This window comes from Hemiscyllium ocellatum, chromosome 2 (genome assembly GCF_020745735.1).
Source record: "Hemiscyllium ocellatum isolate sHemOce1 chromosome 2, sHemOce1.pat.X.cur, whole genome shotgun sequence".
NCBI lineage: Eukaryota > Metazoa > Chordata > Chondrichthyes > Orectolobiformes > Hemiscylliidae > Hemiscyllium > Hemiscyllium ocellatum.
In genome coordinates, this window is record NC_083402.1 from 135,156,516 (window position 1) to 135,733,231 (window position 576,716).

Sequence of the window (576,716 nt, forward strand, 5' to 3'; positions counted from 1 at the left end):
GGTGATGCTGGAGATGTCTGGAGGAGGTTGAGATCATCCATTTGGCACTTCTGGCTGAAATTGTGGAAAATACTTCAGTTCTATCCCTTGCACTGATGTGCTTAGCTCCAGCACTACTGAGGGTGGAGATATTTGTGGACCATCCACCTCCAGTTAGTTTCCACTACCATTCATGATTGATTCAAATTCAAAGATATTGCCACTTGTAGTAGAGAAGCTGAATTATTGTTTAATCTCAGTTCTGAAATTGATTTTTGTTAACTTGTGTTGTTTAGCTATTAATTGACTATGGGCACCACTGCCAGCACCAGCAAGCAGACTACATCAACCATCCAAGCACAATGTGACAGGGATGCCAAACCGTCTGGATTTGACAATCGTTCTGAAGATATTAACACTGCGGCAGGCTTGGCAAAATCCATCATCACCAACAAAGTGGCACCTGTTGTAATTACGTGAGTAACAGAAGTCAGGGGCAAGACACTGCTGATGTGAAGGTTTAGATATCACAATAATAATGAAGAGGGTTCCCTCAGATTACAACAGGATCTTGAGTAGATGGGCCAATGGGCTGAGAAGTGGCAGATGGAGTTTAATTCAGATAAATGCGAGGTGCTGCATTTTGGGAAAGCAAATCTTAGCAGGACTTGTACACTTAATGGTAAGGTCCTAGGGAGTGTTGCTGAACAAAGAGACCTTGGAGTGCAGGTTCATAGCTCCATGAAAGTGGAGACGCAGGTAGATAGGATAATGAAGAAGGCATTTGGTATGCTTTCCTTTATTGGTCAGAGTATTGAGTACAGGAGTTGGGAGGTCATGTTGCGGCTGTACAGGACATTGGTTAGGCCACTTTTGGAATATTGCGTGCAATTCTGGTCTCCTTCCTATCGGAAAGATGTTGTGAAACTTGAAAGGGTTCAGAAAAGATTTACAAGGATGTTGTCAGGGTTGGAGGATTTGAGCTATAGGGAGAGGATGAACAAGCTCAGGCTATTTTCCCTGGAGCATCAGAGGCTGAGAGGTTACCTTATAGAGGTTTACAAAATTATGAGGGGCATGGATAGGGTAAATAGACAAAGTCTTTTCCCTGGGGTAGGGGAGTCTAGAACTAGAGGGCACAGGTTTAGGGTGAGAGGGGAAAGATATAAAAAAGACCTAAGGGGCAACTTGTTCACACAGAGAGTGGTACGTGTATGGAATGAGCTGCCAGAGGCTGTAGTGAAGGCTGGTACAATTGCAACATTTAAGAGGCATTTGGATGGGTATATGAATAGGAAGGGTTTGGAGGGACATGAGCCGGGTGGTGGCAGGTGGGACTAGATTGGGTTGGGATATCTGGTCGGCATGGACAGGTTGGACCAAAGGGTCTGTTTCTATGCTGTACATCTCTATGATTCTATGACTCCTCAATCACACCCAATATGCGGTCACCTTTCCGTGACACTACTTCATGTAAATGCAGGCAATATAATAGGTGCCCTTTTAACCTCCCTCTTCTCACTGACCCAAATATTTATTTTAGGTGAAGCAGCAATTCGCTTTCAATTAAAGTTACTTTATCCACTGCATATGATGTGATCTTTTTTACACTGGGGAGACTAAGCCCAGATTGTGTGGCTCCACTGAGCCTGTAAATGCAAACTCAAGCTTGTCATTTGACTGTACACCTTGCTCTCACAATGTCAATTTTATTATCATCCTAAAGCAGTGTGCCAGCGTGAATCAATTCACATTTGAGGGATAGGATTTGTTTTTCACATTTTATAGGTTTTGGGACTCAATATTAAGTTCACCAATTTCAGAACATAACCCCAACCCCACATTTTATTTAATTTCCCTTGCATTTTATGGTATTTAACTCTCTTATCTTTCTTCATATTAGCTATTCATGATTTTGACATTTATGCCTCCTTTGGATACATTTTCTACTTCTTCACTTGTCCCATTGCCACTTCCTTTCGATATTCCTGCCATGTCTTTTGTTGTTTGATGTCTCCAGCTTTTTACCTTTTCATAGACACTCCCTTTATTTTTTCCACCCACTCTATTTCACTTCCATAAAAGCTGGTACATTTCTAACCTTTTCCAATTCTAATGAAAGATCACGACTTGAAAGGTTCATTCTGTTTCCCTCACAACAAATGTTGAGTATTTCCAGAATTTTCTGTTTTTATTTTCAAACATTTAACGTGTTATATTTTCTATAATATCTCAGTAGCTGGGCAAGTATGGATATTAGGCTGTGTTACACTATTAAATTAACCCACATCAAATTTCAATATGAAAACAGGGATTTTAAAAATTTGTGTATTAAAATAATTTCAAATTGTGACGAGCATATTATAGTCCAGAATCAAGTTGAATCCTTTCAGTGTGAACTTGATCTTCACCTTTAATAGAGGATGCCCAGGGGATGTGGGTGCTAGCTGTCAGATTTCTCTTTCTGAGCATAATTAGCTGGCTTATCACTGTACATAGGAACATTTGAACAATAGTATGCAGGAACATGAATTGGCTATTTAGCTCTTTGAAATTGTCCAACACTCATTTAGATCACAACTGATCTGTATCTTAATTGCTTCTACTCACCTAATATCTGTAATCTCCACTTCCATGGCATTATAAAAAGAAGTGTTGAAGTTTTCAGCTAGTTTGACCTCAACAGCGTTTTGGGTCAATAAGTTTTGATTAGATTCCCTACAGTGTGGAAACAGGCCCTTTGGCCCAACAAGTCCACATTGACCATCCAAAAATTAACACACCCAGACCCATTCCCTACCCTCTATTTACCTCTGACTAATGCACTTAATACGATAGGCAATTTAGCATGGCCAATTCGCCTGACCTGCACATCTTTGGATTGTGGGAGGCAAGTGGAGCACCCAAAGGAAACCTACACAGATATGGGGAGAATGTGCAAATTCCACACAACAGTCACTCAAGGCAGGAATCAAACCCGGGTCTCTGGTGCGGTGAGGCAGCAGTGCTAATCACTGATCCAGTCGTGCCACCCTAAGTGAATTTCCACTAATCTATGTGTAAAGAAGTACGTACCATTATTACCCTTGAACAGTCCAGTTCTAATTTAAAACTTATCTGAAACACCTCTACTGAGATAAGAGATTCTCTCAATGTATGGATATCCCTTGGTATCCACATGTAGAGTGTTCCTATGATAACTTTTGTAAGCTGAAATGGCCTAAAGCGAAGAAGCATTAATTTATTTGGGAAAAATTTCTCATAAAAGCAAAAATCCTTTTCAGATTTCTTTCAGTTAGTGAAAACAAGTACTAATGTAGGACTTTTATAAAAGCGAAGTAGTACAAAGCAAACTTTCCAAAAGCGGAGGATACCTGTATCATATCAACTGCTTTAGTCATCTTCAAAAACTCAATTAGATCATCTTTCCATCTATTGTTTTTAATGCACGACAAGCCTAGTCTGTGCAATGTGTTATTATGTTCTAGAAAGGACATTGGAAGTTGATGCAATATTAACTTTCGAAAGGGAGTTTTATATATATATTTGAAAATGCTTTTATTAAATCAGAGCGAACAAGGACATGACACCAACTGTTTAACTTAAACCTCTGCCCCCCCGACAGACACAGTGAGATGAATAGCCTTTGTCAGTGTTGATCCTGTGATGCCATAAAACCAACCTTAAAACTTCATCCTTCAAATCAAGTATGGGGTAAATTAACATAGTGTGAAGTAAGATAATAGTTTGAGGATATAACTAATAGAGTGGCTAAAGGCGAACCAATGCTTGTGGTGCATTTGGACTTTGAGTAAGCTATTGATAAAATCTGACATAAGAGGTTAATGTGGAAGATTAAAGCATATGTAATTGGGGTAATATATTGGCATGGATTGAGAATTGGGTAGCACGTAGGAAACAGAGAATAGGAATAAACGTGTCTTTTTTTGGCGTGGAAGGCAGTGACTATTGGGATACCTCATGGAGCCATGTTTGGGTTCCATCTATTCAAATGATGATTTGATTGAGGGAATCAAATGTAATCGTTAGAAGACACAAAACTGGGATTAATTGTAAGTGATGAGAAGCAAATAAAGAGATTTTGCAGTTATATGGACATATTTAATGAATGCGTAAAGCCATGGCAGATGCAGTATGATGAAGTTATCCATCTCTGTAGGATAAACAGCAGAATGGCAGAGTATTACTTAAGCAGTGATAATTTGGGAAATAGGGCCAGGGAACACTTGTGTACCAGTCACTGAAGGCAACCAAATAGGGTCAGCTTGCAGCTAGGAAAACAAACAGTTACAACATTTAAAAGATATTTGGATATGTACATGATTAGGAAAGTTTGGAGGGATTTGGGCAAAATGCAGGGAAGTGAGTTTAGTTTAGTTCGGGAACATGGTCGGCGTGGACTAGTTGAACTGAAGGATCTATTTTTGTGGTGTATGATCTAAATGGTATGTTGGACTTCATTGCAAGGGGATTTGAATGCAAGAGCATGGATGTCTTGCTGTAGCTGCAGAGGGCTTTAATGAGAACTTACCCAGCCTTTTAAGTGCAATTTTTGGTCTCCTTACCAAGGAAAGAATATACTCGTAACAAAGGTAGAGCAGTGAAGGTTCTCCTGAGATGGCAGGCTTTGATATAAGGAAAATGTTGTTGAATAGCAGAGCAGGCTCATACTGTAGAATGCCTACAGTACAGAAACAGGCCATTTAGCCCACTGAGTCCGTATTCACCCTCCAAAGAACATCCCACCTAAACACACCCTACTACCCTATCCACAGAGCCCTGCATTTCCCATGGCTAATCCACCCAATCCATACATTTGTGGACAGTGGGAAGAAACCAGAGCACCCAGAGTAAACTCATGCAGACACGGAGAGAATGTACAAATTCCACACAGTTTCCTGAGGATGGAATCAAACTCGGGTCCCTGAAACTGTAAAGCAGCAGTGCCAACCCTTAACTCATTGTGCGGCTCCTATTCTGACTCATTGTGGCATAGAGTCGTAGAGATGGACAGCACAGAAACAGACCCTTCGGTCCAACTCATCCACGCTGACCAGATATTCCAACCCAATCCAGTCCCACTTGCCAGCACCCACCCCATATTCCTCCAAACCCTTCCTATTCATATATCCATCCAGATGCCTTTTAAATGTTGCAATTGTACAAGCTTCCACCAAATCCTCTGGCAGCTCATTCCATCCACATACCACCCTCTGTGTGAAAAAGTTCCCCCTTAGGTCTTTTTTATACCTTTCCCCTCTCACCCTAAACCTATCCCCTCTAGTTCTGGACTCATCTACCCCAGGGAAAAGACTTAGTCAATTTATCTTATCCATGCCCCTCATGATTCTATAAACCTCCACCAGGTTACCCCTCAGCCTCCGATGCTCCAGGGAAAACTGCCCCAGCCTATTCAACCCCTCCCTCTATCTCAAATCCTCCAACCCTGGAAACATTCTTATAAATCTTTTCTGAACCCTTTCAAGTTTCACAACATCCTTCTGATAGGAAGGAGACCAGAATTGTATGCAATATTCCAAAAATGGCCTAACCAATGTCCTGTGCAGCCGCAACATGACCTCCCAACTCCTGTACTCAATACTCTGACCGAGAAAGGAAAGCATACCAAACGCCTTCTTCACTATCCTATCTACCTACAACTCCACTTTCAAGGAACTATGAACCTGAACTCCAAGGTCTCTTTGTTCAGCCACACGCCCAAGGATCTTACCATTAAGTGTATAAGTCCTGCTAAGATTTGCTTTCACAAAATGCAGCACCTCATATTTATGTAAATTAAACTCCATCTGCCACTTCTCAGCCCATTGGCCCATCTGATCAACTTCCCATTGTAATCTGAGGTAACCTTTTTCGCTGTTCGCTACACGTCCAACTTTGATGTCATCTGCAAACTTCCTAACCATACCTCTTATGCTCACATCCAAATCATTTATGTAAATGATGAAAAGTAGTGGACCCAGCACCGATCCATGTGGCATTCCACTGGTCACAGGCCTCCAGTCTGAAAAACAACCCTCCACCACCACCCTTTGTCTTCTGCCTTTGAGCCAGTTCTGTATCCAAATGACTAGTTCTCCCTGTATTCCATGAGATCTAACTTTGCTAACCAGTTTCCCATGGGGAACCTTATTGAATGCCTTATTTTTTATTTCTTCTGCTTCTTATGAACTAGATTAACACAGTATCATTTACTTTTTCTGTATATTTTCTTTGAGTTAAATACCTTTTCATCCTTACTCTTTTATTTAAAATCCTTTTAGTCTGGCTAGGATTTAGTTGTTAATAATGCAGTCATTAATTCTATTTGGTATCTCATTATCCAGGTAATGCCTACTGAGGTTGTGAAAATTGCTTTGCCTGTAATAGAGACAGTAATTACAAATCAATAGCCACAATTTAAAAGGTCTGAAAGAGATAATGAGGTGCTGTTATAATTTAGAGTTTTCTTTTATTGTCCTCATCAAGGTAGGAGTTTCAGCATTGGGAAAAGAAAATATTTGGACTAGGTGTTCATTAATAACACAATGAACTCTCCAGACTAAGTGCACTATCATTGATGTGCATGCATTGTAATTCCTAATGTGATATTTTATCAGCAAGATGGGTAATGAGATTCATGAAATTGGCTCTGATATTATCGATTTGTCGCATTGATGGATTTATGCAAATCTACGTGGCCATTCTTTTTAAAACTAGGAAATGTTTCTGTTGCAACTGGAAGTTGGAAGGGCACTGGAGTCTTCCTTCTGTTCGAGTTACACAACAGGCGTTATAAAGGAAATAACTTGTATTTGTACATTCATGGCCTCAGGGTATTACAAATCATTTTCTAACCAATTAAATATTTTTTTGAAGTGTAATCACTGTTATAATTTTGGAAATGTAAAAGTAAGCTTGTGCCTGTCAACGTGCCACAACAGCAATATGTCAATAGCCGGATCATCTTTTTGGTGCTTTTTTTATACCTTTTGCTTATTCCTAAGGTACAACTTGAAGGAAGAATTTCAAGTTCATGATGATTTTCACAAGGCCCACTACGTCATTGGTTGCATGAATGATAATTTACCTGAGCACTACCTTGTCCAGGTAAGTCACCTGCTTTCTCTGATGCATGTTCTTGTACACTTTGAACATCAATTTCTCACAGAGTAAAGAAACATAGGTAAATATTATTGCGTTATGCTGTGAGTAAATTGCTAATGTCGATGTAAGGTATATTAAAAATTAAGTATCATCTAAATGATACATTTATAATACAGTCACATTAGAAAAAGTTTCAGCATCTATGGTGAATTTATAATATGGGGGCATGTTTGAATTGAAAGAAAACAATTCAGAGGACTTTTTATTGATAGGTCCTACATGATGCTATTGGAAACTTTGTGATTTTGAAACATTTTCCCATCTTCACGCAAAATGACTTTTTAAAATTGTGGGCGGCACGGTGGCACAGTGGTTAGCACTGAGACCCAGGTTCAATTCCCACCTCAGGCAACTGTCTGTGTGGAGTTTGCATGTTCTCCCCGTGTCTGTGTGGGTTTCCTCCGGGTGCTCCGGTTTCCTCTCACAGTCCAAAGATGTGCAGGTTAGGTGAATTGGCCATTCTAAATCGCCCATAGTGTTAGGTGAAGGGGTAAATGTAAGGGTCTGGGTGGGTTGCTCTTCGGAGGGCCGGTGTGGACTAGTTGGGCTGAAGGTCCTGTTTCCACACTGTAAGTAATCTAATCTAATTAAAGTTCTGAAAAAAATTGATGTTGCTGGTCTGCCATGATTTACAGTGACTTATGTTGCCAACCATGAACTAATGGATTTGATTGCAGAAGAGAACGGCCGCTCATCTGGTAAAAAGGGAGACCTTGAGGGGAACCAACTCAGTGAGCTTCATTATTCTGTGCTGCACAGCTTTCCCTTTACACCAATTTTAACTCATTTCTAAACTGCGTAAGCTTTAATTTAACCTCTGTCACACAACCAACTGCTTCTCTGTTGTAATGCAAGCATTAGCAGCACCTAGCAAACCCCCTCGCAGGGGCCCACGCTGGAAACCCTCAGCTCTGCCTCTGAAGAGGAAGCCACTTGACCCTAAGAGGATGCACCAACACGGCTTTCACCTACACCCACCACAGCTCATAACTTTCACCTCAGTGGGTACTGTTTCTAGATTAGACTCGGGAGCACAATCTGGTGAGCCGATTACTGTCTCTGCAGCTGCCCTAGCTCTCTGAATCTCAGAGGACTGTCCATGTTCAGGCACCTCCTCTGCCCCAGACAGAAGAAGATCTCATGGTCTCAGTGATTAATTACTTTGTCAAAATGAACAGGCCAGAACCCAGGACCTCTCAATTCTGGCACCAATGTTCACATACGATTTGAACATTGATGAACAGAAAGCTTTTACAGTTGATAAAATCTGTAAATTGTGATTGGGCAATCTCAAATCAATGGGGTTGGAGTCAATAGTGCCCTGATTCTGAGGGAAGCCAGTGATATTGGAGAATCCTACTGCCTGGGCTTCTTGATTTTCCTCCTCACAGTGAAAGGAAATAAAGAGTTGTGACTTTGAGAAAATAATATCAGTGACATCCTGGATATATCTGTGGTGGAGGACTGGGAGATGCCATATAGGTTCCCAGTTACCCTTAAAAATCCAGGCCAGCTGTAACATGGACAACCACTGGGAAAGGAGTGCCAGACCTACTCCAGCAGTGATGATCACCCGAGGCATCCTTAATCTGTTCCTGCACTGTTTTATTACAGCAATACAAAATAATGGCAAGGTCAGTACATGTGAATTGGTCATTTTTCTCAATCTCCTTGGTAGCTCTTCACCTTCTTCACTTCTGGAAGCTATGTGCTGGAGGTTGCTGTATCTACTGCGCTTGCTGACAATGTTCAAACTGCTCTCTCCTTTGTGTTGTCCACAAGGAATCCACTTCAGTGATGCCCATGGCATAGGCATCAGCAGAAAATGGTGGCACGGTGGCTCAGTGGTTAGTACCGCTGCCTTGCAGCGCCGGGGACCAGGTTTTCATTCCAGCCTCTGGCAGCTGCATGTGTGGAGTTGGCATGTTCTCCCTGTGTCTGTATGGGTTTCCTCTGGGTGCTCTGGTTTCCTCCCACAGGTCAGGTGAATTGGCCATGCTAAATTGCCTATTGCGTTAGGTGCATTAGAGGGAAATGGGTCTGGATGGGATACTCTTCGGAGCGTTGGTGTGGACTGGTTGGACCAAATGGCCTGTTTCCATACTGTAGGGAATCTAATCTAATCTAATCATTAGAAAGAGAACATCATTTAACTATCGGTACAATGAAGAGCCAGATTATGTCCACCCACAGTGTGACATGAAGCTTTTGCAAAGATCGTCAGTAAGGACCTCTGAGGTATCTAACATAAGAATATGAGAAATAAGAGCAGGAGTAGACCATCTGGTTCCTCAACCCTGCTCCACCATTCAACAAGATTATAGCTGATATTTTCATGGACTCAGCTTCACTTACCCGCACGCTCACCAGAACCCTTAACTTCTTTAAAAACCTATCTGTCTTTGCCTTAAAAACATACAATAAGGTAGCCTCAACTGCTTCACTGGGCAGGGAATTCCACAGATTCACAACCCTTTGGGAGAAGAAGATCCTTCTCAACTCCGTCCTAAATCTGCTCCCCCTTGCCTTGAGGCTATGCCTCCTCGTTCTATTTTCAATTACCATTGGAAACAACTGATTCTGTCTCATCTATTTCCTTCATAATTTTATATGTTTTTGTAAAGTGCCCCCTTGTTCTTCTAAATTCCAATGAGTATTGTCCCAGACTACTCAATCTCTCCTCATAAGCCAACCCTCTCAACTCCAGAATCAATTTAGTGAGTCTCCTCTACACCCCCTCCTGTGCCAGTACATCCCCCTCCTGTGCCAGTACATTTCAAGTAAGGAAACCAAATCTGTACACAGAACTCTAGGTGTGGCCTCACCAGCACCCTATACAGCTGCAGCATAACCTAACTGTTTCTAAACTCCATCCCTCTAAAAATGAAGGATAATATTCCATTTGCTTTCTTTTCATGATTCAAAATCCAAATATATATTGCACAACCAAACTGTTCTTGCTGAATTGGCGAGGTAGAATTTCAGCAAGAGTCCACTGTGATTGTTAACCACCCCTACCCTCCCCCCAACCAATCAAAAAGGTACCCTTGAACATCACAGACTATGTCCTCGCATAAACACAGTACAGTATGTGAAGGTAGCAGCTCCAAAGCATTGTCTTCAGGTCTTAGCTATGGAATTTGTTTCAGAAATGTAAAACCAAGGTGACAATTTTAAATTAGCGTCTAAATACTATTGCTTTGCTGACATAAGAGGAAAGCAATTAATGCGAACAATGTAAAAGTCATGATTGGAGGTGCTGGTGTTGGATTGGAGTGGACAAAGTTAAAAATCACACAACACCAGCTTACAGTCCAACAGGTTTATTTGAAGGGACAAAAGCTTGCACTTTCAAATAAACCTGTTAGATTATAAACTACCGTTGTGTGATTTTTAACAGAGTCATGATTATTGAGGCCATAATTTGCAATGTTCATCCTCCGATAATGTATGACCTGAGGATCAGGAGTGATATTCATCATGTCACTACTGATGCAACCATGTCACAGATCTGGCATCACATTGCTGGTGAAGTGCAATGTGATGCCAGATCTGTGACATGGTTGCATCAGCAGTGACATGATGAATGTAATTGCACCCAGCAAACGATTTTACTCCATTCGTGAAGAGAAAAATCTACAACCTACACCGCTCATTCTGCCTGCAATGGCAGCCATTTTGTATTGTCATTGTGCAGTTGACTTTTATGGAAGATGGTGAGGTTCCAACTTGGTGTCTTTGAAGTGACTTGCAGAATCTGAATGCGATGGAGGATGATCATCCTATTCTTTATGTTCTCTTTGTGCTGCTGGCCCTGGGTCTTCTGCTGTGACGTGAGTGAGAGGAGTGCATCAATAACCAGCAACGGCTTCTGAAAGCCATTGCAAAGTTTATAGAATTCCTACAAAACCACCGAGACAGCTAAGTTGCCTCACAAACTCTATTCAGAACAAAAGAAATTCACATCAGTTTAACACTATTTAATATAACATTTTACTTTAACAAATTGTGGAGAAGAGAAAGGATCTCTAATCTACAGAAATGCAATTTCATTTACACCCTTTTAAATTCTTAAAATACATACACACACACATTTATGATTTTTACAAATAAAAGACAGATGGTTTGATATAGATATATGGAAAATAATATAGACAAGGAACAAAATTCTGAAGATTAGAGGCCTCATAACAATGTGAATTAAATTATCTCTCATAGTTCCTTTTTATTTCAGCAAAGTATTGTTGTTGTAAATGTAATGGTTGTTCTTCATATTGGTAGTTGATACATTGAACCTAAGCATTTCTGTTAGACTTTTTCCTTTTGGCGTTCTTGGTATTTCTGCCTTTTCACCCACAGAGAGAACGGGACAGAGTGACGTTTTCAGATTCTGGTTATCTCTGGCTGCGTTGTACTACAGCTCTATAGCAAACTGCAGTTCAAGCAGTAGCAAGCAGACTTTGATTCATTCAATGATTCTCAGTGCCACTCTGTCTCACAGTAATGATCCTTGCTGTGAGTTGTTGAGTAGCTTTTTAAACAGTGCAAAATGGTCCAATTGCTTGAAAAGTCTTGTTTTCTCAGTGATGAATATGAAAAGCTTTCCTCTCGGTACATTTGATGCATGGTTGTGTCAGCCTGTTGATATCTCGCCTAGTCCTTTCAATTTTTTAGAGCACATGTAGTGGATCCATCTACAGAAAAACTTCTAATTGTCTGAAAGCGTGCCACACACACTGGAAGCAACCTGTGATACCTCCTGTGATACTGAGGTGGAAGCATGTTTTCTTGGTGCTATTGAAAATAGCGCCATGCAATTAATTTTCTCTTATGCACTCACAAACACAGACTTTCTACAGAACAGAATAATCTAGAAGATTGTCCATTTCTTCATGAAAGTAGTTAGGAAGTTTGAGCTTGGCCCTGTGTGATGTTGTTTCACTACCACTGTTTTCATCCATAATGTCTATTTTGCAAAGGTAATGGTTCTAGTCACTTTCTGCTGATTCTGTTCACCGAAGCCCCAAATCTAAAATGTTGTTATGATGCAGGACCTGACATGCATTTTCTGTTCTTGGATTTTCAAACTTTATGCTTTTCTTTCTATATTATTAATTCTCCATCCATGAGGTATAGGTTTCCACTCTGCGCCTTGCCCATTCCATCATCACCATGCATCAAAATAGCCAAGCACTTTCATCGGTGCTTGCATTGTTTGGATTCTGAGAGAATGAGACTTATGAGAAAGTTCCTGTGTTTGCAAATTAAGACCCAACACTCCCAGAAACAGATACTTAGGGTTTGCATGTTGTAAGCTAACATTGTCAGCAAGAGATGATAGGACTTGTTGTCGAGTATATCTCTAATGACTTATAGAGTCATAGCGATGTACTACATAGAAATAAACCCTTCAGTCCAACTCATCCATTCCAACCAGATATCCTAAATTAATCTAGTCCCATTTGCCAGTATTTGGCCCATGTGCCACTAAACTCTTCCTAATCACATAGAGTCGTACATTCATAGAAATGTACAGCACGGAAACAGACCCTTTGGTCCAACCTGTCCATGCCGACCAGATTTCCCAACCCAATCTAGTCCCACCTGCCAGCACCTAGCCCATATCCCTCCAAACCCTCCCTATTCATATACCCATCCAAATCCCTCTTAAATGTTGCAATTGTACCAACCTCCACCACATCCTCTGACAGCTCATTCCATACACGTTACACCCTCTGCATGAAAAAGTTGCCCCTTAGGTCACTTTTATATCTTTCCCCTCACATCCTAAACCTATGCCCTCTAGTTCTGGACTCCCTGACCCCAGGGAAATGACTTTATCTATTTATCCTATCCATGCTCCTCATAATTTTGTAAACCTCTATAAGATCACCCTTCAGCCTCCAATGCTCCAGGGAAAACAGCCCCAGCCTATTCAGCCTCTCCCTGTAGCCATCCAACCAGATGCCTTTTATATGTTGTAATCGTATCAGTCTCCACCACATCCTCTAGTAGCTCGTTCTGTACACGCACAATCCTCTGTGTGGAAAAGTTTCCACTTAGGTCCCTTTTTAAATATTTCCCCTCTCAACTTAAATCTATGCCCTCTAGTTTTTGATTCCTGAAACCTAGGAAAAGGACCTTGTCTATTCACCCTATCCACACCCATCATGATTTTATAAACCTCTATAAGGTCACCCCTCGGACCCTGATGCTCCAGGGAAAACAACCCCAGCCTATTCAGCCTCTCCCTATAACTCAGATCCTCCAACCCTGGCAACATCCTTGTAAATCTTTACTGAACCCTTTCAAGTTTCACACATCTTTCTGATGTAGTGAGACTTCCTGACAGGGGATTTCAAGACTAGAGACACATTTTTAAGGTGAGAGGAGAGACTCGGGGGCAAACGTTTTACACAGACGGTGGTACATGTGTGGAATGAACATCCTGAGGAAGTGGTGGATGTGGGTATAATTACAATGTTTAAAAAAATTTAGATAAGTTCATGAATATAAAAGGTTTGGAAAGATATGGGCCAGGAGCAGGCAGGTGGGACTATTTCAGTTTGGGATCACGTTCAGCATGGACTGGTTTGACCAAAGGGTCTGTTTCCATGCTGTGCAATGCTATGGCAATTTCCAGCTGACCTGATTAATATGACTAACGTAAAATAGTGACATGGAGTATCCCTACTCCTTGAGGTTCTATCTGCCATGTCATATTACATCTGAATAGGTTGATTGAAAGAACAGTGGGGCTCTTGTGGTGCAGTGGTAGTGTTCTTGCCTCTGGGCTACAAAGTCTAAGCTCAAATCTCAACTGCTCTGGAGGTGTATCAAAAAATTTGATTAAAAATATTTTTGAATGTAGAATTGGAAATTCAGAAGTTGAATCTTATTTGCTTGAGACATCAATTTTTTTGGTGAACCATTTATTTGCAAAGTTCTCCAATAAATGCCAATCGAGGTGATACAATATTTCACTATATGTTCAATCAGGGGAAATATTTCATGGTCAAAGATCTCAACAACAAAGTTGATGACCTTCTCACCATGAGTAATTATGGGGCACCAAACTTTCGCCAGACTTACCTTGGTTATCCAGTGTACGGCATGGGACAGCCAACGATGAAAGGCTTCTGCAAAGTACTGCAAAGACTGAAGGAGGAAGGGCATCAGGTGAGCAACGTGTTCAGTGTTGACCAGTGCTGCTGTCTCATGTGCGATGAGTATATCAGTTGATACAACTAATTTGTAGTTCAGTGCTAAGCTGGAGTGAGCACAGTCATAAATGCTGAGGACAATGATACAGTGGTTGCTTTTGGAATAGTTGTATTGCTAGTGGGCTGTGAGAAAACTTCCAGTTAATGGTCCCCTCATGTGTCTTACCTACACATTCTATTGTCTGCCTCACCAAATTGATAGCATGTTTTCTTTTTGCCTCCTGTGCCTCCCCTCCATTGAACCAATCCTTCGCAATAGCTGAATATGTCTTAAAAATGTTTATAAAGGCAGATGAAATATTTGTCACAACATGCAGCCACTTGTTTTTTTAATGTCCTTTTGAAATGGAATGGAAGCCCTTTAATGGTTGACCAGATTTTACATACCCTCCAGGGAGAAAGGTTTCAATACAAGATTAAAACTGAATTGAGAATGCCTTGCGAAATGTTTGGATAGCATTCAGTGTATGCTGTAGAAAATTGACTGTAGATTACAATGATAGGAAAATGCAAAGTTTTTTTCAATGAAATTGGGCAGGGAGTGACAAACATCGATAAAGGTACTCTCCTCATATCAGTGAGCTGGAATGTTTTTCAGTTTGCAGTGACTGTGAGTGGATTTTGTTTTAGAGTGTAATATTAATTTTAGTTCACTATTGACCATTGAAAGCCATCCTTCAACAGTTTAAATTCTAAGCTCTGAACTCCCCTTCTCATCCATTTTGCCTTTTGATCCCTCTAACTCTCTGTGCTAAGTCAATCCTACTTGATTGGCTAAGCTTCTGATTGCTTGCTCTAATATTTCCTTAGTGTCCTGTTATCAAACATTGTCACATGGGGATAATTCATGGCATTACTAACACAAGTTAAAGAGTCATAGAGATGTACAGCACGGAAACAGACCTTTCGGTCCAACCTGTCCATGCTGACCAGATATCCAGCCCAATCTAGTCCCACCTGCCAGCACCTGGCCCAAATCCCTCCAAACCCTTCCTATTCATATACCCATCCAAATGCCTCTTAAATGTTGCAATTGTACCAGCCTCCACCACTTCCTCTGGCAGGTCATTCCATACATGCAACACTCTCTGTGTGAAAAAGTTGTCCCTTGGGTCCCCTTTATATCTTTCCCCTCTCACCCTAAACCTATGCCCTCTAGTTCTGGACTCCCTGACCCCAGGGAAAAGACTTTGCCTATTTACCCTATCCATGCCCCTCATAATTTTGTAACCTCTCTGAGGTCACCCCTCAGTCTCCGATGCTCCAGGGAAAACAGCCCCAGCCTGTCCAGCCTGTCCCTATAGCTCAAATCCTCCAACCCTGGCAACATCCTTGTAAATCTTTTCTGAACCCTTTCAAGTTTCACAACATCTTTCCGATAGGAAGGAGACCAGAATTACATACAATATTCCAACAGTGGCCGAACCAATGTTCTTGTTCTTGATGTTTTACCAAACAAGGCTGCATTCCATACTTTACTCATTGCAATAAACATCAGTGCTGAAAGAGGCTCCCCCAATTAGAAACCTGTAATCAAGTTTCCAAGGCTAATAGATCAACTCAGGAAATTTTGACCTGAATAACGTAATTTTCTGCTCTGGGGCTTGGGGTGTGGGTGTGTAATGGAGTGAGGCAGGCTGGATAGAGATCAGATGGCCAAGTGTGTTAAGAAGTGCTGGTGAAAAGGCCTATCTCAGTTACTGGGACTTTTTCACAACTACTTTGTCCAATATTGGGCCCTTTGACTCCATCAACCTCTCCCACCTATTCCCCATGCCCCCATTCATACCAGCTCATATTCTCCACGTACCCTTTTTAGCCCTTATGTTCCATGCCAGCTCATGTTGCCCTTACCCATCCCATGATGGCCCACCTCAGTAGACGAAGTGTAAATTTTGATGAACTGTAGATTGAATGTAAAATTATTTTGTCAAAAAGTCCAGGTGGTTTTACTGAAAATCTTTGTGTGATATTTTTGAAATATTCTTTACTATTTGAGAATATAAAGTGAAATATGCTAATTGTTTGATTGAAACTCTACCGCCAACCTCAAATGTATTTTTCTAAATCTACACACTCTAGGAAATTATTTGCTTCAACGTTCGAGAGGAACCAATCATTTTGTTTCACCAGGATGATGATTTCATTCCTTACACCCCACGTGACCAGACAAATCTGCAGGAAAATCTCTACAGCCTTACTCCAAGAAATCAGGTGGAAGAACTGGAATTTATCATTAAGAAGGAGGTATGTGAACTTCTGGCGTTTTCCATACCACAGCTTTCTGAGTGAGACTTGGTAATACTGTTGATTATCGCTTCATGTAAAAGATTATTTACCAGTTCTTTACCTATGAAGTAAAGCATTTAAAGTCTATGTTGTCAGTTGGATCTTTTGTTGATTTGTCTGTAATGGAACACATTCTTTAAGGGTGGAACTTTCCCATGTTGTTTGTAAGTGTATGGGTGACCATGTACATTTTAGGCACCCCCTCATGGATTGTTTTCTCAGGTGACTGAAAAGTCCAATGTACAATCTACAGTCTCTGTCACAGGACGGACAGGTAGTGGTAGTGAGAATGGGAGGCTGAGATGCTGGTTTTCCAACACCTGACCTCAGCTCATTGTTAGCATGGAATGTTCCAAGGTGTACAGATTGTTCCCACTTGCTTTCCCTCCATTTTCGACAGTTTTGGGCCAAGGTTTACAAAGTATCGATGAATACGTTGCACTTTTTCAAGGAGGAATTTAGCAAGCCCCTTGTTAGTGTTTTGAAGCTCACTTACTGCGTTGAATGTTCAGCTTGCACTTGTTTCAGGAATCATTTAAGGTAATTTAAGGATAATGTCAGGCTTAAGGATAATGGAGCCTGCCCAGCAGAGCTGATCCAGTTTGGCCAATACTTTGATACTGGAGATGTTCTTCTAAGTGAGAACACTGAGGCTGGTGTGCCTATCTTTGTGCCATTGGGCAGCATGATGGCTCAGGGGTTATTACTGCTGCCTCACAGTGCCAGGGCCTGGTTCAAATCCAGCCTCAGGCGACTGTCTATGTGGAGTATGCACATGCTCCCATGTCTGTGTGGGTTTCCTCCCACAGTTCAAAGATATACAGGTTAGGTGAAATGGCCATGCTAAATTGTCTATCCTGTCCTGGGATGAGGTGGCTAGGTGGAGTCGCCATGGGAAATGCAGGGTTACAAGAATGGTAGATGGGCCAAATGACCTGTATCCACATTGTAGAAATTCTATGATTCTATGCTGCCACTTGATTTACAGTATCTTGTGAAGACAATGAGGGTGATATTTCTTCTGGGTGTTGAGATATCTGCTCTATGTGGTTCAAATATGTGAGCTGTTTAGAAGGGAAAATTCCACCTTTATACACAGCGTCAACTAAACATCTAATTGATAGCCTCCAAATTTAAAACTTTTACTTCATAGGTAAGCCACAGGTAATTAAACCTTTAAACAATCACCATGAACTTGGTACCTGGATTTAAATCCTGGTCATCAAATGACCTTTTTTCTCAGGCCACAGCTAGGTTTTGGGTTGAGGAACATCCAACCTCCAGTAGATTATACATTTCTATGAAGAAAATATGTTATAATGCTCTACCTTGTAGAAGGAATTAGTATTCAGGCTAATACTCTGGGAGCATGATTTCAAATCCCACCATGGCAGGTGATGAATTTTGAATTCCATAAAACATGCAATTAAAAGTTAGTGCAACGGCAAGTATGTAAACGCTGTCAAATGTCATAAAAACCCATCTGGTTCACTTATGTTCTTTAGGGAAGAAAGTCTGTTGTCTCAACCTCATCAGACCTTCTTGTGACTCCTGATCCACAGTGATGTGACCGATTCCTAATCGCCCTTTGCAATGGCCAAGTAGTACAAGGGCAACTAGAATGGACAAAAAGGTGCTGGCCCTCCCAGCAATGCCCACATGCCATACATGAATGTTAAAATCTATCACCTGAATCCTGAGAAGGTTTAGGCAGGCAAAGTAATCTTTCCTTTTCTGATATGTTTAGCTGCTGGATTTTGCTGCATTGAGCAACAAAACGTACTTTGTATACAATGATACTGAGCAATTTGTTGCCGAGGCTCTCCCAAAGAAAATTGAGAACGAAGATGACATTCGCTTATCAGAAGAGATCTACAGGTGCCACATCTTTACAACGCCATTCTTCAGGTGCTTTTATTCATATTTATTGTCACTTATCTCAAGAGGGTTGGAATATAAAAGCACTGTTGTGCTACTGAGACTTTATAAAGCTCTGGTTAGGCCCCATTTGGAGTACTGTGTCCAGTTTTGGTCTCCACACCTCAGGAAGGACATACTGGCACTGAAACGTGTCCAGCAGAGATTCACACGGATGAATGGTTGGTCTAACATATGAGGAATGGCTGAAGATCCTGGGATTGTATTCATTGGAGTTTAGAAGATTAAGGGGAGACTTAATAGAGACGTACAAGATAATACAGGGCTTGAAAAGGGTGGACGCTAGGAAATTGTTTCCATTAGGCGAGGAGACTAGGACCCGTGGACACAGCCTTAGAATTAGAGGGGGTCAATTCAGAACAGAAATGCGGAGACGTTTCTTCAGCCAGAGAGTGGTGGGCCTGTGGAATTCATTGCCGCTGAGTGCAGTGGAGGCCGGGACGCTAGATGTCTTCAAGGCAGAGATTGATAGATTCTTGTTGTCTCGAGGAACTAAGGGCTACGGGGAGAATGCGGGTAAGTGGAGTTGAAATGCCCATCAGCCATGATTGAATGGCGGAGTGGACTCGATGGGCCGAATGGCCTTACTTCCACTCCTATGTCTATGGTCTTATGGATACAGTGATTGAGATTCACAGCTGACCCAACTTCTCTAACTTTCCCTGATACTACAGGCATACAATCCTTCATCTGAAATCCAAAAAGCTCTGAAATCCGAAGTTTTCTTTGTGAAGTTTTTTTTCTCTCCATAACAAGATTGTTTGCTGTGCATTAGTTAACCCAACTCGACCCTCATCACTCAGATGTGACATGGCCGCATGGGCCAGCACTGGCAAGCATCAATTCTGTCTCAGCCCTATAGTACTCACAGGCGTGTCTGCTGTTCAGTAATATTTTCTTTATTTCATATTCCAAAATCACTTATTCCAAAATCTGAAAAATTCCAAATTCTGAAAACCAGTTGGCCCCGAGGCTTTCAGATAAAGGATTGTGTACCTCATTTAACTAGGTAAAAACAAGGACTGCAGAGGCTGGAAACCAGAGTCTAGATTAGAGTGGTGCTGGAAAAGCACAGCAGGTCAGGCAGCATCCAAGGAGCAGGAATCCTGGTGAAGGGCTTTTGCCCGAAATGTCAATTTTCCTGCTCCTCGGATGCTGCCTGACCTGCTGTGCTTTTCCAGCACCACTCTAATCTAGACCCTACCTGATTTAACTGATATTCTCAATGGCTATTTACCAGTCTTTTCATTGTTTAACCACGCCATACTCCTGTACAAGTATGTGAACACATGAACCGGGAACAGAACTAATCCATTCAGCCCCTTGAGTCAGCTTCCCCATTCAATGATTGATTTGTTTGTGGTCTTAACTGTACACTCCCAATTGCGCCCATTTGATTCACTGGTTAGTCAAGAATCTACCGATATTGGCCTTAAGAATATTTAATGACTTTGTTTCCATGCTGTTTGGAGAAGAGAATTCCAAAGACTCTTCAGGGAGTAAAATTGTCTTCCTTCTCCAATGAAATGAAAAATGTCTTATTTTTAAATCATATCCCAAATTCTAGTCTGTCTCATGTTGGAAACATCCTTTGAACATTCACCCTGCTGTCTCCTCAGGAACTTGCATGTCTCAATAAGAACACCTCCTATTTTTCTAAACTCAATGGAAACAAGCCCAGTTCAAACTTTTCTCCTACGGTAAGCATTCTATCTCAGCCATCAGACGAGTGAACCCTTTTTGAGCTGCTTCTAACATATTTGTATCCTTTCTTGAATAAGGAGACCAAATATATACACAGTACTTCAGATGTGGCCTCACTTTTATAATTGTAACAGTTGTATCAAAACATGCCCACTTCCATGGTGGCTCAGTGGTTAGCACTGCTATTTCATTGTAACACGGACCTGGGTTTGTTTCCACCCTTGGGCAACTTTCTGTATGGAATTTGCACATTCTCTTCCAATCTGCATGGGTTTCTTCCCACGGTCCAAAGATTAGCCTTGCCAAATTGTCCATGGTGTCCAGGGATGTAGGATTGTTGGATTAGCTGTGGGAAAGGTGGGGCTATAGGGATGGGCGAGGGGAAGTGCGATTGGATGGGATACTTCAGAGGGTCAGTGTTGAGTCAGTGGGCCAAATGGCCTGCTTCCATGCTATAGGGATTCAATGATTCAATTTCTATTTTTCTTGGAATAAACATCCCCATTCCATTGGCTTTCCTAATCACTTACTGTACCTGCAAACCAATTTGCAAATTCATGTAGCTGAGATTTGTCTTCACTTTAGAATTCTGCAATCTCTCTTCATTTGATTCATATTTTGCTTTGCTGTTCTGCCTGCCAAAATGGACAAATTCTAGTGTATGAGCGTGACCTTTCACTACACTCTATGACCTACTGCCCATGATGAAGGTCATTGCCACTAGACTCTTAAAATGTAGCAACCTGATTGATCTGGTGTGTTCAGGAAAAGCATTTCCTGTCTAACTAGAAGAATCTCTTGTTGGTGTGATATAACTGAGGGTATTAGGGGAAATAGAATGCTTGTAGAGATGTGTAATTTGGTATGGAGCTCCTGCTCCTCAGATGCTGTCCAATCTATTGTGCTTTTCGAGCAGATTCTGATCTCCAGCATCTGCAGTCCTCACTTTCTCTCAGTCCTTTACCACTGCCCACTCCTGCATCCAGTAGAGTCTGTGACTAGCTGCAAACTCTTTCTAGAGATGGCAAGCCAAAATGAAGCTAACATTCACTGTGTACTCCCATTAGCTCATCCTCTTAAAAAATATTTTCTCCCAAGTTAGGTTTGTGGCAATTTGTCCAAAATTGCAATCTCAACTTGGAACTGAAAATTAAAGCCATGGTTTTCAAGTAATATCTGACCTCATTATTTTTCTAACCAAAGTATAATACCTCATACTCATGTGTTAAAATTCATTAAGCAAGTATATACACTACAACTGGATGCAAGTTTGCTCACTGCACTGAAAGGTTTGTTTTCAGACCTTTCATCACCATACTGGTGGTAACAGTGAGCCTCCAGAAGCTCACTGATGTTACCTGATGTGGTGGTGAAATGTCTGAAAATGAACCTTTCAGCTCAGCGAGTAAAACTCCAACCTGAACCTCAACCTGATCTACAAATTTGCTTAAAACTCGACATACACTGCAAGTTTATTAATGTTTTCAAATAACATGTTCTAGCCTTTCTATCTTTCATTCTGGTTTGGTGTCATCGACAAATTTAAAAATTGATTTTTTGATTCGACAGTTTAAGTTGCTAATATAAATTGTGAACCACATAGGTCCCAGCACCTATATATGTGGGACACCATTTTCTACCTTTTGTCACTTCTCTGGACAAGGGAGTCAAAGGTTACCAGTGACAGGCGGGAACTTGGATTTGAGGCTGCAATCAGTTTAGCCTTGATCTTACTGAATTGTGGAGAATACTCAAAAATCAACTGAGCCACTGTTACTCCTAATTTGTATGTTTGGATGCCCTATCTCTATTTTCTGGCCCACAGCCAACTATTTATCCATTCTCTTGCTTGTCCCAGTGTCTATATACTGTAACCTTATTCATTAATCTATTGTGCAGTACCTTGTTGGAAATCTTGTTAAATTATGTCTACAATGTAACCATCACCTTTTCAAAGAATTCAATAATGATGGTAAAGTAAGACTTTCCTTCTGAAATCTGTGCTGATGACATATTGTTACCTTTTGAATTTCTACAGAGCTTCATTATTTTCTCTTCCATTTTTGTTAAGCTGACTAGTTTATAATTCTCTGGACATCTCTCTTCCTAAATATAGTATTAGCTACTTGGAATTATATCTTTTTCTAATTAATTATACATACATGTAATAATGCTCCAGCTGCAGCATTTGTAGACTCTCTTAAAATGTGCAGTTGCAATTGAATGGTTAGTTTATTTCATATTTGCCATTTCAAAAATATATTTACATCATTTCCAGTTTCATCTTCCAATTTCACACTCACTTGACCTGTCTCCGTGGGTGTTGCATTAATAATGTAGTTATTTAATATTTCTATCATCTCTTTATTTCTGCTTGTCATGTTTTCCTGTTCATTGCTTAATGGCTATGTACCAATTATGACTTTATTTTTGTTTATTTACATGCATGCATGCAAGCAGAGTACTTTAATTTGTTTAATATTCCTTGATAAATAAATTTTATTGCTCCTAACTGCCTTCAGAATTGCTTCTTTTTAACTTCTCTCTAACTGTTTATGTTTTCCTTTGTCACGATCTCACTAATGCCATTGTACTCTTTGTATGAATTCTTCTTTGTTCTTCATTAATTTGTGTCAGCATAGCTCATTTGGAAGTACGCCCATCCCTGAGTCAGAAAATCTATCTGAACTCCAGGACTTGTGTGCCTAACCTAGAGTTTGAGGAGTTGTGCATTGTGAAGGGTGTAGTAATTTGAATGAGGTAATAAACTAAGGACTAATTACCTGCTCTAGTTTTCAGGTGGATGGAGAAGATCCCACAGCACTACAATGATCCAACCTCTGTCCCTTATTTTACCAGCATCGTTAAGGGCTGCTTGCTGTATGTGGAACCTTGCCACATTGGCAGCCATTTTTCTTATATAAAAGCAGTCAGAGAAATGCAATATGAAATGCTTTAAAATGATTAAATGTAGCTTTGTTCTAGTCCATAAATTAAACATATCATTGGCAGATTGCAGCTAACTAGATTAACAACATATTCTGCATATTGTTTTCCAGATATAAACGGTTACCTTTGCCTGTTGATACTAATCTAGAAGAAGCAGACTTTGATGCCTTCATCAGTACTATCAGGGTAAGTCAGAGTATTTGATGAGGATAATGATCAGTAGATTACAGTCTCATTAATTTTCACAACGACTGATGCTAGGCATCGGATGAAAGATCTCTTGATGTCTTAGGCAAGGAGATTTCAACCTAACCAGCTGTTGCAGACTGAACCATCATCAGATGTTTGAGGTTCAGCAATTACAATTTCACAAGAGGTTCCAGGAAAACATGAGGTTGAACACTGCCAGACGTTGGACCACATAGGGAATGAATATCTATAGAAGACCTATCTTCTGTTGGGTGGAATAATATTTGCTGAAAATGTGTTGCTGGTTAAAGCACAGCAGGTTAGGTAGCATCCAAGGAACAGGAAATTCGACGTTTCGGGCCAGAGCCCTTCCTGATGAAGGGCTCTGGCCCGAAACGTCGAATTTCCTGTTCCTTGGATGCTGCCTAACCTGCTGTGCTTTAACCAGCAACACATTTCCAGCTCTGATCTCCAGCATCTGCAGACCTCACTTTTTACTGGAATAATATTTGGGTGAGGTGCTGAAACATTTGTTCAGAAATAAAAATGCAATCTAAGCAATTAACTGAATTTATACATTAGAAAAGTGATTTATTTATCAATCAGAAATGACAGCAAATGAAGGAGTGTTGATGTACTTTACTAGAGTGGTCCTGTGTGTAAATACATCAAAGACTCGCAGCCTCAATTCTAATGTAAACTCAAAGATCCAAATTTTAATTGCTCACTGCAGTATGGTGACTAAGGAGTGCACACACAGGTTAAAGTACATCAAAATCAAAATGCACCAATACAAGCAGATTGCATTTTAATCTGCACCATGTTAATGATTAGATTAGATCCCCTACAGCAGGTCCTTCAGCCTAACAAGTCCACACTGATCCTTCGAAGAGTAACCCACCCAGACCCATTTCCCTCTGACTATGGGCAATTTAGAATGACCAATTCACCTGACCTGCACATCTTTGGAGTGTGGGAGGAAACCTGAATACCCGGAGAAAACCCACGCAGACACAGGGAGAAAATGCAAACTCCACGCACGCAGACAGTCACCCAAGGGTGGAATTGAACCTGGGACCCTGGTGCTGTGAGGAAGCAGTGCTAACCACTGAGCCACCATGCCGTTAATTGTGTACTTTTCTATGTTCTGAGATCTATGACACACTTCTGGAGCAGGTCAGAGTTGAAACCAGTCCTCTTTGCTCAGAGGTAGGGAGATGTTACTGCATCACAAGGGCCCTTTACTGTCAATTGTGCGTTTTCTAATCAAAGTGTTCAGAGATATTAATGCACATCTCCGGTGCCAGGTGGGAATTGATCCCATGTTTTGTGGCTTAGAGGTAGGAACACTGTATGTCACAAGCACCCTCCTTGTTAATTGTAGATATTTGCTAATTAATCCATTCTGGAGGAGGTGGTATTTGAACTTGGGTCTCCTCAGGAGCTCCCTCCTTGTTAATTATAAAAATTAAAGTTAGGTGTCCACAGATGTGAAGCACAAATAAGATAATGACTTTTATACATTTAAAGAAACATTTATGGACATTGGTGTTGAGTTGGAGAGCTAGGAATGATATGTTTGTAATGTTTCACTTTGTTAATAAATCTGAAACTAAGTAAAGATTGACTTCCGGACTCCTCCTTCAGAATTAAGTAGTTTAACAGGCCTGAGTAGTGAAGCCAGTGCAGTCATGGTCTGGAAGGTTTAAAGCTCTCTCTGAGCAAAGGTCTGCATATTGTTTCCCTGATACAAATGGTTACTTTTGCCTTTTGATAATAATCTAGAAGAAACTGACTTTGATGCCTTCATCATTATAGTCAGGGTAAGTTAGAGTATTTGATGACGATAATGAGATATATGATCAGATGGATTATGGTTTCATTAATTTTCACGAGGATTGATCTAGTCATGAAGAATTGAAAGATCTCTCTGGATGGCCAGGAATATCTCTCTGGTCTCCACAAGAAACATTTCACAGTCTCCTGTCACAGACATTCCACTCCTTGCCAAAATTCCTTTCCTGTGTTTCCTTGCTGATGGGCCTCGATGGAATCGGAAGAGTTATTGTGACTGACAGAATAAAGTAAATAATATTGATTAAATTGTCAGTTAAAAATATCTCCCGGATTCCTTTCCTTTGATATCAATGCTTCCTTGTTTATAGTAACCTTCAAAGATATACCCTTGGAAATGAGATCGGTTGCAGAACAAGGCAGTTGGAATAAATGTCCAGTTTGATCTTTTAAATTGTAGGATCTGTCATGATAGGTTCACCTTCTGCATTGCAAGGTTCTATGAGGTACAGCCTTTTTTATTTTTAATGCTTTTCATACAATACTAAAATAAAAGTCAATAGATGAGAAGCTGGAAAAGCACAGCTGGTCAGACAGCATCTGAGGGACAGGAAAAGTAATGTTTCAGCCCAAACATTGACTTTCCTGCTCCTCGGATGCTGTCTGACCTGTCGCGCTTTTCTGGCTTCATATCTATTGACTCTTGCTTCGAACATCTGCAGTCCTTACTGTCTCCAAGTCACTAAAATATAAGACTTCATAAAAGCATGTTCAGCATTTGATGCATCCTGTGTCCTTTGTGACACATGACTAATGGCTCAAATGGGAAATGAAAGAAATGAGAATGGATCAAAGCAGAAAATAACCCAGCTGATCCTATTTTGAGTTTATGGGCAGCACTAGACTTTTGACCATTCATTTATGAACAGGTTTTTCAACACAAATGGGGCCGAGACTTTCAAAGTGCAAACATGTTACAACATTTAAAAGGCATCTCAATGGGTTTTTATGATTAGGAAGGTTTTAGAAGAATAGGGCAAAATGCTGGCAAACGGAACTGGATTTATGTAGGATATCTAGACGGCATGGATGAGTTGGATTGAAGGTATATTTCCACGCTATGCATTTCTATGACTCTGTGTCTTGGAATTGGGTATGAGAGTGGGTCCCAACCTCATGTTGAGGCACTCTTAAAGAGCAGATAAGCTTTTTTTTCATGTGCTGGGAGTAGGAAAACAGTGCTAGGAGCCCTTCTGCACTCGGTGCTGCTATAATTGATATTTTGTCGCCTGGAAACCCACTGGACGGCCACTAGGATATAGTTGCCTGTCTCCCCGGGTGGTGGAAGCCTGGCCCAACACCAGTCAAATGCCAACAGGATGGAAGTTACTGCCAACTGGGCAATTAATTGACTTAATTGTCTGCCCGCAATGCTGTTGGATTCCTTTCCTAGTGATGCTGACACCATTTTATGAAGCATCTGGATTCCCATCTGTCGATCACTGGTAAAATACAGCTTAGTGTCTTCCCGTACGTTGGAAGATCAAGTGGATTCATGATTTGAATCGTCTGATGTCTATCTTACTCTATGTTATTTGAATATGCATGTTCTGATTTTACAGGAGTGCCCAAGCATCACCTTCAAGGATAGTTGCAAATCACCTCCTGCCCTGCTCTTTAATTGTCAAACTGGGGTGGGACGCTCCAATCTTGGAATGATAATAGGTGCGCTGATCGTGGCTCATAGAACAACATTCCCTCAGCTGGAAAGGTAAGGGATGAGAATGGGCTGACATTGTAAAAAGTAGTGATTCAAATATGGGGTTGTATTGGATCAATTCTTCAATCAAAGAGGACACCGTTTCATATATATCTTTAGAACCTCATGGACCTGTGTAAATTGAACAATAATAAATGGTGGAATGTGGTCACACTCTTTGAATTGACACAGAGATCCTTCCATTATTCAGAAAATGTCATGAGCAATTTGAGACAGATTTTCCTGCAGGAAGCAAGTGAACTGAAAGTAAGTGAAGTAAAAACTACATTGTAGTAATAGCAATTTTATTTTAAAACCATATCACCCAAGAATGCTCACAAAGCAACTGAAGCATCTTTCAGTGTTTCTCACTATTTGATCAAGAATGGGGCAACGTTTGCAGACCATGTGATTGTGGAGGGTGCAATGATTATGATGGCTGAGTCTTTATTCCGAGATTTCAAAAGCAAGCCAGTAATTAGATCTGTCCCCTCAGTCCTGCAGTTAGGAGCAAGCACTATGCTGTCTGCATTATGAGCCAATGTGACAGAGCAGTTGCAGAGAGATTTAAATGAATGCATGTCTTTTTAAATTCAACATGATGAATTACTTATCAAAAGTGAGACTGCCCAACTGGAAATGTTGATTTGAATGGTGTTTGAAGACTTCACCTAGATAGAGGGATCCTCAACAGCATTGCTTCTGAAATTGGAGGAACTGATATCTATTGAGGTCAACAATTATTTTGCAAAAAAGGATGTATCATTTGGAAAAGCTAATGGCAATAGGAACTGCTGGTACGCAGCATTGATCAGGCATCATGCCTGTTTCATTGCAAATTATAAAGTATACCCTGATTTCCCTTCTTTCTTAAACTGCCAATGTATCATTCCAGCAATTGGTGAAGGAGTGACCACTTTATGTCTCCTGTTATTAGAATTATCAATTAGATTAGTGCAAATCCAGAATATCACTGAAGTTTCAAATTATTTAATGATGAACAGTCATCAGAGTTTGGTGATCTTTAGCTGCTCTCTAGAGTAGCTTCATACAGTATTGAAACACATCCATCCATTCAACTTGACCAGTTTCCCAAACTAAATTAGACCCACTTACCTGCATTTCACCCTTATTCCTCTAAACCTTTCCTAAACATGTACCTGCCGAAATGTCTATTAAATATTGAAACTGTACCTGCATCTCTCACTTCCTCTGGGTACTAAGTTAAAAATCACACAACACCAGGTTATAGTCCAACAGGTTTATTTGGAAGCACTAGCTTTTGGAGCACTGCTCCTTCATCAGGTGGTTGACAACCTCCTGATGGAGGAGCAGTGCTCCAAAAGCTAGTGCTTCCAAATAAACCTGTTGGACTATAACCTGGTGTTGTGCGATGTTTAACTTTGTACACCCTAGTCCAATACCGGCATCTCCAAATCATTCCTCTGGGTAGTTTATTCCATAAACACACCACCCTTTGTATGAAATTTTTAAAATCTTACCCCTATCATCTTAGACATATGTTGTCTAGTTTTGAACTCCCCTACTCTAGGGAAAAGACCTTTGTTATTCACCTTATCTATGCCCCTCATAATTTTATAAACATCTGTAAGGGCACTCCTCAACCTCCTATTCTCAAGGGATAGAGATCCTAGGCTTCCTAACTTCTCCTTATAACTCAAAATCTCCAGTCCCAGTAATGTTATTGTAAATCTTTTCCGCACCCTTTCCAATTTGATAATATCCTTTCTAAATAAGTGGGACTAGACTCTACTAATATCTGTTAGTGGAAGAAAAATATTGTTTTAATTTCTTTTACTTTTGCTAGAAATCAAAGCTGTCTTACTGTGAAAATACCGCCAATTATTAAACATTGTGTGAATACTTGTCTTGGCATTCTTAAATAGATATGATAGAGAAATTAGATGCCCCGAGCCATAAATTGCAAGAGAAACAGGAAACAATTGCTGACATGATTAGCACAGTGAAAGCTTTTATGTTGAATCTTGACCTTCTGAGATAGCAGGATTCCAGAAAAGGAAAATGTAACATTTTCCTTCTACGTTCTAAATGCAGGCAGAAAATGAAGCTGCTGTTGGTATCCTGGACATTGACAAGTTAGTGGTTTCCTGACTAGGCTTGGCCAAGCGGTCAGCAACACATTTACTGATTTTGAGCAGATGGAGCCTCGTATGATGTTTACTTCAAACTCCTTCAAGGAAGTAGATGTCAGTGACATTTCTGAACAAATGAATGTTTAATCTTGATTGTGTTGTTTTGGAAATGGAGCTAGTTAGCCTTCAAACTGATATTCATTTAACATCAAGGCAATCTGCCACAAATTTCTGAGCTCTGTGGATACTGGAAATTACAGTAACAGCTGCAAAACAGCAATGAAAGCTGTTTCTTTATTTGGTTCTCTTTGTGAATCAACCTTTTCTAACACGAACTTCACAAAGTTCAATTTTGAACATGCCTGATCAGCGATCATCTGACTTACTCTCTGAGAGTTGTCCTCCCAGAATACACACTAGAATTTGCAACATTGGTGGGCAGCCTGCAGTTTCAGTTTCACACTAAAATAAAGGCAAGGACCAATTTTCCTTCATTTTAAACATATATTTTTGTAATTCAACTGCAGTAACTAAATATGTGCCCTTATCAATTCATCTTTTTCCATAAGTATTGAGTAGTTTATGATACTTTTCATTAAAAGGGGAGACAATAGCCTAATGGTATTATTACAGGACATTAATCCAGAGACCCAAGTAATGTCCTGGGACACGGGATTTAAGTCTGCCACAGCAGATAGTGGAATTTGAATTCAATAAATGTCAGAAATTAAGACTCCACTGATGACCATGAATCCATTGTCAGAAAAACCCATTGGTTCACCGATGTCTCTTAGGAAAGGAATTTGCCATCTTTACCTGGTTTGGCCTATATGTGACTCTAGATCCATAGCAATATGGCTGTTTCCTAATTGCCCTCTGGGCAATTACAGATGGGCAATAAATGCTGTAGTTCAAGACAGCCTTATCCCATGAATGAAAATAAAAAATAAGTGGAAATAGTTCTTGTTAAGCAAATGTTGGTAACCCCTGTTTTAGGATCAGAAGGAATAAGACCTAATGTGTGATACTTCTCAAATCCTTTGTAGCAGAGCCTATCACATCAATGCAATCTGTAACAAATTGCTAGTGTGCAATAAACTACATTTTGTTAGTTTTTCAAAACTCTTCTTATTAGACCCAGATTAGTTGAGTAATGAATTTGAATGAGTACAAATGCACAATCCTTTATCTGAAATGCTCGGGACCAGCTGGTTTTCGGAATTCAGGATTTTCTGAATTTCAGAATAAGTGGCAGTTTGATGGTGAAATTTAAAAAAAAAACCTTTCCAAAGAATAGACCAACTATGAGTAAAATGGGCACGTAAGCAAAATTAAGGCCTGCCAGTGCTGGGCACACCCCCCCCACCCCCCACCACCGTTGCATCTGAGTGACATGCATCGAGTGGGTGTGGACATGGGTTAACTGTTTGCACACTAGTCAACCTTGTTAATGAGAGAAAAAAAACTTTACGAAACAACCTTTGGACTTTGGAGCTTTTAGGATTTCGGGATTTCATATAAAGAGTTGACTACCTGTACTTACAATGGAGGAAAGGATAGCAGGCTGGATATCGCAAAGAAACTAATATTGAATTAGTGATAGGGATTCACCAAAACCACCATAAGCACAAGGTTAACACAAATCTCTAAGACCAAATGTTTTCCATCCCATTGTTTTAAAGTAAGTAATTGAAAGAACTGTGAATGCCCTCTCTTTAATTTTTCTTGAATCAGGAGCCATTCCTTTAGATTGGAAGATTGAACATTTATAAAAGATAAGGAGGATAACTACCGTAATTATAGACCATTTAGCCTAACATCGGTTGTCAGGAATTTGCTAGAGTCTGTGATTATGAATAAAGTGATATGAACACCTTGAACATTTGTAGCAGATTCGGGAGAACAAAGTTGATTGCGTTTTTTGAAGAGGTAATAAAATTAGTGGATGGGGACTATGTTGGGATGTTATTCAAATGGATTTCTGGAAAGCATTTGATAAAATCCCTTGCAAGACACTACTAGCTAAAACACATGAAGATGAAGACAAATTGACCTTGGATGAGAATCAGGAGACAGCAAATAAGAATAACGGACAAGTAATCTTGATTGGTAGGATGCAACCTAAGGTATTTGCAAGGACCTGTATCAGGCTTTGACAGCATGTTCTACTAACAGCTTGTTTGTAATGGACATGGTAGAGGCCATATTCAACCAGACTGTACTTGCAAAACTCAAAAACAAAATGGCTACTGTTACATGTGATTCTATGATTGAGTAGGAATTGTTGATCAATCCTGATTGCACAAAAGCTATATGAATATTAAAATAAACAGTTCCACTCATAATATAGCTCATTGCTAGAAGAAGCATATATTCATATGCAGGGACTAGTTCTCTGTAAACAAAGGGAATGTGTCAAGACTTCCACAGTTTTTGAATTATCTGGGAGTTTGAGGAGACTATAGTTCTGTATTGCTTTCTAAATTACATTTTCTTAACCAATAAAGTATGCCACTTGTCAATCATTCAGCATCCTTTTTGCCTGTAGAATACTTGTGATCATTTGAAATTTGCTTCTCTTGCATTTACCCTGATGAATGCAACTGAAAAACCTTGGCAACAGGTCTTTTTTTCAACAATATTCAAGTTTTGAACTAGTAAACTGATCTATTAAACCTTTCAATCAGTCTTTGTTGATATTTGGTTAACTGAACCATCACTTTCACTGTTATAAACTTAGATATGAAAAGAGAAGGTTTTCTGGTCAAGAAAGTCACTTTCAGATTGTTGAAAGTTACAGTGCCTCCTTTCCAAATGGCAGAAAAATTGTTGAAGAAGTGAGTACACTTTATTTTCTTTATTCTTATTGTTATCTTGAGTTGCGTTGTGTATGCCATAGCACTCAGATTCTATCATCTTATTTCAGGGAATTCCAACTGTCATCTTATCCCCAGCCTTCTCATGGCTAGTGGAAGAAATTCTAAAGTCCTTCTTCCTAATTGTGTCTGTTCATTTTTCTTAACATCCTCGTGTAACTGTACATCTTTCCCATTGCCTGGATAATCTTCCCATTGTAGGATGTACAAAACTACACACGGCTCTCTCACTGGAACCCAAGTTAATAGAAACCTAGTCTCTTTGGCCAATGGAATCTATACCAACAAAAGCAGCTCTAAACCTACACGACTCCCACTTCACAGTACTTGGTCCATTGTCTTGAATGTTCTGCTATTTCAATTAATCATCCAAGTAGGTTTTAAAGTTTGTAAGGTTTCCTGCCTCAATTACCCTCCCAGGCATTGCATTCCGGATTCAAGTATTGTTGGTTTTAGCTTTCACAGTCCTGTATCTATTTTTAACCGCCTTCTACACACCCACCCCTTGGTGAAAAAGACTTTCTTCAAATGCCCTCGAAACCTCTTGTTTTTCACCCTGAAAATTTGCCCAGTGTTATTGACCTTGTTACGAAGGGTAACAGCTGTTCTCTGTCCATGCCCCTCATAATCTGATACACCTCAATCAGGTCCCCTCTCAGCCTTCTCTGCTCTAAAGAAAATACCTCAAGCTTATCCAGCCTCTCTTCAAAGCTAAAATGCCCCATCTCGGGCAACATCCTGGTGAACCTCCTCTGCAGTGCAATCACATTCTTCCTGTAGTATGGTGACCAGCACTGCACACCGTTCTCCAGCTGTGGCCCAACCAAATTTTTATATAAATTCAACATAACCTCCCTACTCTCAAAATCTATGCCATGACAGTTAAAGATATGCATCCCTTATCCCTTCTTAACAACTCAATTAATCTGTCCAGTAATCTTCAGGGATCTATGGACGCCAACTCAAGACCTCTCGGTTCCTGTGAACTTCCTAGTGTCCTGCTATTCATTGAGTACTCCTTTGTCTAAGTATTTCTTCACAAAGTGCCTCAACTCAAATTATCAGGATTAAATTCCATTGCCCACTGATTTGTCCACCTAACCAATCCATCTATATCCTCCTGTAACCTAAGACCTTTCTCCTCATTGTCAATCACCTGGCTAATCTTCATGTCAACTGCAAGCTTATTGTCCCACATCTCTTCTATTATACAGTTTTATCTATGTTGTGAACAATAAATTCCACAGGCCTTTGATATTTTGCTTTAAACTGCCAGATTTTTATACTAAAGATTCTGTTTACAGTTGAAAGAGTTTTACAGATTTGAATTCCATTGGAGACCTTGGTATCTGTAAAGTAAGGCAAATCCTGGAAGAGAAATTGGGATTTTCTTAAATTGTGATTAATCATCCAAATTTGCAAAGGATCTGTCATCTATATATAAACTGAACTAATCAAATAAAAATTTGAATTATCGAAATGAAAGAGCATGAATTTTATCTTGTACTTTTTATAGCCTCAGCTTGACTTGGAGCTTCATCGCCAATGAAGTATAATCAATAGGTGAAAACATGGGAGCTAAGTTGCATACAATACAATCCCACTAAAAATAACGTTGCAGCTGACCAATTAATTTAGGCTGGGCCGGTGGGTAAATCCCCTGCTTTCTCTCAAATAGAGACAAACAAAACTGCAGATGCTGGAATCTGAAATACACAGGCACGAGGCTGGAAGAACACAGCAGGTCAGGCAATGTTAGGAGGTGGAGAAGTCGACATTTTGGATGTAACCCTTCTCCAGTCCTGAAGACAGGTTACACCTGAAATGTCGATTTCTCCCCCTCCTGATGCTCCCTGGCATGCTGTGTTCTTCCAGCCACCTGCCTGTGTATTTCGCTCAAATAGTGCCATGGAATTCTTGATCTGTACCCCAGAGAGAAGACGGGACCTTCGTCTAGTACCACACTCGAGAGACAGTGGTCCTGACTCTGATAGGTATGCATCACATAGGTGTAGGCAAAAATGAGTACTGCAGATGCTGGCAATCAGAGTCAAGACTAGTGTGGTGTTGGAACAGCACAACAGTTCAGGCAGCATCTGAGGAGCAGGAGAATCAATGTTTTGGGCAAATATCCTGGTCTTGTTAGCCCTCGAAGTTCTCCAGAAGTCATGTAGCATGAGGAAGATTCCATTGGAGGCAATTGGAGCAAGAAGAGAAGCTGCAGCTGATACTGGGATCCTGGTGTTTCCAAACCATGGTCCAAAGGGGTGAAGATGAATCTGATTTCCAAACCTGATTGGGTATGATCCTGAATTCTGGAATGCCAGAGTTCCAACACCAATGGCTTTTGCATGAGGAGAAGTGTGATGGGAGAGACTTGTGAAGTCGAGGGAGTAAAGACAATTACCCTTCATCTCGAAGCTAACTTTGCTTTCCTTTGGCTGCCAAGTATTGAAACTTGACTAATCACAGTTAACTATGAAAAGCTGTTTAAATTACTGGCTGCCAGCTATGCTAAAATAGTTAACTTTACAAAACCCTTCCTGTGATTGAGTTAGCTGTCCACCCTTTGATCCACCTGTTAAACCTCTGGTAATGAGGTGTAGGAATTACGTCGGACAACTTTTACATTTGATCCAATGAAAGATGCCAACTTTTAATTGGGAATTAGAATTCAGCCCCATTATGCACTGAACTTTCAGTTTGGAATACATCTGTCACTGGAGTGAGCCTCAAACTCACAATCTCCTGAATCAGGAAGAGAATAGTGGGCGGCACAGTGGCACAGTGGTTAGCACTGCTGCCTCACAGCGGCAGAGACCTGGGTTCAATTCCTGCCTCAGGTGACTGACTGTGTGGAGTTTGCATGTTCTCCCCGTGTCTGTGTGGGTTTCCTCCCACAGTTGGGTCAGGTGAATTGGCCATGCTAAATTGTCCGTAGTGTTAGCTAGGGGGTAAATGTAGGGGTATGGGTGGGTTGCGCTTCAGCGGGTTGGTGAGGACTTGTTGGGCCGAAGGGCCTGTTTCCTCACTGTAAGTAATCTAATATTATCATGGAGCCATGCTCAACATGTATCTCTCTTGTTGTGATTCTGCAACTGGTGAAATGTGAACCATCATATTAAAATAATCTGAACTTCAATTGATTTTTAAATGGTTTACGGGCATGGATAGGATAAGTAGGCAAGATCTATTCCTTGGGGTGGGAGAGTCCAGAATTGGAGACCATAGGTTTAGGGTGAGAGGCGAAAAATTTAAAAGGGACCTAAGGGGCAACCTTTTCACACAGAGGCTGGTGCATGTGTAGAATGAGTTGCCAGAGGAAGTGGCGGAGGCTGGTACAATTACAACACTTAAAAGGCATCTGGATGTGTAAATGAACAGGAAGGGTTTAGAGGGAAATGGGCCAAGAGCTGGCAAATGGGACTAGATTAGTTTAAGATATCTAGTCAGCTTGGACGAGTTGGACCGAAGGGTCTGTTCCCCTGCTGTACATATCTGTGACTCTTTGACTCTCTGACTAGTTACAAGGAAACAACCATTGATTTAACATTACACAACAGCTAATCTTTTACACAGTTATAGCAAAGATATAGAAAAAAAGCTAATTACCAAGCATATTTAAATATATATTGAGTACAAATTTGTTTACATCGAGTGCAATTCTCTACTTTGTGGTTGATGTTTTCTTGTTTGCTCACTTAAGGCCAGGAAAAAGTGAAAACAGGACTTTGGGGCTTTATATTCAGCCAGTTGACATCCAAGACTAGAATGGGAGGTAGAATGTAGTAAAGGAAGAAGGGCATTCCCTTCCAATATGATAAACGGTGGACATCTTATTGTAAATGCAAACTTGTTAAAACATTCTTTCTTTGAATTTTCAGGTGGACAGCATTATGGATATTTGCTCAGAAATGTATGATTTGAAGGAAATTATTTATCTTTCCAAAAGTGAAGCACAAAAGCTCGCAGAGGAGCTTCAGAGCCAGGTAAGGTTGACAGTTTAAACTTTGAAAAGGTCCAAATGACTTGTATAAGTTGATTCAGTATGTCTCCTCTCTGAGTCGGATTAGAATTTGGTGATCTTGAGAGCTGCAATTCCAGATAACAATCAGTATTTGGGAAACATATTAAACAAAACAAACAGTGCGATTAAACTGGATAATTACTGAAACACAAAGTGGAAAATCTTAACTCACTGGATGAAATAAATGGATCCATTTCCTGTGAGCCCTGTGTGAGGCCCAATCTACTTTAATAATTGGGATTCTGTTAAATTCAGTTCAGGAATACAGAGGCAGATCCTTTGGTTGCCAGTTCTCATTAAGGGATTATCATATGAAATGTTGATTTGTCTTAGCATCCCAGAGATGTTGTTATGTATTTCTAGCATCATCTGAACTTTTTCTCTGGACTTCTATCAAGCTTTTTGATCAGTCCTTCAGGTAAAAATGGACACTCGATCAGTCCTCCTAATAGCTCCATCTTTATCACAGTGTTTGTTTTTACCTGATTATGCCTCAGTGAAGGGTTTTGAGGTGTTATTCTGTATTAAAGTTGCTTTGAATGCTGCATGTGGGAATTCTGTTGTCTCTGTTTCATGAAAGGCTGTGAATCCAACTGCATCATGGGAAAGAGATGGAATAGTATTTGCCATCAGATCCACTGCTGGAATATCAACACAGAAATCATTAAAGGTTATCTTAGACAGAGTGTGCAACATAGTAAAATGTAATAAATGAAAAATACTGCGGATGCTGGAGATCTGAAGTGCATATAGAAAGCGATGAAAATATTCAGCAGATCTGGCAGCATCTTTGAAGAGAGAAACAGAGTTAACATTTGGAATCCAGTGTGATACCTTTTTTACTTGACGTGACAATGCTAATCATATCTCCTGTCACATAGAAATTAAAAATGGGTTATATAGTTTGAAAAATCCAATAGCTCACTGTTATATAAAAACATTGGATGCTCGGACAGTTTGGGTGAAAATTTCTGCTCCCTTCCTTCAGCTGCATTGGTGGCAAATTTAGGAATATAAGGCAGGTCTGGAAAAATCAAAAACCCAATTCTCTCCTTCAAGAAACTACACGGTGCCAACTCCTGCCATCTACATCAGAATGGTAGCCTGGCAACAGCAACTTGCCTTTTTCTTCTATGTCTTCACCACAACATCCCCGCACGGTCCATGAACACCGTCCTCGTCCACCTCCGTTTCTGCAAATGGGCATTGCTAAACCACTAGCCTAACCGCATCAGCAGGGACACTTGGCACTTGCATGCTTTTGCCAGGCTGCTGTGCACAGGGGCATGTATGCATTGATGCGGGATGTATCTCATTTTTTTTTTAGCTTTCTTTCCAAGTGCTCACTCATTTTCTGCTTACCTGGAGGCTGCCAGCCTTTCTGGCTTGCACTACAAGTGTAGGGAGACAAACAGCATATTGCAGTTGAGAGTCATTCCAAGTCAAGCCAGTGGATATATTACTGCATGATGCCATGGTATGACAATGCCACTCCTGCACCGTGAGCAAGCAAATTATGTAGCAAACAAATGATACATGCTTCAACCAAACAGCATTGCACAAATGTCAAAAGGAACTAGTGGTTCATAGGATCAAGGGTGAATGCAGAAAGCCAGGGGGTACCATAATAGTCAGTCAGGAAGCTTAATCAATTCCAGTCCATAGGCTGGACTGTGATCAGCCTTGCAGGTCAAGTGCAACCAGTTCAGAGATTTCAGTTCTGTGAGAAATAAGAGATACAAGGGCATCGTAGAGCAGTTGGTGATGCAGGAGCAGGAGAGGTGATGAACTATTCCCAGTGAGTGAACAGGGTGCTCAGAGGTCAGGGCAGTTTAGTAGTTTGGGAGGTTGAGGTGATTGAGAGTTGCTGATACAAGCAACAATGAGAACTATAGCCCATACACACCTTGTGAGAGGTGTATTTAGTGACAGAAGTAGAGGGAGTTGCGGCCCTGTGTGTGAGGTAGTGGTGAAAGGATTGTGGGGAAGATCATTAACCTCTTTTTCAAGCAGTGCTGTGTGTTGTCTTCCAGCCTGGACAATACACTCACCCCAGGCCATTATTTCAGTTGGGCTGGCTGAGTCTGGTGTCATAGCCCTCTATGCCATTCAGCAGGAAGAAACACTGGCTCCTTTACCACCAGCCCATCCCACTGGTACCTCCAAGTCCCTGTAGCTGAACCAAGGAGTTAACCTGACCACCTGTGCCATTTTCTTGGGGGTAGCGGTGGAGCACCTGAGGTGAAGGACAGATGCTGTCTTGCTGCATTTGAAGTGGTGTGCAGCCAGGATTAAATCTGGTGCCAGGCGCAGTAATTGTTCAAGGTTCTGGCATGCTTTCTACCTCACCTGCCAAATGGTTCCATGACAGGGGTGTCAAAGAAGCCTGTGCATGCTCAACCAAAGAAGGAACAGAGTTATAATGGGATCATGGCAAACTGGATGACATGAATCTCACATGAGAAAACACTGCCAAAGAAAAGGGGGGATTTGGTCTGTTGTATCCGAGCAAGTGTCAGACAATTTGGTTAAAGAGTAGAGCACTTCCATCAGTGTGTCATGCTGCAAGTGACCCAAGTTAAGATGGAGTCTGAGACACCTTTATGCCTTCGGGTCATATACTACAATAGTGATGACATCCTGAGCACCTCTTGTAAAAGTATAGTGACATACTAATTGTGTGACATACAACAGTACATTGCATTGTTTGATATTTATTCCTGATATTCTTGTTGTTTGACTTTTTTCAGACCGTAGTTAGTCAGAGCTCCAAATAACTTGAATTTTTCTTCAAATGTAGGAAAGAAATTGTAGTAAGTCTCCTAAAGTTCAGTCATTGTTTTTACCTAGTTGATTTTAACCCTACTGCGAATCCTCTTGCAAGGATGCCTGCCTTGAAGAAGTTTTCCTCCTCTCTCTACAAGAATCTCAGGGAGTCCCTCTCCCACTGCACCACGCTTCAGGCTCTCTGCCTTTATTCCTGATGAAGGGCTTTTGCCTGAAACATCGATTTTACTGCTTTAGATTAGATTACTTACAGTGTGGAAACAGGCCCTTCGGCCCAACAAATCCACACCGACCCGCCGAAGCGCAACCCACCCATACCCCTATATTTACCCCTTACCTAACACTAGGGGCAATTTAGCATGGCCAATTCACCTGGCCCGCACATCTTTGGACTGTTGGAGGAAACCGGAGCACCCGGAGGAAACCCACGCAGACACGGGGAGAAAGTGCAACCTCCACACAGGAGGTCGCCTGAGTCGGGAATTGAACCCGGGTCTCAGGCGCTGTGAGGCAGCAGTGCTAACCACTGTGCCACCGTGCTGCTCCTCGGATGCTGCCTGAACTGCTGTGCTCTTCCAGCACCACTAATCCAGAATCCTAAAGTTCAGTCCCAATCAGTTCTATACTTATAATATTAATAAAATGAAAAGTACTTTGTACAGTAAAGCAGGTTTATTATTTGTAACATTCTTAGCCTTGTATTTACTGGAGATATAGATAGATAGTAATAAATTTAAACATTTGTATTCAAATCAGGCAGATAGTCGCAGGAATAAATTGTGGAATTGCTTCAAACCATTTAATAGTTTTGTGTAATTATGACCAGCTTGATTTTTGGTAAAAATGATCTTGTATTATTTTAGGAAATCAGTTTGCGAGAAAACCTGATCAGCAAAACATTCCAGATGATTCAGAGATATTTTTACCTCATTGTTTTTAACAGCTATCTTCATGAACAGGTCAGAAGCATTAATATTTATATACAGCTCAGTATGGATGGAAACATAGTGTGGGTTATATTGATGGAAAATTGAAGGTATAAAACAATTCACAAACTGACCTAGATATTGTTCTCCTCTGTGATCGAACCAACATTGAGTGGGGTCAGAATGGAGAATCACAGAATATTTATTGAAGAAACAATTTTCAAAGTATTCACTTTAAATAGTTAATTAATTAAATGCATTGTACATTTGAAGATTTTGGTATCTGCCTGTAACTCCCTGTGGGCAACACTAACTTGCATTTATGCCATCTGTCAGAACTACAGCATGCTCCAAAGTATTTTACAACCAATGAAGTATTTTGAAACTCATGCTACATTTTGAAATATAGCAAATGTTAAAATGTAGGAGTCATGACAGCCAACTTCAAGAAACTGTCAGATCCCAGCTAAAATGATAAGAGAATGCATTAACATGACTGGCCAGTCATTTTTATATACCTTCAGTTGGACTTCCTATTTCCCTGGTCTGCCTGCCATTCTTAATTGAATGTGTCTCCCAGAGGTGACTCCTTGATTAGGCACCTCTGTGAAGATTACAACCAAAATCCCATCACAACCATTTAGGGACTTCTGACCCTCAGTTTGGACTGATATTGAGAATGGGATTTGATTTGACAAATTCACTCCAAGATGATCTCATCCAAAGCACTGTACCTCCAACTATACAGAAGGCCACTGAAGCTTCATCTTCTTTGAAAGGCTCAAGTATCTGGATTTGGATTTGAACCCATAGTTTTCAGTGGAAATAACAGTGCTACCATTCAGAATTGTCAACACCTTGAAACATAAGGTTATTAGGGCATTTTAAAGTCATTAAACACTTTATTACAATTTTAGCATCTGAAGATGGTTTTATGTGAACTATTTTTAAATGTTTCCAGTATCCATTAGCTTTCTCAGTCATGTTCAGTACTTGGATGCGAAGGAAACCCTTCTTCTACAGGCTACTGAGTGCTATGTCTAGACTTGAGATGAAGACTCCAGCTAATCCCATCAGTGGCCGCCATTGTGTTCTAGTAAGTCACTTGCATTTATTGAGAACTTGTTTCATGTCAATTGAATTTCGGTGAGAGGGAGACATTCTGTTCTTACATGCTACACATAAGGCCAATTTGCTCAGTTGGCTGGATGGCTGGTTTGTGATGCCAACAATGGGGGTTCAATTCCCGCATCAACTGAGGTCCACAAGAAAGGTCCTACCTTCTCAACCTTGCCCCTCTCTGAGGCATGGTGACCATCAGGTTAAACCACCACCAGTTGTTTTTCTCTCTCTCTCTCTGTCTGTCTGTCTGTCTCTCTCTCTGTCTCTCTCTCTCTCTGTCTCTCTCTCTCTCTCTCTGTCTAGTGAGAGTGTGGGACTATAGTGACTTTCTTTTTTAAATCTGGGTTATAAGGATACTTAGCATTTTTAGTATTTGTGTACAAATGTGATGCCAACAGCAGGGTTCCATATGTACCTGTTTAATGAGAAAGTTACTGTGGAAGCTGATTATAAAACACAGGAAGCGATTTGCTAAAACTCACCGATAACTGCAGCACTTAGACTACAATGACTTCTGGTAAAAGTACTTCAGCTATAAACTCGATATGAAAATGATTACCTTGAACAGTTTACCAAATCTGAAAAATGATGCAGAAATTTCCCCATGGATAAAAGTAGACATGATGGACATTGAGATGGGAAATGTTCTTCTGATCAATTTGATGAAGTTCGATCAGCACAAATGCAACCAACATCCGGTGGAAATAGTTAATGATCCGCAACAGAAGGCACAATGGACAGTTATCATGGAAGGATGGTTTGACATGAAACAAGAGGGCACCATGGTGGCGCGGTGGTTAGCACAGCACCAGGTCCCAAGTTCGATTCCAGCCTCGGGCGACTGTCTGTGTGGAGTTTGTACATTCTCCCTGTGTCTGCATAGGTTTCCTCCGGGTGCTCTGGTTTCCTCCCACAGTCCAAAGATGTGCAAGTCGGGTGAATTGGCCATGCTAAATTGCCCGTAGTGTTAGGTGCACTAGTCAGAGGGGAAATGGGTCTGGGTGGGTTACACTTCGGAGGGTCGGTGTGGACTGGTTGGGCCAAAGGGCCTGTTTCCACACTGTAGGGAATCTAAAAGAGATGCCAGTTACTTCTGGCCATATAGAGATGAAATAGTTAACTCAAGACATGTACCAGAAGCTAACCACCATGCCATATTGTCACATGAACCAGAGACACGTGGGCATAGAACAAACAAGATACCTGGCACAGGATACTCTGTATTGGTCAGACGCCAACAAAGACATTAAAAAATCAATGTGGATGTGCAATGCATGCCAGTGTCACCAATCACAGCAACACAAGGGACCTCTTCACCTTCATGAGATTCTATTAGTCCATTGATCCAAAAGTAAAAGATTTATTCACCAATATGTGGCACCGATCTTTTCCTAGTCACAAACTATATTTCCAAATTTCTAATTGTCAGAGTGTTGAAAGACACGTTAAATGCATTCACAGTAGATACAACGAATGCAATGCTCAGGCTATCTGGTACACCTGAAGAGTTCATACCTGGCAATAGACTGCAATATACTAGGTGGACATTTGGAGACATGTATACCATAAGAGGAATAAAACATGAGACAGCCTGACCACATTGTTTCAGTTCCAACAGTCTTGTTGAGTGAATAGTTCATACAGTCAAAATTATTGTGAAGTTCAGGGTGACAAAACAGGATGATTGTGTTGTTGTGCTATGCTTAAGAGTTGCACTTCCAGTAGAAATCAAGTTAAGACGACTCTGCAAAGTCATCATCTGTCCAAGTTCTCTGATATACAGGACAAAATTCTTTAAAACAAGAGAGAATTAAAATGGCACATGGCTGACATGCAGATGCAGAACTATGTAATCTATACATATAACAGAGAGCCACAGTCATTCATCCCAATCCAATGAACTTGGTTACCATCAGAGGCTTCCAAAGTATCTGGTGAGCCTAGATCTGAAAAACTTGCAACACCAAATGGAACAATATTGAGCAGAAACAAAAGCCAGTTCAGGGACTTGTAAAATACTACAATTGTACATAGAACACACGCTACAAAGTCAAAACGTGTGGTGCTGGAAAGCACAGCTGGTCAGGCAGCATCCGAGGAGCAGGAGTGTTGATGTTTTGAGCATAAAGTCTTCATCAGGAATGTGGGCTGGCAGGGAGTGTGCCCAAGGGGGTGCTGAGAGATAAATGGGAGGGTGGTGGGGCTGGGGGAAGGTAGCTGGGAATGTGATAGGTAGATAGAGGTGGGGGTGAAGATGATAGGTTGGAGAGGAGGGTGGAGCGAATAGGTGGGAAGGAAGATGGACAGGTAGGACAGTTCAAGAGGGCACTGCTGAGTTGGAGGGTTGGATCTGGGATAAGATCGGGGGAGGGGAGCTGAGGAAACTGGTAAAATCAACATTGATCCCATGTGATTGGAGGGTCCTAAGGCGGAGGATGAGGCATTCTTCCTCTAGGTGCCAGGTGGCTAGAATTTGGCAATGGAGGAGGCATGTCCTTGGCAGAATGAGAGGGGGAGTTGAAGTGTTCGATCATGGGGCGGTGGCATTGTTTAAAGAGATGTTCCCTGAAAAATTCTGCAAGTTGGCATCCTGTCTCCCCAATGAAGAGGAGATCACATTGAGCGCAACGGATACAGTAGATGACGTGTGTAGAGGTGCAGGAAAATCTCTGTTGGATGTGGAAGGATCCTTTAGGGTGGGAGATGTAGGAACAAATTTTATATCTCTTGGTGACGAGGGAAGGTGCTGGGAGTGGAGGGAGGGTTAGTGGGGTGCATGGAGCTAGCGAGCGTGTCGTGGAGGGAATGATCTCTGCGGAACACAGATAGAGGTGGGGAAGGAAATATATCTGTGGTGGTGGGGTCTGTTTGTAGGCGGTGGAAGTGGCAGAGGGTGATGCATTGTATCTGGAGGTTGGTGGGGTGGAAGGTGAGGACTGGGGGGTTCTGTCCTTGTTGCAATTGGAGGGATGGGGTTCAAGGGTGGAGGTGGAAGGGGAGAAGATGCACTGGAGGGCATCTATGGAGGAAAAATTGTGGTCTTTGAAGAACGAGGCCATCTGGGATGTTCTATGGTAGAACTGGTCCTCCTGAGAGCAGATGCGGTGGAGGTAGAGGAATTGGGAATAAGGGATTGTGTTTCTACAGGAGGTGGGGTGAGAGGAGATGTAGTCCAGGTACTGTGGGAATTGGTGGGTTTGAAATAGATGTCTGTGTTGAGTCAGTCACCGTTGATGGAGATAGAGAGGTCCAGGAAGGGGAGGAAGATGTCTGAGGTGGTGCAGGTGAACTTGAGGTCAGAATGAAAGGTGCTTGTGAAGTTGAAGAACTGTTCAACCTCCTCGTGGAAGCACAAGGTGGCACCAATACAGTCATCAATGTAACGAAGGAAAAGGTGGAGAATGGTGCTGGTATAGCTATGGAAGATGGAATATTCCACATACCTGATGAAGAAGCATGAATAGCTGGGGCCCAATGTAGGTGCCCATGGCTACCCCTTTGGTCTGGAGGAAATGTGAGGATTCAAAGAAGAAATTGTTAAGGGTGAGGACCAGTTCAGCCAATGGAATGAGTGTGTTGGCATAAGGTTACTAGTTGTGTTGATGGGAGAAGAGCTGGCTCAGACAATGGGTTGACTGGGTCAGTCAGGTTTGTGAATTTTGGGTAAGAGGTAGAACCGGGCGGTGCAGGGTTCCCGGACTATGAGGTGGAGGCTGTTGGTGGGAGATCCCCTGAGTTGATGATGTTCTGGGTGGTCTGGGAGATGAGAGTTTGGTGATGGGAGGTGAGGTTGTGGTCAAGGGGGCAATAGGAGGAGGTGTCCACGAGTTGGCACCTGGCTTCAGGGGTATAGCGGTCGGTGTGACAAACTACCACTGTGCCCCCCCTCCTTGTCTGCTGGTTTGATGGTGAGGTTGAGTTTGGAGTGGGGTGAGTGGAGAGCTGTGCATTGTAACGGTGAGAGATTGAAGTGAGAGAGAGTAATAGACAGGTTGAGGCAGTCGATGTCACAGCCGCAGTTGGAAATGAAGAGATCGAGACCGGGTAACAGACTAGTGAGGATTGTCTAGGTGGGTGGGGTGTGTTAAAGGCAGGAGAAGGGGTCCTCGGAAAATTGATGTGAGTCCTGACGGAAAAGGTAAATGGGGAGGTGGACGTGGCGGAAGAAAAATTTGATGTTGCAATGCGTGTTAAATTCATTAATCTGGGATGAATGTGAGGCCTTTACTGAGGACTGATTGTTCGTCCTCAGTGAGGGAGAGGTGGTGGGGGGGGGGGGGCTAGGACCTGGTATGGGGCTAGAGTTGGTGCTGAGGGCGGAGGCTGTCTCTGCAGTAGGTGTGGTTATGGTATCGTGGGTGATGTCATCAACAGAAGCGCCACTCAATCTGGGGGTCAGGGAGGCAGAATCTGTGCATTCCGTGGCATCCACGGGGCAAATGTGACATTCCATGGGACGTCCACAATGTCTTTAGGTGTCAGCTTGTTTGTTGGCAGTGTTCTGGAGAGTGATATCAGTGGGAGCAGAAGTGGCTAAGGTGGAAGCAACTACAGGAGTAGAAATGATGTGCTGGGTAGTCTTTGCAGTGGTTTTGGAGGCGATTGTCTTTGCAGCAGTTGTGGAGGCAGTGGACTTTGCGGTGGTTTTGGTGATGGTTGTTGTGGTAGTGATTGAGGTGTTAGTTGTTTTGGCGACGACTTTGGAGGTGGTATAGTCGACGTGGCTGTTGTCTGTGAGGCGATGGGGACAGTATTGATGTCATGATTTGCCATGGTGGTGGTGGCTGTCATGGCTGCATGGCAAATGGCATCCAAGTGGTTTTGGAAGCCGGGAGAAGGTTCTGGGATGTTTGAGGAATCCCGAGTCTGGAGGTAAGTACATGAAAGTTTGGTGTACTTATGTTCCTTGATGTCCAATAAGCTGGAGAAAAAGTGTTTGTTGAGTGTGGGATTCTTCTCAGGGTGTAGAACAGCAGAGGTCCATTGCAGGTCTAGGACAATGTGGTCCTGAGCTGGGGTAGGGCTGACTGCAGGGAAAGTAGGTGGCGACACGTGGCCGCAAGCGTGAATCAGAGGTTCCGGAGGGAGAACCATTTCTGGAGGCTTTGGATTTGCTGTAGGTACTGATTGTCCTGGTCAGGTCCGAATTTTGACAGACTGAATGTAGTCTGGATTCCATTTGGGATCAGTCGGTTCCTTAGTCAGGTGCTGAGGAAGGAGATGTGGCTGTGGTAATGCGGGAGTCAAAATGTGTGGTGCTGGAAAAGCACACTCAGTCAGGCAGCATCCGACGAACATTTCAAGCATAAACTCTTTATCAGGAATGTGGGGAGAGTCCAAGGGGGCTGAGAGACAAATAGGAGGGAGCTGGAGCTGGGAGGAAGAGACAAAACACACTTGGTTAATACAGTTATGGAAGGCCACCATGACAGCAACCAACTTTCTAACAATGCACAAGAGACTGACACACACTAAAGTTGAGAGCAACCAAGTATGACATCTAGTCTCAAAGTTTATACCATCACGAGATCCAGAAGGACCATCGAATCACCTATGCCTGATAGAGCCGTACAGTGTGGAAACAGAAGCTTCGGTCCACGCAGACCCTGTTTCCAAATTAAACTATACCCACTTGCCTGCATTTGGCCCATATCCCACCAAACCTTTCCTATTCATAAACTTATCCAAAAGTCTTTTAAATGTTGCAACTGTACCTATATTCACCACTTCCTCTGAAAGTTCATTCCACACACAAACCATTCTCTGTGTAAAAAGGTTTCTCCTCATGTCCCATTTAAAACTTTTTCCTCCCACATAGCTTTGAACTCCCCCACCCTAGGGTAAAGACCCTTGTTATTCACCTTAACTATGTCCCTCGTGATTTTATAAACCTCTATAAGGTCATTCTTAAACCTCCTACGCTCCAGTGAAAAATGTCCCAGCCGTTGCAATTTATTTTTATAACTCTTCATTCCCAGCAACATCCTGGTAAATTTTTTCTGAACCCTCTCCAGTGAAATAATATCCTTTCTGTGGCAGGGCGACCAGAATTGTGTACAATACCTCTCAGTGTCTATAACTCATAAATCTTGCAATCCTTGTTTCAGTGTGAATAGTTTTGAACCACATAATGAATACTTGCTTCCACACTTTGGGCATGTCATTTTTATCTTGGAAGAAAGGGATGTTGTGTTGTTGTTTTAAGATCTGTGTTACTTTATAAATTAAGTATGCTAATGAGCTAAGGACCAGCATGCCATCCCATGACCAGGAGCCATGAAGATTACAAGCAGCAGTGCACTGGACCAAAGATGTCCACACAAATTGCTCTGCAACTGCAAGTTATCAGTTTTTCACTTGTTGAGATTTTCGAGTAAATTGAATCAACGCTACTTACCGATCTAGCAGTAATCCCATACTAAGGTATAAGAAAAAAAAATGACATAAGTGATGGAATGAATATAAGGGAGGAAATTTATCTCAACAACAAATTGGATTCCAAGGTTGTGAACAGACTGGTTTACATAAAAATTTAAGCATAAAATTATCAACAGGTGTAGGCTATTTGAACTCTCCATCTTGCTGTGCCATTGAATAAGAGTGTCACTGGTTGATTGTGTCCTTAATTCCATTTTCCTGTCCACATTGCATAACCTTTCACTCCTTTGTAGATCTATCGCAGACGATTGCTTAGAAAAGGGATAGAGTAGGTAGCTTATAGATTATTTTCAACCTTTGTGTCATATCTGATCTGAATGTCCAACCCATATTCTTTTCGTCACCAAATCTGCTGACTTCCAGCTGTTTTAATATCATTAATCCCTGTTCAAGCTTCAATCCTCTGCTTCTATCTGCTCAGCTCAATCATGCTTTTGTTATCTACACAGGTACACTGAAATTGCTCTCGCCCAATATTTTCCTGGTTGAGTTCCCATTTTTCATTCCTCTTAAATATTCTTCATCCATCACCAACTACATTGGTTCCTGATCCAGCAACATCTCAAACTTAAAATTATCATCCTTTTGTTCAAATCCTACCATAGTCTCGCTCATGTTTATGCCTGTAACCTTCTACAACTTCCCAGGATCTCTGTTTCCTTCAATTCTGAACCCTTGTGCATCTTTGTTCCAATTGTCACTTCACGGGCAGTGGTCCGTCAATGTTGAGGCACCAACATCTGAAATTCCCTATCTAACTACGACCCATATCTAAGTTTCTCTTCCTATTAAGATGCTTCTGAAGATCTATCTCTTTGCTAAGCATTTGGTCATTTGCTTTTATTGCATTTTGTGGTTTGGTACTGAACTTTATCTGATAATACTCTTGTGAAGTGTGTGAGCTCTTGTACTACATCACAGGAACTAAATAAATGTAAGTTGTTGTATATGCACTGGAAATGCTCTGCAGAATAGAACCTCGTAGCAATATTCAGAAGAATCCAACCAGTGTTGTATGATACATGCCAGATTTCATATCACTCTCCAAACTTTTGACCATCATTTTTCAGATGGTAACAGATAAATACTTAAAAGATCTCTGAGAAAAATCTCCTGACAAATTGTGAGAAAACAATCGCCTTTTAGTCAGTCTGAATAATTTCAATACTTGAAAAGTCTCAAACTCTCCAGTCTATTTTTTAACAGTTTCTGTTCACTGCATGTTAATTATACAGGAATGAAAGCAGGTTAAGGAATAGACTCACACAATATTAACAATATGATCACCGACCATCTTGTTCCCTGTCATTTGAAAGCCTTATATAACTTTACAGCCTCAGATTAACTCTCTGCTTGTGACCTGTAGTTTGCGGATGAATCCCTGGATCTTGATGAAATGAGTAGTCTGAGAGAGATGAAGGTGGCAAACTACAGAAAAGTTTCAAAAATGCCTGTATGTGGAATGGCACAACCAAATCCAGAGGTCAGCAATCCCATTTGTTACATCATGTACTTCTCTGTATTCAGTAGAACAGCCTCAATTATATTAATATGCAACTCAATGTAATAGCTTCTCTAAATAGCAGCTTAGGATCCTGTGTAAGTTGTGTAAGCAGTTGGGCGGTATCTTCACATTCTGTCAACTACTCCTTCCAATATTTTTAGAGGTATACATAAAATAATGTGTACAATTACTGATTGATTCTTAGATACTTTGCATTCTAAGACTGACTCCTTTGAATACTAAATAAAAAAAACAAAAGAACTACGGATGCTGTAAATCAGAAACAAAAACAGAAGTTTCAGGAAGGATCACGGGACCCGAAATGTTAACTCTGATTTCTCTTCACAGATGCTGCTGGACCTGCTGAGTTTTTCCAGCAACATTGTTTTTGTTCCTGTAAAAACTAGTTTTTAGCTCCTGTATAATTTGGTGGACAGCTCAGCTATATAGTGGGAATGACTGAAGGCTACCAGTGGCTGTTGCTTATTTACTAATTGGAAACTCTTCTCAATACTGTTTCGTAGTTCCATATAATGGTGGATGCCTCTCTATGTATCACAAGCACCAGTCTGTAGTTCTTTGTGTACATCACAGAATGATCCTTCTAAATGCCGATGAGTATGGCCCTCTGTATGACAATGGACACTTCCTCTCTACGTCAGTATGTACTTCCCTCTGCATACAGTATTGGACCATGGTTCATTTACACATCAGTGGGTAATGTCCTCCCTTTAAACCCTAGTGAGCAGGTCTTTGAATTTTGGTCAGCTGACTATGGGTAACTTCTTATAAACTGATTGGTAAATCCTCCATGTACTGGTGGGCATTTATTTCTGGGAGATCACAGGCATAATTGTATGACAAATGCAATTCTGTAAATGTCGAATTAACTTGAAAAGCTGAGGTACTTGTGCTAAGTTAAACCAGAGTACTGGGCACCCAAGACCTAAAAGTAAAATAATTTTGATTGCAGGGACTGGAGCATATTCTCTCCTACCTGACAGATGGTTGCAGGAAGTTTAGCCGAGTTTTATGTTTGAACCTGCGAGAGGAAGCAGTGTTGGAAGGTGATGGAAAAATGTATTCACTCAGGGAGGTCAACAACCTCCAGCAGGAGATCATCATTCCTGTGACAACAGCAGAGCAACTGGAGGTGAATACCCTGAGTTTCTAGTTACTGAGCAAATGGTACTTATTAATATTGATGTGAGTAAAAGCACTTTGGACCAATATAGCTTGCATTGACCATAAACTTGGTAGTTAAATGACAAATGGCTCTTGTCTTTGAGTAAATGTTGTTTATTGCATGATTGTAATCAGATACAAGTTACAGACATTGTTTTCTGAGCACACACTCACATTATATTTGCATAGAGATTGCCAACAGTTATATATTTCTCTTTACATTCTTAGTGCACACTCGCTGACTTTATCACTTACCAATAGACTGCCAGCCCCTGTGCAGGTCACATCATTTTCTTAGTTTATGGGGTCTTTAAAATTCAGTTATAGGTTGCTAGCTTCTGTGGCTTGTTTTGTTTTTTTCTACAGAAAATGAGACAGGCAGCTGGTGGCAGTGGGGATCAGTGAACAGTTAATCTGTCAGTTAGATAGTGGGGAGGACATGACACGTCAATGTCACAACTACAGTATATGACAGCAGGTAATGTGGCAAAAGTACTCCATGTGTTTCAAGCAAATTATCACATGTCAAAATCAAGTATGAACGATCCTTATTGAGGTGAAGTGGGAAAATAGTCAGTAAGGGGGAACGGTTACAGTCAGCCAAGTGGCTTTATTAGCTCCATGTCACAAGTTTGGCCACGATCAGATACATTGCCAAAGGAGAGTCACAGGTGAGGTGCCAGAAGTCTGGAGGTTGGCTAACGTGGTGCCACTGTTTAAGAAAAGTGGTAAGGACAAGCCAGGCAACTATAGACCAGTGAGATTGATGTCAGTGGTAGCGAGTTGTTAGAGGGAATCCTGAGGGACAGGATGTACATATATTTGGAAAGGCAAGGACTGCTTAGTCAACATGGCTTTATGCCTGGGAAATCATGTCTAACAAAATTGATTGCATTTTTTGAAAAAGTAATGAAGAAGACTGAGGGCAGAGTGGTAATTGTGATCTGTATGGACTTCAGTAAGGCGTTCGACAAGGTTCCCCATGGGAGACTGATTAGCAAGGTTAGATCTCATGGAATACAGGGAGAACTAGCCATTTGGAGACAGAACTGGCTCAATGGTAGAAGGTGGTGGTGGAGGGTTGTTTTTCAGACTGGAGGCCTGTGACCAGTGGAGTGCTACAAGGATCGGTGCTGGGTCCACTACTTTTCATCATTTTATATAAATGATTTGGATGTGAGCATAGGAAGTATAGTTAGTAAGTTTGCAGATGACATCAAAATTGGAGGTGTAGTGGACAGCGAAGAAGGATACCTCAGATTATAACGGGATTTTGATCAGATGGGCCAATGGGCTGAGAAGTGGCAGATGGAGTTTAATTTAGATAAATGTGAGGTGCTGCATTTTGGGAAAGCAAATCTTAGCAGGACTTATACACTTATGGTAATTTCCTAGGGAGTGTTGCTGAACAAAGAGACCTTGGAGCAGGTTCATGGCTCCTTGAAAGTGGAGTCGCAGGTAGATAGGAGAGTGAAGAAGGCGTTTGGTATGCTTTCCTTTATTGGTCAGAGTATTGAGTACAGGAATTGGGAGGTCATGTTGCCGCTGTGCAGGACATTGGTTAGGCCACTGTTGTAATATTGTGTGCAATTCTGGTCACCTTCCTATCAGAAAGATGTGTGAAACTTGAAAGGGTTCACAAAAGATTTGCAAGGATGTTACCAGACTTGGAGGATTTGAGCTATAGGGAGAGGTTAAATGGGCTAAGGCTGTTTTTCCTGGAGCGTCGGAGGCTGAGGGGTGACCTTATAGAGGTTTACAAAATCATGAGGGACATGGATAGGATAAGTAGATAAAGTCTTTTCCCTGAGGTGGGGAGTCCAGAACTAGAGGGCATAGGTTTAGGGTTAGAGGGGAAAGATATGAAAAAAACTTAAGGGGCAACATTTTTATGCAGAGAGTGGTACGTGTATGGAATGAGCTGCCAAAGGAAGTGGTGGAGACTGGTACAATTATAGCATTTAAAAGGCATGTGGATGGGTATATGAATAGGAAGGGTTTGGAGGGATATGGGATGGGTGCTGGCAGGTGGAACTAGATTGGGTTGGGATGTCTGGTCGGCATGGATGAGTTGGATCAAAGGGTCTGTTTCCGTGTTGTACATCTCTATGACTCTGAGACACCGGAAATCAATGTCTTTCCAAAAGAAGGAATTAGGCCACAGTTAGTCATACAGGTCAAGTGCTAGGAGTCCAAGAATGGCAGGTTGGGCAGTCAAGTTGCTGTTGAGGCATCAGTCACAGTGATTTGAGCCAAGGTCACAGGGCAATGTCCTACAAAATCAGTCTCCGGGACAGAGTAAGCCAAAGTCAGTCCTTTGGTGGGGTTGATCAATAAAGATTAGAGGGCTTAAGAGGGGGCAATCAATGAAGTCCCAAGCAAAGTGGGCAGCTCAAGTCTTGGAATGGGCTTCATTGTACTGGGTCTCTGAGGGAAAGGAAACAGTCCTCAGGGCAACTGGATATGCGAGGGTGGGATGATGTAATGAATAGGATTGGACTGCGAGTTCTGGAAAGGGGTGGAAGTTCAGACAGACCTTTGTAGCTATGGCCTCTACAAGGGAAGGATGTAGGCCCAATATGGGCATGGGAATTTCCAAATTTAAGGGCTCTGGGGTAAAGTGAGCTCATCAATAGTTATGCAAAGGGCCTCAACAGTAAAGAAGGAGGCTAAAAGTTCAATAAGGACACATTGACAGCAAAACAGGAAGAGACATGAAATAGGGGTGGTATTTGTGTTTTACAGGTGGAGTCTGTAAATCACTTACATTGAAGCAATATTGGAACCTTACCCTTTTGGATGGAATGTAAACATATATTAAGTGCGCAAAATGACTGGCACCTGCATGCAAAGTGCATGGAATATGTTATTTTTCATCCAAAATGCCACAATCATTCTTGCAGGTGTAAAACATTTAATAATGTGGGGACAAAACTTATTTCCTGTCCTCATGGTGGATTTGTAGCCAGCACTACGGATTGACTAATGAATTTTAGAAACCGTTAATATTTAATTTCTATTGAAACCAAAATGGACATCACACTTCACTGAAGGTTTTAGGCCCCAGCAGCAAGTTAATGTACCTGTTCATTTTGTCACATGGGTATCAAAGGAGAACTCTGTTGTCTATGGTAGCCATGAGGAGCTGTAAATGAGGAGCTTTCCTCTAACTCGTGGTAGCTGAAGCTCAATTTTAAGTTTGTTTCTCTTTATCGTGATCCAGGAAGTGGAGACTGCCACCAAAGTAGATGTGTTGAACTCGCAGAATGCTATAGAGACATGGCATGAAGAAACAAAGGAGCTGAAGCAGTTTTCATCGTGTAACACTCTGCAGGAGGTTTACACTCAGATGGCCATGCAGTTTCCCCAACTGCATTACAAACGCATTCCAATTACAGACTGCGCGGCTCCCAGAGAAGAGGTACACTTATGTGATTTATTCATATTTGTTGGTTTCTATTCTATTTGTGATTTTTAACCTTTGTTGTTCCAAACATGATATGGAAGAAAGGACTTATCTGTATATAGTCTATTTCACAACCTTGCGATGTCTCAAAGCACTTCACTATCATTTAAGCACTATTGAAGTGCAGGCCCTATTGTAATGCAGATGGATACATGACCAGACAATTTATATTTAATGCTGTTGGTTGAGGACTATTGTACAAGACATTGGGGAAAACTTCCATACTCTTTGACAGTGTAATATGAACTTTTACATCCACCAGACAGGGTAGATGGAATCTTGGGTCAACATCTGGTCCAAAAGATAACACCTTTGATAAAGCCAAACTAGTCATAGTCTGGATAATGCAATCAAATCACTGGACCATTAGACCATTAGAATTAGGAACAGGATCAAGCCAATCCATCCATTTTCATGCCCTTTCCCCATAACCCTTGATTTTCCTCTTGATCAAGAATCCATCTACCTCAGCCTTCAAACACATACAAAGACTCTGTCCCTACAGTTCTCTGTGGCAAGTAGTTCCAAAGACTCTCAGGCCTCTGAGAGAAAAAATTCCTCTGCATCACAATCTTAAATTGGCACCCCTTAATTCTGAGACTATGCCCTTTGATCCTAGACTCTCCCATGACTTATAGAGTCATACAGCATGGAAACAGATCTTTCGGTCCAATCAGTCCAAGCCAACCATATTTCCAAATTAAACTAGTCCCACCCACCTCTGCTTGGACAGCATTCCTCCAAACTTTTCCTATTCATGAACTTATCTAAATGCAACTGTAGCTGCATCTCCCACTTTCACTGGCAGTTTATTCCATACATGAACCACTCTCTATAAAAATGTTGCCCCTCGTGTCCTTTTTAAATCTTTCTCCTTTCATCTTAAAAATATACCCTCTAGTTTTGAACTCCCCCACCCTAGGTAAATGACCCTTGTCATTCACCTTACCTAGTTACAGTGACAAACTGGAAAAGATGGGAGTTGTTCTTGATGGAGCAGAAAAGGCCAAGAGAAAATGTTATAAACCACAGAAGGTTTTATTTTATTCATTCATGGATGTGGGTGTGACTGGCTGGACCAACATTTATTGCCCACCCCTAATTACCCAGAGGGCAGTTAAGAGTCAACAACTTTGCAGTGGGTCTGGAGTCACATGGAGGTCAGACCAGGTAAGGACAGCAGATTTTCTTCCCTATAAAGGATATTAATGAACTAGATTTAGTGAATTAAAGTTTTCCCTCTGACAATCAGCAATGGTTTCGTGGTCATAATACTGTTTTTGTCCAGATTATTATTGAAGTCAAATTCCACCATCAGCCATGCCAGGCATCAAATCAGGTCACCAGAAAATGAGCTGGGACTCTGGATTAACAATCTAGTCATAATACCATTAGGCCATCACCTACCCAGTTTAGGTAGAATCACCATAAGGAAACAAGATTCAGTGGTTGAATGGTTGATAATGAAGAGACACAGTTTAAATAGTATTTGGCAGCAGAATCAGAGGGAAATGAGGAATTTTATTTTACACCATGGTCAGGATTTGAAATACCAGAGAAGTTGGTAGGTACAGTTTCAGCAGAAGGATTTAAAAAGGAATGGGATAACTATCTGACAGAGAAACAAATTTCCAGGATATGAGGAAGGAGCAGAGAAATGGGGTTAACTGCACTGCAGTTTGAAAGAGCTAATTTGCTGGGCTGCACACATTTTTCTGTTCTGTGATTCTTTTCAAGGATAAGCCATCAAATATTTAGAAAAATATTAAGGAGAACAGCCAACTATATCAACATAAATTAGAAAAAAATGATATTGGAATTTAATGAGGTTAAACCTTTACAAATCTTCAGCGTGTGATTCTTTTCACCCAACTGTATTAAAATAAATAGGTTGGAAAATTATTGAAGCATTATTCAGAATCTTCCAAAACTCTTTCAATACAGCATCTAGGATTTGAAAATTTCCAATAATGTGATGTATTTTAGAAAGAGTAAGAGGGATAAGGATCATACGCTGGTTAGATCCATGACAGTTGTAGTAAAATCGTGAGACTATTTTATTAGGGGCCGTATAATTGAACAGTTGGGTAAATGTGAACTGACCAAGATTCTTTTTTATTCACTTGTGGGACATGGGCATCTCTGGATGACCAGCATTTATTGCATGTCTTTGGTTGCCTTTGAACTGAATTGCTTGCTAGGCCATTTCAGAGAGCAATTGAGAGTCAACCACATTGCTGTTGGTCTGGAATCACAAGTAGGCCAGACCAGACGAGGATGGCAGATTTCCTTTCCTGAAGAAAATGCCTGAACCAAATGGGTTTTTCCTAATAATCAACAATAGTTTTATGGTCCATCAGTAGATTTTTATTGAGTTCAAATTCCACCATCTGCAGTGGTAGGATTTGAACCTGGGTCTCCAGAACATTAACTGAGCTTCTGGATTAATAGTCTACCAATAATCCCATTGTGATATCACCTCCCCATCATTCAAAGTTTGTGCGAAGATTTGTAGCTCGGGTGCTTGTTGTAGTGGTTCTGTTCGCCGAGCTGGAAGTTTTTGTTGCAAACGTTTTGTCCCCTGGCTAGGAGACATCATCAGTGCTGTGGAGCCTCCTGCGAAGCGCTTCTTTGATGTTTCTTCCGGTATTTATAGTGGTCTGTCCTTGCCGCTTCCGGGAGTCAGTTTCAGTTGTCTGCTGTAGTGATTGGTATATTGGGTCCAGGTCGATGTGTCTGTTGATGGAATTTGTGGAAGAATGCCATGCCTCTAGGAATTCCCTGGCTGTTCTCTGTCTGGCTTGCCCTATGATAGTAGTGTTTTCCCAGTCGAATTCATGTTGCTTGTTGTCTGAGTGTGTGGCTACTAGGGATAGCTGGTCGTGTCGTTTCGTGGCTAGTTGGTGTTCATGTATGCGGATTGTTAGCTGTCTTCCTGTTTGTCCTATATAGTGTTTTGTGCAGTCCTTGCATGGTATTTTATAAACTACATTAGTTTTGCTCATGTTGGGTATTGGCTCCTTTGTTCTAGTAAGTTGTTGTCTGAGCGTGGCTGTTGGTTTGTGTGCCGTTATGAGTCCTAGGGGTCGCAGTAGTCTGGCTGTCAGTTCTGAAACGCTCCTGATGTATGTACGCCCCATACATCAGGAGCATTTCAGAACTGACAGCCAGACTACCTCGACCCCTAGGACTCATAACGGCACACAAACCAACAGCCACGCTCAGACAACAACTTACTAGAACAAAGGAGCCAATACCCAACATGAGCAAAACTAATGTAGTTTATAAAAATACCATGCAAGGACTGCACAAAACACTATATAGGACAAACAGGAAGACAGCTAACAATCCGCATACATGAACACCAACTAGCCACAAAACGACACGACCAGATATCCCTAGTAGCCACACACTCAGACAACAAGCAACATGAATTCGACTGGGAAAGCACTACTATCATAGGGCAAGCCAGACAGAGAACAGCCAGGGAATTCCTAGAGGCATGGCATTCATCCACAAATTCCATCAACAGACACATCGACCTGGACCCAATATACCAATCACTACAGTGGACAGCTGAAACTGACACCCGGAAGCGGCAAGGACAGACCACTATAAATACCGGAAGAAACATCAAAGAATCGCTTCGCAGGAGGCTCCACAGCACTGATGATGTCTCCTAGCCAGGGGACGAAACGTTTGCAACAAAAACTTCCAGCTCGGCGAACAGAACCACTACTACACCTCCCCATCATGCATAAGCAAATCTAATTGAGGATTCTGAAGTGTTGATAATATGGTATGTGCAGAAGCAATTCAATAAAGTTTTACAGATGAAATTGTTTTTCAAAATGAGAGCACATAGTTTTGCTGGCATCTGAATATCTAGAATTGATTAAGCTAGGAGAGAGAGAGAAGGGTGATGAGTACAGGGGTCGCAGCTTTTCACCAAATGTTTGCTGAGACGATAAGCTAGGAGGTAAATAGTGCAGATGGGGGAAATGCGAGGTAATGCTAATAGATGAGGAGATTGTGCAAACTGCAACAGAAGGAGTTCAATATGCAGAGGTGCAAGATCATCTACTTTAGATCTATGAAAACTAGTATTTTCTGAATGGTGAGAAGCTAAGATGATGAGAGAGATTCGATGAGACAAGCACAGAAATGACTAAAGTTGTGCAGTTCAGTTGCAGAACAGAAGTTGAATAGAACCTTGATCAATGTTACAAAAGGGCTTGAGAGCCCAGTCTGGAAATTTTAGATCTCAAGTAAAGCCCCAGTTAAAGAATTGGGTTGAGATCTGGGCCCCGCAGCTCAGGTAGGATATTCTGGCTTCAGAGGAAATACAATGCAGACTAATAATGAGGATAAAAGGATTAAAATAATGAGAATATTTTGCTCAGAGTACAGTCACATGACCTGAAAGATAATAAATTAAGAGGTGATCTAATTACAGTGTTGTGAATGGACAAAAGATCATTGGGTAGACAGATAAAAGGAATTATTTCCTCTTCTGGAGTTGTCCAAGACTAAGGGAAATCCGTTTAAAGTTGGAGCTGGTGTTCACTGTCAGGTGATATTAGCAAGCATTTCACCAGTTAAAGGGTAGTGGCACACGGGAATTCATCTGGCCGAGTGCTGTTGAGACAGGGTCAAGTGAAAAGTTCAACATTGACATTGATGAATTGATTCTTAGATAAGGTTATTAAGGTTTGCAGAATAAAAGTAGACAGATGGAGTTAAGATACGTCTTAGCCATGATCTAACTGAATGCCAGAACAGTCTGATGAGTTGAATGGTTTACTCCTAGGACCATAGAAATGTTACAGCACAGAAAGAGGCCATTCAGCCCAAAATGTCCGATCTTTCTGAATAACTATTTGTCCACTCTAATCTCATTTACCATCAGCCTTGCAGGTTCCAACGCTTCAGATGCAGGTCCAGTTTACTTTTAGATGAGCTGCCCATTTCCACCAAACTGGGAATCAAATTCCAGGGCATCCAACTGGGTGAAATTTTTTTATTTCGTGGTCACTCTAATCCTTTAACCAATCACCATAAATCTGTGCTCCCAGTAACTGGGAAGCAGGTCTTTCCTGTCCACTCCATCCAGCTCCCTCAATGTTTTGTACACCTCAATTAAGTCATTGCTCAGCCCTCTTTGGTTCGAAGGAAAACCAACCTATCCTCATACCTGTAACTCGAAAGACCAGGCAGAAATCTTGAAAATCTTCTCTACACCTTCGCTGGACCAATTATGCCCTTCCTTTAATGTAATGAACAGAACTTCTTTAAAAGTCTCAGCTATAGTTTAACCAGTGTCTTACATTGTTCTAGCATTACACTCTTCCTCTTGTATTCAATATGGTGCCCAAAGAATGAAAGTATGGCAAAATGCTGCCTTTGTCACCTTACTGACCTGTGGATGTGCACTCCAAGGTTTCTCATTTCCTTTGCTTCTCTTAGTGCCCTCCTGTTTCTTGTGTTTCTCCTTGCTTTGATTGCCCTCAGCATACACACAGCCTTCCACTTCTCCAGTCTAAATCACACCATTTCCCACCCACTCAACCAAACTGCTGATATCGTACTACAGTTGACAACTCTTCATTAACAATTACTCGGTCAATTATTATGTAGTCTGAAACTTTTCCAATCATGCTTCTCAAATTTTATTCTAACAGCAAGAGAGCCAAAATTTAATCTTTTGGAATAGCATGGAATGTTGCTTTCATAGACCCGCAGTCATAGAGTACAGAAACAGACCATTCAGTCCCACCAGTCCTTGCTGACCATAGTCACAAATTAAACTATTCCGTTCATAAAAGCAAACCTCAACCATTATCCTTTGTTTCCTGTCACTGAACCAGTTTTCCCTGTATCCCATGGATTTTAATTTTTCGTTTCCTATTCCTATGATTGTAAGTTAAAACAAAAAGCTGCCTACCTGACAATCAAGCTACTAGATTTCAGCTCATCAATCATGCAGCTGCAAAAATGTGCAGCATAACGTTTGCAAAACAGCTTGCAAGGAATGGAGTTCAGAAAATGGGAGGGGCTTCACCCATTGAGTAATTTGAGATTCTTTTCCCTACATGACTGAAGCAGCAGTTCTGCTCTGAGCAGAAATCAAGTTTAAGCTTAATCCAGCTGTTCAATAACTTGATAAGCCAAATGTATATTTTCAATGTGAATGTCCTCCACAACTGATCACACTGTAATCTGCACAGCAATTTTGCATGTGGTTCCAGAACACTAAGTACAACAGCAATTTATTCAGGGCCCTAATGTAGCTGATTTTCTGAAACCACATATCACACAACTAATGCATGACCAAATATTGTAGCTTACAGATACACAAAAATTCTGCTTTTACAAATTTATTTTCCTTACATTTTTTCCTGGTACTTCAGAAAGGTTGCTGAAAGTGTAAATTGCCTGATAAAATCATTCTTTTCCCAGCTATTTATATAAGCAATTTCTCTCCAGCTCATTTGGCTTTAATGTATTTTATTATTTTCACGTTCCTCTCAAAATTTTATATCTTTTTCTCATTATTTACATAATGATAGAAAGGAAAAACGAATTCTGTTATTTTGCTTCGTACATCCGATGTTCTTACTGAAGCTTTTGTTGCTGTAGAACTTCCTCAGAAAAGCATTTTCCATATTTGAGTCTCCAAAGATCATAATCCATGGCTCACTGAATCATTGGCAATGTCATGAATTATCTCCGAAAATCTCCAATGAATCCACCTCCAACCTCCATGGAAACATACTTCAAATACTATTAGCTCAGAAATTTTATATCATGCTCTCAATTGTACACAATATAAAAATTAATCAATATCAATGTTGAACTTTTCAATTGACCCAGTCTCAACAACAGTTGGTCAGGTGAATTCCACATTACCACTGTCCTTTATCTAATGAAATGCTTCCTAACATTACCCACTGGTGAACACCATCTCCCATTTTAAGGTTATCAAGTCCCCATGTTGTGGATTCCCCCAGAAGAGGAAATTGTTTCCCCTTAGGTCCTTTTTATATCTTTTGCCTCTCATCCTAAACCTACGCCCTCTAGTTCTGGACTTCCCCATCCCTGGGAAAAGACCTTGTCTATTTATCCTATCCATGCCCCTCATGATTTTATAAAGTTCCATAAGGTCACCCCTCAGCCTCCAATGTTCCAGCAAAATAGCCCCAGCCTATTCAACCTCTGTCTATAGCTTAAATCCTTCAAACTTGGCAACATCCCTGTAAATCTTTTCTGAAGCCTTTCAAGTTTGACAACATCTTTCCAATAGGAAGGAGACCAGAATTGCACACAATATTCCAAAACTGGCCTAACCAATGTCTTGTACAGCCGCAACATGACCTCCCAACCCCGTACTCAATACTCTGACTAATAAAGAAAAGCATACAGAACACCTTCTTCACTATCCTATCTACCTGTGACAACTTTCAAGGAGCTATGAACCTGCACTCCAACATCTCTTTGTTCAGCAACACTTCCTAGGACCTTACCATTAAGTCCTGCTAAGATTTGCTTTCCCAAAATGCAGCACCTCACATTTATCTAAATTTAACTCCACCTGCCACTTCTCAGCCATTGGCCCATCTGGTCAAAATCCTGTTGTAACCTGAGGTAACCTTCGCTGTCTACTATACCTCCAATATTGGTGTCATCTACAACCTTACTAACTATACCTCTTATGCTCACATCCAAATCATTTATTTAAATGGACAGAAACTGCAAAATTCTGCAATACCAAGGGACCATGGGGTACTTGTTCATATAACACAGAAAGATTGTGCAAATTGCAGCAGGTAATCAGGAATGCTAATAGAACATGAACTCCTAATTCGAAGAGGTTGGAGTGTAAGAGTTGTAAAGCCTTATTGAAACTGTACAAGATGCTCTGAAGTGCTGTGTTAAAAATCACACAACACGAGATTATAGTTCAACAGGTTTATTTGGAAGCACTAGCTTTCGGAGCGCTGTTCCTTTGTCAATTAGCTATTGGGGCAGGATCATAAGACACAAAATTTATAACACAAGATCATGATGTCATTCAACTAATACAAAATATTTAACAAACCTAGATTGCTCAAAAGTATTCCATTTTTTAGAATTGAGATGTCACTTTTTAAAAATAAAATCCTAAGTTATCTTGGGAATATGACTTGAAAGAATTTCTGGGACTAACATATTAATGAATCAAACCCTGCAACCCATTCTAGAAGATGAAAGACTTAGTAGCAATCTAGGTTTGTTCAATATATCATTTCAGTTGCTTGATACTATGATCTTGTGCTATAAACTCTGTGTCCTATGATCCTGCCCCACTAGCTACCTGACGAAGGAGCAGCACTCTGAAAGTGAGTAATTCTGAATAAACCTGTTGGACTATAACCTGGTGTTGTGTGATTTTTAACTTTGTCCACCCCAGTCAACACCGGCACCTCTTCATCATGAAGTACTGTGAGCAGCTTTCGTCCCCTCATTTAAGAAGAGGTATCATTTCATTGCAGGCAGTTCAGTGAAGGTTCAACATCTCAGCATTTACTCTATCAAGCCCCTTAAGAATCCTATATATTTCAATGACATCACCTGTCATTCTTCTAAACAGTGAGCAGAGCCCCAATCTATTTAGCCTTTGCTCATGAGAGCAAAGTTCTCTAACCACTGATCTCTCCAGACCAGACATCATCCTAATTAACCTTCTCTGAAATAACATACGTGCTTGCGGTAATTTACCAATATTTGTTGGACTTTGGGGTAGTTCCAGTAGATTGGAAAACCATAAATGTGACACCACTGTTTTAAACAAGAGGTAGACAAAAGGTGAGTAACTATAGGACTGCTAGTTTAACTCCTGTAGTGGGGAAAATTCTTGAATCTATCATTAAGGAAGAAAAGGCAAGACATCTGGATAGAAATTGTCCCATCAGGCAGACACAGCTGAAAGGAAGAACATGTTTAACTAATTTACTTAATGGGGCTGCATGGTGGCTCAGTGGTTAGCACTGCTGCCACACAGTGCCAGGGACCCGGGTTCGATTCTTAACTGTCTGTGTGGAGTTTGCACATTCTCCCAGTGTCTGCGTAGGTTTCCTCCAAGTGCTCCGGTTTCCTCCCACAATCCAGAAATGCGGAGGTCAGGTGAATTGGCCGTGCTAAATTTCCCATAGTGTTAGATCCATTAGTCAGGGGTAAATATAGGGTAGGGGAATGTGTCTGGGTGGGATACTCTTTGGAGAGTTGGTGTGGACTTGTTGGGCCAAAGGGCCTGTTTCCATACTGTAGGAAATCTAGTCTAATTTACTGGAATTCCTTGAGAACATTATGAGCACTGTGGATAAGGAGGAATTGGTGGTAGTAGTGTATTTGGATTTCCAGAAGGCATTTGATAAGATACTGCACAAAAGGCTGCTGTATAAGATAAAGGTGCACAGCATCATGGATAATATATTAGAATGGGTAGAAGATTGGTTAATTAACAGAGAGCAAACAGTAGGAATAAATAGGTGTTTTTTCAGTTGGCGATCAGTGGCTACTGGTGTGGCTCAGGGATCAATGTTGAGACCGTAACTGTTTACAATTTACATAGATGATTTGGAGTTAGGGACCAAGTGTAGTATGTCAAAGTTCACAGATGACACTAAGATGAGTGGTCGAACAAACTGCAGAGTGCACAGAAAGTCTGCAGAGCGACATAGATAGGTTAAGTGAGTGGGTGAAGGTCTGGAAGATGGAGTACAATGTTGGTAAACGTGAGGTTATCCATTTTGGTAATAACAGCAAAATGGACTGTTGTTTAAGTGGTGAAAAATTGCAGCATGCTGCTGTGCAGAGGGACCTGGGTGTCCTTGTGCACGAATCACAAAAAATTGCAGCTGCTACTGGTAATTAAGAAAGTAAATGGAATACTGTTCTTCATTGCTCGAGGGATAGAATTTATAAACAGGGAGATTATGTTGTAGCCTTAGGGTTCTGGTGAGGCCCCATCTGGATTACTGTGTACAGCTTTAGTCTCCTTACTTGAAGAAGGTGTACTGGCATTGGATGGGGTGCAGAGAAGGTTCACAAGGTTGATTCTTGAGTTGAAAGGGGTGGTTTATGAGGAGAGATTGAGTAGACTGAGACTATACTCATTGGAAATTAAAAGAATGGGGGGTATTCTTAGAGAATCATAAAAAAAATCACACAAAAGTGTCCACCCCAGTCCAACACCAGCTCCTCCACATCATCAGGAACAAATAAAATAGAAGCAGGGATGTTGTTTCCACTGGCAGGTGAGACTAGAACTAACAGGCATAGCCTCAAAACAAGGGGAAGCAGATTTAGGACTGAGCTGAGAAGAAATTTCTTCTCCTGAAGGATTGTGAATCTGTGGAATTCCCTGTCCAGTGAAGCAGCTGAGACTACCTCTTGATAGCTTTAAAAACAAAGATAGATAGATTTTTGAACAGTAAGGGAATTAAGGGTTATGGTGAGCAGGTGGGTGAGTGGAGCTGAGTCCATGATAAGATCAGCCATGATCTTATTGAATGGCAGAGCAGGCCCGAGGGGCCAGATGGCCTACTCCTGCTCTTGTTTCTTATGTTGCAATGTAAAAATAATTTATTTGACTAGCATGTTGATAATTTTCTTTCTTTTACTTATAGGATTTCGATGTCTTCCTTAGGGTTGTGAAATCACATTTAACAACTGACCAAAACTGTGCTATTATACTAAACTGTCACAATGGGAAAGGAAGAACTACTGTTGGGATGGTCATCTGCCTACTTCTAACCTGGCACATTAACGTGAGTCAGACTTTCCTACATTGCATTTTTACATTTGTGTGTTTAATGTCTTCTTTTTTGTGGATTATTACTTAGAATGGCAAAGAACTACCAAAGTGATACAAAAGCTACATTTTTCAGTACAGCCTGAATTTTTGTCAACCTCGAGCTCACCTGTTTTTATTTGGAATTTTCTATAGCTTGATTATAAAGATCAATACAGAAGTAGTGTATTTAAACAAGAAAAGCAAGAAAAGTAAACCAAACAATATCTCTTACTCTGAGCTGTTCTATCATTGAAAGGCAGCAAATCACGAACAAAGTTGTTGTTAAGATAGTTTTGTGCTGGGAGACTCCATAAATATCCTCATCCCTAATAATGGAGGAATCCAGAACATCACCCCAAAAGACAAGGCTAATGCATTTGTACCTATCTTGAGCCAGAAATGCCATGTCCATGTACAGCAAGGCCTGGACTACATCTAGTGGCAGGTATTATTTGTGTCACTAGGAGAAAGTGAGGACTGCAGATGCGGGAGATCAGAGTCGAGAGTGTGGTGCTGAAAAAGCACAGCAGGCCAGGCAGCATCTGAGGAGCAGGTGAATCGACGTCTCGGGCATAAGCCCTTCATCAGGAAGCACTTATCTGGGTCACCAATGTTCTCGGCAACAACCAGCAAAAGAGAATTTCCCAATTTTCCCTTGACATTTAATGGAATTAACATCATAAACCTCCGTCATCCACATCTTGGAGGTTACAAACGATGAGAAACTGAAAGGGATGAACCATATAAATACAGTGGATACAAGAAGCAATCATAGGCTGGTTATTTTGTGGCAATTAATTCACCTTCCTGACTCCCCAAAGCCTGGTCACTGTCTTCAGTGCACAACTCAGGAGTTTGATGAAAGACTTCACTTGAGAAAGAAGTTCCTGTAATTTCCCCCATTACGTTTCCAATAGATTAGTGACTCCGAAATGGCTTTCAGAGACTTCTTCTTATTAGTCCTTTGCCAACACATTAGAAACAGCCTTTCAATATCTTATGGTCTCTGTTTAATCCCAGTATTTCATCGAATTCTTTCAATAATTAATATTTTCATATGGATTGTATTTGAAAACTGTGGCCTACATTTTTAATAACGGTGAAGAGACTCTTCATCATTTTGAAAATACTTCCAGATTTCCAAAACAGGAAGACTTGCCTCAAACACAACAGGGTTGATAGCATTCAGAAATTGAGCTGGCTTTTAAAGTTGTACATCTACGGTTTATGGAGGCACATAAAATACTGTCACCTGAGGCCAATCTGATTTTCTATGGTAGGATGTCCAAAAACAACACTTCTGTGCACTTTAGATTAGGTGGTAGACGGTTTAAAGCCACTGGAATTCCTTGGAGAAATCACAGAATTCCCATGGTGCAGATAGAGGTCATTAGGCCCATCAAATCTGCACTGACCCTCCAAACAGCCAGCCAGACCCAGCCTCCACCCTATCCTCATATTTACCATGGCCAATCCACCCAGCCTTCACATCCTTGGGTTGTGGGTGGTAACTGGAGCACCTAACAGAAACCCATCAGCCACAGGGAGAATGTGCAAACTCCACACAGGCAGTCACCTGAGGCCCCATGGTGCTGTGAGGCAGAAGTGCTAACTACTGAGCCACCATGTCATCCTGAAGTGTGATACAGTTTAGGAGAAGTGAGATCCCGTTTTGGTTATCATCTTGGAGCACCTTTGGTTATGGTCTTTGCGCCCTTTGCCATGGATGGTCAGGTGACCTTAGGAGTGGTAAGCTTCTCTTTGGGAGAGGAAAGGAGCCCTTTGAGGGGTTTTTAAAAGGTACAACTTCACTTAAAGTGCAAAAACGTTACTGGAACTGTCAACAGAGATGGAGAAAGGAGCTGTGAACAGAACTATCAATTAAGCTGTCAAGAGGAACTGTCAAGGCATTCAAAACAGCTTTTTAAATTTTTGTTTTAAAAACAATTTCACTCTGTTGGAAAAACCACCTATTTTTCTCTATTCATGTATGGTAGAATTATTGTGACATGACAGATTTCACAAACCTTCATTATCACTGTGGGTTTTTATCAGATTACAGTTTTATTTACAACTCCAAGACATGATAGAGTCTTCAAAGTGGGACAATAAATTCCAATGTTTGTTTTATAAAGGATTAAAAGGAGTTAAATGTAGTGAATAATTTTTTTTTACTTATGAGACATTTTCTGAAATAGTGAATTATTCAATACAAGCGTAAGAACATTATTTTATTTCATTTTAGCATGAGTCCTGGGGTCTACCCATGGTAGATACTGGGTATCTGGTAGGTGGAATGACAATGAATGATGTATAGGATGTTTGAGTTGATATTAGGTTGGTATAGGCCAACAATGGAGCGTGATGGAGGGTGGAGCTGCATAGTACTTAAGTCGTAACTTAACACTTGCCTCCACATCCCAGGAACAAAAATCCAAAGATTCCGTGCACTTTCTCCTGGTTCACATTTACAGTGCTGGGAATTGTTCCAACTCCTTGAGCTAGGAAGGTAAATACAGACCTTTGTGTGTGATATCTTCATTGTACCATGCAATTTTTGTTTAATCTGAAATAACCTCAAGTTATATTACTTCTGTCCTTAGGGATTTCCAGAACCTTTTGTGGAGGATATGGTAAGCATACCTGATGCCAAGTATACGAAGGGTGAATTTGAGGTAAGAAGCTAGAGTATTCTTGAATGTGATTGTTCATAAAATTGGCAATTGAAAGGATAGACAGAGAGGTATAATGTGATTTAATCAGTTTACAGAAATGTGTTTTCTGATGTGCCGCGGAGTGGCAGTATATCGAAGACAACGAAAAATAAGCTAAGAATATGGCAGAGAATCTGAGTTAATTGTACAGGAATGGGAAGAGAAGCTAATACAGAATATTTTTTAGATATGACTGTACAGGTAAGAATGGACCCAGGAGGAAACACTCCCTGTATGTGATCCCAAAGCCAGCAGCAGTAAAAACCAAGGAGCATGGGTATGCATCCAGGCAACAGACTCACAGTTTCTGGATCTCTAGATCTAGAGGTACCTGGGATCGAATACCCAAAGTCTTCCAATAACACCAGACACAGTGCAGTCTTCCTCCATGCTACATGGAGGCATCAAATTCTTCCAGGAAGCCAAGTTGGTAACCCCCCCTGTCCCCATTACTGTTAAAGATAAGGCTCCCTTCCACATTGCAGATCCATGTCTTTACATATTTACAGTTCAGTGTGTGAATGTGGCAGCTGCAAGGCATTGTTTCTCAGAGCGAGCTATACAATGTGTTTTTGAAATGGAAAACTCTGGGGCTCTTTTGAATTCCTTTATCTGACATGACAAGGAAGCAATTAATGTGCACAAGTTAATGGTCATGATTGCTTGAGTCCATAATTTGAAATGCACATTCTTGGACAATAAAAGTTCTGCTGAGTGCAAATTGAAGCCAGAGGGCTGATAATACTGAATCAGTGTGTTACTTACAATTTGTGGTGAATTATTGCAATTGCTCTTAGAAAAGCTTTAAATTCCAAAAGTTTCATTCTACTCCTGAAGAGAGAACAGTAACTTAACCTGCACCTTTGCATGCAGCATCAGTCATTTTATGAAGATATTGTACAGTTGACATTTGATCTATCATGGCAATGTTTGAATTTTGTTTCATTGTATGTGACTTGTTGCCTCTGCCTGGGATTTCCCACATCCTTCATATTCCCCTCGGTGTTCCTGTCCTGGAAACATTGCAACCTCCCTCATTTCCACTGATCTCCTTCACACATCTATCAATGTCCCCACTTACCCCAAGAGACCATTGACTTTGGAGGTTCCCATGTCCTTGTTGACCTTACACTCTCCCTTCATAGAGGCCAGAGTTCCTGTAACATATTTGAATCCTAGTCCACCCCATTCACTGTGACATCAAGCCCAAGTACATCCAATTGTCTGCTCTTCACTGTCACCATTTCCTCATTGAACCAATACAATGAAGCCTATCCCTGAGCTGACATTACTTACTGTTCCAAGGACTTCATGGACCATTCCCTGATAAAACTCCTGACCATTGTTGGCCACATCTCCTGGACCGATGTTTCCTTTGCATCCCCCATGACCCACCTGTCATCCCCAGATTAGTTGCACTAGACTTGCAGGGCAGACCATGGCCCATTCCCTGATCTGCAAGGATATGGATCCCTGGACTCTGGTAGGACCAAGTGCTTGACTGACCATGAATTCCTGATGAAGGGCTTTTGCCCAAAAAGTCAATTTTCCTGCTCCTTGGATGCTGCCTGACCTGCTGTACTTTACCAGCACCATACTCTCAACTGTGATATCCAGCACCTGAAATCCTCACTGTCTCCTACCTGAACATGAACAACCTCCTGGTAATGATTTGGACAAGTGTCTTGAGTGCCAGGGATTTTACTCCCTTGATTAAATGTTGTCTGCCTTCACCATACAAAGGGCTGACCGTCTTTCACTCTCAGACAGGTAATTTTTGAATGAAACACATGTGCAATGTTTGCCATGTAAACTGCAGAACATGCTGCAGCTGTGATGTTGACATGGCAGGATTTCCTACAGAGACATGTCCACCTTCTTCACAGTTTCTTACTCCCCACCATGCCTGTCCCTCTGTAATAAAAATCAATACAAAGCACAGAGGCTGGCAACCTGTAACTGAGCACTGATGACCCTTGTGCTCTAAAAGGCAATGTGACCCATGCAGAGTCTGGCAACCCCTAAGTCCTGGCTAAAGTCAATGAGTTCCATTACTCATGCCAAACCAGGGAGGGGAAAATTCTCCTCACAGTCTCTGAGGCACATCTAACAGAATCTCTCACTCTGGAGGATGTAATAAACAATTCCATGTGAAACCACTGTACATCTGAAACATGATATATTACAGCTGCCTGATCCAACTTGTGCTCTAACGATTGCTACAGTTCTCAGGCAGTCAGTTAGATCAATGAGGGATCCAAAGCTGAATAAAATGTGGACTACATCTAATCTTGCCATGCACATATTAAAAAAGAAAAAATACAGTTATGATAAAAAATACATAAATACATAAAAATACAATCACCACATGGAAGCTGTAAATAAAGTAAAAATATAAAAAATGTATTCACCAATGGATCTCAAAGGCCAAAATAAATGTGAAAATATAAGATATATGGGTTGACTGAACTCTCCTGAATGATTTCTTGCCATGTGCAATGGTTTTCTGTAAGTAGAGGAAAGATAATATTTAATGATTTGGATCAACTCTAAAATGGTGATATTGTAAGTACAAATCACTGAACCAATAGCATACCCAAGATTGGCTGATATGGCTACAAAGAGTGGAAGAAGATTGTCATTAATGCAAAGTTAGAAAATAATTCCCATGCTTTATTTTTTTCTTATATTCATTCATGGGATGTGGACATCACTGGCTAGGCTAGCATTTATTTCCTATCCCTAATTACCCAGAAGGCAGTCAAGAGTTAACCAAATTACTCTGGGTCTGGAGTTACACAGGCCAGCAGTTTCCTTCCCTAAAGGACATTAGTGAACAGACAGGTTTTCTCAACAATCAATTCACTGCCATCTTTACACACTAAATTCCAGATGAATTCAAACTCCACCACCTGCCATGGCAGGATTTGAACCCAGGCCCCCATCTGAGGGTCTGGATTAACAGTCCAGTGATAATACCATTAGTCCAACACCTCTCCTTATCTACACCTATTTTTCCCATAGGCCATTCTTAATCTGGTTCGTCTTCTTCCAAATGGTAGTGAGATGAAGAAAGAAGTGGACAGAGCTCTTGATGCAGTGAGTGATTCAATGACTCCCATGATGCATCACTTAAGAGAGCTCATCATCAACACATACAAAAAGGTAACACGTTTTCTATCATTCCTGTATTCCAAAATAGGGCTGTCCCTCTCTGCCAATATCCTTCATTTGTTAACTTTTTTATTTTCTGATGTTTTATCAATTTATTAAATGAACACATTTGGGTTGACTTTCACTTCCTTTACCTAACTTCTGGCTTCATTCGGAACGGGGCCTAACTCCTGATTCCTAAAGTGCATGATTGTTTCAGGTGCTAGTTCTTTTCCAGTATTGAAACTTGACCACCAAAATAACAGGGCCTCATTCTATGTTTGGACTATATAAGCTTCCTCTGGCAGCTCCATACACATACCACCCTCTGCGTAAAAAGGTTGCCCCTTAGGTCACTTTTTATATCTTTCGCCTCTCACCCTAAACCTATGCCCTCTCGTTCTGGACTCCCCCACCCCAGGGAAGAGACTTTGTCTATTTACCCTATCCATGCCCCTCATGATTTTATAAACCCCTCAGCCCCCGACGCTCCAGGGAAAACAGCCCCAACCTGTTCAGCCTCTCCCTATAGCTCAAATCCTCCAACCCTGGCAACATCCTTGTAAAGCTTTTCTGAACCACTTTCAAATTTCACAATATCCTTCCTACAGGAAGGAGATCAGAATTGCACGCAATATTCCAACAGTGGCCTAACCAATGTCCTGTACAACTGCAACATGACCCCCCAACTCCTGTACTCAATACTCTGATCAATAAAGGAAAGCATATCAAACGTCTTCTTTACTATCCTATCTACCTGTGACTCTACTTTCAAGGAGCTATGTACCTGCACTCCAAGGTCTCTTTGTTCAAAAACACTCCTAGGACCTTACCATTAGGTGTATAAGCTCTGCTCTGATTTACTTTGCCTAAACGCAGCACCTCGCTTTTATTTAAATTAAACTCCATCTGCCACTTCTCAGCCCATTGGCTAATCTGATCAAGATCCCTTTGTAATCTGAGGTAACCTTCTTCGCTGTCCACTACTCCTCCAATTTTGGCGTCATCTGCAAATTTACTTACTGTACCTCTTATGCTCACATCTAAATCATTTATATAAATGATGAAAAGTAATAGATCCAGCACCAAGCCTTGTGGCACTCCACTGGTCACAGGCCTCCAGTCTGAAAAACTGTCAATGAAAGGTCAAAATGGCCACCTCGTGACAACATTTTCTGGTTATCTACAGCTGTGTTGAAATCCTTCCCCTCTTCAAAGTCATGAATGTAGATTGTAGATAGCTGGGGCCCAAATATTGATCCTTGTGGTAACCTCTGTGTGCAACTTTTTGAATTATTCCTGAAAATCTAAATCAAGTAATATTCATTGAGTCCCACTTATCCATTCTACTGATTATGTCCTTGGAAAATTAACATTTTCAAGCATGATTTCCCTTTCATGAATGCATGCTGACTTTGCTTAATTATTTTTTCTCAGTGCCCTGTTAAAATGTCCCTCACAATTCGTGTTGGCATTTTAATTACTCCTCATGCGAGATTAACTGCTCAGTAGTTTCCCGGTTTCTCTTTTTGTTCTTTTTCAAATAAAAGGTGCTTGCTGTCTGTAAAAAAAATCAAAGCAATCATAATCTCTCATAGCAGTGCAACAAACAGCATTCAATAATTAAACTATTGGATAATAACAAAGAGCCCAACATTTGAGGTGGCGATAATATTTAACGGACTCTGTGAAGAAATATCACTATAATGTCCTCTGCTCTTAATATCCTTTGACAATATCTGTGCTCATCGAATGTTTCAATCTTCAACTTCTGTTTTAATGGCTATATCATTGGGTTATGTCTTTGGCTGTCCTAAACTCTGAACATCCCTTTGTAAATCTCTTCCTTTCTCCTCCTCTCTTCTCCTTCCCTTTGGTATGCTGCTTAACTGCCCTAATATCTACTTTGAGGCCTGGTGGCAATTTGTTTTTGTTAACATTCTTGTGAAATACTTTGGGACTTATTTTACATTTAAAATCCTAATAAATACAAACTGTAATTGTTGGTGGGTGACATGTCCATCGAACACTTTGTTGGAATACAGTGTGTGAAGCAGGAAATTGTGGATCCTAGGGCTGTTTGCCATTATATTTCTTACACCTCAAAAGTTTGAAATCAGACTCATTCAAAGTTTGAACAGCGTCCTTTCAAATGTCGGGCAATTAAGAAGAATAACCATTTTCTAAAACTGATGTAAATAATATCCAGTGCTGTTTCATTTCCTCTGCCACTTAATAATATTAAGAAATGTCCAGGTATTGACTTCACCCAATCACAAATCCAATGCTAAATATTAAAATGTTAACCATAGGAGACTCTTCTAATTAGATCAGGATGTGGTTTTGCTTGACCACACTGGACCAAGCTGGCACTGTAGTTTGTTACACTTGAAGGGGATTGTGGCAGCAAACTGCATTATCTTGCTGCAGTTCATAAAAGTGCCATAAGCTGGCATGTGCTTACAACAGAAAAGGGAGGGAGACCAGAAAACCAACAAAAAGAAAGGGTGACAGTGTGAAAAGCAGGAGAAATTGAAAGGCAAAGGGATTTAGGGTTCAAGCTCAAAGGTAGTGTTAGCTAGGATCGGTAAAAAAATGAAAGATGTGGTGAGAGGAGGTATGATCGACAGGATCCTGAAAGCAAAGAGAGAGAAAACAGGAAAGAAAAATTAACAACAGCAGAAGAAAAGGCCACAACCAACATAATAAAGAGGAGCCAGTGTTGGACTGGGGTGACAATATCACACAACACCAGGTTATAGTCCAACAAGTGTATTTGGAAGCACTAGTTTTCGGAGCACTGCTCCTTCATCGAGTGGTTGTGGAATATAAGGTCATAAGACACAGAATTTATAGCAAAGGATTACAGTTTTGTGCAACTGAAATGATATGGAGTCATAGAGATGTACAGCATAGAAACAGACCCTTTGGTCCAACTTGTTCATGATGACGAGATATCCCAACCCAGTCTAGTCCCTCCTTGCAGCACCTGGCCCATATCCCTCTAAACCCTTCCTATTCATCTTAATGCCTTTTTAATTTTGCAATTGTACTAGCCTCCACTACTTCCTCTGGCAGCTCATTCCATACCCATACCAACCTCTGCGTGAAAAGGTTGCCCCTTAGGTCTCTTTTATATCTTTCCCCTCTCACACTAAACCTATGCCCTCTCGTCTGGACTCCCAACCCGGAGAAAAGACTTTGTCTATTTACCCTATCCATGCCCCTCATGATTTTCTAAACCTCTATAAGGTCACCCATCAGCGTCCAATGCTCCAGGGAAAAAAGCCCCAGCCTGTTCAGCCTCTCCCTATAGCTCAAATCCTCCAAACCTGGCAATATCCTTGTAAGTCTTTTCTGAAGCCTTTCAAGTTTCACAACATCTTTCCAATAGGAAGGAGACCAGAATTGCATGCAATATTCCAACAGTGGCCTAACCAATGTCCTGTACAGCCACATCACCTCCCAGCTCTTGTACTCAAAACACTGACCAATAAAGGAAAGCATACCAAATGCCGCCTTCACTATCCTATCTACCTGTGATTCCACTTTCAAGGAGCCATGAACCTGCACTCCAAGGTTCAGCAACACTCCCTAGGACCTTACCATTAAGTGTAAAGATTTGCTTTCCCAAAATGCAGCACCTTGCATTTATCTGAATTAAACTCCATCTGCCACTTCTCAGCCCATTGGCTCATCTGGTCAAGATCCTGTTGTAATCTAAGGTAACTTTTTTCACTGTCCACTACACCTCCAATTTTGGTGTCATCTGCAAACTTACTATGTCTCTTATGCTCACATCCAAATCATTTATATAAATGATGAAAAGTAGTGGACCCAGCACCGATCCTTGTGGCACTCCACTGGTCACAGGCCTCCAGTCTGAAAAATAACTCTTCACCACCACCCTCTGTCTTCTATATTTGTGCCAGTTCTGTATCCAAATGACTAGTTCCCCCTGTATTCCATGAGATCTAACCTTGCTAACCAGTCTCCCATGAGAAACCCTGTCGACTGCCTTACTGAAGTCTATATAGATCATGTCCATGGCTCTGCCCTCATCAATTCTCTTTGTTATTTCTTCAAAAAACTCAATCAAGTTTGTGACACATGCACAAAGCCATGTTGACTATCCCTAATCAGTCCTTGCCTTTCCAAATACATGTACATCCTGTCCCTCAGGATTCCGTCCAACAACTTGCCCACCACCGATGTCAGGCTCACCGGTCTATCGTTCACTGGCTTGTCCTTACCACCCTCCTTAAACAGTGGTAGCACGTGTTGTTGAACCAACAGGAGCAGTGAATGCAATCAAATATTATTGATTTCAATATAGAACCTGTAAGTCTGTAAAGCAGCCAATTTAATGAAGTGGTGCTGTTCCTCAATTTTCAACTTTTGCCAGATTCTGTTTCTATGAAGTTAGAGTAATTTCTGTGTGTATTTGTGCTGCCTTCATTTCCTCTTCTCTGAGTGTCCTGGATATTGTTAAAGTATATTGACGCCCAGTACAGTCAACCAGTGTAGGTGGCTCCCATAGAGGTGTTTGACCCAGGGCTGCAACATGCAATGTATTGGAGAAGAAACATTTACTCTTCATAAAATCAACCATCACTGCGGTAGAGCAAGTAACAAAGCAGATATAGTGTGTCTAGGGACTACAAGCCAGAGAAAGTCAAGCTTCAACTGTACAACACTTTAGGTACAGTATCCAGTCCTGGCTATGGAAACACAGGGAGACATTCAAGGCATGAATACAGTTCCGGGAAAAGCCTTGAGATTGCTCCAATAAAACATTCACATCTTCACAAGTAACTGAGTATCATGTGAGGAGGAGGTGGATGATGATGTCTGAGAATTAATATGGTACTAAAATCCTTAGGTCAATAGTAATAGTCTGAATTAGAAGGTTGTATTTCCCACACCAGACACTTGTTCATCTCAGTGGCATTGTGGCTCAGTGGTTAGCAATACTGTCTCACAGTGCCAGAGACCCAAGTTCAATTCCTGCCTTGGGTGACTCTCTGTGTGGAGTTTGCACATTCTCCCTGTGTCTGCATGGGTTTTCTCTGGGTGCTCCAGTTTCTTCCCACAGTCCAAAGGTGTGTAGGTTAGGTGGATTGACCATGCTAAGTTGCCCATTGTGTTCAGTGTTGTGTGCATTAGTCAGGGGTAAATGTAGGGTAATGGCCTGTTTCCACACTGTAGGGATTCTAAAGCAAATGACACCTTGGTGCAATACTGAGGGAAAGCTGCAACACCAGACATGCAGTCCTCTAGGTGAGAAGTTAAACTTATGCCACATCTACACTTTCAAGTGGATGTGGAATATCCCTTGTCAGTATTTCAGGTATAGTATTTGAGGTGTAGATATTATCTTTGCCAATATAAGAAAACATTGCCCCTATCATGCTGCCATTAATTAGATTTCTGGTGAAGGGATTATGCCTGAAACATCATCTTGCTCCTCAGATGCTGCCTGATCTGCTGTGCTTTTCCAGCACCACACTCTTGACTCTGTCAGGAAGTAGATGTCCACAAATGTTTGCCTGTCTCTTATTTTAGCCAGGGAACTATAGACTAGTGAGCCTGACATCGGCAAGTTGTTGGAGGTAATCCTGAGGGACAGGTATTTGGAAAGACAAGGACTGATTAGGGATAGTCAACATGGCTTTGTGCCTGGGAAATCATGTCTCACAAACTTGATTGCACTCATGAGAAGGAAGGACACCACTTCGACTGGGACAACACATCCATCTTAGGACAAGCCAAGCAGAGACACACACGAAAATTCCTTGAAGCATGGCATTCCAACTGGAACTCCATTAACAAACACATTGACTTGGATCCCATTTACCACCCTCCCAGAGAAAAAGAACAGGAAATGGCATCACCATAGGAAATGACATCACCACAGGAAATGAAATCACCAACTCAAAAAAACCCAAACATGTAAATAGAAAGCAGGAATCATCAGCAGTGCTTCGACTGGAGGCTCACTGAAGATGTTACCTAGTATGGTGACAGAATGTCTGAAAATGAACCTTCCAGTTCAGCGAGCAAACCTACATCTAAAACCTCAACCTGGGCTACAAATCTTCTCAAAACTCGTTAATCATTAACCTTAGAAAGCACTTGCCTAAAGATTAAAACAAATTTTATTGTAATTTCTGATTTGTTGAACTAATCCAGAAATTGAATTGGTTTCAAGAACACTGGGCTATAAATTGAACTATTTGTTATATTTATAATTTAACTAAAACAATGCATCAATGTAAGTGGGGAACATCCCTTTGACTATATAAGAAAAACACAATCCTAAAAAAAAGGACCTGCATTTCCCCATCCTGTAATTAACTTAAACATCTCCTTTTGATTTTTTTTCAATTATCTGCCTATGATGTGATGTATGCAATTTCATGGGAAACAATTTAAATATTCGGAATGATAGTAAAACAGCCATTATTAAACAGCCATAAAAAAAATCCACAGCCATTCTCAATTTGATTCTTAGCTGGTATTAGAAAGAAAGATTTGTCTTTCTCTCGCACTGTTCATGAACTCAGGACATGCCAAGGTGCTTTGCAATCAATGAAGCACTTGTTAAATTGCAATCACTAAACGTAGAAATTGTGGCAGCCAATTTGCACATAGAAAGATTTCACAACCAGCATTTTAAAATATTTCTTCATGGAATTTGGGCATCACTGGTTAGACAAACATTTATGGTCTGGAGGAGGTGGTGATGAGTACTTTCTTGAACTGCCAGTCCTTAGGGTGTAGGTTCATCACAGTGTTGTCAAGAAGGGACTTTCAGTATTCTGACCCAGCAACAGTGAAGGAATGTCAATTATAGTTCCAAGTCAGGATGGTGCATGGCTTGGAAGAAAACTTGCAGGTGGTGGTCAACGTTTCCTCTCAGTTGCACAGCTATGTCTGTAGATGCTTCAAGATTCTGTACATGGCAACTGGCATTGGCATACCGATTGTGGTATAGTCTCCTGGTCCCTGACAATTCTACTGACAATGAACCTTGGAGATCTGTGCAGCTGGAAAGAACTTAGAGGGAAAGCTAGTGGTAGTGACCCCATTCATCTGCTGCCCTTGTCCTTGCTAGCAGTCATGGGCTTGGCAGGTCCTATCAATGCAGGCATGGCGAGTTATAATAATGGCCAGATAATCTGATTTAGTGATATTGAAAGAGGAGGGTAAATATCGACATTTTTATTTCAACTAAAGCCATGGAATCTTTCATGTCCCAGCTGAAAAAGCTGACGGAGTTCTGTTTTAACATCGCATCCAAAAGGCAACAACTCCATCCATTCAGCACAATCCTGCTCTGAGCTGTTATCCTTGATTAGCTCTGAAGTGGGACTTGAATATATAATTCAGAGATGATAGTGCTACCGACTGAGTCACCAGTGACACAAAAAGGCTTAGTGCTGAGATGAAAATCGAATTAGCTCCATGGGAGAGGCGAATACTTTCTTACCTCTTTATGACAGCATGCCTGTCCCCATGTTATATTCTCAATCAATGCCATTATGCAGGCTAGGTCTGAGTCGGATTGTCACATAAGATAGAGTCACAGAGTCTTTTAATGTGGAAACAGATCCTTTAAGTTTTAAATCAGGCAGGGTGACTGTGATTGGCCAATACATTGTCCTGAGAAATTAACTAGAGAATTCATTTTGTTGTGTTCAAACAGGTGCCTCATATGTACATGTTCTTTCTCTCTGTGAGGAACAGAGCTTTGTGTTTTACACGTCAGTGTGCCATGCTACACATCTGGCCGACAACCTTAAGTTGGATGTCAGCATAATTCTTCACAAACTTAGGATTATGTAGCAATGTTATGTAGTTATGAAATCACATCTGATATTGGGCATTATGTTGTGAATTTTGCAAGCAAGACCTCGTTGGGGATGGTCAGTACTTTCATTGAAATTTTATTTGGAAAGCCTCCTTCCTTTCTTTGAATACAGGATATCTTTCTTTCTATCCAACTTCTCCACCAAGATTGTGAAAATGAGCAGGTAGCACAAAGTCAGTAAGGACTGCTGATGCTGGAAGCCAGAGTCAGTAGATGTGAAGCCGGAAAAGCACAGTAGGTCAGACAGCATGAAGTTTGCATGCTGTCTGCATTACAATCGAAAGTCACAGGTTAATTGTGCATCACAATCTCTGTACTTGTTTTCACAGGCTATCCTATTTAATCTCCCAATGGGAATATTATTGATCTTGGCTCACAGTATAGATTAGGCAGTAGCCTTTTAGAAGCACATTGAACTTCAATGGAAAACAAATCCAGACCAAGCGTAACATTAGTGACCATTCCTTATTGTCCATTTTCTCCAATCGATGATGACCAATTTCATCCCATCTGTTTTTTCTACCACACCTATAGATGGCAATGTTACTCCACACACTCCATTTTCACTGGAGGATTCATCCTGCATGGGCAGCAGATAAAATGAGTTTTGCACAGTTGTAGATGTCACATCGCATTGGAGTTCACCACTTATTCACTTTAGTTCCATGTTAGCTCTACTATGGATGTTGGACACCTGAAACTAAAACAGAAAATAATGAAAATATTCAGGGGTTCAGGCAGCATCTGCAGAATGAGAGGCAGAATGAATATTTAACACCAATGACTTTTCATCAGAACTGGGAATAGTTAGAAATTAACTTTTGAGCAAGTGAAAAGAGAAGGTTGGGAAAATACCAGCAGTGAATATGATATGGTGGAGAGCAGGAAAGATTAAGTGACAGACGGATTGGTGGAGCAAGGCCAGATTGAGAAATAGGACTAAGAAACAAAAGATTGTGACCTCTGCCCCCATTTTTCCAGCTTTAGCTATGCGGATTTCGCTTTACTCTTCAATTTCCACTAGTCTTCTTGTGGTTGTCAGCTCCATGTTCACTATTCTAGACAGGTTTGTTTGTTTTTTTAGTCCATGTAGCCTCCAAATACACAGCAGTTTGTTATAATTCAATCATGCTGGCGTGGGACTGGAATCACATATAGGGAAGATGAATCTCTTAATTCCAGATTTCTTTTAAAAATTGCTTTAGACCCTCAAACTGTTTTATTCCCTAGATTACCAAGATTTTTTGTGTCTAAATAATAATAGTGTGGGCTAAAGCCCCAGTAAAACACGAGGGCACATAACCCAAATTGGCAATGCAAGTACAATGTGAGGAGCTGCTGCACTGTTGGCGGTGCTATCTTGTGGATGAGAGGTTAAACTGTGATCTCGTAACCTGGCAGTATTTAAGACCAAACAGGAGAATTTTCTCTGGTATCTCATTGAAACAGATTAATTGGTCATTACATTGTTGTTTCTAGCACTGTGCTGTCTCTGTTCTGGTTGCAGGATTGACTGCTGAATCCCCTCCTAAAGCAATTGAAAATACTCTTTTGGCTGCAATATACATTTAGATATGCCAAGACATTAAATCAATTCAAGATTTTCCTTTTTCCCTCCCCCCTATTTGTCCAGACCTCTGGATTACTTGTTCACTAACAAAACCTTGCACAATACACAATCTGAGTGCCAAACTAATCAAAAAGGTTTTGCAAATGCCTGCAAATACACAGTTAACATCTATATAGGGAAATGATAGATTGTGATATTTCAGGTCTGAGTCCTTCCTTCGAACAGGAATTTAAGTATTTATAGATTTTTTTTGTTTGCATTTCAGTTAAAGATTGCCCTGTTGAATCAAAAGCCAGTCCTCTGGCCAAGTGTTGAATGAAATATTTTGCTTTGGTTTACAAGAGTAAATTGTATTATCAAGCACCCTGTATAATCAATCTTTGACTGTCTCTGTACTTTTTTTTCTGAATCATCCCCATAATTTATCGTGACCTTAACACTACTTCCCTGAATGAGGCCCTGTGCTTCAGTTGCTTTTTATGAGGCGCAGTGGTTTACTTTGGATCTGCACTCACTGAAGTCAGCAAATGTTTTCACACATGAAAATTAATCCAACAGATGTTGACTATGTTGATAACAGTCAATGGTTCAGTTGTGATGAGAGCGTCCTGTGAAGTAGGAATCAAAAGTATGTTTGGTGCAGTTAAAAGATTGAAATTTAAAAGCAGAAAATGTTTTTCTTTCAAGAAGAGGTCAGCAAATTCTTTGGAGTTCATTTATAGTTGAATCAGCTCCATTAATGAGGGCAGTAGTACAGCGGCAATGCTACTGAATGAGTGAGCTGGAGGCCTGGACTAGTGCTTAAAAGGTGTGCATTCCTTGATGGGGTGCAGGAGCTGAGGGACTTTGATATGTGTGTGTGTATACATATATGCGCATAGGTCATTGAAGTTGGACACACCATTTCATAAAGCACACAGTCTTTATTAACAGGCCATACAGTACAAGAACAATTGATGCTGTTCTTGTATATGACATCTGTTAGACAATTTTCTGCACCACACGAGAGGAAGGATGTGACCACATTGGAGAGATTGTCATAAAGGTTTCCACGAATGGTTCCAGCGATGAGAACCTTCAGTTATGAGAATGGATTGAAGAAGGCCACTAGAAAATTTGAGAAGCTTTCAAAATCAAGAAGGGTCTGGATAGAATAGATAGGGAGAAGCAATCCTTGCTCATAAAATTTTCCATGAATGAGAGGGCACGAGAGGGCACAGTGATTTACAAAAGAAGCAAGTGTGTACATAGGATTGTATTGTGATCTTGTGTGACTCACGGGGCCATTGAAGATACTGAATGGAGGACATAGGGGCCATTTTCTCCAGACATTGATTCATAACAATACCTGAAGTCAAAATAGACACCACCTTTAACCTGGAGACAGTATTTAGTCTTGCATGAGAAAAGGTTAGTTTTTCACATCCCTTTCCAGTTGCAGCTAAGTCCTACTGAAGGTTAAACTCTTTGAGAGGACAATACTTCTTCACAAACTTTTTTTTTTGGGTGGTTTGGAGCTTGCAGATATGCCATGGAAGAGCTTCTTTTGTGCAAGACTGAAGGATCAAAACGTGAGGTGGACTTGTGGCAAAAATGATGCCAGCCTTGACGTTCTCACCTCTGACCGTTCAGTTGTCAATCCCCCCTCCAAAAGCTTGGGCACTAATCTAAATTGAAAATCGACGGTGTCACCTTTCACAATCACATTAAATTGAGTCAGCTATCCCAGATAGACATTAAGGATTGAATTGCACAATTCATAGCAGAACAGGAAGCTTTCCTGGCATCTACCATGGCCAGTATCTTTTCCTCAACAAATATCATTTGGTTATTATTTCATTGCTGTTTACGGCAAGTTGCTGATTGCCAATTGGCTGTGCTGTTTCCTATTTTAAATGAGTTGCTATACTACAACATTTGCTTGAAACAGCTTTTGGACACCCTGAGGTTAGGAAAGGTGCTTCTTGAATTTAAGTTTGTGCTTTATTTATTTCTTCCAATTCTCACTGAAAATGTTTCAAAATCTCACCTGTGCATCTACCATGAAGGAAGAAAGAGATGAAACAGTTTGAGGTATTGGTCACTGACCTTGCTATTAATTATGTCTATTAGATTCAAGTCTCATACTGCATTTGTTTCTTCAGTTGTATGCATTAAGACAGAAGTAAATCTTCAGCAAAAAACAGATTACAAACCAATAAATGCAATGAAGTCCGTTCTGATATAACGCACATTTCTTCACCACGAATTGGCTTAAATGTGATTGAAGAATTTAGAGCATTATTTGTAATACATGAACTTTCCTTACCTGTATTGGCTAAAATGCAATTCCGGCCTCATTAGTTTAAACAGGGTGGCTACTGTGCAATTTTCTTATAATACAAGATTGCATGAGAATGGAACTATCGCATTATATCAGAACCACTGTACTGGGTATAATGTATACTGAATAGATTTAGATACTTTGTTTTTTAGAATCATATAATCAGAGATGCAAACATTTGAATACATTTACCTGAAATTCCTAAATACAAAAATCATGAAATTCAAATGTGTTCTATATTCTGTTCCGGCACTGTATAACATGAAATTCAAAGCCACTTTCCTGCCTGCTCCCACATCCTTTGATCCTCTGAGAGACCAAAAATCTGTCTATTTCAGCAATACATATATTCAACAATAAAATATCCACAACTCTCTGGGGCAGAAAATTGCAAAGATTCATAACTATTTAAATAAGGAAACCTTAGTTCTAATTGATCCATCTCTTATTCTGAAATTGTGTCCCCTTGTACTAGACTCCCTATCCAGGAGGAACAACACCTTGCTATCTAACCTATCAAGCCTTCATGATCTTGAATGTTTCAATGAGATCAGCTCTCATTTTTCTAAACTTGAGAGAAAACGGACACAATTTGTTCAGCTCTAATCACAGGGCAACCCTTTCATCCCAGTGAAGGTTTGCTGCATTGCTTCTGAAGACTGCTTTACTCTTCCCTTCCAATTCCCTTGCCATAAGGGACAACATGCTATTTTGTGAATTTTTATATGCAAATTTTTTTGCATTTCTTATATAGGTACATCAAAGTTTTCTATGCCTTCTAAAAAATATCCCGTTTTTACATTCATACTGTAAAGCTAAAAGAACTCACATTTCACCACATTGTACTCAGCTGCCACTTGGTTGCTCACTCAATTAATCAATCTCTGTTTCTTATCAGCTTCTTTAATTCATCCTCACAACTTGTATTCCCACCAAGCTTGTATCAACAGCAAACATTACTCTTTGACCCTTATCTCGGTCATTAATGTAGATTTTAAATAGCTAAGAACCCAGCAGCTGATCCTTGTAACAGTTCCGTCCTTCCAACTTAGCCCCATTTGTCCATTACCTCCACCCATGTTAATATATTACTTCCAACTCCAAAGCCTCTTATTTTGCATACTACATTTTTGTGTCACACCCTATTAAGCATGTTTTGGCAATCTAAGCAAGCAGGATTTCTCTTTTAGCATAATTATCTTTAATTTTGTGTGGTCATATATTGCTTTCTGAAGTGCATTGTTAAAATAATAATAATAAATCTTAAAAACAACAGACTTCAGCACTTTCCTAACGACTGACATCAGGACAGCTGGCTTGTCCATCTGCATTTTCGTGATCCGTCCTTTCATGGATGGCGGTATTGGATTTGCCAATTTCCAAACTGTTGGGAACATTCTTGAATCTAGAGAATTTGGAAAACCATAGCCGGTGCATTCACGTTTCAGCAGCTATTTTTTTAGAGCAGTAGGACATAGACCAACAAGTCCTGGGGAGTTGTCAGAAAATATATAATCAATGTCTTGCCATTTCTTCATTCCTTATCATAATTCTTCCTGCAATCACTGCTAAGAGACACTTAGCTGTTCTCTTTCTTTTATATACATGTACAAAATTTATTACAGTCTGCTTTTATTATCCTATTTAGTTTTATTTTCATGTTATAGTTTTCTTTTTGTCAACACATTGATTTTCCATTGGTGATTTCTAAAATATATGGCCTTATATCCAATCTTCAAACCTACCACTATTCTTTGAAATGTTAAATCTTTAATCACCTTACGAACCAGAAACGGATCTTTTCCGCTGAGCTTTTTTATATTACAAAGGAACTTATTTTTGTTGACTATTTTGAATTATTTTTAATGTTCCTAATATTTAATTACTGCCATCCCATTTAGACTCAATAGTCAATCCACCTTAGCTAGTTTCCCTTTCATTAACTATGCAATTGGATTTCTTTAAATGTAAGATTCTTATTTATGATTGGTGAATGTTGGATTAAAAATTATTATGGTATTCAATTGTCTTGTAATCACTCTTATTAACCTACACCAATTTTCTTTTGACTCAGACAGTCATTCAAAAGTTATTACCCCTCTGGTCCAACTTTTTAATTTAGACGTTGACTGCTAATACTCCCTGAGCAGAACCTCTTTCTTACCAAGCTGTTGGTACTACAATAACTGAATCCTTGCCCTCCCACCCAAAATTCTTTTGCAGCCTGGAGATGGTTTTAATCCTCATACTGAGGAAGAGACAGAGCCTTCTGGACTCACACAGTCAGCTGTAGAGTACAGTATCTAAACCCCTAAATCTAAAAACCCCTACAAACTCTTTCCCTTTAACATTCCATCAGCAGTTTGGTTCCCTGCATCATGGTGCTGTGCTTAGTTTTGTTTATCCATTCTGCAGCCCCTGCTCTTCTGCATTCAAGTTGTAAGTATCTCAACCCTGTTGGACAACTACAGGCTGGAAGCTTCATCCTTGCTAACTTCTGGATCCTCATACCTGCCTCACTTGCAGTCACACCCTCATGTTCTTGACTTTGCATAAGTAAGAACAAGGGACATGCCTGTTTCCTGGAACAATGGTGTCCTGGTAACTTTCCCCTTCCCTGATGCATCACAGTGCTCAAAGCTCTGACTACAATTCATCAAAGATGAGCCAAATTTCCTTGAAATGCAGATGTGATTGCTATGGATCATACTGCTGTCTAACAGCTCACATATGCTGCATCTCCAATATGTCACTAGTTTGATTGTTTTTAATGTGTTTTATTTAGCTAATTAGATTTCAGATTTATATATATCACTGAACTGTTTGTTAGCTGTGGTTATATAAAGGAGTCCAACTAGTGAAGTTCTATATGTAATTCAATATTTATGTCTCCTAAAAATCAACTTTAACTATCACCCCCAGTTAAATGCATACAATTCAAAATTTGTTTTCACTGGAGTGTAGAAGGTTGAGAAGTGACCTTATAGAAGTTTATTTTAATAATGAGGAGAATAGATAAGGTCAACGGCAGGTAGGGAATTTCAAGACCAGGGGGCATATTTTTATGATGAGAGGAGAAAGACGTTAAAAAGACATAAGCAGCATTTTTTTTATACAGAGAGTGGTTTGTGTGTGGAATGAACTTCCAGAGGAAGAGATGAATGTGTATAGATACAATGTTTAAAAGCAACTTAGATAAGTACATGATGAAGAAATGTTGGAGGGATACAGGTCAGGCTCAGGCAGGTGGGACTAGCTTAGTTTGGGATTATGGTTGGCATGGACTGGTTGGACCGAAGGATCTGTTTCCATGCTGTATGACTCTATGACCATGCCTCAGTCAATGACTTACCTGTCCACCTAATTACTGTATCATTAGCCACTGGAAGTTGAAAAAATTATGTAAAGAAATTGCCCATTTCCTTTTCTATCTGCCCCAAGTTCCCAAGTTAACTCAGACCTGGTCGTCTCAACTGTGTACTCTCACTGTAAAAGAAGTCTAATTTTACAGAGATTATTGTGGATTTTGAGTGAAATGTCTATTCATTTACTTGCATTAAAAGGAAACAGGTCATTGAGTGACACCATGTAACATGCCTGAAGAAGAGTAACTGGACTCAAAACATTATCTCTTCTTTCTCTCCACTGGTGTTGGTGGACCTGCTGCATTTGTCCAGCTCTGTTGTTGTGTGTCCCTGTCCACTGCTTAAAGTAAAGATGTGCTTTGTTTTTATTTTAGAACTGTTTTTCTCAAGAAACAAATAAAAATGTACAGGGAGTGTAATGCAGCGAGTGAAAATGCTGGGAGTTTAAGTTTACAAATCTTAATTTTTTGCTTTCTTAAAAACCAACAAACTCTAGGTAAGTGAAGGCCTGAGGAAAGTTAAAACGAGTTCTCCTAGTTGTGTAGCTGATGGAGACCAGCTGATTAAGCAAATTAAGTGAACTGGTTAAATCTAGTTTTTGAAGCAGGGCAGGCCTCCAGTATAAAAGCATGGAGTAAAAAGTGAGGTCTGCAGATGCTGGAGATCAGAGCTGAAAATGTGTTGCTGGTTAAAGCGCAGCAGGTCAGGCAGCATCCAAGGAACAGGAAATTTGGCGTTTCGGGCATAAGCCCTTCATCAGCCATTCCTGATGAAGGGCTTATGCCCGAAACGTCGAATTTCCTGTTCCTTGGATGCTGCCTGACTTGCTGTGCTTTAACCAGCAACATATTTTCAGTATAAAAGCATGGCCTTAAGTGCTCCTACATGGAGTGTGAGCTGTAGACTATTACAAAAATCAAAACTCCTAAGCTTTGATAATGGATTGAATCCACTCAAACTTCAGAAATATTTTTTCAAACTTTTGTCTCTTTGCCACAATCGATTTGCTTTCGAACAACGAAAGCAAATTGCACTTATAGATTATCACTTAATGCAGCAAATGATCAGTGGTGCTTCATAAGAACTTTCTCATGTAGGAATTTGACAGGATTAAGATAAGGAGCTATTAGGACAAGTGTCCAAAAAATCTTACTCAAAGTTCCTTGAAACAAGAGATATAAGTAAAGAGATGGAAATTGTGGGCAATTCATGGCCTAGGCAGCGACAGGGAGAAAGTGAGGACTGCAGATGCTGGAGATCAGAGCTGAAAAATGTGTTGCTGGAAAAACACAGCAGGTCAGGCAGCATCAAAGGAGCAGGAGAATCGACGTTTCAGGCATAAGCCCTTCTTCAGCAGCTAGGCAGCAACAGAACAATATGGGCAAAACATGGTGGTTTGAATTTAATGTGGGAACACACAAAAGGAAAAATAGAAAAGTGAAACCTTTTCAAATGATGAAAGACACTGGTATGTTGATGTTTTTTGGTACTTGGGTATCATTGAGAATGAATTACAAAAAGTTAACATACAAACATTTAAACAACTAAATTGTTTCATCATCGATATTGCAATGTGACAGGAGGGTGAAAGTGAAGAAATCTTACTGCAGTTGTATAGAATCTTAGTGATGCGATACAATTTTGATTTCCTTACCTCAAGGAGGATTTACTTTCCTTCAGAGTGTGCAATAAAGATCGCTAAAGTGATTTCCTGGAGAAATCTCATAATAATCATGTTAGAGTAATCAACATACAAAAGGAAATGAGAGTTTTGCCAAATTATAGCAAGGAGATCAGGTAGGCCAAATGAGTCTGCAACTGACTAATTCATCGCTCCTAGATGTTATGTTTGCATGAACCATAATTTTACTTGAAGGTGCAGAACATGCAGTCCTAAGAAGACATAAATTAGGTAACAAAAGCAAGCCACTCCTGTAGTGATTGTAATGAGGTCAGCCAGGTGGACCTCATAAATATGAGTTCCTTGATTGAGGCTGTTAACCTGGTCTAATAAGGGAGCCCTGGCTGACAGATATAAACAGGAGTGTCAGAGATTCTGTTCACTCTGAGAGCTGGCTCTGAGGAAGCTTGGATCAGTGTCAAATACTATACACATGTAATTAAAGGGTGATTTGGTGATGGGATACTGGCCTCTGTGGAGTTATTTCAACACCATCCCTCAGGCCTTCTCTTTCATTCAATAAGGTTTTGGCTGATTTGGTTACTCCACATACCTCGAGAGTGTGATGCAGGAAAAGCACAGCAGGTCAGGAAGGATGAAGGGCTTATGCCCAAAACATCACTTCTCCTGCTCCTCGGATGCTGCCTGACCTGCTGTGTTTTTCCAGCACCACATTCCCGACTCTGATCTCCAGCATCTGCAGTCTTCACTTTCTCCTCCTCCACATACCTGCCGATCGAATTAACCTGTTGACGCCTTACTTAATAAGAAGTTATTATAAAAATATTTAAGGAATTCCTTTCCATTTCCCTTTGAGGAACTCGCAAAGACTCATGACCATCTGAGAAAAACATACGGTTGTCTCTATCTTAAATGGGCAACCCTTTATTTTAAAACAGCAAACTCCTTAATCCAGATTCTCCTACCAGAGCAAACAGCCCTTCTCCATACGCTTTCTCTCAAGACCCCTTTGGATCTTATCAATTTTATTCAAGTTGTTTCATACTCTTTTTAACTCCAGCAGACATAAGGCTATCTTATTCAACATGTTCTTATAACAGAAACAACCCAATCCCAATATGAGTTGGTTAAACTTCTCTGAATTGCTTCCAAGGCATTTATAGTATATTGTTGGTTAAATAAGGAGAACAATTCTGTATGCAATATTTCAGATGTGAGTCTCACCAATATTTTGTTGAGCTGAAACATAACTTGACTACTTTTGTATTCAATTTCTTTTGTAATTCTATTAGCATTCCTACTTTTTGCTTTAACTGCACACAAAACATTTGTGACTCGTGCATTGGGATATCCGGATCCCTTTGTACCTGAGAGCTTTTTAATTCTTTACCATTTACATAATATGCCTTTTTTCATTCTTCCTGTAAAAATGGGCATCACATTTTCCCACATTATGCTGTAGTTTCTAAGTCTTTATGCACTCACTTAACCTCCCAATATTCCTTTGCAATCTCTGCATGTCTTCATAGCTAACTATTTGACTTACCTTTGTGCCCTCAGCAAATTTTCCAAACGTATTGTTAGTACCTTCATCCAAGTAATTTACTTTAGTTGTAAATTTATCAAGTAGAAAATGCTTGTTTTTGCTAATCTGTGTGAGTTAGCTAACCCCCTTTATATGTTTATAATTACTAGCTACACACAACTATGAGCTTTTATTTTCAGCAATAAACTTTCTGGCACCTTATCAAATGCCTTCTGGCAATCTAAGTACAGTACTTTATATCCACCAGTTACTTTTTATCCTCAGCACATGCTAATTTCTCTTAAAGAACTCCAAAAATCGCTTTGACATGTTTTCTCTTACATAAAACCATATTGACTGCTCCTGATTGCTTTGAACGTTTCCTTGAGTCTTGCTATAATATCTTCAAAATGAGCTTCTAATATATTCCCCATGGCAGATGTTAAACTAACCAAGAGTAGTTTCTTACTTTCTGCTCTTCCTTCCTTTATGAATAAAAGAGCTCCATTTGTATTTTCTTATGGAATGGAACCTGAATCCAAGACATTTTGTGAAATTAAAACCAGTGCATGAACTATCTCACTTGCCACTTCTTTCAGACCCTAAGATGAAGTCCGACAGGCAACAGGGATTTGTCAGTCCTCCATTCCAACACATGGTCATAGAGATGTACAGCATGGAAACAGATCCTTTCGTCCAACTCTTCCGTGCCAACTAGGTATCCTAAGTTAATCTAGTCCCATTTGCCAACACTTGGCCCCCTATCCCTCTAATCCTTTCCTATTCAAATACCCATCCAGATGCCTTTCAAATGTTGTAATTGTACCAGCATTCACCACTTCCTCTGGCATCTCATTCCGTACACTCACCACCTTTTGCGTGAAAAACTTGCCCCTTATGTCCCTTTTATATCTTGCCCCTCTCACCCTAAACCTATGCCCTCTAGTTCTGGACTCATCCAACCCAGGAAAAATACCTTGTCTATTTACCCTATCCATGCCCTTCATGACTTTATAAACCTCTATAAGGTCTCCCTCAGCCTCTGATGATCCAGTGAAAACAGCCCCAACCGATTCAACCTCTCCCTATAGCTCAAACCCTGGCAATAGACTTTTAGATTAGATTACTTACAGTATGGAATCAGGCCCTTCAGCCCAACAAATCCACACTGACCTTCCGAAGAGCAACCCACCCAGATCCATTCCCCTACATTTACCCCTTCACCTAACACTACAGGCAATTTAGCATGGCCAATTCACTTAACCTGCACATTTTTGGACTGTGGGAGGAAACCGGAGCACCCGGAGGAAACCCACACAGACACAGGGAGAATGTGCAAACTCCACACAGACAGTTGCCTGAGGCAGGAATTGAACCTGGGTCTCTGGCGCTGTGAGGCAGCAGTTCTAACCACTGTGTCACCGTGCCGCCTTTTTCAATTTCACAAAATCCTTCCTCTAGGAGGGAGAACAGAATTGCACACAATATTCCAGAAATGGCTTTTCCAAATTGAAGCACCTCACATTTATCTAAATTAAACTCTGTCTGCCACTCCTCGGCTCATTGGCCTATCCAACCAAGATCCCTCTGTATTCTCAAGTAACCTCCTTCGTTGTCCACTACATCTCCAATTTTGGTGTCATCTGCAAACTTACTAACCATATCTCCTATGTTCACATCCAAATCATTTACATAAATGACAAAAAGCAGAGGACCCAGCATCGATCCTTGTGGCACACCACTGGTCACAGGCTTCCAGTCTGAAAAGCAACCCTCCACCATCACCCTTTGTCTTCTACCTTTGAGCCAGTTCTGTATCCAAATGGCTAGTTCTCCTTCTATTCTATGTGATCTAACCTTCCTAACCTTGCCACCATGAGGAACTTTGATGAACACCTTACAGAAGTCCATATAGATCATATCCACTGCTCTGCCCTCATCAATCCTCATCACTACTTCAAAAAACTCAATCAAGTTAGTGAGACATGATTTCCCACACACAATGTCATGCTGGCCATCCGTAATCAGTCCTTGCCTTTCCAAATGCACTTAAGTCATGTCCCTTAGGATTCTCTCCAATGACTTAGAGTGATAGAGATGTACAGCATGGAGACAGACCCTTCAGTCCAACCCTTCCATGCTGACCAGATATCCCAACTCAATCTAGTCCCACCTGCCAGCACCCGGCCTATATCCCTTCAAACCCTTCCTATTCATATACCCATCCAAATGCCTCTTAAATGTTGCCATTGTACCAGCCTCCACCACTTCCTCTGGCAGCTCATTCTATACACGTACCACCCTCTGTGTAAAAAAGTTGCCCTTTAGGTCTCTTTTATATCTTTCCCCTCTCACCCTAAACTATGCCCTCTGGTCCTGGACTACCCGACTCCAGGGAAAAGACTTTGCCTATTTATCCTATCCTTGCCTCTCATAATTTTGTAAACCTCTATAAGGTCACCCCTCAGCCTCCGATGCTCCAGGAAAAACAGCCCCAGCCTGTTCAGCCTCTCCGTATAGCTCAGATCCTCCAACCCTGGCAACATCCTTGTAAATCTTTTCTGAACCCTTTCAAGTTTCACAACATCTTTCTGATAGGAAGGAGACCAGAATTGCAGGCAATATTCCAACAGTGGCCTAACCAATGTCCTGTACAGCCGCAACATGACCTCCCAACTCCTGTACTCAATACTCTGACCAATAAAAGAAAGCATACCAAATGCCTTCTTCACTATCTACCTGCGACTCCACTTTCAAGGAGCTATAAACCTGCATTCCAAGGTCTTTTTGTTCAACAACACTCCCTAGGACCTTACCATTATGTGTATACGTCCTGCTAAGATTTGCTTTCCCAAAATGCAGCACCTCACATTTATCTAAATTAAACTCCATCTGCTACTTCTCTGCCCATTGGCCCATCTGGTCAAGATCCTGTTGTAATCTGAGGTAACTCTCTGTCCACTACACCTCCAATTTTGGTGTCATCTACAAATGTACTAACTGTACCTCTCATGCTCGCATCCAAATCATTTATGTAAATGACAAAAAGTAGAGGATCCAGCACCAATCCTTGTGGCACTCCACTGGTCACAGGCCTCCGGTCTGAAAAACAATCCTTCACCACCACCCTCTGTCTTCTACCTTTGAGCCAGTTCTGTATCCAAATGGCTAGTTCTCCCTGTATTTGGTGAGATCTAACCTTGCTAACCAGTCTCCCATGAGGAACCTTGTCGAATGCCTTACTGAAGTCCATATAGATCACATCTACCACCCTGCCCACATCAATCCTCTTTGTTACTTCCTCAAAACACTCAATCAAATTTGTGAGACATGATTTCCCATGCACAAAGCCATGTTGACTATCCCTAATCAGTCCTTCCCTTTCCAAATACATGTACATCCTGTCCCTCAGGATTCTCTCTTGCCCACCACCGATGTCAGGCTCACTGGTCAACAGTTCCCTTGCTTGTCCTTACCACCCCTCTTAAACAGTGGCACCATGTTAGCCAACCTCCGGTCTTCCAGCACCTCACCTGTGACTATTGATGATACAAATATCTCAGCAAGAGGCCCAGCAATCACTTCTCTAGCTTCCCACAGAGTTCTCGGGTACACCTGATCAGGTCCTGGGGATTTATCCACCTTTATACATTTCAAGACATCCAGCACTTCCTCCTCTGTAATGTGGACATTTTGCAAGGCGTCACCATCTATTTCCCTACAACCTATACCTTCCATATCCTTTTCCACAGTAAATACTGATGCAAAATACTTGTTTAGTATCACCCCCATTTTCTGTGGCTCCACACAAAGGCTGCCTTGCTGATCTTTGAGGGGCCCTATTTTCTCCCTAGTTACCCTTTTGTCCTTAAAGACTTGCCCACCATCGATGTCAGACTCACCAGTTTACAGTTCCTCAGCTTTTCTTTACCACCTTTCTTATATAGTGGCACCACTTTAGCCAACCTCCAGTCATCTGGCACATCATTTGTGACTATAGATGATACAATTATCTCGACAAGGGGCTGAGCAATCACTTCCCTAGCTTTCCACAGATATCTAGGGTACACCTGATCAGGTCCTGGGCATTTATCCACCTTAATGTGTTTTAAGACTTCCAGCAGCTCCTCCTCTGTAATTTTTCAAGATTTCGCCAACTTGATCTGTGTTGTTTCCTTAGAGTTTGTAATTTTCTTGAGTTCATCCCTCCCTTGTATTTCTGACTTATAGCTACCTCAGAATGTTACTTATACTCTCTATAGTGAAGTCTGAATCAGAAAATATCTTCAAATCATTTATCATTATTATTTTCCATTAATAAATTCATGGACTAACTTTCTATTGTATCAATGCTTTGTTGATTCTATTTGTTATTACACATATGTATCACCTCATTATGTCTGTTTTTATACTTCTAACTAGCTGTTTCTCATTCTCTAATTCTTTCCTCCTTTTTATTTCTTTAATCAGTCTTAGCTGTTTTTCATATTCTGTCCAATCTTCAGACCTGCTACCAATCATTATGTAATCATAAGTCTATCAGTCAAGTTTGATAGCATCTTTAATTTCTTTAAGTGAATCACGAATGGTGAAATCCCTCCATTGAATATTTTTCATGGTGAAATAAAAGTCTGCCATTGCATTTGTCAACCTATCCTTTAACCTAATTGACCAGTTTACTTTAACTAGCTCTCTTTTGTTCCCTTACAATTCATCTTAAAAGGAAGGTTAAAAAAAATATTACTTAAAGGAAACGAACATGCAGAATGCTATAACACAAAGGGACTTTGTGGTACTTGTGTACAAAACACAGAAAGTTAATACACCTGTGCAGCAGAAAATCAGAGGGCTAATGCAATGTTGACTCTTATTTCAATTTGAGTTTCAGAGTAGGGAGGTCTTCCTGTAAATGTACAAGGTGCCAATGTGAGCACATCTGGAGTACTGTAAGTAGTTTTGGTCCCCTTATTTAAGGGAAGATGTTTCATTCAGAGAAGGTTCACTGGGATGATCCTTGGAATGGAGATTGTCTTATGAGCAAAGACTAAACAGGTTGGGATACTACTCACTAGAATTTCGAAGAGTGGGTTATCTCATTGAAACACATCGGGGTTTGACAGAACAGATGCTGAGAAGATGTTTCCCCTCATGGGAGAATCTAGGACCAGAGGTCATAGTCTCAGAATAAAGGGGTGTCAGTTCAGATGGAGATGAGGAGGAATTTCTTCTCTCAGCGGTTCGAGATTCTTTGGAACTCCTTACTATGGAGGGCTGTGCAGGATGAGTCCTTGGGTACATTTAAGTTTGAGATCAATAGATTTTTGATCAATGGGGGAATCAAGGGTTACAGGGAAAAGGGCAGGAAAGTGGTCATGAGGTGTATCAGATCAACCATTATCTAGAAAGGGTGGAGCAGGCTTGCAGACTTGAATTATCCTCTACTATTCCTATTTCGTATGGTCTTACTTATACTTAAGTATAGTATAATAATCTTGGATCTCTTTCAAACTAAATGTAAAATTCAGTCATATAGTATTTGCTGCTACAATGGGCAGCATAGAGAAAAAATTGAATACTTTTAATTCTGCAGATGCAGCATTCATTCCCTGCATCTGATTGGTGAGGCCGGCAGTTCCTCAATATTGAGCTGTGCCCCTATTTAAATGAATCCAATGCAGAGACAAAAGTGGGTTACAAGTTTGGGCTACTGTTAGTCTTAGCATGGCCTCAGGCAAGTCTGTTGGCTTGGCAAATTGCATGAACTGGATAGCCTTATTTAAGTCCACACCTCTAGGAATGATGTCGTGAAACTTGAAAAGGTTCAGAAAAGATTTACAAGGATGTCACCAAGGATGGAGGATTTGTGCTATAGAGAGAGGTTGAATAGGCTGGGGCTGTTTTCCCTGGAACGTCGGAAGCTGAGGGGTGACCTTACCGAGGCTTATAAAATCATGAGGGGCATGGATAAGGTAAATTGACATGGTCTTTCCTTTGGGGTGGGGAAATCCACGACTAGAGAGGATAGATTTAGGGGGTGAGAGGGGAAAGATTTAAAATGGACCTAAGGGGCAACGTTTTCACGCAGAAGGTGATGCGTGTATGGAATGAGCTGCCAGAGGAAGTGGTGGGGACTGGTAGAATAAAAACATTTAACAGGCATCTAGGTGGGCAAATGAATAGGAATGCTTTAGAGGGATATGGGCCAGGAGCTGGGAAATGGAACTAGAATAATTAGGATATCTGGTCGGCATGGACAGGTTGGACGGAAGGGTCTGTTCCCCTATACAACCGTAAAGGCCTTCTGAAAATATATGTTCTGCCTCTTTCAATTTTGATTTGCTCTTGCGTTCCTTTCATTTGATCTGGTCTGTTATTACTTTTTGCAACTTGCCTATAGAAAGTCCATACTGACTGTTCTTGATTTCTCTGTGTATTTTTATATCTTAAATTATAAATTCTAATTATTTTTTCTCCTCAACTGTATTCATGTTAGTCTAAACTCCTTTCATTGAGCAGAAGTGTAACACTCGCTCTCCTCCAGCATCCCAGCACAACTTGGCTGTTTTAGGATTGATGAACTGTGCACTGAGTCTCTGAGCCCATTGTTTTACACTGACATCCCTCAGTGCATTCCATCAAGGCCATTCAGTTTTTACAGTGCTTTTATGGCCACATGGTGGTTCAGTGGTTAGCACTGCTGCCTCACAGTGCCAGGGACCCAGATTTGATTCCACTCTTGGGAGACTTGTGGAGTTTGCATGTTTAGATTAGATTAGATTAGATTACTTACAGTGTGGAAGCAGGCCCTTCGGCCCAACAAGTCCACACCGACCCGCCGAAGCGCAACCCACCCATACCCCTACATTTACCTCTTACCTAACACTATGGGCAATTTAGCATGGCCAATTCACCTGACCTGCACATCTTTGGACTGTGGGAGGAAACCGGAACACCCGGAGGAAACCCACGCAGACACGGGGAGAACGTGCAAACTCCACATAGTCAGTCGCCTGAGGTGGGAATTGAACCCAGGTCCCTGGCGCTGTGAGGCAGCAGTGCTAACCACTGTGCCACCGTGCCTCCCTCAATGTTCTCCCTGTGTCTGTGTAGGTTTCTTCTGGGTGCTCCGGTTTCCTTCCACAGTCCAAAGATGTACAGGTTAGGTGGATTGGCCATGCTAAATTGCCATAGTGTGCAGGCTAGGTGGGTTGGTCATGGGAAATTCTGGGTTTCAGGGATGGGTGGGACTGGGTGTGATGCTCTTTGGAGGGTCGGCATAGACTCGATAGGCTGAATGGCCTGTTTCCACACTGTAGAGTTTCTATGAACCTAGGAAGTGCTGGATGAAAAATAAATGCCCATCTGGTAGTCATATGATACAATGATCATGAAACAGGGGATTGATTAAACAAATTCTTATTATTACTTTAATGGAGTTTATCAATTGGAAGATATTGTTAAAGGTGGTTTCAAACTCCTCAATATGTACATGGTTTCCCAGTGTTAAATCTGTATGAAAATCAGGAAAAAAACAAACAGCAATTTTCACTAACAAAAGGATTTGGAAGGAAAAGTGAAGAACGTTTAAAAGTAACAAAGGAATACAAAACAAATGATTGTCAGCTGCCAGGTAAGAAGAAATAGCTGTATTAATCATTCACAGATCTCAGTTAACAATGATTGCCTTTGCACCATTGCAAATGGAAAGAGTTACTATTAGATTGGAGTTTTAAATTTCATATCATAATCAAGCAAATAGTAAATGGAATAAGTGCCTGCCACGTTATCTGCAGAGGTTTATTTTTATAATGTATTTGTGCGAAGGGATTGCAATTATTTATCTACTTGTTTTTTAAAAAAAATCAAGATACATCAACTAATCAGAGGATACTTGCATTCCGAACAGGTCTCTTTTTCAGCAGGATTCCCTTTGTAAACTGCTCCTATCCTTGTGAATTGAAAAATAATGTCACTCCTAAGTTCAGGCACTGAACTTGACACAGAGGTTGTGGCTGAAATGTCTGGTGTGAACCTACCCCTGCTGGCCCAGGAAGCTACACAAAGCCTTCGCTGTTCGTATGAAGCAAAATTCGCCTGCAGTTGTCCTTCTGCTCCGATGTGAAAGGATGTTCCACCTCCCAGAGCTGCCCAGCCAATCAGATGACCCTGATGACCAGCAACTCTCCAATCCTAAGCAGTCTCTAGGGAAAGGTAGTCATAGCTGAGATTGCAACTCCTGTCTGAACAAGAACAGCAAAGAGGTTGGAGTACACAGTAAGATGGGGTGACCTGTTGCTGGGGTCATGCTCAAATCGGGGCACTGGATGCCTAAGCTGGAGGCAATAACCACCTACCTCCCTGAGTCCCTGAAGCCACATTACCAGGGTATACCATTTGGTGGTGTGTAAACCCCTCAACAGTAGTGAGAGGAGACCATAAAATGGCCATCAGTTGGCCACAAAGAGCCTCAAACTCCAGCATTGGTAAGCTACCAGATGAAGCTCTGCTTTCCTACTTGATTGTATAACTGCTCCTGTCCTGCTGTCCCACGCAGGAATTGGTAACTTTCTGGCTTTTAAGTAGACATCATACTTTCTCCCAAACCCCAGCACTGTCAGACAATGTTATAACTTTCAAATCCACATGATCAACTGGGGAGGTTCTGGTATTAGTACAAATGGTACAAAATTGATTCTACAAGTATAAATCAGAAATTTTATATTTTCAAAACATTGTTCATTTTCTTTATTTCAGTCAAAAAGGGCAAAGGACAAAGATAGTGCTTCAATGTTACACTTGCGTAGTCTACAGTACCTGGAGAGGTATTTTTATCTTATTCTTTTTGACACCTATCTGCACCTAGAGAAACCAGGAAAATGGGAAAGATCCTTTAAGGAATGGATGGATGAGGTATGAGATCCAAGTGTTACATTGTTTGATTTCTATTTACTCAGCACTCTTTTCTTCTTGTTTTGATTATTGTGATTGGTGTTGTGATTGGTTGAAATGTGGCATTCTTGCATGTTTTCCTGATGAGTGCAAAATGAAAAGCTTCTGCAACAGATCTCTTTTTCAGCAAGATTCACATTCCAAGCTACTCCTATCCTTGTGTATTGAAAAATGATGCCAAATGCAAAGTGGCCATTGTGTGGTCTGTGCCCATTTACGCGACTGATTCTCACTTGAAATTTTCAAATGACCTTTTATTCCTTTTCAGGGTGTTGGCATTGCCTCACATTTATTGACCATCCAGAATGTCACCATTTATTGAAAAGGGGGTGGAGTTTCATTTTGAACAACTGCAATGTAATTCCCTCAGCCAATCAATAAGGGAATTATTCATCACTAATGTGAAACTGAAGTCACATATAGGCCAGACTGAGCAAGGAGGTAGGAATTATGGGCGGCATGGTTAGCACAGCTGCCTCACAGTGCCAGAATCGATTCCCACCTCGGGCAACTGTCTGTGTGGAGTTTGCACATTCTCCCCATGTCAGCGTGGGGTTCGTCCCACAATCCAAAGATGTGCAGGTCAGGCGAATTGTCCATGCTAAATTGCCCATAGTGACAAAGGTAAATATAGGGTAGGAGAAATGGGTATGGGTGGGTTACTCTTTGGAGGGTCGATGTGGACTTGTTGGGCCAAAGGGCCTGTTTCCATACTGTAGGGAATCTAATCCAATTCCGGAGAAGAGTCGCTTTGGACTTGAAATGTGAACTCTATATCTCGCTCCATAGATGGGGTTTCTCTGTCAGTTTGTGCTTCTATTTAAGGAGGTATGGCTGATGAGTGGGAAAGTTGACGTGTGGGGTGAGGGGTTGGTTTTGGGTGAGTGTTGATGGTGTTGTTGTGATTGACTGGAGGTAGATATCAATTAGGCTATTTGGTGAATTATTTGCATTCACTGGAGCTTTGGACTGAACTCACCAGCTTCTAAATGACATGGGCAACGATAAGTCAGTTGGGAAAATGTGGAAAGGTTGGAAAAATTAGATTCTTAATGTCGATATAAAAAAAACACAATCTTGAAACTAGGTTTTGAACCGCGAAATGAAAATCTCACTAGTGACCGGTGAGAAGTGAATTAGCATGCATTATCATACCATTAATATCTAACCTCACTTCATTTGTGTACTGTTTATTATTCTTCCATGCACTGAAGAACAAAACTGGACGTCAATAATTCCCAACACGGGAGTCAGAGCAGTTACCCAGCAGCCTCAGCTAGCCACTTGCTCCTCTGTGTCTTTGTCTTGACAGGAGTGCCTAACCTTGGGTTAAGATCCTTGGGCAGTGACCGTCAGTACCCCTCATCTATGAATAATGGCATCAGACAAACACAAGCCTCACAACATTGTCATGACGCACATTGAATGCTGTTCTCCACATCGACAGTGCACAGGCATCTTTCATTGTAATCAAGCTAAGAGACCACTAAGTGCACAGGGACAAATACCTACATCATGATTTGAACCAGGGTGCATCTCAGGGATGCTTACTTAATGCACACTCAACTTTGTGCCTACCAGGATGCTCACTGCATCTCTAGCATGCATTGCCCTCATCTGCTTTGCTGCCTCATATGGGACTTAAAAGCTCACAATAATTCTGTATTGCCTTGCTGTTTAGTGCTGATACAATGCTAAGCAGCTTGTCATGGCTGTCAGTAGTCATCAGTCAGGGAGATGTACATGTTGCCATACAGAACTAAGTTATGCCAACTACAACATGTGCCAACAGCTTACATAGAAAACACTCTGAATATTCTTCGAGCAAATAGCCCTGTCTCAAAGTCTAAAATGAGTGGTTTTCATTCAAGTTGAAAGGAACTGTCATCAGTTGGAGGTGTGGGAGGGTGGGGTTCAGCCACAGTCAGTCAAAAGCAGCGCCTGATTTCAGTTCAGGGGCTTCCACACCCTCGGGGTGATCAGAGTCAGGAGTTCTGTATCACTGTCATCTGTAAATTGTGCCATGGCCAACCTTGCAGGTGCATTTCAATCAGTTGAGAGCTCTGTGGTAAGCCAATAAGGAAGCTACACGGGGATTAGTCAGGGGCCCACCCACTCATCAGTCAGGGCTATCCATCTAGTTTTGTCAGGAGGTGAGCCACAGTCAGATCTTTTTAATGATATTCAGGGGTCACTGCTGGGGTAGGAAAGCTGGAGAAGTCCATTTTGGAGATTGAAGGCAACATACTGGGATGCAGAGGCAACAGTAATAGTGAAGGGAGACAACACAACATTTAAGGGTGGGAGATAATAGTGTAGAGGAAGGTGTGTATTACAGCAATGTACTATTGAGTTTATTGATGACTATAACTACTTTGATAGTGCAGCACAATGATTGACAAGGTTAAGGGGCTTGGGTGACGAGGTATTGCTGGGAGATGAAGACACAAACGAAAGAATTGGGCACGATTATGTGGAAGCTCAGTACTAATAGGGTCCACATGGAGAACAACGATGAAAGGAACATAAAGATTCAGGGGCATGGAGGAGGGCATGGGTGGGATGGGGGCAGTGCGGGTGCAGTTGAATTCCCAGATTGAGCATGTGACTTACTCTGTCAGGCAAACTTTCTATCCACATTTCCATTGTAAGTGCACAATGGATATGGAAAATGGCTGTGAAGGCACTCAGAATGGAGTGACTGGGACTTTTTTTTCCCTATTTGAACACATGGGCAGGACATGAGAGCACTTGGAGACCCTTCAAAAGACAAATATAATAATTAAGTACTTCCACAGTATGGATTGAAGGTATCTGTAATCAAAGCATCCTGCATGTGAAATGCATGCAACAGCCAAAGTATATGGAAAACAGATCCGAGTAAGGAGCAATCTTGACCATCTCATTGGTCATTATGAATTAATCACAGTCATCTCCATATCTTCTATCTTTGGGAGACTGTCTGTGTAGAGTTTACATGTTTTCCCTGTGTTTGCATGGGTTTCCTCCAGGTATCCCATTCTCCTTCCACGGTCCAAAGGTGGATTGGCCATGCTAAATTGCCCATAATGTCCTAGGATGCGTAGGCTAGGTGGATTAGCCATGGGAAATGCAGGGTTACAGGGATAGGGTAGGACGGTGGGTCTGGTAATGATGCTTTTCGGAGGTTTGATAGGGACTCAATGGGCTGAATGGCCTGCTTCCACACTATAGGGATTCTTTGATTCTGTGAAGCAGAAGTAATCACTAAGTCACTTTAAAAGTTTCATCTGTGGGCCACAGTTCACAAACTCATTCTAAGATCTCATTGGCTACAAAAGGGCATCTGATTTCCTCTATTATGAACTGCAAGTATTTGACAACATATGTGTAATGCTGCAATTCTTGGGTGATGTTGGATTGGAGGTGGGGAGACAAGTTTTCAGTAATCTCCCTGCAATTTTTGTAATTTTCTGCTACATTTGCACAGCATGGCTTGTGTTGCAACTATTAAGATAAGTTCCATCTGTCAGAGTTCCAGATCCAGGTATAGGCATTCTATGGCCTTCTTGTTTGAGTCCCCTATGGACCAAATATGACAGATTTAGTGAAACTGTCATTTGTTTGTAATACAAATGATGACTGCTCACATTATGTGTTCAGTTTCTTATATTCCCAACATTGGCTCATTGGAACTGTGACCAATGGATGCTGACCGCAAGGGTTGAGGATTCAGAACTGGAGGAGGATGGAATATTTCAGAAACCCAGGATCAACAGCAAGTTCCAGCAGCTGCCGAACAGCCTCCACATGAAAAAACTGCAGCTGAGGGGACCTTTAGGATGCGGAAAACATGCAGGGGATCCATTACCTATTATCTTCGATGCCATTTCTTCCGATGAGTGAGGTGCAGTGCTGTCACAGACAGGGGGTTGCTGCCTAACCTGCTGTGCTTTAACCAGCAACACATTTTCAGCACAGACAGGGTGTCCCAGAATATCATCAGAGGACTATTTCAACTGCTGAAACAAGACCTCTGAGCATGACTTGAAATAGTGATGGACCATCCTGAGCCAGTAGTTGCTATGGTAATAGCTGCTCCAGATTTCTGTGCAACTGGCTATTCCCAAGTATCCACTGAGGAGCTGAATGGAATTTCTCAATCTTCAACCCACAAATGTATTGGGCTGTTACTGATGCAATCTTTTGCAAGATCACATCATTTCATCTCAATTCCCCGTGACAAGCATTTTTTTAAGATCATCAAGTGGGTGACTCAGCAAGATGGTGGTGATTCTGTAGAACTGTCATGGACAGCTCTGCATAACAATCAAGGCATATTGGTGTTTTTTTGCCATCCCTGGCCAACTTATGTGGAGGAATTATTAGTTTAAATCCTTACAGAACACATATTCGTTAATTTTTGGGAATGGGTCGGATGCCAAAAGGAATGAGCAAACAGCAGCAGGGAGGACACTCCCCTGAAGCACTGGGCATGCCAGAGACTGCAGCCGCAGCCTCTCCCGAACCCCCCGGGGACCTGACGGGCTCAGGAATTGGCGACGGCGGTGGTGAGACTTACCGCGAAGGTTGAGACTGCGATCGAGGAGATCCGCGCCCAGGTCCAACCCATCAGGTCCATGCTGCAGAAGCATGAACAGGAACTCCAGGGCCTCAGAGAGTGGTTGGAGGAGGTGGAAGGTCGTACCTTGGCCTCCGAAGTGGCGATTGAGTCCTCATCCGAATGGACCCAGGTACTGGAGCAGGAAGTATGGGCCTTGCGAGATCAGGTTGATAATCTTGAAAATTGAGGACGGAGGACGAATCTTCATATTGTCAGGTTCCTGAAGGGTGAAGAAGATGGGCAGCCATTCAGGTTTTTGAACCCTGGCTGCTGCAGTTCTTGGGCCTTCAAATTGAGTCCAGCTGGCTGCAGATTAAAAGGGCCTATAGGGTCACAGTGCACAGGACCGGGCTGGTACAGCACCCCACTCGGTCCTAGTGCACTTCCTCACATACAGGGACAAGCAAAGAGTGATAGAAGCTTCCAGATTATTGGGGAAAGATCCACAGGCACTGCTGTGCAAGGGGTCAAAAATCATGTTTCTCCAGGATTTCTCGGCTGCTGTAATTCGAAAGAAGAAGTCCTTTGATGAAGTTAAAAAGATGCTGAGGATCCTGGGTATCCAGTCCTCATGAGGTACCCCGCAGTGCTCCATTTCAGCTATGAGAACTCAGTTTGAATGTTTGACTCAGTGGATAAAGCCAAGAACTTTGTAGACGCTTTAAAATAGAACGATTGGTCTGAAGAATACGGTTAATATTTGTCCTCTCTTCCTTCTCTCCCTGTGTTTTCCCTTTGTCCCCACTTTTTTTTCTTCCTCTTTCCCTAATAATTTTTTTGAAATCTTGGAATATGTTGTTCCTATTATTTTTTTTAACTGGATTTATCATGGGAAATTTTGTGGGTGTCTTTTGTTGTTTCATTTTTGTTCTATTTCTCTTTTAGTCACGCGTAGGGGTGACATGGAGCCAGGAATGGGCAGAGTGCTTATCCTGGCTTTGTCTTTTTTTGTTGACTTAATCATCTCCTTGTTTATTTACTGTTTTTTGCCTAAGTCTGTGGCACAGTCCAGGCCTGAAGGAGCGTGAAGGAGGGGAGGGTAGGGTGAGTGCCCCCTATGGGCAGAGGGGAGAGTCTCCCATTCAAGATTTTATAGTTGGTTTTCATTGTAGTTTTTTTGGTAGCAATAGTTGTTTGTAGTCATGATAAAGTAGTTTTTGTTTCCACGATTCTGTAATTCTTTGAGTCTTTATTTACTTGTGCTCGGTGCATTGCAAGCAGGGTTCTCCCTCCCGGGAGTTCAAGGGTCTCTGAAAGGGGATATGGCTCAGTGTCTTGTTAAATGGTGCACCTGCAACATCAAGGGAAGTCATTTTGCCTGTTAAAAGGTAAAATGTGCATTCTAGCCGTAAGAGGGAAAGGATTGATATTGCTCTGTTGTAGGAAATCCATCTTGACAATGGGGAACACCTGAAGTTACAATGGGGGGGGTGGGGTGGGGGGGTTATGACCGGGTATTCTTTTCATCCTTTATTACTAAAAATAGGGGAGTACTCATCCAGAAAAATCTTCCGTTCACATTATTAGAGCAGTTGAAAGATGAGCAAGGGCGGTTTGTGATACATAAGGCTCCGATACATGGGGAGGAATATGGCATTTTAAATGTCTACTGTCCTCTGGCGCATCCCCTCAAATTTTTGGTTTGTGCCTTTTCTAAGTTGAGTGCCTTTGGAACATGGCACATTATTGTAAGAGGGGATTTTAATTGCCTTTTGGATCCAACCATGGACAGGATGTCTAGTGGGCCCCCATCTCTTTGCAGGCCAAGCAGGTGGCTGACTTCTGTGAGGGGTTGGGGCTGGTGGACATTTGGAGATGTCTTCACCCTACTGGCAGGGAATTCCCCTTTTTTTCAAACCCACATAAATGTCACATGAGGATTGATTTTTTTTTGGCTCCCTCGACCTTTCTGGATTCGATTATGGGTTGTAAAATTGGGAACATAGCTATCTCTGATCACATGGCGGTATATTTGGAGGTTAAGGTCAAGAGTGAGGGGCTAGGTTTGTGGCATTGGCGTTTGGATCCTTTTCTCCTTAAGGATTCCAAATTTGTGGAATACGTTTTGAAGGAGTTTCAGGAGTTCTTGATTATCAAGTCAGGCATGGCTAATAGTCCATCTATACTATAGGAAACTGCTAAAGCTTTTGCTAGGGAATTAGCTATTTCTTATTTGGCTAGTCAGAAATGACAGAAGGGGGAACAGCAAGGTCTGCTTGAGACGCGGTTGAAAGCTGTCGAGGCGGCACATTTTGCGAGACCTTTGGTGACTAAGGTATAGTGGATGGTGGTCCTCTGGGCTGCCTTGAATTCAAAACTTACACAAACCGCAATGAAAGAACTTGCTTTTGCTGGGCAAAGGCTGTTCGAATATCGGGATAGGCCAGCGAAGTATTTAGCGTATCTGGCAAGAATAAAATGTGCTCCCCAATCCATTACTGCAATTAGAGACAGCGCTGGGGTTCTTACATACAATGCCAAAAGGATGAATAAGGCTTTTTGGAGATTTTTCCGTGAATTGTATTGGTCTGAAGGTTGCGAGAACAGGTGAGCTAAAATGGAAGCCTTTTTTAAGAACCTAGACCTCCTAAGGGGTAACCTTGGAAAAGGCCTCTCTCCTTAATGCCTCCTTGACAGTTCAGGAAATGCAGGAGGCAGCTAGGCAACCTCAGAGTGGGAAAGCGCCTGGCCCTGATGGTCTCCCGGGTGAGTTTTATATGGAGTTTATAGTGATTCTGTCAGGGCCGATGTTGGGGATGTACAATCACTTCTATATAAAAGCAAATTACTGCGGATGCTGGAATCTGAAACCAAAAGAGAAAATGCTAGAAAATCTCAGCAGGGCTAGCACATCTGTAAGGAGAGAAAAGAGCTGACATTTCAAGTCTAACTGACCCTTTGTCTAAGCTTTGACAAAGGGTCAGTTAGACTCGAAACATCAGCTCTTTCCTCTCCTTCCAGATGCTGCCAAACCTGCTGAGATTTTCCAGCATTTTCTCTTTTGGTTACAATCACTCCTATATGCACGAATGCCGACCACCATCTTTGAGAGAAGCTAATATTTCCCTCATTCTTAAGAAGGGGAATATTCCTGAGATTGTGCCTCCCATCTCTCTATTAAATTCAGATTTCAAGATTCTGTCTAAGATCTTGGCGCTGAGATTGGAGAATGTGCTGCCCCATATTATCGAAGAGGACCAGACAGGTTTATAAGGGGCTGTAGGTCCTCTAATAATACTAGCAGGTTGCTGAATATAGTCCAAGCCTGTCAGCAACAATGGATTCGGTGGTTGGTGATTTCCTTAGATGCAGAGAAAGCATTTGGCTGGGTGGAATGGCCATATCTTATTTATGTCTTAGAGTGGTTTGGGTTGGGTGGGGTCATTGCTCGGTGGGTGGAGGTTTTATATTGCCACCCTCTGGCCGCGGTCATCACCAACGGGGTGAAGCCTTTGAACTATAGGATTAGCAGGGGTAGTCATCAAGGCTGTCCCCACTCACCATTGTTGTTTACATCAGTGATAGAGCCGCTGGTAGAGGCCATTGGTCAGAACATCCACATAACCACTCCGGAAGAGGGATCGAGGGTACACATGGTTACACTGTATGCAGATGATGTCCTTCTGTTTTTATCGGACCCCATGACCTCTGTAACCCATCTGATACAATGTATTAATTCATTTGGGGCTATTTAAGGATATAAGATTAACTTGGCAAAATCGGAAGCAATGCCTTTGGGGAACCTCAAGGATGTCTGAGAGGTTGGAGGTGGCCCTAGGTTCCCCTTCAAGTTGTCACGGGTGGGGTTCCGATACCTCGGCATTTCTATTACCCCCGAGTTTGATCGGTTATTTCGGACTAACTTAGTTCGCTTGCTCGACAATATTAGGTGGGATTCCCAGAGATGGGAGGCTCTTCCATTTTCATGGTTGGGCTGAATAGCCCTCATCAAAATGAATGTCCTTCCTTGTTTGTTTTATCCCGTGTGTATGCTCCATATAATGTTTCCCAGGTCAACGCTGCAGAAACTTAAGGGTTGGTTTAGTTCCTTTGTCTGGATTTATGGATGGCTCCTCACGAAATTTACAGTTGCCTCAAGGATGGGAGGAGTTGATTACCCAGACGACAGGAGGTATCAATTGAGTTCCCTGCTGCCCTTTGTGTGTGATTCGGCAAGTAATGATCTGGGGTCAATATGGCTGGATATCGAGGCCTCCCAGGCAAAGTGCCCTCGTATTAACCTGTTGTTCATGAATAAAATGAGGACAGTTATGGACCATGCCAGAACTCCATTGTTACTTTACATTCAAGGCATGGAGGGCAATGCGTCAGAGTGAGAGTTGCTTATCCAAGACATCACCACTGATCCCCATAGTTGGTATGCCGTGACACCTATATCCTTAAAAACGCTCATGTAAATTTCAAGGATCTGATTCCTTACAAGGATGGTTACTGGGAGACCAAAGTTACTCTGTGTATCTGTGGCTGATGATTCTTTTACACAATCTTTTGCCAGAGGCTGAGTGTGGATGTGATACAGCCCATTCTTCCAGCAGGGCCATTACCAGACATGAAGTACCAATGCTTGGATTATTTGGGAGGAGGGGTCCCTTGTAGTACTGACCTGTCAAGATGTGTTGCATAGTCGTTGCAAGCAGTGCTCTGCACAACTGGAGCATGCAAAGAAAGGATGTGATGGAGACAGGACAGCTGGGAGATTAGCAATGCTTATCCAAGGAGGAAGCTGAGGTCATTGAGCAGGGGAAGCATCACCTTCAGTGTAGTATTGTCCTGTGGTGTTGGGTACAACAAACTAGACAGGACTTTAGTTGACACCCACTTCTAGCTGGGTGAAGCGATCACTCATTGACTGTAAATTTGTTGTTAATTCAAAGGCAAGCACTAGCTTAGTCCCAGAAGCAAATGCAACTTAATTTTAGCCAGTTTTGAGAAGATTTGTAGCTCAGGTTGAGGTTCTGGATGTTGGTTTGCTCACTGAGCTGAAAGATTTGCTTTCAGATGTTCCGTCACCATTCTAGGACACATCTTCAGTGAGCCTCCAGTTGATGCACTGGTGCCATGGCCCGCTTTTTGTTTATATGTTTGGGTTTCCCTGAGTCTGTGATGTTATTTCCTGTGGTGACGTCATTTCCTATGGTGATGTCATTTCCTGTACTTTTTGTCAGGGTGTGGTAAATGGGATCCAAGTCAATATGTTTGTTGATAGAGTTCTGGTTGCCACCAGGATACATTAACATCAGCTAGCCACAAAACAGCATGACACTCTCTCACTAGTATCCTTACATACGGATGTGGAAGGACACCACTTCGACTGGGACAACACATCCGTTCTAGGACAAGCCAAACAGAGACATGCACGAGAATTTCTGGAAGCATGGCATTCCAGTTGGAACACCATCAACAAACACACTGACTTGAATCCCATTTACCACCCCCTGAGAAAAAGAACAGGAAATGACATCACCACAGGAACTAACATCACCAACCCAGGGAAACCCAAACATATAAGTAGGAAGCGGGCCATGCCACCAGTGCCTCATTTGGAAGCTCACTGAAGATGTAACCTAACATGGTGACAAAATGTCTGAAAACAAACCTTCCAGCTCAGCAAGCAAACCTATATCCGCAACTTATTTTTATTTGTTCTTTGCTTCAGCTATTGTTCATGAATGATAACTCTTCCTTCACTCCCAACACTTCCCCAAACCTGCACAGCCCCTTCTCATGCAATTGTAGAAATGACAACACTTGCCCATTTACCACTTTGCATTGTCCAATGCCCCAGCTACACCTTCCAGGTGAGGCAGCGACTTACCTGCACTTCACTCGATCCAGTCGCTTCAACACACCACCATGTTCCATGCCAGCATTTCTGTTTCAGGCCTGCAGTGTTCCAGCCGAGCTCAATACTAGCTGGAGAAAGAATACCCCATTTTCCGCCTAGTACTTTACAGCCCTGTGGACTCAATATTTATGTTTAAATGTGATTGAAGTTCCAGTGGGAGAGTGGTTTGGAAACAGTGATCACAAATTTGTAAGTTTTAAGTTACTTTTGGATAAGGCTAAGAGTAGTGCTGGGGTGCCACGGTGGCTCAGTGGTTAGCACTGCTGCCTCACAATTCCAGGGGTGTGGGTTTGATTCCCACCTCAGGCGACAGTCCATGTGGCATTTGCATATTCTCCCCATGTCTGTGTGGGCTTCTTCCCACAATCCAAAGGTGTGTCGGTCAGGTGAATTGGCCATGCTAAATTGCCCAGAGTGTTAGGTGCATTAGTCAGAGGCAAATATCGGGTAGGGGGATGGGTCTGGGTGGGTTTCTCTTTGGAGGGTCAGTGTGGACTTGTTGGGCTGAAGGGCCTGTGTCCATACTGTAGGGAATCTAATTTTTAAGAATTTCAGAACATGAACACTCTCTTCTATGTTTGTTACTCTTCCCTCACACACCCAGGTCCTGTTGTGTATGGATTGCTCCCTGCACAGCTAATCCATTTTCAACCATTTACACTTCTCATTAACTCCCTCTCAAGCATTTATCTTATCAGCTTTCTGTCTATGTCACTACCGCACCCCTCACTCCTCCTCCGACCTTACTTTCTCTCCACTTTATTCATTCCACCCCACCCTTTCCAGCTATTTTCAGTTCAGACAAAGGGTCACTGGACTTGAAAAGGACTGCGATGTTTTTATTGCACTTTTTGTTTAAACTTCAGTTTCCAACATCCTCCATGTTATGTTTCTGTTTTAACATCTTCAACCATTTGAAGGTTTTACAACCTTTGCAATTGATGCTCCCACACAGAATACTGACAACATACATTGCCCTGCTGGGGGTTAGGGAAAGACTAGCACTCCTTCAGATAGAATTCGAACATGTTATGGTGTGAAGGGCACTGAGCCTGTACTTGATTCTTAGAACTGCTGTTGTAAATTCATTTGATCAGATAGATGATGATTTGAAGTAGCAATGCCTTTTTACAAATGTGAGATTTTATTTACAATGAAGTGTCCCCTGAGCTACCAGTGTATCCTCAGATTTAACATTCTTTCTCACAGTAGCAGTGTTTGACCTGGACCACAGCTGGGCTTGAAATATCGTGGCTGGGTTGGAAATCCCAAAAGATCACAACAGTTTCAATACTCCACCTGCTGGTGACAAAAGCAGCAGCTGAAGTGCATACATAATGAGTCAGGAGTGTGGTGTTGGAAAAGCACAGCAGGTCAGGCAGCATCCAGGGAGCAGGAAAATCGATGTTTTGGGCATAAGCCCTTCATCAGGCATGAGCTGATCACTGGAGAATTGTGTAAGATACTTTGATGGGGTTGTACCACAAGCCTTTCCAATAGCCAGTGGGAGATAGAGCAACAGATATGTGGACAGATTTTGGAAGTATGTAATAATAACAGGGTTGTTACAGATCATGATTTAACTTCCCCTATATTGACTGGGACTCTTTCAATGCCAGGGGCTTAGATGGGGAGTGGTCTAAGAATGTATCTAGGAGAGTTACTTGAAGCAATATGCATATAGTTTAACTTATGGAAGGGGGCCATGCTAAACCTGGTATTGGGGATGAGCCTGACCAGGTTATTGAATTTTCAGTGTGGAGAGCATTCTGGAAATAGTGATCACAAATCTGTACGTTTTCAGTAACTTTTGGATAAGGCTAAGAGTAATCCTGGGGTGAAAGTATTAAACTGGGGGAAAGCTAATTACCACATTATTAGGCAGGAACTGGGGAAAGTAGATTACTCCACAGTTTCCTGAAAGGGGCAGCACAAGTGGAAAAGACGATCAAGAAGTCCTGCCATCATTGTTTGTGGCACAGGGTATATTTGAAATATTGCATACAGTTCTGGCCACGCCTCTACCAGAAGGATGTGGAGACTTTGGCGAGGGTACTGAAAAGGTATACCAGGATGTTGCCCGTTTTAGAGAGTATTAGCTATGAGGACAGATTGGAAAACTTGGTTTGTTTACCCTTGAATGTCAGAGGCTGAGGGGTGACCTCATAGAAATTTACAAAATTATGAGAGTCCTGTATAGAACGGGTGGTCCCTCCAAGTCTTTTTTGCTGGTTAGAAATGTCAATTGCTAGGAGACGTAGGTGTAAGTTTAGAAGAGATATGAGAGACAGGTTTTTTCCACAGAGGGTGGTAAGTGTCTGGAGTACACTGCCAGAAGAGGTGGTGGAAGAGATGCAAATAGCAATACTTAAGAGGCATCATGACAGTTATATGAATAGGCAGGGAGTAGGGGAATAGACAGACTGCATAGAGGCAAATAGTTTTAGTTTAGACAGGTATCGTGTGTTGGTGAAGGCTTGGTGGTCTGAAGAGGCTGTTCCTGTGCTCTACTGTTCTTTGTTCCTCTTCACAGAGAGAAACCCTCCATGAAGCTCTTCAGAATTGACACTAAGCTGATTCTTGGTAAAACTTTGCCCAAATGGTAATTGAAATATGAATTTATCTTCTCAAAACACTGAGGCTAAATCAATTGAAAATTTCAGAAATGAGATGGATAGAGTTTTGTTAGGCAAGTGCATTCAGACCAATGAAACCAAGGCAACCAAATGGAGTTAAGGTAGGTTTATGTAATTGTTGAAGGAAAACAAGCCCAAGGGGCTGAATGGCATACTCCTGATCCAATTTTACAACGTGCTGCTCATCCCTGATATCATACAACAACGTAATTCAGGAACTACACTTGTCAGAAAGGGAGATGGAATTGTTGTGGGAATAGAATTTATAGCATGGGCTGCAGACATTGGGAAAACCAAATCCAATGTTGTCAGCTCCTGCTATAAACTCCAACCCCTCACTGACCCCATCTCACTCTCTGGCAATTGTCTGAGGTTGAACATGGCCATCCATAACATTCTATATGACCTTGATCTCATACCTCCTCCACTACAAAGATTACCTACTGCCACCTCCATAATGTGGCTGTCTCAAAATCACTTCAGCTCAATTGCTGGTGAAACCCTCACCTGTGGACAGGACTATGACAATGCTTTATGGGCCACATTCCATCTTTCACTCTCGATAAATTTGAGCTGGCTTGGAGACTTAAATGGAGAATCATTTCAGTGCAGTTTTCATGAGGTTTTGAATTGTTGACTGCTGTATTTTAGCTGAGATGTGAAACTGAGGCTTGATCTGTCATCTTGAATGGATGTTAAAGATCTAACAGCACTGCTTGAAGTAGAGTTCTCCCATTGTCCTGACCAATATATAGATTCTTCAACCTGCACCTCTGAATTGCTTCTGTGAATATTTTTATGAAAGCTTGCTGTGAGCAATTCAGCATCTTCAATATACTAAATAAAGCAAAGGTGAATACACATTTCAACAAATTTGCAAGCTGTTAAATACTTTATGTCCCGAGGCTATGAGAAACGCAATATAAATGCAACTTTTCTCCCTTCTTTCGTTCCTGATGGCCTCCATTGTTCACACACTGGTTTCCACGTGTTGCGAACCAAGCAAAAGTTCTTCAGATGTACTTCAGAAGGTTAGTTCTTGGTGTGAAATGTGGAGGTAATGTGGAATAAACTAATATAAATTTGTCAATTGACCACACATTGGCATCATCGCATGTTGCTCCAAATCTAATGAATGCATTCTGGTTGAAATTTCTTGGAGTCATGAAGTGACACCTTTATGTGATATGCTACATGTGGGCTTGGTTAAAGACTTTGCCAGTGCTAGTTGTCACAGCATATGTTGAAAGAAATTTCACTGTGTACAAATCTCAAACTTCATGGTTATTCTGTGCTGCTTGAAAACACTTGAAGTTCCAGGGACTGAAGAGTAAGGAGAGAAAGACCATTTAACATGGGGAATAGGTTAGAATTTACATGGGATACCACCTTGTGTATCAGCAGCAATGCTTTTAGCACCCTGGTGAGAGAGGCTGACATGAGGGAGGTGGAGGGCCTCAAAATCTATCTGGAGTACTGATTTCTGGTTTGCAGCTGGGAATGCTTCTCTGGCAAAAGCCTCTTTCCTGCACATTCTGGGAGTAAGAGGTTTGACTGGAAAACTCCAACACCGGCCTTCGAAAACAGGTCCTAATAGGTCATTAACTATCATTCGTTTTCTCTCTGCTGTTTGAGCATGGTTACCTCTTTGGACACTCTTTACAGTCTCTAGGAAGATAGCTGAGGGGTGCAATGATGTTGACGAACTGGCCAATAGCTAGTGACGTGTATTTTCATATCTGTCTGCCTATGTTCACTGCTATTGCCATTGGCAGATATCCATCTCCATAAGGTGGTGGAGGAATGCAGCAAATTGAAGCCATTGGCAAATGGGATTGTTTTATACAGTCCAAAATGGCAGACTGAGCCTCAGCTTAACATCTCAAGCCAAAATACAGCACATTTCCGAACCTTGTGAAAACTGAAGATTTAAAAGATATAGAAGCTTACCTCGTGTACAGGCAGTGTGCACACTGGGCAGGAGCTGGACAAGGGACTGCTGGGTAAGTTATGCTTTATATTTGGGTTACTTTACCTGAAACACTACTCGGGTAGTGTCTCGCCTTCCTCCTGTAACCAAAGAAAAAGGTTGTGCACCAGATTGGTGAGGTGACTAGTTTCTTTTTTTAGTTTTTTCAGTAGACTCATTGGGAATTTAGACTAGTATGAATGGAGGTTAGGGCAGTTGAATGTTCCTCCTACAGAAATTGGGAGGTGGGGGTCACCAGTGGTGTCCCTGCTGACTGCATCTGTGGGAAGTGCATCTAGCTCCAGCTCCTTGAAAACCGTGTTAGGAAACTGGAGCTGGAGCTGGATGAACTTTGGATCATTCAGGAGGCGGAGGGGGTTATTGAGAGGAGTTACAGGGAGGTAGTCACACCTCAGGTAAAAGAAGAAAGTAGATGGGTTACAGTCAGGAATGGACAGAGAACTGGCAGGCGGTGCAGGGATCCCCTGTGGCTGTTCCCTCAACAACAAGTACACTGTTTTGGATACTGTTGTGAGGGACAACTTATTAGGGATAAGCAATGGGGAAGAGGTTTCTGGCACACAGTCTGTCCTTGTTGCTCAGAAGGGAAGGGGGAAGAGGAGCAGAGCATTGGTCATTGGGGACTCCATAGTTAGGAGGACAGATAGTCGGTTCTGTGGGAATGAGAGAGACTCACGGTTGGTGTGGTGCCAAAGTCCATGATATCTCTGATCGTGTTTTCGGGATCCTTGAGGGGGAGCAGCCCCAAGCTGTCATCCACATAGGCACCAATGACATAGGTAGGAAGAGAGAGATGGAGATTTAAGGCAGACATTCAGTGAGCTAGGGTGGAAGCTTAGAGCTAGAACAGAGTTGTTATCTCTGGTTTGTTGCCCGTGCCACATGCTAGCGAGGCGGGTAATGGGGAGAGAGAGAGGAATTGAACACGTGGCTACAGGGATGGTGCAAGAGGGAGGGTTTTGAATTTTTGAATAATTGGGATGCTTTCTGGGGAAGGTTGGACCTCTACAAACAGGATGGTCTTCACCTAAACCAGAGAGGTACCAATATCCTGGGGGGAAGTTTGCTGATGCTCTTCAAGTGGGTTTGAACTAATTCAGCAGGAGGATGGGAACCGAAATTGTAGTTCTAGTATACAGAGGTTGAGAGTATTGAAGTCAGAACTAAAATTTCAAGATCGCAAGCAAGAAGTTTGTTTGAAATGTGTCTACTTCAACGCCAGGAGCATCCAGAAGAAGGTGGGTGAACTTACAGCCTGAGATTTCAATGTTGTGGCCATTTCAGAGACATGGTAGAGCAGGGACAGGAATGATTATTGCAGATTCTGGGATTTGCATGTTTCAATAAAAACAGCGAAAATGGTGAAAGAGGGGGTGGTGTGGCACTGTTAGTCAAGGACAGAATTACTGTTGCAGAAAAGACTTTTGAGGACTTGTCTGCTGAGGTAGTATGGGCTGAGGTTAGAAATAGGGAAGGAGAGGTCACCCTGTTGGGAGTTTTCTATAGGCCTCTGAATAGTTCCAGAGATGTAGTGGAAAGGATTGCAAAGATGATCCTCGATGGGAGCAGGAGTGACAAGGTAGTTGTTATGGGGGGTCTTAATGTTCCAAATATTGACTGGGAATACTGGAGTTCAAGTACTTCAGATGCGTCAGTTTTTGTCCAATGTGTGCAGGAGGGTTTCCTGACAAAGTATGTAGACAGGCCAACAAGGGGCGAGGCCACATTAAATGCTGGGTAATGAACTTGGCCAGGTGTTAGCTTTGGAGGTAGGTGAGCACTTTGGTGTTAGTGACCACAATTTGGTTGTGTTTACTTTAATGATGGAAAGGGATAGATATATACTGCAGGAAAAAAGTTATAGCTGGGGGAAAGGTAATTACGAGGCGATTAGGCAAGAATTAGGATGCATAGGTTGGGGAAGGAAACTGCAGGGGATGGGCATAGTTGAAATGTGGAGCTTATTCAAGGACCAGCTACTGTGGTTCCTTGATAAGTATGTACTGGTCAGGCAGGGAGGAAGTTGTCAAGTGCAGGAGCCATGGTTTACTAAGGAAGTTGAATCTCTTTTCAAGAGGAAGAGGAAGGCTTATGTGAGGATGAGGCATGAAGGCTCAGTTAGGGTGCTTGAGAGTTACAAGTTAGCCAGGAAAGACCTAAAGAGAGAGCTAAAAAGAGCCAGGTGGGGACATGAGAAGCTGTTGGCGGATAGGTATATCAGGAGTAAAGGAATGACCAGTGTAAGACTATGCCAATCAAGCATAGTAGTGGAAAGTTGTGCATGGAATCGGAAGAGATAGGGGAAGTGCTGAATGAATACTTTTCGTCAGTATTCACAGTAGGAAAAGACAATATTTTTGAGGAGAATACTTGAGATACAGGCTACTGGACTAGATGGGATTGAGGTGCATAAGGAGGAGGTGTTAGTAATTCTGGAAAGTGTAAAAGTAGATGAGTCCCCTGGGCAAAATGGGATTTATCCTAGGATTCTCTGGGAAGCAGGGAGGACACTGCCGAGCCTTTGGCTTTGATCTGTATGTCGTCATTGTCTACAGGAATAGTGCCAGAAGACTGGAGGATATCAAATGTTGTTCCCTTGTTCAAGAAGGGGAGTAGAGACAACCTTGGAAATTATAGACCTGTGAGTCTTACTTTGGTTGTGGGTAAAGTGTTGGAAAGGGATGGGATTTATAATCATCCAGAAAGTAATAAGTTGATTAGGGATCATCAACACAGTTTTGTGAAGGTCATGCCTCCCAAACCTTATTGAGTTCTTTGAGAAAGTAACCAAACAGGTGGATGACGGTAAAGCAGTTGATGTCATGTATATGGATTTCAGTAAGGTGTTTGATAAGGTTCTCCATGGTAGGCTACTGCACAAAATACAGAGGCATGGATTGAGGGTGATTTAGCTGTTTGGATCAGAAATTGGCTAGCTGAAAGAAGACAGAGGATGGTGGTTGATGAGAAATATTCATTCAGGAGTTCAGTTGCTAGTAGGGTACCACAAGGATCTGTTTTGGGCCCACTGCTGTTTGTCATTTTTATAAATGACCTGGATGGCGGCATAAAAGGATGGGTTAGTAAATTTGCGGATGACACTAAGGTCAGTAGAGTTGTGGATAGTGACGAAGGATGTTGTAGGTTACAGACAGCTGCAGAGCTGGGCTGAGAAGTGGCAATGGAGGTCATTGCGGAAAAGTGTGAAGTGATTCACTTTGGAAGGAGTAACAGGAATGCAGAGTACTGACCTAATAGTAAGATCCTTGGTAGTGTAGATGAGCAGAGAGATCTCGGTGTCCAGGTATATAGATCCTTGAAAGTTGCCATCCAGATTGAAAGAGTTGTTAAGAAGGCATACTCAGTGTTAGCTTTTTTTGGTAGAGAGATTGAGTCATGTGGTCACGTTGCAGCTGTACAGAACTCTGATGTGTCCGCATTTGGAGTATTACATGCATTTCTGGTCACGGCATTATAGGAAGGATGTGGAAGCTTTGGAAAAGGTTCAGAAGAGATTTACTAGGATGTTGCCTGGTATAGTGAGAAGGTCTTACGAGAAAAGGCTGAGGGGCTTGAGGCTGTTTTTGTTAGAGAGAAGAAGATTGAGAGGTAACTTAATAGAGACATATAAGATAATCAGAGGGTTAGATAGGGTGGACAGTGAGAGCCTTTTTCCTTGGATGGCGATGGCTAGCATGAGGGTACATAGTTTTAAATTGAGGTGTGGAATGCACTGCCTGTGACAGTAGTAGACATCCAACTTTAAGAGCATTTAAATGGTCGTTGGATAGGCATATGGACGAGAGTGGAATAGTGTAGGTTAGATGGGCTTCAGATTGGCTCCACAGATCAGTGCAAAATAAAGGGCCGAAGGGCCTGTACTGCACTGTAGTGTTCTATGATCTATATTCAATGAACAAAATTGGGATGGTTTCAAATTTGCTGATGGCTGAAGAGACCAATCAGAGAGAGATTGGATCTGCACTTATCGCCATATATTGTTCTGCAGTTATCGCCATATATGGATTGCTCATTGTAATGGATTCAGGGTTTGTTGGTGGTGATGGAACATTGCCAGCAAGTCAACATGCCAATGCTTTCACTCTTGCACAACTCCATACCTACCCCAGACTGGGAGGCTGGGGAAAATCCTGCCCTTGCTTTATGATACAGATGTGGGAAGAATAATTCACTTTCATTCGTCGGCCTTTGAATCCTTATCCCATTCTGCAATCATTTCATTTAAAGTGTAGTCGCTGTTCTTGTCTGGGGGAAAAAACAATCATTATGGACACAGCAAGATCCCGCAAACTACCTTGAGGTGAGTCATCTGCTTTGGTCATCTTGGTTGGAAGATAAATATGATCCAGGACTAAGAAGAACTTCTACTGTTTTTTTGTGAAACAGAAAGCAAAAACACTATTGCATTTGTTGTGCCCAACTGAGGAGTAGACAGTGTCTCAGTTTAATACCTCACACAAATGCAGCCTCTGCAACAATACAGCACTCCCTGGGTTCTGGAGTAGCATCTAAACACACCAATGTTGAACTCAGAGGAGAGCATTGATTTGTACTAAAATGGAGCAGGAGATCTTTTCGGATGTGATATTCTAGACATTATGGAGATCACCAAAAATTCATGCTTGGAATCTTTAAGAAATCTGGTCTGATTACTTTCTTGGCAGAAAACAAATCTGTTCAACACTGCTCATTTATGATCAAGCCTGATTTCAGACAGTCTGCTTTCAGCAAAATTTACCCTGGCAACTAGTGAAAGAGAGGCTGGGTGGGTTTTCACTGCTAAAGTAAAGAAACATATTTTGCCGTCTAATTTTTCCTGGGTTTAGACAACTATTTCAGTCGCAGTTTATTTGCACTGCTGTATATCACTTTCATCTGTGACAAAGGACACTTATATACAGTGCAGCAGTGCTCCTAGAAACATCAAGCAATGGGAGCTCAATTCGTACTTTCAGGGCCTCTTTGGTATTAAGTATCAGTCTTGTACAAATTCTGAAGACCAGCTAGAAATGTCATTGTAACTGAAAAAGGATTAGTGTCCATGATTTGCACATATGGAAATATGTTCCATTTCATTCTTTGTTTTTAAGCTTTGAATATTTTCCCAGACCAGTAATGGAATACAGTAGGTCAGTGACTCAGAAAACCTGTCATACTTTTTGTGTCTCTGGGTTGTCAGTTGGTATTTACATAACGTCAGGACTGTTTGCAGTAAAGGGCTCTAAAAATATCATTGCATTTTTTGAGAAATGGAAAGCATTGTGCAAATTTCAACATTTGTGAAAATATTCGATACTTCAAATTTAGTCGATATGTGCAGTCCTCCGATGTGAATCAGAACACCAGTTGAACTGGGGACAGAAGCCAGTATCCTAGAGATAGGATACACTCGTGTCAAATTGCTCTCTATATCGACTAAAACACTTTGATGTTGGATGTAGAAAATAAATTTAAACATTAATTTAAACTTGATTCCATAAAATTCATCAGAAAGTTGATGGTGTTCCTCAGAAGGTGATGCAAACATTTTGGATATGCCTTCAGGAAATGAGAGGATCCTGCCTCTGAACAAAAAACAGAAATTGCTGGACACGCTCAGCAGATCTGGCAGCATCTGCGGAGAGAGTGCAGAGTTAATATTTTGAGTTCAGTGACCCTTCTCCAGAACTCTGGACTCAAATCGTTAACTCTGCTTTCTTTCTACAGATGCTTCCTGACGTGTTGAGCTTCTCCAGCAGTTTCTCCAGCAGTTTTTGTTTCAGATTTTCACCAGCCACAGTTCTTTGTTTTGTTTTCGCCCTTGCCTAAGACTTGCACGTAATCACAGTTTAGATACACACTCAACTGAGGTGATCAGTGGGAAATCACTTCAAATTAGTGAGTTTTGAAAAGATTTGTAGCTCAGGTTGAGGTTGTGGATGTAGGTTTGCTTGCTGAGCTAGAAGGTTCACTTCCACATGTTTCTGGGTAACATCTTCGGTGGGCCTCAGGTGACTCACTGCTGATAATTCCTGCTTTCTATTCATATGTTTGGGTTTCTTTGGGTTGGTGATGTCATTTCCTGTGGTGAAGTCACTTCCTGTTCTTTCTCTCAGGGGGTGGTAGATGGGGTCTAACTCGATGTGTTTGTTGATCGAATTCCAGTTGGAATGCCATGCTTCTAGGAATTCTTATGTGTGTCTTTGTTTGGCTTGTCCGAGGATGGATGTGCTGTCCCAGTTGAAGTGGTGTCCTTCCTTATCTGTATGTAAGGATACTAGGGTGAGAGACGGTCATGTCGTTTTGTGGCTAGTTGATGTCATTTCTGACAAGCCAAACAAGGACACGCATGAGAATTCCTAGAAGCATGGCAATCCAACCGGAACTCTATCAACAAACACATCGAGTTAGAACCCATCTACCACCCCCTGAGAAAAAGAACAGGAAGTTACTCCTCCGGAAATGACATCACCAACCCAAAGAACCCAAACATATAAATAGAAAGCTGGAATTATCAGCAGTGCTTCACCAGAGGCCCACTGAAGATGTTACCTTGTAGGGTGACGAAATGTCTGGAAATGAACCTTCCAGCTCAGCGAGCCAAACTCCATCCATCACTTCAAATCTTTTAGGGTGCTCCCTTAAGGGTGCAGTGTTGCGGAGGTTCTCCTCTGGCATACTGGTGAGCTCCCATTTGATGAACAAAGACCCTGGCTGTAGGTTCACTGTCATAGTTCAAGAGCACATGCCCAGGATCGTGAGCTGGAGCTGAGGCAGAAGAATCAGACAGACAGAATCCCAGACTAACTAGGAGACTTTGCTGTCTCATTAAGTAATCTAATCTAATGTAAATCTAATCATAATCTATTCCCTGTCATTCCCTGATTTGTTTTGTTACAGGTGGCTGCTCAAGCAGGTGTCTTTGAAATCTTGGACAAGTTGGGATTTCCAGAGTTTGAAGACCCAGAATCTACCTCCATGTGCAGGATGCGTTACAGGTGGCGACAACAGCAAGGTTATAAGGCCCCTTCCTTTGGGGAAATTATTGAATAATTTGGACCGAAGAAAATGTAGCCATCTTTTTTATTTAAAATCATTCAAATGGCTGAGTCTTTTGACTTTCAATATGAGAAACTATTGCATTAAATTCTTGTGGTATGGCAAAATATGTGCAGTTGTTCATTCAGATTAGTTAAGTGACCAATTTCAAAGAGTGTAAATTTGGGGTTTTCTTTACGTTTGAGCCCAGATGCATTCACCTTATGACTCTTAACTTACTTTCTTAATCCAGACTTCTTGCAGTCAGGAGGCTGCTCATGGTCAGTCAGGCACTTAACTGTATGAGAGTCTGGGGATCTGTGTCCTTGTAATTCAGGAGTCAGTCTTGAATGTCAAGTACAAGCAGTCCAGGGCTCACAGGTAAATCAGTTGAGGTTCTGTTGAGACATCTGTCAGTGAGCTGTGCAGTGGTCAGCTGGGGCTGCCCTGTTGAGTCAATCTGGAGGAGGAGGTGGTAGTTGAGTGCGATGCAGTCACTCATCAGGCCTTTGTCTATAATGGCCAGGGGAATTATCAGTGGGCAATCCACAGGCTCCTGGAGATAACCAGCAATGGAATTCTTGGGATGGATTTCATTTTACTGGAACGCTGAGGAAAAGGTAACTGTCATGGGGAGATATTGTAGGTAGCTGAAAATGTGTTGCTGGATAAGCGCAGCAGGTCAGGCAGCATCCAAGGAACAGGAGATTCGACGTTTCGGGCATAAGCCCTTCTTCAGGAAGCCCTTCAGGCTTATGCCCGAAACGTCGAATCTCCTGTTCCTTGGATGCTGCCTGACCTGCTGCGCTTATCCAGCAACACATTTTCAGCTCTGATCTCCAGCATCTGCAGTCCTCACTTTCTCCTCGAAGATATTGTAGGTAGTAGAGTTGGACCTCCTAGCAAGTAGTAGGAAACTGGAAACTCTGGAAAGGAGGGGGTGGGGAGGACTGGTTTCAATAGGCCATGGTAACTCTGATTTCTACATAGGGAGGGTATATGGTAAATCAAGGCACAGAAATTTCATATGCTCTTCAGCTAAAATGGAAATATTAATAGTCATGCAAATTATCTCAGTGGAAATGGGAGAAATCTGAAAAGTCACACAGCTGCAAGGACACCAACACCACAAGGTACAGAAAGCAGTGGGGGAGGGGGCGTGATATTTGTGTGACACACATGGAACCTGTAAGTCATTCACACTGGGACAAACCTTGCCATGTCAGATTGAACGTCAGCTTTGTAATAACCACACAAAATGGTGAGCACCACGTACAAAATAGCCAGAGGAAGTTATGTTTTTTCCTTCAGGGGTGGAGTAAAATCCTTTAAATTGGAAGTCCACCTTAGGACAATCGCAGCAATTGTGCTTCACTGATTCTATTAATGCCACCATCTGGGTCAAAATTTCAGTTTGTCAACAGGTCACTAATTGAGCATGAATAGACATTAAAAATTATTTGGACCTGTAATGAAAACAAAAGGAAGCTGAAGTTCTGGTTTCCCAACTAGAGCAAGCATTGCAGCTATCTGTTCACAGTCTGGACTATGAATATGCAAGGATGTGGTTGGTGATGATCAAGGTAGCCTTTCCTTTGGGATAAAAAGGAGTAATGGTGACCTACTGGCAGAATTCTACTCCTCTAATGTAGCATGAAAACATAGTTGTGCATCATATAATTGGATAAGGTGATATGTGTCCGAGCTTCTCATGGAGGCAAGTCAACGACCTCCTTTGGGATGATCCTGTGCCATGCTATGAACATGAAGCTTCCCTGTGATAGATGCGCACTGCAGGATATTCCCTTTTGTGTTCTCCTCTGACATTCCCCACACATTATTTGTTCATGTATCTTACATGAAGACTGCAGTTCCTGAAGTCATTCTGACCTTGGTGCAATTCTGAATATAGAAGAAAAGAGCAATTGAGATTTCATCAGCAAGTCCAGCTAGAACAGCAACAGCAGCAGACCCCTCCCCCTCCCTCCCTGCACCCCAAATGGTTGTCATCCAACCTTTGAAGGGAGAAAAGCAGCTGAGAGAGAGAGAGAGAGTGTGTGGAGAGAGCCTGCACATAAAGGCCTCGCTGTGGTATCCCGAGGGAGTGAGGAGAAAGCACAAAGGGCTGGAAGAGTAAGTAATTTGGGATGATTAGATGGGCTAGTGCAATTGAATGGACATGATGCATGCAATAATGAGATGTATTCCATCAGCTGAGTGTTAGACTGAGTGTGACTCTGTGCGCCTGAGGTAACTGAGAGAACATGGTCAAACATATCCTTGAGGAGCACAGAAGATCATTGACCTATTTTCTGCTTCACTTGGGGCACAGCACCAACCGGTCTGCAATCTGTAACCAGACTGACTTGCTTTGATTTCGTAATATCCTGTATCGGCTGGTGAAAATACTACCCTGCTCTTCACCCAGCCTATTGACTACGCCTCTAGGCCTCTGAATGCAAAGTAAAGAGTGACCTTTCCTTTCCTCTTGGCTCTGTGTTCAGTTTTAACAGCCAAGCCCCACAGTGTGAGGGATGATTCTTGCCTTGCCACTTCAGAGGTCACATATTAGACTCTAGATGTGGTGCCAGACACATGAAACCTGGAAGGTCCTGGCAGTGGTAAACACTTCTGCTTTTACAACCACGTGATTCTCAGAGAAAGATACTAGGAAGCCTGAGTGTGTAATTATTGAGATGACAAGCAGAAGATTGATCTGGAACAGTCATTTCATGCCTTAGTGGACCGGTGTCAGGAATCTCACTCGACCAAACACCAACTGAAAATAGAAAATGTCCACCCAATACTGTGCAAGTTGATATGCTGTGATAAAATTGTGTGTCTCTGTTTTCCTGAAGAATACTTATTGTTTACAAATAGCATATTCAGTCAAATGTTTTTCTTTGCTTAACAATCAATCATAGCATTTATATTTTCCCTTTTTGCAATTTAACCTTTTCTTAAGTCATTACTTTGTGAGCATCACTTTCTGTCTCTCAGAAATATGGACAATTGACTGGTTAGCAACACTAGGAGGAGTGTGAGCTTGTTCGATGTAAAGTGGCCTGACTTAACACACTGTGAATTTTCCAATGTAGAAACCTACTTCACATTAGGACTAAGGTCTAAGTACTTTAAACTTAATCATGCATTACAAAACACTTGCATGGGTAATGTATGAAAAGAACTCAATGTGTTAGCTGTCGGGTGGATTAGTTGTGGAAATTTTAAAATCAGTCAATATTAATTTCAAATAATGCCCAAATGTAACCCCATGATTTTTTTGTTGTGCGATATTTTCAAGTGAACTGGGTTGTTTCCTGCTACCATCGCAGTTAGGTTCATCTTATCAAGCTGCATCTTGTCATGATAACTTGAAGCTAATTGTGAAGCATTCCAGATCCCCTCGACCTGTGAACAGGTTTATAATTGTGACCCCATTAAGGAGCCAGAGAAGCAAAGACCATGAATGTAAAAGATTCCGTTCAAAGAAGGTCACAGAGTTCTCCTGACTTGGCAAGTGTTTTTCCTTCAAGCACCAACCCTAAAATCATACCATGTCTATTTGTGTGATGATAAATTAAAATATATTGCTGCAATTTCCATATAACAATAACAACTTCATTGTAAAAAACAACACTTCATTGTTCTTTTGAATTCCTGAGGCTGAGATACCTGCTACATTATTTCAAATCCTTTTTCTTTAATAAACCTAGTCACTCCCCACTGTCAAATACGGGTCCTACAATCTTAGCATATAAGAGTCGCTTTATATGTGTATGATAATATGATCTTCATTTGTTATAGTTTGAAGGATTTGCTTTGTTGCATGTGTTCCTTTGTTGTATTATCATACTCTGGACGGGTATATTCTAGCCTGTGGATGCTTGTTTATTTCTGAAGTGCAATAAAATGGTTCATGGCATTGTACTGTATCCATTGTATATGCCACATGTTTTTGGAGGTAGATTTGTGCAATTGAAGTTCATTTTAAAATGATAATGTACAGCAGCATTTCCTATCCAGTATCTTTCTGATATTGTCTAATGGATTTCTAGCTCGGGTGCATGCGAGATTGCAAAACCTGTAACCTGAGAGAAATTTGACAATAGGTTCTCTTATGATGTAAACATTTATGGTGCTTAAAATAATACAGTTAACCTTTCACTTAATTAGTGTTAGGAGGAATTTGAGGGGAGTGTCAATCAAACTCGGGCATCATCTAAAATCCATTTTATATGGGCTTCCAGTTAGTCCAGTTAACCTTCTATACCAATTTCTTGCACACATAGAATCCCTATATGTGCAAGCAGACAATTTTGTCCATTGAGTCCACACTGGCCACCAAGGGCAACCCAACCAGACTCACCTCTCTACCCCATCCCTGTAATCCTGCATTTCCCAGGGTGAATCCATCTAATCTGCACGTCTTTGAAACCAGAGCAGCCGGAGGAAACTCACACATACAAGGAAAATGTGCAAACTCCACACAGACAGTTGCCTGAGGAAAGGAATTTTCAAAACAACGAATCAGTGTAACGTCTTTGGTAAGTATGGGCAGATTGGGTCAGGAATGGACAGTGAGAGTAACAAAGTTAGCAGAGCAGCAGTGACAAAGGTGACATCAGGAAAAATTAGAAATAAGTCAAAGCTACAAAGCAATACATTAGAATTCATGAAGCATTCATACCAACATGATTAATTAGTAGCAAAACTTGAAATTAATAGATTTTATCCAACAGCTATTATAGGTAATGGTAATAAAATAATCAAGAATGGGAACTAAATATTCCTGCACATAGCTGTTAGAAAAAATATGCAAAATGAGAAAGGGAAGGGACAGCCCTGATAGGAAAAGATGTAGACAGACTAAAGACAGTAGAGAGAAGGATCTTGGCTTAGAAAATCAAGACATAGATTCAGTTTGAGTCAAATTAAGAAATAACAAGAAAACATTGGTGTGTTGTTGACAGACCCTCTAATTGTAATTCCAATACAGGGCAGAGTATGCATCAGAAAGTTAGACCCAAAGTTAAATGTGTAATGCAATAATCATGAAGGACTTCAAACTGCATTTAGACTGGCCAGAACAGATTTATAGTGATATTGTCGAGGATTGGTTCATGGAACACATGCTAATGAACACATGGAACGCACACTGATGAACCATTTTGGGAATAGGTTATTTTGGATTGAATGTTCTTTGAAGAGAAAGGACTAATAAACAGCCTTGCAGTAAGGAGATGATTGAGAAGATTGATCATAATATGAAAGAATCCTATAACCAGAATTAAAATGAACAGTCTAAACCATAATTATGGGGCTCTGTTTCAAAATAGGAAGTCTCTCATTTAAGACAGAGATGCTGAGGAATTTCTGCTCCTGGACAAAATGAACCTAATAAAGTCTGTCGGGAGCAGTTAAAGATAACATTAATCACAGAATGAGACTTGCAATGTTGCCTGAGGAATAGAGAAAATGAAAAGTTAGAACAAAGAATTAATAAGTAGAGAGGAAGGCAAATGAGACAGGAGGCAAGTTGGAGACATACAATAAAGTATTCAAATATGAAGAAAATAATGAAGGTAAACATGGACCTAATGGAAGCAGAGGCAGGTGAAGCCATAATGGAAAAAGAATGAAATGAAATGGTTAATGAATTAAACAAATATTGAGGCAAAGATGTCCACTACATCAGGACAACTTGGCAACCTTATATAAATAGCAGGTAGGACCTGTTTCTGGGGCTATTGTATCCATTTCTTGCAATTTTCACTGGAACATGAACAGGGTGTAGGTAGCCCAACAGACCTCATTCCCATTTTTGTTGGCTCCATTACCGGGTTGGGCTGATTAAACTAACTCTTAAGTCCTAGAGGAATTGGGTCACTTCAGTAATAACACTCTTGGCCTCTCAGGTGATGTGGACCAAGAAAAGGACACCCAAATCCCTCTGTAATGAGACTGCAGGAGAAAATCCACATCCCTGTCCACCCACAGCATAGCCACAAAGAACATAAGGAAACATGTTTGCCTAAGCCACAACAGAAGCTACCCAGAGTGCCTCAGTCTTGACCACGTTTACTACCTTCTGGGCAGGAACCCAGACTCGCCATTTGCGGACCTGTAACGGCTTGTATTTCACCTGTGGCCACAAGGTCTACCCTTGGCTACCATTGTCCTGGTCTGGAAGCTGTTTTGTTGGGTACATGGTGGCACTTGTCTACCATTCCCAGTCCTCTGCCTTCATAAAGCCCATAAATCGCAGCAAACGAGCCCTCACCGCCCTTGACACAATCCTCTCCATCTTTGTATCCCATTATGAAGCCTGGCGACTAAACACAGAAGCCCAGCAGCTCACCACCATCTTAGAGGAGGTAGTCAATGCCACATCCAAGCCTCTCGCCTAGCTGAATGCAGAGGCTGTTGCCATCTGTGCTGAGGCCTGGAAAAACTGAATGGCCCTTGACTACCTGCTGGCCAAGAAAGGGAGAGAGGGGCACTTGCACCCTCATTGGCATTGGCTGCTATACATACATTCCTGACCCCAGTGACAGCATCACTGACCTAGTCCAGCATAGCCGACCGGCTGCGACTGCCCCACATGGACAGGGATCACACTGGGATCCGTGGAGCTTGGCAACTTCCTGGCTGGGTTCATGAGGCACCACCCTGCTGCAGGGACTGATCGCCCTCATTGCTGTCATTGCCATGATTGCAGCATTGATCATGGGCCATCAGAATGTGCCTTTTCCTCTTTGTTCGATGCTGCTACCATTTACCCCCTGACCACTCAACTGGTCCAGGTTCACTGGCAGAATATCCCTGCCCCTGGGTCGCACTCTGCTGCTTTTGATTCGGACTCCGATGACTATCCCTCTGATTCCAAACCACCCCACCTGACAACCCCCATGACTGGGGCTGTATTGCCCTCTTCTAATCACTCACTTAAAACCCCCCAAAAATTAGGAATTATGGGAGAAAATCCACTTCCCTGTCCACCCACAGCATGGCCACAAAGAACATAAGGAACCATGTCTGCCTAAGCCACAATAGAAACTACCCAGAGTGCCTCAGTCTTGATCAAACAGGCTAATTAAGACACTAGACAGCAAACAGGAGATGCCTCAAGCCACTTCTAGACTGGGAAATACACTTCCTGAAGCGAAAGTGGATACTACAGATACTGGACATTAGGGAAGTGCTGAAAAAGTCTAGCAGGTCAGGCAGCACCTGAGGAGTAGGAAAACTGACATTTCAGGCAAAAGCCCTTCATGAGGCTGGGAGCATTGGAGGTAGAGGGGTAAATGGGAGGAAGGTTGTGTTGGGGGGAAGGTAGCTGAGAGTGCAAAAGATGGATGGAGGTGGGGTAAAGGTGATAGGTCAGAGAGGAGGGGGAGCGGATAAGTGGGAAGGAAGATTGACAGGTGGGACAGGTCATGAGAACAGTGCTGAGTTAGAAGGTTGGAACTGGGGTAAGGTGGGGGGAGGGGAAATGAGGAAACTGGTGAAGTCCACATTGATGCCCTGGGGTTGAAGGGTTCTGAGGCAGAAGATGAGGCATTCTTCCTCCAGGTGTCGGATGGTGAGGGAGTGGTGATGGAGGAGGCCCAGGATCTGCATGTACTTGGTGGAGTGAGAGGGAGAATTGAAATGTTAGGCCACGGGGTGGTGGGGTTGATTGGTGTGGGTATCCCAACGATGTGCTCTGAGGTGCTCTGGGAGAGGAGACCGCATTGGGAGCAACAGATTCAGTAAATGACATTTGTGGAAGTGCAGGTGAAGCGTTGATGGATGTAGAAGACTCCTTTGGGGCCTTGGACAGAGGTGAGGGAGGAGGTGTGGGGGCAGGTTTTGCAATTCCTGCGGAGGCAGGGGAAGGTGTTAGGAGGGGAGGGTGAGTTATTAGGGGGCGTGAACCTGACGAGGTAGTCGCAGAGAGAACGGTCTTTACAGAAAGCAGATGGGGTGGGGCGGGGAATATATCTCTGGTGGTGGGGTCTGTTTGTAAGTGGTGAAATGTCGGCATATGATGCAATGGTTGGGGGGATGGAAGGTGAAGACCAAGATGGTTCTGTCCTTGTTGAGGTTGGAGAGGTGGGGTCGAGGATGGAGGTGCGGGATGTGGATGAGATGTGTTGGAGGGCATATTCAACCACTTGGGAAGGGAAATTGCAGTCTTTAAAGAAGGAGGCCATCTGATGTGTTCTGTGGTAGAACTAATGCTTCTGGGAGCAGATGCGGTGGAAGCAGAGGAATTGCGAATAGGGATAGCACTTTTGCAGGAATCACGGTAGAAGGAGGTATAATCCAGGTAGCTGTGGGAGTCAGTGTGTTTGTAGAAAATGTCAGTGTTGAGTCAGTCACCGTTGATGGAGATGGAGAGGTCCAGGAAGGGGAGAGAGGTTCTCAATACACTTCCCGAGACAGCCTGACAATGGACTTCGTAGCCCTCAGTAAGCACAACTGCTCCTGAAGCCCTAAACGCAGCTTCTCTCCTCACACATACTGGAACTCCACAAAGGATGCTCAGACTGAAAGGCACCAAGGTACTAACCACAATGGAAACCCATCGATGCCAGGATAAGAAACATTAACATCTACTCTCACAGAGGATTGCAATCTCCTAACTCAATCACTGACTAATTGCTGCTACCGGACGGCTGATGGTCCTCCCATTGATTGTGCTTTACTCTTGATTGTACCATAATTCACACCACATTACTGTACCCCTATTAAACTACCTGGGCCCACTGCTCAAGGAAGAGAACCCTTAGTTTACCTGTACAGACGGTCAGTTCTGTCTCAGCCTAGTCAATATCTCTTCCAGCGATATCACTTGTAATAAACAGCTTGTCAATTTCACCTGATCCATACTTGTGTGGTCTCTGTTCAACTGGTTATTTCTCCAACAGAGACATACTGAATTTTGACTTCATTTTGATAATAAATTGCCTTTCAATTCTTCCAACCCAAAATGGATAACTTCTCAGTTATGGATGTCGAAATCCATCAAACACATTTTGACCCATTCATCAAACCTATCCATATCCATTTGTCAATTTTTGATTTTTTTATTGCAAAATACTTTACAACATGCTTTAGTGTCATCTGAAAATTTGGCTACAATATTTTCTGCTTCCAGGTCATTAAACCAGATTGTAAATAGTTGGGACCTGAGGACTTGTGGCACCTCATGAGTTATAACTTGCCAACACGAAAAGACCTACTTATCCTGATTCTCTTGCTTCTGTTGGTTAGCCAATCCTCCATCCAAGCTAATAAAATCCCCACACGTGATCATAACAATAATGAATGCAATAATAGAAACAAAGACAGATAACAGTGGAGTTTGGAAACTTTCTCCCCACCCCCACCCTCCTCCCACTTATCTCTCCACCCTTCAGACACTCTGCCTGTATTCCTGATGAAGGGCTTTTGCCTGAAATGTCAATTTTACTGCTCTTCGGATGCTGCCTGAACTGCTGTACTTTTCCAGCACCACTCTAATCTAGACTTTGGAAAATAGGTAGACAATATGTGAGAAAATAGTAAATGAAAATGTTAGATGATTTGGTAAGCCATATAATCTGAAAACATGGCCAGTAACTTGCATTGCTATATGCACTTAATTTTACTAAAGGGAATTAAGACCACACAGTTGCTGTTCTAAGATTAATCCTCTTTCTCTGAGTTAATTTCTGTGTTTGAAGAGTTACTGATATGACGACCCAGTGGTATTATAACTGACCTATGAATCCAGAGACACAGGCAATGTTCTGGGAACCCAGTTTGAATCCTGTCTTGGTGGAATTTGAATTCAATAGAAATGATTTGGAATCAAGAGTCTAATGATGACCAAGACATCTTTTCCAGTTCTTGGGGATAAACCCATCGGGTTCATTAATACTTTTAAGGAAAGGCAATCTGCTAGCCTGGACTATATGTGACACCAGACCCATAGCAACCCACAGGTTGATTCTTAATTCTGGGCAGTTAGGTTGGGTAAAAATGGAGACTTAACCAGTGATGCCCCACATTCTATTCATGAATAAAACAGTATAAAGACTGTCATGATGGCTAAATTGAGGGATATTGTTCAGGACCCTGGATAGTGATATTGGTAATGTCTCTATTATGTTAATGATATTGACTCTGACAACAAATATGGAAAGGTAATGACATTATGCTATTGTCCCTTGATTAGGACCCAGGTAACTCTATGACTGGGTTTGAATCCAATCATCACAAATGTTGGAAGTTGAATTAAAAAAAAATCTGGAATGAAAAGTCTAATGAAGACCATGGTTGATTGGTGTTGAAATATATTTGGTTCACGAATAAAGAACATTTATAGTGCTTAACTGGACGGGGTTACATGTGATTCCAGATCCATAGCATTGTGGTTGAATCTGAAAAGACTTAACCCACAGCCCATGAATGAATATTTTAAAATCATTGAATACAGAAAACACCCTTAGATAAAAATGTTTAGAGGCAGTCTAGATAAATTTAGATAAGTCAGATTCCCTCAATAATAACAGTAGACACAAAGGGATATATCAGAGCTTTACAATATAGTTGCAGTATAGTTACAAAGATTGCCAACTAAGTAGGAAGGCGGGAGAGAAGAAAAGAACTGGTGACGGTAGAAGCTCAATCAAGAACAAAGGTCACAGGGAGCATTTTAAAAATAAAGATGAATATAACAAGGAGGTTATCTGAAGATTGTTTCAAAAATTGATGCATTGTAGTTGAATGTTTTGCTTCCAAGAGTTGGCGTGGAGATTCCTGATGAAGGGCTTATGCCTGAAACGTTGATTCTTCTGCTCCTCGGATGCTGTCTGACCTGCTGTGCTTTTCCAGCTCCACACTCTTCGAAACTGATCTCCATCATCTGCAGTCCTCACTTTCTATTACTTAGCTTGGAGATTGTAAGAGGTAGTCCAAGGGTTACACATAAAAATAATGGCAAAAATCTTTAAAACCATTTATTATGGCAGAATGACAATAAAGCTGGGTCAGGTTGAGAGTTGAGACACTTTATGTGGTGAGATAAGAGTCTTAAAGATTCAGGAAAGGTTTTATTATGGGGAGCTGAGAAGTGGAAAGGGTGGGGAGGTTAGATTCAAAATCTACCAAGGGTACTTTATGTATCAGAATAACAAAGACATTTTGTCATATCTTCCTATAATATGTGGGAGAACTATCAATGGTAGAACTATCAGTGGTTGTTCTTGGCCATTTATTAGGGAACATTAAGTTGCTTCTGATTGAGTTTGGGCAGTTTTGGGAAATGAGAGGAATGTGAAAATAACCTACCTATGTCAGGAGTAGAATACAGTCAGAGAATGCCTTAAATTATTGACTGGGGGATGCAATGAGCAAATTAACACCAGCTCTAAATATTCAAGTATGCTTCCATTGAGCTATAAGGAGTGAAGTCATTGTCATAGAAATGTACAGTACAGCAACACACCCTTTGGTCCAACATGTCCATAATGACCAGATATCCTCAATTAATCTAGTCCCATTGCCAGCATTAGGCCCATATCCCTCTAAACGTTTCCTAGTCAGATACCTATCCGGATGTCTTTAAAATGTTGTAATTGTACCAGCCTCCGCCACTTCCTTTAGCATTCCATACACACATCACCCTCTGCATGAAAAAGTCGTCCCTTATATCTCTTTTAAATTTATCCCCTCTCACCTTAAAAGTATGCCCTCTATGCCCCAGGGGAAAGACTTTGTCTATTTACACTATCTATGCCCCTCATGATTTTATAAAGCTCTATTAGGTCACCCCTTAGCCTTTGATGCTCCAGGGAAAACAGGCCCAGCCTATACAGCCTCTCCCAGTAGCTCAAACTCTTTAAACCTGACAACATCCTTGGAAATCCTTTCTGAACCCTTTCAAGTTCAACAACATCTTTCCAATAGGAGCGAGACCAGAACTGAATGCAGAATTCCAAAAGTGGCCTAACTAATGTTCTGTACTGCTGCAACATGACCTCCCGAATCCTATACTCAATGCTCTGGTGAATAAAGGCAGGCATATTAAACGCCTTCTTCCTTCCTAACTGTGACTTCACTGTCAAGGAACCATGAACCTACAGTCCAAAGTTTCTTTTTCCGGCAACACTCCCCAGGAACTTACCATTAAGGGAATAAGTAGGTTGCATCAGAGGAAGGATAAATTTGAGGCAATTGGATTTTTACTGAAGCCAAGGACATTGAAGATGAGAGTGAAGATATGATTGAGCAAATTAATATCTGCAAAAGGATAATGGGAAAAAAAAGACCAAAGAAAGATTCAACAGCTTAGTGTCGAAAGTTCTTCTGTAGGGTGTGGGCATCACTAGCAAGCCAACATTTGATGCCAATCCCTAATTATACCAGGGATCAGAAACCATTTTTTCATTAATCAACAAAGTTTAAGATCCAGGCACTTACTAAAAGAATAAGCCAATCAGATTCCATTGTTTTGAAAAACAATCTAAATGTTACTGCATAGTTTGAACAGTAAAACAATTCACTATATTGTACATATGTACAACCTATAATCTAACATCCAGAATTAACATAAGATAAATATGAGCTAACTGTGGTTGAACACCACAAAGAGCACACTAAATAGCAATGGCAGTTATTGTAGATTCAATTGCTTTCTCAGCGACCCACCAGTCAATAATGACACACTAATCAGCAAATGTCAAAAACAATGCCTCCTTTACAAGAGATTCTAATTTGTCACTTTTGAAGATCTACCTTTGGAATTCCCTCACAAGCCACTTTATCAATGAAAACCTCAACAACTGCTCATGTCCTTGTAAGTCAATCTCTTCTCCTGGCACAGTTTTGCACAGAATTTCCAAGGCAATTTCTCACAGACATATTTCCAGATCATTTGCAGGCTGCCAGCTTCACCAAACTTGCATGCCCCTGGGTTTCTCCATGTTCCAATAGTCCTCAGTTGCACCAAGGAAATACTGCTTGTAGGCTTCTGTTAACACCACTTAAAGCTAGACTGAACTATCAGCAGCTCCCAGGGCTTCTTCTGAGCCCTAATTCTCAGCAACATAAAACCAGAGACATTTCACCACATACTCAGCTCCTCTGAACCTCTTCTGAGCCTGGAGATTGCTAATACTAGCACCTTTGCTGCCTAGGACCTCGTTCCTTGCTTCTGAAGGGCTAGTTGCCCAAAATAGCAATTTTCCACTTTGACTGCTTTAGCCACCATGGCTTAATCACCTTCCCTGATTTTCTCCCACTTAATAAAATGGATGTTTACTCTTGAACTGTTCTGGACAACTTTTTAAACTCTCCAAAGGGATTCCCTCCTCCATTATAAGGCAGGAATACATGTTTCAGGCATTGGAACACCTTGTGCTTAAATGTTATAATCTCAACAGACCTACACAGCACAAAGGGAAACAAAAAAATGGATTTTCTCACAAAGGCAGAGACCTTGCTCTGTAGTGACCAATTGAGAAGAAAGAACAAAGAGGTGAAGAAGAGTGAGGGAAGGAAAAAGAAGAGACAAGAAAAGAAATGCAGTACCTTACTGGTTGAGCAGTCTGTAATTGACTCATTTGACTGCAGCCTGAATGAATGCAAACTCAATTCCCCATTCACCCACAGCTCAATGCCTTGTAATTCTTCTGTTACTAATCATCACAGCATGCCCCGAACATAATGCTAATGCAAAAGCTGCCACAAAAGAATCATTCTGAACCAAATTTGTAAACCAAACATTGAGATGTTGCACCAAAAAAATTAACCATTCGCCCTCATCAAAGGCTTTGATGCCTAAATTCTGTGTGCTTTCTCCTGGCCTATTCTTCTACATGGTACTATCACTGCTGGTTGGCTAGTGTGGGGGTGATAACTTTCACTGCAGGAGACTACAGATAGCCTCAAAAGATGACACCAGATGCATTGGTGGAAGGGCAGATGCTGCGGGATAGATGATGAAACATGAGAGGGGATGGAAGTTTTGTGCTACATGACCTCACTTTCACTTTCTGCTAGAGTCGTCACCATGGTAATTCTAGCAATATGTTGGAGGACAGATTGCTGGATTTGTTTGACATCCTCTAAATCTCTTTGATCAGCTCTATCCAAAGATATGGTGACAGCAGTCTTAGCATTGATTGAAGCAAGCATAACTTGCATGAGAACAGTGTAAACTTTTGTAAAAGAGAAAGTGAAATTGCGTAACTGATTTCTGGGTTATCACTGCTTTACCCAGACATTAGGTGGTCTGTGCTTGTGTTATAGTGTAAGCTGAGATACTGCATGATGTATAAGTCCATGGGAACACAGGAACAGGAGCAAGCCATTTGACTAACTGCTCAAGCTTGTTCTGCGTTCCCCATACTCTTAGATAACTTTGTCTCCAGCATGTAATAATCTCAATTTTAAAGATAACAATTGATCCAGTATCAACTGCTATTTGCACAGAAAATTTCATAATCTTATCACCCTTTCTGTGAAGAGGCATTCCTTATATCACTTTTGAAATGTCTGGTTCTAATTTCTTGATTTATCTCTAGTCCTAGACTTAATATTAAGAAAAGACAGCTTTTTCTAATGTACCCTATCTGTTCCTTTTAATACCTTGAAAACATAAACTTCAACATTAGCAATTTCATCGGATGAGGGGTTTTACAAATGCCTTCTGAAAATCCATATAAATAACGTCTGTAGATACTCCCCTCTTTACCACTTTAGTTATGTCCTAAAAAAAGACACGTTAATCAGATACTGTCGATTATTTAGAAATTTGAGCTGTTTATCTCCAATAAACTGCAAGTTTACAAGGTATATCTTTACTCTATCATTGGTTATAGACACTAGGAATTTCCTGATGACTGATGTTAGGCTTACTGCTCTCACCTTTCTTAACTAGTGGAGTGGCATGCATAATTTTCCTATCTAAAAAATGATTCCGAAATCAAAAAAAAATTTTTTTGGAGCATTATAGATGGTGCATTAGCATTGTTCTCACAATCAACTTCCCCTTGAATGTATCTATCCTCAACTACTGCCTTGTGGCAGTGAAATGCACAATCTAACCATTCTCTGGGTAAAGTACTTTCTCCTTAGCTGCTTATTGACGATTTGTCAGTGGAATGACACATATATAATTTATTGTCCCTTCTTAATATTTATCTCTTAAAACCTTATTTTGGTTGATCAAATATCTTTCAAAATAACTGGAAGTGAATGAAGACTTAGCTGAGGTGTTAGCTATTATGTAAATCGATCATTGGAGAGAGTCGTATTTTTTTAAGACAATCACTCATGAGATGTGGGCATCACTGACTGGGCCAGAATTTATTGCACATCCCTAGTTGCCCTTGAGAACATAATGATGAGCTGCCTTCTTGAAACACTGCAGTCTAGTGTAGGTAGACCCACAGTATCATGATGGAGAGAGTTCCAGGATTTCCACCGAACAACACTGAAATGAGTTTTATATTTCCAAGTCAGGATGGTGAGTGGGTTGGAGGGAAACTTACAGGCGATGGTGTATTTTCTGCCCTTGTCCTTCTGGATGGTGGTGATTGTTGACAAGATCAAATCTCTTTCACACAATAAAGCACTTCAAGCAGCACATGAGTCACAGCAAGTCCATATATACAGTATCTATTGTACTATCTCTACCAGTGCATCCAAATAACCACAGTGACATTAGCATTATTGTAGAAAATCAACTCCAGCAATAGAGTGGCGCTATCAAATTGCCATCAAAACAGTTACATATAAGCTATTTCTTTCCTGGAAAAGATTGCCTCTTCTATTATTGCAGTCCACCTCAAGACTGTACTGGACCTCATCAGTTGTCCAGCACCATTACTTTCCCATAACAGCACAGCTACTGACATCTTGTCAAGATCAGAGTGGTGCTAGAGAAGCACAGCAAGTCAGGCAGCATTGGAGGAGCAGGAAAAATCAATGTTTTGGGCAAAAGCCCTTCATCAGGAATCCATCAAGTTTCCTGAAGGGCTTTTGTGCGAAACGTCGATTTTTCCTGCTCCTCGGATGCTGCCTGACCTGCTGTGCTTCTCCAGCACCACTCTGATCTTGACTCTGATCTCCAGCATCTGCAGTACCCACTTCTGTCTACTAACATCTTGTGCTCACCCCTGTTATTTAAATAGCCAGCATGGTCAACCTCATGAACATTTTACATCGACTTCTTGCTTAGTCCCTGCTATGGAGGAGAAACATGGTCACAGGTCTGTAACACCCCAATTCAATGAAGAATTACTCATTGAGGAGCTTCTTGCGCCACTGTAAATTTCTCACATATCTTAATTTTATCTTAGGTTTATGGCATTTTGTTTTTTCTGTTTATGTACCTTTAGTATCTCTACAATGGAATAAAATTAAAGCAAGCATTCCAATTGCAGCAGGGATTGTAAAGAAAGGTATATGCTACTGAAATTAATATGGTTTTTGTCAGATCAAATGCCAATCTGCTTTACTGCAGTCTGATTCACAATAGAAGTAAAGGAAGGGAAGAATAGTTTAAATTATAACATGGAATTAATATTGTTTGACTGCTAGTTTCAACAAGGATTTCTATGAAACTTATTTTTCCCCAGTTGACTCATGTTTCCTGCACTACAAATGCATTAGAGATTGTTTAATTGAAATTCCTTTGCAGGTTTGAGTTTTCAATAGCTATCCCTATTCTTACTTTTCTCTCCCTCCTCATTGTCAGATTGTACGACTCTATTTTGTACTCCCATGCAAAAACCCTTCAAAAAAACGTTGTTTCCAATTATATTTTAATTAAATTCCTTTGTTCTGCAGGCATAGGAAAAGACATCCATTTTTCATGTGCTATTCTAAACTCATGACAACAGGTCAGATCCCCAATGTACGATAGATTTTCAAAAACTTTTAATCCAATATATGTCTTTTTTTTTAAAGAGGACAGCTACATACAAATAAAACACTACAGATGAAATTTGGTTGTGTCTGACAAAGTCCTGTGTGAGATCCATATAATAATGTTGCAGAGTGTGGTTCTAGAAAAGCACAGCAGATCAGGCAGCATCCGAGGAGCAGGAGAGTCGACATTTCAGGCATAAGCCCTTCATCAGGAGTATGGGGGAGGGGGAGATGGGAGCAGAGAGATAAATAGGAGTATTGGGCTGGGGGGGGAGGTAGCAGGTGGGGTTGTGATAAGTTGGTGAGGAGGGTGAAGCAGATAGGTGAGAAGAAGATGGACAGGTTGGACAGGTCAAGAAAGTCGTGCTGAGTTGGAGCTGAATCTGGGATGAGGTAAAGGGAGAGGAGATTTGGAAACTACTGAAGTTGATGTTGATACTGTGAGGTTGAAGGGAACCAAGGTGGAAGATGAGGCCTTCTTCCTCCGGTTGTCAGGTGGCTTGGATTTGCTGGTGGAGAAGGACCAGAACTTGCATGCCCTTGGTGGATTGGGAGGGACAGTTGAAGTGGTCGGCCACAGGGTAGTGGGGTTGTTTGGTGCATGTGTCCCAGAGATGCTCCCTGAAATGTTCCATGAGTTGGCGTCCTGTCTCCCCGATGTAGAGGAGATCACTTCAAGAGCAACGGACACAGTAGATGAGGTGGGTGTGTAGTGGGTCCTGTTCCTGCTTTACTCCGCGCTGAGTCGGTATCTGACAGGGTGGCCACCTGCGCGTGTCTCGCACCAGCTGGTTCTAGGAACCGGGGAAATCCCACACTATGGGATTCCTTCTGGGGCGAGCGCTGAGTCAAAACTGCTGCAGGCTGCACAGCGAGTCTGACCCTTATATCACCCAGGTAACCCACTGCCACCAATACTCAGGCAATTCTCCCTTCTGTCAGTGGTTTAATGGCCACCCCGTTGTCTACCCACTCGGGCAGTTTCCCCGGAAGAGAGAAAAGGACTGGGCTGTTTATGCCTGACCGGAGCCAGTCCTGAGTGGATGGCTTCGAGGTGTCCCAGGAAAAACCCTAGATTCTTGACTCCGGAATTATGGCAAGGCCTTTTGAAACACTGTGACTTTACCAGAGGTCCGTGGTGAGGGTGCAATGGAGCAAACAAGACGCAGAGCGACAGTCCAACACCATTTTATTATCAACACCCACCAGAACCCGTAAGAAAGACAAACATTAGACACTATACAGTTTACTATGACTATGGGAACAAGATGCTAACGCACACAACGTAAGGTCTTACTTTACACAAGTTAGCAATGCTTATAACTATGACAGTGGAGAACCCCCTTTCCCACAAAGCCTCGACCACTGATATGGTTCTTGGAAAACGCCACGCTTCTGGGTAAGAAACTTACAGCCAGGCTTGAAATTGAGTGCGAGGGTGAACAGCAGACCTGTCCCAGCAGCCAGCGAAGAGAGAGAGAGCGAGAGATCTGTCCCAGCAGTCAGGAGAGCCCCCCCCGAGAGAGCCCAGGTACCTCTGCAGTTATAGTCTGGAAATGCCCCCAGGGCACTGGCAATGTCCGTTTTTTTTTGCACCTCCCTACTGTGCAGGTGAAATGACCTCCGTGGCTGTGTCCATTGTTTCATAATCTCTCCGTTTGCTGACACGGAGGTGCTAATGGCTCTCTTCTGTTCTCCTGAGCCTAGCCCAGACATCGTGACTCCAGGCTTTGTTGGCTTATCAGGCCTGCATAGTGGCCACTTCCCCCCTCCAATACACGTAGGTGTCTGGCCGATTCCTGCCAGAACACCTTGGGGGCTGGGTTCTCTTTTGTACAGGCACAGAGATAGCAGCCAGCTGAGCCTGCTGGGAAATCATGTCAAGCTTTCAGAAAAAGGTGGCTGCTTTGTCCATTTTAGCTGCTTTTCCCAGGTTCCACTGCTTGCTCCCTGCTTCTGTGTTGCCCGAAATTGCTACAGGTGGATGTGTAGGAAGTTCTCTGCTGGATGTGGAAGGATCCTTTGGGGCCGTGGATGGAGGTGAGCGGGAAGGTGTGGGTGCAGGTTTTACACCTTTTACTGTGGCAGGAGAAGGTGGCGGGAGTGCAGGGTGTGTTGATGGGGGTATGGACCAAATGGGGAAGTCACGGAGGGAATGGTCTCTGTGGAATGTAGATAGCGGTGGGGAGGGAACTATGTCTCCGGTGGTCAGGTCTGATTGTAGGTTGACGGAAATGGTGGAGGGTTATGTGCTGTATCTGAATATTAGTGGGGTGTAAGGTGAGGACCTGTTGGAGGTTTCTATCCTTGTTGTGCTTGGAGGGGTGGGGTTCAAGGGCTGAGCTGCAGGAAGTGGAGGAGATGCTTTCTGGCAGTCTGCTGTCCACTGAAACCACACAAAGCTATATCCACTCATTGCAAAAACCAAGAATCTTAAAACTAACTGTTCCATCATCAACGTTCAGTTATCTAATTGTGCAGCTTAGATAACTAATCTGCACAAATGAACCAGAGTGACTGATCTATATATTTTCTAGCTTTTTTGGGGAGACTCACTTCTTATTCCTAATCTTTGTGTATTTATGCTGAGTAATTATTAATTTTCAAGTTTATTAAATAATAAGTAATTTTTCTATTAATGCAAAAATTCTATTCTTTTAAAACAAAAATTTGTTTATCCTGGGAAAAAAGTATCCATAAGGTAGGAATGCTTTCTAAATTAAACCTGTTGTGACCAAGGGTCCGGCTGAATATAAAAAGGGGAATTCATTTTTCCTTCCTTACCAGGGAGCTTAATGATTTATGGTATCCATCTGGCACCATAATAACTTGACGAACCTTTGTTTCTAACAAAATAAGATACTTTTCAGCAGCTGAATATTATAGAATGCTTATGTTCCCAGTTAATACAGTGCCTTGCTCCTGCACTTGCTCTGTGCCTCTGCATCTTGTCCATCTCCACATTTCATGTCTTTTGTGCCTTTTGTCTGTGTTTTACACCTCCATTCGAGAGGAGACATCTACATGCCTTGGTTAATTATTCGGCAGCGAGTCCGAAAGAAATTCCAAATGATCGCTGGATTCCATGGTACCATTTGAAGAAAACAGAGATTTTTTTTGGTGGCCTGGTCGCAACGTATTCCTCAACCAACACCTATAATAATCAGTCTCTTATTTCATTGCTTTTTGTGGGAACTTACTTTGTGCAAATTAGTCACCATATTTTCCTATTTTAAAATGACAAGGAAACTTCATTGGTTGTCAAGTGCTTGGGGATGTTTTTATTTTTTTCTTTCTTTGTGATTCATTTTTATTCCTTTTCTTGTCCTACCCTTCTCCCCTTCACTCTTACTTCCCTCTGTCAATACCAAGAATTTGATTCAAACTCTGTAACAAGGATTTGACTGAACTTAGCCTGTCAGGCAGAGTATTATTAGAGATTGCCTGTACCTCTACCAATGTCATCTACTGCATCCGTTGCACCCAATATGGTCTCCTCTATATTGGGGAAACAGGACGCCTTCTTGCAGATCATTTCAGAGAACATCTCTGGGACACCAGCACCCAACAACCCCACCATCCCATGGCTGAACACTTCAATTCCCACTCCCACCTTGTCAAGGACATGTAGGTCATGTGCCTCCTCACTGCCAAATTGTTACTACCTGACGCCTGGAGGAGGAATACCTCATATTCCACCTTGGAACTCTGTTACTACACGGAACAAATGTGGATTTCAACAGCTTCCTCATTTCCCCTCCCCCCACATTATCCCAAGCCTCCAACTTGGCACCACTCTTTGGACCCGTCCATCACTGCCCCCTCTGACCTATCACCTTCTCCCTCACCTTCATCCACGTATCACTTTCCCAGCTACCTCTCCACAACCCCACTCCCCTCTAATTTATCCTTCAGCCTTGACCCACAAGCCACATTCCTGATGAAGGGCTTATGCCTGAAACATCGATTCTCCTGCTCCTCAGATGCTGTCTGACCTGCTGTGCTTTTCCAGCACTACACTCTCAACTCTCATTTCCAGCATCTGCAATCCTCACTTTCTTCCTGGATTGATTGGTTGATTGTTGCCACATATACCGAGATACAGTGAGACGTGTTGTTTTGCATGCTCTGCCATACAAAGAACATCAGGGTATTAGAACAAAGTACAGAATACAGTGTTACAGCTGCAGAGATGGTGCAAAGAGAGAGAGAGAGAGAGAGAGAGACATTTGAAAGGTCTGTTCAAAAGTCTAATTAAAATGCATTTACATATAACACCACTCAAAATCGTAACAACAAACCTCAGGTTCACCTTAAGTCAGCCCCTCGGGGGAGTTATAACCAATAATACCAGCAGACTAATCCCAATTTGGCTGTAATGTCAAAATATTTGTATAGGTAAAAATCAGAAACCTAATAATTATTTGGGGTAGATCTCCTTACAGTACCAATGTCCTTTGGCTTAACAAGAGCATTAAGCAATTACCAGTGCTGGAACTCCAGCTGCTGATCCCATCACAGCTATACCAACCACACAGTGTGTAATATCCTATCAGGCACTATATTTTATGGCAGATTTACATAAAAGTTTTGTTCGACTCTTTCTGTTTCAGTGCTTATTATTTACCTAAGTAATTTTTAAAAAAATTACGCCTTCTCCGTTTAGACGGCAATGCAATATTGCAATGCTTCCTAATTTGCTGTAGTCATGTGGTCTGTGCAATAGGCATACTCACTGCCTAGCATTTATTTTACAATGCCCAGCAGTCATTTTACAAGCAGCTCCAATTAAGTCAGAGTATAAGCAATACTGTACTCACTGAACACATAACATTGTCAGCCATTCTATTCTTAAATGTTGGCATAGTCTCTGCTTCAGCTACTAACTATAACAGTGCTTTGTCTTAAAGTGTTTCTCCTGCTGTCTGTGTTAATCTTATATAAATCACATCTTGTTTTGGACTCTTCCAATCACCAGAAGCTGGCTGTTTCTCACTACACTGTCCCAAAGTGCTTTGGCATGTTCAGAAGCTCTGAAATTCTCAATCTAAATGCAAGCCTTTCTTTCTTCTTTATGTTCTGAATATTTTGATCAGGGGAATGGCACTTTGAAACATCCAGTCAGATTGTTCTCGGTCCTACATTGTCTCCAATGGTGTGGTAAGGTATCACTCAGAAATCTAGTTAGGACCATGTGATGAACAACTGATAGCACTAGAGCAAGTTGCTGCTTTTTAAAAATTCACTCATGGGGATGTAAGTGATAATGGCTGGGCTTGCATGTTTTGCTGATCTCTCGTTGCCCATGAGAAAGTGGTGGTGTGTGCCTTCTTGAGCTACTTTGTCTTCAGGATTTGATAATGAGTTAAGAGGGGGCTATTTTGATTTGAAATACATTACTGCACAAGTGTCAAAGGTCAACTTGACAAATTGTATGTCAATATGTGAGAAGGGTTTGAATGCTGCAGACATAGGTTCCTGACTTGTCACTCGATATCCAGCATGAACTTAATCATTAAAATATCGTACTGCAGTCATTGTCTTCTTGAAATAAAGCTTTCATGTATAGTGAAATATTATGGAGATTCTTGAAGAATTCATTGAATATAACTAAATCCTCAAATATGGAATCCTTGAGTATAATTCAAACTTTTACTTTTGTACTGTTTGTTCAACTGTATTGACTGACTGGCTCTGGAGAGTACACTAATTGTGTCCTAGTATTAAATTAAGATTTGTGAATTCATAATATTAAACCGCTACAACTTTACACTGATAATTTTGCAGTGAAATTATTCTATTCATTTTAATTTTTTTTAAGCATTCAGGTATGAATTCACTGTTGAAAAAAATGCAAACGTATTTACAGTTTATTGTGAAAGTGCAACTAAACTAAATGATTAAGTTTATTCAAGTGCATTTTAATTATTAAGTTCTCTACCTGCAATGATTAGAAACTTTTCAAGTGGACTCCTGGCAAAGCTGAATAATCATAGAAATTGATAGCATTATATCAAGTGTTAGTGCAAAAGATACTGCTGGATCTGAGAGCAGGTACATAGCACATGGTCATCTTTTTTTTTAAATAAGTGAAAACAGCAATGACAGCAGATATTATGATATAAATACCAAAGAGACACAGTAGTAGCATCATAGTGGCCATTTTGACCATTGTTGCTGAGCTGACTCTTTGAAACAGCTATTTAATTAGACTTCACCTCCCTTCTCTCTTCCTCCAGCATTATTTCCATATGAAATACTTACTAAAGATCCTTTCGAAAGTTAACATTGAAGCAGTTCTTATCTTCGGCATTCTTCTCTCTGGATCTGAAGATTGAGTTCCACATCAAAGGATAGCTCAGCTCTGACAAAAGGTCAGCTAGACTTGAAACGTTAGCATGCTCTCTCTCCATGGATACTGTCTATCTATAATTTCCAGTGTTTTTTGTATTCAGTACAGATCTGCAGTAATATGCTCCTACAGCTCAGTTGTAGTGAGTGAGTGCTGCACTGTAGATGATGCTGACTTCCTCCTTTTCCAGGTCAGTTGGAGATAAAAGATCCCACGGCTGAGTTAGTGAAGGCTCAGAGTTCTCCGATGTCCCAGTGTTCATCTTTCAAGTAGCATCAGTAGTTTGAAAAGAAAAATGACTTGGGTCTCTTTGTTCCGTTTCTGGGACATTGCCGTGTGCAAGTGGGCTATCAGTATTTACCACATGGGAAAAAAGTACTTCTCAGAGGAGTGAGCTTATACAGGTTTATAAAATCATGAGGGACATGGGATAGGGTGAATAGACAAGATCTTTTCCCTGGGGTGGGGGTGTCCAGAACTAGAGGACGTAGGTTTAAGGGTGAGAGGGGAAAGATGTAAAAGGGACCAAAGGAGCGACTTTTTCACACAGAGGGTGGTACAGGTATGGAATGAGCTGCCAGAGGAAGTGGTGGAGGCTGGTACAATTACAACGTTTAAAAGGCATCTGGATGGGAATATGAACAGGAATGGTTGTAGAAGGATATGGGCCAAATGCTGGCAAATGCCACTAGATTAAGATTTGGAGATACCGGTGTTGGACTGGGGTGTACAAAGTTAAAAATCACACAACACCAGGTTATAGTCTAACAGGTTTATTTGGCAGCACTGGGGATTAGATTAGTTTAGGATATCTGGTCGGCATGGACGTGTTGGACCTAAGGGTCTGTTTCTATGATTCTATTGTTGTGGGGCGCATTGTGAGGTCGTGAAAATAAAGTGAATGCAAGCTGTTTTAAAACTCTCCGTCTGACTTGTCCAGCTGTTTTGGTATAAAGTTAACTTTACGAGTTTTATGGTGGGGGTCTGGTGTTTGGAAATGCAACGTGCTCAGCAACCAGGAGCGACCCTCATCCATCCTTCCTCTCTCTCTCTCTCTGTGAATAAAGTCTGCCTTTTTTTTGTTGGCAGCTCAGTGTGAGCATGTGGTTACACTCTCCGTGCTGACGTCAAGGTCTTGCTGGGGGGTTTTGGAGTTTATTACCCGGGGACAGAGGGCAGAGCCTGGGCTTGGAGCGCCAGGAGTCCGCCTCTGCAAGTCCTGGGATCCAGACACATTCTCCAAAACCCCTGGGCTCCCTTCAAACACGCCAGCAGCCGGAGGGGGACCGACACTGTGACCCAGTCCCACACAGGATCGTCTTTTAAAGTCGTAAGATTGGAAGTCTGTCGACGCGGTGATGGTTCCCCAGTCAGTATGGTTCGCATTTGGAATATTAGCGGTGAACTTGACTACAGCGGTACGTGCAAGTTAGACGTATCTTGCTTTGATTTGCAGTTTCCGAGTGGTTCAGGCGGTGACAGTTTAAACAGTTCGAGTACTTCAAAGTTCCGGACGCTGAGCAGACTGCACTCAGAGGTCTGTGCAGTGCAGCTATTTCAGCTTAAGCTATTGAATGCTCCGTTATACAGTTAATAGCTCAGGGGGTTGTCAAGCAACAGTTTGACGTTCTGGAGTATTTAGGGTCACAGTTTAAAATTCTGGGGCGTTTAAGGTAATGATTTAAAAGTACTGGAGTATTTAGGGTCACAGTTTAAAGCTTCTGGACTATTTATGGTCACAGTTTATAAGTTCTGGAGTGTTTATGATACCAGTTTAAAAGTTAATCACATAACAAATTATAAATGCTGAAAATCTGAAATAAAAAAATTGAAAATAGGCCAGACATTTTTCTGCACACACCTTTCCCTGCAACCTAACAGCTTCCCTTTCATGTCTGCTCTCCCCATTGTGGTTACAAACACTCTCTCCAGGTGGAACAGTGGTTTACATTTAGTTTTTCCAGGTTAGTATATTTTACCCACTGCTCTCAATGTGGTCTTGTCTGCCTTATGGAGATTGGGGGACCGAATTTGCTAAAACCTGCCCTTCAGTCTGTAAAGATGACCCCATCGTCCTAATGACCTGCCGTGTTAACACTCCACCTTGCCTCATGCTGACTTCTCTGGCATTAGCCTGCTGCCCTGTCCCAGTGAAGCTCAGTGTAAGCTTTCAGGAACAAAACAGAAATTGCTGGAGAAACTTGTCAGGTCTGATAGAATCTGTGGAGAGAGTTACCATTTCGAGTCCAGTGACCCTTCTTCAGAACCAGGTTGATAGGGTTGTGAAGAAGGCCTACGGTGGTGTTAGCTTTTATTGGGAGAGAGATTGAGCTTCTCAGCTTTGAGGTCATGCTGCAGCTGTACAAAACTCTAGTACAGCCGCACTTGGAGTATTGCGCTCAGTTCTGGTCACCACGTTATAGGAAGGATTTGGAAGTTTAGGGAAGGGTTCAGAGGAGATTTACTAGGCTGTTGCCTGGTATGGAGGGAAGGTCTTATGAAGAAAGTCTGAGGGACTTGAGGCTGTTTTTGTTAGAGAGAAAAATTTTGAGAGGTGACTTAATTGAGACACATAAGGTAATCAGAGGGTTAGATAGGGTGGACAGTGAGAGCCTTTTTCCTCAGATGTGAAAGCTAGCATGAGGGGACATAGCTTTAAATTGAGGGCTGATAGATATAGGACAGATGTCAGAGGTAGTTTCTTTACTCAGAGGGTAGTGGGGGTGTGGAACGCACTACCTGCAACAGTAGTAGACTCGCCAACTTTAAGTGTATTTAAATGGTCACTGGACAAACATATGGATGAAAATGGAATAGTGTAGGTTAGATGGGCTTCAGATTGGTTCCATAGGTCAAGGGCCAAGGGACCCGTACTGCGCTGTCATGTTCTATTTTCTAGATGCTGCTAGTCCTGCTGAGTTTCGCCAGCAATTTCTGTTCTTGTTTCAGATCTTCAGCATCCACAGTTCTTTGATTTATGTAAACTTCAGGAACATCTTTTGCTTAGGCACTTTATAGCATTGTGAACTCAACACTGAGTTTAGCAATTTCACATCTTTAGCTTTGTGAACCCTCCTTTCATCTCCCCCCCCCCTCCCCGCCACCCCGCAACCTATCTTGTTTCATTTCCTTTGAATGTTTTGATCTTTCTGTTTGTTTTGCTTTTAGCCAGGAACTGACCTGCTCCAGGCACATCTTTTGTTTCTTCATGTGTCCCATCACTATTCCCTTTGCCCAATTGCTTTAGTTGGCTGGGTTGCTGGTTTTACAGTAATGTCCCCAATGTGGGTTCAATTTCCATCACTGTTTTGAGGATACCATGAAAGACTCTCCTTCTTAACCTTTTTCCTTGCCTGAGGTCTGGTGGCCCTCAGGTTAAATCACCACCAGTTGCTTCTCTCTAATAAGAGAAGCCCTATGACCTGGTAAAACTATGGTGACATGACAACAGCCCTTTGACCTTGTCTATCTATCAATCTTTCCTGTCTTTATTGCAAACCTTCCTTTGTTCATACATTCCTGATCAAAATCTATTACATATCTAAGCTTCTCAGCTCTGATGAACCTTTATTGACCAGAAACATTTAAGGTTTCTCTTTCCACAGATGCTGCCTCATCTGTTGATTATTTCTAACATTTCCTGTTTAAATAACAGTTTAGAAACTCTGGGTTTTTCAGGAATCAATGCCAGCAACTAACCTGAGACAGAGGAAGTATCTGTGAATGCTAACCATCTGGACTTTCAGAAGGCACTTGATAAAGTTCAATTCATGAAGCATTATCAAAATAAATGTACATGAATTGAAGGCAGCTTGTTACAGTGGATGGAGAGATAAAACACAGAGGGTGGGGATGATAGATGTGGCTAGTGGTGTCCCAGGGATATGGATTGGAGCCTCAGCTTTTCACTGCATTTTTAAACTGCCTACGTGATGAATAGCGAGGCAAAATACAAACTTGAGGATGATATCAAATTTAGATTTCACAGTAAGTGAAAGTGGAGGCAGAATGTTGTGGAGGGACTTTGATAGATTAGTGATAGGATAACCTGTGACAGATGAAGCTGAAAATGTGTTGCTGGAAAAGCACAGCAGGCCAGGCAGCATCCAAAGAGCAGGAGAATTGACGTTTCGGGCATGAGCCCTTCTTCAGGAATCCACATGCCTGAAACGTCGATTCTCCTGCCCTTTGGATGCTGCCTGACCTGCTGTGCTTTTCCAGCAACACATTTTCAGCTCTGATCTCCAGCATCTGCAGTCCTCACTTTCTCCTGTGACAGATGAAGCTCAAGGTAAGGCAGTACAATGTCATCCACTTTGAATCCAAGGAAAATTGATCAAAGTATTTTCTAAATACTAAGTTAGAAACTATGAGGAATAGAGAATGTTAGATACTGAAGTGCAATTATCACTAGAAGCTCGCAGACAATTACAAACGATATTAACAAGGCTAATAAATTTATGGCTTTTATCTCAAGAGGACTGGAATAGATATTACAATTGGACGAAGCTGGATATTAGACAGAGGGCAACTCGGGATGGGCAACAGATTTTGACCCAAACCGTGATATTCACGTCCCATGAATGAATTAATAAAAGGTTCTGGTTAAATTATATTGTTATGGATGACACAGCTCAAGTTGGATAGACAGTTTACAGTTAATTTCTCTGGAAATGTTATTATACATCTCAGCTGGGAGCTGAACCTGAATTCCTGGCTCAGTGATAGGGATACTACTGCTCCACCACAAGGACCTTTGTCTCTGAAACAAACCTGATGCTAATTGTGACTGGATACATTTTCTATTGAGCCTGTTCAGATCTGTTATTATACACCTCTGGAGCAGGTTGGACACAGCGTGAGCTTCCTGGTCTAGAGATAGGGACACTATCACTACATCACTCAGGATCGGTATGCAAAGAAATGCAGAGCCTATTAGAGTTAAATTATGAGACCTTGTCGGAAAGACTAGTCTTGCATTCTCTTGAGTGTGAAAGAATAAGGGGTGATTTCACTGAGGTGTTTAGTTGACTTAAGTAATTATCATAACTGGAGAAGGGGTCCAGAACGAATTTTGATGTCACTAAAGCTAGAAATGGTTTAGAAGATAAATTCTTCACATAAGGCCAGTGGAAAACTGGAATTATAGAGTCATGAAGCATGGAAACAGGCCCTTTGGCCCAACTCATCCATGCTGACCAGGTTTCCCAAGCTAATCTTGTCCCAATTGCTTGCATTTGGCCCAAATCCCTCTAAATCTTTCCTATTCATATAGCTGTCCAAATATCTTCTAAATATTGTAAATGTGCCTGCATATACCCCTTTCTCTGGCAGTTCATTCCACATATGTGTGGTGACCCTCAGCCCATTTGCTGTTGTCTAATGCAAAATATTCTTGAGAGTAGGTCAAGTGAACATTTCAGAATTGAGATTGATCCTTTTTCGTTAGGCACAGCTATTCAAGAATATAAACACAAGGCAGAAAAAGTGAGTTACAGCAGAATATAAGTGAGTGGTGGAAGAGGCTAATGAAGCAGAAGATGTCTTCCACTTTGTCATATTACAATGGTCTGGAGTACTCAAGCTAACAGTCTGAGTGTTTTGTTGTATTCAGCAAGACCTCTGAAAAAAAGGTGATTATGTGGTGTAAGATCAGTGAATTAGTAATCCAAAAGCCCAGGTTGATGCTGAACTGGGGAAAGACACAGTTTCAAATCTCACCATTCCAGCTGCAAGAACTTAAATTCAATTATTTTAGAAAATCTGGACTGTAAAGCTACTCTCAGAAATGATAGCATGTAGCTGCCATTAATTATTGCAAAAAACTTATCTGATTCATTAACTCTCTTAAGGGAAGGAAATCTGTCATCTTAGTCTGGTTCAGGGAAGGAGATTTGCCATCTTAGTCTGGTTCGGGGAAGGAAATATGCCATCTTAGTCTGGTTCAGGGAAGGAAATCTGCCATCTTAGTCTGGTTCGGGGAAGGAAATATGCCATCTTAGTCTGGTTCAGGGAAGGAAATCTGCCAGGTAAAAACAATGACTGCAGATGCTGGAAACCAGATTCTGGATTAGTGGTGCTGGAAGAGCACAGCAGTTCAGGCAGCATCCGAAGAGCAGTAAAATCAACGTTTCGGGCAAAAGCCCTTCATCAGGAATACAGGCAGAGAGCCTGAAGCATGGAAAGATAGTGAAAGGAGGGCGGGGTGTGGAGAAAGTAGCATAGAGTACAATAGGTGAGTGGGGGAGGGAATGAAGGTGATAGGTCGGCGGGGGTGGGAGGGTGGAGTGGATAGGTGGAGGGACTCCCTGAGATACTTGTAGAGAGAGGAGGTAAACTTCTTCAAGGCAGGCATCCTTGTAAGAGGATTCGCAGTAGGGTTAAAATCAACTAGATAAAAATCTGCCATCTTAGTCTGGTTCGGGGAAGGAAATCTGCTATCTTAGTCTGGTTCGGGGAAGAAAATCTGCTATCTTAGTCTGGTACAGCTTACGTTTGACTACAGAACCACACCAATATGTTTGGTTCTGAAATAGTGAAACCAGCTACTCAGTTCAGTCACAATTGCAGGTAGACAACAAATGCTGAGCTTCCCACATCCTCTGAAATTTAAAAAGAGAGACCTTGGGGCTTTTCAGGATAGCAATTTGAGCGATCTGAGATTTTCAAGTTGGGATTTGCAGGCTTGTGGGTATTCAGCTTCAAAGAGGAAGGTTTTTATAAATTTTAGATAGTGTTCAGGGTGAAACCACAACCTCGTATCTGAAGATTTATTTTTACTGATTTCTTTTTCATTGCATGCATATTTAGTTTGTATCTGATATTTAGTTTTTGATATTTTGCAGGCTGGATCTGAAGTAACTGGGAGCCCAGGTAGGTGTGTTATCATTCCATTATCCTTTTTCCTGATCAATCTGCAAACTTAGGAGGAAGAGCAACATTTCCCAGTTCCAAAATGGAAAGTTCATTGCTGTTGCGATAAATGGGGGTGAATTTGATGGGCAAATTCATAGATAGAAGGGTGTGTTTAATTGCCATGAGAGAGTGATTGATTGATGGGAGAGACTGGTTAACAGGGATTGAATGATTAACCATAAGCAAGGTTGACAGGATGTAGTTGTGGTTGGACAATAGGAGTGATTGATTAAGAAAGGGATTGATTAATGGATAGTGGGGAATGAGTGATGGATAGATTGATTGATTAATAGGAGGGAATGATTAGTGGGGAAAAAAACTTATTAACAGCGAGGAGTTAGTAATAGGAGAAAGCGATCGAGAACTCCCTAATGTCTATCCATTAACACCCCTATTGTTGTTGTGGTTCTGTTCGCCGAGCTGGAAGTTTTTGCTGCAAACGTTTCGTTCCCTGGCTAGGGAACATCATCAGTGCTATTGGAGCCTCCTGTGAAGCGCTGCTTTGATGTTTCTTCCGGTATTTATAGTGGTTTGTTCTTGCCGCTTCCGGGTGTCAGTTTCAGCTGTAGTAGTTTGTATGTGGGGTCCAGGTCGATGTGTCTGTTGATGGATGTTCTTGCCGCTTCCGGGTGTCAGTTTCAGCTGTAGTGGTTTGTATATGGGGTCCAGGTCCATGTGTCTGTTAATGGAGTTTGTGGATGAATGCCATCCACAAACTCCATTAACAGACACATCGACCTGGACCCCATATACAAACCACTACAGCTGAAACTGACACCCGGAAGCGGCAAGAACAAACCACTATAAATACCGGAAGAAACATCAAAGCAGCGCTTCACAGGAGGCTCCAATAGCACTGATGATGTTCCCTAGCCAGGGAACGAAACATTTGCAGCAAAAACTTGCAGCTCGGCGAACAGAACCACAACAACGGACACCCGAGCTACAAATCTTCAACCAGACTTTAAACCCCTATTGTGATTGACAATAGTAATGAGTTAGCTGGTGGAAGTAATTGATGGAAGGAATGATAGAGAGTAAGAGGAGGAGAGTGATACACAGTATGATTATTAATCTGTGTTTCATGGATTACTTGGTGATTATAGACATTACTGAATTTTCTCCTTTGATTTATCTTGCAGCAGTTTTGCAGAAGTTTGCCGCCCTGGGGCAGGAGGTCAGGCTGGTGACTCCACTCAGGACAGACTCCGAGGGCCGCTTCGTGTCCCACCTAGTATCGGGCTCTCAAGTCAGGCGGAAAAAGCGGAGTGGCCCTGCGCCCTGGCCTGGGAGTCCCGGGCAAGAGAGCCAGGCTGAGACTCACCCACTGTTCTTCAATGTCACCGTCTTTGGCCAGAGCTGGCAGCTCAGACTGGAACCTAGCTACCGGCTGGTGGCCCCAGGAGCCGTGTTGGAGTGGCAGGAAGATGGACAAAGTCACACACAGCCACTGAGTGAGGGCTGCATCTATAGTGGGGGCATCAGCCACATCCCTGAGGCCAGGGTAGCCATCAGCAACTGCGATGGACTGGTAAGGCATTAGTGTGTCATCTCACACACCCACTGGTGGAAGGAGGAGTAATGAGGTCTCCAGGAATATTGGTGGTCTCTATGAGGTTCTCAAAGATCCATTCGGGTTTCAGGAAGTGGAGACTGGGGTTATGGAAGGGAATTTGGGATCTTGAGGAAGGGTTTTGGGGCCTCTGAATGACAGTCGGTTCTCAGGGGGTCATTGGAGTTAGAGGAAATTAGCTTGAATTTTGGAGGTAGGAGTGAGAGGAGTCATTGCTTAGAGTGGTGATGGAAAAGCACAGCAGGTCAGGCAGCATCCAAGGAGTAGGAAAATCGACACTTCAGGCAAAAGCCCTTCATCAGGACTGAAGGCAGGAAGCCTCCAGAGGCATTGGCAATCACTTGCTAATGAGTATGATTGTCCACCTTGGAAATTCCGTGTCACTGGTCATGGATTCTATGGCCACTTGTCTGGTTGATGAGGCTGATCCTAGAGCCGCATCTCTAACCATTTGTTTCTGGGAGGTGGAATTGCTCTTTGCCCTAGAGATCATTGGTATTCCTTTCTCCAGTTCCTTTTCTATACTTCCTGCTTTTACTGGGTGTTCTCAAAGAATTGTGTCCCTTCAATACAGGAGTTTCCTCCAAGTCAGTTTCTTCTGAACAAAGGTTTCCCATGCACTGATGTCGAATTACTTGAGGGAGGCTTTGAAGTGCTTCTCTTGTCCTCCTCTTGTTCAAGTGCCCACCTTGAGTTGGGTGAAGATAGTTTGCTTTGGAAATCAGTACTCAGGCATCTAAGGACATGTGCGGCCTAGCAGAGTTGGTTTCAGATGGTCACAGCCTTGATGCTGGTGCTATTTTCTGCTTCAGGGATGCTGATTTTAGGAGACCTGTCCTCTTAGATGATGTGAAGAATTTGCTACAAACAGCATACTTCTTTGATTTGATTTGTTATTGTTGCATATGCTGAAATACAGTGAAATGTATTGTTTTGTATTCTGTCTAGACAAAGCATACCATACATTGGTACATGAGGTTGATAGAACAGAATGCATAATATGGTTTTACGGCTACAGAGAAGGTGCAGAGCAAGATCAACTCTACTATGTGAGATGTCAGTTCATAAGCCTGATAACACCAGGGAAGAAACTGTTCTTGCATTTGTTGGTAAATGGTAGTCCACATTTTGGAGACGTATAGAAGAGTCAGAAGAATGACTGCATTGTACACAAAGAATCAGCTTGAATGTTATTGTCATTGAAGACGCTTAGACTCTTATCCAACATCTGAAGACAGTGCTTGCGGATTGGATGTGATGTTGAATCTCTGCATCAATGTCAGCCTTAAATGAGAGATAGCTTCTCAGGTAGTGGGTATGTTCCATGATTGGGGGGATTTCTCCATTGATCTTAAGGGAGGGATGGTCTGGAATTTGACTTGGACAGATTGGTAAAGGCTTTGTGTCATCTTGAGGTTGAGGCGAAGTCAATATCTTCTGTGAAGGAATTAAGTGAGGCTTGAAGATTCTGTTCTAAGAGAGCAGAGGTGACATTGTCTACTAAATACTAAAGTTCTAAAAAGTGTGGGTGGTGCTGCTTTCTTCTATGATTTCCACCGTTTGAGGTTGGAAAGTTTTCTGTCCATCCTGTAGACAATATCCACATCACTGGGAAGCTCATCCATGACAAGATGAAGAATGCTGGCAATGAAGTGGGAGTAAAGGGTGGGGGTAATGACACACTCTTGCTTGACCGCTGTGTTGTCTTCAAAGGATTTGCCACTTTACCATTGATGAGGACTGTCATCCTGTTGTGGAGGATTCAGAGGCTGCTGATGAATTTAACTGAACAGTTGGCCTTTGATAGGATCTTCCATATCACTTCACAATTGACTGAGTCAAAGGCTTTGGTCAGATCAATAGAGCGACTGGTGTTGACCTTGGTATTTCACTTTGATTGAAAGTCACAATGGCCTTCAGGAAGGATTCCCTCTGAGACTGGGAGAAGGGCCTAGCAAGGATTTGGGTGATCTTCTTCCTGGTGATGGAGAGTAAAGAGATTCCTTGGCCATTTCCACAGTCCACTTTGTCTCTTTTCTTGAAGGCAGTGTCAGTGATAGGATCACTGAGATCAGCAGGGATTTCTTCTTTGTCCTAAATTTTCAGAAACAGTTGATGGAGATGATGGGTAAGCTCTGCTCTTCCCTATTTGAAAATCTCCTTTGGAATCCTATATTCTCCTGCTGCTTTTCCATTCTTCAAGTGTCTAATGGCAGCTTCAAATACTGCCACACCAGGTGGGAGTCTGAGATCATCTTTGATGGAGAGTTGAGGGATTTCTTCAAACATGTCCTCATTGATATTTACATTGGTGGTTTAGGAGTTCTTTGAAGCATTTTCTCCATCAGAGACTGATGTTTTCTTTGTCCCAAAAGGGTGCCATCCTTACTCTGTACCAGTTTGATGCCAAGAATGTTGGGTTCATATATTATCTTGGTGGCACTGAAGAAACCCCAAGTATCGTGCTTGTCAATGAGGAGTTGCCACTCGTTTAGCTTTCTCAGTCCAACCTTGTTTCTTCTTGGTCATCTTTGTAACTCTGCCTTTGCCCTTGCCTTTGTTGCTTTAGTTCACCTCTTTGATTCACTGATGATGTTGCTGTGCCAGGCATGGAGAGCTTTCATCTTCTTGTTGATGAAGTCTCTCAGTCTTGATGTTTTCCAATCCTGTAGCCTGTGGTTTCTTCACAGCATGAGGTGATGGCTGTCTTCAGCTCTTTCACTACATTTAAAATGATCTCATTGGAGATTTTGGTGAAGGCATTATTGGACATTCACTTGTCAGCTCAGCTCTTGAAGCTGCTTGACATTTTGGTTTTTTTCTGAACTTCTTTTAACTTCTTTTAACTTCAGCTGATTCTGGTGGCATTTGAAGGACGTTGAGGAGCAGATGAGCTGGTGGTCTGGTCATTGCTTTGGTAATGAAGACGGCCTTTTGGGCTGAGGATTGAATGATAATGCAATTGATCTTGTGCCAGTGCTTTGATCATGGATGCATCCAGGAAGTCTTGAACTTGTCTTTTTTGGCAAAACAGTGTATTGGTGATGACCAGCTGTGTTCCAGACATTTGGTGAGCCATTGATGTTACAATTCCTGACTTTTTCCTTTCCGATGACCCCATTCCAGAGTTGGCATCCTTTCTAACCCTTTCTGTTGAAGTCTTCGAAGATGATAATTTTATCTTCCTCAGGGCTGTTGGTGAATATGGTGTGCAGAATGGAGTAGCAACCTTCTTTGGACTGGTCTGTGGCATTAGGGTGGAGCTATGGCAGTCATAACTGTGGCTGATTCATGGAAAGTTGTAGAAGGACAGTCACGAGGCAATTGTTGATGCCAACAGAGAGCATTGAGAGTTGGTTGACCTTTTTGTGCTTGATAGCAAATCCAGTTCCATATGTTCTAGGTTGATACTCGGGCGTTTCTCTCCAGAAGAGGGGTAGGGCTAAATATGAATTATAGGATGAGGGCATCTAGCTAAAGTTTAAAATGTAGGCATTTATACATGGGAAGGTGTTGTGGGTAATACTGAGTCTGTGGTGATCAGTTAGAGCTTATATGGGCAAATTCAAAGGTCTTGTCAGTAGTGACCTGGAAAAGGGGAGGTTTTACATATGGCTGGCTGTTAGGAAAGTTCAAGATGGGTTCCATCAATTGCATTCAAGATTTGCATTAGTGAGAATATTATGCTGGTATGAGATCTTTGCTAGTTGGCAATGGGTTAATAGCTAGTATTCCAGAAAAAAAAACTGGATCTATGACAAAGCCTTTACTTAACGACAAAGTCAAAGTAAACTATTAGAAAGCTAAGCCAGAACAGACTGTTCTGGCATATATAGCTTTGCAAAATTTGATTAGTAGCAGACAAGAATTTTTATATTTACAGATGTAAATTCAATTAGTATTAATTCATGGAGTAACAATCTCCTGTGACTGAATCTGTCATTTTCTTAAGTCTGTTTGAATAGATATGAAATATGGATACACTTTTTGTTTGGTGAGAATGTTCCTATTGGTTGGCTTCAAGCATGTTGGGTCTGGAACGTTCACAGTCCCATGTTTTACTCCAATCTCACACCTCAGTATTTCCTTCAGAAAGACCTGTCGCATTGTATAATCTCATCCAAACCAAAACACATTTCCATGATACAAATACTTAATCTATTGTGTGCACTCATCCTGCAAATATAGTGACAAGCACCAGCCATTGATGGTGATGCTTTATTAAAACTAAACTATAGTTGAAACGTTTGAAAATGGATATCCTATTAGTTCTCCATTCTCCGAATCTTTTTGATAGCAAAGCAAAGGTTGACTGAACGGTACAAGTAAGTGCCATCTACAGTGACTGTGTATTGTACCTTTCCTGCCATTATTCATTTAGTTCTGTTTATAGATCTTACCAGAGATATTTGGGGCAGAATATCATCTCAACTGGTTCACAAACACCAAAGTGATAGTAATAGAGTTGGAACATCTGCTGTGGTCAGACATCCAGGCAACTTCCATTAATACCTTTGGAAGTCAAAGACATAAGTACTTTCAATTTACAAAACTCTAGGTCCTTCAGTTTGCTACAGGAATGAAATAGAAATTTTTGGTATGGAACACAGAATGCAAAAAAAAACAAGCCTGTAAAGAATGGTTCACTCTCACAGACAGTGTATAAAAACATTGGTGTGTCACTGTGATCAGTGCCAGGCTGCCTAGTGTAGTGTACTTTATGGGTCCCTGTGAAACTGGGAGAGAGATCGATTGGTATACTGCCCAGCCTAATGCTAAATAGTGGTGAAGATGGACAATGGTGTCTGAAACTGGTGGTAAGATGGAATAGCATTGGTCCAGGGGCTAGATTCTCTGTTGCTAGTGTTGATTGCCCCATTGGGTGAACTGAAATCTGGATACTCAATAGCTCAATAGGACTTTATGATTTTTGCCATTTTCTTTCATTGTCAAATATGTAATTAATATCAGATAGTAGAGAGCTAAATACTGGGCTTCCAGGGAAGTTGATTTGAGTTGATTTGGAGTTTGGTGGTTGGACAGCAGTGCTGCATTACAGTATCCATGGTTTCCTACTCTGATTCCATCCAATTTTGTTCTCTGTTGGGAATATGAATTGTCAACCCTCAGAACATAATAATGAGTTACTCACACGACAATTGTTGCCGTCTTTCACTCATTGAATGGTCTTGTCTATTGTGGATGGGTGGATTACAGATTTCGGGTAACAGGATGAAGATGCAGCCAAAGAGAAGACCCAGTTGTATTGAGTCAAATTTTCAAAGTTTTACGATTCCTGTGAGAAGGTGGTTGGTATCACGCTGTCTTCTGTCTGTTCCTCAATCTCTGTTTGTAGTATAAAACTAACTGGAGTTGCATTATAGCTTCATTTCCTTGCTTGCCAGTTTAGAACGTGCCAGCACGAACTGTGGTAGAGGCCAGAAAATAGTGGAGCCTGTGTGTTCCTTTTGGAATTGTGTGGTCTTTTGTCATTCCAGTTCTGCAAAGCCTGCTGTTATTTAGTTCAGTTAAGTACTGGATGAATAAACTGTTGTCCTGCATTTTTAAGTAGGCCCGATTTTACAGATCAAATTTCCATGCCTGTAAATCAGGAGGCAACTTTATGAATGGAGGAGCAGTGCAGTGCACATTGATCCCATTTCAGGTCCGCGGAGTGGTTTTGCAGCCGCAGCATGACAGCTCAACAGAACGTCATGCTACAAAGCAACTTTAAATGGCCCACAGGCTGCAGGCTCCATTGCTAAAATATAGACATGGCCAAGCAAGCGCACAGATCAGTGAGAGTTTTGCAGTGCATTAGGACCTGTACCCCCACTTATTCTCCAAACCCCATCCTCACATTGGAGACTTCATGCTAGCCACAGAGGAACCTGGCAATCTTCCCTTTAAAGAGGATTCTGTGGAGGTTGGAGATTGTGCCCAGTTACTGATCTTGCAATTAAGTTTGAAAGCAGTCTTCAGGAGCTGAATGAAGAGAAAATTATAGTCTCTAATATCTTTTGAAATGTTGTTAGTCTCTACTTGTTTTATTGTATGTAAGAAGGAAAAGCTATACTTTTATCAAGCTGTTTGTCATGTTTGTCAGAGCAGAAGTATTTAAATTATAATATTTGCTATTTTAAGTGCCGTTACTATGAATAAGCTTTGGCTATCTTAATATAACAGTAAACTATATCCTGTGATATACAAAGATTTGAATAAAATGCAGATGCTTCAGACTATCAGCTACTGAAATCCTCATTTGGTTCCATAGATACTCAACAATTTTAGTGCATGGCTGACCAACCTTCCATCTTCCAACATCCAAAAACTCATCTAAAACCCAGCTGTCCATATGCTAATGTGCAGCAATTCCCGTTCACCTATTGTTGGTTTACATAGGCTTCCAGTCAAACCCCATCACAAAGTTAAAATTCTAATCGCTGTGTTGAAATCCCAGTCTATAGACTGACCCCCTCATTATTTCTAGTGTGCTCCTCCAGCCATAAAACCTCCAAAACCTGTGCATTCCTCCAGCCGGACCTTTTGTGTACCTACAATTCTGTTGTTCTACTGTCAGGAATCATTCCTTTTGACCTTCTACAAATCTTGAGATTTCTCTCTCTCTCTCCCCGCTATTAGTATGCTCCTTGAAACTTATAAATTTGGCTGAGATTTTGGTTACCTTTTCTAATGCCTGCTTCTTGACCCACATTAGCTTCAGTCTGTGAATCACCTTGGAACACTTAACTATTTAAAGACTGTGCAAATGCAAGCTAAAAACTCTCAGAATTTCTCAGATGGCTTCTGCCAATTGGGTACTGTAACATTGGCAGGCAATTAATGAAATCTCCGGAAATATTTTGTAAACAGGATTTCCGCAGAACTTATGACTTATGATCAGAGAAAGATTTCTTTCATTTGTTAATGGGATCTAACAAAGTTTGCAGTGTTTACTATAAATGTCTAATTGATCTTAAGGTGGTGGTGAGCCACCTACTTAAGTTGCTGCATTCCATGTGGTGTAGGTACCCTCACAGTGCTGTTTGGGAGGAAGGTCCAGGACTTTAACTGAGAAACTGAAGGAAAGCCATGAAATTCCAAGTCAGGATGTGGTGTGGTCAGAAGAGCTTGCATTCCCATGCATTTATTGCCCACGTCATTCTAAGTTGAAGAGGGTGCAGGTTTGGTACATGCTGATGAACAGCTATGATGTGATGATGTAGTGAATCTAGTAGACTATAGACAATGCACTCTCTGTTTACTGGAGCTGAAGGGAGTGAATGTTTAAAGTGATGATCAAGCATTTTGCTACGTCCTGGGTGGTGTCAAACATTTTGCTGTTGGAACTGCGCACAGGCAAGTTGAGAGGATTCCATTGCACTCCTGGCGTGTAGATGGTGAACAGGCTTTGGAGAGTCAGGGAGCCAGCTTCTTACTGAAGAATTCTCAGGCACTGACCTGCTCCTACAGCCACGGGTTTTGAATAGCCAGTTCAGTTAAATTTCTGATGGATGACATTGAGAGTTGGAGAATTCAATGACGGAAATGCTGCTGAATGTCAAAGCAACCTGGTTAGATTCGCTGCCGATTAAGATGGTAATTGACTGGGAATTTCATGACACTTGAGTCTGAATGTTCAAGTCTTGTTTTATTACAGGAGTTGCACATAATACTTAAAACTGTGTCATCGTTAAGAGCATCCCTACTTATGACCTTATGGGGAATTGTTGGTCAATATTGCAGCAGCTGACAATGGTGATGAAATATGTAGGTCTGCACAGAATTATTGAGACATAGCATACTGACATTCTTAGCAATAGTTTACATCAGCATTGACATGATCTCTACAAACAGTAATAGCTGAATTTCCTCCCCATTGACTTATATGGCTGACAAGTAACAGAAAGAAATGCTCGTGTTTATTTGCCTTTTTTATGGCAACCAGACATCTCAAAGTACATTTCAGCCAAGAAAATACTCAGGGGTGTAATCAGTGTTAAATGTCAGTCAGTTTGTGCACAGTAAATAGTAACCACAGATAATCTGTTTTGCAATGTTAATCTGAGGGATAAATTTTTGTCAGGGCACCAAACATAATCCTTCTGCTCTTACAGTACAGAAAAAGGCCATTTGACCCATCAAGTATGCAGTGACTTTCTGGGGAGCATCCCACCCAGTCCCTGCTGCCTATCCTGTACCCATAAGCCCATGTTATGCCATGGCTAGTGCATCTAACCGGCACCTCCCTAAACATGACAGATAATTTCCCACGGAGAAAGTGAGGAATGCAGATGCTGGAGATCAGAGCTGAAAATGTGTTGCTGGAAAAGCGCAGCAGGTCAGGCAGCATCCAAGGAGCAGGAGCATCGACGTTTCGGGCATGAGCCCTTCTTCAGATAATTTCCCATGGCCAATCCACCTAACCTGCATGTTTTTGGACAGTGAGAAAAAAAAAACTAGAGCACCCAGACATGGTGAGAACATGCAGGCTCCACACAGAGCATCACACAAGGCTGGAATTGAACCTGGGGCCCTGGTACTATGAAGCAACAGTATTAACCATTGAGCCACCATGCTGCCTTATCTTTTTGATTGTATATATTTTTCCTCATGTGCATTACCTGATGTTGCAATACTTTGAGAAGGATGTGAAAGCAGTCATGCCTCACTGGGGTGGGGTATGATGATGAAAGTTAAGCTATTTCCAGATTTGTCGCAGCATTTAAAGGTTTTACAAAATCATGTGTAATTCACAAATGTGTTTTAGATGTTTTAAACTTGGGTTAACAGAAAGCATAAAGCAGGCTTCTGTACTTAACAAAGATGACTATTTATTACAGATAAATAGATTCTAACTACAGAAAAACAATTGAGTTATCAACAAATAACAGTACTAGGTAAAACTCTAATGCCTTTGTAACACCCTCACCATCCTAATACACGTACGATAAAAAAAAAAGTGGTGTTATAGGCGGCTAAAAATTCTGTGAAGGCAATTCAACGGTCACCTGTTCACAGGTCTCTCTGAGATCATCCTTTTGTCCTGCTAGGACTTATTATTCCTTCATCTAATTTTCACTGATTTGCAAGAAGCATTGAGTTATTGGTTCACAGCTTATGGAGTGTCCAACTTATTGGTTAAAACAGCAGCTTACAGCTTACAGATGAGGGAAAGTCAACTGGCTTGCTTTAGTTTTATGTCACAGAACAGTCAGCGTTTCCCATTTCATAGGCTTCAGGCAATCTTGTTCATATCCACAAGCTATTCAGCTAACTGGGACTTAACTGTTGGCAAACCGAAAGCCTTTGTCATCAACAACTGGTTATCACTCCACAGACCTATCTGCAACATGTTGCCAGCCGAACTTCTGTTTTTGTATGCACTTCTTGGTGTCAGTTTATCTGCAGCTAAACTCTACCCTCCCGTCCTCCCCCACCCGTGCCTTAACTAAACCACGGGTTGACCAAACAACACTGTAAACAACACATAATAACTTCTGGTTGTTTGCTTTTTTAAAGTGTGACAATCCCTCCTGCAATCATTGATTATTTTAAAGTAGTAGTTTTCCCTTATAATCCCCAATAAAAAAATAAGCTAATAATATAAATATAATAAAGGCTTTGGAGAGATGATTTATTAGAATGGCTCCAGAGAAGAGCAGTTGTAGTTTTGTGTCTAGACTGGAGAAGTTGGAATTACAACAGTATATGGAGAATAAGGAAGGAGAAACTGCTTCTAATGACTGAAGGCTAATGGGGTGGGGGGGGGGGGGTGTGGTGGGGGGAGTGGGGGAGGGGGAGTGGGCAGGTGTGCACAGATTTTAGGTGACTGATAACTTAGGTTTCAGATTACCTTGGCTCATGGCTAAAAGGTAGCCTCCAAGTAGACGTAGAAAGTAGAGACTGTGTGCTTGTATTGCAGATGTAGAATGAGTGACCAGTTCTCATTGGAGGCTTGACACACAGTCATTAAGAAGCAAAATGTGTCCCATACTACTTTGGGAAGGACATCAAAAGATGCATCCAGGATCCACATTTAACACCAGTTAAAAAAAAGATACTTACCTTCAAGCACCTTTTATAAAATTTTGCTGTCCAGACTGCAGCTATAATTATTCTCCAGGTCTGGGAATTTGTGGAGACTCCTTTGGCCAACAACAAAAAGGGATAATTGCTGCTTTCCCCCTGGTTCTACTATAAAGCCACCACTCCCTCCATATCTGATCAACACCCTTATTTTGATGGCCTGACCTTTCTCATCTCAGTTGACCATTACCTAATTCCCCTCTCCCTCATTGTTATTTTCCCTTCCTACTTTTAAGACTTAGTTAAGGACTTCTACCACATCCTGAAATTCCACCTGTCTTCAAAGATAAGATGCTTGCGCTTTGCAAGTTTAAAGTTAATGGTTTGCGCCCCAGACTTGCATTGGAGAAGAAAGATCGTTTTGTGGATCCAGTTTGTGCCAAACAGCAGGGATCAACTTTCAAAAAAATGTGAAATGTTACTTGAGAAAAGGAGGAATTAAAATGATAAGGGAGCAGTGCAAATGCTGATGTTTAAGCCACCATTTTAGCATGCTGCGGGGCCAGTGAGCAAACTTCAGAAAAATGGTTTGCTGTAATAGTTCACATGCATTTCAGGGAAAAAAAAATAAAGTAATATTTTGATGGTTTAAGCATGTGGTTAGTACAAAATTAACTTGAAAACGTGCCATGCAACAGAGCTAATTAATTAAACCTTATTTGCATTTTTGGGTGGGAAACTGGTCAAGCGAGAAAAAGATTAAATCATAAGTCCTGATCACCAGGGATGTAGGTGCAGGTTAGGACCAAGTGAAGGAGTTGGTTTAACTAACATTGACCTTGCTTTGTCTCTGGTAGGGAACACTTCAAGTTGACCTTTGCAGAATTAATATACCTTATTGTAGCGGTTTACACAGCAAGTCACTCATTTCTTGCCTACAGTTGACTGGCTAACTCATGTATTCATGTCTTCAGGATATTAGCAGTATATTGAATTTTTAAAAATTTTTGTGGCAACTGTCTATACTTTCCAAAAGAAAGCAGGCCAAGAGTAGAAGTCATTGAAGTGTTTTCAAGTGTTTCTGAAGAGCTCAACGATTCATTCATGTAACCTTTTGCCAACACAGTTATGCTCCTGGTCTATGACTGCCTTCTGTTTTGCCTCAGCTGTATCTTGGAGTTGATTTGGTCCCAGGTTGTCGTTCATCACCTCCGTTATCTCGGATAGATATCACTTTGCTCGTGCATACAAACCTCTGCGCGATACAGCATTTTCTCGGCCCTCAGAGGAGCTGAAAGGTTATTCTTCCAGGTTCGTTATAATAGAAAAGAAATAGTTGACAAAATGTTGGCTCCGGTACACAACTTGAAGTGGAGCTTGCAATGAAAGCTACAGTGCATTTACCATTATGAAAATGAGCTAGAAGGAGGGGAAGACATTAAAGGTGGATTGGGAATCATGTGCCTTCTTTCTCGTTCTTCTTGGTCCTGATATGATCGAATATTTCTGAGGCTCTGCATGGATCTTGAGTATCTACAATTTATGTGCTTTAGCCCAGTTTCCCGGTGTGCTATGTGACATTTGTGGCATATGTTATCTTTTATGAACTTGATCAAGACTGCACAGACTGTTTTATTGGTATAACACTTAGCTCTGAGTCAGATGGTGTGTTGGTGCTAAACCCATATCAGACACTTGCCCAGAAGATCTAGGTTGACACTCCAGAATAACAGGGAGTGGTAGGACTCTGAGAAACTGTCTTTTAGGTGACATCTAAAAGAAAGACCCTGTCTCTGTCCTCAAGTGGTCATAAAATTTTGTATGTAATTTTTTCAAAGACCAGACATCTCACCGATGCCATGTTTAATATTTATCTCCTCAAGTATCAATAAATGGATTATCTGTCCATTATTAAAGTGCTGTTCATGGCACATTGCTATAAATAGCTGCCACGGTTTAGAATTGCAACTGTAAAGTGCTTTGGGACTTTGTGAGATCATGCAAGATATTGTACAAGTGCTTTCCTTTCCTTATTGTCTGAAAGTTTGGCATGGGTGAACAGCAAATTTAAAATGGTTAGCAGGCTACAACTTTATGATGTCCTTGACTTGGAACTATACTGTGATGATGATGTCACTTTAAAAAGGATTTTTTTTTTTGTCCTGGGTTTTATTTTGAAGAGAGGTTGTAAAGGCAGAAGTGACAAACTATCTACTGGAGACTGCCAAAGTACGTAACATAGAAGGCCTTTAGGGTTTTTTATATAAAGATTGGAACAATGGAAGCAGCTGGAAGGTGAGTGGCCAGCTCTCACAGACCAGGCTTTCTAGATTTTTCTACCTTTAGCAGTCAGAAGCTGTTTGGGGTCTCAGAAGAGTTGGAAGCTTCAGTGAATGATTGCTAGCTCCTACTTTCTCTGAAATGTCTCTTGATGTTGGTTCCTCCTGGATTGGAGAACTGCATGTAAAAATCTGAATCTGAATTTATCTTTTTTGTCAAGAGATGTGTTTATGGGATGTCATTATATTGGAACAGTTATTCGTAATAGTTACTGTGTTCAATATTCAGTTAAGATTTCCCATAGTTAAGTTATTCTAAATTCCTCTTTATTTTGTTTGCATTTTAACTATAGTGTTTGCAGAAGTAGTTTGACCAGTTGCATCACATTTGGAACACAGCACTTCACATTGACCTTAAATCTCTCCGTATGGGACTTGGTGTCAGATATTATTCAATAAAACTTAACGTCAAGGACTTTGAAACATTTTACAGTATTAAAGAGGTTATGTAAACCTATTGTTTGAATCCCAATCCAGAAACTTGAGTACAAAATGTTTGCAGCCATTTGAGTGAACAGTGGGGTGACTGTTACATGGTTGGAGGAGTCGTCCTTTGATGTGTTAAATGTGTTAGGTTCCGATGTCACTCTGAGGTGGACTCCATGACAGTAAAAGGAGGATAGGGAAACATTCCAAATATTTATCGCTTAATCTACATAATAAAGATAGCTAATCCAGTCATTGTCGTATTACTTTGTACAATTGGGCTGCAGTATTTCTTACAGTAAAATGATGGCTACACTTGAAGGACTTAATTGAATGCTTATGCTTTAAAATCCCCTGTCGTCATCTGTGTGCTCCTTAATGCAGGCTGTTTCTGTTTTCTGTCCTTCAGCTGTTACCTGCGTTTTCCTGCTCTCTTATGAAATTGCAGTGTTGTCCCATTGTTCTATTTTGGCAGCACTCTACACAAACCATTAACCTGGCCTTTTGCCTCAGTAGCTGAAGTTTCCATGTCCGGAATTTCCTTTTTTGAACAAGATGGGTATTAGCCCCATGAGGATTCATCACTGACCGGAGTTGGAAGTCCTTCAGGTTTCACTTTTGAGGAAGCAGTGGTAGGACAGAGCACTTCCTTGTGGTCTCATAGACACATCAGGTTTTCATATGTCTCGCCTGCGGTTGCAGACTCCTCAGAATACCACTCCTGCACATCTGCACATCAATGGCTGGTTGTTCAGAGCTGCCTGATGAGACTTCAGTGACTGTTATCCAGCTGTTACTTGGGGATGGAATTTCTTTATTGGAAATCCTGACAAGTGCATTCACAGGCTCCTGTGTTCATAGAATGATAGCAATCGCAGCGCAGGAGATGGCTTGGACAGTTTTGCTTGTGCCAGCTCCAGGGAAATATTAAACAGGTTCCCCTTCCTAACTTTAGTGAAAAACAAAGAGAAAGAATGTACATTGATATAGTGCCTTTCATTACCCCAGGATGTTTTGAAGGTATTTCGGTTAATAAAATGATTCATAAGTGTAATGCTGTTTATAATGTCGGGATGAAGGCTTCAGATTTCTTGATGGGTTGGGGATATCAAACAATACTACCATCTTATGTTTCAAAGATCATTGTTATTAGTTGAAAACTTGATCTTCATTCTGTCTGCAAGCATACACTGTGAAGCTGGGATTATGTTAAACATTCTCTGCTGCTAGTCCAGAGTACTCTGTTCATTATCAGTACTCATGATTCAACAACTGTGCCTGGCTGAGTAGAATTTGAACTTCCACTGTTCACTGATGTGGCCTCTTCACTGCTGTTTCAGTCTGTACCAGCTACTCTGATTCCCCCGTGTGCGTGAATCACAAGGTGAAAGTTGGGCTGTACTTGTGCTGAACTGAATATCTGAGCTCGGGCATGGTCTGCATGAGTGCTGTGATGATGCATTCTGGGAATGTGTAACCTTCTTTGAGTGGGTATTGTTATAATCCTGCACCACCAACTGTGGGATACTTGAAGGCTCTGTAGGAGATTAATGACATTAATATAAACAGTCCAGGGAAGAAAGCAATCAATATAGAAAAGATCCTATTTCATTCACTTCAAGTCAACAAAAATGAGCATGGTATTCCATGTGGCTATTTGATATGTAATTCTGACACCAGCTAGCTGGTAGGGGGGAGGTCCTGTCTGATTGATGGCCAGGCAGACAAAGATTCCTTTGATTTTTTTTCAATGCCTGTACTTCCATATTTGTTAGCTGTGAGATGACGTAAAGGCCAACTCAAATTCTCTGCCTCTCCCTAACACTGGCCTCTTCTGTGAGGAGGTGAGGAAGAGATCCATGAGTGATAGTAATAGCATGTGTTAAACAGCTGAACGGAGAGCATCTGCTGAAAGTAACCGTGAGGGAGCGGTATGACACTGAACAGCATGAAGGTCAGAGATGGATGCAAAAGTAAGAACGTGTGGAAATGCAAAGACCGGGGGCACCTGCAAAGTAAATTGGTGAGAGAAGTGTTGTCCTGGGGTTAGCTGATGAAGGCAGAGTGAGAGGTTTTGCGGTGATGTGCACGCAAGTCTCAATGTGATTGGGCCATCATCATCACCATCTCTTTCCCTGTCTTTCTTAGGCCGTTGAAATGTTTTCTACATTGTGTGTTTGTGCACAATTCCATTTTTCTACTGCTGATAGCCTGTGCCACCTCCTTTACTGCTGCTTTGATGTCCATAGCTGGCTTTGTCAATCCATTGTTAGGGAGCACAGTATGCCTTTAGGTCCTTAAAGCTTGCAATAGCACATCCAAGCCGTGGTTGCTGAAACAGGCCTTTAATCATTTATGTTCAATGGCAAGACTTGATCATGTCTTCTCACCATCACCAATTGCTTCACCTTTTGTGTTGATTGTCCCAATAAGAATTTATAATTGAAATCAGTTGTCCTGTAGGTCATCAACATACCTCCTGATATGAAGTCATCAGGAGACCTAGTACCGAGATGCCACCAACAGATGCTCTTTACATACTTGTGGGTTTACCATGCATTATTGCAAGCCTTGCTCCACTTCTACAGTGCAACATTAAATTCCAGCCCTTTGACTCTACTGGGATGCTTCAGAGAATCATTTGTTGAACATTCTGGGTAGATTCAGTGTCATTTTAATCATAACACATATTTTATTATTACTGCAGCTTGAATTCCTCTTTTTTCTTGTTGACATTACTGTGGTACTTCAAGGAGAAATTCTGCAGTGTTGCCTCTTTCTTTTGATATTTATTTTTTAACTGGATTCTCCAGCACCTAGAAAAACGTAGTAATGGATGCCCCTGGGAAACTTGTGCATGTACCACTGTTCGTAAGCTGCATATTGCTGTTTTATCTTCACTGATGACTGGGAAACTCGTCAAGCACAAACTTTGGCAGGTTATGATGTGCTGATGTGTTTCCCTGCCAAAAACCAGAAGTATTGGAGCTATGCTTTTTAAACTTATTAATCCTCAGTCCATTCCTACTGCCATATGCCTGGTCTCCTGACATCTGTCCCTTGTCTTTTCCACTTGCATTTCGATATTGCCTGATGAACCATGGTGTCAAGCCCAAAGAATTGGCAGGAATCTTGATTTGTGTTTTCTTGTTGCTTAGAAGTTGCAAGAGATGTAGCCAAATTGCTTAAAATGTTGCAAGTTGACCCTAAAAAGAAGTCTGAACATGGGGGATTTGGCAATGGCAATGCCCTTATTTTGTGTAAAGTCAATGTTACTTGCCATTTTTCAACCCAAACCTGAAAATAATCACATGCAGTCAAGGACTGTATCAGTATTTGGCAAGCTGCTAATGCTAATGAACATATTGCAAGCTATAAGCCTATATTCCCCATACCCGACTTTATGGTCTAATAATGGGAAGAAAGTCACTGAAGCACCCAATGTACTTGCAGTTTCTTATTTTAGTACTGTATCACATGTAATTCTCAAGCCATCAACTCAACAGTAGGAACATCACGTGAAGAAAATAATCAGAATGAGTAATGGAATACTTTTTATAACTATACTTTATATGCAAGGAATAGAATACAAGGAGGGAGACATAATTCTTCAGTTATACAAAGCCTGGAATAGTATATTAAATCTGGGTATTACACCATAGGCTATATAGCTTGGTGTTTCAATATTGATTCCAAGAGGTAAATGATGGGGATGGATTAAACGACCCAGGGCTGTAGTCTGTGAAGTTAGAAAGCTAGAGAGTGGTTTGATTAGGCTCCAAGTTATTATATGGGTACACTTGGAAAAGCTTTGACTCTACGGGAATTCTATGATGGTCTGTCCAGCCAAAATCAACCAGGAAAGAGGTGTCTGTGACATTTAAGTTGGTAGGTGAGGCATTACTTGCTCCTGCTGCCATCCCAGCAGATTGCAGCAGAATTGATTTTAAAATGGGATCTGTAAAGGCGATTGTAGGCGGGTAGCAGCATCTGTAAGTATTTGACTCTGCAACAGCTATTGCAGCTGACAACAATGGGAAAATGCCCAATGAAATGTGGATTATCTGACTGACGAAAACAGTGTCGAGCATTTTGTGACACGTATAAGATATGTTTTACAAGAGGACTGGGGCTAAAATATGCAAGAACTCTAAATGCCCTGAAAAACCCAAACAGAATGAAATTCTCAGCACCATTTGCAGATGGCCAACCATCAGGGACAATATGAAAGACATTTCCAAACTCCATCCATGGCATATAGCAATGTCATCAAAGCCTAAGAGGTAACAGCAACATTACAGCTTGTATACTCCAATACACAGTCAATTTAACGTAGCAGATGGATACACAAAATCTCTTCCTGTATCCAAGCGATATGCCACAAAGGAATGGATAATGTGCATTATATGCCAAATTTGAGACAGGGACAAGTACAAATATAACTTCTTTATATATTTTACACAAGATCTACTCAGAAAACTGACACAATGTTGTGATAAACTAACTGCTGACAATGGTTCTGCCATCTCATGCATTGGACAGTAGGCGATTGTTAAATATTTGAAAAGGAAGAGAGAAGCCGAAGTTTACTTTTAGCAGCTGGGGGCCGACATTAAAATGAGGTCTGATTACTTCACCAATGCTGAAACCTTGGGTGGAAAATCAGACTTGATCCCTTCTGAACATCATAAAGTCATAGGGTCATAGAGGTGTATGGCATGGAAACAGACCCATAGGTCTACCTCTTCCATTCCGACCAGATATCCTAACCTAATCTAGTTCCATTTGCCAGCACTTGGCCCATATTCCTCTAAACCCTTCCTATTTGTATACTTATCCAGATGCCTTTTAAATACTGTTTTGTACCAGCCTCCACCACTTCCTCTGGCGGTTCATTCCATACAAGCAGCACCCTCTGCGTGTAAAGTTTGCCCCTTAGGTCCCTTTAAAATCTTTTCCCTCTGACCCTAAACCTATGCCCTCTAGGGAAAAGACCTTGTCTATTTACCCTATCCATGCCCCTTATGATTTTATAAACCTCTATAAGATCACCCCTCAGCCTCTGAAACTCAGCCTGAGAGAAAACAGCTTCAGCCTATTCAGCCTCTCCTATAGCTCAAATCCTGCAACGCAGGGAATATCCTTATAAGTCTTTTCTGAAGCTTTTCATGTTTCACAACATCCTTCTGATAGGAAGGAAACCAGAATTGCACACTGTATTCCAAAAGTGGCCTAACCAATGTCTTGCACAGCTGCACCATGACCTCCCAACTCCTATACTCGATGCTCTGATCAATAAAGGAAAGCCATTATTTTTCCCATCTACTCAACATTTCCCAACTGGTTCATCACTGGGGCCAGGCCGTCCCACTCAATGGTTCAGTAACTGCTCTGTCAATCCCTTCATAATATTTGAATATTTCAATGAGATCATCTCTCATTCTTCTAAACTCCAAAGAATATAGATACAATTTACTCAGCTTCCCATCATAGGACATATCTCTCTCAGCCTCGGGCCCCACCTAGTGAAGTTTTGTTATCCTGCTGCTGATGCATATATCCTTTGGTACTGTATTCCAGGTGCGGTCTCACTAAAGTCCATTACAACTGTAGCTAGCCTTTTTTATTTGTATATATCCTTGGAATAAAGACCAATAGGACAGTTGTCTTCCTAATTGCAGTAATTGTCTTTGGTGTTCTTTATAAATTCTCTATCCGCCCCACCCTCCCCTCCCACCCATCACCTTCTCCACCACCTTCATCTACCTGTCGCATTCCCAGCTTCCTTCCCCCCACCCCACCCCCCTCCCATTTATCTCTCAGCACCCTTGGCCCACAAGCCTCATTCCTGATGAAGGGCTTATGCCTGAAATGTCGATTCTCCTGTTCCTCAGATGCTGCCTGACCTGCTGTGCGTTTCCAGCTCCACATTCTTGTCTCTAACCTCCAGCATCTGCAGTCCTCACTTTCTCCCTGTTCTTTGTAGGTTGTTGTTACTCAGGGAGATTTGTGGTTCTCACACAACTTTCACTTTTTTTAAGAACACAAGGTGCTGAAGCTCCTACTTCCCAACTTCTGGTATCACATCACTGCATGGGATACAGCTTGCCCCACCTGTCCCTGACCACAGGTCTGATCAGAAGTACATGGCTACTGATTCCTACTGGAATAAAATATCTGCATAAATCTGCTTCCCCTGATGAAATACAATGTCTGACCCAGTGAATTTTAGAATTTTCACAGCTCTGAGCTAAAGTTCTTTGAACTGCAGACACAATCAAATTTAAAGTAATTCTTGGACCTCCCTGTAAAAGTGGAAATTATGCCCTTGTTTCAGAGGGATTAAATCTTAAGGGTCACCAACCAATCACCTATCTGCAAAGCTAATTAGCATATTTATGAACTCGCCATCATTTAGTGGCTAATAAAAATGTATAAAAAAGCAGAAACTCCCTCTCCCTCACGTGAGCTTCCCTCTTGTTTCCACACTCTGTGTTTCCACAATCCGTGTTTATTTTAACCCTGTCCGCTTTATGGAGTTTTGGTGACTCACTTCCAAACTACAACTGCCCCAACTCAACTTCCCAATGCAGTCAATTACAACAATTTTGGCAACACCTTTCAATTGACTAACAGATAACTACCAAGTTACACTAACCTTTCTAACTGGTTTGCAATTTTAAAATTCTCAGTTAGAGTCTGACTTTTAATCTGAGTTATAACATGTGAAAAACATCCCAGAAAGATCCCACCAGCACCAAATTAAATTTCCAAATCAGCACCTATTCCTCATTATACTTAGCCTTATCAACTCTGAAAGGGCAGGGACCCTTTCACTCATATATAGTCATAGAGATGTACAGCATGGAAACAGACTCATTGATCCAATATGTTGCAAATAGAATTTGAAATCATTGGAGGGAGTAGAATTTTAGCTTGGTCCTTTTCAGTAAGTCCAGACTTGAGACCATAAATGTCACAAAACAATTTATTTTTGCTCTCTCCTTCTGAATAAGCAGTAATATGGAAGGGAGGTACTGATATCTGGCTACTTGATCAATTCTAATACTTCACTCTAAGTTTGGGTCAGAGACATCCAGATGTTTGTTTTATATAGCTTCAGAAATAGAACATGGATTGCAATCTGTTGTTTTGGGTTGACATTAACATTTAGATTTTCAGGATCTATCAATCAGGGGATAACACTCTGAAAAGAGCATTCTTAATGGAATTCCAGTTTTTCAACATGGGCTTGACAACAAATAACCACAATGCTAATATTCAGCAAGGACCGTCAAAGATTCATTTAGACAGCATGGCGAAAGATTTGACCTCAGGCACAGTTTATGATCAGGCACAATTGCATTCAAAATTCACCTGAAACTCACTGATCTACATTGATTGCCAGGTGTTTCCCCATATTAGAGGGGTTTCATAAATTCAAGCTCTTACTTTACAAGGAGAGTAACATTTTTGAGCCCCTCGATTTCATTAAAAGCTCACAATACAGTCTCTGGACTACCGTGACCATGTGTGAAAGACAATCAGGTCACACTGTTGGCCGTGTTTGTGGTTCACCTTCAGGGACCAAGTCTGGGCTGCTGAGTATTTTATTGTTAAGAACTTGATGGAGTTATGGTTCTGGGGTCTGTATTTTATTGCATTCTCCATAATCTTGCTTTTAAACTAAAACGCTTAGCCACATATAGTCAGAATAAAATTAAACATCCCAGATGATTACAAAATCAAAACAGTGCTTCCATCTGTACAATCAGTTTGCAAGATTAAAAAAAGAATGTTTATTCCACTGTGACTGTCACTAATTCCAGATGCAAAAGATGCATTTCCATTTTATTTTCCCTGCTCATATAAGTTACACCATATGTACCTTCGAAGACTTCCTTTTGCAGTTCCGTAGTGGGATTCAGCAGGTATTTCCAGAGAAAGTCATACACAGATTCTGCTTAAACATAGCTCAGTTCCACACCCGAGATAGTGAAAGGTGCCAGTGTTTAAATTGAACCTGTTTTGCAGCGTAGTTCCACTTTGTTAATAAATGTACATTTATTACCAGCTTCTTAAAATGTTTGGACTGAACGACCCGTCTCTGAAAGTTGGCCTCTCTGGCTGAATCCCACATGTTTGTGTTGGCAGGGCTGGAGTGTCTGGTTGGCTGACATTGATTCTAGGATACTAATGCTGATGGAACACAGAGCTCTTGATCATTCTCAGAATGACTTTGCTTAGATTAATGTCCTGCTGCTGTCTTGGGCACCTGTGATTCCTCGAAAACATTTCACAAGTCCTGTGAAAGTGAACTGAGCACTCTCTGATGAAAGGATAATACTAGGAGTTTACTGCAGCATTTTAAATATCAATCTTTTAGCTAATTGCGTTTCGAATTTTATGCAGCAAAGTTGTAAACCTAAGAGCTGATATTAAACCATAACTTCCAAAAGGTCTTGTGCACATATTGAAAGGAAATGGTATGGATTTATGATGATTGGAAAGCTTTTTCAAGGAGTAAGGGCAATTATGATGGACCTGCGTTAGTGCTATATGAACCTATCACTCTTAGTTATAAGTCACACAACACCAGGTTATAGTCCAACAGGTTAAATTGGAAGCACACTAGCTTTCGGAGCAACGCTCTTTCATCAGGTGATTGTGGGGGGCTCGACCGTAAAATTCTGTGTTACGATCGAGCCCTCCACAATCACCTGATGAAGGAGCGTCGCTCCGAAAGCTAGTGTGCTTCCAATTTAACCTGTTGGACTATGACCTGGTGTTGTGCGATTTTTAACTTTGTACACCCCAGTCCAACACCGGCATCTCCAAATCATCACTATCACTCTTAGGGTGGCACGGTGGCTCAGTGGTTAGCACTGCTGCTTCACAGCGCCAGGAACCCAAGTGCAATACCCACTTTGGGCTACTGTCTCTGTGGAGTTTGGACATTCTCCCCCTGTCTACATGGGTTTTGTCCCGTGTTCTAAAAGATGTGTAGGCCAGGTGAAGTGGCCATGCTAAATTGCCCATAGTGTTAGGTGCATCATTCAGGGGGAAATGAGTCTGGGTGGGTTACACTTTGCAGGGTCAGTGTGGATTTGTTGGGCCGAAGGGCCTGTTTCCACACTGCATGGAATCTAATTTATTTTGCAACTTTGAAGAGAGCTCCTGCTGCATCCTGCTTAGCACCCCAGTTTTGAGCAATAGGTTTAAGTCCATAAAATGTTTTTTTTTGGCACTTTGCTCCAGGATTGTACACATACTGCAGTCGTCCCAAGGAATATTTTGCGAGGTTTTGCTTCTTTCAGTAACTCAATCACAAAATGACTAATACCAGGAAAGATACTTGGCTCTAAGACTCAGCAAGTTGTTATCTAAGTATGAGCAGCAAAACTGGCTAGTGAGTTTGATGAGAGTATTTCCCAGATTGAACCTGGAGGCTTTGGTTGTCAGTTTATTTGTAAAGGCCGGGCTGTTCTTATGGCTAGGTGAGCTGGGTAGCCGCACAGGGTGTTGTGGTCAGCGTTGTGTAGTGCTCAAGAGGATGTTAAACAACACGATTTAAATTGAAGCAAAACAAAAAAGGTTCAAGCATAAATAAATGTGGAAGCTAGTGATTCAGTTTGTGTAGCAGCTTTCATCCTGGATAATGTGATTTTATATATGAATGGAAGGACTGGTTTTGAAGAGTGGAAATAAAGTCATAGAGATGCACAGCATGCAAACAGACCTTTCGGTCCAACTGGTCCATACTGAGCAGATAGCCTAAACAAAACTATTCCCATTTGCCAGCACTTGGCCCATATCTCCCTAAACCCTTCCTATTCATAGACCCATCCAGATGTCTTAAGCAAATTACTTTTTAATTGAAATGGTTAATTTAGGAGGTATAACCAATTGAAGTTGAATTATTATTTTTCTGAACTCTTGCATTGGCAAACTTCTTGTATCTTTTTGTTGATTTTACACTTGAAAGGAAGCAAAATATCACAAATATCTAATGAAAGTCAGGCTGCAGATGGGAATTGCAAAACTTGAGAAATAAGTACAGGGAAGAAAGGTGCAGGTGTAATAGAAAAATTGTTAAAATATATGAACAGCAATCAAAGATGCCTTGTGAGGTTGGAGTGTGTTAAAGCATTTGTGATTGACTGTGGAAGGTGAAAGGCTAAAGCCCTTGGCCATCCTTTGTATTGAGAATGATATGGGCCATCATCCACTCAGTTTAGTGGGTAACTTATCTGAGATACTAATTGTCGTACTGGCAATGTCATGTAAAGGTCATTGTCTTTTTCTGTGAAGAGTTTAGACTAGATGGGTTTATAAGTTAAGAAAGTCATGACTTGATTGAAACAACTTTTGAAATGCCAGCAATGGTCACACTATTTCTTACATCCTGCCTAGTTGGTTGATGTTACAAAAGTTAATGATTCTATAACAATTGACACTTCAGTGATCCAATACTCCATGTAGGGGATCACACTTAGACTTAGACTTACAGTGTGGAAACAGGCCCTTCGGCCCAACAAGTCCACACCGACCCGCCGAAGCGAAACCCACCCATACCCCTACATTACCCCTTACCTAACACTACGGGCAATTTAGCATGGCCAATTCACCTCACCCGCACATCTTTGGACTGTGGGAGGAAACCGGAGCACCCGGAGGAAACCCACGCAGACACGGGGAGAACGTGCAAACTCCACACAGTCAGTCGCCTGAGTCGGGAATTGAACCCGGGTCTTCAGGCGCTGTGAGGCAGCAGTGCTAACCACTGTGCCACCGTGCCGCCCACTTGTGATAGTCCTGTGCTTCTCCACTCCATTCCAAGCATGGCACATTAAGGGTGATATACCTTTAAGAGCCCAAGATGCAAATGAGACACATATGTGGATATTACATCTTCTTGCTGAATCTTGGCAGGTTCAGTATCTTTTTCTATTGCCTTGCACAGACCTTGGAGTGCAGGGCAGTTTTACCAAGGGTGTGATACAGCACCCATGGCATTGTATGGCCTGGCTGGTGCCATTTGCCGCACTTGATACTTACAGCTGCTGTTGTCAAACTGCAGTGGCTTCATGATTTCTGCCATCTGTTGGCGGTGGATGAATGCTTGCAACCATTTGTTTATTCCAAGAATGCTTCAATAGATGTTGAAACAATTACTAATTTCATTATCTGCTCCCGAATTTCAGCCTCTGAAAAGTTGCGTTCATTGCCTTTGTATGGCATCTTCTGATACATCGAGCAATTGACTCTAGAGGTTTCTGGATGTCAGAAATTAATTCTAAGAGATTAATTCTAATGTTGACTTTTACATGCAGCTCATCTTTGCTGTTTGAATATCTTTGCAGAATCCTTTTGGTCCTCTTTAGATAAGTCAGAGGTATTAACACATGCGTGCCCTTCATTACCAGCAGCAATGGGTACACTCACAGCTTGCCTAACCAGTCCTGCATAACTACTTGGATGCAGTATCACTGCATCCTTTGTTGAAACTATTTGTATTTGGATAGTTGATCAGTGACTTCCAATTCATAGAGGGGGATTTGATACTCATCCTTTTGTTGTTCGTTTTTCTTTTCACTTTATATTTATTTTGTTGCTCTTTCTGAGCATTCAGCGTTGCACTCGGTGTTCCTTATGATTATTTGAAACTTGTTTTAGGGCTGGTTCTGTTGACTCTACACAATTCTGGGATTCCCTTTATTTGTTGTTTGAGTTTAGGCATCTTTGTTGAGCGTGGGGCTCCATCCTGTTGGTAATATGAATGTGAAATGGCACTCAGATAGGGTGGGTTTGAAACAGCTGGATGTTGCGTCATCCTGGCCAACTTGGAGATATTCTTAGTCTGCAAAAAAATCTTTTTGTCTTTCTATTTTCTGTACTGTGGGAACTTCTGGATTGCTGTTTTATTTTGCTTACTGTTGAACCTCTTGACATTTGTGCTTTTAAGGCTAATTTCATCTTAGAAGAAAAACGCAGCACACCATGAAATAATATTCTTGTGTTATCTAAACGTAACACAAATGAGATATGTGAATTCTGTTGACCCGAAGCTCTCCGGTTGGTTTGTTTACAGCTGAACTACTACATAATGCAGAGTAGTCTCCAGGCAGTCTAAGCCTTAACGCTGCAGTGCAGAGAGCCTCTGGTCATCTGACAATATCTGGGTACTGGACTCATTTTCATGTGAATTCTTAAAGGGACATCATTCCAAACGGAAAAGTTAACAAAGACCAGCAGATCTTGGAAATGATGTCTTCATCAAGGGAGTGTCATCAAAATAGTGTTAGAATCCTACTTCAACTCACACCGTGAGCTCTCACTAACAGAAATAAAGACCACTAACTCAAACAAACTCTTGCACAGCCCTAATCCTGATCTTGGGAGGTCAACTTCTAAAAAATGTCTAAAAGGAAACGAGATTGTAATGACCAGAAAGCTGGGTTAAAATACACCGGAATGAACTGAATCAATTATTTTTTTTTACACAAGCGACTTTCTCTTTGGAATAACATCTGCTATTCTGTTAGTAGTTTCCCAAACTATCCTATTTATGTGTGTAAATGGCAAAGCTGGAGAAGCTCAGCACTGTTTCATATGGCTATTTTATATTAATACTGACACTGGAACTGCCTCTCCCTTAACAGCATATACAGAGTCTTGAAAATAATTAGTTACATCTTCATTGGAAGACTAACAAGCCTGAATTTTCCTTGACCCTAATTCGTTCTGTAGAAAGAGCACTTTAGATTAGATTCACTACAGTACGGAAGCAGGCCCTTCGGCCCAACAAGTCCACACCGACCCTCCGAAGAGCAACTCACCCAGACCCATTTCCCTCTGACTAATGCACCTAACACTGTGGGCAATTTAGCATGGCCAATTCACCTGACCTGCACATCTTTGGACTGTGCGAGATAAACCGGGGCATCTGGAGAAAACCCACGCTGACACGGGGAGATTGCGCAAACTCCACACATTGAATTGAACCTTGGTCCCTGGTGCTGTGAGGCAGCAGTGCTAACAACTGAGCCACGTACAACAATGCTCTATAGGACTCAACACTTATTCGTTCACCAAGAGAGTATCATAGCTTCATGATGTATTGTTTACACTGGAGCAAGTTGTGAAAGGTTTCCTTACTAAAACCTCCCAAGTCCCTAATCTCCAACATTGATAAGTGCAAGGAGAATAGGTGCTTGAGAACAGTATACACTGAAGCATACACCATTCTGACCTGAACATGCATTGTCATTCTTTCACTGTTAGAATGTGAAAACCCCATTGTGCCTTATCCAACAGCATGGTGAGTAACCCTTCGTAACACAGGCTGGAGCAGTTCAAGGAGAAGGTTCACTACACTGGTAACTAGGAATGAGCAATAAATTCTCACTTTACCAATAATGCCCACCTCAGGAATGAATAAATAAAAGACTTGTTCTGCTGCAATTATTGCAGGAGAAATTATCAAGGAGTTGTGCTGTAGCATAGCAACTGCAGAAAGCGAACCCAATCATGCCAGTGAAGAAATGGCATCTAGGGCATTTAGTTTCGAAACACCTTGTGCATGTGGAAACTATTCTGATTTCAGGGTAAGTTCAAAGCAAATGAAATGAACCATGTGAGTAATTCATTAAACTGTTGACATAAAAGCAATGGAGTGATTACTAGAAGGTTGTGAAGTATGAAAATTGGAGGTCAAATCTGCTATTTTTTAAGAAACTGGAAATGAGAAAAAAAATTTCCATTGGAGATGTGTGTGTGCGCGCGCTTGGACTGAGGAGGGGGTGGTTGAGAAACTCAGAGCTGAGTCATTATCTGAATGGTGTCATACAGTGTTGGTAGAGATTAATAAGCGAAAGCTTATTATGTTTAGTATAATCTTCTGTAGCATTCACGGTCTGTAATTTTACTTGCTGCATTCTCAGTTTAGGAAGAACCTATACAAACAGAAGAGGAACAAAGTTTGGGGGAGAATAAAGATCTCCTGACTAATGTCTTAAACAAAGAGACTACAAGACTGATTTGCAAACTTGCTTAAACGTAACTCCTGCAATGAGGTTTAACAACGTAATTGTAGGAGGAATTAATAATAATAATGAGAGACTTTCAGTGGTGGGGTCAGTCTTATTCTATTGATAAAACTCTCACCTCGGAAGGAAACTGTGGTGGGTTCTAATTTTATTTCAGAAAGTGAACACATAATCCAGGCTGATACTTTTCAAAGGAAATTAAAAATCAATGCCATAATTTAGCACAATGACTGGCACTTTAGAATGCTGAAATGATGAAAGGTTAAACTCCAGCCTTAAAACAATTGTTTGTGCAAAATTCAGATTTGGTAATTTGAAAAAAAGTGTGATACATGATAAATAAACTAATTCACTTGGCCATAAAATTTCTCCATCGGCTATTTGATAGGTTCATGGAAATGTGCAACACACAGAGGTCACTTGGCCGGTCAAGCGTTCGCTGGCTTTTTGAAAGCTACTCAATTAGTCCAATTTTTTCCTACAGTTCTGCAAATCATCAATTTTCTACATTATATGCAATTCATTCTTGAAACTTTCTCCTTAATCTGGTTACAGCAGCTTTTGATTAACTGCCAGATCAAACAACTGGCTGCATGAAGGAATCTTCATCTGCAGTCTAGTTCTGTTGCGAGTCCGTGTCCTCTGCTTAGTAACCCAGCCACCAACAGAACTGAATTTTTCACTATCCATCAAATCCTTCACAATTAGAAGTGGCACAGTGGCACAGTGGTTGGGAACTATTTGCCTCATGGCAAGTCAGGCCAGAGATGCAGGTTTGGTTCCAGCCTTGGGTGACTGTGTAGAGTTTGCACATTCTCCCTGTGACTGTGTGGGTTTCCTCTGGGTGCTCTGGTTTCCTCCCACAGTCCAAAGATGTGCCGGTTAGGTGTATTGGCTGCTCTTAAAAATCAATTGTCTAGTAGTGTCCAGAAATTTGCAGATTCGTTTGATGGGGTTGGCCATGTTAAAAGCCCCATACAGGGTTACAGCGATGCAGTGGGGCTGTTGGCTATGAGTGGGATGCTCTTCAGAAGGTTGGTGCAGACTTAATGGGCTGAATGACCTCTTTCTGCACTGTAGGGATTCAGCTATGCTAGACTAAGTAATACATATATGGATCGGCACTGTGGCTCAGTGGTTAGCACTGCTGCCTCACAGCGCTAGGGACCCAGCTTTGATTCCAGCCTTGGATGACTGTTTGCGTGGAGTTTTGCACATTCTCTCTGTATCTGTGGGATTCCTCTGGGTGCTCTGGTTTCCTCTCACAGTTCAAAGATGTGCAGGTGAGTTGGATTGGTCATGCTGAAATTCCCATAGTCTCCAGGGATGTGTAAATTAGGTGAACTAGCTGTGGGAAATGCAGGGTTAAAGGGGGAGAGTAGGAATGTGAGTCTGAGAGGGATGCTCTTCGGAGGGTTAATGTGGACTTGTTGGGCCGAATGGCCTGTTTTCACACTGTAGAGATTCTACAAAATCTATATAAATGCAGGTTCAAATGCATCTTCAAGTGAGCATCTTGGGTACTTGCAAATGTTAAATTAACTCTTACAATGTTTGTTACTCAGATTTCACATTTGCAAATCTGTAATTAAATTCTCCCAAGAAGAAAGCAAATTACAACTGTGAGTAATTAAATTTGCAGATATTTCGAAGTGGGAGTGAATTGTATTGCAAAGTTATAATTGGGGTGGGCACATCTGGTCTTTGAATTCCCTCATCCTTCCCCGCATGAGTATTTAATTTGGAAACCTTGTTTTGGACCTTTTTGTAACAGCTTTCTGAATCTGTCACCAGGCTGGAATGATCCGAACAGATCAGGAGGAATATTTTATTGAACCACTAGAAAAGGGCAAACAATCTGAAGAAGAGGAGAAGGGTCGCGTTCATGTAGTGTACCGCAGATCAGCTGTCCAGCATTCAAATCCCGAAAACGCTGGTGACTTTTATCAAACAGGTTGGTGTTGGTATCTTTGGCATGTATTTGCTCAATGTGCTGTTTCATCTGAAAACAATTAGCGAACAGGCAATGAGACCCAGAGAAAAAAATCTGCTTTCTTTATTCAGCTTCCTGAAGGGAGGAGTCAATGGTTTGAGGTGGTTAAAAATAACTTCAAAACATATTTTTGAGCATGGGGCGTGCGCTTCATTCCAACAATGTGTAACACAGTAATGTTTTTGTCACGACTTTTTCCTAATAAACTTATAACAAAACAAGTATTTCCTTCTATTGAGGGAAAACCGTAAGTGCATTGTTCCCATGTAACTATGACTTGCAAAATGTTCTTAAGTACAGACTGCCATTGCGACCCCCTGGCAAAATGACCAGTGCAGAGATGAACAGTACTGGGAATTGTAAAGTAATGGTGCAGTTATTTGGGAATACAGTGAGTGGGATGCATGTCTTTGGATGAATGTCGATGGGAGCAGTGCTCACATGATATCCATTCAAAGGATGGGTGTCCAAATGAGGAATTGACTTTGAGTTATTAGGGTTGAGAGTGTGTTGCTGGAAAAGCACAGCAGGTCAGGCAGCATCCGATGAGCAGGAAAATCGATGAGCAGAAATCATTCCTGAAGATGGGCTCCGGCCTGAAACGTCGATTTTCCTGCTCCTCGGATGCTGCCTGAGCTGCTGTGCTTTTCCAGCAGCACACTCTCAACTCTGATCTCCAGCATCTGCAGACCTCACTGTCTCCATTCCGTTATTATGGTAAGGCTGCTCCTGGCTGCTCAACTGTATGTGTTAAACAAACTTTCTTGTGTTGGCTGTTTATAGAATGGTGGGTTTATGGAAGGATTGCTGATGGTTTGGTTCTTAGAGGATGTTCGCGCCTAGTGTTCTGCACATTGTCCCAATTTTAGCTCAAATCATAAATTTCACTCAGATTGCAAGCCAAGAGATCATCTACAGGAAGATGAAAAACAAAATCCATTAGCCTGGCCTTCTCAGTATATGTCAAAGGGACATGTGTGTTGGAGAACTATTCTCTGAGAACTATAGCAATAAAGTGCTGCGATCTAAGACGAATAAGTTGTAGAGAGCAACAGTAAAATAGTGCAGAAGTAAGCAAGCATGCGATAGCATATTGCTTTTCTGTAGGCCTACCCTTTCCTGACCTGGTCTTGGTGCATTTAAACTGTCACTAAAAGTCCTGAGACTACTTCAGAGTAGCAGAACAGCATAATTTTGTCATCCTATTTACATTGTACTGCAAATTTTGTGAGACTCTGGCAGCACAGCACATTTTTTTGGGGGGTTTCATTTCCTAATTCTAGTAAGTGATGTCTTTGGCCACTGTGACTTTCAGTTGGACATATTTACAATCAGTGCTCTGCATGCTGCTTTAAGTTGTTAGTTTTTGCTAAGAACCAGCTGTGTTGATGTTGGCAGCCCAGAAAAAGAAAAGGCTGATAGCAGAGCATATCACGTCAGGATCAATGTACAAGAGGAGTTGCCTTACTGAAACAAAATTAAATTTTCAAGCATACACCGAGTGGTTATCATACTAAATAGATCAAGTTAATTCTGCTCAAAAGCAGATCCTTGGCTAATTAAGTGCTGATGCTTGATGCTCAGCCTTTTTCTTCACAGTTTTGACAGGAAGGACTTACTAGTGCTGTCCACTGTCAGGCAGGGTGAAGAGGCAGGACCCAAGTCTACCTCAGTTGGTAGCGTGGCGCTGGAAAAGCACAGCAGTTCAGGCAGCATCTGGGGAGCAGGAGAATTGATGTAAGCCCTTCATCAGGAATGTCCAAGTCTACCTCAGTCAGATGAGGATACAACCCCCACCTAACCACCACCAGTGAGGGAAATAAGGACGGTTGAATGACACAACATCTACAGAAGTACAAAGAAGAGCACAGCAACTATCAGAAGAGAAGGAGTAATATCAGTGGGTGAGAAAAATTATTTTCAAACTAGTAGGAATAGCAGTGGAAGAGAAAAGATTGAAACAACTTGGATAGATCAAAGTTGCAGTTCCTGGCTAGGAATAAATTACAAATTGTAATTGGTCTAGTTGAACAGCTGTTTGCCAGATTAAAAAGCTGTAGAACATCAGGCTGTACGGATTTAAACATCAGGGAAATTGAACAGGGAGGTCAGGGCCAATTTAAAGAAATCAGGTTCGCCGAGGCATATAGGCATTGTTTAAAGTTACTCAATGCTTTTGGGAAAAAGAACGTCCTTGTGATATTCACTGGGGAGCCAGATTTATATAAGGAACACATGGAAAATCAAAAGGATTTAATACTGCCATGCAGGGTGGAGAGTAAAGATTATTTTCCTCTTGTTACACAACAGAAGTTAAACACAATAAAACCCAGAGCACAGGGAGTTAATAAGGCCGTCAGATAGAAATTACTTTAAAAGATACGAGGAAACTAAAATTGTTTGGATTGGGTCCAATCAAAAGACAAATGAGGATAAGGATAATGTTTCAGAATTCAAAACAGGAACCAAAGAAATGCTTCAAATTATTTAATCAATAGATCAAAGTTTAGATGGGCAATGAAAAGATAAATGAGCTATTCTAGATGTTCAGCATAGATAATTTATGTTGAATGGACTTTTCATATCAACTTTTACAAAGCATTATTGGAAAAATTCCAGTTATAGTAAAGTCATTTTAGATATAGAAACTAATAAATAATATGCGAGGCAGATGATAAACCTAATTGTAACTTTAATTCTAATTTATATTAAATATCCACTAAGCTATCTCCATCCTACATCTCACAGTTTCATTACTCTCAGCCTTTGTCAATTTCCTTTCTATGCTGTCAGGAACCTGTCATCAGGTGTCAGGTAAATGAAGGATATGTGTCTCACAGCAGACCTGGTTTTAAGTGCTTAGCACTTTGATGCTAGAAGCTATGACATGATGTGCATACCATTCAGGGACAACTCATAATGAAATACTGTCCGACCCACAAGGATATGATGTATCAGACTCAGGACCTGCGGACAATCAGAGGCAGCAGTGATGGGAGTAAGGTGTATTGAATTTGGCTTCCATTAAACATTTTCTGTACGTTGTATCATTTTTAAGTAGCGAAACCACATTATTGTTTAACCAATCCTTGTGTCTGATTGGTATGCTTACATTGAAAAAGATTGTCATACTGGGCATGTTGGTTTGGAAGTGTATACAGCCAGTGGACCCTTGCTTGTCGCTAGATTTGGAGAATTTTGCAAAGAAACTACGAGTAGATCTTCTCTAATTCTTTGAGGTGCCTGATGTAGGTTGTCCTAGTCTCCAAAGCATTATTAAAGATGGTAGAGAAACATCAAAAACAGCTCGAGAATTTCGACTTGCCTTAAGTATTCTTTTGGTTTATTTAAATATTGTGTAAATAAATTTACATTAATGTTGCATCGTCGACCACGTCGGAGGGGAAATTCCACTACTGAACAACTCTAATGGCCTCCTTCTTCAAAGACCGCAATTTCCCCTCCGACATGGTCGACAATGCTCTCCACCGCATCTCCTCCACATCCCGCACCTCCACCGTTGAACCCGGCCCCTCCAATCGCCACCAGGACAGAATCCCACTGGTCCTCACCCTCCACTCCACCAACCTCCAGATACATCGTATCATCCTCCGTCATTTCCGCCACCTCCAGACAGACCCCACCACCAGGGATATATTTTCCTCTCCACCCTTATCAGCATTCAGGAGAGACCACTCCCTCTGCGAATCCTCATCTGGTCTCCACACCCCCCACCAGCCCAACCTCCACTCCCGGCACCTTCCCCTGCAATCGCAAGAAGTGCAAAACTTGCGCCCACACCTCCCCCCTCACCTCCCTCCAAGGCCCCAATGGATCCTTCTATATCCGTCACAAATTCACCTGCACCTCCACACATATCATTTACTCTATCTGCTGCACCCAATGTGGTCTCCTCTACATTGGGGAGACAGGCCGCCTACTTGCGGAACATTACAGGGAACACCTCTAGGACACCCGCACCAACCAACCCAACCGCCCCGTGGCTGAACACTTTAACTCCTCCTCCCACTCCGCCAATGACATGCAGGTCCTTGGCCTCCTCCATCGCTAGACCCTGACCACACGATGCCTGGAGGAAGAGCGCCTCATCTTCTGCCTAGGAACCCTCCAACCACACGGGATGAATGTAGATTTCTCCACCTTCCTCATTTCCCCTCCCCCCACCTTATCTCAGTCCCAACCTTCAGATTCAACACCGCCCTCTTGACCTGCAATCTCCTTCCTGACCTCTCGGCCCCCACCCCCTCTTCGGCCTATCACCCTCCCCCTCACCTCCTTCCACCTATCATATTCCCGTTGCCCCTCCCCTAAATTCCCTCCCCTCTATCTTTTATCTCAGCCCGCTTGGCACACCAGCCTCATTCCTGAAGAAGGGCTTATGCCCGAAACGTCGATTCTCCTGCTTCTCGGATGCTGCCTGGCCTGCTGTGTTTTTCCAGCACCACATTTTTTAACTCTAATAAATAATTTCAGGTACTGTTTGAAGGGTTGACCAGGACATGCTTCATGTTCTCTGTTCTTTGAGTAGATTAATGAGATCATTTACATCTGTTCTCTCACTTTCTCCATGTAACCCTTGATCTCCTTGATACACAAGATCTGACCTATCTCAGTCTTAAATATACTAATGACCTGGCCTCTACATCCTTCTGTAGCAATGAATTTTATAGATTCACCACTCTCTGGCTGAAGAAATTTCTCCCTATCTCCACTGTAAGGCTGTGTCCTCAACTAGTCTCTCCTACCAATGGAAACATCTTCCCAACATCTGCTCTGTCCAGGCCACTCAGTATTCTCTGTGTTTCAATTAGATCACCCTGCATCCTTCTGAACTCCATTGAATATAGAACCAGAGTCTTCGAACATTCCTCATATGTTAAGCTTTTCATTTCTGGGACCATTCTCATGAGCCTCCACTGAATACGCTCCAGGGCCAGTATATCCTTCCTGAGGTATGGGACCCAAAACTGCACACAATACTCCAAATGTAGTCTGTCCAGAGCCTTGTAGAGCCAATGAAGTACATCCCTGCTTTTATATTCAAGTCCTCTCAAAATAAATGCCATGATTGCATTTACCTTCCTAACTACTGACTCAACCTGTAAGTTTACTTTGAGAGAATCCTAGACTAGAACTCCCAAGTCACTTTGCACTTCAGACTGCTGAATTTTCTCCCCATTTTGAAAACAGTCCGTGCCTGTATTCTTCCGACCAAGGTACATGACCTCACACTTTCCCACGTTGTGCTCCACCTGCCACTTATTTGTCCACTCTCCTAACCTGTCCAAATCCTTCTACAATCTCCTCGCCTCCTCAATGCTACCAGTCCCTCTATCTATCTTAGTGTCATCTGCAACTTTGCCAGAATGCCCTCAGTTCCTTCACCTAGAATGTTAATGTATAAAGCAAAATGTTGCGGTCCCGACACTGAGTCTTGCAGAACACCACTTGTCACCGGCTGCCATTCTGAGAAGGACCCTTTTATCTCCACTCTCTGGTTTCTGTGAGACAGCCAAGCTTCTATCCATACTCTGACACCATGGCCCTTATCTTACTCAGTAGCCTCCTGTGCGACACCTTGTCAAAGGCCTTCTTGAAGTCCAGGTAGATAACATCCATTGGCTCTCCTTGGTCTAACCGGCTCATTACTTCCTCAAAGAATTCTAGCCGATTTGTCAGGCATGACCCCCCCTTAGTGAAAGCATGCTGACCACACACTTTCAAGTATTCAGAAATCTCATTCTTCACAATGGATTCCAGGATCTTACCCACAACCGAGGTTAGGAAAATCGGTCTGAAATTTCCATCTTTTGCTTACTCCCTTTTTCAACAGGGGTGTCACGTTAGTGATTTTCCAGTCCCCTGGGACCCTCCCTGATCCTAGCGATTCCTGAAAGGTTGCCACTAACGCCTCTGCTAACTCTTCAAATATCTCCCTTAGAACCCTGGGGTGTAGTCCATCTGCTCCAGATGACTTATCCACCTTCAGGCCATTCAGTTTCTCTAGCACCTTCTCCTTGGTGATGTTGCCATACTCAGCTATGCACCCTCACGCTCTTGAATTCTTGGGATATTACTGATGTGTATACTGGTCCAGGTGACTTATCCACTGTGAAGACTGACCTTGTTCCAGTCTTGATCCAACCAAGGACAAAAGAACTGAATTCCAGTGGTGAGGTGAGTGTGACTGCCTTTAACATCAAGGCCACATTTGTCCACGTGTAACATCAAGGAACCATAGCAAAATTGGAATCAATGGGGATCAGGGGAAAACTTTCCATTGGTTGGTGCCATACGTGGCACAGAGGGAAGTGATTGTGCCAGTTGGAGGTCAGTCATCTCATTCCCGGACATCACTGCAGGAATTCCTCAGGGTAGTGTCCATGGCCCAACCATCTTCATCCATGACTTTCCCTCCATCAGAAATTCAGAAGTGGGGATGTTCATCAATGATTGCACAATATTCAGCATTATGCACACCTCCTCAGATACTGAAGTAGTCTGTGTCCAAATGCAGCGAGGCCTGGGTATGTCCAGGCTTCTGCTGACAAGTGGCATGGAGCATTTGCCACTTGTCAGCAAATACCAGGCCATGACTATCTCCCACAAATCAGAACGTTTGTTATTCAGTGGTCTTACCATTACTGAATCCCCCACTATCATTACTCTAGAGGTAATCACTGACCGGAAACTGATTTGGATTTACCCTGCAAACATGGTGGCTAAAAGAACAGGTCAGGGGCTAGCAGTCCTGCCATCTGACTTTCCAAAGTCTGTCCACCATCTAGAAGGCAGAAGTCAGGAGTGTGATGGAATACTCCGCACTTGCCGAGATAAGTGCATTTTCACATCAGCTGTGATTGAATGGTGAGCAGTCTAGATGGGCTGATTGGCCTAATTCTGCTCCTATATCTCATGGCCTTACGATCTTCAACAATATGTGAGAAACTTGACACCATCCAGGACAAAGCAACTTGCTTTAAAGGCACCAAATTCACAAACAATTGTTCACACCACCACTAGCCCTCAGTAGCAGTACTGTGTACCATCTACAAGTTGCACTGCAGAAATTCACCAAAGACTCCATCTTCCAAACCTGTGACCACTGCCATCTAAAGGGACAAGGACAGCAAATACCAGGAAGCACAGTATTCCTCCACCCTGACTGAGAAATATTTCATCGCTCCTTCAGTGTTGCTAGGTAAAACATGTTTTAATGCCGTCCCTAACCGCATACCTACACCAAATCAACAGCAGTGGTTTTACCAGGTCACCCACTACCACCTTCTCAATGGCAACTAAAGATGGGCAATAAATGTTGGTCCAGCCAACGATGTCTGGAGCCCATGGAGCAATTAAAAAAGCAAGCTCACACCTCCTAAGTCAATGGTGGGAACACTACGATGCTAATGTCTCAATTACTGATGCCTACTGAAGCAACACTCAGTACAAACTTTTCCTTTTGGAGAATAAAAAAGGGAAAAGACTTTAGACTGTGACAATCCTTTGTGCACAGCGATTGTTCTATTGTGATTCACTTGACAATCCGACACGGTGAAAATTGAATGGCTGCATCAACAAAAGCATTTGCTGTTGTTTTAATTTGAACCCATTCTCTTACTCAAGAGTATTCAATACCCAGCTGGTGGGATAACTTAAAACATGCAGTTGCAATTTTTGCAGCAATTTCAGAATGGATCAGAAAGGTTGCAGTGTTCTATTTTGTCTTTCTTGGAGAGGTGAACATACCAACGTTAAGCTTGTGTTTATTCTGGAAGACCACCCGTACTGCTGGCCTCTAATTACAGTTGTATTGGAAACTTCTCAAATTGCAGGCATTCTGTAGTCCTTTATCCCTCACATTCCCGGAAATGGTGTGAGACATAGCGTGGCTGACTTGGAGGGGAGCACGTGTCACAAGTCATCTTTGTTACATTGTCAGGAGTATAAAGGTAAATGTCTCTCCATCTGAAACAATTTATGAAATCCGCTTTGTGACAGGATCTCCATTCAGATCTTTTACCCAAAAATGTATTTTGTTTGCTTTCATAAGTATGAGAGAGCAGAAGATGTGTGGGCAAAATTGCTGAAGGAAGGAACAATTCTTTTTTAAAGTGAAAAGCAGATTAACTTTAATGAAAAAACTCTGTACTTCTTAAAAACTAAGAAATATGGGGACACTTCATAATCGTTCTGAGAATCCATTTTAGCTGTCCAGTCTTTTTCATGCACTTTGAATAAGATAATGTTTTCACTAGGTTCAGTTCTGAAATCAGAGTGAGATCAGATGAGGTGAGATGTAGCAAGCATAAGAAAGCTCCAATGGAGAGATTTAATTGTGAGGCTTGAGGCGTCTAAGCTGCTGGATCTCATCTGAATTGTTCTGGATCTGCTTCCTGCCAAAAGTTAGTGGGAATTATGTCGATGCCAATAGGTGGGAGCTGGACTTGGAGCAGGAGGCAGGCTCCAGAGGGGATTTGAGAAAACAGACCTCATCATTTCAAGTAGGAAATGCTGGAAACTTGCACCAGTTCAGCCAGGACCTGTGGAGAGGAATAAGTTCCCATCTGAAATATCGGCTTGAAATGTTAACTCTGTTTCTCTCTTCATTCTGCACATTTGCTGACAGACCTGCAGAGTATTTCTGGTGTTTTCTGGTTCAGTGTCCGGGGTAACCGGCTTTTCCTTATGACATTAGTTTGATTGCTGTAGAAAGGAGCTGTTGACTTTCTAGCAGCTGCTGGTGCTGGAAGGGAGAGGGGTGCTCAGAGAAGCCCACAAATTCCTCATGCAATACTGCTCCTCTTTGTCCATTAGAAATCCTCACTGAAATTAAAAAAAAGCTACACTGATCACGGTGTCTTCTGGGCAACCATTTGCCTGGTGTTGTGCAGGCTTGGAGACATCTGCGGTTAACATCTTGTCAAGATGCTGAGGACTTGTTTGAAGATCAAGTTGGCCACTGCTGCAAGAAGCTGGCTATTCACTTGGACTGAAATGGCGTTGGACAGAAATGTACTGCAAACCTTCCCAATTGTCACTTTGGGTCAAGCAGGCTAGATGAAGTGGGGCTACAGTTTCCACATTTTTCACTGAGACTTTAACTTAAATAACCTCGTGATGATTTCAGCCATGCCTCATATCAGCAGTACAAACATAGGCAAGGAAATCTCCTGCTGGTTACCACATATTGCCCCACCTTGGCTGATGGATCAGTGTTACTCCATATTGAACACCACTTGGTGGAAGCACTGAGGATGGAAAGGGCACAGAATGTACTCTGGGCGTGGGACTTCAATATCCATCACCAAGAGTGGCTCAGCAGCATCACTACTGATTGAGCTGGTTGGGTCCTAAAGGCCATAGCTGCTTGAATGGGTCTACATCAAGTGGTGAGGGAACCAACAAGAGGGAAAAACATATTTGACCTTATTCTCACGAATCTGCCTGCCACTGATGCATCTGTCCATGACATTGTCATTAAGAGTGCAGTCCTTGTGGAGACAATGTCATGCCTTCACCCTCTGTGTGGTTGTGCAGCATTAATTTCTGTGGCAGCAGCAGAATGGCACTCAAAGACAATCTGCAACCTCATGGCTTGGCATTGACTTCACTCTGCCATTACCATCAATCCTGGGGATCAGACCTGATTTAAGGAAGAGTATTAGAGGGCATTCCATGTTCCAGGTCGGTGACTGGACCTAAAACATTAACACTGATTTCTCTTCACAGATGCTGAGCTTGTCCAGCAAATTTTTGTTTCTGTTTCTGTCCACCATGCCTATGCTGACCAAGACTGACTAATGCCATCTGCCTGCATGTGGTCCAATTCCTTGCCTGTTTATCTCTCTCTAAATGCCTCTTAAACATTACTACCATATCTTCTCCTATCACCCTCTCTGGCAATAAGTTCCAGGCACTTACCACACTCTGTGTAAAAAATACATTCCTCGCATATCTCCATTAAACTTTCTCCCTCTCACCTATGCTATATAATATTTGACATTTCCACCCTGGGGACAAACACTCTAATTGTCCACCCTTTCCATGCTTCTCTTAATTTTATATATTTCTACAGGTTGTCCCTCAACTTCCGACATTCTAGTGAATACAATCCAAGTTTGTCTAACCTCTTCTTACAGCTAATACATTCCACGCCAGGGAGCATCCTGGTAAACCTGTTTTCACCTTATCTAAAACTTCCACATCCTTTCCATAGTGTGGTGACCAGAACTGCATGCAGCACTCCAAATGTAGCCTCACTGAAGATCTCCACAGCTGCAACATGACTTGCTAATTTTTTTACTCAATGCCCTGACCAATGAAGGCAAGCATGTGATACACTTTCTTTACCACTTTGTCTACTTGTGTTGCCATTGTCAAGGAGCTAGTAATGTGCACCTCAAGATCCCTCTGTGTATCAATGCTAAGGGTCCTGTCATTTACTGTATACTTTTTTCTTGTATTTGATGCCCCCAAAATACATCACCTCACACTTTTCCAAATGTAACTCCGTCTCCCCACCTGCCATTTGTCTGCCCAACTTTCCAACTGATCTACATATACTGCTGTATCTTTTGACAACCTTCCACCAATTTTTGTCTCTTCTGTATTGTACTAATCAGTGCACTTACATTTATATCCAAATCATTTCCATATATTACAAACAACAAAGGTCCCAGCACTGAACATTTTTAGATACTCATCTGCTTGGGCGAAAGTGCTGCAGATGCTGGAGATTAGAGTGTAAATTAGAGTGGTGCTGGAAAAGCACAGCAGGTCAGGCAGCATCCAAGAGCAGAAAATCGACGTTTCAAGCAAAAGCCCTTCAAAAACACTCTTCATAATTACCCTCTTCTATTACCAAACCAATTTTTTATTCAACTTGCCAACTCACCATATATCCCATTTGACTTAATCTGGATCAGCCTACCATGTGGGTAGGCTGGTCCAGATGCTTTAGTAAAGTGAAATGCTTCAGTAAAGTCCACATAGACAATATCCACAATCCTACCCTCATCAATCATCTTTGTCACCTCCTCAAATTTGTGAGACAAGACCTCCCTTCAGCATAGTAGAAAATTATGCTGACTATCCTTAATAGGTCCATTCTTTTCCATATATACATATTGTTGTTCACTCAGTGGTGTGTGGTCAAAAACCTGGGAGTCTATCACCTTGTGGCTGTACCTACACAAAGTAGATGACAGTGATTCAAGAAGCCAGCTTACCATCACCTTCTGGAATGAAGCTAGTGATGGTTAATAAATTGTGGCCCACCCAACAAAGTCCATGTCCATAAGCGAATTAAAAAAATATGCTGATAGGCATTTAAAATAATCGAGGCTACTTAGATGAGGGAAATGTAACAAAATCCCTATGAACTGCGATTTCTGCTCAGGTTTCTGGAATTACAGCTTCGGCTTTCAATCAAAGCTGGCCCAAACATCTACAGTGAGGTAGATCCCCAAATTATTTGTTTTTAGTCACATTCATAGAGAGATAAATTCTAGTCCAGTCATCAGACTCCATCTCTCCTTCAGATACCTCTGTGAAATTGGTTATATCTATATGAGTCGACCAAATTGGACTTCATTTTGATATTTGATGCAAATGTTGGTTCTGTCAAGTAATGCAGTGTTCCCTCAAGAATTCGTAAAACTGTTGCCTTAGCTTATGCATCCAAGTCTGTGGATTATGAGTTTGTTCCGCATTCCTCTGACTCATGTGTAGCAATGACTGAGTGACTGCTGAGGCTTCATCTGTTAATTTTAAAGTGTGCTAGTAGTTATATGGATGGATGTCACAAGACTCAGTTCTATCCTCATTAAAAAGGTCAAATGATTGACAATTCTGAATATCATATTTGGGTAGGTAACAAGCAAAATCAAGGTTTCTATTTGGTATTCTTTTATCTTGCTATCTTACAACACTTCTTATGGTCTCATTCACTGTCCTTACAATCAGACAATGTTGGTAACTATCTTGTATCATTCTTTCAGGATAATGTTTGAAATTTTGCCATAGTAAGTGTGTAGGACAGAACTAACAGCTGCAATAAAGAATTTTGGGGCTGTGTGGGGCAGGAGCTTTGGGGAGGAACCTCTCTGCCATCAAAACCTCATAGGAAATTAGTTTTCTTTATGAGATTGTGCAAATCGTGTACCAGGAAATGTTAGAGGATTAAAAACAGACTTTAACTCCTAGCCAACTATTGAACTGGAACTCTGACTCAATACTGAATGCCCTCTGAACTGGCTTAACTTGCCCTAATGACTCATCCTCTTGCTTCGCACTTTTCCCAAGTCACTAACTACCACCCTGACGTACATTCTCATTTCCCTTTTGTACTTGTCCTTTCTGGGTAGCTGTCATTGTCTGCTGGATATTTAATTGACAAATTATAAAACCCTGTTCTGTAAAGGGAACATGTGTTTTGCAAAAGGGGACATGCAGTTTGGAAGTCTCATTTTTGGTGCTGTGTTCAATGATATTTGGATAGGTTATCAGCAGGAGAACCTAATCTGGAATATCCTGTATAGAAGCTATCTAAAGATAAGCGTCAGATTTCTTTTTAATCTTAGCAACCAGAATTAGGGTTTCTGACATTGAGTGGAATTTCTGGGTCAATGTTTCTCATTTTCTAAACTCAAATGAGTGCAGTTCCAATTTGCTCAGCATTTCCTCATAAGATAACCCCAGAAGTTTGCCTAGTAAGATAAGATAATGATGAAGAGTCACTGGACTTGAAATGTTAACTTTGCTTTCTTCTTAAAGATGCTGCCAGATCTATTGAGTTTCTCTGAAAATGTCTATGTTTGTTTCCAAACTGCCAAGTGAATTTGCTTCCAATCCAAGTATATCCCTCATTAAATAAGGTGATCAAAATTACAAACAGTATTTAGAGTCATAGAGATGTACAGCATGGAAACAGACCCTTCAGTCCAACTTGTCCATACCGACCAGATATCCCAACCCAATCTACTCCCACTTGCCAGCACCTGGATTATATCCCTTCACACCCTTCCTATTCGTATACCCATTCAGATGCCTTTTAAATGTTGTGATTGTACTAGCCTCTACCACTTCCTCTGGCAGTTCATTCCATAACGTACCACCCTTTGCGTGAAAAATGTTGCACCTTAGGTCTCTTTTATATCTTGTACCTGGGGAATGGCGCAGAGGACTTGGTGTGTTTGCAATGCAGACAGCATCATTTTGAATGAGATTTATCCTTTAAAGGTTAACAGAAAGGAGACCAGCCAGGAAAGCTTTGGGCTAATCTAATATCGAACGACATGAGGGAAAGGCCACCAGGACTAGGTATCAATAGCTACCATTGGTTAGAGACAGCAATTGTCTCTCGAATCAGTTAGTCAACCAGGTGAGTATGATGACTATCTGACTTATCAGAATAATTGATGCGATACTCATGCCTTTTATTTATTATGATATGGATATATACACCCAAGTTGCAAAACTCTTAAGAAATAGGAAGTTTGGGCTGTGATGCAAATGTCCAGTGAAGCGGGGACCATGCTGATTCTAGAAATGTAAAACTTATCTCTGACATCTGAAGCTCAGTGGTGAGAATTGCTGGCAGACTACAGTTTATGAATTGATCACAAGACTTACACCAGCAGTGTGCTGTTCATAGCACATTAGGTAATCTGTTTTCCCATTTGTGTGTGGTAATCAGGACTGCAGCTGCTTGTGAACAGAAGGAAGTTGCTGACAATGCTCACGTCATAATGTGCATTCTTTCAGAGGTCTAAGGGGATCCCTGGGCTTTCTAAAGCTTGGCAGGACATAGGACTGTTCCTTGTTTCTCCTTAAAGTAAAAGATTGTGGGATCCATTGAATTTAGATCAGCTTCCCATGGTAACATTTTAACTTGGTCACCTAGTAACACAGCCTTGTTGAGTGATTGTAAAGATTTGTTCTCACTTTGCCATCAATTAGTCAGAGTTTACCTTCCCTTGACAACGGTCCTGCTGTTGTGGCATGCCTTGTGAAAAATCTCAACCAATTCGATATTGCAACAATAAAATCTTGATTGGCTGAAAAGAAATAATTTATAAAGTTTCACAGATATTTGTCTCAGCTTTTGGGCATACTTATTTTAAATAATTCGAGATTTGTGAATTGCTAAATTTTGATGGCCAACTCAGCAATGCAATTTAGTTTGGGGTGAGTCCAAGTTAAGACAAGCACCCAAGCAGGGATCTTGATCATCTCACAGTGCCCAGAGGGAATCGATATAAATATGATTAGAATTTGGAGAAAGTGAGGATTGCAGATGCTGGAGCTGAGTCGAGAGTGTGGTGCTGGAAAAGGACAGCAGGTCAGGCAGCATCTGAGGAGCAGGAGAGTCAATGTTTTGGGCATAAGCTCGACTTCCTGAAGAAGATTCTCCTGCTCCTCGGATGCTGCCTGATCTGCTGTGCACTACACTCTCGAATATGATTACAATTTGCCAACATTCATACCTGTATGAACACATTGATTATGTCTGATCAAAATTCGGAAACTACACTTTTATGTCCAGGAACATCTGCGAGAAATGCATTTACAGATCTACTAATGTGTATTCAGTTATTTCCAAGAAGGAATTTGAACTAATAATTGAAGGGTTACTAGTCCAACCTCATAATGACTAAACTATGATGCAGTCAAACTAATTACCTAAAGTTGTAGGTCCTCTCACTACATTAGGTTTGCTGTTTTCTTTTGTGTACTCTTGAGTAAGCAACATTGAGATTTTAGACATCTGGAAAACATCTAGAATGACATACAAGTGTTAACCTGGCATCTAGCTTGCATGAAAGTATGTAAACATTCTGCTTCTGAAGTCTTGCTAGTAAGGTTGTTTCCTGCATTGGTTTTGAGGGTATCTTTGTCAGTGATATAATGATAACAAGCCCATTTGAAAATCTTGTAATAAAATATGCCTTGCTGCTGTTTATGCATTTGTATAAAGGGTGGAAAGATGATTTGCGAAGGCTCATTTAACAATTGGAATCATGGTTTAACTTACTGATAGTAATTATGCAATGCAATCTTTGTTCATCTCCTTGGCGTTATGGAATACTATCTAAACATAGCTCGGCTGAGTTCCTGAAGTCATGAGGGTATATTTGTCATCTGTTCCCAAATGCTTTATTACACACTGTTTACCGACTTACAGCCCTCTTCTGAATTATCCCTGCAGAATCTCCTCTCCTTGAAAATATAGTTGCCAAACTATTTATGAAATGGCAGAAAATGAAAGCACCAGGGCTGAAAATACTTCCTTTGACATGAATTTTGAAATACCCCTTTTTCTGATGAACTGGAACTTCTACCTGCTGATGTACCCCAACGGTAATCTTGCTGTAACTGGCTAGTTAGGGCCATTGGCTTTCATTTAACATTGTACTAGGGGACAATGGCTGTTGCTTTTGTGAGCCAAAAAGATTTTGAAGATATAAGCAGTAGGATGGGGAGTAGCAGGGTATGTAGTGTAGTCAGAGGTTTAATCTTCCCATAACAAATCCCAGATTGTTGTTCCTCGAAGCTTTCCCACCACCAATGTTACATTGACTGGCCTATAATTGCTCATAAAAATAATGTGAAACAAAACCATTTGATTTAAATATGGAGTAATAATTGATTGCTGGCATCAAAGAAAGGATGTAGAAGCATTGGAAAAGGTGCAGAGGAGATTTACCAGGATGTTTCCTGGTCTGGAGGGAAGGTCATATGAGGAAAGGCTGAGAGACTTGGATCTTTTCTCATTGGAAAGAAGAAGGCTAAGGGGGGATTTGATAGAGACATACAAGACGATCAGAGGATTAGATAGGGTAAACAGTGAAAAACTTTTTCCTAGGATGGTAACGTCAGCTTGTACGAGAGGGCATAACTACAAATTGAGGGGTGATAGATTTAAGACTGCTGTCAGAGGCAGGTTCTTTACGCAGAGAGTGGTAAGGGCGTTGAATGCCCTACCTGCTAAGGTCATCAACTCAGCCACATTAAGGAGATTTAAACAATCCTTAGATAAGCTCATGGATGATTTTGGGATAGTGTAGGGGGATGAGCTGAGAATAGTTCACAGATTGGCGCAACATCGAGGGCCGAAGCGCCTGTTCTGCGCTGTGTTGTTGTATGTTGCATGTTCTATGTTCTCTCTCCATGATTGACCAACTTGATTGAATTCTTTGAATGAAGAGCGAGGGTTAATGTTTTCTATGTGGACTTTGGATCCATTAGCAATATTTGAAGCCCAGTGCTCAAGTAGCGACATTGCAAAACTTGGATGCAAAACTGACGAAGAGACAGAAAAGGAAATGTAAAGAACAGCGATGAGCAGTTATTTTCCAGACTGATGGTGGAGTGTAAGTATATTGTGATGTACCCAGAGATCAGTCCAAGGACCATTGTCCTTTGCAATATGTATTTGTGTCCTGGACTGAGGTATACGTGGCCTAATTTCAAAATTTGCATATGGCACAAAACTTGAAACTGTATTAAGTAAGGAAAAGGTCAGTAATGGACTGTATGGTGAAATGGACTTTGCAATTCAATATCGAGAAATATGATTTAGTACACTTTTATAGGAAGAATGAGTAAAAGTGACATTAACTAAGCAATGCAGTTATAAAAGAGGTGCTGGAACTGGGAAGTTGTATTTACACAAATCTGTGAAGTGGCAGATAAGTATTGGCTTTTTAAACAGGGAATAAGAACACAGACATCAAGGAGGTTATGCAAGAGGTTTATCTCGAGTGAAGTATTGCATCCAGTTTTGAAAAGCTTACTTTTGGAAAGCTGTCACAACCCGGCAGGGCAGATGCAGAACAGCTTCAGTCGGATGTTACTGGAAATGCAAGACTGGAATTAAGAGGATTGACTAGACATTTGGGATTGCTATCTTTTGAGGAAAAAAATGTACAGAGAAAATTTAATAGATGTGCTCAAACTTATAAAAAGTTTTGAAAGATTAAGTAATGAGAAGCTGTTTCCCAGCATCGGAGAACCAGGGATGAAATTAGGAGGCTTGTTTTAGTCAGTAAATTGCTGTGGTCTGGAATGATACAGATAATATGTTGGAAGATGATCAGTCATATCCCTGAAAAGGGAATTGAATACATACTTGGAGGGGAACATTTGCAGGACTGAGAGATAAGGGTAGTGAAATGGGCTATTTAGATGCCAAATGATTGCCTTCTGCACAGTATTTCTAAGGTACTAGTTATTCTGCTATAATGCACATTTTGTTAACATGAATTCACCATAATGTGACTGATGAATTGGGGACACTGTTTCTAAAGCATGAAATTTTAAAGCCTGCATTGATTTTCTAATAACACAACACGATGGCTCAGTGGTTAGCACTGCTGCCTCACAGCGTCAGGGACCTGCGTTCGATTCCAGCCTTGGGCGACTGTGCGGAGTTTGCACATTCTCCCAATGTCTGTGTGGGTTTCCTCTGGGTGCTCCGGTTTCCTCCCACAGTCCAAAGATGTGCAGGTCAGGTGAATTGGCCATGTGAAACTGCTCAGAGATATGTAGGTTAGGTGCATTAGTTAGAGGAAATGTAGGGGAATGGGTCTAGGTGGGATACTCATCGGAGGGTCGGTGTAGACTTGCTGGGCCAAATGCCCTGTTTCCACACTGTAGAGATTCTATGTACGTGAACAGAACTACCACATAGTAGCAGAACTGACTGTTATTGATATTGGGCCAAACCTTGAGGGAGTACAGGTATTAAAACTTAATATCCTGCTCTTCTACAAAGAGGCAAATCCAAAATTGTGGGATACATGTCTAGCATAGAAGGGCGATGGATACATCCAAACCCAAAAATCTATCAATGATGGACCCAAATTTGTGGGATTTCTACTTGTATACCTCTCCAAAGCTAAAACCATCCTGAAATATTTCAAAATCTGCACAATTATTCGAGCAGCATGTCAGTACATTCCTTGTGCTATCATACAGGGAATTCTGAAGGATCTCAAGGATTAGATACAGAATTCCTGTGGATTAATTCATGTGGTTTAATGCATAATGAGGAGGAGCAACTGTATTCTCTCAGTGCAACCACAATTTGTCTCAAATCCAATTCTCATGAACTAGAAAATTCTTTCTGGAAGATCGCGTTGCTAATGGATTGGGGTGTGATGGAATTCTTTGTGTTCCCCCCTGAAAGCAGTACCTATGCCTAGAGACATCTCAATAGGGAGGAAAATGAACCTGATTTTGTAAGTTGCACTATGTGGAGTTAACGTTGCCGCCAATAATGTTACCGTCTTTTAGTTACTGGAGCTGTGCCAGCAGAATTCAGATGGGTTGTGTGGACATGTGTGTAAACAATATAAGTGCACTGTCTAAAGTGAGCATTTTGGAGTCAGATTTTAATTGTCCTTAACTAGTTCAATTTTCTGCCATCACAAATATGGCTTTCTGCTTGGATGCAATGGGATTTTCTTCTTCTGTTGTAGAGAAGGGTGCATTCTTCCTCTACAGATAGGGTGTGCTATTTGGAACAGCCAAGGTCTTTTCCCCAGGTTAGGGGAGTCCAGAACTAGAGGCCATAGGTTTAAAGTGAGGGGGGAAGATTTAAAAGGGACCTAAGAGACAACTTTTTCACACAGAGGATGGGTGCACGTAACTTCCAGAGGAATTAGTGGAGGCTGGTACAATAGTAACATTTTTTTAAAAATCTGGTTGGGTATCTGAATAGGAAGGGTTTAGAGGGATATGGCCAAATGCTGGCAATTAGGAATAGATTAATTTTGGATGTCTGGTCAGCATGGATGAGTTGGACTGAAGGGTCTATTTCTGTGCTGTACAACTCTATGACTCTACACTCGAAATTGTGTAGTACAGACCTTTCTAAAAGAAATTGATTTGTAGTTGTCTATCATTTGCGAAACACATTACAATGCCCATTTTTGAATCTGAAATCTGAGAGCCATGAGTGTTTTCTTTTAATATATTGAAGTTTTTGCTTCCCATCCCCTTTGAACTTGGCCCAAGAGGTTTTGAACTGGTACTGATTCTGTCTGTAATATCCAGAATAAGAGCAAGTTAGTTTACTTCCTCTCAGTGGAAAAGTAAGGAAAGGGAGAGGTTTTTAAAAAATATCTCAATTTTCCTTGAGCCACAAGTTTATTTTGCCGTTTATGTTTCCATGGCATTGTCTTTGTTCCAGGTGGGAAATGTACAGGAGTACTGCATGATTTTGAAGTTGCTATTAGTTGCTAGGGAATTCGGACTGAGGAACACAAGGCGAGACAATGGGATGACTGTGGATTGCCGTGAGACGGTAGGAGTTTCCCAGAGCTTCAGCTAGTCACAGTGACTGCAGGATGGATGGCAAAACTAACAGAAGACCTTTTCTAAGGTTGTAGTGTTTTCAGTTGAAAGCCTTGTAATCGGTATGAATTACAGTGTGTGTAATGTTTGGCCCTGTTTACTACAGAGAACTGAGGAAACTTTGCAAAATCTAAAGCAGAGCATGTTAAGTTTGCAATCCAATTATGTATCTCCTGGTCAAAAGCAAATTAAAGTTTTGAAGATGAAATTCTTACTTCACAATAAAGCAACGAGTTATGAATCAGATTGCCTCAAAGCATTTAATAACCACTGGATTAACTTTCTCATGCAGTTACTTTTCATTAAGGTAAGAAGATTGAGCAGGTATATAAAGGATTGAATTTAATGGATTGCCAGCAGAATGACAAGCTGGGACAGAAGGGATGTTAATAAAGTGGATGGCCAATTCACTGCTCTTCACATATTAGTGTGTAGGGAAGGCATCAGAAAACCCACCTACTCTTAGGCCTGTGGAGACCCTTAAGTTTCTAATTAATAGCCATCTACTATTAAGACCTCATTCTGCCTCTGCCACATGTAAACCTGTACCGTAATGGCTCAGGGTAAAAGTTGGCAGTGATGGGATTGGGTTACATACCTTAGGAGTCCCTTGTACCTATCAGCAATACCTTGCCCAAGAAAGTGCCCATTTATACCTCCTCTGTGGTGTGTGAAACCCTCTCATCATTGGTAAAGTCTGCGTTGGCTGATTTGATCTCCATGGTGTACACAGAGCTAGTGGTTGCTGATCACGAAGTTAATTAGTTGCAGAGTTTTCCAACAGCAGGTGATTTCAGAGCGTTTCAGCAGCCTATTTGTGCACCACATTAAGTCAACATAATTGCCCAGTGATTAGCACTGCTGCCTCACAGCACCAGGGACCCTGGTTCAATCCCACCCTCGGGTGACTGTCTGTATGGAGTTTGCACATGCTCCCTGTGTCTGCATGGGTTTCCTCTAGGTGCTCTGGTTTCCTCCCACACTCTAAGGTGTGCAGATTAGGTGGATTGGCCATGCTAAATAGCCCATAGTGTCCATAGATGGGCTAGCCATGGGAAATGCATGGTTATCGGGTAATGGTGTGGGTCTGGATGGCCTGCTCTTCAGAGGGTCAGTGTGGACTCAATGGGCCAAATGGCCTGCATCCACACTGTAGGGATTCTATGAACAAAGGTTGTTCCTGTCTTCAGGCCTTTCTGGAAGCCAGCCTCGACTATGAGGCCAGTGTCAGGACCAGCTTAGAGCATGTGTGACCTGTGTGAAAATCTGTTAGGTGGATGTGTTTCAGGGCTGTCAGTGCCGTCGTGAGAGGGATGGTGAGATTGTGGCTCCATGGGTCAATGAGTGGTTTCTCTTACGTGGTAATGCCCACTGCCATAGATTGATACCGATGTTTGGAATGCTGACTGTGCTTTGGATGTTAATATTCAGCTTTGCTAGCCATGTTCTTCCCAGGAATGCAATGTTACTCTGGAATTTTGGGTAAATTCCATCAATTCCCACTGCTTTGCCTAACTTGATGCTGTCCACCTCCTCTTGTCTGTGAAGGTTGTGCAGTCTGCATACTCTGGGGCTGACTTTATCAGTACTGGTTTTACCATGCACTTATCTTCCCTGCTGGTCTGTGTCTTTGAGTTTATCATGAGATGTGAAGCAGCAACATTGGCATTGACTCTAATCTGCTGGATCTGGTCTTTTGCTCCCAGGGAGTGCAAGAGTTTCCATGGCTTCCAGTTTGAGTGTATGAGGACCATGTTCTTTGCTATTTTCTGCCATCTCATCAGGCAGGTTCTTCTTCAAGGACCTTGGGGTGTACTGTTATCACACCAGGAGGCTTCATTTCCTTGTGTCTTTTCAGAAATCCATTGAAGAGCAATTAGGATGCCTGTAGTAGTGTTTATAATTCATTCCTGAGAGGAGGGCAGGTAAGAGTCAGGCATGTTGGAGTCACATGTAGGCCAGACCAGGCAAGGACAGGAGTTTCCTTCCTTAAAGGACATTAGTGAACCAGGTAGGTTTTTCCTGATAACTGGCAATGGCATTTAGACTCTTAATTGCAGCTTTTAAAAAATTGAATGACGGGATTTGAACCCGGGCCCTGCAGCATTGGTTGGGTCTCTGAATTAACAGTCCGATGATAATACCGCTAAGGCAATCACCTCCTCTGATATACAGAAACCAGCATTAATCAGATCCCACCCCTCCTGGAAAACAACAGTCACTTTACTCAATTTATAATGGCAGCCACCAGACTTAATCTCTGAGACTTCAGATAATCTTTCAACCCAGGTTGGATGCCAGGGCAACACTAAAACATAAAACAGATGGTCCCTGCAGCAGCTTAAAGGTTCAACAGCACAGTTAGGTTTGGAACTTTTTCTTTTTGAAAATGGTTTTGGAATGATTTTGGAGGTAACCTGGCGAGTTTTCCCATTTGTCAGTGGGAGTTGATGTCTCCTTACATGGATGACAGTGGATTAGGTGGTGTGTCTGCATGCACTCATCAAATGCTACAAATCTAGGACGCAGGGACAGTGCCTCATGTATGATGTAACTGGGATCACAGAGACCTGGCTCCAGGATGACCAAGGATGGGAACACAGTATCCAGAGTCATTCAACTTTTAGGAAAGATCGATGGAAAAGAAAGGGAGGTTGGTAGCATTGCTGATTAAGGAAGAGATAATACAATAGTAAGGGAGGACATTAGCCTGGACGATGTGGAATCAGTATGAGTGGAACTGAGGAACACCGAAGGGAAAAAGATGTTAATGTGAGTTGTGTACAGACCACCAAACAGTAGTTGTGAGGTTGGAGATTGTAAATTAGGGATGTATGCAGTAAGGATACAACAGTTATTATGAGTGACTTTAATGTGTATATCAATTGGACTAACCAAACTGGTAGCAATAACAAATGACTGGTAGTCATTCAGATTACATGGTTATACCATCAGCAGCTTTCTCACTGTACTTGAAGTTGACGGGACTTGATGGGAATTGAGATGGGTAGGTTGTGATCCTAGCTGATGGCAATGTTGGACAAGTCAGATCCCAATTAGAACAATATTGTAAAATCCAAAGATGTGCAGGTTAGGTGATAAATTGCCCATAGTGTTCAGGAATGTGTAGGTTAGGTGCAATAGACATGAGTAATGTAGAGTAATAGGGTAGGGGAAAGTGTCTGGTGTGGTTACTCTTTGGAGGGTCAGGGCAGACTTGTTGGGCCCAAGGGCTTGTTTCCGTAGTGTAGAGAGTCTATGATTCTATATTATCAGACAAGAAACAATGTTTAGGAAGACACTGCTTGTAACTAGCAGAAAATCAACTGCACAAAATACATGGAATCTAACCAAAAGCTAAAAGAATGCTACAGAAAGAAGACAAATGTTCAATACTTGGTATGTTTTATGTAATCAAAAATGTTCTCTGTTAAGCAGAAGAGCATGTATTAACCTCAGTCACGCTAGGGAAGTAGAAGAGGTCGACCATCAAGAGATTGGAAGTCCCTTCCAAAAAATACTTCCCAAATTATTCACAGGCATAGGAAGATTTGAGAAAGAATACAGCATCCCATTGAGCAAAGAAACCAAACCTGTGTGTCTCTTTATGCCTAGAAAATGACCACACCCACTAAAGATGGAAGTTGAATTCCAGATTGAAGAGATCACCAAGTTGGCTGTCTTCTCCAGTCATGAAGCCAGTGGGCTGGTGTTCAGGAGAACTCCCAGTTATGAAATTTGCATTTGTGTAGATTTGACTCAACTCAAAGCTGTCACAAGTGGATACATGTGATGTCTTTAGTCGATGAAAGTTTGGTAAAATGTTCCACAAATGCAGGCAATGGCTTTTGGCATGTCTTAGATTGAGAAGTCAAAGTAATTGACAGGTTTCATACTCATTTTGGGAGTTTTTTAAATCGTTTATTGTTCAGTATAACGTCAGCTCCGGAAATTGTCCAGAGAACAATGTTTGGTATTCTATAAGGTCTTCATGGGGTAGTGTACCACATGGATGACATCTTAATACATAGTAAAACAGCTGAACAGTATGACCAGAGGGTTCAAGAAGTGTTGAATCATTTACAATAAGAAAGGCTAAAGATGGGGAATTTTTGAAAATTGAAGGTACTATAGGAAGGAACAGGAGGAAACATATTCCAACATATCAAAGACAGGAAATGGTAATCTCATTTTTTGAACCAAAATTTAAATTAAATAAAGGAAAGATCATATACTGTAAATCTTGATGAAAACTGCAGTTCGGAAAGAAGACTTATAAAAAATATTATTGATCTTCCATGTCTGATGAGAGCCATGAAACCTCCTGATAGATTAAATCTGTGAAGTCAGACTTGGGGGGAGGTGCCATTCTTGAAGAAAGTACAAGCGAGATGTTGGAATGTACACCAGGAACAGGTATGTCAAAGCATTAAGGAAATGTTAACATTGCCAGATACTTCATTCTATAACAAGCTATTGAAATTACAAACCATTACAGGTTTCATTACAAACTATTATTGTAGCAGATGCCTCTACTGTAGGCTTGAAGGCAGTTCTTTATCAAGAATATTGATTTTTTTTTAAAGGTCATTACAATAATGCACAAATATGAAATAGTAATCAGGTCAAAAGGGTGGAGTAGGTGAGCCATATAATGTTTGAAAGGGTTTGAGTATGAGTGACAGTACCCACTGTGATGCCAAAGTTCACATAGTAAGGATTACTTCTTGTTGTGCCTTTTGAGACAAACATATCTTAAATACCTTGTGTAAACAGTTAAGGGTTGGTAATGAAGCAATGTAAAAGGCTAAGTGCCATCATAGGTTAGGTTAGACTTAATTATTAAGGGCAGCAAACTTGGGTCCAAACCTTACAATACTAGCTGAGGACTACAATAATATTTATTTTAATAATAGATAACAGAGGATGTCCACAGAGTTAAGTACAGTTTCACATTGTGCAATCCATTATATCATGATTCTCAGAGGATATGCGTTTTCCACAGTCACATTGCTCAATCACAGCAACAATGTAAACTCTGAAACTTGCTCACCCAGCTGACAAGGACTGAATCAAATTAAACATCACAGGTAACCTATTCATTGTGTGATTGCTTCTAAGGGGAATATTCAGAAATATAGTTCAACTAATTTATGCTGCATATAAATGTGACCCAAAAGCTGTTTGATGCTGGACCAAATTTAGTTTTTCTATATTTTGGCTGGAATAGGTTAGTTACTGAACCATTTCAAAAAACAGTTTTGTTGACAGCATGCTGGCTTATGTCCTGGAGAAGCATGAGTCTTCTGACTCATTCTCAATCAGTAATGGAGTTCATCATGGCTGTGTGCTAGTGCTGATCCTCTCCATGTTTCTCTCCATCATGCTGTCAGCTATCTCTTGTGATCATGATACTGGCAGTGAAATCAAATATTACAAGGACAGGAAGCTGCTCAATCTGAGATGACTCTAGGAAATGACCAAAGTCTCCAAGGACATACTTTGTGATTTCCTGTTTGCTGGTAACTGTGCTGGTTCAGAGCCGGACTCGGGTTGTAATGTGTGCAATTGTGCTCCAATGTATGTAACGGCATTGGCCTTATGATCAGCACACAGAAAACAGAAGTAATGTATCAGCATCCTCCAGGTAAGCCTTATCTTGAGCCCAAGGTTTCAGATCATGACCAGAACCTGTCCTCAATGGATGGTCTTGGTAGCCTACACTCTCTCTCTCTTGAGTTGTCTAAATTGACCCTGTGTCACTTGCAAGATTTGCCATGCAACTATGGCTTTTGGCAAGCTTTTTTTATATAATATATTTTTATTAAGAAAAAAGAGATTTTTAAAAATTACAACAAATCCAAAACAATGCAATTCAAACCAGTACAAAATAATACAAAACTAAACCCAAATAATAAAAAAAAATCCCCAACCCACCCTCCTATACGAATGTGTAAACATTCAAGGTTTGTGCGAAGATTTGTAGCTCGGGTGCTCGTTGTTGTGGTTCTGTTCGCCGAGCTGGAAGTTTTTGTTGCAAACGTTTCGTCCCCTGGCTAGGCGACATCATCAGTGCTTTGGAGCCTCCTGCGAAGCGCTTCTTTGATGTTTCTTCCGGTATTTATAGTGGTCTGTCCTTGCCGCTTCCGGGTGTCAGTTTCAGCTGTCCGCTGTAGTGGTTGGTATATTGGGTCCAGGTTGATGTGTTTGTTGATGGAGTTTATGGATGAATGCCAATATACCGACCACTACAGCGGACAGCTAAAACTGACACCTGGAAGCGGCAAGGACAGACCACTATAAATACCGGAAGAAACATCAAAGAAGCGCTTCGCAGGAGGCTCCAAAGCACTGATGGTGTCGCCTAGCCAGGGGACGAAACGTTTGCAACAAAAACTTCTAGCTCGGCGAACAGAACCACAGCATGTATAAACATACATAGGGAAGTATAAAATTTTTTTAAAAATCTAAACTAGCTATTTAACTAAATAAATAAATACCTAACAACAAACAAATAAATACTAATAACCCAGCCCAGCCAAACAAAACACTCATACATTCACAGCTCCTCCTCCCTGGATATTGGACTCATGAAACACAATCGTTACGGCTATATAAAAGCCCTTGTTAGTGTGGCAGATAAATCTGTGTCCAGGTATTTCAAAAAGGGTTGCCATGTTTTGTAAAAATTCTCAGTTTTGTGGTGTACCATATTTGTGAGAAACTCCAGGGGAATATGTTCCATAACAATCTTCCGCCAACCCGACAGGCCTGGGGGTTTTTTTTGATATCCAACCCAGCAAGATATTCCAGTAAGAATATTGAAAAGTTTTTTCTTATGCGAGTCTGCAGGAAATACAATGGGTAGCCCCGAAAGGAGCGAAATAGGGTCCTTCCCCACCCCTACACCTAAAATCCTCTCCATTGCACCCACCACAGCACTCCAACATGTTTGAAGCCTGTCACAAGGCCAAAGACAATGGGTAAGAGTGCCCGAAGATACCCCGGTTTAAATTTTGACAAACGGTCTGGGACTAAGTGGACCCTGTGGAGAATCTTCAACTGTAAAGCATGGGGCCTATTGCAAATTGATATCTTCCTTGCATTCTCCCAAATATCCTCCCATGCCTCTGAGGAAACTTCAACACCCAACTCTCTTTCCCACATCTTGCAGAATCGATCAGACACATCTGAGGTGGCACCCCCCAATTGGTGATATAAAATACTGACAGAGAGTGTACTCTTAGCACTTAGTACCCCTCTTTCTATGTCAGATTTGTAGGGATCAGTCAAAAGTGTGGTCTTTTTTTGAATAAAATCCCTGACTTGAAAAAACGAAAGAGGTCTGTATTAGGTAACTCGTACTTCTGTACTAACTGATCGAAGGACATCATTACATCTCCCTCAAATAAATCACCCATGCAAGATACACCCCTAGCTGCCCAACGTTTAAATCCTGAGTCTATCATACACGGTTGAAAACCCGGCATACCCACTAAAGGTGTAAACAAAGATGTTTTGCCAATATTACCTTCCCTCTGCTGAATTGTCCTCCATGCTTTAACAGTATTGATGACTATTGGGTTATGGCAATATTCCCTAACGGTCCTCACCTTGTCCAAAAACAGCAAGCTGGTCAGGGGGCACCTTGCCTGGGAGGCTTCGATATCTAACCATATTGAAAGAGGGTCCCCAATCACTCATGTAGGTCAAAAGCGAGCTTAATTGGTAATTTTTAATGTCCGGAAGGTCTAATCCCCCCAATCTGTGAGGCAACTGCAGTTTGGCTAATTTAATGAGGGGCTGTTTACGGTGCCAGATACAGGAGCTGAACAAACCACTCAGTCTCCAGAGTGTTTGTTTATTGAAAATCAGGGGGACCATCTGTATAGGGCATAACAAATGAGGGAGAATATTCATCTTAATAAGCGCTATCCGACCCAATCATGAGACTGGAAGTGCCTCCCATCTTTGGAGATCTTGTTTAATTTTTTCAAATAATTGAGTAAAATTGGCTTTGAACAGCCAATCCAGAACTGGAGTAATGAATATGCCCAAATACACAAAACCCCCCTGTGACCACCTAAATGGGAATCTATAGTCACTCTCATGAGCCAACTCTTTTGTAAGACCACCCATAGGCATAGCCACTGATTTAGCAAAATTAATCTTATACCCTGAAAAAGCGCCAAACACGTGAATGCATTGTATCAGGCAAGACACTGAGACTGCTGGATTCGTCAAGAAATTAGAACATCGTCTGCATACAGCGAGATCTTATGTAATTTTGACCCCAATCTGGAGCTGATATATTGAGATCCCCATGAATGGCCTCTGCCAACGGTTCAATCACCAACGTAAAAAGCAGTGATGAAAGGGGACATCCCTGCCGGCTACCCCTAGAAATATTAAAATTGCTTGATCATATCCCGTTGGTAATAACCGCCGTGAGAGGTACCCTGTAGAGAACCTTTACCCATCTTATGAAAACGTCGCCCAGACCAAACTGGTCTAGAGTATAGAAAAGGTACGGCCACTCAACTCGGTCAAATGCCTTCTCTGCATCTAAAGAAATCACCAATCCCTGTATTGACTGCTGTTGATATCCTTGAATTACGTTAAGCAGCTTCCTAACGTTATTGAAGGATCTGCGACCCTTTATGAAGCCCGTCTGATCCCCTTTAATAATAGAGGGTAACACAGTCTCCAACCTTAACGCAAGAGCCTTAGAGAGGATCTTAAAGTCCACATTTAAGAGCGAGATGGGCCTGTATGAAGCACAGTCTTCCGGATCCTTCCCTTTTTTAAGGATAAGTGAAATATTGGCCTCTCTCAGAGATGGTGGGAGACAATCATGACTGTATGAATCATTAAACATATTTAGCATCAGGCCTGACAGTATACTTATAAATTCCTTATAGAATTCACTGGGAAGTCCATCAGGACCGGGCGCCTTTCCACTCTGAAGCTGCCTCACAGCTTCCTGCACTTCTTGCTCTGATAATGGGGCACTGAGAAAGGACTGTTGTTCGGGAGTCACACCCAGGAGCTTCAGATCTCTAAAAAAGGATTCCATTTTAGCCTGCCCCTCCTCACAATTCTCAGACTGATATAACTTAGAGTAGAATCTCTGGAATGCCGCATTAATCTTTTTAGAATCACATTTTAGGTTCCCAGACCCTTCCCTAATCACTGAAATGGTTAGTGGGGCAATTCTCTTTCTGGCAAGGTATGCTAAGTATTTGCCTGGTTTGTCACCATGCTCGTATAACCTTTGCTTTTCAAAAGCCAGCTCCTTCTTTGCCATCTGCATGAGCACGGAATTTAGTGCAGACCGCGGTGCCGTAATCCTCTGTAGTTTGACCAACGAGGGTCTGTCAAAATAGGCCTTCTTGGCTGCCTTCAACCGTGCTTCAAGGAGACGTTGCTGTTTACCCTTCTGCTGCTTCCTACTTATGGAATTTGAAATAACTAACCCCTGGCATAAGCTTTGGCAGTTTCCCAGCGATCAATCAAGCTATCAACCAAGCTATGTTGATGTCTAGGAATGCCCGAAATTCTCTAGAGAAATACTCCACACAAACTTATTGTCCATGAGAATAAAGGGGTCCATTCGCCAGTACCTTGAACCCACTGTAACATCCTTAATCTTAACCATGAGGTTTACTGGAATATGATCAGAAGTGGCAATTTTACCAATCGTACAGGATGCCACCAGATCCAGGGTTACTGCAGGGGTCAGAAAAAAATCAGTCCTCGTGTGACATCAATGAGGATTGGAGAAAAACGTGAAATCCCTACCTGTAGGGCGGAGACACCTCCAGACGTCCACCAACCCTAATTCCCCACACAAACCCAATAACTGTTTAGTTTGTGCAGAGGGTATCGAGGGACCTTTAGGCAACCTGTCTACTGTGGGGTCCATGAGGCAGTTAAAATCTCCTCCTATAATGATGTGCCGAGACTTGAGACTTATCAGTTTAGGAAAAGCATCTACCAAGAATTTAAGAGGATGAGCTGAGGGACAATAAACATTCAAAATGCCATATTCTTCCCCTTTATCAAGGCTTTAAGAATTACAAACACATTCCAACAATTTAAATGAGAGATTTTTCCTAACCAATATAGGTTAGGAAAAGTGACCGTCCTGCTCCTGCTGCGATGCAAAGTTCTGCAGTGTGATCTTCTCAGATCGCCACCATCTTAGATCCCCTTTTAGCAACCTTCTAAAATCACTCTGGGAATGGAGGAGAGTAAGCCTGCCTACCAAATTAAACAAGCTATAGCTCTGCTCATCATGGCTAATGCATGCAGTACTAGCAGCAAGCAAAGAAGCTTTTGCTTTAGCTACCTTCAGAAACTTCTGAAGATCAGATGACAGGACAAAATGCCAGGCATTGGTGTGTTGACCTGCAAATCATGCTGAGGCAATCACAGTTAAATTTGGCTGGTCATTTAACCTGGATGGCTGAAATTCATTTACCAAAGTGAGTCTTCTATGGAGAGCTGGAGGCTGGGATATACTCTCATGTCAGTTAAAGGAAGTTCAAAAAGAACACACTGAAGGCTTCATTTGGGAGTTTTGATCTTGCATTGTGTTCCTGAGAGAAACTCACTCAAGATTAGTGCACCAGGTGTTATCAGAAAACGGTGCCACCTCGCTCTAAGATAAGTAGGTCAGAAGTTGAAAGAAAACGCAGGGTGAACTCATCCAAAACCAGGAACTTGTCAAAATCTCAATTATTTATGACCTCCAGTTCCAATCTCTGAAACCTTCTGGACCCTAACTGGTGCCAGTAGTCACTTATATACCCACTGAAACTCAACCAAAAAAAACAGATAATGTAAATGGTCATCTTTGCCTTGAAAGAGAAACAAGATTTTCTATCTTTTTCTTACACACTCCTTCCCATCTAGATTCTGGCTCCTTTCCTATTAGATTTCTGCACATACTTCACCCAAGTTGCCTTTGTTTGGGAGAGAGTCTTGCCAGTGAATGTTGGCACACAATATTACAGAAGCTAACCCTCTCCTGCTTATCCTTTTAGCGGATATCACTGGACAGCAACCAGATACAACAACATTGCTGATCATTCCTTCTATAGCTGAGGGTCAGAGACCAAGACTGCTTTCAGGGAATGGTTAATTCAATACAAATCAAGATTGAACCTTTGATCTTTTTACATGGTCTAGCTCAGTGATGCGCTGAATGAATGAGTGTCGTTATTGTAATTTACCAAGAAGAAGCATGAAAATTCATATCGGGTGACATCATTTATGTTAAGCTTTGATAAAACTTTACCAAGCCCCTTGCATCAAAAGCAGAAAGCAGCTTTATTTGAAGTGCAGGTCATCTTCTAGGTGTTTTTTATGCCTGGATTTGATACTATGTACATGTTTACATGTTGTCAAAATGTTTGAACATTTGTCATACAAGCTTTAATGAAACTGTTGTCCTAGTTTTTGCTGTAATACTATTTTTGCTGCTTTTTTTTTCTTGCGCTGGCATCTTGACAGCAAGTAAAAGATTTTTTTCCTTTCATCATCCTAGGTGCTGTGCTGTGTGACACATTGTGCATCTAGAATTTTGTTATTTCTATTCAAGTCTGCCCCAATCACTGAAAATCACATTGGCTGGGGGCAGACCTGTACCTTTTTGCAAAGTTGATTTTTGTTTTGTAGAATGGTTCCGACGCTGTTCAGTTTGATAGAGCACTGCACTCTCTGTGTGGAGCTTATTTAAAACCTTGAAGTCAATTTTAACTCTAGCCAGTTTTCAGCAGGAAACCATAGGAGTCAATTACTATCTGACGTACCCTCTGGAAACATGTGCTTATTTTAACCATCAGATCTTATTACCATGTTGGTGGTCCACTTCTCTGTTTTTCACTGTTAATGGGAAGTCCATTATCAATCAGGAAGCTTGTTGATGCTAACTATCTTACAACTAGCATGCTTACGTTAAAATCACTGACGGGGGCTTCAGAAGAGAAAGTTAAAATAAAAATGTGCATGCAAGTTGTGTGAGAGATGGCACCTACAAAATACACATCTCCATTTCTCACATCCAGAGTTGAATTCATAATTAATTACAGATACAATATATCTTTTCAAAGTGTACCAATCTTTCATATAAAATAAAGTTAGTGAAAGTCTTGGTGCAATGTATCAAGAAACACCAGTTCAGGCAAAGTTGTTGCAGCATCACGTTGGTAAACATCAAAGAGAAATTGCAAAAACTTGAGCCTTTGACTCATCTGAAGTGAAGTTCTCAATTTATATTTATTTACAAATAGAATAAAAAGCTTCATTGTAAATCAATCAACAGAATATATATTGCACCTACAATTAAAAAAATTCATCAGTGCATTCAGAAAGCTGTGAAATGTGCCCCTGGATACGGCAAAATACATATTTATGTCACTGTCGTTGCCTCAGCTCTTTCATTCTTTTGTTACCTCTAGATTGAGCCATTTCAATGCTTCACTGTCCAGTTTTCCACTTTTCACCTTCCATAACTTGAGGTTATCCTAAACGCTACTATACGTATCCAGACATTTATCACGAATCTCTGTATTTGCTCATTTGTGTTGGTTGTTGTTGGTTCCTTTAAGGTTCTCATCCTTGAACTCAAATTCTTCCATGGCCCAGCCCTCCCTATCTCTGTGATCTCCTTCAACCCTACAACTTTCTAAGAAACTCCGAGCTCCTCCAACACTGCTTATCCTGGCATTTACTCACTCCACTGTTAGCAGGCAGACTTTCAGCTTCCTACTTCCTAAGCTCTGGAATTCCTTTCCTAAACAATTTCATTTTTTAAAATTTATCTCTTTTTCTTAAAGATGCATTGAAGTCCATCTTTTTGACCACATTTTAGGTCAACTATCTTCTATCTGCTGATGTATCAGATCTGTTTCATAATCCTTCTGCCATGACTTGGGATGTTTTGATATGTTAAAGTGCTGAGTAAGTATAACAATAGGTAAGTACATCCTTGGATGCAACAACAGATGATAAAAAGCTATATGGGGTAGTAACCTGTGAGGAAGTTAAAGTGCAAAGGATTATAAACCAGGTAAGAAGATAGCCTACGGAATACAATGCATGAGAATATGAAATGAATACTTGAGAATTTTGTTCAAATATGAAAAGCTTGTAGATATTGGCTTGCAGAAAGATTTGGGTAACCTTATATGCAAATCACAGCAATTTAAGTGCAGTTTTAGCAATTACGAAAGTACATTTTAAGTCCTTGTTTATTACATGGGGTTGTGGGGGTGGGGGTGGGGGGGGGGGGGGGGGGTGGGGGGGAGGGTGTTGGTGGGCGGAGTGAAGGCTGGAATACAAGAATAAGAAAACCTTGTTCCAATACAGGGCTTTGGTGAGATTATATCTAGTGTACTATACATAGTTCTGGTCTCCTTAGCTATAAATGAAAACATTTGGCTTAAAGAGTACAATAAAGTTTCACCTGATTCTTTGAATCTAAGGATTATTCAGTGAGAAGTTAATAAGAATGAGTTTACATTATCTGGAGTTTAGGAGTGAACATTAATCTCATGGAAATGTGTAAAATTCTTAAAGGGCAAATTAGAAGCTGCCCTTATTTCCCCTTAGCTGGACAGTTTGTTGGAAAATGACACATTTTGTCAAAAACCTTTGTCTTGCACTCATTAGAACAATCAGTGAGAGATGCCAATGCAAAGCGAAAATAACCTTTATACTACACCAGAGCAGGGTGCTGATAGGTTGACAAGTTGGCTCTAATTGGTAGAGAAATTACCATGGAGAATGTACCAATTCAATGATGACTGACAGTTAACTAGCAAACTTGGTTTAAGTTTTAAACCAAACGTGCTGACTGTGATTGGTTGCAACATCAGCATAAACAATAAAGCACTGAAAGTCTGCCACATATTTTTCTGAGTTTGAACAAATGCAGTGTATTCGTGTTATTTCCATCTGCAAAGATTAGGATCCTGTATATTAATATGTGTACCTTATAGTATACATGAGTATGCCTCATAGCAAGCCTGATTTATAATCCCAAAGTTGGTTGTCAACGTAATTCTGACATTCAGGACTACTTGGTAAATGTTGTTTAATGTTTCAATCCTATCTAAATATTGATCCTTAAGTTTTGAAAGTATGGGTTCATTGGGTTTGGTCAGTACCTTACTCATTGCGAAAAGCTAAAAGTTTGTGCTGTTTGATATTATCCACCAGACTTTGAGATGCCTACATAACTGACATCACACCAGCACTGAAATTCTTATACCACATTACTCATTTGTATGATAGGCAGAATGTCTTTTTGACTTGATAGCAGTGTCCTGTTAGTGGTGATTACCTGCTGTATCATAGCAGCTAACTATAACTGTTACTCAAACTTCTGAGATGCCTTATGCATCCAGGTCATTTTTTGTTTTGCTGTTTGCAGGTTATAAGGGTAAGAAATGATTGAATCAGGGTAGCCATTATCCCACTGGATGGCAATGATGTGCCCCATCTCAGCATTAAGATTGCCATGTAAACAAATGTCTCAGGTTCTGCTTATGGTGTTTCTAATAAGATGAAGCATGTAGCTAATGGAAATGGGAGACCTCCCAGTGAAGATGCTGACCAGGAAAGGTTGGCTTGTATATGCATCAGAAGAGAACTCCCTGGCTGGTTTCTTAACTTAGGCATGAAAGAAAGGGAGCTCATTCAAACTGATTAATGAGGAAAGAGCAGTGGATGTTGTCAACATGGACTTTAATAACGCATTTGATGTGGTACCTCATGGCAGACTGGTATAAAAGTAGAATCTTTTAGGATTTGGGGTGAGCTGACTAGATGGATACAGAGCTGGCTTGGTCATAGAAGACAGAGAGTAGTGGTGGAAGGGTGCTTTTCAGAATGGAGAACAGTAATTAGTGGTGTTCCACGGGGATCAGTGTTGGGACCTTTGTTGTTTCATACTGTACATAAATGATCTGGTAAGTAAGTTTGTGCATGACACTAAAATTGGTGGAGTTGCAGATAGTGAGGAGGATGGTCAAAGAACATAGTGGGACATAGATAGATTGCAGACTTGGACAGAGAAATGACCAATTAATTCAGAAAAATGCAGGGTAGTGCATTTTGGAAGATCAATTACTGGTGTGAATTATACAATAAATGATAGAACCCGCAGGAGCATTAGCATACAGAGGGATCTGGGTGAACAGGTCCACGGACCCCTGAAAGTGGCAAGGTGGTCAAGAAGGCATACAGCAAGCTTGACTTCATCGGTTGGGGCTTCGAATATAAAAGTTGGCAAGTCATGTTACATCTGTATAAAACTTTAGTTCGGTCACTTTTGGAATATTGAATGCAGTTCTGATAGCCACACTACCAGAAGGGTATACATAATTTGGAGAGGGCACAGAGAAGGTTTATCAGGCTGTTACCTGGTCTGGAGGGTTTTAGTTATGAGGAGAGGTTGGATAAACCCAGAATGTTTCACAAGAAAGACAGAGGCTAAAGGGTGACCTGATGGAGGTGTACAAAGCTTTGAGAAGCAGAGATAGGGTGGATAGTCAAAGGCTTTTTCCCAGGATTGAAGTTTCAATTACAAGGAGACACAGGTTCAAGGTGAGAGGGAAAGTTTGGTGGGGGTGGGGGTGGGGGGGGGGGGGGGGGGGGGGGGGGGGGCAAGTGAGGGAAAAGGTTTCCACACAGAGTGTGGTAAGTGCCTTGAACTCATTGCCTGTGGCAGTGTTAGCAACACTGAGAGTGTATCTTGATACACACATGAGTGGCAGGCAAACAGAGGGATACAAACTGCATTTGTACAATAAATAATGGGTTTAAATAAGGATTAGAAATCGGCACAGGCTTGCTGGGCTAAAGGGCCTGTTCCTGTACCGTACTGTATTGTATTGGACTGTACTATTTAAAAGGTGAGTATGAATGCAAGATGGAGCCCATTAAAATGTGTGTAAAATTCTTATATGCAGCTGCAGATTCAAATATAGGAAACGTATCATCTATGTTTCAGAAATACATCATTCCACCAAGACGTGTCTTCACCATTGAAACTCTTCTGCCATTCAAAGCCCAAGTGCCAACCAGTCGGCACTCTGCTCTCGTACAAGATAGCAATTGTCTTCCATTAACGCTGGTATCTCATGTCCTGATGAGTGCGAGATGAAAAGCTTCAACAAATGTGTCTTTTTCTCAACAATACTCACACTCTGTACTATGGAGCAAACATTAGCTGGAAATTCTGGAACTATGAGACACGGATAGAAATTCTTCTAGCGCAGCCGCAAAATAGAGACAGTCCGTGCAGTGTCACTACTGCCTATATTCCAAGTCTCAGGAAAGGCAGTGACTTAGAGGACCTGATTCTAAGAAATAAACTTTAAAGCCCTGCTTATTAGCTAGAAAGAACAGAAAGGTTTCGTCCAAATAAAGATAGTCCCCGACAAACATTCTCTTGCCCCTCATCAACATTGGACTGTTGATTTTACACTCACCCCAGGATCAAGGATTACTGTTGGAACCCCTGTCCCACCCTGTGATTTTGGCCCTCTTTCCTCTCCATGTGATACCTCTCATTGTAACCAATGTCGATGCCCACAGCCATAGAGATGTACAGCACGGAAACAGACCCTTCAGTCCAACCCGTCCATGCCGACCAGATATCCTAAATTAACTAGTCCCATGTGCCAGCACTTGGCCCTCATCCCTCTCAGCCTATTCATATACCCATCCAGATGTCTTTTAAATGCTACAACTGTACCAGCCTCCACTACTTCCTATGGCAGCTCAGTCCATACACGCACCACTCCCTTTTAAATCTTTCCTCTCTCACCTTAAACCTATGCCTTCCAGTTTTAGACTCCCCCACCCCATTGAAAATACCATGTCTATTTCCCCTATCCATGCCCCTCGTGATTTTATAAACTTCTACAAGGTCACCCCTCAGCCTCCAATGCTCCAGGGAAAACAGCTCCAGCCTGTTCAGCCTCTCCCTGTAACTCAAATCCTCCAACCCTGGCAACATCCTTGTAAATGCTTTCTGAACCCTTTCAAGTTTCACAACATCCTTCCGATAGGAAGGAGACCAGAATTGCATGCAATATTCCAAAGTGCCCTAACCAATGTCCTTTACAGCTGCAATATGATCTCCCAACTCCTGTACTCAATACTCTGACCAATAAAGGAAAGCATACCAAACACCTTCTTTACTATCCTATCTACCTGTGACTCTACTTTCAAGGAGCTATGAACCTGCACTCCAAGGTCTTGTTGTTCAGCAACACTCCCTAGGACCTGACCATTAAGTGTATAAGTCCTGTCCTGATTTGCCTTTCCAAAATGCAGCACCTCACATTTATTTAAATAAAACTCTATCTGCCACTCATCGGACCATTGATCCATCTGATTGAGATTATACTCTAAGGTAACCTTCTTGGCTGTCCACTACACCTCCAATTTTGGTGTCATCTGCAAACTTACTAACCATACTTCCTACATTCCCATCCAAATCATTAATGTAAATAACGAAAAGCAGTGGACCCAAGCACCGATCCTTGTGGCACACTGCTGGTCACAGGCCTCCAGCCTGAAAGGCAACCGTCCATCACCACCCTCTGTATATAAAAATATACCTCCAAGCCAGTTCTGTATCCAGTTGGCTAGTTTACCCTGTATTCCAAGTGATCTAACCATGGTAACCAGTCTACCATGAGGAACCTTGTCGAATGCCTTACTGATTTTCAGTGGAAGACTAGCCATGGCCTTACTGAATGGCCATTTAACCAATTGCATCCAGTATCATATGTTCTTATGCTCTTATTTTATGAATGAACACAACAACCAGTATTTCTGTAAACATTGCATTCTGACTCGTGGCCCCTTATCGGGGAAGAGCAGAAAGTCTCTTCCCAGTGTCCTTGACTTAAAGTGATCCCCTGAAACAAATGACCTGCTGATTGTCTGGAACTTTGCCATGTGCACATTTGCTTTTGTGTTTCTTACATGATACCTGTAACTGCAACTATTCTTCAAAGGTACCTAGACCTCTTCAACTATTGGGACATCCAAACTGTTGTATCTAGTGTTGTATAAATGCGTGTTCTTTTTACAGTTGATTACTTGTGGAAAGAAAGAGCGGATTTGTGTGTCTAACCAACATGATTTATCATGAAAAGACACCTGTGTGAAATGTAGTTGAGATGTGTTTACCTTTGCTGATCTGGCAGGGAATAACTGAAAACAGCATTTAGAAGTTGAATTAAAAAGGTAAAACAGCTGATTATGGTTTCAAGCTTAATTGTCTCTGCTTGATTTTGAGAAGTTGCTTACTTTGCACACACAAACATCCCCGACCGTTACTACTTCTCATGATGTACATAATAACCAAGAACGTGCTATTTGCAACTCACCATTCACATGTTAAGAGAGCAGTGATTCTTGCTGTTGAGGTACAGAAGAATGTGTCTCACAGCTGTGTAAATGGTAACAAGGGCACAGTGTGATCGCCACATAGATCAACAAAGTGGTGCCTGCCTTATGCATTGGTTTGTCATGCTTGGCTGTGTCACAAAGCTGCTGGCTCATTTAGTGAACTGTTATTGTTTATTAGATAAATGTGAGGAAAAGCATTTTGGGAAAGCAAATCTTAGCAGGACTTTTACATTTAATGGTCAGGTCCTAGGGAGTGTTGCTGAACAAAGAGACCTTGGAGTGCAGGTTCATCGTTCCTTGAAAGTAGACTTGCAGGTAGATAGGATAGTGAAGAAGGCATTTGGTATGCTTTCCTTTATTGGTCAGAGTATTGAGTACAGGAGTTGGGAGATCATGTTGCAGCTGCACAGAACATTGGTTAGGGCACTTTTGGAATATTGCATGCAATTCTGGTCTCCTTCCTATTGGAAAGATGTAGTGAAACTTGAAAGGGTTCAGAAAAGACTTACAAGGATGTTGTCAGGGTTGGCGGATTTGGATTACCGGGAGAGGCTTAATAGTCTGGGGCTGTTTTCCCTGGAGCATCGGAGGCTGAGGGGGTGACCTTGTAGAGGTTTACAAAATCATGAGGTGCATGGATAGGGTAAACAGACAGGGTCTTTTCCCTGGGGTAGGGGAGTCCAGACGAGAGGGCATATATTTAGGGTGAGAGGGGAAAGGTTTAAAAGGGACCGAAGGGACAACTTTTTCATGCAGAAGGTGGTGCGTATATGGAACGAGCTGCCAGAGGAAGTGGTGGAGGCTGGTACAATTGCAACATTTGAAAGGCATTTGGATGGGTATATGAATAGGAAGAGTTTGGAGGGATATGGGCCGGGTGCTGGCAAATGGGACAAGATTAGTTTGGGATATCTGGTTGGCATGGACGAGTTGGACTGAAGGGTCTGTTTCCATGCTATACATCTCTATGACTCTATATGTTTGTAATGTATTGACATTTGGCACCTGCCAAGCTATTTTTACTCTAGTGCATCTGAACTCAGTCAACTGATATTTCTTGTTGGTATCTCGACAGACTCAGATGTGTGAAATTGAATGTGACAGTTTTCTTCACTTCTTCCAGTGCTACAAGTTGACACACACATACTTTTGATTCTATGAAGCGCATTCTCAAAGCTCACTGCTTTTTCACCACCTTTTGCATCAGGCAGATACATAGGACACTGGGAGTGTTGGATTGCAGTTAGCAAACCAGGGAATTGGGTCGTGTAGCGATTACTGTTGGACTAAAAATGCAGGAAATACAAATTTGATAGCTATTTGATGTTTTGAATTCAATATGGAAAATAAAAAGCTGTTATCAATAAAGTGACAATGCAGTTTGTCAAAGCTGAGCAGATTCAGTAATGTTCAATAATTTGTTTTAAACAGATGGAAATTTCAGATGAGGCATGAAACCAAGTTTGCATTTAGATGGCTCTAAAATGTGCAATTATATCATTTGAAGATAAGCAGGAAATTGTCTATTAAAGATTTATTCCTCAACTGACATCACTGAAGCAAATTGTCCCATCTGATTTTTTTTCTGTTGGTGTGACCTTTGTGTAAGTTGCCTGTCACTGTTCTTCTCTTTATTCAAAAATATTTTGTGAGCTAAAAACCACCACACGCAGCCTGACTGTACAGAGGGTAGGAATAAGAAAGCAGGATTGAGAGTGAGAGGGAATTCTTCAGTTAGGGAAACATACAAACATGTCTGTGGCCACAGACTTGTCTCCAGGATGGTGTGTTGTCTCCCTGATTCAGGAATGTAACTTAATGGGGTACAGTAATCAGACAGAGGACTGGGCACACATTGGCACCAATGACAAAGTAGAATGAGGGATGAGGTTTTCTATTCAGAGGTCAGGGAGCTAGATAGTAGATTTAAGAAGCAGGGCCTTGAAGTTTGTAACCTCAGGATTGCTTGCAGTGCCATGACTAGTGAGCATAGAAATAAGAGAATAGAACAGATGAATGTGTGGCTCAAGAGTTGGTGCAAGAGGGAGCATTTTAGATTCCTGAATCAGTGTGACTAATTCTGGGGGAGATGGAGTCTCTACAAGTGGGATGGGCTGCACCTGAACCAGAATGGGACCGACATCCTTGAGGGAGTGTTTGCTAGTGTTGTCAGAAGGTGTTTAAAATAGTTTGGCAGAGGACACATTGCATTTGTTCAATTGCACACAATATAACTTAGAAAAGGCAGACCGAAGTAAGCCATGCGGTGTCTCAAGAGAATCAGGTGAGGCTGGATGGTCTCTATTGTAATACCAGGATTATTAGAGGCAACGCAGATGGGTTAAGGATTGACAATGTGGAACTGCAAAATTGTTGCTGTCTCATAACTTTGATTGAGGCAGGGAGCTTAACATTCCAGGATATGGGATCACCAAACTGGATAGGGGAGGGAGCAGAAGTTGGGATGATATTGTGTTATTCTTTAAGGAGTCAGTTACTACAGTAAGGAGGGATGGTATCTTGGAAGGGTTGTCAAATGAGTCTGTGTAGGTGAAACTTAGGAATGAAAAGAGGCAGTCACACAGCAGGCCCCCAAAGAGTCAGTGGAGAATTGAGCAGATATGTAATCAGTTCACAAAAATGTGGAAAAATAAAACTAGGGCAGTTATATTAGGGATTTCAAGTACTCTGCTATTAATTTGGAGAATCTTAGTATAAAGATTGAGGGGAGGTCAGATTTCTTGAAATGTATCCAGGAGAGCTTTTTAATGTCAATATGTGAATGATCCCACAAGGGAGAGTGCAGTGCTGGATCTACTTTTTGGGAGTGCAGTCAGGCAAGTGTTTGAGGTGACACCGATGGACCATTTTAGTGATTATGACCACAACTCTGAACAATTTAGATTTGTTATGGGAAAGGAGAAAGACGGTTTGCAGAAAAGGTATCGGATTGGCATGAGGCAGGTTTTATTAAAATAAGGCAGGATCTGGCCAAAAGAGAGTGGTAACAGCTACTTGAGGGTAAATCTACAGCAGAGTAATGGGAGGGTTTTAATAAGGTACAGGGGGGAGTACAGGCTCAACATTAGATTACTTACAGTGTGCAAACAGGCCCTTCGGCCCAACAAGTCCACACCGACGCGCAACCCACCCATACCCCTACATTTACCTAACACTACGGGCAATTTAGCATGGCAAATTCACCTGACCCGCGCATCTTTGGACTGTGGGAGGAAACCGGAGCACCCGGAGGAAACCCACACAGACACGGGGAGAACGTGCAAACTCCACACAGTCAGTCGCCTGAGGCGGGAATTGAACCCGGGTCTCTGGCGCTGTGAGGCAGCAGTGCTAACCACTGTGCCACCATGCCGCCCACAAATATATTCCCTCTCAGGCGAAATGTAGGATTAACAAACTCAGAGAACCCCGGATAACTTGGACTCTTCAGGATTTGGATAAAAATGAAAAGAGAGACACAGAACAAGTACAAAGGGAGCAAAATAACAGAGGCTGCAGTGGAATTTAGGAAGTACTGAGAGAGAGTTCAAGAAAGCAGTTAGAAGAGCAAATAGGGGCAGGCGACAATGCTGGTGGAGAAGATTATGGAGTATTCCAAAATGCTCTACAAGTAGATCAAGGGGGAGAGAATAACCAGGGAAAGAATATGGCCAATTAGGAACAAAGGGGCAATCTGTGTGTGAAGCTGAAGGTCATTGGTAGAGTGTTAAGTGAGTGCTTCACATCTGTCTTTATTCAGGAGAAGGAGGATGCATGTACAGATTTCAAGAAGGTGGGCTATGAAGTTCTTGAGCAACTTGATCTCAGAAGCGAGGAGGCTTTGGTATATTTAAAAGTGGACAGATCCCCATGTCCTGATGACTTGTATCCCAGGCTGCAATGGGAGATGAGGGAGGAAGTTACAAGTCCTGACCCATGGGTGCTAGAGGAGTGGAGAATATCTAATGTGGTTCCACTTAACAGGAAGGGTGGTAGAGAAAGAATAGAGAACTATAGACCAGTGAGCCTACCATCAGTGGTAGGGAAACTATTAGAGAAAATAAATCTCCATTTAGAGAGGCACGGTTTGATCAGGAGAGTCAGCATGAGGGAAGTCATAACTAACAAATCTGGTGGAATTTTTCAAGGAGGTGACCAAGTGTTTGGACAAGGTTTGGTTAGTTGATGTAGGATCTGAGATGACTGGTGGTAGTTTAACATGAGGATATCATGACTCAGAGCTTGGGAATGAGAATGGTAACCTCAGCCAGTGTAGGAATTGATCACGTGCTGTTGGCATCAACACATTCCAAACCAGCCATCCAGCTAACTGAGCTAACCACCTCTCCTTATCCTTAAGTTGCTGAGAAAACAATTGTATTACTGTAGCATTTTGTTTTGAATTTAGGTTTTGCTATTTTGTTGTGTTTTCATATCATAGTTTTCATCTTTATCTTTGATTTCAACACTCACCACATAAACATTCCAGCTTCATGAGAGCTCCCCAGGGCCCAGGCAGCACAATGAATTCAGAGATGTGACACTGTGAATGTCTTCATTACACACGAGTGCTCAGTTTTGCTTATGTGCAGAAGAGGAATGATTTGCGACATGCTCTTTAATGTCTAGTGTTGGATTTAATGCAATTTTGTTGTCAGTCGAAGGGAGCTAACAACCATATCCGTTCCAGAATGAATCAGTCTGCAAACTTTTCAAAGTGTTACTATGTCAGTGAATTTTATTTTTCCGAATGAGATCAAACAAACTGGTTTGATTTCTATTGATGTACCAAAATGTGATGGGTCGCTGATTTTCACCTCTGGGAATAATGAGATCAAATCAAGTTCTCACTCCTACTCTCTGATAAGATCAATGATGTCAGCAGGGGATAATCATTAAGCCCAGAATCTCCCTGTTCTCCATGATTCAGGACTACTTCACCTAATGTGTTTATTCAAGTATTGGATATTCACAAACAGTGCGCAATTACTTAAAATTTGCATCTTGACTTATATCTTAATGATGGTCAAAGTTGATTACTGTTTGTGTAGTAAAAACCTCCACCTCTTTGATATTTTTGCAGTTCCATTCCTTGAAGGAAGTGGCCTCTCTCTTTGTAGCTTGCATCCTTTGAGGCCATTTCCTCTTTGATGTCCATGAGGAAATCAATGCTTTAATGAGGTGATGAATATGCTTTTACTGGAGCAGAACTTGCTCGGTACAATAAAAAAGAGAAAGCAATGCTTTGAAGTACAGTAGGTTGAGAGTTGTGCTGAGGTGGTAACAAGGTCTAGGTGTGCTTTCTTTATGAAGGAGAGTAAAGTGAGGTCCACATGACAATAAAACAGTAATGAGTGAGCAGTAAACCAAACTTGACAGGAAAAGTTTGGGCATGTGATGACCTCTGTCGTTGATTAGTTTCTGATATTGAATCCAGCTGTGAACTGGGGTGTGGCCAGTAACCAGCAAATGTTATAATCACGCTACCATCCCTTCGATCTGATCTGTTTTCACTTATCAATGATACAAGCTGAATTTGGACTAGATATAACTTTCTTTTCCATGCATCAAGTAACCATCATTAACACCTTGCTTGTGTTCTGTGGTTACAAAAAGATTGTGGTCAACAATATGGAAAACCAGGGCCTTTGACTTGCTATTCTTCCAGAGAAAATTATTTGAGTCTTGTCTTTTTTTTGCTGTCGAGCTACCTTAGCGTCTTGGCTTCTGCAGCATTAGGGAGCATATGAAGTAGTAAATGACCCATTAAGATGACATTGAATTCATCAAAACATAATATGAGCTGTGAATTATAAATAGGTTTTTCAAGGTACAAAGACCACCAGACATGTGCCAGCCTGCTTATTCACACTTATCAAAATCCAGGAATTGTCCCCTAACAGTTCTATTGGTAGCTCCAATATGATCTCAACAGTACAAGACAGCAATTCTCCAAGTCCTTTTAGGAGCTCCACTTACAGATCGTCTTCATCTTCGCATCTGCCTTGAAAGAATATAATTTTGGTGATTGCAGTTTCACACATTCCAGAGAGAAAAAAAAATGGTTAATTCAACCTTGATTAGATTCCCTACAGTTTGGAAACAGGTCCTTTGACCCAACCAGTCCACACCAACCCTCTGAAGACTAGCCCATCCAGACCCCTTTCCCTCTGACTAATGCAATGAACATTATGGGCAATTTAGCATGGCCAATTCACCTGACCTGCATATCTTTGGACTGTGGGAGGAAACCCACACAGACACTGGGGAGAATGTGCAAACCCCTCACAGTCACCCGAGGCTGGGCTTGAACCTGGGACCCTGGTGCTGTGAGTCACCGTGCCATTTTGTTACACATTAAAGTATTAACCATTATATAACAGCTAACTAAAGAGTTGAAGTGAAACTGGTGAAGATGACAGGCATAAATTATGCAAGGCATTGTTCCAAACCTCTCTTGGGTTCGAAGGAGAAAACAATCATGAACAGGCTGTGCAGGATTCTGTATCCAATTTCCTAATCTCCACTCCTCCTGTGCAATAATATGCCACACCTATTACAGATCACTCGCTGGATGATAATAGTTTGAATCCACAATGTCTTTTCTACATATATTCACTAAATCATAGAATTTTGAAAAGAGATCAGGAATGAATAAGTAAAATCCTGATGATTGTGTTATATTTTCTCTGCATGACTTGAGCTGTATTCAGACTTTGTTAATTGTTTGTATTTTATTTAATCATTAAGTGCCCTTTGTAATGTTGGAAACAGCACCTTTACCAGGGCAAACTACATTCATGAAGTTGTATGTTGTCCTGCCTAATTTTTCCCATAGTCAACTCTTAAAACACATGGTCACAAATACTCTCTGACGTAACTGAAGAAGCAGGAAGTTTAACATAGCTTCCTCCTCACCAGTATTTATCCCTCAGTAGATCTCCCTTAAACATAATATCTTGTCATAATTTTACTGACGTTTGCTTTGTACAAACTAGCTGTTGCATTTCCTATATTACAATAATGACTACAACTCAAACAACGTGTTAACAACTGTGAAGCAGTTTGGAATGCCCTGAAGTTGTATAAGGTGTTGTATAAAGTGCAAGTTTTTTAAAAATTCATTCACTTCATTTCTATATGCTGCATTGGAAATGTCTGTCAAACAATGTAAAACCTCCCTGATTGCACTGTTTTCAGACAAATTCTAACATTTTTTATCTAGGAAATCATCTGGAGTTTGCTGGAGGGTGTGGGAACTGACAGGGTGTGCTGTGTGTATAAGCTATGTAAACACATTGTTCTGTATTTAACATACTTCCATGTAGAACCAGGCCATTCAGCCCATTGAGTTGACATTGACTGTCCAAACAGCATTCCACCCAGACCAACCCTATACCCTATCACTGTAACGCTGTATTTTCCATGGCCAACCCATCTAGCCTGCACATCCATGGATACTGCAGGGTAATTTGGCATGACTATTCCACTTAACCTTCACATCTGTGAGGGGAAACTGGAGCACCTGGAGGAAGCCCAACCAGATACAGGGAGAATGTGCAAACTCCATACAGACAATCACTCAAGTATTGGAATCAAACTTTGGTTCCCTTGTGCTGAGACTGACCACTGAGCCACTTTGCCACTCTAAGTAATATCTGCGAATAGCTGGTATCCTGTCAGCAATCCTGATACAGTAATTCCCTGGAAATCTTGTGCTGTTCTTCTGACAAAAGTGGCTACTGAATGACTAAGACTATCTATTAAGAACATAGCTTGGCTCTCCATCTATGCACTACAGTTAGGGCCATGCTAGCTCAAGAAATCTGATCTGGCAGATCAGTGATGGCCAGAGGCAAGAATTCTTTTTCCTCATAAAGCCCAGGAATACTCTGCAATGCATATGGCAATAATTGTCATCGTAACCGGCAAACTGTATAGTCTCTCTTAATGGAACAGTCCATTATCGGACAAGAAGTTGAGAAGCAGTTGGATTTCAGCAAGCATTTTGGCACATACGGCTATCAACCTTTTTCTTTAGCTTGATGTCCTCACCTGAATCCTTTGCAGCAGGGCCCTATGTGGCATCCACATTATCCTTTCTTCCTCTCAACCTGCGATGTACTGGTATCTGGTGTCTCAGCACATGTACATTCCCCCTCAGTGCTACTCCCCATTTGCATTGCCAGCTTCTGGGGGAGTTAGCGACTGTGAGTGTGAAAACAGTTGACAACATCTCTTATTCGTCATTACCTATTTGCCTTTCTACTGCTGCCCGAGCAGATTGCAGAGTGGGAATACCTGAAATGTAAAAGGGACAAGGTTGTGATGAGGGAAGAGGAGAAAATAAGAAGTGAGTGCTGACACCACATGCAACTGTGGAGTTTAGGGAAGAGCCTGAGAAAAGTTTAGAAATGTGCAGTTAGAGGATTACCATCATCTTTAATGAACCTATTGGCTGCAGCTTGAACAATGATCCTTCCCACTTAGGTCATCACTTTCCCTGAAACCGAGGTCAGAATAAGCCAGCACATTCTTCCTCCTTTGGCTCATTCCAAATACCTCCAGTGTTAACCACCTTCTATTTCAAGGCAGAGGGAAGTGTGACTGTCAATGTCATGCTGTAGGTTTGAGTAATGAAATGCGATGGTTGAATTAATAACAAACCAAAGAAGTGCGGGTCCTAGAAAGCAGAAACAAATACAGCAATTGTTGGAAAAACTCAGCAGGTCTGGCAGCATCTGTGCTGAGAAAGTAGAGTTAACATTTGGGGTCCAGTGATTCTTCTTCAGAACTCTTCAGTTTTTTCAGCAATTTTTAAGTTTGCCTCAGTTGAATATCTGGAAATGTGTGAAAGGCTGTGCAGTGTGGACATGAAGCTTGCACAGTAGCAAGTGTGTGAGCGGGACGTCAAGTAAATAGTGTCAAGTACGATTCTTTACTGATTTACACTGTTGGTAAACCGTGGGCATGTGATGAATTGAGCAATGGTGGGGGACGTGGTGCTGAACATTACATTGAGGGCTACGGGGAGTATGCGGGTAAGTGGAGTTGAAATGCCCATCAGTGGACTCGATGGGCCGAATGGCCTTACTTCCACTCCTATGTCTTATGGTCTTATGGTCTTATTCACTGACTTAAGCAATTGTGTGAAATCATTAAACTTCTGACATCGCATTCAAGTACTTGTGGCTTGATTTCTGGCATTTATGTTCCTGTATTTCTCATTGCCGTCTTTGTAGTGTGGCTGGGGATCCTATTGTATTTTAAGGTTGTGGGACATACTTGGTCAAACCTTTAGTGCCAGGCAGGCACTGAAAATCTGTGGGCCTGCACCTATCCATGGCCAACCACTCTGCTCTCTTTTGCGGGTCATATTTAGTTGCAGAATATTACAGTAACAAACCACCTCCCCTTCAGGAGGCACAAGTTGGCTTCCAGTAGTGCAAGTTATTAATTATATTTGGCCTCTGCTGATGGATGCAGTCAGTGAGTATTATTGGGAGTGCTGGCTGCAAACAGAAATCATTATATCTATCACACAACATGAAGTTGGTATGCTGCCTGCATTCCACACATTAACACCCACCCCCTAGCCAACTTCTAGTTTGCAATATTTCAAAACTCTCCTATCTTGCTACTATTTTTAACAATTTGAGCATTGTTATGAAATCCTAACTTTCACTGATTTGCTTCACTGAAAGCAAAAATGTGGGAAATGTTAGTCAGGCAGCATCCATAGAGAGAGAGAGGGAACAAGCTAATGATTTGACTCTAGATGATCTTGATTCAGTTGGTGTCATTTACATCTTTAATGTCTCTAGTTCCTTGTCATTTTTTATTTGCTTGCTCTGACCCTGTATCTACTAAAGATAGCAATTAAAACCTCCTTATTACCTGTGTCCTAAGTTTTGCTCTCTGCTGATGACTCCGAAGGTAGATTGATTAGATTCCCTACAGTGTGGAAACAGGCCCTTCAGGCCAACCAGTCCACACCGATCCTCTGAAGAGTAACCCACCCAGACCTATTCCCCCTATTCCCTTACCCTATCCTATCCCTGACTAACACAATGGACAATTTAGCATGGCCAATTCACCTGACCCACACATCTTTGGACTGTGGGAGGGAACTGGAGCACCTGGAAGAAACCCACACAGACATAGGGAGAACATGAAAACTCTATAGAGACAATCGCCCAAGGCAGGGATTGAACCTGGGTCCCTGGTGCTGTGAAGCTGCAGTGCTAACCACTGAGCCACCATGCTGACCCAAACATTGAATGATAAGTTGTGTGTTTTGTTAAATGTGTTACTTTTGGTAAGTGCTGACAGACTAGTGAATACGATAAGATGCACTCAGTATATTTCCACTTGCATCCAATTACAAAATAAAAGCTGCAGGCATGTGTATCATTAATTTACCTTGGGGAACTTTGAGAAAAAACAAAGATAGCCTCTTTCTTTCTCTCACGCGCTCTCCACCTTAACAACCATGGAAGGAATTTTTTTTCCCGTCACAGAATCACTGGTCTGACTCCACACGGAGTCAAATGCCTGAGAGTGCTGTGCTGAACTTGCCAAACCACAACCATTTCTTCAAAACTACTTGGGTGCAGCTGCCCCTAATTTTCGTTCTACCTTTGATGTGATTTGTTGGAAAATCATGGGACATCCCCTTTTCTAATACTGCGCATATTTCCCTGAGTTTCCCATTAGAGGTACAGTTTTGTAAAGCTATGATTATAGCCAGAGCCATTGTACAGAGGTGAGTTCCCTGGATGTATGTTTGGAGAATAACTCTTGTGAACAACATGCCTGTGGAATTGGCACTGGAAATGCTCATTGATACTATTAGGTACAAAGTTAAAACAATCACACAACAACAGGTTACAGTCCAACAGGTTTATTTGGAAGGACAAGCTTTTGGAGCGCTGCTCCTTCATCAGGTAGCTAGTGGGGCAGGATCATAGGACACAGAATTTATAGCAAAAGGTCATAGTGTCATACACTGATGCAATACAATGAACAAACTAAGATTGCTGTTAAGTCTTTTCATCTTTTAGAATGAGCTACAGGTTTCAATTCATCAGAATGTAACCCCAGAACTTCTTTCAAGTCCCGGTCCTGCAATAACTTAAGGTTTTATTAAAAAAGGTGATTTCTCAGCTCAGACAGTGTATTAAAGGAATAAGGTTAGAGTCTTTCTGTATTCCAACCTTGAGTCAGACTGGTTCTGTTTACAAAGTAGGACTTTTAAAAATGTCACGTGAATTATAAAAATTATTGGCTGCTAACAGCTTGTGTGCTTTTGTGTGCATAGTAGGTACAATACAGTCTAGTTGAAAGGGCCTGTATCTAGGAGAAAGTGAGGTCTGCAGATGCTGGAGATCAGAGCTGAAAATGTGTTGCTGGAAAAGTGCAGCAGGTCAGGCAACATCCAAGGAGCAGGAGAATCTACGTTTCGGGCATTCCTGAAGAAAGGCTCATGCCCGAAACGCGATTCTCCTGCTCCTTGGATGCTGCCTGAGCTGCTGCACTTTTCCAGCACCACATTTTCAGGGCCTGTATTTAGACCACCTTTTGCATTTGAAAATGGATATTTACTTTCAGTCTGAGGCTAATTTCCATGAATTTCTCTGTGAGAAAGGGAAAATGCCTTCATGGTTAATTAAGCATTAGTAAAATGCTTTGACAGTTTTTATGAGATGTAGGACTCATCATTTTCTCAAATACTGGGATGGCTGCCAGACACTGCAGTGCCCTCCCCTTCACTCCCCTCTGTCTGCATTTCACAGGGATCGCTCCTCCCAGGACACTCCAGTCCATTTTACAACCACTGACACTACCCCTTTCTCCACAGCACCTTACTATGTAACCGCAGAAGGTGCAGCATCTGTCCCGTTACCTCCTCCCTGCTCACGATCCAAGGGCCTAAACAGTCTTTCCAAGTGAAGCAGCATTTCACCTGCACTTCTTCCAGTCTTGTCTATTGTATTCACTGTATTACCCAATGTGGCCTACTGTACATTGGAGAAACCAAACGCAGACTGGGTGACTGCTTTGCAGAACACCTCCACAAGCAGGACTCCGACCTTCCTATAGCTGGTCATTTTAACACAGCATCCTGCTCACATGCCCACATGTCGCTACAGTGTACCAGCGAATCACAGCGCAAACTGAAGGAGCAAGATCTCAACTTCAGACTAGGCGCTTTACAGTCTTCTGGACTTCATATTGAGTTCAGCATCTTCAACCTGTAAATCATTTCTTCCCTTTCTTTTACCTTGTTACATTCTGTTATCATGTCCTCTCTCCCCCCTCCCCCACCCCAGTGTGACTGTCTGTCCTTTCAAGTCTGGTGGAAGACACACTATTGTTCTGCCATTCTCACATTCCAATGAGTCAAAAAGTGTGATGCTGGAAAAGCACAGCAGGTCAGGCAGCATCCGAGGAGCAAGAGAATGATGTTTCGGGCATAGGTCCTTCACCAGGAATGGCTTCTTTCCAATGAATTTTTCTGAATTATCAACACCTTTTCTCCACCAACATCCTACACCCACTACCCGTACACCCCTCCCAATTATAGCATATATGTTGTCCCCTCCACACTTCACTTCAGCTCTTATGAAGAGTCATCTAGATTTGAAATGTTAGCTTGCTCTCTCTCCCTGGAAGCTATCTGACCTGCTGTGATTTCCAGCATTTGTTTTTTTGTTGCACTGCCCTTTGTCAAATTGATCACAAGCAGAGTGATAGTGGGTGGCACCCAGCTGGACTGAGGCTCCACATGGTTTCAAATCATGTCATTAACACAAAGAGCTAAAACATATTTTGTTTCACTTTCACAAATTCAGAGCTTCTGTAGAAATTGGAACAGTTCCAAATAGACATTCCTTTGTTCGTCGTTTGACTCTTTTAAAGAGGAAATGGCTAATAATTTGGTAGGAGCCCCTACCATAATGTGGTTAATAATAAGCTTCAGTTAGTTTGAGTATGATAAATTATATTTCTTGAACAAAATCTCTAATCAGCACCCATTGCTCATGCACTTGAATGAGGACATTTGCAGATGTAATGTTTTGCTGTAAAATTTGCTGTTCCTATACCGGAGCCTACGTTTCGGTCTTTGTTGGTAGAAGATTTGCAATTTAACCAGCAGCCGAAGCACACCTCTCAGATCTCCCACAACGTTCTGAAATGTTAACTCTGTAGCAACATGTGTGGTGCCGAATTTTTCCAGGGTGACTCCTGCAAACTGTGGTAAAAAATAATTCAACTCTGCTTCATGGTATTGGCCCTGTTTTCTGGAAAGGAGAAAGAGACAGACTGAAGTCCTTTACTGTCCTCACTTTCTGTCTGTAAACAGAGAAGTTTAATTTGGACAAGTCTAGAGTCTGTTTTTCAAAACCCTTGTCTCATGAAGTCAAATGAAGAGTGACATGCAGCAAAGTTCCTTAGATAGAAACCAGGAGAATTATTTATTGATACATTTGAACCTGAAATGGTATTCGCGCTGACATACACACATGTACATGCACACACACAGGCACAAACACACATATACAAACACAGACGTACAGAGACACACACAGAGACATAAACACACACACGTACACACAGACAGACTTGCACACACTGACATAAATACACCCACGCACACACAGACAGACACGCAGACAAATACTTGAGCACACACAGACAGAAACACACATACACACACAGACACAGGCAGACACACAGATATGCACTCACACGCAGACATAAACAACACGCGCACACACAGACACAGTCACGCACACAGACACAGATAGACACACAGACAGATACGCATGCACGCACACACAGAGAAACACACATAGACAGACACACACACGCACACAGTCATGCAGACAGAAACACACACATGCACACACTGAGACTCAAGCACTAACAAAGATATAAAAGAGTTTTATGTTTCTGAATATGAAAACTAAAAGTGTACATTTGAATTTATGAGACTAGCTGAGTGCAGTGGTCATTTCTTTACAAATGATGTAAAGTTCGGGTAGGTCCAAGGGGGCTGAAGACATTTGTAGTACAATTTTCTTCAAGTTAAGAAGTGACGCAATAAGATTGAAGACTGTAAAAGAGTTTACTTTTCAGGTGATTGCTGGTATGTTTTTGGAGACAGGTTCTCAAGGAGGCTTAGACTTTCAGGCAGCAGCTAGCATGGAGTCTTGCATTCTGTCACTGCTATTTAGCAGACTGATTCAAGAGTTCAGACAATGTGTAGTTAATTCATCCAGAATGCAATGTTGCTCATTGTCAGGCTATTTAGTTAGTATGTTAGTTGCAAGCTGTCAGGTCAAATGCTGTCAAACAATTGAGATACATGATGATGTTTACAAAGGGAAAAAATAAACAATTTATAATATAGTGGCTTAACTCACAGCACACTTAGATCAAGAGGCTGACTAGGCTGGGATGTTTTTCACTGGAGAATAGGAGGTTGAGAGGTGACGTTATAGAAGTTTATAAAATCATGAGGGGTATAGATACAGTTAATGGAATGAGTCTTTTCCCTAGGATGGGGATTTCAAGACTAGTGGACACATTTTTAAGGTGAGAGGAGGAAGATTTAACGAAGACATGAGGGGCACATTATTTTGCATAGTGGGTGGTTTGTGTGGAACGAACTTCCTAAGGAAGTGCTGGATCTGGACACAATTGCTAGGTTTAAAAAACATTTGGATGAGTGAATGAATAGGAAAGGTTTGGAGGGATATGGGTCAGGAACAGGCAGGTGGGGCTAGTTTAGTTTAGCATTATGTTAGGCTTGGACTGGTTGGACTGAAGAGTCAGTTTCAGTGCTGTATGACTCTGTGACTATGACTAAGTGGTTATGGGTTCAAACTCCACTGCAGGGATTTGAAAACGTGGTCTGGGTTGCTTTCTCGAGCAAATCTGAGAGACAACTGCATTTTTATAGCTGTTACCTTTCAGATGAGATATTAAACTGAAGATATGTCTATCTGTATCAGGTGGTCATGAAAGACGTTATCACACTATTCAAAGAAAAATAAGGGAATTGTTATTGGTATCCTTAATCATTCCTCAAATAGCATCACAATAACAGATTAGCTCATCTATCTTGTTAGTGTGTGAATTTACACTCTACAAATTATCTATTGTGTTCGACTACCATATACTCTATTCGCTTTGAAGCATTTCAGGGGCATCCTAGACCCTGAATCACTTTCTATAAATGAAAACCATCTCTCTTTTACCGGGTTTCTGAAGACCGTTGGCGATTAGTTTTGCTTGAAGCTGCTGTTTGTTTCAGACAGACCTTATTTTGAAAAGCCAGCAACTGTTTTAGGAATACATCTTCTTCCAAAAATAGATTGCTGTGTGAGAGTCTCAAAATATCCTTGCAGATTGGTCCCATTTGGAGATGGACATGATTGAGACTTATTAGTCATTTGAGGAAGAGCTGACATGTGGAGATGCCTGAAAGAAATTGTGCCAGTATGATTTTCTAGCAGCACCTGTTAGCTGAATTAAATTGACTTGATGCAGTAAAGTTAATCAACCTCATGGAATCATACAACTTAAAAGAGGAATTAGCCCACTGTATCTGTGCGGGATTTCAAGAAGAGCCATCCAGTTACTGTCACTCCCCTGAGGTTTCTCTGCAACCCTAACATTTTTTTGACTTTATTTATGAAATTCCCATTTGAAAGTTAATACTAAGTCTGCTTCCACCATCCATTGAAATAGATATCACTACAACTCACCGCGGCAAAGAATTCTGCTGAGATCATTTCTCATTTTCTTGGCAATTATCTTAAATTGGTACCTTCTAGGTATTGAAATTCCTGCCAGTGAAAATAGTCTTTCCTCATGGACTAAACAAGGACAGTTTTGTTTTTCACTCAGTGGGTCGTGAATCCGTGAAATTTTCTACCCTAGGAGGACTGGGAATGGTCACCTGAGTATGTTCAAGACTAATGAGAGGAATAGTGTGGCAATTTGGAGGCAAAGTGGATACATTTTTAATGATGAAGCAGCCTCAAAGGCCTGGAAAGCCTACCGCTAAACATATTTCTTATGTCCTTATAATTGCACTGATAAATACTTGCAGCACACAACTGCCAGGCAATGACCGTCACTAACAAGTGAAAAATTAATCATCCTTCTCCTCCATCCCTCAATTCCCCACTGACAGCATCCTGAGGGGTTACCATTTTCCAGAAACAAAAAATGGCCTGGATGTATGAATGTTGTCATCAAAGCCTGTCCACTACCACCAAGGTGCAAGTCAGGAATGTGATGGAATACTCCTCACTGGCCTGGATGAGTGTAGCTTCAACAACACTCAAGACGTTTGACACCATCCAGGGAAAAGTAGCCCGCTTGTTTGGCTCCCCATCCATCACCTTCAGCATTCATTTCCTCTACCACTGAGGCACAAAGGCAGCAGTGTGCACTGTCTGCAAGATAGACTGAAGAAACTCATCAAACCACTTTGACAGCAACCGTGACCTTTACTGCCTTGTCGGACAAAGGCAGTAGATGAATGGGTGGGTCACCATCTATTGGATCCCCTCCATCTTGATTTGGAACAATATTGCCATTCTTATAAAATAAAAGCAAAATCCTACAGATGCTGGAAACCTGAAACAATACAAAAAGTGCTGGAGAAACTCATCAGGTCTGGTACTGTGTGTGGAGAGAGAAGCTGAGTTAACATTTGGTGACCTCTATGAGGTGGACAGTGGCTCAGGGGTTAGCAATGCTGTCTCATAGTGCCAGGGGCCCAGGTTTGATTCCAGCCTCAGATGATTGTGTGCATTTTGCACATTCTCCCCGTGTCTGTGTGGGTTGCCTCCCACAGTCCAAAGATGTGCAGGTTCAGTGGATTGGCCATGTTAAATTGCACATAGTGACTAGGGATGTGCAGGCTAGGTATATTAGTTAGGGGAAATTCAGGGTTATAGGGATATGCTAGAGGGCTAGGCCTGGGTGGGATGCTCTTCAGAAGGTTGATAAGGACTCGATGGGTGAATGGCTTGCTTCTACACTGTAGGTATTCTTTGACTCTTTTTCAGAATTGCCAGTCCTTCCATTGTTGCTGATAAAAGTCCTGAACTTCCCAACAGCTCGGTAGGTGTACACATGATCTGTAACTGTTCAAGGAAATGGCTCATCTGTACCTTCTCTGGGAAAATAAGGGCTGTTCAATAAATACTGGCCCAGTCAGCACGCCCCTCATCCTGTAAACTGATCAAAATATGTATTCTGTCAAATTCCCTCATGATCAGGTGGTAAAAGCTTGCTTTCGATGTGTTAGCATACTCTTTTTTTCTTCAGTAAACAGTCAGCTCTTCTCATGATTTGAGAAGTAATTGACATATGCTGTTCTTTAAACTATCTCAAGGAATTCCAGAATTCCTGCGAAGACCATAATTTGTTATCCATTCCTAGTTACCCTTCAGAAGGTCATGCTGAACTTTCTTGAACCTACAATATATCTGGAGCCAGGGCATAAAACACACTGGTAAATGATCAAAATATACTGAAGCTAATTACTCAGAATACTATATCGAGGGAAAATTGAAAGATTTAAATAAGTCTGCTATCTCTAAACCCGCTTTCATAAGACACCTGGGATGCAAGCCAACTGGATTAAGTGAGTAATTATAGCCAGGCTTTCCAATAGGCCCTTTCAATTTTTAAACTATCTATTAGCTCCACTATCTCCACTTCTCCCAGTGTTTTGTAAGTTTACTTTTTCTTAGTGAAAACTGGAACAAAATGTCCCGTTAATATTTTAGGTTGCCCTGCATCTCTAAGCATGTGTCACCCTTTCTCCCTCATAGGAACACTTACTACCCAGTTAATATTTCCAAGCTGATGGAGCATTTTTGAGCTCCCTTTCATGTTGACTGTCAATCTATTTTCAAATTGTGTCTTTATGAATCTTATTTTCCTCTTCATTCCTATACTCAACTGGATATTTGACCTGGTTCTCATTTGAAAAAAATGATATTATATGCTTCATATGCCCTCCTGGTTTGTTTCACCACAATCTCCATTAGCCTCATCAAAGGAGCCCTGTTTGTGGCCTTGTTTGAACTTTCCTAGGCCTGAATATGAAGCATCTCATCTTTAAAGCTCACTCAATTTTCCATTATAGTTTACTTTCTTTGGTCATTTTTACCTTTGCTAGATCCCTTCTTGTTCCTTCCAACTTACAAGTTTATGTTAAAATGGACCTTTTTGCTCTCCATTACAAATCTGAACTTTTATGATTCAGTGATCATTCTTACCTAGGGCGGCACGGTGCACAGTGGTTAGCACTGTTGCCTCACAGCGCCTGAGACCTGGGTTCAATTCCCGACTCAGGCGACTGCCTGTGTGGAGTTTGCACATTCTCCCCGTGTCTGCGTGGGTTTCCTCCGGGTGCTCCGGTTTCCTCCCACAGTCCAAAGATGTGCAGGTCAGGTGAATTGGCCGTGCTAAATTGCCCATAGTGTGAGGTAAATGTAGGGGTATGAGTGGGTTGCGCTTCGGTGGGTCGGTGTGGACTTGTTGGGCCGAAGGGCCTGTTTCCACACTGTAAGTAATCTAATCTAAATGACCCCTATGGACATTTAGTCCACTTGACCCAACTCATTTCCAAGCAACAGATTGATGAAGTTCAGCTGAACACATTGCAGAAATTCTTCTCCACGTTTACGATTTACTCTTACATTAATTATACATGATTTGGAGATGCCGGTGTTGGATTGGGGTGTACAAAGTTAAAAATCACACAACACCACGTTATAGTCCAACAGGTTTAATTGGAAGCACGAGCTTTCAGAGCACTGCTCCTTCATCAGCTGGTTGACAACCAGGAGCAGTGTTCCGGAAGCTAGTGCTTCCAATTAAACCTGTTGGACTATAACCTGGTGTTGTATGATTTTTAAATTAATTATACAAATTTCAGTGAAGTCTCCTGGCACCTCCTTGCTATAGTTCTAGCATATCTCTGTGACTTCCCTGCAGACATCTTCCTCTATCTCTGTCTTAATGCTTGGAAAATATATTGAATAGAAAATCCCAGGTAGTATGATCTGGTCTTGTTTTGCTTCTTAACTCCAACCAAATGAACAGTCCTTTGCGTCCTCAAGTATATCCCCACTTTCCTGTCCTAATCATCATCGCCACCACAGCTTTTTTTCTTTTCTATCATTACTTTTTCTATCTTATATCCATGCACGTTAACAGCACACTTCTCAGCATTTTGAGGCTCATTCTTCATTATTATCAGTGCTTTCTATTCTTCCCATGTGTTTTCCAGGTCAGCTGGGGATGGGTTATAAATGAGTGTATAACCAGTGATGCCCACATCTGATGAACAAGTAAAAAAAGTATGTCATGCTCCCTCACTTCTGTTTGCACTTGTAGCTCATCAAAATTATTCACCACACTTTGTGAGCTTGTGTACGTGTTTTAATTCCCTTTCTTTTGACTTGATTTGATTTTTTTATTGTTACACGTACTGTGATACAGTGAAAACTATTGTTTTATCTGCTCTTCAAGCAAATCATACCATACAAAGTGCATCAGGTTGCAGAACAGAGTCTGTAATAATTTTACAGCTGCCAAAGAGAGAGAGAGAGAGAGATTAGCAGTAACTGAGAGGTCTGTTCAAAAGTCTGGTAACAGCAATGAAAAAGCTGATCTTGGGAAGAGGACTTGCAATGCCACGCTGTAATGCACCCAGGTAGGATGTTTTTTATGGTACAGCTATAAAAATTGCTAAGAGTCCTTTTGGACATGCTGAATTTCCTTAGTCTCCTGGTCTTTGTTCTGGATGTGGTACAGTGACAGATGTAAATACTTTATGCTCCTTGCCTTCTATCTCTAAACAGACTGGCTTAATATTTAAAAGTCTGAGGTGTATTTCTCAAACTCCTGTTTGTATGAAGATAGTTTTAAAGTGATGTACAGCAAATTCTCCTTCAGTTTTAATGCAGTAATGTTATTTATTCCTGTATTCAATCCTGCTGTGGTCTTACAGTGCAAACTTACCCACTTACACTGTGTACCTGTACTCACACATATGTACACATACACATGTGTATATACACACACTCAAATGCATGTAGTTGTATCAGGAGGTGATGGCCTAGTGGTGTTATCGCTGGACTGTTAATCCAGAGACCCAGATGATGTTCTGGGGACCTGGGTTCGAATCCCACCATGGCAGATTATCTGGTTTGGCTACATGTGACTCCACAGCAATGTAGTTGTAGTTGATTCTTAACTGCCCTTTGGGGGATGGGCAATAAATGCTAGCCAGTGGCACCCTAATTCCATGAATGAATATAGGAAGGAAAAATGAAATGAACACAATAAATATTCAGTTAGAAAGGAGTTGCAAGCCTATGAATATTTAAGTTCCAACAGTATAATTGAGTTCCCATGAAGGTCAGATTCCAAGTGGCAGAGGTCTGAAGTTGCAGCAATCCTCCAGATTTGGGAAATAAGGCACAAGATAAGACAGCAATTACTGGTGATGTTAGTGTAAAGAGGATCAGTTTGCTTTTCAGGTGAATTTAAAATTCTTCAGCAACTGTATTGAGGCTCTAACTGTCAGACAATTGTAGCTGTCAGCTGGGAGTTTGTTGCATTCTTGACTGTCAGTATTAGATTAGTTCAAAAGTTCAGAATGTGTGATAAAAGCTCTCCAGAATTCTAAAGGAGTTTCAATTATGGAACACTGGCCATTAATGGACAGTGGGTGGTCATTGTTATGCTATTCTATGAACAAAGAAGTTTGCTCCCCACTCCATCAGCACCACCCATGGTCATATTGATTAAACACACCTTGTGAAATGCTATTACAAGCCCTGTAGAAATAACAGATTTCGAGATCTGCTTTTGTTACTGAGTCAGACTCAGAGACCAGGATTGTGAGCTCTCTTTATTTTAATGTTTTGTACTATACCTTTACAATAATAATTAAGAAATTCCACAAATGTGAAATGACTAGCTGAGACCTTCTGTGATCCAATTTTAGAACTTTCTAGAAACTTGACAAAATGTGATCTGTAGAAACTATTTTAAATATCCAACGATGTCAATTTTCTTAACTCAAAAGCTAAGTGCAGCTTTTTAAAACAATTTGGAATATCCCTCATGTTCCTCTGGACATGTCCTTTCCCTCATCTTCCTTTAATGTGTCAGTTGTAATGTGTTTTCTTAAATTAACTGAAAAGATATGGAAATATGGAGATCAGAAAGACTTATAAGATATAAAAGGAACACCTAATCAAATCCTGTGAACTGGTGGTATCGAACTCAGTTTTTCCAAAAATTGTTTCCTCCACTTGGATATCCGTGTTTGTTTTCCCGAGTCTGTCTGCATGTGTGTACAGGAGCTGAAGTGGGCGTTCGAGATTAAGCAAGCAGAGGTATAAGTTTGTAGTTTTCTGTGGTTACAATTGTCTTCTTTGTAATAAATTTCAGTTTCTCATTAAACATAAAAACCTAGTCAATATTTTCTATTAGAGACAAAAAACTGCAGATGCTGGAATCAAAGTAGACAGGCAGGAGGCTGGAAGAGCACAGCAAGGCAGAGAGCATCAGGAGGTGGAGAAGTCGAGTTTTCGGCTGAAACCAGCCTCCTGCGTGGCTCCAATGTTTTCTGTTAACCAGAGTCCTGAGGTAAGCTAGGGGACTTTGGATACTCTGATTAAATCTTTAACACTTGTGACAACCTTGAGAGTAGTGGAGTTTGAGTAACAGTACACCATCTCAAGTGATCATTATTGAAATCAAACCTAATTAGCTGAGGTGAACATTTTCTGAGTCTTCTGCTTTGATGAATGCCCATCTTCTTGAATTTAAAGAATTCAGTGTAAAGAAAGAAAATTAATTAATTGTGGTCTCTCTCAGGTAAAGGGGCTATCACATAGCACAACTGATATTTTGGGACACCTCCCATAGACTAAGGAGCAGGACTGTAGCTCTTAACTACTTGACATGAATTCTTTGCATGGACTATCCATACCAGGGCAATTGTTTACAGGTGGTTTGATTGATCGGCTAAGATTTAAGGAAGCATCTCAGCATCCATTGCTAAAAGGATTTTAAGCTGTTGGTGTTCATGTTTTTGTATATGCCTCCAAATTTGTCATTGGCAAATTCTCCTAATCACTTGTTTTCCTAATATTATTCAGAAATGTAACTAGGACTCTGAGCCTGATCTCTATTCATGGTTCCCGTGATTTTATTCATTATCACACTTATAACCTACCAATTATTACTGTAGAAAGACTGAATCCTGTTGCCAATGGTATAAAATGTAAGAGTGTTTATTTCTTTGTTAAAAATCACACAACACCAGGTTATAGTCCAACAGGTTTAATTGGAAGCACACTAGCTTTCGGAGCGATGCTTCTTCATCAGATGATTGTGGAGGGCTCCTGATGAAGGAGCAGCGCTCCGAAAGCTAGTGTGCTTCCGATTAAACCTGTTGGACTATAACCTGGTGTTGTGTGATTTTTAACTTGGTACACCCCAGTCCAACACCAGCATCTCCAAATCATATTGTTACACACCTTCAAATCCATGGCTAATATTTCAGTAAAACCATAACTCTATTTGTAGCCATGATGTGGAGATGCTGGAATTGGACTTGGGTGGACAAAGTTAAAAGTCACGCAACACCAGGGTTATAATCCAACAGGTTTATTTGGAAGTACAAGCTTTCAGAGCGCTGCTCCTTCGTCAGGTAGCTAGTGGGGCAGGATCATAGGATACAAAAATACTATAAATTCTCTGTGCTATGATTCTGCTGCACTAGCTACCTAATGAAGGAGCAGTGCTCCGAAAGCTTGTACTTCCAAATAAACCTGTTGGACTATAACCTGGTGTTGTGTGATTTTTAAATTTGATCATTTGTAGATATTTCAAGTTTTTCATTAATCTTATACTCTTCATCAATTATGCCTACATGCAATCATTAGTAAGATTTTAAATCTGTGTCAAGGGTGAGCAAATTTTCTATGGATCATTCATAAAATGTTTTTCTCTTCTCTCAAATTCTTATGAAATGATTCCACTAACACTTCAAATATTCCAGCTAAAACATGTCAGGTCATATTTACTGATTTTTCAAAAATAATTGATTTTCTTATGTGAAGAAAAATACAGAAATTGCTGGAGAAACCTAGTAGATCTGGCAGCATCTGTGGAAAGAAAGCAGAGTTAACATTTGGAGTCTAATGACCCTTCTTCAGAGTTATGATGTTCTATGTCTGGTTTTGTTTATGTCTTTCATGAAAGGCTTGCTCAGCACTGATGCTATCTCACTAGGTGCCACATTGAACTAACAAAGTGGTTTACACCAGGTATTTTTACATGGAATAACCCCTCTTTTGACCAATCTCAATGTGTTGGGATCTCCAAAACTGAAAGAGGTGGAGGCTTCTTATTTTAATCCTTGGTACAGAGTGGATTTATCCAATCTGTTGCACATGCAGACACTGTGTAAAATGGTACAACCTTTGTGTCACTTACATAATTCCGAGACTGATCAACATCATCTTCAATTTCCAAATTTCTGTGCATTGCTCTGAAAGTTGAGCATTCCACTTTGGCTAGTCATGGCATAATGTTATTTTGAGCCACACCAGAAGCACCATTGCCCTGGTATTCCTGGGATTCTATTATCTATTATTGTTACTACACTCCTGTCATTTGCCAGATTTGCTAAGAATGTCTTTATCCACATTTCTCCAAATGTACACTTCCATTGTGCTCCACATGTGCTGCATACCTGAGTGAACTCAGTCTCATAATCATTAAGTATTTCTGATGCTGTGACATTACAGCATGTCCCAATTGTTCATTCAAATCTTCTGGAAATGAGGCAGGGAGTTTTTAAAACTTGCTCCAAAAGGGTGTAGTTTTCTGAGAATTGAAAACCAGTTAAGACCAGGCACTGAATAAGGAAGCTCCAAACGGAATATCTGTAATTTTCTATAGAGGTTACTAATAGTGGTCCCAATGGAATGATCATCTTCTTTTCAAAATCTATCAAAGTCTGACCATGTCTTGTGAACATCTAATAGATTTCTATTCTATATAATCTGTCATATTTTCTACATCCTTCTCGTAAAATTCATCCATAGGCTCAATGGAAGGTTCAAATCTTTATCAGTAACCATCCAGATCACAAAATATGGATTTTCTTTTTGTTGCGATGCTTCCTCTTCAGTATGAATGTAACCTACGTCCACATCACCTTTCCACTGGTCGTAAGGTTTGAATTCATCAAGTGCACCCTGATAATTTACATTTGCTTTCAGCTCATCTGCATAAAAGTAACTTGGATTGAAATCTTCTGGCTAAACAAAGAATGCTCAATTTTCAGCTTTCACCTTTAGGCAACTAGCTACTAATGCCATCTTAATTTGTTCTAAAGCCAGATAATGAAGAAGGAAACCAGACTGAATACTGGATTTACATTGTCTATGTCTGTTACCTCCACAACCAAAGTCTAGTATCCTCAAATTTCTCTTTTCATTATTTTGAGTACAATTAAATTAATTAACTGATGGACCAATCCTTAAAGGGGCCCTGCAATGAAAACAAAACTTTAAATGTAATTTAGCAAATTAAATTAAAATGTAATTTTGAGTATGGATAATGCACTCCAGCCCCTACTGTGTTTATAGAAGGTTAAATTTCTATTTATGCTTTTCTGGAAAGGAATAAAGCAAATTAACAAAATAAATGAGTGACAGCCACTGAAAGGGACACAGTAACAACATGTTAAAATCTTCAAAAGAAAACTTTGAAATTTAAGTTAACCTATCATTTTTGGGACTGATGATACATTCCATCTGCAAAGGCGCTGACTGGTTGTGAAAGGCAAACTCTCTCTTTATATGTGCTCAAGATACTTAATCAGTCAATACTCTTTGCCTGTTATGCTTTATTTTAATAATTAACATTGACGCCTTCAAGGTATTGTCGCTCTCAGTAATTTGAAAATGAAGGATCAGTTTGAGAATTGCCTTCACAATGAAGACTTGTGTTCACATCGGCAGCTTCCAAGAGTTCCAGGTGGCCACATGCCCATCATGCTGAAATCTCACTGCTTGTGATGTGGGCATATTCTGGAACTCACAGTCCAGAAAACTTGCATCCTTGTGATGCGACGCAGTAACTCCAGTTGCCTCTCGAGCTCAGAAATCCTGAGCTGAAGCTAAAGCAATTGGACAGACTTCCTACACTCATGGTCACTCAAGACACGAGAAGGGTCCTGAAGTTATGATATGGCCTGGGCATGACAAACAACAGATTTCAGATGTCCATGTATAATGTATAAAAAAATCTCTGTTCACAATTACTAACTTGTATAAGCTGCTAATTTTAATGAATACCTCAGGCTTGTTCTGTGTAGATTACTGTTTTTTAATTTAATTACTGTTATGCTAAATCCAATTGCATTGTTTTAATTTCCCAATTCTTAATTTGAGAAAAAACCCTCATTTAAAGAGAAAAAAAAGGAACAATCTTCACTAACCAACCACCATACCTTCTTCCATACAAGTATACAAGTAAAACTACAAATTAGAAACTATAATTAGCTTTTTGGTCCCATAAGACCATAAGACATAGGAGCAGAAATTGTGTCATTCAGCCCATTGAGTCTGCTTTGCCATTTGATCATGGTTGATAAGTTTCTCAACCCCATTCTCCCACTTTCTCCCTGTAACCCTGTCCCTCAAGCTTGCTTGAGCACATGATAAGATCATAGCTTATCTGATTTTGGCTTCAACTCAGTTTAGCCTCCTACTCAGATACCATTTGGTTTACTTATGAGAGTCACAGACTCATAGAGATGTACAGCACGGAAACAGACACTTCAGTCCAACTCATCCACCCCCAACAGATATCCTAACCTAATCTAGTCCCATTTGCAAGCACTTGGCCCATATCCCTCTAAACCCTTCCTATTCATATACCCGTCCAGATATCTTTTAATGCTGTAATTGTACCAGCGTCCACTACTTCCCCTGGTAGTTCAGTTCATACACGCACCACCCTCTGTGTGAAAATGTTGCCCCTTTTATATCTTTCCCCTCTCATCCTAAACCTATGCCCTCTAGTTCTGGACTTTCCACGCCAGGAAGAAGACCTTGTCTATTTATCCTATCCATGTTTCTCATAATTTTATAAACCTCTATAAGGTCACCCCTCAGCCTCCGATGCTCCAGGGAAAACAGCTTTAGCCTGTTCAGCCTCTCCCTATAGCTCAAATCCAACAACATCCTTGTAAATCTTTTCTGAACCCTTTCAAATTTCATAACATCCTTCCGAAATATTCCAATATTCCAAAAGTGGCCTAACCAATGACCTGTACAGCTGCAACATGACCTCCCAACGCCTGTACTCAATACTCTGGCCAGTAAAAGAAAGCATACTAAACACCTTCTTCGCTATCCTATCTACCTGCGAGTCTATCAAAGAACTATAAACCTGCACTCCAAGGTCTCATTGTTCAGAAACACTCCCAGGGACCTTACCATTAAGTGTACAAATCCTGCTCTGATTTGCTGTTCCAAAATGCAGCACGTCACATTTATTTAAATTAAGCTCCATCTGCCATTCCTCAGCCCATTGGTCCATCTGATCAAGATCCCATTATACTCTGAAGTACCTTCTTCACTGTCCACCACACCTCCAATTTGGTGTCATCTGCAAACTTATTAACTATATGCTCTATGTTCATGTATATAAATGACAAAAGTAGTGGACCCAGCACCGATCCTTGTGGCACTCCACTGGTCACAGGCCTCCAATCTGAAAAGCAACCCTCTATCACCACCCTATGTCTTCTACTTTTGAGACAGTTCTGTATGCAGATGGCTAGTTCTCCCTGTATTCTGTGAGATCTAACTTTGCTAATCAGTCTCCCATGGGGAACCTTGTCGAATGCCTTACTGAAGTCCATATAGACCACATCTACTGCTCTGCCCTCATCAATCCTCTTTGTTACTTCCTCAAAAAACTCAATCAAGTTCATGAAACATGATTTCCCACGCACAAAGCCATGTTGACTGTCCCTAATCAGTCCTTGTCTTTCCAAATACATGTACATCCTGTCCCTCAGGATTCCTTCCAACAACTTGCCCACCATCGATGTCAGGCTCACTGGTCTATAGCTCCCTGGCTTTTCCTTACCACCTTTCTTAAGTACTGGCACCACGTTAGCCAATCTCCAATATTTGTGTTGATGATACAAATAAATCAGCAGGGGACCCACTAATCACTTCCCTAGCTTTCCACAGAGTTCTATGGTACACCTGACCAGGTCCTGGGGATTTATCCACTTTTATGCATTTCAAAACATCCAGCACCTCCCACTCTGTAATATGGACATTTTTCAAGATCTCACCATTTATTTCCCCACATTCTATATCTTACATGTCCTTCTCCATAGTAAACACTGATGCAAAATACTCATTTTTTTTTAATCTCTCCTATCTCCTGCGGTTCCACACATAGGATGCTTTGCTGATCTTTGAGGGGCCCTATTCTCTCCCTAGCTACCCTTTTGTTCTTAATGTATTTACAAAAATCCTTTGGATTCTCCTTAACCCTATTTACCAAAGCTATCTCATGGCCCCGTTTTGCCCTCCTGATTTTTCTCTTAAGTATACTCCTACTGTCTTTATAATCTTCTTAAGGATTCACTTGATCTATCCTGTCTATACCTGACATATGCTTCCTTCTTTTTCTTAATCAAACCCTCGATTTCTTTAGTCATCCAGCATTCCCTACACCTACCAGCCTTCCCTTTCACCCTGACAGGAATATACTGCCTCCGAATTCTGGTTATTTCATTTTGAAGGCTTCCCATTTTCCAGCCGTCCCTTTACCTGCGAACATCTGCCTCCAGTCAGCTTTTGAAAGTTCTTGGCTAATATTGTCAAAATTGGCCTTCCTCCAATTTAGAACTTCAACTTTTAGATCCGGTCTATCCTTTTCCATCACTATTTTATAACTAATAGAATTATGGTCGCTGGCCCCAAAGTGCTTCCCCACTGACACCACAGTCACCTGCCCTGCCTTATTTCCCAAGAGTAGGTCAAGTTTTGTACCTTCTCTAGTAGGTACATCCACATACTAAGTCAGAAAATTTTCTTGTACACACTTAACAAATCCATCTCTCTCTACGTTTAACATATTCCATGATCCTGTCTCCACATCTCTTTCTGGATTAGTGTTGCTGGAAGAGCACAGCAGTTCAGGCAGCATCCAAGGAGCAGTAAAATCGATGTTTCGGGCAAAAGCCCTTCAACAGGAATACAGGGTGAAGAGATAAATGAGAGGGTGGAGAGATAAATGAGAGGAGGTCTGGATTAGTGGTGCTGGAAGAACACAGCAGTTCAGGCAGCATCTGAGGAGCAGTAAAATCCTCTGGATTTGTGGTGCTGGAAGAGCACAGCTCTTTGTAGAGTTTTCCACTTAATTATCACCTTATGAGAGAAAGAAATTCTCCTCATTACTGTCCTAAATAGGCAACACTTCATTGTTAAACTGTGTCGCTTAGCACTAATGTATCTCATATGGAAAACATCCTTTCAGTATCCATCTTGTCATGCTCTCTCAGATTCACTGTTATGTCACACTCTGATATTCTCAGTCAGCTGTGAACCTTCAGGCTATCTTCCATGGGACCTCTCAGTCCACCTTGTTTATCCTGTTGAAAACTTCACACAACTCGAATAAGACTGAAGTAAGATAAAATTAAGTAAAATTGGTGAATGTGGAACAGACTCTCAGCTGAATCAATATTTATTAAGGTTTATACACAAATGAAAAGTTCTGGTTGCTTCTTTTACCCAGGGGAGGTCAGGAGAGAAAATGTAATTTCCTTAAGTCATAGAGTTCTACAGCATGGAGAAAGACCCTTTGGCCCAAACTGATCCATGCTGACTAAAATGCCAATCAACGCTAACCCCAATTCTGTGCACATGGCCCATATCCTTCTAAACCTTACCTATCCATATATTTGTCCAAATGTCTTTTAAATGTTGTTAATGTACCTACCTCAACATGCTTTAACTTAAAGATTCAAGGTTACAATATCAACAAATCTGTTTTTGAAATGTGTCATGATGGGCTCTGATGGAGTGAGACCTTTTGAATAAATGGTGCAATAATCAGACACCAAGGCCTGGATATTCCACTGGTCTGCTGTTGTGCCAGTGTAAATGGGAGTTGCTTGGGAATCACTCTGAAAGAATTGGCCGGAAAATTGAATTTTTCACTGGGCAATTCCTCTTGATATTGACTGTTCCAAGAGTTTTCATTTAGATCAGAGACTTTGGAGAGTTCTGATGAAATTAAATATAATAATTACTCAGAAGGCTATTATATACATCATCTAATTCCTGAATGACTATTAAGTTGACCCCATAACTTGCACTATGGTACACTACTCCCCTCCCATTTGGCACCCTACTTAGCTTCCTGATGAAGGGCTTAAGCTTGAAACATTGAATCCCTGCTCCTCAGTTGCTGGCTGACCTGCTGTGCTTTTCCAGCACTACACGTTTTGACTCTGATCTCCAGCATCTGCAGTCCTCACTTTCTCCTGGCAACCTAACCCCTGCTCAACAGACCTCCTACTCTGTCATCTGCTCCCACCCCTAGCCTACACCCTACTTACCTGGCACCTTGGCACCCTAGACATGGGATCTCCATTTCATGGCATCCTGCATCTATATCTATCTTGCACTCTCACGTCATGCCTAACTCATGTACTTATCTTTTGACAGCAGCAGTCAAAGTAGCTGTCAGGACCTTGAAAATGAATTAATGTTCACTAATTATTGCGCAAAATTGTGCCAATGACCATTTACAATGAGACAAAACCAAACAATTGCCCTTTGACATTTGATTGCATTACCATCAATTAAATCCCCCATCAACAAACTGAACTGGACCAGCCATGTAAATACAATGGCTACAAGCGTAGGTCAGAGGCTAGGACTACGATAGCAAGTAACTCAGTCCCTAAATCCACAAAGCCTGTTCACCATCTACAAGGCACATGTCAGGAATATGTTGGAAGACTCTCCACTTGCTTGGCTGAGTACAGCTTCAGCAATGTTCAAGAACCTTCACATTAATCAGGAAAAAGTAGCTCACTTGATTGGTGCACTACCATCACTTTCAACATTCACAACTTCATCACTGATGTGCAGTGATAGCAGAGTGTATCTTCTACAAGACGCACTGCAGCAGCTCACTGTAGCTCTTTTGACAGCATCTTCCAAACCCGTGATCTGTACTGCCTGGAAGGACTTGGACACCACCTGTTAGTTCTCCTCCAAGTCACATACCATCTGGACTTGGAATTATATCACCATTCCCTCTACGCTGCTGTGCTAAAATCCTGGAATTCCCTGCCTAACATTATGTGTACCAACGGCAGCACGGTGGCTCAGTGGTTAGCACTGCCACGTCACAGCACCAGAGTGCCAGGTTCAATTCTAGCCTTGGGCGACTGTCTGTGTGGAGTTTGCATGTTCTCCCCGTGTCTGCGTGAGTTTCCTCTGGGTGCTCCGGTTTCCTCCCACAGTCCAAAGATATGCAGGTCAGGTGAATTGGCTGTGCTAAATTGCCCATTGTTTAGGTGCGTTAGAAGGAAATGGGTCTGGGTGGGCTACTCTTTGGAGGGTCGGTGTGGACTTGTTGGGAAGAAGGGCTTTTTCCACACTGTAGGGAATCTGATCAAACAACACATGGACTGCAACATTCAAGAAGGCAGTTCACCATCTCATTCTCAACAGCAATTCGGAATGGACAATCAATGTTCTCCTAGCCAGCAATATCCACATCCCATCAAAGAATAAAGAAAAAAGTTTATTTATAGATCAAATGTTTAGGATCTGGAGTGCACAATTTGAATGTTGTAAGCCATCTTACCTGGGAAAAAAAATTTGGCAAAAATTTCCAGTAATTTTAGACCGAAAGTGAATCATTTATCTTGAGACTTACTAAATGTTCCTTAGATAGCGAATGTGATTTAGATTGCATTTGAAGAGGAAACATTACTATAAACTGTTAATAAAGGAAAGCAATCTGACATACACATAAGCAAACTTGTATATTAACATTATAACTTCAAGATTAGAAGAATTAGAATCAGGATTAGAAACCCTACAATGTGGAAACAGGCCCTTTCGTCCAACAAGCCCACACTGATCCTCCGAAGAGTAAACCACCCAGACCCATTCCCCTACTCTATATATATTCCTGATCTTTTTAGATGAGCTTAGATTACTTACAGTGTGGAAACAGGTCCTTCGGCCCAACAAGTCCACACCGACCCGTCGAAGTGCAACCCACCCAGACCCATTCCCCTACATTTACCCTTTCACCTAACATTACGGGCAATTTAGCATGGCCAATTCATCTGACCTGCACATTTTTTGGATTGTGGGAGGAAACCGGAGCACCCGGAGGAAACCCACGCAGACACGGGGAGAATGTGCAACCTCCACACAGAGAGTCGCCCGAGGCTGGAATCGAACCCGGTTCCCTGGTGCTGTGAGGCAGCAGTGCTTTTTGAGTAGACAAGGACTTTCATCGTTTTCCAGGGCAGTTAGTAGGCTTTGGGATAGATTTTCCAGCTTAGTACTCCTGGCACAGAACTGCACACAGCAAAAGTAAATATGAGATATGAAGACTAGCAGTAATCCTGATGTACCTCTTCTCCATTAGGATCCTGGGCTTCATACAGTGAGGTATTGAGTATAAAAGCCAACAGATTATGCTAAGTGTTCGTAGAGTTTTGAGTAGGCTTCTGCCACAGCATTATATTCATTTTTAGATTAGATTAGATTAGATTAGATTAGATTACTTACAGTGTGGAAACAGGCCCTTCGGCCCAACAAGTCCACACCGACCCGCCGAAGCGCAACCCACCCATACCCCTACATTTACCCCTTACCTAACACTACGGGCAATTTAGCATGGCCAATTCACCTGACCCGCACATCTTTGGACTGTGGGGATGCCTCACATTTGGAAAGATAGGGCTTCATGAGTTGGCATCAATGAGATTCACTGGAATGTATTTAGAAGTGGAGAATTTTAGTTGTAAGGTTAGGCTATAAGAGCCAAACTTGCTCTCTCCATACAACAGAGGTTTGGGAGTGATTTTAATAGCGATGTACAACAAGTGAAAAAGCAACTGCAACTTTTCGTGCTTATGTTTCTGTGGGAGACCACCATGTTAAGACCAAAATACAACCAAATATGGTCTATCAAGTCAGCTTGCATCTGGGATCTTACTTGTCCCATCATAACATCACCTGGTATCATAACAGAATAATTTGCAATAATTGCAAATCTGCACTGGGAATTTATTGATAATTACACAAATATTTCAGGTCACATTTAAAATTCACACTTAACAGTTTTCAGTTTTGAGGGGAGCTGCTGGATAGGCTTCTTGAATTCTCACGTATTTATTCCAACATCACTCTTTCCACCTTTAACTCTGGCTTTGTGACAATCTGTATGTTTCAAAGTGTTCTTCATCCAAAAAAAACATTCTTCTGTTGATTTTGCCAGAATATTTCTACTTTGAGACCAGAAAATGAGAAATCTCTCCCTTTTTAATTGAAACAGAAACAATTACCTTTCAAATAGTGTAGTAGCAGGACGGTAGTATCTTTTAGAAGGTTCTCTGTTAGCACTGAGGTCAGGTCTTAAAATGTGTGTGCTCATTTGCTTTGTCACAGTCACACAGTGTTTAGCACAGTCAATAATGTATTAATATGTTTGGTATTGAAATGCTTGTATACTTTACAAAATAGTTATATTTGTGCTGTCAGCTGCATATACATATTGCCAGTCTGTGTTTTTCAGAGAATCCATTATAAAGATTGTGCTCACTAATGTGCATGGGCTCATGGTCCTCCAGTGCCTCGAATTTAAATGCTCTTGCTTATACCTCTTTACTGCCTAATGATGTGCAACTTATAACAATGTTCCCTTCACCTCTTTTCCAGTATTAGTGACCATGCTTGCAATCATCTAAGGCTTTAAAAATGCACCCCTAAACCTCACTGCCTCCTTAACTGCTCTCTTCCATTACATCCATTCTGAAAGCCCAGCATTTTGACAGCTGTCCTTTTCAGGTTATTAAGGGCAGAAGTACCAGACCATAGGGCTGCATTCTCATTTGAGAAAGAGAGAGAGTGAGAGAGAGAGAGAGAGAGAGAGAGAGAGAGAGAGAGAGAGAGCGAGGAGAGTCAACTGGTGGCTTCACCTGAGAGTCACCATGCCTCAGGCAAAGGGGAGAGAGTGAACAGGAGAATCACTCATGGTAACCTCAGCCAGTGCATGAATTGAACCCAAGCTGTTGGCCTCATGCTGCATTGTAAACCAGCCATCCAGCCAACCATATCAACTGATGTCTCTGAAATACCTTTGGGACATTCCCTGTATTAAAAGCCCTTTACAAATGCAGGATCTATATTTTCCAAATGCTCACTTACTAATTTAAATACATAAGTAGTTTGTTATTTTGAGATGAAATGACTGTAAAAGGGTTTCTCTAAAATTAATTCTTGGGATATGTGTGCCACTGCGAAGGTGGCCTATTGCAGTCCACATGGTGTCAGCTGTAGAGTGCAATGATTTTGACTCAATAATAGTAAAGGAATTGAACTTCATACTCATATTTGGATGGGGCATGAGTTGGAGAGATATAGTGAACATGGACTACCGATGTAAATCCACTAGCTGTCCGAAGAGGAAGTGCAAGTCACAAAACAGTTTCAAAGGGGGAAAATAAAACACAACTTGTAATCTCCTGTAAGTGTCTCAGACTGTGAACATGATGACAGTGACAACAACCAATGGTTTCGATTTCTCCAATGTCCAAATTCTGCCATTTGATGGTAGGGTTGGATGAGCCAGAATGTAATTGGAAAAAACTGCATTTAATGTGCATGCCATTATTTGCTGGAAGATCATGCAGAGCTTCTTTGATGAGGAAGACAGAGCTCACACGTTGCTAGTGACTGCAATTTTTTTGGATAATATAATTTGGGCTGTTTCAGCATTTGTGAAAATGGCAGTTTATCCTTAGTCTTCCTCTGAGTTTAATTCCCTATTAAACTCCTAACACTAAGTGAGGACTGATACATATTGGGATAAATATAGTAAATTTTAATGATGTGATTTATGTTTCTGCAATGTTAACCAACCTCTGTAGCCCAGAAACAAGAACATGTATAGTTGTGCAGCCTTGCTAATGGATCATTGTTAGAAAGTTTTAAAATTTAAAACATTTACCTTTTGCTTACATTTCCATACTGTTCACCTTCTCTCTCAATCCAATTTTTCATTGTGTCTTCATTTTATTTTAAATACTATTTTGACTTTAATTCACAATATATCCTTCTTTGCCTTTCATTTGTTTCTTCCTCAATCATTAAATCTCATTGATCAAAGTTAACATTTTGGGTCGGGTGAACCTTCTGATTTCTCCCCAGAGACACTGCCAGACCTGCTGAGCTTTTCCAGCAATTTCTATTTTTATTTCTGATTTACAACATCCGCACTCCTTTCGATTTTTAAGGGATATATGGATTGGTCCATTGTTCATTACTGTTTCCCATACTGCCCTATTATCAACTCATACTTGCTGCAAACTGCAATTCAGAGCATTTCTTTTCAGGCTGAAATATGAGAAAAAAATCCAGTCAACAGCCTAATGGTAAAATAGCACCTTTCCAGCAAATTCTGGCCTAAAACTCATGTTTCAGATCATAAGATCATAAGACATAGGAGTGGAAGTAAGGCCATTCGACCCATCGAGTCCACTCCTCCATTCAATCATGGCTGATGGGCATTTCAACTGCTGAAAATATGTTGCTGGTTAAAGCACAGCAGGTTAGGCAGCATCCAAGGAATAGGAAATTCGACGTTTCGGGCATAAGCCCTTCAACTCCACTTACCTGCATTCTCCCCGTAGCCCTTAATTCCTTATGACATCAAGACTCTATCAATATCTGCTTTGAAGACATTTAGCGTCCCGGCCTCCACTGCACTCTGCGACAATGAATTCCACAAGCCCACCACTCTCTGGCTGAAGAAATGTCTCCGTATTTCTGTTCTGAATTTACCCCCTCTAATTCTCAGGCTGTGTCCACGGGTCCTAGACTCCTCACCTAACGGAAACAATTTCCTAACGTCCATCCTTTCCAAGCCATGTAATATCTTGTAAGTTTCTATTAGATCTCCCCTTAATCTTCTAAACTCCAATGAATACAATCCCAGGATCCTCAGCCGTTCCTCGTATGTTAGACCTACCGTATGTTTTCTCTGTAGGTAACCGTTTTGGCCCCAGGTAGTGTTGTGTCTATAACCAGCTTGAAAATTAGACCACAGTAAATCGGAATACCGCATTGTTGGAAAATGATAGAAGATGTGAGTACAAAGCATGTTGACTGGAATAAAGTTCAGATACTGAAATAATATGCGGTAATTAGTGCTATAATAGTCAAGAACAGTGTTATCACAATAGGAAGTGAAGGGAATACAATCTGATCTCATCGAGCAATTGTTTTATTCCTATAGAATAGGCCAGCAATGATTTTCCTGGACTGATTTTCTTTCATTAACTAGCTGGTAAATTGGTGGGGAGAATTGCTTTCCTATTTTACGACTACCCTGATTTTCACTTTAGATGACCTATCTAAAAATATTAATAATTGGTATCAAAGGGAGCTTTTCATTTAAGCTATTTTCTGCTTGGATTGAATAAGATTTAGTGTTCTTCCATAGATAACAATGTCATCTGTGATTACCGTGCACACTTGTTCTCAATGATTTCTAGGTTTCTTGTTCAATTTTTTTACGGCTCTGACCCAGCGGTAAGATTTTAAATTCAATTCAGAAAATTGTGCATTGAAGTTCCATTGCAGAGACTTGAGCATTTATTTCGCATTGGTATCTTTGTGCGATATCATGGGAGTGCTAGATTGTGGAAAATAATTTTGGATAAGATATTAAACTGAGGTTCCCTTTTCCCTCCAAGATGAAAGATAGAACTAGAACATTCAAAGATGTGTCGGGGTGCACTTTCCTTAATTAACTTCTTACCTTAACTAACAACATTAGAAGTAAAATTATCAGATTATTATCTCTTTTTGTACTCATTCATTGACAGGATGAGAGTGTCACTGGCTAGGCCAGCAATTATTGCCCGTCCCTAATTGCTCTGAAGCTGGTTAAGAGTCAACCACATTGCTGGATTAATAGTCGAGTAATAATACCACTAGGCTTGCGTTGAATCCGTTCGGATCTTAATGCAATTTAGTTTGCACATATTGGATGTCACTTGTCTTTCATCTGTCAGGCATTGCAACAGCAACCGAGCCTTAAAAATACTCCATTGACTGTAATGGCTATTTAAGATGAGTTGGGATTATGACACAAACTGTATAAATAGTTGATTCTTTATATTCAACATGGTCATTTCTACTTTGTTACCGTTCACAGATTAACTATTGAAAATATGGGGTCATAGCTGCACTTTGAAAGTGTGGTTGCAATCATTTCCTTCCCACAGTGTACTTTCAGGTTCCACGTGATAGAAGGTGACAGTGATCATTCCTCCTCTAGCAGCTCCCAACTTGACCTGACCAGGTGGGTGAGCCCCCAAACTGCCATATCCCCTCCATAGAAGCCCATCCCATTACCCACACAAGGCTTCACTCCTCCCCAAACCCCTACCCAACTGTCTACACCTACTGACCTTTCCCACCCAGCTCCTGGCAAATTAGGTGACCTTGCTCCTTATAGCGTCATTTACATTTCCCATGCCTCTTGAAGCCAGGAGGTTATTAAGGGATGATTCTCCCTTCTCTCATTAGATCTCTCATAGCCATTTATTAGTCGTATAGTTCTGTTGTCCCCCTGCACAATTGCGTTTGACCCTTGCCTTCCTTGAAACCATCGGGTAAAAAATGAGGTCTGCAGATGCTGGAGATCAGAGCTGAAAATGTGTTGCTGGTTAAAGCACAGCAGGTTAGGCAGCATCCAAGGAATAGGAAATTCGACGTTTCGGGCATAAGCCCTTCATCAGGAAATCATTCCTGATGAAGGGCTTATGCCCGAAATGTCGAATTTCCTATTCCTTGGATGCTGCCTAACCTGCTGTGCTTTAACCAGCAACACATTTTCAGCTTCCTTGAAACCATCCCCAATCATGAAGGCTGAAATAGAGAGTATTGGAAGCATCCTTGACTCACTGTGTCAGAAGCCACTGACTGGCAATGCCTCCATGGATTTTAGTGAGGACTACACCCCTCTTCTTGCTGTACAAATGGTGTGCTTGCCGTGTATGCGGGTGGCACATGGAGCATGAGTGAGATTTATGTTGCATCCTGCTGCACAGCATGTTGTGGGTAAATCACCGTAAGTTACCTTTAATCTGGCTACTTGTTAAGAAATCTCACAGACAAGCAAGTATTGAAACAATAATTTAAACTTCATTTTGTAGCAAACAAAGTAGACCCCCCAAGTAAGCAAGTTAAGCTTCACAACTCAACTTGGTTTTGACCTGATTTAAGGGTGGAATTTAGCTGCAGTTCCAACCAACAATGTCTGTCTCTGGAAGTGTTCATGATTAGATCCTTGTGCAGTGTTTTTCTTCAAAGTTTTGCAAAGGAAGAATTTTAGTGTTGGATTCCTATACAGATTTTCGTCGTTCAGGTCATTATTGATGATTCATGAGATTCTTTCATCCAAATTGTTGTAAGTCTGTAGCTGGCCTTCTTATCAGAAGTAGCTTCTTTGTTCCTTTGACCTTAATTGTCTGTTTGAAAACACAGCTTCCCTGCAGTTAACGTCTTAAATTCTTCAGCAGGGCAGTCATATGTCCTTGTCACATGAGGCATCCAGTTATCAAGCAGGTATCAAAACAGTTTGGTTATGTATCTGCCATGCCTTCTTTTCCCAGACATGGCTAATCACTTTCAATTCCTGTATAAGTTTGTCATTGTCCCTTAATAGTTTATTGCAGTCAGAGTTAATGCTGCATCTTTCTGTGTATAGCAGTTTATCTTTATTGATCTTTTCAATCCATGGGCAGTTACTAACATTTTGAAGTTTATAAAATTACAAGCAGGATGTGCATCCCCCTAGAGGTATTCACTGACATCTTCAACCTCTCCCTCCTACAAGCCAAAGTCCCCACCATCATCCCAATACCAAAGAAAGCATATACAGCATGCCTTAATGACTACCGCCTGATGGCTCAGACTTCCCTCCTCATGAAATGCTTCAAGAGGCTGGTCATGGTCCATATTAACTCTAGCCTCCAAGCCTGCCTCAAGCCCCTGCAATTTACCTACCGACAGGTCCACAGCGGACACTATTTTCCTAGCCCTAAACTCATCCCTAGAACATCTGGATAACAAGGACACCTACATCAGATTCCTACTCATTGACTACAGCTCTGCCTTCAACACCCATAATCCCTACAAGAATAATCTCAAAAGTCTGATATCTAGGTCTCGGCTCTGCCCTCTGCAACTGGATCCTCAGCTTCCTGACCCCAGACTGCAATCAGTGAAGTTAGATGGCTCCACCTCCTCCACGATAATTCTCAACCGTGGACCCCTCCAAGGAAGCATTCTCAGCCTCTACTTCCTGTACACCCGCAACTGTGTAGCCAAATTCTGAATGAACACTACCTAAGTTTGCTGATGACACCACCATGGTAGGTTGGATATCAAACAACGATGAGTCAGAAGGAGATAGAGGCTTGGTGACATGATGCAATGATAACAACCTGTCTCTCAATGCTGACAAAACTAAAGAATTGATCATTAACTTCAGAAAGATAGGAGGAGAACATGCCCACATCTGCATTAACAGAACTGAAGTAGAGAGAGTCAAGAGTGTTAAGTTCTTCGGTGTGATGATAACCAACAACCTGCCCTGGACATCCCAAATAGATGTGATGGTCAAGAAGACACAATAATGCCTTTTTTTCGTCAGGTGGCTTCAGAAATTCAGTATGTCCATTAGGACCCTCACAAAGTTTTACAGATGCAGTGAAAAGCATTCTATCCAGGTGCACAATGGCCTGGTATGGCACCTGCTCTGCCCAGGACCATAAGAAACTACAGAAGGTTTTTTGTACAGACCAGACCATGACAGAAGCCAATCGCCCATCTTGGACTCAACTTAGACTTCTCATTGCCATGAAAAAGTTGCTAATATCATCAAAGACCCTCCCACCCCATTAATGCTCTCCTGCAACCTCTTCCATCAGGTAGAAATTACAGAAGCTTGAACCCACGCACCAGCTTCTTCCCTGCTGTTATCAGATGGATGAATGGACTCTCTAACTTCAAATAATGTTGATCTCACTAATGTTGATCGTGGTTTGCACACCTCCTGATGAAGGGCTTATGCCCGAAACGTCGACTCTTCTGCTCCTCAGATGCTGCCTGACCTGCTGTGCTTTTGCGGCACCACACTTTTCAACACCTCCTGTGCAGTGTAACCTGTATGCTTCGCTCTGTCGAAACACCCTTTGACCTCTATGTCCTTGTTTGCTATGATCTGCCTCTACTGCTTGCAAAACAAAGCTTTTCACTGGACCTAGGTACGTGTGACAGCAATAAACCAAATCAAGTAGACTGAGCTGACAAACGGCAGATGCCAATGTCCACAGAAGATGATTGAGTGTGGTTGGTGCCCGTCTACCTTGCCGTAAGATGAATTTTGGCCTCAGACAGTGTGGAGGCAGTTCAGACCAAGTGGTGAGCTGAATCCACCAGGTACACACGCTGGTTTCCTTGTTGAATCTTTCCCGATGCTGAGCTTGTTTGGTGAATTCAGTACACTGTGAGCGTGAATATTAATCAGACAACTTGTGTTAACAAGGCAATTAACAAAGGTCCATCCCGGTCAGTTGGCATCTTGCCACATCCTAGTCAGTCGCTTACCACACCACTTATGAAAAGCATAAAAGATTGAACAAGATTAATCTGACGTCGAGGTAAGCCTTGCTGCACTTGTTGTTCTGTTCTGCCTCACATCTTGTCATAACTCTTGACACTCAGACCCCTATAATCCCCTGATGCATTTAGATAAACTGCGATATAACGTAGGTTGATCTTATAATTGTGAGCACAGAACTAGCAATTGCTTCAGTACAGAAGGGTGGAATATATAGTTTTATTTTGTGTGTGCATTTGGAAATGTGCTTCTGAATCCTATTTATATGGTTTTTAATGTAAAACCTGCTGCAACAGGCAGGTTGAGCATCACCTGAATGGCTACAATTCAGTGGTTTACTGATGGCCTAAAGCATGGATCAGGTAAGTGTTATATAACAATGTAAGTGATTGCCTCACATTACCATCAGTATGTTTGCTATCTCTGACTGTGTTTATTATGCAGTAAATAGCACGAATCACTTGCCATTTCTGCTGTAGGCAATATTGTAAAGATGCCACCTACTAAACATTAAATGTACTCATTGAAGGTTTTAATCCATTGTAAGTTTGATGGACAACTAGGAGCTACATAGAGATGAGATGAGCACTGTGGTACTGTTATGTCCTTGTTTGCCTTTGGGTTTTATTGCTGCTGTGAGCTTTCTGTGAAGGCCCACAACATCAATAATTGGCAACGGATCTCCTTGGTGATCAGTGAGGTAAACAGAGGTCTCCACTAAAACACATACAGACCATGAGTGAATGTTCTGTGAAACCCTGTTTCCGTACACATTTAATAACAGTAAATTAAATAACAGTTCATTAAATCTTTGGATCAATGAACAGATTTTAAATGTGAAATTTTAACGCTATACTTTTACTACCAACTAGCTATAGTAAAATATTATTATTATACATCAATAAGGTGCTTCTGCATTTAGAAGTGACCTTTTTCAAACTGCTATAAGACTTCCTGATGATCACAACCATTTCCCAAGCAGCATTCACTGAATAAATAGCAATCTGTTTAAAGCAATAAGGCCATTCAATGATACTTGGCTAGGAAGTTGTTACTAAACTGTTCACACTTTTGAAGTACTTTTTAATATCAACCAGTGCAGACGTACACTCAGTATTTTAGATGGTTTGCCATCCAAATACTAACCAGGTTTGAGTCTTCTTAGCTTCTGAAGTCAGACAAGAAGTTTCAGAATAATATGGCAATGATGTTCAGAATTCCAATTATAAGGAGCATTTAGTACCCACTGCCATTGGCTAAAGTTTGTGCTTAATTGTTACACAATGACTGTCTATGGGAAGAGGGTAGGTAGGATCCAGGGATTAAAATATGTATTATTTCAATGGCACTTTTTATCATTTTACAGGGGCTAGGTTTGATTTCTCAGGACTACTTTAGCTTTCTCATTCACTCCTCAGGTGAGGCAGTCATGCAGTAAGGTTATCTTTCATGATGAATTCTTTTCAGGATTTCCTTCTTAGAAAACAATACAAATCCCAATGGAGAATGATAAAAGCAGACACAAGATAGCCAAGTAATTCATAGATCCAAAGAGAAACATGAAATAAAGTTAGTGGAAAACATAACAGGACAAGAACAACATATTCCCTCAAGTGCTAGAGTGAGATCAAGGAATGGGCGGACTATTTGCCAGTAGTTGACCTCCAAACAAGAAAGTGGTGGATGTACTGATTTGGATTATTTATGTAAATGAGAGAATGAACAATTTCCAAGTTGAGGATCAGAATAAGGAAGAGAGCAGATTGAGAACTTTAGAAGCAAAAGGTAGACACACAAGCTACTGGTCTGACAATTTCTATCTGAGTTTTCTTCATATTGGCTGGGGAGTTTGCAAATCCACTCACTAAGACTATTCCAAGGTCAATGAAAAATCCAAGAAACATCACAAAGTATTAGAACAAAGCAAATATAATCCCTTTCTGTGTGAGAGGGTTCAAAGTATGAATCCTTGAATTATAAACCTTTCTTTTTTTTATGGGGAAATCCGCAAGATATTTCTGAGGAGTAGCAAAAGGAATCATCTAGATGGCTGAGGTAGAGCTAGCATGGGTTGGGAAGGGCAGGTTATTTCAATCCAGTTTATTGGAAATTCTTTGAGGAAGTCACGGATGTAGAAAATGAAGTTGAGGGAATAGACATTTTCTCATAAATTTCAGAATTCCTTTTGTCACCGTCTCACTCAACAGTGATCCAATAGCTACATTCCCATGGGATATCAAAATATTGGACTGGATTGATAAATGACTGACAACAAAAATATCATGGTACTGGAGAGGGTTATGTGAACAGTAAATGTTTGGAAGGTCAGAAGTATAGTGACATTTCAGTGTTACAAATGGCTTAGATGATGCAACATTGTCCAGAAGGTCATCAGTGACACCATATTGGTTGCCTTTGCCAGTGGGGTTACTCAGTTTACTGTAATCTAAAAGGTATTGGTTCAGCTCGTTCATGAATAGGAGTAGCAAATAGAGTTCAGTATAAGCTACTGTACATTTATGGCTTGAAGCAAACGAACCAGGAATGGATCACATACTAAATATTAACATCTATTTGTTAACCAGGACGAAAACAGATCTGTCAATTTGATCTTTTTTGTAGACAGCAAGAAGTGACCTTGTCTTTGATGTAGGAGTTAGTATTATAAAGAATGCAGATGATAGCCTGTGATTCTATGATGCAAAACATAACAAAGTGGCAAACAATGATTAGGATATTAATATATTTCAGTATGGCCTAGACAGGATGATGAATTGGATAGAAGTGTGGCAGATGGAGTTCAATGTAGAAAATATGTAGTGATGTACTTGTGGAGGACTATTATAGAAAGCCAGTTGTTATGGACAGATTATAAGTTGTGAAACATCTTTATCCCTATTCTCACCACTTGTCTGTAAATGGGTTGAGATTGTTTTTCCTGTAGTACATTTCCCCACTCCATCCATTTGTGGGCTCTGACATTGTGAAGACCGTGACAACGCAATTGTCATGTTAACAGATTCTTGGACACGGTTGTGGTTGGGGTGGGAGACGGGAGTAGTCACTTTACAACATTGGCATAGTATAACAAGCATGTAACAAAAGATTGAATCATAAAGGATAGCCAGACTGTTCAGGTGGGAAGAACTGAAGTACAAAACAACCAGTTGATTAACGTTCTCCCCTTTAAAATAGAGTCCATAAGCATAAAGCTGGAGTTAAGCATTTTGGAATTCAAAGTGGATATTGTTAAATAACTAGCTGACAGATCGGGAGTCATAATAGTTTCTTCTGTTTAATAATTCTTCATTGGGATTCTGAAGAATATTATGGAAATTGTATTTTGGCTTTGCTGTTTTGACAAAGGTTAGTTGGTTAGTTACAGAGAGCACAAATAGGGATTGTTGGCTGTGTCATATGCTTTATGGGTCAAAGGCTTTTCCTTTGTAGCCCTGAGTTAAGGACAATATTATTTTGATCCTGTCAACAGTTGTTGTATGACGTAGCATTGCTTCATTGAGTGACTGCTGTTTGAAAATTGTATGATCAAAAGACAGATGTGAGAGACATGTGACCAAGCGTTATTGTGATGGGTGACAGCTATCATCGATAAGTAATTCACCAAGTCGTATCCCAGAGGTTAAGTGGAAAATGATTTATACAACTTCCAAGATAGGTGTGACCTGTGATTCAATGGTATAGAAAGTTTTCTCTGTGACAGTCAATCTCTTTGGCAGCTTTTAGCTCAACATGTGGCATTCCAGTGCCATTAGGAGATGTTTATGGTATTAGTTATCTGACCCTGACTTTGACTTCTGAGAAGTTTTTGGAAGGTTACTGCTAAGTCCAGTCATATGATACTAACGGCTATCTGCGCAGGGCTATTTAATGTATTTTTAAAGCCGTCCCTAATCTATTGAAATGTACTAATATTGATTGTTTAGTCCATTTTTGACACACTGTGCTAGAAATGGTATCATTTGTGAATGAACAGAAAGACCCTGGTACACATGTATACAAGTCCTTTGCTGAGATATGGCAGGCCAATAACGTGATTACAGATGTTTGTGGGTTACATTGGAAATAAATTATAAAGACATAGAGAATACAAGAGCAAAAAGAGAATGCTAGAAGTTCAGAAGTCACTAGATAAACCTCAGCTGTAGTCTTTGGACAATTCTGAACATCATGATTCAAGGTGAATATAAGGACCTTAGTAAGGACTTGGAGGAGGTTTTGCAAGGGATAAGAAGGGATGAGGGAGTATAGTAACGAGGAGAGTTTGGAAAAATTAGCACTGCTTTCCTTGGAATAGAGAGGTTGAAAAAGTGGTATGGTGGAGGATTTCAGGAAGACGAACAGTTTTGATAGAGTAGATAAGGATTTTTAAAAACTCCTTTGGTGTTGAGGTCACACATTAGTGGTTATAGATTTAAAATCAATGGCAAAAAATCTCGAGGCTTCTTCAGTAACTGGCTACATTACTTTGTTGAAAGATGGCTTTCAATGCAGCTACTCCGGGTTTAGTATTCTAATGTGTTCCTAAAAACACATTGAGCAGATGCTTAAAGGGGTCTGAGTAACCTCAGATAGAGTGAGATTTATGATAGAATTCCATTACAGCCTGTCTCAAGTTCCTGCATCCCACTTTATCCTTTATCTTTACGCTGTGCTGCATGGTGCGTTTCTCATTTGGCAGTGATGCAATGCTAATTAAAGGAGATTATAGCTTATTAATATCAATGACTCACTTCATTAATATGCAGCTTCCCATTACACCAAACATTCTAGCATCAAGAAATAGCAATGTGAAAATCAGAACAGGTACCTGGCAAATTCAGCTCATGCCTTATTCTGAAGTACCTCAATGATGGACACTGGGCACCAACATATCAGGGCATTTTCCATGGGCACTGGCCACAGACACCTTGTGTCCATGGATATTGGTATCTGACAAACAACAGCCCCTAAGAATCCTCATGGCACATTTCTGATCCACGTATTATCACTGTAATGTTTCTGCAGGAAGACTGTGCACCCAGCTCATACACTGCCCCTGGCTGCATTTCTGGGCTCTTTGCTTGCTCTCATATCATTCGCTCATTCCAAGCTTACATGCAAATTTGTAGCATCTCTGCCTTACCTTGTCTTACCTTTTTGTGGTTGACCCAGCAATACTAGGAACATGTTCATACCACTTAGAGAAGCTACAAAGGAAGGAAGCTGCTCATGGCTATCAGTGGGTTTTAGTCAAGTCAAATGCAGCCTCTGATAGCAACGTAGGAGCTTAGAAACAGTCAGTCAGCCGATCAGAGCCGTCAGAGTCCGGATGCTCTCCTTAGAAGAGGTGAGGAGCTGACTGTTGGACAGCCCACTGCCCATCTTGGCTCTTTCTGCCTACAATGGGCTGCTTTCCTCTTGGAATAACAGAAAGGCAGGTATTAAGGGAGAAGGTGATTGGTTCATTCAGTTGGATGGATGGATGGATGGATGGTTTGTAATGCAGAGTAATGCTACGTACATCCCCACCTCCCTCCCTGACCCGTCACTGATGATTCCCCTTTGCCTCACCACCCCACCTCGTGAATGTATCATTTACTGACTTTGTTAACCCTTCCTCTCACTGACCTTTCATCTCACTAACTCTCCAACTCCTTGACCCTCAATCGCTGTGACACTCCATCTCACTGACTCTCCAACACATTGATGCTCAATCGCATTGACACTCCATCTCATTGACCCTCAATCACTGTGACACTCCATCTCACTGACTCTCCAACTCCTTGACCCTCAATCACTGTGACACTCCATCTCACTGACTCTCCAACTCATTGATGCTCAATCGCACTGACACTCCATCTCATCGACCCTCAATTGCTGTGAAACTCCATCTCACTGATTCTCCAACTCATTGGTGCTGAATTGAACTGAAGCTCCATCTCATCCACCCTCAGTCGCAGTGACACTCCATCTCGTTAACCCTCAGTCGCAGTGACACTCCATCTTACTGACCCTCTGACTCTTTGACCATCAATCGCAGTGACACTCCATCTCACTAACCCATTGACCCTCCAACTCACTGATCCTCCCTTTCTCTGATCCTCCTGCCCATTGACCCTCTCCCACATTGACCCTTCTTCTCACTGACCTTAACGTTCACGGATTCAGCCAGCTACTCCCTCTTGCTTGTTGCCTCCCCATGCCAGTTTGCTGACCCTCCCATTCACTTAATTCGCTTGTGAGCAAGCACTTGGAAGCAGAGCTGAGAGTGGGTGGGCGGGAGCAGAAGGATTTTGGAGGCAAGTGGCAATTGGGAGAGGTGGAAAACAGGAGGACCAGGAAACAGAGAGTGGGAGAGAAGTGGTGAGTAGGAAGATGTGGATCAGCTGTTCCAAAATTTATAGATTTGGTGGGTTTAACTGATAGGTGGGAAATGTACTTTCAGTGTCAGTCAAGAACCTTTCAGCAAGAGTTAAAGAGATGTGTAAGTGAAAATTTAGTTCTTGCAAATTTGTTTATGCCTCCATAGGAAATATGAATTAAATGTCGTTGCCGTGGTAATGCAGAAGACACATCTGCTGCCTTGTAAACATCCTGTGCTAATCTAAAAGATTAGCAAAGAATGTTCATGGTAAACCTTTTGCTACTGGGTGCTGTCTGTCACACCATATTATTTGTTGAGCTCAGAAACACTGAAATACATCTTGAGGGGTGCTTTGGTTTTCGGGGGGAGGTGGTGGGAAAGAGGTTTCTACATCTTTGGAACACCTCTTCCTCCCGCTGCTGCCACCACCAAATCACTTAATTTAACGAATGAACAAATAATAATTAATACATCGTGAGCCCCTACCCTCCCATCAGAGGCAGTGTCACAATAAAACAAAAAGGGGAGGAAGCAGGAGAGGCAACTGAATCAAAGTCAGTGGTAGGAGTAACACAGACCAGGTCCCCACAATGCCCATGTTCCTCTGAAGGCCTCGATGATGCAGGTGGGCACTTCATGGTCCCTTTCCAAGAGCATCCAGACATGAGCATAGCCACACAAGTGAGGAAGGCAGTTGGGAACTCATCTGCAGTTTCAAAGCCTAAGCTTTAAATGACTGTATGGAGTTTGCACATTCTCCCCGTGTCTGCGCGGGTTTCCTCCGGGTGCTCTGGTTTCCTCCCACAGTCCAAAGATGTGCAGGTCAGGTGATTGGCCACGCTAATTGACCACTGTCCATTGTGTGCAAGGATGTGCAGGCTAGGTGGATTGGCCGTGATTAATACAGGGTTACGGGGATAGGGTGGGATGGTCTTCAGAGGGTTGCTGCAGCCCAGGTCGGCCAAAAGGCTTCTAACTGCACTGTCGGGATTCTATGGTTCTAATTATTTAAATCAGGCAAGCAATCAACAGGAACCATAAACAGGTTTTACTGGTGCACTTCACTGAAAGGGGTGGAGACTGCAATAACAGCTCAGTGTAACCTTCAGAAGAGATATCAGGTAATTTCATTAGGCTCAGATTTCTGTTTCTATGAGGCCCCAAAAATAATTGAACAATTGTCTTTAATATATCTCTTTGGTTTGTTCTCCCAGCCATGGAATTGGTCCTGACTCAGGGTCTGACCAGTTCCAACCTAAACTGCTAATCAGGTCCTGTTTAGCTCATGGGTCTCTGGTTTCCACGTGAAATGAGTCTTGTCCCTGAGGTGGGGTCAGACTTTGAAACTGAGACTGTTTTCACCCTGTTATCATTAGGTTAAATGCTGAAAATTTATTTGCTTGTTCCATTTCAGGAATGATTCTGTAAACTGACTCTCTTTCCTCTTCTTGTGATGATATAACACTTCTAACAATCAAGGTAGAATTTTCCTGATTTTTATAAATGCTCTTCCTTACTTGATAAATATAGAAACATAGCAGATTGGAGCCGGGATAGGCCATGTGAGCCTATACTGCCATTCAGTATGATCATGAACTCAATGCCCTAATCCCAGCCTCCCTTCACATCCCTTGATAACTTTAGCAAAAAAGAACTACATTTACCTCCTTCTTGAAAACTTTTTCTGTTGCGGTGAATTTTGTTGGTTCACCGCTCTCTGGGGAAAGAAATTTCTCCTCATTTGAGTCCTAAAAGGTCTACCCCTCATCCTTAAAACTGTATACCCTGGTTCTTGACTCTCTGTCAATCAGAGCATCCTTTCTGCAACCTACCTGTCTAGTCTTGTTAGAATTTTATAGGTTTCCATGAGATTCCCCCATATTCTTCTAGACTCAAGTGAATCGTAACGGATTCAATCTCTCCTCATATGTCAGTTCTGCCATCCAAGGAAATAAACCTTTGTTGCACTTTCTCTATGGCAAGGATGTCCTTCCTCAGGTGAGGAGACCAAAACTGTCCATGGTATTCCAGGTGTGACCTCACCAATGCCCTCACCAATACAATCTCAGCAAGACAGCCTTGTTCCTGTACTCAAGTCCTCTTGCTATGAAGGGCAACACACTTTGCCTTCTTAATGGCCTGCTGTATCTGAGTGCTAACTTACGATGGCTGGTGCCCAAGGACACCCTGGTCTTGTTGAATATACCGCTCACTCAATTAAAGCCGTTCAGATAATAGTCTGCCTTACCATTTTTGCTGCTGAAGTGGATTATCTCACATTTATTCACCTGCATTTGCCCACTCACTCCTCACAAAAACACATTGTAATATCTGTGCTTTTACCTCCCAGCTTACCCTCCCACCCAGCTTTGTGGCATATGCACAACATCACATTTAGTTCCCTCATCTAAATCATTAACAAGCATTGTGAATAGTTGTGAATAATGCTGGTAGCACCGCCCTCTCCCCCCCCCAACTCGCTAGTCACTGCCTGCCATTCAGGAAAAGACCATTTATTCCTACTCTTTGTTTTCCTGTCAGCAAATCAATTTTCCCTCCACCTCAATACACTATCCTAATCCCATGCATTTTAATTTTACGTATTAATGTTTTATGTGGGACTTTGTCAGAAGCCTTCTGAAAATATAAATAATCCACATCCACTGTCTCCTCCTCATCCTCAAAGAATTCCAGTAGAATTGACAAGCATAATTTCCTTTTTGGAAATCCATGCTGACTGTGTCTGATTCTGAAGAATGTAATTTTGTCAGTGAATGAATGAGACCTTTTCTGAATGTAAGTTAGTGTAACTATTTGAAAGTGGCATAGATTGAGGCCGTTAGACCCAGTAAGTCCATACTGACATCCCAAAGAGCACTCAATTCAGTCCCACTCCCTTAATAAGTCACTGCATTCTTGCAAGTCTATTACTTCATGTGCCCACTCAATTGCCTGTTGAAATCATTGATTGTTCTGTTTTCACCACTCATGTGCAGTGAGTTCCACCGCATTACCTCGCCCAACATTTATCCTCATATGTCCCTAGTCTTCCCAAAATTTTAAATCCGTGTCCCTTAACCTGTGCCATCAGCTAATGGAACACGTTTTCCCATTTCTACTTTGTCTGATTTGTCATAATAGCTATCATAACTAATCATAACACTATCGGATCACCCCTCAATCTTCTTTGTTTGAAAGAGAATAAGGAAAATAGGCTTTCTGACCTAACTTTCAAATGAAACCCCACTCCAATGTGCTGGCATTATGAAATTTATTCATGGAAGTCATTCAGACACTCACCCGAATTTTTCAGCAGCCCATGTTCCACAAGCAAGGAAGTTCCTGGCAAAGAAAGTTACTTTCCCTTTAAATATACACAAATTATGTATTGCATCATTTAGATCCTCAGCAAGGTGGCGTCTCTCAGACCTTCTCTGACACAGTTATTCCTGAGGACATATTTGGCAGAGAAGATTGTCTGGGTGTTCCAATTAAAAAAAAAACTCTGTTATTTAAGAAAGGATTTCCAGAAATTATCTTAAAACTGCCAACATTTTAGGCAAATCATCAAGATATGTGATTTCTGTAGAAGGCTGCAAATTCAAAATATGTTGCTTGGGCCACATATTCCAATAAATAGAACAAAGTTTCCTTTTAACTCTCTCAAACTCCCACTGTCTGTACTATATCAGTCTGCCTGTCCAGAATCCAGTGCTGGATGAACAGAAATTTCCTCCAATTAAATATTGAGAAAACTGAACCCATTGTCTTTTGTCCTGCCATAAACTCCACTCCCTAACCATAGTCTCCATCCCTCTTCCTGGCATACATTTTAGACTAAACCAGACTGTTCATGTCATGTTTAACTCCAAGGTCAGGTTCCAACTATATTTCTATGCTGGCTCTGAGCTGACAGATTTCTACCTTCATTATATTGCTTGACTTTGCCCTGAGCTCATCGGCTAATCAGGCACTCAAGCATATACCATTGTTCCCTAAAACCTTGACTATTCCATTCTTTTTAGTCAGCCTTCTAAAATAACTCCATAAAGGCTGGTGTCCTGTCACCAAGTAGCTCTTTATTTATATGTGCATAGTATATGACACTGGCCTGCTAGCTCAGAGCCAGCTCCGAGAGTGAACCTCTGACACTCCTGTTTATATCTGTCAGCCAGGATGCCTTGATTAACAGCCCCAATCAGGGAACTCACGTTCTATGATTCACCTGGCTGATCTCATTCCAATCTCCACACCTTCCATTTTCCATCATCCATAATTTTAAAGTCAATCAGAACTCTGCTATTTGTGGTGTAAGTGTTACCAAAGCACCATTCCATTAATGGCCGTCTATTCAGATTTTGAGGTTCAATGCTCTGGAAATCCCTTCTTAACTTCACCTCAATCTTTAAAACTTAACTATTTGGCCGAACTCTTGATAATCTGTCTTCGTATGTGTCACAGAGTCATTGAGTCATTCAGCATGGAAACAGACCCTTCGGTTCAACTTGTTCATACCGACCATTTCTCGGCACTAAATGAGTCCCACTTTCCTGTATTTGGCCCATATCCCTCTAAACCTTTCCTGTACATATACCTGTCCAAAATGTTGTTACTGTGCCTGCCTTTACCACTTCCTCTGCCATACCTGTGTGAAAATATCACCTCTCAGGTCCCTTTTAAATCTTTCCTCTCTCACCTTAAACCTATGTCCTCTAGTTTTGAACTTCTACCCTAAGGAAAAGACCTTTGCTATTCATCTTACCTACACCAGTGGAATATTGTGTGCAATTCTGCTCTCCTTCCTATTGGACTATTGGAATATTGAGTGCAATTCTAGTCTCCTTCCTATCGGACTGTTGGAATATTATGTGCAATTCTGGTCTCCTTCCTATCGGAAAAATGTTGTGAAACTTGAAAGGGTTCAGAAAAGGCTTACAAGGATGTTGCCAGGATTGGAGGATTTGAGCTGTAGGGAGAGGCTGAACAAGCTGGGGCTGTTTTTCCTTGAGTGTCAGAGGCTGAGGGGTGACCTTATAGTGGTTTACAAAATTATGAGAGGCATGGATAGGATAAATAGGCAATGGGGTCGGGGAGTCCAGAACTAGAGGGCATAAGTTTAGGGTGAGAGGGGAAAGATATAAAAGAGCCGTCAGGAGCAACATTTGCACACAGAGGTGGTGAAGAAACATGCACACATGTATGGAATGAGCTGCCAGAGGAAGTGGTGAAGGCTGGTACAATTGCAACATTTAAGAGGCATTTGGATGGGTATATGAATAGGAAGGGTTTGGAGGGATGTGGGCTGGGTGCTGGTAGGTGGGACTAGATTGGGTTGGAATATCTGGTCGGCATGGACAGGTTGGACCAAAAGGTCAGTTTCCATACTCTACATCTCTATGACTGTATGACTCTATGACCTCTTATGATTTTATAAACCTCCACAAGTTCACATCCTATGCTCCAGGGAAAAAAAAACATCCCTACCTGTTCAGCCTCTCCTTATAACTCAAACCCTCCAGTTTTGGTAACATCCTTGTAAGTAACATCTTTTCAGCAACCTTTCCAATTTAATATTCTCCTTCCTATAGCAGGAAGAACAGAAATGTATGCAGTGCTCCAAAAGCAGCCTCACCAATGCAGTGAATAGCTGCAACATGACCTCTCAAATCCTATACTCAGTGCTCTGACCAATGAAGGCAAGCATGCCAAATGTTTTCTTCACCACCTTAGTTGACCTGTCACTCCACTTTCAAAGACCTATGTACCTGAGCCCCTAGGTCTCTCTGTTCGACAACACTCCGCAGGGCCCTACCGTTAACTGTGCAAGTCCTGGTCTCGTTTGTCTTATCAAAATACAATACCTCACGCTTATCTAAATTAAACTCCAGATGTCACTCTTTGGCCTTTTGGCATCATATTCTGTTTTGTAACATAAATACCTTGGAACATTTTTATGATATTAAAGTTAGAAGTTGTTATTGTTTTATGTTCATTTAATAGAATGGATAATGTAATCATAGAACCGTGACAGTACAGAAGGTAAACATTTAGCCTGCCCCAAGAGCAGTTCAGCAAGTCCTACTCACCCTTAACTCTCCATTGTTTCCTCTTCAGACGATTATTTAATTACCTATGAAAAGCACAATGATAGCCACCTCCCCCACTGCACACTCTGACAGTGATCCACATCCAAACCACATTGTGCTACGGAAAAGTCTTTTCCCTTGTCACATGGGTACTTTGGCTATTCATCTAAAATTTATGTCCTCTGCTTTCACCCTGTCTAGACATTTCATGATTTGAACCATCTCCATTGAAACTCCTCTCAAACTAAACACAAAATAAGCTGGAGGCTGGAAATCTGAAATAAAAACAGAAAATGCTAGAAATACTCAGCAGGTTTGGCACCGCCTGTGGAGAGAGATAAATGAGGGTTAACATCTCAGGTCATGAAATGCTCAGAATTAGATGCAATCGATCAAATCTTGGGTTTTTTGCTCTGCAAATGCCAAGTTGCATTGAATATTTTGGATAGTATTTCTTCTGCTTGGCCTTGTGAGTTCTCTCTCTGCATCTTGTCAAAGTCTTTGGATTAGCTACCAATACCATCGCAAAGGTATCTGTCATGTCTGATTCCAGACCATGTCTTATATCTGAAAAGTGTTGCTGGAAAAGCACAACAGGTCAGGCAGCATCCAAGGAACAGGAGATTCGATGTTTCGGGCATAAGCCCTTCTTCAGTTCCTGAAGAAGGGCTTATGCCCGAAACATTGAATCTCCTGTAGCTTGGATGCTGCCTGACCTGTTGTGCTTTTCCAGCAATACATTTTCAGCTCTGATCTCCAACATCTGCAGACCTCACTTTCTCCATGTCTTATATCTCATAACAACTTGGCACTCACTGGATGACCCAAATTCATTAAGGTCCCTTGTACCCGCACCACCTTTAAATGTGTACTTAAACCAGCACAGTCTGTCTGGAATTGCCCTGCACTGTACCTGACATTTTCCCCAGATACGGCAGATAGTAGGTAAATTGGTATCCAGCTGTCTGGGCAGCTGGAGTTCTGGCTGGATGAGGTGGTGCAGCTATGGAATTTCCTCTTGCCCCAGGATCAGCAGTGGAGGCCACTATACCAGTCCAGACCAGACTGGTACAAAGTTGCCACCGGGGTTAAAGCAGCCTCAGCTGTCTGGAAGCAGTGTCGGAAGAACGTCAATGACCTTCTCCAGTCTGACAGTGTAGGATCTTCTCTCCTATATCTCACCTGTCCCTGCTATTTGCACATACGTCCCACCAAGCCTCATGTTCCACCACTCTCACTATTACCTGCAACATGTTCGTTCACTCAAGTTCACCCACCCCAATCCCTGACACCACGAAGATGCCCTCTGTACTGTCTACTCATTCATTCAGGACACCTCTCTAACTGCTGCCCAATTGTATCTCCTTTCATAGAGCAAAGAACAGTACAGCACAGGAACAGGCCCTTTGGCTCACCAAGACCGTGCTGACACACAATATCTTTCTAAACTAAATACCTTTGCCACTACGCGGTCTGTATCCCTCTATTCCTTGCTCATTCATTTATCTCTCAAGATGCCTCTTAAATGTTGCTATTATGTATGTTTGTACCACCTCCTCTGGCAGCACATTCCAGGCACTTACCACCCACTGTGTAAAAAAAGTGCCTCTCACATCTCCTTTAAACTTTCCCCCTTTTACTTTAAACTTATGTCCCCTAGTAATCAACATCTCCACCCTGAGAAAATGACTCCGACGATCCTTTCTATGCTTGCTTCTTGTAATTTTGTAAACTTCTTTCAGGTCACCTCCTCAGCCTCTGATGTTCAAGTGAAAACGAACTATGTTTGTCCAATCTCTCCTCCTAGCTCATACCCTGCAAACCCTCAAACCTCCTAATCCTGGTAAACCGTTTCTGTAGCCTCTCCAAAGCCTCCACATCTTTCTCATCATGTGGCAACCAGAACTGTATACAATATTCTAGATGTGGCTGAACTAAAGTTCTACAGCCTTGCCACATTCCTTGCCTACCACAAATCTCACCCATGTTGCCCAGACGCCTGTAAGATTGCACCCATACTCAGAGTTCTGGGAAGGTTCACCATGAGCCCCTTGCTTTTATGCTCTATTTTTGTGGTTGTCATTGGCCCAGAGTGTCACATGTTTTGTCAGTCACTTTCTCAATGTACAGTGTCACCTTTAATGACTTGTGCACATATACCCCCAGGTCTCCCTATTTTTGCACACCGTTTAAAATTCAACCTTTTAGATTACACTGTGTCTGCTCATTTTTCCTATCAAAGTGTTTCGCTTCATGTTTTTTTGCGTAACATTTCATTTGCCACATATCTCCCATTCCATCTGTTGGTTAATGTCTGCTTATATCCTCCACACTCTTCACAGCACTTCCAAATTTTGAGTTAATCACAGATTTTAACATTGTACTCTGTGCAAATGTAATATTGGCCATTAATATATATTTCAAGAGAAGCAGTGCGCTTAGTCCCAAGTACAGGGAACTGCACTGTATTACTTCCTATGTTCTGAAAGATCACTAATCACAACTGCTGTTTTTCTGTTTTTTGGCACTTAGTCAAGTTGTATTTTAAGAGCCAGGTCTCCATTTTCAGCTGAACATCAAACTTCTGAAAAATTATTCGCACTTACAGCTTACCAACCATATTAACCAAGCTTGAAGCGATTACATATATCTACCATAAACTTAATTTCAACCTTATTCCGCTTTCTCTGATACACTTATGATCAGACTATTTTTCCCTGTATAGAAGAATCATAGATTCCCTACAGTGTGTAAGCAGGCCATTCAGCCCATCGAGTCCACACCAATGCTCCAAAGAGCATCTCACCCAGACCCACCCCTACTCTATCCCAGAAACCCTGCATTTCCTATGGCTTATCCATCTCGTCTACGCACCCCTGAGCACTATGGACAATTTAGCATAGCTAAACCACCTAACTTGCACATCTTTGGATTGTGGGAGGAAACCAGAGTACCAGGAGGAGACAGTCACCTGAGGCTGGAATTGAACCCAGGTCCCTGGTGCGGTGAAGCAGTAGCGCTAACCACTGAACCACGGTGCTGTGCACTATGCTGCATCTGTTTCTCCTAGTCCTTTGTGCATTTTGTTGATATTTTGAATCAACCTATTCAGATGTGTTATGAGACATACTGGACCAGGTGAGTCTTGAACCCAGGTCTCCTGGCTCCTATCTTTGTGCCCAGGAACATTTTTGTGCACCTCATTTGTCATTTATTTGATGCTGCATTCTAGATGCATCACCCTGCAAATTAGTCTAAATATTTTCCCAAAACTTTAGCAAACCAAGCCTCAGGGACAATGGTCAGTTGGGCTCTGTTGAGCTGAAACCCATCCAGCCTAAGCAGCACCCATTTCCCCAGAAAAGGTCCCAATGTCCCAGGAATAGAAGGTGGTCATCATCAGACTCCTAATTCTAGATTTTATCAAACTCAAACTCTACCATTGGCTGTGGCAGTATTAATAATCCAGTGATAATAGCATCAGGCCATCACCTCACCATGTTGGTCCTTCAGCATTAACTGGCTAGGTATGGATTCAGCTGCATTAGCCTCCCATTTCTATACTCACTTATGTATGGTGTATTCAATGGACTAAACCAGGTGGAAGCAGAATCTGTGGGAGGGATCTCCACATTTTGAGACCCAACGATGCCAAAACATCTAAACACACTTCTAAACAGAAAAATCCTTCACCTTCCACAGATTGGTAATGCCACAGCTAATGTGTTGCCATCACATGTGCATGAAACAGACTGTGGATTAATAGAAACTGCCTGGTTGCAACCATATTCTCTTGCATCTTGGATGATGTTCTCAGATTTAAATTTAAAATTAACATTGTGATCATTCTAATAGAATCCACTACTTTTTTCCCCCAAGTCCAGTAACCTTTAACTAAAGATTCCACATTAATTTACAAGGAATCCATTACCACAGTGATTTAAAGCTTTCTAGGAGCCAAGTTAGCAGAAGAATTAACTCTTTCAGACCTTATTCATGCTCATTTACAACATCTGCTTTTGAGGTATGCTCAAGGTGCATGCAGTCATCTTTAACAGGGTCAGTAGCTTGGTGAAGTAACCCAGGATGCCACTGATTATTGAATTACTCATCCTCCCCTACATTTGACCCTAGCTGTGGAATCCTCGTACCACTGTTAAATCCTGCCCTTTACTCTGCATTGCCAGTTAGGGCCCAATTTGTGCATGGAGTTGCGGATGTAGGTAGAGTTCTCTTGGAATACTTTGTGTCACTGATTGCTAGTGAGAGGATTGAGCTAGGCATAGCAATCAGGGAGAAGGACTGTGATGTAATTGAATAAATGAGAATATACGGGAGATTCTGAATGGTGTGGTGGCTTTAAAAGTCGATAGATCTTCCGGGCTGGATGAAATATATGTCAGGCCATTGAGTGAGGCAAAATAACAGGGGAGTCATGGCTGGCTACCAGACCCACAGCTGAGCATCCAACAAGAAGGGCTGGAAAGTTGAATACTATTTCTTCATTTTTCTGCCTTTGTCTTCTGTGTTTTGGTTTATTTTTGTGTTTTAAAATGGCACTGGAGAGTGCTGACACTGTACAACCCTTTTCACTGTATTTTTTAACAAACCGTACGTGACAATAAATAAATAAAATGAAGCCGTGTCCTCTCATCCCAAGTATCCCACATGCCTTTTTAACCACATTATTTACATTAATTACCATTACATTAAGGGACTGAGGGACATGCACAAAAAGATTGCAATTCCTCTTTGGTTACAGGAGAGGTGCCAGAGGACTGTATGACTCTATGACTGGAGGACAGCCATTATTGGACCAATGTGGAAGGTAGCAATGGATCAACCAGAAAACTACAGACCAGTCAGTCTAATCTCAGTATTGCAGAAACTATTGAAAGCAATTCTGAGGGACAAAATTAATCTGCACTTGGAGAGGTAGGGATTAATCAAGAACAGTCAGAATGGTTATGTTAAAGAGAGATCATGTCTGACCAATTCGTCAGAATTTTTTCGAAGAGGTGACCAAGTGTGTAGACGAGGGCAATGTATTTGATAATGGACTTCAACAAGAGCTTTGATAAGATCCTGCATGGAGACAGATAGCGAAGGCAGCAGCCCATGGAATTCAAGTAAATTTTGGCTAGTCGGATTCAGAGTGGAAGGAAGCAGAGGTTGATGGTCGAGGGGTGTATTTGTGTCTGGAAGCCTGTATCCAACGGAACCCTGCAGAGTTGAGTGTTGGGGCCTTCCTGTATATGGTTTATATAAATGATTTTGGCTTGAATGTTGGAGGGTTGATCAATAATTTCACAGATGATGCAAAATTTGGTAGGTTTGTGTATTATGAGGAAATTCACCTTGGATTATAGGAGGATATATATAAACTGATCACTGGCAAATAGAATTCAATCCAGATTGGGGTGGCACGGTGGCTCAGTGGTTAGCACTGTTGCCTCACAGCGCCAGGGATTCAGGTTCAATCCCTGCCTCGGGCAACTGTCTGTGTGCAGTTTGCACATCCTCCATGTGTCTGTGTGGGTTTCCTCTGGCTGCTCTGGTTTCCTCCCACAGTCCAAAGATGTGCAGTTCAGGTGAATTGGCCATGCTAAATTGCCCGTAGTGTTAGGTGCATTAGTCAGGGGGAAATGTACGGGTTGCTCTTCATAAGGTCGGTGTGTTGGGCCGAAGGGCCTGTTTCCACATGGTCGGGAATTTAATCTAATCTAATTTAATCTAATAAGTGTGAGGTGATAGACTTGGGCAGGACAAACAAGGCAAGACAATACATGATGAATAGTCAGATCCTAGGATGTATTGAGAATCAATGGTATCTTGGTGTGCATGTCCCTCAGTCCCGTAATGTAATGGTAATTAATGTAAATAATGTGGTTAAAAAGGCATGTGGGATACTTGGGATGAGAGGACACGGCTTCATTTTATTTATTTATTGTCACGTACGGTTTGTTAAAAAATACAGTGAAAAGGGTTGTACAGTGTCAGCACTCTCCAGTGCCATTTTAAAACACAAAAATAAACCAAAACACAGAAGACAAAGGCAGAAAAATGAAGAAATAGTATTCAACTTTCCAGCCCTTCTTGTTGGATGCTCAGCCGTGGGTCTGGTAGCCAGCCATGACTCCCCTTCACTGCACTACCATTGCCACTGGAGCAAGAGTTACCATGTTTTGGCACTATCTCACCTCCACCAACGCCCTCGTCGCCCTGGGTCCTGTAGAATGTAGAATGGATATTCCGGGACGGATGCAGCTGGTCAACCCACATAGTTTCAAGCAAAACAGAATTTATTTCCAAGATTACCGAATGAAACACAAATAAAAGAGAACAGAATACCGAATAAGTTAACCTATCCGAAAACCCAACTTAATGATGCTGTTCCCAATACTTGTACAATCCCCATAAATGTCCCTTGGCACAAAAGGTAAAATCAAACACAGGATCTTACAGAAGAGATGTCAGAGAGAGATCAGCATGGACCTGCTTCTTTGGGTCCAGCAGCTTTTACAACACTACTGTGCTAAAAACCAAATCAAACCAGAGAGAAGCTGAGCTGGGAGAACTGGCCACTCCCCTTTCATTGTACAAGTTTTTTTAAAATTTGAAAGCCGACTGCCTGAGGCAGTTATCTGTTGGCTATAATCAAACTGGCCCTAAAACCCTTCATCTTAGACTTTTCAGAGTCTGTGTCTTTTATGACCTCGCTGAAAAAAAATACTAAGGACACCATAACCTTGTTAAAGGAGCAGATTAGTCACAGGACCCACCTTGCCGATGCAGTGGCTGCTGCTGGGTCTTGTACTGGGCTCAAACTCACTCTCGCCCGCACTTCCAAGAATCTGCGCTGCACAAAGATGCCACCACAAGCCCATACACTCCTCTGTTGCAGCACGCCTGAGTTGGCACTGTGGATGCAGTAGTGCTGGGCTCACTTGGAGTCTGCGCTAGGTCCACCTGCCACCGCTGATGCAGTTGCTGTAATCTAAAGGAGCACACAAAGACAGCAAGTTGTTCTCCTGGCTGCCTGTTAGACGAAGCTGGTGAAACAGCTTGGAATGAAAGTGTGTTTCCTCCAAATCGAAGATAACCTTAAGGCAGACAGGACAAGCAAAGCGCCTGCTCCAAGAGCACCCTGAAGCCTCTGCCATGACTGAAGAACTTGTTCAGATCTCCCCTGAAGTTAATCAGTGTTTCCAGCAAGGGAACTCACTCCAACATCAAACTTATGCCACACAGCAGCTTGGAAAGGAATAGCAGATTTAAAACAGAGATGAGGAGAAATTACTTCCCTCAAATGATTGGACTTCTTTGGAATTCATGGTGCCAGAATGCAGGGGAGTAAATTTGAGGAGAAGGTAGACAGATTTTGGGTTAATGGGTTAATGGGTAGTGAAGAGAGGGCGGAAAAGTGGAGTTCAGGCCTAGATGTGATCAGCCATGACTGTATGAAATGGCATAGCAGGCTTGAGGGGTTAAATTGCCTACTCCTGCTCCTAGTTCTTATGTTTTCTACTAGCATAGAATTTAAGAGGAGTGAGGTGATTGTTGGTACTGCTCAGAACTTCGCTATGTCCATGGTGAGATTACTGTATGCAGTTCGGGAATCCGCATTATAGGAAGGGTGTGATTGCACTGGAGACAGTGCTGAGGAGATTTACCAAGATGTTGCCTGGGCTGGAGAGTTTTAGTTGTGAAGAGAGTCTGGATATTCGGGGATGTTTTCCTTGGAGCAGAGGAGACTGAGGGGTTGTTGCTTGATTTAAATGTATAAGACTATGAGGGACAGATAGGAAGAAGTTGTTCCTGTTGGTGGAGAGATCAGTGACTGAGGACATAGATTTAGGGTAAGGAGCAGGAGATTTAGAAGGAATTTGTGGAAAAAAAATTATTTAGAGGGTGGTGGGACTCTGGAACTGATTGATTGGTCGGTAAGAGCAGAAACCTTTAAATATTTCAATATGTACTTGCAGTTCCAAGGCACAGAAGGTTATGGGCTAAGTGCTGGAAAATGGGATTAGAATAATTAGGTTCTTATTTTTGACTGGCACAGACTGGATGGTGAAAAATTGCCTTTTTTCTGTCATAGAACATAGAACATAGAAAAATACAGCGCAGTACAGGCCCTTTGGCCCTCGATGGTGCGCCGATCCAAGCCCACCTAACCTACACTAGCCCACTATCCTCCATATGCCTATCCAATGCCCGTTTAAATGCCCATAAAGAGGGAGAGTCCACCACTGTTACTGGCAGGGCATTCCATGAACTCACGACTCGTTGAGTAAAGAATCTACCCCTAACATCAGTCCTATACCTACCACCCCTTAATTTAAAGCTATGCCCCCTCGTAATATCTGACTCCATACGTGGAAAAAGGTTCTCATGGTCAACCCAATCTAAACCCCTAATCATCTTGTACACCTCTATCAAGTCACCCTTAAACCTTCTTTTCTCCAATGAAAACAGCCCCAAGTGCCTCAGCCTTTCCTCATACGATCTTCCTACCATACCAGGCAATATCCTGGTAAACCTCCTTTGCACCCGTTCCAGTGCCTCCACATCCTTCCTATAGTATGGCGACCAAAACTGCACACAATACTCCAGATGCGGCCACACCAGAGTCTTATACAACTGCAACATGACCTCAGGACTCTGGAACTCAATTCTTCTACCAATAAAAGCCAGTACGCCATATGCCTTCTTCACAGCACTATTTACCTGGGTGGCAACTTTCAGAGATCTGTGTACATGGACACCAAGATCCCTCTGCTCATCCACACTACCAAGTATCTGACCATTAGCCCAGTACTCCATCTTCTTGTTACTCTTACCAAAGTGAATCACTTCACGCTTACCTACATTGAACTCCATTTGCCACCTTTCTGCCCAGCTCTGCAGCTTATCTATATCCCGCTGTAACCTGCCACATCCTTCCTCATTGTCAACAACTCCACCGACTTTCGTATCATCCGCAAACTTGCTCACCCAACCTTCTAGCCCTTCCTCCAGGTCATTTATAAAAATGACAAACAGCAGTGGTCCCAAAACAGATCCTTGCGGAACACCGCTAGTAACTGCACTCCAAGATGAACCTTCACCATCAACTACTACCCTCTGTCTTCTTCCAGCCAGCCAATTCCTAATCCAAACCTCCAACTCACCCTCAATGCCATACCTCCGTATTTTCTGCAGTAGCTTACCGTGGGGAACCTTATCAAACGCCTTACTAAAATCCATATACACCACATCTACCGCTTTACCCTCGTCCACCTCCTTAGTCACCTTCTCAAAAAATTCAATAAGGTTTGTGAGGCACGACCTGCCCTTCACAAAACCATGCTGGCTATCCTTGATCACGTTATTCCTATCCAGATGTTCATAAATCCTATCCCTTACAATTCTCTCTAAGACTTTGCCCACAACAGAGGTAAGACTCACTGGCCTATAGTTACTAGGGTTATCCCTACTCCCCTTCTTGAACAGGGGAACCACATTTACTATCCTCCAGTCTTCTGGCACTATTCCTGTAGACAATGAGGACATAAAAATCAAGGCCAATGGCTCTGCAATCTCCTCCCTTGCTTCCCAGAGAATCCTAGGATAAATACCATCAGGCCCAGGGGACTTATCTATTTTCACCCTTTCCAGAATTTCCAACACCTCTTCCCTACATACCTCAAAGCCATCCATTCTAATTAATTGTGACTCAATATTCACATCGGCAACAATGTCCTGTTCCTGAGTGAATACTGACGAAAAGTATTCATTCAGTGTCTCCCCAATTTCTTCAGCCTCCACACGCAACTTCCCACTACTATCCTTGACTGGACCTATTCCTACCCTAGTCATTCTTTTATTCCTGACATATCTATAGAAAGCCTTTGGGTTTTCCCTAATCCTACCAACCAAGGACTTTTCATGTCCCCTCCTTACTGCTCTTAGCTCTCTCTTTAGATCCTTCCTGGCTACCTTATAACTCTCAATCACCCCAATTGAACCTTCATGCCTCATCTTTACATAGGCCGCCCTCTTCCCTTTAACAAGGGATTCAAATTCCTTATTAAACCACAGCTCCCTCACAAGACCCTTTCCTCCATGCCTGACAGGTACATACTTATCAAGGACACTCAACAGTTGCTCCTTGATCAAGCTCCACATATCGATTGTACCCTTCCCTTGAAGCCTACTTTTCCAAGCCACGCATCCTAAGTCATGCCTCACCGCATCATAATTTCCCTGCCCCCAGCTATAAGTCTTGCCCTGTAGTGCACACTTATCCCTCTCCATCACTAGAGTAAAAGTCACCGAATTGTGGTCACTGTCCCCAAAGTGCTCACCTACCTCCAATTCTAACACCTGGCCTGGTTCGTTACCCAGAACCAAATCCAGTATGGCCTCACCTCTTGTTGGCCTGTCTACATATTGTGTCGGGAAACCCTCCTGCACACATTGGACAAACACTGGCCCATCTAACGTATTCGAGCTATAGCTTTCCCAGTCAATATCTGGAAAGTTAAAGTCCCCCATAACAACCACCCTATTACTTTCACTCTTCTCCTGAATCATTCTGACAATCCTTTCTTCTACATCTCTAGGACTATTAGGAGGCCTGTAGAAAACTCCTAACAGGGTGACCTCACCTTTCCTATTTCTAAGCTCAGCCCAAACTACCTCAGATGGCGAGTCTTCATCCATCGTCCTTTCCACTGCTGTAATACTATCTTTGACAAGCAATGTCCCACCTCCCCCTCTTTTACCCCCACCTCTGACCCTACTAAACATTTAAACCCTGGAACCTGCAACAACCAATCCTGTCCCTGTTCTACCCATGTCTCCCTAATAGCCACAACATCGAAATCCCAGGTACCAACCCACGCTGCAAGTTCACCTGCCTTATTTCGTATACTTCTCGCATTGAAGTATTCACACTTCAAGCCACCTTCCTGTTTACAGGCACCCTCCTTCGAGATTGATGCCATGCTCCTAACCTCCCTACACTCCAGGTCCTGCACCCTAAAGCTACAGTCTAGGTTCCCATGCCACTGCAGAGTTAGTTTAAACCCCCCGAAAGAGCACTAGCAAACCTCCCCCCAAGGATACTGGTGCCCCTCAGGTTCAGGTGTAGACCATCCTGTTTATAGAGGTCACACCTTCCCCAGAAAGAACCCGTTATCCAGAAACCGGAATCTCTCCCTCCTGCACCATCCCTGTAGCCACGCATTTAACTGCTCTCTCTCCCTATTCCTCGACTCTCTATCACGTGGCACGGGTAACAACCAGAGACAACAACTCTGTTTGTTCTAACTCTGAGTTTCCAACCCAACTCCCTGAAAGCCTGCCTAACACCCTCATCCCTCTTCCTACCTATGTCGTTGGTGCCAATGTGGACCACGACTTTGGGCTGCTCGCCCTCTCCCTTAAGGACCCGGAAAACACGATCGGAGACATCACGTACCCTTGCACCTGGGAGGCAACATACCATATGTGAGTCTCTCTCGCCCCCACAAAACCGCCTATCTGTGCCCCGAACTATCGAGTCTCCAATAACTATTGCTGTCCTCTTCTCCACCCTTCCCTTCTGAGCAATGGGGATAGGCACCGTGCCAGAGGCCTGAACCCCATTGCTTACCCCTGGTAAGTCCCCCCACCCCCACAAGTATCCAAAACGGAACACAGTTTATTTCCCCTGAGTGTGCCTTTGTGGGCCTTAATGAAATGTGCATTAGATGTTGAGATGATTAATCTTCATTTCACATGAGTCCAATTATCACATGGAACTGCTGAACTAACTACAAAGGCAGAGTTACATCACTATTTTCATTCTCACATTAGCTCTGACTGTTGAGCTTTCAAAATCTGTCAGGCAAACACTGTTATTATCTTACATCACTCATTCTGTGATTGGCTGTTAGGACTGTGACATTGGTCAGATTGGTTTTATTGTCATCATAGCACTAAAGAGAACCAATGTCACAGCCTGGCCAATGCCCTGTATAATTGCAGCAAGACATTGCTGTTCCTGTACTCATAGAATCACTGCAGTATTGACGCAGTCGAGAAATGCTCAGCAGGTTAGGCAGCATCTGAGATACAGGAGAGTCAATGTTCCAGGCAAAAGCCCTTCATCAGGAATGACTCTTTGCAGGCCATTTGGCCCATTGAGTCCATTACGAACGTCCAAAGAGTATCCCATCCAGACCCACCCTGCATTTCCCATGCCTAAATCCCTGGGCACTATGGGCAATTTAGCATGGCTCATTCACTTAACCTGCACATCTTTGGACTGTGGGAAGAAAGCAGAACACCTGGAGGAAACCCATGCAGATATGGACTGCATGTGCAAACTCCACACAGACAGTTGCCCTGACAGTGGAATCAAACCTGGGTCCCTGGTGCTGCGAGGCAGCAGTGCTAACCACTCAGCCACAGTGTCACTTGAATCCTCTTGCTTCAAAGACCAACATACAATTTGCCTTCTTTATGGCCTTCTGTACCTAAACACTTACATTCAACTGCTGGTGCATGATGACAACCAGGTCTCATTGATCATTCCCTCTCTCCATTGACTGCCATTTAAATAAGAATCTGCCTTCCTATGTTTGCTTCCAAAATGGATAACCTCATATTTATCCACATTATACTGCATCTGCTGTGCCTTTGGCCACTTGTTCAGTTTATCCAAATCATGCTGCAACATCTCTGCATCCTCCTTACAACCCACGCTTCCACCTGGCTTTTTGTCATCTGCAGATTTTGAGATATTATAGCTAATTCCTTCATTAGCCCATATCGTGAATAGCTGGCGTCCAATGAAGGAGACAGAATTCCTGATGAAGGCCTTATGCCCGAACCGTCAATTTTCCTGTGCCTCAGATGCTGCTTGATCTGCTGTGCTTCTCCAGCAACACACACTCAATTCTGGCGTCCAATGAAGCCCATTGACAGCCTAATGGAATTATACAGAGCAATGGGGGAAATCATGCCTTTGCCTTCGCACCTGGACTTTGCACAGGCCTTGACCAAGCTGTGAACTCGGCTATGAACTGGTGTGATTGATTCAATCAATACTGCTCAGGAGTCAAGTAAAGTTCAGGTCAGGCAACTCCTATACCTCAAGGTGTTGAAGACAAAGTGTTGATAAACTACCAACTATGAATCTCAATTAGTGTCTCCTACAAAACAACACTTGGTAGAAATGGAAGGGACAATAGACAATAGGCGGTAGGTGCAGGAGTAGGCCATTTTGCCCTTCGAGCCTGCACCACCATTCAATATGATCATGGCTGATCATCCTTAATCAGTATCCTGTTCCTGACTTATCCCCATAACCCTTGATTCCACGATTCAACTCTTTCTTAAATGAATCCAGAGACTGGGCCTCAATGGCCCTCTCAGGCAGAGCATTCCACACAGCCACCACTCTCTGGGTGAATAAGTTTCTCCTCTTCTCTGTCCTAAATGGTCTACCCTGTATTTTTAAGCTGTGTCCTCTGGTTCGACACTCACCCATCAGAGGAAACATGTTTCCTGCCTCCAGAGTGTCCAATCCTTTAATAATCTTATATGTCTCAATCAGATCCCCTCTCAGTCTTCTAAACTCAAGGGTATACAAGCCCAGTCGCTCCAGTCTTTCAGCATAAAGTAGTCCTGCCATTCCAGGAATTGACCTCGTGAACCTACACTGCACTCCCTCAATAGCCAGAATGTCTTTCCTCAAATTTGGAGACCAGAACTGCACACAATACTTCAGGTGTGGTCTCACCAGGGCTGTGTACAGCTGCAGAAGCACCTCTTTGCTTCTATACTCACTCCCTCTTGTTATGAAGGCCAGCATGCTATTAGCCTTCTTCACTACCAGCTGTACCTGCATGCTTGCCTTCATTGACTGGTGTACAAGAACACCCAAATCTCTTTGAACTGCCACTTTACTTAAATTGATTCCATTTAGGTAGTAAGCTGCCTTCCTGTTCTTGCCACCAAAGTGGATAACCATACATTTATCCACATTAAACTGCATCTGCCATGCATCTGACTACTCACCTAACCTGTTCAGGTCACCCTGTAATCTCCTAACATCCTCCTCACATTTCACCCTGCTACCCAGCTTAGTATCATCAGCAAATTTGCTAATGTTATTACTAATACCATCTTCTATATCATTAATATATATTGTAAAAAGCTGTGGTCCCAGCACTAATCCCTGCGGTACCCCACTGGTCACTGCCTGCCATTCCGAAATGGAGCCGTTTATCACTACACTTTGTTTCCTGTCAGCCAACCAACTTTTAATCCAAGTTAGTACTTTGCCCCCAATACCATGCACCCTAATTTTGCTCACTAACCTCCTATGTGGGACTTTATCAAAAGCTTTCTGAAAGTCCAGGTACACTACATCTACTGGATCTCCCTCATCCATCTTCAGAGTTACTTCCTCAAAAAATTCCAGAAGATTAGTCAAGCATGATTTCCCCTTCATAAATCCATGCTGACTCTGACCTATCCTGTTACTACTATCCAAATGAACCTTGACAAAGCAGCAGGAAATGGAATTCAGTTAAAGGAACAGCAAACGTAACAGGCTAAGTGCAATGAACAGACACAATCAGTAAAGTGATGACAACTGAACAGAGAGAATAGGATATGAACTATTGTAAGATGTCAAATTGAGTTATAAATAAAAAACAATAATGCTTTACTGTTTTGTAAAGGTAGTAAAGTGATCACTGTGTCTGACAAGTCTCAGATTATGGAGTTGGAAAGGAATCTTTGTTAGACATCTCAGAGCATTGACACAAATTCATACCAAATTGAAAGAAATCATTATGTATGAGAGATAAGCTTATAACATTCAGAAAAGGCCATCAAAATTAACTTAATACATTGAAATAAATGTTTTTAAAACTCAAACAGCCCACCAAACATTAGCTAAAGCTGAGGAAAACCTTTGAAAACCTTAACAGTGAGCAGAAAATGGAACTTGAGAATATCAAAATTAATCAATGTCTGAGAAATGCAACTATTTAAAAGAGGCTGAAGAATGAATATTTAACAAATTAAAACATACTTTCATTGATGCTGGAAGGAACAAAGAATACAAGTAGTTATACACAGTTTATGTACAAATACAGTGCAAAAATAATTCTTCAAGTGCCTGTTAACTTGGTAAACAAACAAGAAATCACATCAAAGAATATTCTGTTATTACAGCCTCTTAAAAGTTTCGATCCTTTTCAGAGCAATAGACCAGATATTGAACTGAAAACCTTAACAGCTTTTGAAACTCAATCTAGAATGACAACAGCTGCCACAACAAAAGTATTGCCTGAAACCACTGAACAGATGGTGTCCCATTTCCTTCCACAAAGCAGTGTTTGTCAATCAGTGGAAGGAACAGGTACAACCATTATTTTCAAATTTTGAAAGAAGAGATTTTTTTTGATGAACTGGTGCAGTCAGTTGTTTTAAACAGCATGACAAACCATGAGAGCAAAGTGAGTGAATGTGAGAGTCAGAGAGAGAACCAACAAAGTCTGTTTCAGCTGCTGCTCATGATGAAAGTTGCTGCCTCTTTTAAGTGTCGGAAACTTTTAGTCTTGACAGTCTAATATGTAGAGGAAAACTACTGTCACGTCTAAATAGGAGAGTTACTTGCAATTAATGATGTATGCTTGAATGTGTATTAGCAACTAGTTACAGGTTACACAGATCTGATAGACATTGTTATAGAGACTTGATAGAGGATGAGATGTGAGGGCTCCTCCTTCAACATTTTAAGTGTTCTGCCACAAATCCACATGATGTCAACGTAATGGATGCTGCAGATAATGCTCCTCATTATTAACGCTTTCAGACTCATACATAGCTCCTAACAAGCAATTTTTCTCATTGTGTGTATATGTTTACATTTTCCACTACTCTATTTCCCCCCCCCCCCCCCCCCCCCCCAAAGTCCCTAACATTATAAATTCAAGTGATTTGGAGATTTCCTTATTCTCATGGACTGTCTTTTCTTTGAACATGGAAGAGTGGTGGTTTGCTGAGTGAAGGGCAGTTAACTTTAATTCTCTTTCACGTGGGCTGAAGTTTGTAGATCACTTTGAACTTAGGATCTTTAATTTCCAGAATTTCCTTCACAAACAGCGTCTTCCCTGCAGACAGACTGGTTTTTCCTCCCTTGCTGTATCCTTAATCTCCATAACAGACAAGTTCTTCCTTACAGTTTCTGCAATCGTTAGACGTGAGTTGTTCCTTCTCAGTGGTGGCTTCCATAGAATCATATTCATTACATCTTCAGTCCTTATAGCAGATTTTTATTCTCGATCTGTCTGCAGATATTTGGTGAGGCATGTAAGCATGTGGATTGATTTGGATTCTCTCCTAATGATTGCATTATTAGTGAAACCAACATGTTTACTTCCTCAGTTCTGCGATTTGAGGATTGCCATGACTCTGCCTCATTACTGAGGATTCTTCCTGGGAAGATTAGAAGGTCATATATTTTGTTTGAAGTTGCCTCTTCTGAGTCACCTCAGCATCTAATACCAGATTTGAATCTGTCAAAGCGATTTATTCACCAGGTTGTAAAAGATAATGTCACCACAGTTTCAATATGTTTACTCTCATGAGAGAGATGACTGGTAGTCATTTTACCTGAGGGTCACTATGCCTTAAGTGAGGTTGAGAAGACCAGGCCTTCATGGTAACCCTAGGAATTGAACCGATTCTTTCAGCAATGTCTCTGCATTGTAAACCAGCAGCTTAGCCAACTAAGCTAACCTGCTCCCAAATTGTATCAAGATTAGATTTTCCAGTTGGCACAAGTACCGTGTGCTGCACATTGACTATCTTTTTCATTCCTTACAAACTTAGCTGGCTCTTGCAGTCTGAGCATTCTTCATTGTCAGTAGTAGGTGAAAATGTTTGTACCAATCCAGTACAGTCTCAGGTTCTCATCCTGTTGACAGTTTGGAACAAATTTCTTCTGCTACATATCTAATTTCAATGAATTCTGTGTTTTATTGATTCTGCCATGAGTCCCGTGCAGTACGTATAGGAAGTATGCATACAATTGGCACCCCTTAAATCCAAGAGTTACTTACAGTGTACCCTTAATCTTAAGTGCTGGATCTCATTGATCATAAACTTGCTCCATTGTCAGTTGTAAACAGTGTTTTCTTAGTCACTGCTTGCTACCTGATAGTAACCATGATGTGGAGGTGCCAGTGTTGGACAAAGTCAAAAATCACACAACACAGGTTGGATTAAAACCTGGTTTCCTGTGATTTTTGACTTTATCTGATAATGTGATAATACTCACCCAAGTCTCTAACTTGAAATTTATGAGGTGACCATTGACATAAATATTGTCTAGCCAAAATGTAATGCGCAGATCACCTGTTTTCTCTCGGAAGACAGTAGAATTTTTTTCCTCTGTTGTAGAAATATTTACCTTATCAACTCTTTGCGTGGGTAGCTATTTGATTTCTTCCCCTTCTTAAATTGCATTCTTCATGTTTTCTGGAAGTGACAGATTGTGTAACAGATGAAACATTTACTTTTATTGGCTAAGTACTGTTTTTTTGTGAAGTTTCTTTGATTTATTGTGCTGACTCGGAATGATACTGTCTGGCATCTGTCCCTCTCTATACTGACTTCTTGCTGTTTGTGACTTTGTATGTTAAGAATTGAATAGATATTGCTGATATCCTGTGTGAAGGATCACCTTCTCCTCTTAGGATAGAATTATATTGCTTCGGGACTTCAGGTTCACTCGCCATCTGGAGTCTTGTTCCATGTTATATCTTCTTTAGACTGTAATCAAACTGATAAAGACTCATCAGCCATTCCTGCGACAATTCCATCTCTTGCGATTCCTGACTTGAAGCCACCATAGTTGCATTTCTCACCTAATCTGCAGAGATCATTGATGAAATTATGTGTGGATTCCACTGGATACAGAACTTTTCTATTAAATCTTGAGTATTAAAGTATTAAAAGCGTTTCACAAAGTATTTATCCTCAGAACTAATAAAATTCTTGATCAAAATTCTTAATTGTGAAAATTATTGAAAACCTTTCATAAGGCATTTAACCTTAGAACTAAATGTGGCTTTGTTTACCCCTTGGTGAGCCATAACATGGTTAGCTATATTCCCAATTGAATGTACAATTGTATTTATTTGTTCAGCTTCTGATTTAGCATCTTAGTTTGGAAGCTATTCTGTATCTCAGAAATTGTTTCCTTCAAGAGTCCAATTTTTTACTCTATTTGGCCCATCTCCAACATAAGTCTTATTATTTCTGTTGCATGTTTACTGTTGGTTTTCTGAAAAGTGCTTTATTTCATAGCATTAACAGTTCCTTGCTCTTTATGTGCTGGTGGGTCTTCCCATAATTTCTGGCTAAGGTAGAGAATTCACATCTTCTTTCAGCTAAATAGAGTAATTTTCCCTTTTGTGGCTAAAATGGGGGATTCCTGCCTGTTTGTGACTTCACTCTATGAATCCTGCCATTGTTAATGAAGTATAGTTGATTGCATGTTCGCAACAAGTTACAGCTTACATTTTATGATAGTCATTGTTGCAGAGACTATGATTGTCAGATGTTAGATCTCACTCCCTTGAGATCCTAAGTTGTTCTGCTCACAAGTCTGTATGACTTGAGTGTGGCACATGCACTTCTGAGTATTATCCTTTGTAGACCTTTTTAAACTGACGTACAATTATTTTTTGATTCATTCTTTGGATGGTGGAGACTTCTGGCATGGTCAGAATTTCTTGCCCATCCCTAACTGCACATGAAGTGAATGGTTTCCTGGGCGATTTTAGGAGGCAATTAAGAGTCCAACACGTAGTTATGAGTCTGGAGTCAAATGTGGGCTGTACCAGGTGAGGATGTCCCTCCCTAAAAGACATTTTTGAGCCACATTGGATTTCAGTAACGATCAATGTTGGTTGACATGGTCACCATCATCGAGACTCGCTTTACATTCCAGATTTATAAACTGAATTCAAATTCATTAGCTGCCATGGTGCAACATGAACTCACGCCAAAAAGCAAATGAGATTACGAAAATAAAAACATTGCTTCACTGAGTGAGGGGGAGGAATGAATGAGATTATTGAACAAGAGGGAGAGTAGAAATGTGTTTTAAGAAATTACTGGGTAAAAAAATGAGTGAGGAATTGAGAGAGCGGAGCTGTTAAAGGGTGAGTGTATATGAGAAAACAGGAGTGCATGTGAGAGGTTATGTTGCTAAACACAACTGAGTGAATGTTTGTATTAGTGTATATGAGTGAGTAGTGTATACAAGTGAATAGTGTATGTGAGTGTATATGAGTGAATGGTGCACATGAGTAAATGGTGTACATGACTGAATAGTATAAATGAGTGTAAATGAGTGTTTATGAGAATAAACGAGTGAATGTGGGAGGTTATGTTGCTGAACAAGACTGAGTGACTGAATGAGAGAATTGAAGAGAGGAAAAGAGTGTGAGCTTTTGTAAAAGAATGTGAACATATACAGAGTGACTGTATATGAAAATCAGGCAGTGTACATCATTGAGTCATGCAGGGGAATAAGTGTGAATCAAAGAACGATAATGCAAATCTTATTCCTTGACATAAAGAAGTAGCCAGTGGCAGGCTCCAATCTCAGTGCTCATCTTCTTATTAACCCCATCAAACTTGTGAAAGCAAGAAGACAAAATTCTGCTGTTATGAACTGTCAGTTTGACTACTGACGTATGTATTTTATTGTATTCATGGGATATAATCACAAGTGTTAAGCCATCTGTTTCCTGTCCTAAAATGCTAAAACTTCAAAATGTATTTGACAAATGCATGAAAGTTTGTTTGAGTTATTGCCCAGCTCCATGACTGAATTAACATGGGCATTTAAGATTTTAATAATTAATTATTGTTTTCTATTTTTATATTTGGCATTTCTATTCCCAAACGCAGCTTTTTATAATCTTGTTTGCAGATTCAGACCAGTTGAAGTTTGTTGTATTCACTGTTGTTGTCCAGTGCTGTAAGCTGAACCTACGCCTGTGAGATAATCATGTACACTGTGCCTAACTCCTGCTATACTGTTTACAAATTCAAGTATTCTTGGATATTGTGTATACAGTTGGCCAGGTGCCTGCTTTAAGCAATGTATAGTATATTCCTCCAAATACAATACTTTGAGTGATAGATTTGAAGCGGTCACTTTTGTTTCTAACCCAAACTATTGGCCATCATTGTATAGGGGTAGTTTCTGACAGTAGATTAGTGGACCCTACTCTCTCTTTCAGCATCCATTTGCTTTTCGTGTGTTTGTAGATCAGCTTTGGGATTTCCTTTAGTTACTAATGTTACTTCATTCTTCACTATGATTTCCTATTTGCCTTTGTAATTTCACCCCTGCACTTCCACAATCCTCTTGACTTCCTGCAGAATTGAAATCTCAGTGTCTGAACCTCTTTTTTTTTGCCTTATCCTGCTCCATATACTTCCTAACATCTAGGGATTCCAGAGCTGCATGTTTATTCCTGGTTACATGACTTGTTCTGAACTCTTTCTATTTGGGGTTAACTTCCTCCCAAGGGCCATTTGCCAATACACACTTTAAAAGTTCACATTTTAGAAAAGCGATCTCTATTCGCCCAATCATGTTACAGCCAATTCATGTTAACAAAACATGTGTTGTGGCAGACCTGCCAATAGTGTAGCCCAAGTCACGACGACTCATATAAAAAAAATTCTCCTCATGTCACCTGTGATTCATTTCCAATGGTTTAATATGTGTGACCAATGGTTACCAACCTTCTGGATAGTAGAGGCGAGAGTTTGGTGCTGGAAAAGCGCAGCAGGTCAGGCAGCATCCAAGGAGCAGGAGAATCAATGTTTCAGGCATAAGCCCTTCAGCAGGTCTAGTCCGAGTCCTGATGAAGGGCTTATGCCTGAAATGTCGATTCTCCTGCTCCTCGGATGCTGCCGGACCTGCTGTGCTTTTCCAGGACCACACTCTTCACCTCTGAGCTCCAGCATTTGCAGTCCTCCCTTTCTCCTTCTTGTTCGTAGATATGGTTTCGGTCTTTATGTAAAGATGAGTGCCCAGGTAGCAAATGTTTCACCAGCTTGAAGATGTATACTTCTACTCCCACACTCTCATTTTACTAATATTCCAAGTTAACTTTCAGTTTATATGTCATGCATTTTGCTTTCAGATTTAGAAGTCTAGTTTGGCATTCGTCATTATTCTGTTCCTAAACTTGGGGATCAGCTTTGTAGTTTCACTCTCATTGTCTCCAGCACTTAAATGTCTCTTGTCACTTAACAGCCAGTGGTATCACTAAACACTATAATGTTTGCCTTTATTTTCTACTACTTTGACAATGTGGTTCAGTATCCTATGGCTGTTTCTATTGCTGCAATGCAGTTCTTTGGTTTATCTGTTCAGATAAAATTTCCAAAGACTGACAGTCTCCTTTAACACTTGCCTTCGCTTTGAACATATCCGTGTACATGTTATCTATTTGTTCTTCCGACTTGTAGCGTGTTACACATGCCTGTGTTAAACTAAATCCACCATCAACTTCCAACATATGTACTTTGTTAACAATTATTAACAATTGAAGTAAAACACAGCTGTCATGCTGAAATAAAATGTAAACTGAAGAACAACGTTAGAAGTTGACAGACTGGGCCAGATATATAAGAAAGTAAATCGAAAAAGGACTGAATATTGTGAGGCGAAAAAGTGGAACTTGAGGGAAAATGAAGTTGCAAAGGATTCAAAGGTAAAACCAAACATTGTAGCCAGTACATGCCCCCAGCCCACCCCGCAGCTGCTTTCCAAAACCTACCATAGATGCCCAATACCCTGGATAATAGCGAACCTTGTAAGTTAAAACTTACCTCCCCGGCAGCCCCCTGAATTATTTCTGGAATGTTCCATGTAGTATTTTCGGGCCGTGGTGAACAACAGATAACTGAAACAGCAGAAGACAAATCTGTGGACACAGGGGTTCCACTGTAAATTAAGACAAAGAGAGTGAGAAAGAAGAAAATGAGCAGATGGAGACAACACTGAAAAAAAAATTAAGAAAATTGCTGCCTTGTTAAATTAGTATTTTGTATCTTATTCCACAATGGATGAAGGGAACAAATTACCACTGATTCAGGCTTGACAGATCTCCAGGTCTGATGCTGTTTATAATTTGTTTAGGGGTTGTGAGTTTCGCTGGCTGGGCCAGCATTTATTACCCATCCTGAACTGCCCTGGAGAAGGTGGTGGTGAGCTGTCTTCTTGCACCACCAGAAAGTGGGAGTGAACTTAAATATTTAAATAGTCCTCGAATGGCCATTTCACAGGCTGTCAACATTCTGTTAATGGGGAAGGTGGCAGGAGGTAAGTTTCACTCAAAGAAGAGGCAATAGACAGGGAGGGCAGTTGCTGCTATCCCAGTGATTAACTCAGAGAGGGATTTCCTTTCATCAAGACAATTTTTAAAGTTTTTATATAATTTCTTCAGCCTACCTAATGCATGTCCCCTCCTGGCTTTCTAGTTTGACTGGCAACTGGATGGGCGGGATTCTGGCTTGTAAAGATGGCAAGGGCAGCGGCACCTTATTCCTGAGCTGCTACCATAAAATGAGGAGGGGTGTCCTGTCAATCTGCCACTTGTGTTGGTGCTACCCTCTTACAGAGCCCCAAACGTTCTTTGTAGTGTTCTTGTCCCTTGTGACAGGGAGTAAGGACAAAGAGAACATTTGATGAATATTGTTTAGGGAACGGTCGGTAATAGTTAGTAGTTAGCACTGCTGCCTCACAGCGCCAGGGATCTGGGTTCGATTCGACCCTCGGGCGACTGTCAGTGTGGGTTCTTCCCAGGTCTGTGCAGGGCTCCTCTGGGTTCTCATGTTTCCTCCCACAGTCTGGAAGCTGTGCACCTTCAGTGATTGGCCACACTAAATTTCCCTTAGTGTCCTGGGATGTGCAGGCTAGGTGGATTAGCTGTGGGAATTATAGGGTGGGGTGGGGGCTAAGTGGGGATGCTCTTCGTATTGTTGATGTGGACTCGATGGGCTGAATGGCCTATTTCCACAGTGTGGACAGTCTATGATTCTGTCATTTCAAAGGTCCAAGGCACATTTGTTATCTGAGGTTGGACATGGCTCCTCAAGAAGAATCTGTTTGCTGGCAGCTCTGTCGCCCCTGCATGGTCATTATGAAATGGTCATTAACTGGCTTAATTGGAGAGCATGGGGTGGATGGGTCAGTCTAGGTCCTGTCCTTTCACTATAACTTGACAAACAGGGAGGCACCAGAGGGCTTTGGGAAAGCTATCTGGAGAATTGTCCAGAGCTCCCTCCCACCACGTTCCCTCACCCACCTGCAAGTCTGCTGGTGATGAGGTGGGGTCGGGGGAGAGGGTGGAGGGGTGTAACATTCTGCTCATAAATCTTTATTAGCCAAGAGTATAAAGGGATATAGAGCAAGGGTGTGTAAATGGATTTTTGATTCAATGAGTGTGGTGCTGGAAAAGCACAGCCGGTCAGGCAGCATCCGAGGAGCAGGAGAGTCGACATTTCGATCATAAGCGCTTCATCAGGATTCCTGCAGCCCTCACCTTCTCACAAATGCAGTTGAGTCAAGATCAAATTAAAAGCATGAATGAGACACTCCTGCTTTGATGTTCTTTCATTTTAAAGCAACTTCCTTCAAGTCCACTGCGCCCCCTCCCCTGCACCAGTTTGGAGCCATGTGAACACTTGACCACTCATGGAGACTTACTGCGTGGAGCTGCAATATGTGTCTATCAGAATATTTGATTGTATTGGTAGAAGCTGTAAGGATAAGCTCTTGTTTGTTTGTTTCCAGGTTCAGAGCTCGGTGTGGCTAGTGATCTGGACAACATGCATGACAACCTTGACAAGGAGCTGGTGGAAACGTTGAGGAGGCGGAGACATGTGAACGATGGCAACTACAACATCGAGGTGCTTTTGGGAGTGGATGACTCCGTGGTTCGGTTCCATGGGAAAGAACACGTCCAGAACTACCTCTTGACTCTAATGAACATAGTAGGTGTCTCTAATGTATTGCAATGTTTACAAACCTCTGAAATCCGGCAACATCAAAACAGAAACCCAAGCTAGTAAACTCACATGTACTTTGCAGAAAATCACATAGACCATCTTGGGCACTGGATTTACCAGTTGAGTCTCGGCATGTAAGGTCGTAAGAAATAGGAGCAGAAGTGAGCCATGTGCTCCATAAAAACAGAAAGAACTGCGGATGTTGGAAAAATCTCAGCAGGACTAGCAGCATCTGTGGAGAGAAATCAGAGTTAATGGCTCGACTATTCGGAAGAAGGGTTGCTGGACCCAAAGCATTAGTGCTGATTTCTCTTCATAGATGCTGCCAATCCTGCTGAGATTTTCCAGCAATTTCTGTTTTTTCTTTCTGATTTCCAGCATCCACAGTTTTATGAAATATTTTTACTCCATCCCTGTCTTAAATGGGTGACCACTTATTTGTAAACTGAACTGTTTGAATGCAAGGAGACTTGAGAGTAAAGCAGATTAGTTGAAGGGCATGTATCATTGTGATCCCAGAGGCATTGGCTGAAAGAGGGACTGGATCAGCAGCTCAGTATTCCAGGGTATAGAGCCTTGTGTGGGGGGCTATGGGGGTTGGAGAAGTGGGGGAGAGTGTAAAAGACAAGGTAGGAGTAGCTAACCGCAGGACAATTCACATTAAAGCAGTGGGAGACATTCACAACAGTAATAGTGAGAGTGCAGGGCTGATATTTTCTCGTAAAGGTGGGAGCAGATAAGGATAAAGAAGAAGACTTGTGGTAGACACAGAAGACTCAACTCAGCAGATGCCCTTTAAGAAAATAGAAAATGCAGTGGGTTTCTTAAAAAAGAATGTAGGAGAGTGAAGAGGAGACATAAAAAACATTGATGGGTAACAGCAAAGAAATTCCAAACATGTTTTAAAGGTATATTAAGGGCGAGAAAATAGTCAGGGAAAGAGTAAGGCCCATTAGGGCCCTGAGTGGCAATATATGTGTGGAGCCAGGAGATATAGCTGAGGTTTCAAATAAGCACTTTGTATCTATCTCCACTGTAGAGAAAGACGATATAGGCAGAAATAAGGAGAGTGGTGTGTGATATATTTGGATAAATTAGCATTGAGGGAGAGGAGGTATTGGTGGTTTTAAGGGTTTGAAAGTAAACTTTTAGCTTCCTCCTGTTTGCAATGTGACCATTTACTTCAGCAGCAGTATGCCCACTTGCCCCCCACCCCGAACCCATGATCTTAGAAATTCCTACCTTCCTGTTGGCCTTGTTGCCCATGGAGAGGCAGGAGTTACCGTGACCTTCCTCTTCCAGAGCTCCCAGTCCCCCACATTCACCATGAAGTCCTACTCTACTATCCACAGTTATGACACTGAGACAGACCTTCCTACCTCTATATTCGCAATATTGTAAAATTAAAACCTACAAAGATCCTCAAGATTGACTGCAATGATTCCTCTCCAGGATATTTTGAACTAGCAATCGCAAACTCTGTAAATCAATTCTAGACACTAGTTTGCATCTTAAACAAAAGACTTAGCAATTTATTAACAATACAATAACTTGGTCCAACAAAATTAATCAACTAAGAAATGGAACTGTTCTATAATATAAACTGCAAAACCTTAGCTTTCAGCAAAAAGACAAACAAATACAGTGAAAGGACAAATAAAAGAAAATAATAAAACTGGCATGATGCATTATTCCACAGACGGAAATAACGGTTTCTTAATAGATTTTCTGAAGGTACCTATCAGGGTTACCTTTATAGTTCACTCAGATAATGGCAATAATACTTATAACTTATCTAATGTGGACGTTTTCTGTTCTGTGAGCTTCCAAGAGTTTTTTAGAGATTAGAGATTAGAGATTACTTACAGTGTGGAAACAGGCCCTTCGGCCCAACAAGTCCACACCGACCCGCCGAAGCGCAACCCACCCATACCCCTACATTTACCCCTTACCTAACACTACGGGCAATTTAGCATGGCCAATTCACCTGACCCGCACATCTTTGGACTGTGGGAGGAAACCGGAGCACCCGGAGGAAACCCACGCAGGCACAGGGAGAACGTGCAAACTCCACACAGTCAGTCACCTGAGTTGTTTATGGGAAGGTGGCAGGGAGCTTTCAAATCTTCATGCTGTAGCACCAGCAGCCAGAGCCCACCCAGCTCAAAACCCCATTCAAACTCTGACCTCTCCCTGTCTCAGTGTCATAACTGTGGATAGTAGAGTAGGACTTCATGGTGAATGTGGGGGACTGGGAGCTCTGGAAGAGGAAGATCACGGTAACTCCTGCCTCTCCATGGGCAACAAGGCCAACAGGAAGGTAGGAATTTCTAAGATCATGGATTCGGGGTGGGGGGAAGTGGACACTGCTGCTGAAGTAAAAGGTCACATTGCAAACAATAGGAAGCTAAAAGTTTACTTTCAAACCCTTAAAACCACCAATACCTCCTCTCTCTCAACACTAATTTATCCAAATATAACACACACCACTCTCCTTTTTATTTTTATACCTATATCGTCTTTCTCTACAGTGAGATAGATGCAAAGTACTTACTTGAAACCTCAGCTATATCTCCTAGCTCCACACATATATTCCCACTCAGGACCCTAATAGGCCTTACTCTCTTCCACCAGGTCTCAGTCACCATTCAGCCTCTGCTATCTGATTGAGTATAAGTTATTTTTAAGACTGGCTGGAATCAGTTCCTGGGTATTGGCCTGCTCAATAATAATGCCTGCTGTTTAAACATTCTACTCTCGCCCAGTGATGAAGCATTTGCAGAACCTTTTGATCAGGAATTAACCTGCAATTAACTTCTGGGTGTGACCTCAAAAATAAACCAAAGCTTGTTTGGTCCGTTTTCCTTCTAACACAAGCTGTTACTAACTGTCCAAAAGTCATCTTCAGCTCACAGTTCTCATTTCGCAGCTCCAAACCAAAATGGATAAGAGCATAAGATAAAAATAATGAAAATCAGCGAGGGCTCTAAGACTTTAATTATCCTTGTGTTCTTAGTCACTCCACTAATCTATCAGCAATCCACCACAATAAATCCAATATCCACACTTGCATTGCCTGTTTTCCTGAGGACCCTTTGACTGTTCTCTTATTATTGACCAAACCCCATGACTGATCATAGCTTACAACTGGACTAATTTGACAGGATATCCCTACTGCCTACACCCCACCTCCCCACACTGTAGTCACAACAGCACTCTGAAGAAACTACCTATAATCCCCTGACTGCTTGACGATCTGCAGGAATGACTCTTGTCCCACCCCAGGATGCAAAGGCCTAGTCCTTAGAATTGAGAATGAAACATGTGCCAGGCTTCCTGTGGTCAACTCGTTATAGTCCCCCTTCACGGTGGCACAGTGGTTAGCACTGCTGCCTCACAGCGCCAGAGACCCGGGTTTAGTTCCTGCCTCAGGCGACTCTCTGTGTGGAGTTTGCACATTCTCCCCGTGTCTGGGTGGGTTTCCTCCAGATGCTCTGGTTTCCTCCCACAATCCAAAAATGTGCAGGTTAGGTGAATTGGCCATGCTAAATTATCCGTAGCGTTAGGTGAAGGGGTAAATGTAGGTGAATGGGTCTGGGTGGGTTGCGCTTCGGCGGGTCGGTGTGGACTTGTTGAGCCGAAGGGCCTGTTTCCACACTGTAAGTAATCTTAAAAAAAAGTTCACACATGGCCATTTGCTTGAAGCACATGCAGTGTATTTATCACATAAACCATTGACACGTGGTGAAGTTCTGACATTGTAATGGCACAGTGCTGCACCACAACGCATTTAATACTCGCACTGTCATCAGCGACCTGCCTCTCCTGCACTAAAGAGCAATGCAAACCACAGAGTTTGGCTGCCTATAGCTGAGCACGAAAGACCTGTGCACCCGGAAAGCAGTGTGATCCATACAGAGGCTGTCAGTGCGAAAGACTGTGCACTAAGAAAACGATGTAAAGTGGACAGAGGCTGGCAGTTTCCAAGTAAGTGGTAAAGTGAGTGAGTACCAAGAAAGCAAACTAAGAGCCATAAAATGTGTGTGTCAATGTCAGTGCAGACACAGGGAGGCACAAAAGTGACCTGGCAGTGGCATGCAAACCGTTTGTGTCCCCGAACTACAAAGTGTTGCAGGGCTGAAATGATATCTGAGTTCGTCTGAGAGCAAGCATGGTGATGTGGTGAGGTTGGAGGTCTGTGAATTCTGACTTGCATGAAGGAAGGGTCGAGAAGGGTTATGACCATGAAACGTGTTGTATAGAAGAAGCAGTTGCATGGGTTGGAGAAGAATTTAGTGAGCTACCGCTGCCAGGTACCCACTCAGATTTACCTGGCAGGAACTTGGGGCTTCTGGTTTCTTGAGAGAGGAGTGGAGAATTGTAAGTGACATGTAAATAAGGTGAGCTGGAATTATATTGAGGTGCAAATAAGGTAGATGCCATTCAAGAGTGTGATTTAAGGGTTTGGTGAGACATGGGGGAGAAAACCTTTCTCTATGTTATGATCCTGACCTTTTCCATTCTCTCGAATATTTTCTCACCTTTCTTGCCAACGCTGTGACTGAATCAGTGAAGGGAAAATATCATTCCTATTTTGAGATGAGCGGTAGTCCCTTAGCAAAGGTTGTGAGCTTATCAAGTCTCTCAGAATTCTATATCATTGAAGCGATCACTTGTCACTCTAAGATAAATATCTCCTTCATGGTTAGGAAACAAAAACTGTACAGAATAATCAGTGGTGAGCAGAGAGCTCAGGGATTTAAACTGCAAGGAAAGTTGAATTCAACTTGTTATGGACCAGGACAGACCCCCTCAAATATTTTACGAAGGTAGCCCAGACCCTAACCTTTTCTTATTTTAAAGGCAGATATGAAGTGGATATTCCAGGCGTGATGCAGCTGGTTAAACCACTCAGCTTTAAGCAAAAAATAATTTATTCAAACACTACAGTTGAAACATGAACAAAAGAAAGCAGAATTATGAATAATTTGACTATTAGAAAATTCAACCAACTCAATACAGCAACTTAACTAAGGAGCTGTTCCAATTCCTGCAAAACCCCATTAATACGCCCCTTGGCAAAAGGTAAATTCAAACACAGGTTCTTACAGGCAGGAGAGATTTCAAAGTGAAAAGTCAGCCAGGAAACATCTGCTGAAGCATGGAACCTTTTGCACTGCAGCAGCTTCTGCTACAGCTAAACCGGCATATTCTCACTGTTACAAAATTAGATTAGATTACTTACAGTGTGGAAACAAGCCCTTCGGCCCAACAAGTCCACACCGACCCGCCGAAGCGCAACCCACCCATACCCCTACATTTACCCCCTACCTAACACTATGGACAATTTAGCATGGCCAATTCACCTGACCTCGCACATCTTTGGACTGTGGGAGGAAACCGGAGCACCCGGAGGAAACCCACGCAGACACGGGGAGAATGTGCAAACTCCACACAGTCAGTCGCCTGAGGTGGGAAATGAACCCGGGTCTCTGGTGCTGTGAGGCAGCAGTGCTAACCACTGTGCCACCGTGCCGCCCACCAAAGTAAACCAAACTAGAAAAAAATCTGAACTGGGAGAACTGGCCCCACTCCTGCCATTGTTAAACTCAGGCCTTTCTAGACATTTTGGTACCTCTGCCTTTATAACTGTTCTTGAAAAATAACCCAAGGTCAAAATAATCTTGTTAAAGTGGTAGCATCATCACAAACTCCTGTAGGTTTACATAAATTTTGATACTTTTTTCTGTTTTGTTTCAACATTTAATGTTATTGTTATTAGTTGGTTGTAACTGTAACATTTTAAGAAAAAGGTTCTGTTAAACATATAATGACATTGTTACTCAATACCGCTAAGTGGAATTAATGTTTCCTATTAAATAATCACGATTCTTAGCGAATGAGGGTGGTTAAGGCGGCACGGTGGCTCAGTGGTTAGCACTGCTGCCTCAAAACACCAGAGTCCCAGGTTCAATTCCAGCCTCGGGTGACTATCTGTGGGTTTCCTCCGGGTGCTCCGGTTTCCTCCTACAGTCCAAAGATGTGCAGGTCAGGTGAATTGGCCATGCTAAATTGTCCGTAGTGTTAGGTGCATTAGTCAGAGGATAATGGGTCTGGGAGGGTTACTCTTCAGAGGATCGGTGTGGACTGGTTGGGCCGAAGGGCCTGTTACTGTAGGGAATCTAATCTAATCTAAGTGGGCAGGAGTGGGGGCTAGAGATGAAGAATGATAAAATGACATCTGTGTAGGCTATCACCTGAGTTTGGAGGGTGTCAGGTGATGTTTTCCTCTGGTAACATGAACACTGAGATTAGATTCTTACGGAGCACAAGTATTGGAAGTTTAATTCATAGACTTTCCAACTTGGTCATAGGAAGAGTGTGGCTTCAAGCTAGATGACTCACTGTCAGATTACAAAGTCTCCTGGAAAAGGAGAGTCATAGAATCCCTACAATGCCAAAAGGGGTCATTTAGCACAGCTGTTCTGCACCAACCCTCTGAGCAGCATCCCACCCAGACGCCACCCTATAATCCTACATTTTACTATAGTCAATCCACCTAATCTGCACATCTTTGGTGCACCCAGCAGAAATGAGGAGAACATGCAAACTCCGCACAGATAGCCACCAAAGGCTAGAATCAACCCAGGTCCTGAGTGCTGTGAGGTAGTAGTGCTAGCCACTGTGCCATCAATTAGTGGCTGATGGAGGTTAGTGCACAATACACGATAGAGAAGTTGGATTTGATGCGATTTGGACTGCAGCCAGGAACTTCAGAATGAGCCCAAGTTTATGATGATGTTGTCCTGTATCTCAAGTGAATAATTAGCATAAAAGATCAAAATTCACATTGACATGGAGACATCATGAAAGAAAACACTTTGAGAGTGAATTTCGATCATGAGAAAGGGATTTCAGACTTTGAGAGTATATCGCTCTGATGTGACAAGAAATAAGATGTCAGGAATGAGGAAAAAGTAGTTCAAGTGCAATAGAAGAACATGGCATATTGGGAGAGAAAAAGAAAGATATAAGCTAAAGTTGAGACATACACAGATGGTTTGTCAGCCACAGTGATAGACACAGGGCCACAGTTTGAAGACTGGGACAGTGAGGAAGAAGGCTGAAATAATGGCAGTAATGAGTGCTGAGCCTGGGGAATACACCAGGGAACAGCAATGCTGTGAAGCCACAGCAGTGAGCATTGAGGTTAGGAACTGTGGCCATGGTTGGTTCAGTCGGAGGCCACACAGGAGGTGGCACTATTGGCCCTGTTGGCCTAGCCCTGATTCTGAAAGCCGTGTGTTTGGATGATAATTTTACGAGCACCTTTGTGGTGACGAGGTTAGTGCAACCTCTGAGACTGTCTCTTGGTTTGGTACAAATGCTCGCTTTACTGGACAATGGATCCATACTAAGAACTCATAGATGTGAGCAGGAACATCCTTTCAGCTGATCTGGCATAAAATATTTGGGACTGAATGTTGTTCAGTATCACCAAATGGAAATCGTTATGGTCGGTTGACTGGTGGGAATGTAACACAGGAAGCAAGGAATTTCCCCATGTTGCCCAGCGCAGACATATGGAATGATTTATACTGTGTGACAGTTATAAATCTCTGTTTCTTTAGCATTTTGTAATCAATAAAAAAATGATCTGTCCTTTGTATTTTTGTGAGAATTGGCATTTTGGGGTTTGGAGTGAGAACACAGTGCTCAAAGGACAGCAGTTTCGATTGATGGCACCTCACTCTAACTATTTCTGGTTACTAGTTATAAATGTTAATGAAATACGGCCTGTTTAATATAGCACACAGGAGCTTTAGCATTTCCTGTCATGAGGGAATATTTGCAATTATATGTCTTAGATCCGACCTTGTTAAACGTTTTGATATTTGGATTTTCCTTTTTTATATGGTTTTCTTTTCAAAAATCGATTGAGGACTCATTAGACATTGAAGTGCCCGATGTGTCTCCACTGTCCCAGCTCAGTTTGAAGCATTAACACTGGGTTTATCATGTAATGTAGAAAAAGAACTTTAAAATATCAGAGGAAGACAATATAATGACCCCAATTTCATAGATGTAGCTGTCAGCGTTCACTGTCATCAATCCACTAAATCTTGACAGTTCAGGAGTCGGCAATTGTGTGGAATAACAGATTGGGCAGAATCTTCTCTTCTGAGGCTTAAGCGTCATGGCAGGTGTGAAATGTGGAAGGACCTGTATGCGAGGGTTATGTGGGGAAGAGGGAAGGTGAGGTTGAGATCATGATGTGATTTACGACAGTCTTATTGCAGAATGAAGCATGCTTAATGAGCAGAATTGATAGTTCTTAGCTCTTGCACCTCTTTTAACATAGAGTCACAGAGTTATAGAGATGTACAACATGGAATCAGACCCTTCGGTCCAACTCATCCATGTCGACCAGATATCCCAACTCAATCCAGGTCCACCTGCCAGCACCTAGCCCATATCCCTCCAAAACCTTCCTATTCATATATCCATCCAAATGCCTTTTAAATGTTGCAATTGTACCAGCCTCCACCACTTCCTTTGGCAGCTCATTCCATACATACACCACCCTCTGTGTCAAAAAGTTGGCCTTTGGTCTCTTTTATATCTTTTCCCTCTCATCCAAAACCTATGCCCTCATTCTGGACTCCCCGACCCCAGAAAAGACTTTGTCTATTTATCCTATCCATGCCCCTCATGGTTTTGTAAACCTCTATAAGATCACTCCTCAACCTCCGATGCTTCAGGGAAAACAGTCCCGCCTGTTTAGCCTCTCCCTATAGCTCAAATCCTCTAACTTTGGCAACATCCTTGTAAATCTTTTCTGAACCCTTTCAAGTTTCACACCATCTTTCCGATAGGAAGGAGACCAGAATTGGCCGCAATATTCCAACAGTGGCCTTACCAATGTCCTGTACAGCCAGAACATAACCTCCCAACTCCTGTACTCAGTACTCTGACCAATAAAAGAAAGCATACCAAACACCATCTTCACTATCCTATCTACCTGTGACTCCATTTTCAAGGAGTTATGAACCTGCACTCCAAGGTCTCTTTGTTCAGCAACACTCCCTAGGACCTTACCATTAAGTGTATAAGTCCTACTAAGATTTGCTTTCCCAAAATGCAGCATCCCGCATTTATCTGAATTAAACTCCATCTGCCACTTCTCAGACCATTGGCCCATCTGGTCAAGATCCTGTTGTAATCTGAGGTAACCCTTTTCGCTGTCCACTACACCTCCAATTTTGGTGTCATCTGCAAACATACTATCTGTACCTCTTATACTCACATCCAAATCATTTATGTAAATGACAAAAAGTAGAGTGCCCAGCACCAATCCTTGTGGCACTCCACTGGTCACAGGCCTCCAGTCTGAAAAACAATCCTCCACCACCACCCTCTGTCTTCTACCTTTGAGCCAGTTCTGTATCCAAGTGGCTAGTTCTCCCTGTATTCCATGAGATATAACCTTGCTAACCAATCTCCCACGGGGAACCTTGTTGATGCCTTACTGAAGTCCATATAGAGCACATCTATTGCTCTGCCCTCATCAATCCTCTTAGTTACTTCTTCAAAAAACTCAACCAAATTTGTGAGACATGATTTCCCACGCACAAAGCCATGTTGACTATCCCAAATCAGTCCTTGCTAATCAGTACATCCTGTTGTGCTCTGTATATCTAAATTCTCTTAGTCCTGTACGCGTTCTGATAAATCTCCTTTGTGACCCTGCCCATGTCATTGCCTTCTTTTCTGAAGCGTGATCCCCAGAATTGGATGCAATACTCCAGCTAAGTTCTGACCAGTGATTAATTTGGTCTTTAAACCTTGAAGCAGTAGGAGTCCAAAGACAAGATTAGAGTAGTGCTGGAAAAGCACTGCAGGTCAGGCAGCATTCGAGGAGCAGGAAAATTGACGTTTCGGGCAGGAGCCCTTCATCAGGATTGTGTTGAAGGGATCCTGCCCGAAGCGTCGATTTTCCTGCTTCTCGGATGCTGCCTGACCTACAGTGGTTTTCCAGCGCCCTTCTATTCTTGACTTCAATCTCCAGCATCTGCAGTCCTCACTTTAACCTAGTAGGAGTCCAAACCCCAGCACATTGATGTATTCAGTATAATGGGATTTTTGGAACATTAATGCGTGTTTCTGGAGAGCAAAGGTTGAGATGTGAAGAAAACATGGGGCCAAGCTCAGTCAAAATGCTCGTTGTGTCTATTCTAAGAGCAAACAAAATCTTTCATCAAGAATGAAACAAATTTGGTTTTGGAATGCATAAAAGTAGATCGATTCTCAGGAGCCACTGAATCATTTAAAGGCTGACAGCTTTGAGTCAGCACTGAGCGACAGAAAAGAATGTGTGTGCCTTGCTCTGAGTGAGAGAGCCACAGTCAGACATGATGTGGTAAAAAGGAATGATATTTGTTCAAGTACCAGAAGAACTAAACATTCAAATATTCAGCTACAGAGGGGGAAGAAGATGTTGACATTTTTTTCTTTTGCGCGTGTACTTTAACTGTGTCATGACCTTTAGCTCATCATGAAGGGAATGCTTAGATATTCAATCTTCAGATAAGTGCAGCAATCTCTGAGATTTTTCTCCGCTTTCTTCGAAATGTGTAAGTATATGGGTGTCAGCTGTTGTTACATTCTTGCAATAGGTTTCAGATCCCATTCTAGAGATGAGAATCAGCACCAATGATTCTGCTGGATGGCAGAGTGTGGGTGTAGTAATGAGGTCTCCCAGCTGGATCTCATAGAATATGTGTTCCCTGACTGGGGCTTTTTAATCTGATCCAATCAGGGAGCCCTGGCTGACAGATAAGAACAGGAGTGTCAGAGGTTCTGTTCACTCTGAGAGTGGGCTCTGAGGGAGATGGATCAGCGTCAAGGACTTCACACATGTAATTAACGAGTGACTTGGTGTTGGGATACTGGTCTCAGTGGAGTTATGAGATACAACGGGGTGCTGTTGACTTCCTGTCCTTCCCGACAGCATCATAGATAAGGACCTTGGCCCTGCATACCTAATTGGCTGGTCACTGCTTTAACATACTTGCCTTATTTATTATTCCCATTGTCAGGATTCATGATACAGGACAATTTCACATATAATCGACCTGACAGATCAGTTCAAAAGAGAGGGAGCAATGCATTGCCAAGGATGGTGCTTTTCAGATTAAATGCTAAACTGAGACCCTGTCTACCCAATCTGATAGATGTAACAACAGTCACTTGGTAATTTTCTGTCAGACCAGTGTATCATTTTTCCAAATTACTCACAGGCACAATGTATATTTAAAAACATATGTTTTGATTAAAAAGAATATATACAATCAAAATGACTGAGAATATAAATTCTGAGCAGTGTAATCTCTGGAAGCCCTGAGTGGATTACTCTTAGCCTGAACAGAAAACCTGAAATGTCACAACGAAGGAGTGTCAATAAATTTCAATCAGAACATCATTAAAGGAAGATATGAACTGCAAATGGGATTGTAAATGCCTTTGAATTATACCAAGCTGTGAAAAAGATGAGAAAAAAGGGAACATTCTATGCAAAAGACTCATCAGTGATTATCCCTTTCAAGAATACATAAGCACAAGGGTTAACAGCAGTTTCGACCCTGGTCTGCATGTGCTAGTGAGTGAACATGGGTGCTATGAGGGCCACAGCTCTGAAAACCATGAGTCATCAATGTGCTGAGGGTACAAATAAAGGATCTCTCTCTCTCTCTCTCTCTCTCTCCCTGCTTGAAGCCAGAGAGGTGCAGTTGAATTTTTATTTTAGTTTTTTTGCCATTAACCTGTTTAGAGATGTTATTACACATCCCTGAAGCAAGTGGAACTTAAACCTGAACTTCTTGGTTCTGCAAAATGCAGTTGAAAGGACAAATGCTTTTTAATTGACTGATAAAGCTAGGCATTACAACAGTAAATGCTTACATTGCAACATCAGTGTCCAATTGTTTACTCTTCATGGAACTCAGTTGCTGATCCAAATATTTATTGGAACATTATATTTCCTCAACTCACATCTTATTCATATTCTGTATGTATGTATGGTGGGTTATTATTTCTTATATGTTTAGTCACTAATAAACTCAGTCTTCCATGAACTCAAATTGGTCTGTGAGAAAGATGGCTGCAAGCTTTCCAAATTCACCTTGTCACCAATGTAGGGGAGGGCAGGTGAATAAAGAAAGGAAGCCAGTGTATCCTTTCTCCTCTGGAGTTTGACAACTGGGGACATCTCTTCTGGAACTGTAATAATTTGGGGAAGTTTGTCTGGAGGCTGCTTGTAAAACTTCAAAGCATGGCATAGAAGTTAAGTACTGTGTCTAAGTCAGAGCTTATTGCTCAACCAGTATTATTCACAAGAATTTATCTGGCCAATATGACTTAACTAGCTGTGGGATCTTGCTGTGTGAAAATTAACTGTTGTCTGTTCTTTATTACGATACAACAATGTGGAGGTGCCGGTGTTGGATTGGGGTGGGCAAGTTAGAAGTCACACGACACCAGGTTATAGACCAACAGGTTTAGTTGAAATCACAAGCTTTTAAGCACTGCTCCTTCATCAAGTCATTTGCTTGTGATTTCAAATAAACCTGTTAGACTATAACCTGGTGTCATGTGACCTTTGATTGTTTACTAAACAATGTACTATAATTCATGTAAGTACTTAATTATTTGCACAACACTATAACATGTAAAAAGCTGTACAAAACTCTTTGGCCATTTGCGTCGTCTCGCAAGTAATGATCATATGAAGTAACAGGTAATGCTAGCTAATTTTTGACTGCAGTCTGTATGATGCATCCGACAATGCATACCATCACAGGAGAAGTCGGGAGATGTGGGTGCTGGAGGGAAGATGTTCTCAATTTATTTGGAGGCTCCATTTGCTCATCTGCTGTAACCAGAAGAAGACCCTCAGAAACTCCAGTGGAGAAATGGCACTAACAATTTTTCCAGAGCAATTCTGCAAGTATTTAGCCGAATGTGCTGGAGATCTCCACCCTGGTACTTGCACAATTGACAACCGCCCCCCCACCCCCCATCCTAAACCCTGACATCCCTCTCCCCAGCAACCCTTTTCCCTCCCTTCCCATCAGCTTATGTGATCTCAGACTAGGGCAAATCAGAGCTCATGTTTGCTATTTTAAAGGTAGAGGAACTGTTTATCAGTAGTCAACAGACAGGACATGTGGAACTTGAAGTCAACTTGGCAGCAAGCAGCATGAAAATATCTTTGGATGAGTAACTTATGTTGCATGAATTGAGACAACCTTCTAACTGGGGTCATAGTGTGGGAGAAATCTATAGCCACAGCAAAATTGTGCAGGATACTGGTACCTCAAAATACTACTCAAGCAACATTTGCATTGAATAAAGGAATAAAAATTATTTAAAAAATACAATCCTTGGGATAAAATGTGTCTGCCATTTGTTCTCATCTGTGGTTACCCTTGACAAGGGCAGATGGTGATGGAATGCATTGAACCAGTAATCCAGAGGCCCAGCTAATTCTTTGGAAATGTGGTTCCAATGCCAGCATTACAGCTAGTGGAACCTAAATTTAATTTTAAATGTTATATCCCACCATTACACATAGTGGAATTTAAATTCAATTAACAAACTGGAATTGAAAGATGCTATCATCATCAGCAGTAGTGAGACTATCATTCATCATTGTTAAAAATCCATTTGGTTTGCCGATATCCCTTAGGGAAGGAAATCTGACCTCTCCTGGTCTGACCTACATGTGACTCCTGACCCACAGTAATGTGATTAAGTCTTATCTGCTCTGAAAATGACCCAGCAAGCTATTCAGTTTATGGTAATTAGAGATAAGAAACACATGCTTACCTTGCCAATGAATCCACATTTTAGGGAAGAATAAAAAATTGAGCAAATGTCCTACCTGCCTTGAGTCACTGCTGTCTATGCGATGAAGATACTGTTGTGTAGCTACTAGATAGAGGAGGTCCAGAATTTTAATCCTGTGCTGACAAAAGCATAATTATATATGTCCAAGTCTGGAAGTCTTCTGATTTGAACCTCTTCTGAACTTGGAGCTGACACTTTTCCTACATACCTGTTTTCCATATCATTCCAAGGTAGTGAAAGTCACAGGTGTTTATGTACTGGATAAGATCCCCTCAAAATATGTTAAGAATGTAGCCTAGATCCTAACTTTATCTTATTTTAAAGGTAAGTGTAAGGTGCGGAGTTCCAGGTGCAATTCAATTAGAAGCAAATCACACTTTATTCATACACTCTAGTTAAAATAAAGCAAAAGAAAGAATAAAGATAGGAATTGGCTAAACTATAACTCCATTTGAAAGCTTAACAAAATAATAGATTAGTTAGCTACTAAAAAGTAACTGTCCCAATATAGCAATATCCCATAAACACAGTCTTGGCTAAAGGCAATTTCAGAAAATAGAGCGTCACACATGTAATCCCAGCAGCTCAGGAGTAAAAAGATCAAGAAAACGCTGAGAGGGTGTAGCAGGAAGAGATTTACTGCAGCAACAACCACAACAACAACGGCTACCTACTTGAAACTAAGAAACTAAACACCCTGGTTCTGTGGGAGCTTGACCACACCCATTCAGGCTGCTTCTATTGTTCCAGCTTTAAAATCCAAGGCCTCACAAGTTGTTTACTTTGAGTTTTCAGAAGACATCTCATCACCTGTGAGGGAAAAAGTGAGGACTGCAGATGCTGGGGATCAGAGTTGAGAGCGTGGTGCTGGAAAAGCACAGCAGATCAGGCAGCATCTGAGGAGCAGGAGAAAGGCATCCTGATGAAGGGCTTATGCCGGAAGTGTCGATTTTCATGCTTCTCGGATGCGGCCTGACCTGCAGTGCTTTTCCAGCACCACATTCGCGAATCTCATCACCTCTGTCTTAAAACCTCTCTTTTTATAAAATGGACAGAATAACCTCTTCAAGCCATAGTATTGTCACACAGGTTTGCAACATGCTGCTGATGAAGTCTTGGTGAGTTGCTATAGTGTACTCTATGCTGAAACCATGATATGTTGACATGAGAAGAGGAGGTGGATTGCATTGTTTTGAATCATGTTTCACAGTTAAATCTTGAACGATTTGGTAGTTAACTTCTTCAGATCCTACATTTAAAGATAACAGATCTCGTTGAATTTTAGAAGCTGCTTGTTATAACAGATGTAGTCTGGACACAGACTAATCACAAAATGAAGTTGTAATTATTGTGCAACATCCCCACAATTAAAACAAAACAAAAATTGGAACTTATCTTTTTATCTATCCAGTCAAATTACGTCCTGCTGAGTACATATCTCACAATGAATCATGTACTTTAAAATGCTGTAGCTGAAAGCAAGAAAGACTCATTTAGACAGCATCTGGCATGACCTCAGGATGTTCTGAAGAGCAGTTTTTAAGTGCTGTCATTGTTAGAATGTCAGGGGAAAAAAAAATTCAATTTGTACACAGGAAGATTCAACAAAGAGGGTGATGATGAAATGAACAGATAGTCTGTTTTAGTGATTGTGTTTGAGGCATCGGCAGAGACCAATTAAATAAAAAAAAGTGGGCAATATTGTTTGATGTGCATTTTGTAGCATAATGAGGAGGAAATGTGGTTTTATTGTATTGCTATGTGGTAATGTTTTGCTGCGTTGCATTGTCACTGTATTCTTCTGTTACAATATTGTGGCCATTGCTTTCAGTTTTTGGGAATATTCTGGTAATTGTGTTGACACTACATTGTTTTGTTGCAGTACCGCAGAACACATGACATCGTCAAATATATTTCACAACGGCTTCATCTTGACAGGTTCTCCCATCAAAATCTAAAATGCAATCTAAATATGGAAGCATTGATATATTTTGTTGAATGATTAATCAAATGCTGTCAGGTAGTTATTTAAAATGTATTTAATGTGCATTGAATGATGTACAATCTTGAGCCTAACAATTTAGCCTCAGATCGGCAGAGAGTTAGTGATTTGCTGAAGATATTCAAGCTGCCTGATAAAGCATTAGCTCAGGATACAGTTGGTTCTGTTATAATACAATAGGTCCATTCCTGTGTCACTCCACGTTATAAGAAAATTGCATAAGAACAGCATTTAATAAAAATGGGGCTGGAAACGTATTACAACCATTACAGATAAGAAAGTTCACGTTCTACAAATAATGTTCTAAAGTCTTCAGTCATGTTGTAGCCAATTTGTGTTGAAGAAACGTACGTTATAGCAGAACTGGCTGTATTTGTTAATTAGGTACAGAGATTAATGACATCCAAGAGCAGTTAAATCACAATGTCTTTTGATAGGAATCCCCTAAAAGATTGATGGTGCAAAAGATTGTAGCTTCCTCAAAAACCAGCTCTGCTGCTATTTGTGTTAAGACTGCCTTTCTTAGTCTGCCATCTTGACACAAACATTTCTGCCTAATAATTCACAAATAAATGCCATGGTTTCAAGCCACCTCTTCTCTCTGATATTTAGTTTGACCCTAATCCACAGCTTAATGTTCATCATGGCTCACTGGTAACATTCCCAATTCTGAGTTAACAGATTGTGAGTTTGAGTCACATTATAGAGATTTAAGGCAAAATCTCTTCCATAGCAATGTAGAGGGTGGACTGCAATGTTCTGACTGAGGTGCAGTGTTTTAAGGTAAGATTTTACAATCAGCCCACACTCTGTTTTCCCTCTCTGGTGGATGTAACAGAACCCATGCCATCTTGGAAGAATTGTCCTTGTCAATACCTACCCCTAATATATGCAGTTTAGTTGTCCTGCATTACTTTATTGAGACCTCATTTTAATATCTGCAGTGTTTGTTGGTTAAAATAATACTGACATTGTGAAAACTGCTTAATTGACTTTGACATGTGCTAGTTTGTATTTAAATCAGTCTGCTCTGATGTACCTTTTGACATTTGCATTAAGGAGAAGGATCAGACAAAACAGACAGTGATGTCAACTACTCCTTACATACACCATTACAGGCTGTACCTTCATCCCACTGAGCATGTAATCGCAATGCAAAGGGGAGCGATAAAGGGGTCAGAATTTAAGTTTACTCAAGGATTCCATCTCCTTGTCTGCTGTAGCCAACAAGGAAAATCATCAAAAAAATGGTGTAAATCATTTTTTCTCAATAGCTTTGACAAACAAGCAAGAGACCACTGACAAACCCAGCGTTTGTCTCCAGTTGCCTTTGGAAAGTTAATAAGTGAGAGAAAAAAATCTGAACAGTCCATATTCTGAAGTAGTTTCACTGCTGCTGTGGAAGAGAGTTCAACGTCTCAGGATGATTAATGAACTGTGACATATGCTCAAGTCTGGATAGACTTTGACACGGAAGGAAACATGAAAAGGTATCGTGCTCCTATGTACTTGTGCCCTTGTCTATGTAGGTGGTGGAGTTTGCAGGTTTAGAGAACACAGCTAAAGAATACTTGGTGAGTCGATGCAGTGCATCCTATGTGTAGCACACTTTGTAGGATGTTGATAGTGGAAGCAATGGGATTTCTTTCCAATGATGACTACATTCAAAAATCACTTCATTGGCTTCAATGTGCTTTAAGTTGTAACATGTGCATTAAACTACTCCTACTCTATTTCAAGATTGAAATTTGCTTTCTTCATCTTACGTGCATGCTGAAGTGAGTCAGTTCCTGGAGATAATACAAATATAGTCTCATGAAATACACATTTAAATTAATGAAGAAAAATTAAAGGGAAGAATGGAAGAAAAAGCTTCTTTTCGGTTGGCTAGTACATAGGATTTTTGACCACAAATTGTTATTACGGCAGACTCTTTTAAAAGAAAATTACAGAGTTACTTAGAAAAAGAGGAATATTAAAGGGTGAGGGAATGTGCAGAAAGGGTGAAATTAGGTTGGATCATGTGAGGGGGAATACCAAGTGCAGACTGAGATGGAATGGTATTTTTCTTTGCTGAGAATTCAGTCAAAGAGGAGAGATAGAGGCTTAACAGAGACGAGAAATCATTGTCTGATTTTCAACTCAACATTTGATTTATTTCTGCACAGCTTGTGTTTTAATAACAAAATACATATCTTCCAAACCTAGACTTGAAAATTATTGTAATTCCATTTAACCTCAACTTGTTGTATTTGCATTTAAATGTTGTCATGATAAATTTGCATAATTTTGTGTAATTGTTATGCAGAGAGAGGCAGATTTCTCTTCTCTGCATAATTATTTAGAGTCCTGTAGAATAATTGATAAATCAGCTTTATAAACTGTATCTGCAATCTTTTGAAATATGATCCTGAGGAGAACGCATGGAACTGTTTATTTTTGCCATCAGGAAAAGCTGTGAACAGATGTTGTACCTCAGCCAGAGTCTGTGATTACAGAAGACTCAAAGTGGTTACAGATGTGGTTCTAAGACAATTTTAAAGACCCCTGTAACATGGGCGTCAGTGAGAGATAATATCCCTGCCCAATATTTCAATGATGGTTTCTAACTCTTATCAATATGAATCATTTAAAATATTAACCTGTACCAAATATGTCTGTAACAATAACTAATCTATACCAATATGATTAACTGAGAGCTGCTAATCCTTACTAAGATATCCTTTATACACCGAGTACATGCAAACATTTGAATTAGGAGCAGGAGAAGGTTACTCAGGGTCCTGGATCCTGCTCCTCCATCAAATAATTCTAATAACTCCATATTTCCACTGACCGCTGATAACCTTGCACCCCTTGTCTACCTCTGCCCTAAAAATATGGAGCCACTCTGTTTCCTCTGCCTTTTGGGAAAGAGAATTCTAAAAAACTCACAATATTCTGTTTGGACAAAGAATGCTCCTTATTTCTGTCTTAAATCAGCACCACCTTATTTTTAAACAGTGACCTCTCTCAGAAGAGGAAACATCTTTTCTATGCGCATCTGTCAGTACCCCTCAGGATCTTATATGTTTCAATCAAGTCACCTCTTACTCTTCTGAAGTCCAGCAGATATTCCAGTTGTCAGTCCAGTAAATCATCTGTTTCCAATTTATTTACATTCATTTTAAGTACGAGATGAATTCTGTGCGCAGTACTTCAAACATAATCTCATCAAACCCATTGTATAGCTGAAACATAATCTTCCTTTCTTTGTGTTCAATTTCTCTCAATTAGCGATAACACTCCATTAGCTTTCCTACTCGCAGTGTTAACGGTCTGTTTGCGATTCATGTACTGATGACCCAAATTCCTCTGTATCTCGGAGCTCTTAAATCTCTCACCACATAGACTGCATGCTTTCTCGTTATTCCTCCCACCAAAAAAGGATAATTTCACATTTGCCATTGTTATGCTCTATTTGCTTAGTCTTTGTCTGCTCACTTTAGCTATATTTATTTGTAGCCTCATTTTGTTCCATACAATCTGCTTTCCTACCTTATCTCTGTTTCATCAGCAAATTTAACAACTCTATCTTCAGTTCTTTCATCTAAATCATTCATATAAATTTTAAAATATTGACATACTAGCACTGATCCCTGCCACACATCACTTATTACATCTTGCTAACCATGTCCCATTTGCCCAAGCTCTGTTTTCTCTTAGCAAGCCAATCCTCTATCAAGTCATATTTCACTTTGACACCATGAGCTTTTATTTTCCACAATAACCTTTGATATTGCACGTTACCAAATGCCTTCTGAAAATATAGGTCAACGTATCCACTTAACCCACTTTATCCACAGTATGTTACCTCCTCAAAGATCTTCGGTAAATTGGTTGATTATATTTTGCTTTCACGATACCATTTTAACTCTGCCTGATTACTCTTTGTTTTTAAATATCTTGTTACAATGTCTGTAATAATAGCTTGCAGCATCTTCTTTTTCAATGTTAAACTGGTCTGAAGTTTCCTGCTTTCAGTCTTCCTTTCTTTGAATAACCCAGTTACATTTGCTCTTTTGATTTGATTTATTATTGTCATGTGTACTGAGGTACAGTGAGAAGTGTTGTTATACATGGTTGTCAGGTGTACCGAACCATACAGGTGCATCATGGTAATGGAGTAGAGTGCAGGGTACAATTTTACAGCTGCTGAGAAGGTGCAGAGAGAGATCAACATTAACATTAAAGGGTCAATTCAATTTTCCAATCAAAGGAACTTTGCACAAATTTCAGGAACTTTGCAAACTGAATATTTCTTGGATTTGAAAGGAAGACAAGTAATGTTACCCATTTATATATTCATAATTCCCACTGCTATGCAAATGCAACAATATAGTTACCAGTGATTAATTGAAGCTCATTGCATTTAGAAGGAAGTAGCAACATGGATATAAAATTTTCATGGATCGAATGGGTATATGTTATGCTGTAATAATTTCATGAGTGGGTTGGATTTCCATGCATTTGTATTTTGAAGAAATTACTTAATGGCTGTTTGTTTGTTTTGGCAGTTTTATTAGCAACCCTCAGACTTTCCAAAGTTATTAGAGGGCCAGTTAATTATTTCTATTGTGGATAATAGTTGCTTGGAGAGAGGAGATAATTTAGCACACCACCATGTTCCCTGTCTTGGTCTCTGTTTTGGGCTTGTTACAGTACTCCAGCAAAGCTCAGTGCAGGTTGGAAGATCAGCATCTCAGTTTCCATTTGGGGACCCTGCAGCCTTCAGGATTGTGTATCAAGTTCAATAATGACAGGGCTTGAGCACCTTCTTCCACAGTCTTCAACCAACTCCCTACACAAGGCATTGTCATCACATGGGCTGCTACCACAACCAGGAGAAAGTGAGGACTGCAGATGTTGGAGATCAGAGTCGAGAGTGTGGTGCTGGAAAAGCACAGCAGGTCAGGCAGCATCCTAGGAGCCAGGGATTCGATGTTTTGGACATAAATGAGGCTTGTGGGCCAGGGAAGCTCATTTATCTCTCAGCTCCCCAGCCCACAAGCCTCATTCCTGATGAAGGGCTTATGCCCAAAACATTGATTCTCCTGCTCCTCGGATGTTTTCTGAACTGCAATGCTTTTCCAGCACCACACTCTCGACTGCTACCACAACCAGCCCATTGTCAGCTACTAATGACACCCATTAGCAGCTTTCAATTCTCCCATACTGCCAATACTGGAGTCCAAAGCAGGACGCTGGAAGAACACAGCAAGCCAGGAATCCTGAAGAAGGGTTACACCCGAAATGTTGACTTGTCCACCTCCTGATGCTGCCTGGCTCGCTGTGTTCTAACGGCCTCCTGCTTGTCTACTTTGGATTCTCCCAGTCTGGCCTTCACCCATTCTCTTGTCTACTGTTCTATCGTTCAGGGCTCCATTTCACCTAACATATACACATTATATCTCCCACCCCACCCCATCTTCAGCATACCTACTAACCACGGGGTTAGAGAAATTGGGGAGGTGGTGGGGTTGAGTTATGAGTGTAAGGTAGCGCTATTTATGAACAAAACTGGGTCAATTTTACATTGGATAGGAGCAGAACCTCTAACCTAGTGGATTCAACATCTGCATGCCTCTCGTTCCACTTCAGACCAAATTTCTGATGGCCCTCCCACCTCAGCCTGTCCCTGCTTCACCACCACGAAAATAGTGGGAGAGAACCCTTGCAGGTGTCAGTGCGATTGCAACATTGGAAAATGCCCCAATTTGCAAATCCCCCCTCGAAAGCTCGTGCTTCCAAATAAACCTGTTGGACTATAACCTGGTGTAGTGTGATTTTAACTTTGTCTACGCCAGTGCAACACCAGCACCTCCAAATCACATGTCCCTGATGTATGATTAAAGTTGGTTAAGAAAGTGCTTCATCCAGAGGCTCTCTGATGATGTTACCTAGTATGGGATGAAACGTTGGAAAACAAACCTTCCAGCTCAGCGAGCAAACTTACATCCGGAACCTCAACTTGAGCTGCAAATCTTTTCAAAACTTTCTAAGAAGGAAGATTCAAAGTTTGTAAAGAACACAAAACTCCAAAATAAAGTAAGCAGTGTAAGGGACAGGAACAGAATTCAAGGAGGCAAACATTTGTGACATGGTTAGGCACGATTTGGACGTGGTTTAAAACAGGGAATTGTCAATTGATAGGTTTTGGAATGAAGGATAAGAAATACATTATGTTGGAGAAGGATTTTAGGAACAGAGAGACCTGGGCATTAGCATCCATAAATTTTAGAGAAGATGACAGGACCCTTGATCAGAATGTAGCATGGAATTCTCAGGAATGAATTAGGACATGTGAAGGGTTAAAGTGAGACAATCCATGACCATAATAGTGATCAGAAAGGAAATTCAGAAATCCCACATGGAAGAAGGCCAATTCAGTGACTTCAGAAAAGATGGTAGTCAGGATTTGGAGACACTGATGTTGGACAGGGATGTACAAAGTTAAAAATCATACAACACCAGGTTATAGTACAACAGGTTTATTTGGAAGCTCTAGCTTTTGGAGTGCTGCTCCTTCATCAGGTAGCTAGGCCTTGCCATATAAATAGAGTGGTTAGATGTGAAGGTCAGAAGCGAAGAATACTGCAGCGAGTAACATACTTCTTGACTCTACAAAGCCTGTCCATCAAATACAAGGCATATGATGGAATACTCTCCACTTGCCTGGATGGGTGCAGCCTCAACAATATTCAAGAAGCTTGACACCATCCAGCACAAAGCACCCCACGTCCACAAGCATCCATTCCCTCCACCACCAACACTCAGTAGCAGCAGTGTGTATTATCTACAACATGCACTGTAGAATTCAGCTTGCAAACCCACGACCAACCATTTCCATCCAGAAGGACAAGGGCAGCAGATACATGGGAACACCACCACCTGCAAGTTCACCTCCGAGCCACTCACCATCCTAACTTGGAAATATATCGCCATTCCTTCGCTGTCAATGGTTCAAAATCCTGCAGTTCCCTAAGGGTATTGTGGCTCTACGTCAGCGACACCCACAAGAAAATAAAAAACAATGGAGAGATGCAATTGCAATTTTTGCAAACTTGTGAGGATTGGAAGTGCTAAAAACAAATGTTAATAGATTATTCAGCTGCCCAAGCTCTGTCCCTATTTCTTTGTTCAGGTTTTGGATTTGGCCAGGAATGCAAGGGCACCAGTTGGTCCAATTGGGTATGTTTGTGTTGGTTGGAGTAGCCTTTCCCAGACCAACCTGCCCAGAATTGAGACATTGATTGCTCAAAACCACCACAGCTCGGTAGGAGCTAAAATTTTGAGTAGGAATAGGCCATTCAGCTCATTGAACCTCCTCCATGCCTCTTTATCTTTAAACTGTACCCACTCATTCTCGATTCCCCACAAAAGGAAACATTCTGTCAGCATCTACTCTTCAATACCTTACATGTTTCAATTAAATAACCAAAACCCAATGAATATGGGTCCCAAGTTGTTCATCCATCCCTCAGAGGAAAACACCATCATGCCATGTATCACCTCGTAAATCTTTTTCAGATATGTTCAGTTGTATCCCTGTTGCCAGACTCTCAACTGCAACTGTTCTTCATTGACCTCAATCATGGCAGAGACTCCCTGGGAAGGCTTTACTGATGTCTTCAGGCCATCCGAGGAGAGATCGAAGATGTCCACCGACTCACAATAGTCCATGACTTTAATGAATCAAAATGGAAAAGGTTCATTTCGAAAGACATAGAGTGCATTAAGACACTTTGTTGAGAACACACAGAGGTGAAGTCAAGGCACTGGCTAGAACGTACAAATGCCCCAACAACTCAACTATCTGATCCTTCTAACACGTTCTACCACACATCTGGCAGAGACTGTAGATCGTGAATCAGCCAGCAGAGTGGACATAAACTAGAAATGATCCCTAGGGACTGCCTCAGAATAAGCAGCTATTTTTCTTTTGTTCTGGGATGTGGATATCTCAGCAGTTATGGGCTAGCCTCAGATGGACAGAGGGAGCACTTCAGCGATACCTTCAAGGCCTGACTGGCGAAATGTGGCATTCCCACAGATACCTGGGAATCATTAGCCCAAGACTGTCCAAAGTTGAGCAGGAGCATCAAGGAAGGTGTCAAGCATCTCAAGATTTACTGTCGGGAAGAAGCAAAAGCCAGGTGAAAACTGTATGAGGAGCATACTGTCACACCAATGGTCCCACATCACCTCTTCCACAAACACCTTCGGGCCCAAGTGTAAAAGAGTCTGCAGGATGTACAGCCACCTACGGGCTCACCCTGACAGTGGAAGCGAGTCAACCTCATCTGCGAGGGACTGCCAATGCTGATGATACCTAATTGCTGTAGAGAAGGTGGGGGTGAGCTGCATATCTTGAACTGCTGCAGTCCATATGACAAAGTGATTCCCACAGTATTGTAAGGGAGGGAGTTTCAGGCTCTATTACCCAGTGACAATGAAAGAATAGCATATTCATTCATGAGGTTCGTGGGTGTCACTGGTCACCATTTATTCCCCATCCCTAATTACCTCTTGATCTGAGTGGCTTGCTGGGGCCATTTCAGAGGGACAATTATGAGTCAACCAAAGTGCTGTGATCCTGGAGTCATGTGAAGGACAGAACAGGCAAGGATGGCAAATTTCCCTTCTTAAAGGACAATAGTGAATCAGATGGGCTTTTTTACAACAATTGTCAATGGTTACATGATCACCATTGGGCTAACTTTTTTTATAGTTTCAGAGTTTTATTGAATTCAAATGTTACCATCTGCCATGATGGGATTTGAACTTCTGTCACTAATGCAATAACCAGGAGATCGGAAGTCAGGACACTGTGTGGATCAGAGGGGAATGTGCAAGTGACAGTGTCCATGTGCATTTGCTGCCCTTGTATTTTTAGGTGATAGAGGTCTCAGGTTTGCAACATGCTGTTGAAGCATACTTGGTGAGTTTCTACACTGTATCTTGTAGCTGGCACACTTACTGCACTATGTGTTGTTGGCGAGTGGAATGAATATTGAAAGTGTTACATATGAAGCCTATTAAGTGGAATGTTTAGTTCTGGGTGGTATCATGTTTCTTGAGTGTTGTTAGATCCCAGCCAACCAGACAATTGGAGAGTATTCCATCATACTCCTGACTTGTGCATTATCAACTCTAGATATGTATTCTGGGGACAGGAGGTGAGTTATTCCCTGGAGAATCACTCTTATAGCTACAGTATTTATTTGGCTAGTCCAATTTGGTTTCTAATAAATGGTCTCTCCCAAGATTTTGATACTGGGAGGATTCTATGATTTTAATGCCACTGGATATCAAGGAATGATGGTTAGATTTTCCCTTGTTTGAGATAGTCATTGCTTAGCACTTCTGTGGCATGAATTTTGTATGCCAATTATCTGTCTGGATGTTGCCCATGTCTTGCTGGAAATGAACATGGATTGCTTCACTATCTGAGGAATTGCAAAAGGTGCTGAACATTGTGCAGCAATCAGCAAACATCCCTACTTCTGACCTTATGTTCGAGGGAAGGTCGTTGATGAAGCAGCTGAACATATTTGGGTTTATGGCAGTTCGAGAATTCCAGTGGTGATGTGGTGTGTTTAGACTGAGATGGTGAACTTCTAACAATTACAGCCACCTTTCTTTGTGCTTGATATGACACCAACCAGCAGAGAGTTTCCCTCTATTTCCCATTGACTCCAGTTTTGCTCAGGCTCCTTGAACTGAAAATGTGTTGCTGGAAAAGCCCAGCAGGTCAGGCAGCATCCAAAGAGCAGGAGAATCGACGTTTCGGGCATGAGCCCTTCTTCAGGAATCTTGAGGATTTTAGACAGTTATACATAAGTGCACCCCCATTCCTTACCATAGTAGCAATTTGGATAGGATATCGTGGATTTATTGGAGGAAGCCCCATAATCCTGTCGATTCTCCTGCTCCTTGGATGCTGCCTGACCAGCTGCGCTTTTCCAGCAACACATTTTCAGCTCTGATCTCCAGCATCTGCAGTCCTCACTTTCTCCTCAGGCTCCTTGAAGCCCATCACTTTGTCACATGTTGCTTGGATGTCAAGGGCATCCAATCTCACCTCCCCTCTGGAACCCAGCTCTTTCGTCCATGTTTGAACCAAAGCTGTAATGAGGTCAGGAGCTGTCTGGCCCTGGGTGAACCAAAACTGAGCATCAGTGAAGTTATTCATTTGCATATGTCACTTGTTAGCACTGCCATTGAAACCTATCACACTACCAATGAACCTTTCCACTGTTTTATTGATTGTTGAGAAGAGGATGAGAGGGTGTGAAAAGACCAGGATACAGTTGTCCTGCTGTTTGTGGATAGGACATGCCCAGGCAATTTTACACATGCCAGACTTGTAACTGTACTAGAACAGGCGGTCTTCGGTTCTATTGTTAGGATGTTGTCAGGGAGCATTGGCAGTATTCAGAGTCTTCATCTGTCTTTTGGTATTGTATGCAGTAAATTGGATGAAGAGTGGCATCTATGACGATGAAGGGCTTTTGCACAAAACTTTGATTTTCTTGCTCCTCGGATGCTGCCTGACCTGCTGTGCTTTTCCAGCACCACTCTAATCTTGACTCTAATCTCCAGCATCTGCAGTACTCACTTCTGCCACTTCTGCCTTCTGCATCTATGATTCTGCAGATCTTAGGAGGAGGGGAGATGGTACATCTGCTTGGTACTTCGGGCTGAAGCTGGACACCTTGTCTCTTGGACTGATGTCTTGGGCACTGTCATCATTGAGGATGGGGATTTATGTGGAGTTGTCATCTTCTGTTTGTTGTTTAATTGTCCCCTGCCATTTTCAACTGGGTGTGCACAGTTCAGATCTGCTGGTTGATTGTGGAATCGCTCCTGTTTGTCGCTTGCTACTCTGTTGTTTTGCTCACTGGTAATCGTATGATACAGCTTCACCAGGTTGACATTTCATTTAGATGCTGCTCCTGCATGCCCTCCTGCGGTCTTCATTGAACCACGGTTAATCCTTTGGTTTGCTAGTAATAGTGGGTTGGGGGAATATGCCAGACCATGAAATTACAGATGGTGGTTGATCACAGTTCTAATGTTCCTGATGGCCCACAGTCTCTCATCAGTATCAGTTTGAAATTGTTTGAATCTGTTTGAAGTCTTTCCCATTAAGCATGGCGATAGTGCCACATAATACTGGGAGGGTATCCTCAGCGGGATTTTGAATCCAGAATGAAAATTAGTCCTATTTGTATCTGTTTTGTACTGATAAAAGAAGTGCATTCCATTCTAATTTTAATTCTGGCTGTCAACTGCTGCCTTGTGATCTTTCTCACATTGAACCACTTGCTTCAAATGTTGCTACAAGTCCTTGTAGCTGACCATCATTTAAACTTGCTGGTGATCTCTTGACATTCCCTATCGGTGTGGTGGACTTGTAGGGAAATCTTCATTTCCCCTGAGCCCCAAAGGGACGTTCTAACTCTTTTAACAAGAAAACAATAACAAATCAAAGACTGCTGGAAATTTGAAACTAAGACAGAAATTGATGGAGAACCTCAGCATCTGAGGGGAGAAAGTGGAGGTAACATTTTAAGTCCTTACTCAGGACGTGCTGCTTTCCCAGCAATTCCTGTTTTTGATTCTGAGCCTGTTACTCTGAAAGACAATTTTGTGACCCATGGTTTGTTTTCCTTTCTACTTTATGCTGCATGCATTATGTCTTACACATTGCGCAGATGGATGATTGAAAAATTCATCATTTAGACTGATGAATCACTGCAAAATAATCTGCCAGTTCCACAAAATTATTTAGAAATACTGTATATCATTGAGCTATTTAGATCGATAACAATCCCATTGTTCACACTTCACACCGACCCCCTTGTTTCACTTCAGCCTAACAATTTATTGTTTATTCCTTCACTTAGTTGTTAAATGTGTTCTCTTTATTTTCCTGATCACCTCAATTATCCAGAAACTTAATTAACAACAAGGCATAATGTCTCATTGGGTGAAGTTTGTTATTTTCCAAATTTATGGCAACCAGTACTTTTTGGGGAAGAAAAATATAAAGAAGTTAAATTTTTGAGATAAAGATATTTATTGCCTGTCACTTTAACCCTTGAGGATATGACCCTTCTTCCTGATTGACTGGATATTGAAATGGTTCCCATTTCTGAGGTTGGGAGTTCCAGGAAATCCGCACTTTACACTTCAACAAAAACTTGGTATATTCCTCCAAAGTACTGATATAAAAATAAGTGAGAAAGCTGTTAGAAAATGTGCTGTCAGATGCAAGACATCTTTGGCTATTGTACTGCAACAAGTCACTGCTTAAACAGGATTTGGATCAGTATCTCAAGATAGCATAAACCTGTAAAGCTAAGTTCTGATTTTATAGGAGTAATATAACGGGAGATCCATGACATTTTGCTGAAACTTTACTTGATGAAGGAATATTGACATATTTGCCACATCAGGATGCTGCTTTCTGTACCCCTGTTACCCTTTTTCCTTAACATGATGGAGGTTTTTGGGGAGTCCTGAGCATTACACTGCACTAGCACTGTCATAGGCTGTACACACTGGGAAACTCCACACAACTCAAGCTAGTTAGGGCTCCTAAATGGAAATACAAGCAACACATCAGCGAACACAACCATAAAGGTTATTCACTTCTTTTGTGGCATTAAATAGCCATTTTTTTTTATGAAGTCCACAATTCAAAACAATGAATTGCTATTAATAAAGGAAAGAGACCCAGAGACAGTCAGTCCCAGAAACAGTAATGGATCCTGATATATGTTATATAATGAAGAAATATTTTCCTATGGAAATTGAATACCTGGTAGTTATTTGTTAATGCTGAACCAGACTTATGTTGAAGCATTTGATTAAATTGCCACCCCATTCAAGTTAAATTGACATTTGAAATAATGTATTAAATTAGTTAGATTGAGTTTCCATTTGACCATTCAGACTGGAGGCCTGTGACCGGTGGATGCCACAATGATCGGTGCTGGGTCCACTGCTTTTCGTCATTTACATAAATGATTTGGATGTGAACATAGGAGGTATAGCTAGTTAGTTTGCGGATGACACTAAAGTTGGAAGTATGGTAGACAGTGAAGAAGGTTACCTTGAAGATATGGACCTCTCCAGAGTGGCCCCTTTGGTTCGAGATCGGTCAAAAGAATCATTAGGAGTACAGTCTGCTTAACGCAAGGTTACCAGTTTAATAAATTAAGGCAGCCTGGTACAAATTTGTCCAGCAACACGGAGGTTAAAAGCTTCTGTGTTGTGTGGAGAAATGGCACAATTACATTTGAAAATTACACATTATTTATATGTTTTTTAATAGACAGCAAGTCATAATTACAAGAAAAGACCAATCAAATATGATAAGGTGACATGATTTACAGCAGGTTAATCCAATGATATTTCTTGGGAAACATTAGTTGATGCAGAAAATCATCCCATGTTTGCTACTTCAAGGTTAGTTTGAATACCAAAGCACTGTCTTATGATTAATATTATGAAAAATCTATTGTTTTTGCTTATCTTCTATTTAGCTTAATTTAGCAAAGGGGCAGTTCAAGTTCACAGAGTCATATCATTACTTTCAGCCATTTTGTTGTGTTATTTTAAATTGAAAAGCCATGTTGTCTTTAATAAAAATCTACATATATTTGTTGCTTCTGACAACAGCCTAAATTCAAATTTTAGATCCTCATTCCCCTCTTTTGTCATTCTATGACCACACTATAAATACATGGATCAAATTAATCCAATTTGATGGCAGCGAGAGACTGCAATACTTTCTATTCCTCTGAAGAGGAACCAGAGGCAGGCAATGATGCTTCCTCATCATCATCTAAGTGGAGAAACACTTTCTGGATGGAACCAACGTTGTCAAGGGAAACTAATATTTTAGCAATAATATACTTAACAATAGCAATACCAACAAAAAGACCAACTAAAACAATAGCAGCAGTGCTTTGACCATATAAATTAGCCAGTTGTACCATGAACCAAAACGTTAATCTCCCCATCCTGCACCTTCATTCATTTGATTGACAAAAGTGCGGATATTATCTATATGTCTAGCAATGTTTTCGATAAAATTAGTAACCCCCATGATACACTTTCCTTTGTTAATAGTGTAAACGCCACCTTCCTTTGCAAGTATGTAATCAAGAACATAGCGATTTTGTTGCTTAAAAAGGCACAATTCTGAAAGCATATCACTAATTTTTATTAGGGCAGCAGTTGTCTCATTTCATAAAATCATGAGTCCACAAATGAGATAATTACGGTTTTGATGACTAATAACTCCTGAAGACCCTCCTACGGAAAGAACACTAAGAACTGCATATGCCAATGAGTGAGTTTTACTTTTTGATAGAACCTTTGGATTCTTCTGCACAAAAGTCAAGAGAAACTGAACACTTAACAGGGGAATTCGAGTCTCATTGTCAGGTAATTGGACAGGGAACAGTTGTTGGAAATAGTGTTCTGACAGCTACAGCACCAGGAATACTTGCTCCATTCAAGACAAGGTAGTTAGATGCCTTATTATAACTGAAAAAATAATATCCAGGTTTAGTATAGATAATGGAGGGACTTTCCAAAAATGAAGTGGGCCTATCTTCGTGACTTTCTGGAGTATCTGGGTAATCCATGATTACAGTTTGGTCCCGAACATAAAGGCTAAAAATCATTGAGTCAAATGAGGTGGGTCTCTTAATAAGAGATGTGGTCAACATCCCAGAATGGTTCTACCCATCCAATAATTGGGAAAATATTAATGCCATTAGAAATATCATAATGAAGGTGGCTGTTGTTACCCTCCCCACAAAGAGTTTGAAAACCAGTGGTAATAGAGACATGTTCCTCCTTACTGCAAAAGCATGAGATGTGAAGTCCTTCAGAGAATCAGTAACGACTGATACATTTTATCATAGCACAGGGTATAATTTTAGACACTTATACATAAGTGCACCCCCATCCCTTACAATTGTAGCAATTTGGATAGGATATCGTGGATTTATTGGAGGAAGTCCATAATCCTGTAAATATTTTAGAACTATTCTATACCCCTATGTTAGAATTGGGAAGAAATAAAGGGGTCAGGGAGTCTCTTGCTGAAGTAAGGGTATAACAAACTACTTCATCCTCTCCAAATATTTTATTGTGGGTTCTAGAAACAAATTGTTAGTGTAGGATAACATGCCCCCTTTTACTACATGATCTATCTGAAAGGGACAAGGCTTACCAGGGATGCCCATAGTACAAATGAAGTCAAAGTGGTACACAACACCTATACAGTGTAAAGACCTCTCTATTTGCTCAGGATCACACAGGTAAACTGTCCCTTCTTGTAGATCAATGCTGCCAATCGCAAGTCCACATAGCAGATCAAGTTCAATCTTTATCATCTCCCAGGAGAAAGTGAGGACTGCAGATGCTGGAGATCAGAGCTGAAAATGTGTTGCTGGAAAAGTGCAGCAGGTCAGGCAGCATCCAAGGAGCAGGAGAATCGACAAGATTATGGGCTTCCTCCAATAAATCCATGATATCCTATCCAAATTGCTACAATGGTAAGGAATGGGGGTGCACTTATGTATAAGTGTCTAAAATCTGAAGAAGGGCTCATGCCTGAAACTTCGATTCTCCTGCTACCTGACTTGCTGCGCTTTTCCAGCAACACATTTTCAGCTTCATCACCTCGCCCCTTGCAAGGTTGGAGACCACGGAATGTCCATTGTAATAAAGGATAAACCGTTCCCTCATTGTATATAAGTATATACAATATACACATAATCAATTAAAATAGGCCGCAGCAAAGAAGGAATATAAACTAATCTAGTAGGAGTCACCATATTCTGGTTTGAGTATTGTGGGAGTACCCTATTTGAGGCCATAGTTTGTACTGTTCAGAAGGGGCTTCCTCATGATTTCTGCGCCTTACCAAAGTCTGGCAGACCCCTTCTTATACTGTGTCTAACCGGGGTTTGCTGTGGACCCAATGTTACCAGAAGTGTAAGGGGTGTAATGTCGCCTGCTTGGCAGCTGCATATGCTAGGTGAAAACAAGGACTGCAGACGCTGGAAACCAGAGTCTAGATTAGAGTGGTGCTGGAAAAGCACAGCAGGTCAGGCAGCATCCAAGGAGCAGGAAAATCGATGTTTCGGGCAAAAGCCCTTCATCAGGAATATAACCTGATGAAGGGCTTTTGCCTGAAACGTTGATTTTCCTGCTCCTTGGATGCAGCCTGACCAGCTGCATATATTTGCCCACTACTTTAGAAACAGCATCAGTTTCATCAGCATGAGCTGAACATCTAGATAATTGCCAGACTGATTGGACAAAATAGCATTACTATAGTGCTGCCCCTTGGGGGTTAAAAATCTTCAATGTTCCCACATGGCTTCAAAGTTGTGGATCATATTAAAAGCACAATGAAGAGTCAGTGTATATTAGTGGATTTTCCTTTTGATAGGATGAAAGCATGTCAACTTCCAATCGTTAGCTCCGAGGTAACATTAAAGACACATTACTTTCCATTGGCCACATTTCAATAGTTAAAGCAAAGAGACAACTATTTGTCCCTGGGGCATTTTGCTGTCTTGCTCCCAGTCTCAAAGGTGTAATGCTAGTGCCTGCCTGTTCCCATTATCAGGGTCCCCTCAGGAAAAGGATGTCCAGCAGTAGTCGTCGGGTGGGTACCTGAAGTAGGGTCCGCCTCCAGTGGGTATCCTGGTTCCAATCAACCATATCAGGTCTGACAAATGGCATTTGGGATCACGAGGGCACTGGATATAATCGGTTTTGCCTGTAACTTGCATCGTGGTTCAGTCCGGTTCTGGCCATCCTAATAGAAAACCACCACTCACCTCATTTGCAACTGGAAATTCCTGGACTGGTTCGTACTGTTGGTCTGGATCCTGTCAGTGACTCCAGGTGGAAAACATTGCAAAAGCACAGGGTTAAACAAAGATAATTGACCTTCTTGATTATTGTTTAATTGTATGTCACTTCTGTCAGACAGATAGGCACATATTTCAATCCTGTAACACAAGCCATTCGTATTCAGACTACTCCCAGAATTTTACTGCATTTACATCCGTATCACCCTTGGATAGATTGAATAAATTGGGCCGTTTTGGTCTTGCAGTCAGAGGCATGCTTATCATAACTCTAATTCCCAGTATGGGACCTGGTTTAGGATAGCAAAGGCCACTTATCCCCATGATATCATCTATGAAGACTTGATTTTGGATTAGTGGTGCCGGAAGAGCCCTGGCTTTTGCCCGAAACGTCGATTTTGCTGCTCCTCGGATGCAGCCTGAACTGCTGTGCTCTTCCAGCACCACTAATCCAAAATCTGGTTTTCAGCATCTGCAGTCATTGTTTTTACCTATGAAGACTTGATGCTTTATTTTCAAAAGAAGGAAAGATTTGTAACAAGTGGGTGGTTTAAATTAAGGCTGGGGACAATCAGGAGATGTTAGGGGCTCAGTGGGTATGCAGGAACAAAATTCCAATCCTCAAAAAGGGTTGATATGCCAGACATAGGCTCGGGATTCCAAGTAGAATCTAAGTTCTTCATTTTACAGTATTATTGCTTTAACCTTGTTTATACAGTCCTCAACCTGAGTGGTCTTACACTGTTTTATCATGTCCCTTCTTATATCCATTCACAGTCACCTCCCAGCTTTTGGGTGTTCCATCTGCTATTATATATAGATCTATCCCTATCCCCCAATCACATGCAGAATTTCTTCAACTGGCCAGTAAGGTAGCTTTCTATTCTTTAATTAACAATGAATTAATGCAGCCATGTTTTAAATTACCCATGAGGCAATGAGACAGGTCACTGACAATGTTTAAAGGAATAAAAGCAAGCGACCCTGCCAATTAATTTTGATTTGGGCTAATACAATTGATTATTATAGTTATTAAATATTGTTGTAAAATAATAAATAAAATAATCATTAACTGTAATTCAGGATGGAAACTCAACAAATGACTAAGACATTTTAAAAACTGTACTCTGCTGCTTTATGCTTCTTATTGCATCATTCTCATCTCTTCTTTACTTGATCTCCTTGCCTCTATTTTCATTTTAACCTGATTTAACCAATTTATCAATTTATGTTTGTCTAACTTTAAAGTCTGTTCCTAACTGTACATTTTGGAATCTTGAGTGTCATAATCTGAAAGCTAATTTGAGGATTTGAATTTTCAGCTCATCAAAAATTGCAAGAGGAGAATAACTGAATCGGTGATTTGCCCCGTTCACTTGTCCTGGTCACTGTATCACATGGCTGTGACATTATGGAGCCTGCTCACTCCATGGCAATGGGGCAGTCATGCTACAAAATAAATAGGGATTGATTTACCACCCTGTGCCTCGATATGTTTGGCTGTCCCTATTATCCAAAGGGTGCAGTGCTGGGTGACAGCAGTGCCTGCTTAAGTTAGGCAGTAGTCCTTTTTCATTTGTTAGGGACACCTAATGATATGGATAGAATTCAGTTTGGATTCTGGGGAGAGCACTGAGTGGAGTGGTACCATGCAGAAAACTACATTTTTTTTTCTCTTATCTCAACCAACTCAGCAAAGCATCAGTTCAAGTTCACAGTGTCAAAGAAAATTCTAAAGCCATTTTATTGCGTTATTTTAAATTGAAAAGCCATTTTGTGGTTAATAAAAATCTACATATACTTGTTGCTTCTGACAACAGCCTAAATTCAAAGTTTTAGATCCTCAACCTCAGAGTACAATCGGATTTTGATCAGATGGGCCAATGGGCTGAGGAGTGGCAGATGCAGTTTAATTTAGGTAAATGTGAGGTGCTACGTTTTCGAAAGGCAAATCAGAGCTGGAATTATACACTTAATGGTAAGGTCCTAGGGAGTGTTGCTGAACAAAGAGACCTTGGAGTGCAGGTTCATAGCTCCTTGAATGTAGAGTCACAGCTTGATAGGATAGTGAAGAAGACATTTGGTATGCTTGCCTTTATTGGACAGAGCGTTGAGTATAGGAGTTGGATGTCATGTTGTGGCTGTACAGGACATTGGTTAGGCCACTCTTGGAATATTGTGTGCAATTCTAGCCTCTCTCCTATCAGAAAGATGTTGTGAAACTTGAAAGGGTTCAGGAAAAATTTTCAAGGATGTTGCCAGGGTTGGAGGATTTGAGCTACAGGGAGAGGCTGAATAGGCTGGGGCTGTTTTCTCTGAAGCGTTGGAGGCTGAATGGTGATCTTATAGAGGTTTGTAAAATTGTGAGGGGCATGGATAGAGTAAGTAAACAAGGTATTTTCCCTGAGGTGTGGGAGTTCAGAACTAGAGGGCATAGGTTCAGGGTGAGAGGGAAAAAATTTAAAAGGGACCTAAGGGGCAACTTTTTCATGCAGAGAGCGTGCGTGTATGGAATGATCTGCCAGAAGAAATGGTGGAGGCTCGTTACAATTACAGCATTTAAAAGGCATCCAGATGGATATATGAATAGGAAGCATTTAGAGGGATATGGGCCAAGTGCTGGCAAATAGGACTAGACTGGGTTAGGATCTCTGGTCAGCATAGATGAGTTGGACTGAAGGGTCTGTTTCCGTGCTGTGCATCTCTATGACTCTGTAATCTGATACTTATGATGAGAAAGGTAAATACAGCCTGTTTGTTTTATTCATTCATGTTGTGAGGGCGTCACTGTCAGGGCCAGCATTTATTGCCTATCCCTAATTGCCCAGAGGGCAGTTAAGAGTCAACCACCTTGCTGTGGGTCTGGAGTCACATGTCGGTTAGACAAGGTAAAGATGACAGTTTCTTTCCCTAGGTCATTAATGAACCAGATAGGTTTTCCAACAATTGAGAGTAGATTCATGGCCATCATTAGACTCTTAATTCCAGAAATTTATTGAATTCAAATTCCGCCATGGCGGTATTCAAACCTAGGTCGCCAGGGCATTACCTGGGTCTCTGGATTAAAGTCCAGTGATAATACCACTGGGCTAGTTGTGTGTGCTTCTAAACTTCATTGATTCTTTAGCGGCTAGTGTGTGCAAGGTAAAAAGTCACCATAGTACAAACAGATCATAAGGCTGTTCTCTCAATAGAGCGAGATGATTGGTGGTGGTTTAACTGAGGGTCACCACTCCTCAGGCAAGGGGAGAGGTTGAGAAGGAGAATTCTGCATGGTAACCTCAGCTGGTGTGGAAGCTGAACCCATGGCGTTGGCATCATTTTGCATCACAAACCAAGCATCCACCCAACTGGCCTATTCGATGCTCTGAGTGCTCCCTTCAGGCCTAATTGGTTGATTGTAGAGTAAACAAGATGCAGTTTATTACATCTCTGTAATTTTTTACATGTTGTAAGATCAGACTCTACATTACTACAGAGACTGTTGGGAGGACCTATCCTTAGGTCTATCTCCCACAAGATCCTATTTTACTCTGCCCCAAATCATCACAACATAATCAAGGTGGGCATTTGTGCTGCACTCAGTCAAGCATTAACCCTTGCAGAGCCTTCATGACCACGTACAACACAGTCCATCTGTCTCATCCTTATCTTTGGTCCCCACATCTCAGAACTTATATTTTTTCCAGTATATCCCTAAATTTACAATGTTGCAATTAACATTTGAGATTCCGTCTAGTAACTAAGCTACTCCTCCAGGACCCTGTCATTTAGTTAAAAAGGAAATTATTAGAGAAAGTTACATCGTAGGGCGGATATTACAGGAATGATCATTAGCTAATGCACCAAAAGAAATTACTGTTTCTACAGTTGTTAGATCAGCATAAAAATCCTATATTTTCAGTTCCCTGGCTGACAATGGGTAATGCTATAGGAGATGCTTGAGTTGACATATATATTCAAATCGGTGATCCCTAAAACTTCTCCATTTAAAATAGAAAGTTAAAAGTCACACAATATCCTTATATTCCACAACTACCTGATGAAGGAGCAGCGCTTCAAAAGCTAGTGCTTCCAAATCAGCCTGTTGGACTATAACCTGGTGTTGTGTGATTTTTAATTTTGTACTCCCCAGTCTAAAAACGGTACCTCCAAATCAGTCACAACATAAGAATCCTTTAACTTTTATGCGGAGAAAATCCAACTGAGATTCATACCAAAAAGAGCTCAGTTATTTTGTGCTGTTATTTGTATTTAGTGTGAATTAAATTATGGCTGTAATTCATTGGATAAAATGCATCGGCAGCTCCTGGAAACATTTGGGTAACTTGAAAGGTAAAAGGATTTTAATACAATTCCTTTTCTTTCATTGTCAGGTTAATGAGATTTACCATGATAAATCACTGGGAGCCCATGTAAATGTTGTGCTAGTACGAATGATCATGCTGGGATATGCAAAGGTAAGATTGACATCAAGCTGTTCAGTCTATCCGATTTTTGACATTTTTATTTTAACACTTACCTTTGCTCAAATGATCTAGAAGAAAGATGACAAATCAAAAGGTGTGAGCTGATTCAAGCTAATTATCTTTTATTTCAAAATGGAACACGTTTAGCTCTTCAGCTTTCTTTTGTGTGGGGTGTTGAATTGCAGATTAATTGATTATACCCCTTTGACAAGTGTTGAGGAGTGTTGACAGCTACATTAGATGTTCTTTCAGGATGTAGCTCACAAGTTATTAAAGTACACAACTGTTTCAACTTTTCTTGCCAAGTAAAAAAGAAATTTTTGTGCAGTATCGCTGGATGGAAAGTGACTATTACAGAGCCTTAATCATTGAGGGATTGGTAACATTCAACAATTTTAAAGGATACCAACAAGGGATGCCACGTATGATTGCCAAGGATACATCTTTCCCTCTAGGCCCACAATGGGGACAATATGGTTAGGATGCCACAAAATCAGACTGGCTATTGGCATGATCTTCCCACATCTTTCTTCTTTGGTTTGCAAATTAGGCATCATTTGGTGCATATCTCTTTGTGGCTGAGCACAGAATAAATCTGAACGTGAAGCACTAAATCCTTTAAAGTGATGATTTTCATTCTCCAAAATAGCAAGTTTTCCAGTAGACATCATGGTCAAATAGAGGATAAATCAGAGCATTATACAAGAATACCACATATTAATCTCCTGAACAATGGGATAATACCTTAACAAAAAGCTTGCCCACCATATTGTGAATTGCAGCTGATGGAAGTGCTCATTTCAGAAGTATATAGTCAATTCCTCCTTCCAACTTTGAGATAGGAGTCTCCAACCTGTCTGGCCTCTTTTCTCCTGCCATTGTCCATAATATTGTACCTATGTTGCTGATATGTCAATATGATTTATGCCAACTAGTCTCTTGTTTACTGGCCAGCCTCAGGTCTATTGACCCTTTCAGTGACCATTCCAAAACACTTCCATCCAGTGATGATTGTATCCCCAGATCCTTGGTGAGTGTTCCCACTTTGGTGACTCAGCAGGTTGTGGAGGTACATTTGGTTTCTGTCTTCACTGCTTCTTTTTCATGTGGTAACTGGGTATATATTTTCCGATGTTCGGTGTGACACACTTGTATCTCGGAGTCTGGATGACCCAGGATGTTCTGTGCAGAGAATTCCTATAATGGGTAACATTCAACCTCTTATTTATTCTAGGAAGCATGCATGTTAAAACTCACATGATATCTGAGATACATAAGGGATGTTAGAAATAATGTTATGAGTTTCTGCTCTCAGCACGGAGCCTTATCAATGACGCAGAGCACAAAATCTAGGTCACAAGGTAGCTCCACCTTAATTACTATACTTACATTTAGGAAGGATCCATTCTAGAATCCACCATCTCAAAATTACATTCATTATGGACTGAGAAATAATGCCATCGAAGGAGGCAGCCCTGTTGTCTCACTGCCACTGTGCATGTGACTGCAGATTCTAATTTTCTCTCCAGTGAATTTTAGCCCTAAATTCACCCTGGGGGATCAGAGGGAGCAGCAGTCGACCTTATCTTGATCAGGACCACTGTTGTCCAGCATCCAGTTACTTTCAAGCATCGGAACATGTCAGCTCATGAAAACTGAACTAAATGAAACATGCTCTGATTAGTCCATCAGCTTGATTGAAAGAGGAAATCCGTCTCGAAGCTTGGAGAATATCTGTCGCTGGGCCAACTCTCAGCAAAAAGCAAACCCGAACCATTCGGAACACCATGACCATGCCATCTTTTTAACAAGGCAAGATTTCGGTCCAGCGGGTATGCAAGGTACTGTATAAGAATGTTGACAGGGTACATTGAAATTAGCAATGGGTTCATTATTGTAACAGTACCAGGACTCTGCTTGAACTTTTCTTGAGGGTTACTTATTGATGTTAAGGTTTTTTTTTAGTTTTTAGAGACAAATTTTTCAATTGTACTAACTTATGTATTAGGTGACATGATCATGTATTGTCACTTGTATCTGTCTTGACACATAGGGTAATTGGACTCTTACAGAAACAGGATTCACCATTGTCCTCATTAATTATCAATCCTCCATTCAATTTAAAGTCACAATGCGCATCCTGGCAATGTTTTTCTACAACCTTTACTATCTGGGAGAAGGTACAGAAGCCTGAACACATGCACACCAGCCAGTTTTGGAACAGTTTCTACCTTACTGTTGTTAGAATACTGAATAGACTCACAAATTCTTAACATTCACCCGTACCTGTGTATTTTATTTTTGCCACTGTTTGCCTATTATTTACTTAGCTACGCTACTTAACTCTGTGATCTGCCTGTATTGCTCACACTGTGCCTCAGTACACGTGACAATAAATTCAATTCAATTCAGTTCAATTCACAAGGCGTCATTGATTTTCTGAACAATTTTTAAATTGGCACCTGACTTGAGGCATAAGTTAGCAACAAAGGTATTTTTCAAAACAATTGACGTACTCTCCTACATATACCTTAACCATACCTTAGAGAATGATGAAATTACCGGAATATGTTTCCATTGCACCTTCTCCAAAGCTGGAATATTTTAGTCAGTGATTTCAAGTTTTCCTAGGTTCCAGTTAACTGAATCGTCCTTTGTTGACAAGTTCTCTGTTGCCTCTTCTTTATGGCCTCTATCTCTCTTCCTTTCTTGTGCCCTTCCTCTTTCTTCACCCTTTGTAACATCTCTTGCATTCTATTCTCTCACAATTGTAGCCTCCCTTTCTCTCCCCAAGCCCCTCATAGCCTGTCTTGCCTCACCTCCCTTTGCCAACTCTCTGTCTCCCTCACTCCCTTTACAGACTCCCTACCTCAATCCATGATCCATGAAACTATGTCTCTCCATGACTCCATTTTAGCTTCATTCTTGCTTTACCACAACCGCACCCCCCCCCCCCCCCCCCCCCCCCGACACACACACACACACACACAGAGTCACCCACCCCCTGACCCCCAAGTCTGACAGATGGCTCACCTCAGCAGAGAAAAGTGGCTCTTCCCCAGTATACCACCTTCCACCATACCCTGGCCTGAGCAGAAAGGGAACTGGCATTGGGCCCCCCAATCCTGGCTCTTGGGGCAAAAGTCAGCCACCAGCCTAGATTCCCAGACTCAGATTTTGGCCTCGACACTCCCCCCCCCCCCCCCCCCCCCCCCCCCCCACCTGATAGATGTGTCCCAGCCACTTCCTTCACTTTCAATTACTGATTCGTGTAACTGCCTCTTCAGTTACAGGTTACTCTGCTGCTCTGTTGTTGAGAGGTTCATCCATGTTTTGTTCAACATTTTGTTCCAGTCCATTTGTGGGATGACTATTCTGTGATGGATACTGTCTTAGACTTTTCCAAGGCCTTCTGGAGTCTATTCACCATCCCCCACCCCAGTGACCCCTTCCAATTTGAGTATTGTCTTGCATAGAGAATTACAGCCTGGTTTTAAAAAAGATCCTTTGTGTAGTTTTTTTTTCTTAAGAAGAAAGCACAATTCTTTCTGCGATGTACAAAGGAAAGCTGAATCTTTGCCAATGAAGTCAGAATCTGGTTGCATAATGATGGGATATGGACACCATATGACATAATGCCAGAGACCACTCTGCACAGTGATAACATCTGGTCATAATAAGGACAGATCATGCTGTGTAATGCTCCCGTGAAATGTCTTGGGACTGTTCTTTATTTTAAAACTGTGATACACACATGACATGAATACATCACAATGTCAGGACATGGTCAGCTTATTGCAGGACTTTGTTAGAGACACAAAAAAAAACCCCTAGAGATGCTGGAATCAGAGGTAGACAAGCAGGAGGCTGGAGCAAGCCAGGCAGCATCACGAGGTGGAGAAGTCAACATTTCGGGTGTAATCCTTCTTCAGGATTAATTGTAGTGCCTTAGCCACTGAAATATCAGGGCAGCGACTGAATCCAATCATCTCAGAGGCTAGGTCTGGGGATTGTGTTGGGAGGACCTGGTCATCACAAGGAGTAGATTCCATCCCACAGAAACCAACAGTGGTCACCACAAAGGAAGAAATTGTTAGTGATTCTGGCATTTTTGCAAAATCCAAAATTGTTATCTTAACTTATTGCAGAGAAGTATCCTGGAGTTAGCTACAAGGCTGCTAAGGACTGCAGCAATTCAAAGAGATTTGAAGTAAAAACAATGCTACCGGAATCCTGAAAGCAGATTTCGAAAAAACAAAGAATCAACTCTTCCAGGTTTTGGTAATGCTTCTGTCTTTGATGCTTGACACCTTTTCAGAACAACAATTCTCTGTCATGTTCCTAGCCATATGTCTGTGTTATTGATCCAGAATCCAAGCCATTAGTCACTGTTTCATCCACACACTAGTAATGAGTTATCCCTGCCCTGATTCATTCATGCAACGTGTCATTATTGCAACGGGTCATTATCTGAAAAATAATAATTACAGGATTACGCAGGGAAAAAAAAACAAGATAGTGGCACCAAGTAAATTCCTCTTTCAAAGGGCACACACAAAAGCGATAGGCCAAATGGCCTCCTCTTGCGTTGTGACCGTTCAATGAGCCAGATATTATTTTACCTCACCAGCCGGTCTAAAGGCGAACAGGTGCATAAAATCCAGCAAAGGGTCTTCCTGCTATTTATCCTCTTGATCCACAATCTGACTAAATTAACTCCACTGAGACTGGTCTCTCGTCACCAAGTCACCCTTTATTTTACACATGGAAGGTCGTTGATACTGACTTTCTCAAAGCCAGCTCTCAGAGTGAACAGAATCTCTGGTGCTCCTGTTCTTATCTGTCAGCCAGGGCTCCCTGATTGGACCAGGTTAACAAGCCCCAGTCAGGGAACTTATACTGTATGAGACCCAACTGGGAGACCTCATTACTACACCCATACTCTGCCATCCAGCAGAATCATCAGTGCTGATTCCCGCCTCTAGGCTGGGATCTGAAACCTATTGCAAGAATGTAACAACAGCTGACACCCATAAGCTTACACAATCGGAAGAAACAGAAGAAAAATCTCAGAGATTGCTGCACTTATCTGAAGATTGAATATCTAAGCATTCTCTTCATGATGAGCTAAAGGTCATGACACAGTTAAAGTACATGCACAAGAAAAGAAATGTCAACATCTCCTTCCCCCTCTGTAGCTGAATATTTGAATGTTTAGTTCTCCTGGTACTTGAACAAATATCATTCCTTTTTACAACATCATGTCTGACTGTGGCTCTCTCACTCAGAGCAAGGCACACACATTCTTTTCTGTCGCTCAGTGCTGACTCAAAGCTGTCAGCCTTTAAATGATTCAGTGGCTCCTGAGAATCGATCTACTTTTATGCATTCCAAAACCAAATTTGTTTCGTTCTTGATGAAAGATTTTGTTTGCTCTTAGAATAGACACAACGAGCATTTTGACTGAGCTTGGCCCCATGTTTTCTTCACATCTCAAACTTTGCTCTCCAGAAACACACATTAATGTTCCAAAAATTCCGTTATACTGAATACATCAATGTGCTGGGCTTTGGACACCTACTGCTTCAAAATTTAAAGACCAAATTAATCACTGGTCAGACCTTAACTGGAGTATTGTATCCAATTCTGAGGGTCACGCTTCAGAAAAGAAGGCAATGACTTGGGCAGGGTTGCAGACATTTGTCAGAATGCGTACAGGAATAAGAGAATTTAGATATACAGAGCACAACAGGATGTAAAAAGAGGTACAGGGAGGAAGAGCTAGCAATTCTGCTCATTAAGCATACTTCACTCTGCAATAAGACTGTCGTAAATCACATCACAATCTCAACCTCACCTTCCCTCTTCCCCACATAACCCTCGCACACAGGTCCTTCCACATTTCACACCTGCCATGACTCTTAAGCCTCAGAAGAGAAGATTTTGCCCAATCTGTTATTCCACACAATTGCCAACTCCTGAACTGTCAAGATTTAGTGGATTGATGACAGTGAATGCTGACAGCTACATCTATGAAATTGGGGTCATTATATTGTCTTCCTCTGATATTTTAAAGTTCTTTTTCTACATTACATGATAAACCCAGTGTTAATGCTTCAAACTGAGCTGGGACAGTGGAGACACATCGGGCACTTCAATGTCTAATGAGTCGTCAATCGATTTTTGAAAAGAAAACCATATAAAAAAGGAAAATCCAAATATCAAAATGTTTAACAAGGTCGGATCTAAGACATATAATTGCAAATTTTCCCTCATGACAGGAAATGCTAAAGCTCCTGTGTGCTATATTAAACAGGCCGTATTTCATTAACATTTATAACTAGTAACCAGAAATAGTTAGAGTGAGGTGCCATCAATCGAAACTGCTGTCCTTTGAGCACTGTGTTCTCACTCCAAACCCCAAAATGCCAATTCTCACAAAAATACAAAGGACAGATTTTTTTTAATTGATTACAAAATGCTAAAGGAATAGAGATTTATAACTGTCACACAGTATAAATCATTCCATATGTCTGCGCTGGGCAACATGGGGAAATTCCTTGCTTCCTGTGTTACATTCCCACCAGTCAACCGACCATAACGATTTCCATTTGGAGATACTGAACAACATTCAGTCCCAAATATTTTATGCCAGATCAGCAGAAAGGATGTTCCTGCTCACATCTACGAGTTCTTACTCTGGATCCATTGTCCAGCAAAGCGAGCATTTATACCAAACCAAGAGACAGTCTCAGAGGTTGCACTAACCTCGTCACCACAAAGGTGCTCATAAAATTATCATCCAAACACACGGCTTTCAGAATCAGGGCTAGGCCAACAGGGTCAATAGTGCCACTTCCTGTGTGGCCTCCGACTGAACCAACCATGGCCACAGTTCCTAACTTTAATGCTCACTGCTGTGGCCTCACAGCATTGCTGTTCCCTGGCGTATTCCCCAGGCTCAGCACTCATTACTGCCATTATCTCAGCCTTCTTCCTCACTGTCCCAGTCTTCAAACTGTGGCCCTGTGTCTATCACTGTGGCTGAAAAAATGCCACAGGAGTTTACATCATCTTGCCTTTCAGTTTCAATCCCTGTGTCCTCTGCTCCCCCTGAGTATTCTGAGCAGTCTTTGTTTCACTGGCAGGGAAGGAGATATTTGTCTTAGATGGAGTGCAACAAAGTGTCAGATGCATTGTCTGCTCTTTAACCTTATTGAGGCCCTTAAATAACCAATGAACGCCCATTTGAAGTCCTCATTCTCTCCTGTCAGTATTTTATCCACAGCAGGGAAGCCCAGCAGCATGCGCTATTTGGACTGGATACTATCTGATCCTTGCTACAGCCAGCCAGGATAATAGAAGCATTCTGTTGATTGAGATCATAAGATGGATGACAAACACAAAGGAAAATTGGAGAGGGCTAGGGAATGGAGGACATTTTGAACAGGTGGCTGGTCCAAAATGCTTCAGTATATGTCCTAATGACATTGAAATTTCCAATGGTTTTGAAATCACACCTTTCATCAATTACACCTCACTCACCACTTGTGCCCATTGGGCGAGGACCATGCTACACTTCTCCCTCCTTATCCCTATCCAACCCGAAAGACTCCGTCCATGATTGACTCTTTAACATTCCCAGACAAAGAAGGTGCATCACCTACATCCTAAGAATAAATTGGAGAAAGGGAAATAATTCAGTATTTTTTAAGGGGAGGTGGAGTCATGGAAGGGTATGATTACTAAAGGATGGATACAGCCAGAAGGTAAATCATGTACAGAACTGGATTTTCATGGATTTGGGATAAATCTTAGCATGTGAAACTGGGGATTGGTATTACAAGTCTCTGATATTCACCAGTGCCATTTAAAAGTGTGAGCTCTACTGGATTATGAACCTGTAGGCTATATTGTGAATTGTGAGTGTGGTGCTGGAAAAGCACAGCAGGTCAGGCAGCATCAGAGGAGCAGGAGAGTTGCCATTTTGAGCAAAACACCTTCATCAAGAATGTGTTATGAATTGGCCTGCTCTATTCAGGGAATAGGCCTCCATAATGTACATGGCAAAGAGATATGTTTCAAAGGACACAGCATCTTATTGGTGTCATGATCGTAGTTTGGATGAGAGAACCAGGTGAAAAACTCAGAAATCTTACGCATACCCTTCATGCCAAGCTATGTTTCACATTTACCAGTCTTCATTGAGAACTCAGATGACCATATAATTGTTCAAATAACTCTGACATAAGGAAAACACGGTCTTACAGTTCCAGCTGTCTGATTTATTCTGCAAATGATAGTGTTTATTTACACAAAATAAAGTGAGTTCAAGTACTTACAATTTCTGCCATTGATACTTTAAAAAATCTGACCAATCATCCCTTTAATTGGATTTTAGTAGTTTTTTTAAAGAAAATGGAAATTGATGAGTGAATGACAGCCTTTTGGTAACACATTTTTAACACATCCTCTTATGACTGTAGAGTTAATTGGTTCCATATAATGGGTGAACGGGATGGAAGTTCTAGCTTGGAAAGATGAGGCTAGTGGTGGGTGGGAGGAATAACTTACTTTGAAAATTATGGCAGACTAGGGTAGGTGGGTGGAAGATCCACATAGTGATGTGGGATGGCCGTGACATGTGGAGTGTGGAATGAAAGTGAACATGCACCAAGGTTGAGGATGATGGAGTCTTCCTTTTTTTAATTTTGATTGGGTTGATATCCCTCAGCACCAAGGTTTTAAGCACCTCAATAACTGTCAGCCCTTATGGCTGCCTCCAAACCTGTTCAGCCGGCCTGACTGCTGCCTGCAGCTTTGCTCCCATAGTGAAAGTCTTACCTTCCCAAAGTGAGCAGTTATTATGAATAGAATTTAATAGAATTAAATTCCCTGGCCATGGTAAATTAGATCTACAGTGGGCACTCAGGTTAGTTGATGGTGGCAGGGAACCTTCATCCCAATCATGTCTGAGGTAGGAAGACCAGTGGACAGCCATCTCACCCAACCATCTTATTAAGGCTTTGAACTGGGCAATACATGCTCAATTAAGGGCGTCCCCCCACTGCCACTGTTATTAGCTTAGAAGTGACTGGGGGTGGGAGTGTTGCAATCAATGCAGTGAGCATGTTGGCAACACACTACAAGCAAACCTTAATATGTTTGCTAATGGGTTCCTCAGAGGAGTGGATGTACCTCATTCAATGGCAGACCCTATCTGAGGGACGTGGCATTGGAAACGTTGTGAAGGTTTGGGGGTCCTGATGAACCCCAGACCCAGGCTTTGATGCAAACTCCCCTCGCTCTCGCCCTGAACACCATGGTATGCTCTCGTCATTTATCTGACCCTCCTTCTTGATCTAAGTGGGTGTCATACCTACAGCAGCCACTGCCTGCCCAGTGGTGCTGCTGAGCAAGAGAAGTGTAACTGCCCTTTGCTGAGGTAGGAACTCACCTTTGCTGTCCGAGTCATCGATTGCCCAGCCTCTGGCCTATCAAGTGCCTGAGTGCCCCATGGTTTGGTGACCTGTCCAAAAAGAGATAGCTCGAGGCTCCTGCCATGTCTCCAGCTGACAGCCGAAATCTTTGTCCCTTCCACTAAATCCAGTCCCAACAGGAGAAAGGGAAAGGCCATAGATGTTGACAATAGACTAAACATATCATGGGCACTGGGGAAGAGGGCAGGGAGGAGAAAGTGCAACTCTTGGATGGCATGTGGATAGAGATTATTGGGTGAGACTTAGAGATGAACTCGGGATTTCACTGACTCTATGCAGATAGAGAAAAACCTACAGGTTTTTTTTTAAAAAATACAAATGCTGCAGATGCTGGAAACCTGAAAAACAAACAGAAAATGTTCAGCCGGCAAGCAGCAACTGTGGAGGCAAATGGCATTGACGGTTCAGAATGATGACCCTTCATCTGAATGTTAACTTTATTTCTCTCCACAGAGGCTAAGTATTTCTATAACTTTTTGGTTTTATTTCAACAATTTTATTGACTGATTTGCAGAACTTGGGCAGTGCTTGTTGATTTTAAGAAATTGATGGTTAGTCTTCTTATCAAACCACTGCATTCTGTGCAGTGAAGGTTCTGCAATGGTCTGTCAGATATTCAGTTCCAGAATATTGAATTGGTGTCATAGGGTCATAGAGGTGTACAGCACGGAAACAGACCCTTCAATTCATTTGTCCATGCCAACCAAATATTCATTGTCTACAGGAATAATGCCAGAAGACTGGAGGATACAAATGTTGTTCCCTTGTTCAAGAAGGAAAGTAGAGACAACCCTGGAAATTATAGACCTGTGAGCCTTTCTTTGGTTGTGGATAAAGTGTTTAAAGGGTTATAAGAGTTAGGATTTATAATCATCTAGAGAGCAGTAAGTTGATTAGGGATAGTTGGTTTGGTGAATGGTAGATCGTATCTCACAAACCTTATTGAGTTGAGGGTGGATGAGGGTTAGGCAATTGATATGGTGTATATGGATTTCAGTAAGGTGTTTGATAAGTTTCCCCATGGTAGGGTATTGCACAAAATACAGAGGCATGGAATTGCGGGTGATTTAGCTGATTAGATCGGAAATTGGCTAGCTGAAAGAAGACAGAGGGTGATGGTTGATGGGAAATATTCATCCTGGAGTTCAATTACTAGTGGGGTACTGTAAGAATCTGTTTTAGGTCCACCGTTGTTTGTCATTTATATAAAAGACCTGGATGAAGGCATGGAAGGATGTGTTAGTAAATTTGCAGATGACTCTAAGGTCAGTATAGTTGTGGATAGTGACGAAGGATGTTGTAGGTTACAGAGAGACGTAAATAAACTGCAGAGCTGGGCTGAGAGGTGGCAAATAGAATTTAATGCATAAAAGTGTGAAGTGGTTCACTTTGGAAGGAGTAACAGGAATGCAGAGTGCTGAGCTTATGGTAAGATTCTTGGTAGAGTGGATAAGCAGAGAGATGTCAGTGTCCAGGTACATAGATCCTTGAAAGTTGCCACCCAGGTTGATAGGGTTGTTAAGAAGGCATACAGTGTGTTACCTTATATTGATAGAGGGATTGAGTTTTGGTACCATGAGATCATGCTGTGGCTGTACAAAACTTTGGTGTGGCCGCACTTGGAGTATTGCGTACAGTTCTGGTCACCGCATTATTAGAAAGAATGTGGAAGCTTTGGAAAGGGTTCAGAGGAGATTTACTAGGATGTTGCCTGGTATGGAGAGATGGTCTTATGGGGAAAAGCTGAGGGAGTTGAGGCTGCTTTTGTTAGAGAGAAGAAGGTTGAGAGGCGATTTAATTGAAACATATAACATAATGAGAAGGTTAGATAGGGTGGACAATGAGAGCCTTTTTTCCTCGGATGGTGATGGCTAGCACAAGGGGACATAGCTTTAAATTGAGGGGTAATAAATACAGGACAGATGTCAAAAGTGTAATTTCTTTACTCAGAAGGCAGTAGGGGCATGGCACAGCCTACCTGCACTAGGAGTAGACTCGCCAACTTTAAGGACATTTAAATGGTCATTAAATAGACATATGGATGAGAATGGAATGGTGTAGGATAGATAGGCTTCAGATTGGTTCCACAGGTCGGCACAACATCGAAGGCCGAAGGGCCTGTACTGCGCTGTACTGTTCTATGTTCTATATTCTATGTTCTATATCCCAACCCAATCTAGTCCCACTTGCCAGCACCTAGCCCATATCCCTCCAAACCCTTCTTATTCATATACCCATCCAGATGCTTTTTAAATGTTGCAATTGTACCAGCCTCCATCACTTCCTCTGACAACTCATTCCATAAATGTACTACCCTCATCGCGAAAAAGTTGTCTCTTAGGTCTCTTTTATATCTTTCCCCTCTCACTGTAAACCAATGCCCTTTAGTTCTGTATTCACCCACCCCAGGGAAGAGACTTTATCTACTTACTCTATCCATGCTCCTCATGATTTTATTAACCTCTAAAAGGTCACCCCTCAGTCTCTGACAGTCCAGGGAAAACAGTCCCAGCCTATTCAGCCTCTCCCTATAGCTCAAATCCTCCAACCCTGGCAACATCCTTGTAAATCTTTTCTGAACCCTTTCAAGTTTCACAACATCCTTCCGAATAGAAGGAGACTAGAATTGCACACAATATTCCAACACTGGCTTAACAAATGTTCTGTACAGCCGCAACATGACCTCCCAACTCTTGTGCATAATACTCAGACCAATAAAAGAAAGTACACCAAGCGCGGTCTTCACTATCCTATCTACCTACGACTTTACTTTCAAGGAACTATGAACCCGCCCTCCAAGGTCTCTTTGTTCAGCAACCCCCCCAGGACCTTACCATTAAGTATATAAGTCCTGCTAAGATCTGCTTTCCCAAAATGCAGTAGCTCACATTTATCTAAATTAAACTCCATCTGCCACTCTTCAGTCCATTGGCCCACCTGATCAAGATCCTGTTGTAGTCTGAGGTAACATTCTTAGCTGTCCACTGCACCTCCAATTTGATATTATCTGCAAACTTACTAACTATACCGCTTACGCTCACATCCAAATCATTTATATAAATGACAAAAAGTAGTGGACCCAGCACTGATCCTTGTACCACTCCAGTGGTCACAGGCCTCTAGTCTGAAAAACAACCCTCCACCACCACCCTCTGTGTGATTACATTTGCTCTGTGGAGTTACAGATATGCTACAGATTATATCGACATAGTAGTAATGAAGAAAACACTGGTAACATTACCTAGATATTTAGAGAAAAAGTCAAACTAGATTTTCAATTTACGTGGACTCATCTATCCTATCAGTTTTGTTGTGTGTTATTAACTTGTTGGTTTTCATTGTCTTTCTGACCTTCTGCAGGGTACGCTCCAGTGACTGGAATGTGCCACCCAGTTCGCAGTTGTACTCTAAACCATGAGGATGGCTTCTCTTCAGCGTTTGTAGTTGCTCATGAAACTGGTCATGTGTAAGTTCTGAACAATTGCATAAAAAATCCCAGTGCTTTGGAATTCATTGTCACCTACACAGTTGATCAACATCAGTTCACTGAGGGTATATAGGCTTCAAGCTAAATGGGGCTGCATATGCCGACCACTATTACCTGTTCTTTTTCTGCTGCTTCTGTTTGATCTGGGATGCTGACCTCCTTTCTGTCACTGACACTGATAGTGCTGTAGATAACTAGAAAGGCAATTCCGTTAGCAGACCCTCTTTAATTGCACTTCCAGGACTCACCACCTCAGTATGGAAAATAGAAATCAGGATTTTGCAACTGTAAATAATCGAACATTTCTTCAGGCCATTTGAAGCATGTTACAACCAATAGATTGCAAGGCAATGGGAAAAGACTGGATGAGACCAATGAAATGAAATGAGATGAAAACTAATTGGATTGCTTTTCCAAAGTGTTGGCACAGTAGAGTGGACCAAATTGGCCTCATTCATGCTGTATAATTCTGTAAATGATCATATTTGAAGTGGGGCCTGGTTATTGTGCATAGAAATAAATCAGCCAGTTTGCTCAGAGCAATCCACAAACAGTACAAGACAGAATATCCAGTTAACCTGGCTGATAGGAATAGCCGTCCGAGCCACAAAAAGGTCAATGACCGTATCTGCTTTGCCAGGACACACACACACACACACACACAAATACCTAGCCATCATTTACCCACTTGGACCAGTACGAACACTGCCTGCATATCCACTTGCACCTCACTCAGGTCTCCCCTTTTTCTCAGTGTAGGAAAAGACAGCCTTGGCAGGACAGAGACAGATGTATTGTTGGGGTAGTGACTAACCTTTGGTTCCTTGCCCCCTACAAGGAGAGAATTTTGGCTCTCACAAGCAAAGATTGAGGGGTGGCACTATAAGAATGCCATGATCTGCTTTGAATGGTGCTATAGGATCTATCACATGAGTCAAATGGATCTCAGCTAGTAAAATGTTCATTCTCATTTCTGTCAATTTTTTTTCAAGCTCACATTTATCTGCCCGACATGTTAGTTCTGTCACTGGGGTGTTGGGAATCTGTATGGAATGGAGCCCGTTGGCATTGGAGGCTTGGTTGGGTGAACCTGCCACCCCCAGGGGAGCTTGAGTCTGGGTGGTCCTGACATAGCAGCTGCAAGTTGATCCTCTTTGACTTAAACCTCCAAGGGGTGGAGTGGGGGTGAAGGTGGAAGGACGGGTCACCTCTGGAGTGTCCTGAGTGGAAAATTCTGAGGGACCTCCTCATCTACTTAGGTGCCACCTGGCAGCGCCCTGCCTGTTTGTGAGCAATGGTATCTAGAGTGCATGCCTGGTCGCCAAGTCTTGATAATGTTTTCTCCTGCCTGGGGCTGAGTAGGTACCTGCTACCCGGGGCAGTATTCAGAATGCCAGCAGCCTGGGCTGTTTCTTCCCCAGCCAGCTTTGTAGCTATTACAGTGAGGGTCTTCCCAGCTTGTGTTCCCACATTCATGATGCCTAATGTTCCTACTGAGCTGTCTGTCAGTTTCTGGGCTGGGGAGGTGGGGTGCAGGAGGCAGTCTCACCAATGCTTCCTCTTCGGCCTCTGTACTCTTGTCCTTTGAGTTCCAGGACAGCGCTTAAGGGGCAGGCATTTTTTCTGCGGAGGTCATGATGGCTGGCTGTATCTGCAAGACCCAGTTGGGAAAGAAGGCATGATGTTCAATGAAGTGGCTTGCAAAGAACACCATTGACAGAGGGATTAATAGACAATAGACAATAGGTGCAGGAGTAGGCCATTCTGCCCTTCGAGCCTGCACCACAATTCAATATGATCATGGCTGATCATCCTCAATCAGTATCCTGTTCCTGCCTTATCTCCATAACCCTTGATTCCACTATCCTTGAGAGCTCTATCCAACTCTTTCTTAATTCTTCTGTGTCAGTCACAGTGGAGTAAAGAGTAGGCATTAGGTGGTGGGTGATGGCTGCATCTGCCCCCCTCCCCCACCCACCAGCCCCAGCTCAGGTGCGGTTCCAGTCTTTGCTTGTGAGAACCAGAATTCTCACATTGTAGGTGGTAGGAACCACATGTTAGGCACTGTCCCACTGAAATGTCTCGCTCTGCCCTGCAATGGGTTTTCTTCTCCAGTATTGAGAAAAAGGGGGGACTTGAGTGAGATGAAAGTGGGTATGCAGGGGATGTTAGCATTCATGCAGGTGGGTGAAAGATGGTGTGGTATTCTGATGGGGGGAGAGAGAGAGAGTGAGTGTGTGTGTGTGTGTGTGTGTGTGTGTCTGTGAGTGAGAGAGAGGCATGGGTACAATAGCAGAGATACAGTGACTGTGTGATAGCTGAGAGAAAGGTGTGGCACTTTGCCTGGCAAAGCAGATGCGGTCATTGACCTTTGTGTGGCTCGGCTGGCTATTCCTACACAGCCAGGTGTTGAGTCTGGTGGTGTGGCCTCTTCTGCTGGTTTTCCTGGAAAATGACTCCTGTGCACCATACCCTCCAAAATGACTTTTCTGCTCCCTGTTGGAGGATCATGGTGCATCTTCCCCTCCTCCACCATCTTTTGATGCTGAATGTCAGTCAGCGGGTAAAAAGTGAGGTCTGCAGATGCTGGAGATCAGAGCTGAAAATGTGTTGCTGGTTAAAGCACAGCAGGTTAGGCAGCATCCAAGGAACAGGAAATTCGACGTTTCAGGCCAGAGCCCTTCATCAGTCATTCCTGATGAAGGGCTCTGGCCCAAAACGTCAAATTTCCTGTCAGTAGCGGGACAATTTCAGAATAACAGTGCACAGCAGCCTGCTCGAGAATGTCAGGGATACATAGATCTTTCTGTGGTTATCTGGTGAGTGGAGATTTGGTTTGCGAATGGTGCATAGTAAGGTTGCACCAGAATCAGACATGAGGGCGTGATGGCTGCAGGCTGGGTCATTTGTGAGGGTGAGTTTCATAAAATATGGCGAGAGAACTTGCTATGCCTTGTGATAATCCACCAAAAAACACTTAACACAATGTGGACTTAGCCAAAACAATGTAAGAAGAATCAGCCCAAAACTTGTGGAGCAGCTTTACTGGGGAGTTAACCTACAGCGTATACTCAGTGAGGAAAAAGGCCAGTGCTCCAGGTGCAGATGGGAAGCGTTACAACCCTGCTAAAGGTATTGTCTTTCAGTTGGGATCTTATACTGAGGCCTAGCTGTCCTCTTAGGTAGGCATGGAAGATTGGAGAGGGAGGAGAAGTGTTCTCTGGTGTCCTGGCCAACATTTATCTCCAACCAACATCTAAAAGCACGCTATCTAATGATTCATATCACTGTTGTTTGTTGGATTTCGTAGTGCTAATTCAGCTGCTGCACTTCTTATATTCAAACAGTGACTACACTTTCAAAATGTTTAGATACCCTGAGGATGTGAAAGATGCAAAGTACAACTTCTTTATCTCTCCTTTATGCAAATTTTCAATGTCCACCTCATGAACACTAGGCAATTTAACCTTATGTATACAACTTTAAAAAACATATTTACCCATGCTTCCTGCAGCTGCTTCATTAACATAACACTACTTAAATAAATATTTGGTCTTGTTCACTTCCAATTTAAGTTGCTTTCTGAAAGATCATTAGTGTGCATAGTTGGGAACTGCTCATGACATTGGGCAGCAAAATTCCACCAATAATCCTGAACCATCACAGTCTCTTTCATTTCAGACTACATACTGTTTTGCTATGATGATCCTCCGTAAATATACTTCACTAGTTCTTCTTTGGCTGCCTTGTCTTCTTTAGTTGTCTGTTGCCATCCATTCAATTGTCACTCTGGCTTTTATAAATGTCTGAGAGGTTAAATACATGTAATGCCAGTCTTAATCAATTTTCAGTCCCTGTGTCCTGTGTGTGCCTCTGCTCAGCTCTCTTCTTGGTGATTTTGTCTCACCAAGAGATACGCAGGATCTCATGGAGCCAACACTGGTGAAAGATGCACAACTTGGGTGATACCTTTGCCGTCTGTTCCATGAATTGCTGGCATGGATTGTTATTGGTATTACAATGGCTTTACAGAGTCACAACATGAATGGGCTTACAGAGTCATGTTGACATAAGTGCAGTCTCTGGAAGACTGATGCTACTTTGGTGATTCTTCTGTGGATGTCAATCTCTATCCCAAATTCTCTGGAGTTGTGCTTCGAAGCAGATGGGGTGGCCCTGGTGCTGTTCAATCACCATTGCCTTTATCCTCACCCACTTGATGCACAGGCCAACCTTGATGCCATTACTTTCAAGCCTGATGAGCATGCCTTGGAGCGTGCATAATCCTTCAGTAAGCAAGCTGACGTCATCTGCAGAATACAGGTCCCTTAGCCAGTTATTTGAAGACAGGATGTAAACTCTTGCACCTGCCATTACTTTCCTCATGCCTTTGAGCCCAGGTCAAAATGTGTAGAGGTTAAATTTTGGAAATGCAAGGAGCTTCCACTCTTTACAGTGTGAGTTCTTTGTGAGAGTCTATTATAATGCAAACAACAAACATGAAAAGATTAGGAGAGAAATCAAAAGCAATCAGCAAAACAAAGAAGAACTATGAAATTAAATTATTAAGGAATGTAATGTAGAATAGCAAAATATTATACATACATGTAAATAAAATGAATAAATAAGGAAAACAGGATAAAATTACAGACAGAAGTATTGAGAGCACAATTATATTAAGTAATTACTTTGCTTCAATGTTTGCTAAGAAGACAGATTAGGTGAACAAGATATGGGAACATGGCAGTAGCAATTACATAATCAAACTTAGAATAAAGAGGAGACACAAAGATCAAACTCAGAGAATACAATCCCTGGTTTGTACAGATTGTATTTGCATATTTTAAATAAGTTTAGAGACACTATTGCACATATTTAACAATTAGTTGTAGTGCAAGAGAACTGGCATATACCAAAGGTGAAGGACACAGAATATGTTGAGAGAACAAGCAGACCATAACCATGGTCGAAGACATAATGGAATCCCTACTAAAGGTGAAAATAGAAAAGCATACAAAAATGAAAAATGTAATAATTAATAAGCAACATGGTTTTCAAAAAGAAAAGCTTTGCTTCATCAGTTTCATTAACTTCTTTCAAGAGGTAAAAGAAAAGACCATTAAAGGCAATGCAATGAATGTAAGTACATAGATATCCAAGAGATAGGTAGGTGTGTATGGTATACAGCCAGATAGATAGATAGATAGTTCGATAGATAGATAGATAGATAGATAGATAGATAGATAGATAGATAGATAGATAGATAGATAGAAATCTACTTTTAATTGTATTTGTAAAAATACAGTAAAATGTATATATCTCCACAAAAACAGTACCATTTCTTCAAACACCTGCCACAGAATAAGAATAATGAATTACTGTACTGAGTTAGTAACAGATTGAATAGTCTGTTGGCTTGAAAGCATAGTGTAGGAATAGATGGTAGTTCTCAGGATAATAGAACATGAAAAGTAATGGCCGTAAAGAATAATACCACGTTTGCTGTTGTTCACAATTTATATTAATAATTTGAACTTTGGAATTAAGAAGGCTATTTCTCAATGGCACTGAGTTTGGCGGGGAGTGATGGTCAATATTGAGAAAGACATCATCAAGCTGTAAGAAATCATTAATAAGCATACAGAATGAGCACATAATTAACCAATGAATTTCGAAGAGATTTCTGTGCAACATTCCTGCCCAGAACTTGACCCCTGAAGTGAAGAATAAATAAAATCAAGCTGAAATTAGGCACTACTGTGGGGTCCTTGGAGACACTGCTGGTTGAGGAGTAGCAAAGCAGAATACAGATAGATAGAACTGAAGCACATTCTTCTTGAGGCTCAGGATGTTTGGGTGAAGGGACCAGATCAGTCGGTGCAAATGTGTTGGACTGAAGAACAAATGAGTAAGGAATTTGTTTAAGGTCAGTTTTGTGGTACACTGTTCATGACATGGATTGCCACCAAACAAGAGCACAAATGAAAGACATTGGACCCTAACATGTCTTTTTCAGAATTATGGCCAAGTTCTTCTCAACCTATGAATGAGATTGACAATGGCAAGCAAGTTGGGAGAATCACATGAGATGTCAAGTGTCATCAGAGCAAAAAGTTGCATTTTCCAAATAAGTGTTGACGAGAGAGAGAGAGATGAGATTCTTGCTACTGAGCAGCGAGGGGCCGACTAGCATATAATAACATCTCATTACTATGTCATCTCCCCTCATTGAAATGCAGTTTCCCATTCTCCCATACATCAGATAGATACTGGGTGGTGACAGTTGCGGTGGGAGTGCTCAGACAGAATACATATTTTAGCTACAATGTAACCAGAGTTTAGTATAACTGATTTTAGACAGCTTGGCATTGTTCTCATTGTAGAGACATTGCTGTATACAATTAGTCTGCCTTATTACAACAGTGTCTAGACTCTCTGATATTGAAACACTTTGGGCCATCTTAAAAAGCGCAATATAGATTCAAGTCTTTCTTTCTGACATGCACCACCAGTGCTCTGCTGTATCTAATACATTACTCATTGTTGTAATGAATGAAATGAAGGCCTTGGCTTTCACACTGAGAAATGGGGTGAAGCTTATAGCAGTCTGATTGATGTGAGCAATAGCAAGGTTTGGGACAGAATCAGATGAGAAGCCTGGCCAGACGCATCTTGCTGCTGAGACGTCTTGCCCATCTTTTACACTTCTCATAAGCAGCGAGATGAGATTGACATTGGGCAGTGGGAAATTGCCAATTCATAGTGATTAGTGCTTGATATGGTTCTTGTTGGCATTCAAGCTTGCCTCATTAATAATCTAGTTGTCTCCAGACCAAACATGAGTGACAAAGTAGACACAGAACACAACAGGTTGCTTGGCTGGTTGGACTTGCTGCTTATGCCAAATGACATCCTTGTTGTAAACCCTGCACCAGTATCTTAGGGGACCCTCCATGGGAACCATCCACACAGCCATTCGCATTTGAGACATGCCAGCCTGAAAAAAGTCCGATGGCATATTTCTCATCCATGTATGGCACAGCATTTCAATGTTGCATCTTGCAGCACACCCAGCTTGTAGACTGGGCTGAGCTGCATCTCTGGGTCCTTGCTTGCTGGTGTACCTCTCACTCATTCTGAGATTACCAGTATTTTTGAACTTACCTTCCTCTTCCCCCTCCACCCCCTGGGTACCAGCAATATCAGTGTCATATTGCTGCTGCCTTGCTGTAATGTTTAACCCAGACACAAGGCCAGGAACCTTGTCACAGTTGGCAGCAGATCTCAGCCCAGTCAAGGGAAGTAGCCTTTGTTCAACCAATCCCGACAGTGTAAGTCAAAGGCAACCTCTGATACCAGGCCCAGATTGGTGAGACCCAGAGTCAGGATTGTCTCTACACATGGGGCAAAGAGCTGAACGAAAGGGAGTGCATTATTCGTCTTGACGCTTTCTGCCCTATTGTGGCTGCTTTCCCCCCTGGAATGAGAAAGAGAGGTGGGTACTATTGAAGATGATATTGGGCGGTACAGATACTGCTGTTAGTGCAGGTTTGGAGGTGTCCCAAGTGAGTGAGTAGGCAGTTCAGAGGGCATGCAGGGTTGCTGATGTTGGGGGTTGGGCTGGAGGAGAGCAAGTGAGGAAGACATTGCAGACATTAGTGAGAGTGGTGGAGCATGAGTCTTGGTAGGAGATCAGTACCGTAGCAGAGATAGAGTGATATGGTGGCACTTACACTGGCACTCGGGAGATGGTCATTGACCTTCCTCCTGCAGTGGTGGGCATTCCTCTAGATAGTTGCATGCTTCATCTGAATGGAAACCATGGACCAATGTGATATAGTTTGACATCATTAGCTCCATTGCTTGTACTGGAACAAGAGGATGTCCTGCCTCTGCATCACCCTTTTCAGCAAGAACTCCTGGTCCCTGCCAGGGGGATGCGGAACTCCCCCTGTTTGGCACACCCGAAACAAGTATCAGGAACTGTGCAGGACAGCTCCAAACTGACAGCGCTGGGCCGTGTGCGCGACAGGCTTTTAAAGATGGCAGCAGTGCCGGGAATGCTGGTCAATCCAGGGATATCCTCCAAACGTGTAAAACACATGCTATGCTCTTTGTAAAGTGTCAGACTAGATAATGTGCCGGGGTCCTGGATGGACAACCATCTGACTCAGAGAAAAAGGTATTGCTTACAGAGTCAGGAATACAGCAGTGGTCATTGGCCAACTGGGAAGGTCAGCATTCTAATTCATCTTTAACCTTTCCAACAAAGCAATGTGATAGTTTTTTTTTTAAAAACATGTTGTAGGACTGTTTCCCTTTTCTAACAAAGCTTTATTGACACTCTCGTAGCCTGGGAATGGAACACGATGGCCAAGGAAACCGGTGTGGAGATGAAACCAGCATGGGAAGTGTCATGGCACCCTTAGTCCAAGCTGCTTTTCACCGTTTTCATTGGTCTCGGTGCAGTGGACAAGAGCTCAAGCGATACCTTCAGTGAGTACAACAGGCTGCCATTAGTTTGAATTTATTAAAAAAAAACTCTTCCTTCTCTTGATCCTGCTAAGGGAGTGATCATGTGGTGCTTGGGGTTCAGCAACAACAATGCCCATTCCTGAAGAAATAGTCTCTACTTAGTGCTGGATTAATCTCTTAATATTGTCGCAGACAAATAGTGGTAGACATTATCCTTCCTATCTAGATTAGAGTGGTGCTGGAAAAGCACAGCAGGTCAGGCAGCATCCAAGGAGCAGGAAAATTGACTTTTCGGACAAAAGCCCTTCTTCAGGAATAGAGGCAAGGTGCCTGCAGAGTGGAGAGGTTTTTACCTATCACGCTTCCTATCCCTGAGTTGCAAAAAAGTAAATCCATTAAAGAAGGCCAATGGAGAACTACCTTGAACATCAGAATATCAGAGCTAAGAGCAGCATCTCAGCCTTAACTTCACTTTCCTGCTGTCCTCCATAACCCTTCAACCTATAAATAATTAAAAATCTGTCCTCCACTTCCTTAAAATTACTCAATGTCCCTGCATCCACTACTATCTGGGATAGTGAAGTCCATAGATTCAGGACCCTTTGAGAGAAATAATTTCTCCTCATCCCTGTCTTAACTCTGCTTACCCGCATCCTAAAGCTGTGCTCCCTCATTCTAGATTACCACAATGAGGCAACATCCTCTCTATGTCTACTTTATCAATCTCCTCTACCATCTTATATACTTCAATTAGATCTCTCCTTCTTCTCATCTCCAGAGAGTTTAGTATTAAAATGCTCAATCTCTCTTCATAAGACAAATTCCTCACCTCTAGAATCAATCTAGTGAACCTCCTCTGGAGCATTGAAAGATAATAGTAAATTTACTGGAGGTTATTAAAATGATAAATAGTTTTGATAAAATGGTGAGGAAAAAATTAGATTGGTGAAGAAATTAACTTTCCACTGAGCGCATAGTGAGAAAGATGTGAAAAACGTCTTTATGCTGCAGGATTTTAGAAAATAGCATTTGGCATGGAGTATATTTCAGACATGACAAATGATTGATTGGCAAATTTGCGCAGAAAATATTGACTTTGGGCCTATAATATCCAAAGCTTTCTATCCCTGAGGTGATTCTTGCTTCATGTCTGGGAGTTGTATAGACTAATTGATTGAGAATGATTGCTTTGAATGGTCAACACCTTGATTATTGTTGTAGTATGCAGCTACTTGGACAGTAGAGGGCACTAGATGACCTTGGGCAAGGTTTTTCAGATGAGCATCTCAAGAATTAGTGAGGAAAGTATCCTTTGCTGATGCCAGCTGCCGAGCAGCTGTTTAACAATCCAGGAAAGTTAATGAACTGGAGATGAGAAGTCTTTCCACCTGAGGCCCAAACCTAGCCGTTTGCTGGCTTCCTATTTATCACCAAAAGTTTCCGTCACCCTTGAGCCATTAATGTTGGTCTTCAATTATGTTTATAGAAAACACGTGAATACATTGGACAGAGTACGGAAGGTGTCTACAAGAATGGTTCTAAGGATGAGAAGTTTCAGTTAGGAGGAAAGATTGAAGTGATTGGGTCTGTTCTTGGGGAGAATGAAATTAAGTGGAGATCTGACAGAAGTTTTCAGAATCATGAGAGTTCCGGAGAGAGTAGAGACTGTTCCTGCTTGTAAAGGGATCAGGAACAAGAAGGCACCAGTTCAAAATGATTTACAGAAGTAGCAAATGTCATAGAGCCATAGAGATGTACAGCATGGAAACAGACTCTTCGGTCGAACTTGTCCATGCTGACCAGATATCCTAATCTAATCCAGTCCCATTTGCCAGCACTTGGCCAATATCCGTCTAAATCCTTCCTATTCATATACACATCCAGATGCCTTTTAAATGTTATAATTGTACCAGCCTCCACCACTTTCTCTAGCAGCTCATTCCATACACGTACCACCCTCTGCGTGAAAAGGTTGCCCCTTGAGTCTCTTTTAAATCTTTCCCCTCTTAACCTAAACCTATGCCCTCTAGTTCTGGACTCCCCAACCCCAGGGAAAGGACCTTGTCTATTTATCCTATTCATGCCCCTGATAATTTTATAAACCTCTGTAAGGTCACAATCCAGCCTCCGACGCTCCATGGAAAATGGCCCCAGCCTATTCCACCTCTCTATTTAGAGAAAGAACATTTTTATGTATTCAATGGTTTGGAATGCAGTGCCGAGGTGGAGTAGGGGCAGTTTTAATTGAGGGATTCAGGAGGTAATTAGAGGGTTACTTGAACTGAAACAAAGTCATGGGTTGTAGGGCACAATTAAGAGAATGGGAAATAAGTCACAATGCTCGTTAGAGAGCCAGTGCAGAAATGATGGTCAATTGGCTTCTTCTGCACTGTAACAATTTCACGATACTGTCTATGTGGTTGTTAGTTTTCCACGTTAGATCCTCATTTGGGGCAAGGATTGTGGGCCAGCCAGCACAGACTTTACCCATCACCAATAAAATTGCAGATATATTGGTGTGGGCAACAGTGCAGTGGGAAGGGAAATTTTACGGCTCCTCCTAGCACCTACAAAGCTACTGGTGGTGGACTGACAAATGTTGACTCTTGCTTTTAGTTTGACTAGCTTTCTCTATGTTCATGATGCCTACATTGCTTTGAAGCTTGGTCAGAGCTTTTGGTAATAAACAGTCTGTTATTTCGTTCCTGTTACCTGCCATACACCTGAAATGTCGGATTCTACAAACATAATAGGGCTGAATCTGTAGAGTTCAGAGTGATGGCAAAAGGCATTTGCGATTGCATGCGACATTGCCAGTGCTGCTGTTGGGTAGCCCCATATCTCAGTGAAAGAAGTCAAATGATTATTATGAAATATCAACATCGTCCTTGCAGGAAGCTCAGGCCTACTTGAGGAAGGAAGTCTATTACCTAGTGCTTCCAACATGGTGAGCAATCATAGAGTAAACCAGGTAGAAAGCTGCAACAGACTTACACTTGTCATTGGGGATGGTTGATGCAGAATTATCCAATTGCAATGTATCCTCATGGGTTTCATCAGAGTAAATGGAAACGTTTGAACGTTTGGGAAAAAGAAGGCATCTAATAAACTGATCATAGCTTCAGTGTCCTTTCTTCCTCCAGTTCCTATGACTGTCTGCTGGATGACCCATTTGAACACGATTGGCCCAAACTTCCTGAACTGCCAGGGATCAACTATTCAATGGATGAACAATGCCGCTTTGATTTCGGCGTGGGTTACAAGATGTGCACAGCCGTAAGTCTTGCCAGCATAATTCCCGAACAATGGTAGAAGAGTTAGTTTAAAATAAAATTGAAATGTGAGATAACAATAAACGTTGTCAGTCAAACAATCCCATGTTGAGAGATGGCCAGCTGCATCACAAAGTGTGAAATCAAACTCCAAAGTTTGATTCACAGGTTTGCTTTGTGTCATCTGATCATAGTGAGCTTCACAGTTTAGAACATAGAACATAGAAGGATACAGCGCAGTACAGGCCCTTTGGCCCTCGATGTTGCGCCGACCGAATCCTACCTAACCTATACTAGCCCAATAACTTCCAAATGCCTATCCAATGCCTGCTTAAATGACCATAAAGAAGGAGAGTTCACCACTGATACGGGCAGGGCATTCCATGAACTCACAACCCGCTGTGTGAAGAATCTACCCCTAACATCTGTCCTATACCTACCACCCCTTAATTTAAAGCTATGTCCCCTAGTAACACCTGACTCCATTAGCGGTAAAAGGTTCTTAGTATCTACCCTATCTAAACCCCTAATCATCTTATACACTTCTATCAGATCTCCCCTAAACCTTCTCTTCTCCAATGAGAACAGCCCCAAGTGCCTCAGCCTTTCCTCATAAGATTTTCCTACCATTCCAGGCAACATCCTGGTAAACCTCCTCTGCACTCATTCTAAAGCTTCCACATCCTTCCTATAGTATGGCGACCAAAACTGCACACAATACTCCAGATGAGGCCTCACCAGAGTCTTATACAACTGCAACATGACCTCAGGACTCCGGAACTCAATTCCTCTGCCAATAAAGCCCAGTACACCATATGCCTTCCTCACAGCACTATTTACCTGGGTGGCAACTTTCAGAGATCTGTGTACATAGACACCAAGATCCCTCTGCTCATCCACACTACCAAGTAGCCTACCATTAGCCCAGTAATCCATCATCTTGTTATTCCTACCAAAGTGAACGACTTCGCACTTAGCTACATTGAATTCCATTTGCCACATTTCCGCCCAGCTCTGCAACTTATCTATATCCCGCTGTAACCTACCACTTCCTTCCTCACTATCCACAACTCCACCGACTTTTGTGTCATCCGCAAACTTGCTTACCCAGCTTTCAAGTCCTTCCTCTAGATCATTTATAAAGATAACAAAAAGCAATGGTCCCAAAACAGATCCTTGTGGTACACCGCTAGTAACTGCACTCCAAGATGAACATAATCCATCAACTACTACCCTCTGTCTCCTTCCAGCCAGCCAATTCCTAATCCAAACCTCTAATGTATCCTCAATGCCATACCTCCGAAGTTTTAGCATTAGCCTACCATGGGGAACCTTATCGAACGCCTTACTAAAATCCATATACACAACATCTACTGCTTTACCCTCATCCACTTCCTTAGTCACCTTCTCAAAGAACTCAATAAGGTTTGTGAGGCACGACCTGCCCTTCACAAAACCATGCTGGCTATCCCTGATCACGTTATTCCTACCCAGATGTTCATAAATCTTATCCCTTACCATTCTCTCTAAGACTTTGCCCACCACTGAAGTCAGACTCACTGGCCTATAGTTACTAGGGCTATCCCTACTCCCTTTCTTGAACAATGGGACCACATTCGCTATCCTCCAGTCCTCTGGTACTATTCCCGTTGACAATGACGACATAAAAATCCAGGCCAATGGCTCTGCTATCTCCTCCCTAGCTTCCCATAGGATCCTGGGGTAAATGCCATCAGGCCCAGGAGACTTATCTATATTCATCCTTTCCAATATTCCCAAAACCTCTTCCCTGCATATTTCCAGGGCATCCATTCTAATTATTTGTGATTCCATATTCACATCAGCAACAGTGTCCTGTTCCTGAGTGAATACTGATGAAAAGTACTGATTTAATGTCTCTCCAATCTCCTCCGCCTCCACACACAACTTCCCACTACTATCCTTGACTGGACCGATACCTACCCTAGTCATCCTTTTATTCTTGACATACCTATAGAAAGCCTTTGGGTTTTCCCTAATCCTACCAGCTAAAGACTTTTCATGTCCCCTTCTCGCTTCTCTTAGCTCCCTCTTTAGCTCCTTCCTGGCTACCTTATAACTCTCAATCACCCCTACTGAACCTTCACGCCTCATCTTTACATATGCCGCCTTCTTCCCTTTCACAAGGGACTCCAATTCCTTACTAAACCACGGCTGCCTCACAAGGCCCTTTACACCATGCCTGACTGGTACATACCTATCGAGGACACGCAGTAGCTGCTCCTTGAACAATCCCCACATCTCATTAGTGTTCTTCTCTTGAAGCCTGTTTTTCCAATCCACACATCCTAAGTCATGCCTCACTGCATCATAATTTCCCTGCCCCCAGCTATAGCTCTTGCCCTGCGGCGCACGATTATCCCTCTCCATCACTAAAGTAAAAGTCACCGAGTTGTGGTCACTGTCCCCGAAGTGCTCACCTACCTCCAAGTCTAACACCTGGCCTGGTTCATTACCTAGAACCAAATCCAATATAGCCTCCCCTCTTGTTGGCCTGTCGACATATTGTGTCAGGAAACCCTCCTGCACACATTGTACAATGTTTGGGTACCATAATTGCCACAGTGATGTGGGAAGAAAGTTAATGGTACATCCTGTAACTTTACTGGAAGTGCCCTAATACAAACATTGGGACAAGACAGGAAAAGACATGATTCTGATGCTTTCTATGGTGACACTCATGTCAACACTTGCTGTCTCAGCTCAAGATAGAATGGATATTTCACTGAGGCTCTATGTTGTGTTTATCTGCAGGATTCTGTTCTTGCAAGTGCCAATTAACAGGAGAAGGTCATGCTCAAATGCAGCAAGACCTAGACAGTATCCTGGCTTGAGCTCAAAAGTGGCAAGTGATGTTCATGCCATGCAAATGCCAGACAATGACCATCTCCAATAAGAGACAATCTGACCATTGCCCTTTGACATTGAATGGTGTTACTGTCGCTGACAACCCCACTATCAAAACCCTGGGGATTGCCCTTGACCAGAAACTGAACTGAGCTAGGCAAATAAAAACCATGATAATAAATGATGATGTGGAGGTGCCGGTGTTGGGTAAAGTTAACAATCATACAACACCAGGTTATGGTCCAACAGGTTTAATTGGAAGTACAAGCTTTTGGAGCGCTGCTCCTTCATCAGGTAGCTAGTGGGACAGGATCATAGGACACAATTTATAGTAAAAGATAAAAGTGTCATACAACTGATGATCTCTCTCTCTCTCACTCACATGCACACACACATATAAGTCTATGGGGTGAATTTGCATCTACAGATTTGTATTTGCACATACATTCTACTTTGTTCAAAAAGCACACAATCTGTAGGCAGTCAATCCATGTGACATTTTATAAATTCCTACTTTGTAAATAGAACCAGTCTGACAGACTCTAACCTCATACCTTTAATGCATTGTCTGAGCTGAGATGTCATCTTTTTTATGTAAAACTTTAAATTATCTTGGGAATGTGACTTGAAAGAAGTTCTGGGATTTACGTATTAATGAATCGAAACCTGCATCCCCATTCTAAGTGATTCAAGACTTAACAACAATCTAGGTTTGTGCAATACATCACATCAGTTGTATGACACTTTGATCTTTTACTCCAAATTCTGTGTGTTATGATCCTGCCCCACTTGGTACCTGATGTAGGAGCAGCGCTCCGAGAGCTTGTACTTCCAAATAAACCTGTTGGACTATAACCTGGTGTTGTATTTTAAGCATGGCTATAAGAGCAGAAATCTTGCAGTAAGTAATTGTCTTTCTGACTCCCAAAGCCTGCCCACCATCTACAAAGATCAAGCCAGGAATGAGATGGAATATTCCTCACTTACCTGGATGAGTGCAGCTAGAAAGACACTCAGGTAGCTTGATAGCATCGAGGACAAAGCAGCCTGTTAGATTGATTTCACCTGATGAAGGAGCAGTGCTTTCAAAAGCTTGTGCAAGTGCAGCAAATAACCCTGCCGGACGTTAACCTGGTGTCATGTGACTTCTGACTTTGTCCACCCCAGTCCAGTAGTGGCACCTGCACATCATTACCACAGCATAGGGGCCGTTTCATTTCTAACTTGCACTTTTGTATATAAACAATCTCTTAGTCTATGATTTTTTTTCTAACCCAAATTCCTTTGTGTTATGTAAAAGTCTTATTGGGAGAAAGACTAAAAATAGTATTTCTAATGCAATTTAATGGATGATCACTGTCAAGTTTTGAGTAAACAAAATCAGGCACACAAGGCCTAAGACTTTCTGTGTGCATTGATTTGTGTTAGAAAACGCGATTAGTCTGAACATAAATTCAAAATAGAGACATATGGAAATAAACTGAAGCAATTATTTACTCAAGAGTATTCTCCACAAATGACATCTGCTAATGAGAATGCTGTAGGTAGATCATGCGTGACTATGGCTGTTTGTGACAATGTAGTATATCAAGAGATATTGTAAAAGTTATCCCTTTTATTTGCATATGAAATGTTTGTAGCAGGGGTGCTTGATATTTTATTTGGTTACATTAATCGCCAGAGAAACAAGAGGCAATTCTACAAGAATTCTACAGGTTTGTGACACAAGTCCCCAAATGGAGCCTTGCTAGCACATGGGAATATTGAAATACCTACTTTGCCACTTAGTAAGGTCATGGTTGATTCCCTATCTCAATGTGATATTCCTGCTTTCTCCCAATACCCTTTGATGCCTATAAATCTAAACATTTATTTACCTCTTTCCTGAATATACTCAGGGGAAGGTGATGGCCTAGTGGTATTAACACTGGGCTATTAATCCAAAGGCCCAGGTCATGCTCTGGGTTTGAATCTCGCCGCAGTAGTTGGTGGAAATTGAATTCAAGAAACAAAGATTTGGAATTAAGCGTCTAACGATGAATCCATCGTCGATTGTTGGAAAATCCCATCTGCTTCCCAAATGTCCTTCAAGGAAGGAGATCTGCCATCCTCACCTGATCTGACCTATAGTGACTCCAGACCCACAGCAATGTGGTTGACTCTCAACTGCCCTCTGGAATGGCCTAGCAAACCACTCAGTTGGACCAATAGCTACAAAGTCTCAATGACTTGGACTCCACAGCCTTCTCAATCCTAAATTGTCTACCCTATATCCTGAGACTATGTCTCCTGGTTTTAGGTTCTCTGGCCAGGGAACACATTCACCGGCATCTAGTCTGTCCAGCCATGTTATAATTGCATCCGTTTCAATCAGATCCCTTTTCATCTTTCTGCATTCTAGTGAATCAGGTCCAGCCAAACCAATCTCTCATCTTAGGACAGTAATGCACCTCACCTGCATTTCCCCAGGGCAAATATATCTCTTTGTAGGCAGGAAAACCAAAACTGCATGCAATACTCACCAAATATGGTCTAACCAAGGCCCTGTATATCTGTAGTAAGACATCCCTATTTTTGAACTCAAATTCTCTTGCATTGAAGGCCAACATACCATTTGCCTTCCTAACTGCTTACTGCAACTGCTTACTTTCATTGACTAGTGTACAGATCCCTTTGTACATCCACACTTCCCAATATATCATATATAGAAAAACAAAGTCATAACATCAGACCTGTAATATCATACTCTAGCACATTTCTAACATGGAGACACATGTATCAGAAAAGCAGCCCAACAATTATTAGAGCCCTATTTCCATTCTAATCCTAATGTTAGTGTTCAGGAGATTTACTGTTTTTTGGCACAGAATCAGCCACACAGTGTTAGAACGCTTTTCCAATTCAGTCTTAGTATTGTTCCTCAGTAAGTTGGAGCAGTTAATTGGCCATGCGTTGTTTGACTGACCTAGAACCCTGCCCTATGAGTTTGCCCAATGGCACTTATAAAATCACTTAATACATTTGTCATCATTTTTTAAAATGTGGAAACCAAATGTCTGTTGATTTTGAATGAATCAGCTAATTGTTAAAGATTTCTTGGTAAGAATGTGAACCAACTGAATGTTTGTGTGGGTACAGTTTCGCACCTTCCATCCGTGTAAGCAACTATGGTGCAGCCATCCTGACAACCCATTCTTCTGCAAGACAAAGAAAGGGCCTCCTTTGGATGGAACAGAATGTGGTCCTGGAAAGGTGAGTTGGCTCAAAAACACTGTTACTTGCTTTGGAGAAAATTACTGAAGCAGTGACATATTGCATACCAGACTTTAGACTGAATGGATTACAGATTCAGGAATGGTCAAGAAGCTGCAATATATCTCCAACTGGACTAATGATCAGCGCAATAGACGAGAACACTGCCACTAAATTGAGTGTCATAGAGATGTACAGCACACAGAAACAGACCCTTCAGTCCAACTCATCCATGCCAACCAGATAACCCAACCCAATCCAGTCCCAGCTGCCAACACCCAGCCCATATCCCTCCAAACTCTTCCTATTCATATACCCATCAAGATGCCTTTTAAGTGTTGCAATTGTACCAGCCTCCATCACTTCCTCTGGCAGTTCATTCCATACACGTACCACCCTCTGTGTGAAAAGGTTGCTTCTGAGGTCCCTTTTAAGTCCTTCTTCTCTCACCTTAAAACTATGCCCTCTAGTTCTGGACTCTCCCATCCCAGAAAAGACCTTGGCTATTCACCCTATTCATGTCCCTCATGAGTTTATAAACTTTTATAAGGTCGCCCCACAGCCTTTGATGCTCTAGGTAAATTAGCCCCAGCATGTTCACCCCCTCTCAAACCCCCCAACCCTGGCAACATCCTTGTAAATCTTTTCTAAACCCTTTCAAGTTTCAACATCCTTCCGACAGGAGGGAGGCCAGAATTGCACGCAATATTCCAAAGTGGCCCTAAACAATGTCCTGTACAGCCACAATATGACCTCCTAAAGCCTATACTCAATGCACTGACCAATAAAGGCAAGCGTACCAAATACCTTCTTCACTATCCTATCTACCTGTGACTCCACCTTCAAGGAACTATGTACCTGCACTCCAAGGTCTCTTTTGTTTGACAACACTGAGCATCTTATCTCAGCATCTACTGAAGATCTTCTTGAGGTGCTTGAGCCACCCGGCTCTATATCATGAAAGGTCCCAATATTCTTCATAAATAATACCTCAAACCCAGTCAGAGTACAAGAGGTTAGACAGGTTAGGACATAAATTGGAAATTTTAAGCACTTTAGCTCCAAACATAGAACTAAGCCACCCCCAAAACAAATGAAATCGATGATTGATATTATAACAGCGTGAGAGATGCAAGGGCTAAAGAGCCTCAGATTTAAGCAAACAATTGGATTGAAATTATGGACAACTGAGTCAGTTATTTGAACCAGTTGATTTTTTTTTTCTGACTTGATCTTTCTCTAGCTAGAATTGAAGCTGAACAGAACACTTTCAAATGAGACTTGTCTGCTGAGTTAGCAGTAGAATGCCACCCCCAAATCAATGGTTTGCAATTATTGGTTGTCATAAAGTCTTACAGCACAGAAACAGACACTTCGGTCCAACTTGACCATGCCGACCCGACATTCCAATCTGACCTAATCCCATTTGCCAGCATTTGACTCATATCCCTCTAAACCTTTTCTAGTCATATACCCATCTAGGTGCCTTTTAAATGTTGTAATTGTACCAGCCTCCATCACTTTCTCTGGCAGTTTGTTCCAAATATGCACTACCCTCTTCCATGAAAAGTTATTCCTTAGCTCCTTTTTAAATCTTTCCCCTCTCACCTTAAAGCTACGTTCTCTAGTTTGCACTTCCCTACCGTAGGGAAAGGACCTTGTGTATTCACCCTATCCGTGCCCTCCATGATTTTATAAACCACAAAAGGTCACCCCTCAGGTTCCAATCCTCCAGGGAATAAAGGGCCTACCCTACTCAGCCTCACCCTATAACTCAAACCCTTAATGTGATAGTGCTATAACAATATATACTTATAGTTCATGTAACAAATCTCTGTCACTGTATTTGCACATTGTTTGAAATAATGTGCAATATTAGAAGATACCATTCATACAATAATGAACTATCTGACAAGCCACCAGTTGTGAAGCAATGTGATCCCAGTTTAAGTGTGCAATAATGCTACACTCATGTACAATCAGTGTCATAATGTATTATGAATTAATTATGTGCTGATATTCATACCGAGACCATCAATAAGGCTAATAGTTTGCATTGTTTTGTGTGTGTTTGATTTGAATTATCAGTGGTGCTACCAAGGTCACTGTTTATGGAAGACTTCAGAGCAGGTAAAGGTGGACGGCAGTTGGGGTCCTTGGAGCAAACTTGGGTCCTGCTCTCGAACCTGTGGCTCTGGTGTCCGCTTTCGAACCCGACAGTGCAATAACCCAGCGTAAGTGGCTTCAGCATTGATCAATGCTTTTATTAGGAACATCGTGTGAACTACGTGCTGTTATTCTGCTACATGTTCTTCCCATGATGTGACAAAAGTAATTGCAGAGAAATGTTCTGACGCTGTAATAGTTATGGTGCTCATAAATCCATGAAAAGGATCATGGTTCAAGGATGTGGAGAAAGAGCAGGGGAGGTCTAACTAATTGGATGACTTTCCCAATCACCAGTAGTGGTACAATGAGCTGAAAACCTTCCTGTGGTCTGTATGTTTCCGTGGTTATTTGCCAGCAACATGCATTTGAAAAATTAATGCAATTTTTTTTAAGTTAACTACTTCAATTTACTTTAGAAAAGTATTGCAGCGTTCCAGTGGCCTGAACAACTGCGTTCAATTTCTAGAGTATGCTGAATTAGCCAGTTTCAGCTGAGCTGTGGGAAGGCAGTTTAATTGATGGTAAACTTGAAGGTATGTGGTCATTATACAATGAATCATGTCTCAACAGATTGGCAGTAATAGAAATAGGGGAAGGAACCCAAAGTACATTCCAATAAAGAGTGTTTTTTTGAAACCAGGGAGGAAGATGGCAGACCCAGTGCTCTGGGTGGGGTGGAAGATGTTATAAGGAGACTCATTGTAAAATAGCAAACTAAAGTATTGCCAAAGGCTTTTGGGTACAGTGTTAATCTTTTGCAGGTTTTATTGCGGTGGGTTGAAATTAGTAAATGTTGTCCTTCAGATAGATGTCCACTTGGTACAATTACAAATGGAATTCAGTATCTGAACTTGATTGAATAGTGTGGGGTTAGAAGAAGAAAAAAATACACCATTTGGCCTTTGGATCCTGCTCCATCCCTCTACCTCACCTTCACCTTCATCCAATATCCTCCTAATCCCTTAATTCATTTAGTAATCAAAAATCTTGTTAACCTCTGTTATAAGTGGACTAAACAATTGAGAGATCAAACAGCACAAAATATGCCAGATGCGTTCAGATCACATTGACTGTGAATAGTTTCCAGTCAGTCACCATACAAAAAAAAAGTCTGCTTTCTATTTTCTTACATATTATGCCATAGAAAGTGAATAATGAAGGCTCCAAAACAAAATCTACTAGCAAAATCATCAATGGCAAAGGCTTGTGAATGATGATCTCAAATTGTCAGCAAATCATAAAAGGCTAATCAATTGATTTGGTGATTAGTGTTATATGATGACTGTCTTTCTTTGTGTAAGACATTGGGTGCTTGGTTAAAGATTATAGTAATGTTACTGCTTGGTTGCAACTCAGGCCTGCAAATGGTGGTCAGGATTGTCCTGGTGTAAACTATGAATACCAACTGTGTAACAAAGAAGATTGCCCACGTCATTTTGAAGATTTCCGAGCACAGCAGTGTCAGCAACGTAATTCATACTATGAATATCAGAATGCTAAACACCACTGGCTTCCATATGAACATCCTGACTGTGAGTAAAGCCCTGAAGCTTTGTACTCATCAAAGCAATTTCCAAGTTGCAAATAGACTTGAAGCAACAAAACCATTTTGTGTTTTTAATAGCAATAAAAAGATGCCATCTCTACTGTCAATCCAAGGAAATGGGAGGAGTTGTCTACATGAAACAATTAGTCCATGATGGTACTCGTTGTTCCTATAAAGATCCATACAGTATCTGTGTAAGAGGTGAATGTGTGGTAAGTAAAAATTAGCAACTTGTTCCAAATTATTGTGTGGAAATTTTCACCATCTAGTTAGTTTCAATGTCACACGTGTTCAGATGCTCTACAAAAGATGATTCCATGGTCTGGTATTTCAATGGTCTAGCTCACAAAGGATGTCAGCCTTACATATAATACAATGATGTTCCAGTCAAATTTCTGATCCAAATATAGTGGGAGTGCAATTTCTGTGGTGAAAGCAATTAATCATGTTTGAAATTCAAGGATACGTTTGTTTATTCAATTATTCTTAAAAATTTTACAGTCAATTCATTGTTTCAAGATAGGGAGAGAAAATCAACGATTCTCACTCTGAGGTTAATTCATCTGCCATAACCTTCCTACAACATATAAATGTTTCTTGAGCTTCATGCATTATTCCACTTTCTCATTGTCATCAAGTAACTGGAAGCTCGGGCGGAAAAAAGTTCAAATGTTTTAAGATCGAGTCAGACTGGTTTTCAAAGTCTCTGACACTGTTAATCGTGCTGCTTGCTAAAGCTCACTTACTTCTACAAAATTATCCAGGATTTGTCTACTGGCAGGGATGAATACATGGGGACAGATCTACAGTCACTGAGTCACTACCAACAATGAGGAACATTCATTACAATGAAAGCCAAAGAGAGGTGGGAGTAGTTATTGAAAGAACATAGAGAGTTACTTAAAAACCCTAATAGAAGTTATGAAAAGTATGTTAAGAAAAATAAAGAAACATTATTTCGACCAATCACATACTTAAGATCTAACAATCTAAATTATATATCAAAAGAAGATTTCATTTACACAGAACGTTGTTAGGGCACTGAATTAAAAATCAAAGCTTTGATTCTGACATTTAAGGAATACATAGTCATTGCTTTGCTGAACCTTACAGTCTGAATCAATAATCCAAGTCCAACAATGGCAGTTTGAGAAGATGAATTCAGTTTTTAGAAAATAAAAAAGCTTATGTTGACCCTGAAATTATGATAAAGCTGTCAACTGTTGCAAAATCCCAATTGATTAACTTGAAAATTGTAAACCCATACCTTTACTGGTAATAACCTCGATGTGGCTGCAGCCCTGTATCGATGTGGTTGACTCTTAACAATTCTCTGAAATTGCCCAACAAACCCAATCAATTGTTTCAAGCAGAAGGAAATTACCACAGCCTTCTCAGGAGGACAACGCTGAGCAATTTGTGCTGTGAAGTGATTATGAAAGATTGATTGGAAAAGAAATTGCACAAATTTGAGCTTTGTATACGTGTTATAACTTTGACTTGTACATACATGGCACAAATTTGACATTTTCAGCTAGTGTATAACTTTGAGGTCTATACTTTACAAGATTTTCATAGATTGGACGAGAGCATAGAGAGAATAGGTGAATGAAAAATTTCACTTTTTGTTTGGATGGAACAAAATTGAGTTCATGTGGCACTAAATTCCTGAAATTAATTTGGCAACAAGCAGCAAGGACTTTGCCAGACCAATTAAATCATGATCGAACAGAGCAAATAAATATCCAAAGTCTATACATATCCCACAAATATAGGTTGAGAATGGAATGTGGGAAGTTCTGATTTATACAGCTTATTCATGTGCTGTGATCTGAACTAAGAAGCACATTTTTACAGGAGTCACTGGCTAATCACACTACCACAGCACTATCAGCAGATCTACGTTGCAATAATAATTATGCTGTTTTGTTCAAATCTAACTGTACATGTTTGTGATATTAATAAATGATATACATGAGAATGTTGGATGAATGATACGTTTGTGAATAACACAAAGATTAAGCAGGTGATTTACAGTGAGAAGGAAGTTCTTAGGTAACAGGAAGATATAATCAAATCGGTCTGATAGGCAGATTAGTGGCAAATGGAATTTAAAACTGACAAATGTGAGGTAATGCACTTTGGAAGAAGTAACAAGACAAGCGAGTACTCAATGAATGGCAAGATGCAAGGAAACTCACAGGAACAGAGAGATCTTTGGGAGCTAATCCACAAATCCCAGAAGATGGAAGGGCAGGTTAATAAGGTAGTTAAGAAGGCCTCTGGCACACTTGCCTTTATCATTCGAGACAAAGGTTATAAGAACAGGGAGTCTGCATTGAGCTGTATAAAACATTGGTTAGATTAGACCACAGCTGGCATACTGTCTGCAGTTCTGGTCACTGCTCAACAGGAAGTAAGTGATCGCACTGGAGGGGATGCAGGGGAGATTCACCAGGAAGTTGCCTGAGATACAATATTTCGGTTATGAAGAGGAGCTGGATAAGCTCAAGTTCTTTTCTTTAGAGCAGAGAGGTTTAAGGGGACTCCTGATGGTGGTGTATAGGATTATGGATGGGAGGAACAGGGTGGATAGAAAGCAGCTGTTGCCCTTAGTTGAAGTGTCACAAACAAGGAGCACACTTTTAAAGTGAAAGGCAGGGGTTTTGGGGGAGAAATTAAAGAAAACGTCTTTCATCCAGAGGTTAGTGGGAATCTGGAATGCATCTGGGAGGATGGTTGAGGTGGTAACCTCATAACTTTTAAAAAGTAATTGGATGAATACCTGAAGGGTCATACATTAAAAGCTTTAGGCCAAGTGCTGGAAAGTGGGACCAGCAAAGGCAATATAATATTTTTAATAGTACAAATATAATGGGCTTTACGGCCCCTCTTAAAAACAGTAAGGACAGAATAACCTTGTTAAAGGGGCAACATCATAACATAGCATTTAGGAAATAGTGGTAACTATCCTAGGCTGACAAAGCATGATCCAGAATAAAATTATTAATTGGGAAAGCTAAATTCAAATGGGAGAAATAGGGACATGGAAACATAAGAACATGTGTAGGCCATTCAGCCCATCAAACTTGGTCTACCATTTAATATGATCACGGCTGATCAAATACTTCAGTGCTGTTTGCCCAGATTTTCCCCATAACACTTTACATTGATGACCAAAACTTCATCAACTTCTATTTTAAATTTACTCAGAGTGAATTTACAAGGACAGTATCTGGACTGATTAAATTGGAGGCAGAGGTTGCTAGGAAGGATGATGGCTGAACAATGGACTACCTTCAAAGCTGAGTTATTTTAGACTTGCGTGTGCTACCTCAAAAAGGGAAAGGGAAGGCAAAAGATGACAGCTGTCTGGATGGAAATAAAATAGAAATGTAGAATCTGAAGAAAAAAACATGCTTACAGGTGATGTTAGGTAGAATCAGGCTAAGCATGGAAGTTTCAGGTCAGTAGCTAGCGTAAAAGCAAATCCCTAAGTCTTCAATAACTGCAAACAAAGGAGAAAGATGGTGAAAGTAAAACTAGGAATAATGAGGGATCTGAAAGTAAATTTACACACAGAGGCTGAAGTTACAGAATTCTTTGCATCCGTCATTATCAAGGAAGAAGATGCTACCCAGTCCATCAAGACAGGGGAGGAAGTTCGGATACAGGATTTAAATTTGAAAAGGAGGAGCTATTAGATAGCACTGAAAGCAGAGAAGTCACCAGGACAGTACTAGACCTATCCAAGGATACAGAGAGAAGTGCAAGTGGAAATTGCAGAGGCAGTCATCCTAATTTTCCAGAAGTCTTTAGATTTAGGGGTGGTGCTAGAGGCTTGAAGAATTGTACATATTAAACCTTGTTCAAAGAAAGGTTGTGAAGATAAGCCTAGCAACTCGGATCAGGAAGTTTAACTCCAGTTTTAGATTGTCATAGAGTCATAGAGATGTACAGCATGGAAACAGACCCTTCGGTCCAACCCATCCATGCCGACCAAATATCACAACCCAATCTAGTCCCACTTGCCAGCACCCGGCCCATATCCCTCCAAACCCTTCCTATTCATATACCCATCCAAATTCCTCTTAAATGCTGCAATTGTACCAGCCTCCACCACATCCTCTGGCAGCTCATTCCATACACGTACCACCCTCTGCGTGAAAAAGTGCCCCTTAGGTCTCTTTTATATCTTTCCCCTCTCACCCTAAACCTATGCCCTCTAGTTCTGGACTCCCCAACCCCAGGGAAAAGACTTTGCCTATTTATCCTATCCATGCCCCTCATAATTTTGTAAACCTCTATAAGGTTACCCCTCAGTCTCCGATGCTCCAGGGAAAACAGCCCCAGCCTGTTCAGTCTCTCCCTGTAGCTCAGATCCTCCAACCCTGGCAACATCCTTGTAAATCTTTTCTGAACCATTTCAAGTTCAACAACATCTTTTCGATAGGAAGGAGACCAGAATTACACGCATTATTCCAACAGTGGCCTAACCAATGTCCTGTACAGCTGCTACATGACCTCCCAACTTCTGTACTCAATACTCTGACCAATAAAGGAAAGCATACCAAATGCCTTCTTCTCTATCCTATCTACCTGCGACTCCACTTTCAAAGAGCTATGAACCTACAGCAACACTCCCTTACCATTAAGTGTATAAGTCCTGCTAAGATTTGTTTTCCCAAAATGCAGCTCCTCACATTTATGTGAATTAAACTCCATCTGCCACTTCTCAGCCCATTGGCCCATCTGGTCAAGATCCTGTTGTAATCTGAGGTAACCCTCTTTGCTGTCCACTACACCTCCAATTTTGGTGTCATCTGCAAACTTACTAACTGTACTTCTTATGCTCGCATCCAAATCATTTAAATAAATAATGAAAAGTGGAGGGCCCAGCATCGATCCTTGTGGCACTCCACTGGTCACAGGCCTCCAGTCTGAAAAACAATCCTCCACCCCCACCCTCTGTCTTCTAAAGATAGCAAAGAGGGTTACCTCAGATTACAACAGGATCTTGACCAGATGGACTAATGGGCTGGGAAGTGGCAGATGGAGTTTTTTCTACTTAGAATCATTTGACACAAAAGTAAGAGATTCTTGGATACTTGTGGATTGTTAAGGACAGCCAGCATGATTTTCCTATGTAAATATGAATGAAATGAATGAAAAGAGAAAATCATATTCAACTAACGTATTGAATTTTTTTTTGAAGAGGTAACAGGTTGATGAGTGTAACATTGTTATGGTTGAGTGTTGTATTGGTACATGGACTTCCAAAGACATTTGATTCTATGCTACACAACACTCTCAAACAAAACAATAGCTCATCAGATACAAAGGACAATAACAACATGGATATGAAATTGAGTGTTGTGAAGTTTGGCAGGCGGTGGCCTCATGGTATTAGTGCTGGACTGTTAATCCAGAGACCTGAGTAATGTTCTGGGGTCCCAAGTTCAAATCCTGCCATGGTGGAATTTGAATTGAATAAAATAATCTGGAGTTAAGTATCTACTGATAATTAATAATGTATTGCCAATTGTTGGAGAAACCTATATAGTTCACTAATGTCCTTTAGAGAAAAAGAAAACCTGCCATCCTTACCTGGTCTATGTGTGACTTAAGATCCATAGCAATGTGGTTGGCTTTTAAATGCCCTTAGGGCAATTAGGGATGGGTAATAAATGCTGAACTAGCTAGTGATGTCCACATCCTGTGAATTAATAAAAACAAAATAATGGTTAATTTTCAGATGCAGCAAGATGTCTAATGGAGTTCCCCATAGGTCACTATTAGAAGCCATGCTTTTCTTGATGTATATCAATGACTTAGACCTTCGGCACAATTTCGAAGTTTGTGCATCACACAAAACCTGGTATCATTATGAACTGTAAGGAGGAGAGAGTAGAACTTCAAAACGATATTGAAACATTAATGGAATGGGGGGAGCTGTGACAGATACATTTCACTGCACAAAATGATGAACTGATTCATTTTGATTGGTAGATCACACAGAGAGGCAATATAAATTAAAGGGGTTGCAGGAGCTGGGGGACCTGAATGAATATGTGATTAGTCATTGAAGGTGGCAGGACAGATCGAGACAGCAGCTAATAAATGAAACAGTATAAGGATTTATTCATAGAGACATAGAGTCCAAAATAATGTTGACTTGTACAAAACACTGGCTTCAACTTGAGCATTGCATACAGTTCTGGGCACTGCACCTTCTTGAAGGATATGAAGAGATTGGAGAGAGAGCAGAAAAGGTTCCAGGTATGATCCCAGGAATGAGGAGCTTCTATTCTGAAGACAGATTGGAAACTTTAGGACTATTTTCTTTGGAGAAAAAGAAGACTAATAAGATTTTGTAGAGATTCAAAATAGTGAGAGGTCTAGACAGAGTAGATTGTGAGAAACTGTTGCAATGTTTTAGACTTTTCTCCCCCAAAAAGTCACTTGGAATAATACATTTGGTTAATTGAAATATTCAATATTACTGAATCCCTGCCTCTCCTGCTCATTGCCACCCTCTCCCAAACTATCAGTATGTGAGGTCTCAGGTGAGAGGCAGGAACAGCAGTGTTGAATGGAGAGCAAGGTGCACATTGAGGGGTTGTAGAGAGAAGCTGGAGATTGAGAGTCAATCAGTGAACAGGAGGATCAGCGAATGGGAGTGCTGGTGAAGGTGAACCAGAGGGAGAGTCTGCCAATGACCAGAAGAACCGGTGATCCAGGTAATCAGGCCAGAGAGTGAGAATATTGGACACTGGAGAATTAACCAACAACTAGGAGGGTCAGAGCCTGGGATGGTCAATGGGCTGCTCTCAAGCAGTGCCAATCAGCTGTCATGCCACTACTTCACGCATGGCATGAAACAACCCTTGACACTAAACATTAATAATGGGGCTTTTAACTGACCAACATTAGGTTGAAACAACATAAATTGGGAAAATTAAATAGAAGCATTGATATTACTTTGGTTGTAAAATCTCTTGCTTTGTTTTGGCATTTAGTGGAGGCAAGACAAAATTACATTGTAAATCAATTGAAAGATTTTACTGGGTTTGAGTAGAGGCACCTCATTAAGTTGTCACATTAGTAGTGACAACTAATACTCAAGAATCAATCACAAGAGTGATTATCAAAAGGTCTTAATTTAATGTCAGTTTCCTCATATAAAAAGAAAAGTTTAAAAGATCATCTCATCGCAATATCTGGTTCCCTATTCTTCCTACTCTTAATATAATTGGCAAAGATGATTCATAATTATGCTTAGAGCTGATATAATTACCAACTAGTATGCTATGGAATTATATTTTGCGTTGGAAATCCAAAGGCTATAGTACGTGAGAATTTCATGATCAACAGCTCATAGTTTTATTGTATGCTTAAAATAAAATTTTATCAATATGGGCATCTTTGGAAAGGCTTTTATTTGTGAAGTGTAGTCATGCCAGATTTGGAGCATTAACTCTGTTCCTCTCTCCACACATGATTCCAGATCTGCTGAGTTTCTCTAGCACACTCAATGTTTATTTCGGATCTCCAACATCCGCAGTTTTTATTACAGTGAAGTTGAGGTTGCTGTCTTGAGAGTCAAGGGCCTCCAGGATTTATTTTTTGAGGTCAGCTAAAATTGCATAGGTTTTAGATGGAATAAGTAGCAACTGATTCCAAATACTGAAGAAGGATCAATAAGCAAATGATGCAGATCTAACTTCATTTACATTGATTAGTAAAAGAACCAGAGGCAACACGGGAGTAAACCTTTACACAAGATTAGATTACTTACATTTTTTAGATTAGATTAGATTACATACAGTGTGGAAACAGGCCCTTCGACCCAACAAGTCCACACCGACCCGTATACCACCTAGAACCATACTCCTACATTTACCCCTTCACCTAACACTACAGGCAATTTAGCATGGCCAATTCACCTAACCTGCACATTTTTGGATTGTGGGAGGAAACCAGAGCACCCAGAGGAAGCCCACTCAGACACGGGGAGAATGTGCAAACTCCACACAGAGAGTCACCTGAGGCAGGAATTGAACCTGGGTCTCTGGCGCTGTGAGGCAGTAGTGCTAACCACTGTGCCACCATGCCACCCATAAATAGTGGTCAGGACTTGAATGCCCTCCCTCCATGAAATTGAAGTGGATCCAGATTCAAATTAGTGGTCAAAAGGACTTGGCTAAATATTTGGAGGGCAGAAAAGGTAAGGATTGGGTGGGTGTGCAGTGGGAGGACAGATTGGGTTTGTCTTTGAAAGGACTGATAAAGACTTGATTGGCTGACTGTCCTCTCTCCATCCTCTTGTTATTCAATCAGACCCAAAACACATTGCAAAGTCACTCTACAGAAACTCTTGGGAGTTTAAAGTGGGCAGGTTTGGGGCAGAACTGTGGTTCAGTAGTTAGCACTGCCACCTCACAGATCCAGGGTTCAATTCCACCTTCAGGCGACTGTCTGTGTGGAGTTTACACATTCTCCCCGTGTCTGCGTGGGTTTCCTCCGGATGCTTTGGTTTCCTCCCACAGTCTGAAGATGTGCACATTAGGTGGATCGGCCATGCTCGATCGTCCATAGTGACCAGGGATGTGCAGGCTAGATGGGTTAAGCATAGGAAATGCAGGGCAACAAGGGAAGAGGTGGGACTGGCTGGGATGCTGTTTGGATGGTTGGTGTGGACTTAATGGGCTGAATGGCTTGCTTCCAAGCTGTAGGGATTCTATGATTGTAAAAGACCCAGTAACAGGGAAAAACCAAGAGCGAATGATTTCTCTCCCTGAGCCTGCCAAAATGAGGCAAATGCCTGAAGTAGGCTGGAAAAGTGATCAATCAGTACCTGTCCCCAGTATTCCCGTAACTTATTCTATTTTACAACTGCATATTACTGTGGTGTTGATTAAAGTTTTATGTTCACAGAAAGTGGGATGCGATAAAGAAATTGGCTCAAACAAAGTGGATGACAAATGTGGAGTGTGTGGTGGGGACAATTCCCACTGCAGAACAGTGAAAGGAACATTTACCAGAACACCAAAGAAGTCGGGTAGGAAAACTCTGATTTATACTGAACTTTATCCTTAAAATATGGTTGAAATATTGCATGAAAATTTCCAGGAGTGTTTTTTTTGCAATCTCCTATGGAAGTTACTGCTGATTATAATCCACCCTGACCTATGTTAGAGAAATATGATTGGATTATCTGTCAGGAATAGTTCTCAACTCCATAAACTTTAGTAGCAGATCAACTGAATCATGTAAATTGGGATTTTCCCCAGTTTTCTGTGGCTGATCAGAGCTTCAGGAGTGGACTTGTGAAATACATGCGATGTACAGGGTTATTGCAGTGTTCACTAGTTTGTAAAACATGCTGTGATCTTTAGCATAGGGGACAGCTTAGTCTATTTCTGAGGCAGCAGTTAATCTAAGTTATTTCTTTAATGCCATTTGGGCAAACCTCTCTTGTGCATTAACACAATGAAAATGTTGTTTACACAATTACAAACCACGCCAGAGGAAATTAGCTCAAACTGGGTGGTTGCAGAGGGACTACCTCAGTTGAGTCGAGCAGAGAGAATTTCTACAATGTCCCCAGATCCCTGCAAATGAAATGTACACCCCCCCCCACCCCCACCCCACCACCCTCCCTGCTAAGGGTTGGCAGCACAGGAAGATTCCCTTCTGCAACTTCAATTGATTCTACAACAGTTATTTTACCTTATGGGCTGGTTACACGTTCCCATTGTGGCATTAGCATCTTTTACCTTTCTGCTCAGATCCATGTTGTATTTCCAACATGGTTGACAACTCTTCCATATCAGCCTAATCAACTACTTTTATTCCTGCATCAATGCACATCAGAATTAATGGCATGAGGCAAGTAGAAAGTTAACGTTTCCAGATATAGAACTGTCAACCCACTTAATTCATTCCCAAGTACTCCTTGTGGGTCTCCGTAAGTGCATTGACCATTATGAATACAAGCAAATGAGGATATAACAGAACTGCAGTTCTTATGAACTGCTGCTGTGCACATGCATTGCAATTCATGTGACAGACTAGTGCTGCACAAACACAATCTTTGTATGGGCAGTGCGCCAGAACTGAGTCATAAAATTCTACATCACATCAAAAAGCCCTTAAGCCCATTGGGCCTCTGCCAGTGAAAGGACCCATCCAATTATTCTAATCTAATCTCATTTTCCAGCACTCGGCCCATAGCATCGTATGCCTTGGCAATTGCAACTGTGTGTCTAAACACCTATTCACTTCTGTGTGGGTGGCTGTCTTGACCACGTTTCCAGGTGGTGATTTCCAGATTCCTCCCACGCTCTGTGGGAAAACAGTTTTTCTCACCTCCTCTAACCTGCCTGTCTTTTACCTTAAATCTGTGCCCCCAGAGTTTGGTCCCTCCACCAAGAAGAAAAGCTTCTTCCTATCTACTCTGTCCCCACATTACTTTATACATCTCAATCATGGCCCCCATCCCCCCACCTCGTCTCCTGTGCTCCAAGGACAACAACCCCCAGTCAGCCCAATGTCTTTTCCGAACTAAAACTCTTCAGCACAAGCAACATCCTGATAAATCTCCCCTGCAATCCTGTATTGTGGAATCCAGACCTTCACACAATACTCTATTTGCAACCTAACCAACATTTTATACCATTCCAACATTACCTCCTTGCTCTTAAACCCCTATGCTTCAGCTAATAAAGGCAAATATGCCAAATGCCTTTTTAACCACTTCATCCACCTGTCCAGCTACCTTCATGGACTGATGGATATGTGGTACCAAGTTCCCCAGGTTCCCCCAGCATGTATTCTTTGCCTTGTTTGTCTTGCCCAAGTCACCTCACATTTATTCTGATTAAGTTCCATTTGTAACTATCAGCCCATCTGACCAGCCTTCCATAGGCTCCTGCCATTAATCTTTCATGTCCCCTTTATGCTCTCCTAATATCTTTTTAAAGTTTCTTCTTGCACAATCTGTACTCACGTGGGCTTCTGCTGTTTTGAGGCTTCAGTATCTGCCATAAACCAACGTTTTTTCTTTTTTCCAACCCTATATCTCTCTTACTGAAGGGTTCCCCATCTTCAGACAAATTCGATGCAGATTGCACCTGATATTGACAGTCTCCAACATCTCCTCAGGCTTGCAGTGAAGCTATTCAGCTAGATATAACAAAGCCTTTGTTTTAGTGCATCTATGTTATGCTGATATAGAAATAGTGAAACTATATATTGTAGCCTCTCTTTAAGGTTCCTTATTCAGGTGAATACAGTAGAACCTCGATTATCCGAACAAGCTAGGCGGGGAGTATTTTGTTTGGATAATTGATCGTTCAGATAACTGGAAATAAGCGGTAATTTATGAGTACCAGTTATCAAATATTTCTTGGTTATTCGGTGATGCACTCCATAATGCGTTTAACTGATAACTGAATGCTGAGTTACCTAATGGCGTTTTTATGGGCCTTGAAATCTTGTTCGGATAATCTGAAATTCGGATAATTGATGTTCAGCTAATCAAGGTTGTACTGTAATCTGCTTCCTGTTTGCTCTCAATATAGATGGGCGATATCTGCTTACACAATATTGTGCTTACTTGAATGCACAAAGATTGGTGGAGAAGCAGATAGTGTTGAGCAAGTGGAAAGGCTGCAGAAAGACTTGGACAGGTCAGGAGAATGGGCAAGAAGTGGCAGTTGGATTACAACATGGGAAAGTGTGAAGTAATGCACTTTGGTAGGAAGAATAGATGCGTAGGCTACTTTCTAAACAGGAAAGGGCTTCAAAAGCCTGAAGCACAAGGGACTCTAGTTCAGCATTCTCTTCAGGGTAACATGCAGGTTCAGTTGGTAGTTACGGAGGCAAATGCAACGTTAGCATTCATTTCAAGAGGGCTAGAATACAAGGAAGTACTACTAAGGCTGTATAAGGCTCTGGTCAGACCTCATTTGGAATCTTGTGAGCAGTTTTGGATCCTGTTTTTAAGGAGAGATGTACTTGCCTTGGACAGCATCCACAGACAGTTTACAAGAATGATCCCTGGGATGAAAGCTTGTCTTATGAGGAGCAGTTGAGCGCTCTGGGTCTGCACTCACAGAATCATACAGCACGGAAACAAAGACTTCAATCCAACCAGTCCATGCCAAACATAATCCCAAACTAAACTATTCCCACCTACTTGCTCCTGGCCCATATCCCTCCAAACCTTTCCTATTTATGTACTTATCCACGTGTCTTTTAAAAGTGACTGTGCTCACATCCATCACTTCCTCAGGAAGTTCATTCTACACGCAAACTTAATGGAGTTTAGAAGGATGAGGGAGGATTTCATTGAAACTTACAGAATACCGAGATGCCTGGATAGAGTGGGCATGCAGAAACTCTTTCCATCAATAGGACAGACTGGGACCTGAGGCCACAACCGCAGGATGAAGGGACAACCCTTTAAAATTGAGTTGAGGAATTTCTTCAACCAGAAGGTGGTTAATCTGTGGAGCCCATTGCCACAGAAGGCTGTGGACATCAAGTCATTGAGTGCATTTAAGACTGAGATTGATAGAGTTTTGATTAGTAAGGGGAGCAGTGGTTACAGAGAGAAGGCAGGGGAATGGGGTTGAGAAACATATCAGCCATGATCGAATGACTGAGTAGTCTCGGTTGGTCAAATGGCCTAATACTGTTCCATATGCTGTCACCAGTGTTATCACCTCCTCATGATCTGATATTGCTTATGCACTAATGAAATTAAAGTCACCCTTACTCATGCATGCATTGGGATTGTTGGTACTGACCTTGATGGTGATTTGTGAACCATTTGTGAACATTTTAGGAAATCAGACAATATAAAAGTTGGACCTTGAACATATCAAATGGGAAAGCACATTTGAAGTGCTTTTATGAAGTGCTTAATTCTGTTCCTAGTTTTTACATGAGCTGATAACCTGGCAATTTGTTTCTCATATGATTCTCTTTCAATTGGGAACATTACAGAACTGCTTTTCAGAAATGATAACCTCCATCATCTATTTAACTCATCAATGACTTGAAGTCTGGCTAATGTTGCAACACTGGATAAATCTATTTGGGAAAAGTTTCAAAACAATGATAACAGGATTGCTTATCCCTCTTGTAGATCTTGCTTGGGGTCCGACTTTTAATAACTTTGTTAAAAAAGTATTTTATGAAGGCACGTGTGATAATAACAGTTCTCTCTGGACAAGCTGGATTAAGTGTGCCTGGTTTGCAAGACTTGAATCTTGAGCCAAGGCAGAGACAAAGTACTTTCAGAACTTAAACATCCTACGATTATTGTTTGTTTCTATAATTATTACATTATAAAGGATACATTAAAGAGAATTTTGTGTATATTAGTAAGAAGGAAGCCACCAAGGTTTAGAAATGGCTGTTTTAATGGATAATTGTGGTGACTGTGCTGCAGTTAACCATTACCCAAACTTTTTCAACAGGTCAAAAATTAAGCAAGAGATACCAAAATGAATTTGGAACCTTGGGAAAACATGTTAGCAAGTGTCCAGTTTGGCCTGAGCTGGACATTTCTCACAATCCTGTTTTCAGTTTTTTTTAGATTAGATTCCTGGAAACAGGCCCTTCAACCCAACAAGTCCACACCGACCCTCCGAAGAGTAACCCACCCAGAACCATTTCCCTCTGGCTAATGCACCTAATACTATGGGCAATTTAGCCTGGCCAATTCACCTGACCTGCACATCTTTGGACTGTGGGAGGAAACCGGAGCACCCGGAGCAAACCCACACAGACACAGGGAGAATGTGCAAACTCCACACAGTCACCCAAGGCTGGAATCAAACCTGGGACCCTGGCACTGTGATGCAGCAGTGTTAACCACTGAGCCACTGTGACAATGATTTTCCATCTTCAAATAACTGTGTCTGGTGTCCTCCAATGGATACATGCACTAATAATTCTTCTCATTTGATTCTGAGTTACTTTGTTTTGCATAACTTTCATGTTACTTGACAAAGAAAGGGGAGCAGTTTCCAGTAAAATTGACAAAACCATTGTATTTAAGGGCGAACGAGAAGACGATTCATTTTGCCCAAGGGAGCTAGAAGCCTTGATATCTCTGAATCAAGGCACTCGAGAGTTCTTTTTGGTAAGTAATCACGAGGAGCAAAGGAAGGGGCATCAGAGCATTCATTTTGCAACAGTGCTCATCATTCAGTCCATTTGCAGGCTTGGTGATCATTCAGGGCCAGTAAGTCATCACATCACAAGCTGAACAGTCAACAGACCTTGTGACAAGCACGTACATTGCTATTCCTCCTGGTCACAGAGTAAGGTTTGACCTGTGTGTATGTGTGGAGCATGTCACAAGCCTGATTGACAATTTTAACCCGAATTTGCAAAATGTACATGAGCGTTTTGATGCCTACTTCGAATCAAACTTTCACTAGAATGCTGTAGTAATCACCACTATGTTTTCTTTCTTTTTGCTTCTGTCATTGACCTTAACACATGCAAAAGGCTACTTAAAGATGTTTGAGATCCCATCTGGTTCTAGATATGTGTTCATCCAAGAAGACGAGGTTTCTCCTCACATTCTTGGTAAGTACTAACCTGCCAATGCTTGACAAGATTGCTCAGCATCGGTTACATTTTAAGCACTGTATCTGAATGCACTCATTCCTATTGCAAAGATCTCTTAATGGTAACTAACATACATACAAAGAGTACAAAGCCTCCTTGTTCTGAACTGTGCAGTGCTCATTGTATGAAGTACACACTTAGTGTAAATTTCTACTTATATAGAATGGTTTCAAGAATTCATCCATTTGTGCAGATGATTTTTCAAGTTTGGACTGAAAATCAGTGGTGGATTACATTTAAATTCCTGATATGTATTCCCAATTGTCAAGGTTCTGCTTCAGAAGTAACTTTGAGACAGTTTATTTTAATTAAAGTTAGCTTGTTTTCATTAGCATGCCTGTTGCATGTAATATTGAAGTACTTCAATGATGTGGCAGTCAGGAATTTGACAAGGACCTTACACAGAGGCAGCATATTGCTGGGCTGAGACTGCCACAAGTCCATCTCTGCTGAAACAAGAAAGTAAGGACTGCAGGTGCTGGGAATCAGAGTCAAGAAGTGTGGCGCTGGAAAAACACATCCAAGGAGCAGGAGAATCGACATTTCAGACATAAGCTCTTCCTCTGGAATTCAAACATTCCTGATGAAGGGCTTATGGCCAAAACACAATTCTCCTGCTCCTGGGATGCTGCCTGACCCACTGTTTTTCCAGCACCACACTTTTTGACATCTGTGCTAAAACACAATGTAACACTATCTCCATTCCTTGTCTCCTGTTTTTCTCCTGAAGGTGATGTCTCCTTGCTGCGGTACTATTTTAAGAACTATTTTATCTTGCTCACATGCTCATTATTCATCCTAAAGCCTAGAATTTCTGACTTAGAAATTATATAACCAGCAGAGCTCACCTCACTCTTCACTCCATTCTACACGTGTGCAGTTCCTGATAGAAATCTCCCTCCTAGCAGGTTTTATTCCATTACTGTTCCTTAGATTAGCTAAGTCAGTTCAAATTGAGTGCTCCCTACAAGATGACGGACAAGCTGAGTAGTTTGGTTTGCCATGGGGCAATGCCAATCCAAGAAACTATATCAACGATCATTTCAAGCAGAAAAGCTAGCCCAGTCTTAGATTTGAAAGTGGCAGAGGGGGAGCTCACATTGGTTTAGGACAGGTTAACACAGAGCTCAGATATGGAACAGGAGGACAGAACATCCAGACAGAGGAGGAACTCTGATCTTGAACACGAGGACAGAGAGCTCAGCTTGAGGATAAGTGGACAGAGAGCTGGAGTCTAGACAGAGAGCTGCATTTGAGACAGATGGACAATGTTTATGTTTGGGGCAGGTGAACGGAGTTTGTATCTGGAATAGATGGACAGACAGCTGGATTTGGGACAGGCAGAGAGAGCTTGGGTATAGTATAGATGGTGCTGAAAATGTGTTGCTGGAAAAGCGCAGCAGGTCAGGCAGCATCCAAGGAACAGGAAATTCGACGTTTCGGGCATAAGCCCTTCTTCAGGAATGAGGAAAGTGTGTCCAGCAGGCTAAGATAAAAGGTAGGGAGGAGGGACTTGGGGGAGGGGCGATGGAGATGTGATAGGTGGAAGGAGGTCAAGGTGGGGGGATGATAGGCCGGAGTGGGGTGGGGGTGGAGAGGTCAGGAAGAAGATTGCAGGTTAGGAAGAACTAAAGTATAGATGGGCATAGAATTGGATTTGGTATAGACCAATAGAGCGTTTAATCAAGAATGACTGAGTCAGGAATGCAAGAAAAATACTGGAGATGCTGAAGATTGGATATAAAAACAGAATGTGTTGGAAAATGCCAGCAGGTCTATTAGCATCAGTGGAGAGAGAAGCAGAGTTGTTGTTTGGAATGGTAATGTGGCAGAATTGTTTGAGGTTAATTAAGGAATCAAGCAGGGATGTGCTATCACTCCCAGCCTTTTCTCCATGTTCAACAAGCTTCCCAATGTTGTGGACATTGTCTCTGAAACTTGGACAATGGTTAGACACCACCTCGAGACCCATCGATGATGTTTGAGGTGGATTCTCCTCATCAGCTGAGAGGGCAGGCATACTAACATAAATATCCTCGAAGCAGCTAATAGCATAGCATTGGGCCATGACCATCCAAACCTAATTCTACCGGGCCGTCCGCATGCTTACAATGCCTAAGATCAAAACTGCCAAAGCAAATCATCTTCACTCAGCTCAAGGAGGGCTCTTGCTCAAGAGGACAGAAGAAGCAATTCAAAGGCATCCCTCAAGGAGTGCAACATAGATGTCAACAATTGGGAGACTCTCATTCAGAAGAGGTCACTCATCCATCTCTGAGGAAGGATCATTGGACCCAAAACATTAACACTGATTTCTCTCCACAGATGCTGCCAGATCTGCTGAGTTTTTCCAGCAGCTTCTATTTGTGTTTCTCATTCAGAAGAAACTTGCTAGGAGGAAACTTTTGTATGAAGGAACAGAGGTCTTTGATAACACCCATCAGCTAGAGGAAGGACGGAAAGGGAACTGGAGAAAGGAATGCCAATGACCTCAAGCTCAAATTCCACCTCGAGGAAATACCTCCAAATGTGTGGTTGAAGATGGTGTTCTAGGATTGGGCTCATTAACCACACAAGGACCCACAGAACCCATGGCCAGTGACACAGAAAATACCTCAGTGGACAATCATACCCATTAGTCATAGAGATGTACAGCATGGAAACATACCCTTCTGTCTAACTCATCCATGCTGACCAGATATCCTAAACGAATCTAGTCCCATTTGCCACCATTTGGCCCATATCCCTCTAAACCCTTCCTATTCATATACCAGTCAGATGCTTTTTAAATGTAATACATGTACCAGACCCCATCACTTCCTTTGGCAGCTCATTCCATAGATGTACCATCCCTTGCGTGAAAAAGTTGCCCCTTAGGTCCCTTTTAAAACTTCCCTCTCTCACCTTAAAACTGTGCCTTCTGGTTTTTGATTACCCCACCCCAGGGAAAAAACCTTGGCTATCTGTACCCCTCATGATTTTCTAAACTTCCATAAGGTCACCCCTCAGCCTCCAAAGCTGCAGGGAAAACAGCCCCAGTCTATTCAGCTTCTCCCACTAGCTCAAATCCTCCAATCCTGGCAACATCCTTGTAAATATTTTCTGAACCTTTTCAAGTTTCACAACATCACAACAACTATATCAGGGAGACTAGAATTGCACACAATATTCCAAAAGTGGCCTAACCAATGTCCTATACTGGCACAAAATGACCTCCCTACTCAAATACCCAATGTATTGACCAATAAAGGCAAGCATACCAAATGCTTTATTCAGCATCTTAATTACCTGTGACTCCACTTTCAAGCAACTATGAATCTGCACTCCAAGGTCTCTTTGTTCAGCAACACTCCCTGGGACCTTACCATTAAGTCTATAAGTCCTGCCCTGATTTGCCTTTCCAAAATTCAGGACCTCATATTTATCTAAATTAAACTCTGCCACTCCACAGCCAAGCCACATCTGATTAGTGAGTGATTGCAGCTGAGGTCAGTGGAGAGAGAAATAATGTTCTGGTTTCGAGGTTGAAATGACTCTTCTTCAGAACTTAATTTGAAGAAGTGTCCTTTGGACCCAAAACATTGACTGTTTTTTTCTGTCTTCACAGTGCTGCCAGATCTGTGAAGGCACTTTCAGTTTTTCGTTGTACCAGGAATGTTGGACATCATACCAGTTAAATATTGCATCTTGAACAGGCAGTGTGCCAGTTTAATATACTCCCAGTAGATAACTACTCCCGCAGTGTACATCAATGTCAACTTACCCCAGTGTACATCAATGTCAACCATGATTAATTGCCTCAACTCAGGAGTGGGACTGTGACCTATGACATTTCTAATTCAGGAATAAGCCAGCACTGACCCAAAATGTAGTTGGCTATTACTGAATAATGTTAATGTTAATGCCCCAAAATAACTGCAGCACATTGTAGTCCAAGTGTTGAGGTGAGATTCAGTAGCTGAATTTTAGGTGGACTGTTTGTTTTGGGTGTAGTTTCCATTATGCTTTGATAAATAATGTCAGCAGAAAACTTTCACAGTTCCTCCGTGAATATCATGAAAATGAGGTTGAATGCATATTAGTTGCTGCATTTTAAGAGCTCCCTTAATAGTTAAGCAAAATTACTCAGTATATAGGTCAGCCATTAAGAGTAAGAGGATTAAATGATTAATTCTGCCCTCTGCTGACTGGCCTGGTCTCTGCCTAGGCACTGGTTTGGGAATACGGAATGGCATTTTTGCAAGAGGTAGGGTGGGAAGAGGTGGATATCCAATCCCTCTACACCTCCATCTGCCATGACCAGGGCCTCCAAGCCCTCCGTTTTTTCCTCTCCAGACCTCCCCAACAGTACCCTTCCACTTGCAAAAATGCCATCCCGTATTCCCAATTCCTCCGCCTCCGCCGTATCTGCTCCCTGGAGGACCAGTTCCACCACAGAACACCCCAGATGGCCTCCTTCTTTAGAGACCGCAATTACCCTTCCCACATGGTTAAATATACCCTCCAATGCATCTCGTCCACATCCCGCACCTCTGCCCTCAGACCCCACCCCTCCAACTGTAACAAGGACAGAACGCCCCTGGTGCTCACCTTCCACCCTACCAACCTTCGCATAAACCAAATAATCCACTGACATTTCCGCCACCTCCAAAAAGACTCCACCACCAGGGATATATTTCCCTCCCCACCCCTTTCCGCCTTCTGCAAAGACTGTTCCCTCCGTGACTACCTGGTCAGGTCCACGCCCCCCTACAACCCACTCTCCCATCCTGACACCTTCCCCTGCCACTGCAGGAACTGTAAAACCTGCGCCCACACCTCCTCCCTCACCTTTATCCAAGGCCCTAAAGGAGCCTTCCACATCCATCAAAGTTTTACCTGCACATCCACTGATATCGTTTATTGTATCCGTTGCTCCCGATGCGGTCTCCTCTACATGGGGGAGACTGGGCGCCTCCTAGAAGAGCACTTTAGGGAACATCTCCGGGACACCCGCACCAATCAACCACACCGCCCCGTGGCCCAACATTTCAACTCCCCCTCCCATTTTGCCGAGGACATGGAGGTCCTGGGCCTCCTTCACCGCCGCTCCCTCACCACCTCATCTTCCGCCTCAGAACACTTCAACCCCAGGGCATCAATGTGGACTTCAACAGTTTCCTCATTTCCCCTTCCCCCACCTCACCCTAGTTCCAAACTTCCAGGTCAGCACTGTCCCCGTGACTTGTCCAGACCTGTCTTACCTGCCTATCTCCTTTTCCACCTATCTACTCCACCCTCTCCTCCCTGACCTATCACCTTCATCCCCTCCCCCACTCACCCATTGTACTCTGTGCTACTTTCTCCCCACCCCCACCCTCCTCTAGCTTATCTCTCCACACTTCAGGCTTTCTGCCTTTATTCCTGATGAAGGGCTTTTGCCTGAAATGTCGATTTTGTTGCTCCTTGGATGCTGCCTGAACTTCTGTGCTCTTCCAGCACCACTAATCCAGAAACTGGTTTGGAAACCATTATTAGCTTCAATACTGACTGGGTTGAGCGAAGCATTAGCTGAGCTTTGACTCCATACTGTTGCCTGATGATTGTTGTGAGAAGTGACTGCTCTGCTTGATCTCTGCTGGCAAGTGCATATGTAGATGTCAGATAAGGCCCTGATGGAGCTTGGCTTTTGTATTTACCACCAACAATGATGAATCTCACTTACTTGCTGAAGAGAAATGGCAGAGGAAAGTCAGGCTCATGGAACAGAATCTCACTATTCAATATTAAACTCATTCAATAGGAGAGGGAAAAACATGGAACAGAGAAATTAAAAGCATTCAATGAGCAGGAAAATCACAGAAAATTAACTTTGATCAAGATTTCTGTCAACTTTCCTTCATGAATTTAGGATATAAATATATCCCAGATCCGAAACCTCCTGACCCTCCAATATCTTCACACTTCTACTGAAGCCAATTGTCCAGAATTCAGACTCTCCTATCAAAAATCACCCTCTCATTTCAAACATCATCCCTATAGCTCATTCTCCGTAAACTCAATTCTCCTATTAAGAGGCATCTATGCAAAACCCTAATTCTATCAACCAATTCCTCTACTATGCTTACTGTTCTTTAATAACTAATCTTTCCAGTCTCAAACTTGGCATTGTGTGCTTCCCCATTCTCCATCGTCTCTCCATGGTCGTGGTTGTTGTCCAACTGTTGATGAGAGATGAAATCTTTAATCTGTTTGAAGACTGTTTTATGTTGATATAAGCAATACTCTCAATATATTATTAATGAACACAGCTCACTGCCGATTCTGTATATTTGGAAATAATTGGGGCGGCACGGTGGCACAGTGGTTAGCACTGCTGCCTCACAGCGCCTGTAGACCTGGGTTCAATTCCCGACTCAGGCGACTGACTGTGTGGAGTTTGCACGTTCTCCCCGTGTCTGCGTGGGTTTCCTCCGGGTGCTCCGGTTTCCTCCCACAGTCCAAAGATGTGCGGGTCAGGTGAATTGGCCATGCTAAATTGCCCGTAGTGTTAGGTAAGGGGTAAATGTAGGGGTACGGGTGGGTTGCGCTTCGGCGGGTCGGTGTGGACTTGTTGGGCCGAAGGGCCTGTTTCCACACTGTAAGTCTAATCTAATTCTTTTGACCTGTCCATCTGATATTTTAATGCCATAACACATTTCAATCAATACTCCTGATGTAAAATAATTTAGTAAAATTTAGGCATGCCTTTGTTGTAAACGGAAAATGATTTGCTGGAAAAGCTCAGCAGGTCTAGCAACATCTGTGGAGAGAAATCAGAGTTAGTATTTCAAGTCCGGTAATCTGTCCTCAGAACCCAAACCAGACCAGAAACGTTAACTCTGATTTCTCTTCACAGATGCTGCTGCCAGACCTGCTGAGCTTTACCAGCAACCTGTTTTTGTTTCTGATTTACAGCATCCGCGGTTCTTTCAGTTTTTAATGACTTTCTTTGATAGCCTTTGTCATATTTATTGTTATCCATTTATGCACAAAAAGACCTTCATTTTGTGTCTCAGCTGTCAAGAACCAGGCTACGGGTCACTACATCCTGAATGGGAAAGGAGACAAACCCAAAACAAAGGTTTTTATTGAACTGGGCGTAGAGTGGGCATACACCTTGGAGGATAACATTGAAACTCTGCACACAGATGGTCCTTTGCATGATCCTGTTGTGATCCTGGTGAGTGACTCTCCTGACCTCTTATTCATCAGAGTGCAAGAATTTTGATAAGGCGAACAACGTTAGATCTCTGGAGATTTTGCCGTCCCAGAAATTAGATAAGTAGAATGAAGCAAAAATCATTGATCTCCAGTTTCTATCAAGAGAGTGCAGTACAGAACTTAAGTAGGACATTGTTAGATACTTTACTTTGACCCATGCAACTTGTATTGATATGGGAAACATTAGGGAGGGGAAGTTGGCATAAATATTTCAGACAACTCAGATTTATCAATCAAGACAGTAAACGGTGGAGAGCTATATGGGCAGGGAATTTCATTTTTGAATGACTCAGACTGAGCAGTATAGCTATTCATATTTTATGCAATCCTAATATTTTCTACAGAGCAAGGAGAACTATGTATTATGCCAAGCTATCATTGAATGCTGTGCCTTTTGGTTGACATGTCTCTTTGCCAAATTCTTATTAATTTTGGGTTACAACAGTTAACATTCATTGTCTTTAGTATGGTGGAATGTCCCAAGTTGGTCCAGTCAAGTGCAATCAGATAAGAATCTGGAATTGTCCAAGAATGAAGTAGTTTGTGAGCTGCCCTGTGGAAGTCAATCCACCATCTGAAAATAAGTGCCTTCAAGTTAGTGGAACGTTGTTACTTTATCTTAAAGGCACTGGAATACAAAATAGAGTAGGCAATGCCTCAGTTGGTATTGAGCTTTTCCAGACCCTGCGTGAACTCTATGTTCAGTTTTTGGTATCCCCCATCTGAAAGGTTATAGACTTATGGGAAGATGCAGAAGAGAAGGTTCCTTTCCTGTCCATTTTGACTGTTTAAAAACCAAAGGAACTGCAGCTACTGTAAATCAGAAGCAAAAACAGAAATTGCTGGAAAAGCTCAGTAGGTCTGGTAGCATCAGTGAAGAGAAATCAGAGTTAATGTTTCGGGTTGGGTGACCCTTCCTCAGAATTCTCTAACTTTTCCAGCAATTCCCTAATTTTGTCTGTGTGGCTGTTTATCCAATTAGTTCCATTCCACTGCTCTTTCCCAATAATCCTATAAGTTTTTCTTTCTCTGAAAGTACTTATCCATTTCCCTTTTGAAAGGCATTATTGATGCTGCTTCTCGTCTGACATTGCATTTCAGATTATAATAAGTCGATGCTTATTTTCCCTTTTCTCCTGATGTTTCCAGTTCTCTTACCACTTCTGGTGTATCCATTGGTTACCAATCAGTATGGCTTCTGACAACAGACTTTTTCCAATTCCATCTGACAGACCCATCAAAACTTTGAACACTTCTGGTTAATCTCCCTTAAGCCTATTATATTTGCAGAGCACTTTTCTCAGCTCTTTAATGAACTAAATCTTCGACCTTTGGGAGTGTTGTAGTATATCTCCTCTATACCCTCTCTAAGGCCTTGCTATCCTTTCTAAAGACCTCTGTCAGAATCAATACTTCAGTAAGGGTCCAACTGAAGTTGTATGAAGGTATACTTTGTTTGCCTTTATATGCCATGCCTTTATTTATAAAACCAATCGTGTGGAAGGGCTTTGAAAAACTGACTTAAAGCTGTCCGGCCTCCTTAAAAAAGCTCATACATGTATAGCTCCAGGATTGTCTGTTTCTGTACTTAATTAAAATTATATCTTTTTTGTTTATTCTGCCTTTCCTCACTCTTTCTACCAAAATTAACCACTTCTCCCAGTTAACTTGTATTTGCCATGTGTCTGCCCATTTCATTAATCTCTCTGTGTTCCCTAGAACTTTATCAAGAAACCTGTTATGCACCCCACTATTTAATGCATTTTAATATTTTGTGTCTTTTCCAAACTCTGAAAGTGTGCTTTTTATGTCTAAAAGCAGGTAACTAAAACAAAAAGACAACGAACCCAGCGCCGATCCCTGGGGGACACTACTTTGACTTCCATCCAGTATGAACAAAAAAAACAATTTAACATTGAGTGCTTCTTTCTGTTCCTTAGTTTTGCAACCATACAGCCACTACCCCCATCCATGAGTCCGCTATTCCACCTTACAATATGATCGCAACTGATCTTACGAGAGAAGAATAATCTATGGAATGGATATGAACAGGTCCAGAATGATTCATATGTGTTAAATGAGTGGGCAGGTATAATGTGGCGTAATATGATATTAAGCTTGGTAGCAAAGAGAGGAAAGCAAAATATTTTTTAGATGGTGCGAAACTAGGGAATGTCAGTATTCAGAGAGAGTTGGGTGATCTTGTACATGACTGACAACAAGTTAATGTGCAGGCACAGCATGCAATTGGGAAAATAAATGGTTTCCTCCTCCTCCTTGATTCCCTACAGTGTGGAAACAGGCCCTTCGGCCCAAAAGGTCCACACCGACCCTCTGAATAGTAACACACCCCCACCTTCTGACTAATGCACCTAACACTATGGGCAAGTTACTACGGCCAGTTCACCTGACCTGCACGTCTTTGGACTGTGGGAGGAAACTGCAGCACCCAGAGGAAACCCCACCCAGACATGGGGAGAATGTGCAAACTCCACACAGAGAGTCACCCAAGGCTGGAATTGAACCTGGGACCCTGGCATTGTGAGACAGCAGTGCTAACCACTGAGCCACTGTTTGCCAGCCTTTATCATAAAGGGACTGGCATGTAATAGCAATTATGTTTCACTGCACATGTGCAGATTCTTGATGATAGCTGTCCATCGAGTGCAGTCCCTGATGAAACATGCTTCACATTGTTCCCCAGTGCAAGACACACCACCACACCCTTTTTTGTTGGATTCCAACCACACTGATCAAGGAACTTCCTTTCACACATTTCAAAAATTCAATCCGCTCTTAATCCTTCACACTTTGTTTCTCATCAATACCCCAATGAACTTGTATCTTTCTGCTGATTACCTGCAACATTACTCCATTATCTCAATAAGAACCAAAAAGACTGAGGATGAAAGGCGAAATACAAATTGCTGGACAATCTCAGCAGGTCTGGCAGCTTTTGTGGAGAGAAATCAGAGTTAACGGTTCAGATGGAGTGACCCTTCCTCAGAACTGAAGGAGGAGAAAGTGAGGACGGCAGATGCTGGAGATCAGAGCTGAAAAATGTGATGCTGGAAAAGCGCAGCAGGTCAGGCAGCATCCAAGGAGCAGGAGAATCGACGTTTTGGGCATGAGCCCTTTTTCAGGGCTTATGCCCGAAACGTCGATTCTCCTGCTCCTTGGATGCTGCTTGACCAGCTGCGCTTTTCCAGCATCACATTTTTCAGCTCAGAACTGAAGGAGTTATGCGGAAGGGTCACTCCACCTAAAAAGTTAACTCTGAGTTCTCTCCAGAGATGCTGCCAGACCTGCTAAGCTTTTCCAGCATTTTAAACATTTATTTCCCATTATCTCCTCTAGCCATTTAGCGGCCTTTGATTTTCATCCAACGCAGAAGTAACTGCTCTGTTATTTCCCCAAATCAATTCTTCCTTTGAACCTCAAGTACTTTTCAGGAGTGGCACAGCGGCTCATTGGTTAGCACTGCTTCCTCACAGCACAAGGTTCGATTCCACCCTTGGGTGACTGTGTGGAGTTTGTACATTCTCCTTGTGTCTGTGTGGGTTTCCTCTGGGTGCAGCGATTTCCTCCCATAGTCCAAAATATGCAGGTTAGGTGGATTGGCCAGGCTAAATTACCCATAGTGTCCAATGATGTGCAGGTTAGGTGGATTGGCCATACTAAATTACCAGTAGTGTCCAGGGATGTGCAGGTTAGAGTCATAGAGATGTACAGCACAAAAACAGACCCTTCGGTCCAACTTGTCCATGCCGACCAGCTATCACAATCCAATCTAGTCCCACCTACCAGCACCCGGCCCATATATCTCCAAACCCTTCCTATTCATATACCCATCCAGGTGCCTTTTAAATGTTGCAATTGTACTAGCCTCCACCACTTCCTCTGGCAACCCATTCTACACATGCAACATCCTCTACATGAAAAAGTTACCCCTTAGTCTCTTTTATATCTTTCCGTCTCACCCTAAACCTATGCCCTCTAGTTCTGCTAAATTACCCATAGTGTCCAGCAATGTGCAGCTTGGGTGGATTAGCCATGGAAGACCAGGGTTACAGGGATAGGTTGGGATGCGCTTCGGAGGGTTGACGTGGACTCGATGGGCCGAATGACCTGCTCCCACACTGTAGGGATTGTATGACTACTTTTTATCTTTCTAATAGCTCAGCAATATCTTTACACCATACCTGCTAACCCTTTACCTTTTTATTTAATTTACTGTTGTTACTGAACAATTTCTAATCAGCAACATTAAAATTGTTTCCCTGGTAGGAGCCCAGTCTCCAGGACTAACATTGCTGCATGATTCATAATGCTGTATAGTTACTTGTGAGTACAGCTCACCAGTCTATATTTAACACTCTCTGTCCATTTACATGCATGTAGTTTAAACCAAGTAAAGAGTTAAAAATCACACATCACCAGATTATAATCCAACAGGTTCATTTGGAAACACAAATATGCAGTTGTCACAGGAATTCAACATTCAGGCAATAAATGGCTTCTGTAAATTCCAAAGTGATGGGACCAGGGGAAACAAAATCACCAAAAGGATTTAAAACATTTTTCATGTTGAAACTGATAACCTGCAACAAGTAATGGGGTTATGGTCTGACAGACCTTCAGGAGCTGGGGAAATTAAGGAGCAGGTAGATAGTGACCTCCAAATTACTCCCAATGTCTCAGTGTATCAGCGAAGGCTTGAGATTTCTGGGTCACTGAGACAAGTTCTGGAATAGGAAAGTGGTATAATTTAACAAGGGTAGGGGCTTCCAAATAAACCTGTTGGACTATAACCTGGTGTTGTGTGATTTTTAACTTTGTATACCCTAGTCCAACACCGGTATCTCCAAATCATAAACCAAGTAAGTGTGTCTCACATTTCACCCTTGCCTGATTGGTCCTATTTCTGAGTCACTCTCTTTCACTATAATATGCCTCTATCAATCCTTTGCACGATTTGCATCTTATGCTTCCACTTGTTGCCCCTACCCCTTGTTAAATTATACCATTTTCCTATTCCAGAACTTGTCTCGGTGCCCCAGAAATCTCAAGCCTTCGCTGCTACACTGAGACACTGGGAGCAATTTGGAGGTTACTATCTACCTGCTCCTTAATTTCCCCAGCTCCTGTAAGTCTATCAGACCATAACCCCATTACTTGTTGTGGGTTATCAGTTTCAACATGAAAAACATTCTGCATCCTTTTGATGATGTTGTTTTCCCTGGTACCAGGGAGATAACATACCATCACTTTGGAATTTACAGAAGCCCTTCATTGCCTGACTGTTGAATTCCTATGATAACTGCATTTATACTTTGTTTTATCACCTTGTACAGCTATTTTCAACATTGCCGTGTGGATGTACTGCAGAATTCATCCACTCGTCTCCCCATGTTTTGAAACAGCCATATTTCAAGAGAATTCTCATGTCATTATTCTGTTTACTTATATAATTCCTTATTTACAGTTTCCTCTTGGTTTAAATTACGTATCACCTCCTGACAGCTCTGCACTGAATTTCCACTTTCTCACGTTTCTGTTGTCATTCTATTTTAGCAAGCCAATCTATTTGGCAGATTTTCAGAACTTTCAACCAGCTTTGTGCTAAATGCTAATGGCCTTGGCATAACAAATACTATTGGCTTGGGCAGCAGGTTGGCTCAGTAGTTAGCTGCTGCCTCATAGTGCCAGGGACCCGGGTTTCATTCTACCCTCAGGTGACTGTCTCTGTGGAGTTTGTACGTTCTTTCTGCGTGGGTTTCGTCTGGAGAATCAGATGTGCTGGTCAAATGGTTTGACCCCCATGCTAAATTGCCCACAATGTCCAGGGGATGTGCAGGCTAGGCAGATTAGCCACGGGAAAGGGATCGCACATGGTTGGATACTTTTCAGAGAGTCATTGTGTGTTGAATGGCTTTCACACTGTAGGGATACAATAACACAGATTGATACCAGTACATAGAAAGTTAACTAATGAGAGCAGGTTGCAAATATTCAGCCTTAGATTTTACAAGCTTGAAGTGTGATCTGTTTGAAGTGTTTAAATGGGTAGAAAATTTGAAGAAGGTAGATTCAGAGCAATTATTTCCTCTGATAGGAGGGCATCAAGAACAAAGGGATTTAAATTGAAATTCTACCTGTGATAAATAAAGACTGCACATACTGCAGCAGATCAGGCAGGATCTTTGGAGCAAGAAACAGTGTTAATCGAGTCATATAGATGTACTGCACAGAAACAGACCCTTCGGTCCAACTCGTCCATGCCTGGCCAGATATCCTAAATTAACCTAGTCCCATTTGCCAGCATTTGACCCATATCCCTCCCTCCAAACTCTTCCTATTCATAAATCCATCCAGATGTCTTTTAAATGCTGTAATTGTTCTGGCCTCCACCACTTCTGCTGGCAGCTCATTCCACACATGACCACTCTCTGCATTCAGACATTGCCCCTTAGGTCCCTTTTATATCTTTCTCCTCTTACCCTATGTCCTCTAGTTCTGGACTTTCACCCGAGGGAAAAGACCTTATCTATTTACCCTATCCATGTTCCTCATGGTTTTATAAAACTCTACAAGGTCACCCCCCTTAGCCTCCGATGCACCAGGGAAAACAGTCCCAACGTATTCAGCTTCTCCTGTCATCAGAACTGGAAGATTTTCGAGATGCGCAATATCTAAGTAGATACAGAATCAGGGAAAGTGAGACCGGAAATAACAAAAAAAAAGAACTATCATGGAGTGCATGGGGGTAGGATTTACACAGAGAGTGGTGGGTGTGTGGAATTCATTGCCAGCAGCGGTAGTAGAGTTGGATACATTATGGACATTTAAGCAGCTCTTGGATAGGCATATGGAAGAAAGGACAATGACAGATATGTAGCTTAGATTAGAGTGGTGCTAGAAAAGCACAGCAGGTTAGGCAGCATCAGAGGAGCAGGAAAATTGACGTTTTGGGCAAAAGCCCTTCACAGGATATGTAGGTTAGTCTAATCTTAGAGTAGGATAAAAGTCTGGCATGACATCAAAGGCCGAAGGGCCTGTACTATGCTGTGCTGTTCTATGTTCTATGATTGATCACGAGATAGGATTTGATGATAGAAGATAAAAGACGTGACAAGTATAGAAGGGCTATATTCTTGGTAGCTAGGTGTGGAGACTCTTTAAATGCAATAATGAGTTTCCAGAATAATATCTGCAGGTATTTAGACGTGGAATCATCAGCCATCCATCACCTCAATTGTGATTTTTGTTTCTCTCAGATAATCCCTCGGGATAATAGTACAAAATCTACTCTCACCTATAACTACATTATCCATGAAGACTCCTTACCAACCATCAGCAACAATAATGTACTTCAAGAAGATGTCCATGCCTTTGAGTGGGCTTTGAAGAACTGGTCCCAGTGTTCCAAACCATGTGGTGGAGGTACTTCTGTCTGAATTTGAAGTTAAACATAAATGTCTTTCTCACTTTGTGCTTTGTTGTATTATGATTATAACAAAAGAGACATATGTTAACCATTTAATGTGTGCTGTGCTGACCACAGTGATAGGCCTGACTCTATCCGAAACATTCTCATCTCTGAGTCAGAGCTGAGAATTCATACCCTACTCCAAAAACCTGAACACACAATTGGAGCTAACAGTTCAGACACTATAGAGTCATGCTGCATTGCTGGAAGTGCCATCTTCTGGATTAGATAATAAAACAAGGTCCAATCTGCTGCTCCCTGATGTTTGGAGTAGAGCATAGGAGTTCTCCATGTCCCATTCATTACTTATCCACCAATTAAAAGAAATAATAGGATGTTGTCACTTTGATGTTTATTTTGTGGCGAAACCAATCGTGAGACTGTAAACACTCAAAAGGTATTGAGGAATAACTCAGACAGCAGCTTTCAGTGACTGCACCTGCACAGTTGCACATGTTTATCAGGAAGTTGTGTTGTTTTGCCCTTCCAGAAATTTCCCTATAACAACATCTAAAGCTATGTAATGAAGGATGCAGTGCCCCAAACAATTCATTATCTTAAGTGGGAGGTGATAGCCCTGTGCTCTTACTGTTGGTTTATTAATCCAGGTGTTCTCAGTTCATATCCCACCATTGGAGATGACAGAATTTGAATTCAATAAAAAAAACAATTGGAGTTAAGAGTCTAAAGATGACTATGAACCAATAGTCGAAGGAAAACCTGTCTGATTCACTCATGTCCTTTAGGGAAGGAAATTTGCTATCCTTACCTGATATAGAGACAAAAAACTGCAGATGCTAGAATCCAAAATAGAGACAGTCAGGAGACTGGAAGAACACAGCAAGCCAGGCAGCATCAGGAGAGACAGGCAGGAGGTTGGGAGAACATAGCAAGCCAGGCAGCATCAGGAGGGACAGGCAGGAGGCTGAGAGAACATAGCAAACCAGGCAGCATCAGGAAGGTCAGGCAGGAGGCTGGGAGAACACAGCAAGCCAGGCAGCATCAGGAGGGACAGGCAGGAGGCTTGAAGAACACAGCCAGCCAGGCAGCATCAGGAGGGACAGGCAGGAGGCTGGGAAAACACAGCCAGCCAGGTAGCATCAGGAGGTTGGGGGAACACAGCCAGCAGGGCAGCATCAGGAGGTGGAGAAAGGTCATGAACAAGGGTTACACCCGAAACATCGACCTCTCCATCTCCTGGTACTGCCTGGCTTACATGTGACTCCTGATACATTGCAATGTGTTGACTGCCCTTTGAACATTTAGGGATGGACAGTAAATACTTCACTAGCCAGTGATGTTAGCATCATTGTAAATGAATAAAAAGGAACAGATGAGGGCTCATCACCACCTTGTCAGAGAGGGACGAGAAATGCTGACCTGTGCAACGGTACCCACCCATAGGGAACTGGAGAGAATATAATCTAAACCCATCCATAACATAGGAATGAGCGAGTATAACATGAAGCAATACGATGTGGTGAAGGATGCATCAGGTTTCCTTGACTGGTTGTGTGTATGCTAATAAAACAATGCAGGTTGTGATGACTCAGAAAGGAGATTAACCTTTTGTTATTAGGTTTTCAGTACACAAAGTATGGATGCCGTAGGAAGACTGACAATAAAGTGGTTCATCGTAACTTCTGTGATGCAGATAAGAAACCAAAACCTATCCGCAGGATGTGTAACCTGCAAGAGTGCACATTGCCTGTGTAAGTACCAATTATTGTTGAAGTCTGCTCCATTATCTCCCTATGTAAAACAAAATCTACTCTTTTTAAAAGCACAACCTGTCATTTCTTCACAAAGCTGGTTTGTTTCCCTACTTATAGCTGGCTGAATGCACCAGGAAATCGTTCTCTCTTTAGAATTTAACATGGATGCCCCCGTCTTGGAACTAATCGTTCTTAGCTTCATCACAAAAACAGCAAAAGGCTTAGCTTTCCAGTTTTTATTGGACAGCCGTGGAGGTGAAGACCAAAACTTCTGAAGTTTTTCACAACTATTTATGATGAATGAAAATGCTTTGCTTCCATTTTGTCTCAGCTGCGGCTGAAGTCCTAGCCAAGTTGGCATGAGGCAGTGGCACAACAAGCACGAACAAAGAACAAAGAACAGTACCGTACACGAACAGGCCCTTCAGCCCATCAACGCTGCTCCGACACATGATGCTTGTATAAATTAAAACCTTCATGCCTTTATGTGGTCCGTATTCTGCCTATTCATATATCTATCAAGGTGCCTCTTAAATGTTGCTAATGTATCTGCCTCCCACCTCCCACATTCCAGGCACTTATCACCCACTGTGTAAAAAACACTTGCCTCTCACATCTCCATTAAACTTGCACCCTTTTAACTTAAATCTATATCCCTAGTAATAGACATTTCTACTCTGGGAAAAAGATTTTGACTATATATTATATCCATGCCTTTCATAATTTTGTAAACTTCTATTAGGTCACCCCTCATCCTTCAACATTCAATTGAAACCAAACCAGGTTTGTCCAATCTCTTCTCATAGCTAATACCCTCCAATTCAGGTAACATCCTGACAAGCTAGTTCTGTATCTTCTCAAAGCCTCCACATTCCTGATGAAGGGCTTATGCCTGCTCCTCGGATGCTGCCTGACTGGCTGTGCTTTTCCAGCGCCACACTTTTTGACTCTGATCTCCAGCATCTGCAGTCCTCACTTTCTCCTCCTCATCCTTCTTGTAGTGTGGTGACCAGAGCTGTACACAATAAAGCTCCCTTTATTCAGTGTGACTGATGTTTGTCACTCGATGTGGTTTCCCAGCTTTCTGTCATAACTGCAGCAGACATTTCTGGTCTGAAAGAGGCTGCTCGTTTGATGAATGAGTGTGATGTAATGTCCAGTCCTACTCATGCGGATCCTGCACCTGATCAAATGTAAGACCCATAAGCTTTATCAAGAGAGTGAGGGAGGGGGACGCAAGGGATGAAGTGGGATAGAGATGGGAGGCAGTGTTATTTTCATGGATTGGATGGGAGACCATCACCTGCAAGTGGTTTTGAATATCAGGACCATTTGGAAATCTGCACTGGAGTTCATGCCAATTGTTGGTGGGCAGCTGCGAGTGTATTGGCTAAAATTCATGGCATAGCTAGGAACTCTTCCAGATGGATCCTGCTGGTGCGGTAAGGGGGTGGAGAGTGGCTTCTCTTGCTGGGAAAATGAGTGCATTGTGAAAAATTGGATGGAATCCTAATGCTTTGAGTTCCACCCCAAATTGCGATCCTGGCAGTTGATCTGTTGACCTGTTGATCCAAACTTGAATTTTTGGCATATTTTATATAATAACCCAACCAACAAGTTAATCTGTCGCACACTAGTCAAACTCACCTATTCTTGTCCAGAGCAAAATCAAGGTCCCAAATTCCAAAGATCTGGAGCGTTTATTTTGTGTGTTTGTGCTTAGGATTATTGTGTGTTTCCATTACCGATCCAAAAAATCTGTTTTCTTTTCTAATTCATTCCTCCTGTGGTCAGAACCATGCTGTTTTTTATTGAGTTGGGAGTTTGTGCATCTTTTTTGATTTCTCCTCCCTGTGTTCATGTTTAACCACGCACCAAGAATGACAGAAATCAAAAACAGCAATCAAGATTTCCAATCTTTGTCAGTGCCTCACTGAACTTATAATGATGGAACAGAGAGGAGTTATTAGTGTACCTGTCTGGATATTTCTGAGCAATATGGTTAAGTCCATGACCTCCACATTATGGAACATGTTCAGCAAGGGCTTATGTTCCTAGTATTTTCGATCCCTTTGTTATCGATTTGGTGGATCAGACATTCTGATTCAGCAATGATTGGCTTCCACTGGAGCACAAGAAAATCTTTCCCAGGTGATGACAGCACAGAATGAGGCCATTTGGCCCATCACATTGTTACTGCGTCTCCAAAGGAACAATTTACTGAGTGCCATACTCCTATGCTCTTGCTTTAGATCTGCACATTGGTCCTTTTTGAATAATAATCCAGTTCCTCTTGAATACCTTAATTGAATTTGCCTCCACCACATACTCAGCAGCATGTTCTGGATCTCAACCACTGACTGTGCAAGACATTTCTCCTCATGTCTCCATGGCTACTTTAGTTGATTATCTTAAATCTGGGCACTCCGGTTCTGGATCTTTCCACCAATAAGGATACGTTCTCCCTATATTCTTCCCAGACTCCCTTCGATGTTGAGTTCCTCTGTCAAATCTGCTCTCCACTTGACCTTTAATAATGAACGTTTCCCAACTTTTGCAATCAATCTCCATAATTGAATTTCTCATGCCAGGAATCATTTTTGTGAATCTTCTCTGCATCCTCACTAGTACCTCCACATTCTTCCTAAAAAGTGTGGCACCCAGAACTGGTTGCATTCTCCAGTTGAGACTGAAGCATTGTTTTAAAAAAGTTTTAAGTAACTTTGTGGCCATTGTACTCAATGCTTCTTTCAATAAAGCTATATGCTCTATGCTTTATTAACTGCTGCCTTAATCTGTTAAGCCATCTTCAATGATTTTTGAACATATGTACCACGTCCCTCTGCTCCCACACCCACTTTAGAATTATACCCTTTGTCTCTCCATGTTCTTTCTAAGAGAACTTCACACTTCTCTAATTAAATTTCAAATGCCATTTACCTGTCCACTCACTAGGCTGCCTACATCTTTTTGAAGTTCACAAATGACAATTCTAGGGGGGTAATAATGTCACTATAAAGCAGACGCTGACACATTTTGGAATTTAAATTCAGTTGCTTTTTTTATGAGAATCTGAATATGAAACTCAGGTCAGGAATGGTGACCATGGAATGGTCATAGATTGTTGTGAAAGCCCATTTCATTCATTAATGTCCCTTGGGGAAGGATTTCTGCCAGCCTCACCTGGTCTGGCCTACATGTGACTCCAGAACCAGAGCAATATGGTTGATTTTGAATTGTCATCTGAAACTGGCATAACAGGGCCACTCAATTCAAGGGTAATTCTGGAAGAGCACCTTGTGTCTACATCCCCTGAAACAAGATTTTAAAATTATGCCCTTTACTGTACACCAACATCTAAAGCATTTGTGTATCGGGAACAGCAGGGGCCCTAACATCAGCCTCAGTGGATCTCTTCCAGTCCATGAAACATCCATGAACCACTGCTTTATTTTCTGTCACTCAGTTGAAGTCACAAGTTGCTACTGTCCCTTTCCTCATGCTCTAACTTTACTCATAAAACTGCTGTGTAGCACTTCATCCAATGCCTTTCACAAGTTCAGAAAAGACACATCAGTAGCATTACCTTCATCAGCCCTCTCTGTTACCTCATCACAAAATTCAAGCAAGTAGGTGAGACACAGTTTGTCCTCCCTAAGTCAGTGCTAGCTTTCCTCGATTAACCTGAATTTCCATTAACCTAGAGATCTGTGCATATGGATAGTGAACTTGGTTTGTGTGGGTAATCTACTGGGTGTGTGAGTATGGGGTTTGTATACTGTGCCGTGTGTGTGAGTAGCAGTGCGAATCATATATAGTCTCTTTGAGTGATCTTTGTGAAATGGACATTTTTATGAATAAAGCCTATGTGGATAGTATAGAATTAGTCACTGGTTTTGATTGTATATGGATAGTGTACTGGCTTTGTGTGGGTGGCTTACTGAGTGTGTGAGTATGATGTATGTATACGAAGCAGTGTGAATCATATATGGTCTGTTTGAGTGATCTGTATAAATTGGACATTTCTGTGAGTACAGTCTATATGGATTTTGTAGAATTAGTTGTTGGTGTTGATTGTAGAGGTAGAAGGTGTGAAGGTAGTGTGTGAGAGGATCGTTCAGATAAAGTTACCGCTTTATCTCCAACCTACTATGTAACAGATATAAGATTTATTAAGCCGCAGTACAGCTGCCTATTCCATTAATGCAGTAACTGTGTTGATATCAATTCATGAAATGTTTTTAAACAATCACAGCTATTTCCCTCCATTAATTGAGTACATACCAGTTTGCAACCTTTCAACAATCCATCGTGGTCTATTCCTAAATTCCTTGATTATTCAATGAAGTACTCAATTAAATGCATGGAATATTGCAAGGATCTCTAAAAATTAATTTTATTTAATATTATCCCATCTAGTTGGATAGCAGACGAATGGGAACACTGCACAAAATCCTGTGGGAGTTCTGGATACCAACTGCGCACTGTTCGCTGTGTGGAGATGACCAATGGAAGGAATCACTCAGTGCACAGTAAATACTGCACTGGAGAGCGGCTGGAGAACCGCCGAGCTTGCAATCGAAAACCTTGTCCAGCACAATGGAAGACGGGGCCCTGGTTAGAGGTCAGTGAGCAAGCTTCATCTGAAATGGAAAGCAGATTCATTTTAAAAATGAATGGAATCATTAAATCCCACGCCAATGATCATGTTACAGAGTTGCACCTCATGTCAGGGGTAAACAAAAATTAAAGTTATGACCCCCCCACCCCACCCCCACCCCCAATGCAGTAAGAGTCATAGAGGTGTACAGCACAGAAACAGACCCTTCTGTCTAACTCCTTCATGCCGACCAGATATCCTAACCTAATCTAGTCCCATTTGCCAGCACTTAACCCATATCCCTCCAAACCCTTCGTATTCATAAACCCATCTAGATGCCTTTTGATTGTTGTAATTGTACCAGCCTCCACCACTTCCTCAGGCATCTCATCCCTGTGTGAAACCGTTGCCTCTGAGGTCCCTTTTAAACTGTTGGGGATAGGGACAAAAATATTCAGTCAAAGACTCACTCGTATCTATCCAAATTAAGGAAAGTTACTTGCATCACACAAGCCTTGAGTACTGACTGTTTATTGGTGAGCCCACAAAGAGAGGTAAATCGCCCATGATGGTCGCAAGTCACTCTGACGCGATTCAGAGAGTTGTGTGGTTATATAGGTTACAATCATTTAACATTTAGCAAACTGTTAATTGAGCCATAATGAGTAAGTGGGCGCTTAGCCCAGTCACTGGCCCTAGTCACGTAGCTTTCTGGACAGTGCTGATTAGTGTTGATAAGCAATAGATTCTTGTAAAAGAAAAAACATTCCAAAGCTGGGAAAGAGTTTACTATCAGGTGTTAGTACAGCTACAAGGTCAGCCACCTCACTAAGCCTGGGAACATACAAGCAGACACTAATATGAAAATTAAAATGGATTCCAGGCTTTTAATATATGACAAAATGGCTGCTTAGCTTATAACTAATCTCCCAAAAAAAACTTTCTCCTCTCACTCTAAACCTATGCCCTCTAGTCCTAGATTCTCCCAAGCCAGGGAAAAGACCTTGTCTATTTATCCTAATAATGCCCCTCATGATTTTATAAACTTCTATAAGGTCATCCCTCAGTCTCCGATGCTCCAGCGAAATTAGCCCCACCCTATTCAGCCTCTCCATATAGCTCAAATCCTTCAACCCTGGCAACATCCTTGTAAATGTTTTCTGAACCTTTTTAAGTTTCACAACATTTTTCCAATAGGAAAGAGACCAGAATTGCATGCAATATTCCAAAAGTAGCCTAACCAATGTCTGTACAGATGCAACATGACATCCGAACCCATATACTCAATACACTGACCAATAAAGGAAAGCATACCAAGCGCCTTCTTCACTATCCTATCTACCTGCGACTCTACTTTCAAGGAGCTAAAAACCTGCACTCCAAGGTTTCTTTGTTCAGCAGTGCTCCCGAGGACCTTACCATTAAGTGTATAAGTCCTGCCCTGATTTACCTTTCCAAAACACAGTGCCTCACATTCACCAAACTTAAACTCCATCTGCCACTTGGTAAAAACAATGATTGCAGATGCTGTAAACCAGATTCTGGATTAGTGCTGGCAGAGCACAGCAGTTCAGGCAGCATCCAAGGAGCAGCGAAATTGACGTTTCGGGCAAAAGCCCTCCATCAGGAATCTCCTTGGATGCTGCCTAAACTGCTGTGCTCTGTCAGCACCACTAATCCAGAATCCATCTGCCACTTCTCAGCCCATTGGCCCATCTGATCCAGATCCTGTTGTCCTCTGAGATAACCTTCTTCACTGTCCACTACACCTCTGATTTTAGTGTCATCTGCAACTTACTAACTATACCTCCTATGTTTACATCCAAATCATTTATATAAGTGACATAAAGTAGTGGATCTAGTACACTGCTGGTCACAGACATCCAGTCCAATAACCGCCCTCCACCACCACCCTCTGTCTTCTACCTTCGAACTTGTTCTGGATCCAAATAGCTAGTCCTCCCTGTATTCCATACGACCTAACCTTGTTAACCAGTCTACTATGAGAAACAAAGCTCACTCACTTCAATAATTTCAGTCCGAGACAAGATCTGAATCAGTAATATCATTTATTTCACACTTGCAAGTGGGTGTGATGTCCACTGTCCACAAGGCAGGGACAAACACACACCAAATTCAATGAATACTCGATACTTATATAATTTGGTTTCTATTTTTTTTAAATTTCATTGCTCCTCCCCTGTTTACATCTTCCACGTCCCTCAGACCGGTACCCATTACTCCTGTTTATCTCTTGCCTTATCCGCCTTGTCTGTGACAAAATGCTTATTTCTGGCCTCACAAGGCCGTTTGACCTCATCCTGGGTCATTGTTAGGCACATCCTTTCCTTACTATTTTCTACTCCCTCCATCTGTTCCTTTCCTCACAGCATCTTATCATTAAGACCCTTTTAATTGGGGTTTGTTCCTGTGTTTCTGTAAAGGTGGGTAACAAATGTTTATACTTACTGTTTGCACAGGCATATCTAGCTTAACTGCCTCTCCTCACAGCATCTTATCTAGTCGCCTGTAATATCTACCATTGTTTTGCAGTCCTGTTTCTTTCTTGCATACATTTTTAGCTAATTCAAAAAAATTATACATTTCCTCCACATAGTTTCCATTCTTGTTGACTTAGCTCTTGGCTGAAACAATTACACACTGGTGTGAGTTCATTTACTTTGTATAAGCAATTATAATTGCAGAAGTAACATTACTTTACCTATATCCCACACTACCATGTGGAACCTTGTCAAATGCCTTACTGAGGTCCATATAGATCACGTCAACTGCTCTGCCTTCATCAATCCTCTTCATTACTTGTTCAAAAAACTCAATCAAGTTAGTGAGACATGATTTCCCATACATAAAGCCATGTTGACTATCCTTCATCAGTCCTTGCCTTTCCAAGGACATGTAATCCCTATCCTTCAGGATCCTCTCCAACAACATGCTCACCACTGATGTCAGGCTCACCGGTCTATAATTCCCTGGCATTTCCTTACCACTTTTCTTAAACAGTGGCACCACGTTAGCTAACCTCTAGTCTTCCGACACCTCACCTATGACTATTGATGATACAAATATCTCAGCAAGGGGCCCAGCAATCACTTCCCTAGCTTCCCACAGAGTTCTAGGATATACCTGATCAGGTCCTGGGGATTCAAGTTTTAAAAAGACAAATCAGCTTTGTGGTTTCTCAGGCTATACCGACACCACATAAAAAGGAGACTGCGGTGTTTTCCCATGGCTAGAAGAAATAAGGATAGCTATACCACCATTCACATTCTCAATATGCCCCAAAGGTAAATATCAGTATTGCTGAGGAGATACCTGTCACAATGTGACTTAGGGCAGTGAAGATACAACTTTCACTGTATAATGTGAGGACACACATAAAGGTCAGTTATTGTGCAAAGCTGGGAGATAGTTGGGAAAGCTGCAAGTCTGTTATTGTATAACACTGGGGTACAGTACTATATAGGAGGAAAAAGTGAGATCTGCAGATGCTGGAGATCAGAGCTGAAAATGTGTTGCTGGAAAAGCGCAGCAGGTCAGGTAGCATCCAAGGAACAAGAAATTCGACGTTTCGGGCATAAGCCCTTCATCAGGAATGATGAAGGGCTTATGCCCGAAACGTCGAATTTCCTGTTCCTTGAATGCTGCCTGACCTGCTGCGCTTTTCCAGCAACACATTTTCAGCTACAGTACTATATAACGTTAGGAGACACCACTGAATATAGGTCTACTTTTGTTTCGCACTGGGGTACACAACTGGTGCAAATGGATTCTGAGTGACCTGTGACTCCTGATATCAGGACAGGATTTGAGAAGTCTGTGCTTGTTGTTATTGTTTTGCTTGCTCCTTCCATTATTTATTTAAATGTAATTATTTGCAGTGTTCTGTGACTTGCGGTGAAGGAATTGAACAAAGACAGGTCAGATGTCGTCCAAATGACCAATGCGATGGTGAGAAACCAGAAGCTACAAGAGTCTGTAAACGTCCCCCTTGTGGTGGTATGTATCTGTCAGAATGTCGATTCATCATTTCAGGTATAATTAACCATCCATGATTCACTGCAGGTCTCCAAGAATTAAAAATTCATCTGCTGGAGACTGCTTCACGCAGCCCAGGAGAAAAGTAGTAGGAATATTAAAGCTCATGTTTCTTTTATACATTACTTTGAAGAATTTTGTTTATTCATGATACAGTTATTGGAAATGGGGAAATAAACTGTTTGAATGTCACATTTAGTTGGGTCTCATGTGACGAAACTTGCAGGAATACACCTGAATGCAGTCAGCAGCTTTTGTGTGACTCATTGCTTTGTGAACTAAATGGAAATGTTGTCAGTTTTCCAGCTCTGAAAGAATGCACCGAACTATTAAAAGTCACATTTGTGACTTTTTAATAGTTTACATTATTAATATATAAATGCAGAAATCATTTTGCAACTGTCTTAATTAAAAAAAAGCTGGTGACTTTTTGTCAGAGAAGACAGTTGCAAAATGATTTCTGCATTTATATATTACTAACGTAAACTATTCTTTATTTATTCATACTGTTTGCCTTTGCCCTTGTCTCCAATTTAAAATCCATTGAAAGACAGATTATGAGTGACCTGTGACTTTTGATATCAGAACAGACTTTGAGAAGTCTGTGGTTACTGTTATCAGGACAGGCAATGTGGGCACGGTGACTGACCCATTTGATCTGTGCAGGCTATGAGGTGCTGCTGGCTCCTGTTATCAGAACAGATGATTGTGGAATGTTTTCAGCACTTCTTAATACCATTAGGTTTTCATTAATACTCTGAGTAGACAGCTGTTTATTTCATTTTGTCTGTTATTCTGTAGAAATTAAATTAAAGATGCAATTCTCGGTCATTTTGGGGTTTTAAAAAACATTTACACAATAAGCTAAGAGATCTCACTTATTTAGTTAATGTGAGAATCTGATGGTTCGAGACTCTTAGCAATTTGCTAATACATGCTCAAATGACAGCAATAAAACAGCTGAGATTAAAGAACTGAATCTCCCGAGCAACCAACAGTTCGCCTAGCCACATGAGCGCTGAATAAGTATCTGAGCAAGAACGTTCAGAAAGTCCAGCTGTAATTAGCTACTTAATTAGGCTGTTTCCCCTGAATTCACCTCGCAGCAGATCCATCCCTGGGGTCTTTGAAATCATCAATAAGATGATAGAGCTGATCAATCAAGTTTGAAACTTAGTTTGCTGAGGAACTTAAAAAGCTCAGGTCTGTAAAATTTACCATGAAGTTTTTGGATTAAAAGAAGCCCCAAGCTGGTTCAATAATATCTATTAGGGAAAGGAGCCTTATGTAATCACTTGCTGCCAGCATGATGTACTTAATGGATATTTCAATGTTAGCCCACCTTATATGTTCTGTAATGAGTCAGGTTCATACTGAGTCAGATATGAAGACTTGTGTTAACAGCTATGTACACTAGTGTGACACCCATGAATTAAAGATAGAATCTAGGTGTTATTCTTACTTAAAACAGTTATATTATTTTCATAAAGCCCTCATTTACTGGCAGATTGCTTCCTTGCTCACTGACTAAGTGAGCATGAGTAAGGTGGAGATTGGATTAGGTTATGTTAGACTAGAATGTCACAAGCCATAATGCCACCTAGCTACCTTACAATGTCTTTCAGAGACCTGTGCAATAGTACAGCATCTTTACTTTTCCCTTTGAAGAATAAGAAACCTGTTCTGATAAATGCATACAAGCATGTATACAATTTCATTATACATTGAGATAAATGTTTTGCTGGACGTACAATATGACCAGAACTAGTCCTTATTGTGACTTGGCTGTGTAACTTTGCTCTGCAGTGAGCTTTTTTTCTTCATTCATAGGATAAGAGTTTGGCAGGCTAGGCCATCCTTAACTGTTGAGAGTCAGCTATATGAATAAACACATTGATGTGCCTCTGAAGTCACATGTAAACCATGTAGGTAAAGACAACGAAATGGTGTTTTTCTAACAGCAGTCGACGATAGTTACATGGTCTTCATTAGGCTTGCTTTTTATTCAGAATGCTTAAATTGAATTACAATTTCACCATCTGCCATGATGCAACTTGAACCCATGTCCTGGAACATTAACCTGGGTTTACAGTGCCACTACCTCCCCATTGTCATTGTGGACTGGTAAGTATCCTGTGTTATAGATATCTGGTTACTGCCAGATGTAATGTTTTTAGCAGCAGAGTCATCTGTATTTGTACAATGGACAGTTGATATATATTGCAAATGTGTCAGCTATGTTGTTGTATGATTTGACAATTATTTGTGACATTACATGATCTTGTACATAGCATCAGAGTATCTTTTCACAAATTCATGTATTTCTACTAACATCTTGAACTTTAATGCTTTATCCCGATTCAGGTTGGATAATTGTTGCATGATCCTTGCAATCTTAGACCATTTTCTCCCTTCATTCCAATAATGCATCATGTGCAAGTGGTTGGGTATGTGATTGAAGATATGTGTGGATCTGTCTTTCAAATATGTGAGTTCTAGCAAGGGTAAAACATTGAGGAGTAGTTTTTAGATTTAGTATGGCTATCCAATAGTGTTGGCAAGGAGATTTACATTAAGCAATGATGGAATTTACCATGGGAATGTTGTGTACTGCAAGATTATTAGACTTAGGGTAGTAAGGAGAGAAGGCAATGTGTTCAAAACCCCATCACTTCCTGCATATGTCTTGGAAGAGTGTACTAGTGTACTACAGACCATTGTCAGACACAATTTATTGAGGAATGCCAAACATACTAAATAGGCAATTAATTCATCAACAACTGTTGTGATCTTGCGCCATGGCTCAGAAAAAAGTCTTGTGGGGAGCGAGGGGTTGTCTCCATTGCTGAGCTGGATAGAGTTAACATGTTTTACTCAAATTGATTAATTGATGAATATTCATATTGATGCCAGACCAGTCGATAGCTTCATGTACCTATTTCTTGAGCCCATCTGACCTATGTGTATCTAGTCAAGCACATCAAGCAGAGATTGTGAAATAATCACTTGTTTATCTTTGAAAATCATATACCCAGTGAGTCCTTGTTTACTTTGGAATGGTTACAGAAAGAACCTACCTACTGAGGGATCAGCTTAATGTGTATAGGCCACCCACTGATGATGATCTTCAACTGTGCATGTGTTCATCACATCTAGCTTGCTGACTCTGTATTGCTTGGCTATAACCAAAATGAATGAGATCAATGTGGGGTAAATCTTTGAACTTGGATTTGACAATATGGCTTAGGAAGTCTATCTTTGCCCTAGTGGGATTTGAAAGTAGACTAAGAGCATTTGGAACGGCTACCTGTGAGCCTGGTTTGTCATATACTTTGAAATCGTGTCCTTGCAACTTCACAAGTAGATATTGTCATTCAGGAGGTTGCATTCTTAAGAGGTTTCAAACACTTTATGATCTGTATGAATGACGAAATGGTGACCAAATAGATATGTGTGAAATTATTTTATTCTGAAAACTACAGTGATAGTTACCCTATCTATTTTGGAGTAGTCTGCCTCTTGTCATCTTCTAATAGACTAAGATGTATCTAATTCCAATGTGGTAAACTTGGAGGGAATCATTACATTGAAAAATACATTTGGTGGAAGATATGTATTTTTGAGAGACTAAAAGATATGTTGGTGCTGTGGATATAGTGTGTCGGGGGAGATACTTCCATCACAACACGAAATAGATGGAAATTAAATATTGAAGAAAGCAGAATGTTTTTGTGAATTACCATTGTTCAGTGAAGTGGGCATTTTTTCCACATATGTTTTGGTAGGATCATGTCTCATAACATTTGAAGGTGCGTTGATGGTGATCCCAAGAAATTGATATGGCTTCTGTCAATTTGATTTGTGTGTATGCACATGTATATTGTTTACCCCCGAAAAGTGTGAAGTAATGCACTTAGGGAAGACTAACAAGGCAAGAGATTTTACTGGGGCAGAGTCAGAAATTCTCTCAACATTAAGTAACATTGCGATATACACTTGTGTTGCCAGAGCCTCCATGACTATGGGCCAAAGCTGGAAAATGGGATTAGTGCAGTCAGATCTTTTTAGACTTGCATTGACAATAATGGACTGAATGACCTCTGTTTGTGACTGCCATCTTTCTCCAAAACTCAAGTAATACAGCTACACAACCAGTGTGGTGCTCAACTTTACAAATGATGTTGTTTTTAACCCTGAAATCCAGTTCCAAATAGAGCTCATCCTGAATGTCAGTGCTGCCCTTGTGAAGAGGGTGAACGTTGGGTTGAGCACCATCATCTTTCTGATCTAATGCTATATCGTCTTTAAAGTGAATGATAGAATCAGGCTGGTCTAGGTAGACATTTTCCAGGTTTCGAGGTAGTTGCAATTTTGTGATTTGGAATCTTTGGTTTGGAATTGCTTCCTTTGTTAATTATAATGATATGTAGAGCAATGATTAAAGTTCCTGCAGTATTGGAAATATGAAATGTTCCAGGAGAAGCTGTATTGACATTTAAAATGTATATTGCTAATGCATGGGATGTCAGATTCATTGTAAGGAGTTAGTTTCTCATGAGTGGACAACACCACTCTGTGCTAATCTCTTGAGTACATCACGTGAAGATTGCTTAAAGGGATGGTATTGGTAATTGCTAAAGTGTCATTCTAGTACTACAGTGGATGTTATCTGTTGTGGGGTACATCACTTGGATGAAGGTAAAGGCTTAAATCATAGGGTGCCTTCAATGGAACCTGTTGGCATTGTTCCTTGGTTGGCCTTTATTCACATGCTGCTGTGCAGCCTTGTTGCATGATGTGATTCTCCGAGCACTTCGAATTCTTACACATTTTAGCCCAATGTTCCTTGGCGGAACATAACTTCCATATGTCACAAAATGCTAGATTATGATTTAGTGGATGAGATGGTCCACATTTCACACACAACTCGATCACTTCACTGTTCTTGTTGACAGCTACAATAATTATTGTAAAGTAATTGTAGGTGCTGCTGGATATGGGGACAGAGCAGGAATGTGTTGTTAATTTGGAGAATCGGCAATGAACACATTGAATGGTGCAGCAGACTTAGAAAATAAATTATAAATCTCTCTTAATAATAGCACCACTGACACTAGGAGGATATGTGGTGTGAATATCTGTCTCCCAAAGCCCATTTTCACAGTTCCACTGTTCTTATACATCTCAAATAAGGAAATGGAGACTTCGCTTTGGTTATTATTTCAGTAATGATACCATTGCAATAGACACCTTAGTAAAAACACTAGCCCTTTGAATATTAATTAAATCCATAAACAATATCAACATGAACGTACAGGCCAGAATCATCTCTCTCTGATGTACAATATAACCAAAGTTGTGAAACGAAGGAGTTCCGACATAATTGGAAGAGTATATTGAACTAGGCAAAAGTGCGGACTTCAAATGCTAGAAACCAGAGTTTAGATCAGAGTGGTGCTGGAAAAGCACAGCAGGTCAGGTAGCATCAGAGTATATTGAACTGTCCAGTTTCACTCCATTGGAAACTGGGACATTTGGTTGCTTGGCCACAAGGTGTTTGAAATTTAATGAACATTATTCTGATTATATTGATTAATCTCAGAATATTTTACTCTCCTAATCTGAACAAACTTTGATTTCATTTTATTTACCCTGCAGATGAGCCTTGCCTGCGAGATAAGTCTATATTCTGTCAGATGGAAGTGCTAGCTCGCTATTGCTCCATCCCAGGCTACAACAAACTCTGCTGTGAATCGTGTGGCAAGCGCAGTAGCACCCTGCCTCCCTCCTTATTTACTGGTGCTGCGGAAATAGAGGATGAAATGGCAGAATCTGACCACAAGATGACACCAACTCACCCTCCTGACTCCACATCCAGGAGCAGAAGTTTGCAAGGCAGCAGGTTAGCCAGAGAAAAGAATACCAAGCCTAGAGCAGTCACTCCAGGACGAGGCAAAACAAAAGGTCCAAACTCCTCCCAGAAAAAGACACCTGCGGTTGGTTGGCCTCACAGATTGGTGGCTTCACAGTATCAGCCTCATTTATTTCAAGACGATCCTATTGCCATCGGCAACAGCTCCACAGCTACCCATGCATCAGTTGGAGTGGCAGAGCCATCAGAAAGAAATGCTGCATCACAATCTCCTGAGGCAGAGACATGAAGTAAGGTTCTTATGTCTGATACATCTGAGGAAAAAAAAAACAACCATTCAACAAGAATCAATTATAGACATCATGGTGCACGTCTGATTTGAAAATGACTTTCTGCATTTTCAGTGAACCTAAACTGTCACTCTTTTCTCGAAAAAGAATACTTTGAAGTCGTAAAGTGCTGGCACTTTGCTCCATGTCATTAAATTGGCCAACATCCAATTTTTTTTGGGATCACTTAAACAAAGACCAAAGATTTTTTCAATGAAGAGGAGATATCCAGGTTTGCTGGTGTTGCGTTTGTAAAGGATTATGACTACATTTTACATATCATCTGAGGTTAAAAGAATCAAAGCAAGGAATCAAGTTGAGATGCTCAATTTCTTTGAGTTTACAGTGTCAAGTTGTTACAAATAGTATTCAGTCAAGTGTAAGTGAATTAGATATTATTTAAGGCATTTGCGGCTGTTCTGTAAATACTGTGTATGTAAGTCAGTATTATATTTTAAGTATGCAAGTTGTTTTGTGAGTTTTTTTTACCAATGTTACATAACCATTTCTAAATTTCACTATATATTAGGTGTTGAAAAACTGCCATGGACCAAAAAGAATTACTGGTCCTTTTACAATTTTAATTTGGCAGTAACTACAGACAGATTTCCCAATCCTTTTGGTGCTAGGCAAAATATATTGCAAATCTAAAATAAGCGTTGATTTGGAATTACTCAGCAGGTCAGTATGCACCCACGCAAAGAAAGGTGTGTGTAATATCCTGGTGAACACTTACATTGAAAAGAGGATATCTGATGAGTTTCCTTCCAGGAAGCGATGGATTTGCTGGACCTTTCCAGAATTTTCTCTTTTCCTTTATCTTGTTGGGCAGATCAACAGTTTGTAGCCAGTTATTGAAGCTGGTATGTAGAAACACAGCAGAGAGGAGCAGGAATGGGCTATTCCACATGATCATGGCTTATCATCAAGTTCACTGCTCTAAGCCTGCCCTCCCCACAAATTATTTGATCCCTTCAGCCACAAGAGCTTTAACTACCTCTTTCTTGAAAACACATAATATTTTGGCCTCAACCATTTCCTGTAATAGTAAATTTCACAGGCTAACCATACTCTCAGTGAAGAAATTTCTCTTCATCTCGATCCTAAAAGGTTTACCCCTTATCATTAAACCATGGCTCCTGGTTCTGGATTCCCTCACCATCAGGAACATCCTTCCTGTATCTAACCTGATAGAAGACCAGTTAGGATTTTAAAGATTTCTCTGATATCCCACCTCTTCATCTCCATCTAACTGCCAGTGAATATAATTCTCACTGACTCAATCTCTCCTCATATATCAGTCCTGCCATCACAGGAATCAATTTGTTAAACCTTCTGTAATATCCTTCCTCAGTTATTCCCTCTGTAAGATCCTCCCTCAGTTAAGGAGCCCAAAACTGCACACTGTATTCCAGGTATGATCTCACCGATGCCCTGTATATTACAGCAAGACATCCTTGTTTGTGTATTTGAATCCTCTCGCTAAGAAGGCCAACATACATAGAGCATAGAACTATACACTACAGGAATGGGCCCTTCGGTCCATGATATGGTGAACATGAAGCCAAATTAAACTAATCCCTTCTACCTACCCTTGGTCCATATCCCTCCATTCTTTGCATCTTCAAATGCTTGTCTAAAAATCTCTTAAAAGCCCCTATTCTATCTCTTTCCACCACCACCCCTGGCAGTGTGTGCCAGGCTCCTACCACTCTCTGTGTAAAAAAACATGCCCCTCATATCTCTTTTGAACATTCCCTCTCTCATCTTAAATGCATGCTCCCTATTTTTAGACAGTTCAACTCTGGGAGAAAGATTCTGATCATCAACCCTATCTATACCTTTCATAATTTTATAGATGTCTGTCAAGTTGCTCTTCAACCTCTGCGCTCCAGAGAAAACAACCTGAGTTTTTCTAGCCTCTCTTTATAGCTCATATCCTCTAATCCTGGTAAACCTCTTCTGCATCCTCTCCACAGCCTCTACATCCTTCTTTACTGACTCCTGTACCTGATTGTTTACAGTCCAAATCACACTGAAGCATCTCTGCATTCTCCTCACAGCTCATCCTCACACCCAGCTTTATGTCATCTGCAAATTTTGAAATATTACATTTAATTCCCTCATTAAAATCATTAACCTGCATTGTGAATAGCTAGGATCTGGTTCCAATCACTGCAGCACCCCATGACTCACTCATTTATTCCTACATTTTGTCATCTCTCTGCTAACCAATCTTCTATCCATCTCAGAACACTACCCCAATTCCATGCACTTTAATTTTGCATTAATTTCTTATATGAGATTTTGCCGAAAGTCATTTGAAATGCTTCACTCCATTGGCTCTTCCTGATCAACTCTTTTGGGTCACATCATTGAAGAATTCCATTAAGTTTGTCGAGTAAGATTTCCCTTTTGTAAATCTGTGCTAGCTGTGTTTTAAATGCTCTGCTATAAAATCCTTGACAATGGACATTAATTATATATTTTTAAATGTAAAATGCAACTGCATCTTCATTCTGGACTAATGTATTCCAGGGCTTAACTTCTTTAACAAAAACAGAAATTGCTGGAGAAACTCAGCAGGTCTGGCAGCACCTGTGAAAAGAAAGCAGAGTTAACATTTCCAGTCCTGCGTCCTCTCTTCAGAATTTTCTTTAACCTCATTTTTGCCCACAGTGATAGCAATAGAAAGTTTGAGAAAGTAACCTTTTAAAACGTTTTTTAATCCTAACTGTCATTCATTCCTGGGCATTACAATTCATATTATGTATGTACAAAGTACAGCATCAGGATCTGGAAAATTTGATCAGTCAATTAAATAGCCTTATCTGAATGGATAGCAGTGTTCCAATCAAAAAAACATGGATCGGTGACAATCTCCACCAATCTTCAGGAGATACAATATAAACCGAAGTACTACAGTGGTTATGAACTAATTTTCTTCCACTTCAACAGTGTTGCTTTTATGTGCAAAATAGAATAGGATATTCCTGTGACAATTGGCAAGCAATATTATTACTTACTTAGAAGCATACACGAGGACGGAACCGTTTTTAAAATGGTGAGCTGGTTGCATCAAATTAAAAGCAATGTAAAAAAAACACACAGGATGAGAGGATAATGAAGTGACCTGATCAAAAAGGGATAGGTAGGATAGGAAATTTGGATGCACATAGTGGTACACTATGGAAGAATGTTTGCTATTGTCCTGTGAGTAGTCAAATAGCATCCGGTCAATTCTATGCCTTTAAAGAATTGCTGCTAGTTTCTTGCAAGGCTTCTGAAGGCTAATGGATCTAGTGTTTAATTTGTAAAATGATAACCCTGAGCTTCACACGGTAGAGAACTTATTTAAGAATCTCTCTTCTCCCTATAAATGGAAAGAAAATGATTTATTTGCCTTATTTGCTTTCTTTTGTACAATAATATAGGTGCCTGTTTTATTCTGACCATACACTACTGACACTGTTTGTTGTATTGGGGAGCACATAGCAATAAAAATAACAACCGAGTTAACGTCCTTTGAAATTTTTTGAATTTGTCTTGTCGATTGTGATTGTGCTATTTAATTTTCCTGCCCCTTCCTTCACTGCTGATCTGCCTGGTGACTTTCTCATGCTGACTGGTGCCTCTCAGTGAAATCTTTCCAGCCCCCATGGATTTTTTTTACTGGACACTTGAGGTCACTGTGTAAGGTCACATACAGCAGTTTGTAATTGCGGGTGACTTTCACCTCATGCTGCACACCTACATCAGCTGAACGTTGGAGGTAATGTGGTACAAGATACATCACTATCTCTGTGTCAGGAGCTGCGGGATCAAGCCCAATACTAGAACTAATTGGCCTGGGAAGCAATGTTTCATGATACTATTCAATAGACCGATAATGAAATAAACCACCAAATGGAAAAAATAACGTTTGCGTGGATATATCTTAAAAACACCTGACCTAACTGACTTTCCTTGGATTCCATTTACTGTTATATCAATGACAGTAACTTGAAAAGGATGTTCAGTTACCATTTAATAGTAGCTCCTGAAGTATTCTTTTTCTCAAATAAAGACCTATTAGCATGTAGTATTGGTACATAAAGTCAACTATAGGCCGTAGCTCACTAATAGTGCTCTTTTCTGAGTCAGAATTTAATGTGCTCAGACCCCACTCCAGAGATTCAAACCTGATATGCTAATAAGATGTCAGATTTCTGATGTGTTAATAGGCAGAGGTTTGTCTGTAAACAGCTTTGTTAACATCTTTCTATTATCTCCTTTCTGTGACGAGGGAAAAAAGTGCATAAAGTCTCTTGTATGAGAAGCCCTTCAACTCTGGGACCATTCTAATAAATCTCATCCACACCCTCTCCAAGTCCTTCATGAAGCGTGGAGCCAAACATTGGTCAAAACAATCCAGGAAAGGCCAAGAACGTGTTACATAAATGTTTCTCATCGCTTATTGTTTGGTACTCCAAGGATCTAACCAGGACATCATACCAAACCAATATTTCTGAGGGCATCAAAGAGCAATATGGAATCATCTGGTTTTCTGTTGATCCAATTCCCCTTTTGTAAGGTTTTAAGTACCTGAAGAAAATGTTTGCTTTATTTAAATAAAGAATTCAATATTTTAAGAGATTCAAATGAAATGAATGGTCTTTTACCAGAGAGTAATATAGCAAATCGTGTGATAGAAACCTATAACTTTATTTCATTTCAACATCAATCCTGAGGATTATCCATGATGGATAATAGGTGAATTAGTATGGAAGGTAAAATGACAAGATGACTGGGAGGCATGGCTTAGAAATAAATTGGCATAGAAGCTATAAAGGGTCATGGGGATTACTAGGAGGTCATGAATTGACACTTATTTGGGGTAGAAATTCTACAGGGATAATAGTAGAGGGATCATACCCAGGAATAAGTTACATTAAGTTGGTCGAGGATTACAAGGGGCCAAGAGGATGGGCAGTGGATATAATTTGGCCCAGAAAGTATAAGGGACAAAGGTGATGTTTAGAGGTGCAGAGATTACCATGGAGAACATGAAGGGCCGCTGAGCTGGGGGAGGAATATTGGTTGGCACAGGTTATGAGGGACTATGGAGTGTGATTAGAAGGGCATAGACTGAAATCAAGGACGTGTGGGCAGTGAGAGATATGGGGTGACATGATGTATCATGAGTTCCAACTCCATTGAGTCCTCAGAGTCATCAACCACTCCTCATATGACAAGCCCTCCTTCCTAGGATCACTCTCATAAATCTCCTCTGGGCTCCCTCTAAAGCCAGTACATCCTTCCTTAGATACAGGGTCCAAAACAGCTCACAATGTTCCAAATTGGGTCTGATCAGAACTTTATACGACTTCAGCATTACATCCCTGCTCTTGTGTTTGAGGAAGTTCCCCCAAGTTGGACTTGCGGGATTAATTCCAAATCTGGGACTAAACATTCAAAAATGTGTCCCAGAGGTATAAGCGTATGTCATCTCCCCAGCTCCCTCTAATTCCTCACCGTTTGGGAATGACCTGCTAGGATAGCTACCATGGTCAGGTCACGCAATATTCACCGAGGTATCTTCCAAGCTCACAAGACCCACTTTAGGATCTATGATTAAGATTTCTATGATTTCTGGTGATAATTATTTGAAATTCCCATGTCAAAAGTGGAAATTAGGGCTTGAATTTAAAGCCTTCCAAGAGGGAAATAATCACAAAAAATCAGTAACTCTTGAAAATGAACATACTTGTCATGTTGAACCTCGATGTTGAAATATACAAAGAAGTTGGACCAGTGTTTCTCACTATTTATACTGGCTTTTTTTTCTGGGTAACTCTTTGATGATATTGATAACATCCCATACTAACCTCATCACCCTCCTCTTCAATTTATGCAAAATACTCCAGATGGTGGAAATCTGAAACAAACACAGAAAATGCTGGAGAGATTCAACAGGTCTGGAACCATCTGTGAAGAGAGGAAACAGAGTTAATGTTTTGAGTCCAGTATGACTTCTCCAGAACTGTTATACATTATTTAAAATATTCCTGATGAAGGGCTTATGACCGAAACGTCGATTGCCCTGCAGCTCAAATGCTACCTGACTGGCTGTGCTTTTCCAGCACCACACTTTTCAATGATACACAATTTATTTAGCTGTTGAATAAGCATCCATCACACATGGAGACTTAGTCTGCAAATATACATCTGGTGTCATCTACTTATTTCCTGAGAGTGTGGAGAAATAGAGCTGTCAGTTTGTGCTTTGAGAAATGCAGATGCTGGGTTTGCAAAGTTCTTTGGGTTTTTTGGTACAACACTCTATGGAGTACCACTGTAGATTCTTCCATTAGTTCCAAACAATTGGCAATATTTCAACTTCTGTGGCCTTGCAATATTCAAATTGAGATAGTCTAGTCACAATCAAAGTGGTTAATGATGAAATCAACTGTTCACTCTGTTTATAGTACAAGTCTATCATTTCCTTTGTTAATCTTTTCTCCAAATTGCAACTAACATTTCTAATAAATACCCAGATAAGTTGAAATCCAAGCACCTTGCCATGTCCCACGCCTCTCCATAATGATGTAAAATGTCCGGGACTTTCCTCAGGCCCATGTTTATTGTAATTATCCTTTATTCACAAGTTTGTCTGATAGATTTAAGGAGCCTTATAAACTTTCAGGATTTATTGAATGCTTTGGAATAGGTTAGCTCTAATTCGAAAAGCAAAATCATCTTTCTTAACTGTAATTAGTACAAGAATTTCAGACATTACATCCCCAGCTCTTTAGTTAAGTAAACGCATCTGCGGATTATAGCTCTTATATGTCTAGCTGTTAATCTCTTTGGGCAACAAGGCTACAATTTTTTAATGCATTTATCCCATTATCTGCAGTTAAACTTCCATTCCTAAATCTAAAAATAAATGAACTAGATATTTACAATAAAATTACTGAAACTGTATCACACATTAAGCTTGTGGCTCTGAGCTTTTTAAAATCTTCAGTTAAACCATTAGTTCTTGGGATATGACAGACAGGTATGGGCCCATTTACTATGATTGTCAATTTAAAAATGGCTTTTACAATACAGTACACTACCCTTAAATTTACACTCACTTTAAATTAACTCACTTCTTAGTGAAGGAATAGCAATAGAAATATGTGTTCAGTGGGTTTTGCAAGTTTCAAGTTATTTTTTAGGATAAGGCATGGATAACAACACCTAATGTAATATCCCCAACCTGCAGAAACTCTGTTCTTCAGAAAGGTCAGGTAGATTAAGGTTCTATCTGTACAACCAGTCATCAGGGTTGTATATCATCCCTTATCAACCCTTTTCATGTCCACCTGCTCCAAGTTCTGCTGAAACACATCATCACTATTGTATGTAGTGATAGACTTCCTCTGCTGATATGCTGTCAAACAGATTCAATTTGCCTCCCAACATAATCTCGTCAATTTGGAAGTCTCAAAAGGATTTTTAAAAAGCTCTGTCCATGCCAGAATTCTCTGAGAACTGTTACACCAGCTGCAATAATTTCTTTTTACAACAAGTTATAACAAATTTTAAGATACCCTCATGTACTGCTCAAAATTGCTCCCATTTTGCTGAGTAGTTTAACAAGCTCTGACAAACTCAAGCCACATGTTTTATATAAGGAGAACAAACTGAAAAGTGATTTACAAAAAGTTCATCATTGTTTCCAAAAGTTATTCATTGTGCCACATTAACTGGAGTTCCTAATCAGCAAAAATATCTATACCCCATAAGTTCCCTTAATACCCTGAAAACTTCAATCATCTCAATTCCAAATTCAAGAGACTACAGATCCAGTTTGTTTAATCTCTCCTCGTAGCTGAACACTTCGGATTCAGTTACTGTTGTAGTAAAGTTCTCTGTCTCTCAGGAAGGCCGTATCCTTCTGAAGATATGATACACAGAAATACTCACAGTACTTCATGTCTGGTCTAATCAAGACTTTGTGCTGTCGCAGCATGACTTTGAATATTTTGTATTCTAATTCTCAAGATATAAAAATCAGTATTCTAGTAGACATTTTAATTACAATTTAATGAACAATAACAAAAAAGGAATGATATTCCCAGGTTTCCAAATCTTTTTTGGACTTTCTTTGTTTCCAGCTTTTCATAATTGAAAAATATGTTGTCTTATCTGTTTGAGGTTGAAAATACACAAGTTCACATTTTCCAAATTAAAATCATTTACTACAGTTCTACCATTCATTAGCTCTACATTTTTGTAATTTTATGGTTCTGTATTTCTGCCAATCCTTGTCTTCCACAAATGTGGATATAAGGCTTTTACTTCCTTCATCACTTTCATAAATGAATTCCCTTGGGTTGCTCTGGGCCAAGCGGTAATAGAACCATCATTGCAACAGGGATTAGGACAGCGATGGGACTGTATCTGTGGTGAGCTGTGTTCCAGGAAATGTCAGATAAAGTACAGTTGAGGACAAAGAATTCTGCATTTCTGACTCGCACTCCTTTGTCTAGCTCATAATTGTAGTAATTCTCTGCTTGCTCACTGATGGTGTGTCTGTCTCATTTTCCTCTGTGTTTAAAGATGAATGCTCCCCTCTCTGTTTTCTTTCTCACCAGCATGAATGTAGTTTGAATCTCACCAATGGTTACGATGCTGAGATCTGGTAGGCCTGCCACATTGTAACACTCCACCCCATCTTAATGAAGCTAACCTACAGGATGAGTGGGCAACTGTTCAACCTTTGATGTCTGAGGGACAGTGGGTTTGAATTCCAAACCTCAAGCCAGCACTAACCACATGTACAGCAGAACACTTCAAACCCCTGGAGAGTTATCACCAGCACTGCTTTCACAAAACCCTATAAAACCACAGACAGGATAGGCATATCCACGTGAGCATTCTTTCCCAGGCCAATATCCCTCAGGATTGAGATGCTGGCAGTGGGCAGATCACATTGACCACATGCCCGAGACAGGAGGACTGCAGGTGCTGGAAGCCAGAGTCAATAAAGGTGAAGCTGGAAGAGCACAGCAGGTCAGACAGCATCCAAGGAGGCGGATAGTAAACGGTTTGGGCCGAAACCCTTCGTCAGTCATAGCAGGGAGGATGTGGCATGGTGGTTCAGTGGTTAGCACTGCTTTCTCACAGTGCCATGGACCTAGGTTCAATTCCACTCTCAGGTGAACTCTGTATGTGTGGAGTTTGCATATTCTCTCTGTGTCTGTATGGGTTTCCCCCAGGTGCTCTGCTTTCCTCCCACAGTCCAAAGATGGGTTAGGTGGGTTGGACATGTTAAATTGCCTATAGTGTGCAGGCTGGGTGGGTTGGTCATGGGAAATGCAGGGATTGATGGATGCTTTTTGTGGGTGGCATGGTGGTTAGCACTGCTGCCTCACAGCGCCAGAGACTCGGGTTCAATTCCCGCCTCAGGCGACTCTCTGTGTGGAGTTTGCACATTCTCCCCGTGTCTGCGTGGGTTTCCTCCGGGTACTCTGGTTTCCTCCCACAGTCCAAAAATGTGCAGGTTAGGTGAATTAGCAATGCTAAATTGCCCATAGTGTTAGGTGAAAGGGTAAATGTAGGAGTATGGGTCTGGGTGATATACGTTTTGGCAGGTTGGTGTGGACCTGTTGGGCCGAAGGGCCTGTTTCCATACTGTAAGTAATCTAAAAAATCTAAATCAAACATAACCCTCATTTCCACCTTAGCCTCAGGCTCAATTATTGCAAATGTCTCCTGTGCATGGAGTGGAATAGGTGTATGTTGTTCGTGGGTCTGGAAGTGAAACAAACAGCATCAATTCACACACTAGACCATGTAAGGAGCCCACACACTTAGAAGGTACAGATGGTTGCACACTTGTGTGTTTTTTTGAATTTAGGAGAGTGGTATATGTCATTACTAATCCTCCATCATGTGTGCCAGACATGAACCAACTTAGAGAAAGGTTGCATACAGGCAACCGACCCTCAGGGACAGGAAGTCCCACTCGTGAGAGGAGCCCACCAATCTCAGGTGTTTGAACTCAGAATGGGCACTGCCAGGACCACGGGCAGGCCTGAAAGAGCACTGCTATTGTCTGGTGCCAAGTAGAAGTTGGCCTCCTTAAGGAGGGTGAGAAAGTGGGTTGGTGCTTGGGATTTGGAGGTGAGCTGAAAAGTCACAAGGCAGGGATATCACCTTGAGGGAGGTGTCCCCAACGCACACAAGGATGTGCCTGCATTCCTGTACCTGCTTTTTCACCTCGTGGTGAGACTTGCCCATTCCAACAATAATGTGGCAAGGACTGCATAATATTTAGGTTGAAATCAACTAGGCAAAAGTTGATTTCTGATGACGGGCTTTTGCCCGAAACATTGATTTTCCTGCTCCTTGGATACTGCCTGACCTGCTGTGCTTTTCCAGCACCACTCTAATCTAATATTTAGGTCAGCTGGTTTGTCCATAAACCTGCTAATGATTTATAAAGGCACGGCAGGTGAGATGCCCATTTTGTAAACTCCTGCCTGCAGTATTATGAGAAATGCATGTTGTGTTTGTGACCAAACATCATCATATCGGCATTTATCTTGTGTGGACTGGTGTTGGTACTGATTTAAGACAGAACGTGCTGCTTTTTGTTAAAGGCAGCAGGCACCGCAGTATTTAGCAAGAACAAGACAAACATCCAAAACCCTGTGCTGGCCAGGCTGCAGGGATGAGACTGGAATCTTTTACAGAGGCACCTCGATTATCCGAAGTGAGGAGTATTTTGCTCGGTTGAACGAATTCCAGATAACGTAGGTTAGTCAAGCACCAGGACCTTGCGATCTTGCTGGATAATCCGATACTCGGAGAATGGAATGCTGGATAAACAAGGTTCCTCTGTAATCGATGGAGTGTGGAGCCTTGGGCTGTTCATGCTATTTTACAGAATCATACGGTCTTACTACACAAAAGAAAACTAATGTGCCTAGGCCAGCTGTCCCAACTTCATTTGCTTTAGTTCCCTGCCCTTTCCACATAGAATCGTGAAATTATCAAGGGTACATCCAATTTCATTTTGAACATTATTGAAACAGCTTCCACTATTCTTTTGGGTAATGCAAAATCATAGCAAATTGCTGCTGTAAAAAAGAAAATCACTCACTCGTGGCTCTTTTCTCCAATTATTTTGAAGTTATTTCCTTTGGTTATCAACCACCCTGCCCGTGGAAATACTTTTGATTGAATTTTTCCATATTTTGGCTGTGTCAGTATCAGGGAGTACAATAAGGCTTTTCCTCCATGAGCCCTGGTGAGTTTTTCAATGCAATTCTCTGCTGCTAACCTGGACTTCAAGAGAGTAGGAATGAGATGGGGAGGAGGTGATGCTGTACTCGTGGTTTTGGACATCATCTCCTGCCCCCTCCCCCCCCCCCCCCCCCCCCCCCCCCCGGCTAGTCCAGGTCAATTTCTATTTGATAAAAATCCACAGGATGTTTATAGAGGTGGATTCAGTGATCATAATGAATATTAAGTAATAATGATTAGATTCTCCTTTGTTGGCACTGATCAGTGCTTCACACTTTCATGACATCAATATTTCTTGCTGTTTGTCAGCCCAAACCTCAATGTTGTCCAGATCTGGCTAGATTTGAAAACGGACTGCCTTAAGCTCTCGGGAATTATGAATGGTTGTTAAACATTATGTAATCCTCAGCAACATCTGATATTATGGTGGAGAGAAGGTCATTAATGAAGCAGTTGAAGTTGGTTGGGCCTAGGACACTACCCTAAGGAACTCCTGCAGAGATGTCCTGTGAGGTTAGGAGCCGAGTGACCCTGGTGGAACCCAAACTGGGCGTCACTGAGCAGGTCATTGCTGAGCAAATGCTGCTCGATAGCCCTGTTGATGTCACTTTCCATCACTTTACTGATGAACGAGAGGAGACTGATGGGACGGTAGTTGGCCAGGTTGGGTTTGTCCTGTGTTTTGTGTACAGAACATACCTTGACAATTTTTCACACTGTTGGGTAGATGCCAGTGTTGTAGCTGTACTGAAGTAGCTTGGCTGGGGGAGGGGCAAGTTCTGCAGGACTAGACGTCAGTAGAATTGCCAGCATGTTATCAGGACCTATAATTCCAAACAAGCTAGCTGAGGGAAAGAGGTTGGCACACTTCTTTATTGACAGGGACCTGAAGGATTTGATAGTCAGAGTGTTGGAGGTGGGTTTCACCTAGAAAAAACAAAGGAAACCACTGCACGAGATGCTACCAGCCTGGTCTGATGTAGCCATTATCCTGAGGGACATACAGCAATGCCACAAATATTTTAATGACCCTCTTTAATTGTCATTGCCCGCAATCTCACACTCACTCCATCTCTGCCATTGCACCCACCTCCCACCAAGGCTTCTGTTGTATCCTAGTTATTATTGTATGCAGGTCCTTCCCTCTCACCCACCTCATCCCCCAAAGTTTTAGATTCTTTCTGCCCTCCATGGATCTGAGAATGTGATGTGAAGGTGCCGGTGTTGGACTGGAGTGGACAAGGTCAGAAGTCACATGACACCAGGTTATTGTCCAACAGTTTTTTTTTAAATCTCAAGCTTTCCAAGCACAGGCCCTGTCAGGAGAAGTGACCCTCACCCAGTGCTCTGAAAGTTTTTGATTTCAAATAAGCCTGTTGGACAGTAACCTGGTGTCATGTGATGTCTGACCTGATCCTTGAATAATCAGGAGAGGATTGAAGCCGCTCCTGTGGGAGTAATGAAACCTCCGCACTGAGGTAACCAAGTAGTTTTGATTGTGTTACAGTATTCCCTCATTGCTACCACTATAGATATAAAATCTTTCAGCTCCGCGGAGCAACTCATTCCTTTCATCTTCTTCAGACATCAGTGGCATCCACACATCCTTTGCCTCAGAGAGAGCAGCCCGTCTGCACATCATTCCCTCCTCCGTATCGGAGAGGGAAGCAACAGATCCCTGCGGGATACATTGGCAAAGCTGACTTCTGCAACCTCTGTCAGCTCAGATGCCTCAGTGTGTACTTTATGAGGAGAATGTTCTCAAGAGCACATCATTGGCACATCTCTGCACAAGGAAGAGTTGGTTAGGTTGCTGGCACTCAGAACACTGCTGGAGACGACCCATCTGCTCAGCCTCAGGCAGGAGAGGAGTGCATGCTGACGGGGCTAGTAATGCCTGAGTTAAAAATGCACAACCAGACATAGTAGCAGCAGGAGGGAGGTCTGTCACAGACACACAGTCTGTAAACTGGATTGAAGAGTGGAGGTACCGAGCTCCACTTCATTGGAAATAGATCATCACATAATTAAATATAGCTGCAGTTTAAGTCACAGCCTGTCTGATGGACTGACATTTTAGTTAAAGGGACAAGAATATCATGTGCCAGCAGCTGCCCTTCCTTAGACCATAGGCTGTCAGAACTCTGTATCGAGCAGTGTTACTGTGCCCCGATCCCCATCATAACATATCAAGTTATCTTTGTGGAATGTGGGTGCATAAGGTTTTGTGAAATCTTCAAACAATCGTCAACATTAACTTCTAACAAACAACGGAAAAGCGAAGAAAGAAGAAACAACAATGTTACATTGGCTTGTGGAACAAAGTTGGGGCAGCTTGTCTTTGGAACAGTAAAAAAATCTAAAGTCAGTGAATGGTGTTTTCAAACAACTCAGGTCTATTGAAATCGGGCGTCACGAACCCCTCAATAAAAACTGAAAGAATTGCGGATGCTGTAAATTGGAAACAAAAACAGAAATTGCTGCAAAAGCTCAGCAGGTCTGACAGTATCTGTGGAGGGAAATCAGAGTTAACGTTTCAGGACGAGTGACCCTTCCTAAGTGAATAAGCCCTAATTTGTCTTTCCTCAGAACGGTCAATTGACCCGAAACGTTAACCCTGATTTCCCTCCACACATACTGCCAGACCTGCTGAGCTTTTCCAACAATTCCTGTTGGACCTGATAGAAGCATAGAGTCATATAGTATGGAAAAAGACCAACTCGTCCATACTGACCAGATACCCAAAATAAATCTAATCCCATTTGCCAGTATTTGGCCCATATCCCTCCAAACCCTTCCTATTCATACACCCATCCAGATGCCTTTTAAATGTAGTAATTGTACCAGCCTCCACCACTTGCCCTGGCAGTTCATTCCATATACGCACCACAGTCTGCATGAAAATATTACGCCTTAAGCCCCCTTTAAATCTTTTTCCTATCCATGCCCTTCATGATTTTATAAACCTCTAAATGGTCACCCCTCAGTCTCCGATGCTTCAGGAAAAACAACCCCAGCCTGTTCAGCATCTCCCTATAGCTCAAACCCTCCAACCCTAGCAACCTCCTTGTAAATCTTTTCTGAACCCTTTCAAGTTTCACAACATCCTTCCGATAGGAAGGAGACCAGAATTGCATACATGACTCCAAAAGTGGCCTAACCAATGTCCTGTACAGCCGCAACATGACCTCCCAACTCCTGTACTCAATACTCTGACCAATAGAGGAAAGCATACCAAACGCCTTCTTCTCGGCAACTCTACCTGCAAGTCCGCTTTCATGGGACCATGAACCTGCACTCCAAGGTCTCTTTGTTCAGCAACGTTCCCCAGGACCTTACCATTAAGTGTATAAGTCCTGCCCTGACTTGCCTTCCCAAAATGCAGCACCTCAAATTTATTTAAATTAAACTCCATCTTCCACTCCTCAGTCCATTGGCCCATCTAATCATTGTACTCTGAGGTAACCTTCTTCACTGTCCACTACACCTCCAATTTTGATGTCATCTGCAAAATGACTAATTATACCTCCTGTGTTTGCATCCAAATCATTTATATAAATGATGAAAAGCAGGGGACCCAGCACCTACCCTTGTGGCACTCCACTGGTCACAGGCCTCCAGTCTGAAAAGCAACACTCCACCACCACCCTCTGGCTTCTATCTTCGAACCAGTTCTGTATCCAAATGGCTAGTTCTCCCTGTATTTCATGTGATCTAACCTTGCTAATCAGTCTACCATTAGAAATCTTGTCAAACACCTAATGAAGTCCATATAGATCACATCCACCCCTCTGCCCTCTTCAACCCTCTTTGTTACTTCTTCAAAAAATTCAATCAAATTTTTGAGACACAATTTCCTATGCACAAAGTCATGTTGACCATCTCTAATCAGTCCTTGCCTTTCCAAATATATGTAAATCCTGTCCCTCAGGATTCCCTCCAACAACGTGCCCATCACCAGTGTCAGGCTCACCGGTCTATAGTTCGCTGGCTTTTCCTTACCACTTTTCTTAAATAGTGGCACCATGTTAGTCAAGCTCCGGTATTCTGGCACCTCATCTGTGGCTATCGATGATACAAATATGTCAGGAAGAGGCCCAGCAATCACTTCGCTAGCTTCTGACAGAGTTATTGGGTACACCTGATCAGGTTCTGGGGATTTGCCAACCTTTATGCATTATAAATTATCCAACACGTCCTCCTATGTAATATGGACATTTTTCAATATCTCGCTATTTATTTCCCCATGTTGTCTCTCTTCCATATCCTTCTCCACAGTAAACACTGATGAAAAATACTTATTTAGTATCTCCCCTGTCTCCTGTGGTTCCTCACATAGGTGGCCTTGATGATCTTTAATGGGCCCTATTCTCTCCCTTTTTACACTTTTGCCCTTAGTGTATTTATAAAATCCCTTTGGATTCTCCTTAACTCTATTTGCCAAAGCTATCCCATGTCATCTTTTTGCCCTCCTGATTTCCCTCTTAAGTATATTCCTTCTGCCTTTATTGTCTTCTAAGGATTCACTCAATCTCTGCTGTTTATACCTGACATATACTTCATTCTTTTTCTTGACCAAAACCTCAATTTCTCTAGTCATCCAGCATTTTCTACACATACCAGCCTTGCCCTTCACCCTAACAGGAACATACTGGACTCTTGTTGTCTCATTTTTGAATGTATCCCATTTTCTAGCCATCCCTTTACTTGCAAACATCTGCTTCTAATCAACTTTTCCAAGTAGATGTGCTGAACCTGCGTTAATCTATCATAGTGAAGGTAATGCACTGTCTGCTCATTTCCCTCCTCTTCCTCTTCAGAAAACTGCTGCCCCTCTCCCAGGTTTTCAGTATATATCACTTTCCCTCCATGCCTGCTCCAAATTGTGCAGAGCATAGGCTTGCCAGGGAATACATGGCCCATTCTGTCTGGAATGTACCACAAGGCCACGCAGAATAATCCAAGCATCAATGCCTCATTTGAGGAGATCTATAGTCTGGTCCACAATAACACTGGAGGCAGAATGGGCTGCACCCCACCTACATTGATCTTAGAAAAGGGGTTGTTTGACAGAGTCATAAGCCACTGTTGGAGAGGGTAAGCCTTGTTTTTCAGCAGCCATCCTGCAAAGGCATCTGGAATAAAGCGAGAATCCTAGAGTTATCAAGATTACAGATATCACAGCAGCTTCTACGGCAATTGGCACTGGCTTCTAAAATGTTCAAAAGACTTGTACATTGTCCAAATGGAGCGCTGTCCTATTAATACGTTTAGGCATGTTATGATATGATGCTCTCATTATGATGTGCGTATAGTCTATAGTATCAAGCATCCAGGGAAACCTGTTATGTTGAAAAAACAGTGATACCATTGAACACCTAAACATCAATGGTTAGATTGTGTCTTGCTGGAGCTTATCATTTCCTGGCATTTGTGCGGTTTGAATGTTATTGCCACTTAACACTTTTGGATATTGCCTGGGTCTCACTGTATTTGGACATGGACTGTTTCAGTGTCTGAGAAGTGACAAGTGCTGCTGAACATTGTAAATCATTGCCGAAGATCTCCACTTCTGACCTGATGAACGATGCAGCAGCTGAAGATGGCTAGGCCTTAAGATACCCGAGGCGTTCCCGCAGTGATGGCTGCTAACTGAGATGATTGGCTTTAAACAAACAGAATCATTTCACCTGAGTTCAGTGTGACCTAAGTTCCAATATGTGGAGAGTTTTCCTTGATTCCCATTTACTCCAATTTTGCTAGAGTGCCTTGATGCCACACTTAGTCAAGTGCATCCTTGAGATCAAGAGCTGTCGCTGTCACCACACCTCAGAATTCAGTTCTTCTGTCCACGTGTGAATCAAGACTGTAGTGAGGACAGGAACTGAATGGTCCTGGCAGAACCCAAACTGGGCATCATTGAGCAGGTTATTGCTGAGCCAATGCCCTCTGATAGCACAGTGGAAGACACCTTCCATCACTTTACAGATGATCGATAGCAGACTAATTAGATAGGTTGAGTTGAAACCAGAAAACTTCCCACATCATTAGGGAGATGCGAGTGTTGCAGCTGTAGTGAGACAGCTTAGCAATGGGTGCATCTCATTCTCGAGCACAAATCTTTAATAGAATTTCCAGAACTTTGTCAGGGCCCAAGGTTTCTTCAGTATTGAGCATTTGCAGCCCTTTCTTGATGGCACAGGCATGACAACTAGAATGAGAAATGATCTTCCCAATTCACAAAATTCAAATTGAACAAACTAGCAATCAAGAAATATCTATATATAGAAATAAAACCAGTTGCCTGATTACAATGATAAACTTATTAAGATTTTTGCATCACATTAGATTGGATTACTTAGCAGCTACAGAGAAATGGGTGAAAACCAATCCTGTGAGTTCAAGGCTCATCTCTTCAGTGGAAAGTTGCCTTAGTGAATTTGAGATGATGTACAGTCAGAGACCATGTATTAGGTCCCTGTTCACTTGCATTAACAAAGCAGATATTGAGACCATCAACACAATCACTGCCTAAAGCCCACATATATATTCAAATACTTGAGTTATATGTTGATGGAAGGAAGGTTCACACACTGGAAAGATGTAGCAGGTCTGGCAGAGAGAGAAACTGAACAAGAGTCACACAAATCTCAAACATTAACTCTGTTTCCCTTTCCACAGATGCTGCCAGACCTGCTGAATATCTTCAGTATTCTCTGTGTTTGTTTCAGATTTCCAGCATCTGAAGAATTTTGCCTGCATTAAAGGAAGATTGTGGATTGATTTGGAATATCTTGTTGTTTTTAATCGTAAGATATTGTCCATCAACACTCTTGAATTCTTCCATGAATGGCAGACAGAGGAACGAATTGCAACATCACTCTTGGCAATATCATTTTAATTGGATTTGGTGAGTTTTCTTTGAGGTTTGTGGCTTTGTTATAATTTATTAGTCATGCTCCTTTCTGAAGCAGGAACTTGTAAAAAGAAAATTGCTGTGCATCACTAAGGAAACCTATGCTTGAAACTTATTGTGGCTGTAATTGATTTTCCAGTCTATAATTGATTTTTTTTATGTTAGCAGATAAATTAATTTATCTTAATTTCTTATTTAATTGATTATTTCCATTTATAGAGAAATCTATTAATAAAGATTAAAGGATTCCTAAATAATGAAACAGTGACTGCTGCCTTACGTGACTCTTACTACAAATATGTACAATAAGGTGTTTAGTATCTCTTATTCAAATTTGACATAAAAAGTAAATAGTTTTGTGATCTGAATTTGTCCTTTTTCTTTCATTTATTTTACTAAACAAAGGAATCAGGAAAGAATTGGTGTTTAATTGTGTAGAAACTATGTATGAAACTTCCACAGTCTGGTAATGTCTGCTGGAAATACTGTTCTTGACATGTATGGTACAGGTAAATACAGCAAAGCTCAATTAACATCAAGGCGATATAGAACAAAGGGTTACAACATGGTGTCACACCCGTTCAGTTATACCCATGGCTTTATGGAAAATTGGAAGCTTCTTCTTTCAAAGAATAGAGTGAAAAATTATCTTTGAAACAGGGAATCAGGAGGTCAAGTGACATTTTTTTCCTCTGAATCTGCCAAATAAGTGAAATTGGCAAAGTGGAAAAATTGGCCCTGCTTCTCCAGTCAAGATATTAAAATATTAACAAAACTTATGAGTTTTTGGAAAATTCAGTTGAGAAGATATTAAAAATGCAACAAATATCTCCAATGGTTTTAACAGATGTCATTCTCAAAACATCCACAGAGGCAAATGCGCAATGATTCTAGTGGCTGTAAACTGAAATTCTACAGAATGGTTGTGAGAAGATCATTCCATCACAGGAGGTGCTCATGGTCAAGATCAAGCCCAATCATGTGTCACTGTTCATCTTGCCAGGGCACCAATTGTGTGGACAATGGGAAAACTGATATTATGGTCAGGTGACTGAAGCCATTTTGTGACAAGAAGCACTTATGAAGACATTTTTCATGTTCGTCAATCTCAGAAACAAGTAAGTCACAAATGGAAGAGACCATGCCCAGAAAAAGAAAGGACCCTGCCAAAATATCTACTAACAAGCAGAGGGAATTTGGACTATTCATCTGGAGAACTAAGTCAGATCTCTATTACAGGCTTAAACTGCTGCATTGTTGTTGTAAACCTGCCTATGCAATGAGTAAATCACCAGAGGTGATCAGAAGCTTCCAATCTTCATTTTCTCGATGAATCAACAGAGAATCATAAGTCCACTGAGTTAAAAAAAAAATTCCACAACTCTTTGAGTGAAGAAATTTCTCTTAGGATCATAGCGATGTACAGTACGGAAACAGACTCTTCGGTCCATGGCAACCAAACATCCCAATCCAATCTAGTCACAATCGCCAGACTTGGCCCATATCCCTCCAAACCCCTCCTATTCAAATACCCATCTAGATGCCTTTTAAATGTTATAATTGTACCAGCTTCCACCACTTCCTCTGGCAGCTCATTCCATACATGCACCACCCTCTGCATGAAAATGTTGCCACTGAGGTCACATTTATATCTTTCCCCTCTCACCTTAAATCTATGTCCTCTAGTTCTGGACTCCCTCACCCTAGGGAAATGACTTCGTCTATTATCCTATCCATGCCCCTCATGATTTTATAAACTTCTGTAAGGTCACCCCTCAGTCTCCAATGCTTCAGGAAAAACAGCCCCAGCCTATTCAGCCTCTCCCTATAGCTCAAACCCTCCAACATCCATGTAAATCTTTTCTGAACCCTTTCAAGTTTCACAACAGCCTTCCAATAGGAAGGAGACCTGAATTGCATGCAATATTCCAAAATGGCAATTTAGTCCTAAATGACAGACCCCTTAATGTGAGACTAAAACCCCTAGTTCTAAACTCCCAGCTCAATGTTTTCTTAACTTTGTGTCTAATAGAAAGGTGCGGACAGGATACAAGCATTGAGCCCATCAAGTTTGCTCCATCTTTCAGTAAGATGATGCCTTACTTACATTCTCTCCATATTCCTTCATGCTTTTAATATCTGAACATTTATCAATCTCTTTGTTGAATAGCTGGTGAACCAGCCTTCACAGACTCCTGTGGCTGTGAATTTCACAGGTTTACCACCCTTGTCGTAAAGAAATATTTCCTCTTGCCAATCATAAATTGCTTAATCCACATCCTGAACTTGTGATCCCTGGTTCTAGAGTTCCTGACCAGGTAAAATATCCTCCCTGAATTGAGTCGGTCTGGCCCTATGCAAATTTTACATGTTTCAATCAGATCCCCTTTCATTCTTCTAAACTGGTGAATACAGGCACAATCAAACCAATCTCTTCAGATGCTGCCATCCCCACTATCATCCTATTGAATCTTTGCTGCACCCCCTCTATGATAATTATATCCACTTTCAGACTGGGAAGCCAAAACTGCACAGAATACTCTAGGTGTGGTCTTACCAAGGGTCTATATAACTGCAGTAAGCCTTTCCTACTTCTGAACTCAAATCCTCCTGGAATGATGGCCTAACCCTAAGCCTGACCCTGATCCTAACCATTTGTCTTCCAAATTGTTTGTCGCACCTGCTGTTTAAATTCAGTGACTGGTGTACAAGAAACCCTTTGCACACATGCACTTCAAAATACATCGCCAATCAAATAATATTGTGTCTTTCTGTTTTCACATCATAAAGTTCCATTCAGCCCATCGAGTCCATACCGACCCTCTGAAAAGGGTCTCACTCAGACCCATGCCATCCCCATAACCCTGCGTTTCCTTTGGCTAACCCTGCATCACTGGATACTATGAGCAATTTAGCATTGCCAATCCACCGAACCTGCATATCTTTGGACTATGGGAGGAAACCAGAGCACCAGGAGGAAACCCCACAGGAAAAAAATGTGCAAACTCCACACAGTCACCCGAGGGTGGAATTGTATCTGGGTCTTTGGTGCTTTGAGGCAGCAGTGTTAACTACTCAGCCACTATGCTGCCCCTAAAAGTGCATGAGAGTGCATGACTCCACACTTATCCACATCCACGTGTCCGGATTGCTATGATGTTTCCCTGCATCCTCCTCACAACTCACAATCCCATCTAATTTTATGTTGATCAGCAAACATGGAAATATTACATTTGGTTTCCTCATCTATGTCATCTATATATGACACGAATGACTGGCACCCAAGGACTGATCTCTGCAGTACACTACTATACACCCAGAAAAAGAACCATTTATCCCACTCTCTGTTTCCAGTCTGCCAACCAATAGATTTATGTTCTCGTGTGAGAAATATGTTGGTAACCCCATGTGAATGACCACCATGATAACAGAGCAGCAGGATGAAACCCAGGGTCTACCAAGGCAGGTTTCATTTTGGAATTTAACTTGTTCAGTCGATCCATTAACTGGGATTATAACGATGGAAAGATACAGTGGGGAAGGGAGGGGTGTTAATCCTGGCTAACGAGTGGACTGGAGTGACACAGAGGAAATGATCTCCATGGAATTCTGAAAGGGAAGTGTAGGGGAAGGTGGGTTTGGAAGCAATGTCACAGAGGGGATAGCATAAATGGTGGTGAATGATCCATTAATTTCTGAAGTTGGTGGGAGTGAGAGGAACCTGACAGAAGAGGGGGAAGGGGGAAGAGCAGAAATATGAGAAATCGATCTATCATGGTAGAGGTCCCTGTTAACCATGCTGGTGTGTAGTCTTCAGTCAAGGAAAATGGAGGGCATCAAAACCTGATGAGTTAACTCTGTTTGTCTCTGCACAGATGTTGCATGTTCTGCATTTTATTTTCACTTCAGATTCCCAACATCTACAATATGTTGATTTTATAGAAAAAGCAACATTATTGTGTAGGAGCAAAATAATGCCAACTGCAGCATTTATTTTCTACATGAAAATGACTGAGTAGCTAATGTAAAATAATTAATTCTACATCAGTTTAATGAGATGAATAACGTCAGAGAATCCATTGTACTGCAGGCATATATAGATTATTAAACAAATAAGCTAACTGCTCTTTCTTCAAATCTTTGGAAATTGAAAGGCAAGACCTTAATCTCATTAAGAGAAGCAGATTACTGCAGGATAATTAAGGAAATAGTTTCCTTTTACTAGGAGCATAATAAGGGTTTTATAAAGCTTTGAGAAAAGATGAGCAGCAACAGCACACTATGAAGTTTGTCATTCTTTTCCTCAAATATCTGTGGCCATGTTTTTGGACTATTGATGCTGTTGCTGGCACTATGAAATCTTCAATGTAAAAATAAGTGTACGTGTACTGGGCACATCTGGCAGCTCCTATACAACATTCCATACCGGACAGGACACTACCATGGATGTTCTATGTCTAATAACATTGTGAGGCACTGTCTGATCACGATGTCAACCAGACAGTCCAGATGGTTTAAGGTTTCATAAACTTGCAAATGTGTATATCTACTGAATTCTCCATTATACAGACATACAGCAGCACTAGAAACCACCCGCTAGTGTTATTTAAAGGGCAATGCATCTGATTTAAAAATGAAATGTTTTTGACTACAATAGTTGTACTCGTGTTATCTGAAATTTATTGTATAAATGGTAATTTGGTGAAATAGTCACCTGAATGTAATCATGTGTTTGGACATGCAGAATATCAGTTGTATTCTGGGACCACAGCTCAGTAAGAATCTCATGTGGAAGGAAAGGTTCTTTGTTTTATTGAGGTTGATAGACTTGACATGTATCTAGATTAAATAGTCAGTGTCCTTTTTTAATTAGGAGAAAGTGAGGACTGCAAATGCCAGAGATCAGTGTCGAGCGTGTGGTACTGGAAAAGCACCGCCGGTCAGGCAACATCCAAGGAGTAGGAGAATCAGCGTTTCGAGTAAAAGCCCTCATTCCTAATGAAGGGCCTCTGCCCAAAACATTGATTCTCCTGCTCTCCAGACACTTCCTGACCTGCTGTGCTTTTCCAGCACTACGTTCTCGACAATGTCCTTATTAGTGACAGCCAATATATGGATTAATCTCTCTCTTTTCTGAGCTCATAGATTGTACAGAATTATGATTGCTTGTGAGGATAACATCCTGAATAATCAAAAAGAACATGCATAGCTCTCAATTCATTTGATGCCCACACGTTATTGTGGGCAATTCGATAGCCATTACTGTTCAGTAGCTACCTAATGTTTTTGACAAGATGTGGAAACAAGTGGCCTGTCCCAGGATAAAGGCATCATGACTTCAGTCAGGGATATCAACTGTACACTCAGTGAGCAATAACCTTTGCAATTGTAGTATGTCACGATATTTTTAAGATTACAAAGGGATCTTGATCAAATGGGTCAAAGGGCTGAAAATGGCAAATGGAGTTCAATCTGGATAAATACGAGGTATTGAATTTTGATGCAACAAACAAGGGTAGGGGGCTTATACAATTAATGGTAGGGCCTTGGGTAGTGTTGTAGAACAGAGGGACCTAGGAGCGCAGATACATAATTCTTTGAAGTTTCCGTCATATATAGCCAGGGTGGTTAAAAAGGCACTCGACATGCTTTCCTTCATTGCTCAGTCCTTCAAATATAGGAGATGGGAAGTTGTATTGAGGTTGTGCAGGACATTGATGAGGTCTCTTCTGGAATACTATGTCCAGTTCTAGTTGCCCAGTAATAGGAAGAATATTATCAAACTGGAGATGGTTCAGAAGAGACTTACCAAGATGTTGCTGGATATGGAATGTTTAAGTTGTAAAGAAAGGCTGGATAGGCTGGGACTTTTTTCACTGAAATGTGGGGGGTTGAGAGGTGACCCGATAGAAGTTTACAACATAATGAGAGGAATAGGTAGAGTTAATGTTAGGTGTCTTTTACCAAGGATGGGGGACTTCAAGGCTAAGGGCCACGTTTTTAGAGTGAAAGGAGAGAGATTTAAACAAAACATAAGAAGCAAGTGTTTTTATCCAGAGGGTGGTTCGGGTGTGGAATGAACTTTCTGAGAAAGTGACTGGATGCGGGTGCAATTACAAGGCATTCAGATAGATCCAGGAACAGGAAAGGTTTGGAGGGAGATGGACCAGAAGCAGGCAGGAGAGACTGGTTTAGTTTGGAATTATGTCCGGCATGGACTTATTGGACCGAAGGGTCTGTTTCTGTGCTGTATGACTCTTTGACTCTGCTTAATTAGGAATGTTCGAAAAAATTGAGTGTATCTAAATCATGGTGAACTGCATAATGGGGAAGCCTACTATTCTAGCATGGCCTGTGTTGTTTTGCCTGCTTCTGTCAGAACTCAATACTTCCCTGCTCCAGGCATTTCTGACCTGCCATTTCTATTGTGCAGCAGTAGATAATAATCTAAAGAGATAAAATAAATATTGCTTGGTTCAACTTGGAATGATCTTGATGTATGGAAATTCATGTCCATTGTGACCTCATTGCTCCTGTAAATGCTGGCATTATGGAATTCTCTTATCTACTCAAGATGTTGGAACTCTATGCTGGATATGTTCAGCAGAGTAGGCAGCATTCTTGCTTTCCTGCTGAAGTTTCGGGTCTGATTGCAAATGACAAGAGCTTCTGTGAGCACCTCCTTCTCATAAAATGCAGATGTTACGTGCACTGCGTTAGATTTCAACTGAGGTAAAAGCAGTGCTCCATGAAGACCCGGAATGGATAAGGGCTCCAGCTCAGAGGTGTTCTTCCTTCCTTTATCTTCATTTCACCTTCATCTCAGACTGTGCAGATGGCAACTGCAGCACAGGTGACTGAGTTGGTCAAGAATCCTGGAAATCAGAACTAAAGCTTTCTCCATGTAAAATAAAAAAAATCATATCTCGATAAATTCCCACATTTATTCAATCTGTCAAGATTGTAGCAAGTTGCATTTGGGAGAAAAATAAATCTTATTAAACTCTTGTGAGGAAAACATTGAAAATGATACCAGAATTCATTTACAGTTATATTTGAAGCTTAAGGTAGATATGCAAAAGCCCAGCATCAAATTAGATGTCACTATTAGTTTAAAAATACTTGATGGCAAATTCATTTGTTAAAAATAGTAATTCTAATATGTATGTATAGAATAAGACAACTCTTCTTGTCATTTAGCGTATAATTACAGTAATTACATTGCATGGATGGGGTTTGGTTTAACCGTGTTTTATTAGTCTGCCTCTACCTGTAATTATCAAATGGTTAAAGTTCAGGAATGATGCTGTTGCAGAGAATGACTATATTTTTTGTCGGCTAATGTTAATGTCACACATATTGTCATCAATACAATCCTCACCCTTCTACCACTGGTACAGAATGACAGCACTGCCTGGCATTTCTGCCTCATTAGCTTGTTCCCTTACTATAAAATGCTCCCACCACAATGATCAATGTTTTCGTCACATGTCCAAGCATATCTATCCTTTGATGATGTTCCTCTGAAGTATCCTGGGTCATTTTACTGTGTTAAAGGCACTATAAATACTAATTGTTGCTTTACTGATCAAGCAAATGGGCTCTCAGTTCAAGATATTATCCAAAAGATAGTGTCACTAATAATATAGAATCCACTCCATTGCAGCATCAGCTGGATTATATATTGAGTCCATCAATTGCTTGAACCTACATCTGAGAGTCATAGAGTCATGGAGATATACAGCATGGAAACAGACCCTTCAGTTGAACTCATCCATGCCTGACCAGATATCCTAAACTGATCTAGTCCCACTTGCCAGCATTTGACCGCTAAACCCATCCTATTCATGTACCCATCCAGATACCTTTTAAATGTTGTAATTGTACCAGCCTCCAGCAATTCTTCTAGCAGCTCATTCTATTCACGCACCACCGTCTTCATGAAAATGTTGCCCCTTAGATCCTTTTAAAGCTTTCCCCTTTCACCTTAAACCTATGCCCTCCATTAGGACTCTTCCACCCCAGCAACAAGGCTTTGTCTGTTTATCCTATCCATGCCCCTCATAATTTTATAAACCTCCATAAGGTCACCCCTCAGCCTCCACGCCTATTCAGCCTCTCCCTCAAATCCTCCAACCCTTGTAAATCTTTTCTGAACACTTTCTAGATTGACAAGCAGGGAGATCAAAATTGAATGCAATATTCCAAAAGTGACCTGACCAATATCCTGTAAAGGTGCAACATGACCTCTCAACTCCTGTACTCAATGCAGCGACCAGTAAAGGAAAACATACCAAACGTCTTCTTCACTATCATATCAACCTGTGATTCCATTTTCAAAAAATTATGAACCTGCACTCTGAGGTCTCTTTGTTCAGCAACACTCACAAGGACCTTACCATTAAGTTTATAAGTCCTTGCCTGATTTGCCTTTCCAAAGTGTAGCACCTCACATTTATCTAAATTAAGCTCCATCTCCCACTCCTTGGTCCATCAGCCCACCTAATCATGATCCCATTGTACTCTGAGGTAATCCTCTTCACTGTCCACTATACCACCAATTTTGGTGTCATCTGCAAGCATACTAACCATACCTCCTACGTTCACATCCAAGTCATTTGTTTCAATGATGAAAAGCAGGGCACCCAGCACCAATCCTTGTGGCACTCCACTGGTCACAGGCTTCCAGTCTGAAAAACAACCCTCCACCACCACCCTCTGTCTTTTACCTTTGAGCCAGTTCTGTATCCAAATGGCTAGCTCTCCGTGTATTCCATGAGATCTAACCTTGCTAATCAGTCTGCCATAGGGAACCTTGTCGAACGCCTTACTGAAGTCCATATAGATCACATCTACCACTCTGCCCTCATCAATCCTTTTTGTTACTTCTTCAAAAAACTCAATCAAGTTTGTGAGACATGATTTCCCACACACAAAGCCATGTTGATTATCCCTAATCAGTCCTTGCCTTTCCAAATACATGTACATCCTGTCCCTCAGGATTCCCTCCAACAGCGTGCCCATCGCTGATGTCAGGCTCGCTGGTCTATAGTTCCCTGGCTTGTCTTTACCACCCTTCTTAAACAATGGCACTACGTTAGCCAACGTCCAATCTTCTGGCACCTCATCTGTGACTATCGATGATACAAATATCTCAGCAAGAGGCCCAGCAATCACTTCTCTAGCCTCCCACAGAGTTCTAGGGTACACCTGATCAGGTCCTGGGCATTTATCCACTTTTATGCTATTCAAAGTATCCAGAACTCCTTCCTCTAATACGGGCATCTTTCAAGATGTCACCAACTATTTCCCGACATTCTATATCTTCCATGTCCTTTTCCACAGTAAATATGGATGCAAAATACTCATTTAGTATCTTCCTAATCTATTTTAAATCCTCCCGAGCAACTCTAGCAAACTTCTCTACCAGAATATTAGTCCTCTTCCAACTTAAGTGCAATCTGTCCTTCTTGAACTGGTCACTTCTACCCCAAAAGAGATTCCAATGATCCAAAAATGTGAATCCGTCTCCCATACACCAGCTGCTCAGCCATGCATTCATCTGATCTATCCTCTTATTCCTGCCCTCACTAGCTCGTAGCTGATTCCTGAAGAAGGGCTTATGCCCGAAACGTCGATTCTCCTGCTCCTTGGATGCTGCCTGACCTGCTGCGCTTTTCCAACAACACATTGTTCAGCATACATAACAACAAAACTGAGTCCAAATGAATATAAACATATTTCAAATGACTTGAAGGAATGCTGTAGCTAACCTTTGTACAAACACATTGCTAATTGTTTTGCAGTCTTTCAACCTTTGCAGTTTTAACGATGGAGAATAATTAAAATGAAATTTAAATGTACAACTTTGAAAACAGTAACTCTTTTCACATTCACTATCTCTTGACAGTGATCTCTCACTCTTTCACAGTATCAAAATGCCAAAAAAAAGACTCCTTACCCAATGCAAAAAAAGTTGCAACTGAAACCCATTAACAATGTGACATTGAATTTACTTTTGCATCTCCATTTTATATTGTCAGATCAATCCTTCTGCCTCATTCGAAATACATTTGTGGAGTTTCTTGAGAGGCAGTAAGATTTTAAAATAGTATTTCTGCTGTAAAGAAAACCATTGTCTAAAATATTTAGGTAAGTCAGAGGAATCTAAACAGCTCCCATATTAAAATTACACTCTTTGACACATTGTGAAATTTAGCAGCAGTTGAGTGTTCTATAAGCTCTTAAACACAATATTGTCAGATCTTACTAACCATCAGATATTGTTTTAGTATAGTGAATGTAGTCTCATATTTTCAAATATGACTATCATGAGGCAAGTGACTTCAGAATTTAATTCACTGAAGTTTTTGACTCATATGGCTTTTTTTCCCATTGGCAAAAGGGTAAAAATCACAGGATACAGGTTTGAGATGATTAGCAAAAGTACCCTGGAGGAGTTACGGAAATTACATCTTATTAAATGCAAAGAATTAACATTGAAAACACATTGCCTGAAACATTGACAGAAACATGTTCAATCACATTTTTCAAAATAGAATTGAATACATACTTAAAAAGGAAAATAAATGCAGGACTACAGAGAAAGAACGAGACATTGAAATTAATTAGATTACTCCTTTAAAGAGCCAATCAGCATAGGCACAATAGACTCATGGTATCATTCTGTGATGTAACATGCATTAAAATTATGGGAAGACTTTAATGTAAAGGTTTAAGTGAGACATAGTTCCAATGGCTCACGCAAGGCTGCATGTAATAAAGATGTGCTGCTACTTCTATGATTTGCAAAAGTTAATTAATTTCACATGTCTGTCTCATGTCGCCAATGTTTTTACAGAAGTTTTATTGTTATGCTTGAAACTGAGATAGACAATTAGCAAGTTAGTTCAACTTTGATTATTCAAGCAGCAGCTTGTAATTTTTGTGTTGTAGGTTCTATTTTCAGTGCTTTCAGTTAATTATAATTCAAGAAGAAGAGGACTTGGTAGCTGAATGTAAGTGAACAATTAAAGTTGCAATTAAACCAGCCACAGTTTTATTGAATGGCAGATAAAGTTTGAGGACTAAATAAAAGCAGAAGAACTCAGATCAGGAGAAGACATTCCATCTAGCTCCCTGAGCCTGCTCCTTCATTTCATAAAATCATGGCTCATCCCATCTTGGAGGTCTCACTTCCTGTCCTCTCTCCATAGTTCTTTTTGCAGTGAGGCCTAATGTGTTAGAACATAGAACAGCATGGCACAGTACAGGGCCTTTCGGCCTTCAATGTTCTCTCAACCTTTTATCCTACTCTAAGGTCAGACTAATCTACATACCTTTCTTTGTCCATGTGCCTATCCAAGAGTGGCTTGAATGTCCCGAATATATCTGAATCTACCACCACTGCCGGCAGTGCATTCCATGAACCCAATACTCTCCGAACCTACCTCTGATACCTTCCCAAAACCTTCTTCCAGTGATCTTAAAATTATTTGCTGGAAAAGCGCAGCAGGTCAGGCAGCATCCAAGGAGCAGGAGAATCGACGTTTCAGGCACGAGTCCTTTTTCAGGAATGAGGAAGGGCTCATGACTGAAACGTTGATTCTCCTTCTCCTTGGATGCTGCCTGACCTGCTGCGCTTTTCCAGCAACACATTTTCAGCTCTGATCTCTAGCATCTGCAGTCCTCACTTTATCTTAAAATTATTCCCCCTTGAGATAGCCATTTCTGCCCTGAGAAAAAAGTCTCTGGCTATCCACTCTACCTATGTCTCTCTACATCTTGTACACCTCCGTCAAGTCACCTCTCATCCTTCTTCACTCCAATGAGGTAAAAGCAATGACTGCAGATGCTGGAAACCAGATTCTGGATTACTGGTGCTGGAAGAGCACAGCAGTTCAGGCAGCATCCAAGGAGCAGTGAAATCGATGTTTTGGGCAAAAGCCCTTCATCAGGAATACAGGCAGTGAGCTTGAAGTGTGGAGAGATAAGCTAGAGGAGGGTGGGGGTGGGGAGAAAGTAGCATAGAGTACAATAGGTGAGTGGGCAAGGGGATGAAGGTGAGGAGAGGGTGGAATGGAAGGTGGAAAGGAAGATAGGCAGGTAGGACAAGTCATGGAGACAGTGCTGAGCTAGAAGTTTGGAACTAGGGTGAGGTAGGGGAAGGGGAAATGAGGAAACTGTTGAAGTCCACATTGATGCCCTGGAGTTGAAGTGTTCCGATGCGGAAGGTGATGCGTTCTTCCTCCAGGCATCTGGTGGCGAGGGAGCGACGGTGAAGGAGGCCCAGGACCTCCATGTCCTCGGCTGAATGGGAGGGGGAGTTGAAATGTTGGGCCACAGGGTGGTGTGGTTGATTGGTGCGGGTGTCCCAGAGATGTTCCCTAAAGCACTCTGCTAGGAGGCGTCCAGTCTCCCCAGTGTAGAAGAGACCGCATCGGGAGCAGTGGATACAATAGATGATATTGGTGGATGTGCAGGTAAAACTTTGATGGATGTGGAAGGGTCCTTTAGGGCCTTGGATGGAGGTGAGGGAGGAGGTGTGGGTGCAGGTTTTGCAATTCCTGCAGTGACAGGGGAAGGTGCCAGGATGGGAGGGTGGGTTGTAGGAGTGCGTGGACTTGACCAGGTAGTCACAGAGGGAACAGTCTTTGCGGAAGGCGGAAAGGGATGGGGAGGGAAATATGTCCCTGTGGTAGGGTCCATTTGGAGATGGTGGAAATGGCGGTGGATGATTTGGTTTATGCGAAGATTGGTAGGATGGAAGGTGGGGCTCCAATGAGAAAAGCCTGAGCTCCCTCAATGTCTCTTCATAAGACATGCCCTCCTGTCCAGGCAGCAACCTGGTAAATCTCCTCTACACCGTCTCTAAAGCTTCTACATCTTTCCGATAATTAGATGACCAGAAGTGAACACAAGACACAAGAGGCGAGTTTCACCAAACTCACCTCATTCATTACCTACTATTGCTCCTCTCTTGTCCAATTCCTGCTTCATCCTACCACATGCCATTCTTAGACCAGCTCGCCATTAGCCAAATATCCACTTAAAGACCGGCTAACTCTGTGCCTATGTCACCTCTAACAGGCCACGAGAGAGCTCGGTCGACACTACCTACCCCACAGTTGCTTTGCTTGTTGAATCAGTACACAGTGAATAAGAGGAAGATGGTCTCTGATTGGCACCTGGAGAGAAAGACTGCACCACATGACCCTTCCAGCCTGGTCTAAGGTTGCCATCCAGGTTAGTGCCATGTACAGAAGGCAGATACATTAATGCAGAAGGAAGGTCAATGACCTCTGCTAGGGTAAATGCCATACTCTTCACTCCGCCACCTCACACACTTTCTATCTCTGCTAATGTCTCCTCCGTCTCCCATCCAGACTCATGTTCCACTACATTGGCTGTTGCCTGAAACACATTCACTTGCCTGGTTATCCCTCTTGGGCTCCCTCACCACTAACCCTGCTACGTCCTCAGATTCCCTCATCACGAACCCTGCATCCCCCTCAGGCTCTCATACCACTAACTCTGTATGTCCCCCAGGCTCTCCCACCACCAACCCTGCATCCCCCTCAGGCTCTCTCATCACTAACCATGCATCCCCCTCAGGCTCCCTCACCACTAACTCTGCAAATTCTCAGGCTCCCTCACCACTAACCCTCCATTCCTCTCAGTCTCCCTCACCACTAACCCTCCATCCCCCTCAGTCCCCCTCACCACTAACTGTCCATCCCCCTCAGACTCCCTCACCACTAACCCTGTAAATCCTCAGACTCCCTCATCACTAACCCTCCATCTCCCTCAGACTCCCTCACCACTAACTCAGCATCCCCCTTAGGCTCTATCACCTCTAACCCTCCATCCCACTCAGACTCCCTCACCACTAATCCTCCAACCCCCTCAGGCTCCCTCAGCACTAACCCTGCATTCCCCTCAGGCTCCCTCATCACTAACCCTGCATCCCCCTCAGGTTCCCTCACCACTAACCCTGCATCCCCCTCAGACTCCCTCACCACTAACTCTCCATCCGCCTCAGACTCCCTCACCACTGATCCTGCATCCCCCTCAGTCCCCCTCACCACTAACCCTCCATCCCCCTCGGTCCCCCTCACCACTAACTGTCCATCCCCCTCAGACTCCCTCACTACTAACCCTGTAAATCCTCAGACTCCCTAATCACTAACCCTCCATCTCCCTCAGACTCCCTCACCACTAACCCAGCATCCCCCTCAGTCTCCCTCATTACTAACCGGGGAGAGGGTAAGGACTAAACAATCAGTCAGGTTAGAGCCCAAAGGGAGAGAACAGCATTTGAACGGACAAAAAAGTCGATACTACTCTGTCTGGGAGGTTAAATATCTGTTAATGGAGGCTGTTAGTGGCTAACAATAGGTAGTGCGTAATGGCAGATGAAGTGATAACAAGGCCTGGAATGTGTGGTAAGTGGCTAGGACATGGGGGAAATCTATCCCTACCTATCATTTACTTCTTACCCCCTACCTCCACCCTATTTCTGCATAATAAACCGACATTTTCCTCGCTACCGTCAGTTCTGAGAAAGGGTCACCGGACCCGAAACGTTAACTTTGACTTCTCTTCACAGATGCTGCCCAACCTGCTGTGCTTTTCCAGCAACTTTTGTTTTATTTCTGATTTACAGCATCCGCATTTCTTTCGGTTTGATTTGAGATCATTGGTCGCTTTAATATTTCTGGGATCTGTGTGGAACTCAGAGGCACATTGCATATCCAGAGCGGAAGTCATATTCCAATTTGTTTTTCACAATTTGCTTATTAACTATCAAGATGTACATTTATATTAATTTACAGTCACAGGTTTTTTGTTCACAGTGTTAGCTACTAGAAGTCTGTATTTATATAATCTTACCAAATAGCATGGAATTCATGTTGAGTTGGCAGTTGGATACCAAATTGACTTGGGCATAGAAGACAGAGGGTAGGTATAGAGTTTTTCGGACTGCGGGTCTGTGACAAGTGATGTTTCGCAAAGATCAGGACTAGAACCTCTGTTGGTTTAATATAAATAAATGATTTGGACTAATGTAGGTGGTCTGATTAGTAAGTTTGCAGACAACACAAGAATCAATAGAGTTGTGAATAGTGAATGAAGATATTAGAGGATATAAATCAACTGGAAAATTGGACAGGAAAACATGGCAGATGAGTTTAATCCGGACAAGTATGAGGTAATGAATTTTGGGAATTTAAATGCAACAGGAAAATATCCAGTAAATGGCTGGATCCTTAGGAGCATTGATACATAAAGCATCTTGGGGTGCAAATCCATGCCCTGCTGAAAGTGGCAGCACAAGTGGAAAATGTAAAGAAGGCATACTGCATGCATGACTTCATTGGTCAGGGTATTAAGTATAAATACAAAGTGTGTGGTGCTGGGAAAGAACAGCAGGTCAGGCAACGTCCGAGGCACAGGGAAACCAATTTATTGGGCATAAGCTCTTCATCAGGAATGTGATGACCATTCCTGATGAAGGCCTTATGCCCGAAACATCAACTCTCCTCGGATGCTGCCTGACCTGATTAGATTAGATTAGATTACTTACAGTGTGGAAACAGGCCCTTCGGCCCAACAAGTCCACACCGACCCGCCGAAGCGCAACCCACCCATACCCCTACATTTACCCCTTACCTAACACTACGGGCAATTTAGCATGGCCAATTCACCTGACCCGCACATCTTTGGACTGTGGGAGGAAACTGGAGCACCCGGAGGAAACCCACGCAGACACGGGGAGAACGTGCAAACTCCACACAGTCAGTCGCCTGAGTCGGGAATTGAACCTGGGTCTCTGGTGCTGTGAGGCAGCAGTGCTAACCACTGTGCCACCGTGCTGCCACCTGCTGTGCTTCTCCAGCACCACACTTTTCGACTCTGACTCTCTAGCATCTTCAGTCCTCATTTTCTCCAATCACGTTAAGTATTAAAGTTGGCAAGTCATGTTGCAACCGTATAAGATTTTGGTCAGGCCACATTTCGAGTACCACGTACAGTTCTTTTCGCTACACTGGGGCTGTGGAATCGTTGGAAAGGATGCAAACCAGGCTGTCCAGGATGTGTTCAGGATTAGAGTGCATTAGCTACAAGGAGAAGTTGGACAAGCTTAGATTGTCTTCGCTAGAACATCGGAGCCTGAGGGACGACCATTTAGAAGTATATAAACTTGATAGGCATGGATAGGGTGGATAGTCAGAGTCTTTTTCCCAGGGTGGAATTGTCAAACACCAGGCAGCATAGATTTAAGATGAGAGGAGAAAATTTAAAGGGGATGAATGAGGAAAGTCTTTTTTTACACAGAAGGTGGTAAGTGCCTGGAGCACGTGTCAGGTGAGGTGGTAGAAGCAGATACAACAGCAACGTGTACAGGCATTTAGACAGAGACATGAACAGGCAGAGAATAGGGGATATGGACCATGTGCAGGCAGATGGGATTTATTTAGAATGACATCATGGTCAGCACGGACATGGTGGGTTGCAGGGCCTGTTCCTGTGCTGTACTATGTTCCATGTTTTATGGTTACAACATTCTACTAGTTAAAGTAAATAAAATAGTTTGATTGGCTCAAAGTCTGAGGACCGGTTTAGTGGCAGCTCTGTACCCCACATAAACTCTATGACCAAAAGAGGACACTCATAATTTATTCCCTTTTTTGTTGGCAGTCTCTAGAGTCCATTTTTATTGCTGCCCAATGGATGCAGGTTGCATTCAGGTTGATATTTTTTTCCACATGAAATTTGTGACTTAATCCACATTAAGCGATCCATTTCTCATCTGTTTTTGCATTTGCACTTAATCAAGTTCATGAAGCTAAAACACTGTCACTGCATGATGCTTGAAATGTAACTGTCCAGAAGAAAATAAATTTCTGTGCGTAGTCCATGAACTCACTGAATGGAACTCTTCTTAACTTTTCCCACAACCCTAATTTTGAAACTGGAATATTACTTACGTATCTTCGTGGCCATACTTTTAACATTGTTTGGTAAAGAAATGGAATATTCACTGAGAACATCATTCAGAGCTGTCAGTGTAATGTGATATTGTGGTCTTGTGGGCATTGTCAGGCCATATTTGTTTATTGGATTGCTGCACTTAATCACTTGCATTACTTGAACATCATAATTTCATTTTGCATCAGTAAACTCACTGGAAAGTTCTTGACAATCACCTCACTTTATTCAGATGTCAAAATGCCACTATATAACACTCTCTGACTTTGGCAAAACCTTCAAATTGTCCTTTCATCACAACCGACCTACAGAACATTGTGTACACTGTTCTTAGAAGCATATCTTGGCCAAACAGCATCTATTCCCACATCTCTGTGGGCAGCACACTGCTATTCTAACATATGTTTCATTTTGCGTCCCAAGAATGCAGCTAGACAATATTTCTCTCTCAGAATAACAGGAACTTTGTCTGATCTAAACCATGTTTTGCAAATCAAGGTCACTTAGCATAGAGTTGTTTGATAATTGTCACAATAGAGATACTGTTGCAAGCAGTTTCAAAATTTCTGCAAGGACAATCTTGTAAGTAACTTCAGATTCTGCACAAACCTTGACATATACAACAACAGTTTTGTACTAAAATGTCCATACTTTCATCCACTATTGACGTATGAAATTACAGTTCATCCAGGAATTGTCTCTTTATGATAAAAATAATGCACTCTACAAATTTGAAGGTGTAATTCTGGTTATACCAGCTTTCAGTAATTACTGTGTACTTCCCCATTTGATCATCAAAGTCTTCCACAGAAAGCAGGGACACAGTCATCATTACTCTGAGTATGACATTATCCGTCAGGATTTGGAGATGCCAGTATTGGACTGGGATGGACACAGTTAAAAATCACTCAACACCAGATTATAGTCCAGCAGGTTTATTTGGAAGCACTAGCTTTCGGAGCACTGCTCCTTCTCCACAACCACCTGATGAAGGAGCAGCGCTCCAAAAGCTAGTGCTTCCAAATAAACCTGTTGGACTATAACTGGGTGGTGTGTGATTTTTAGCATTATCAGTCAGCACTTCCATCATTTCGGAACTGGTATTTTTTGCACTTTGTATATTCCACCAGCGTCTTACAATCTCCTGGTGATTTAAAGCTTGAAAACTCATTTGCTTTTGGACATACTTTAATAATCAGTAAAAAAAATGCTTTAAACTATGAAAGTAAAATGCAGCATCTATTTGCGTCACATGTTACTTTCTTCTGGAATGGCTGCCGAGATGTGTGCGATCCTCCTGGTAGTTGCTGAGAAGACTACAAAGACACTCCAGGATCCCCCCCACCCCCCCCACCCCTGTTCCTACAAAATTAGAATCAAATTCCTGACTGGACCTGGCTCCTTCCCCTTCCCCAGACCAGCTTCAACCCTCACAAGATGTTACAACTTGTCTGGAGCTGGAAGTAACCGTGTGGTCAAGTGGTGAGTTCTGAAGGCCTGGGCTTTGTTCTGGTGCGCGGATGATTTTGAGACACAGTGGCCATTGTGATGTGGCCGTCGGGAAGGTGCTGTGAGGGTGTCTGAATGGTTCCTTGGTTGCTCGTCAGTGGGCGGGACAGTGGACAATGATGCTAGGCATGGCTATGCAAAGTATCTGGGGATCAAAGTGGAGGGGGGATATTAGTTGTTAAATAAAAGAGTCAGGTGGGAGTGTGGGGAGGCTGAATGCTGGCGGGATTGATAAGAACTGCTCTGAAGAATGGAACATGAGTCTGGGGAGTGCTACCTGGAATAACAGGCAGAGCCTGCAGTGCACTCCATGTGCAAGCTGGACAGCCTTTCATCTTTAATCAGATCTCAGTTGCAGAATAAACATGAACAATGACAGCAAGCACACCCAGAGTGGGCAGAGTAAATTTGTTTTTTGCCTTTTGTCTATGGGGATGGAGTTCACCCATGGGCAATGTGAAGTTCTTCAATTGGCAATTGTATTAACCAGGCACTCATACTATAAAAGTTAAACATATTTGCAATCCGAATTCTGCATGTGCATCCCATACCAAGGTTACAAATTTTGGTCAGAGGCAATCCTGACCACGTTATTGATCGTACCAACTTTGTTCCTGTAATCTCTGCGAAACAGAAGTGATTATTGATAACCTTTAAAAATGTTACCTGCACTGGACAATATGCAAATGCATTTCAAAGATCTCAGAGACTGCAAAAGCATCAAAGCAACTTTCCTCTCACACTAAGCTGTAAGTATGTCAGGATATGCTTTTATACAGAATGCTGCATTTCTTGAATGATGTGGGAGGGTTGGGGGTGGTGGGGATACATTTTCAGGAATTTGACTGTGTTTATAATCTCCTCCTGCATTGGCGAGCTGTGGCTTTGCTGCATATATCGGAATAAAGTTAATATGTCAGAGTCAAAGAGTGTGGTGCTGGAAAAGCGCAGCTGATCAGGCAGCATCTGAGGAGCAGGAGAATCACTGTTTCAGGCATAAGCCCTTCATTGGGAATGAGCCTTGTGGGCCAAGGGGGCTGAGAGGTAAATGGGAGGGGGTGAGGCTGGGGCAAAAGTAGCTACAAATGTGATAGGTGGGTGGAGCTGTGGGTGAAAGTGATAGGTCGGAGAGGAGGGTGAGCAGATAGTTAGGAAGGAAGATGGACAGGTAGGACTGTTCAAGAGGGCGGTGCCAAATTGGAGGGTTGGGACTGGGATAAGGTGTGGGGAGGGGAAATGGGGACACTCGTAAAATCCACATTGATTCTGTGTGGTTGGAGGGGCCCAAGGCAGAAAATGAGATGTCCTTCCTCTAGGTGGTGGGTGGTAAAGGTTTGGCGATGGAGGAGGCCTGGGACCTGCATGTCCTTGGTGGAGTGGAGGGGGAGTTAAAGTGATCAGCCATGGGGAGGGTCAGGTTGGCCAGTGTGAGTGTCTCAGAGATGTTCTCTGAAACATTCTGCAAGTTGGCATCCTGTGTCCCCAGTGTAGAGGAGACCACATCAGGTGCAACGGATGCAATAGATGAGGAGTGTGAAGACAGCTCATGGTCCCTCCCTGTCAGAGTCCTCCATGTGCCAGTGTACGAAGATCTCTGATAGAGTCCCATTTATGTCTGCTCACATTACGAGTGAGCTGTTTTATTCCTGATTCTCCCCATATGAGGCCTCTTGAACAATGGATCCAGTCACATCAAGCTATTTCTAAGGCCACTGTTTAATGAAGACAGAGAGAAAGCGAGGAGGCATAAAAACCTCAGCGAACCCAGCACAAGCAGGAAGCTCCATTGCTGAACAGCCTCCACATGAGGAGCTCATGAATAGCTTCACTTCCTGTGGAAGTGCACAGACCTCACTATCAGTGCTTCTAGCATGAATGAACAACAGTGCTGCAAGTCAGTGAGGATGATCCTGGACATTTTCACATGCTGAAGTAATCACAGAGTCTCTACAGTGTGGAAAATGGCCATTCGGTCAATCAAGTGGACACCAACTCTCCGAAGATCATGCAACCCAAATCCACCACCCCACCCTATCTTTGTATCCCTGCATTTCCAAGGCTAATTCACCAACAGACAAGACAGCATAGTGAAACTCTGGAGCACCCAGAGGAACCCCACACAGATGGGGAGAAAGTGCACACTCCACGCAGATAGTTGCCTGAGGTTGGAATTGAACCCAGGTCCCTGGCACTGTGAGGCAGCAGTGCAAACCACTGAGCCACTGTGTCAACCTGAGTGGTAGGTCGCTTTCCTTTCACAGTGACCATCATACAAGAGTAAAGCAAAAATTTTGTGCAACTGACTGCTTCTAATGATCCACTGGGGAACTGTGTGGGATCTCTCATTATTCAACCTCCACATATATCATTTCAATTGATTTATTATTGCCACATGAACTGAGATACAGTGAAAAGTATTAGTTTGTGCGCTAACCAGGTAAATCATTCCTCACTTAAGTACTTCAGGGTGATAGAACAGATGCAGAATATCGTAAATAAAATCTGAAAGAACTCAAGATGCCATAAATCAGAAACAAAAACATAAGTTGCTAGAAAAGCTCAACAGATCTGGCAACATCTATGAAGATAAATCAAAGTTAATGTTTTGGGTTCGGTGACCCTTCCTCAGAATGGTTCTGAGGAAGGGTTACTGGACCTGAAATGTTAATTCTGATTTCTTTCCGCAGATGCTGCCAAATCTGCTGAGCTTTTCCAGCAATTTCTGCTTTTGATGCAGAATATAGTGTTACAGCCACAGAGAAGGTGCAGAGAAAGATCAGGTTTAATGTATAACAGGTCCATTCATAAGTCTGGTAACAGCAGGAAGGAAACTGTTCTTAAATCTGTTGGTATGTGATGCTTTAGGAACATCTCTATGGCCCTGAAGCTCTCTATCTTATCTAGCGTCCCAATTTCATTGTTTAAAATTGCACCAATTGAATTGAGAAGTAGTTGCTTGCGATTCAGTGTAGTTTCCTTTTATGAGAGACAGGCTGACTTGAAGAAAGGAAGACTGTTCACATGACATGCTAGAGACAAAAAAAAACTGCAGATGCTGGAATCCAAAGTAGACAGGCAGGAGGCTGGAAGAATACGGCAAGCCAGGCAGCATCAGGAGGTAGAGAAGTCGATGTTTTGAGTGTAACCCTGCTTCAGCACATTACAAGCCAGCTAGCAATCAGCAGCATGAGCACAATTAAAGCAGCTGTTGAATTAGTGTGCAGGAATCAGAAATTTATCTGCTCTTTACCCTATATGCAGACCAAGATCTAGTTGTTTTTTCCCTTATATAAACGAGCAGCCCTGTGACTAAACTGTCTGAAATGTTCCATCACTCTACAGACGTTTCATAGTGAACAAATAATGAATTCAAATAATCTATTTGTCACAACGAGTTACTGAGTATGTTATCTTGAACTATCAGCTTGAAGCAGTATCAGCACACTCACCACTGAAAATGATTTTGTGAAATCAGTTCTTTTAAACAGAGAGATTAGTTGAAAGTAATAACTGAACATGACTTGTGAGTTAATTCTTGAAGGAAACATGCCTACTGCTAGGGAGAGAACATTAATTCCAAATTCTTTAAGTCCCACAGCATAAGATTTAACAAAAAGAAAAAAAAACATGGAATTGTTAAAGCTATATTAAATGAAGTAGTCAACAAGACAGAGATCTTAAAATATCTCACTTTTGACAGCAATTAGGGGAATGATGTCAAAAGTGCTGAATTAATTTATTTTGACTTTTGAAGTCATAGAAGTGGTTTAGAAACACTTCCATGCTACCTCAGTGAGTGATGTGTTAAAAAAAAACCCTTGCTCCCGAGCCCTTTCAGGCACAGTAACAGTTGAAAGGCTGTTATTTTCAATGCATAAATTTGAAGACCTTTTGTGTGAGTTTTAACTTCAGAAAAAAAGGTTTCTGTTTAAGATTAAAAGATTGCATGGATGTTTCTTACTGTTCTGAGCTGCACATGCCATATCCTCTGAATACAACTTGTTGGCAGGTCTAGATCATTATTTTGTGACAGAATAATGTAACCAAAACTTTACATTTCTCATATTTCTGTCAACAACCCCTAAGGCTAATGAATTAACTTGCATTAATTGTGATAATGACTTGGACTGCAAATTCTATGCAAAAGGAAAATGGTAAAATTTCATTTATTACGAAACTGGACCAGAATGAATCAATAAACTAACTAAAAGAATCAAAAATCAATTGAGGGAGATTGGCGAATTAGAATTTTCTTAATTTGTCACATTTTTCTTTTGTGTATTGTACAGGCATCTGCGGAAAGGTATATATGCAGACTGAAGGTCATTAAGGTTAAATATCTCTTGCCCTATAAATATGTGTTTAAAGGACTCATTCAGTTTTTATAGAAAATGGCCTGTCTAGGATTAATGAGTTTACATATCATTTTAAAATTGTACAAATATCCATTGAATCCTTTAAATTAAAATTCAGCGGTCAAACTCCACCTTCAATAATAAAAGGATGAAAGAAAAGTGAAATTAATGTTGACCATTAGATCATTGTCAGTTACCGTAAAACCTGTATGGTTCACTAATGTCCTTTATGGAAGTAAATCTGTTATCCTTATGTGGTCTGGCCTACATGTGACTAGGCCCACAGCAATAAACATGACACTTGCCCGAAACGTCGATTCTCCTGCTCCTTGGATGCTGCCTGACCTGCTGCGCTTTCCCAGCAACACATTTTCAGCTCTGAAATGACTGAACAACCAACTCAGTTCAAAAGGCATTCGGGAAGGGCACAGGCATCAATGCCTACATTCCTAGAGCAAACAAGGAGAACAAACCTTCCCAATACAACAGTAGTTAATAATGCAGCCTCAGAAACCATGATTCCATTTGAAACAGATATTGCATTTTTAAAATATGCTTCATTCACTTAGGTGTCAGTGAAAATTATTCTCTTCCTAAAACAAATTATTTCACTCGCTCTGTAGCCTTCGCTCAGGGAATTAAAATGACTACGACTTTAATAAATGATGAACAATCTATTTAAAATATTTTACTGCAACAATATTGAAATTTAAAACTGAATTCTCCACTGAAAATCAGTATTTCCTTTCCTTTTTCTCAGAATCTATTAAATGTTGTCATTGTTTGTCAAGCTGATGTTGAACTGCATGTTTAGTTCTTGCACTATACATTTACATATTTTAGAATTTATACCGTCTCACATCTATATTGCAACTCTAGAACCCAACTCTATACTTCTGGTGAGAGTAAGGGTGAAGGTGGGTGGCTGGGTTATGTGGGTCTGCAGTAGCCTTACCTATAATAATATCGGATTTATACTTGTTAAAAAGACTTCTGGAGAATTGCAAAATTCTTGTCTGGCTCCTTTCTTTTGGGGAGGGATGGATCAATCCTTTATACACATTTAGCATCTTTAAGAGTAGCCTTTCTGAACCTGCAGTTGACAGGAATTATCTGCGAGGTACTCCTGATCTGAGATTGCTTCAAAAAAGTACTCGGATTATGCTCCATCACAACTTGCTGATTAATGCAATTCTGATGTATTTAAAATGTTAAATCATATATCTGCTAAACAATTGTTACTAAGAGAAATGTACATGGTGTTACAGTGGGTTGAAGTTTTCTCTTCCTGGTGTGGTGTGAGCATTGGTGAGACAGGTGGGCAAAATGCAACAAAAATGATTTTTACAATATTTCCCTTAAGTCTTAAATACTGACATCTATAATGTCAGTGATCAACCTTCTTTCCAAACACTTGTATCTTATTAAAGTCCTGAATTACCTCATTATTTACGCCACTTCCAATTCTCCTTCCATCCCTGAGAAACTCAACACACATTTCCAAGATGGAGGCTGGTAACTAGTGGCTGCATCTTGGTGAATGCTTGATCAGTTTAGGATATCCGATCAGCATGGACGAGTTGGAATGAAGGGTCTGTTTCTGTGCTGTACATCTCTATGACTCCAAGACCAAGTCCACCTCTTCGAAAGACCTGCCCAAATGTCTGGTTGGAGATTCAACCCTAGGATTGAGTTCATCACCTACACAAGTACCCACAGAACCCATGACCAGGAATTTCCCAGGTAGACAATTATGCTGATTAGTAAATTACTGCCTCCAATGACATGATGTGATTGTCTGATATTGATCAGAAGACACAGTTACTGGAGGGGCCCTTGCCCCATGCAAGCCATTGGATCAGAACCTATGTCATGTATAAGAACTGTTGGGGCTGTGTGTGTTGTAGCTTCTGTTCTGTTCGAAGTGTGAACCCTGGCAGTGAAAGAGGCAGTAGTACTCTGTTGCAAGTAGTACAATAGTGCGATGAATTGACAGAGACTGATTACACATGAAACATGTGAGGGAGATACCACTCTTTGTGTTTACTAGTCCTGTACATTGGTGCTCATAGGGGGAATAAGCATTAAGTGGACAGTAACAATTACTCTAGTGGGGTGCAAGAGAACATCCATTCATTGTATTCAATCTTGCCTCTGTTTGTCACTGGCACTGACAATTTACGTCATCACAGTCCATGCCGTCTTGGTGACTTGAGATGGCCTCTCTTCTCCAATGGACTGTCTGCAGGACAGCCTTGAGAATGGTGTTACTGAGGTGTGAGACTGGCTACCCTTTCCAGTGGGGGCATGGGGAGGGTGTCCCTGGCATCTCCATTGGTGCTGGGCTGGTGATTTGCTGATGAACTAAACCCACTGATGGTCCTACGTTGTCTGTTAAATATGACTAGGAGAAAGTGAGGACTGCTGATGCTGGAGATCAGAGCTGAAAAATGTGTTGCTGGAAAAGCGCAGCAGGTCAGGCAGCATCCAAGGAGCAGGAGAATCGACGTTTTGGGCATGAGCCCTTCTTCCTGAAGAAGGGCTTATGCCTGAAACATCGATTCTCCTATTCCTTTTAAATGTGACGTCCAACTGATGAACAAAAACAGAAACTGAGATGAGGAGTTCACTGGACTCAAAACACTTTGTTCTGCTTTCTTCCCATCAACGCTACTGGACCTGTTGAGTTTCTCCAGTACTTTCTGTTTCCGAGCTGCGGCAGCCACAGTTTTTTGTTTTATTTTTGTCTGCACAGATGTTGAGTCCAGGGGATGGCCTTGGTGGGTTCCTTGACATCCTGCCTACCATTAACTTGTGTTATTCCACTCTTACTTGAACTTGTTTTGAGCATAAAAATTTTTTTTACTGAAGACATGCACACACCTGAGCAGACATTGTCACCCTGCCTTTTAGTGCTCCTACTTAGCCTCATAGCTGAGAATTCTGCCCAATTTTGCAGTACACCAGCACTCCTCAAGGACAATATCATTATTAAACAGCAGGAAAATGATCTAATTCCAGAGTCTATAGACACCATGGATAACCAGCAATGACAGGAGGATATATGTGTAAGAATAGTTCTTGCAGGTTACAGAATTTATTCATACTCATTGTACATGCAGTGATGGTTTGCTTAGTCACTTTAGAAACAACAACAGGAACGTATTGGGAAAAGAGAAAATATATTGGCTTTGATATTCATGAATTCGAATTAGAATTAGGTTGTCTTTTTTAGCATGGACTCAGGTACAAGAGTACAGGAAAAAGTTTATAAGTTTACTCATGGCGCCATAGCAGGTATAAAGTACCTCGGTACAGATCTATGATACAGAGGGAGGACTAAAGAAGAAAATAAGTTGCATTACCTTACAGCGATTCATGGTATTAGTTAGAAATAAGGCATAGTCAAAAGGATGAACATTACAGTCAGATAAACAGATTCCAGATAAACATTACATTGCAGTAACTCAGCACAGGGGCTTCTGACTGGCTTTGCAAACCACTGCACAGACCCCAATCAGTCCAGACCAACAACTGTCCCTTTTCAGCTCCAGGACGCCAGCTCACTCCACTCCGACTCTGAGCCACTCCACCCCTCCGGCTCACTCCACTCCGACTCTGAGCCACTCCACTCCTCCAGCTCACTCCACTCCGACTCTGAGCCACTCCACCCCTCCAACTCACTCCACTCCGACTCTGAGCCACTCCACCCCTCCGGCTCACTCCACTCCGACTCTGAGCCACTCCACTCCTCCAGCTCACTCCACTCCGACTCTGAGCCACTCCACCCCTCCAACTCACTCCACTCCGCCTCTGACCCTCTCCACCCCTCCAGCTCACTCCAGTCCAACTCTGACCCTCTCCACCCCTCCAGCTCACTCCACTCCGCCTCTGAGCCACTCCACCCCTCCAGCTCACTCCACTCCGCCTCTGACCCTCTCCACCCCTCCAGCTCACTCCAGTCCAACTCTGACCCTCTCCACCCCTCCAGCTCACTCCACTCCGACTCTGAGCCACTCCACCCCTCCAGCTCACTCCACTCCGACTCTGAGCCACTCCACCCCTCCGGCTCACTCCACTCCACCTCTGAGCCACTCCACCCCTCCAGCTCACTCCACTCCGACTCTCACCCACTGCAAGGTAATCTTTCTTTTCCCAAAAAAAACTTGAAAAACTCAGAAAAAAGAGAAAGGAAGAAAAGGGGGAGAAAAAGAAAAAAGTGGGTGAGCTGAGGAACCTGAACGCTGCCTACTCCATGTCGGCCATCTTGAATCCAGGTGAGGAAAGTGGACTTTACATTTTCATAATGCAAATAAAATTGGACAACCTGGTATCCTTCAAGCATCTGATCATATATACATTTGAAATATTGGCTTTTTGTTTCAGGAAGGGATAATGCAAGGGCTGGCAGGATATTCTGGTAATAAGAGTATCAAAACATTGTATACAGTAGAGTCACTGAAGGAAGTAACAGTCTGGTGCAAATGGATATGGAGTCTTTCATCTTTGTTTTGACAGTTGGTTAGAGAAACTGAGAGAACATAAAGTATTATATAGAGCTCCATTCAACCCTAAAAGAACCATAAACACAAAGATAATAATAGATATTTGGAATGACTCTTGCTAAGATTGACTTAATGTGTTGAGAAAAGATCGACTCTCACAAGGCTTCATTCAATTCACAGAAAGCAAATGTAGAACATGCTGAAGCTTGCGTGCTCTGTACTGTGTTGCTTATGATCAATTCTAAATGAAGGAATCAGCATATATGAGGCTGGAATTAGTCTCAGCCTCACACCTCTGGCCAATGGGACTCAAAGTGGTCAGGGATGTGCTCTGTGACATTTGCCTTAAATCAGTTCCAAAGTGGCAAGCTCATGACAGCGAGTCTGTCTCTGGATCACATTGTGGAGACAGCGATGATGTCAGGAAGCCTGCATTACCCAGTGATCATGCAGGAGCTGGTGCCATTTTTAAAAGGCAGCCAAAGCAGTGATAGAGTGGGAAACCAGCTTGAGTCTTGTTAAGAAAGCTCCACAATTTAAATCTCCTTTATGACAATTATGATTGCTCACACAGAATGTTCCTCCATCACACATGATCATTCTGTGGCATCAGTGAGTTTACCCCGAGATCTGAGATATCACAGTCAAACGTGTGTCCCCCGTCCACTGCTTCTCAATGAAGAAGGACAGAGTAGATGATCCAATGTTACCACTTGGTCCCTTTCACCGCATGCAGAATCATAAGTCTTGTCCTTTTACTAATTCATATCACTGACCCCATGTAATTCACATCACTGACCCCATGTCAAGGGGTCCTCTGACACCGTCCTGGAGTAGACAGCAGCAACCAACAGCGTGGTGTGGAGTGGGGGCTATCACCCAATGTGGAGTGAGGGCAGTGTCCAGTGCGGAGTGAGGGCTGTGGCCCACTGTGGAGTGAGGGCTGTGGCCCAGTGTGGAGTGTCGTCTGTGGCCCAGGGTAGAGCGGGGGCTGTGGCCCAGTGCAGAGTGAGGGTAGTGTCCAGTGTGGAGTGACGGCTGTGGCCCAGGGTAGAGCGGGGGCTGTGGCCCAGTGCGGAGTGAGGGTAGCGTCCAGTGTGGAGTGACGGCTGTGGCCCAGGGTAGAGCGGGGGCTGTGGCCCAGTGCGGAGTGAGGGTAGTGTCCAGTGTGGAGTGACGGCTGTGGCCCAGGGTGGAGTGAGGGCTGTGGCACACTGTGGAGCAGTGTCTGTGGCCCAGGGTGGAGCGGGGGCTGTGGCCCAGTGCGCAGTGGGGACTGTGGCCCAGTGTGGAGTGGGGGCTGTGGCCCAGTGCGGAGTGAGGGTAGTGTCCAGTGTGGAGTGACGGCTGTGGCCCAGGGTAGAGCGGGGGCTGTGGCCCAGTGCGGAGTGAGGGTAGTGTCCAGTGTGGAGTGACGGCTGTGGCCCAGGGTAGAGCGGGGGCTGTGGCACACTGTGGAGCAGTGTCTGTGGCCCAGGGTGGAGTGGGGGCTGTGGCCCAGTGTGGAGTGGGGTCTGTGGCCCAGTGTGGAGTGGGGGCTGTGGCCCAGTGTGGAGTGGGGGCTGTGGTCCAGTGTGGAGTGGGGGCTGTGGTCCAGTGTGGAGCAGGGTCTGTGGCCCAGTGTGGAGTGGGGTCTGTGGCCCAGTGTGGAGTGGGGGCTGTGGCCCAGTGTGGAGTGGGGGCTGTGGTCCAGTGTGGAGTGGGGGCTGTGGCCCAGTGTGGAGTGGGGTCTGTGGCCCAGTGTGGAGTGGGGGCTGTGGCCCAGTGTGGAGTGGGGGCTGTGGTCCAGTGTGGAGTGGGGGCTGTGGCCCAGTGTGGAGTGGGGGCTGTGGTCCAGTGTGGAGTGGGGGCTGTGGTCCAGTACGGAGTGGGGTCTGTGGCCCAGTGTGGAGTGGGGACTGTGGTCCAGTGTGGAGTGGGGGCTGTGGCCCAGTGTGGAGTGGGGTCTGAGGCCCAATGTGGAGTGGGGTCTGTGGCCCAGTGTGGAGTGGGGACTGTGGTCCAGTGTGGAGTGGGGGCTGTGGCCCAGTGTGGAGTGGGGTCTGAGGCCCAATGTGGAGTGGGGGCTGTGGCCCAGTGTGGAGTGGGGGCTGTGGCCCAGTGTGGAGTGGGGGCTGTGGCCCAGTGTGGAGTGGGGGCTGTGGTCCAGTGTGGAGTGGGGGCTGTGGCCCAGTGTGGAGTGGGGGCTGTGGTCCAGTACGGAGTGGGGTCTGTGGCCCAGTGTGGAGTGGGGACTGTGGCCCAGTGTGGAGTGGGGGTTATGGCCCAGTACCGTGCAGGGGTTGTGGTCCAGTGCGGAGTGGGGGCTGTGTCCCAGGGTGGAGCAGGGTCTGTTGCCCAATGTGGAGCGGGGGCCGTGGCCCAGTAGAGAGCAGGGGATGTGGCCCAGTGTAGAGTGGGGGCTGTGGCCCAATGTGGAGTAGGGGCCATGGCCCAGTCTAAAGCAGGGGCTGTGGCCAAGTACAGAGCAGGGGATGTGACCCATTGTGGAACAGGGTATGTGGCCCAGTGCGGAGTGGGAGATGTGGCCCAGGATGGAGCAGGGGCTGTGGCCAAGTACTGAGCAGGGGATGTGGCCCAGTGCAGAACGGGGGCTGTGGCCAAATGTGGACCGGGGGATGTGGCCCAGTGCAGAGCTGGGGCTGTGGCCAAGTACAGAGCAGGGGATGTGTCCCAATACAGAGCGGGGGATGTGTCTCAGTACAGAGCGGGGGATGTGACCCAGTACAGAGCGGGGTCTGTGTCCCAGTGCGGAACGGGGAATGTGTCCCAGTGTGGAGTGAGGGCTGTGGCCCAGTGTAGAACAGAGGATGTAGCCCAGTGCAGTGTGTTGTCACAGCCAGCTGTTGAACCATGTGGATACCCCCTGTGCTTCTCTGTTCTAGAGAGCCCTTGGAGAGAAACTGTGATGTTCAGCGATCTAACTTACATACTTATCATCAACCTGAGCTACAAATCTTATCAAAAATCACTAACAAACTTATAGCAAAAGATCACATTGTCATGCAATTGAAATGATATATTGAACAAACCGAGACTGCTTTTCCATATATCGTTTTAATTGCATGACGCTGTGATCTTTTACTATAAATTCTGTGTCGTATGATCCTGCTCCATAGCCAATGATGAAGGAACAGCGCTCTGAGAGCTAATACTTCCAAATAAACCTGTTGGACTTATAAATTGGTGTTATGTGATTTTTAACTCTGTCCACCCCAGTCCAACACTGGTGCCTCCACTTCTTGAACTGTTACAGTCAATATGCTGTGGGTTAACCCACAATGCCCTAAGGGAGGGAATTCCAGGATTTTGACCGATTGACAGTGAAGGAACGGTGGTATATTTCTAAGTCAGGATGGTGAATGGCTTGGAGGGGAATTTGCAGGTAGTGGTGATGTTCCCAAGTATCTGCTGCCCTTGTCCTTCTTTGTTGAGGTGGTTGTGGATTTGGAAGGTGCTGTCTAAGCATCTCTGGTGAATGTATGTGTTTTGTAGATGGTACCTACTGTTGCTACTGATGGTGCTGGTGAGAGTGGCTGTTTGTGGATGTGGTGCCAATCAAGTGGGCTGCTTTGTCTTGGACAGTGTCAAGCTTCTAGTGTGATTTGTGTCTTGTAGATGTTGGGCAGGCTTTTAGGAATCAGGTGATCACCTCCTCACTGCAGTATTCCTACCTCTGACCTACTCTTGTAGCCATGGTGCTTATGTGAGTGCAGTTGTGATTCTGGTCAATGGTAACCCCAAGGTTGTTGATAGTAGGGGATTAAGTGATAGTAACACCATTCAATGACAAGGGACAATGCTTAGACTATCTCTCATTGGAGATGGTCATTGTCTGGTCTTTTTGTGTTATGAATGTTACTTGCTACTTGTCAGCCCAAACCTGAATATTGTTCTGATCTTGTTGCATCTGGACATAGACTACTTCATTATCAGAGGAGTAGCGAATGGTGCTGACCATTGTGCAATCATTGGGAAACATCCTCACTTCTCACCTAATGATGGAGGAAAGTCATTGGTGAGGCAGCTGAAGATGGTTGGGCTGAGAATACGACCCCGAGGAACTCCTGCAGAGATGATCAGGAATGAAGATGATTGACAACCACAGCCAGCTTCTTATGTGTCAGACATGACTCCAACCAATGAAGAGTTTCTAGCCTGATTCGCATAGATACCAGTTTTACTTGGGCTCCTTGATCACTCAGTGGAATACACACTTGACGTCAAGGGCTGTCACTCTCATCTGACCTCTGGAATTCAGCTTTTTTGTCCATATTTGAACCCAGCCTGTAATGAGAACCATAGAATCCCTACAATCCCTTGGCCCAACAAGTCCTCACCCAACTCTCTGAAGAGCAACCCATCCAAACCCATTCCCCATTACTCTATATTTACCCCTTGACTAATTCACCTAAACTCCACCATCTCTGAACATTTTGGGCAATTTTGCATGGACAATTCATCCTAACCTGGTCTGTGGGAGGAAACTGGAGCACCCAGAGGAAACCCAGGCAGACATGAAGAGAATGTCCAAACTTTACACAGAGAGAGAAGCCGGGCCCCTGGCGCTCTGAGGCAGCAGTGCTAACCACTGAGCCACCATGCCGCCCTAAGGTCAGGTGTTGAGTGGTGCTGGTGGAACCCAAACTGGGCGTCACTGAACAGGTTATTGCTGCACAGGTACTGCTTGATAGTACTGCAGATGACACCTTCCATCATTTTACTGATATTTGAGAGTAAACCGATGGGGCAATAATTGGCACAGTTGGATTCATCTTGCTTTTAATGTACAGGACATACCTGGGCAACTTTCCACATTGTCAGATAGATGTCAGTGTTGTCACTGTCCTGGAGCAGCTTGGCTAGGGGAGCAGCAAGTTCTGGAGCACAAGTCTTCAGTACTGATGCCGGAATGGAGTCAGGGCCCACAGCCTATTCAACATCCTACGTCTCCTATCGTTTTATGATATCATGTGGAGTGAATCGAATTGACTGAAGATATATGTCTGTAATGCTGGGGACAACTAGAGGAGGCTAGGATGGATCATCCCCTCAGCACTGCCAGCTGAACATTGCTGTGAATGCTTCAGCTTTGTCTTTTGTACTTATGCATGGGCTCTGCCATCATTGAGGATGGGGATATTTGTGGAGCTTACTCCCCCAGTGAGTTGTTTAATTGTCCACTGCCATTCATGACAGGACTGCAGAGCGTAGATCTGATCCATTGGCTGTGAGGTTGCTTAGTTTTTATGCTCACTTGCAGCTTATGCTGCTTGGCATGTCCTGTTTGGTGGCTTCACCATGACAACACCTCATTTGTAGCTACGCCTGGTGCTGCTCCTGGCATGACCTCCTGCACCCTCCATTGAACCAGGGTTGATCTCCTGGCTTGATGGGAATGGTTGAGTAGGGGATATGCTGGGCCACAAGGTTACAGATAATGCTGGAGTACGGTTCTGCTGCTTTTGATGTCCCACAATGCCTCACCGGTGCCCAGCTTGGAGTTGCTAGCTAGAAACCATGGACAATCACAAAGGCCAACCTCCCATCTATAGAATCCATCGACCAGACCTGCTGCCAAGGAAAGGCCTCCAGCATTCTCAAAGATCCATCACCCTGGCAATGTTTTTCGACAACCTCTACCATCAGGGAGAAGGTACAGAAGCCTGAGCACACACCAGCCGGTTTTGTAACAGTTTCTACCCTACTGTTGTTAGAATACTGAATGGACTCACAAACTCTTAACATTAGCCTGGACCTGTGTGTTGGTTTTTCTGCTGTTTACTTATTATTTACTTATCTATGCTATTTAACTCTGTGATCTGCCCGTATTACCACTGGGCCTCAGTACACATGACAAAAAATTCAATTCAGTTCAGTGAAATACAAAAACTTAGGCCTGGGTGGCTGATTATGACAGTTGAAAGTCAGATTTAAAAAGTTGGAGAGTTTTTCCAAAATAAAGTGAGGCAGTAGAAGCTAATTGAGACAGTAAGATTTCGCAGTCCATGCTCACATTGTGATGATCAGATTATTAACCAGAATGATCAGGAATTTGTGAGCTCTATAGTTGGAGCTGCCCAGAAAAGCATCCAACTGGATGTAAGTTTGCTTGCTGAGCTAGAAGGTTCATTTTCAGATGCTTTGTCACCATACTAGGTAACATCATCAGTGAGCCTCTGGTAAAGCACTGGTGATATGGCCCACTTTTTATTTATGTGTTTAGGTTTCCTTGGGTTGGTGATGCCATTTCCTGTGGTGATGTCATTTCCTGTCCTTTTTCTCAGGGGGTGGTAAATGGGATCCAAGTCAAGCATCCAAATGCTTTGTTGCAGCAGCGCGTGTACACCCTGCAGATTAACATCATGGTTATTGGTGCTCAGGGAGCTAGAAACCAGATGAAATATCTGAAGGAAGGGAATTAATGTTCAAAAAGCAACAGAAAATTAGGGAACCAAAACAAGGCTGCTGACAGGACAGACCAACACATTTGGAGTGAATATTCAATTATCCCTTGAAGGTCATGAGCTACATTTCCACCATCTTTTCATGTAGTTCAAATCAACACAACATGGTCTTTAAAGTAAATTCTTCTCATTTATCCTTTCGTTTCTTTGTTTAAATCTGTGTCTCCCTTTACCAAATTACACATCAATGGAAACATTTTATTCTGAGGGTCATAGAGTCCTACAGCACAGAGATAGGCCCTTAGGACCAAACAGGTCCATGTCGACCAAAATGTTCATCCATGCTAACTCCATTTCCTTGCACTTGGCTCATACCTTTCCTATCCATGTATTTGTCCAAATGCCTTTTAAATGTTGTTAATGTACCCACCTCAACCACTTCTGCTGGCAGCTCATTCCATAGGCCTACCACCCTCTGTGTAAAAAAAATGCCTCTCAGGTTTCCTTTTATTATTTCCCCTCTAAACTTAAACTGATGCTCTCTAGTCCTCAATTCCCCAAACCTTGGAAAAAGACTGAGTGCATTCACCCTATCTAAGCCTCCCATGATCTTACACACCTCTATAAGGTCCTCCCTCAGTCTCCTACATGCCAAAGAAAGAAGTCCTAGTTTGTCCAACCTCTCTCTATAACTCACACCCTTGATTCCTGCCAACATCCTTGTAAATTTCTTCTGCACTCTTTCCAGTTTAATAATATCCTTCCTATAACAAGGTGACCAAAACTGAACACAATATTTCAAGTGCAGTCTCACCAATGTCCTGTACAACTGCAAAATGCCTTCCCAAATTCTATACTCAATGTCCTGACTGATGAAGGCCAGTGTGCCAAATCTTTCTTCTTCACTGCCCTGTCTACCTTTGACTCTACTGTCAAAGAACTGTGAACCTGAACTCCAAGGTCCCTCTGTTCTACTACACTCCTAAAGGCCCTACCATTCACCATGAAACTCCTAGGAGAAGGTGAGGACTGCAGATACTGGAGATCAAAGTCAGGTTTGGGATGTTGGAAAAGCACAGCAGGTCAGGCAGCATCTGAAGAGCAGGAGAATCGATGTTTTGGGCATAAGCCCTTCATTATTCCTGATGATGAAACATCGATTCTTCTGCTCCTCGGATGCTGCCTGACCTGCTGTGCTTTTCCAGCTCCACACTCTCGACCATGAAACTCCAACCTTGTTTTGACTTCCCAAAATGCAAGACCTCATACTTCTATGTATTAAACTCCATTTGCCATTTCTTAGTCCATTCCCCCGCTGATCAAAATCCTGTTGCAATTTCTGACAATCTTCCTGACTGTCCACAATACCACCTAAGGAACAGGAGATTCGACGTTTCGGGCATAAGCCCTTCTTCAGGAAACGTTCCGAAACATCGATTCTCCTGCTCCTTGGATGCTGCCTGACCTGCTGTGCTTTTCCAGCAACACATTTTCAACTCTGATCTCCAGAACCTGCAGACCTCACTTTCTCCACAATACAACCTACTTTAGTGTCATCTGCAAACTTACTAATCATGCCTTGCACATTCTCAGCCAATTCATTGATATATATAATAAACAGTAATGAGCCCAGCACTGACCCCTAAGGCACTTCACAAGTCTCCAGTCCGACAAACATCCTTCCACTATTACCCTCTACTTCCTGCCATTAAGCCAATTATGTATCCAATTTTATGATTCCATACGATCTAACCTTCCAGAACAGCCCACCGTATGGAACCTTATCAAAAGCCTTACTGAAATCTATATAGACTACATGTACCACCCTGACCTCACCAACCTTGCTGGTCAATTCATCTCAGAACTTATTCTTATTTAAAGAACCCTGACAAAAATATCAGACTTTTCAAAAAACCCTGTTTGATCTGCTGATTTTATATGATTTTATAACTGTCCTGTTACCACTCTCTTAATCATGGTCTCCAGCATTTTCCCAATGACAGACATTAGACTAAGTTAAAAATGGCAAGTTAACTTTGTTTGGCTGGGGTATTGTCGAGGGAAATGCACCAGGGAAATGTTGTCTTCAACTCTTATTTTTTTAATTAAGACGAATGCAATGCCTAGAGATAGTCTTTCTGTTTACAAAGCATAGGATCTGCAAATGAATATTGTAAATATTTCCAAAGCATTCTATTTTTCTGCAGTAATTATGTTTTGCCTTTCTTATTTTTAATTATAAATTGCCTGTATTCAAAAATTCCCATTCTGGTCTTGTTCTGGATCTATATTCTTCAATTAATACATTCCTTAACTTTTATTATCAGCTATGATTGTTCATCCTTCTCACTGAGTTTTTCTTTCTTTTGTAATTTATCTTTGTTGAAAATTGATAACTTTTTGTTGGGTTTTAGCCTCTTTAATACAGAATGCACGTGTAGATTTATTTCCCCTATTTTTTAATGTTAAGAAAATGTGTTCAGCCTGTCTACCATTGTGTAGTCCTTACACTCTATAGTTCTAATGGAACATGTTTTAACACTGTCAGCCTACTCCTATTTCTCTGTGCTATCCTTCATCTCTGTCAATCATATTTCAAGAAGTGCAAATTAAAAATAGAATTGCAGCAAAATACCCAGAGTAATCTGAATCAACCGTATATCTATGTGACACATTTGCCATTAGTTTTTGTTTTGCAAAATTTACAGTCTGTTCTTCCACCTTCATAACATCCCCTGACTTCACTCTTACCTCATACCATCTGCTGCTGAGTTCCCAGTCATACCTTTGCTATCCTGGACTTGTCTATTCTAATTAGCCATCCACTGTGTCCTTTGTGAACTTGATGTAATCCACAACTCTGTTGCACATGTCCTAACTCAGACCAACTATTCTTCACCTATCACCCTCGTGCACCCTTCATTAGTTGCTGCCTTGACTTTAAAATGCTCATCCTTATCTATAAATATAGTGGCTCAGTGGTTAGCACTGCTGCCTCACAGTACCAGGGTCCCAGATTCAATTTCAGCCTCAGGTGACTGTCTGTGTGGCGTTTGCACATTCTCCTTGTGACTGCATGGGTTTCCTCCGGGTGCTCCGGTTTCCTCCCACAGTCACAAGATGTGCAGGTCAGGTGAATTGGCCATGGTAAAATTGCCCATAGTGTTAGGTGCATTAGTCAGAGGGAGATGGGTTTGGTTGGTTACGCTTCGGAGGGTCGGTGTGGACTGGTTGGCTGAAGGGCCTGTTTCCACACTGTAGCGAATCTAATCTAATCTAAATCCTTTAATAACCTCAAGCTTCCCTTTCTCCAAACTCTCCTCCAGCTCCTATAAAATTTCAAGGGAGCAATACAGTTATAATTCTGGCCTCATGGATCTCACAATTCTAATCACTTCACCATTGACGGCTATGTCTTGAGCTGACGAAACCCTAAATTTTAGAATTTCTTCCCTAAATATCTTTATACCTCTGTCTTATGTTCATCCTTAAAATTCTTAAAATCCTCACCTTTGGCAAAGATTTGGCCATCCACCATTTTATCTCCACAAATGTTTGGTACCATAGTCTGATTGATCATTTCCCCATGAGTGCCTTTGGGTGTTTGATTACATTTATGATCTAAGTTGTTATTTGGCAATCTTGCTGTTTTGATTTTTTTTTCTGCAATCCAATGAGACATTTATTGGTCATCTTGAGTCTTCTGTCTGTCAACTTTTAATAAAGGATGTAACTTAAAACACGTGAAACTCTTGTTTTTTATTTAAATATTGCAATTAACTTCACAACTCCATACAAAGGTAAAAAGTTCATGACATTGATCCAATGTCTCATTCAAATTAGCCTGGATTATGTACTCAACTCCTGTTTCGACCCACAATCTCTCACATGAAGCCCCAACCAACTGAGACAAAATGCTATCATTCTGCTCACATGACTGTCACTAATGTTTGTTTTCCATGTCAGCTGTCTGTACTGATTCAATATCAGAACACATCCCTCACTCAACATGTGAGCTGCTACACTCCTGTGTGCTCCAAACTTTTAACAAAGATAAGATATTCAAAAATGTCTTCAAATGCATCAGCTTTTAGTATGTGAACAAATCAGGCAAGGAATTGAGAGTCACCCACTTATTATGAGACTAAAATAAGATTAGGTACAGAGTAAAAGCTAGTTTCCTGTTCTGAGTGACATCATTAAAGCACTTGTCTCTTTTACACGAAACTTCCATTGTCATTGTTTGCTCCCCCATCCCAAAATTACCAGATTTGTGGAATTCAGTTTTTCCATTACAAAGATCTGAATCCATAACCTCTGGATTTCACTCTGTCTATAACCTCCAATGTGGATTCAATGCACACACGGGCTAAGGTTACCATGGAGAACCCTACCTTCTCAACCTCTCTCCTCTCATGAGATATAGTGACCCTCAGGTTGACCCTCCACAAGCCATCTCTCTCTCTCGAACAAGAGAGCACTACTACGGTCCTGTAGATCTATCGCAATTTTGCCGTCAGGCTGCTTCTGCATTAATCTTTCACAGGACTTGGGAATCTTTGGCAAGGACCCCATTTGCTTGAATGGTTTTCCAGGCCCACTCCAGAGGCCAGTTGAAAAGGGCTTTAGTGGACCAGTTAGGGATTTATGACAATCACCAAAAGTTAAATAGTCACCATTCCAAAGACTAGCTTCCCAATTCCAGATTTAAAAATTGAGTTTAACTTTCATCAGTTGATGGTGCTGAACTTTGCCTCTGAGTGTTAGCCTAAGGCCTTTAAATTGTTAAGAGCAGAGTGGTGCTGGAAAAGCACTGCAGGTCAGGCAGCATCCGTGGAGCAGGAAAATCGACGTTTCAGGCAAAAGGGCTTTTGCTCGAAAGGTCGATTTTCTGCTCCTCGGATGCTGCCTGACCTGCTGTGCTTTTCCAGCACCACTCTAATCTTGACTCTAATCTCCAGCATCTGCAGTACCCACATCTGCCTTTAAACTGTTAGCCCAGTGATTTTATCAATTTGCCACCTTCTATCCATCAGAAAAGGGGCAGGTGTAAAAATTGCAGACATTGGATAGGTGCGGGAAGAAAAGGGCAGAAAGAGAGGACAGGAGAAGTTTGAAAACTTGATCATAATCAATGGAAAAGAAAACCTGTGAAACCATAATCAGAGAAATGTGAATTACATAAAGAAATTTTAAAAAACAGTCACATTGAAAGCTGGAGTGAGAAAGAATTGTTATATTTTTGCCTTTCATTAAAACCACAAATTATTTGTTAGGAACCCTTTCAACCATATCATGTTGATGAATTATGCTAATTAAATTCAACCTACATACACTGAATACAAATTAGATCTTTCTTAGAAACTGGTAATGATTATTAAATACAATTGCAAACATACCTGGCTTTCCCCTGGTGTATGTTCTTTCTTCAATTATACATAAGGTTTTATCTCACAAAGAGCTGAAAGAAACAGCATCAATGCTTCAATATCTCTCACTTGCAATAGAATCTTTCTTTGTGATAAACAGATCTGGAGCATTGTGTTACTCCAGGAGATGGAGGTGCTTTGGAAAATGTCTCAAAGAAACTCTGTATTTTACTGACTATTTGACTGAGTTATTCTCTTTCGCGTTCCTAACAACCAACTTTGAAATCTCCTCAAATTGAGGTTTTAAAGCTAAATCATTCAGAGACATCCATAATAATTATTTCTCATAGATGTTTGACATGTGAAAATGGTGCAATGTGTTTAAAGATTTTGTTTTATTCATTTATTCCATGAATCATTGACAAAAATACTGACAGCTGAAATTCACTTTTAGTAAATGTAAGGTGACACACTTTAAGTTAAAAAAAGTAATAATTTTACTTTCAACATATTAAAACTGAATGATGTGGAAGTGTGGAGGCATTTAAACATTTAGGTTCACAAGAAATTAAAACCAGTCCTACAAGTGAATAAAGCAAATCCATATTATGGCAGGTGATGTCTGACATGATAATTCTGAATGGTGAGGCCAAAGCATATACAGCTTTGGACAGGATGCCGTGGTAATAGACGATGTGTAGATTCAGTTGACAGCCCCCTGTTTGAGGAAAGACAAATATAAACAAATATTATTGAAAATAATAGAGATCATTTTGTAGAACAGAGTGGATGACAGGATGATTTAATAGAGGTGATTAAATTTAAATTATGCTGAGATACATGAGTAGATATTGGCATAGATCTAGAATGAGGTAGCATAGATAAAGAACTAAACATATGCAATTTACAACAAAGAACCACAGGAAATGTTGAATGAATTGTGAGAATCAATGACAAACATAATTGTTAATATTTAAGGATAGGTTGGATGGATAGCTGAAAGGAAATGGAGAGAAAAAAAAACACCACCAAAAAGTAGGAAAATTCAGCTCTGGGCCTTAAAAGGCTGGCAAGGTATTTGATGCATCGGTTTTAACTTGCCAAAACTCCCTAGATTAGAGGAGGCTTCCATTGGTTTGGAAAATAGCGAATGTAATCTTTTATTCAAAAAGAGAGGGGGTGACAGAAAGTATTTTGGTAGAGAAAATTGACTTAACATCTATTTAACAGATAATGTTGAAGTACTGTGTCTAGTTGTGGTTACCCCTGCTATAGGAAGGCTAGTATTAAGCTGGAGAGGACTCAGAAGAGAATTACCAGGATGATGCTGGGAATGGAGGGTTTGATTTATTTAGAAAACCTGGTTAGGGCTGGGACCTTTTGTGCTGAAGCAAAGAAGGTTAAGGGATGAGCTTGTCCAGCTTTATAGAGGAAGCACAGATCAGGTGAACAGCAAATATATTTTCCCCCCTTGGGTATATTTTAAAGGTGAGAGGAGAAAGATTTAAAAGGGACCCGTGGGGCAACATTTTCACACAGAGGGTGGTTCGTGTGTGGAATGAACTGCCAGAGGAAGTGGGAAATGCAGATACGGTTGCAATATTTAAAAGATATTTGGACAGTTTCATGAATAGGACAGGTTTAGAAGGATATAGACTAAATGCAGGTAAATGGGACTAGTTTAGTTTGAGACTCAGTTGTCATGGACAAGTTGGACCGATGATTCTGTTTCCATGCTGTATGACTCTACGACTCCATAATTTTCAGAAATTGTCAATTTTTGCTTTCCATTTCTGTGCAGAGGTTTGTTTGACCAAGAGCAGGGTATTTCCAACCTCAAACTGTTCGAACTGGCCAATCCCTATTTGAGAACATAAGCAGAGCCCAGTTTCTGAAAGTTAATGTATACAAGAGTGGCATTTTGTTCAGCGATTGAAATCTTCATATTCCTTGTTCTGTCTGTTCAAAGCCAGTTCAACAGCATTGACCATTACAATGGTCCAGTAATCATATACATTTGCATTTGAAAACAGCAGAAAATAAAAAAAATGCAAATGCACTTTCCTGCTTGGCCATGATAAGTTTCTTGCATTCATAACCTGGATATTCCAACATTAATTAATCAAAAGAACAATTTTTTTACCGCTACCTTGCAGAACTACGAATTTCGAAGAGGCAAATTTGACAAAATATTCAGTGACAACTTGCCTTAAACACTTCACAGCGACATGTATTCTTTTTTTGGCACTTAACATTTATTCTTATAAACCCCAAACTATCTATTCGTAGAATTGATTTTTTCTTATTTTGCACTTACTATGGGAGGACCCTATCAGCAACCCAAATAAAAGAGCGTGGCTGGGATAAAACTTCAGGGCAGCTATCACCTTGGAGACCAGGATGGGATGGTCACATGTCTTGCTCCAGCTGATGACACAGCTTGCTGATATTGGTCTGGACATATCCTTAGTCTCCTCCTGCACTGGTTCTCTGACAGCTGTGGAGAATGACAAGTCAGACCAGTAGATTCCAGCCATTCTCCTCTGCCTCTTTTTCTCTCCCCTTATTTAAAGGCGGGCTCCGAGTTTTAGGCCTCAGTCTCTCGGAAGACTTTGCGACGGCTGGTGGGTAAGTTTGGTCGTTTAGTTAATAGTTAAAAGTTTAAAGTTTTCCTTTAAAAAAGCGGTAGCAGACCCGGAAGTCGCGCTAGGTTACCTGGGTAAGGGTTTTTTTTTCTCTCCCCTTATTTAAAGGCATAGGCGAGTTCAGGCCTCTGGCACGGAGCCTGGCCCCGTTGCTCAGAAGGGTAGGGTGGAGAAAGGTAGAGCAATTGTTCTTGGGGACTCGATAGTGAGGGGTACAGACAGACGGTTTTGTGGGGGCGACAGGGACTCACGTTTGGTATGTTGCCTCCCAGGTGCAAGGGTACGTGATGTCGCTGATCGTGTTTTCCGGGTCCTTAAGGGGGAGGGGGAGCAGCCCCAGATCGTGGTCCACGTTGGCACCAACGATATAGGTAGGAAGAAGGGTGAGGATGTCAGACAGGCTTTCAGGGAGCTAGGTTGGAAGCTCAGAGTTAGAACAAACCGAGTTGTAGTCTCTGGTTTGTTACCCGTGCCACGTGATAGTGAGTCGAGGAATAGGGAGAGAGAGCAGTTAAATGCGTGGCTACAGGGATGGTGCAGGAGGGAGGGATTCCGGTTTCTGGACAACTGGGGTCCTTTCTGGGGAAGGTGGGACCTCTATAAAAAGGATGGGCTACACCTGAACCTGAGGGGCACCAGTATCCTTGGGGGGAGGTTTGCTAGTGCTCTTTGGGAGGGTTTAAACTAACTCCGCGGGGGCATGGGAACCAGGACTGTAGCTTTAGGGTACAGGACCTTGAGTGTAGGGAGGTTAGGAATAATGCAGCAATCTCTAAGGAGGGTGCCTGTAACCAGAAGGGTGGATTGAAGTGTGTATACTTCAATGCCAGAAGTATAAGGAATAAGGTAGGTGAACTTGCAGCGTGGGTTGGTACCTGGGACTTCGATGTTGTGGCCATTACAGAGACGTGGGTAGAACAGGGACAAGAATGGCTGTTGCACGTTCCAGGGTTCAAATGTTTTAGTAGGATCAGACATGGGGGTAAAAAAGGGGGAGGCGTGGCATTACTTGTCAAAGACAGTATCACAGCAGTGGAATGGACGATGGAAGAGGACTTGCCATCTGAGGTAGTTTGGGCTGAGGTTAGAAATAGGAACGGTGAGGTCACCCTGTTAGGTGTTTTCTACAGGCCTCCTAATAGTCCTAGAGAAGTAGAGGATAATATTGCGAGGATGATTCAGGAAAAGAGTGAAGGTAGCAGGGTGGTTGTTATGGGGGACTTTAACTTCCCAGATATTGACTGGGAGAGCTATAGCTCGAGTTCATTAGATGGGTCGGTGTTTGTACAATGTGTGCAGGAGGGTTTCCTGACACAATATGTCGACAGGCCAACAAGAGGGGAGGCTATATTGGATTTGGTTCTAGGTAATGAACTAGGCCAGGTGTTAGACTTGGAGGTAGGTGAGCACTTCGGGGACAGTGACCACAACTCGGTGACTTTTACTTTAGTGATGGAGAGGGATAATCGTGCGCCGCAGGGCAAGAGCTATAGCTGGGGGCAGGGAAATTATGATGCAGTGAGGCATGACTTAGGATGTGTGGATTGGAAAAACAGGCTTCAAGAGAAGAACACTAATGAGATGTGGGGATTGTTCAAGGAGCAGCTACTGCGTGTCCTCGATAGGTATGTACCAGTCAGGCATGGTGTAAAGGGCCTTGTGAGGCAGCCGTGGTTTAGTAAGGAATTGGAGTCCCTTGTGAAAGGGAAGAAGGCGGCATATGTAAAGATGAGGCGTGAAGGTTCAGTTGGGGCGATTGAGAGTTATAAGGTAGCCAGGAAGGAGCTAAAGAGGGAGCTAAGAGAAGCGAGAAGGGGACATGAAAAGTCTTTAGCTGGTAGGATTAGGGAAAACCCAAAGGCTTTCTATAGGTATGTCAAGAATAAAAGGATGACTAGGGTAGGTATCGGTCCAGTCAAGGATAGTAGTGGGAAGTTGTGTGTGGAGGCGGAGGAGATTGGAGAGACATTAAATCAGTACTTTTCATCAGTATTCACTCAGGAACAGGACACTGTTGCTGATGTGAATATGGAATCACAAATAATTAGAATGGATGCCCTGGAAATATGCAGGGAAGAGGTTTTGGGAATATTGGAAAGGATGAATATAGATAAGTCTCCTGGGCCTGATGGCATTTACCCCAGGATCCTATGGGAAGCTAGGGAGGAGATAGCAGAGCCATTGGCCTGGATTTTTATGTCGCCATTGTCTACGGGAATAGTACCAGAGGACTGGAGGATAGCGAATGTGGTCCCATTGTTCAAGAAAGGGAGTAGGGATAGCCCTAGTAACTATAGGCCAGTGAGTCTGACTTCAGTGGTGGGCAAAGTCTTAGAGAGAATGGTAAGGGATAAGATTTATGAACATCTGGGTAGGAATAACGTGATCAGGGATAGCCAGCATGGTTTTGTGAAGGGCAGGTCGTGCCTCACAAACCTTATTGAGTTCTTTGAGAAGGTGACTAAGGAAGTGGATGAGGGTAAAGCAGTAGATGTTGTGTATATGGATTTTAGTAAGGCGTTCGATAAGGTTCCCCATGGTAGGCTAATGCTAAAACTTCGGAGGTATGGCATTGAGGATACATTAGAGGTTTGGATTAGGAATTGGCTGGCTGGAAGGAGACAGAGGGTAGAAGTTGATGGATTATGTTCATCTTGGAGCGCAGTTACTAGCGGTGTACCACAAGGATCTGTTTTGGGACCATTGCTTTTTGTTATCTTTATAAATGATCTAGAGGAAGGACTTGAAAGCTGGGTAAGCAAGTTTGCGGATGACACAAAAGTCGGTGGAGTTGTGGATAGTGAGGAAGGAAGTGGTAGGTTACAACGGGATATAGATAAGTTGCAGAGCTGGGCGGAAATGTGGCAAATGGAATTCAATGTAGCTAAGTGCGAAGTCGTTCACTTTGGTAGGAATAACAAGATGATGGATTACTGGGCTAATGGTAGGCTACTTGGTAGTGTGGATGAGCAGAGGGATCTTGGTGTCTATGTACACAGATCTCTGAAAGTTGCCACCCAGGTAAATAGTGCTGTGAGGAAGGCATATGGTGTACTGGGCTTTATTGGCAGAGGAATTGAGTTCCGGAGTCCTGAGGTCACGTTGCAGTTGTATAAGACTCTGGTGAGGCCTCATCTGGAGTATTGTGTGCAGTTTTGGTCGCCATACTATAGGAAGGATGTGGAAGCTTTAGAACGAGTGCAGAGGAGGTTTACCAGGATGTTGCCTGGAATGGTAGGAAAATCTTATGAGGAAAGGCTGAGGCACTTGGGGCTGTTCTCATTGGAGAAGAGAAGGTTTAGGGGAGATCTGATAGAAGTGTATAAGATGATTAGGGGTTTAGATAGGGTAGATACTAAGAATCTTTTACCGCTAATGGAGTCAGGTGTTACTAGGGGACATAGCTTTAAATTAAGGGGTGGTAGGTATAGGACAGATGTTAGGGGTAGATTCTTCACACAGCGGGTTGTGAGTTCATGGAATGCCCTGCCCGGATCAGTGGTGAACTCTCCTTCTTTATGGTCATTTAAGCGGGCATTGGATAGGCATTTGGAAGTTATTGGGCTAGTATAGGTTAGGTAGGATTCGGTCGGCGCAACATCGAGGGCCGAAGGGCCTGTACTGCGCTGTATCCTTCTATGTTCTATGGGACATTCTTCAGCTGCTGCTTCTATCTCTGGAGGCTATGGCAGCTGCTGGGAGTTACAGCTTGCTGGGCTTGTTATTCTTATTGCAAAAATATTCTTTATTCATAGAAAGAAATCTTTGATACATATACAGTTAATGAAGCTGTTTAGATCTATGGTCTCTTTACTTATGGAGAACAAATTAAGTCTTTGATCTTCACCAGCTTGCTGGCCTTGTTGATGATATTGCAATTAATGTCTTCTTTGGTACGCTTGTATGATTTCTATCGAAGCCACAAGGAATCCTTAACCTTCCTAGTTTACCCATGGACTGACCATTTATTCTATTAACCCACAAGACAGTTCTAACTGAGTATGGCCCAGCTCCCAGTCCAAAACACCTCTCTCATATACCTGTCATTACCAGGCTGTTTGCCCTTGAGCTGCAGGACTGACCATGATCTAATTCATTTTTTTTCTTTTTTTTCTTCTTTTTCTTTCTTCTTTTTTCTTTTTTTTGTGAGACACAGTGAATGACACAAGTTGCATGAATCTTTATTCAGGATCCACCACCAAGAAGAAAGGAAACACCCAAGTGGCCAGTGGCAAGCAATGCCCTTCACATCAACCATGATCTAATTCAATGGACTGAGCCCTGAAATATGGTAGGATACCTAACTGATCATGGCCAAACCCCTGGACTGAGATTGGACCAATCTCTTGATTGACATCGGTGCCACCCTTTGATTGATACACACCTCACCCCCTTCAATGCACCGGTGTCCTTGGATTTTAGGTTGGCGAAGATATTTAGTGGTCAGAACAAAGGCAGGTAGATACAACCAACTATGATGTGGAGGTTAAAATCAACTAGGCGGAGATGGGTACTGCACTTACAGAAGATTCAAGTCAAAATTAGAGTGGGTAAAAACGAGGACAGCAGATGCTGGAAATGTGAGTCTGGAAAAGCAGGTCAGGCAGCATCCAAGGAGCAGGAAAATCAATGTTTCAGGCAAAAGCCCTTCATCAGGAATAGAGGCAGGGAGCCAGCAGGGTGGAGAGATAAATGGAGGTGGGGGTGGGGGGTGGGGAGAAAGTAGCATAGAGTACAAAAGGTAAATGGGGGTGGGGATGGAGGTGTTAGGTCAGAGAGGAGGGGGGGGAAGGTAGCAAAGAGTACAATAGGTGGATGGGGGTGGGGATGGATGTGATAACTCAGAGAAGGAGGGTGGAGTGGATAGGAGGAAAAGAAGATAGGCAGGTAGGACAGGTCATGGAGACGTTGCTGAGCTGGAAGGTTGGAACTGGGGTGAGGTGGGGAAGGGGAAATGAGGAAACCGGTGAAGTCCACATTGATGCCTTGGGGTTGAAGGGTCCCAAGGCGGAAGATGAGGTGTTCTTCCTCCAGGTGTTGGGTGGTGAGGGAGTGGCGGTGGAGGAAGCCCAGGACCTGCATGTCCTCGGCAGAGTAGGAGGGGGAGTTGAAATGTTAGGTCACAGGGCGATGGAGATAATTGGTGTGGGTGTCCCGGAGATGTTCCCTAAAGCGCTCTGCTAGGAGGCGTCCAGTCTTCCTGATGTAGAGGAGACCGCATCGGTGTCAGAGATGGTCCAGGTGAATTTATGGTCGGGGTGGAACCTGGACCATCTCTGACACCTCCCTCCCTTCCTGGACCTCTCCATCTCCATTAATGATGACCGACTTGACACTGACATTTTTTATAAAACCACCGACTCCCACAGCTACCTGGATTACACCTCTTCCCACCCTAGCTCCTGCAAAAATGCCATCCCGTATTCCCAATTCCTCCGCCTCCGCCGTATCTGCTCCCAGGAGGACCAGTTCTACCACAGAACACACCAGATGGCTTCCTTCTTTAGAGACCGCAATTTCCCTTCCCACGTGGTTAAAGATGCCCTCCAACGCATCTCATCCACATCCTGCACCTCCGCCCTCAGACCCCTCCAACTGTAACAAGGACAGAACTCCCCTGGTGCTCACCTTCCACCCTACCAACCTTCACATAAACCAAATCATCCGCCGATATTTCCGCCACCTCCAAACGGACCCCACCACCAGGGATATATTCCCCTCCCCACCCCTTTTCGCCTTCTGCAAAGACCGTTCCCTACCTGGTCAGGTTCAAGCCCCCCAACAACCCACCCTCCCATCCTGGCACCTTCCCCTGCCACCGCAGGAATTGCAAAACCTGCGCCCACACCTCCTCCCTCACCTCTATCCAAGGCCCCAAAGAAGCCTTACACATCCATCAAAGTTTTACCTGCACATCCACCGGTATAATTTATTGTATCCTTTGCTCCTGATGTGGTCTCCTCTACATTGGGGAGACTGGACGCCTCCTCACAGAGCGCTTTAGGGAACAATCTCTGGGACACCCGCACCAATCAACCACACCGCCCTGTGGCCCAACATTTCAACTCCCCCTCCCACTCTGCCGAGGACATGCAGGTCCTGGGCCTCCTCCACCACCACTCCCTCACCACCCGACATCTAGCGGAAGAATGCCTCATCTTCTGCCTTGGGACACTTCAACCCCAGGGCATCAATGTGGACTTCACCAGTTTACTCATTTCCCCTCCCCCCACCTTACCCCAGTTCCAACCTTCCAGCTCAGCACTATCCCCATGACCTGTCCTACCTGTCTATCTTCCTTTCCACCTATCCACTCCACCCTCCTCTCTGACCTATCACCTCCATCCCCACCTCCATACTCTATGCTACTTTCTCCCCACCCCCACCCCTCTCTCATTTATCTCTCCACTCTGCAGGCACCCTGCCTCTATTCCTGATGAAGGGCTTTTGCCCAAAACATTGATTTTCCTGCTCCTCGAATGCTGCCTGACCTGCTGTACTTTTCTAGCACCACTCTAATCTTGACTATGAGGTAGTGGTGCCAGTGTTGAACCGGGGGTGGACAAAGTTAATAATCACACAACACCAGGTTATTGTCCATCAAGTTTACTTGGAACTACTAGCTTTTAGAGTGCTGCTCCTTCATCAGCTGGTTGTGGAGCAGGAATATAAGATGCAGAATTTATAACGAAAGATTGCAGTGTCATGCATGCATTTGATACGATATAATGAACAAACCTCAATTGCTATTAAATCTATTAACACACCATTGTTCTGCCATTCTTACATTCCAATTACTTAATCTGAACTATCAACGTTTTATCTCCCCCCAGCACTCCGATCCCCTACCCCCTGCACCTCCCCCCACAAACTATAGCATAAATGTTGTCCCCTTCACATTTCACTTCAGTTTGGATGAAAAGTCATCTAGACTCGAAATGATAGCTTGCTCTCTCTCCATGGATGCTATCCTACTGTCAATGACCCATTGTCATTTCCAGAATTTGCTATTTTCAATTCAATAGCCATGGCGCCTCTAAGCCAATACGCAATGAACTACTGCACTGAATTTCTGGGAAGTTATGACAAGATGCCACAGCAACATTTCTTGGAATGTTCTCTGGTGCTTTGCAGTGATATTCATTAAGGGAAAGTGAAAATTATATCTCAGTTCTGCTCCCCTCATAAATTCCATGGTGCTGTTTGAATTGCAGTATTAACACTGCTTCAATGCTGGTAAATCTGAACCAATGGCCTTGCAGAAAGATGATTTATTGCAATAGAAATTGATTTTCCTTAAATGTAGATGACTTCCTCCTGAGCTTTGCTTGTTTATTTTGTTAATGCATAAGCTGTGACCTTTCTATCGTAATAGCTGACCGAAGGGTTCTGCTTAGATGGAATTGAATTGTTGAAAGCCATTTTACATTTGGTGCCTTAACAAAGTCAATATCTAATTTTAATGTGAAATATCAATTTCAATTTATGGAAGCTCAGGAATTCATATTGATCTTTGCATTCAATTCTTCAAGACTGGAATAATAGCAATCAGTAAACATTTTATTGAGATGTTAAATGTAAAATTGGTCCATTCAAAGTGTTATTTTAAAGTTGATCCTTCAATGTTCTGCAATTCTGAATTTAGTGGAAAGGATAATGAGAAGTCAGTTATTACCAATTCCTTCCTCGAGACTGTGTATCAAGTTTTTAATGAAATTCCTTTGCAAAATGCAGGAAAGATATTTCAAATAGATTTTCACACAAACATCTGAGAATAACTATAATTTAGACGCCTTCCATTAGCTCAGAAACCTGTAGCTGCATGTGCTGGCTATATTACAATCAGAAAATTTATTTTCGTAATTTCAGCAAACAAAATAAATGATCTGGCTGACCGGACTGTGGTGACTTCATGGAATAGGACACAAAGACCAAGTACAGAATTGTATAAACCATGATAAAAAGTGCTTCAATGATGTGACACTGTAAAAATGACCAAAATCACAATTCATAGTCCATATGAATTTCAGCTGGTCTCATTCTGGTTCGCTATTCGAATGGAAGAATTTGAATTAGATGTTGCCTTGCTATCTACTGGCCACATTTGGAGGCCAGTAATCACCGCTCCAGATCATCTCTGCAGGTGTTCCTCAGGGTAGTGTCCTGGGCTCATCCATCTTCAGCTGCTTTATCAATGACCTTCTCTTCCATCGTAATATCAAAAGTGGGGATACTTGCTGATGATTGCACAATGTTCAGCATTATTCACGACTCCTCAGACACTGAAACATGCCAAAACGCAACAATTTCCTGACAGTATCCAATTTGGATTGACACTTGAATAACCTTAATGCCAGGAAATGACCAAATCTAACAAAAGACAGTCTTAATAATCTAACCATCACCCCTTGACATTCAATGGTGTTACCATCACTGAATCCCCCACTATCAACATTATAACATTACTAGAAATTGTACTGGACTTGCTACATAAATACAATGGCTACAAGAGCAGGTCAGAGGCTAGGCATACTGTAGTGGGTAACTCACCTTCTGACTCCCCAAAGTCTGTCCACCATCTAAAAGCATAGTCAGGAGTGTGATGGAATATTCCCCATGTGCCGAGACAGATACAGCTCCAAGTACAATCAAGAAGCTTGATACCATCCAGGAGAAAGCAGCCTTCATGATTGCCATCACATCTATAAGCATCCACTCCCTTCCCCACTGACACTTATTAGCATCAGTGTTTATCGTCTGCTAGATGGGGTGTAGTAAATCATCAAAGATCCTTAGGCAGCACCTTCCGAATCCATGACCACTTCCATCTTGAAGGATAAAAGCAGCAGATACATGGGAACACCACCACTAGCAAGTTCGCTTCCGAGCCACTCACTATGGTGACTTGGAATTATGTCACCATTCCTTCCCTGTCACTGAGTCACAATCCTGGAATTCCCTCCCTAATGGCATTATGGATCTACCTACAGCACATGGACAGCAATGGTTCAAAAAGACTCCCATCTTCTCAAAGGTAACTAGGGATGGGACACCTAAGTAAATATATATTTGAAAAATCCTTCCTGTTGGTTCTCCTTCCATGTCTGTGTTGTGAGATCACATTGTCTAGTATTCCTTAATATCTAGGAAAATTACAATTGGTATTTTTGACAATTGGAGCAAACTATTAAAAGTTCTTTTCAAACATTTATAAAAAACAATTATAGATTTACACAAGACCTTTTAAAGAAGTGACAAATTACCATTACTGTCCCACTTCCAGGTCAAATGTTGTCCTCTGTCTTCTGTCCTTTAGCCAGTTTTGAGCCACATTGGAACTAACCCAGCTATTCCATAAATTTATCTCGCCCCACTGAAAAGATTCTCCTAAGAACACAAAAATAAAAGCAGGGGACAGCCAATGGTCTCTTGAGCCTTCTCTGACATTCCATAATATCAAATCTGATCAAATTATGGTCTTTAATCTACTTTTCTGTCAGGCAACCACAAACCTTAGGATCATTGTGCTATTTCTGTCACCTCCAGCAAGATGCTATATTCCTCTCCCCTCCGCTGTCATGCTTCTGCAGGGATCATTCCCTGTGGGACATACTGGTCCATTCCTCTTCCCATCCCAACACCCCCTCCCCATACCCTATACCACCTCCCCATGCAATCGCAGAAGGTGCAGCATTAGCCTATTTACTACAGCCCCCCCTCCCCCGCCATTATCCAAGGCCCTAGACACAACCTTCCATTTTAAACAGCCTGATCTACCTGCACTCCACTCAGTCTAGTCTACTGCACATGTTGCTCACTATGTGGTTGTCTCCACACTGGGGACACGAAGTGCACACTGGGTGATCACTTTGCAGAACACTTATGTTCTGTCCATACAAAGGACTGCAAGCTTCCAGTTGCCTGTCACTTCAACACACCACTATTGTGTTCTCTGACCAATATCTCTGTCTCAGGCTTGCTGCAGTGCTCCAGTGGAGCTCAGCACAAGCTATAAGAACAGCACCTCATTAACTGCTTGGGGACCCTGTAGCCTTCTGAATTCAATATCAAGTTCAATAATTTTAAGGCCTGAACCCCTCCTTCCATGTCCTTTACTCACTGCACATCTCAAACACTGTCATGACTTGGGCTGCTTTCAGCACAACCAACCCATTTCACCTACTTATGGCCCCCATTGTCACCTTTTCTTTCTCCCTGACTTATCATTATCCAGCCCGTTATATGACTAACGTTGTTCTCTCTCTTTGGGTTCTATCTCCACCTATCAATGATTATGGACCAGACTCAAACTTTTTTCAAAACATATTAAGAAGAAAGCCTAGACCCTAACAGTTTCTTATTTTTAAAGGTAGCTATGATGTGGAGGAGCTGGTATTGGACTGGGGTGTACAAAGTTAAAAATTACACAACACCAAGTGATAGCCCAACAGGTTTATTTGGAAGCACTAGCATTCGGAGCACTGCTCCTTCATCAGGTGGCCAATGAAGGAGCAGTGCTCTGAAAACTACTGCTTCCAAATAAATATATTGGACTATCACCTGGTGTTGTGAGATCTTTAACTTCATTTTTAAACGCAAGTGTAAGGTATTGTGTTTCAGATGCAATTTGATTGGTCAAACCACCAGGCTTGACACAAAACACACTTTGTTCTTATACTATAGTTAAAGTACAAACAGAAGAAAGAAGTATTGGAATAACTTACATCTATTGGAAAACTTAACAGAAGAATGGATTAAAAAGTGAGGTCTGCAGATGCTGGAGATCAGAGCTGAAAATGTGTTGCTGGTTAAAGCGCAGCAGGTCAGGCAGCATCCAAGGAACAGGAAATTCGACATTTCGGGAAGGGCTTATGCCCGAAACGTCGAATTTCCTGTTCCTTGGATGCTGCCTGACCTGCTGCGCTTTAACCAGCAACACATTTTCAGCAGGAGAACGGATTATTCAACTATGAACTACAACAGTTCCAATATAGTAATATCCCATAAACCTTAGCAAAGGCAAATTCAATGAAACAGATCTTCTCACACACGATTCTTCAGTCCAGGAGGAGAGAACGTTAAGAGAAATCCTTGAGAGAAAGAAAGAGAGTAAACTCAAGCATTTCGCTATAGCAGGGAGTGTTGTGCAGTCATTTCCAAATTCCAACACCTCAGAGAGTCATAGAGAGGTGCAGCAGGGAAGCAGAGTCTTTGGTCCAACTTGTCTACATCAAGCAGATTTCCTAAATTAATCTTGTTCCATTTCTATTAAAAGTTAAATTGAACTCCTGCTTCTGTGGGAGCTAGACTCTACCCCTTCATGCTGCTTCTATTGTTCCAACATTAAAAATAACCCCAAGGCCTCACAAGCGGTTTATGTTATTGGCTGAGAGTGGACCACTCCGTATCTCTGTCTTGACATCTCTTCAAAAAGAAACAAGGACAAAATACACCTCTCACAGCGATGGCATCGCCTCTCCACTTAAAAAAAAATGAACCATTAACATACAAAGATGGTTTCATGTTTAAAAAACTTTAGTCTTACACTATTAATCGATTGCAATACATATACATTAAATAGACTCAAAGCATGCAAACAATCAATAGTACAATCCATTTCTTCTACCACCAAACACCTCCAACTTCCTTCATCACAGCGATGATAACATTTTGGCAATTATTCTCCGTGATTCTGCCATGTGTGTAATTGTCAAACTGCATGACTGAAATAATAGGCTCTATTTAAATAGTCTGGAAATTCTTTCCTTAAGTTTTTCAAAAAGCTGTAAGGGGCCATGATCAGTATGTACAATTGTCTCAGACACATGTTGAACATATAAATGTTGAAACGTTGCAACACCATCACCAATCTCAAGGTTACCTTCTCAATTGTGGAATATTTCTGTTGATGAATATTCAACTTTTTGGAAAAGAACCCAATAGGCTTTTCTATCTGCTCATCGTCATCTTGCAAGAGTACAGCCCTGACACCCACGTCACTTGCATTGGTAGCACCTTGTATGGTTTTAGGTGTGGCTAACACTGGGACAGTGATTAACACAGCCTTCTGGCAGTCAAATGTTTTCAGACAATCCACCATCCGTGAACATTTTCTGCACTTCTTCAACAGGTCAGTCAGTGGAGCAGCCACACTGCTAAAATACGGTACAAATTCAGATGCAGGAATTGTAGTACTTCCCTCTTCGTCAATGGTTTGGGAAATACCCCATAACTTTTGATTTCACATCCTGTGGAGCCATCTGTTCATGTCTAATGACATAGCCCAGGAACATGACTTGGGCTTTTGCGAACTCACTCTTAGCCAGGTTTATCGCCAAGCCTGCCTCTTGAAGTTGAGCAAACAATTCCAACAGATGCTGCAGATGTTCCTTCTGTGTGTGACTAAGAATCACCAACTCACCAAAGTACACCACAAAACTAGGTGATCCTGAAATGATTTTATTGGCTAGTCTTTAAAATGTGTCTAACACATTTCTCATAGCGAATGTCATCACTTTAAGCTGGTGCAATCCACTTGGTGTCACGAAAGCCAGAATTTCCTTCACTCTTTTGTTAAAGATACCGGCCAACTTTGAAATATAAGTCACTTATCCTACCTTCTACATACAGTCTTCCAAAAATGGAATAGGTCATGATCCAGATTTCACAATTACATTGACTTGGCGACAGTCCACACAATATCATTGGGTACTATTTGGTTTTGGCAAATTGCTATTAGGTGAGATCCATTCACTGCAACTCATCTGGATTATCTTGTATTTGAGCATAATTTCAATCTCTTTTTGAACCTGTGTCAACTTTTGCTTAATTAGAACAGCATTTCCAAAATGTCCAGCTTACAGAGGAGGAAGTGCTGGATGTCTTGAAACAGTTAAAGGTGGATAAATCTCCAGGACATGATCAGGTGTACCCGAGAACTCTGTGGGAAGCTAGCGAAGTGATTGCTGGGCCTCTTGCTGAGATATTTGTATCATTGATAGTCACAGGTGAGGTGCTGGAAGACTGGAGGTTGGCAAATGTGGTGCCACTGTTTAAGAGGGGTGGTAAGGACAAGCCAGGGAATTATAGACCAGTGAGCCTGACGTCAGCGATGGGCAAGTTGTTGGAGGGAATCCTGAGGGACAGGATGTACGTGTATTTGGAAAGGCAAGGACTGATTCGGGATAGTCAACATGGCTTTGTGCGTGGGAAATCATGTCTCACAAACTTGATTGAGTTTTTTGATGAAGCAACAAAGAAGATTGATGAGGGCAGAGCAGTAGATGTGATCTATATGGACTCAAGTAAGGCATTCAACAAGGTTCTCCATGGGAGACTGTTTAGCAAGGTTATATCTCATGGAATACAGGAAGAACTAGCCAGTTGGATACAGAACTGGCTCAAAGATAGAAGACTGAGGGTGGTGGTGGAGGGTTGTTTTTCAGACTGGAGGCCTGTGACTAGTGGAGTGCCACAAGGATCGGTGCTGGGCCCTCTACTTTTCGTCATTTACATAAATGATTTGGATGCGAGCATAAGAGGTACAGTTAGTAAGTTTGCAGATGACACCAAAATTGGAGGTGTAGTGGACAGCAAAGAGGGTTATCTCAGATTACAACAGGATCTTGACCAGATGGACCAATGGGCTGAGAAGTGGCAGATGGAGTTTAATTCCGATAAATGCGAGGTGCTGCATTTTGGGAAAGCAAATCTTAGCAGGACTTATACACTTAATGGTAAGGTCCTAGAGAGTGTTGCTGAACAAATGGACCTTGGAGTGCCGGTTCATAGCTCTTTGAAAGTGGAGTTGTAGGTAAATAGGATAGTGAAGGCGGCGTTTGGTATGCTTTCCTTTATTGGTCAGAGTATTGAGTACAAGAGTTGGGAGGTCGTGTTGCGGCTGTACAGGACATTGGTTAGGCCACTGTTGGAATATTGCATGCAATTTGGTCTCCTTCCTATCGGAAAGATGTTGTGCAACTTGAAAGGGTTCAGAAAAGATTTACAAGAATGTTGCCAGGGTTAGAGGATCTGAGCTACAGGGAGAAGCTGAGCAGACTAGGGCTGTTTTCCCTGGAGCGTTGGAGGCTGAGGGGTGACCTTATAGAGGTTTACAAAATTATGAGGGGCATGGATAGGATAAATAGGCAAAGTCTTTTCCCTGGGGTCAGGGAGTCTAGAACTAGAGGGCATAGGTTTAGGGTGAGAGGGGAAAGATATAAAAGAGACCTAAGGGGCAACCTTTTCATGCAGAGGGTGGTACGTGTATGGAATGTGCTGCCAGAGGAAGTGGTGGAGGCTGGTACAATTGCAACATTTAAGAGGAATTTGGATGGGTATATGAATAGGAAGGGTTTGGAGGGATATGGGCCGGGTGCTGGCAAGTGGGACTAGATTGGGTTGGGATATCTGGTTAGCATGGATAGGTTGGACTGAAGGGTCTGTTTCCATGCTGTATATCTCTATGACGTGCTAATTGCAACACGTCCTTTCTATAATCCACTGCCAATACAACTTGATGAACTCCTATCCATTTCTCATCTACCTGAATATGTGATGGTCTTCATTTCCTTGTCAAGACATCAGTTTTAAGATAGTAACATTCTGAGATACATTCAGATTCTTCTTCTGTAAATGCTTTTTGATACAACTGCTTTAATTTTTCATCTCTCTGTTGTAATACAGCTAAGTTCTTTGAACTAAAAATATCCACTTTGTCCTCGGCCACTTCATGTATTTTTTTCTCAACCTTTTTGATCAAACACAGTTTCTGATCACTGAACTTCTCTATCTTTATTCTTTGATTTCTCCTCCTATTTCAACCTGCGGCTTTGTGACCTTCTTATCATCCATTCACGAAGAGTCGCAGGATATATGTTCTGTAACACCTCAGTTGTCTGACTTTCCATTGGCTTTTCAAGCACAGTAGGCATCACTCCCACCTGTGGCCTAGCCACATCATTACCAAGGATACACTGTATTTCCAGAACTGAGAATTTCTCTATTACACCTATCACCACTTCACTGCTTTTTCCTGGACTTTCCAACCTCACTTTATATAATAGAGCATTGCTGTTCTCATCATGAATTCCACGTACTACCACCATTTGAATTATATATCTCCTCATCTCCTACTATCATAGATTGACTTGCTCTAGTATATGTTAAAACACTAATTTCTTTACCTGCTTCTCCTGGCACACATGAGTAAATCTTACCCTCACAGGTAAATTCTTTAAAGAGATCAGCCATGTTTGGAGGAGTAGCCCTTGTTCCCCAGCAGACACCCTTGTATCATCTAAGGAACTTAGAAATATACAGAAGCCTGTGAGTTCTCCAGTAAATAGGCATCACCTCAGGTCCTATATTGTGCATATCTTGAGAACCTGGTTTTGAGGGTCATAGATGAGCTGGACGTTAGTGACATGAATCATTTTCTGTTGACAAACTTTCCAGGTTGATAGTAATGCACTCTCAAAGCAACATGGGTATAGTCTACAGTGCCCTGCTCCTGGGAGAGCAGGGATAATGGCTGCTTGACTTTATTCATCATGAGGGAAGGATATAAACTAGTACTTGGGAAATGCCACACTGGTTGCCTGTAGATCTTGGAATGAAATGCTGGCTTAAGACTTCAGGACTGCTGTGATCTAGGCAGCCACCAGGATGGGGTGGCCACCCATTCTTTACAAGTCCTGTCCCAGTAAATGACGTGGCTCAGAGATAATGGTTCAGGATGTCCTTAGTCTCCAGCTTCACTGGTTCTCCGAGAGCTGTAGATAATGACTGCTGGCCAGGAGATCTGGGGTCTGGTCATTCCCCTCTTCCTTCTTGGTTGCTCTTCACCTGCTGAATGGTAGCCACTGGAGGTTCCTGCTGGACTGGATGACTGCATTGCAATTGATAACTTCTTCAACACTGTCATCTCATGTTCAGGAACACCATAGGGGTCTTCTGACTGCTGGTTCAATCTCACATGAGTGAACAGATAAACTGTAAGGAACATTTGAAATAGAACAGGAGACCAATAATGGTTCTTCCGATTCCTCACATCCATCACAATGAAGCAATTAATTAGATGTTGACACAATGTGGCATGGAGACTTCACCTTCATAATGAGGGCAATGTCTTAGCTTGGTAAAGTAGCTCTGAGCTACGTAACCATATGTAGATGTATGCTGCTGAACCAAAGTGCCTTGTGGCTTTGCAGAGGTAGACACAGGCAGTTCTCCATCTTAATAGTCCTTCCTCTCAAAAAAGCCAACTTTGAACTTTGCAGAACATATTGTCTCATATTTAATGGTAGGTCTGGGAGTGGGGCTGCTCCGAGCTATTGTGTTCCAGTGTAGGATATGGAAAGTTTTGCAGAAATGGCAATACAAATTGGGATTTTTAAGTTAACAACTACAAAGTATGCAATAGTCATGATTGCTTCAGGTCATAATTTTCAAATTATTGTTGCCAAACTTGTTTCCTTTGAATGATGTCCAATTTGAACACTGGTGGGTGACATTACAGAATCAGGGGATACACATTGCCTGCAGCAGGGCCTTACATGCAAAGCATTATAATTTTGCCCTTAAGGGGCTTACTCTGCGCAGTTTAGCTTGGCAAGAAGATGGTAAGGTTTCAGCTTTGTGTCCACATCAGTGAGTTGCAGGTTCCCCTCGACATGAATCATTATTCTCCCATCCTTCATATTCCCTTCTGTGTTGCTGTTCCTCTTTCCCTAAGGACCTTTTATGTTGATTTTATTAATCCCCATTTATCTCCTGAGCCAGTAGCTTTGCAAGTTGCCATGCCACTGTTGGCTACACACCTCCTCCATATTGAATTTTAAGAAACCTCTGTCCCGCATCTTCCTGATCCTTCTTATGCTCTATGAAATTCCTCCTTTCGATGTCATCATCGCCTCAGTGACCCAATTCAATTAACTAAATCCCAAACGCAAACATTCCAGTTTCCTTAGAGCTCAAGATCTGAACTCTCCCCTAATAAGATCCCTTATTCAAAACTGATGCAGCCCATCCTTGGACTAACTCGGGAAGATAGCTTTGAATGTGTCTTGCCCAGTCTCCAAATGAAAGCCTCCATAGCACTTTGACTGTGGTTCCCCAAGGGTGTTCCAGTAGAACTGCAGGAATGAATGTGGTCCAATCCAAGGACACTGATCCCAATAACATAACAGAACAATCCCTGACTGGGATTGGACCCTACCCTTGAATGCTTGTGCTGGCACCTCCATTGTCTGACCAGTGTTTACCTGCAATCCACGAACAACTTGTCATTTAGAATTTGAGACAATTTGATTGAACATATGCAGTGTCTTTGCCATATTAGCTGCCAACATATGCTGCAGGTGTGATGTTGATGTAGTCCAGGGCCATACAGCAATATGTCCATCCCTTGTCGTTTCAGTGTTCAGGATGGTAACAAGCTGCCTTCCTTTCCTCTGCCACTAGTCAGCAATGTAAGCCACAGAGGCTGACAGCCTTGATGTTAGGAGGTATGGTGGCTCAGTGGTTAGCCCTACTACCTCACAGCACCAGGAACCTGAGTTCGAGTCCAGCCTTGGGTGACTGTCTGTGTGGAGTTTGCAAATCCTCTCTGGGTGCTCTGGTTTCCGAAGAGCAGGAGAATTGATGTTTTGAGCAAGAGCCCTCTATCAGGAATAAGACTTGTGATCCAAGGGGGCTGAGAGATAAATGGGAGGGAAGGTAGCTGTTTATGTGATAGATTGGAGAGGATAGGTGGGACCAAAGATGGACAGGTAGAACAAGTCAAAATGACAGGACTGAGTTGGAAAGTTGGATCTTGGATAAGGTTGGGGGAGGGGGAAATGAGGAAGCTGGTGAAATCCACATTGATCTCATGTGGCTGGAGGGTCCCAAGGCAGAAGATGAGGCGTTCTTCCACCAGGGTTTGACGATGGAGGAGGCCCAGGACCTGCAAGTCCTTGGGGAAGTGGGAGAGGAATTAAAATGTTCAGCAGTGGGGTTGTTGGGTGTGTGTGACCCAGAGATGTTCTCTGAAGTGTTCTACATGAAGGCATTCCGTCTCCCCAATGTAGAGGAGACCGCATCAGGCGCAACAGCCACAGTTAATGATGTGCGTGGAAGTACAGGTAAATCTCTGAAGGTTGTGGAAGGCTCATTTGGGGCCTTGGATGAAGGTGAATGGAGGTTTGGATGCAACATTTGCAATTCTTGCGATGGCAGGGGAAGGTGCTGGGACTGGATGTACATGGTGAAGATGAAGCGTTTAGGTCCAGGGAAATGGAAATCATGGAGAAGGTGGAGGGCATGGGTGGCGTCCCGAACATATGTGAGGAACTCTTGGACCAGGTAAGAAAGGACGATGTCAAGATACCTTAAGTTCACCTGGACTACCTCTGACACCTCCTTCCCTTTCCTGGACCTCTCCATCTCCATCAACGGTGACTGAATCAACAAGGATATCTTCTACAAACCCTTTTTCAAAGACCACAATTTCCCCTCCCAGGTGATTGATGATGCCCTGCGCACATCTCATCCACCTCCCACACCTCCGCCCCCAAACCCCACCCCGCCAACCGCAACAAGGATAGAATCCCCCCCCCCCACACCCCAGTCCTCACTTTCCATCCCACCAACCTCCAGATACATCGCATCATCCTCCGCCATTTCTGCCACCTACAAACAAACCCCATCACCAGGGATATATTTCCCTCCCCTCCCCTATCTGCTTTCCTTAAAGATCGTTACCTCTGCTATTCTCTTGTCCCCCACAAACCCACCCTCCCCTCCCGGCAACTTCCCATGCCACCGCAAGAATTGCAAAACTTGTGCTCATACCACTCCCCTCACCCCCGTCCAAGGCCCCAAAGAGATTTACCTGCACTTCCACACACTTAATTTACTGTATCTGTTGCTCCCGATGCGGTCTCTTCTACATTGGGGAGACAGGATGTCTCCTTGCAGAACACTACAGAGAACATCTCCAGACACATGCACAAAGCAACCCTACAGCCCTGTGCCAAACACTTTAACTAACCTCCCACTCCTCCAAGGCCATGCAGGCCCTGGGCCTCCTCCATCACCAAACCCTTACCATCAACTGCCTGGAGGAAGAACGCCTCATCTTCTGCCTGGGGCCCTCCAATCACATGAGATCAATGTGGATTTCACCAGTTTCCTCATTTCTCCTCTCCCCACCTTATCCCAGATTCAACTTTCCAACTCAGCACTGCCCTCTTGACCTGTCCATATTCCTTCCCACCTATCCACTCCACCCTCCTCTCCAATCTATCCCCATCACCCCCACCTTCATCTACCTGTCGCATTCCCAGCTACATTACCCCCAGACCCACCCCCTCCCATTTATCTCTCAGCTCCTTGGCCCACAAGCCTCATTCCTGATGAAGAGCTTATGCCTAAACGTTGACTCTTCTGCTCCTCTGATGCTGCCTGATCAGTTGTGCTTTTCCAGCACCACACTCTCAACTCTAAATTGACCATAGTGTTCAAGGATGTGTAGCGAGATGCATTAGTCAGGGGTAAATGCAGAATGGGTCTGGGTGGGATACTCTTGGAGGGGCTGTGTGGACTTTTTGGGCAAAATGGCCTATTTCCACATTGTAGGGATGACATGATTCTAAGGTTCTATGACTGATGAGCCTGTGAAATCTGCTGGTTTATGGATACAGTGACTCAATTGAAGAAACCATTGCTAACCATGATCAAAAGCCACCAGACATGCCTAGAATTGAATAAGAGAAAACGACATCTAAAGATGCCTGAGGTCAAGTATTTCAGTCATTGACTGACAGTTCAGAGGGAGCGAGCGCTGTAACAGCAAGTGAAGAGCCCAGAGATGCAGCCTGGTCCTGTCCATGAGCTGGGAGTGTATCCCTGAGCACACCTTCTCCTGACTGCAGCAATACAGTGAGAGTCACTGGGGAAGCATTCAACTGCAGAAACAAACTTTAAATGGATCAGACGTGCCATGAGGTATTACAGAGACTGGTGCATACCAGATGCCAATGCCCATGGGTATAAGATGCATGTGGCTGGTGCCCATGGGACATGCCCATGATGTAGGTGCTTTGAACAATGACTATACAGTTGTCCTTTCATTTCACAGAATTTTCTCCCACAAAGCTTCCTCCTGTGCTCTGTCCCTTGATAAATCTTTGAATTCCCTTGCTTTCTACTTCCCTCGGAATTCCTATTTTGCATTTAATACCAGGATATATCTATTCCTCTTTTGTATTCTTACACAGGATGTGGGTGTCACTGAATAGACCTGATGTTGAGGAGCCGGTGTTGGACTGGGGTGTACAAAGTTAAAAGTCACACAACACCAGGTTATAGTCCAACAGGTTTGTTTGGAAGCACAAGCTTTCAGAGCGAGGGTGAGGTAGGATCATAGGACACAGAATTTAAAGCAAAAGATCAAATTGTCATACAATTGATGCGATGTTTTGAACAAAGCTAGATTGCTGTTAAGTCTTGAATCACTTAGAATGGGTTGCAGGTTTTGATTCATTAATATGTAAACCCAGAACGTCTTTCAAGTTGCATTCCTGAGACAACTTAAGGTTTTTTTAAAAAAATGACATCTCAGCTCAGACAAGTTCTGGGATTACATATTAATGAATCAAAACCTGCATCCCCATTCTAAGTGATCTTTTGTTATAAATTCTGTGTCCTATGATCCTGCCCCACTAGCTACCTGATGAAGGAGCAGCGCCCTGAAAGCTTTCACTTCCAAATAAACCTGTTGGATTATAACCTGATGTTGTGTGACTTTTAATTGATAAGACCAGTGTTTACCATTCACTCCTATGTGCCCACGAGAAGGTAGTAGCTACATGCCTTCTTGTACCATTGCACTCCATGGGAATTAGAGAAAACCACTGCTGTTAGAATGGGAGTTTCAGGATTTTAACCAATGACAGTGAGGAATGGCAAAACAGTTCCAAGTTAGGATGGTTTGTGGTTTGAGGGGAACTTATAAGTGGTGTGCTGGTTTGCTGCCCTGTCCTTTTAGGAGGGAGAGATTGCAGTTTGACAGGCACTGTTAAAGGAGATTGTGTGAAATGCTTTAGTGTACCATGTAGATGCTGCAGACTGCTGCCAGTGGATATAGATGATGGTGGGTGGGTACCAATCAACTGGGCTGCTTTGTCTTGATTAGTGTTGAGCTTCTAGAGTGATGTTGGACGTGCAATCATCCAGACACATGGAGAGTATACCATCACACTCCTGAGTTTTTTGTGGAAATGAGTCATGAAGAGAATTAGTCACTGCAGAATTGTCAAATTCTGCTGTTATAACTGTGGTGTTTACATGGCTGGTCAGTTCAGTTCATAATCAACAATAACCTACAGGATGTTGATAGTTATTAAATATATGGCTTCTGCATTGATATTGTGTTGCGGATAATGACTCTTAATAGTAGTGTCATCCTATAGTCCTAAACACTAACACCAAGTTTAAATCTAACCCTGTTATATTATCCCCTAACAGTAACCCATTAAAATAAATCCCTAACTGGGAATCCCAAACATAAACTAGACCTTGTCAATTGTGAAATTGTTCGCCAGTGTCTATAGTTATTGTGTTGCCATAATTTTCAGTGTAATCATATTGTCAAGAACCATTCCTTTCTGGAAAACGTGGGGACAGTGGCGAATCTGTTAACTGAGTTTTGAGCAACACAGAAACAGGATTTGTTGACAATGACAGATGTGGAACCTTTGTATTGTGACACACGAAGGGATCTAATGGAAAGGATTGTGATGCGCCAATGCAGTAATTTCAGTTAACGGATCGGTTATTTATTAGTGCATTGCGCTGTTTTCTTGGTAAATTTGTGATTAAACCGCATTGATGTTCTGAATGTTTTCTCTCCCATGTATTGAGATTAGTCAGTATAGCAGCTGATGCTTGAGTGCACTGTTATTGGATTGTCAATAGCCAGAGTGATAAAAGGAAGGATAAGTAATGTCCTGTGAAAGCTGTCTGTCTAATCCATGATTTACCTAAACACTTCATCTACTGATGTGGTTGATTCTGTCAATTATAAAATGTTTTGAGGGGAAATATCAGAAAAAGAAATACCAGTTAGCAAAAGAACATCGGCAATTTTCTGCCAAGAATATTAAATCACAGAGGCCTGTCAGCCCATCATGCAAAGTAATGATCTTTGAAAGAATTTGTAGCAATGATGTAAACATTACTAAGACGCCATGAGCATCACATTGGCACCTTGTGAAATTTACTTCTGATTTACTATTTCTCAGGAAGCTGGAGTGCAAAATTCTTTAAAATATTTATAAAATAACCACATTAAATAAAATAACATGTCTGATTCAGCATTGGCTTGATATGCATAGTCTGTAGCGATATGAGCATCCAGCTACATGCAATGTGCCACCTGCTGAGGAATAGTCATGCAACACAGAAAAAGGCCACCTATTTCTGTGCTGGCTCTATGGGGTCCCACTCTCCAGCTCATTCTCCACAACCCTGAAAATATTTCTCTTTAATTTGTGCATATTCTGAAAACTAATTAATGAATCCATATTGGCAATCCAGTATGTAACAACTCGGTAAAAGGTGACTCAACTAACCACTGATTCCAGGAGAACATTACTGCAGGTGCTGGAATCTGTACTGAAACCAACAAAGGCTGGAGATCACAGCAGGTCAGGCAGCATCCAAGGAGAGAGAGCAAGCTAACGTTTTGAGTTTAGATGACTCTTCATCAAGGTGATTCTTTTGCCCTTTGATTATAAGTTGCGTTTTTTTGGCTACCATCTCTCCTGGAAGTGATAGATATATTTTACTATGTTCTCTTAAAGAATGGGTTGAAAAGCCAATGACATTATTCATTTTCATGATTTGCAAGCCATGATATCTTGGGAACGAAGCTACAGAACGGCTGAGATTCAGAAATATGTTACACTATGAAGGAGCCATGGAACTTTTAAAGTTCTAACTTGAAAGAAATAAGGGAATGATGAAATATAACTTGAAACACACTGTATAAAAGGGTAGTGGAAGGAATTTTGAATGCAACTTTCAGAAGGAATGAAATATATACTCATAAAGGAGATATTTACAGGGCATTGGGGTAATACTGGAAGTAAGCCAAATTGGATAGCCCTTATTGAATCTGCTCCAGCTTAATGGAACTAATGACTTCATGCAATGTTGTACGATTTTACAGTTGTATGAATTTCAGCAAAAATTGATCAGGAGAAGTTGGTTAATGGTACCCCAGAGAAAACAGGAAACAGAATCAGCAAATCAGATTAAAGAGCCATGACCCTACATTGATTACTTAAATTATACAGAATCAAAATCACTACCAAAGAGGCTTCTGCAATTCCACAGTGAGAAAGGGTTCCCTGGGATGAATATAGAAATCTCTCAACAAGTATTACAGAGATCATTAGTCCCAGAGAGAGAAAACACAGACAAAATGTAATAGTGTGGAATTCTCTCAATTCTTCAACAGTAAAATGTTAACCAATAACTGGATGAAAATTTGAAAAAAATGCAAATTGAAACTGAGAACGACTTGCAGTCGTAAGTGATGATTATTATCCATTCATTGGATACAGTCATTGCTGGCATGGCGTTCTTTATTAATCATCCTTAATTGCCCTTGTGGAGGTGCCAATGTGTTGCCTATTTGAGTAAATTTCCAGATTGTTCGAAAACAGAGAAGAGTCAATAGGATCACGATGTGTGCATGTTGGTCAGGAATTAGGTGTAAATCAGTAAGAATACTGACAACAGATTTAAGGGCTGCCCATATTTGAAAGACACAAAATGGCTGACAAAGGATAAACAGAATTAAACAGCCTATTCCAGCATTAAGTGAAACATAGCGGCACCTTTGAACAGGGCTACTCCAAGGTGAACGGAAGGCTCTACACAGCAATCTGAGAGAGTTTGATAAGAAGATACCCAAGGATAGACACAAATTCTTTAAAATACGACAAGTTATTGATTCCTAGGAGACAATGGGGACTGCAGATGTTGGAGAAATCAGAGTTGATAAAGCGTAGTGCTGAAAAAGGTACCGCAGGTCAGGCAGCATCCGAGGAGCGAGAGAGTTGACAATTTCGGACAGGAACCTTCTTCAGGACTGGGGAGGGGGAGGGGGGTTGAGGGATAAATAGGGGAAGGGGGTGGGGCTAGGGGAAAGGCAGGCAATAGGTGGGCAAAGATAGGAAGTGATAGGGATAGGTCAGTGGAGCAGATAGGTGGGAAGGAAGATGGACAGGTAGGTCAGCTCAAGAGGGCAGATCAAATTCGGGGGAGTTAGATCTGGAATGGGGTGGGGGGAGGGCAGAGTTGGAAACTGTTCATGTCAAGTGGTTGAAGGTTCCCCACCCCATCTCAGATCCAAACCTCTGACTCAGATTCGCCCTCTTGACCTGACCTACCTATTCATCTTCCTTCCTACCTATAGGCCCCACCCTTTCCACTGACCTGTCACTATCACCTTCTACCTTTGCCCACTTATTGCTTACCTTTCCCCAAGCCCCAACCCCTCTTCCTCCATTTATCTCTCAACCCCCTTTCCCTTCCCAGTCCTGAACAAGGCTCCTGCCTGAAATGTCAACTCTCTTGCTCCTTGAATGCTGCTTGACCTGCTGTACCTTTTCCAGTGCTACCCTTTATCAAGTGATTGATTCCTGCCTCATTAACACATTGGTGTATGTGTATGTGTCGAATGAAGTGCGCAAACTGATCCCCACTGAAATCACATTATTGCCAATGGAGGTAAGCGGTCTCCAAAATGCCGTTTCCTAATTCTTCAGCAATGTTAAAGCCAAATTGCGCTGCCAAAGGGAAAAGCATTTAAACATAAAAGAGAAAATTAATTAGTCTCAGGAAATGTTTTCCTTATCTCTTTAAAAGATGCCTGGCATGTCCTGAATGTTGTAGGTTTGCTCATTGAGCTGGAAGATTTGTTTTCAGACATTTCGCCACCATACTAGGTAACATCTTCAGTGAGCCTCTAGATGAAGCACTTGTTCCGGAGGCTCAGTGAAGATGTTACCTAGCATGGTGGCGAAATGTCTGAAAACAAATCTTCCAGCTCAATGAGCAAGCCTACATCCAGAACTTCAACCTGAGCTACAAGTATTCTCAAAACTCGCTATTTCCTAAATTTCCTATGGGTGGCTTGGTGGCACAGTGATTAGCACTGCTGCCTCACAGTGCCAGAGACCCGGGTTCAATTCCCATCTCAGGCAACTGTCTGTGTGGAGTTTGCACATTCTCCCTGTGTCTGCGTGGGTTTCCTCCAGGTGCTCCGGTTTCCTCCCACAGTCCAAAAATGTGCAGGTTAAGTGAATTGGCCATGCTAAATTGCCCATAGTGTTAGGTGAAGGGGTATGGGTAGGGTGTGGGTTGCTCTTCGGAGGGTCGGTGTGGACTTGCTGGGCCAAAGGGCCTGTTTCCACACTGTAGGTAATCTAATCATAAATGAAATTGATTGCTTGCAAATAATTAGTTAAAATGAGCTAACAGTAGGAGTAGCTATAAAACTCTGCATACAACTAACTTTATTGGAATTCAAGCAATCCTTAGAGATAAGCAAAGATAGGACAGGTCTGAAGGAGTATAACCAGCAACTTTGGAATGCATAGAAAGATCCCAAGGCCTGGGGATTATAATGTCTCTTAAACACCATGAGATCATGGGAACCTTGGGCTGTCCATAGGGATGCCCATCATTGATTAAGGTTTCACAGGATTGGGAGTATAGAATAAGGGGAAAGCACACAGTGACCATGCTATATGTGATTATTGTAACACAAAATGTATAACAATGCTGTATTTCATTGTAAACATCAGAGTGCACCATTGATCACTTTTCCAACCTGAGGTGAAGATTAAGAGAGTGACTGGGTTCTCGTGCTGAGGCCAGATTTGGGGAAGATCTTTGGCTCTCTGTCTGCTTTAGAATCATAGAATCCCTACAGTGTGGAAACAGGCCATTTGGCCCAACAAGCCCATACCAACCCTTTGAACAGTATCTGACCCAGATACATTCCCTTAACTAATGCACCTAGCCTACACATCCCTGAACACTATGGGCAATTTAGCATGACCAATTCGCCCTAACCTGCACATCTTTGGACTGTGGGAGGAAACCAGAGGAAATCCATGCAGACACAGGGAGAATATGCAAACTCCACACAGACAGTTGCCCAAGGCTCACCATCAGATGCCTGGAGGAAGAACGCCTCATCTTCCGCCTCAGAACACTTCAACCCCAGGGCATCAATGTGGACTTCAACAGTTTCCTCATTTCCCCTCCCCCCTCCTCACCCTAGTTCCAAACTTCCAGCTCAGCACTGTCCCCATGACTTGTCCTACCTGCCTATCTTCTTTTCCACCTATCCACTCCACCCTTCCCCCCGCGCCCGACCTATCACCTTCATCCCCTCCCCCACTCACCTATTGCACTCTATGCTACTTTCTCCCCACTCCCACCCTCCTCTCACTTATCTCTCCATGCTTCAGGCTCTCTGCCTGTATTCCCGATGAAGGGTTTTTGCCCAAAATGCCGATTTTACTGCTCCTCGGATGCTGCCTAAACTGCTGTGCTCTTCCAGCACCACTAATCCAGAATCTGGCTTCCAGCATCTGCAGTCATTGTTTTTACTTAATTTGAAGCACACTAGCTTTCGGAGCTGTTGGACTATAACCTGGTGTTGTGTGATTTTTAACTAAATGAATCTACCGTGCCTGCCTCAACCATCTCTGCTGGCAACGTGTTCCAAACGCCCAACAGATTACAAAGGGATCTTGATCAAATGCGTCAATGGACACACTGGAGGCAGGAAACATGTATCCGCTGATGGGTGAGTGCCGAACCAGAGGACACAGCTTAAAAATACAGGGTAGACAATTTAGGACAGAGATGAGGAGAAATTTCTTCACCCAGAGAGTGGTGGCTGTGTGGAATGCTCTGCCCCAGAAGGCAGTGGAGGCCCAGTCTCTGGATTCATTTAAGAAAGAGTTAGATAGAGCTCTCAAGGATAGTGGAATCAAGGGTTATGGAGATAAGGCAGAAACAGGATACTGATTAAGGATGATCATCCATGATCATATTGAATGGTAGTGCAGGCTCGAAGGGCAGAATGGCTGACTCCTGCACCTATCGTCTATTGTCTATTGGACTGAAAAATGGCAGATGGAGTTCAATCTGGATAAAGATGAGGTATTGCATTTTGGTACAACAAACATGGATGAGGCTTACACAATTAATGGTAGAACCTTGGGTAATGTTGTAGAGCAGAGGGACTTAGGGGTTCAGGGACATAATTCTTTCAAATTTGCATCACATTTAGACAGGATGGTTAAAAAGGCATTTCACGCTTGCCTTCATTGCTCAGTCCTTTGAGAATAGGAGTTGGGAAGTCATGTTGAAGTTGTATAGAACATTGGTAAGGCCTCTTCTAGAATACTGTGTCCAATTTTGTGTCCAGTTATCGGAAGGATATTATCAAACTGGAGAGGGTTCAGAAGAGGTTTACCAGGATGTTTCTGGGTATGGAAGATTTGAGTAATAAGGAAAGACTGGATAGGCCAGGACTGTTAGCACTGGAGCATAGGAGGCTGAGAGGTGACCTAATAGAAATTAATAAAATAATGAGGTATAGCTAGAGTTAATGGCTAGAGTATAGGCTGTCTTTTCCCTTGGATGGGGCTATTTCAAGATGAGGTGTCAGATTTTCAAGGTGAGAGGAGGAAGATTTTAAAAAGACATGAGAGGCAAATATTTTACACAGAGAATGGTTTGCCTGTGGAATGAACTTCCTGAAGAAGTGTTGAATGTGGGCACAATTCCAAAACATAAATTTGGATTGATACAGGAATAGGGAAGATGTGGATGAGTCTGGCAGATGGGACTAGTTTAATGTGGGATTATGTTCAGCTTCGACTGGTTGGATCAAAGAGTCTGTTTCCATGCTGTATGATTCTATGACTTTGTGACTCTAATTGAAAAGACAATGGACAATTAGCTAATTAGATATAATCTAATGTGGTGCTCAACTTCAGAAAAGGTAAGGCAACAGACAGAACTGTAAATACATTCACCTTCACATAACTCAAATCAATTTTTAGATAGTATATCTACACTTCACATAGTCAATTGACACAACCAACATAAAAATAGTATGAGCTAAACAAACATGAATGTGTTGAATATATATATTTACCAGAATTTTACTTCAGAGCAGGTTGGCTGATGGTGGGCAGCTTAACAAAAGATGAGATGTTGGGAGATTAAACGAGGTTGTTGGATGAAGTGTGAGGTGTGTTAGCTGGTCAATTAATGGATATTTAAGAGTCTTTTTGTTGCTGGTATTTCATACATTAGCCTAACTGTGGACATGGAGTCATGGTGAGATTTCCTGTTTGGGCATCTATGCCTATGGAAGTCCCCACCTGGTAGAAAGGGCATTTCCACTTGAAGAATATCCATTGGCCTCTCAATCACCACTCCATTGTTTGGTTCCAGCAAGCTCACCTCACCAATCATCTCCTCAGGCCCCTTTGTTTAGTGACTGGTGCAGTTCCAGTTATGGCCACACCATCAGGTGGCACTAGAGGACTGAAAAGCTGTCAGGGAGCTCTTCAAAATTGCGCATCTTGCTCGAGAAGCAAAATGCCATGACCTGAGGGGAATGTTTGCTTGAAGCCTGGAAATAGCATTGTGGCTTCTAGGGCTGGGGAGGGAGCTCATCTCTGCCATTCCAGCTACTGAGCAGGACATCTCCACTGTGACAAATCTTAGCCAATACGCCATTCCTTTGTGTTAGCTGAATGTTTTGTACATATACCTTACATTTAATGCATTTCAACAAATTCTTTTCAAACTGACAAACAAATATTTATATAGTTATCATCCACAAATCTTACCCGGTTCATTCAGAATCAGGCTGGAGAGGAATTTTCGTGCAATGAGTGCATTGATTGAAATCAGGAAAGAAATAATGAGATCCATTAAAATGCATAACATGTAATAAACACAAAATAATCATCCAGGTCCCACCGACATAGTACTGTTGTAGTGAAATGTTTGAGGAATAAATACTAACCAAGTTAAAAGGAGAGCAATTTTTCAATTTGTGCTATGTGACCTTTGATGCCCATTTGATAGATTGGGACTCAGTTTAATGTCTCATCTGAAAGATGGCATCTCTGATAAAGTAGCATTCCCTCATTGCGCACTGAGGTTTCTGGAAGAGGTCTTGAACAAACTTGTAACTCATAGAGTCGAAGAGTGTGCTGCTGAAAAAGCACAGCAGGTCAGGCAACATCCCAGGAACAGGAGAATTGACATTTCGAGCATAAGCCCAGAACACAGTTGTCATCAAATGGAAATTTTCATTAGAACAAGGTGATAATTCCAGACACATTTATGATTCGCAAAGAGGTTACACGTGATTTGGTGACACACGCCCCAATCCTAGCAAAGCCTTGCCAAGAACTCCATAGATTCATCTGCATTATTCATGATGCATTAGTTAGAGATGATGGTGAGATACTTACCTCAGACTGATGCTAACAAGTAAGCACTGACAAGTGGGCTTGTCAGCTGGGGTTTCAAATCCTCAAACCAGCAATGGACAACAAACGTAGAAAATGGTGCACATCCAAAGTGATATCACTATCTCCAAGCCCCATAATAAATGGCATTTCCATAGCTCTCTATCACCTATCATTGACAATCAGTGAAGTCCCATCGCCTTAATATTCCCATTAATTAGCAAAACTCCAAAACTTATGAACAACCATCACACGTAAATAAAGTACTTTTAGCCATATATTTAAAATAAGTAACACAGCCGCAAAATAATTGGACATCAGTAACACAATTGTGCTATTATTTTTAAGTTTACATTTTCTTTCCATGCCATCATCCTTAGAAAATCAGATTGATTTTAGATCAGACATACTCAACCTGGTTTTATGAAAAAGAAATTGTATTTGAGAAATGTATTGGAGCGCTTTGAGAATTTAACTAAAATTATAAATAATTGGAAAGCATTTGATGGAGCAAACTTTGATAACAATAAGCCCTTCAATAGACTTCCACAAAAAGTGTAATATGAAACTTGAGAACTCATGGAGTTGGTGAATAATATATGAGAATAGATGGCTAAAGGGTAGAAAGCTGGAAATAGATCTACAAAGGCATTTTATGTTGATAGGCTGTAATTAGTGGAATTCTTTGAGGATGTGTGCTTCAAATATTTATGATCTATGCTAATAATTATTTGGACAGATTGAACGTTACATGTTAAAGTTCATTCACATTACAAATTTAGGGAGGACTGTGAGCTGTGAGTCGAGCATCAAGAGATAGAAAAGAGATGCGAACAGATTAACTGATTGGGTAATGTGATGGTCCTTCAATTATAATATGAAGAAATGTGAGGTTATTTATTTTGGGAACAGCATAAAGCAGATTTTTTTTAAAGGTTTGAAAATGTAAACATTGATGTTTAGAGGGATTTGAGTGTATTTATAGAGTATTCAGCAAATTAGCATGAATGTTTTGAGAAGATTTGTAGCTCAGGTTGAGATTCTGGATGTAGGTTGCTCGCTGAGCTGGAAGGTTTAGAACATAGAACATAGAAGGATACAGCGCAGTACAGGCCCTTCGGCCCTCGATGTTGCGCCGACCGAATCCTACCTAACCTATACTAGCCCAATAACTTCCAAATGCCTATCCAATGCCCGCTTAAATGACCATAAAGAAGGAGAGTTCACCACTGATACGGGCAGGGCATTCCATGAACTCACAACCCGCTGTGTGAAGAATCTACCCCTAACATCTGTCCTATACCTACCACACCTTAATTTAAAGCTATGTCCCCTAGTAACACCTGACTCCATTAGCGGTAAAAGGTTCTTAGTATCTACCCTATCTAAACCCCTAATCATCTTATACACTTCTATCAGATCTCCCCTAAACCTTCTCTTCTCCAATGAGAACAGCCCCAAGCGCCTCAGCCTTTCCTCATAAGATTTTCCTACCATTCCAGGCAACATCCTGGTAAACCTCCTCTGCACTCGTTCTAAAGCTTCCACATCCTTCCTATAGTATGGCGACCAAAACTGCACACAATACTCCAGATGAGGCCTCACCAGAGTCTTATACAACTGCAACATGACCTCAGGACTCCGGAACTCAATTCCTCTGCCAATAAAGCCCAGTACACCATATGCCTTCCTCACAGCACTATTTACCTGGGTGGCAACTTTCAGAGATCTGTGTACATAGACACCAAGATCCCTCTGCTCATCCACACTACCAAGTAGCCTACCATTAGCCCAGTAATCCATCATCTTGTTATTCCTACCAAAGTGAACGACTTCACACTTAGCTACATTGAATTCCATTTGCCACATTTCCGCCCAGCTCTGCAACTTATCTATATCCCGTTGTAACCTACCACTTCCTTCCTCACTATCCACAACTCCACCGACTTTTGTGTCATCCGCAAACTTGCTTACCCAGCTTTCAAGTCCTTCCTCTAGATCATTTATAAAGATAACAAAAAGCAATGGTCCCAAAACAGATCCTTGTGGTACACCGCTAGTAACTGCGCTCCAAGATGAACATAATCCATCAACTACTACCCTCTGTCTCCTTCCAGCCAGCCAATTCCTAATCCAAACCTCTAATGTATCCTCAATGCCATACCTCCGAAGTTTTAGCATTAGCCTACCATGGGGAACCTTATCGAACGCCTTACTAAAATCCATATACACAACATCTACTGCTTTACCCTCATCCACTTCCTTAGTCACCTTCTCAAAGAACTCAATAAGGTTTGTGAGGCACGACCTGCCCTTCACAAAACCATGCTGGCTATCCCTGATCACGTTATTCCTACCCAGATGTTCATAAATCTTATCCCTTACCATTCTCTCTAAGACTTTGCCCACCACTGAAGTCAGACTCACTGGCCTATAGTTACTAGGGCTATCCCTACTCCCTTTCTTGAACAATGGGACCACATTCGCTATCCTCCAGTCCTCTGGTACTATTCCCGTAGACAATGGCGACATAAAAATCCAGGCCAATGGCTCTGCTATCTCCTCCCTAGCTTCCCATAGGATCCTGGGGTAAATGCCATCAGGCCCAGGAGACTTATCTATATTCATCCTTTCCAATATTCCCAAAACCTCCTCCCTGCATATTTCCAGGGCATCCATTCTAATTATTTGTGATTCCATATTCACATCAGCAACAGTGTCCTGTTCCTGAGTGAATACTGATGAAAAGTACTGATTTAATGTCTCTCCAATCTCCTCCGCCTCCACACACAACTTCCCACTACTATCCTTGACTGGACCGATACCTACCCTAGTCATCCTTTTATTCTTGACATACCTATAGAAAGCCTTTGGGTTTTCCCTAATCCTACCAGCTAAAGACTTTTCATGTCCCCTTCTCGCTTCTCTTAGCTCCCTCTTTAGCTCCTTCCTGGCTACCTTATAACTCTCAATCGCCCCAACTGAACCTTCACGCCTCATCTTTACATATGCCGCCTTCTTCCCTTTCACAAGGGACTCCAATTCCTTACTAAACCACGGCTGCCTCACAAGGCCCTTTACACCATGCCTGACTGGTACATACCTATCGAGGACACGCAGTAGCTGCTCCTTGAACAATCCCCACATCTCATTAGTGTTCTTCTCTTGAAGCCTGTTTTTCCAATCCACACATCCTAAGTCATGCCTCACAGCATCATAATTTCCCTGCCCCCAGCTATAGCTCTTGCCCTGCGGCGCACGATTATCCCTCTCCATCACTAAAGTAAAAGTCACCGAGTTGTGGTCACTGTCCCCGAAGTGCTCACCTACCTCCAAGTCTAACACCTGGCCTGGTTCATTACCTAGAACCAAATCCAATATAGCCTCCCCTCTTGTTGGCCTGTCGACATATTGTGTCAGGAAACCCTCCTGCACACATTGTACAAACACCGACCCATCTAATGAACTCGAGCTATAGCTCTCCCAGTCAATATCTGGGAAGTTTGTTTTCAGACGTTTCATCACCACACTAGGTAACATCATCAGTGAGCCTCTGGATGAAGCACTGGTGGTATGGCCCGCTTTCTATTTATGTGTTTAGGTTTCCTTGGGTTGGTGATGTCATTTCCTGTGGTGGCATCATTTTCTGTGGTGATGCCATTTCACGTTCTTTTTCTCAGGGAGGGTATCCACAAATGAAGCTGCATTAGAAAAGCCACCACACACTGCAGTACAGAGGAAAATGACCTCTACAGTGTATTCAAAAAGAACAGGTACCCAATGAACACATTCCACTGATTCCTAAGCAACAAGGCCAAACAAGGAGACAAAATGCATCCCGAAACCCTGGCCACTCTCCCCTACATCAAAGACATCTCAGAAATGACTGCCAGACTACTCAGACCTCTTGGCATCATGGTAGCCCACAAACCCACCAACACACTAAAACATTAGCGAATGAACTTGAAAGACCCTATACAGACAACAAGCAAAACTAATGTAATTTGCAAACTATCTTGTAAGAATGGTAACAAACACTATATTGGACAAACAGGCAGAAAACTAGCCACCAGGTACATGAACAAAAAGACGTGACCCACCCTCACTAGTATCCTTACATACAGATGAGGAAGGACACCACATTGACTGGGACAACACATCCATCCCAGGACAAACCAAACAGAGACATGCACGAGAATTCCTAGAAGTATGACATTCCATCTGGAACTCTATCAACAAACACATTGGCATCACCACAGGAAATGATGTCACCAGCCCAAGGAAAACTAAACACATAAATAGAAAGCGGGCCATATCACCAGTGCTTCATCCGGAGGCTCACTGATGATGTTACTTAATATGGTGATGAAACATCTGAAAACAAACCTTCCAGCTCAGCAAGCAAACCTATATCCAAATTAGCAGGTGGTTACAACCAACAATGTGAAAGACAAGTGGTGTTTTAGCTTTTGTTGTGAAGGAATTTAGCCTAGAAGCAAGTCTTGCTACAATCACACAGGACTTTGTCAAACCCATAGCAGAAATATTGTGTACAGTTTTACTCTCCATATGTAAGAAAGGATATACTTTCTCTTGAGGTAAAACAGTAGAAGTTCCCGATCTTGGTTCGTGGCATGAAAGACTTTCCCATTGATGACAAGCTGAGTAAATTGGCCTATACTTCCTGGCGATCAATGGGGGGGGGGTGATCTCATTCAAATATACAGGATTCTGACTGTGAGGCAGACTGTCAAGATTATTTCCCCTGTCTGGGAAATCTAAAACAGCAGACACTGTGCCAGAATAAAAAGTTGAGATGAGGAGAGGTTTGTGGATACTTGGAATTCTCTACCACAGAGAGAGATGCTGCATTGTTGAATATATTCAAGATTGAGATTCACAGTTTTCAGAACTCTCAGATAATAAAGTAATATGAAGAATGAGTTGGAGAATGGAATTGTGTTAGAAGCTCTGCCGTGGTCAAAGTGAAGGCTGGAACAGATACACTGAGATGCAAATAGTCTACTCCTACGATTTATGCTCTTAAACGCTGTAAGGAATTTATGTAATTTAATGAGGTTTATGCTGCAATTTCCAATTTTAACTAAGCTAATAGACTTCATTTCTCAATCAAGTAAAGCTGATGAAACATTTATCATTACTTTTATGTCTAACACCCACTATCTGTAATTAAAATTATACATAAACAGATCCTGCATTTTCAAAACAAGGCATGTTTATATTGAGCTCAGATACCCAGCACGTCACTTTAATTAAGTGAGATTATTACAAGCGATAGTTCTTACTAAAGGATTTTGGCTAAGATATTAAACTTTGTCCTTGTGGACAACTGAACTACTTGATTAGAAACCTATGAGATCCATGTAAATGATATTGGAAAATTTTAAATGTTTTGAGTGAAAGGGGAAGACATTGATGTTGCATTATTCAAATTAGAAGATGAGTACATTGGAGATTAGTAGGGCATAAGTATTGCACAATTTTAATTACTGAGAAAATTAATTGGAAGAAATATTTAGAATATTATGAAAGGCTAAATCTTTAACTAGACTGGGACTAGAAACTCTCTTTCCTGAACTATTTCATTTTTATACACCAAGTAAATAACTAAATCTTCAAAGCAAACAAAGCTTCTTTTGAAAAAATCACTCATGGGCCATTGACATCATTGGCTAGGCCAGTAATTGTTGCTCATTCCCAATTGCCCCGGAGAAGATGGTAGTGAGTCAAGAAGTGTGGTGCTGGAAAAGCACAGCAGGTCAGGCAGCATCTGAGGAGCAGGAGAGTTCATGTCAATTCTCCTGCTCCTCAGATGCTGCCTGACTGGCTATGCTTTTTCAGCACTACTCCTTGAGATGCTGATCTCCAGAATCTGCAGTCCTCACTTTCTCCTCAAAAGTGGTAGTGAGCCAAGTGCTTGAACTGCTACTGTCCTTGGGTTGTAGGAACACCAACAATGTTGTTAGAGAGTTCCAACACTTTGACCCAGCAGTAATGAAGGAATGGAGACATAGCTGTTAGCCTGGAATGCATGTGGCTTGGAGAGATTCTTATATGTGGAGGTATTTCTATGCATTTGTCCAACTAAGTGGTAGAGGTCATCAAGTTTGGAAAGCGGTGTCAAAGAAGGCTTTGTGGCTTACTACAGTGCCTCATGTACATGGCACATCTGGCTGCCATTGTATGTTGATATTACATAGTGTGCGTATAGTGTTTGTAATGATACTGATGGAATGGCAAAATGTTTCCAAGTCAGGATGGTACATAGCTTAAAGAGGAACTTGCAGGTGGTGATGTACCTATGTATCTGCTGCTCTTACCTTTCTCTTATGGGTTTGGAAGGTGCTGTCTGAGGAGACGAAGGCTGGCATGGTCTGGAGGTGAGGGCCAATTCTGACTGTATTCTGAACATTTTACATCCTTATTTTTCTAATTGATTCCTATGATTTTGTAGATTTGTACCTAAGATGGTGTTGTAAATGGCGAGTTGTAAACTTTTCACTGGGCTCATTTGAGTACATTTAACAATAAAGCTAATTCTAATAATAAAGCTAAGATTGTGTTATATTGGTGACGGTCACTGCCTGGCATCCATGTGGTGCGAAGCTTACTTGCCACTTGTCAACTCAAGATTGGATATTTTCCAAAGTCATGTTGCATTTGAACATGGACTGCTTCAGTATCTGAGGAGACACAAATGGTGCAGAACATTGTGCATTGATCAAAGAACATCCCCATTTCTAACCTGATGAGCTTACTGAAGACTTTGAAGTCAAGGGCTGTCACTCTCCCTCTCCTCTGGAATTCAGCTCATTTGTCCATGTTTGAACTAAGGCTGTAATGAGGTCAGGGGCTGAGTGGCCGTGGTGGAACCCAAACTGGGCATCACTGAGCAGGTTATCGCTGAGTAGGTGTTGCTTGATAGTGCTGTTGATGTCACCATCCATCACTTTCTTGATGATCGAAAGCAAACTGATGGGGAGATAACAAGCTGACTCTGATTTGTCTTGCTTTCTATGTACAGGACATACTTGGGCATTTTTCCACATTATTGGGAAGATGTCTGTGTTTTACCTGTACGGGAAGAGCTTGGTTAGTGGAACAACAAGTTTTGGAGCACAAGTCTTCAGTAATATTGCCGGAATGTTATCAGTGTCCAGAGCCTTTGCAGTATTCAGTATCTCCACCTGTTTCTTGATATCATGTGGAGTGATTCGAGTGGCTAAAGATTGGTATCAAAATGCTGAGTACCACTAGAGGAGGCTCAGATGGATTATCCACTCGGCACTTCTGGCTGAAGATTGCTGTGAAAGCTTCAGCCTTATCCTTCACACTGATGTATTGGGACCTTCCATCATTCAAGACCGGGATATTTGTGGAATTGCCTCCTCCAGTGAGTTGTTTAATTGTCCACAAACATTCACGACTGGATGTGGCAGAACTACAGAGCTTAGGTCTGATCTATTAGTTGTGGAATCGCTAAGCTCTACCACTCACTGCTTATGCTGTTTGGCATCAAGTCATCCTGTTTGGGGGCTTCACCAGGTTGACTTCATCTTCAAGCATGCCTGGTGCTGCTCCTAGTATGTCCTCATGCACTCTCCATTAAACCAGGGTTGATCCCCTGACTTGATGGTAATGGTTGAGTAGAGGATATGGTGGAGGATTGTTTTTCAGACTGGAGGCCTGTGACCAGTGGAGTGCACAAGGATTGGTGCTGGGTCCACTATTTTTCATCATTTCTATAAATGATTTGAATGTGAGCATAAGAGGTATAGTTAGTAAGTTTGCACATGACACCAAACTTGGAGCTGCAGTGGATAACGAAGAAGGTTACTTCAGATTACAATGGGATCTTGATCAGATGGGCCAATCAATGGGCTGAGGAGTGGCCGATGGAATTGAATTTAGATAAATGCAAATCTTAGCAGGACTTAGACATTTAATGGGAAGATTCTGGGGAGTGTTGCCGAACAAAGAGACCTTGGAGTGCAGGTTCATAGCTCCTTGAAAGTGGAGTCACAGGTAGATAGGATAGTGAAGGCGGCGTTTTGGTCAGAGTCTTGGGTTGAGGAGTTTGGAGGTCATGTTGTGGCTGTACAGGACATTGGTTAGACCACTTTTGGAATATTGTATGCAATTCTGGTCTCCTTCCTATTGGAAGGATGTTGTGAAATTTGAAATTGTTCAGAAAAGATGTTGTCAGGGTTGAAGGATTTGAGCTATGGGGAGAGGTTGAATAGGTGAGGGCTATTTTCCTTGGATCATTGGAGGCTGATGGGTGATCTTATAGAGGTGTATAAAATCATGAGGGGTATTGGTAGGGTAAACAGACAAGATCTTTTTCCCTGGGATGGGGGAGTCCAGAACTAGAGGGCATAGGTTTAAGGTGAGAGGGGAAAGATATAAAAGAGACCTAAGGGGCAACTTTTTCACACAGAGGGTGGTACGTGTCTGGAATGAGCTGCCAGAAGAAGTACAATTGCAACATTTAAGAGGCATTTGGATGGGTATATGAATAGGAAGGGTTAGGAGGGACATGGGCCGGGTGCTGGGAGGTGGGACTAGATTGGGTTGAGATATCTGGTTGGCATGGACGTGTTGGACCGAAGGGTCTGTTTCTGTGCTGTACATCTCTATGACTCTATGACACAAAGTTGAAAAATTAGTTGAACATTATCGACTAAAATAATCTTATCGCAATGCAAAACTCCTCTGAGGTATATTTTTACTTTGTAAATATCCAAGTGGTATAGCAATGGGAAGGTGCGCACCAAAGGACTTTCATTTCTTTCACAACTGCAGTAGAAGTAGAGAAAGCAGTTTAATACCACAAAACCAAATTGACAAATAGGTTTATGTATATAATAATGGGATATGGTAGTGTACACATGACTGCATGCTGATCACTGACCTGAATAACAAGAACTCATTACAAGTCGAAAAAATTAAAGTTCAGAGACTGCTAGATGTTGCAAATGTCACAAAACAATAAACATCTCACAAAATATAATTAAACAGTATGAAGCTCAGCAAGGAAAATGGATCTAATAAAATAGATTACTGCTGAGGAAATCGTATTATAAATCAAAAATCCAAGCTGAAATGTCTGCAAAATAAATAAATTTAAATTATTTAAATTTTGCTACTTAGAACAGAGGTCATGGTTTCAGATTATTGTTAATCAGTACGACATTGGTTTCTATAAACATTTATGGTAATGTTTATGGTAATTTCTTTTGTTCATATTGACTTCTGATCCATTGCTGTCAGATGGAACATATCAGCTAACACTGCTGTTCAGTGATGTGAGAGCATCTGGCAAAACTCTTTTGAAATCCTATAGAAATCTCGACAACAGTGGAGCTGCAGCAGAATGTGAACTGATTACTCCACATGACATGTCATCTGATAAAAAGTAACTTTCCTGACATCTTCATTCTTCAGAAATATTTTTGAATAAAGGACTTTCATTCTAATTATTTTCCTGCTTCTAAAAATTAAGCTTGATGAGAGGAATGTTCAGGTATGGAGAATTCGAGTTCTGAAGAAAAGCTGGACAGGTTGGGACATTTTTCACTGGACCATAAGAGGTTGAGAGGCGACCTTACAGAAGGTTGTAAAATAATGAGGGGTATAGATAGAGTTATTGTAAATTATCTTTTCCCTAAGATGGGGATTTTTTTAAGACTAGGGGGCACATTTTTAAGGTGAGAGGAGAGAAATTTTACAAAGAAATGAGGAGCAAATATTTTTACACAGAGGGTGGTTTGCATGTGGAATGAACTTTCTGAGTCCAGAGACATTATTTTCCTGTTAGGGTGAAAGGAAAGGCTGGTAGGTGTAGGGAATGCTGAATGACTAAAGAAATTGAAGGTTTGGTTAAGAAAAAGAGGGAAGCATATGTGAGGTATAGACAAGATAGATCGAATGAATCCTTAGAAGAGTATAGAGGCAGTAGGAGTATACTTAAGGGAAATAACAGGAGGGCCAAATGGGGACATGAGCTAGCTTTGGCAAATGGAGTTAAGGAGAATCCAAAAGGTTTTCACAAATACATTGAGGACAAAAGGGTAACTAGGAAGAGAACAGGGCCCCTCAAAGATCAGCAAGGCGGCCTTTTTATGGAACCGCAGGAGATGGGGGAGATATTAAACAAATATTTTGCATCAATATTTACTGTAGAAAAGGGTATGGAAGATATAGACTGTAGGGAAAAAGATGGTGCCATCTTGAAAAATGTCCAGATTACAAAGGAGGAAGTGCTGGATGTCTTGAAACACATAAAAATGGATAAATCCCCAGGACCTGATCAGGTATACCCTAGAACTCTGGGAAGCTAGAGAAGTGATTGCTGGGCCCGTTGCTGAGATATTTGTATCATCAATAGTCACAGGTGAGGTGCCGGAGGACTGGAGGTTGGCTAACGTGGTGCCACTGTTTATAAAGAGTGGTAAGGACAAGCCAGGGAAATATAGACCAGTGAGCCTGACGTCGGTGGTGAGCACGTTGTTGGAGGGAATCCTGAGGGACAGGATGTACATGTATTTGGAAAGGCATGGACTGATTAGAGATAGTCAACATGGCGTTGTGCATGGGAAATCATGTCTCACAAACCTGATTGAGTTTTTGAAGAAGTAACAAAGCGGAATAATGAGGACAGAGCGGTGGATGTGATCTATGTAGGCTTCAGTACAGCGTTCGACAAGGCTCCCCATGGGAGACTGGTTAGCAAGGTTAGATCTCATGGAATACAGAGAGAACTAGCCATTTAGATACAGACCTGGGTGAAAGGTAGAAGAGAGAGGGTGGTGGTGGAGGGCTGTTTTTCAGACTGGAGGCCTGTGACCGGTGGAGTGCCACAAGGATCATTGCTGGGTCCACTACTTTTTGTCATTTATATAAATGATTTGGATGTGAGCATAAGAGGTATAGTTGGTAAGCTTGCAGATGACGCCAAAATTGGAGGTGTCATGGACAGCAAAGAAGGTTAACTTGGATTACAACGGGATCTTGATCAGATGAGCCAATGGGCCGAGAAGTGGCAGATGGAGTTTAATTTAAATAAATGTGAGGTGCTGCACTTTGGGAAAGCAAATCTTAGCAGGACTTGTACACTTAATGGTAAGGTCCTAGGGAGTGTTGCTGAACAAATAGACCATAGAGTGCAGGATCATGGCTCCTTGAAAGTGGAGCTGCAGGTAGATAGGATAGTGAAGGCGGCATTTGGTATGCTTTCCTTTATTGGTCAGAGTATTGAGTACAGGAGTTGGGAGGTCATGTTACGGCTGTACAGGTCATTGGTTAGGCCACAGTTGGAATATTGCTTGCAATTATGGTCTCATTTCCTATAGGAAAGCTGTTGTGGAACTTGAAATTGTTCAGAAAAGATTTACAAGGATGTTGCCAAAGTTGGAGGATTTGAGCTAGAGGGAGAGGCTGAGCAGGCTGGGGCTGTTTTCCCTGGAGTGTCGGAGCCTGATGGGTGATCTTAAAGAGGTGTATAAAATCATGAAGGGCATTGGTAGGGTAAACAGACAAGATCTTTTTCCCTGGGGTGGGGGTGTCCAGAACTAGAGGGCATAGGTTTAAGGTGAGAGGGGAAAGATATAAAAGAGACCTAAGGGGCAATTTTTTCACACAAGGGTGGTACTTGTATGGAATGAGCTGCCAGAGGAAGTAATAGAGGCTGGCATAATGACAGCATTTAAAAAGCATCTGTAAAGGTATCTGGAAGGGTGTACAGGGCGAGAGGCCAGGTGTTGGCAAATGGGACTAGATTAGATTAGGATATCTGGTTGGCTTGGACGGGTTGGACCGAAGGATGTGTTTCTGTGCTGTCCATCTCTATGACTCTATGATGAAGTGTACATCCAAGTGTTTTTTAAACGCTATGAGATTTCTGCCTCTAGCCTTTGAGACAGTGAGTACCTGAGCCTTGTCATCAATTATTTTTCCTTAATCTCTCCACCAATCTTCTACCAATGAATTGAAACCTATATTCCCTTTATCTCTCGAGGAAAGTAAACCCATCCTATTTACTTTATAATTTTATACACCTCAGTGCTCAAACCTCAGATCTTGCTATTCTGGATCTAATAATAAGTGGTGACACAGGTTTAATAAATGATCTCAGAGTAAATGATTCCTTAGAGAGTAGTGACAATAATGTGGTAGAGTTTAGCATTCAGTTTGAGAGTAAGAAAGCTGGGGTGGGTGACTGTATTCTTAGATTCTTAGATTACTTAGATTAGATTACTTACAGTGTGGAAACAGGCCCTTCAAGTCCACACCGACCCGCCGAAGCGCAACCCACCCATACCCTACATATACCCCTTACCTAACACTACGGGCAATTTAGCATGGCCAATTCACCTGAATCGCACATCTTTGGAATGTGGGAGGAAACCGGAGCACCCGGAGGAAACCCACGCAGACACGGGGAGAACGTGCAAACTCCACACAGTCAGTCGCCCGAGTCGGGAATTGAACCCGGGTTGCTGGCGCTGTGAGGCAGCAGTGCTAACCACTGTGCCACCGTGCTGCCCCTATGTGTTAAGTTTAAGTAATGGTAATGACATAGAATGAGGGCAAGGTTGGTTGGAGGGGACTGGGAAAGACGTTTAACAGAAAAGACGGTTGAGGAACAATGACAGACATTTTTTAAAAAAGTTCATCACTCATAGCAAAGATATATCCCAGTGTGGAAGAAGGATTCTAGGAAGGAGCTAACTTGACCATGATTAACCAAGGAAGCTAAGGAAAGGATCAAATTGAAAGAAGATCAAACAATGTGGCAAAGATTAGAGGTAAGAGTCAAAGTGTGGCACTGGAAAAACACAACCAGTCAAGCAGCATCTGAGGAGCGAGAGAATCGACATTTCAGGCATAAGCCCTTCATCAAAGATTAGAAGTAAGCCAGACAAATTGGAAGGTTTTAAATTCCTATAAAGATAAAGAGTTAAAATAAATCAGCAAGTAATATAAAAATTGGCAGGAAGAGCTTCTTTAAATATATATAAAGGAAGAGAGAGATCAAAATAAACATTGATCCCTTAGGGAATAATAATAGAGAACCAGGAAATAATGGAGATGTTGAATAAATACTTGCATCAATCTTCATGGTAAAAGCATACTAATAATCAAAGGACTAAAGTAGGGGAGGAAATAAAGGCAACAACTTATACTAGAGAAAATATACCAGGGAATCTAATGGTGCTAAGCGCTGATAACGTCCCTGAACCTGATGGATTGCATAGAAGAAGTAGCTATCAAGATAATGGATGCAATGTTAGTAATGGTCCAAGAATCCTTCAATTGTGGAAAGGTCCCAAAGTGTTGAACAGCTGCCAATGGAACACCCTTGTTCAAAAAGAGAGAGAGAGGAAACCAGACAATAGGCCAGATAACTTAATATTTGACATGAGGCATGTACGGAGTCAAACATCTGGAAATACATAATGTATTCACAAGGGGGAAGACATGCCTGACAAATTTATGACAATTCTTTGAGGAGCTGATAAGCAAGGTAGAGAAAGGTGAACCAGTAGATGTAAAATATTTGGACATATGAAAGGCGTACATTAAGATATTGTACATAAGGTTTCTAATTGTGATGAGTCCATGGTTTGGGGATTGTTTATTAGCATAGATAACAGATTTGCCAATGAAAAGAAGACAAGGATAAAGGAAACATTTTCAGGATGGCAATTTGTAACTAATGGAGTGCCACAGTGCTTAGGCTACAATCCTTTATAATATGTATTAATGACTTGGATGAGGAAAGTGAATGTACTACTGCCAGATTTGCAAATGATACAAAAATAAATGGGGAGGCAAGTAGTGAGAATAACACAAAGAATCTGCAGAGGGATAGAGACAGGTTAAGTGAATGGGCAAACACTTGGCAGATGGAATATAATTTGGAAAAATATGCATTTTGCACTTTGTCAGAAAAAATAGAACATTTGAATATTATTTAAATGAAGAAAGACTGCAGAAGGCTGGAACCAAAGAGGGATGTTAAGACTTCCGTGTTTTAAAGAGCCAACATCCAATTTCAGCAGATAATAGAGAAGGTAAATAGACTGTTGGCTTTTATTTCAAAGTGAGTGGAGTATAAAAATAGGGAAGTCTTCATAAAATTATACACAACAACTGATTAGACCACTCAAATAAAAGCAAAATATTGCAAATGCTGGAGATCTAAAATAAAACCAGAAAGTATTGAAGAAAGTCAACAGATATGGCAGTATCTGTAGAAAGAGAAACAGAGGTAATGTTTTGAATCCAATCTGGTTCTTCTTCAGAACTGAAGGCATTGGGAAATGGTGGTGTTTATTTTGGTGACATAGGAGGAGGAAGACCAAGTGGAACATATTCTGAGGGTGCCTGGACCCAAAGACAAAGTGGTCAGGCCACCCCTGGAAAACTGTGAACAGTATTAGTCCTCTTAACTAAGGAAGGATATTCTAGCTTTGGAGACAGTTCAGAAGAGGGCCACTAAGTTCATTCTGGATATGGAACAATTGTCTTAGGAGGAAAGGCTAAGTAGATTGGGCTTGTACTCATTGGAGTTCAGAAGAATGGGAGGAGACTTACAGAAACATATACAATTATTAGGGAGCTTGACAGGGTCAATAATGAAAAGTTGTTTTCCTTGTGGGAGAGTCTAATCTGAGAGTAATGAGCTGCCCAGTTAGTACAGAGATGAAGAGGAATTTAATCTTTCAGAGCGTAATAAATCTGTTGAATTCTTTACTAGGCTTCAATACAAATCTATGTGAATCTTTCTGCTCATATATTCTATGTCTTGGCTAATAGATGAAAACAGTTGTTTACTTATCCTGGGATCTTAATCAATCTTAGTGGACTAGCACTATAATGTAGATCTCTTTATCCCCATTTCTCAGTATTGTACTATTTATTGAGTATCCAATTAACTGTTGGCCCTTCCCAACTTTATTGTGTAATTCTTCTCAGAATTGAACTTTATCAGTGCCTTTCCACCCAAGTAATAACCAATTGATATCTTCTTGCAGACTAAAGCTTTTCTCCCTCACTTTCAACCACACTGTCGCTGAACAAACTTTAGGTCTAACTTGCCACATATTATTGGATACCATGTGGTCTTACTTTTCTGATCAGTCTGTTAGGATCCACCTTAGCCACATCAAATATTCTCCTTCCATTGATCCTCCCCCTATTCTAGTTGGAAAGTCTAATCAAATTCAGTAGATTCAATCTTCCCGTAAAAAGTCCATTCTTATTATCCTTGATCTATCTGCTGATCTGTATTGTCCTTCAGAATTTCTTTCCAACATCTTGCTGACCAGTGACATTAGATGTATAACTATTCAGAATCAAAACGTGTGGTGCTGAAAAAGCACAGCGGGTCAGGCTCCTTGGATGCTGTCAGACCTGCTGTGCTTTTCCAGCACCACACGTTTTGACTCCGATCTCCAGAACTTGCAGTCCTCACTTTCTCCTGTATAATTATTCAGTCTCTTGCTTTCTCCCTTTTCAAACATCAGTAGAATGTCAGCAGATCCAGCAGTCATCCAGCATCTGTAGTCGGGGAGAACTGGAAAATGACGGTCAGAGTCTCCTTTATACCTTGCTTTGCTTTTCATAGCAGCCTTGGATATCTTTCATTTATCCGTTTTCAAAAATATTAAATCCTCTAATATTTCTAATATAACTCAATCCAATATTTTTCATGTCTTTTCTTTAAAACAATGCTGCCATCATTTTCCCTTTTTCAAGAACGTGATGGTGAGTATGTATTGAGAACATTGCCTATGTTTTCTGACTCCACATAAACTACTACAAACATGCTGTTAATTGGCCCTATATGGTTATCCTTTTGTTCTTTATTTATAGATCATCCTTGGATTTCCCATGATGTAACGTGCCAGTTTCTTCATGTTCCTGCTTTGCTTTTAAACAACATTCACTCCTATGCTTTCTGTCATCCTCGTTACTTCCTGCAGTATCAGGCTCTTGGCATCGAACCCTTCCCATTTCTCCTTGAACACCTTATACTATTCCAGACCCTGGTTCACCTTCAGCAGCTGTTTCCATTTCACTTTTGCCAAAACACACATCAATGTAACAAAATTATCCTTTCCTTAACCAATAAATTTCAGATTTGGGCCTGTACTTTTCCATGCCAATAGATGGCCAACTTGTTTCGGGGGGTGTCCACAATTTGAGGGTGAACTCAATTCCAGGACCCCCCATCACTGCTCCCATGGATAAGAACCTGCAATGGCATGAGGTAAGAGTAAGGGTTGAGATACCACATCCAACAGTCCTCATGGTGCTGCCATCATTGCACAGGAAGACATCTCCAACCCCCGAAGTTTTGATGGAGTCAGGCCAGCTTCTGTAGGCAATGTGGTTCGTAGTAACTCAAAGGCATCATGGACCATGGAAGACCCATATTCAGGAGTTAGGAATACATTGTCTGTTAAGTTCAAAATGTGTTGGCAGCTCTGTATATCAGAATGAAATACTGCATGATAAGTTAAGAACATTTAATTTAATTTTAGATGAAATAGCTTTGTTTGGATAAATAAATGATCATTAACTTTGTCAGCACTGTGAAGTAAAAAAAGTCTTAAGATGAGTTAGAGTACAGGATTCAGCTCTGCACTAATTGTCTCATTGATTGCGAGTACATAAATCTGGATGTTTTGTTGATACAGTTTTGCAATGGGATCTCACTCTGAATGCTTCAAGGAGCTTCAACTCACTTACAGAAGCATTACAGCAAGGGCTATTAATTCAACTGTCAAGGAGGCATGGAGTCTATTTATGTTCCTTGGATGCTGCCTGACCTGCTGTGCTTTTCCAGTGCTACACTTTTCGACACTGACTCTCGAGCATCTGTAGTCGTCGCTTTCTCCTCGCCTATTTATGTTGACAGTTTAATGTGATCCAAAGAGGGCAATGCCTTTAAATATTTTTTGTATTGCTGATGTTTATTTTTCTAGCCATATAAGGATCTAAAATACTTCCCATTATTATTATATAGCCCATGAACTCTTGTACAAATTAGTGAGTGAGCATTGTGAGTGAGGGGGCATATTGGGGCAAGAGTGCATGGGAGTGATAGACATAGGAAAGAGGTGAGGGAAAATGGTGCTATGGAGCATGGAGATTGTAGCATTGAAGACATAAAGATGAGAGGGTAGGTTGTGATGGTTTATGGTATGGTTTGTGAATTGGTTTATGGGGGCAAGGGAATAGATAGGTGCTGTGATGATAATATGGCTTTAAGAGGTATATTTTGTCTTTGTTTAAAAAAAGAAAAGTTTGAAAACTCATAAACAGCTTGTGAAGCCTTAATTTTTTTAAAAAGTTGGAACAATAGAAGCAGCCTGAATGGGTGTGGTCAAGCTCCAGTAAAACTGTGATGTTTAGTTTCTTAGTTTGCCAGTAACAGTTTCTTTGCTGCGTTTGTTGCTGCAGTGCATCTCTCTCTGTTACATTCTCTCTGAGTTCTCCTGATGTTTCTCCTCCTGGGCTGCTGGAATTACATGTGAGACAATCTGTTTTCTAAACTTGCCTTTTGCCAAGAGTGTGTTTATGGCATGTTACTATATTGAAAGAGTTACATTTCAGTAGCCAACTAATCTATTATTCTGTTAACGTTTCCAATAAAGGGGCTAAGCCAATTATTTTATTTCTTCTTTTGTTATCTTTTAAATGTAGTGCATGAATTAATTGTGTTTTGCTTAACATTGAGTAATTTGACCAATCAAATTGCGTCTGGAACCCAGCCCCTTACATTTACATTTAAAAGAAAAGAAAGCTAGGGTCTAGGCTACCTTCTTAATATATTTTGAGGGAGTCTGTTCGGTTCTATAACAGTGTTGAAAGAGGGGTGCCTCAGCATCCAGTCACATTCAGTTCTGCTTCTTAGCACAACATTCTCTACGCCACCATGAAGTCATTGTGGGTGGGTATTGCAAGGCAGGAAGCTGGGTCGTAAGATTAGGAAATGACCCTACTTCCAACCCTGACTTCAAAGAACAATGCCTGATCCTTGTTCTTATGCATAATTGTTCCTGCACTTCTCAAAAAATTGTCCACATATATATTCTTCTATCTAACTCTACTGCCTACAAGTCCATAAGCAGGTAAAGGATTATTATGAAGGAATGCTAAGGAATATATGCAGACAAACGATTCACAAAAGATGAGTTGTGTCTGACAATATGAAGAAATCTTTAGGAAAATAATGGAAGAAATAGAGGAAATGAAATGTACATGGTTTATAATGATTATCAGAAGGTTTATGAAAATTGTTATATGTGAGGTAATAAAATGAATCTCTGGCAGAATACAGAGATCAGTTAAAATCAGTTTTCCACACCAAAGACTGGAGGATATTAACAGTCCTATCCTGCAGCATAACATTTTATAATTAACTATGGAAAGTATAAGCTATGTGTGAAAATATGTCACAAGCAGACATTTCAGGAAGTTAGGACTAGGTATTAAATGCCAGCAACATCTACTTTCCAGAAATGAATGATGAAGAATGTGATCAGAGCTCTTCTTTCACAGTACAATGTAGGAAGTGAAGGACAAACTGCTCATGCATTTCATCCATTGTTGGCAATTCAATGCAAACACTCTACAGAGAACTAAAAGCACTCGCCAGCATCTGCGTTTGTGAACATTGGTACATCCATCTCTATGGAAGAAAGTGCATTCTTTTGCACAGATTGTCAAGTACTTAGTTTACCTTATTTGGCCATCGGCTTCTATACTGTACAGATCACATTCATCAATATAGTTTTCAGGCTGAGTCTCTCACTGGTTCACACAACTGATCATGCAGCACCACAACTGCACATTTTTGGAACTCTGGATATTCTTCAGAGACCTTATTTTAAAGATGATTTCAGTCCTTCAAGAAATCAAAAATTGCTGAACTTGATGTAAAGTCTGTTTGTTATTTAGGATTATTTAATTTAAACTGAGGTTTTAGTTTTTCAATAGGGAACGTGCATAATGTTCAATGGTATAATTGTGCTGCATTTGATTATGTGAATCAGTTTAATCACTGTGCTTGATTACTCGAGAATAGGTGTGGCCTCAGAAAAAAAACAAACTCAAAAGAGTTGGAAATCAGATTGAAGTTTGGAGTAGACATTTTAAAATAGAGTACATAAATTCTATTAGACATTGCGGTATTGTACGAAGTCACCATTGTCCCAGAAGACCATAGAGCTGTACTCATATCAAAGAGAGACAAACTGATGGTGGTTTAACCTGAGGGTCATGGGGGTGAGGGGAATAATTGAGAAGGAGAGTCTTTCATGGTAACCTCAGCTGGTACATATTGCGTACTATTATGGGTGTCATACTATTATAGGAAGGATGTACATACATTCGAGTGAGCGTAGAAACAACTTAAAAGAATGACTGTAGGAATGAGAAATTTCATTTATGATGACAGACACAAGGATTGTTTTCCTTGAAGGAACAAATTAAGAAGATATCTGACAGAAGTTTTCAGAATCATGAGACGGCTTAGTAGAGTAGAGAGGGAGAAACTATTTCCAAAAAGGATCAAGAACCAAGGGTAAAGTCATCTGCAAAAGTAAGGTGGAAGGATTTCATGTGAAACACCATTATTTCTTTGAAGCTATTGAGACAAAGAGATGTTTATCGGTTATACACTGTACATAATTATCTTGATATTCCACTTGCAGCTCTTTCCAACTCATCACATTCGTGTGTCGCTTTTGTGAACTCTCCTTCGTCCCAGTATCCACATCTCAGCAAATGAATGGACCTGAATTGTTGGATAACTCAGTTACCCAGGCAGCTTGTTTGTGATGTAGAGTGCTGCCAACAGTATGGGTTCAATTCCTGTACAGCCTGAGATCACTATGAAGGTCCCACTTTCTCCCTTGTCTAAGGTGTGATTACCCTCAGTGAAACCACCGCTAGTTATCTCTCTCAAATGAGCGAGTGTCCTATGAAGACTTTGCTCTTGCCATGTTGCAAAGGTAAAGTGCAGATGAACCAAGTTCTTTAGGTACTATTACTTGGCTTGTTTTTGTGGAATACCCAACTGGCAGAAATAATATGTAAGCTGAAACAGATGAGGAAATGTAATCACAGATTTTAACCAAGAAAGAACATGGAATAAAAACCGCAGAACAGTAATTAGAGCAAATCCACAAGGACATACTAGAGGGAAGTGATATAGGCAGACAGGGAGTGTGACAATGATCACTCACACTTCACATGCAAATGAAGTTGATGAAGAAGCCAATAGCCAGTTAAATGAAAAGCAGCTTTAGTAAACCACGCAAAACAACTGAGGATATTGCAATAAAACTGATCCCATTTGACTTTGAAGGCAGAGCTGAGGAGAAACAAAAGTTTGAAAAAAGACTACATATTGTGCACAGGAAAGGAGTCAATGCTCAAAATAAACAGGAGACTCTGACCATCAAAACCTCTCTGGGAGCGCTGGAAGACATTAGCACAGGAGTGACCACTCTGTGGTACATCTCTAACGTTGCAGGTCCAACTCCTCCCATAACAGTTTCCCTTCTGCCTGATGAAGATGAATCTCGGCCTAAATGCTCTCAGCACACGAGGCAGGTCACGAACTGGTACAGATTCAGAGGAACTGGGCCTGGTGGAAAAATTCCTCCAAAGAAGTTACGGAATAAAGAGTGGATCTATGTCCCAGGACTTAGAGGGGGAGGGATGTAGGGATTGTAGCAAGGTCAACCAGGTGGACTTTGTAGAATATAAATTCCTCAATTAGGGGTGTTAATCTGGTCCAATCAGCTGACAGATAAAACAACCCTGGAGTTATTCAGGAGAAGTGGGCACCACAGGGAGCGAAGTGCATTATTTCCCCCTCCAACTCTATTTTGATTTAATTCCTGCACCCCCCTCCCCCCCCTTCACTGTTTGACCACACAGCATTGCCCTTTGATGTGAAGGGCACTGCTTGTCACTGGCCACTCGGGTGTTTCTTTTCTTCCTGTGAAAAAAAGAAAAAAAAACAGGAGTGTCAGTGGTTTTGTTTACTCTTAGACCTGGCTCTAAGATAGCTAGGTCAGTGTCATGTATGAGGTACATGTAAATTGGGGGGCTTGGTGACTGGAGTTATTTCAGTGATAATCACCAGATAATCTGCCTTTGTGTTGGCCAAGACATGGGAGATACCTTCCCTGTTCTTCAAAATAGTGCATGGATTTTTTTGTATTTACTTGAGGACCTTAGCTTAACATTTTAACAGAAAGGCAGCATATGTTTACAGAATGCTTGGATTGACTGCTGGCAGTCTCTATTACCACTCGGACGTAAAACTGTGAATTAAGAGTTATACATAGAGATGTACAGCACAGAAACAGACCCTTCAGTCCAACTCATCCACGCTGATGAGATAATTGTGTAGAATATTATGACTAATAAGCCAGGAATATAATGGATTGTTTAATGACCATAATTCATAAGGAGCAGCAGAAAATTCTGAACTGTAGGTGAGGTATATTGCATATGTTTAGATTAGATTCCCTGCAGCTAAAATAGCAGGATTGAGCGTAGGAAATTTGCATGGAGTAACTCATTTCTCGTCTCCCCAGTACTCATCCACCATCTACCAGGCACTAGTCAAAACTCCGTTGCTTTGTCTTAGATTTGATTTGATTTGGTTTAACATTGTCACATGTACTGAGATGAAATGAAAAGTATTGTTTTAAATGCTAACATCTGATAACAGTGTGGAAAAAGCTGTTCTTGAATCTGTTGGTGAGGACTAATTGTACAACATGGTGACAAGAGGTGCAATTCCATTCAAATGTCTCCTGCATCATTGCCACAGATGGCAGCGGAGGCCAAGTCATTAAGTATATTTAAGACAGAGATAGATACTTGAATGGTTAGGGGATCAAAGTTATGGGAGAAGGCAGTGGAATGAGATTGAGGAACAGTTCAGCCATGATTGAATGGTAAAATGGACTCTTTGGGCTGAATGCCATAATTCTGTTCCTATATCTTATGGTCTTATGGTCTAATTCATAATATGCAGACTTGTTTCCAAACTAGATACTAAATCAGAAGCCAATTAAGGAAATACACACTTGTATACAATTGGGGTAAAAGCTGAGGATATCATAGGTTGCTAAAGCAGCAACAGATACTTTTGATGAAGTTTTGAAAGACTTTAATGATTTTTTTAACTTCAGAATGAGTAAAAATTTGAAAAAAGATCACGATTTTATGGATAAATTTAGCATCCACAGGGTTCCGTACATAATTTTATGAATAGCTTCTATAGATTCATGGATAAATGTGACTATTGTGATTTAAAGTCAATATTCATAAGAGTCAGAATTGTTGTTAGAATTGCTGATGAATCTTTTTCAGATTTGACATAGTCGAAAAAAGATTTTGTTCTGAGGAAAGGCATTCAGCTGGTGAATGGAACAGAATTCCGGGAATAGCACAGATCAATCTTAAGAGACGAGGATAAACCTTACCACAGATCAGCAGAATCTATTTTATTCTTCAGATGCAAGCCCCTAAAGACACAGATGAGAGAGCACTTCAGTGATTAGAACAGACAGCTCTTTGAAAAGCTCTCCAAGCTCATTGTACTTATTTTAATGAGCATGTCATTAATTTTAAGTTTGATGAAGGGATGTGTCACTATGACATCATATATATGGTTGATGAAACAGTGTTTACAGATCACATTAGTGCAATTGCATGGTCCAGAAAGTATACCACTTAAGGTTAAAGGCATTCTGTGCAATTGTGCAATACAAGGGGTGTCACATAATAAAGAACCTACACTTACTTTTCAATCAAGAATTCTCACTCTTGAGAAAGGATGCATGTCTTGATCTGATTCATCATCAAACAGTGGAAGAAGTCACATTAGTTAAAATCCAGAAACGAAGGAGTAGCCAATCATGGAGCAACCGGTCAAGGAAAAACCAGCCGGAGAACAGATCAAAGAATATTCAGTTCCAGCACAACTTGACGTGGAACAACTGGTGAAAGCAAACTGGTTGAAGATTCCATTAGTCTCAGTAGACTCACAGCAGAACTTAAATAGAAGAAAGAATTAATTGATATTAACAATGTTGTTATAAGAAATTTATGCTGTCACCAAGATGGAAATCTATGAGAATAGAGAAAACACAAACAATTAGACAGCGAATGAACATTTTACTCCAATTAAGTGAACTGACAGATTTCTAGCTGATGTAATGCAGAGTGTGACACAGTTTAGCAAATAGACAGGAGTTATGACCGATTCAAGTTTGCTTTAGACACTGAGGAGGTATAAGTTCAAACAGAAAATGTAATTCCTTTATTCTACCAGGAAGAATCCTCAGCACCCGGAGTAGAGTTTATACCAAGCAAGAAGCAAAGTTCAAACAGCGTAAATAAACAGCTGAGCATTTTGGCTTCACCTGCACTGGAATCACTGAGTGTGACAAATTGAAGTCAAGAACCTAAGTACAGCAAACTCTATTTTAGCCATCACCTTATGAACTGGCACTCTTGATAAACTGGCTAAATTATACACAGAAAATGTTTCAGTGATCAGCGGTATTGGAACCAGGAGTGCACTGGTTGATCAAATATTCAGTTGATTAAGAAATCCACATAATCACATGTAAAAACACATTAAATAATAGAAATATATTGCAGGGGGTATACATCTCACTATTATATTTTAGTTACAGCATAAACCACTTAAATAATAATGCAACTTTGCATTGAATAAAACGTGCCAGCGGAGAGCCTTCTTACTCGCACCGTCAACTGACTCTTCAGACATTTAGGGTGTAGGTTTGCCCACTGATATCCAGACGTTTCATTACCTGGCTAGGTAACATCATTAGGGGCGACCTCCAAGTGAAGCGAAGCTGTTGTCTCCTGCTTTCTATTTATATCTTTCTCCTGGATGGGGTTCCTGGGGTTTTGCGGTGATCATGCATAATGAATGCTGGTACATTTTCTCTCCAGAATTAGGGCTCTGGGGTTTTGTGGTGATCACTTCACTTGGAGGTCACCACTGATGATGTTATCTAGCCAGGTAATGAAACGTCTGGATATCAAACCTACAGCTCAGCGAGCAAACCAACACCCTAAACCTCAACCTGAGCTACAAACCTTCACAAACCTTGCAAAAAACTCTTCAGACATCACAGAGAAGTAATAATAAAGTAAACTTCCAGTATTTCAAATATTTTGTTTTGCTGATTTATCAAGGGTGCCGGTTCAGTAGGTGCTGTAGTTCAGTTCAGTTTTACAAGCAGATTGAGAATAAAATCTCCTATCACGGATTGAAGATGTAGTGCATGCTACTCCACCAGAAGCTATCAGCCAGCTGGACTGACAATTGTCCGTAATTCAGGACATGGTAAAGGAAACAAATCTGACCCAGAGATCCATGATGCTGCATAAACTAACATTTGTTTCAACAAAACAGTTTTCTTCCATGGAAGAAGTTCACGAGATTAACGGTCCTGCAGAGTTAATAGGGGAGCAATTGCCTGTTTCAGCCTGGAAGTCAGCATCAGCGGATAAAAGTCCAAAAGATTTTAAGAAAAAGTCCCTTTCTGGACTTCTTAGTGGGAAAACAGGATTAAAGTCAGTAGCATTTAATTCAGAGACCTACCAACTTTCCAGGTCTGAAGAGAACAGATTCTGGAACCATAGTGAAACCTCGAGACTAATTTGTGAAATCTGAAACTTGCTTGGATGAATAGTTGTAAAAGTTATTAAATCAATGTATAAACATTTTAAATGCAATTAAAAACATGCAACAATGTGGTGTAGAGGGTATAAGGGTTGGAAAGTATTAATACTGAGAAGGACCTGAAGCAGCACCTGCTATAAGGATGTCATGTGGACTTGAAGGAAGAACATTTTAGGATCTCAGAGCAGTTGAGGTTAAGGGGTCACTTTGTAGAATTTATAAAATCATGAGGGGTATAGATAAGGTGAATGGCAAGTGTCTTTTCCCTATGGTGGGGAATTTCAAGATTAGTTGGCATATTTTTTAAGGTGAGAGGAGAAAGATTTAAAAAGAACATGAGGGGCAATTTGTTTTCATACCGAGAGTGGTTTGTGTGTGAAGTTGTGAAGTTCATTCCACGGGAAGTGTTGAATGCAGGTACAATTACAATGTTCAAAATGCATTGAGATAAGTACATGAATAAGAAATGTTTGAAGGGATATGAGCTAAGAACAGGCAGATGGGACTAGTTTAGTTTTGAATTATGGTCAGCATGGATTAATTGGACCCAAAAGTCTGTTCTCATGCTGTGTAACTTGATGATTTTAAGTAATACCCATCATCAGGGTCTTCATCATGGTTTCTGTTAACAATGTACATCTTCTTAATGTAATTTAATGTGCATGACTTAATACATTACTTAATGACATAGTTACTATCAAACAATAAACTACAGTTTGGCTAATGCAAGAATCTCTTCCTGTTTGATGACAAATGGTCTTTCTTTGCCATGCTAAAACATGCAGACCCTATAGACCCCCTCAAAGGAAAACGAACAGCAGCAACCAATCCAATGGATAATTCAGGCAACATGGTGAGCAGTGGTGGCAAATATCTTACAACATAAGCAGCCTTAGGGAGATCCCAGATGGAGCATAAGTCAATTTTGAGAGTCCCACCACAGGAAGAATATATTGGTCATTGGGGGGTGTGAAGAAAGAAAGTTCACCAGAAGGGAACAAGTGTTGAAAAAATTAACAAGTTTGTTTAGACATGGCCTGCATTTCCTTGACCCTACAGACTAAAGGACAATCTAATCAAGGTGTTTCAAATGATAAAGAGGTTCAAGAGTGATGATGTGGAGAAACAACTACCTCTGGTGAATCCAGAATAAGATGCAAAATCTTCAAATCTGATCCAGCCCTCTCAGGACTGATATTAAGATGCAACTTTACACACAAAAGGTCTGGGGGATTTGGAATCCTCGACCAAACACCTTGGTCAGTTAAAGATCTCAAGACCAAGAATAATTGTTTTTTGTTTGTCAATGATATCTAGAAAAGGTGGATTCACAGAACAACAGCAGAGATCAGCTAAGATCAAATTAAATACAAGAACAGGCTTGGCTGGCTAATTGACCTATGCCTTCTTTCCAATGACCATTATGAGAGGCTGGTCCCAAAGGTTAGCCAATAACATTCCTTCTAACTTCCATTTGCTCTGTGTGGTCAGTTTGCCCCCTGACCAGTTGCTTTACAATCAGTACACATTGACTTATGTGTCACCTTAATGGGAAAGTTGCTTGTAGAATGTAGTCTACCTGCTTTCTGTGTGACTCCTTCTCAATTATTGACAAGCTATACTTCCCCATAGCATTGAGGGACAGTTGAAGTACACACATGATATACTGTCTCTCAGGATGGATCAATGTAGATACTCTGTGTCAAATAACTAATCCACCAGGCTGGGTTGCTTTCAAAATGCAGCCTTCCATCTGACCCTGTGTGGTCTTCTCTGCACTAAGAGGAGGACTATTGAAATCTGGAGTTAGTCCCAATCAATTCAGGCCCTCCAGCCACAAACAGAGCAGCAAAGCAATGTCTCTTTGCTCGAGCACTCAGTCAAGTACAGGGCAGCACTTGGACACACATTTGAAAGGCAAAACAATTGTATAGCATTGTAAACTTGTGTTGACTCGTTGAGAGAGGCAGCTAATTAATCTCACTCACCTGCTCTTTCCCTGTCTGTTCTTGGCCTACTGATTGCCCTGACATCTATCCTTTTTTTATTCTCACAAACCCCAGTAATTTGAAATGCCTTTTAAATTACCTTCACCTTCTTTGCTGTAGGGAGAATAATGTCTTCGCTGACCTATTACATTCCTCAAACACAGTATGTTCTAATAAATCTCTTTCCACAACCTTGACATTTTTTTGGGAAATCTGGCATCTGAAGTAAACATAATGCTGCCACTGATTCTTATCAAGTGATTTATAAATCACCATTCTGTCAGGCATGAAGTCAATTTACAGTGGGAGAGCTTTTTTTTGAGAATATACAAAATCAATACTGATTTTAAGATTTGTTTGGTCGGTTGCTATCATGACTATTTTATGATTGTCTATTATTCCACATTGCATTATGACTAATGGTGCAAAATAGAACAACTAACTGAACGAAGTGGTTTCACAAATGTCATCATTCTTACAGATAGCAGAGCCCAGAACATCATACCAAAGACCGAGCTGAGGTATTGCAATCATCTCCATCTCTCGAAGTCTGGCATGTTGGCTCAGTGGTTAGCACTGCTGCCTCATAGACCCAGGCTCCTGGGTTTGATCCCAGCCTCGTGTGACTGTCTGTGTGAAGTTTGCACATTCTCCCTATTTCTGCGTGGGTTTCCTCCCCCAATCCAAAGCTGTGCAGGTTAGGTGAATTGGCCATGCTAAATTGCCCAGTGTTCAGGGATGTGTAGGTTAGGTGCATTAGTCACAGGTAAATGTAGGGGAATGGGTCTAGGTGGGTTACTCTTTGGAGGGTCAGTGTGGACTTGTTGGGTTGAAGGGTCTGTTTCCACACTGTATGGATTCCAAGTTCATACATTTAAGATATTCATTTCAGTTGATATCAGGAAATGGCTGAAGACAGTAGAAGCAGACATACGCTCTAAAATGAGACATGCCATAACCCTGCAGTTTCAGTGCAGTTATAATACTGGCATGAACCAAAAATTGTGGAAATTGTCCAAGCATGTTTTAAAACAAAACATGTGGCAAACGCAATCTGTCCAATTCCCACCCCATCAGTCTGCTATCAGTTATCAATGAAGTAATCTAAAGTGCTCTCGCAAGGCCTATCAAATGGCATAGACAGAGCAACAACCTGCTCATCAAACCAAAGTTAGACTTTGTCAAGGCCACCAAGTTACTAATCTCATTAGAGTCTTGGTCCAAACATGGACAAAAGAATTGAATGTCGTATCAAGGGTTTTTTTTTGTAAAAATGAAGTCAACGAGGTCAGGAGGGAAAGTTCACCAATGTTTGGAAATATAGCTAGCAAGAAGTGGTGAATGGATGTACTCGTTGATGGCCAATTATCCCTATTCAGGACATGATAACAGGAAGTTATAGCTTACCATATCAATTGTTTCATCAATACTTCCCTTCGGAATAAAGTTAGAAGCAGACTTGTTTACTGACAATAACACAATCTTCAGATCCATCTGCAATCTCTCAGACAGTGAAGCAGTCCGTGTATAAAATCAATAAGTAGTGAACAACATTCAGGCCTGGGCTGATAGGTAGCAAGTAACATGTGTACTCCACACAAGTGCCAAGCAATGACCTGTACCAACAAGGTAGATGTATTGGGTCTCAATCGCATTACCATCACTGAAACCTCAACCATCAATGTACGGAGATTAAAATTGACTAGAAATTTAACAGAACCTGCTGTGAAAAACTGTGGCTACAAGAGCAAATCAGCGGTTTGGAATTCTGCATGGAATTACTCATCTCCCAACTCTTCAAAACTTGCCCACTGGAAGGCACAATTCAGGGGTGTGATGGACCATTTTTCACTTGCCTGATGAGTGAAGCCATTAAAGCACGCAAGAACTTTGGCATCTGCCAGGGTAAAGTAGTCTCCTCTCACCTGAGCCCTGGTGAACATCAGGGTAAATTATGACCAATCATTTCTAGCTAACGAGAGAACAGCCTACGGTCTGGTAAGGCTATGGTGACTTTTCACTTTTAGTCCATCCAACATTTGCTGCCTCCAATTCACAATGGCAGCAATTAGTAGCATATAGAAGATACCTGTGACTTCTGATGGCGTCCTAAAAACCTCTAACCTCCACCCTATTCAAGGGCAAGGACTGCAAACACACTGGGACAGTACAACAACAAGTTCCCCTCCATGCCACACAATCCGGTTTCCAAACCAAATTGCCATTCCATCACTGTCATTGGGTCAGAAACCCGGAGCGGCCTTCCTAACAGCAATTTGCACGTACCTACACTCCATCTGTTGCAGTGATTTAAAAAGATTCAACATTGATGCACCAACACTTTCTCAATGACCATTCGTGACAGGCAATAAATGCTGCCTTTGCATGAAAGAATTTTTTTAAAAATGTAGATAGTATAGTTTATATTTTTAAACAACCTTTTTGTCTAATTTGCAACACACCTGTGGAGCAAGTAGGACTTGAACTCAGACCTTCTGACTCAGAAATACAGACATAACCATTGAAACACAGCACCCACAAAGCACTTTGCAGACATTCTAATCACAATAGCATGTGACAATAGAGACATAAAATGCCTTGCAGCAGACTGAAGGTGAGCATTAAATTCAAACTGTGAGTGACTGGTTGGTTCGATTGGTCCTTATTATGTGCATAATAGGAAGTCAAGATGCCAATTAACCTTGCATTCAAAGTTAACTAATCTCTCGGTGCAAGAATCCAGTTAAAAATTACATCAACAGCCACTCAACAGCTATTCAAAATAAGAATTAGATTTGCAGTTTGAAGCCATAATCACTTTCCTTCTCTCTGTGAAAGTGAGATTTTATTTGCTTGTCACAGATTCTGTTTTTGAAAATTTAGAAGTGGACAGGGTCACAATCTGAAGACGTACAGTGAAATGTGAAAATGACGGACAGGTCAAGGTTTATATTGTCACATTGTGACTGACGCTCAGACTGAAGCCCTCTGGCCTCACACTTTCACAACCTCCTCCTCGATTTTCATGAACAAATTGCCCTTAGAGAGTAGGGATGCGCAGGTTAGGTGGATTAGCCGCAGTAAGAATGCAGGTTTACATGGATAGGGTAGGGGGCTGAGTCTGACTGGGATGCTCTTTGAAGGGTTGGTAGATACTTGAAGGGTAGAATGGCCTCTGTAGGCATTATGTGATTCTATTAATATGCTGGCATTGACGTAAATACCCTGTGCAGGACCGCTGCTGGCCCCTGGGAATATGGTGACTCGGTCAGAGAGCTGGCACCTCAGTGGCCCCATCAGTGCCACACCATAAAACCTGCTGAGATTCAATCACAGGATCCCACTCCACTAGCTACCTGATGAAGGAGCATTGCTTCAAAAGCCAGTACTTCCCAATAAACCTGTTGGACTATAACCTGGTGTTGTGTGATTTTAAACAATCGCAAGAACTGAAGCAATGGAGGGGAATCTCCTCTGAGCAAATTGCTGACATCATGCCTGCTCTGCCTGCAATCCCCTTACTGCTTAACAAAAAGGTTTTCTGCTGGGGATCACGTTCTTTCAGCAGAAGCTGTCCCCTCTATGCAGTGTGGGGACAGGGGAACAATGCAGGACTGTCAGTGAACTGTCAACATTTTGCTGACAGTCTGGTATAATGACCCCTAATAGGGACTTTTATCAGTAAAATGACTACCCACCTCAGCCCTTCTTCTGTAGAGGAGTCTGTCTGACACTATTCCCACCATCTGTAATTCTTCATTGGCAGGATATTGTCACAGAACTAATCTGCTGATAATTCTACCATACCATACCCCAAACACACACACACACACACCCCCAACTCACACATACAACACATCCACCTCCAACACATGCACATACGTACATACCCAACACACACACACACAAACAGCACACACACACACACACACACACACACACACACACACACACACACACACACACACACACACACACCACACACACCCAACATACACACACACTCAACACACAAACTATGCCTGATGCAGGCCAATAAAAATCTCCCTACTTTTATAGAGGAAAGTATATGGGTGCTTCAAAAGCTAATCCGTACAATTATTGATTATTTAGCCATAAACATCCATTCCCCACATCACAGTGTAAACAATGTTGCAGTGCCTTTCATAGAAATGATGTATTGAAGCAATTAACTAAAACTTTTCTTGATCAGCAGTAATTCCCATGTTTAAGACCTTCTCTAGCCAGAAGGTCAAAGGAAGCAGATGAATGAGATCACCACCAGCGAATCATATCCCCAGATTACTTACAGATTTTATTGAACTTTGTTGAACTGCAGTATTAAACTTTGAATAGTGATGTACTTTTTAAAATTAGGGTATGCAGGCAAAAGATCACCATTGCTGTAAATTCGGTGAGTATTGGGCAAAGTTGTGTGTGAGCCCATGGAATGTCATACCTGTAGAGTGCCAGAGAATCTTCAGACACAGGTATGCAACTGAAAGAGATACTGAGGAGGCTGACTAACCCACTCTGCAGAAAAACACCAGCTATGGATTACGCCCCAAATGGACAACATGATTGTGTTTTAACAATCCAGAAATAAATGAAAAAAAACTTCAGAAATAACCGCAATCCCTGGTTTGTGTGTATTAGTGTGCTGAGATGCCAGTGCAGACTGATGTACAGTGAAGGTCACAGTTGAAGGCTGCCTTCAGACACTTTGCACTGAAGGCAAATTAAAGACTCTCTCTCTTCTGAGTGTCAGAGGCCAGCCTAGCTAATGAAGTCTTCATCAAGTAGAAAGAGGATAAAAGTCTGCTAGCTAACTGCAGAGCCAAGAATCTTGAAATCCACTGTCATCAATGCTTATAGCCCATAATGTTCCACCATCTACTCTTCATAAAATCCAGAGATTGATGCATTTATACCTGTTCTCTTGTTATTCATTTCAGGTCTCTAAGCTGTGCATATGCATTTGATTATGTTTCACACTTTCAGTAGCTTATGAATTATTGTTAGAGTCATAGAACCAAACAGCATGGTCCTACTCATCCGCGCCGACCACACATACCAAGCTGACCCAGTCCCATTTGCCAGCACTTGGCCCATATCCCACTGACCCATTCCTATTCATACACCCACCCAGATGCCTTTTAAATGCTGTAATTGTACCCACCTCCACCACTTCCTTTTACTGGTCATTCCATACCCATCACACCTGGCATGAAAAAAGGTTATTTTTAAATCATTCCTCTCTCATCTTGAACCTATGCCCTTTAGATTTTGACTCAAAGACTCTGGTTATACACACTATGCAGGTAACTTGTGATTTTACAAACCACTATAAGCTCACCCCTCAGTTTCCAAAGCTCGAGGAAAAACAGTGCCAGCCTTGTCATCCTCTCCATATAATTCAAACACTTCAGTCCTCCCAACATCCTTATAAATTTTTTTTGCACCCACTCAAGCTTAACAACATCCTCCCTATAGAAATGGTCTCTCTAATGTCCTGTACAGCAACAACATGATGTCCCAACTCCTGTACTCAGCGATTTGACCAGTGGAGGCAAGTGTGCTCATCACTTTAATCATCGACTCAAGCATTTGGCTGCTTTGAAAATATACAAAAATTCAGATTGGGGAAAGTTATCCCAATGGGAAGAAATCCACTTTGAATTAACCTTGTTGCAATGGACCAAGAGAGAATACAAAGCAAGATGTATACATCCCTCCTCATGCATATGGACAAAGTTAAAATTCACACAACTTCAGGTTAATAGCCCAGCAGGTTTATTTGAAAGTACTAGCTTTCGGAGCACTGCTCCTTCATCAGATATTCTGTCTGGAATAGTATCAAATTGTGTGTGTGTGTGTGTGTCTGTGCGTGTATGAGAGTGTTTGTGTGAGAGTGTGTGTGTGTGTCTGTTGGGTGTGTGCGTTGGGTGTGTGTGCGAGTGTGCGTGTGAGTCTGTGCGCGTATGAGTATGTGTGTGAGTCCGTGTGTGTGTGAGAGTCTGTGTGTGTGTGAGTCTGTTGGGTTTGTGTGTGTGACTGTGTGTGTTTATGTGTGTGACTGTGTGTGTTTATGTGTGTTTGTTGGGTGTGTGTGTGTGTGTGAGACTGTGTATGTGTTTGTCTGTGTGTGTCTGTTGGGTGTGTATGTGTCTGTTGGGTGTGTGTGTGTGTGTGTCTGTTGGGGGTGTGTGTGTTGTGTGTGTATGTGTGTCTGTTGGTGGTGTGTGTGTCTGTTCAGGGTGTGTGTGTTGGGTGTGTGTGTGTTGTGTGTATCTGTTGGGTGTGTGTCTCTGTTGGGGGGGTGTTGTGTGTGTGTGTCTGTTGGTGTGTGTTGTGCGTGTGTGTGTCTGTTGGGTGTGTGTGTCTGTTGGGGATGTGTGTGTGTCTGTTGTGTGTGTGTGTGTGTGTATCTGTTGGGTGTGTGTGTATCTGTTAGGTGTGTGTATGTGTGCATCTGTTGTGGGTGTGTGTGTGTCTGTTGGGTGTGTGTGGGTGTGTGTTGGGTGTGTGTGTGTGTCCGTGTGTCTGTTGGGTGTATGTGTGCCTGTTGGGGATGTGCGTGTGTGTCTGTTGAGTGTGTGTGTGTCTGTTGGGGGTGTGTGTGTTGTGTGTGCATGTGTGTCTGTTGGGGGTGTGTGTGTGTCTGTGTGTAGGGTGTGTGTTGGGTGTGTGTGTGTGTTGGGTGTGTGTGTGTCTGTTGGGGGTGTGTTTGTTGTGTGTGTCTGTTGAGGGTGTGTGTCTGTTGGGGGGGTGTTGTGTGTGTGTCTGTTGGGGTGTGTTACGTGTGTGTCTGTTGGGTGTGTGTGTGTCTGTTGGGGGTGTGTGTGTCTGTTGGGGGTGCATGTGTGTCTTTTGGGTGCCTGTGTGTGTGTCTGTTGGGTGTGTGTGTCTGTTGGTATGTGTGTGTGTGTTTGTTGGATTTGTGTGTGTGTGTTTGTTGGGTTTGTGTGTGTGTGTCTGTTGGGGGTGTGTGTGTTGGGTGCGTTGGGTGTGTGTGTGTGTCTGTTTCAGGTGAGTATGTGTTTGTGTGTGTGTCTTTGGGGGCGTGTGTGTTGGGTGTGTGTCTGTTGGGGATGTGTGTGTTGTGTGTGTGTGTCTGTTTCAGATGTGTGTGTGTGTTTGTGTATGTGTCTGTTGTGGGGTGTGTGTTGTGTGTGTGTGTGTCTGTTTCAGATGTGTGTGTGTTTGTGTATGTGTCTGTTGAGGATGTATGTGTTGGGTGTGTGTGTGTCTGTTTCAGGTGTGTGTATGTGTTTGTGTATGTGTCTGTTGTGGGGTGTGTGTTGGGTGTGTGTGTGTATCTGTTTCAGGTGTGTGTGTGTCTGTCTGTTGGGAGTGGGTGTGTGTGTGGGTGTGTCAGTAGTTTGAGATTGTCAAGGTCCGAAGGCACACAGCAAAACACGTTGCCAAGCACATCAGGAAAGAATAGCAGAGACAAAAATGTTTATACAGGAAACCAATGGAAGTAGAAGTTGGAGAAGGAAACTGACTCAACAGACAATCAAAGTGAATGTTGGGACCTCACAAATATCTGTCCTGTGTCCAGATGAATATGTAAAGAGACAGGCAAATTAATTGAGTAGCAATAAATTTCCTGTTGGCAGTAACTCAAAAATTAAAGCTTTATTTCTTCCTCCTGTCACTGAAGAGAAAGAGACCAGCGAAACCATAGTGAGTCAATGGAAAATCATTCCACTGATATTGATTGGCAAAATGTTCACAGGTATAAAGACTCCACAAGAAGCAGATCTGGATCACAAACATTAAACTAACTGGATTAGTAACAAGGACCCAAGAGTATTTTATGTGAATGTCACAGAAAAATGTTGAAGGCACATTATAAATGTAGGTGTTATCAATATCATCGGAGCTAACCCCAGAGTTAATTGCCACATAATATCTGTGCTGTTAGTGTCAGACCTCTCAGCACTTTTTCTCACACAGACATTTCAAAACATTTGCCTTATGGCCTATTATTTCCTGCTTGTGTTCTGGACTTATTGCTGATTTTAGTCTAGAGACTGCAGGAAAAATTGGTTGCGAGATGTCACACAGCTAGAGAGAAAGAAAGATGCCTGGTATGCTGAGAGAAAATTAATGTCATTATTTGATTGTTGCTAAATCTGACAAGATGATGGCTATTATATTCGCCAGATGTCAATTTTGTGACTTTTTTTACTCAGTGAATAAAAGATTCAGACTTACATGAAAGATATTTTGGTGCATGGAGATTAAAAAAAAATGAAGATTAATAAATGATATGCAAATTGCAAGAAACATAAAAATCTAATCAGATATTGCAGAATCCTATTAACTCAGAGCTCTTTTTATCCTATAAAAAGATTCCCAGGAAATTCTCCTATTGCCAATATTTTTCAAACCTCTCAAGTTGAAACTTCTAATTATTTTTAGCTAGGGAAGGTCTTTTCCCAAGTCCGTTGCAATGACCTTACGCAAGTTCGTTGCCAAAGAGTTGATGAGGAACTGAGGGACAATCTGGCTGTAAAGCAACTTTCCATACATCACTTCACCCACAACCCCAGCACAGAGTCATTGCTTCCAATGGGCAGCACCAAAAGGCAGCATTTTCATGTTCAAAAGAAGGCACTGCTACTTCCATCTGGTGTCTCATCTCAAGACAATTGGATTGGAAGGACAAAAGTTATTTGACCTAGAACCTTACGCTTTGTGAAGTCCCATGAAGCAGCATGATCTGTCATTGGGAGAAACGAGATTAAGATAATACTTTAAAGGCTGGTGGGCACAGACTGTAAATTGAGTACTTTTAAAGATACTTTTTACTCTTATTTTGTACTTTGAGTAATTTGAGTACTTTTTAAAATCTTTGAATTCATATGCTAGACCACTTTTTAAAAACTCTTGCAATTCTGTGACAAACACTAAAATATTCTGTACCCAGGTACTCTGTACCTAAGGTGGCTCAAAAGCAGTAACATTACACACTTTTCACTGCACTGCAGCTGAAACTGACACCCGGAAGCGGCAAGAACAAACCAATATAAATACCGGAAGAAACATCAAAGCAGCGCTTCACACGAGGCTCCAACAGCACTGATGATGTTCCCTAGCCAGGGAACGAAACGTTTGCAGCAAAAACTTCCAGCTCGGCGAGCAGAACCACAACAACGGATACCCGAGCTACAAATCTTCAATCAGATTTTAAACACTTTTCACTGCACTCATTCGCGTGCCCATGACAATGAAGGTTAATCTAAATTCTATTCTAAATTCTAAATGCTAAATTCATTGTTCCCCAGCCAACACTCAAATGTAACATTGATCCTTTCTGTCAACTACGTGAAAATGTATGATTCCTAAATCCATCACTGAGATATCAGTATGCAAAACCAACTTTTGACTACATTCTGGGATCACAAGCACAAAATTATTGTACAAGTACAAGAAAAAAAGTGCCTTTGCATCAGAAACATCTGTAAGCAAGTTTGATTCTTATGTCTGACTCAAGCGATTAGGATAGTTGTTGGAGTTGGGATGTCATCGGAGCAGTGTGCATTACCCCGGGGGCTAATTTTGGGGATAAATAGCCAATAGTCATGAAACGTAGCTTAAGATTCCTGAATGGCTTCTTTCTCCCGGATTGGAAGCAGGACCCTATAACTTCCTCAGACTTTACCAGCCTTTGCCCAACGAAGAACCATGGATACTTGGCCTCTGACATGGCAATGCGATATTTCTCCAGGTTTGCTGCAAGACCAAATGTTTTTACTCTGTTTATCCCATGCCCAAACTTCTGAAATATTAATCTAGTCTGTACTATATATATGATTATGCTATCAAATTATGCTGCAACAATGGCAGACGAAGTCTGAACACTTAGTCTGTCAGTCTTTGTAAAGTCTTTCAGGTCCCGTGAAATCCAATTATTAACATGTCAGTGAATGAGTAGACCCCTTTGGGAGCCACAATACCCTTTTCTGTTTCACAAACACTGCTCAGGGCTCTTTGCTCTGACATCAAATCTAACATAGCAAGTTCATTTGTTTTTCCCAGCCTATCATTCCCCTCCCTGTTGAGTTAGCACCACTATCAATCAAGTGAACATTCTATTTGAAAACGTTATTAAGATTTATGCCAGAACTGCTGGTTTTCATTGGATTCTGGAGCAAAAAAGATTAGGCTTTATTGGACTCAGTGAAATTCTTTAGTTCAGCATCCTGTTAAATTCTCATCTACTGTAGCACAGAGATTAGTGCTGGGACCCCTGCTACTTGTTATGTATGTTATTGATGTAGATATGAATGTAGAAGGTAGAATTAGTAAATTTGCTGATTATATGAAAATTGATAGTGTTGTTGATAGTAAGGACGATAGTCTCAGGTTACAGTCTGATTTTTGATTAGTTTGTAAACTGGGCAGAGCAGTGGCAAATGGAATTCAATCCCAGTGAGTGTGAGGCGATGCATATTGGAAAGTTGGATAAGGGAGTGAATGCACAAAGGAAGAACTAGCCATTTGGATACAGAACTGGCTCAAAGGTAGAAGACAGAGGGTCGTGGTAGAGGGTTGCTTTTCAGACTGGAGGCCTGTGACCAGTGGTGTGCCACAAGGATCTGTGCTGGGTCCACTGCTTTTTGTCATTTACATAAATGATTTTGATGTGAACATAGGAGATACAATTAGAAGGTTTGCAAATGACACCAAAATTCGAGGTGTAGTGGACAGCGAAGAAGGTTACCTCAGTGTATAATGGGATCTTGATCAGATGGGCCAATGGGCTGAGGAGTGGCAGATGGAGTTTAATTTAGATAAATGTGAGGTGCTGCATTTTGGAAAGGCAAATCAGGGCAGGACCTATACACTTAATGGTAAGGTCCTGGGGAGTGTTGCTGAACAAAGAGACCTCAGAATGCAGGTTGATGGCTCCTTAAAAATGGAGTCTCGGATATACAGAAGGCATTTGGTATGCTTTCTGTACATTGAGCATTGAGTACAAGAGTTGGGAGGTCATGTTGTAGCTGTCCAGGACTTTGGTTAGGCCATTTTTGGAATATTTTGTGCAATTCTGGTCTCCCTCTGATCAGAAGGATGTTGTGAAACTTGAAGTGGTTGAGAAAAGATTTACAAGGATGTTGCCAGGGTTGGAGGATTTGACCTATAGGGAGAGGATGAATCGGCTGGGGCTGTTTTCCCTGGAACGAGAGAGGCTGAGGGGTAACATTTTTGACATTTATAAAATGGTGAGGGCATAGATAGGATAAATAGACAAGGTCTTTTCCCTGGGGTGGGGGAGACCAGAACTAGAGGGCATAGGTTTATGGTGAGAGGGGAAATAGTTAAAAGAGATCTAAGGGCAACTTTTTCGTTCAGAGGGTGGTGTGTGCATGGACTGGGCAGCACAGTTGCTCAGTGGTTAGCACTGCTGCCTCACAGCACGCGGACCCGGGTTTGATTCCAGCCTCAGGCAATTGTGTGTGTGGAGTTTGCACATTCTCCCCATGTCTCCATGGGTTTCCTCCATGTACTTAGGTTTCCTCCCACAATCCAAAAATGTGCAGGTCAGGTGAATTGGCCTTGCTAAATTGTCCAGTGTTAGGTGCATTCATTAGGGATAAATGTTCGGGAATGGGTCTGGGTGAGTTACTCTTCAGAGGGTTGGTGTGGACTTGTACCAATATGGCCTATTTCCATACTGTAGGGAATCTAATCTAATCTAAAGAACTGAGCTGCCAGAGGGAGTGGTGGAGGCTGGTACAGTTACAACATTTAAAAGGCATCTGGATGGGTATATGAATAGGAATGATATGGGCCAAGTGTTGACAAATGGGACTGGATTAATTTAAAATATCTGGTCACGTGGATGAGTTGGACTGAAGAGTCTGTTCCATGCTGTACATCTCGACGACTCTATGACCCTATGAATGGTAGGTCCCAAGGGCGTACGGGGGAAAGTGAGGCCAGCAGATGCTGGAGATCAGAGTTGAAAAGTGTGGAGCTGGAAAAGCACAGCAGGTCAGACAGCATCCGAGGAGCAGAAGAGTCAATGTTTTGGGCATGAGCCCTTCATCAGGAATATTTTAATTCCTGTTGAAAGGCTTATACTGAAACTTCTACTCTCCTGCTCCTCCGATTCTGTCTGACCTGCTGTACTTTTCTAGCTCCACACTTTCTGACATTAGGGATTAGAGAGGAAGAAAGTCAAAATGGTTTATTTAGATCATAAGTCCATGAAGGTGTCAGCACAGACAGTCAGGGTGATGGAAAAGGCATTTGGGAAGCTTACCTTCCTGAGTTGCTGCATAAAACATAGGAGCAAAGCAGTCTTTGTAGAACATGGTTAGGCTACAAATAAAATACTGTGCACAGTTATGGTTGTCATAATATCAGTGATTGCACTGGAGAGGGTGAGAAGAAGATTCCCGAGAATGTTGCCTAGGATTGAAAGTCTCAGTTATGCAAAGAGCGTGGATAGGCTGGATATCTTTTCCCAGGAGCAGAGTAGACTGGGTAAAGGGATCTGATTGAGGTATACAAAATTATGAGCGATGTAGGTGGGGTAGATTGTGAGAAATGTTTTCCCATGTCAGAGATGTCTAAGACCAGAGGGAATAAGTTTAAGTTGGTTTAGAGGTATCTGAGAGTGGTAGAAATATGGAGCATATTGCCTGAGGAGTGGGGGAGGTAGGTAATCTTATAATATTTGAGAGGCATTGGGACGAACACTTAAAATGCCAGGGCATAGTAGGTTATAGACCATGTGCAAGTAAATAGGATTAGTATATCTTGGTGTTTGTCAGTGGGCATGGACATGGTGGGCCGAAGGACCTGTTTCTCTGCCGAATGACTTATGACTCTCTCTATGACTTCTTTCTCTGATGGTTTGTGGTCCAATGGAATTGCTTTTCAAACTTCACTAAATAAGTCAAAATAGAGGAAAATAATTGATTTTTAAATTAATACCTGAAAAGCACTTTTAAATCAACAATGCATCCAGACACAGTCAGGCATGGTGCAATATGTTTTGCTACATTAATTGAGACAACCTCAGATAAACAAATACTTCCCTTCCATTCACATCTTCATAAGTTACCACAACACATCTCGTTTCATTGAAGAAAGTGCACATTATGAAACTGGTGTTATTTATCTCAAGATTGCAGACTTGATTTGCATGGGGCAGCTGAGAAAGTCAAGTCAGGAAGCTTGCTGAGCTATCGAATTGTCACCATTAAGAAATCCCACACCCACCACCTTATCATTCCGGTCAGGCAGTAGAATGGAGATGGGCCCACCTCTAGAGGCAGACCTGAAGTGACAATCATAGAGTCACAGAGATGTACAACATGGAAACAGACCCTTCGGTCCAACCGTCCAATCAATGCAGATGGATGGTACAAATGGCAGCTAGGACACCAGACCTTCCATTTCATGGGACCTTGGGACAGTTTTAATTTTGACTATCAGGCTGTCAAATCTTCACTTTCCACTCCCTTGAATCCAGCCCACATATCCCTCCAGGTCCCCTCATATTTCCTATGGCTTCAGTGCTCCCTCATATTGCCCATGCCACTTCCCTCCATATAACCCATGACACGTCAGTGACTCCCTTATCCCATCCATGCCTCCAGTGCCTCTGTGCCTCCTTAAGACTCCATGCATCATTATGTTTCTGTAATCACTCATCCAGTGCCCACTCCAGGCAGAGCTCAGAATTTGTCTTTGAAGTAGCAATGAAAATATTAAATTTTTAACAACTTAATAGAACTGACACTCAAACATACTTTATATTGAAAGAAATATTATCTCATTGGTTTATGTAATTTGAAATATTTAACTCCCTTTTAGTGTCCAATCTGTTACAAAACTAAATGTCCATTCCACCAACCATATCAAAAACAGATAATCTTTTAATAATCTCTTACAATTCCTGATGAAGAGCTTATGCCCGAAACGTCAATTCTCCTGCCCTTTGGATGCTGCCTGACCTACTGTGCATTTCCAGAATCTAATCCCCAGCATCTGCAGTCCTTACTTTCTCCTAACCTCTTACAACAGTCAATTAAGTGTGAACAAAAAGCCATGCTGAGGTAATTGGTTCTTGAGATTTTGAAATTCATTCATAATTGTTTCAATAACAAAGCCCAGGGAAACATAAACACAGGAGCTGATTGAAACTGACAAATCAGATGGTCATTTCTGTTTTTCCTCTCGGCTTTACAAAGGAGCAGATTTTCATTTTCCAGTGAAGTAGGATTTTTGTCAGCAAATTCCAATCTGCAGTGTCTTCCTGATGGTACACTGCATTGTATGTTTTCATTTCTGCAGGTTATACAAGAGTATAAACTCCAAAAGGACCTTTTCTGAAATTGGGGTCAACATTGTGAGGACAACATCCATCAACAATATCCTTTTTTCGTGATGATGTAGGATTTGGAAGCCCTAAAAGACAAACAGACTTGACAGTTCAGAAGCACTGAGGGAAGCCTGGTGAGGAGGTTAGAATGCACTGGCAGATAAACGTTGGTAACCTTAGATGTCACGCTGAACTATGTTTTTTTAAAGTTCACTCATGGGATGTGGGCTTTGCTGGACAGGTGAACATTTATTTTCCACCCTGAATTGCCCTGGAGAAGGGCTTCACTATGCCTTCTTCAAACGCTAAACTCCCTGGCTGTTGCAATACCCACAGCACTGAAAGGAAAATGATTTCAAGTTCTTGATCAGCAGCAATGAAGGACTGGTCATGTACATGCAAGTCAGAATGGTATATGCATTTGATCTATCTATTGCCCTTGTCCTTCCATGTGGTAGTGGTCACAAGTTTGTTAGATGTTGTTGAAGAAGACTTGGTGAGTTAGTGCACGGCATCCCATAGATTGTATGCCCTGTTGCCACTCTGTAATGGTGTGAAGGGAGTGAATGCCTATGGTGATAGATCTAATTCCAACTAAGCAGACTGCTTTGCCCTGGATGGTATCCAGTTTTCTGAATATTGTTGGAGTTTTACCCAGCTGGGCAAGTAGAGAGTATCCCATCACATTCCTAACTTGTGCCTTGTATAGTGTGGGCAGGCTATGGGGAGTCAGTAGGTAAGTTACTCATTGGGGAATTTCCAACCTCTGACCTGTTATTGTAACCACAGTATTTATATGATTGGTGGGCAAGGAATGGGTAAGATGAGGGCTATGTAAATTCTTGGAGGGGGTTTTGGGACAAATGGGAGGGCATGGAATGTGCAAGGGTGAGGTGAGGCCTTCATACACGATGGGTGAGTGTCAGAGAGTATCAAAACCAAGACAGAGAGCATGAGGCTAAGTCAAAGGGAACCAAAGCAGACTTTTTTGTAATCTAGCCATTCTCAGAATGCTGCCCTCCTCTGGGTCTATCTAAGGTTTCAGAAACCTGAAATGGCAGAGGTGCTGGATTGGGTTTCTAAATGTACAGCTTGCTTTTCCCATACCCAAGTAAATCCAGCTCCAGTTGCCAATCAGGTCAGTACAGGTACAGAACCAGGGTGTTTTCTTGCCTGAAGTGAAAACAGCAGAAGATTTTTTTTTAAAAATGTTTTTTAAAGGAATCTGGGCATTAAACACATTTCAAATTCTAAACAAGTAGGGACTTTTCTCAGTTTTACATAATGAAGAGCATGTTTCCGAAGGGAAAAGGACATTAATTCATGTCAACCCTTACACAATGCTGGTCAATGTCAGGATCAAAATTCGCAACTCTTATAATCAATCACCAAAAACAAATCTAAAATACAATAATAAATATAACTATTGGAACTGAAAGAACGCTTATTTTTAAATTTTGAAAGCCTGTCAATGAAAGGATTCCATGAGTAGTTGATGGCTTTTTTTAGGACTGAGGATCCCCTGTGGTTTAAGCCATTCCTGAGAGACTGAACCAGATATATTTACAGATGGGACTTCAGATATGTTTACGGGTTGGAAGCTAATTGCCTGAACCCACACTGCATGCTGGTGAAAATGATGAGACATGGGATTTAGGGGCTGTGCAGGATCTTGGAATCAAGTCCTGTCTGCCATTTTGTAAAGATTTCTGAATTGTTTTGACTCAGTGGAAATCTGAGGCTACATCTCAGAAACGACCCTAACATACTGAACACTGTATATTGCAATAACCCAGTCTTGATCAATCTCATTCCCTGAAATAATCTCAGTTCCACAAGTAAAATAGGAACAGTGGTGGAGAAAGCATTTGATTGATCATTGATAGGCCCTTTCTGACCCCAGTCAGACAAAATAATACACGTTTACAGTAAGTGACTTCTGCTCTGGAAGCAGAAGCCGCTGAGAATGGAACAGTGGAGACGTGATCAGGAATCGTCATTGTCGGCAATGGAAACAATCAATGTGGAAATCGCACAGCCTTTTGCAGGAATGAGCTTGCTGCCTTCCATGTTTCGTACCTCAAACAAACACCTTGACAGCGACTGAGAAAAGGGAAATACATAAGGTAGGGACAGGTGCAGGGTGCGGATTGGCTGAGGGGTTGGGTAGCCAGATGAATGAGGTGTTAGGATGCCGGATGGGCAAGGGATAAAAGGTGAAAGGTGGGTGATGATGGCGGGTTGCCAGGTGGGTGAGTTGGTAGGCTGCCAGTAGTATGAAGGATTAAGGTGCCAGGTGAGTTATCTGGTCAGCAGATGAGTGCTTGGGGTAGGTTGAGAGGTTTGTTCTGGAGCCAGAATCTTGTCCGATGAGGTCCAGTTGTCAGGATACGGTTATGTTTGGTCAGCAGATATGTTGGGTCTGGCAGGAGGGGCAATGTGACTTGTACAGTAGGGCAGGTTGGGTGAGGAGGGTTTGGGTTGGTGGAGGTTATCAGGAATTAGAGGTGATGTGGTTGAGGGGAATTTCTGGCACGTCAGGGTTTCAGTTTAATAGTCACCCAAGACTTAGAGTAGGTTTTTAATCCTCAAACTTTCCCTAGCTAACTTTAGTGAGTAATTGGCAATTTCTGTCTTTATGAGCTTTTGCAGACAGTTCTGCCCACAAAGTAATTGTCTACCAGGATTTAAAATATTCTGACCCATTACTGTGGAGTCAAGTATTTTGGCTACAGCCTAATTGGGAACTCCAATTATACTGCTGCAATGTTATCCGAGAAACACTATGTACACAAAAAAGACTCCAAGCAGGCAAATTCATTATCAAGGTCAAAGTTCACTTGGCAACTGATGATAAAGTAAATCAGACAGTTGAGAACTCAGCTTCAAACCCTCACAACATTTGGGACTCTCCTTCCGGCCAAGTAATCCTGGGCACAGAAACGTCTGTTCCCTCCAGCACTGCTGCCATCTGCTGGCTGGGTGAGGGGTGGGGGTGTCACCATGCCAGACCCAGTCATCAGGGCAGCCACTGAGCTCAGCACTGAGTACCACAACTTGAGTCCTCAATCACATTCAGTGGATATTCATTCATCACCAGGGAGAGAAATTCATTTTTGCAATTAAACGAGCCAAGTGCAAGAAAAAAAAGTGAAGAAATAGAGGTATTGCAAGATTGGTAATAGATTGCAAGATAATGAGAGGTTGCATATATGAAATATTAATGTCAGCACAGACTAATGAGATCTGTTTCTCTTCTCTATATTTCATGAAATTTGTTATAAGTCTTTGTGGCAAAATCAATAAGATACTTATGACGAAGAGGTGTGCTGAGGCAAATTGAAACATCAGGGAGAGACAATTGATTTTGATTTATTTTGCTCCCAATTTTCAAGTGAATAATTTTAATAATGTCACATGTACAAGCTGGAGGGAAGGTTCACCCTTTGTGTTTATGATGGGAAATATTCTCACAAAGCATCAAGTAAATGCAAAGACATCCATACCAAACATCATAATTTGGAGATGCCGGTGTTGGACTGGGGTGTGAGCTGAAAATGTGTTGCTGGAAAAGCGCAGCAGGTCAGGCAGCATCCAAGGAGCAGGAGAGTCGATGTTTCGGGCATGAGTCCTTCTTCAGGAATGAGTCCTCCTGAAGAAGGGGTCATGCCCAAACCGTCGACTCTCCTGCTCCTTGGATGCTGCTTGACCTGTTGTGCTTTTCCAGCAACACATTTTCAGCTCTGATCTCCAGCATCTTCAGTCCTCACTTTCTCCTTGGACTGGGGTGTACAAAGTTAAAAATCACACAACACCAGGTTATAGTCCAACAAGTCTAATTGGAAGCACACTAGCTTTTGGAGCGACGCTCCTTCATCAGGTGGTTGTGAAGTACACAATTGTAAGACACAGAGTTTATAACAAAAGTTTACAGTGTGATGTAACTGAAATTATACATTTTTCAACTTTCATACCAAATGTCTCATTGTACATCCGAAGCAGATGTGTTAATTAGAAACAGGAGAAATATGAACATTTAGAAGACTTATTTCAGTTGTTATGGAAATGAGAAAGAACTGAAGCCCTGACCTTCTTCCTAATTGATAGTAGTCAGTTTCTTTTTAGATGAGTGTTTCTTAACTTCTTAAATGTTTGGACACAAAAAGATATTTGTGAGTTTAAATAATGGAAGGTTTTGGAGCAAGAGCAAGATTTAATACAAGAACGAATTATGTAAGGAGATCCTTAAATGACTTCATTAATGCTTTCCATAGATTAGTGAGGAAATGGGATTTTGGTGTTTTCTTGTCAGAATTCACCCAAGTTGATTGGGTTGTTAAGAACGTGTACGGTGTGTTGGCTTTCATTAGTGGGAAGATTGCATTTAAGAGCCGCAAGTTATGCTGCAGCTCTATATAACCCTGGTTAGACCACACCTGGAATATTGTGTTCAGTTCTGGTCCCTTCATTATAGGAAAGATGTGGAAGCTTTAGAGAGGGTGCAGAGGAGATTTACCAGGATGCTGCCTGGACTGGAGATCATGTCTTATGAAGAAATATTGAGGGATCTAGGGCTTTTCTCATTGGAGCGAAGAAGGATGAGAGGTGATTGATAGAGGTGTACAAGATGTTGAGAGGCATAGGTAGAGCGGATGGATGGAGACTTTTTCCCAGGGCAGACATGGCGATCATGAGGTGACATAATTTTAAGGTGATTGGAGGAAGGTTTAGGGGAATGTTAGGAGGGGGTTCTTTACACAGAGTGGTGGGTGTGTGGAATGCATTATCAGGGGTTGTGTGAGAGTCAGATACATTAGGGACTCTTAGATAGGCACATGGCTGATAGCACAATGAAGAGTGTGTAGTTTGATCCTGGAGTAGAATAAAAGATTGGCACAATATCAAGGGCTGAAGGGTCTGTATTGTGTTTTACTGTTCTATGTTCTATCTAATCCCTACAATTTGGAAGCAGCACATTTGACCCATCGAGTCCATCCTGATGCTCTGAAGAGCATCCCATCCAGACCCAGCGCTGTGATCCTGCATTTCCCATGGCTGATCCACCTAGCCTGCACATCCTTGGACACTTTAGGCAATTTAGCATGATCAATCCACCTATCAGCTTTGGACTATAGGAGGAATCTGGAGCACCCAGAGGAAACTCACACAGACACAGGGAGTATGTGCAAACACCACACAGACAGTTGCTTGATGATGAAATCGAACCAGGATCCCTGGTGATGTGAAGCCTTTTGATTTATGGTTGCTAGTTCTTTGTCAAATTTATTGTAGTTCAGTGATAACTTGATTCTAATGAAAACCATTCAAATGATGAATGAGGCAGAAGTCTGCAAGTAGCACTAATCTTTGCACAGGAGATCAACAGAGTCCATTCAACTTTTAAGGAAGAAAACTACAAATAATATGTCAGAAACTAGTATCACAATTAGGACAGATACCATCCACAGAAGTCCTTGTCAGCATTGTATAGAAAGAAAATCTCAGACAGTGCCCAGCTTTTGAAAGTGAATGCTGAGCTGTCACACAACAGATCATTTCCAACAAATATGGAGAAATGGAAAACAATTTCAGAAAAGCAAAACAAAAAGGAGGTATGGATAGTAAGTTTGCAGATGACACCAAAATTGGAGATATGGTGGACAGCGAAGAAGGTTACCACAGTGTACAATGGGATTTTGATCAGATGGGCCAATGGGCTGAGGAGTGGCAGATGGGGTTTAATTTTAATAAATATGAGCTGCTATGTTTTGGAAAGGCAAATTAGAGCAGGACTTATACACTTAATGGTAAGATCCGGTGGAGTGTTGCTGAACAAAGAGACCTTGGAGTGCAGGTTCATAGTTCCTTGAAAGTAGAGTCACAGGTAGATGGGATAATGAAGAAGGTGTTAGGAATGCTTTCCTTTGTTGGTCAGAGCATTGAGTACAGGAGTTGGGAGGTCATGATACGGCTGTACAGGGCATTGGTTAGGCCACTTTTGGAATACTGCATGCAATTCTGGTTTCCTTGATATAGGAAAGTTGTTGTGAATCTTGAAAAGATTCAGAAAAGATTTACAAAGATGTTGCCAGGATTGGAGGGTTTGAGCTATAGAGAGAGGTTGTATAGGCTGGGGTTGTTTTCCCTGAAGTGTCTGAGGCTGAGGGGTGACCTTATAGAATCATGAGGGCTTATAAAATCATAAGGATCAGTGATAAGATAAATAGACATGGTCTTTTCCCTGGGGTGGAGGAGTCTAAACCTAGAGAGAATAATTTAAGGTGAGAGGGCAAAGATATAAAAGGGGCTTAAAGGGCAACTTTTTCATGCAGAATGTGGTGTGTGTACGGAATGAGCTGCCAGAGGAAGTGGTAGAGGCTGGTACAATGAAGCATTTAAAAGGCATCTGGATGGGTATATGAAAATGAAGAGTTTAGAGAGATATGGGCTGGATACTGGCAAATGGGACTAGATTAGGTTAGAATATCTGGGCGGCAGAGACAAGTTGGGCTGAAGGGTCTGTTTTATCTGTATATCTCTATGACTCTATGAGTCTATGACCTAACCACACTTAAAAGTAATGAAATGGAACACCCTACATCAAAAAAATGTATTTAAAAATTTTAGTTGGTGGGAACATGAAGTTGAGGTTACAATTACACCAGCCCCTGAATTTATTCAATGGCGGAGAAAACCCAAGGGCCGACTCCTGCTTCTAATTCATGTGTTTATATATATATAAACACTCAAATATCTATAGTGTTCCTCAGGGAATTGAGCGTGAAGCAGACCTTACATTTTACCAAACTGATATTTATGTCACAAATGTATAGCTTGACACTGGGTGTTTCTGTGCAATCAGACAGTAAGCCACGGTTAAGAAGGCTCTTTCCACAATGCAGTGACATGGTCCAGGAGGCATTGCACTTGAGATCAAAGATATGTGAAGTCCCAAAGGGAGGGGAATCAGGTCCTCAGGGCTTGTTGTGCCAGGCTGTTTGGGGTGGGCGGTGCTGTGGGGGTGGTGGAGTAGGAAGCGCAGAGAGCTGGATGAGAGATAACTATGGAACCAGTTTAATAATGACTTGGAATTAGATTATACTTTAAATAGTCTAACCAGTTTGATCAGTTAGCTGGTCTTCAATACAGAGTAAATCCAACAGAGTGGGTTTAATTCCTACACTGATTGAGATTAGCAAGTAGGAGCTGAAAATGTGTTGCTGGTTAAAGCGCAGCAGGTCAGGCAGCAGCCAAGGAACAGGAAATTCAATGTTTCGGGCATAAGCCCTTCATCAGGAATGATGAAGGGCTTATGCCCGAAACGTCGAATTTCCTGTTCCTTGGATGCTGCCTGACCTGCTGCGCTTTAACCAGCAACACATTTTCAGCTTTGATCTCCAGCATCTGCAGACCTCACTTTTTCCTCATTAGCAAGTAGGACTCTCCTTCCTCTCTCCTGCCCCTTAACTGAGACATGGTGACCCTCAGGTTAAACTGCCTCCCATTATTTTTTCATCTCTCTAATGAGGGAGCAGCCCTATGGAACTTTGACAACTTACTTGTGAATAGTGATTCTCATAATCGTAAATGAGGTGTGCTGGAATAAAGAGTGACAATTGTCTGCACCAGTGTAACTGTTTTGTACTATGTGTGAATCAGGAGTATTTCACTGCTTTGTGGCAGCCAGTACAGTACCAAATACGATAGGTCAACACTAGACCTGACAGATCTGTGAAAACTGACTTAAGAAATAAAGTTTCCCTGGTTCAGATCTTCCATATTTTTCAGATGATGTGATGTAAAGCCATGAGTATCCTCTTCTTTTTACTATCAAATGGAATTCATATATTGCACATATTTTGAGTACATGGGCTGCAGTGGTTCAAGAAAGCAGCTCACCACCACCTTCTCAAGGGATACTAGCAACAGGCAATAAATGCAGCCCAGTCTACAAAACCCATGCTACACAATGGGAGTTAGTTTAATGTGCTAAACAACTGAATAAAAACAGAATTTTTTTTTGTGTTTGTTGTATTAGATTACTGAAACAGAATTATCTGAACAGATGGTGGGGTTCGTCTATCAGACTCTTGACTAGGTTTGATAAAAGTGAATCAACAGAATGTGTCTTCAAAAGAACAAAGAGCTGAAGGTGGCATTCAAAATCAGAAGCAGTTTGCACAAGTTGAATAGGGAAAAGGGTTCCCACTCATGAACTGATTGAAAATGAGAGACTGTGGTTTTAAAGTAAATGAAGCAAAAGTAACATGAGGAAAACATGGTCACTCAACGAATGGCTAATGTCTGCAATGCCCTCTCTGACAGTGTGGTGGAAAAAGCAATTAAATAGTTATTCGGAAATGAATAATGCACAGGATTAGGGGACAAAGACAAGAAAATGACATTTAGAGAGGCAATGCATATTGGACAAGATGGCTTGCTTATGCAACAGTTCAGTGAATACCTACCATAGGATTGAGTATTTATCAGCAAAACTCATTCATTGCCTTCAGATATCATTATGTACCATCACCCATGTATTATCAGGTTTAATTACTTTGCAGTTTGCAAAATGGGCACTGATTCCCAATGTACGAGAAGGGACAAAATGTCAATTGAGTAGACTTATGAAAGAATTTTTAGACTCAGTTATCAGGGCAAGAGGAGCACATAACAGATGATGAAATTATTACTAGCAATGTTATCTCATATCTACATAAGATACAACATTATCACAAAGTTTGATAACATCAATACGACTACTTTCAAAGTTTGATGGGTTTAATGAATGTTAAGCGAGTTCATCTTTATCAGAGTTTGCAGACAACTAGTCATGGTGAGGGCGGGCTGTAACGACAATGCAGAGATCCTTCAGTGTGATTTTGACTAGTTGAGTGAGTGTGCAAATGCATGGAAGATGATGGATAATGTGGATAAATCTGAGGTTATTCACTTTGGTGGCAAAAACAGGAAGGCAGGTTATTATCTAAGCGGCAATAGATTAGGCAAGGGGGAGGGGCAACGAGACCTGGGTGATCTTGTACACTAGTCATTGAAAATAAGCATGCAGGGGCAGCAGCTGCAGGAGAAGGCAAATGGTATGCTGGCCTTCATAGTGAGAGGATTCAAGTACAGAATCATGGAAGTCTTGTTACAAATGTACAGGATCTTAATGAGTCCACACCTGGAGGGTTGTGTGCAGTTTTGGTCTCCTGAGCTGAGGAAGGATATCCCGGCTATAGAGGGAGTGCAAAACAAGATTCCTGGGCTGGGCTGCTGGAAAAGCACAGCAGGTCAGGCAGCAAGTGAGGAGCAGGAGAATCAACATTTCAGGCATAAGCCCTTCAACAGGAAGGTGCTCAGATGCTCAGGCTTACGTCAGAAACATTGAATTTCCTGCTCCTCAGAAGCTGCCCGACCAGCTATGCTTTTCCAGGACCCCACTCTCAACTCTGATCTCCAGCATCTGCAGTCCTCACTTTCTCCTAGATTCCTGGGCTGGTGGAACTAATGGGGAGAAACTGAATTGGTTAGGATTATATGCACTAGAATCCATCGGAGCTCATAGAAATCTATGAAATCCAAGCAGGACAGATGGGATAAATGCAAGAGGATGCACCTGATGACTGGGGAATACAGGACATGGGGTTACAGTCTAAGGTTACACAGTAGGTAAGTTAGGACTGAGATGAGGAGAAATTTCTTCACCCAGAGAGTGGTGAGCTTTTGGAATTCTCTGCCATAAAAATCAGTTGAGGACAAAACATTGAAAAGGGTTGGAGCTAAAGAGATTGAAGTTGAAACAGCTTACTGAGTTAGATGACCAATTGTGGTCATATTTAATGTGGAACAGGCTCAAAGGGCTGAATGATGCACTCCTGTTACCAGTTTCTATGTTTCTAAGTTAAAACATCACCATAAAAATGCTGGAGGGAGTGGTCTTTTCGGAACGCTGATAAGGGAGGGGAGGGGAGGGAAATATATCTTGGTTTATATTTGCAAAAGAGAACTGGAAATGACATCACCCACCTTAAGAAACTAAGACCTATAAATAGAGAGGCGGGACATACTACCAGTGCTTCACCAGAGACTCTCACTGACGCTGTTACCTAGTCATGGTGACAAAATATCTGAAAACAAGCCTTCCAGCTCAGCGAGCTAACTTACATACTTAGCTTCAACCTGAGCTACAAATCTTCTCAAAAATTGCTATTGTAGAATTATCTTTTACAAAGGGGATTATTGGGACCTAGTGGATATAAATTCAATTATCTTTTAATCAACCAATCCTTTTGCTGAATGTATGATTGCCTCCAGATGCCTCCTACACTACCCATGTACTGCTTTATCATGTGAAGGCAACCTATGCATCTCAAGATCTCATGCATTCACTGGGAGGTACTGAATCAGTGCTTTCCTCCTTGTGTAACCAAGCAGCTAATGGGTTGTCACATTATCTCATGTGTCATCACCTTCTAGCCCCTAAAGTGTGAACAGTTCCAATAACTGTGTTGTTGAATGCGGTGACAGATCAAGATGTGTTATCATCCTTTTCCTCATTGCTGGGTTGAGTCTGTCCTGGACAGGGAGAAGGTGAGGACTGCAGATGCTGGAGATCAGAATCAAAGAGTATGGTGCTGGAAAAGCACAGCAGGTCAGGCAGCATCCGAGGAGCAGGAGAGTCAACGTTTCGGACAGAAGCCCTTCATCAGGAACTGTCTTGGGTAGTTCGAGTGAGAATGGGAGCTGGGTGAATGGTGAAAAGAAAGAGGGCGTGGCCCCTCTATCTTCAGCTTGCTTATTATGAGAGAGGTATAAGGGAGTCACTTGCCAACATGTTATATTCCCTGGAAATGGCAGGTGCTATGGCCATTCGTCCTGTTGGTGCCCTGATTCAATGCAATGAGAACATAAGAAATAGGAGCAGGAGTAGGCTGCTTGGCCCACTGAGCCTGCTCTGCCTTTCAATAAGATCATGGCTTGTATTTTCATGAGTTCAACTCAACTGTCCTGGAAAAGGCTCAGAACATAGGGTTTTGTTGATGTCCTGCCAAGTTCTCTGGGGTCCCCATTCTCTTATGGACACACTCTGGTCTGCAAGGGAGAGGGCAGAATGTCAATGCTTCTGCTTCATCCTGCTTGGGTGATGAGCCAGCCATAGCTGAGTGGTTGGAGGCAGCAAGAAATGGCTGTGAGATGGGTATCATTGAACAATGTGTGACCGGAAGATGAAGAATCTGAATGTTAGTTGAGAGTCTTGTTTGCTCTTGAGTGTTGCAGGGTAAGTGATGTGGGTGTGGTAACACCCATAAGTTTGAGAAGTTAGTTAGTTGTCAGTGGTTTGTGCTGCAGTTGTGAGATGGATGGTTCCAACATTCCTATTGCTATGATTGATTCTAAGGACCTAATTGGGCAAACATCAACCATTACTGAGTCTTAACAAGATAAACCTATCTCAACAAGATGTCATTTGTATCAATTTATTAAAAACAGAAGGAAAAGGACCAAACGTCAGCCATTCAATACCTCAAGGCTTCTCTGTCATTTTATAAGTTCATAGCTGATCTGATTGTAACTTCAAATTCACTTTCACACCTACCCCTGACAATCTCTCACTCATTGCTTAACAAAAATCAATCCATTACGGCTTTCAAGCTTTTCAATGCCGCTGCTTCCATGCTCTTTTAAAGAAAATAGTTCCGAACATTCATAACGCTCTGAGAGAAAATGAAGTACTTCACCTCAGCTTTAAATAGTTGACATCTTGCTTTTAGACCTTAAATATTCTCTCCACATCTACCCTGTTAAGACTCCTCAGGATTTAATATATTTCAATCAAGTCACATCTTACTCTTTGAAATCCCAGTAGATACAAGCAAAGCTTATACATTCTTTCTTCATAAGACAATCTATTTCATTTAAATATTTGTCTGGCAAACTATATTTGAATTGTTTCAAACAGGTGTACATCCTTCTTTAAATAGGGTGATCAATATTGTACACAATACTCTGAAAACAGTGAAAAGTGGACTCTGGGTGGGGGATTTCAATGTCCACCACCAAAACTAACTCAGCAGGACCAACACTGATTGAGCTGATTGGGTCCAAAATGACGTAGCTACTAGACTGGGTCTGCAGCAAGTGCTGAGGGAACCAACAAGAGGGAAAAACATATTTGGTCTCATCCTGACCAACCTGCCAGCTGCAGATACATCCATGTCAGTGACAGAGACCACCATTCAGTCCTTGTGGAAACAGAGTCCAGCCTTCACATTGAGAATACCTTCCATTCTGTTGTGCACTGCTATCTTGCTGAATGCGAGAGACTTCAAACAGATTCAGCAACTCAAGACTGGGCATCCATGAGGCGTTATGGGCTATAAACAGCAGTAAAATTGTACTCCAGCACAATCTGTAACCTCATGGCCCAGGATATCCTCCACTCAACCATGACCATCAAGCCAGTGGATCAATCCTGTTTCAATGGATAGTGCATAAGGACATGCCAGGAACAGCACCTGGCATAGCTACAAATGATGTGTCAAACCTGGTGAAGCCACCAAACACCGGTGTGCAAAACAGAATAAGAGGTAAGCGATCACACAAACAATAGATAAGATTTAAACTCAGCAGTCTGCCACATTGGCTTGATGGTAGGAGACAGACAGGGTTGTTTTTCAGACTGAAGGTTTGTGATCAGTGGTGTGCCACAAGAACCAGTTCTGGCTCCCCTGCTTTTTGTCATTTCTATAAATGACTTAGATATGAATGTATGAGGAAGATTTGCAGATTTGGAATATTACGTGCAAATTTGGTCTCCTTCCTATCGGAAGGATGTTGTGAAACTTGAAAAGGTTCAGAAAAGATTTACTAGGATGCTGCCAGGGTTGGAGGGCTTGAGCTATAGGGAGAGGTTGAATAGGCTAGGGCTGTTTTCCCTGGAGCGTCAGAGGCTGAGGGGTGACCTTTTAGAGGTTTATAAAATTGTGAGGGGCATGAATAGGATAAATAGACAGTCTCTTCCCTGGGGTGCAGGAGACCAGAACTAGAGGGCACAGTTTTAAGATGAGAGGGGAAAGATATAAAAAAGACCTAAAGGGCAACTTTTTCATGCAGAGGGTGGTACGTGTATGGAATGAGCTGCCAGAGGAAGTGGTGGAGGCTGGTACAATTGCAACATTTAAGAGGCATTTGGATGGGTATATGAATAGGAAGGGTTTGGAGAGCTATGGGCCAGGTGCCGGCAGGTGGGACTAGATTGGGTTGGAATGTCTGATTGGCATAGATGAGTTGGACCGAAGGGTCTGTTTCGTGCTGTACATCTCTATGACTCTGTGACACCAAAACTGCTGGTGTTGTAGACAGTGGAGAAGATTATCTTGGATTACAACCTTGATCAAATGGGCCGAGGAGTGGCAGATGGAGATTAAATTAAATTAATGTGAAGTGTTGCATTTTAGTAAAGCAAATCAAGATAGGAACTATACACTTAATGGTAAGGTCCTGGGGAGAGTTGCCAAACAAAGTGACCTTGGGTTGCAGGTTCATAGTTCCTTGAAAATGGAGTCGCAGGTGAACACAGTAGTGAAGAAGGTGTTTGGTATGCTTCCCTTTATTGACGGTACAATTAGGAGATAAAAATGGACATTGCTGGAAAAGCTCAGCAGAGCTGGCAGCATCTGTGGAGAGAAATCATATTAACGTTTCTGGTCGATTAACCGTTCTTCAGAACTGATTGCAGCCAGAAAAATGTTGGTTTATATGCAGAAGAGGAGGGTAGGTGGGTGGATGGTGAAGAGTAAACAATAGTGGGGATATAGCCCAAAGTGACAGAAGAGCAGCTGGACAGTCAAAGGAGTGGATGACATCCCCTGTTTGGTGTTTACCATGAAATAGAAACTCTCAACAGGACTCGCTTCATAAATTCAGTGGTTACAACAGCAGGAGAGAGACTGGGAATATTACAGGGAATAAATCATCTCCTGAGACCTCAAAGCTTGATCACTGTCTCCAAGGCACAATTCGGGAGTGTGATGGAATATTCCCCATATGCCTGGATGGGTGCAGATCTAACAACACTCAAGAGACTTAACACCATCCAGGACAAAGCAACCCGCTTGATTGGCATCACATCCATAAGCATCCACTCCCTCCACCACTGAAACTCAGTAGCAGCAAAAAGTACGAAAAGATGCAAGGCAGAAATTCACCAATGTCCTTAGATAGCACCTTCAAAAACCCATGACCACTTCCATCTGGAAGGACAAGGTCTGCAGAAACCTGGGAACGCCATCATTTATAAGTTTCCCACCAAGCCACTCGCCATCCTCACTTGGAAATATATCTCCATTCCTTTTGTGTCACTGGGTCAAAGTCTTGGAATTCCAAGCATTGTGGGTCAATCTACAGCATGTAGAGTTCAGTGGTTCAAGAAGGCAGGTCACCATCACCTTCTCAAGGGCAGCTCAGGATGGGCAATAAATGCTGGGCCCAGCCAGCAACGCTCACATCCCACGAGTAAATTTTTAAAATGTCAGAACACTGAAATCCATCACCATTTACACAATATGCTTTTTAAAAAACTCTGCCTGCCAAAATAGACAATTTTAAATTTCCTACATTATCCTCATTTGCCACAACTTTGCCCACTCAACATATCAAGATTTTTGTACCCTTGTTATGTCCTCTTCACAATAATCATCCCTACTTATACTTATGTCATCAGCAAACATGGCAACCATACTTCTGTCCTTACATCTATGTTGTATGTATATATTGTGAACAATTGCAGCCCCAGCACTAATCCTGTGGCACATAAATCATAATACCTCGACAACTTGAAACAAAACTTGAAAAATGCCTACATGCTGCTTCCTGTTATACAACCAATCTTCTGTTCAAAGCAATATGACATCTAGTGTACCATGAGCAATAAACTTTAATGGAACATTTCATCAAATGTCTCCTGTAAATCTAAGCACAGTGCATCCACCGTATATCCACAAACCATTACTTCCTCAAAGAATTCTAATAGGGTTCACAAAGCCATATTGACTTTTCCTGATCACGTTAGACGTTGTTAACAAGACAATGATGAGACTTGTGCATATAAGTCTTATAGATATTTCTAAGATATTCTGCCTTATCACCACCTAAACAGATATGACATGATCAGGCTGGGTGAAGCTTTATCCAATCTCCATTGCATTACATTGCGCGTGTGAGAACTGATGTGAAACTGCATTTGCTGACTTTGATCATGCTGACAAGATCATTAAAATTCTTGCTGCACTGCTGTCAGGTCTGTGGGATCAGACACATGTATTCACTTTATTTGTCACAAACACCTATTCGCTTTACAGGCAGCTGCCTGTGAGCCCCCTCTGCTATCACCCACCCCTCAACTTTCAAAGCTGCTACATAAGTATTCACCATAGAAACACAGCCTCTCTCCTGAGTTCCAACTGGATTTCTAGCCCTGATACAGATTAATAAATCTTGGAGCCCTCTGCTTACCCAGTGCACCATCTCCAATTAATGTTTCAAGATAATTTACTGTCAATCTTCAATAATGAATAGTTTTGGGAAATAGGATTAAATCCTATATTGCCACGTGTTTTAAATTCATTCTGATAATCTTCGATCTTTAGAAAGCTTGTTTATTTTCTTTTTGTAATAAACTTCAGTTCTGTTAAAGAAAGTCTGCAGCCTCATGTGAATACATTTCAGTGACTGACTGCCTCATTAACCAGGCGGAAGTGAGGACTGCAGATGCTGGAGGCTAGAGTGGAGAGTGTGGTGCTGGAAAAGCACAGCAGGTCAGGCAGCATCTGAGGAGCAGGCAAATCAATGTTTCAGGCAAAAGCATCACACTCTTACCTCATTAACCAACTGAACAAATAAATTGAAACCTGTGCTCTATCAGGCCAGGTTTCATTCTGGGATCTGACTTCCAATAGTAGCTGCAGCTACATTATCATCATAGAAATGTGTTTGCCAGCTCAAAATTTGTGGACCTGACTGCTCCAATGAACCCGGCACAGACAGCTTACAGACTGTTATCTACCTGGACTTCAAGAAGGCCTTTGACAAGATGCCGCACAGGGGTAGGATAAAGGTTCATGGTGTTAGAGGAAGAGCATGGATAGAAGTTTGGCTTTCGCACAGAAAGCAGAGAGTGGGATGAAAGGGTCCTTCTCAGGATGGCAGCCTGTGACAAGTGGTGTTCTGCAAGGCGGTGTCAGAACCACAACCTTTCCCTTTGTACATTAACAATCTAGGTGAAGGAACTGAGGGCATTCTGGCGAAGTTTTTTTTATGAAGATAGGTAGAGGGACAGGTAACATCAAGGAGGTGGGGTGGCTGCAAAAGGATTTGGACAGGTTAGGAGAGTGGGCAAAGAAGTGGCAAATGGAATACAATGTGGGAAAGTGTGAGGTCGTGCACTTTGGTAGGAAGAATACAGGCATGTACTTTTTTCTAAATGGGGAGAAAATTCAGAAATCTGAAATGCAAAGAGACTTGAAAGTTCTAATCCTGGATTCTGTCAAGGTAAACTTACAGGTTGAGTCAGTAGTTAGGAAGGTAAATGCAATGATGGCATTTATTTTGAGAGGACTTGAATATAAAAGCAGGGATGTACTTCCGAGGCTCTATAAGGCTCCGGTCAGACCACATTTGGAGTATTGTGTGCAGTTTTGGGTCCCATGTCTCAGGAAGGGTGTACTGGCCCTAGAGCATGTTCAGAGGAGGTTCATGAAAATGGTCCCGTGAATGAAAAGCTTAACTTATGAGGAATGTTTAAGAACTCTGGGTTTATACTCAATAGAGTTTAGAAAGATGAGGGGGAATCTAATTGAAACGTACAGAATACTGAATGGCCTGGACAAAGTAGATATTGGGAAGATGTTTCCATTGGTAGGAGAGACTAGGACTAGACGGCACAGACTTAGAGTAAAGGGAGGACCTTTTAAAACAGAGGTAAGAAGAAACCTCTTAAGCCAGAGAGTGGTGAATCTGTGGAATTTATTGCTACAGAAGGCTGTGGAGGCCAGGTCATTGAGTATATTTAAGACTGAGATAGATAAGTTCTCTAGTATCAAGGAGATCAAGGGAGAAAGCAAAAGAATAGGTTTGAGAAATTTATCAGCCATGATTGAATGGCGGAGCAGAATAGATGGGCAAAATGGCCTAATTTCTACTCCTATATCTTATGGTCTTGTGGTCTTATTGTAACCCATAAATGATTTGGATGTCAGCAAAAGAGGTATAGTTAGTAAGTTTGCAGATGACATCAAAATTGAAGGTGTAGTGGACAGCAAAGAAGGTTACATCAGATTACAACAGGATCTTGACCAGATGGGCCAATGGGCTGAGGAGTGGCAGATGGAGTTTAATTTAGATAAATGTGAGGTGCTGCATTTTGGGAAAGCAAATCTTAGCAGGACTTATACACTTAATGGTAAGGTCCTAGGGAGTGTTGCTGAACAAGGACACCTTGGAGTGCAGGTTCAAAGCTCCTTGAATGTAGAATTGCAGGTAGATAGGATAGTGAAGAAGGCATTTGGTATGCTTTCTTTTATTGGTCAGAGTATTGAGAATAGGAGCTGGGAGGTCATGTTGCGGCTGTACAGTACATTGGTTAGGCCATGTTTGAAATATTGTGTGCAATTCTGGTCTCCTTCCTGTAGGAAGGATGTTGTTAAACTTGAAAGGGTTCAAAAAAGATTTACAAGGATGTTGCCAGGGTTGGAGGATTTGAGCTACAGGGAGAGGCTGAATAGGCTGAAGCTGTTTTCCCTGGAGCATCAGAGGCTGAGGGGTGAACTTGTAGCCGTTTATAAAATCATGAGGGGCATGGATAGGATAAATAGACAAAATATTTTTCTTGGGGTGAGGGAGTCCAGAACTAGAGGGCATAGGTTTAGGGTGAGAGGGGAAAGATATAAGAGCGGGTGATACGTGTATGGAATGAGCTGCCAGAGGAAGTGGTGGAGGCTGGTACAATTGCAACATTTAAAAGGCATCTGGATGGGTATATGATTAGGAAGGGTTTGGAGGGATATGGGCCGGGTGCTGGCAGGAGGGACTAAACTAGGTTGGGATATCTGGTCGGCATGGACGAGTTGGACCAAAGGGATGTCTCCATGCAGTACATCTCCATGACTCTATAAACCCAAAGAACAATTTTTAATCTAATATTTAGTTCAAAATGTCTTAGCCAAACCAATGCTAAAAGAAGAATCCATGTGTAGTTTTCTAATTACTCTATGTTAAATAGGGTCTGCTTGCAGGATTCCCAAGTTACCTCAAAAATGGATCATATGAGCGTGAAATTATGATCTGTAAGTATTGGTGAGGACCTAATCAGACTATCGGGACCCTGAGGAGTCTGTACACTAGATTTACTTTAAAGAAAAGGTCAATTGTGCATTTGTGAGAATCGGAAATCTTATAACCAAGATTTGAATTCTCAATTAGAATTGAAACAAGCTGAAAAGTATCTGAAGTGAATTTGCTTGGCATTAATTAATTGATTGACAGAATCTCATAAAGGCAGGAACACAGAGGAATAGCAAAGTTACATGAAATACAGCCCTCAGGTACTGTAAGTGGGTAACATAATAAAGCAAAATAAAAACACAAATGATTAAATGCTGGAGAATCTGATTGATTAATGACGGCAAATTAGAGCAGTATCCAGACTCATGGCTGTTTTTCCAAGTTGTAATTTTACCCAAGTACCTTGCACATAGAAACAGATTGACCTGTACTTTGCTCTTCATGATGAAATACCAACACCAGCTGTCTACTGCATTTGCTTTCCATTAGAGTTTTCGTTGAAACCGTCTGTAACTCAGAGCATTATCAAACCCACCCGGGGCATCAGGGACCAGTGCAAACCGAGCAACTGTATGGCTTCTTAATCAGTCAAATTGAAATGTTGTTAATCAGTAGCACACAGTCTAAAACAGCAAGTATCAACTAGCAAATTTAATTCAGTGCCAAATCAGGCATGGAAAGTCAAATAGAGGGAAATAAAATCGAAGGAAGAAGAATAAAAGATATCGAACAAAAATACGCTCTTTCTTCTTCAATGATTAAAAAAATGAAAGAATGTGTCAGTGGGAAAATTGTGTGGTAATAATTTACCCTTTCAAACTATCAGAAGTGTACACACATTGTATGGGACAGGCATTAAACTTTCCTCACAAGTTGAGTCTACAGCCATGAACTACCTGCAGCAGAGTTATATTGTACAATGCATTTTAATGGTGTACTAGATGTTGAGGGTCTGTTTAGGGGAAACTTTTAGACAATTAAATCTCAAGCAGTAATATCAAATTTCTGCACTTAACTGCACCTGTGATTGTCTGGAGTTGCTGTGCGATCACCACTTACAATAATTAACAGTGACGCTAACACAAAAATCCAGATTTGGAGGTGCCGGTGTTGGACTGGGGTGGACAAATCACACAACACCAGGTTATAGTCCATCAGGTTTATTTGGGAGCACTAGCTTTCAAGGCGCTGCTCCTTCATCAGGTGGTTGTGGAACATGACCACTGGACACAGAATTTATAGGAAAAGGCTCACAGTGTAATGGAATTGTAATGATATATTAAACAACTTTAGTTAAGAACCACACAACACCAGGTTATTGTTCTTAAACAAATTTAGATTAATTCTTTCATCTTTTAGAATGGCATATGGTGATTTAGGTTCTTTAATATGTAAATTCCAGAATTACATTCTCAAGGTGGTGTCAGCTTATCTAATAATAGGTGTCATCTCAGCTCAGACAATGCATTAAATGTGTGAAGATGAAGTCTGTACCAATGTTGAGTCAATTCTATTTCCAAAGTGGCGCCCACAGAATCTTACATGGGTACATGCAGTTTTTGAGCAAAACAAAATGTAATTCTGTGAACACAAATTCATCCCATAAATTTATATATATGTGTGTGTCTGTGTGCGCGCGCAGGAGAGACAGAGTGGGTGTGTGTATGTGAGTGTGGGCGGGGAATACTTCAGCAGTCTGGGACATTCGGCTTCAGACCTCCAGGTGACCATCCTCCAAGGCAGATTTCGGGACAAACAGCAATGCAAAATGGCCAAGCAGAGGCTGATAGCCAAGTTGGATACCCATGGGGAAGGCCTCATCCACAACCTTGGGTTCATGTCACATGACACCATAAATACTGTCTCTCACACATGCACACACAATCACGCATACACGCACACTCCTACATACTCACACACTCATGCAGATCCTCTCTCATACACAAGTTTGCTATCATACGCGCTCTCATGCACCCCCACCCCCACCACCCCGCACGCACCCTCTCACAGGCTTATACCCCATCACACTCACACACATACTTGACCAAGCTTACACACACATGCACACACACTGTTCTGCATGTGCACATGTATAAGTTTGTGGGGTAAATATGTATTTGCAGAATTATGTTTTGTTTTGCTCAAAAACTGCATGTATCCATGTAAGATTCTGTAAGCCCCACTTTAGAAGTAGAATTGACTCAACATTGGTACAGACTTCACCTTCACACATTTAATGCATTGTCTGAGCTGAGATGACACCTATTATTAGATAAGCCGACACCACCTTGAGAATGTAATTCTGGGATTTACATATTAAAGAACCAAAACCACCATATTCCATTCTAAAAGATGAAAGTCTTAATCTAAATTTGTTTAAGAACAATAACCTGGTGTTGTGTGATTTTTAACTAAAGTTGTTTAATATATCGTTGCAATTCCATGACACTGTGACCCTTTTGTTATAACTTCTGTGTCCAGTGGCCATGTTCCACAACTTCTTGATGAAGAGGCAGTGCCTCGAAAGGTAGTGCTTCCAAATAAACCTGTTGGACTATAACCTGGTGTTGTGTGATTGTTAACAATGAAAATCCAGGGCATTGTTGGAACATACAAGAGAAATCAAATATCAACTGTGATCGATCAACCTATCAATCAACACCACCTACAGTCCTGTTGAAGATCAATTTCATTTTGATGATGACAGAGGATGAGACAATCTTGGAGCTAACATGTAAGGGACTGAGGTTGAGCAGGTTCTGGTTGGTTTTATATATTAACTCCACTCCAGTGGGGACCTTGCTGAGTGTAGGTGGGAGCATTGCAGTAACGAATATCAAGATAGAATTGATGCAATGGCACAGCCTTGCTTGAGTCAGTAGATGTGGGGCTGGAAAAGCACAGCAGGTCAAACAGCATCCAAGGAGCAGGACCGTCAATATTTTGGGCCTTATTATCTCACAGGAAAGTCAATGTTTCGGGCCTTACTGTTGCACAGCCTTGCTTGGATCTGGTTCAAACCTAAATATATGGACCAATTGCTTAGGATCATTGTTTGCATGCCATCTTACAGCCAGCATTGGGTGGTGTCAAACCTTTGGGGCCACTTGAAATGGTTAAGGATACGATATAATCTTCATGGTTGACAGTGTTGAAGGCCTTAGGAGGTCAAAGAAGGTAATGTCGAAGAGTTGGTGCTGTTCCTTGCAGATTGTTTGGGAGTTGCTGCCTGGAGAGGGTCATGTCTAATACCTGTGTCTGCACTCACTCACAAGCTGAGCTCCAAGCTACCATCAAACCTTCACTGAAGCGAATGACATCAAGGGCCTTAAACTGAACGGTTATGCCCTTCCTTCCTACATTCCCTTTCCCACCCACCTCCTGGGTCCCCAATGAACTCATTCTCGCTCACCCCTCAACTCATGCTTTGTTAGTATTCCTCCTTGTATCCTGTGGTCCCTGGTGGTCACCAATCAAGTTGTTTGCTTGCCCTCTCTTCTTTTCAGTAGTGCTCTCTGTCCCGTACATTGTTGGGGAACCCCTGTCTTCATCACTAAACACACGCTCCTTATTATCCTGAACAACAGTTGGGTATATTCTGTTGGCCCAGTTGAACTATCTATGCAGGCTAGTTCCTGTGCCTTTTTCCCATTGCCACACTAACACATGTGTTCCATTTCCCTTGTGGCTCCAGTTCAGTCTTTGCCTCCCTCATTTTGGCCTAGCACTGTTCAATGTCCCTAGCTGTAAAGGCTGACAACTTTTATTCATTCCCAAACGTTCCCCACAGAACATTTCCTTGCCACAATGCCCTCCTGCACTCCCATCAAGTAGTCATCTGCAATTGTGCAGTGTATTTAAACACCACCATAATCAGTGCTCTTCATGTTAAAGAGCTCTTTCAATTAAATAATTTCATTGTAAAATCCTGTGATCTTCTCACTCCACTACATGCCTGTTCCCCTTGATCTTTTCCTTCCTTATCCACATCTCAGAAATCCTGAAAGCCACTGTGTTGACTAATCTCCACTCCCCACTGCTCTGAAGAGCCTCAGAATGGAATCTGTTGACATCACTGCACCTTTTACATAAAGAAAAATATCACTAATTGCAGCTTTTGGCTTCCCACCAGATATTGTCAAGTCCACTTAATTATCATCCAGCTTTCATCAATGTTTGGCATGTTTACAAGCAAACCCTGGGGTGCAATTTGCCTCAGAAGGGTATATTATGTAATGTGACAATGTTAATTAATGTTATTAATATTATCCCTCATAACATGAACAACTAGAAGTGGATAATGTGGTATTGATGGATCCAACAGACAGTTATTTCAGCTCACTGCTATAAACAAATATTGCACTCACAGGCGTATCTAAGTGTCTGGACATTTATTAAGCTATTCGGATATAAAGATAAGTCAGTTTCCATTAGTGTGACATGCTTCAAGTGATCCCAGTTAAGAGGGCATAGGAGACCTTCATTTTCTGAATGATAAAGCCATGACAATATATACTGATATACAGACACTGAAACATAGTGCAACAAAACCTCACAGTTTACCTGGGTTTCTTATTATTATGGATATAATAAACCATTCTGCAGCTTCTTAAAAGTACATTGCTTTGTTTGTTTTGCAGCACCAAAGTTTGCCTTATTTAGTGTCCCCATCTGAAAGTACTTTTTATTAAGTAGGGAATGCACCTTATTTGTTTCAGCTTTTAATTAGCAAAGAAATATCAACATCCAGAGGGAAATAAGATAAAGATTTCCTTCATCTTATTAATTAATGCATATGCCGATTGATGAAAATTGGAGATTATGTTGCAAAGGGTCTTGTAGCGGGAATTTTCAAAGTAATTTCTGTTTGCCATTGTTAACACTACTGGCTGTTTTCCACTTTGGGAAATCTTAAATCAGTGAAGGATAATTGTCTTAATCTCCCTGCTTCAAGTTTATCATTAAGACAGTATATGTTGTTGAATTATGAAGTTTTAGAATGTTTCTGACAAGAGCTTCCTTACTTCAGGTCAAACACAATGCCCAGATTTTCATCAATACTTTCCCAATTTTAATTTTACTTTTACAATTGGAAAACAATGTATCTAGTTATTGGATGAGAATGAATATACTGCACAGAATCTCAGTGTATTATATGACCCCCAGCTACATATCCTCTCTCTCACTATGGTCTATTTACAGCTCTGTACCCTTAACTGTTTCACCCTTCTTCAGATCATTTAATTCAGAAACTCTTTTATGTTTTTGTTACAGAGTCTTAGAGACTACAGCATGGAACTGACCCTTCGAACCAACTCATCCATGCTGACCAGATATCCTAAACTGATCTAGTCTCATTTGCCAGCATTTGACCCATATCCCTCTAAACCCTTCCTACTCATATACCCATTCAGATGCCTTTTAAATGTTGCAATTGTACCAGTCTCCACCACTTTCTAAGTGACCATGATATAACGTTCTACATTGGAATCCTTCTTAACCAAGCTAGAGGAACACAGATTTTTTTGGAGGATTGTGAAACCGAAGGAAGCTAAAGAGATGAGGTGGGGTGAAACGATGGAGGAATTTGAAGATTTTGATGAGAATTTTAAACTTGAGGTCGTTTTGATCTGACAGTCAATGAGGACAAAGATGATTGTGAGTTACACTAAGGGCAACATAAGCTTTATTGAAGTTTATGAAGGGTAGAATATGGAAAGCCAATCACAACACTGGAGTAATAAACTCTGTTCATGTTCCTCAGAGTAGGGGAGTCTAAAACTAGAAAGCCTAGGTTTAGCGTGAGATGGGAAAGATTTAAAAAGGGTCTAAGGGGCAACTTTTTCATGCAGAGGGCCGTATATGTATGGAATGAGCTGCCACAGGAAGTGTTGGAGGCTGGTACAATTGCAACATTTGAAAGGCATCTGGATAGGTATATAAATAGGAAGAGTTTGGAGGGATATGGGCTGGGTGCTGGTAGGTAGGACTAGATTAGGTTGGGATATCTGGTCGGCATGGATGAGTTGGACTGAAGGATCTGTTTCCATGCTGTACATCTCTATGACTCTGTGAAGAAGAGCTGTGTTGCTCCAGCTATTACCCTTTGGCAGAGCATTGACCTCCCTGTTTCACAATTAGCAGCTAGGCGCTAAGCTTTGGAATTCAATTCTTAAACCTTGTTAAAAATCACACAACGCCAGGCTATAGTCCAACAGGTTTAATTGGAAGCACTAGCTTTCGAAGCACCGCTCCTTCATCAGGTGGTTATGGAGAATAAGATTGTAGGACACAGAATTGATAGCAAAAGTTTACAGTGTGATGTAACTGAAATTATATATTGAAAAAGACCTGGATGTAAAGTCTCTCATCTTTTAGAATGACCATGTTGGTTTCAGTTCTTCCATATGTAAATCGTAAAACTTTTTAAAAGTTACATTCTCAAGTGAACTTTAACAATTGGTGTCATGTCGGCCTGGATAATGCGTTGAATGTGTAGCTGCCCTGTGTGAGGCTGTCTGAGGCACAATGGTCAGACTGATTCTCATCTAAAAAATGGATTTACAGAATCTTACATGGATTCATGCAGTTCACATGGATTCACACAGAACATCCATGGAGATCAAATTTGCACCCCAATATGTCAACATCTTTATGCACAGGTTCGAACAAGACTTCTTCTCTACGCAAGGCCTCCAACCAACAGTATTCATCAGGTACATTTATGACATTTTCTTCCTCTGGACCCATGGTAAGGAATCACCTGAAACAGCTACACAGTTATATCAATGAGTTTCATCCCACCATCAAACACACCATGGACTACTCTCTACTATATGTCTCATTCTTGGACACATGCATCTCCATCAAGGATGGGCACCACAGCACCTCACTCTATCGCAAACCCACGGATAACCTCATGATGCTACACTTCCGCTACCTGAAACATATTAGAACAGCCATCCCCTATGGACAACCCCTACACAGGATCTGTTCAGGTGAGGAGGAACGTGACGGGAACCAGGAAGTACTCAAGGATGCCCTCATAAGAACGGGGTATGATGCTCAACTCAATGACCACCCATTCCGACGTGCCACAGCGAGGAATTGTAATGATGTCCTTAAGAGACAGACACGTGCTGCAACCGACAGGGTACCCTTCACTGTCCAGTACTCGCCAGGAGCTGAAAACCTACACCATGTTCTTCACAACCTGCGACACATTATCAATGAGGATGAGGATCTCGCCAAGACCTTCCCCACACTTCCACCTCTCACCTTTAAACAGCCACCAAGCCTCAAATATTGTTCGTAGCAAGCTGCCTGACTTTCAGGACAACTCCATACAACCCTGTCATGGTAGATGCTGCAAGACATGTCAGAGTGTCAACGTGGATACCACCATTATACACGGGGACCCCTCCCATTATGTGTGTAGCAAGTATTCATGTGACTCAGCCAATGTTGTCTATCTCATACGCTGCAGGCTAGGATGCCCTGAGGCATGGTACGTTGGCGAGACCAACCGGAGGCTACAGCAACGGATGAATGGACACCGCACAACAATTAACAGTCCCAGTCGGAGAACACTTCAGCAGTTCAGGACATTCAACCTCGGACCTTCAGGTGACTGTCCTCCAAGGGAGACTTCGGGACAGGCAACAATGAAAATTAGCCAAGCAGAGGCTGATAGCCAAGTTCGGTACCCATGGGGATGGCCTCTACCGGGACCTTGGGTTCATGTCACACTACAGGTGAACACACACACACACACACACACACACTCCTACAGATCCATACACTCATGCAGACCCTATTTAAACACTCACACACTCCCACACACACTCTCTCACAGGCACTCATATCTGACACCCCCACATGCATACATACATATATAAGTTTGTGGAGTGAATTTATACTTGCAGAATTACATTTAACTTTGCTCAAAAACTTCAGGAATCCATGTAAGATTTTGTAAATACATTTTTTAGATAAGAATCAGTCTGACCATTGTGGCACAGTCTCACACAGGGCACCTCACAATAGCATTATTTGGGATGACATGACACCAATTGTTAAAGTTCACTTGAAGAATGTAACTTTTAAAAAATGTTTTGCGATTTACATATAGAGTCATAAAGTCATAGAGATGTACAGCATGAAAACGGACCCTTCGATCCAACATGTTCATGCAGACCAGATATCCCAACCCAATCTAATCACACCTGCCAGCACCCGGCCCATATTCCTCCAAACCCTTCCTATTCATATACCTATCCAAATGCCTGTTAAATGTTGCACTTGTACCAGCCTCCACCACTTCCTCTGGCAGCTCATTCCATACACATACCACCCTCTGTGTGAAAACGTTGCCCCATAGTCTCTTTTATATCTTTCCCCTCTCACCCTAAACCTATGCCTTCTAGTTCTGGACTCCCCGACCCCAGGGAAAAGACTTTGCCTATTTACCCTATCCATGCCCCTCATTATTTTGTAAACCTCTATGAGGTCACCCCTCAGCCTCCGACGCTCCAGGGAAAACAATCCCAGCCTATTAAGCTTCTCCCTATAGCTCCCTATAGCCTAACCAATGTACTGTACAGCCGCAACATGACCTCCCAACTCCTGTGCTCAATACTCTGACCAATAAAGGAAAGCATACAAAGCGCCTTCTTATTTATCCTATCTACCTGTGACTCCACTTTCAAGAAGTTATGAACCTGCACTCCAAGGTTTCTTTGTTCAGCAACACTCCTTAGGACCTTACCATTAAGTGTATAAGTCCTGCTAAGATTTGCTTTCCCAAAATACAGCACCTTGTATTTATCTAAATTAAACTCCATCTGCCACTTCTCAGCCCATTAGCCCGTCTGATCAAGATCCTGTTGTAATCTGAAGTAACCCTCTTCGCTGTCCACTACACCTCCAATTTTGGCATCATCTGCAAACATTAGCTCTCCTGTATCCACCATCTGGTCCTCAAAATCTACATTTCAAAACAACTAATTTACAAACAAAGTAATGATTATAATTATTTTTTAAAACAATTTGATAGAAGCATGATTTAAAATGTAGATTATTATCTTAGTTGAATGATTGGCAATCATTGTAAATAATTTAAATTATGTTAATTGTGATTATAATTGTTTTGATCATTTGTTTTTCCTATCTAAAGACTAAATATGGCTTAATTATCACTTCAGTCAGCACTAATTATTTCTACCTCTTATGCTCACATCCAAATCATTTATGTAACTGACAAAAAGTAGCGGACCCAGCACCAATCCTTGTGGCAATCCATTGGTCACAGGCCTCCAATCTGAAAAACAACACTCCACCACCACCCTCTGTTTTCTACCTTTGAGTCAGTTCTGTTTCCAAATGACTAGTTCTCCCTTGTCTTCGAGATATACAGCACAGAAACAGACTCTTCGGTCCAACTCATCCATGTCGACCAGATATCCCAAACCAATATAGTCCAACCTACCAGCACCCAGCCCATATCCCTCCAAACGCTTCCTATTCACATCCCCATCCAGATGCCTTTTAAATGTTGCAATCGTACTAGCCTCCACCATTTCCATACATGTATCACCCTCTACGTGAAAAAGTTGCCCCTCAGGTCTCTTTTATATCCTTCCCTTCTCATCCTAAACCTGTGCCCTCTAATTCTGGACTCACCCAAGCCAGGGAAGAGACGTTGACTATTTATCCTATCCATGCCCCGCATGATTTTCCAAACCTCTATAAGGTCACCCCTCAGCTTCATACGCTCCAGGGACAACAGCCCTATCCTATTCAACCTCTCCCTAAAACTCCAATCCTCCAACCCTGTGAATCTTTTCTGAACCCTTTCAAGCTTGACAACCCAGCTTTTGATAAGATACAAAGTTGAATATTAATAAGGTGAGTTGGCTCATTCACATGCAATAAAGCACCTGACCACGTATCCTGTCAAAGAGAAGGCATATAATGTGGCAAAGGTCAGTGAGAAGCCAGAGAATTGGGAAGTCTAATGAGACCAACAGAGGACAACTAAAAAAGAAATAAGGAGGGAGAAGATTAAATATGAGGGTAAGCTAGCCGGTAATGTAAAAGAAGATTGCTAGAGTTTCTTGACCTTATAGAGGTTTACAAAATTATGAGGCGCATGGATAGGGTAATTAGGCAAAGTCTTTGCCCTGGGGTTGGGGAGTCCAGAACTAGAAGGCATAGGTTTAGGGGGAGAGGGGAAAGATATAAAAGAGACCTACGGGGCAACTTTTCCACACAGAGAGTGGTGCGTGTATGGAATGAGCTGCCAGAGGAAGTGGTGGAGGCTGGTACAATTGTAACATTTAAAAGGCATTTGGATGGGTATATGAATTGGAAGGGTTTGGAAGGATATGGGCCAGGTGCTGGCAGGTGGGACTAGATTGGGGTGGGATATCGGGTCAGCATGGATGTGTTGGACCAAAGGGTCTGTTTCCGTGCTGTACATCTCTATGTCTCCATGACTGTAAAATATATGGTCCCAGTCTCAAGTTAGATCTCACTGGATGTCATGTCTGATTGTGCCACAAGTCTCAGCATAGCTCTGTTCATTCGGACCCCTATGAGATTCTGACCATTATGGAATTGCTAATGAAGAAAGAAATCAGTGTTTTCAGATGGCATGGCACAAAGAAGCATTAGCTCTCCTGTATCCGCCATCTGGTCCTCAAAATCTGCATTTCAAAACAACTAATTTACAAACAAAGTAATGATTATAATTATTTTTAAAAACAATTTGATAGAAGCATGATTTAAAATGTAGATTATTATCTTAGTTGAATGATTGGCAATCATTGTAAATAATTTAAATTATGTTAATTGCGATTATAATTGTTTTGATCATTTGTTTTTTCTATCTAAAGACTAAATATGGCTTAATTGTCACTTCAGTCAGCACTAATTATTTCTACCAGATTTTCAATGGTTCATTTTATCAGAAGTGCTAACTGTGGCTGATATGAATGCAACATCCTTGTGCTAAAATATTCATGCTGTATCAGCCCAATCACCACTTATCATCTCACTAAATTACTTTCTATTTATGTTATTTAAATTCTATCACTTCAATGCATCATTTTCATTCATTATGGCCTTCTTGTGTAAGACTACTAATTAATACCTTTACTGTGGACTGTCCCCATTAGGAATTGAACTGATTCTGCCTGAATTCATTTCACTTACAGTTGGCTGAAAAACAAATTTTTACTCCTTCCAACTTCCAAAGATGAACAGACATTCTTTTGTGTCACATCATAATTCAGTTAGACCATTAGACATTGGAGCAGAATTTAAGCCATTCAGCACATCGAGTCTGCTCCGCCAGTCAATCATGGCTGATCGACTTCTCAATCCCATTCTCCCGCTTTCTCCCCCTAACCCGAGATCCCTTTCATAATCAAGAACTTATCCATCTCAGTCTTAAATATACTCAATGACCTGGCCTCCGTGGCCTACTGTGGTAGTGAATTCCATAGATTCACCACCCTCTGGCTGAAGAAGTTTCTCCTCATCTTTGTCCTAAAAGGACTTCCCTTTACTCTAAGTCTATGCCCTCAGGTCCTAGTCTCTCTGACCAGTGGAATCATCTTCCCAACATCCACTCTGTCCAGGCCATTCAGTAGCCTGTACGTTTCAATTAGATTCCCCCTCATCCTTCTAAAATTTATCGAGTATAAATAGTTGTCACAGTGAAATAACAAACCACATCATTTAACCAAGCAGGGCACTTGTGGCACAGTGGTCATGTCACTTTTCTGTACTTCGAAACCCCAATTCAATACCAGCTTCAAGCAGGCTGTTTAGAGAATATCTGTCACATTACAAGTATTACAATTTCATTTTCATTGTTTGGTACTCTGTGACAGATATCCTTGTATAAAATATAACATGTTGCAGATTAGACTTTAATAACAAAATTAACAATTAATTGATATCAATGTACACCTACTGCCTATTTAGGGGCATCACCCCATAGCATCCCTACAGTGTGGAAACAGGCTATTTGGCCCAACAGGTCCACATCGAACAGCATCCCACCCAGACCCATCCCCCATAATTCCCATGGCCAACCCACACGTCCCTGAAAATGCTATGGGCAATTTAGCATGGCCAGTCTGCCTCACCTGCACACCTATGGACTGTGGGAGGAAACTGAAGCACCCAGAGGAAACCCACGCAGACACAGAGAGAATGTGCAAACTCCACATATAAGTCACCCAAGGGTGGGATCGAACTTGTGTCCCTGGCTTTGTGAAACAGCAGTGCTAACCACTGAGCCACCCGGTCACTCCATGTGGAGCTTCCATGAGGTTCTAGACAGTGATTTCCATTGAACAGCATGTAGTGTCTGAATGGGAAATCAGCATTGGGAGAGGGTAGAGGCTGTTTGGGTGTGAACTTCTGCCCTTACTCAACTTTTCCCCCAGCTGGTAACTCCCTTCCCAACAACACCATTACTCACCTATGGCCTAATTGGATGTCTTCCTCATCCTAAACATTTTAGCAGCAGCAGTGCTGTTTCTGCTGGGATTGCTGGTAATGAAGAGTTGTCTACATCAAATTGGTTGGGAGATCTTGAAGGGGTTAGGTCTTGTGCCACTGGGATCCTAAATCTCTGGGAAAGCCTGACATTAGCCAGTAAAGTCCCTGATGAGTACTTTATTCCAGTGGATCTTCTCCAATGGAGATGATACCAGTTTTTCAGCTGCTTCTAGAAACTTCCATTGCAAACATTAAATTCCACCTCAGGCCTGTGGTGAACTCCCTATTGTACCCTCAGTATGTTATAGATTTTCATATTACAATCTCAATCTATAACATATGTTGCATTACAATATGAGTGCATATTGGATTCTATATTGCAGCCTGAAAGTATATGTTTCACCCATCCTGAAGGGTCTGGGTGAGTTGTTCGTCAACATTAGTGTAATCTGTAGTTGAATTCATCGGGCAATTGGATCGTGTGCATTCCATTCCCAGTCTGAAGTGTTCACATGACCCAGTCTGTTTTCTCATCACAGTTTCCAATGATGTTTGATCTAATACTTTTGTAATTTAATGCCACCTTCACCAAGAAATTCTGTTATACAGGTGTCCCTGATTTACAAATGATTAACTTATACACATATGTATGTGAACACAATCTCATTCATAGTTGTAATTGTAAAGACCTGACATATGAACATTTCTTATATACAGCTGTGTTCCATTGTTCTGCATTGTGTTGTGACTTGTGTAAAAAATTGTAGTGGTTCTGTTCGCCGAGCTGGAAGTTTTAGTTGCAAACGTTTCATCCCCTGGCTAGGAGACATCATCAGTGCTGTGGAGCCTCCTGCGAAACGCTTCTTTGATGTTTCTTCCAGTATTTATAGTGGTCTGTCCTTGCCGCTTCTGGGTGTCAGTTTCAGCTGTCTGCTGTAGTGGTTGGTATATTGAGTCCAGGTCAATGTGTTTGTTGATGGAGTTCGTGGATGAATGCCATGCCTCTAGGAATTCCCTGGCTGTTCTCTGTCTGGCTTGCCCTATGATAGTAGTGTTTTCCCAGTCGAATTCATGTTGCTTGTTGTCTGAGTGTGTGGCTACTAGGGATAGCTGGTCGTGTCGTTTTGTGGCTAGTTGGTGTTCATGTATGCGGATTGTTAGCTGTCTTCCTGTTTGTCCTATATAGTGTTTTGTGCAGTCCTTGCATGGTATTTTATAAACTACATTAGTTTTGCTCATGTTGGGTATTGGCTCCTTTGTTCTAGTAAGTTGTTGTCTGAGCGTGGCTGTTGGTTTGTGTGCCGTTATGAGTCCTAAGGGTCGCAGTAGTCTGGCTGTCAGTTCTGAAACGCTCCTGATGTAAGGTAGTGTGGCTAGTCCTTTTGGCTGTGGCATGTCCTCGTTCCGTGGTCTATCTCTTAGGCATCTGTTGATAAAGTTGCGCGGGTATCCGTTTTTGGCGAATACCTTGTATAGGTGTTCCTCTTCCTCTTTTCACAGTTCTGGTGTACTGCAGTGTGTTATAGCTCTTTTGAATAGTGTCCTGATGCAGCTTCGTTTGTGTGTGTTGGGGTGGTTACTTTCATAGTTTAGGACTTGGTCTGTGTGTGTTGTTTTCCTGTGTACACTTGTGGTGAATTCTCCGTTCGGTGTTCTCTGTACTATCATGTCTAGGAATAGGAGTTGGCTATCCTTTTCTACTTCTCTCGTGAATCGGATTCCTGTGAGTGTGGCGTTGATGATCCGGTGCGTTTTTTTCTATTTCCGTGTTTTTGATGATAACGAACGTGTCATCGACATATCTGACCCAGAGTTTGGGTTGAATTTGTGGTAGGGCTGTTTGTTCTAACCTTTGCATAACTGCCTCTGCTATGAGTCCCAAGATTGGTGATCCCATGGGTGTTCTGTTGATTTGTTCGTATATCTGATTGTTGAATGTAAAGTATGTAGTGAGGCACAAGTCCAGTAGTTTAAGTATGCCGTCTTTGCTGATAGGTTCCGCCTCCTGTTTTTTGTTCTGTATGTCCAGTAGGTTGGCTATTGTTTCTCTGGTTAGGGTTTTGTCAATCGAAGTGAACAGTGCTGTCACGTCGAATGAGATCATGGTTTCTTCTTTGTCTATGTGTGTATTCTTGATGGCGTCCAAGAATTCCTGTGTTGATTGTATGGAGTATTTGGATCCGCTGACCAGGTGTTTCAGTTTCTGTTGTAGTTCTTTGGCCAGTTTGTATGCTGGTGTCCCTGGTAGTGATACTATGGGTCTGAGTGGAATGTCTGGTTTGTGTACTTTGGGTAGTCCATAGAATCTGGGGGTGTTGTTGCTTTCCGGTTTCATTCTTCGTAGGTCCGCGTTGGTTATCTGTCCATTTTTTTTTGTAGATTCCTTAGTGTGTTATTTATTCTATTGGTGAGTTGTGGTGTGGATACCATGCAAGGACTGCACAAAACACTATATAGGACAAACAGGAAGACAGCTAACAACCCGCATACATGAACACCAACTAGCCACAAAACGACACGACCAGCTATCCCTAGTAGCCACACACTCAGACAACAAGCAACATGAATTCGACTGGGAAAACACTACTATCATAGGGCAAGCCAGACAGAGAACAGCCAGGGAATTCCTAGAGGCATGGCATTCATCCACAAACTCCAACAAACACATCGACCTGGACCCAATATACCAACCACTACAGCGGACAGCTGAAACTGACACCCGGAAGCGGCAAGGACAGACCACTATAAATACCGGAAGAAACATCAAAGAAGCG

The 576,716-nt window shown here is 41.8% G+C and overlaps 2 protein-coding genes across 2 annotated transcripts; both read left to right on the forward strand.

Annotated features, from left to right (window-relative positions):
* The first annotated feature begins 288 nt into the window (after positions 1–288).
* Positions 289–119,550, forward strand: LOC132826225 (paladin-like). Its single transcript, XM_060841908.1, has 19 exons — positions 289–455; positions 7,005–7,107; positions 14,164–14,343; positions 16,470–16,634; positions 18,424–18,584; positions 23,378–23,453; positions 26,873–27,021; positions 31,864–31,960; positions 35,884–35,988; positions 39,677–39,772; positions 40,701–40,835; positions 48,666–48,782; positions 49,777–49,956; positions 53,212–53,409; positions 64,122–64,262; positions 66,892–66,963; positions 70,027–70,167; positions 97,208–97,363; positions 119,398–119,550. Exons 1-19 carry the CDS (start codon positions 289–291, stop codon positions 119,548–119,550), a joined length of 2,592 nt encoding a protein of 863 aa, XP_060697891.1.
* A 24,420-nt stretch (positions 119,551–143,970) lies between these two features.
* On the forward strand, positions 143,971–412,729 carry LOC132829086 (A disintegrin and metalloproteinase with thrombospondin motifs 3-like). Its single transcript, XM_060846397.1, has 22 exons — positions 143,971–144,213; positions 149,641–149,668; positions 150,853–151,241; positions 179,920–180,079; positions 294,327–294,526; positions 331,780–331,863; positions 333,557–333,713; positions 344,733–344,838; positions 353,212–353,355; positions 356,478–356,610; positions 362,631–362,744; positions 364,833–364,978; positions 366,270–366,445; positions 366,538–366,671; positions 375,397–375,520; positions 380,989–381,069; positions 388,149–388,312; positions 395,631–395,796; positions 397,422–397,554; positions 401,977–402,181; positions 406,057–406,174; positions 411,872–412,729. Exons 1-22 carry the CDS (start codon positions 144,154–144,156, stop codon positions 412,372–412,374), a joined length of 3,525 nt encoding a protein of 1,174 aa, XP_060702380.1. The 5' UTR covers positions 143,971–144,153; the 3' UTR covers positions 412,375–412,729.
* Positions 412,730–576,716: the final 163,987 nt, after the last annotated feature.

What these genes read in the sequence shown, in the direction of transcription:
- LOC132829086 (XM_060846397.1), top strand. Translation starts at nt 144,154, where the DNA reads ATGGTTCCCCAGTCAGTATGGTTCGCATTTGGAATATTAGCGGTGAAC. An exon ending in CGACAGTGCAATAACCCAGC is followed by an intron (nt 364,979 to 366,269) that starts GTAAGTGGCTTC and finishes GTTGCAACTCAG; the next exon opens with GCCTGCAAATGGTGGTCAGG. An exon ending in TCCATATGAACATCCTGACT is followed by an intron (nt 366,446 to 366,537) that starts GTGAGTAAAGCC and finishes TGTTTTTAATAG; the next exon opens with CAATAAAAAGATGCCATCTC.
- LOC132826225 (XM_060841908.1), top strand. Translation starts at nt 289, where the DNA reads ATGGGCACCACTGCCAGCACCAGCAAGCAGACTACATCAACCATCCAA. An exon ending in GTGGCACCTGTTGTAATTAC is followed by an intron (nt 456 to 7,004) that starts GTGAGTAACAGA and finishes CTTATTCCTAAG; the next exon opens with GTACAACTTGAAGGAAGAAT. An exon ending in GCAGAAAAATTGTTGAAGAA is followed by an intron (nt 31,961 to 35,883) that starts GTGAGTACACTT and finishes TTGAATTTTCAG; the next exon opens with GTGGACAGCATTATGGATAT.